Below are 576716 nucleotides of genomic sequence, written 5' to 3'. Positions count from 1 at the left end.
TGGATCCTCAGATGCAACTGTTGTAGAAGGTTTGTTTATGATGGAAAGAAAGAAATGAAATGCATATTACAAATAACTTCTAAAACTAAAAAATTTCTAGTTCAAGCTGCAACAAGCAAGAGAAGAGGCTCTTAACTTAGGAGGTCTTGGTTGTCCTTCCTCAATTTTATCCCCAAGAAAAGAAACTAAAGTGAAATGGTTGATGATGTGTAGATAGAAAGGGAAGAGGCTCCTAATTTAGGAGATCCAGGTTGTCCTTCCTTACAATTATATTCCATCATTGTTACCATTGCATTAAAACTAGATATTCAGATATAACTAAAACAAGGAAAAGAGGATGAATTTTAGTTATTGTTCGTGACCAAATATAAGGAGAATTTAACTTAAACCCTTCTTTATCCCTTCATGTGCATATTATAATTAAACCAAGAATCATCCAGTAAGCATAAGAAATATTCACACATCTAACTTAACGCATGGCCATAAAATGAATTCACATTAAAGATATTTACAACAAATGAATATAATAAACATGAAGAATTAAACTAGCATATGCACAAATATAAAAATCATACAACAAAGTGTACTTGTCTTGGTATGGGGACCCTCCATTCCTTAACGAGCACACTTGAACAACTATCACATCTTAAGAATCAAACAACACTCATAACTCATGATTTTGAGAAAATGATATTATTCATGTTGAATGAACAATCATAAATCTGATGCTAATGATTATCTGACAACTGTTAGCTTCCTTTGAAGGATGCTCCTCCTATTTATACATGAATTAGGGATATCTACTAAATAAATGTAGATCCATTAAATATCTACTAGATCCATACTTGTCACAACTTATCCCTAAATGCTAGATACAAATCCTATGACACATCAATATATTCAAGATCCTTCTCCTTGGAATATGGTCCACCTCTTGAGTTGAAATTCGAATTTGATCTTGGGAGGCCAAGTAATACCCTCCTAGAACCTCCAAATAAGCCTACACATGTCACAAAACTCATAACACATATATAGATATATGAAACCATGTTAATTTCCTATATTTTAATCATAAATTCACTTTAAATACATAAAATAAGTAACTTTGGAAAACAAGGATCCTAACCCATATAATTATGAATATGGTCACTTGATGTAGGGTTTTAGGCTAGATAGTTATGAAATGAGGGCTAAATAGTTATGAAATGATGGAAATATGGATGATAATTTTGATACTCAACACATGGCTTTATTTACATAATTACTATCCATCTCCTCTCTTCCTCTTGGACCTCTCTTGGTCCCTTAGCCTCTCTTGGATATTTCCTATTCTCTCATTTCTACATTCTAATAATTTTGTATTTCTCTACATACAATAGAATGGTTATGTTGAGATACACTAAAGGTAGATCTAATCTTCCATACAAGGAAAATATCTAATCTAACCTAAGATTTATAATCTCCTCGAAAACTCAATTAAATAAGATGATTACATTTGATGAGGAACTAAATCCTAATTTCTTAAATAAATCTCTATTTAGACTAGAAAACTAAATCCCTATATTTAATTACATTAAATAGACTTGAATTAAAATAAGGAAACCCACTCCCTATAGTAAATTCCAAGATCCCTTTGCTGGAAACTTGGTTATACTTAGAGGGGCAGTGAATCAATATGACGTAGATTGGATCATCATTAACCATTTTTCACTTCTCATTAAACAAATAACTTATTCATTAATTAACCAATATAACATATGAGCAACAAATCAAAAACCCAATACACGAAAAGAAAAATTCAAACCACATAAGAAGCACAATCATATGAACACCAAGGATAGTAGGTGGAAACCCTTCGGGGGAAAAAAACACCCGATTCTTTGTCTTCTTATTCTTTATATTCTTCTTTTTATTATTCTCTTACAATGTACTAGCACCAACCAATATTCTAGCATTGCCTTGCGAAATATGTGAGCACCCACTCACACCAGACCACAACCTAATGGAAGCACCCACTTCCATAATTATTTGCAAACACCCATTTGTTGGAGGGACCAAATCCCAAATAGTTTCTTAGGCACTCATCTGAAGGAATCCACCACTCCCTAATCATAAATCCACCACTTTCCCTTAAGGCATTGACCTTTGATTCTTTGTGGACCTCATGGATCCACTTTTGATTAGTATCAATACAAAAACCCAAACCAAATACCTTTATCTAATACAATCCTTTGTTCAACATACATTCTCTCTCAAATCATAGCAGCAGCATACATACAACAACAATAGAAGAATTACACATTGTCACTAACAAACCCTAGTTCATCAACAACTTTGTCCAATATATATGAGACTAATTATTTCTTATTTGTTGAGTTAAAAGAATCTACAATTTACATCTATTTCTGGCCATTATGGCACAATGTGAAAACCCAACTTCATTTAATCTTTTCAAACTCTTGTTGACTAGATGGAATTTCATGGACTTGTTTTCTCAGAAAATAAGTGTGAAAAAATCTCAGATAAGGTAGTATAACTCATTTGTAACCAGGTTTTGAAACATTGTTGGTATGGTCAAGCTCTAAATTGTTAAATTGACACCATATTCAGATCATAAAGCAAATAAAATATGAGAGATACATAAATAATATGTATGCATAGATTAAGTTGCCACATAAATGGAAATATGTCTTTTCTTATCTAGATGTTTAATATCTATATTCATCACCCAAGTTTCTCCTCACTGGGCAAACATATGAGTTTGTCAAGAAATGCTTAGGAGTTTGTCCCTATACAAAAGTCCCTTTTATGATCTGCTTCCATGAACTTGTAACTTTTCTACCATAGAACTTTATAGCTCCAAACTCTAGTATCTGTTAGTGTCAATCAGTTCAGCCTGTCACCAGTGATAAAATATGCTCTTACAAGGTGTTGTTAGGGTGTCAAGTCAAATTTTTGTCATTTCAGTGAGTCTTCAAATAACAATTTGGTCACCGGTTGTTATGTCTAGGTCACTGCTGCTCCCTTCACTTACTCATGGTTCTCATCACTCATCATGGTCATTGTCTTCTTTGAGGTATCATATCTCCACTTAAATGTCTTGGGTCATGAAATGGTTAAATACTCATTTTAGGTCATGGTCTAGGGTTTCACTCCATGTGTCATCATGATACCATATGTCAAAACAAAAACATGTCCATCATGTGATTCAGTGGGTAAAGGGAGTTAGCATATTAGGGAAAGAAAAATAAAGTTAAAGGTAATGTTTTATTTCAAATAAGACAATGTTGCAATACACTAGCTCGTCTCATCATTTCTCATAGGGACATTCTTACTTCAAAATATGTTTCTGACCAAATGGAGAAGTATTTTACACAATTGAAAGAGGTTTTTATCCATTATAGGCCAAGGAACAAAAAACTCCTTCATTTTATGCACAAGTGTTATGATTTGAGAGAAATGACCAAACTACACTTGCTATAGGAGAGTTGTTACACTTCTAGATAGCTTGACCTCAAGATAGTTTTTCATGGATTTGGAGCAGGTGTTGGTAGTACTTAAGGACTCTATTGTGTATAATACATCACAATCTTTCCAACCATACCGCTTTCAGCCCAAAAATCCTCTAGGACGGCAGTAAAAAATGCTCTGCAAGTTGGCGTTGCGCTTTTGTCAGAGACATCCTGCATTTTTGGAGTGACCTCGGAAAAATCAAATTTTCTCCCTGTTAGAGTATCCAAATTACATGCTTGAGGTGTCCATCTTGTAGCAGACTTCAACAGATTTCCAATGAGCTATCAAGTTTGCAATTTGGAGCATTTGAAGGCCTCAAAAAGCAGGTTGTAAATGGTGTTGTGCTTCTGGACACTACACTGCGCTTCTGAAGGTGGCACTGCGCTTTTGGACATTGCGTTGCGCTTCCATGAACTGTGCCGCACTTGTGCCAGAGCAGCCCGAAACCCATCCAAACTCATCCAAATTTCAATTTTGAGCTTGCATTCCTACTTCTTGATATTCTAATCTTGTTCACAAGTAAGTATCATCCTTTTACTGACCTTTTTCTTTTGGCAAGATGAATGCAAATGCAAGTTCTCTTCATCTAGGGTTTAGGTGAAATTTTCATGATGCAAGCACTAGTGTAACTAATGGATTTGGTTAGTTTTGATATTAAAACATGTAAATTTTCCACCTCATACCTCTGTACATGTTTAAATCACCCTTTGATTCACTAAATAATTTATCAACCCTCAGTTTACCTCACCTTTACACAAACCCTAGCTCATACCTATCATTTTGGAAAATTTCCTAGTAGGACTATTTTTAAATTCTCCTACTCATTTATCTCTCTCATTTCACTCCATTAAAACTTCCTAATTTTTCTATAACCCCTATGCATCTCCCAAAATTACCCTATCATCATCTCCCTTCCCTATCTCCCTCATTTCCTCATTTCCTTCCTTAAACAAGAAAACAATCAGCATAAGGCTAGACAACTCATCATGGAGAAAGAGAAATCTAAGCTATTGAAGTAAGGAGGCAAAGGAAAAGTAATGTTGGATCCTAGTGAACATGAGGATACTGAATAACAAGTCATAAAAAATAGGCCAAGGACCAAGGGACTCAAAAAGCATTGAAGGAGAAGAAAGGACATAATCTAGGTAGATGAAGACCTATACATGGAGGATAGAATTGCCTTGGAGATAAATGAGTATAGAGAGTATTGGCTAAATAAGGTAAATGAAAATTTAGAAAAACTTCTTGACAAAGCCAATAGGGATAATCAGCTATTGAGACACATGGCCCATCATTATCAGACCAGAAACATGATATCCAATATCAAGCTCAAGCAGTTGAAAATTAAGCTAAAGGAAACCCTAAAGGACAAAATGAGAGGGATAACTTGGAGATGATTTCTGAAGCATCCATGAGGGCTTTACATACCTCATTTTGCACTTCATGACCAATTTTGAAGGTTTTCTAATCATTTTTTTTTTTTTGACTATTTTGGTGCCAAATTCAGAAACTAAGCTAGTCACAGAAGACAAATGGTTTGCAGTTTTGGAAATATCATGGCCTCCTCTCAAAACCCATTTCATCAGATTTATCATGAAGGTCTCAAATTTTGAGAAAAAGGAGAAAAATTGGTCAAAAATCATCATTCTGCCACTCTTTTTGACAAGCGTTGTGCTTCTGGAGACACCTTGGGAGAATGAGTTTTTGAAGGTCTTCCCATGGGTCATTTTAAAAAATTCAAGGTGTTATGGAAAGTAGACAGGAAAGGCTAGTTGACCATTCTTGCATATATAAATTTTGACTTCAGGAAGGCACCTAAAAATGGCGTCCAAGTTGGCTCTGTGCTTCTTCAAATTTCTCAGTTATTATTTAAAATTTCACTGTGTAATTTCCTAGGTTTTTAGTTTGGCTTGGTCAAAGTCAAAATCATGATTTAACTTTAGTAGTTCGAGGTTTAGATGATGTAATCATGAATAAATAGACATGATAGGTTGTTTTTATGGTTAATTAGGCCTCATAAAGGAAGCAAAACTCAAAACAAAGTCTAAGAGAAGAGTTTGTATTTGACCTTCTCACTCTCACCTGTTGGTTGAGAGAATCTTGGAAATAGTTCCACCACTTAGGAATTCGACTCCTGAAGGTGGGGAAGCTGTTTGTTTGAGTCTATATATATCATTTCTCATTTAGAGAGAGGGGTTGGACTTTTGTGGAGAAGTCTTGTATGTTTATGTTCTCTTCAGCTAATATAGGAGCAGTTGTAGCTATATTTCAGGAACTCTAGTTCAGTGAGTCTATGGTGTTTGTTTTCTCTTTCTATCAGTTTCTAATGGATAAATCATCTCTCTTTACATTATTTATCTTCTTCCTATGAGTTTCCTTGCACTTATATAGACAATAATCTTGAATTTAAGCTCTGTTTATTTGGAATTCATACTTGTGTTTCCTTTCTTCTAAATCTAATGAATTCATGCTTTCACATGCTCATTAGTTTCTTTTAAGCTCATAAACATATACTACATTGACCAACACTACAATTGCACCATAGCACACTGATATCTAGCTCCTATTTATACTTGTCTCTGTATACTTGAAGCCTAGACCTAATTACCTGCTCTAAACCCTAGTCTGGCAAACCTAAAAAACCTAAATTCACAAGAACTCAAAACAAAATTATATATCTAGCCTAAAACATTTTTCTTTATAGATATTCATTGACAAATCCTTTGAGAGATCCCTCTCTAGTTTAGTAGGGCTAGCTACTGAGCTGAAAGTGGTTCGAGGTTACCCTTTTTTATCTCCTCCTTAGCGTAGGAAATTGTAGAGGATAACATTTTGGCGCCGTTGATGGGGAATCCCTGGGAAAGAACGACAAATATCAGAGCTGATTGTTGGTGGTGAATAGTAATCAGACACAAGAAAGGTTGTGTATCTTTCACTTGGCGGATCCAGTGTCGAAGAATCCAAAGGTTCATAATTTTCATGGTAACTTAACTATTTTCAAAATGGATTCAACTACTCAAAGGTATGCTCCTATGAATCAAGATCATATTCCTGGTTTTTCGAACTGTATTCCTTGTATAGATTGGAAAACATGGCTGCCAAAGTTTAAAGGTCAGGATGGAGAATATGCTAGTTTCCATTTGGCCAAATTTCATTTTTATATTCACAGATTAAAGGCTAAGTTTCCTGAAGATTGTCTGATGAATATTTTCATGGATACCTTGGAGGAAATGGCAAGAGATTCTACCATATGCTAGTTTATATTCTCTAAAGGTTTTTCATTCAGTTTTCTTTCAACATTATCAAAGCTGCAATTTTTCCTTATTAATGATGGATAGATGTTGTGGACTTATGAAAATTTCATTAAATTCCTTAAAAATTTGTATGGGGATGAAGAATGTATGGAAGAAGATATATTAGAAGCCCTTAATGTTTTTTCCTCCTAACAAGAATTAGCAGTTTCCTTCTTAAATGAAACAGTCTGGGATCAAAATAGAGAAAGGCCTATTCCTAATATTGAAAATTAAAATCACCAAGCTAATGTTGATTTCTATAAAACTCAGTGTTCTCCTCTATCTGAAGATGAAATAGACCAACTCTTGAAAAAAAATGTTATAGCCCAAGTTACTGCAAGTTTGCAGCGCTCACTCAATCAAGAATGTGTAAGGGAAATTTCTTCCATTATTGAAAATGAAAATCTGGGTTTAAATGATGACAATCATGAGACTGATGAAACTATACAGGAAGTTGTCGTGAGTAAGCCAATTTGTGATGTATATTTCCTACAAGGATATCAACTAACAAATATTTTTTTCTTTCATGAAGAGGATAGCGCTGAAATGTTTAATAATCTTGAAGAATGTGTTATGTTCAAGGATGATTTAGACTATGAATTGGAAGAGTATTAGTCAGAGATAGATAGTATGCCAGAGATAGAATCATAGTTTCTCATGCTTCAGGAATTTACAACCAACACTCAGGTAGCAGAAAGTCATACTTCCCTATGCCTTCCTATGGATCAACAACCAAGTATTCTTTCAGATCAAAATGAAATGAGTACTTGTATTTTTGTTGGATTACAAGACAATGTAACAATTCAGATTTTTAAGGATCTTTGCACTGATTTGTTGCAGCCATCTGGGAATATGATTTTTCTTGTATTTATGGATCATGATCACATGTTCAATGGATGCTTGGAGTGGGTTGGCTTTTGTTTTTTCTGCCTGCTCAAGGAAAATATGAGCAAAATTCAAATAAGTAGAAATTTGCTGGATTGGTTACACTGGAGGGATCATTACACATGATTGTATATATATCTTCAGCAGGTGAGTGGTTATCATCAGGATTTGAAGCCCGAGGTGAAGGACCTAAGATCCCAATGGTCTACTGCCATAAGTAGGTTCAGTCAGTATGATTTTTTTTATAGTCAAGTCAGTCAATTTTCTATTTGAGTTTAGTCTTTGCATTTTGACTCCATGCCCAATGAACAAGGCTACTAGGTCTACGATGTTCTTGACACCTCCAAGGACCTATCATCCCCAGCTAGAGCCAATGTTAATTTCAGTCAGTTCAGCCTGTCACCAGTGATCAAATATGCTCTTACAAGGTGTTGTTAGGGTGTCAAGTCAAATTTTTGTCATTTCAATGAGTCTTCTAATAAAAATTTGGTCACCAGTTGTTGTGTCTAGGTCACTATTGCTCCCTTCACTTACTCATGCTTCTCATCACTCATCATGTTCATTGTCTTCTTTGAGGTATCATATCTTCACTTAAATGTCTTGGGTCATGAAATGGTTAAATTCCTCATTTTAGGTCATGGTCTAGGATTTCACTCCATGTGTCATCATGATACCATATGTCAAAAAAAAAACATGTCCATCATGTGATTTAGTGGGTAAATGGAGTTAGCAGCTTAGGGAAAGAAAAATAAAGGTAAAGGTAAAGTTTTATTTCAAATAAGGCAATGTTGCAGTACACTACCTCATCTCATCATTTCTCATAGGGACATTCTTGCTTCAAAATATGTTTATGACCAAATGGAGAAGTATTTTACAAAATTGAAAGAGGTTTTTGTCCATGATAGGCCAAGGAACAAAAACCTCCTTCATTTTATGCACAGGTGTTATGATTTAAGATAAATTACCAAACTATACTCGCTACGGGAGAGTTGTTACACTTCTGGATAGCTTGACTTCAAGGCAGTTTTTCATGGATTTGGAGCAATTGTTGGCAGTACTTAAGGACTCTATTGTGTATCATACATCATAAGCTTTCCAACCATACCACTTTGCGCCGAAAACTCCTCCAGGAAGGTAGTAAAAAATGCTCTACAAGTTGGCATTGTGCTTTTGTCAGAGACACCCTACGTTTTTGGAGGGACCTTTGGAAAATCAAATTTTCTCCTCGTTGGAGTGTCCAAATTACATGCTTGAGGTGTCCATCTTGTATAAGACTTCAAGATATTTCCAACGAGCTATCAAGTTTGAAATTTGGAGCAGTTTAAGAGCTCCAAAAGCAGGTTGGAAGATGGTGTTGTGCTTATGGAGATTGCGCTGCACTTCTGAAGGTGGTGCTGCGCTTCCATGAACTGTGATGCTCTTGTGCTAGAGTAGCCTGAAACTCATCCAAACTCACCCAAAACTCAATTTTAATCTTGCATTTCTACTTCTTTCTATTCTAATCTTGTTCACAAGTAAGTATCATCCTTTTTCTCACCTTTTTCCTTTGGAAAGATGAATGCAAATGCAAGTTCTTTTCATCTAGGGTTTAGGTGAAATTTTCATGATGCAAGCACTAGTGTCATTGATGGATTTGGTTAGTTTTGATATTAAAACATGTAAATTTTCCACCTCATACCTCTGTACATGTTTAAATCACCCTTTGATTCACTAAATAACTTATCAACCCTTAGTTTACCTCACCTTTACACAAACCCTAGCTCATACCTATCATTTTGGAAAATTTCCTAGTAGGATTGTTTTTAAATTCTCTACTCATTTATCTCTCTCATTTCACTCCATTAAAACTTCCTAATTTTTCTATAACCCCTATCCATCTCCCAAAATTCCCCTATCATCATCTCCATTCCCTAACTCCCTCCTTTATCATTTCCTTCCTTGAACAAGAAAACAATCAACATAAGGCTAGACAACTCATCATGGAGAAAGAGAAATCTAAGTTATTGCAATAAGGAGGCAAAGGAAAAGTAGTGTTGGATCCTAGTGAACATAAGGATATTGAACAATTAGTCATAAAAAAAGATTCCAAGGACCAAGGGACTCAGAAAGGCATTGAAGGAGGAGAAATGACATAATCTAGTAGATGAAGACCTAGACATGGAGGACAGAATTGCCTTGGAGATAAATGATGATAGAGAGTATCCGCTAAATAAGGTCAATGAAATTTTAGAAAAACTTCTTGATAAAGCCAACAGGGATAATCAGCTATTCAAACACATGGCCCATCATTACCAGACCAGAAACATGATATCCAATATCAAGCTCAAGCAGTTGAAAAATAAGCTAAAGGAAACCCTAAAGGACAAAAATGAGAGGGATAAATTAGAGATGCTTGATGAAGCATCCACGAGGGCTTGAAATGCCTCATTTTTGACCTCATGACCAATTTTGAAGGTTTTCTGAGCATTTTTTTGTTTTTTTACTATTTTGGTGCCAAATTTAGAAATTGAGCTAGTCACAGAAGCGTAGCGCCTTGGCGTTACGCTTTTTCCTCAGGCTTCCAAATGACAAATGGTTTTCATTTTTGGAAAGATCGTGGCCTCCTCTCAAAACCAATTTCATCATATTTCTCATAAAGGGTTCAAATTTTGAGAAAAAGGGGTCAACAATCATCATTCTGCCACTCTTTTTGACAGGCGCTGTGCTTCTGGAGACACCTTGGGAGAATGCGTTTTTGAAGGCCTTACCGTGGGTAATTTTACAAAATTAAACGTGTTCTGGAAACTAGACAAGCAAGGCTAGTTGACCATTCTCTCAGATATAAATTTGGACTTCAGGAAGGCACCTAAAAATGGCCTCAAAGTTGGCATTGCACTTCTGCAAATTTCTAAGTTATTATTTAAAATTTCATTGTGTAATTTCCTAGGTTTTTAGTTTGACTTGGTAAAAGTCAAACTCATAATGTAAATTCAGTGGTTCAAGGTTTAGATGATGTAATCATGAATAAATAGACATGATAGTTTTTTTTTATGGTTAATTAGGCCTCATAAAGGAAGCAAAACTCAAAACAAAGTTTAAGAGAAGAGTTTGTATTTGACCTTCTCACTCTCACCTGTTGGTTGAGAGAATCTTGGAAACAATTCCACCACCTAGGAATTTGACTCCTGAAGGTGGGGAAGCTGTTTGATTGAGTCTATATGTATCATTTATCATTAAGAGAGAGGGGTTTGACTTTTGTGGAGAAGGCTTGTATGTTTATGTTCTCTTTAGCTATTATAGGAGCAGTTGCAACTATATTTTAGGAACTCTAGTTCAGTGAGTCTATGGTGTTTGTTTACTCTTTCTATCAGTTTTTAATGGATAAATAATCTCTCTTTACATGTTTGTCTTCTTTCTATGAATGTCCTTTCAGTTATATAGACAGGAATCTTGAATTTAAGCTTTTTTTATATGGAATTCATACTTGTGTTTCCTTTCTTCTAAAGCTAATGAATTCATGCTTTCACATCATCATTAGTTTCTTTTAATCTCACAAATCTATACTACCTTGAAAAACACTCCAATTTCACCATAACACACTAATATCTAGCTCCTATTTATACTTTTCTCTGCATACTTGAAGCCTAGACCTAATTACCAGCTCTAAACCCTAGTCCAACAAACCTAAAAAACCTAAATTCACAAGAACTCAAAACAAAATTATATATCTAACCTAAAACATTTTTGTTTACAGTTATTCATTGACAAATCCTTTGAGAGATCCCTCTCTAGTTTAGTAGGGCTAGCTACTGAGCTAAAAGTGGTTCGAGGTTACCTTTTTCGATCTCCTCCTCAGCGGCCTAGGAAATTGTAGAGGATAACAATATCTTTAGGAATAATAACAACAAGATAATCTTCATCAAGCAGTTGTGCCACATTATTTAACCAAATCTGCAACTATTTCTCTAAATAACGGTCTTTCTAGAACTCTTAGGTTCAATTTAGGGTTGAAAAACGGAGTATGTCAGTCATTAATCTTGGAATCTCACTAAAAAGGTGGTACTTGCACATTCAAACCATGGATGAATCCATTTTTTGGTGCATTTTTTAGGAACACCTTCAAACTATTCAAACTTTGTTTAACATTTTAATTTTATGCCAAATGCCCATTCTAACCATTCAAACTATTATGTGTTTGTCTAACTATTTTTTGGTGCGAATAAATGCCATTGAGTGGATGCCCATTCCTTCATAACATGAGATGGTATAATCAAGTGAGATAGGGGATGCAAACTATCTGTACAAGGTCTCCACTTGCTCATCTATCATGATCTACTTATTATGCAAAGCCATGAAATTGAGTTAGGCCATGGAGGATTCCTTTGTGATCTAGGGCATGTGAACATGGACATATGTTGCTAAAATATCAAGCTCATTGGATACCAATATTGTGCATAGGAAAAAAATTTGATGAGACTTTGACCGATAGTTCACAGAAATTTAGGACAAGCTGGGTGTGAATGGAATAACACACAACCATATCGAGTCGTCGGTCTTCAAAACCCATTTTCTTGATCTACACCCATATTCTTGGAAGTATGATAAATAATGAACACCTGATCCAGAACCGAAACGTGTGAGAAGGAATCCTCCAACTAACACAAGAACAAAAGAAAACTACTCTCTTTAACATCAATGCCAATCATGTTAACAATCTCCCCCTTTAGTATTGATGGAAACATTGAATTTGGTCCTCCCCTTTTTTCCTAAGATTTATTTCTCCTTTGGGTAGACCACCATATTACCTCCCCTTTTTTCCTAAGATTTATTTCTCCTTTAGGTATACCACCATATTACCTCCCCTTTTGACGTTAATGGAAAGGGGTCAACTTCTAAGGAAACTATAGCTTTCCTCCATCTTCAATACTCGCTTTGGCATCCTTCAATTTAGCTATGGCTTCTATTGTTGATTCCCTAGAAAATGGTTTATATTCTTAGGTATATACACTTTGGATACATTAGTTTGTATGCTATGGTTTGTAAGCATATCTGTCAGCTGTAATATCACTAACATCAATTATTTATTCTCTGGCATTGACTCTTCAAGTATCGACTCTAGCCTTCTGTTGTTAATTCCCCGGAAAATATTATGTAACTACTCTAGTCCATTTTCAATCCTATATAACATTCCGTTGTAACACATAACATGTCATCATTGACATATAATGTTATTGTATATACTTTATGAATCATAATGCTCTAGTAGCTAACTAGGTAATGTCTGCAGTCTAGCTTAGGTCAATAGGCATATTCCACTAGTAACATAGCCTAGATTATGCAATGACATTGTCGAACTTTCAAATTAATGCTCTAATCTTGCCAATCCTTACACTAACTCATAATTCTCTCCACATTCCATGTAACATATAGTTTTTAGTCTTGTGCATGCCTGTCTCAGTTTCATATGATCAATTTCATAACATATTTCTTTCCTGTTGAAGGCTCCCATGATCAGTATTTTATTACTTCTTGTGAGGACAATATCTCTCTTTGTTGTTCATTAAGTACGCGATCACAAGAAAATATTCAAATGACATTATCTGTATCATCTTCTTGTTGTCTAATTTCTCAAGTTTTCGCTATTTCTAATATGGTTCAAATATGTGATAATTTTGAGAATGTTTATTACCTCTCTTTTATGTTGTTCCTTTGCAGTAGCTCTAATACTTTTAACTCATCTCCCCTTGCACACTTTTCTGCCAAAACTTTTTCTCTTTTTTTCTTTATTTATTCAAGTTTGGTGATAAGTTTTCAAAAATTACAAGTTGTGTCCCTTGATAAGCAAAGGATATCAAAAAAAAAATCCATGGCTATCCTTCACAATTCTTCCTGCTATAGCGCACATTCCAACATGAGTTCATGCTCCTAGTTTTAGATTAAGTTTTTTATCATTTCACAACTCCTTTCAGAACCATTGTTTAGCAATATAACTATTTACAAACCTAGTCTGCTCTGCATCGTGTATCGAAATATCCACAAGGCTGCAAAGATGATATATCAAATCCTTCCTATATTTGAATTATCAAAGCAACATCAGGAGAAAGATTCATATTGTAAACTATTTTCATTGGAGGATGAAACTCTTTCTTCATATATTTGTACCAAAATCAGCCCTAACTCTCCATAATTTGCTTTGTCTTCATTAAGTGTACCCACACTTGTCAGTACGCCCTCATTGGTAAAATCATCATAGGTTAGTTTGTTGTCTTCTGCATTAATTCTCTTTTGTTTTCCATGATCCTTAAAATCTTTACCACCTTGTTCTTAATTGTGTTCTAAATAATGAATAAGCCCTCTCCTCTCTTCTATATCACTTCTATTTGTTGTGTCAATATCCTATAGGGTTCCTCTTTCCTGCATTTTGTTTTATTCTCCAAATTACAAACCTGCCTTGTCCTCTCTTTTGTGCCATTAACCTTATGGCTCATACCTTTGGTTTCTTTGCAACTCTACTCTAAATCAATTCTTGATGTTTTATCTTTATCATGTTCCTTCTCTAGAAAATTTTCACTGGAATATACCACGTTGTATTAAATCTCCACTCTTCAAATAACTTTCAAAAAGAGGACAATTTCCCATACCCTAGTATTCCTTGATCGAGAGTGTATTGATATATGTGGAAGAATAAATATTTGAAGGAACTTAAATGATATCCATCTATGTTTTTTCATAAGACATCATCAAGAAGTTTTTTTACGATTGTGAACTCCCTATGTTCTAGGCAACTCGTTTTGGTTATAAATGACCATTGTATTGATTTCATTTGAAATATATGCAAGTAAGTCTTCTATCTTATAGAAACCATTATCAAAATTATTATTGAATTATTGGTTAAAAATTATCCCCAATTTGGTTATGGAGATACTTCCATGATCTTTATTGACAGTTCTCAACCATTCCTTCAATACTTCAAAATTAGGGAATTGAACAACACCATTTTCCCTTTTAAATTTTTATCATGCAATAAATTCTTGACACTTATTAATTTTTTTTATTTTATGAAGGACATCCTCATGCCTTTAGGTTCAGGATTGCATTTGTCAAAGGTTATACTCAAATTTTCCACCTTCTCTATTGAAGTTGGATGGTTGTTATTATTTTTTGAGGGATATTAAGTCCAAATGGAAACTTCCATGAGCATTCCTCTAGCCATTTATTATCTTCAACCAAAACATTGATTAGATGATGGGGAGTTTTTTGTCCAAGGTTACGAAGCAAAATAGGTCCCTCTTTCTGGAGAATATTGATCATATCTTCTCTTAACTTTTGTCAGTGTATGTCATTATGTCTTTATGATCATGGTCAACCTTTTCATCAAAGTATCATCATAGAGACTCCAACATATCTAGTATATCTTCAAAATATTATTGAGGTTTCTCTCCCCTTGGGGGGCTTCACACCACATGATTGTTGCTTTAATAAGTGGTTGATTAGAATCTTCTTTGTTCATGATTTTTTGCAACATAATAGGTGCTACTACCAACTAGCATATCAAATGATACATGGCTAAACCAAATGCTATCAAACTAAAATAATAGAGATGATAAGTAAACCTTAATTCCTTTAATATGTCCCCCTGGGCTCATGCATTTATTCTTATCTCGCAGACCTTCCTTTTCCTTTTAGGTACTTGGACACACCATGTTTTTTTTATAAAAAATCATCTTAATGGATCCTCAAGCTACTCAATAAGTTATTGTATGTTCCCCCTGAGATCATGTTGACTTCAATTTTTCATTGAAATCACTCTCTTCTCTTTCTTCCTTTTCCAAACTTTGGTGGGTTACCTTTTGAGCTTCTCCTTCTAACTTCTTGTATAATATACTTTGAATGATCTCCTCCATTTATTTGGTTTTCTTTAAAGAACTAAACAATTTGCAATCCTTGGCCATATGGCCAAGATTATCACATTTATAACATCTTATGTGACCTAAAAAGCAGGGAAAATACTTGTTTCTTCTTGTTCTATTATCATGTTGATCAACAAAAATGACCCTTCAACATTTAAACTAGGTCCAGTTACCCTTTCTCTATCTCTATTAGCTTAAAGTAAATATTTTAGTTGCCAACAAAGAAAGAGCAATCAAATTAGCCTTCCTGCTGAGCTCGGGAAAGGAAGCAAATCCTTAAGTTGATCTATGGCTCAACCAAACCAGAAATATGCTTGGCCTCTTTAAGAAGAGGACTTCTAGAAATGCAAAGTTAAACTAAATTCAGATTAAACATCTATCTGCAAGACTAATCTAAAACAGAAAAACCTATCTCGAATTGGAATGGGATAGCCCTTTCCCAATCCGAGAGAAAGCTAATTAAAACAGGGGAAGAACTGATATAATTCATCATGTGATTTTGTATTAATTAAAGGAAGTAGTTCACATTAACTAATACAAGTGAAAGCAAAATAAGCCTGCAAATGAATAATAAATAGTTATCAGTCACCACAGGAATACTTCAATGAATTAAGATTGATTTCAATCTCATTCTACCCTGCAAAGATAGCTTTAACAAAGCTTCAACAACAAAATGTCAATGACACAACAATAGTGCATAATATCAAAGAAACATAATATTGTTTAGAATAAAGATCAAAACCAATAATGAAACTTTAACAATGAGACAATAATCCTGCATTCCGGTAATAGTACACAAGAATAAGAATTAATTAAAACCATGTCAAAATTTTATTACCACAGTTCTGAGAGTAGCTCTGACCCTTAATGAAACTGCTTGCAATAGTGCAAAGTCCCTTTATAACAGAGCCATAACTTCTCTACAATCTCTACAATAAAACTCTTTGCACTCTACAATAGTGTGAAAGCACAAATCAAATTATTACAGAGCCCCTTGTGTGTGATCGCAACCTCCCCAATCTTATTGAAGAGACAAGTATTTATACAAAGTTTCAAAGTTAACAGATCCCTTCGGTTTCTCAACAAACGAGAAATAAAAAGTAAATGAATCTGGAGGTTTTGTATTTTGTTGAATCACAAGCTGAACTTAGAAGATCTTGGAAGCTTCATTTGGATCGAATTCAAATAGTCTTCGAATGAGTGGAAGGGTAGTTTCCAATAGAATCCTTGAATGGCTTTTACAATAGTCTCTGCCTTTCTTTAGCGTTGTAGTGGATCATCTATTTGATTGCGATAGGAAGTCAAATATCTTCCATAACTAGCCCGAGGTCTATCCCTGTAATTCAAACAACAAAATTCATCAGTATTTTATTGTAAATAAACCTATTCATAACCAATCGCAAAGAAAAACCACAACAAATAACCCGAGAACCTTATAATAGTGACTTTCCAGAACTTTATAGCAACGACCAAACCAAAGTGTGACAAGTGGCAGACACGGATAGATATCAGAGGTTTTGAGTTATCAGAGTTTTAACATGGCACACTCTACAAAACTTACGATATATGGAAAGTTCTGATGAGGAGCGGACGTGATATTTTATTAAATCATTGTGATAAATCCCATTGGATCCGCAACCATATCGAAGATCAGAAGATTAGGTCTTATCAGAGATTTTAGATGTGTGTCATTCCAAAAGTTCTGATATATGAATAGACGCGATATCACAATTAAACCAAATCTTAAATCATATCAGGTCCGACATATCAGAGATTGGTACATATCAGAAGTCAGAGGGGGAGGCACAATGGGATATCGGTGATCGAAGAGATATGAATATCAGAGATTGAATATCGCAGGGATATGATTATCAGAGATCGGAGGGATTGGCATATCGGTGATGGAGAGACTATCGAAGGTCAGAGCAAGAGGTTATATTTCTTATCGAAGGTCCAAGGGAGTGTTGTATAGGAGCTTTTAAAAGTTTTCTCAGTTGAAAATCTTCTATCGCTGACATTCGCGAGCGGAAGTAATGATGTGGCAGGTGGATCCTCCTGTCGATTATATTATAATATGGTTGAACTTTGGTTTATAATATGTTTTTTTCAATATTGCATATTAAAAGGATCATTTCCATATGTTATAACATGAGATTGATCTTAGGGGCTATTTATTAATTAATCCTAATTAATTAAAATTTAAAACAAAGTTTTATTAATCAAAGAAACTTGAATAAAACAAAATGATGATAAAATATATAAAAGGGCCCCCATAGTTATTAGGATAATAATAAAGTCAAAATGGGGGTGTTGTGTTTTTTACCACAACATATCCACATATGAATTTTCCTTTACATCCAATGCACTCCTGCTCTTCATTGCATAGGATTTTCAATCAACAACCTTATGGACAAAAATATTTCCTAAATAACAATAGCCATAAAAAGATCTTGTGTACGTAGATGATCTTTATGAGAGGAGTGATATTCCTTGATTTCTTCCTTGAGAGAACTTCCTTTTCAGCTTCATATTCTACTAATAAACCCTAATTTAACTTCTTCTACAATCAACTTCAACATTATTGCAAAAATAAAATTCAACATTATTCATCATGGGAGAAAAGGAGTTTATATTCCTCCTTTGAAACCTTACAGATTTGCTAATTCATCTCTAGAAGTAAATGGCCTTCTTGTAGAAGAAATTTTCTTTGCCTCACTCTTTGATTATTGTTTTTATTATTTTTTCTTTATTTCTTCTTTCTAATCATGTTGTTTCCATCTTTTGCTACAGACCTTGCTTCATTATCTCCTATACTTTCCTTCGGATATGGATCTGCTCTTTTCTAGCTCATTTCTTGTTGAAACAACCTCAACTTCTAATCTTTCACATTGTTCCTTTATTTCCTTTAGTTGACTACTAATTACCTCTTCAATTCTCCTTGCCTCTTCTAATTGGTTTTTTAAATTAATAATTTCTTCTTTAAAATCATGCTCTCTTTCTTCAACTATCTAAAAAAGCTTCTTCTTATCTGACTATTTTCCATTGAGAGCATTTCTATTTCAACCAATCTTGAGTCAATATTAGATTTTTATTTAATTGACTTCTCCTTGGGATAATATATTCGACTGGACAATTTCTTTTTGAGAGGCCTTTTTCTTCTTCTTATTTTTCTTCTCGTTTTCTCCGTCATCATTATTGGTATCTCCTTCATGAAAAACCTACAATTTGTCCCATATATATATATATATATATATATATATATATATATATATATATATATATATATATATATATATATATATATATATATATATATATATATATATATATATATATATATATATATATATATATATATATATATATATATATATATATATATATATATATATATATATATTTATTGTAGATTGTTATCTATTACTGTCTCAGGATCTAAATTGAGAAGTTTGTTGTAAATTGCACATTTATTCTAGGCATTCCACTATTGAAATTGTTTTGAATGAGGATATTGACCACAACCATTAGTGACTACCTTCCAAACATCAAATACATGAGAAATTAGTTCATATTTTACCTTCTCTCTCCATTTCTGAAATTTTGTGGCACTGAGCATGAGCACACTTTGATGATCCATAATTCAACCAGGTCTACATTCCAACATTCAAGATGCACCTATAGGAATCTGATCTGATACCAATTATTGGAAACTTGGTTATATTGAGAGGGGGGTCGAATTAGTATAACATTGATTGGATTATCACTAACCAATTTTTACTTCTCATTAAAAAAATAACTTATCTATTAATTAACCAATAAAAAATATGAGCAATAGATCAAAAACACAATACATGAAAAGGAAAACTCAAATCACATAAGCAACAAAATCATATGAACACCAAGGATTTTAGGTGGAAACCCTTCCAAGAGAAAAACCATTGAACACTTTTTCTTCTTATTCTTATTATTAATCTTCTTTTATAATGTACTAGCACCAATTGCTATGCAAGCATTGACTTGCATTATATGCAATAACCCAATAGCTCTAGGCCACGACCTGATGGAAGCACCCACTTCCACAACTATTTACAAAAGCCCATCTTCTAGAGGCACCAACCCCCAAATAGCTTCTCAGTCACTCACTTGAATGAAGCCACTACTCCCTAATTAGCAAGACACCACTTGCCTTGAAGGCACTGACCTTTAATTCTCTGTGGACCTCTTAGATCCACATCTACTTAGTTTTAATACAAAAACCAAAGCCAAATACCTTTGTTCAATACAAGCCTTTACTCAAAACGCATATCATTGTCAAATCATAGCAACAACATACATACATAAACAATAGAAACAATATATGCTCTCCCTGAAAAACCCTAGTTCATCGACAAATTTGTCCAATACATCTCAGACCAACAATATATTATACTAACAGACATCAGAAACATACTCTGATTCAACAAGACTCAAACAACCATACCCTAAGAGTAGTATAAACACAAACTCACTTAGCATTATTCAATCAAACAAGATTACAACTCAGAACTAGACACTAGTAGATCTATCCATTGTCCATACAGCAACAACCTCACTTTTTCATACTAACTTAACATCAAATTTCTCTCAGTATTCCTCTCTCTTGTTGGGAAAATATCGAATCAGATCTCTCAACCATTCACTCAACTCATTCTTATACATTCCAAACATACATATCTATATATAAATTGTTTCCATATTTGTATTCCAATGTAAGGATTTGAAGTGATTTGTTTAGAATTCTTATTATATTCCAAATGTTTGTTCATATTCCAAGTGCCTTGCAAGGAATTGAATAGCCTTCAGCTTTTGAAATTAAGAATCATACACTTGGAAATTCATCACCTCTTATTATATGTAGGAATTATGTCAAGGAACTATGAAAATCATCACCTCTTATTTGATGTAGGTATTATGCCAAATGCTCCATGTTGAATTTAAATAATCCTCCTCCAAACTCCTTGAAACTATCATCTTCCGTAACTTAACTAGTCTATGGTATTGGAAATATTTTGTGGGATTGGAACTTTTTCCATTCAACACTCTTGGATAGAGAAAAATTTTAGAGCACCCCCTTGCTTCTTGTTATAATTAGCACTTTGAATTTTCACAAGACTAATTATTCGCCACTTTCTAAGGTAAAAGAATCTACAACTGTGTTTTTTTCATGCTTCTCATAGTTCCATTTACATATATTTCTGGTCTTTATGGCATATTGTGAAAACCCAAATTCATTTAATCTTTTCAAACTCTTTTTCAGCACATAACATTTCATGGACTTGTTTTATCAGAAAGAAAGTGTGACAAAATCTTAGACAATAGAACTTCCTCACAGAGAGTCTTCTTTCTTCCACTATCTCAACATCAATGAGAGAGAAGGTAGTATAACTCATTTACAACTAGGGTTTGAAACATTGTTGGCATGATGGTACTATTCAATTGACACCATATTCAGATCATAGAGAAACTAAAAGATGAGGGAGACATCAACAATATGTATGCATAGATTAAGCTACGACACAAAGGGCATGAAGGTATATATATTTAATCAACTTGAGGGACATGTAAGTATTTTCTCTAGATATTTAATATCTATATTCATCACCCAAGTTTCTCTTTGTTGGGAAAGCATATGAGGCTACCAACAAATGCTCAAGAGTATGTCCCTATACAAAAATATCCTTCATTATATGCTTCCATGAACTTGTAACTCTGCTCCCATAAAGCATTTACAGCTCCAAACTCCAATATCTTTGGCAATAAGAACACCAAGATCATCTTCATCAACTAGTTGTGCCATGTGATTTAACTAGGTATTCAACTATTTATCTAAACAATAGCCTTGCTAGCACTCTCAAGTTCAATTCAAAGTTGACAAAACAAAGTGTGTTGGTCATTGATTTTGGAATCTCATTAAAAAATTATTTCTTACACATTCAAACCACAGATGAATCGATTTGTTGGTGCACTATTTAGGAGCTCCTTCAAACTATATGAACTTTGTTTAACAATTTAATTTTATTACAAGTGTCAATGAACGAATAAAGGTCACTGAGTGGATGTTTGTTCCTTCATAACATGAAATCATATAATCTAGTGAGACAGGGGATGTGAACTCGCTGCACAAGATCTCCACTTAATATTCTGTCATGATCTACTTATATGAAAAGCCATGAAATTGAGTTAGGCCATGGTGGAGTCACGTGTGACCAAAGGCATGTGACCAAGGGATTAATCGTACTAAAATAAAAAGCTCATTAGAGACTAAGCTTGCACATAGGAAAATAGTTTGACTGGACTTGGACCAATAGTTCATGCAACTTCATGAAAACATGGGTTTGAATGGAATAACACGCAACACATTGAGCCTCCATTCTTCAAAACCCAAAGGATTGATCTATGCCCATACTCTTGGAAGTATGATAAGAACTGAACACCAGATATGGAACTGAACAATGTGAGTAGGAATTAAATTATGTGAGCAAGAATCCTTTAGTTGACACAGGAAAATTTCTCTCATTGACATCCATGCCAAATTTTCCAACACCCTCTTTGGTCTTGCCACCAATTATTGACTTGGGGTTTATTTGCATGTTGATTTTTCAAGTGCAATATCGACTAGCACTTATTTATGAACACTGATAATTACTTCAAATGATTATATGTCTTATTTTAGCATTTACAACTTCTTCATCAAGCAATTATATTTTTATAAATTCATCCATACAAGAATAAGAAAACTAGAGATCACAATGCACAGAATCAACACTATGTTTACCCTGGGAAGACCAACCTGGGGTAAAAACCCAACAATTATTTCCTTATAGGATCAAACCAAGAAGAGATATAAAAATCAATACTATGGAAAAACTAACCAACAAGGATTTCCACCAAGTCTCCAAGTTAACCCCCCTCAATTTGACTGCAACCACAAGAGTATAGAGATACAACAGATAATTTGACTCCCTTTTGCAAAGAGATGAATCACAGGAGATGAAACCCTATTGCACAAAGATAAATCACATATGTCTATCACTTTTCCACATAAGTGTATGATAGGAATCTCATCCCTGTACACAAAGATAAACCTCAGGGATCTCGTCCTTGTACACAAAGATGAACCTCAGGGATCTCGTCCCTATACATAGATAAACATTAGGGATCTTCGGTGTTGTACACAAATATGAACCTTAGGGAATATCAGCCTTGTACACAAAGATAAATGCCAGAGAGAATTTCAATCCACCTCATACAGATACCACATAAATTCAACCTCCTTTCCTTCTTATATTCCTTCAGTAATTGTAGATGCATACCTCTGAATTGTTGATCAAATCGAATTGAATTGGAGAGGAGGAAAAGTGTAAAAAATATATAGTGATCCATAGATCGAAAGGGTGCCTTGAATAGCTGGGCCAACTTGAATAGAATAGGACTAACTTGGACAACTTGTTGTGTAAAAATAAAAATAAAAAATTTATTTTGATAAATACATAATTTAATTTTTCTTTTGAGCGTTAAGTATATGATTTACAATGATAAAATATATTGTGAAGATCGACCATAGCTAAAAAATTCAATGCTCCCTCTTAGCTAGGGGTATTCATAATAACTATCAATATGATCTCAAGTTGAAAAATTCTCTAAGGATATGTCAATATTAAGATAAGCATCATAATTAATATCATAATTACCAACATCAATGATACATAGTGATGGTTCACCATCAAAAAACTATAGACATAGTCTAGGTGAAACACCAAAGACCACATCAATGATAAAAAATCTCACTCTAGAAAGAGATTTCAGAATGATGTTTGGAGGCTTCTACTCATATGAGCAACCTCTAGGACTATTCTCTAACCAAGGTCAAACTAAAACATGGACAATATCCTCTAATGTACCATTCTTCAAATAAAGGTTAAATTGACATAGGGAGAATATATTCTACTCGACCATTATCCAACCAAGGTCAAAGTGACAGGAAGAATGTCAATCCATCAAACCATTCTTCAAACAAGGTCATAAATACAAAGGAATAATTCTAGTCCATGTTGTTATATAATCTACCAAACCATTCTTGAACCAAGGCATAAAAACACGAAGAAATTCTCCAACCAAAATCATAATAACATAGGGAGAATATTAGACCATTCTCTAGCAGAGGTTATGAAGACACATGGAGAATGTATATTCATAATGGTATCTCATCATATCTCCTTCAATGAGAGAGAAAATATCCACAATCCCAAGCTTGCCTAAAAGTACACAAACTTCTTTTTGACGATGCTAGACCCATCAACATTCAGGGGGTCTCCCTGATATGAAGTCCCAATTAGACCTCACATTGTTTGGAGTTGGATCCCCATCCGGAATACAACCTAGTTATCGAAGCAATGGGTGACTCTGGTGAACAAGTGTGTGACTCTGCAGAGGGTCAAGTTCAATATATGAAAGGTTCTAACAAAATGAGGGGAAAATGAGTGAGCCCCTTGTTATGTGGAATTTTGCATCTATGGATAAACATAACTTCCCTAAGTGGGTATCTACACTTAGAACAACAAAATTAAATAGTTTAACCTTTTCCTATCGAAGATAAATAAGACAAGGGACCTACTTGTTATCTTTCACTTCCCTTTGTCTCCTTTGAATAGTTCCCGTCACTCCTTCTTGAACTGAAACTGCTCAATCAATGCTTGCAATCTTAAACAGAGGAAAAAAACCAATCAAAGCAAGAGACCTATCTACTACAAGCAAATGGAATCAAAAGCATTTACACATATAATCATCATACATAAAGACAAGAATATGGCAAAAGGTGTAAACAACTTTATTAAGTAGAAGGAAGAGTTACAACCAAAGATGTCCAATCCCATGTCACTCATCTAGCTTGAGTTCCATCCTTCATCACACCAAAAGCACATTACTCCGATATCATAACAATACTTTCTTATGATCTCAAACCTCAAACCAATGCTATCTCCTTACAATTCTTCAAAGTCCAGCCCCTGATCACTATGATGAGTGCTCAATTTATAGGGAAATGGAGGTCGATTTGTCATAAATTGGGCATTGAATGGCTTTCCAATTTGGGAGTTAGTTTCCATGGAGGGAGGGATGAGAGTATAGGAGGTTATTTGATTCATTCCCTATCCAATTTTGAGCTCATAGGAGATGATAAGAGGTGGAAATCTTATAGAATGATCTAGGATGAGGAATATTCCCAGAACCCTATGAAGATTTTGCTCAATCTCACCCAACGCAAGTCAAAGTGGGCCTAGGTGCTCTCCAGAGCAGGCATGAATGGGTTAAGTGCTCTGCAGTGCATTTACCCCTGACCAAGGCTATGTTGGCCCTCGAGTCATTTCAGGATGTCTTCGGGCCACGAAACTCTCAGGAATGATGGCATTCAATGTGATGACTTCTCTAGGGCATGTAGCAACTAAATTAGGATTTGATGAGCCCTAATAGTACCGATATAAATGTTGGGATTGATGTGCCCAAATAGATCTATAACACCCCTTAGAATCCTATGATAGTACATAACTTGAAAGGAACGTATGAGCATAAAGACATCCCAAGTTAGCCTACAAAATATTTCACAAATTAACCATGATGGAAATAAACAACAACACACATTCAATAAGATTCATATCAATTCAAACGAAATAGTTTGTAAGCATTAGCATAAATTAATAACATATATTGCAAAAATAACCAGAATAGTCCTACTATATTCACAACATATGCATCAAAACGTGTCAAATCTGAGCTCTATTTATTAAAGTGAAAGTTCCAAGCATACATATACCGTTGATTAACCACTAGTCCCAATAGTGGAACATGAACTCTACACCTTCTCCTCCAAATAAAGATACTCCCTCTATGCTACAGAGAGGCCAAGGCTCTCAACAAAACTCCCAAGCTCCTGATCCTAAGCTAAAAGCCTAGCCAAAAGATTGGCTCCCAAAATCCCTTTACATGAGTTATGAGGACATATTTATAACAAAAGGGGGTGACTATTCATCTCCCTTTTGTGACTCTAGGACTTCTCTAGGGACTCTTCAACTTCTTTATAAAATGACTCTTCACATTCCACAATTGACACTTGGAATTACCATATAGGACAAAATATACTCATGCCCATATAGGACAAAAGTGGGTAGATCCAACTAGACATCCTATTAAGAAAAGTAAGTTAAGATTGTGTTTGGGGAAAATCCATCTTAGAAAATTCAACTTGTAGGTTCTCAGTCACATGATGGTGCCAAGCTTTGTACTGCATGATTACTTCCCCAAACTATGCGATGGGATCAGGTTGAAAGCAAACTCTAGCCTCTGTGGCATCAGGGTACACTGATTTGGAACCGGTCTTAGTTTCCTTATTTAGTAAGAGAATCATATTATTGATCTGGACAACACAACCAATGTAATTATTCATATTCTTCATGTTTACTTCAAGATCTTCCTTAGTAGTGATCTATCTAAACCGGTCCAAGTATTCTTCAACCTCCTACCTGATGTGATTCCTGCATTTGGATTTAGCGAGTGAGCCAACCGATGGGATCTTGAGTGATTTCACCATGAAATCTATGTTGTTGTACAATCGTGCATGTGAGGCCTAAATATTGGCGATGAATGAGGTGAGTTGTTTGTTTCTCTGAATGATCATCCGCACTTCTGCTTTCTCCAACTCTGCCCATTGCCTTGTTTTCTTCGCCAATTTGGATGGTGCCTCTTTGTATTGCATTGACCACTCATGCACGACAATGATGGCTATATGGAAAAACTTGAGATCTTTGGAATTATCCTTACATTTTTTTTGCATGTCTTGCAAGAAAACAACTACTTTATGCACGGTGACAAGCTCTTCATACAAGCTCTTCATGGTTTCTCCCAATGTCGATACTTCACTAAGTATGGATTCCTTAAGTTCTTCCAAATACACTTGTGCGGGAGCTACATTTTGGACCTCTGCTTGAATTTGTTCAACTTCCTGCCTCACAACATGTAATTTATTTCCAACTGTTTATTCTCATCCATAATATACTCTGTGTTTAACTTTGTAGCACCCACGAAGACCTAGTTGGCTGCGGAAATGGAATTTGGATTCCTTCTAGTGTCTGTCACAATCACCCTTTCTCTGATGAATGCAAGAGGTGTGAGATCATTCGGAAAATGTTTCTTCCTTGCTTGTATAATCTTCTTTCGAAGCTCATCATTAGTCAGATTGTATGTGTCCATGACTAGACCCTCGTCAAGAGGAACAATTTCCTCTTCCTCTCTTGAAGCTTGTTATGCTGTCAGACGTGGGGGAGACTTAATGGTGACCTTGTAAGTGCTTAACATCAGATCAACATCTTGGTTCAATGGCTTTGGGTCCACCTCCATGTCTTAAATCACAATCAAATCCTCAATTTCATGAGAGAGCTCCTTATCCTGCAATTGTTCGCTCTCCTCTCTTGGTAGTCAGTTCTGCTCTTGTTCCTCAACTTGTTTCCATGCTACTTCTTCTTCTTCCATTCCTCATCTTTATTCTTCTTATTCTTCTTCTTGTCTTTTCCTTTCTTCTTCGAATCTCCTCTACTCTTATTCTTCCCTCTGCTAAATCTCTTCCTCCTGCTTCCTTTTCTTCATCCTCTTATCTGCTGCTATGGTCACTTTCAAGGATGATTGGATCTACTTTCATCTTAAGGCTATGCTTTTCCACTGGAATGTGTGAAACTTTCCTCTTGCCCTTTTCACGCACTGGACTGCGCCTTTCTGCTAGTACTACCTCTGGAGTGACTTCCTTCTATGGAGTAACCTGTGATGTTCTAGCGAATCTGACTGGTTCATGGGACTTTGAGGCATTATAACAATTCTTCATTGATTCCTCCTTAGGCCTGCGAAATGTCCCATTTGGAAACTAAAAATGAATCCTTGCACAATGGTCTGTGCAAACATTCCCAGGATCATGCAGATTGAATTCCAAACTACCGAATGCGAATTTTTATATCACCTTGCCTTTGGTGTCTGCAACTTTTAGATTATTGATTTCGTACAATCTGATCTGCATAGGAAGAGCGGGCCATGGTGCTTTCTTATTCCTGTCAAAAACTATTGATAACCATGTGGAAATATGGTACGTAAATTCTTGCATGAACAACTCATCGGTGGAATACCTTGGCAAAATATGTGCAGACTTCTATTTGTTGAACACTCTAAGGAAAGTGTCATCCGGTGAGGAAAAACAAATTGTTATTTCTGACACTGCTTCCATTGCCCCACGTGACATGCAAGGTGGCTATTCCTTAAAGATTAACTTGTATAACATAATGAGGAAGCAATTAGTCATCTTTCCCATTACTCCTTTGTGTCTGCACTCCGAAAGCACCTTGCAGTAGATGTGCACAACAGACTCTCTTGGTTTCCAAGTCCAATTCATGCTAGGAAATTAATTGTGACCGCATATTGCATCTAGCAGGTAGGAAGACATGTAAAACCTGGCTTTCTTTCCCTTAGGATAATTCTAGACATTAGCTACATGGATCTTCAGCTGTTGAGCCAACGAGTCTGACCAATTGAATGGTTTTCCTTCATTCACAATCTGGTTAAGTAAGAATTCCCACCCTTCGGGAAAGGTCTCAGTACTCTGCTGACATAGATCCTACATAATTGGATTATCAAGTATTGATAAGCCTTCCTAAGAGACTTTGTCTTGTAGGTGTTGGTGGGTGTCTGACGAAACTTTTTTGGCTCTTTCACCCATCCTTTGACAACCTCCTTTGTGCTCAAGTAGTTGGTGGATGCATAGAAGTAAGAATCCATGAGCAATTCCAACTCTGGAAAATAGTACATGAGATGGTAATCTGGTGCTAGAAAATAGGCAAGCCTTTGTCCGCTGGCACTATTAAGAGTCATAGTCTTGGAATTTATGTGAGAAATTATCTAGTTGACAACATCTGCACATGGGAAAGTCGGGTACCTGCATGTAACCTTGTGTAACCATGACCCTTGGACATTGATATAGACTTGTCGATCTTCAAGGAATTCTTTGAAGTTTCTTACTAAGAATGCCTCATTTACTTTGTTCCATGTGATATCTCACTCTTTCTCTATGAACAATTGAGTATCTGTGAAATATGGCAAGTTCATTGGAGTACTGTCAATTGCCTCCTTGGTGCTTATTTTTGTGGTGTCCTTTGAATCAGATCTATTTAATTCCATGATGATAGTAATTGATGAAGAGAAGTGCTCAACAACTGCAATACTTGTAGGAGGAAAATGCACTCATGGAAAACATGAATTAGCTTCAGCAAAATGACTCACAAAGAAAGATCTAGGAAGCAACCACAAGAATGAAAGGAAAATATGCACAAATCTTGATCTGAGGAAGAGGTCGTCTTCCTAAACTATGCATTACACAATGTTAGTAGCCAGGGGAGCGACTTAAGGCATTAGATAGCGCAATGCACAGTCTCAAACTGGGTAGACTGAAGGAGAGACTACACATTGCAAATTCTCAGTGGAAAAGAGTGTGTCTTGAGCCCTGCGACTACGAAATGTGCAATTGGGCTAGCTAGGTACTGCACATTTTGTAGTCTCAGAGGCTAAGCATGTAGCTTGAACCTTGGACTTGCATAATTCCCAACTTAGCAAGACAACTGCTGGCCAAGTGAAGGGAAGACCTGCGCAGAAAGGCGATGGGAAAGTGGTAGATCTGAGTGATAGTGTAAGTTGGACTGTGGATCTGACTAAGGAAATATATATAAGTGAATATTAAGTGTAGAATATCAACATGCAAAAGGAAAAACAAACATGCATAGGGAGTCGTTGAAATGGCGACCACTAATGGGAAAAAAGAAGAAAGTTGATGCGACACATGTGAAAGGACAACTATGGACTGAACCAAAAATTGTACAAGCTAATATAAGTAAAAATGCTAGCAACCATGAAAAGAAACAGAAAAAGCGAAACGACAAAAAGCGATAGAAAAAGTGACAAAAGCAAAAATCTCTTAGAAAAGCGCAACAAACTCCATCGAAGGTTCCTTGATCTCCTTGGGAAGGCTAGATCTCCAAGATAAAATGTACAAAGGATATCTATGGGTGTCCATTATATAGTTCTAGGTTTATTAGGGTTTATGACGTACATGACTAAAATCAAGGAAAAAGAGGCACTTGACGAAAGTCCAAAAATAATAACTTGTGTCATCCTTCGGGAAACTAATTATCCGCTCCTTATTTTCTAGGGATTGGCTTTTTCATTTTCTTTTTTTCTTTTTCAAGAAACCGTCCATTCACATTGCCAAGAATATTTTTGCATTTCCCAACCATAGGGGGACGCCTTGACTCAGTGAATTACGCAGTTTCTAAGCTCAAGGGAAACTTTACGCAATTTTTGAGCTTAAGGTTGGGTTGTCTCCGAGAATTGCACAATTTTTGAGCTCAAGGTTGGCTTGCATGTTTGGATTGTGTAATTTATATCCACAAGGTTGACATGCCTTCCAAGATTGCACAGTTTCTTGAGGGAATACCAGCAATGCTGCAAAGTCAATGCAAGAGATAAACTTTTTCTGAAAGGTATCAAATCATCACAAACACAACATGAAAAGATAATTCTTGATCATAACAATGAATATGAGAAAATAGTAAATGATAAGCTCATGTGGAAATAAGGAAGGCTACAAACTCAAAGCATGGGAAAAATTTTGGAGGGTGGTTGTAGCGGCTACATCACTTCCCTCTAGAAAGAGGAATAATAAGAATATCAATTATCTACTTATCAGTGGATATGTATTGGAGCTTCGCAGCTCCCTTCAACACCATATCTCGAATGAAGTGGTATTTGATCCCCAATGTGCTTCAACCTATCATCATGGTCATCACTAACACTTTATCAAGATAATCATGCAAGTAAAATTTGAAGTCATACTTGTCAACTTGCCAATCCAGCTACAACATACTTGGTCTGTGACAAATGACTGCTTCATGTTCATCCAAAAAATTATAACAGAGTCCAAACTAAAGCAACATATTGATGAATTATTTATGTCTTCAACACTCTCTACTAAATCTACATTTGTACTTCTCAAATCATCCATGACCAACTATAGCATGTTGGTACTCCAACGCATGTTGAACAACATATCGAAGCTCAACCAAAAACTGATTTTCTCCCTTCCCTAGATCACAGATGCTTTTTGGTCACCCAGATTGGGTTCTTTCTCTTAGACTAATACATATCCTATTGTGGTAACACACGTTTATCCCTCTTCCATTGTTACTTTTTAGTATATATTCTATCAAATATAGTCCATCATCACAAACTCAGAGTCCAACTCCCTCTGAAGTTAAAAATAAGGTTCCTTGGGAAGTCTTGACTACTCCCTCTAAAAGAAATGAGCTCTTCTAATTTTATTAGAAAAAAATCATATAGAATCAATCTTGATTCACCAATCCAAGTGTATCAAGTCTGAGGATCTTGTACAAATCCTTCTTTCTACTTGTAAGTATAAGGCTTCTTCAAGTACCTCACAAGCTTAAGGTAGCTCATATGTACACTTCTTCTTTCATCAAGGAAGACGATGAGTCTACATGTAATTGATGTAATTTTCAATATTAAATCATAAATAAATTTAGCAAAAGTGTACCTAACTTTATGATATCTCCTTCTTATTGAGATAATCCTTTTCTTTGTACTTCTAGCTGACATAGATCAAGACATAAATTTGCCTTAGACTCTATATTTCGTCTAGTACAATATCCCTCTATTGGAAATGTAACCAGTTTGGTCTTCATAATTGTTGTTATACTCATTTCAATATTTATCTTATGTAACAAACAAAATAAGAAAATAAAAAATTATTATTATAAAGCATGGGTTTCATGTTGCTTATTGATGGTCTTCTAGGTAGGTTAAGTCATAGGATATATTGGCATGAGTTCAGAGTCAACATCATATTTATAAGACCCTTATGGGTTAGATATATCTTATAAAATAATTTATTTTGAGTCTAGAAAATCCTGGAAATCTCCAAAGTATAATTTGTCCTAAAGAAGGAAACTTGACCCCTTGGAAAGGCTATATAAAGGAGCAGTTCGACCTCATTTGTTACTCACTCATCAACAAGTTTGATCTCTCTTGAAAGTATTCAATCTACATCTAGAAGAGATATTGAAGATTGAGAGAAGATATAGAAGGCTAAAGAAGTCAAATAAAACTTTTTTTTGGCTCTCTCTCTCATGTGCGAAATTCTAGGGTTTTTGCAGCTACAAAGGAGGTTGAAATTGTAGGTCCAAGCTACATAAGAGTAGAGTGCGGTGTATTGTTGCTGGAAGGGAGAATACTCTATATTGACCTCGTTTACCTTGGGAGGAGATATCTTGATCAAATAAGGACTCAATAAGAACATGGATTAGGGTTTCTACAACAACTGCAAGGCGGAAATTGAAGGACAAAGTTGCAAGGAAGAAGTTGTGGTCAAAGTTGTAGTTAAAAGTTGGTTCTATTGGAAGGGATGATTTAGTACTTGGAGAAGGATTTGGTCTAGGTTTTGGGTCTTTATTGTCTCATTTGAAGAAAATTCTATAAGAAGAGAAGATTTTTCTAGGTTTTCTCCTTAGAGGGGTTTTGCCCTGGCTTGGAGCCTAACTTATGTATCCACTTTCTTAACTATTTTGTTCTTGATATTTGTTTTTTGAAGAAGATATAATAAAGAAACACAAGAAGAATAATAAAGTTCATAAACAAGTATTAAGGTTAAGGAAAATTAGAATTAATAATTTCCACATTGCATTTTCCAACATGGTATCAGAGCTAAGGTGGACAAGAAGGAAGTTAGAAGGATCATCTTGTGGACACAAATAGGGTTTGCTAAGGGGAATAATTTACAGAGGTAACTAGGAAAGAATAATAAGACCTATTATAATAGGACTACATTAATCTCCCATCAAAGGAGGACTTGAAGAGGAATATTTCAAGAAGGTTGTTGTTTTCTCCTGAGCAAAGCATCTAGTTGAAGGCTCATTGGAAGACCTCCGTGAAGGAAGAATCAAAGTAATTATCACTTTTGAAATCCATCATTGAATTATCTTTGAAGATCTTGAAAGACTCAATATAGTTGGAGACATCGTCATAAAAGTTAAGACTCTTTGTCATCAAGTACCATATTGTTACACTATGTCTAAATCTACGGGTCATATGGGTTATTTTTTCAAGGAAAGAAATAAGCTTGTTGGAGCATAAATTTCCTAGCATGGAAGAAAAGGATTGACCTGACACTTACAATACATGAGGTAATGGAATATTTTACTGGTGAAATTACTAAACCTAGCAAATAAAAGACTTAGGAACTAACAAAGTACAATAAAGGAGAAGTAAGGGCACAAAGGATCATCGTTGAATCCAATAAGGATCATCTTGTTCCATTTGTTCCAAATTTGAAAAATTCTAAGGCTATGTATGACAAGCTAGTGAATTTTTACTCTGTAAGTACATTAGGACATTAGGATAAAATATGTCTTTGAAGAATAAACTGTATAAAATGAATAAATCAAAGGATGAATACATGGCATCCTTTCTAATGAATATTTCTCCATTAAGAGATCACTTTTTTTTCCAAGGAAAAAAACGGTAACCTTTTATTAAAAAATTAATGAAAAGTTACACTAGCAGATGCAATGAAGCATTCAGTATGTTGCCACATGGGCTCACAGCGTTAGTAAACTAACGTGCACAAAGAATAAGAAGGAGAAGAGAAAAGAGAAAGAAAAAGGGGAAAAAAGCCTGACTTCCGGCAGTGAGTAAAACTCACGCTTCAGGTTTTTCGCCCCTTTTTCTTTTCAACCTTGCGCCACTCTCCCACAGTGGGCTCGGTTGAAGCAATGACTAACTGGGTTGTTTCATTCTGTTGCCCTGTTTCTTTGTCTGAGTCTGAAGTATCTGAGTGATGCTGCCGTTTGATGCCTCCCATGCTTTGATCCACGCTTGTCATCTCTGTCTGATTTTGCTGGGTCTCTGCCTGAATTGAGTGTGGCTGTAGCTCCTTGTTGACTGCTGTATTTTCCTTCTGGTTCTCTATTTCAACCTCCTCTATGGTGGTATCATCCTCCTCTGCTTCTGTTTCTTCGTCTTCTGATACTGTGGGGGCTTTCTTTTCTGCGGTTCTCTTCTTTATGACATTATCTATGTTCTGCCATCCTTTGTGCTTCCTTTGTTGTGGCTTGCTCTTGTTAAGGCTTTTGCATGCATTGAACAGATGACCTGTTTGTTGACATCCCCTGCATCTGAATGTTGTATTCTCATAGTCCAAAGGTTGCTTCCATTGAGTATTGTTGAAATTCAGGATGATGCTTTCCGGTAACCCTTGACTGAGATCTACCTCAACACAAATTCTAGCAAAGGTAAAGATTCCTTTTAAATGTCTCTCTGTATCAATCTTTAACATCCTTCCAAGGGTATTCCCTATAGCTGATAAGGATGTAAAGTGCCAAAAATGCATCGGAAGATTATGTAACCTTACCCATACCGGCATCCTTGACACCACCATGGTATTTGGATCAAACTCCGGGAACCAAGGGGTAACAAATAGTCCCGCACTGCCCCAGAACCATGGTCCTTCGGTGAGAGCTTTTTCCCTCTCTTCTTCCACGCGAAAGACTACTATGAAAAAACCTTTCAAGCATAGGTGGATTCGGCAGTTTTTTGTCCATGCCGTGTGAATCCATTGATACAAAGCATCCGATCTAGTCCAGAAGCCGTTAAATCTACAAATAACAGCATTTTTTTGTAGATCTGAGAATATGCCCTTTACCTCTGGGATATCCAACGGAATGGAGGGGCTCTCTGGTACTTCATCCACGATATACTGCCCTGGAGGTATATTAACAGTTGCATGTTCTTTCCCCTTTGGAGATTCTTTCCCTTTTGTTGCGTCTCTGTAGGATCCTGTAGGTTTTGATGTAGATCCCTTAGATCCACCTCGCAGTCGAATTAAGAGATCACTTGCTAGCGCTTGGAGAAACAATTTCTGATTCGGAAATGACCATTTGCGGATTGAATGCATTAACACTAGAATGGAGCAGCTTTGCAACAAGTATCTACTCCAAGAAAGTTCAACTCCTTTTGATGAGTTGTGGGCATAGTGCATGTTGGAAGAAACAAGGATCAAGGCAAAGGATGACATTGGATTAGAGGAACAATCTCAAGCATTTATTGCTAGATTCAAGAAGTTGAACAAGGGAATGTTTGGGAAGTCCAAGAAGAAAGATATGTCCAAGGTTTAATGATTTAAGTGAAATGAATATGGAAACTTTAAGAGGGACTATCCAAGCATAAAAAAAAACAAAAGAAAGGAAATAAGTGAGGTTCACATAGCTGAATAAATGGGAGAACCTAAAAAGTAGTCGAAGAAAGAAGTCACTGAAATATATTTACTATTGAAGAAGACACCTAGTTTGTCAGGTTCTTTATGAAGATTGGTCTTCCCTTCAGAATAGTATGTATTGTTGCTTACTCTAGAAGAATTTTAATTTTGTATAGCATCATAGAGAGAAGCATGTGATAGTAACATATTTAGATTTTACTTGGTTAAGTTGCTTTGTAGAAGTCATATAATCTTTAAAAATAGAATAGATAGACCATTTTTCATGTTTTTCATCTAGACATTATATAACATTATGTTGTAGGTAGTCATCTTGCAAAGGTGGATTATCATGCTCCTATAAGAACCATAATTTGGAAGGTTATTGGAAAAAAAACTATGACAACGTAGTATATATTCCATATAGTATGGAAACAATACTGAAGGATGAAGAGTGCAATGGCTCAGGTTTCAGGCTCATTTTAGGACATATGTTTATATGATTGAATGAAAGCATAGAATTGCATATTGGAAGTAAACTTGTGGTAAATACAAGTTATAAGGATTGTGGTGTTGACTTCCAAAATTGAAAAGAATTCTAAAGTATCTTTTATATTTGAGAGGGATTAAAAGAGTCTCCTTGAATAGGAGCAAGGATTTATTCCCCAATAAAAAGGGAATAGGGATATCCTCTTTAGCTAAGATGGAGTGTTGTTGTACTTCACATGTGCATTTTCTTCTTCATGTGTCATGCACTTGACCAGGACTAAAAACCGTAATTCTAAGTAAAGGTGATGAATAAATAATTTTGGAGGATTGGATAAGCATCCGTGGTTTCCTTCAAGATAAAACATCCAAGAAAGGAAAGGCAGTGACACTCTTTGAGGATGGGATAGGTATCCTAGATAAGATTGGTTGAAAATGACCGATATTCTTTGAGGATTGAGGAATGGAAATCAAAGAAAAGAATAGTCCTAAAAGGACATACCTTGTGAAAATTAGGATGGGGTATGTTTCTTGTAGAGGTAGTGTGGTATCACACGTAAATCCTCCCAACATAATGCTCTTGAATGAAGTTGAGCTTGTATTGTAAGGCCTCAAGGAAAATGTTGATCATAATGATGATGGTTACAATTTTTCTTATCAATTTGACTCTTCTTATGAGGACTCTTTAGTTTGAGAATGATGTTGTACTGGTTGTACAATTATGAATACCTCCCTAGTTAAGAGGGAGTGTTGGAAATATAACTAGTTTTCATCCTCATAATTATTGTTGTACTCATTTCAATATGTATCTTATGTAACAAATAAATAATAAAAGAAAAACTTATTATTATAAAGCATGGTTTTCATGTTCCTTATTGATGGTCTTCTAGGTAAAATCATGTTCTTCACACTTCTAGGGTTTGTTAGGTCATAAGATATATTTTCATGAGTAAAGATAGTCAACATCATGTTTATAAGACCCTTCTGGGAAAAATATATCTTATAAAAGAATTCATTTTAAGTCTATAATGTCTTGGAAACCTCCAAAGTACAATTTGGTGTTGGAAGCTTCAAGCTATCCTAAAGAAGGGAATTCGATCCCTTGGAATGGATATATAAAGGAGCAATTCAACCTCATTTTTTAGTCACTCGTCAACAAGTTTGATCTACTTGAAAAGGTTCTATATACAACTAGAAGAGATCAGGAAGGTTGAGATAAGGTCTATAAGGCCAAATAAGTCAAAGAAAACTTGTTTCTGGGATCTCTCTCTCTCTCACGTGCGAAATTCTAGGGTTTCTGCAACTACAAATTAGGTTGAAATTGTAGGTCTGAGATGCATACGTGAAAAGTGCAGTAGCTTTTTTATGGAAGGGAGTATACTCTATATTTACCTCGTTGACCTTAGAAGGAGTTGTCTTTCTCAAAAAATAACTCGAGAAGAAGTTGGACTAGGGTTTCTAGAACAACTATAAGGTTGAAATTGTAGGATGAAGTTGCAAGACAAAATTGTAGGGAAGAAGTTGTGGTCGAAGTTGTAGTTAAAATTTGGTTATGCTTGAAGGGCTGACTTGGTATTTTCAGAAGTACTTGTTCTAGGGTTTGGGTCTTTATTGTCTCATTTGAAGTAGATTCTATAGGAAGAGAAGAGTTTTTTGGGTTTTCCCCTTACAGGGGTTTTTCCCTGGCTTGGAGCCTAACCCCTGTGTCCACTATATTTAATGTTTTTTTCTTGATATTTGTTTTATGAAGAAGATATAATAAAGAAACAAAAGAAGAATAATAAATTTCACAAACAAGTATTAAGGTTAAGGAAAATTAGAATTAATAGCTGCCACATTTTATTTTCCAACATCCTCAACACAAGTCTTCTTGTCACTAGCTTTGCTTCATTCTTCCATTTCTTCCTTCTCCTTCTATAGCATATTTAACACACACCTGCAATCCTCACTAGGAGGTCATGGAAAAAAAAATATAACCACACAAAGAATACAAAGGAAAAAGACTAATTACTAGTAAAAACAACAATATCAATAATCAAGGAAAAAAGATATAAAATACTTATCTTTAAGAAAAGAAAAATGTTAGTTGGTTCTTGATCTAATCCTTCTTCCAACTAGGTCCTTATGGTTTCATTCCTTATTTTCATGATCTAGGGTTACTTCTTTCAACAAAAATATTAAACTAGGTCTAACTATAGGGTTTTATCCACAAAACCTAGAGATTTCTTACCAAGAATTGTAGACTTTTAGGGTTTAATAAATAGTTCTAATAATAGCTCGATATGAAATCTCATTTTATGTGAGATACCCCTTCATCTCCCTATTTCTCCTAGCTTACTTTCAGTAATTGTAGTAGAAGAATTCTTTATCATTAGATGTTAAATATTTTGTAGTATCATTCTCAGATTTCTTCTAATGAGGATGATCATCATCATCATTACCATTCCTTTTCTTATCATTCGATGCATTAGGATAATTATTTCTATAATATCCAAATTTGTGGCATCCAAAACATTGGAATTTTTCCAAGTCTTTATTTCCTTGTGAATTGGGTCTTTTACCAACACTTTTATTTTGAGATTCAAACTTCTGCTTTCCATTATTCCTTCTAGATTTTGTGGCAAAAGCTTGAGATTCTTCTTCATCTGGACTTTGGATCTTTCCTTTAGCTATAATTCTAGATTCCTCTTGAGTGTAAGAGGTCCACAATTCTTCAAATCTTGGAGTATCCTTTCTAACACATATCCTAGCAACAAATGCATCCCATAAATCTGGTAATCCACTAATTGTTGTAGTGATCAACTCAAATTCATAAATGTTTTCACCAATGCTTTAGAGCTGATAACTTCTGTGATCTATCTTCATGAAGTAGGAGGCCACAAGTTCATACTTTGACATATTAATATCGTGGAGTTTATTTCTAAAAGACATATTTTGGCCAATGTTGTTGATTGAGTACAAATTAATAGGAGCATCGTAGAATTCCTTTGATGTATCCAATTCTGAAACAAGTGGGATTAAATGGTCCTTGAGAGATTCAAATAGAATTATTTGAGCCTTGACCTCACCCTTACCAAATTTTTCTTTCCATGCAACATCATTATCATCTGGTTGAGGTACTTTACCTTGGACATATTGCAAAACTTCATGTTCTTCTAGGACAATATCAATCCTCTTCATCCATTCTTTGAAGTTCTATGCTTCTTCAAGTTTGTTTCCTTCCTTGCAAGAGGGAACCATTTGCTTAGAAATATTAGACATGGAGATAAGAGATTTCTTCCTTGAGAGAGAGAGAGGTTCAACAAGGTGTGATCTTCAACTTTATTTCTTCACCAAATCTCTAATACCATGTTGATTTCTCAAGTGAAATATATACTAACACTTATTTCTCAACATTGATAATAACTTTTGATGATTATATGTCTTCTTTTAGCATTTACAACTTATTCATCAAGAAATTATACTTTCAGAAATTCAACCATATAAGTAGAGATCACAATGCACACAATCTTTACCCTAGGAAAACCCACTTGGGGTAAAAACCATCAATTCTTTCTTTATAGAATCAATTCAACAAGAGATATAAAAGTCAATACTATGGAAAAACTAACAAGGAAGGATGTCCACCAAGTGTCCAATTCAACCCTCCTCCATTTGATTGCAACCACAAGAGTATAGAGATAACACAGAGAATTCAACTCCCTTTTCCATAGAGATGAATTACAGGAGATGTGGGCCTATTGCACAGAGATAAATCACAAATGTTCAACCCTTTTCCACAAATATAAACCTTAGGGATCTCATCCCTGTACACAAAGATGAACCTCAGGGATCTCGACACTATATAGAGATAAACCTCAAGGATCTTCGTTCCTATACACAAAGAAAAACATTAGGGGATCTATATCCTGTACACAGAGATAAATGTCATAGAGAATTCAAATCCACCTCAAACAAATACCACAAAAATTCATCCTCCTTTCCTTCTTATATTCCTTCATTAATTGCAGAGGTATACTTGTAAAATTTTTATCAAATCTAATTGAGTTGGAGAGGAGGACTGGTGTCACAAATAAAAGTGATCCATAGACTGAAAGGGTGCCTTGAATAGATGGGTTAACTTTAAGAGAAGAGGGACAACTTGGACAACTTATGGTGTAAAAATAAAATCCAAAATTTAAACTCTTCTTTTGATAAATACAATATTTTATTTTTCTTTTGAGCATGAAGGACATGCTTTACAATGATAAAAATATATTGTGAATACTGACCATAGCTACAAACTTCAACACTGCATCACTTCCTATGCAAGTTCGTGCTTTTCTTCTTCAATGATATCTTGATCTATAGTAAAGCATAGGCATCACACATAATGCATGTTGATAACTCCTTGCAACTCTTGAAAGAAAACCAATTTTCCCTTAAGTATTCCAAATGTGCTTCGGGGCTCCTAAGGTTGAATATTTGGGTCACAATCATGAGGGAGCATGAGTTGATCCCAAGAAAGTGGTTGATATTTAAGATTGGACCCATCCTAAAATGCTTAAGAGATTGAGGGGTTTCTTGGTACTTACAAGCTACTACAAGAAATTTGTGGAAAATTATTGCAAAATTGTAATATTGCTAGCGCCACTTCTTAAAATGATTGTCTTTCTCTAGAATGAGCAAGAAACACATGCATTCATTTCTTTAAATGATGACATGTTCACTACTCCACTATTAGCAGTTCCTAAAGTTTATTGATTTTTTTCTTAGAATGTGATGCCTCATGTAAAGGTCTAACAAAAATATTCATGCAAAAAGGACAACACTTGGCATTCACTAGTAAGCAATTGTGTGATCACATTTGGAGAATTCACATATGAGAATGAAATGGTGGATGTCCTTCATGCAGCATAAACTTAGTGACTATATCTCACAAGGAGGAATTTTCAAATAAAAAATGACCGTCATAGTCTTACATACTTCACCAAACAATGGTTTTCTTCACCAAAGAATCATAAACGAGTCATCAAGGTGTTGGTGCATGATTATGATATCACATATAAGAAGTGTAAACATAATCTTGTGGCTAACACTTTATCTAGAAAATTTGAGGAAAATAGTGCACTCTTTACATTATCAATGCTAAGTCTAGGATAAATCGAGGAATCTTGTAGGAAATGGCTAGTAAATAGTACTTTAAGGAAACTCATCCAACAAATTCAGATAGATCCCAACGCACCTAAAAGTTATACTTGGAAAAAAGATGTGTTGTGGTATAAAGGGTGCATTGCTCTAGCGAAAGGTTCTACCATAAATCAACAAATCTTAGGAGAGCTACATTCATCACCAGTATAAGGTCACTCTAGTTTTCTTAAAAACTATGAAATAATTATGCGTTCATTCTTTTGGGGAGGCATGAAAATAGATATCAAGGAAGCTTATGATACTTACAAAAGAAATAAAGGAGATTTTAGTTTGAAATTTTTTTGTTATGGCATATCCCTCCATTTGGCCTTAGGGAACTCGTTTCAAGTTTTTTTAGTGTCATTTAATCATATTTTTCTCAAATAATACATTCCCTAAAGCAATTCATTGGTATTTTTTAGTTATGGTAATTTATATTTTTTAGTTTTGGAAATTTATGGAATAATTGCATTGTAAAACGAAGTTGCAGCGTCAGTTACTCTTGTAATTAATCATTTTTTATCATACATGTAGGCCACCTAGGTGAAATCCAAGACAGAGCTTTGTTTCCTAATAGCCTGATATGGATGAAATGGGCCTATCCTCTTGACCAAAATGAATCCCAAGATGCTCGGTTAATGCATGCAGTCTAGCAACAAAAACACAAGGCAACTTTGTTATTTTTTCTTAGATTCAATTTTTTTCAATTCTCTTCATAATATGAGCCTTGAACAAGGTCCATTTGGTCTATCTACAGTCCTAGGATAGCTCACAAAGATCAACAAGCAAGATTTTTTATTTTTTAGTTTTATTTTTCTTATAAAAGAAAGTAAACAATGCTTGTTAAGTAAGATTGTATTTAGAAGGCATTAAAGAAATACTTTGTAAGCTCAAACTTCAACTTTGAAGCTTGCTTCAAGTTTATTTCATATAATATATGTTGTTCCTTTAATCTCAAACTGTTGGTAGTCACTAGGTGTGCTTGCTAAGGTGTGGCGAGCCCGAACAACCAAAGCTTGTACACACTATTTGTTTTGCTATTCGACTTGTACATGATGCTATATCTTGTTCATAAGTACTCTTATGTTTATACCCGTTTAAATGTTACTTTTCAATATCTTGTGCATGTTATTCATCTTATGCTAATGTGTTTGTAATTTAGATGTGAACTTGCTACCATATTTCACGACAAATCATTGAAGTGTTGTTCACAAGCTATAATTATCATTAGTTGTTTCCTATGAGGACACACTAGTTGACAAGTTGAGCAAAGGATCGAAAGTGCCAACCGCAACCTTTCTTCGTGGAGAAGGCCGTGAAATTTTCACAACTTTTCACTTAGAACTGTATCAATAAGCACCATAGTTCCTTGCTTTATTAGAATAATTATTCATTTCTTTATTTCCTAGAAATAATCAATTACTTATATATAAATCAATTTAGAAGTTGAGTAAAAGACTACTTGACTGACCATCCATTTTCTCTCTCACAAGTAGAGAAGGCCATCGTGCATTCTTACCATTTTAAGCAATGTTAGGTTAAAGTTTACTATATCAAATAAAGGACTACCGAAGTGTCCAATTGCTCCCACCAATAAGAAAGGCCCTAGTGCATTATTGTTACACATTATTTTTTCACATTCATGGCAACTAATGTCATACCCATATCCCTCACCATATGAACCATAATTTCCATTAATCCCTTAAAAGGATGGAAGAAAAACCCTTCCACATAAGATAAGTAAATTGTGAAAATACCTTAGAAAACCCTAATTCAAAAGGATGTCGCAAGTCAAACATTGATAAACTGCAACACGTGTTTGTTTTCACAGGTTGCATGCCTATCGAGCTATGATATTATTGCACTTTTCTCATTCAAAAGGTGAAACGTTATTTTAACAAAGTTAAAATTAAAAAATACGAGAAGCTTCTAGAATAGAAGAACCGTGGATGGCATCTCCTTCGAGTGGCTCCATCCCTTATCCTCCTCCTATCCTTTCCCAAGCTTATAATTACAACCATATCCCACTAAGATGGCTAGTTAGAAAATCTCAAAAAGGATTTTGGCTTTGGTGAAAATCTATTGAAATATCAAACATTTTCTCTCAAAACTTTTGAAGGCAAGGCATTGAAATGAAGAACAATTGAAAAGGGACCTACAACATCAAGGAAGCTCTAGGTTGTAGCATTTTCTTCATCATAATATAGTTGCAGGTTTCCTTCCCATAAATTAATTATATTTCAATTTGGAAATATATACACTTCCTTGATCATATATATAGGTTTTATCAAATCATTTTTTGAATTATGTGTGCTTTGATGGTTTGTTCGTTCGTGTTATTTCCATGTCTTTGCTTGAGAGAACTGAGGATTAGACTGGAATCTACAAAAAACAACCAAATGAGGACAACCTTCATAAAAAGGTATGAGGTCATCCCACTCTCATTTCCATTATCATTTGATTGCAATTAAACCTAAGTAAAATTTCTTGTTCCTATTTGTTTTGTTCTAGATCTGGTTACTAGATATAGGGAGATCGCTCTTGTCTAAAAGAGGGATTTGTCTATTAACAAAATTGGCAACCATACTTGGGAACAATCTTCATATATATTCTTTAAATTCATTTTGGTTGATTGAGTCCTTGTTTTCTTAAGTATTTCTACTTTCTAATTTGTTTGTGAGTTAGATCTAATGCCTAAGATATTGAAAGATTTTCTTTTTTTTTTTTTGCACTTGTCGCACACTTGTTTATGAGAAAGTGTGACATTGTCGCACTGTGCTAGATTACAAGTTGAGACACAACCTATCTGTCACATTGTGTTTTACTTATATCCCCTGACACTACCTAGAGTTTAGCCCGAATTGATCTTAGATTTGTTTTTGATATGGTTTTTGAGTTGGTTTACTATTTCTTTACAACTTAAACTTTTTATATTAGGTCACTTTTGTGTCCCTTTTTTTTATTTTTGTTTGAGTGTGTGTTGGAAGTTTTCTTCAAATTCATATTGATTCTTTGAATGCAATTTTCATTTGCATCTTTGGCTTCATGATCTTATACATCATCATAAAATTCTTTTGTCTTGTCTGAACATAAGGAAGGAAAATTGCATTTGAATTTTTTCAGTGCATTTGGAAAGCAAAAAGAAAAGGAAAAAACTTGCACTCTAGTTCATGGGTGGATTGTTTTTAGCTTGCATTTTTTAGGAATCATCCATCCTACAATTTCTTTGATTTTCATTCAAAACGTAGCTCATTTTTCGTGCATTGAATGTTACACTTGTTTCTTTGCTTAAAACCTCTTACTCTTTACTATAGCTAGAATCCATCGGAATAAAATCTTGCATTTCATTCATTGAACTTGATATTTTGTGTCAAAACATCATTTTCATCCACTCCATATGCTTATTGAGTAAAAACAACCATAAAATTAACACTTAATAAAATTGAGTTGACATTTTTACATTTCTCTAGTAGCACACCTACATTAACTTAAGTGTTGGGCCTTGGAATAGGTGGTGAGTTTAAACTCTCCAAGGCTACAAAATAAGCATTAGAATATTGAGTTCAGGAGTGAAAATCCATTTATTGTTTCACATTGTTTGTTAAGCTCCTCTCACACAGGAGTTAAGCACGAGGTCACATTGGGCCCAATCAAGTAATCTACCTTGCTTCATTGGTCTTGGTGGCGTTGATTTTCATGTATTACAAACAATGTTGAAAAACACTTGGGGATCACTTGAGAGTAAAACCTTTCTTTGAGGGATATCTCGAGGGGATTTCAGGTTTATTACCCTGCCCTTGTGTGGACATCTGACTATCAACCTTCCCCACAAGTCGGGTTATTATAGGTGGTAACCTTAGTGGATTTTATCTTCGGGCTAATACAAAAGGTGATGGTGAGGGGGACTTCCTTCCTGAACCTAGAACAAAGATTTTTAAAACTCACTCGGGCCTTCCTGGAGGGTGCTCTATTATATGTGAGGGTATTTTCACCAAACGTAGACCATTAAGCAGGTTTCCAATCTAACTAATCCACCTACTCTCTCGATCCTAATTATATTGGATTTTATGTTTGTTTCCATAGATTTGCTAGCATGGGTTGTTTGTTTTTCCATTTATCATACCTTAGGTTGAGTTTGATGGCAATAGTTCTGAAGTTTTCCAATCAAGGAACTCCTTTTAATGGGGATCCTGGCCTTTGTCCTTGTATTGGAAATATTGGTCCTCCTTATATGGCTATGTTGTCCCTTCCTGGATTCATGATAGGTTTACTAGTATGGTTGTTTTCAAATTTGTTTGTCCCAAACACCCATGCTACTCCTCAAGCGAGTTCTCCACCCCGCCAAACACCAACCTCATGTTGACCCTTTGCCTTCTTTGCCCCCTGTTTCTTCTCCCCTTTCAACTTCCTTTCCTAGTGAAATTCTTGATGCTAGTTGCACCAAGAGGTGCTTTACAGCCCAGTACATGAGTGATATGTTGTCAAGTAACGTTAAATAATAACATTACTTTAAAAATCAATGTCTTCCATAAATAAAATACTTCAGTTTTCACCTTTATTTTACATTAGACTTTATATAGTGAGATAAAATAACTGAAATAAAAAATTAAAAAATTACTTTTTAATGTGAGAAATATATGTAATTCCTTTAGACCTAATTCTTATAATATGCTAGAAATGTGTATAGTAACATAATGTAAACATTTTAACTCAATGAAAATAAAATAAAAATAACCCTATAAAAATCAAATAATAAAAAAGATCTATGGTATTGACCCATGGTTTTAAGAATATATGGTATTCATGTGGAATATAACCTATTTTAGGGGGAATTAAACTAACCTAGATCCATCATATTTTGATGTTACATTTAGATACATAATTAGTTGTAGAAAATGATGGCGTTGAATCCATGTAGCCTATAAAGGTAGAACTTTTTTATCAATATGTTTTCCCTGGCCATTTGTCTCGATATGTTCATAAGTGGGGAAAATATTAGGAAAAATGTAATTATTACGTTTTATATAATATTTTTTCCTACCTCCATCCACTTTTTACTATGTTATATTGGGTAAAATATAATATTATAATATTACATTTTACCCAATATTTCCCCTCAACTGGTCCAAATATTATTGTAATTTTTCTTTATATTTGAAGTTTGAAAGTAAACAAACTCGGGGTGAGGGGAAGTATTGAGTAAAATGTAATATTTAGGTAAAATATAATAATATTACATTTTAATTAGTAGTTCCCCCACCTCGACCACTTTTTATTGGGTGGGGATGGTAACAAATATTGTAATATTATATTTTATCCAAGATTTCCCCTCACCCAATTACCTTTTAATTAAAAAAATTATTTATATTTGAGGTTCATAAGTAAACGTAATTTCTATGTAAACTTTTGATCCAAGTATGGTAGAGATGTTGTAATATTTAATATTTTGACTTGGTAAAAATAAAATAAAAAACATAAAATTAATAATTATATTTATATTTATAATAATAATTAATAATTAAACCAGCCTAGACTCATGTTAACTCTAGATCTACCAAGCGCCAGAGGGATCAAATTTCATGCAAACCTCTTATAAACTGAAAAGATATTTGAGGGCCCTCTCGGAGCTTGGTCGATTTGAAGTTAACGTGGATCTAGGATGGTAACCAAGAAGCTAAGAAGAAGAAGAAAAGGAAGAAGAAGAAGCAAAATAAGCAAGTAGGAAAGAAGCAACCATTGATGCGAGTGTTGATAATGTTCAGGAACCTTCCAACAGACATTGCAAACCCAAATTCCCTTGCAATTTTTGTAGGGGTGACCACATTCTAAACGATTTCCCTGGTATTCCCACAATCTTATGAGTGTGGTCTAATGATTCTCATCAACTCGATGTTGGTCCATCAACCAATGATTATAAGGTCCCAGGAAAAAAGGGTGCATTTTGGTTTCCTTGTAGGTTAGATGAAGGGATTCATTGAACTCACCCTTTCCCTCATATGGATGAAGCCTCAAAATTGTTGGAAAACCTTGATGTTTCTCAACAACAACTTCCAACTAGTTACCATAAGTTTTCTCCCAACCCACCATTAGTTGATGAAGTAGTCAACTTGATTCCAGCTTAAGTCGATCCCACTCTCCTCTTGGAGAGTGCAGCCCATGCCACTCAGGTTGATGAAGTGGTTGAATCGATTCCATATTTAGTCAATCCCACTCTCCCCTTAGAGAGTGAAGCCCATACGACTTAGGTTCTTCTGGCCAATTCATATATTTCCCAACAAGGGGGAATTTTACCTGTCTCAACGGAACCCCCTTCAAGTACTCAAGTCACTTCTTTTGATTGGAGTAGTCTGGCAGAGCCTCATTTCCCTTCTTGCATGCCTTTCCAAATTATTGTGTGGGTTGTGATAAGGAAATATATCGTACTATTATAGATGAAGGTGCTTTTGTTAGAATTATATCCTTGACTGCTTGGAAAGCTAGATATTCCCCTAATATTTTTTTTATTACTTAGAATCTATTGGTTTTTAACAAAAGAGACAGTGAACCTTTAGGGATCCGTCAAACCATTACTTTGGAAGGGAAAACTATCTATATTGATTTTATGGTAGTCCAAGGCCCCTTGGATTTCAATTTTCTCCTTGGATGAAACTATGTTTATGCCATGAATGATTTTGTGTCCACACTCTTTCGAGTAATGTCTTTCCCTCATAATGGAAAAATTGTGACTATTGACCAACTTTCATTCATTGGTTCTTATCTGACTACCAAACATCCAACCTCCCTAAACGTTCCCTATATGCAATTGATATCCCCCCCTACCATGGGTTAATCACGTGGCAACTTATCCCATGGCTTCACTTGTCGATGAAAAAGACCCTCTCACTATATGCTCGAATTCTTTGACTTAGATCCTATAATTGACATGGTGAGCCCTTCAATGGGGACATTGGAGCCTAATCTTCCTACCCCCATTCATCCCCTTGACATGTACTCCTTCCAACGCATTTTTCTTCCATCCAATGAATACCTCTTGGAATCTGTTAGTGTCGGTCATGATGCCCTCCATCAGTGATCAAAAGCTCTTTGCATATGCATAGGTAGGTGTCTCATCAGTGTCAATTTTGCATCCCGTTAGGCATGCCATAAAACTGATGGAGGAGCTGGTCCTTGTCCCCTTCTTGGCTTTGCTGGATCAGGTCATGTCAGGTATTAAGCTTGTGTCATACTTGTTTTGTTTTGTCTTGAAGTCCCGAGTCTTAGGTCTAGGGTTTTGGTCAAAAATCACTGCAAGGTCATGAGTCAAAGGTCCATGAGTGCCCAGCAAGCCGGAAGGAGGTATGTAAATATGTTCCATTGATATTTTTCATCAGTTACAGCTCATTTATACCTTGGATTTAAAAACCCTGTTTTTAAACCCAAGGTCATGTAATATTTGTAAAAAATAAGGAAAATTTCAAAAGTCTTCAAAATGCCGGCAATAACCCTGGTCTCCTTGCCAGAGTCCATCAGATGGTCAACCTGCAAAAAGAATGAAGTTAAAGCGCCTCAAAAGCTAAATTCAGGACAAAGCAACTCAAAAAGCAGTGTTAAAAGTGAATGCCAAAATAGAACATTAGAGAGTGGGTTTTGTGATTTAATTTTTTCAAATTCAACCTACAAGAGCTAAATTTCCCTCTAAACATTTCATTATGCCTCTATGAGCTAACAAAGAGGAGCAAGAGGGCGAAAATAGTGAAGGATGTCGAATTGCAGTGAAATTGGAGAGTTTCTCTGGTGCGCGACCACTCGGGCAGGGTGCGCGACCACCTGGGCGGTGCGCGACCACTCGAGCCCTCCTCCGCAGTGCAAATTTTACACTCGCGGGACCACTCGAGCTGCGCGCGACCACTCCAACCCTGCGCGCGACCACTCGAGCTGTAACTTGCAGAACCGGCCCAAACTCACTCAAATTGCCTTGTGACTTGTAAATTGCTCGAGGTAGGCCTCTCAAATGTTTTGAATGTTGAAAATAAGGATGATGAGCTTGTGTTTGTGCATTTTTATCATCAAAATTATGAAGAGAAATAGGTTAAGTGATTGCTTGTTCTTGTAGGCAATTTTGCTAGGGTTATGTTTGATTTCAAGGTTTTTAATTCCTTTTTATTCCCTCCATTACTCCTATTAGATTTACACTTGTCATCATGTGTCTCAATCTCATCTCATTTGCAAAGAATGAATCTCAATTCCCCATTCCCTACACCTAAAACCCTAATCCCTCTCATATGCATCCCTAAACCCTAAAGCCTTTATACAAATCTGTCCCAAAACCCTAATTCATTCCCCACAGCAATATCATTATAAAAATATGTAAAACCACAGCAAAGATCAAATAGTGATGTGAAAATGAAAGAGCAATTGCAATAATAAAACAAAAAGACAAAAAACAGAGAAAAAGATTACTATGTGTAGCCAAGTTATTGCAAAGACAAAAGAAACTTATTGCTGTGTATAGTCCTCATAAAAACAGTGAAAAGGAGGTTGTTATTCATAACAAAAACAAAGTAAATACAGCTGTACCTATTTGTTAAAGGACAGGTTGCCTTGAAATACTGTTTGTAAAGGAAGATTGTTGTGTTTTCAGACCCAAACCTATGTATCTTTTTTCCTTCTATTCCCCTAGATGCAATACATCTCCTTTCTCTTTGAATCTGTCAAATAAATCCTTTCCCCTCCCATTATGACAAATGCAAATTAATCCCTTATTGCCCCTTAGCATCAAAAGCATATCAGTCCCTTGGAAAAACAGAGTATGCTTCAAAATGTACAGTCAAAGGACATAATTAAAAAGCAAGTTGTTGATGCTAGTTATCATTGTTGCCCTATACCTCTGTAATCATGCTATCCTTTACCCCCTGTTGAAAATTGTATTGTCCTTTCCCTTGGTGACCCTATTACATGTTTTCCCTAATAAAGATATGTCTTTGCAAATGATTTCCTAATGATGGAAGATGAGACGATATGTTTGACATTTTGTGAATTATCCTTTAAAAATCCCTGTTTTTACATATTTTCCCATTCCTTATTAAAAATCCCTCCCCTAACATTTCCCTTATGATTTTTTCCCCTTGAAAACAACATACAACTCAGTATTTTTGCAGGCAAGGGCAGCAGTTTACTTTATCTATTTTCTCCACTTTGCTCAAAAGAACCATGTCAACCACTGAAACCTATGAGCAAGGTGATGACCGGTCTTCTTCCACAGAGGTTGAGGTACAGCGGAGGCCTCGTAGGGGAGGCAAAGGTGGTCATCATAAAAGAGAGGAAGGATGCATGTTTGCAAGGCAAAGATGAAAATATTCCAAAGAAGGTTGACCGAAGCTCTCGGGAAGAAGAAGAAGGCCAATCCACTCCGTATCTTGGCCGAGGCTTCTCTCACTCACCATGATACTCATTAGCCTCCTCCTAGCAGCAAACTCAAGAAATTTTGAGAGTTTTGAGGCATTTTGGGCATTTTTGAGAATTTTACAGGTTTTGGCCGTTGGAGTGGTCTCACCCCGCGCGCGACCACTCGTGGGGACAGCTCAGAACGGGGAAAACTCTACATTTTCGGAATTTTCATGCAAAAATACACTTGCCTATGGATGGACTTCAAATTTTATGGAGATTTGGACTTCCAAAAGCTCAAAATACATGCAAAATTTGACTTTCTGCCCCTTTTTTGAGTTGCAGAAAGCTGCCTTGGGAGAAATGACTTTTGAGGGGTCAAATCAACTCCAAATTCAGAAATTCCAGTGGGGTTGGAAAGTAGACTCACAGACCTTTCCAACAAGCTATCTTGCACTTGATTTGGACACCAGGAAGGCCCTCAAACACAGCTGCCAATGTGCGCGACCACTCCAAGGGAGGGGCGCGACCACTCAGGGAAATTTCACCATTTTGACTATTTCGGCCTGCAAAACACTGTTTTTACTTTGGTTGACTTTTGAGGCATGTAAATGATGGATTGTTGGGTAATTTTCATGGCACATGGATACATTTAATCTCCTTTAACCCTTCTAGAAGTTTCCTTGATGTAAATAGTGAATATTAAATGCATGGATGGGTTACCTAAGTTTTAGAGGCAAGTTGTTTTGACTGCCTATTATCTAGTGCTTAGTTTAGAATTAGTTCAAACTGCTCCTAGGAAGCTGAGCTCGACCCCTAGAGGTGGGGAAAGAGGTTGGCTTGCCTATATTATGTATTTTCTCAATCAGTTTCATGGTTGGAGAGGTTGGACTCTTGAGGGAGAAGCTCTATTGTATATTTTACTTGTATCTCTGCAATTTGAGGAAAAGGAAGGCCAGGGTTTTGCAGACATCATTGTGGATTCTTGTGGATTATTGTGTTGATGGTGTGTTTCCTACTTGTCATTATAAGTGTGTTTATGTGTTCCATCTCTTATTCTATTGCTGCTAATTAAACAAAAGAAGTGATAAAGTTTGAATTCATGCATGCCATGCTCAGCTTTCCATTTTGTTTAATATTTATGTTTTCCACTGTCTAAAGAGGATTCAAAGTCATTGTTTGCCCTCTTTAGCTTCCTCTCTTTCTTCCTTTATCATCCATCTCAGCTTAAGGCATCAGCACAAACTCCTACCTTGCCCCAAAGACCCACCTGCAAAAACTGAGCTCAATCCCCACACCCTGAATTGCACTCCCTCCAATTGCCACCAAAAACCCCAAAAACTTTAAATCAACCCTCCTTATCAGTTTACTAGCCTAATATCAGTGTCACTGTATTGGTCATCTCTGTCCATTGAATATTTTACTGAGATTGACCGGAGAGAGCCTTCTCATACCCCGTAGGGCTAGCTACGAGGTGAAATGGTTTGATGTTGCCTTGAAGGTTTACCTTCCTCAGCCTAGGGTGAAATCTCAAGCGCTAACAGAATCTACGATCGAGGTGTGCCCCTTGACATTTATTCCTTCCAAATCTTTGTCCTCTTGGAAGTCATGATCAAGGTTCCCTGAAAATAGTTCTTTTTTTGTGTCAAGTTCGTTAAAAAGTAAAATAGGTCGCAATGAGCATAGTTCCTTTCCTATGTCAAGATCATTAAAAAATGAAGCAGGTTTCCCTCCATAAAGTTCGAGGGGGCATGTAAATCTGGTCATCATGCTAGCATTAAGTCATTAGTCTTTATAGGTCATGTTGGGGGCAATGAAACCTATCTCAAGAATAGTTTTTTCATTGTTTCAAGCTTGTGTAAAAATGAAACCTATCTCAAGTTTAGTATTTGTTCCTTCCCATGCTAAAAAATACATGAGAATTATTAAGTTACCGATTATACTTTTATCATCTTTTCGGCCTCGTAAAACTATACGAAAAAGGAACTCTATGGAGTTTTCTTAAGCTCTTTTTGGACTCCCTAAACATGCAAAGTTTGTCAGGTGAACTTGTTTCCTTTCATGCTCATTAAAATGATTATAAAGGGTGTTTATTTGGTCTAAGTTTACCCCTTTTCGTGACTGAATAGACTAATTATGAAAAGAATTATACTCTAGTCAATCATGGCTAGAAGAGTTCTCTTTTGTATTGTTTTATCCTTTTTTGGCCCTAGGAGACTAAATTTACGAAAAATAACTCCCTTGGAGTCTTCTTTATGTTCTTTTCAAACTCCCTAAATATGAAAATTCATCGATATTTACTTTTGCCAAGCTCATTAAAATGTTATGTTGAAAGAACTAAATGAGTTATCTTTTATCATCTTTTTAGACTTGTTAAACCTAAGAGAAAAAGGCCATTTTGGAGTTTCCTTTGCATCTCTTTATAAACTCTCTAAACATGAAAAGAAATCGAGTTGTGTCTTCAATGAAATCATAAAACTTAAAATATGAAAGAACCATCTATATATTGGGACTAAACCACTCCTTCCTAGGGTTCATTAAAAATACTCTGAAGGACTTGTTTGAAAGATGAACTTATACTTCAAGCATATGTTATCCTCCCCAAGCACACAAGAAAATAAAGAGGTACTCTGCGAGGAATGGCGGGGGGAATTTGGGAAGGTATAATATATAATTTATATGGTAGTAAGTCATTCTTAAGCATGACACCATTCCACTCCTTGGGTCAAACTTGGGAAATCTGCTTGTCTCTCATTGACCGTACCCCTTTCAAAAAGTATTACACTTTGGCCTCTGATCCACTTTTTGGGTCATTGTTTCCAAGACAATTTTTGTGTCATCAATATGTTCAACAGAAGTTCAACCTTATTACAGTTCCTAAACGTTCTATTGCATCAACCATACTTAAGTTAGCCGGTTTTTATAGTCCTTAAATCCCCTTATCATGTCAACCATCATTGAGTCAATCCTAAATTATGCAGTGCTTTCTTCTACTTCACATCTTTGTACATGTTTCTTGTCATTGATGCGGGATACAACAAGGCCTTGTTGCAAAGAATCACTTCATATCAAATTTAGCATATTATATGGGAAGTTAATTTAGAAACTATTCAATACCTTGGAGATTGCATGCCTTAATGGTAGGTTTCCTTGCCTTCGACTAGTTGATTCTATGAGTGTTTGGCTTCAGATAATTTATTCACACTCCATAGAATGTACTCGAGTTCCTTAAGATCCATTGTCATTATTGGTGGTTTCTTTCACATTTGTTAATGGTTTTCATAATTGATCGGTAATCATACGGTTTATACCATGTTTGACCTCAACACATTGATTCACATGGTTAGATTCGTACTATGGAATGATATAGATGAAGACATTGGATCATGTTTTTTATGTTCAAGTTGCAATGGAGATTTTTTATTATTTATGATTGTTGCATAGATCCACATTATATGTCTGGTGGTTATGTTCATATTGAGTCATGTGGCCATGGATCCAAAATGTATTTTGGTGGCCATGACCCTCCTTATTTGACATGGATCTTTGCATATCCATACTTATACTTTGATTCATTTGTATTATGAGTATGGGAATTCCTACCTCAAAGATGATCATATGATATTATTGTATTGTAACTCCTTGATTGTTGTTGGCCCATGTTTTTGACTAGTTGATCCCCTGTTTTGATGCCTTTGCATGATAAAGTACTTCAATATTCGCTCCTTTTTTAATTCATACTTTAGGGGGCATTATATTACACATTATTTTTTTTCACTCATGGAAATTGATGTCGTACCCCTATCCTTTTCCGTCCAAAGAATAATTACCTTTAATCCCTTAATAAGATGGAAGAAAAACCCTTATGTGGAACATAAGAAACTTGTGCAGCCACCTTAAAAAACCATAATTCAAAAGGATGTTCCGAGTTACATGCTGATAAACTACAATACCTGCTTGTTGTCGCAAGTTGCATACTTGCTAAGCCACAATATTGTTGCACTTTTCTCATTTAAAAGGTGTGGCACTACTTTAATAAAGGTAAAATTAAAAGGTACAAGAAACTTCTAGAATAAAATCCTTGGGGATGACATATCCTCTGAGCGGTGTAGACCTTACTCGCATCCCTAACTTGTCGGATCTCAACCTCCATCCCTTATCCTCCTCCTATACTTTCCCAAGCCTAGAATCACAGTCATCTTCCATTGAGATGGCTAGTTATCAAATCTCAAAATGGATTTTGGCTTTGGTGAAACTCAACTAAAACATCAAACCTTTAATCTCAAGACTTTTGAAGGCAAGGCATTGAAACAAAGAACAACTAAATAGGAACCTACAACATCAAGGTGACTTCATGTTGTAGTTTCTTCATCATAATACAATTATATGTTTCTTTCCCACAAATTATTGTCTATCTATTTGGGAATCTTTGGTATATACTTCCTTGATAGTGTATATAGGTTTTATCAAACCATTTTTTGAATTATGTGTGCTTTGATGGTTTGTTTATTTGTGTTATTTGAGTGTCTTTTCTTTTGAGCATTGAGGAAAAGACTGGAAGCTACAACAAACAATTAGTGAGGACAACCTTTGTATAAAGGTATGAGGTCATCCCACTCTCATTTCAATTGATAATTTAATTGCAATTAAACTTAAGGAAAGTTTCTTGTTCTTATTTGTTTTGTTCTAGATCTAGTTACGAGTGTTGAAAATAGCAGCGCCATAAGTCATTCTCCAATGAGAGGCCTTAAATGGCCACCCTGAGGCTAGCTAGGGAAGATTTTGAGAATCAATAAATCTTGTGAGCCACTACAAAATTCAAGGTGAAGGTAGAAGCCTTGTGAGATTTTACAAGAGTCAAGATGAAGGAACTACTAGTTGATGCCTGGAGAGCCATGTGAAAAATCCAAGGCAATGTCTTGTGAGCTCTTTGAGCAATAGTCAAGACTTAGTCTAGCAAGAGTCGGGACAAATAAAGAAGTCCTGTGAGCTAGTACTGGTATTATGGACTCCTTGGCTTGGTGTGATGTGACTACCTAGGACCTGGCCCCTCCTCAACTTACTCCAGCAAGTGTCCAAGTTTTAGTACTAAATGATCACATGGAAAATACCTTCTTCTTATTATTATCTTGAACATAAGTACTTAAATGTAATTGTAGGTGAATGGACCATGTTGGTTGAGAGAGAGATAAAATGCCTATGTAAAATCCTTGAGTCATGTAAAAGTGTTTGTCATGTAAAGTCCTAGTCCTAGTGACTAGTTGAGATGTTATAACGTAATGTTATGATGTAAAGGCTAAAAGCTTAAGCTTGCATAAGTTTATAAAGGCTTTATTATATTAAAGATGTCAATGTAAAATTAGAAGAAAGGCGGGGGTGCACTTGTGTCTAGAGAGAACAACTTAAGCTATTAACCCCTCTTCCATGGAGTCTTCTAGAAGGATCATGAAGCTTATCCAATGTCAATCCAAGATTAAATCTATGCACTCCATTCTAGCGAAGAGAAATGATAAAAGGGCCAAGAGAAATCAATTCACTACAGAAGTTATTTTTCTATAGCTTTTCATCTACTCTCCAAGGCATATCCCTCTTGAGCGCCCAAGGTTTCAAGTTATCAGCTGTTAGATATAAGAATTCAAAGTTCAGTAATCATTTCACCCATATTTGGTCTATTTTTCTGTAGTGCACCCAAGTAATCTTTAGATATACTTCATACAAGCTCAGATCTAGTCTGGGTTGCTTCAGATTTGACATCATTGGCTCAAGGCAAATTGATCTAATCCATTTGCACTTGCATGCAATAAGTTTCAAGTCCGTTAAGGCTTCATTTGTCTCTAGTCATCTTGTCTCCGAGCAAGCTGTACTGTAGCGCCCTCAAGAAGGGTTTTGTACCTGCAAATTTGTTCAAGAGAAATAAATTAAGAAGGTATTTGTTGGGTTTTCTCCCTTATTGGGTTTCCCCAGGGTAAATCTTGTGTATTTATGTGTTTGAGTATTTTAATAATTTATTTCAATTACTCACATTCATATCCGACAGTTAGATCTAGCAGATCTAAGTAAACAACAACCAGATCTAGCAAATCTGAGTGCAGATCTAACAAATCTAGGTATCTAGAAGATTGAAAACCTCAGTTTTGAGGTGTCCTTATAATTTTTTGATCATTTATAATAAGTTGATTTGAAGAATAGAATTTCATGTGTATTTGAAAAGTTAGTTTCTATTGTTTATATTTTCAGCTATATACGTGACTGCTACAAGTTCACAATTTTAATTATGTTATTGAAGTAATTCAAGATCTGGGTTATTTGATAAAGAAACATAGGACAACAATCATCTTGAGTTAAGAAAAATTTAACAACCAGATCTAGGGAGATCGTTCTTGTTCGCAAGATGGATTCTTTTGTTAACAATTACCAATCCACTAACCAACCCCTTAATCATTATTTCCATTTTAATTCATTTACAAGCATTTGAGTGTAAGAACTTGACATTCTTGAACATGATTGTGTAGAAGAATATGACCTATGTGAGAGGCGTTAGTGCATGCCCAATCCAAAGTGTTCATGATTCAAGTGTATTTGTTTTACTTCCCAAGCAATGTCTTTTGTTTAGAAATTTTGTTTCATTATTTCTTGGCTTAGCTTTAATTTTTTATTTTAATTAGCTAACTTTAGTACTTAATCTTAGAAAGTCACAACTAATCTAGACTAGCTCTCTACAAATTGTATTATGCTTCTAAGTTTACAAACACCTAGATTGATACAAACATTATGTCCTAGTTTATGTACTTAAATTATCCCGACAAGGGAAATGATCAAGATATCATAAGCATTGCAATCTTTACTAATCCCAACACATATCTAGACAAATATTTCAACAGTTTTTTATCGTGGGACTCCCAAAATTGAGAAACAAATCAATCATCATGGAGATGGTTGACCATCTTTAAAAAATTGTTCATTTTTGTGCCCTAGCCCATCCTTTCACTCCATCCTCAATTTTTGATACCTTCATGGATGAGATCTTCAAAATAAATGGTATGCCCACTTCCACTATCTTAGATCAAGACCTCACATTCACCAACAAATTTTAGCTAAATCTAAATAAACTTCAAGATACATCATTGAATACGAGAATTACATATCATCCTCAAACTTATGGTCAAGCAAAAGAGGTCAATGAGTGCTTAGAAATGTATTTGAGATTCTTTTCGTCCAAAAATCCACGTGAATGGACTCAATAACTTTCCCTTGCCAAATAGTGGTATAATGCCACTTATCACTGGAGGTACAAAATGACACTATATGGAATTATTTATAACCAAAAACCATTTTCAATGGCATCCTAGATACTTAGGACATCCAATATTCATGATGTAGATATAACACTTCAGACCAAAGAAGTCATTATCCATATCCTCAAGGACAACTTAGCTATGGCACACAATTGAATCAAACAACAAATTGATCAACATAGATATGAATGTTCTTTTATATAATGGGATAAAGTATTCCTTCACTCTCAATTTTATAAATAGACATCACTAAAATATAAGGATCCCCAAAAGCTAGCTTCTAAGTTCTATGGTCCCTATTAGATCATGCAACACATTAGTCAAGTTGCCTACAAACCAACTCTCCCAACCCACTTTAAGATTGCACTTGAGATTTTGAGTCATGTCAAAACATCATTTTCATCTGCTCCATATACCTATTGAGTAAAAAAACCCATAAAATTAATGGTTAATAAAATTGATTCGACATTTTTACATTTCATTGGTAGCACACCTACATTAACTTAAGTGTTGGTCCTTGGAATAGGTAGTGAGTTTAACCTCTCCAAGGCTACAAATAAAAATTATAATTTTGAGTTAGGGAGTGAAAATCCATTTATTACATCATGTTGTTTGTGAAGCTCCTCTCATACATGAATTAAGCACGAGGTCACATTGGGCCCAACAAAGTAATCTACCTTGCTTCATTGGTCTTGGTGGCATTGATTTGTACGTATTAAAAACGGTGTTGAAAAACACTTGGGGATCAATTGAGAGGAAAGCCTCACTTTGAGGGATATCTCAAGGGGATTTAAATATTATTACCCTACCCTTGTGTATACATCCAATTATCAATTGTCCCCCCAAGTTAGGTTGTTGTAGGTGGTAATATTAGTGGCTTTTATCTTAGGGCTCATACATAAGGTGATGGTGAGGGGGTCATCCTTCCTATACCTAGAACAAACATTAGTCAAACTCACTTAGGCCTTCCTAGAGGGTGCTCTACTATATGTGAGGATATTTGCACTAGATGTAGACCATTAAGTAGATCTCCAAAATAACTTATCCACCCACTCTATCGTTCCTAATTATATTGGATTGTATGTTTGATTCCTTAGATTTTCTAGCATGCCTTATTTTTTTTACCATTTATCATACCTTAGGTTGAGTTTGATGGAAATAGTTTTGAAGTAAGGCACTCCTTTTAATGGGGATCTTGTTCTTTTTCCTTGTATTGGAAATACTAGTCCTCCTTATACGACTATGTTTGATCTAGGTGTATATTGGTTGCCACCCGCCTATTCCACTTGGACCCCCACTGTTGTTTCTTTTCAGTTTCCCTAATTGTAGCCCAACTTACTATTTTTGGAAGTTTTTCGGGTCCTAAACTTCCAGAGCCATTCTGAGGGACCAAAAGACGTTTTTAGGGAAAACGGAGAGACCAGTAAGGTCCCAATTGGCTTGCAAGTATATTTTTAGCCTCCTCTTTGAGATCTTCGAAACGAGGTATTATGATAGCCAAACGAAGATCGTATGCCAAAGTCACGACCCCAGGAAGTTGATGTACCAATTTACCCAAACAGGGCCCACATTTTTGGCGCTTTGTCTCCTAGGGTTAGGTTTTTCAACTTTTAGGGATTTCCATTATTTCTCAATAATAAATAGGCCTTTGAGCCTCATTGTAACACAATTCAGACGCATGTAGCCGCCACATCTCTTCTCGGAGATAAGCTACCGTTGCCAGAGCTAGTTTATTTTTATTTTTGTATGTAAGCATATTTCAGTTCTTTGATATTAATAAAATGAATTTTTATTTCTGCTGCATCTCTGTGTATATGGGTATTTTTGTATTTTTTTTGTGTTCCTGCATAAGTCCGGATCAATGTTGTCCCTTCCTAGATTGACTATAGGTTTACTAGTATGGTTGTTTTCAACTTTGTTTGTACCAAACACCCATATTGCTCCTCAAGTGAGTTCTCTGCCTCACCAACACCAACCTCATGTTGAGCCTTTTCCTTCTTCTCCCATTGTGTCTTCTCCCCTTTCTTCTTCCTTTCTTGGTGAAAGTCTTGATGCTAGTAACTAGGAAGCTAAGAAGAAGAAGAAAGTGAAGAATAAGAAGCAAAATAAGCAAGAGGGAAAACAACCAACCATTGATTTGAGTGTTGATAATGTTGAGGAATCTTCCAACATACATCATAAACCCAAATTCCCTTACAAGATTTGTAAGGGTGACCACCTTCTTAAGGATTTCCCTGGTATTCCCACAATCTTAGAAGTGTGGTCTAAGGATTCTCATGAACTTGCTGTTGGTCCATCAACTAGTGATTATAAGGTTCTAGGAAAAAGGGTGAATTTTGGATTCCTTGTAAGTTATACGAAGGGAGTCATCGAACTCACCTTTTCCCTCATATGGATGAAGCCTCGAAATTGTTGGAAAAACTTATTGTTTCTCAGCAGCAACTTCGAACTAGTTACCATAATTTTTCTACCAACCCACCATTGTTTAATGAAATAGAAAAATTGATTCCATATTTAGACGATCCCACTCTCCTCTTGGAGAGTGAAGCCCAAACCTCTCAAGTTGATGAAGTGGTAAACTCTATTACATCATCAGTCGATCCCACTCTCCCCTTAGAGAGTGAATCCCATACCACTTGGGTTCTTCTAGTCAATTCCTATATTTCCCTACAAGGGAGCATTTCACCTATCTCAGCAAAACCCCCTCCAAGTACTCATGTCACTTCTCTTGATTGGAGTAGTCTAGCAGAGCCTCATTTCCCTTCTTGCATTCCTTTCCAAATTATTTTGTGGGCTTGTGATAAGGAAATACGACATACTATTATAGATGAAGGTGGTTATGTTAACATTATATCCTTGACTGCTTGGAAAGTTATAGGTTCCCGTAAACTTGTGTTTGTTACTTAGAATCTATTGGCTTTTAACAAAAGAGTCAGTGAACCTTTAGGGATCCTTCCTCTGTTTCCCATTACTTTGGAAGGAAAAACTATATATATTGATTTTATGATAGACCAAGGCCCCTTGGATCTCAATTTTCTCCTTAGAGGAGACTATGTCTATGCCATGAATGATTTTTTATCCACACTCTTTCGAGTAATGTATTTCCCTCATAATGGAAACATTGTGACTATTGGTCAGCTTTCATTCATTGGTTTTGATTTGAATACCAAACATTTAGCCTCCATGAACGTTCCCTATATGCAGGTGGTATCCCCCCTGCCATGGGTTAATTATGTAGAAACATGTCCCATGTCTTCACTTTCAGATGAAAAAGAACCCCCCACTATATTCTAGACTTCTTTTGACTTAGATCCTATACCCTGTAACTGACATGGTGAATCTTTCATTGGGGACATTGGAGCCTAATATTCCTATCCATATTGAGTCCTTGACATGTATTCCTTCCAAAGCATTGTTCTTATGTTCAATCAAGACCTCTTGGAAGCCACAATTAAGTTGTGTCCCTCTACATGTATTCCTTCCAGAGCTTTGTTCTCTTGGAAGCCATGATCAAGGTTCCCATGAGCATAGTTCTTTTTTGTGTCAAGCTCATTAAAAATTAAGAAAATCACCATGAGCATAGTTTATTTCCTGTGTTAATGTCATTAAAAAATGAAGAAGTTATCCCTCCGTAAAGTTTGTGGGGCATGTGCCTCTCGTCATAATGCAGGAATTAATCCATTAGTCTTTGCAAGTCATGTTGGGGGAAATGAAACCTATCTAAAGCATAGATTTTTCTCTGTTTAAATCCTGTGTAAAAGTTAAACCTATCTCAAGCATGATTTTTCTCTATTTCAAGCTTGTGTAAAAATGAAACATATATCAATTTTAGTCTTTGTTCCTTCCCATTCTCGTAAATACATGAGAATAAATTACCGAGTATGCTCCATAATTCTATCTCAAACAGGTGTCTCAGGGAAAATAGTCATAACTTTCGTTTCAGGAATCTAAATTGAATTTCGTAGAGAAAATAAAAATTGAAAGTACGCGAATTGTAGTTTCTTGGATACCATTTTTAGGGCCGAAGGCTGAAATAGTGACACGTGGAATTCCATACAAGTTTTTTTTACTGAACCAACCCATAAGCAGGTCATCTTGCAAGATTTGGCCTAACTTTACCTTGAATAATCCAATCTCAGTCTAACTAGTGGTTTTGAAAAGAACACACATAGAGCTACTGCAGGACACAATTTTAGACCTTGGGAGGCTGAAATCACAAATATACAATAGTTTCAATTTCAGCCTTATCAGTAAGCTCAAAATCAAGCTTTTAAAAGGTGTGTACTTTTAAATTTCCCTAACAACAATGTAAACTTTGAAACAGGAACTATCAAAACGAGAACTCTGCCCGAAAAACCTTGAAAAAACATAAAAAAAACAGTGCTAAAAACGAAAAGTGTGTATACTAGAACAATGGTATTTTTTTTTAGGGTCAATTTTGAACATGGTTTAAAAATGGTAGTGAGAACGATTTTTTTGTGCAAAAATTGTGCTAAAAACATCCTGAAAATGAAAAGTGCTAATAATGGAATGATGGATTTTTTTTAGAGTTAATTTTCAACATTTTAAAAAAATGTCAGTAAAACCGAATTTTTATGTGCAAAAATTATGCAAAAACACTCTCAAAACGAAAAGTGTTGGTGCTCGAATAACACCTTTTTTTTTTTTTTGGGGGGGGGGGGGGGGTAGATTTTCAACATTTTGAAATAATAGTGTAAAAGATTTTGTTATGACTCTGAAAAACATTAAAATTTCAAAAAAATAATGAAAACATAAAATTAAAAATAAAAACAATGAAAAAAGCCACAAAAAAATGTTTAAAAAAATACTAAAACATAAATAAAAATATATATTAAAGAAAAAATTCAATCATAAGAATGTAAAAATAAATAAATAAACAAAATAAACCTATAAAATATAAGAATTAAAAAATTAAAAAAATTTAAAGAAATAAATAATAAGAAAAACATATTTTCAAAAAAATAACTTTTTTTTTAATGTGGTAAACCATTAAAAAAAAAAATGGAAAAAAAAATATTAAATAAAAATAGAAAATTTTTAAAAAGCATTAAGAAAAACTAAAAAAATTAAATTAAATTAAAAACAAACTAGATTAAAAAAAAAAAAAAAAAAAACAATCTACAAAAATTAAGATTAAAAACATTTTCAAAAGACCCTAAAAAAAAAAATACGCTGAAATTAAAAATAAAATAAAAACCTGAAAATTTATTAAAAAAAAAAATTACATATTTTCAACAAACAAACAAAAAAAAAAAACATTTCAAATTTTATATTAAAAATTTTAAAATTTGGATTTGACAATGATTTAAAATTTGGGTTTAAAAAAAAAATAAAAACATAGAAACATTAAAATTAAAAAACGCTAAATATATTTTTGATATTTTTTAAAATAACATTTAAAATATATATATTTTACAAATATATATAAAATTAAAAAGAAAACACTTAAAATTTATATATATATACAATAAACATATTTAACAATTTTTATTTTTTTTTAATCGGCCACTACCCCCATGGGCAGATGGGCGGTGGAATCAAATAGCCACTTTCTGGCCACCCCCACGGGCGGCTGGGTGGTGGAATCGAATAGCCACTTTCTGGCTACCCCCACGAGTGGTTGGGTGATGGCTATCCAATTCTTGGAATCGGATAGCCACCACTCAGCCGCCTGTGGGGGTGGTCGGGTGGTGGTTATCTAATTCTCAGAATCGGATAGCCACTGCTCAGCCGCCCATGGGGGCGGTTGAGCAGTGGCTATCCAATTCTGAGAATCGGATATCCACCTCAAGGGCGGTCAAGGAATGGTTACCCGATTCCGAGAATCGAATAACTATCTCATGACCACTGGTGGGGGTGGTTATCTGATTCTTGGAATCGAATTGCCATCGCCTGACTGCCCGTGGGGGTGGCTATCCGATTCTCGGAATCGAATCGCCATCGCCCGGATGCTCGTGGGGGTGGCTATCCAATTCTCGAAATCGAATAGCCATCGCCCGGTTGCCCATGGGGGTGGCTTTCTGATTCTTAGAATCAGATGGCCATCGCTCGGCCGCCTGTGGGGGTGGCTGCAGTGGCTATCCGATTCTGAGAATCGGATAGCCACCCACATGGGCAGTTGAGCAGTGGTTATTCAATTCCGATTACGAGAACTGATACTGTTATGTGTTCAATATTTGTAATATGTGATTTTCGCATTAATTTTTAAGTTAATCATTATTTTTTGAAAAAAAAATGATTATTATTATTTTTTTGACGTGAAATTCATTATATATATATATATATATATATATATATATATATTATTTAACCATTTTTAATTAAAATTTTCGTATAAAAATTGTGATTTTGACATGTCAATTCTAGCAAAAAAATATCAAAACGTGTAGTTTTTTAGTTATATTTATGTTAAAAATAGTTATTTTTATGTCCATTGTTAAAAAATATTGTTTTTTAGAAACAATTATTTCATGTGAATTGAAAAATTAATTAAGGATGTATAAATATGTAGAATATCGAAAATTCAAAATATCGACCTTCTAATTTAGAAATGCAAAACAATAAAAACCTCACTACAAAAAAATTAAAATTAAAATTAAAATAAAAACAAGAAAATATGAAGAAAACGACCACTTCAAAAATTATTAAATTTACAAAATAATCATTTACATTTCATACATTAGAAATTTGAAGTGAAAAAATAGGTTTTTTAAAAAAAGGTCTAATGCAGAATTGCCACTTTTTTAAATCACCATGAAAATCACTACCATTCTAAAATGCAATGTACATAAAAAAAATTAAAGTGCCAAAAACTATGCTCTATAAAAAACATGTGTGTTCTGCATCACCTCTTTTCAAAATCAGGTCACTTTTTTGCTATCTCTACGAAACGGGTAACAGTATCAGTTCCCGTTTCAAAGTTTACATTGTTTAACTTTTATTTGAAAAAATAGTTTGAAGTTATCCAAAGGGCATAGTGAAACATAGATATCATTATTTGGTCCCAATATGCCTCACAACAACAAAAAATGGATAAACCTAGTAAGCCAACAAAAATATCTACTATGACACATGAAGAAGAGGAATAAATGCAACATGATATATCAAAATTACGTGACCAAGTGCAACAAATTCCACTCTCTCAAAAGGCAACCAAAAATGAATTGGGTGGTTTAAAATCAAACATGGAAGTTTTAAAGCATGGTTCAAAAAAGAACATGAGAGTTTTTAAAGTAGACATGGACACGACGAATGTCAAGTTGGAAGGGTTGACAAAGTTATTGAAGGAAACACTTCCTAATGGTGACAATGTACTCCAGAAAAATCATGATGAGGAAAAAAGGAATATGAATTATGATTTTAGAGACTCCAACATTGGGTCTAATACAAACCACATTCCAAAGATAGATATGAGGAAGTTTGATGGCAAGGATTCGGTAACATGAATATTACAGATGGAGAAGTTCTTTGATCTACATGATGTGCAACACACACAAATGGTACACATTGCATATTTATATTTAGGACCTTTTTATGAGAAGAAAATGTTGGAAATACTACATGCATTAAAGAAATGGCACCCTTACCTAATGGGAAGACACTTTAAGGTAAAAAGAAATTATGATAGTCTTAAATACTTCTTGGAACAAATATTATCTTCAGAAGAGAAGAAAAAATGGGTCACAAAGATGTTGGGTTATGACTTTGAAATCATTTACAAAAAAGGGAAGCAAAATGTTGTTACAGATGCACTCTCAAGAAGGGATGGGATGTGGAAGAATTGCTTTATGTCATTTCTATTATCCAACATGATTGTATAACTTAATCAAGGGATGAATGGAAGAATGATGAAAAGTATGGACACTCATTCGAAAGTTGCAACAAGATCCCAGTGCATCTAATTCATTTATTTGGAAAATTTATTCACTATGGTACACATATCGCCTATATCTATGTAAGAACTCTCAACTTAAACAAAACAAAAAAAGTTGGAATTGCACACCTCTCTTATAGGAGGGCACTCATAATTTTTAAAAACTTACCACATGGTCAAGAAGGAATTTGTTAAGATGGACTTAAATATGATATTTAGAAGTTTGTAGCAGAATTTTTGGTTTTCTAACAAAATACAATTGAGACAATTAAGATCCTATGTCTTTTACAACCATTAGCCATTTCAATTCAACATTGGGAAGAGGTCTTAATGGATTTTATCTTAGGTTTACCGAAGTCAGAAGGAAAGAGTGTAATCATGGTGGTAGTTTATAGACTTACCAAGTATGCACACTTTTTTACACTATCTCATCCTTTCAAAGCCAGTACAATCGCTACTGCATTTATGAAAATAATTCAAAAGCTGCATGGAAACCCAAAAATTATTGTAAGTGATAGAGATCCCATTATCACTCGAAATTTTTGGACAATATTATTTAATTGTCTTTGTACTCAATTAACACATAGCTCATCTTATCATCCTGAATCTGATGGGAAAATTGAGATAGTAAACAAATGTTTGAAAGGATATTTTTGATGTTTTGTATCTAATAAACAAATAAAATGGATAATGTGGTTAACCCTGGAAGAATGGTGGTATAACACTTCCTTCCATAGCGCAACAAAAATGGCTCCATTTATGGCGATTTATGTATATCATCCATTGTCCATCACATCATCTTTGGGAGGCAATTCTAAATTTCAAGCAGTGGAATATCACATCAAGCATCAACAACAAGTTCTCCAACTCTTAAAGGATAACTTGACTTTGGTGCAGAATTGGATGAAACAATGTGCAGATCAACATCGCAGTGAAAGAAGTTTTGATGTGGGTGATTGGATATTTTTACGACTACAACGATACAAAAAAAATTCCCTCAAGCAAGCTAAGAAATATAATAAATTATCACCCAAGTATTATGGCCCTTACAAGGTGTTGCAAAATATTGGTACTATGGCATACAAATTAGAGCTCCCTACATCTTCGTGAATACACTCAATTTTCCATGTTTCGTGCTTAAAGAAGGTTATAGGTGACAAGCTTCCAGTTCAAACTATATTACCAGAACTTGATGAAGAAGGAAAAATCATATTGGATCCTGAAGAAATTACAAAAACAAGGATCCAACAGCTACAAAACAAATCAATTTCAGAGTATATCATTAAGTTGAATAACTTACCTGCTAAAGACTCCACATGGGAGGATGGATATTTTATTCAAAAGCATCCAAAACTACTCAATTGTTAAGGACAATACTTTTTTGAAGAAGAGGCACATGTTAGGTCCCTATAGTACTGGTGTATCACCCATAGTGTATTGTTGTGACCTTACATTATTATTGTTATGTAGGCCCTAATTATATTTTGAGCTATTAGACTCCTATATATCAAGGAGGTCTTATCATTTGAATAATCCAAGAATTGTTCATTTATGTGATGTAAAGGAGGTTGCCCACTCAAATATGCATATTTTCAAGTCATTTATTTATATTTTATTCTATTTTTTTATTTGGTTAGATAACACTATCACAATTACCTATATGATAGTGACCTATACAGTAATGACCTTGATGTTGTAATGAACAAACTTCGTTTACACTCTGAAAGCAATGTTATAAACAAAATTCATAAATGTAATCGTCTATTCAAAATATCTGAAAGATGTAAGTATCCATGATAGGATAAATATATTTATATAAGAAATATATTGAAGATATGAGATGATTACAAATAAAGGTGAGGTACCTATTCACAAATGGTCATGTCCTTAGAGACATGCCTCTTTACTAATTAATTATCATTTAACTAATTATTATTTAGTTACATTATTTTTATATATTTTATTCATAACATTGCCTTCCTCTTAAAAAAGCTTTGTCCTCAAAGCTAATTGTTGACAAGGTGTCTCATATGTTCTTTGTCTTTGTAATATATTCACATCTTTTGGAATTCTTCGATTTGTCATCTTCGTTGATACAAGATTATAAGATCCTTAGAGTGATAAATAAAATTTTCAAACTAAGAAGAGATTTGACCATCCTAAATCAATTTTTTGTGGAATCTTGCAGTTGCTGGAAAATTGTGATGAATTTTTATCACCAGATTGAATTGTGCAAACTTTTGTATTCTTCATAACATAATTTTATTGTTTATGTTTTGAGTGATACAAATACATAGACTAATTGAGATGTTTGTTCTTGTGATTCATATGTCGATAAGGAGTTCTTCCGGTTTGACTTTCCCTTATCATGTGTGGCAGTGTCCTGATTTTCTTCAGGTACTGATGTTGTTGAGTTGACTACTGAATCATCACTTCAAATTTTCATCATTTTAACTGCAACCTCTTAGTACGTCCTCACTTCAGTTAGATTTGGATTTGTGAGATTAATGGGGTTTGTGTTTGTTCCCTTTTCTTCGACTTGCTTTGTTATGCCTAAATACTTTGATACTTCTTTCTTGAGTAATTCTTCTAACTTGATTTTTAATGATTTCTTATCATCCTTAAGTTTCTTAATTTGAGTGAGTAGACTTTAACTATGGTTTCTAAGATGTAAGAGTTCTTTGGTTTCTAATTCATCAACCTTAATTTCAATGTTTTGACTTTTAAGCTTCTCATCTTTTAGATCTCTACTTTGTTCTAATAACCTTTCAATTAAGGTTTTTTGAACACAGATGTTCTTCTTTCTTTTCTAATATATTCTTGTTAAATTCCTTCTTGAGACTTTCCTTTCTTGTTTGAAGTTGTGTTTTTTAGCTTTACATTCCCGGACTTGTGCAAGTATTTTCTAGTTATGATCTTTTAAATGAGATTTTTCTTCGTTTTTATTGGATATGACCTCCTCAAGCTCTTTTTTCTTCTTCGATATTGTGTTTTGATTATTTTGATGCATCAATCTTGTAACATATTTAAATTCTTCTGATGAGGGAATTATCAATTCTGACTTCATTGTCATGTCTCGAAATGTGATCATCTTTTCCTTATAAGAAAACATCCTATATATATATATATGTTTAACATGAACGCACCCAATTCTTTAAACCAAGGTCAACCAAGAATAATGTCGACTTCTCTGTCAAACATAGTTACAACACAAAATTGAGATATGTACTCGTAATGATCTATTGTCACTTGTAAATTATTAATTTTGATATTTTTCACCAAAAAAATATATTTTTTTCACCTGCATTGGCATTTGAAATTAATAGGTGATTCGCTAGATTAATATTTATGTAATTTTCTTTGTCGCTTGTACTGATAATGATACTAACCATTTTTCCTTGGATATTTCCTTTTAATGTAACAATTTGTGATGAGTAATTAAAATACCCTTATAGAAAAATCATCCTTCCTTCATTTTTGAATTAGATTCCATTTGTATTCGTTAACAATACTTTAATGACAACAATAAGCGACTTTTTTAAATATTTTTTTATTTTTTTTAATAACTTCGGCTTTTATACTTTATAACTTTGTATTTTAGGATATAAATATTATTTTATAATTATTATTATTATACAAAATTACCCTTTTATGATTTTATGTCAACTTTATAATTCCTTTTAGCACCAAGAAGAGCTTTAATTCCTTCATTAAAGATCACCCCAAAGTTTAACCTTTCAAGATTTGGTTTAATAATAAAATGAAAGTTGATTTTAATTAGCAAAAGTCGTAATGATTTGACTTTTTGATGATACTCTTCTTCGGGTTTGATATCGACAAAGATTTAATTACAAATTTTGTAAGGCTTGATAATCAATGGTGTATTTTTCACATTTGTTGTTTTTCCTCTTCGAGTTTGATACCCGCGTATATTAATTCGCATATTTTGGAAGGCGTATACTGGGTTCAACTAACTTTTCATAGGACGTGGAAGTAGCAAAGTCGCAAACTCTGTAAAAGGTCTTACAAACAATGACGAAGTGGAGGAGTTTGTACGGTGACAAGTACTATTCAACGATGGAGTCAGTATGACAGTAATGGCAAGTGCCTGAGTGGTTGGGATTTCATCCGCTTCGATGTCCACGGCTTCTTGGGTGTATAAGGTGATTGGGAGAGCGGTTGAGAAAGTAGTTGAGTCGTTGTATGGTGGTCTGAGCGTACCTGGTGGTGGTAGCTGGCATCAGAAGAACAAAGATCAACTATGTCGTGGCTGGTGATTGTTATTGGATGGCTGTCATTTTTGTTTTTTTTTTTTTTTTTTTTTAATATATAATTTTTCTTTTTTTATAATTTTTTTATTTGTAATTTTTTTATTAATAATTTTTTTCCTCTTTGTTTTTTTAATATTTTTTATTTTTTATTTTTTATATTTTTTACCTATAATTTTTATTTATTCTCACAAAATGGAGAAACTCCAAAAACTCTGTAATGAAATGATTTGATTGTGACGATAAGAAGGTTGACAAGGGATTGATGGCCAAAGAATGGATCAGGCTGGCCTTTTGCAGCAGTTTAGTGGCAAGAGGATCGAAAAACCCTAATACCAATGTAATGAACAAAGTTCATTTACACTTTGATACCAATGTTACGAACAAAGTTCGTAAATGCAACAGAATATTCACAAGGTCCGAAAAATGTAACTATCCATGATAGGATATATATATTTATATGAAATGTGTAGAAGATATGAGATGATTACAAATGAAGGTGAGGACCTGCTTATATACTTAGGCAAGTACCTCTTCACAAATAGTCATGTCCTTAAAGACATGCCTCTTCATTAATTAATTATTATATAATTAGTTATTATTTAGTTACATTTTTTTTACATATTTTATTCATAACAAATGTATGTCAATGATCTTATGACAAATATGTGTGGTTGTGCTCTTATGGGGATGATTCTAGTTTAGTGATGTGTGACAATGATCCCCGTTTAGTGATATGTGTGCCTACGACATTTGTACTTATGACTATGGTGAATGGTAGTGACCTTAATTGATATGGCCATGATACAACAATACCTCATAATCATATGGCAGTTACATGTATTCTATGCGAAACAGGGATATCTGCTACTTGTGACAATTGATATGGTGACAACCTTATGGGTTTCATTAGAGAGGTTTTGTGGAGGGCCTCTGATCACACTTGTCTGTTGTCTCCTCACGAGGATCAGGCATGATCTAGGGTTGGCCCTAGGAGGTCTAATTTTATTATTATTGAAAGACTTATGTCTCATTGTATTATTGGATTGTATCTCAGTTGAACATTTGATGAATATCTAATAGAAGAAGAAGAATTGATTTATGGGTTTTCCCCCTTGTGGGGTTTTTCCCTAGTCTTCGATCGAAATCTTGGTGTCTCTATTGTGTACGTTTTTCTTTCGTTGTTCCTTATTGTTCCACTACATTGTTAATGTTAATTTTCTCTCTACATAATTATTAATGATGATATGATAATATGAAGTGAATGTAATGTGTAAATTTTTTCCTTTAAAAAAAATTTGATTATCTAAAGCAGAGAACAATCTAGCCCAAAAATTAGTACTTTGCAGGTCATGTCAAGGTCAATGAAGCCTATCTCAAGCATAGTTTTTTCTCTATTTCAAGCTTGTGTAAAATAGAAACCTATCTCCAAGTTTAGTCTTTGTTCCTTTTCATGCTCGTAAATACATGAGAATAAGTTACGGAGTATACTTTTATCACTTTTTCAAGCTCGTAAAAACTATATGAAAAAGGAACTCTTGAGTTTCCTTTAAGCTCTTTTTAGACTCCCCAAACATGAAAAGTTTTTTGGGAGAACTTGTTTCCTTTCATGCTCATTAAAAGGATTATAAAGGACATCTATTTGGTGAAAGTTTACCTCTTTTCAAAACGGAAAAGACTAATTACATAAAAGGTATACTCTACTCAATCATGACTAGTAGAGTTATCCTTTGTATTATTTTATCCTTTTCGACCCTATGAGACTAAATTTATTAATAGGAACTCCCTTGGAGTCTTATTTATGTTCTTTTCAGACTTCCTAAATATGAAAAATCATCGAGCTTTACTTTCTCCTGGCTCGTTAAAATTTAGCATTGAAAGCACTAAACGATTTGTTTTTAAGTATGGGGGATTTACGCAGTGCATTATATTAGATATCATTTTTGGGATTCAACTGCGTTAAGTAAGTCATTCAAACGTATGACCATTTCCATGAGAGGTAGTCGTAAAGTGACTAATTTCTCATGATTTTTGAATAGTTCACTTAGCACTCATTGCATCGGGTGATTTGTTTTTATCCTCTTATCGAACTCGTTAAACTTAAGTGAAAAATGCCATCTTGGATTTTTTTTTTTTTAACTCTCTAAACACGAAAAACATCGAGTTGTGCCTTCATTGGACTCATAAAACTTAAAAAATAAAATCCCATCTATAAACTGGGATCGAACCACTCCTTCCCAGGGTTCATTAAAAATACTCTGAAAGACTCATCCAAAAGATGAGCTTATACTTAAAGAATATGTTATCCTCCCCAATCTTACATAAAAATAAAGAGGTACTTTATAGGAATTGTGGGAGAATTTTGAAAAGAAATATATATGTGTGTGTGTGTGGGGGGGGAAGCAAGTTGCCCTTAAACATAATGCCCTTTCACTCCTTATGTCAAGGTTGGAAAATTTGTTTGTCTCTCATTGATCATACCCCTTTGGAAAAGTCTTACACTTTGGCCTGTGATCCACTTATGGGGTCAGTGTTTCAAGGACAATTTTCATGTCATTAATATGTTTAAGAGAAGTTCAACCTGATTACAGTTCCTAAGTCTTCTATAGTGTCAACCATACTTGAGTTAGCCAGTTTTTACAGTCCCGAAAGCCTTTTATCACATCGACATCACTAAGTTAATCTTAAATTAATCTGTTCTCTATTCTACTTCACATCTTTGTACTCGTTTTATGTCATTGATGGGGGATACATCAAGGCCCTCTTGTAATGAATCAATTCTTATCAACTTCAACATATTATCTAGGGAGTTGATTTAGAACCTATTTAGCACCTTGGAGCTTGTTGAAGAATCTAGGGCAGGTGGGATTAATGTGATTCTTCTAGACTTGATAACAATTTGTGAAGTGCTTTTGCAATTTATCTTAGCTTGATCTTCTTCTTATTATTAATGCGTGTGTTTTCTTCATCAAAATGCTACCAAAACAAAGAGACAAGAACACAAGGAGTTGGAATTCTGCCAGGGCCAAAACCTCTCCCTCTTGGAGAGGAAAAACAACACATAATTCTTCTTATAGAGATTCCAATTGACGAATACCAAAATCATGACCCTTGAACTATTGTGCCTCCCCAAGACCAAGACACCAATCCTCTTCTTTGTCACAGCTAATATCATCGTTATTGTCATTTTTGATATCACTGTTTGCACCAACAAGGTCTTCATTACTGCTGCAACACAATTAATTTACTTACATTGAGGACTTCACCGCAACGATATTATTGTTACTGCACCATGGTTTCTCCTTCATTTGAATCATTGTTGCACCATAGCTTATCACAAGTATGTCGAGACAGTAAGGAGATAGATTTGAGACTTAGTGTGAGAGCACCTAGATTCCTTTCTTCATAGATATGTTGTGACTGCAAGGAGACAGATCTGAGTCTTTCCCTGTGACATTCAAGGCTTCTTGAGTAGGCCTATCCAAAAATAGAGAGGTGGACAGACTTCCATCACTTCTTCACTGTGACCTACAAAGTTCCTTATGTGACTGTTCTTTTAAACTTCAGTAAGATCTGAGTTTCTTTCTACACTTGTCTGAGATTTCAGAGCTCCTATACCTTCATCTGAAATCAAAGATATGTAAGATCCTGTCTTGCACCCATGCGAAGGTGACCCTGTCACAGACCTCCGAAAATCTCAGACAAGTCTGAGTTCTTCTCTGCACTTTTTCGAATACCCTAGCTGGGTATTTATAGTGGTTCATCCTCCATAATTAGCTAACATAATAGTGTGAAGAGGTATGTCCGTTGATGCAAGCCGACATGACTTATATTTAATTTTTAGGTCAACATGACTGTGTTTGTCCATCATTTATCTTGCAGAATTCTTTGTTGAGGATTGGTGCTTGTCTTGGAGGGCTTCTCGACACTAGGTTGACCTATTACATAAATGCTCATAAAGAGATTTTTAACATAGTCTTGACTCTTTAACTTTCCCAAAGCTATGGAATGAGAAAGAAACTCATTCATGTAATTTTATAAAAATAATTTTTATTTTTCTTAACAAGTACAAAGATCAAGATTACATTTGACAAATACCGAACCTAGTTACTATTTTCTTCAACACTCCCTCTTAACTAGGGAGGTATTTGCAATGGTACTTGTTTATTCTCAATCTGAATAATTTCTCATAAGAAGAATCGGATTGATAATCCCATTTGTATAGCATCATATCAATCAACATTGTCATAGTGCAAGGCCTTGACTAACATCTCCATCTCTCCATGAGACCATGAGCTACAACGATGGCGATACCAATGATTTATAGGAACCTTCATCATTGTCTCTCAAGGTACATACCCACCTTGGTGTTCATTGAGTATGACCTTCTAGGACTATTCTTATATTGGGTTCCCATCCCTCAAAGAATAGCGGTCCTCTTGCCTTCTCTTGTCTTGGATGCCCTACACATCCTCAAAGAGTATCGGATGCGAGATGATTACCCAATCCTCCCATTCTTTCTCCCCAAGTGAAGACAAGAATGTTGTGTCTACCATGTGTCTACATTTCCATTCATGGCCTTCACCTAGACTTACGGCTGTTAGTCTTAGTCTAGTGCATGACACATGACATGAAAAAACACAATTGTCACTCCTTTGTAATCAGAGGTGATCTTAATTCAAACTCCCTCTTGATCAAGGACTTGTCAAAGTTCCCTCTTACCGAGGGATTCTCCTTTTCATAACCAACTTCTTCTTCATGGGTCCTTCAGCGGCTTGATCAACTTCTTTGCTTGATGTCATAAAATTCAGTTGAGCTTCTTTCTTGTAGGGCATAGGCCATCCATCACTTTCCTTCTTGGTTCGTCACGTCATTCCTTTCTTTATGGAAAGTGGCCTTCTTGATACATATCTGGAACCTTCATCATATGAATACTTCCTCATCATTGTTTCTTTCAAGGATTTTCATCCACCACATGAATTCTAGTTGTACTTGTACTTACAACTCTTGTTCCAGTAGCCCTGCATGAACTCATCCAGATATTATTCAAGAAATCAAAGCATAACATTAAATCAAATAGTATCTTACGGGATGGCTCTTCATATAGACATCTTCCTGTGGGTATCAACATCCTGCATACATGTTGACACATCTCCCAAAGTTATCCATTGTCAAGGGTCTTCTTCTTTTTCAGAATTTCATCAAAGTCTTCATATATTTCTGGGAGATTTCTTAGTCAAGTCTTCTTGATCTTTTGGATGTTGATCGCCTTCATCAGGGTTGCATATCAATATCTTCCTTCCTCACACATTCCAATCCTACGGTCTTTCAATCAGAGTTTCTTAATTATAGTCAACCAAGTCACACTTCATATGAGGACATATTATGTTTATTTCATCTAGTGTGACTTATGCCTTTCTGCATCTTTTCAGAGGAGGAAAACATTTTCTCTTGATCATGCTTCTTAAGATAGAAGTGATGATCTATATTACCTGCAACCATACAACATGACATTATAAAATTGAATACACACATACATACCTCATTTTACCTTCAGGTCATCTATGCTTCTTCTAGCATCTTCCTTGATTGAAGATGTTATGAGACCAGCTCACAAAAAGATAGAAAAGATAGATCAACGCCTTAGAATTCAGCCTCTTCGAAGGGGCAACCTCCTTTACATTACACAAATGAATGCTTTTTTGATGATACAAATGACAAGACCTCCTTTCTATATATAGGAGTCTACGGAGTCATAATATAATCAGAGCTGACATAACAATAATGATTTAAGGGCATAATAATAAGAATAGTGGGTTTCTATGGGGCACAATAGTAACAATATGGGGACTACATGGGTACAACAATATAATAAGGGGGTTGTACTAATAACAATAAGGGGTTACACTAGTAGTATAGGGGCCTAACATGCCCCTCTCCTTCAAAAATTGTTGTCCTCAACGCTTGAGTAGTTCTTGATGCTTCTGTAGAATATTCTTGTCCTCCCATGTGGAATCTTCAGCGGGTAAGTTCTTCCACTTGATGAGATACTCTGAAATTGATCCATTTTGTAGCTGTCGGGTTCATGTTTCTATGATTGCTCCAGGTTCCAATATGATTTTTCCTTCCTCTTCAAGTTTTGGCAATGTTGTTTGAATTGGGATCTTCTGCAAATTTAGGTTCAATTTCACTCTTTTGGGCATAGGGATATCTGTACGGCCTGATGTTTGGAGGAACACTTCCTGGAATCAGATGAATAACATGATCATGATCATGAATAGGTGGGAGACCTTTGGGAGTCTCAATTAACTTGGAATGATTGTCCAAGACTTTTTGGAGATCTAGAGAAATAGATGATTTCGATGTGGAAACATCTAGCGAACATAATTGTGCAATTACACCTCCTCTTTGTTCTTTTTTTAGAAGCTTTGTCATACCGTTATTGCTGATTATCTTTCTCGGTTTCCCTTCCTTTCCTTCTGTAAAAAATTTCATGAAAATTAAAAACTATTGTACCCAAGGATTGTAGCCATTGGACTCCTAGTACAACATCAACACCTCCCATTGGAATGGAAAGCATTGGGCTAGTCAATGCATATTCTCCCATGGATAGCTTGATATTATGGCACTTTCCAGAGCAATTTATTGTTCCTCCATTTCCAACCATCACTTGACACTCTGGTGCTAGATATAGGAAGCAATTCAATTCTTTTGCTACCTTAAAATGAATAAAATTGTGGGTACTTCCTGAATCAATCAACACTATTACCTTTTTCTTCTTGATTTGTCCTTATATCTTGATGGTTTGAGGAGTGGTAATTCCAGCCAATGCATTACAAGATATAGTCGGATTCATATCTTCTTTATCTAGGCTTTGTTCCTGGAGTATATCCTCTTCTTTTGACCTTTCTTGCTCATTTTCTTCTTCCTCCTCACAATCTATGTAGAATAATTTCTTCTCAGCACACTTATAACCTTTAGTGTATTTGCTATCACAACTGTAACAAAGCCCTTTTGCTCTTTTTTCTTCCAATTGTTGTGGTGTCAACCTTATATGTTGTGGAAGACTTGGGGCAACAACACTTCCATCTATATAGTTGTGAGTGGTATGCTTCCTGGTTGCCATAATTTTGCTTTCCATTTTTCTTGCTAACCTGAATGCCTTCTCTAATGAATCAGGTTCCCAAAGGCGAACATCATGTTGGATATTATCCTTTAAAGTCCCTATGAACACATCAATCTTATGCTCCTCTGGAATATTTTTAGCCCTTATGTTCAATTTTTGGAACTCCTTAATGTGCTCCATTATTGAACCCTTTTGTTTGAGACTTATCAATTGGCTAAAAAAAGTGTTGCTTTTTGTATCCTCATAATGTGTTGTCAATTCTTCCGTAAAAATTGCCCAAGTGATAATTTGTTTACGAGAGCAAAGCCATTGATACCATACAAACTGATTTGGTTTCAAATATAAAGTTGCAATAAGTACCTTTTGTGTGTTTTGCACATTATTGAGATCGAAAAATTGCTCCATCTGTAATATCCATGTTGCAGGATCCTTGCCATCAAACTTACTCATATCGATTTTTGGAATATGGTGGGTCTTCGATTCAACATTAGAGTCTATGAAATCATGATTAACATTTCTTTTGTTCGCATTATGAGTTTCCTTTACTACCCTTTCACCATTAGTAAGTATTTCTTGTAGAAAATTTGTCAAATCTGACTTCAAATCTGCCATGCTTGTCTTCAAATCTATCTTCAAATCGTCCATCTTAGCTTCCACGCCATTCATCTTAGCTTCCACGCCCTTTATCTTAGATTCCACGCCATTTATCTTAGCTTATGTTAGCTTTTGTGAGAGTGACATTTGTTGCACTTGGTCTTATAATTTTGATATATCATGTAGCATTTCTTCCTCTTCTTCATGAGTCATGCTAGAGCTTTTGGGTTGCTTACTAGTTGTTTGCATTTTCTTCCCTTGGGGCATCAGTTACCGATAATAATGCTCTACTATGCCCTTTGAATTCCTTCAAAATAAATTTTCAAACCAAGCTTAAGCAAAAATTTTAAAAAATCTACACACCTTTTTTTTTCACTTTGTAGGAGCTCGATATTGCCTCTGATGTATCTCTACAATTTGGGATCATCCAGTTCTGAAATTGCAACCTGCAGTAGCCCTCTGTGTCCTCTTTCCAATGCCACTAGTTTGATCCAAATTGGATTCTCCAAGAAAGAGTTATGCCAAATCTCCCACAGTGACCTGATTATAGACTGGTTCAGTAGAGCGAACTTGTACAACATGTCACGTGTCCCTATTTTGAACTTTGGCTCTGAAAAACATATACAAGAAACTACAGTCTATCCTCTTTCGATACCTTCTCACGAAATTTCAATCTGATGCTCAGAGAGAAAGTTATGATGATTTTCCCCAAGTCACCTGTTTGGAATGTAATTCAGGAGTCTGCAAAAAGACCAACTTCCTCAGATCATATCTCTACAAATATAGTGTGAAAAGCTCTGAAATTCGGACCTGAGGTTCAGTGCGATTTCATCTCAAATGGGTTTTTTTCGCTTCTGAAACATTGTAGAAAAAAAGTTATAGCAAAAATGCCACGATGACCTATTTGGAGCAGCGAAACCCTAGAATCCAAAGCTCTGATACCAAATGTTACGAGACCAACTCACAAAAAGATAGAAAAGATAGATCAACGCCTTAGAATTCAGCCTCTTCTATGGGGAAACCTCCTTTACATTACACAAATGAATGATTTTTTGATGATACAAATGACAAGACCTCCTTTTTATATATAGGAGTCTAAGGAGTCATAATATAATCAGAGCCGACATAACAATAATAATGTAAGGGCACAATAATAACAATAGTGGGCTTCTATGGGGCACAATAGTAACAATATGGGGACTACATGGGTACAACAATATAATAAGGGGGTTGTACTAATAAAAATAAGGGGTTACAGTAGTAGTATAGGGGCCTAAAAGAAGAGATATTCATTCCCTTAATTTGCTTCATGTCATCATACCATTATCTCATGGATTCCATCAGTTGGAGTTCTTGTTGAAACACCTTCTTCCTCTCTAGATTATAGAACCCTACAATGAGAATTTTTGATGATCTTGTATATTCCCAACTGGAACATGTTTCCTTTTTTACTTGATGTATGATGAGCCTTAGATGACTCCTTTTTTTTCTTCAATGTCCATTAAGGTTCCCAAGAGCTATATATCCTACCTGCTTGTATGCCATGGATTTTGTCCTTTATGATTCTCATGGTGATGTCACGATCTATTGTTTCTAATGATTCCATGATGCCATGATGCATCTTATTATCATTGCCATATCTTATAACACAAGATTTAGGAGCTTATGATAGGACCCTTTTGTGAGGGATACTATCTTACTCATAGGAGAGATTTGATACTCCCTCTTTCCTTGGCCCTTTTATTTAGCTTCCTCCATCTTTCAGTGATATGAGCTTCTAAAATATTTCTATAGCATTGAATCTTCATTATATTTATTTTTCCTTTGCTTGAGGACCAACCCTTCTTATCCTTTCTGCACATGGTTGAATTCCTTTATCCTATAGACTGCAACTTGTCTTTCTCTATTTAGAATAGAGACCACAAATTGTCAGATGATAACCTTCTTGTTCGTTGACATATGTTACCTTGCTTATCAATGATGACTACCTTCTTATCATATTTTCTAGATCCTCATGAAGTTGTTCCTTCATTCTTGATACCTTTACTATTGAGTAGGTCTACCTTCTTTACTTTAATTTCCGAGAGTAGCATTCCATATTTCTCCCTTTATGTCTCACCTTCTTCTATTTAGGTATGAGAGGACTTTTGAGTGATATCATATGAATCCTATGAATCTCTTGATGGATTCAAACAATGCTTGACTTTCATAGATATCAATCAGGTTTCTCTTTTCTATGACGATTATGACAATCCTCCTTATTCTATACAAGGACTTTTGATTATCTAATCGATTTATAAATTCCCTTGCAATCATGAAATCATTTAACCAAATCTAATTATAAAGTTGAAAGATACTTACTTGGTGTGTGAAGAGGAGATCTTCACCTTGAGGCTTCTTTTGCTTGAGCTACCCATCATTAGTATCCTTTCAACATGATTTCCTTGGAGGCCTTCTAGCACCATGACATCAATGGTTTTGACACCACCGAGGCTGCTTCACGACCTTCCCAATTCATTTTTGAGGTACTTTTGACTTCAACATATTGTTGACATGTTATTGATACCATGTTCTCGATTCAAGCACCATGATATTAAGATCATAATCATGGACAAAATTTGAGACTGTGACAAGTATATTGGTATGGCATTGCACAATGATGCCTATGTGCATTGTGTAGAGAGGCAATATACTGAAAGCCCAAACTTGTCAAAGAATAACATAACTAAATTGTGGGTGGCACTGTATAGATAGTCTGTCTCATCACTGAAATTGTCTTGATGTAATAATTATATTGAGACAGTGAAGTAACCTTGGATAGTAAGAGGTATTCCTTGGATTACTTATGCAATACATATGTGTACCTGAGACTATCTTTTATGGCATGTAGAAAGTTTAGTGATCAAGAAGTGAGGATCACTGGTATACTTCATCAAACTGAGCATGAGTTGAGTGCATCACTGTAATTATTGAAGTTGATACTCCATGACTGTTGTAGACATGCTTGTTGTATACTTTCTCCTTTAATCCCTTCACCTTGCTTTGATGTCATTGAAGATAGATCCTTGGATGTCTCTTTTGTTTCCCTTCCTTTGACTTCAACACCTTGGTTCTGATACCATGTTGAAGAATCTAGGGCAGGTGGATTAATGTGATTCTTCTAGACTTGATAACAATTTGTGAAGTGCTTCTGCAATTTATCTTAGCTTGATCTTATTCTTATTATTAGTGCATGTGTTTGCTTCATCAAAATGCTACCAAAACAAAGAGACAAGAACACAAGGATTTGGAATTCTGCTAGGGCCAAAACCTCTCCCTCTTAGAGAGGAAAACCCGCACATAATTCTTCTTATAGAGATTCCAATTGACGAATACCAAAACCATGACCCTTGAACTATTGTGCCTCCCCAAGACCAAGACACCAGTCCTCTTCTTTCTCACTGTTGAGATCATCATTATTGTTGCACTACTGAGGCCGTCATTACTTTAACCAACGATGTCTTCATTACTACTCCAACACCATTGCTTTACTTCCATTGAGGACTTCACCACAATGAGATTATTGTTACTGCGTCATAGATTCTCCTTCATTTGAATCATTGTTGCACCATAGCTTATCACAAGTATTCTGAGACAGGAAGGAGATAGATCTAAGACTTACTGTGAGAACACCTAGATTCCTTTCCTCATAAATATGACATGACTACAAGGAGATAGATCTGAGTCTTTCCCTGTGACATCCGAGGTTTCTTCAATAGACCTATCCAAAAAAAGAGAGATGGACAGACTTCCATGACTTATTCACTATGACCTACGAATTTCCTTATGTGACTATTCTTTTAAACTTCAGGAAGATCTGAGTTTCTTACTGTACTTGTCTGAGATTTCAGAGTTCATGTACCTTCATATGAAATCAGAGATATCTGAGATCCTATCCTACACCCATGCAAAGGTTACCCTGTCATAGACCTCTGAAAATCTCAGATGAGTCTGAGTTCTTCTCTACACCTTTACGAATACCCTAGATGGGTATTTATAGTGGTTCATCCTCCATAATTAGCTGACATGATAGTGTGAAGAGGTGTGTCTATTAATGCAAGCCGACATGACATATATTTAATTTGCAGGTCAACATGACTGTGTTTGTACATCGTTTATCTTGCAAACTTCTTTGTTGAGGATTGGTGCTTGTCTTGGAGGGCTTCTTGACACTAGGTTAACCTATTACATAAATTCTCATAAAGAGATTTTTAACATACTCTTGAATCTTTGACTTTCCTAGAACTATGGAATGAGCAAGAAAATCATTCATATAATTTTATAAAAATAATATTTCTTTTTCTTGACAAGTACAAAGATCAAGATTACATTTGACAAATACCGAACCTAGTTACTCTTTTATTCAACAGAGGTTGCATGCCTTATTGGAAAGTTTCCTCGCCTTCGACAATAGATTTACATTATTAACCATTGATCGATTGATTCTATGAGTGTTTGACTTCAGATCATTTATTCACACTCCATAAAATGTACTTGAGTTCCTTAAGATCCATTGTCATCATTGGCGGTTTCTTTTGCATTTGTTAACAGTTCAACATGACTACAGTTCGTAAGCCTTCTATTGCATCAACCATACTTGAGTTAGCCATTTTTTATAGTCCTTAAAGCCTTCTATCGCGTCGACCATCACTGAGTCAATCCTAAATTGATTTGTGCTCTGTTCTATTTCACATTTTTGTACTTGTTTCGTGTCGTTGACAGGGGATACATCAAGACCCTCTTGCAATGAATAATTTCCTATCAACTTTACCATATTATATAGGAAGTTGATTTAGAAACTATTCAGTACCTTGGAGCTTGCGTGCCTTAATGGCAGGTTTCCTCACCTTCGATGATAGTTTTACATCATTGACCCTTGATTGATTGATTATGTGTTCGAATTTAGATCATTTATTCACACTTCATAGGATGTACTCGAGTGCCTTAAAATCCATTGTCATTATTGGCAGTTTCTTTCACATTTATTAACAGTTTTCATAATTAATCACTAATTAGACAATTTCTACCATGTTCGACCTCAACACATTGATTCACGTGATAAGATTCGTACTATGGCATAATAGAGATGAAGACCTTGGATCATGTTTGTTATATCCAGGTTGTAAAGAATCCTTTTGAGTATTTATGATAGTTGCTGAGATCCACAGTGTATGTCTGGTGGCTACGGTTCATATTGATTCATGTGAGCATCAATCCACAATGTATGTTGGTGGCCATGTCCCTCCTTATTTGATGTGGATCTTTACATATCCATACTTATACTTTGAGTCATTTGTATTATGAGTATGGGAATGCCTACATCAAAGATGATCATATGATATTATTGTATTGTAACTCCTTGATTATTATTGGTGGGTTTCTAACGAGATGATCCCTTGTTTTGATTCAGTCTTCATTACTTTTCTGACTTCATACTTTAGGGGGAATTTTATTACACATTATTTTGTCGCACTCATGGAAATTGATGTCGTACCCCTATTCTTTGTCATCCAAAGCATAATTACCTTTAATTCCTTAAGAAGATGGAATAAAAACCCTTCCGTGGAAGATAAGAAACACCCAGCCTAAAAAACCATAATTCAAAAGGATGTCACAAGTTACACTTTGATAAATTGTGGCACCTGCTTGTTATCGTAGGTTGTATACCAGATAATCCACAATATTGTTGGACTTTTCTCATTTAAAAGGTGTGGCATTGTTTTAATCAAGGTAAAATTAAAAAGTACAAGAAAATTTTAGAATAAAAGCCTCGTGGATGACATCTCCTCTTAGTAGTGTGGATGTGACTCGCATCCCTAACTTTTCAGATCTCAACCTCCATCCCTTATCCTCCTCTTATCATTTCCCAAGCCTATAAGCACAACCATCTCCCATTGAAATGGCTAGTTATCAAAACTTAGAAAGGCTTTTGGCTTTGGTGAAACTCAGTTGAAACATCAAACCCTTCATCTCAAGACTTTTGAAGGCAAGGCATTAAAATGAAAAACAACTAAATAGGGACCTATAACATCAACACGACTTCATGTTGTGACATTTTCTTCATCATAATACAATTATATGGCTTTTTCCCACAAATTATTGTTTATCTGTTTGACAAGATTTGGTATATACTTCCTTGATAGTATCTATAGGTTTATTATATTAATTTTTGAATTGTGTTCTTAGATGTTTTGTTTGTTTGTGTTATTTGCAAGTATTTGCTTCGGAGCATTGAGGAAAACACTTGAATCTACAACAAAAATCAGCGAGGACAACCTTTGTAAAAAGGTATGAGGTCATCCCACTCTCATTACCATTCATAATTTGATTGTAATTAAACTTAAGGAAAATTTTGTATTCCTATTTGTTTACCATATCTAGGAAGATCATTCTTGTCTGCAAGAGGGATTTTTCCATTAAAAATTACGAATCCAATAACCAACCCCTTAATCATTGTTTCAAATTTAAGTCATTTACCGGAATTTGAGTGTAGGAACTTGACATTCTAGAACATGATTGTGTAGAAGAACATGACCTATGTGAGAGGCCTTGGTGAAAGCCCAATCCCAAGTGTTCATGATTCAATTGTATTTGCTTTATTTACCAAGCAATGCATTTTATTTAGAAGTTGTGTTTCATGCTTTCTTGGCTTAGCTTTAACTTGTACTTAATCTTAGAAAGTCGCAGTGAATCTAGACCATCTCTCTACAAATTGTATTGTGCTTCTAAGTTTACAAACACTAGGATTGATAGAAACATTATGTCCTAGTTTATGTACTTAAATTATCCTGACAAAAGAAATGGTTAAGATACCATGAGAATTGAAGTCTTTACCAATCCCAATACATATCTAGACAAATATCTCAATGATTTTTTATCGTGGGACTCCCAAAATTGAGAAACAAATCAATCATCATGGCGATGGTTGACCATCTTTAAAAAATTGTTCATTTTTTTTCCCTAGCTCATCCTTTCACTCCATCCTCAATTTTTGAGACCTTCATGGATAAGATCTTCAAACTACATGGTATACCCACTTCCACTATCTTAGATCAAGACCCCACATTCACCAACAAATTTTAGCTAAAGCTAACTAAACTTCAAGATACAACGTTGAATATGAACATTATATATCATCCTTAAACTTATGGTCAAGCAAAAGAGGTCAACGAGTGCTTAGAAATGTATTTTAGATACTTTGCTTCTAAAAATCCACATGAGTCAACTCAATAGCTTTCCCTTGTCAAATAGTGGTGTAATACCACTTATCATGGGAGCTACAAAATGACACTCTATGAAGTTCTTTATAACCAAAAACCCTTGTGAATGGAATCATAGATGCCTAGGACATACAATATTCATGATTTAGATAGAACACTTCACACTAGAGAAGACATTATCTATATCCTCAAGGACAACTTGGCTATGGCACTAAATTGAATCAAACAAATTGATCAACATAGATCTGAATGTTCTTTTTTCGAAATGGATCAAGTATTTCTTCACCTGCAATTTTATAAATAGACATCACTCAAATATAAAGATCCCTAAAATATAGCTTTTTAGTTCTATGGTCCTATTATATCATGCAACACATTAGCCAACTCTCCCAACCCACTTCAAGATTCATCGATCTTCCATGTGTCTTGTTTGAAGAAGGTTGTGGAAACAAATACAAAGTGCATACCATGAAGAATGTTCCATTTGGCTCTAGCCAAAAGCGGTATTGGATACCATAGAGCATCAATTGTGCCAATAAACGATTAGGAAAGTATTTAATTAAATGCGAAAATATCCAATTGGAAGATATCACATGGGAACCAACAAAGATTTTACAAAAATTCCAATTCCTTCAATGGCGATGACAATGATGCTTTCAAAGGGGGAGGGACATCTCAGGGTCCACCCACACCCCCCTTTAGACATTTAATTAATGTGTGAGATTACTTTCATTAAATAACATTCATTAAATTGTTAATTGATAGTCACACATTCTAAAAAGGGTCATCCTTGTTAGAAAGGCCCAAAATAACTAGTTGTCTTTCATTATAACTAGGCCCACAACTAATTCAATTTCATCACCTTCAATGTCGATGACAATGATGCTTTCAAAGGGGGAGAGGCATCTTAGGGTCCACCCAAACCCCCCTTAGATATTTTATTAATGTGTGAGGCAACCTTCATTAAATAACACTTATTAAATAATTAATTGATAGTCACATCATGTAAAAAGGGTCATCTTTGGTAGGAAGGCCCAAAATAATTAGTGGTATTTCATTACAACTAGGCCCACAACTAATTAAGATTATTTGTGTATTGTATATTAAATAGAATGTTACCTAATGTTTTCCAAGAATTGTGATTGTGTTTGAAGCATTGGTCTTGGAGGTTTCCCTCTAAAATATGCAAGTAAACATCTATCTTTAGTTTTTATTATTAAAGAAATATTTATAGGGTTTATCTCTTTTGTCGTGTTATTGGGTTTTGCACTGCAATTTATGTGATTTCTCTATGATTTGGAGTTAGTCACACTATAAAAAAGACTCCATTACATAAAATAATTTGACACAAATAATCTAGAAAACACTATAACAAAAGATTGCATGACTAAATTCCAATAATGGAAAACTAAAAAATGTCAAAATGTAAAATATTTAGCCTTCTTTTGTAATCCATATCAAAGGAACAATAGGTGAATAGGATAATGTTGTAAATTTTTGTTTTGTCTTTGTCAATGAATGTGCGCAATGCACAAGCGCAAAAGTTGTAACCAATCCATATCAAGGGAAAGAGTCAATTGCCAAGAATTAGTGTGAAATCCTTTTGCGTACATGATCTTGCATAGTACAATGTGTGTGTTTGTTTCAACCTAAAAGTAGTCATAGCAAATTAGAATCATCAACACGAGCGAAGAAAACCTACAAATAGAACATTACCATATAAAACCGACCACTGTGAAAATGCAAATAAAAACCAAACTTATTAGACTCAACAATTCTTCACTTCAGAGTAATTGGTGACATGAACTCAACCTCAACAATAGGAAAAATTATAAGACTACACCTTCGAGATTTATAAATAAACCAATGACATTCAAAGATTTCAAACAAACAATGCCTCAATTATTGACCCTCATATATGCCTTGGTAATACCTTGAAAACTTATGGCATGTAACACTAATGGTCTCTAAACAAATTGGCTCAACCCAAAATTGTGATGTCCACATGTTAGTACATTGATGTGCTAGAAAGATCATCAATCTCTATGTCAAACCAACTCAACTCATTAACAACTTCCTCCTCTACAACACAATCAATCTGATCAATGTTTGGAAAAAAATTATCCATTACAATTTAGATCCATATTTTGTGGAAAATGTTTCATGAGAAGGTAAAGGTTGTAGTAACCAAAGACCAACTTACCCAATCACTCATGCTCCAACTTGTTACACCTGTTGATCAAATACACGAAAACAAAGATTGATATTTTAGCAACTCGAAATTAGAAAAGGAAAAAAATAAAATCTAAATTACAAATTTAACAATTTTCAAATTAAATCTTACATAGTGCACTCAAGTCCTAAGTCAAATCATTGAACTAATTCCATAAAAGGAAATTGCTTCCTCGTAAAACTCTCGTTATGCTTCCTCCTACAAATCATTGAACTAAATCCATAAAAGGCAATTACTTCCTCGTACAACTCTCATTATTGCTTCCTCGTACATTGGGATTGTGTATGCTCTCATTGTATTGCAAAGATGAATATTGTTGCATATGCTCACATGGGATCGATAATTCACCAAATGGGACCATATTTAGCTTCACCCCCTTTATACAAAGGCAAGGGCTAACGAGCCTGCCATAGGGCATTAAATGCCCGCTCAGCTGCAAGCTCGTTAGCCATATCTAACACGCGTGCGCGGTGACTTTCCGAACACTCCGTCCCCACCTCGTGTTATATGGCTAACGAACTTGCAGCTGAGCGGGAATTTAATGCCCTATGGCAGGCTCGTTAAGCCTTTATGGCCTCTTTAGCACTATTCATAGTACACTAGTAAATTTATCCCACTAATTTTTTTTCTCCATCCACAACCCTCAAAGCATTCACAAGAGAAGGCCCACAATCCATCTCTACAAACTAAACCTCAACAAACATTAAACCCAGCATTACGTGGTTTTTCCAATATAGCTCTTTTATGACTAACAAAGGTTTGTTTCAATGATATGTACTCGTCAAAAATCTTAAAGATGAAAGTTTGTTGCAAAGCATGTGATTACTGGGTAAACAGAGTTCCCATTTTCAAACTCCCTCATAAAGTTCAACACCCAAGTATTCATTAACAATTTTGTGCACCCAAACCAACCTACCTATTCTCCAAAATCATAGTAGGACATTTCTCACATAGAAATTGTCTAACTGGTGCATAATTTGCATCATTGTTTGACTCATTTATAAAAATTAAATCACAAACGCAATTAAGAACTCTTAAAAAAAAATCAAAACACTAGCAAATACCTTCTCCAGAAACATATGGCAATGGAACCATAGATCCAAGAATGCATAGTAATGGCTATCCACCTTGGTTTTGGTCCTTCGTTGGCAAACACAAGCTTCGTTCAACAACTCTCCACTCAAGAACGCTCCAATTTGATACAAAAAGTTTGTCAAACCTAAGGTTTTGCTTTTTGTTTTATGAGGTGTAGGTCTCCCCCTTTCCTGCCATGTTCCATTTTCTGCGTTTATCATATATATAATAAAAGTGATGCGAACATCGCGATTTTTTCGCAGAGATAATTTCATTGGCTGATTTTTCAGTGATTTTTTTATTTTCTAAAAATCGTGAACCGTCACAAAAAAATCAGGGGTGCAAAACAACTACTTCTTAAAGCTGGTTTTTTGTTGCTCATTTTTTTCAGACAAAGGGCAAGAGTGAGAGCTAAGGAGGAAGATAACCCATCTACAAGGGAAAGAGAGGAGAAAAGTGAAGGAATTTAGCATCCCAAGCAAACAAAAAATCAAGTTTGGACCAAGTTTCTTCAGCAAAGCGTGGTTTTAAGGTATGGGCATCAAATTTGACCATTTTTCTTTTTTTTTTGGATTTCTATCACCTATTTATTTTCTATGATTTTTGTTTGGGTTTGACTGTGTTTTTTTTCATTTTTGTTTCATTTAGTGGAGAGAGTTTATTTTGCTTAAAAATGCAAAAACTTGATTGTTGAATTTATTTGTTTAATTTCTTCTTGTGCCCTAGTTTTTTTCCATCATTTTTGCTTGGGTTTGAATGTGTATTTTTTGTCATTATTGTTGCATTGAGTTGAAGGTTTTTTTTGTTAAAAATTTAAAATGTTGTATATAAATTTTAATTTATTTTTTTTAACTTGCAATTCTTCTTGTGCCCTAGGTTCAAACTTCAAACTTCATCTTACATTAAAACTCAAGAGTTCAACAATGTTACAAAAATGCCAAGAAAATTGGAACCTCCGTGGGAATTTGGTGAACCTGATGTGTTGAGAAATCTAGGGCATCGGAAGTTAGGAGATTTCTCTTATTGATAATTGCTTGTGATATACTTTTCTTTTTTGGATTATGATATTCTCTTCGTTATGATATTATTATGTTCTTTTCATCAAGACAATTACCAAATAAATAATAGAAGACAAGAGACAAAGCATGTAGGCTTGTCAACCAGGGCCAAAACTTCTCACTCTTTTAGAGGAAAACCCAATCATAAATTCTTCTTCTAGATCTTGAATTGACGAATACCAAGACAATGACAAAGACCCTTGACACTAGAGTCCTCCCAAGACCAAGTCACTAGCCTCCTTGATGTTCTTCCTCTTCCCTTTCTCGGCTTGCTTCTAGAGTCTCGAACTGCTCTTCTCGACTTCCTAGAGAATCTCAGCCTGTTTTCTTCCACAATGCTCTTCTCAGCTTTCCTAAAGAATCTTGGTCTCTTAGGTTAACCTTATTCCATAAACCCTAGAACACTCTTCGCTCCTTTATTAGTCTCTTCAAGAGGGAGATACCTATAGCACTTCTGCTCAGCTTCCTCTTACGAGATCCTTTACCCAAACAAGGTCACCTCAATGGAGCAGCAAGTTCTTCGATCTTCTCTATATGCCTTCAGATTTTCTACCTTCGCACATGGGAGAGTATACAAGCTCAAATCAAACTTCCCAAAAGTATCCCTTCCTTCGTTGTCCTTCTTTTGTCCTTCGCTTATGTTTTCTATTCCTTCTTCACATTTATGATTGTAGGCTCTTCTTCATCGAATTACTTGCCTCCAAATGAGGCCGAGTGCTGCTTTATATACATGTTGCCTCATGTCCTTTAGGCCAACATGATTACTTGAGGGAGAGTCGACATGATCTTCTAGGTTTCTTCATTCGTTGTAGGCCGACTTGAAGAGGGCTAGTGAAAAGGTCTTGGAAGATGACTTTACATAGACACGTGTAACTCTTTACAATGTAACATGACTTCATTACATGACAATGACTCCTTTATTCTTTTATGACTAGATGACAAAATTCCTAAAGGCTCTCAATGGGAGCCTTGACTCAAAAATAAAATACCTTGCTCATGAAACTCATGATGCAAGCTTTACAATAATTTTAATTTTCTTCTTTTCATCTCTTTACATAAAAATTCAATTACATATCATTATGAAGACCTGACCTAGTTACACTTTTCAACACTCCCTCTTAACTAGGGAGGTATTCAAAATAGTACTTGGTCATTTTAAATGTGAAGAATTTCTCATAAGAAAAATCAAATTGGTTACCCATTTGTTTAGCATCATATCAACCAACATTGTCACATAGAAAGGCCTTGACTAACATCTCTATCTATCCACAAGATCTTAGCTCAATGTTGGCGAGACCATTGACTTATAAACACTCTCATTATTGTCTCTCTCGAAACATACCCCACTTAAATTCTCAGGGTGTGTTCCATTAGGACTATTCTTATCTTGGATTCCCAATCCTCAAAGAATATCGGTCCTCCACGACTACTCTTATCTTGGATGCCCTATCTCATTTTCAAATAGTATCGGGTGCCAAATGATTACTCAATCCTCTCATTCTGTCTTCCCAAGTAAAGACTAGAATGATGTGTATATCTCACTCTCAATTAGGGAGGACATATTTATTCTGATAAAGGAATTAACTCATTCCTACACAAGGAATGCACCTAAGCTCCCTCTTGGCTTAGGAATTTCCAAGTTTCTTCCAAGTAAGAAACTTATTTTCACGCTCCCTCTTAATTCGGGACCTACAGCAGCGTCTCAGGTGGAGATGATGGGACAACTAGCTGCTTGAAGAGCTCCTTCCTTCGATGTCATGAATTTCTTTGTCACGTAGTCTTCACCTTTTGGGACTTCTTCATAGGGCATAGACCATCCATCACTTTTATCCCTGAGTCAGTCATGTTATCATTTCTTTCATCAAAAAGTGATTCATCATTCTAAATCTGGCCTTGCTTCATGTTATGTTGCCTTCATCATGCTTTCTTCTTCGGAAGGATCTTACATCCTTCTACATGTTTCTCTTGGAAGACATCCACAATTCTTCCTTTCGACAGCCCTGCATAAGCCCATCCAGATACTAATTCATAAATAAGAAATGAACATTTAAATCATAGTTACCTTTTTGATGGTCTTTCACCATGACATCTACCTGTAGGCATCAACATCCAACGTACATGTTGACTCATCTCCTAAAGATATGTTTTGTCAAGGGTCTCCATCTTTTTCAGACTTCCATCAGAGTCTCCATATCTTTCTAGGAGATATCATAGTCAAATCTTCTTGGTCTTTCAGATGTTGACTGCCTTTACCATTGTTGCATGATCTCTTCATTCCTTTCTCTATATATTTCATTCCCAGGAGCTTCAGAGTTCCTCAGTTGTAGTCAACTACCTCATACTCCATATGAGGACATATCATGTTGATTTCATCTAATAAATGCGTGACCCATGCATTATTGAATCCCCTTGAAGGAGGAGATCATTTCTTTGATCATGCTTAGATAGTGAAGTGATCCATGTTGTCTGCAACCATATGACATGACTTTCCTGATATCGAATGTGAGCATACATACCTTATCTTTCCTTCTGGGCCATCTAGACTTCATGCAACAGCTTTCTTTCACTGAAGGAATTTCACCCCTTGACCTGCTTCACTGTTATGTTATCATATCATCATCCTATGAATTCCACAAGATTGGAATTCTTGAAAAAACACTTGCTATTCCTCTTGATCGGTGAATCTTACAATAAAGATTCCATCAGAGAATCTTGAGGATCTTGTATATCATATCATGCAGATGTTACCTTTTGACAGATGTATGATAACCCTTTTCCTAGATGGCTTCTTCCTTTTTCATAAGTATTACTTGAGCTTTTAATGAGGTTTTCCAAGAGCTATATCCTACATTGTTGACTTCCATAGGTTTTGTTCCATACGTCTATCATAATATAATTGTCATGAGCTCTTACTTCTAATGCTTCTACCATGATGCCAATCTCTAATGTGATGCATCCTATCTTATTTTCAATGCTTAACAATGTAAACTTTGAAATGGGAACTTTGACCAAAAAAATCCCGAAAAAACATCAAAAATAGTGCTAAAAACAAAAAGTGTGTATATTGGAACGATGAATTTTTTTTTTGGGTCAATTTTGAACATGTTTTAAAAATGGCAGTGAAAACGAAATTTTCGTGGAAAAAACAGCTTGAAAACAAAAAAGTGATGATACTGGAACGACGAATTTTTTTTAGGGTCAATCTTCAACATTTTTAAAAAATGTTAGTAAAACCGAATTTTTATGTGCCAAACAAAGCTGTTTATGAGGAAAAAAACACACTAATGTTTTTGATAGAATAACATTTTTCTTTCCTAAGTATAAATTCAACATGTTCAACACCATAAAATGTTAGATACAAAAGAAATTGAAATTTTTTCAACTATAAAATTAAAAAACCATGACATTATGAACAAATTACATCACTAAATGAATTCAAAGTTCATTATTTGTATATTGAATGAAACATTCTCGGAATCGCTCAGCCACACCCGGGGGGCGGGCGGGCCGCTGAGGTGGTGCAGGGTGGTGCTGCGCCGCCCACCCCGCGCCACCCGGTGGCCCGCCCGCCCCCCCGGGGGTGGCTGTGCGATTCCCGAAATCGCCCAGCCACCCCCAGGGGGAGGGAGGGTCGCCGGGGTGGCGCGGGGTGGGGCTGCGACACCCACACCGCGCCACCCCGGCCCCCGCCGGGGTGGCACAACGTGGGGCTGCGGTGCCCACCCTGCGCCACCCTGATGGCCCGCACACCCCCCGGGGTGGCTGATGGGCGAGCCACCGCGGGGGGCAGGCAGGCCGCTGGGGTGGCGTGGGGTGGGCGCCGCAGCCCCACCCTGTGCCAACCCAGCGGCCCGCACGGGGTGGGCGGGTCGCTAGGGTGGCGCACGGTGGGCACCGCAGCACCACCCCGCACCACCCCGGCGGCTTGCCCACCCCCTTGGGGTGGCTGGGTGATTCCGAGAATTGCCCAACCACCCTTAGGGGGCGGGCAGGCTGCCGAGGTAGCGCGGGGTAGGCACCGCAGCCCCACCCCGCGCCACCCCGGGGCGGGCAGGCCACCGGGGTGGCCCCACCATGCGCCACCCCGTCGACACGCCCACCCCCCGAGGATGGCTGGGCGAGCCGCGGGGGGCGGTCGCAGCCCCACCCCACGACACCCCGGCGTCCCGCCTGCCCCCGGGGGTGGTTGGGCAATTTTGAGAATCGCCCAGCCAGCCCTGGGTGGCGGGCGAGCAGGCCGACGGGGTGGCGCGAGGCGGGGCTTTGCAGCCCCACCCTGCGCCACCTCGGCGGCCCGCCCGCCCCGCAGGGGCAGCTGGGCGATTCTCGGGCGAGTGGGCCGACAGAGTGGCGCGAGGTGGGGCTCTGCAGCCCCACCCCGCGCCACCCCAGCGGCCCCCGGGGGGCGAGCGAGCTGTTGTAGTGGCACGAGGTGGGCGTTGGAGCACCACCTCGCGCAACGCCGGCGGCTCGCCAGCCCCCAAGGGTGGCTGGGGGATTCCAAGAATCGCCCAGGTACCCTCGGGGGGTGGGCGGGCCGCTGGGGTTACGTAGGGTGGGCGCTGCAGCACCAACCCGCACCACCCTGGCGGCCTACCCGCCCCCCAGGGTTGCACGCGGTGGGCGCCACAACACCACCCCGTGCCACCCCAGCGGCCTGCCTGCCTCCCAAGTGTGGCTGGGTGATTCTCGGAATTGCCCAGCCACCCCGGGGGGCGGGCGGGCCGGTTGGGTGGCGCGGGGTGGGCGTCGCAGCCCCACCTCGCGCCACCCCTGTGGCTCACTCACCCCCCGAGGGTGGCTGGGTAATTCCGAGAATCGCCCAGCCACCGCCGGGGGGCGAGCGGGCCGCTAGGGTGGCGCGAGGTGGGCCAGAGCACCACCCCGTGCCACCTCGGTGTCCTGCCCGCCCCCCAGGGGGGCAGGCAAGCCGGCCGACCGGGTGGGGCTTCGCAGCCCCACCCCGTGCCACCCCGACGGCCCACCCACCCCCCGAGGGTGGCTGGGTGATTCCGAGAATCGCCCAACCACCCTCGGGGGCGGCCGCAGCCCCACCCCCTGCCACCTCGGCGGCTCGCCCGCCCCCCAAGAGTGGCTGGGCGATTCTGCCCGCCCCCCAGGAGTGGCTGGGCGATTCCGAGAATCGCCCAGCCACCCCCGGGGGGCGGGGAGCCGCTGTGGTGGCGTGGGGTGGACGCTGCAACACCACTCAGCGCAACCCCAGTTGCCTGCCCGCCCCCCAGGGGTGGCTGGGCGATTTCGAGAATCACCCAAGCACCCTCGGGGAGCGGGCAGGCCTCCGGGGTTGCGCGGGGTAGGCGCCGCAGCACCACTGCGCACCACCCCAGCGGCCCGCCTGCCTCCCGGGGGTGGCTGGGTGATTCTCGGAATCGCCCAGCCACCTCAAGGGGCAGGCGAGCCGATGGGGTGGCACAGGGTTGCCGTCGTAGCTCCACCTCGCGCCACCCCAGTGGCTCGCTCGCTCCCAGAGGGTGGCTGGGCAATTCCGGGAATCGCCCAGCCACCAATGGCGGGCGGGCGGGCCGCTAGGGTGGGGCCAGGTGGGCGCCGGAGGACCACCCTGTGCCACCTCGACGTCCCGCTGACCCCTCAGGGGTGGCTGGGCAATTCCGAGAATCGCCTAGCCACCCCCGGGATGTGGGCGGGCCGCCAAGGTGGCGCAGGGTGGCCGCCACAGCCCCACCCTGCACCACCCCGGCGGCCTGCCCACCCCTCGGGGGTGGTTGGGTGATTCCGAGAATCACCCAGCCACCCCCGGGGCGCGGGCGAGCCATCATGGTGGCACGGGGTGGGCGCTGCAGCAACACCCCGTGCCACCTCGGCGGCCCACTCGCACCCCGTGGGTGGCTGGGCGATTTCGAGAATTACCCAAACACCCCGAGGTCAGGCGGGCCGCCAGGGTGTTGCGGGGTGGGCGCCGCCCCACCTGGCGCCACCCTGGCGACCTGCTTGCCCCCCGGGGGTGGCTGGGCGATTCTCGGAATTGTCCAGCCACCCCCGGGGTGGTGGCGCGGGGTGGGCGCAGGGTGGGCGCCACAACATCACATTGGGAGATTTGCAGACATCAAAGATCCATTAGAAGATGAAAATGAGCAAAAGGAAACAGAAAATATTGTAGAAGAAGACAATGATGAAACTATAAAGGATGAAGAGTTTGGATTACGTGACATTGTTGATTAAATTTAAGTTATGCTCGGAAATCAAGCTCATTTTTTGTAAGTATTAATTAGTTATTCTTGTAATGTTTTGACTTTGACATTTTATGAGAGGAATAAGCACTCAATTAAGGTTGTTATGCTTTCAATATTTGTATTATGTGATTTTCGCATTAATTTTTATGTTACTCATTATTTTTTGAAAAAACAGTGATTTTTTTTTGACATGAAATTCATAAAAAAAACTATTATTTAACCATTTTTAGTTAAAATTTTCCTATAAAAATTGTGATTTTGACCTGTCATCTCTAGCAAAAAAATTATCAAAACATGTAGTTTTTTAGTTATATTTATGTTAAAAATGGTTATTTTTATGTAAATTGTTAAAAAACATTATTTTTTAGAAACAATTATTTCATGTGGATTGAAAAATTAATTAACGCTATATAAATATGTAGAATATCGAAAATTCAAAATATCGACCTTTTTCTTTAAATATGCAAAACAATAAAAACCTCACTACAAAAAAATTAAAATTAAAATAAAAACAAGAAAATATGAAGAAAAAGACCACCTCAAAAATTATTAAATTTACAAAATAATTATTTACATTTCATACATTAAAGAAAAAAGAAAAAAAAAAGAGCCTTTTAAAAAAAGGACCTGGTGTAGAATTACCACTTTTTAAAATCAGCATCAAAAACACTACCATTCTAAAACGCAATGTACATAAAAAAATTTATAGTGCCAAAAACTATGCTCTAAAAAAAACATGTGTGTTCTGCATCACCCATTTTCCAAATCGGGTCACTTTTTTGCTATCCCTACAAAACGGGTAACAATATGAATTCCCGTTTCAAAGTTTACATTGTTGCTTCGTATCTATAATATACACAACAGAAGAGTACCTTCTTGTGAAGGAGATTCTCTCAGTCATAGTGGACATCTTTCACTTCCTCCTTAGGCTTCTTTGTCTTAAGCTCTTCTACTTCTTCGGTCATATGGGCTTCTTCCTTATTCCTTTGGTTATTGTCCCTTTTAAACTTAGGACAATCTCTTTGATAGTTCTCACTTGAAATACATAGCAATGTACTTTAGCCATGTTCTTCTTCTTTTGAGGACCAAATTTTCCTTCTTTTCTTGACATAGTAGCATATGCTTGATTCTACTCATTTGTTCCTAAATTTGACTTTGCCTTCACTATGGGTTCTTCGATCTTACACAATGACCATAAATCTTGAAAGAGAGTGGCTTCTTTCTTCCCATAGATACTTGAAGCGAATTTGCCCCATTCCTCCGGTAGTGCATTCAGTACTACAGTGGTCATTTTTTTGTCGGATATTATTTCACCCAAATCTTGAAGTTGATCTCTTATTTAAGAAATCCTCATAAAATATGAGGTTATTCCTTTTTCCCTTGAGATCTTCAATTTGTAGAGTTCTTGCTTTAGGGAGATTACTTTTCTAGCAGTGCTTACAGAAAACAACTCTACCAACTTGTCATATATAGCTTTTGCAGTGTCAATTTTTATATATATGGGATGAGAGAGTCTTTGATGGATTTTATGAGAATCCTTTGGCCTCTCACTTCTCCTTTCATGAATCTAGCATGTGCTTGAGTATCTTCTTTGGGAGGTTGAGTTATTGACCCTTTGATGTGGTCCATGACTTCATTCTCAATGAGATTTAGGTATGTTCTTTTCTTCCATGTAAGGAAGTTTGCAGACCCAACCAATTTGTTGCTTTCCTTTCAAAAAGGCATTTTGCTAGTATCAAAGGAAGTCATAAACTTACTTTGAGTATTTGATGCTTGCTTCCTCCTTAATCTTCATGTTTATAGACTACTCCTTGAATATGAGAGAGAGAGCTTGCTTCACGATCCTTCTTGAATGTTCTAGTCTACATTTGACCTTGAAGAGCTTCCTCTAATGATAATTTCGGAAATACTTCTAGGGTTTTGGTCTTTCTTCATGCTTCTTAAATCTGATTTCAAGACTTCTTACTCTAGTAGATTTCTTTGATCTAGGGTTTTGGTATGATGAAGGTCTTGATCTTCTTACTTGGTGTCCTTTAATTTTCTTTGATCCTTCTTTGAAACTTGATTCTCGTGTGTCTTCTTGATTAGATGCCCCTTCTTGACTTTAGCACCTAACCTCTGATACCATGTTGAGAAATCTAGGGCATCGGAAGTTACAAGATTTCTCTTCTTGATAATTGCTTGTGATATACTTTTCCTCCTTGGATTATGATCTTCTCTTCATTATGTTATTATTGTGTTCTTTTCATTAAGACAATTACCAAATAAGCAAGAGGACAAGAGACACAGTATGTAGGCTTGTCATCTAGGGCCAAAACCTCTAGGTCTTTGAGAGGAAAACCCAATCAGAAATTCTTCTTATAGATCTTCAATTAACGAATACCAAGACTATGACAAAGATCCTTGACTAGAGTCCTCCCAACACCAAGTCACTAGCCTCCTTGATGTTCTTCCTCTTCCATTTCTCAGCTTCTTTCTAGAGTCTCGAACTACTCTTCCCAGCGTCTTATAGAATCTCGGTCTCTTTTCTTCCACATTACTCTTCTCGTCTTTCCTAGAGAATCTTAGTCTCTTAGGTTAACCCTATTCGAGAAACCTAAGAACACTCTTCGCTCCTTGATTAGTCTCTTCAAGAGAGAGAGACCTACAACACTTCTATCTGGCTTCCTCTTGCGAGATCCTTTACACAAACAAGGTCACCTCAATGCAGCAACAAGTTCTTCGATCTTCCTCTATATGCCTTCGGATCTGCTACTTTCACACGTGGGAGAGTATACAAGCTCAAATCAAACTTACCAAAAGTATCGCTTCCTTCACTATCCTTCTTTTGTCCTTCGCTTCTCTTTTCTAGTTCTTCTTCGCACTTATGATTGTAGGCACTTCTTCATTGAATTACTTGTCTCCAAATGAGGTCGAGTGTTGCTTTATATACATGCTGCCCCATGTCCTTTAGGTTGACATGATTACTTAAGGGAGAGTCGACATGATCTTCTAGGTTTTTTCATTCATTGTAGGTCAACTTGAAGAGGGCTAGTGACAAGGTCTTAGAGGATGACTTTACATAGACAAGTGTGACTCTTTACAATGTGTAACATGACTTCATTACATGATAATGACTATTTTATTCTTTTATGACTAGATGACAAAATTCCTAAATGCTCTCAATAGGAGCCTTGACTCAAAGATAAAATCTCTTAATCATGAAACGCATGATGCAAGCATTACAATAATTTTATTTTTCTTATTTTCATCTCTTTACATAAAAATACAATTACATGACATTATGAAGACCGAACCTAGTTACACTTTTCAACATGATGGAGGGTTTGACAAATCAAAATTGACTTGCAAGTTATGTGGGCATCATATGTCAAAAGGGGTATACAGATTGAAATATCATCTTACACAAGTTCTTGAATATGAAGTAGGGCCTTGCTCAAATACAAATCCATAATCATAAAACCCCTCAAATCATTAGAAAAAATAGAGACAACCAAATTGTCCCAGTCAGCTCTGAAGAGTCAAATAGCAGGGAGTAGAGTGTTAGGATTAGGAGGTGGCCATGAGAGTGGTACTGGTTCTACCTCACCATCATCATCTACACCCAACCATGTAGCTACCTCATCATTTATTGTTCCTGGAACCACACCTAGTGCACAACCATCTATCTCATTAGTTATTAAAAAAAGGGAGAAGGAAGAAGCTGACAAGTTGTTGGGCAAGTTTCTTCTTTGGAGTGATATTCCTTTCAGCATTGCCAGAAATAATTCATTTTTCTAATCTGTGGTTATGTTATTGCTATTGTTGGCCCAGTGTACAAGGTCCCTTATTCATATGATGACTTTATAGGTTACATACTTCAAAATGAAAAAGTTGACTGCACTAAGAGATTGGAGGAATTTAGGGCATCATGGGCACACACAGGATGCACTGTGATGTCAGATGGTTGGACTGATCAAAATGGTAGAAACCTTATCAACTTCTTGGTTAATTGTCCCAAGGGGACAATGTTTATTAAATTTGTTGATGCATCTAAACATATCAAAGATGCATGGTTATTATGTGATTTGCTGGATGTGTTCATTCAGGAGGTTGGTCTACAACATGTTGTTCAAATCATAACGGACAATGCTACAAATTATGTTGTCGCTGGCAAGATACTTATGGAGAGGCATTCGACCCTATTTTGGACACCTTGTGTTGCACACTGCATTGATTTGATCTTGGAGGACATACGAAAAATTCCTTTTGTCAAAGATATTGTTGAATCATAAAAAAACATTACAAAATTTATATATAATCATGTATCTGTGCTTCATTGATGAGAACATTCACCAACAACAAGGAGTTGGTGAGTCCTACCATTACACGGTTTGCCACCAATTTCATATCTCTTCGATCCCTCTTGAATTCTATATGGGATGTGAAGAGAATGCTTTTTAGTGGTATGCTTTGGCATTTAGCCACAAATCAGAGGGAGAGACCATATGCAAGTTAGTTTCATACCAAGAAAGCTTATGGGTGGGAGTGCAAGAATTTTGTAGCATTACTGAACATTTAGTAAAAGTTATTCAATTAGTTGATAGAGACAAGCCCGCAATGGATTACTTGTATGAGGTCATGGATAGGGCCAAAGAATCCATTCAGAGCTACTATGATCATAAGGGGGATGAGGGTTTGAGAAACAACTCCTATGGGAAGTGATTGATGAGCAATGGAACATTACACTCCATTGTCCTATTCATGATGCACGTATCTACCTGAACCCCGCATTTTCTTACTTCCATCGTTTCTTATTTGATGTTGAGGTCATGGATGGATTCTTCACTTGTGTTCAGAGGATGGTGTCATCACTAGCAGAACATGCAGAAATCTCCAAAAAAGTGGAGATATACAGGATGGTAGGTCACACATTTAACTTTGACATGGCAATTGTGGATAAGAAGACTAAAATGCCAAGTAAGTTTTAGTTTGTTTCAAATTTTATTCTCTTCAAGTTCATACTTTGCTTCAACTTTCAATTTTTTTATTTTTTTTTATGTTTATCTTATTTGTTGTAGATGCATGGTGGAGAAGCTACGGTCGCAGAGTACCCAATCTCAGAAAGCTTGACATTCGAGTGCTCAGCGAAACATGTAGCTCCTCAGAATGTGAGCGCAACTGCAATATATTTGAAAAAATAAACACCAAGAAGCGCAACTAGAGTATATTTGAAAAAATACACACCAAGAAGCATAACAAGTTAAAATATTCCAAATCTCCAATTAATTTTTTGAATTCATTAAATAATTATTTTTTATAATTATTATTTTATTATTTATTAATTTATGACCCTTGTACAGGTTAGAGTCCTAACGACTTAATGACATGGTTTACGTCTACTACAATCTTCGATTGTGGCTGAGACAACTTGAAAGGACACCTAATGTGGAGGCCATCTCATTGAATAGGATTGACATCATTGTTGCATGGAGGGTTGAAGTCGAGAGGACTATCATGGAGTCGGCCCTTGATTGGTTAGAGTGGGAAGTACGGGAGGGGGTAGAGAAGGAGGAGGAGGTGACACCATCTACCCCTGTCACCAGTAGAGGACATGGTCTACCTCCTATAGCTCCTAGTTCTTCAGCCTCTAGAGCACAACATAGTCCATTGTCAGCTCCACTGCCATTTACATCTAAAGGGAGAGTTGTTGCATCTTCTCGCAAGAAAGGCCAAGGAAATCAATATTACTGGTTATTTGGTTCATTTTATTCTATATGACATTATGACTCATGATATGAGATACATAATTATATTTTTTGTTGATATTTTGAGGCTGAGTTGGGACTTAAGACTTAGTATTCAAAACATGATTTATGTTATGTGTGATGTAGCAATAGAAATGATATTACACATCTTATATATTAGTTTTTTTTTTCATATTTGTGTCAATGCATTTATTTTATGCTGTGGATGTTTTAGATATTTAAAAAAAAACGTATTTGCCAATTTTCTGTTTTTTCCCGATTTCCCCTATTTTTCCCGATTTCAGACTCTCGCCAATTTAATCCCGATCATGATGCTCGCAACACTGATATACATATATAAAGTGAATTCAAGCCCAGCATCCTACAGAGTTTCTTGACTCCGGGATCTCACGTCAAACTCGTCAAACTCGTCAAACTTTGCTGGTCTTCCTCAATTTTGGGTAAGTAACTAGGTTCGAGAGGAAGTCTTTGAGCGATTACTCTTTCGTTGACTTGAAAGATTCGTGAGTTCTCGGAGACTTTCAGATTTTTGGTAATAATCACATAATGATTCCGTTACTTGTATAATTGTGGTATCAAGATTTTCGACTAAGTACTAACATCAGCCAATTAATGCCATCAATTTGCACCAGCGGTCATAGATATTCCATTTTGGAATGTTAATTTATCGCATATTTAAAGAGAAAAGAAAAGCTTTGTAGAACCATAACAACGTATAGTTTAAAACAGTGCCAAGGATGAATTCAAGCTTCAAAGCTCGCTGTCTAAAAATAGTTTGTCTATTTAAGTACCTGTTTATGATATTATAGCCATTATAAAATTGCTATCTTGAGTTGGTCACATTATAATCTCTGACATAGTTTGTCACTCCGATTATATTATAAAGGTTGAGAATAACATTTACAAGTTGACAAACAAATGGAAATAATGAATGAATTGTGTGAGATGAACCTTTCAGAAGAAAAACTCTACTACTCTCCACTTTCATGCATTAGTGCAACCTTTTGAACATGTTAAGCATTCTAGTATCATGGATACTTTGCAAGGCATCCGATGATAAGGCATATATGTCATGGTATAACTCATCTAGATACCTTTTCCCCCAGCCTACTCTTCAATACTTAAGTTCTACACTTACATCCACACTCTGTTTCAGCTGTGGTTTTGGTCTTCCTTCATAATGGATGAATAACAATGAAGGAAACACCCTAATATTAAAATTTAGACTTTTGAATTGCCTAATGCTTTTATTAGTTATCAATAGACTATAAATGTAAGCCATTCTTACTGGAGACAACTTGTAACTCATCCACAGTCCCCTAAGAGTGAAAAACCAATAAGATGCTGGTAATTAATATTATAATCTGGGAGCTGATATTACATATAAAAAGAAGACAAAAGATAAAATTTTGAAAGCATTCACATTGAAGAATGAAAATAATGGATCAATTGATTATATGTGTGTTGACTTTACCCACGGGGCTTTGTATCTGGATTGCAAGATGTGTAGACTTTACATGTAAATCTGCTTGACACGATGGATGAAATATTTTAAATGAAATAGAATATCATTACAGCTAAGCCTTTCGCTATGCTGCCTTGAGGGTCTTTTTATAATCCTGAAATGTTCCATTAAAAGGTGTTGCTCTTCCTTGAGATACCACCCATAATTGATCAACACTTCCAGAAATTAGATGTTCATCATGACTAACCTGCAGATCAAGCAAAATCAATGTATCAGGAGGAAACCTTATAATAAGTATAGCATATGAAGAAAAGAGGTTAACAGAGAAACGTTTGACAACAATGAAAGCATACCATTAAAACCCCTCCTTGGAAGAGAATGAGTCCTTGAATAAGTGCCTCGACAGCATCTAGATCCTGCAACAAGAAAACTCTACGTCATTAGCACGCTTCCATTAAAACAGCATCCACAAACAATGACAATACTTGGGAAACATAACAAAAAGGGGCAATACCTTCTTGTTTGTGTTAATAGTATGTAACTTCACCAATACAGCTTTACCCAAAAGTGAATATCATGTATTATTTTATAAATATAATCTCATAAAAATAATTGTGGAAACCACCAAGTAGTTAAAAATTAAAATCAATCCCAGACAGAGAGCATCAAATGATAATCTTGAGTTGAAATTGTTGATTTGGGGTAGCATCGGATGTGCTCTAGCCACGAAATTTGGTGGAGAGGTTGGGGCACATGAAATCTCCAATACCCAGAAAGGGTTTGGACAGATTCTAAACAGATCATGAGATATTAAAATAATTAATATTTTTAATGGAGTCCCTAAGTCTAAACTTAGGGAAAATAAAATATTAATGTGTATTAATATGACTCTGTGTTAGAGTGGTCCAAAAGACATGAATCAAGCCAAATCTAATCTTAGCCATTGATTAGGGACTTAATCTCGGTTGTTCAAATGTCAACAGGAAAAGTATAAGAGGAGGCTTGAGGGTCGCTTGGAGAATACACCAGAGTGATCAGTGATTCTATTCTCTAGAGCGGGGTTTGCTAAGAGAGATAGAATCAGTGATCGGAGAGTAGCTAAGGAGCATTGAGTACAGAGAGGCAGAGATAGTGTCGAGAGAGCAGCAGAGCAGCGAGAGAGAGCGACACAGGAGCAGCCAGTGCTCACACAGAGGTAGCTAAGTGTTGCACAGAGCACCAAAGAGGCCAACATAGCTGATGCAGAGGCTCAGAGAGCTGACGCAGGGCCTCCTGGGGCTAACGCAGGCCAAGATAGGCTGACGCAAAGACAGCATTGGGCTAGGAGAGGTTGATGCAGTCCAGATTGGGCAGACGCTGGGGTTTCTGGGGCAGATTGGTGCTGAGTAGCTGCCGGAAGGATTATCCGGGGTTTCAGCCAGTAGATTTGTCAGAAACTGAGAGGTATTACTGCCAAGGAAATTCTCTGTTGGGTAAGCCAGTTTCGGCACCTAGATTGTACTCTGATATTGCTTAATAAGAAAACCCTCAGATAGCTGCACCAGTTTTCCCACATTGGGTTTTTCCGGGGACATTAGTCCAAAAACAATGGTGTCATATGGTGTGTTTGTTCTTGTTTCCTTTAGTTGTTGATCTGTAATATGTTGAGCATGCATTAGTGTTTACATTGTAAATAACTTGTTAAGAAAAAATAACAAATAGGTAGGAATAAATCAGATAGAGTGCATGGAGGGTTTCTAACTAAGTAAACTTAGAAACTTCAACATGGTATCAGAGCATGGTTGTAGATCACAAGAGGACTAAAAGACATCAGCTGAGTGGAGCAATAGCAGCAGAGAACAGTGGTCTCGAGGTGACAAAAGTTGTTTCTAGTAGCATAGAAGCCAAAGATTGTGACGCAAATCCAGCCAAGGCCCCGCAGAGGAAGCCGGAAGCTACGCAGAGCCTCAGAGAGGCCAGCATTGCTGACGCAGGGCTTCTCAAGGCTGACGCAGACCCATTCGGGGTGACGCAGGGCCAGCGTGAGGCAGAGAGGGGCTGACGCAGTTCACAGAGAGGCAGTTTTTGGGGTCTAGAAGGCTGCAGAAATATTGCAGAGTGGCGCTGGTGAGGTACTATAGTCAGAACAGTACCTGACAGAGCAAGGCCAGAGGAGTTGTTACCGAGGGTTTCTAGCCGAGGAACCTGGATCAGCGGTGCAGTTGCACAAAGACGATCAGAGTAGGGGGCATCTGGACAAGCGGCAGAAGGATTTCCAAGAGGGAAATCAGGACTCGGAGGGAGTCCAGAAGAGAACTTCTAGACGGGAAATAGAGACTCAAAGGAGTCAAACAGAGAGCTTCCAGGAGGGAAGTAGAGGAGCATCATGTCATTACACAGGGTAAGAGACCAAGATAGATTGGATGGAGCATCGAACTTCGCAGTCTGGAAGGCCAGAGTCTTATCAGTGCTTGACAGGAATCGTGTCAAGAACTTCGCCTTGAAGATGATAATTATCCCAATCGACCATAGTGATAATGACAAGTATGAGGAGGCAATGGCGAGGGCCAAGTGCATTATCCTTGATGAGGTCAAGGAACATGTGGTACCACATATAGCCAAGAAGGAAACGGCATTTGAGATGTGGGAGGCTCTCAAGAAGCTGTACCAGCATACTTCCGTGCAGAAAAGAATGTTACTTGAGAATCAGATAAGGTCGTATCAGATGAAGAAGGGTCAATCGACTGACACCTTCCTCGAAGGACTGAATGAGATCCGAGACCAGTTGACTGCTACAGGAGCGACACCGGATCAGGAGCTTATGGTGAGGACAACCCTGAATGTTGTCTCAGAAGATTGGGAAGTATTTGTTCAAAGTATCCTGGGCAGAGGGACTCTCCCACCTTGGGACGAAATGTGGGCAGCTCTTCGCCAGGAAGAGATCAGACGATAGTCGAAGACAAGTAGTAGCAACAAAGGGATCAAGGTCAAGCAGGAGGAGGAGGATGTGGCCCTAGCATCTGAGGGAAAGCAGAAGAAGCGGAAGAAGAAAGATCTCTCCAAGATCAAGTGCTTCCACTGTGGGGAGCTGGGTCATTATGCAACCGAGTGTCCAAGAAAGAAAAGTAAGGGAGATTCTTCCAAAACTAAGGCAGCCCCAACACGGGAAGAGAAGGAAGTTTTGACATACGATGACTGTGCCATGAGTGCACATGCGCCACTTGAGCGGAAGTGGGGAGATATCGAGTTGTAGTCAGGTGGACTATAGGCGATGAGGGATAGGATCCTTGAGGTAACCAGCCTCTTGGATTAGACCTTGCTACAGGAGCCCCAACGAGGAGTAGCAAGACTGGCTGGATGGGTAGAGACAGATGCGGATGGGGCGGAAGAGAGAGCTACAGTGCAAGATTCCCGAGACAGCGCGAGGCTAGCAGGCTGCAGCAATGCGAGAGGCACAGGAGTGTTGCACTAGTGTAGGACGGCACAGAGAGGTGTGCAACGGTGCGAGATGTAGGAGAGTTGTTGCAGCAGAGCAAAAGTCAGAGAGGGAGCACTTTTCAGCGGCAGAGGGAGCTTCGGCATCAGTGGGTGTCTCTAGCCCAACAGGGAGGTCAGTTACTTACTTCTTAGTAACTGACTTGCAGTGCAGCAGTGGGCGGCACGATGCAACATGATGAGAGGAGGCGCAGTGCGGATGCAGTGCTGGGAGAAAGGACCAGCAGCAGCACAAATGCAGAGGGAGTTGTCGTACAGATGCAGCAGTGGCAGTGGCAGAACCATGGGCAGCAGTACAGAAGGCAACAGTGCAGGTGATGTTGGGCAGGAAGGCCTAGCATCGGCATAAGTACCGATGCCGGATGATCAGAGTAATACTCAGTGAGGAGTATTGCTAGAGCACAGTCCTCGCTAAGAGAAAGTGTTGATTTGGGTAGCATCGGATATGCTCTAGCCACGAAATTTGGTGGAGAGGTTGGGGCACATGAGATCTCCAATACCAAAAAAGGGTTTGGGCAAATTCTAAACATATCAGGAGATATTAAAATAATTAATATTTTTAATGGAGTCCCTAAGTCTAAACTTAGGGAAATAAAATATTAATGTGTATTAATATGAATCTGTGTTAGAGTGGTCCAAAAGACATGGATCAAGTCAGATCTAATCTTAGCCATTGATTAGGGACTTACTCTCGGCCGTTCAAATGTCAACAGGAAAAGTATCAGAGGAGGCTTGAGGGTCACTTAAAGAATACACCAGAGTGATCAGTCATTCTATTCTCTAGAGCGGGGTTTGCTAAGAGAGATAGAATCAGTGATCGGAGAGCAGCTGAGGGGCATTGAGTACAGAGAAACAGAGAGACAGAGATAGTGCGGGAAGAGCAGCAGAGCAGCCAGAGAGAGTGACACAGGAGCAGCAAGTGCTCACGCAGGGCCACGTAGAGGCAGCTAAGTGTTGCGCAAAGCACCAGAGAGGCCAGCGTAGCTGACGCAGAGGCTCAAAGAGCTGACGCAAGGCCTCATGGGGCTGACGCAGGCCAAGATAGGCTGACGAAGGGCCAACGCTGGGCTAGGAGAGGCTGACGTAGTCCAGATTGGGTAGACGTTGGGGTTTCTGGGGCAGATTGGTGCTGAGTAGCTGCCAGAAGGATTATCCGAGGTTTCAGCCAGTAGATTTGTCAGAAACTGAGAGGTATTACTACCAAAGAAATTCTCAGTTGGGTAGGCTAGTTTTGGCACCCAGATTGTACTCTGATATTGCTTAATAAGAAAACCCTCAGATAGTTGCATCGGTTTTCCCACGTTGGATTTTTATGGGGACATTAGTCCAAAAACAATGGTGTCATATGGTGTGTTTGTTCTTGTTTCTTTTAGTTGTTGATCTATATCATGTTGAGCATGCACTAGTGTTTATTTTTAGTATTTACATTGTACATAACTTGTTAAGGAAAAAAATAACAAGTAGGTATGAATAAATCAGATAGAGTGCAACAAGGGTTTCTAACTAAGTAAACTTAGAAACTTCAACAGAAATGAGGAATGTTTGCAAGGGACCAGCCCTGGGCTTCACCTATTTGGTTATCATCCCAATTATTATGGAACTATGGAACTTATTTATTACAACGAATAATTCTCAAAATTTTGTGTAATTGTATCTACATTGTTTTTCTTGGCAATAACTTTGTTTATGCCTTGACACTGGAAGATTTATGCATATGAAAAACTATTTCTATCTACTATATATATATATATAAGGCATAAGGAAAAAGTGAGCCAAAAGAATATTGGAGTCTTCATGATCCATCCCAGGATTGACAGGGAGATAAAGTTAACTCAATGCCCAAGTCTACTCCAACTACACTTGGTGATCTCAAAACTCAAGTCAGGTCCACTGAGATTTGACTTGGAGACTCAACATAACAACATCGACATAAAACACTAGACTAGGCATGACAAAGGCTTGACCAGTAATGAATTCAACCATTGTGCAAGTGACCGGGTAGTTAGGTGCAAAACTTATTACAAAAGTTGTTATTTGTACCCAAAGATGGTTCTTTCTAATATAAAGTTGTTGCAACTTATGAACAACTACATTGTATAAATGCCACCCTTCATGCCAAGGCAATGGGTTCAATCACTTGACTTTACAAATTCATAGGTGTGGCTCAACGTCCATAGTTTAGCAATAGAGACAATGGTTGTAGCTTATAATTTTAAAAGTTGGGCCTTGGGATTGTACGCCTTGTAGATTTGATTGTTCCTTTGAAAAGATTGCATAGCCGAGGGAACTTGAGGATTATAATTATAAATAATAAATATATTCTATTTAATAATTTTATGCAATTTCCCCTTGTGTGTTGCACATCATCTATCACTCTAGGCTAATATAAGTGTTGAATTTGTAAGGACATCCAACCACATAACTATGAAACTAATTTGACACACCAAGGATGGATCCTAAACTTCAATGTCATATGCCAATATTGGGATCAATGTAAAATCTAATAACCTATTTTGTATCAAATCTCACTAAAGCTCTGAGCAAGTTGGTATAGTCAATCCAAAATCAACAACCCTATGTTCCACAAAACGCCTTCATGGGTGGCATATGGGTACCAGAATTGTACTGAAATGTTAAAACTTGACCCAAACTTCACCAAAATGCCATCAGTTGTACCGTATGATGTTTTGCGATTACAAAATGTTGTATAGTACAACCGGCAACATTTCAAGGTTATTTCGGTCGAAAGCTGTGGCTTTTCGAGGCTATTCCAGCCGAAAAATGCAATGTTTCGACGAGTTAAGACGTTTTTTCGAGCAGGCTCAAGCGGCCAAGGGTGTGGGTCCCTTATATGGCCCAAAAACACTTAATTAAACATTTTTTGTAAAGTTGATCTCACTCCTATCAACTATATAGAAAAGACATCTATCTAGACTCTTTGCTATTGAAGGAAAGTCTTTGATGTCTCCTGAAAGATCTTGAGAGCATCAAGAAAGTTGAAGGCATCATCAAGATTCTAGAAGGACACTCATTCGACAAGTATGTACCATATTACATTCCATGTCTCAATCTACAAATCAAATGACCTCGTTTTGCAAGGAAAGCAATAAGCTCTGGGGATCAGCAAACTTTCTAGAATGGAAGAAAAGGATTGATTTGGTGCTCAAAGAAAATGAAGTCATGGACTATGTTCTTGGCGAAATTACTGAACCAGAAAAAGAAGAGACTCAAGAATTAGAAAGATACAAGAGGGGAGAAGTGAGGACACAAAGGATTCTTATTGAATCTATAAAGGATCATCCCATTCCCTTTGTTGTTGATTTGAGTACATCTAAAGCAATCTATGATAAGTTAGTGAAATTGTACTCTATAAGTACCTCAGGTCAGAAAATATCCTTGATGAATCAACTATATAAACAAGGATGTCAAAGAATGAAGATATGGCCACATGTCTTATGAAGATCTCATAATTGAGGGACTAATTGCAGAGGCTTGGGGAAGTCATCTCCGATTCAAAAATGACTACTTGTGTACTAAAGGCTTTGCCATCTAAATGGAGCAATTTTGTGAATAGTGTCTACTCAAGAAAAGATACTACTCCCTTCAATGAACTATGGGCTCAATGTATCTTGGAAGAAACAATATTGAAGGCAAAGGATGACACTGAACCAAATGAAAAGTCTCAAGCCTTTGTTGTAAAATCCAAGAAGAAGAAAGGGAAGTTTGGAAAGTCCAAAGGAAAACAAGATATGTCCAAGATACAATGCTATGGATGCAATGAATATGGACATTTTAAGAGGGATTGTCCAAACAAGAAAAACAACAAAAGGAAGGAAACGAGTGGAGTGCACATAATTGAAGAAAAAGAAGAACCTGAGAAAAAGCCGAAAGGTGAAGATCTCAAGGATCTATATTATTGAAAGAAGCTCCATCTCTATTAGATTTTTTTGCAGTTTGTCTTTCTTTTATTAGAAAGTAGTAGTTAGAGTAGCATGCATCGTTGCATTCTCTAGAATAGTCTTCGTTTTTTGAAACATGGAATCATATAAGGAAGCATATGATAGTAGAGGATTTAGAGTCTACATGATCAAATTGCTTTGGAAGAAGTCATCTAGCTGACAAGAATGAGAAGATTTGGACCATCTTGCACATCACAATTCATCCAAGTATTTTCTAACATAATGTTAGAGGTAGTCATCTTGCAGAAAGGATCACCAGGATCCTCCAATAAGAACCATCATTTAGGAGAGGTTCTTTAATATTTGGAAGAAGCATTATGACATGACTAATATATATTCCATTTAGTATGGAAACAATAATCTTGAAGGATGAAGGGATGATGATGGTCAAGTTACGATTTGAAAGACGGAATTAAAGTCTTTCTCCTCTTATAAAGGGAAGTTTATCTTCGATACAGATAGAAGCAAGCTCATTCAAAGAAAGATCACTAGATGGTTGTATTCATATCTTTAGTAACTCTTCTCTAGAAGGTAGAATTCATGTCTACAAGAATCTTGCAGAAAGAGTTGGTCGTAAGAATGTGCTCGATAACATGAGCATGAGAGGTCTTCCATGTGGTTACTTGATGCTTGGAAGGAGTTTGGTATGCTTTGGAATGGCTAAAGATCAAGACTCTTCCATAAGATAACATGGCATAGACATGATGATATTGGAAAGAAGATTGGTAATGACAACTTCAAGGAGAATATTTTGTAGCTTATTGATTAGTTCATTCCATGGACACTTGGATTGAAAATTGAAAGCATGGAGAAGGATTTTTGTACAATATGGAGATAGACCATGCGAAAGGATGTTGATCTTAAAGGAAACAAGTAAGAAAAATCTGACATCTTCACAAAAGGCCATCATGATGAGGTAATTATGATATTGATGTGTTGGTATATGGTTCTGCTACTTGGAAGAATGTTGCAGAAATGCATAATGGCAGTTGAGGCAAGTGTATCTACAATTCTTTGTTTTGAACTCAATTCAATAAATACATGGATTGAGTGAATGGTTTTGACAATCCTTGGAGGATTATATGGCCAAGATGTCTACATCATCTTTGGACTGAAAGGTAGCACTACAAAAAGATAACCCGCTGTTTATGTCTCAATGAAAATGAAGATCACTTTCATGATTAGAGGGAACTACGACTAGCTCTACTTTGATTGGCTCAATATAACGCCTTCGTTGATGATGACTAGAGGAAAGTGATATGAAAGGTTGATGGCATGAACCCTGTCACATATTAAAGAAAAAGTTTGGCTCCATTACATCCAAAAAAGATAAAAGCTCAATATGATGAGATGCAAAGGAAAGGAGAAGCCATGCAACTACTTGAAGATCTCCATGAAAGAACCAATAACTAATGTAGTAATGAAATTTGAGACAAGCTAAAGGGCTTGTGGTTGTGTCTTCCTAGTTAAAAGGAAGTAAGGAATCTCCTCTATGATTGAGAGGGAGTAAGAAGTCTCCTTAAATGTTTGAGAAGGTTCAAGGATCTATTCCTTAATTAAGAGGGAATGAGGATCTCCTCTTTGGTTGAGAGGGAGTGATGATGGACATCATATTCTCCATGTGTCATGCACTAGACCGGGACTAACAGTCGTAAGTCTAGTGAAGGCACTAGGAACAAGAATGGAGGATTGGATAAGTATCTGGGATTGGTAATCCTTGAGGATTGGAAATCCAAAATAGGAAGTAATCCCATGGATCGACACTCTTTGAGGATTGGACAAGGTATCGAAGACAAGTGGTCAAAAAAGGATTGATATCCTTTGAGGATTAGGAATCCAAGATAAGAATAGTCCTTGAAGGGCATACCTAGTGAACATCTGAATGGGGTATATGCCTTGAGAGGTAGTGTGGTGCCTCACATAAAACCTCCCAGCATTATGCTCTATTCTAGTGGATAGATAGAGGATGGTAGTCAAGGCCTTGCTATGTTGACAATGTTGGTTATGATGTAGATGCTTGAGAATGGCTTATCAATCCAACTCTCCTTATGAGAATATTTCAATTTGAAAGAATCCTTGTAGTGACTATGTAATTATGAATACCTCCCTAGTTAAGAGGGAGTGTTGGAAAATGTAACTAGATTGGTCTTCATAATTACCTTTGTACTTATGACATTGTATATTTTTGTAAAAAGAAGAAAAAGAATTATTATTTTAAACATGGGTTTCATGCTCGAATTGATTTGTCTACTAGGTCAAGCATGTTCTTCATGCTTCTAGGGTTTGTCAAGTCAAAAATATATTTTTCATACATCTTGGAGTCAAGTCCCATTTGGAGTTTGATAAGAAAGTGGAAAAAGAATTTTGTTTTAAGTCAAAATATCATTTTTGTCCATACAAAGCCAAGTCAACCCTCCCTCTTCAAGTTGACCCTGTTTGGGGCAATTCAACCTATTTAGATGGGTATATATAAGAGCAGCCCGACTTCATTTGACCCACACATCAAGCAAGTTCGATCCCCTGAGAAAGGAGGAGTAAAATTAGCGAAAAATAAAAGGAGAGAGAAAGCTAGGTCAAAGGAGAAGGAAATCTAACCTAAAAGCTCCCGCAAGTGCGAATTTCAGAGTTGCAGGAGGGCCAAAAATTGTAGGTATGTTGCAAAAGGCCAAAATGATGTTGCAAGGGTCAAATCTGAAGTTTGACCAACTTTGAAAGGGTTTGACCATCATTGACTTGTGGAGACTTTGACTTGTTGAAAAGCTTGGAAGGAGGGTTGACTTGGGGCTTGTGAGTGGACTTGGTTTTGGTCTTTGGGCCTTGAATTTCTTATTTGATCTGATTCTATTAGAAGAGAAGAAATTATTTTTGGGTTTTCCCCTTAGAGGGGTTTTGCCCTAGATTGGAGCCTACATCTTATGTCCATTGTCTTTTATGATCTTCATGGTTTATGGCCTTGATAATTGTTTGATGAAAAGAATCTAATAAAGAATAATAAGAAGCTAATATAAGTTCACAAGAAGCTATTAAGGAAGGATAATTGTTTTAATTGTTTCTGTACTTGATTCTCCAACAAAAAGAAGTCTATGGTGACTTCCAAGTGGATCAAGTATGTGGTAAACGGCAACATAGAGAAGTACCAAACAAAATTCGTGAGGGTTCTCCTAGAAAGAGGGAAAGGACTATGAGGAGACATTTGCTCCTATTGTCAGGTATACTTCTGTTAGAACTATTATTTCTATTTTGTTTTGTTGGAGATTACATCAAATGGATGTAAAGACCGCTTTTCTCGATAGAATGATTGAAGAAGTGTACATAGAGTTACCTCAGGGCTTTGAGGTACACGAGAAGGAATCTCACATATGCAAACTGAAGAAAGCTTTGTATGGACCTCGGACATGATTGATGAATATTTGATGAGTTTGGGTTGATCTTGTTATTATATGACTTGTTTTTTACAGGAGTAGGACTCATGTCATAGTGGGAGCATCAGTGGCAGGAGGATTTACTTCCATGATGGAGGGAACATGCAAGCCCTACTTCAGTAATAGAGGGAGTTGACCTTTGAGTTCAAGATGAAGAATCTAGATTTGAAACATTACTTCTTGGAACTACAAGTATGGCAGAAGCCGAGTGAGATATTCCTTGGTCAAAGGAAGTATATTGTTACAATTCTTCAAAGATTTGGTATGATGCACAATAAGTACATGGCCATTCCCATGGTTACCAATCTAATGAAGATAAGTGGCAGAGGGAGCAGCCAAAATTTCCTCAACAAATCTATTAGAATGATCGGAAAGCAACTATAGTGATGGATCAAATGAAGGAAGTTGGTTAGCTTATGGTTGAGCTAAGACAAGCAATATAGGACGTGTTGAGGTACCAGCATGGTACAATTGGATATGGATTGAGATATGTCTCAAATGATGAAATACAACTACAAGGATTCACAGATTTTGATTGGGTAGGAAGTATTGAAGACAAAAAGAGCACATCGAGATGTGGTTTTCACTTCTGCTATGATACCTTGGATAAGAAGGAAGCGAACATCTATATATTGCAGCTTGTTTGGCAAGCTATGAAGCAGAGTGGTTGCGGAGGATACTCACAGGATTGCTTGATCAGGTGCAGGAGGCGACCGTTATGACGGGTCGAAGCACATTGAGATCATGGTACCAATACATTCGGAACATGGTATAGAAGGGAGAAGTAAGGCTCCAATAAATTTCTACAAACAAGTCAGTTGTTGACATTGTCAAAAGGCCTCTGTCATGGGATGAAGTTTGTTTACTTCAAGGACAAGCTTGGAGTGGTTGAGAATGCTTCCCTTGGTTAAAGGGAGTGTTGATGTTGTAGCATCAAGGAGCGGAGATTCTCCCTAAGTCAAGGGTATTGACCAGGTCATGGGTAGTGACTGGGAGCCATGTAATTTGAGTAGGGAGATTGACCCAGTGAGCTTCATGGCCCAAAGTGCTCCCCCAGTCAAGGGTTACATGACCATATTGCCAAGGGTTACTTGGCTAGTGGGTTAAGTGAGTGCCTCATAGCATCGGAAAGTATTTTTACCATTCAATAGCATGTGACAACATGTGGGAATGGTAAATGGGCCCAAGGTTTCACTGTTTGTCAGGGGGTACCTAACAATGTTCCAAGTGACGACTTGGTGGGTTGGTGAAACAAGGACTAGTCTTGTGTCAAGGGATATCTAGCCATCCAATGGGTAATTGGCTTGTGGGTGACCAGATCCTTTGCAAAGGAGATGTGACTAGTGGGTAACTAGACCCCTTTGCATGATGCTGATGTAGGATGCTTTCCACATGGTGTTGGAAGAGAACACGAAGTGGATGGATACATCAACATAGCTAGCTCTTTCAATCTTTTCTTGGTATGGAGAAATTGTTTCAACAAAATGTACATCTGAGGAAGTCAAGGTGAATACCCTCCTAGCTAAGAGGGAGTGTTGATTTTATTGTAGCTTCAGTTGATATTCAAGTCAGCTCAAAAAAGGGAAATTGAGTTACTCAAGTCGGCTCCTAATGAGAAAGGAATTTAAATCTTGAATTTTTCCTCCAAAAGGCAAGTCGGCCCAAATTAAGATCACCCCTCTTGGGATACTCCAAATCAATATAAAAGGAGCACTCGACCTACTCCATTCAATCATCAATTTGAAGGATCATCATCTACTAATATCTTTGTTCACTCATGCAAAAAGAAAGATTTCTGAGTTAAGAGGGTTGAAGTTCCTGTGTCTGTATATGTGCCTGTGGGAGGGCTGAAGCCCTAAAGGACATTGAGAGCCTCAATTTGTAAGCAGAAGAGACCTCAACCTAAATTTTGGATAGTCGAGATAAGCAACAGGAAGACAAGAACTTGTTTTGAGACCAGGCCTTAGGTCTAGAGAGGACCAAGAAGCTTCACGCATTAAGAAGAGAAGACTGAGTTGGCTTAGGCATGTGGAGAGACCAGCAAGGTAGAAAAAGAAATTTTTGTTTATGGGAGAAGGGTTGGACTAGCCCTAGGAGTTCCCAAGTTGTCTTATGAAACTCAGATTGTAATTTTTGTTGAATTGAAGAATCTCTCCTAAGAAAATATTGATGGGTTTTTCCCTAGTTAAGGTTTTCCCAGGGTAAAATTTTGTCTCTTGTTTTTGGTTCTCTTCAATATCCTATTGTCATTATTGTTTTACTATTGATATTTTCTATGTATAATTGTTTAATGATGAATGTAACTTATGATGTATTAATGAAGAAATCATTGGAAAGTAATTATCTAATTAGAAAATCTATAAAACTCAACAATTACAACATAATCTGGGAGTTCCAAGGCTACCCCTAACAACTAAAAGATAATGTGATACAAATGAAATAAATGAAAAGAGAGTAAGAAAGGGAGACTTGAGAAGGGAAAGCTAAAAAAGAGAAAAGACTTTTACTTGGCACTAAATATAGAAGTAGATGTAGAGGAGAGTGTTGGAAGATGCTTTTCTTCATCATCATTGTGAAGGTACTAATGCAACCCCTCCTCATGGCATATGAGGAATTCCCAAGGCTGAAAGGCTAAGTTACCAAGAAATGGAAACGAATAGATATTTGTATATGGATCCACCATACTTTTGAAAGTTGAGATCCAGATACAAATACATAAAATAAAATAATATTTTTAAATTTTAGAAAACGTATTCAAAGATTAAAACCAAAACCATTCATGAATCACAACATTAGAACTGAAAGAATTAGATAATTTATAAATCTAAACACTGAAATCATGATGCATCATGCTTTATACAAAAAGGACGATTATGAATACAAAGTTGAGTGTTTCATCAATGATCACACTATTGATATGATGATGAGTAGGTCTAACTACATGTCGAAAAATGGGTCTACATGCTCATCAATTGAATATTTCAACTCTACATCATGATCAACATATCTCCCTGTCTCAGGTAAAAGTTCTTGCATGCAGAAGAAGATTAAATTTCAGAGAGATTAAAAACAATTAGTTCTAAGGATTCTTGCATTCAGAAGCAGATTTCAAAGGCGTTGCTCTTTGTTCAACAATGGCATCAATCTCTCAGGACAATTGAGATCACAAAAAGGGATGCTTATAACATAGAATCAGCATAAACAAAAGTGCATAGTATCGACCATGTAAATCTGTATGAGAACACATGTACACTCTATTCATCATTGAACGGACATGATAAGAAACATAGGAAATTCAAAAAGGTAAGGGAAAGTCTATACTCACAAGATGGTTTGAAGGCTCATCCAACAGAAGAATATGAGGTTTATTGAAGGTAATTTTGGCAAAAGCTACCCGACTTTTCTGACCACCTAAACAAAAACCAATAGTGTGTTAAAACTCCATGCATTTCTTTGACATCTAACTGCAATCTAACTTTTACTATAATTTAAAAATCCAATCAGTGATATGAAACACGCCAATCTGTACCTGACAATGTATACATGGGTTGAAGTGCAAGGTTCCCTGTGATGCCAAACGACCCTAAATGTGCCCTTAGCTTTTGTTCTAAGACACCCTGTATGCATACACAACTCAAAGTTCAATCATCATGTTTGCACACAAATTTTAAACAAGTTGAAACTAGCAACTCATATTTGAAAAGTATAGTAACACAACAAAGAATAGAAATTCCCAATAAATTAAAAGAAAGGAGAGAAAATCTTCTAGACAGTTACTATAAAGTTGAAGAGTGTCAAGATCTAGTACAAAATACAAAATTTACTTAAACTGTGATCAGAGGAATAACAAGCATAATACCAGTTGCTTAATTGCTGGGCCATGAATGTTGGAATTCACCCCTGCCCAACCCACTCAATGAGAAACATCAATACTTTTACAAGAAAGAATTCAACTAACAATTACAGAATTTTTGTTCCAGATGAAGGCCATATATGGGTGCTCATCCATACACTAAAACCCTTGTTCACTAACAATGATGCTCACTGGTTATTTAGGTAGGTGACCAAGGGATATGTGTTGTCTTCAGTGAACAACTAATTATTGCTCTCCTCCAGCACACTTGGAATTAATCACCATGCTCCATTTGGTCGCCATTACCTCCATTTTGATATCAAAGGTAGAAAACATCTAGACAATTGGTTGCATCCAAGACTAGACTACCCTTTTAGTCAGCCAAATAAAACGAACAGTCATCCTACATGTCACCACCACCATCATGTAGATTTTTCAAGTGCAATAGATACAAGCACTACTCCTGGAACTGATAATTACTTCTAATGATATTGAAAATTATCTTAGCACTTCCAGATTATCATTAAGCAATTATACTTCAGAAATTCAACCATAAAATGCAATAGGACAGAAGAGATGACAATAGAACAGTAACGCACAAAGACACAAGTTTTGTCCTGGGAAAACCCTCTTCTAGGGAAAAACCCAGCAACCTTTTCTTAGAGAAATTATCCAATTCAACAAGAAACACAATCTGATATTTCCAGTCAAAATAAAGTCAAACTGACCAGCAACATGACCCAGGTCAAACCTCTGGTCAAACTGTCCACAATATCCTGTCAAACATCTGCTCAGAGATTTCTGTCAACTTTGGTCAACTAGACCGAATTTCGGCCTCATGCTCCACAGAAAATTCCATCTGCTGCCCAACAAAATGCTTAGAAAATTTTTGGCCTTTTTCCACACGTGCAAAGTCAAACAGAGTCAAAACAGAGACAAGATGCTTGGTCAATGCTTGGACTAGACTGGTCAAACTTTGGACTGTTTCTCTCCTTTCTCCTTCGCATAGATGAGCAGAAGGTATGATGCTTGAGTGGTCCGAATTGGTCAATTGAGGACAAATAGCATATATATAGTCGTCTCATGAGCCCAAATAGGTGTGACAAGGATGCTAGCCAACTTGACTTTGTGGAAACAAATGCTTTAAATTTCGAAAATTTAACAATGTTCCACCAAGTTTCCGGGACGAGGAGGCGAGGGAACAAGGATACGCAGGAGCGGCCTAGGGAAAAGCTCCCCACCAATTTTTAGGAAACGTGGGGGGACGTCAGGGTTTTAAAAAATTATAAATATAAAATATAAATCGATAAATCATATAATTGAAACAAATTTAAAACAAAACGCATGATCATTGATATCATTATCATATAAATTATAATCATACATCATACATGTAAGTTTGTAACTGTACAGTGTAACTACTAGTCTACTAACTTACTAACAATGCACAATGAAAATAAATTATAAAATTATAAATGTTAAAGTTTTAAACTTTAAACTTTAAACCATATTGATGTTCCACTTACAACTATGAACATTGAATATTGAATAATATAAAAGTCAAGTCTGATACATCAGCGACAGTGTTCCATTCAATGAAGGAGCAGAGAGAAGGCCATTTGGCGATGGCGGCAGTGTTCAGTTCAACGAAGGAGCAAATTGAAAATGAAATGTGAAATGAACATAATGTAAACCCTTCACAGTCGATCAACAAATATTAAAAATTAAAAATTTTTTGTTTCATAAAAAAATTGAAATTTTTTTCTAGGGAAACGACCCCTCAAGACCCCTTTTGCCTAGGAAACGGCCCCAATTGGAGGAAACGGCCCCAAAAATGGAGGAAACGACCCCTTTCAAGTTTCCTCGCGTAGCCTGTTTTTTGGGAGCGTGGGGAAACATCCCCAAGTCCCCGGAGCGTGAGGGAGCTAGGAAACCCAAACCCCAGGTGGGGGGACACGACCCCATGGAACACTGAAATTTAATTTACCCCTTTCGAAACCGACTTGAAATACAATTCATATCTATCATTTCTTTTGATTTTGGAGGGCTAAAATAAATGATGAAGACCAACCATGTTCTATACCAAAACTATGTGGAAAGCATCCTGCATCAGCGTCATGCAAAGGAATCTAGTCACCCACTAGACATATCCCCTTTGCAAAGGATCTAGTCACCCACAAGCCAATTACCCATTGGTTGGTCAGGCACCCCCTAACATAAGACTAGTCCTTGTTTCACCAATCCACCAAGTCGTCACTTGGAATTAGGCACCCCCTAACACATGGTGAAACCCTGGGCCCATTTACCATTCCCACATGTTACCACATGCTATTGAATGGAAAATTACTTGCCCAATGCTATAGGCACTCACTCAACCCACTAGCCACATAACCATTGGCAATATGATCAGGTAACTCTAGGCCTTGATGCTATATGGGCCAAGCTCCCTAGCCACATTTACATGGCCTCCAGTCAATTCCCATGACCGGTCAATATCCTAACATAGGTAGAATCTACGCCCCTTGATGCTACAACATCAACACTACCTTTAGCCAAGGGAAGCATTCTCAACCACTCTAATCTTGTCCCTAAAGTATAAAAACTCCATCCCAGGACAAAGGATTTGTGAGAATGTCAGGGATCCTGCTCGTTTGTAGAAATGCATTGTATCCTCACTACTCCCATCTATACCATATCTCAGTACTTGATCTCAATGTGCTTCAACCTATCATCATGATTGTCTCTAGCATCTGATCAAACAATCTTGCGAACAACTTTTGAAGCCACACTACTTCACAACTCGCCAACCAAGCTTCAATACACTCGATCTCAACAATCCGGAGTGCGACAGATGTTTGCTTCCTGCCCAAGCAGAATCCATCTGATCAAACAACCTTGCGAGCAACTTTTGAAGCCACACTACTTCACAACTCGCCAACCAAGCTTCAATACACTCGGCCTCAACAATCTTGAGTGCGACAGATATTTGCTTCCTGCCCAAGCAAAATCCAAACTAAATCATCATCCTAATGTGCTTTTCTTGTCTTCAACACTCTGACCAATTTGAATCTATGTATCCCTATAGTTGTACTTCATCATTTGAAACATATCTCAATTCATATCTAACTATGTCATGTCCGTCCTCACCACATGTTGTGTTGCATGCCTCAGCTCAATTATGAACTGACCAACTTCCTTTATTGGATCCATTACCATTGCTCGGGAGAAGGAGAAGACACACCATACAACAACACAAGATTGAGGAAGAGTACAAGAAGGAGATTCAGATCAACCAAGGAAGGCTTGATCAGCTAGATCAAATCCAATGTTGTATGGATTTCCTCAATTGGACCATTTTCCTAGGAAGGGAACCCAAGTAAGTTCTAATGAATTTAATGAAGAACTATGATTGGGTAGAATTTGTTGTGTTGGCTTTTCATAATTGACATTGATAAATTTTGCTTCTACTAAAATTCTGTGTTAATGAACCTATTTATGCATTTAATCAGTGGATCATTAATCTAATAGGAATAAAATATCAAAAACTAGGTTTAAAAGAATTCTAACAACGAAAACAATTTGGCAAGCTAAGACTCCATGAATATTAAAAGGGGGCTTTGTACAACTTAATAATTATTAAAGTGCACATGCTTTTAACTAAAGTCCATCGAGTGACTATAAGAGGTGCCATGTGTCAAGAGAGGGACATGCACTTAAAAATAAGGATGTTGGGACTATGGAACATACATTCTATAGGATATGGCTAGGGGGGAAGGGACTAGACACCTTAATGGAAAACAAGGGATGACCTTGTGACAAGTGGGACAGATCCCCAGTTTGAGGACTTGAAGACCCTTGAGCGCAGCAGGAACTCTTGGAGCCATAGGAATCTGAGACATCCCTACTTGGCTGAGGTAGACACCTTGGAGATATTGGCATAGCCCAAAAAACTACAAGAGCAAAGAAGGGGGTGCACCACTTGGGTGTGGGGCTAATGAGGGGTGTGGGCCTATTGGTTGGATATTTCTAGGGTTTGGTAGAATGGCCCTTTTTATTATGGAACTGGACATATACCCAGTTTTGAGTAAGCTATTGCCTCATGGAGTCGAAGCCCCAACTTGAAGGTGACCCACTGTTGAGAGAAAATGAGCAGCATGGTATTTGGCTAGGAGGAACGCTAGTGGTCTGTAGCCAGTGCGCATCTATAGATCATATAAGTGTTAATTTAAATGTTTAATTGAAATTTTGGTGTAATAAATTATATAATTATGATTGCTAGACATGCATCATAAATAATAGCATACTTATGTGTTTATACCATAGTGCATGACAACAGTGCATGGTAGAAAGCATTTAGTGATGCATACCAAACATACAGGAAATAGAATGGAAAGAAAATTTGCAAAACTCAGGTTACAAGGGTAACAGATAGAGTAAAACACCAAGCAGATGATCATGGGAGCATTACAATTGGAGAGTGAGCAAAAGGCCTATTGATTCTGGTCAATTTCCTGCATACATGTCCCCAAAAAATCATGGAAAGGAATCGAGTGAGCTCTAATGCAAGCAGTGAAGTCACCTAAGAGGAAGGCCTTGCTCACAACTATAAAATAAAGCAGTCGACATAGAGATCCAGGTAAGGATCCCCTACTAAATCATTATGAATGACAAAATGAGATGTTGGGTGAAAGTAGAAAATTGCAATGTAGATGTCTCTAGTGAGTGGAGCTAACTAGCTAATCAAATCCACGTGAACATGGTAAACTCTATGTTACCGGATCCGGCACTCCATGGTCTAGGATCCACGGATCTGATCCGGATCCGGATCCACCTAGATCCTTCCAAGAACCGGCAACGTGGCGGATCACTGTTGGCCAGAAACGCATCCCTGAATTTGGAAATGGATCTTGCAAAATCGGAAACAGTTCCTGTGATATTTCCGGATTTCAAATTTTTTGCAGTGTGGTTTTTAGTTTGTAGACTTCAGTTTTAGGTTTTTATTTGGCTTTATGTCGATCATTGTCTTTTTCACTGTTTGTCGGCACACATTGACATTTTTATAGCAACAGAGAAGGACAGCGAGACAACACCAGTTTTCGTTTTGGCAGATGGATAGCATAAATTTGTCTGCTGGCTGTGGCATTTGTTGAAAAGATAGCGCCTGGAAAGACAGCGCCCGGATAGCGAGCATGAGCACACTATTCACCGGCAGCACACTATAGCGAGCATGAGCATTTGTCTGCCGCACACTATTCACCAGGCAGCGATCGCTCTTCATAGAGTGTTGAGCAACAACGATGCGCAACAGACTCAGGACTATTCACCAGGCAGCGACTAATTGTTTTAATTTTCTGAGGACGATTCACCAGGCAACAATTCACAGTTTGATAATTTTTTAATGTTAAATTAAATTTTTTAATCGGGTCTGAACTCATTCATTTTTTAATTTTTTTCACGTTAAATAAACATTGAATAGTAAACTGTCTCCGCTTTGGGTCCAGAACAGACCTCTTGTTCCCCCATGTCCAATCCACAGAATAGTAAATACTGGTGGTCGTGGTCCCAACTCCCAATGGCGTTAGTTAATTAAAAATTTCGCATCTAATTTTAACTCAGCGTCTAATTTTATCATTTTGATTTTTTTGTCTATTCTTCAAAGTTCACATTTGACTCTGTTTTTATTCTCAATGAGGGTTTTGGGTTGTCGAATGTTTTAGTGCAATTAGTGACCAAAATTTGGGATCTTTTGAAAACAAAATAAAATCCATTAGAATTCTAAAACAATGAAGATTAGATATTAAAATTTTAAAAATATTATTATATTTTTTGTACGGGATCAAGTCACATAAATTAATGTGGCTATTTAAATTTTAAAAAATATCTAGCCACATTGCAATATAAATATGTGGCTTTTTTATAAATATCTAGTCACATAAATTAATGTGGTTATTAAAATTTAAAAAATATTATTATATTTTTTGTACTTGACGTATTAAAATTTAAAAAATATTATTATATTTTTTGTCCTTGACGTATCCTTGCCGTATCCGGATCCTGGATTTTCAAAAAACTAGTGAATCCGGATCCGAATCTGTATCCGTATCCGGATCCTATCCGAATCCTGGTAACTTAGGGTAAACTTGCCAATAGTTGTTGAAATTTGGGGCAGCTATGTGATGAATTTCCCTAAGAGAAACCCATCTTGCCCCAAAGAAAATTTAATTTGGGTAAAAAAAATTATTATTTGGGCCTCCTCTTATTATTATTTAATGGCACAAATTTATTTGGGTGAACAATCATTAAGGCCTTTGTTAAATATATTTAAATATCATTTGAATTTGAGTTTTCCCTCCAAAGTCACAAGTCAGCCCCATATATGTCGGCCTACCCAAGGGACATGACCCTTCATAGATGGACGCAACTATAAATATGTGTCTATTCTCCATCATTTGATACAAGCAACTCAGACTTATGCGGCACATCATTTGCAGCCTATTGGAGGCTACTTCTGTGGCCTACAATGGTATCTTATGCAATCTATTTAAAGCAACTTCTGCGACCTTTTCTGAGCATCAAATACAGCCTTTTTCTGTGATTTATAATGTGGCCTTGTCACCCATCTCTGCAGCCCCTTAATTGTCGTATGTTTGTGGCCTAATGGAGGCTTTTGCTGTTTCCTAACAGTTGAGGACCGAGCCTCAATTACAGTTGGTTTAAGGCTGGAACAAACCTATTATACGGGCCAAATTTGCTTGAGAGGCAAAACAGGTCTCGAAGGGTTTTTATGATTGAGTTTAAGAGTAGTCGTAGGTTGGTCTAGTGCCCTAACCAAGGCCGAGTATACTCAGAACTTCAGTAAACAGAACCAAGCTAATTGACGACATTTTTGGAGGTATGTACGTGTGTTTCTCTATGTAAGGTTTGCTAAGGTAAAGTAGTATGGTTTTGAGCAGTGCTTGGAGCAGCCCATGAATAATGTGTATGATTGAACAAGAGAGAGTTTATGGGTCAAGCGAGTTGAGAGGTCATCTTCTATCCTATATGATGAGTGTCCTTATATGGCAGTAATGTATGGCAGTTCTTGATCAGTGATATATGACAGTATGTTTATGATATTAAAGTATAGCAGTGGCACTCGTGTTATCTTTAGGATGTATGGCAGTGATGTATATCTCGTGTATATTGCATTGACTCTTGATAGTGACATATGGCATTGGCTCTCAACAATTATGTGTACGACAATGTTATATGTGACAGTGGTTTTATGGTAGTGTATTTATGACACTCCTTATATAATAGTGATATGACATCACAGTGCCTCTATGACAGTTGTGATAGTGCACTATGACAGTTGTGACAATGCCTCCATGACAGCTCTGACAATGTATATGACAGTGACACTTGTGACAGTGTTGACAGTAATTCTTGTCACAAGGAAAGGAAGGCTAGTGAATACCACCTTGAGAGGTAAGATTGTTGCAGGATTGGCACTAGGTGGCCTAATGTGATTGATGATGAAAGACGTGTCTTATTCTTATTGTACTTTGTATCTCAGCTAAACATTGATGAATATCTAATAGAAGAAGAAGAATTGATTTATGGGTTTTCCTCCCTGTAGGGTTTTTCCTTGGTCTCTGAACAAAATCCTGGAGTCTCAATTGTGTATGCTTTTCTTTTGTTGTTCCCGACTATTCTATTGCATTGTTGTTGTTATTGTTCTCTCTACATAATTGCTAATGATGATATGATGTTATGGGGTGAATGTAATATGAAAATGTTGAAAAAAATTTTAAAATGCAATTATTTTCAGCAGAGAACAATCTAGCCCTAAAAATTGACATGGTATCAAAGTTGGGCTAAATAAAAGTCATTGGGATCACCCCCGTGTTGAATGGTATTGTCATTGATGCCAACATCCATTATTGAATGCTCTTAATATTTGTCTGGATTGCAGCAGTTGGGAGCTCTAATGGAAGAAGCCCTGGAAAACCATAGAAACCCTGCATTTGTTTCAATTTTTGAGGATGGAGATCAGTTGTGTTGAGAAATCTATGGCAGCTAGATTAGGATGATTTATCTTTACTTTGATAACTACTTGTGATGTTCTTTACTTCAATTTGATGTACTTGTAGTTAGCTTCTTCTTTACTTGATTATTATAGTGTTCTTATCATCAAACAACTACTGAAGATCAATAGAACAAGAGGACACAAGATATAGGTTGCCAGCCAGGGCCAAAACCTCCCCCATGAGAGGAACACCCACAGGAATTCTTCTCTTTTTATAGAATCTTCAAATGACGAATTCCAAGACCTAAGACCCAAGACAAAGACCCCTCCAAGACCAAGTCAGCCTCTCCTTTGATGAACTTGTCCTTCACAAAGACAACCCAAGTCAAACTACTTCAACACTTCAGATTTCAGCCTCAATTCAGAATTTCGGCCACTGCTTCAAGTCTGCACTTTTTCGGCCCTCCTGCAATTTCACATGTGTGAGTGGTTTAGAGGCTGAAATTGACCTCTTTCCTTCACTTAGGGTGGTTTTTTCTCCTTGATAACTCAACTTCCAAATTGATCCTCTTTGAACCCAAACTTCGACTTTTGTGATGACTCTAATTTTGATCTTACTGCAACAAAAGAGCCATAATTTCCTTCACATGTGTGGGAGATAAAGACCCAAAAACAATCTTCAAAAAATTTGGTTTCTCTTTCTTGACCTTCACTTGCTCTTTAGACTTCATTTCTCTTGAGATCGAACTTCTTTTCTTAATTGATCAAATGCCTTGGATGATGCTTCAAATGAGTTTGAATGCACTTATATATAGCCTTCTTAGGAGCCCTAATGAGCACTGTAGGCCAACTTGTCTTCTTGGAGAGAGACTTTTGCTCTTTTGACTCATAATAAATTCTTCTTACATGATACAAAATGCCCAATAGGATCTTTTACATATGACAATGACTTTGATTTTTTTGACTCTATGACAAAGCCCTAAAAGCACACAATGGGTGCTTGACCTAAAAATAATTTGACTTTGAGCATGAAACCCATGCTAAAAATAACAATAATAAATTTGTATTTCTATTTACATCATATACATAAAATCAATAGTACATAAGACATTATGAAGACCGAACTTAGTTACATATTTCAACACTCCCTCTTAACCAGGGAGGTATTCATAATACATACATGGTACATGGACATTCTCATACTGAAGAATTCTCATAAGAAGAGTCGGATTGATAAGCCATCTCATAAGCTATCTATTCAGCATATATTAGTGCATCTCATCATATCAACCAACATTGTCATATAGCAAGGCCTTGATTAAGAGCTCTATCTCTCCACTAGATTAGAGCACAATGCTAGGGAGACAAATGTTCTATAGACACCTTCATCATTGTCTCTCAAGGAACAAACCCCATTTGGATGTTCACAAGGTATGTCCTTTTAGGACCATTCCCATTTTGGATTTACACATCCTCATGGAATTTCCTCTTCGACTACTCTTACCTATTGGATACCCTACCTCATTCTCAAAGATTATCAAAATCAGTCTCAGATGCTTACCCAATCCTCCATTATTTCTTCATAATGTGAAAACAAGAATGATGTGTCTATCTCTCCCTCTCAACTACAGAGGATCTACTCATTCCTATAAAAGGAATATACCCAAGCTCCCTCTTAACTAGGGACTTATTTCCAACAGTAGTTATCTACTCTTCAATGGAGATCATGGTACTACCAACTACTCTTAGGGCTCCTCCTTTTTGCATCATTGTGTCATGGATGAACTTCAACTTTTTCATCATGGAGCCAACTTCTTCGTAATTTCTTCAAAGGGCTTCAGCGATCATCTACATCACTTCCCTTCAAAGAAACATAGTGTTGAACTAATAGTCATGTCATCCTTCTCTTCATCAGGAATTGACCTTCTTCGTCATCATCTGGGTATCCTTCATACTGCTACCTCTTTCCAAGTCATGTTCCTTCCTAGGTTTTCCATCCAAGTCTATGTGTACTAGTTGTAGGTGAATTTCCTATTTTGGTAGTCTTGTTCCAATCCAACCAGATGTTTTCCTTCAAAATAAAAAGTAAATCAAAAATATGACTACCTCATCATGATGGCCTTTTGTAATAATATCATCTTCTGCAACATCAACATCTTGAACACTACTTCAACACTCAAATTTCGGCCTCACTTAAGAATTTCAACTACTACTTCAGGTCTGCAATTTTTTGGCCCTCCTGCAATCTACGCAATTCTGCATGTGTGAGTGGTTTAGAGGTTGAAATTGACCTTCTCTCTCCTTCGCTTAGGGTGGTTCTTTCTCCTTGATAACTTGGCTTCCAAATTGATCATATTTGAACCCAAACTTCGACCTTTTGTGATCACTGCAATTTCGGTCTTGTTGCAACAAAAGAGCCTTAATTTCCTTCACACGTGTGGGAGATAGAGACCCAAAAACAGTGTTCAAAAAATTTGGTTTCCCTTTCTTGACCTTCGCTTGCCCTTTAGACTTCTTTTCCCTTGAGATTGAACTTATTTTCTTACTTTATCGAATGCCTTGGATGATGCTTCAGATGAGGTTGAATGCACTTATATATAGGCTTCATAGGAGCCCTAATGAGGCTGACTTCAACATTGTAGGTCGACTTGGTCTTGCAGGGAGACTTTCGACTCTTTTAACTCATAATAAATTCCCCTTACATGATACAAAATGCCCAATAAGGTCTTTTACATATGAAAATGACTCTTTGATTTCTTTGACTCTATGACAACGCCCTAGAAGCACAAAATGGGTGCTTGACCTAAAAATAATTTGACCTTGAGCATGAAACCAATGCAAAAAATAAAAATAATAAATTTTTGTCCTTACATCAAATACATAAAATCAATAGTACATAAGACATTATGAAGACCGAACCTAGTTACATATTTCAACAAGTCGGGTTGCTCCCAAGATCACTATCATTCGATGCTCCTCGTTGAGCCAATTCCAGTGGTATATGGTACGCCATGAGAGCCCCACGGTTTGAGAGATATGCCCAGTCAAAAATGGTGCACCCTGTTGGAAAATGTAACTAGGTTCGCTCTTCATTAAATGTATTTGAGTCATCTTATAATGTAGTTGTCAAAAGAATAAAGAAAAGAATTTTTATTATTATTATTGTGACTTATTAAAGCATGGGTTTCATGCTTGGGTCAACATGTTTTAGGTCAAAGTCCCCATTGAGGATTTCTAGGATTTATTCTGAGTCAACAGAGTCATTGTACTTTTAAAGAGACACTTCTTGGGATTTTGAATCATGTAAAAAGGTTTAGTATCGAGTCAAATACAATTTATGTATCCTCCACATCAAGTTTGCCTAGAAGAGATCAACTCAGCCTAAGGACATCAACTTGACCTCCCTTGAAGCCTATAAATACAAGCAAGTCGAATTCATTTGAAGCACACTCTCTCACAAGAAAGTTCGATATCTCTTGAAGTCGAAAGAAGTGCGAAGTAGAAGAAGAAGGGGACGGAGGTGTAAATTGGGTGAAGTCTAACGAGAAGAAGAAAAACAAAATTTTGGTGTCTCTCTCTCTTTGTTTCGTACCCTAGTTTGGGAGATCGAATTCTTCCAAGTTTTGTTTATGCCAAACACTGCTACATAGTCGAAGTTGTTGGAAGAGATGTCATGGATCTAGGAGGCTGACTTGGTGTGGAGGGAAGGTTTCGTCTTTGTCTAGGGTGAAGAGTCTCAAAGAATAATATTGAAAGGAAGAGAATTTTGACAGGGTTTTCCCCTCGAGGGGGGTTTTTCCCTGGCATAGTGCCTATATCTGGTGTCCATTGTTTTATGTGCTTTCGCTTTGGTGATTGCTTGATGAACCAAAGAAAGGAGATATAAAGAAAACTTAATAAGAAGTCAGGAACATCACAAGTAATTATCAAGTATAAGAAAATCTTTCTACCTTTCCAATTTTCTAACATGGCATCGGAGCTTTGGTGAAGAAAGAAGAAAAAGGCAGTCTCAAGCACTAGATCAAGGAACCATTCAAAAGGGTTATTTCAGGAAAGAGTCTACTATATTCAAGGAAGATGTCTAACACAATCAAGGGAGAGAACAAACTTGAAGGAGCCTCAAACTACAAGTCCTGGAAAAAGAAGATTGACCTCATCCTTGAAAAGAACAAAGTACTTGACTTGGTCAAAGGAAAAGTAAAGAAGCCTACAGATGACTCCAGTGATGCTGACAAAGTAAAGTTCAGAGGATTGGAATTGGTGGCCATGACTCAAATGGTGAAGGAAGAAAGGACAACCTTGTCCCATTTATAGCCAACATCAATCATGCTCAGGAAATGTATGAAGTCTTGTCAAAGTTATTTACTATTAAGAAAATTGGTCAAGTGGCAATCTTGAAGAATGAACTAAGGACCACAAAGATGACTAAAGAAGATACAGTGGCCTCCTTTGTGAAGATAGCAAGAATCAAAGATGATGTGGCAATATTACATTGGCTAACAAAAGGAGGATGATTTTTATTAAGGAGAAAGTTTTCAAATGTTTTTTTCAAAATAAATCTTGGTCCAAATCTTGAAGGGAAAAGTAAATTCGAATTTGTCTATAGTCCTAAATTGGAGGGAGCTTTTAGGCTCCAATATTTTTGAATTTTAAAGATTATTTATCCTCCAAAATCTTAGTTTGGCTGGCCTAATTTAACCTCTCTCCTAATCTATAAAAGGCATCATGTCTCATCCATTATCGCGTGGATTGAACGCACATCTTTGAAAAGTTTTGTCTTCGGTCATTAATAATTGGAGAAGGTTGAAATATTTTGTGGTTTCTTTTATTTGTTTTGGGATTCATTTGCAAGGGATTCACACACGTTTTCTCTTAAATGACTACATCCTAGAACAGTCAGGATCATTTGTAGAAAAGTCAAAGTTTTGAGGGTGAGTCTTGGAAAATGTTTGGTGCATGGAATGCTAATTTGAAGTAACATTCCTTTGCAGCCTATCACCCACCACCTGTGGGTAGTATGCATAGGAAAAACAATTTCTCCTAGATGGTCCTCAGCCGAAAGCCCCTCGCAACCCCCAGATAGCTCGATGTGCCGCTTTATCCACCACCTAAGTCAACCATGTGGTCCCTCGCCCATTTGTTATACATGTATGTTTGAAAGTGGGCCTTCCAACCCCAATGGTATGACTTTTCATTGATATACTTGAGTAATTTTCCTTGTCATGGGTACATTTAGGCATGAATTAGTGGGGAGATTCAGCGGAAAGAGTGGGTTAGGTTTGTATTCTTGTCTCCAATACCCGATTTCATGTTTACCCTTGCATCCTAGTCCCATGGGATCTCTTTTATTGACCATTTGGGTTTTAGGTTGGCACTACACAAGAAATCCCGATTTTGGTTGTGTTTCCCACTTCCTAATACCACATACATCACTCCTATTCCACTCATTTTAGCCCCATTAATCTATTTTCCCATCCTAGTCCACATAGGTTTGGCCTCCCCCTCCCTTTGTCCACACCTTGAGTCGAGCTTGGAATGATGGCCCGAAGGTTGATGCAGCTAAAAGAAAAGAAAAGACATAATTTGGCCACTCTCAATAGGAAATGTACCACAAAATGCAAAAGATGGTCGGGAAATACAAATTTTTTGTCGACGTTTCGAGTCTAGAGCAAGACTCATCATCAGGACTTGATATGCTGAGAAGAGAAAGGAAAGGGGTTTTGAGATAAATACGGTGAATGATGCTGGTTTGGGATGCTGAGCCGACTGCTTGATTGATAACTGACTAGCTGATATTTTAATATTTTATAAAAACCAAGTTCAATCAATAAAAATTAGTTAATTAAACTATTCATAACATCTTAATATTACATTCCTTGAAGCTTTATTCAATTCAAAACCTAGTTATAACCAAAGCTATGAGAACTATACAATATGAACTTAATTGATAAAACAACTTAAAATCTCGTTAAATAAATTAGTTAATTAAGAAAAATATGTCACTAAGATAATAAGCAATATAAAACTAAAATTATTTAAGAAAATTATAACTAAAACAAATTAACAATCATATAACTAAAATAAAGATTCAATATAAAACTAAATTCAAATCATCAATGAAATTTGTTAATTAAAGCCATGCGTAATATCTGAGCGCAGTAAGAATAATAACATTGGTGCAGCATTAATCTAGGTTAAAAGCATTCACATTATTAAATAAAAACAAAATAATTAAATAATAAAATATTAAAATATCAGCTAGTCAGTTATCAATCAAGCAGTCGGCTCAGCATCCCAAACCAGCATCATTCACCGTATTTATCTCAAAACCCCTTTCCTTTCTCTTCTCAGCATATCAAGTCCTGATGATGAGTCTTGCTCTAGACTCGAAACGTCGACAAAAAAGATGAACACTGTGGATTATCCGAACTCAATCTCTCAAAAACCGCTCCACAGAAACTTGCAATCCAAAAAAATACAAATTTGGCACATGGGAAAAAGCCGAACATTAGCTCTACCCCTTGCCCATGGCCAATGTTGCACGAAGCGGGGACAAAGCGGGGACGCTTTTTGGAAGCGGGGACGCGAAATCGTCATTTTCCAAAAATCTAGGAAGCGAAGCGTTTGCTATATATATATATATATATATATATATATTGCATTTATACTCAAAACAAACATCCCAAATACCAAATTAGTTGTAGAAGACATGAAAACATGCATATTTTTGCATAAATCAAGATAGATATAGCATCCATTGTACATTAATGATTAATTATTTGAGCATCAACCATTTAGATGCATCAACCATCTAGAATCTAGGTTCTTCTCCTCTTGTCTAGCCTTTGCGTCTACCTCGATTGTCTAGGGATATTAGTCAACATTGCCCAATTTTGATCAAACTACCTAATTCAAGACTTAAAATATGGTAGAAAAAGCTTAACATGCTTGATCGATGATTTTGACTTGATTGAAAGGTAATTTTTTACTAAGGGCATGCCACGTGACAAAGGAGTTCAACAATTAACACCACCAACACTAGGGTACATATAGGGCTTGGTGCTCTTGATTAAATGCTAATCGCATACCTTCATACTTGATATAATCTAATGAAATGCCACAATCCCATTGATCCTCAATTCCTGAAAACTGTCAAGTCTGCTGAATTTTGAATAGGATATGAAATTCTATTTTCTCCGTATGAAGTCCAATGAGGCTGGAACCACTCTCAAACATCCCGAGTCATTTCATGGTTATGTTAAAAATTTAAGTAAAAGGATGAAAATGAAAAATAAAAGAGAATGTCACTTTTACATTAAGAATTTAACATTACCATGAGGGAGCATCTGCTATATTTATATTTTTTTTTCCTTCATTCCTCACCCTAACCCAAGGTGGACCCACCCGCAACAAGCAAACTCACCTAAAATTAAAAATAAAAAATAAAAAAAACGGAATCATACAAGAAGCGTACGCTTCGCCCTCTGAAGCACCACGCTTCGTATGGTCGAAGCGCCATACGAAGCGTGCTTCGTAAATTTCCAGGAAGCATCCAAAATAGGCGAAAGAGTGCTTCTGGGGACGCCTCCTGGACGCATCCGCACGGGATGCGCTTCGGGCCTTAGAACCGGGGGGGGACGCTTCTTGCAACATTGCCCATGGCCATCACCATGGTTCCTATGCGCCTTAGATGAGCCCCCTCTATCATTAAGGAATCCATGATTGTCCCAACCCTTGGTGGGCAATGAACTGCCCCACCTTAAAGGGGTATCCACTGCTACATATTACATATCATGCTCTCATCCCCTGGAGCCCCAAGCAATTATGAAGAAAAATCAGTAAAAGGCAAAAGGCATATGAAGAAAGGTGGAAAAACAAAGGTCAAGGTAACTCATGTACCACAAATTGCTCCCTCCTACACTCACATACCCAGGTGTGGGCTTCCCTTATTATAGCTATCCATGAACCTTGATATGTGATCTAGATGATTCCCTTGATCCCTACTCTATTTCATTATTATATCATTTTCCAACTACCAATTAAAACATGTACCATGGACATGTCCCCCCCTTTATAGGTTGAAACCACCTAATAGGGTCCTTGGTTAACCCCCTATTGAACTTGGAGACACTTGTACATCCCATAGACCACTATGGAAGGGCATGCCACCATGAAGTGCCCCATTGATCCCATGACTTGTAAGCTTTACTTGAGTATTCTAGGGAACTGTTGTATTGGAGGGCAAAGGGACGCATTGGATCTTATGCAGGATTGTAGGTGGGCCTTCATTTGGGACTTGGTCTCCCTATACGGGATCCTAACCCTCCAGAGGGCCACATTGGAACTTGTAGGGTGAGCGTTGAAAGCCATGGGCCTCCACCATAGCAGATATTACTTCATGGATCCCCAGCACCGATCATTGATTGCTCGTGTTCCACCTTGTGGATGAGGATGATGCACATAGTTCACCATGCCTAGTCGGCTCCACACTTGCATCATACACTTGGCAAAGGTTCTAGGGCCTAGAGGATGTCTCCCGCTGCGAAGGGAGGGTTTACATCACCATTATAGTCCTTACAGATGGTCTACAGGCATTTTCGATCCACATGAAGACCCATGAGTAGTGAAACAGGAATCGGCGTGTAATCGGCAAAATCGCGCGTTAAACTCGGCTCGGCGGCTAAACGATCCGACCGAAAACTTTACGAGTCAACTCGCGTTGACCGATTCTGGGTTGTCTTTTACTTTATTATTTGTGGCCGCCAGCAGCATATAATTGTTTCTTTTCGCTTTTCTATTTTAACGAGTCGATTAAGAAAATAGGTAAAAAGGGAATCTGACGTTCATGAATTTGACTGCTGAAATAGTGCTCTGCGTGATCTCAGATGTAAAGTTTTAAATAAATAAATTCCAAACCAGGACCACTTCGTATTAATAAACGATGATAACTTAAACTAATCGCAGCGATGATAACTTAAAATAATCGGAGCGATGGTACGGCGGAATGCATGAACGGAGCCATCCTCCACACCTTTTTACCAATAAACTCTGTTTTACCGACATTATCCCGAATTTATAAAATTGAATTGTCGCAATCCACGAGGCAGCTTGGCATATAGTCTCCGCTGTCATAATTCCAATATAACAATTCTTTTGCTTGAAAATCTGAACATAAATAATGGCTCTTCTACCCAACCATCCGCGACCACATCGCCTCGCCTTTCTCGAGTTCAGAGACAAATAATTCCATAGTTAGGATCCATCGGATTTGATCGACGATATTTACTAATCGCCGTCTCGCCTGAATAGATCAATGATGGCAGGATTTTTTTTTACGATATGAAATTTATTCGATTCCATTACAATAGAATAGAATATTATGAAACTTATGTTCGCATTAATTATGATTTAGGTTCGAATTAGTAAAGTTGGGGTATAAATTTTATTTGAAAGGAAAGTTTTATCCAAATTCTATAATAGTTTTTTCAAGTTTTTTCTGAGTTTCGTTTAATTTTAATATAGGTTTAAATTTTAAATTAAGAAATGGGTTTAAATTTTAAATTATATATATAATTCATTAATTTGCATATTCAAATAATTTATATATGTTAAAATATTTTAAAAAAATATATAAAATTATACATTTTCTTAAAGTTGAATGTAAAAATGTAAAGTTTATTTTTATATTTAATAATTTTATATTATTTTAAAATTAATATAAAATTATGTTATTTTATATATATATATATATATATATATATATATATATATATATATATATATATTTTAGACTTGATTGCAATATCAACAATGGAACGCCCATACTGAATTCATATTTTATGATACTTTCCATTAAAAAAAATAAAATATATACATTCATTTTTATCTTTTATTAAAACTAATATTACTATTTTTAATTACCAAGTATTTTTATTTTATTTTGGAAAGATATATGTCAAATTCCTTTAAAAACAGACTTAGTCACATATAACAATTATAAAATAAGACAACTAAAATACTTAAAACCTTATTTCAAAATAAATATTTCTCTTTATATAATAAGAATTTATTCATTAAGTATGATTAAGTATTTAATCATTAACTATGATTGAAGGCCGTGAATCAACTTGGAGAACTTTGAGAGTCAAGCAAGCGAAGGAGTGGAAGGAATCGCTTCTAGTTCTCACTCTTAAGAGTCTTAGACTCTTAGTTGCTGATTTTTTTCTGATTAGTATGCAGTTTTTAACTTTTTTGTAAACTTTTAGAAGCATATGCTTCTAAGGACTCAAGACTCAGTGCTTTGGATCATGTGTGGACTCATAACACATATGAGATACTTATTTATTCATGATATTTTGGACATCTATTGATATTATGCATTGTTTGGACATACCTTTACCCAATATTAACGAAAAATGGTTTTTTTAATTCAATATATGTGTATATTTTTATTTAATGAATTCAACGATTTTTTGCCGATTTTTTCCCGATTTTTTTAAAACTCTTCGCTCTTTTGCCTCGCCGATTTATTGCCGATTCCGAGTCTGGTAACATTGCCCATGAGGATGTCCTTGTGCCCCCACACCCACTTGGGAGAACCACAGGTTTTGCTTGGAAAAAAGGGGCCAACCCCTTCTCCACTATGTTGGGAGTCCGTTTCTCCATCATGGCACCCCTTAGACTTCATTAGGCCTCATCAAAGGCCCAACGACTCCTTTTATTGATCATTTGGCCCTCTTGAGAGGCTTATTCATGTATTATTAAGCTATTTGGGGGGCTTGTCACCAAAAGTATTGTTATTATGCACATTATTTTATTTTTGGGGCTAAATTAGGCCAATTAGCTAATTCAAATTCATTAAAGAATGTATAAATAAAAGTGAGATGAATCATTTGGATCATCATCACTTGGATTGGGTCTCTCTCTCTTGTGAGATTTTCGCTATCCTTCTTGGAGGACAAATTTGGATGTAATGGATGAATTTTGATGTTTGGATATCTCTCTCTTGTCTTGGAGCTTCATTATTGGCATAATATGATGATTGGATATACTCTTTTTGCACATGTAAGTACTATTTTCATGCTTATTCTTGTTATTTACTTTATAACATTGATGTTGTTGGGATTTTCGCTATACTAGATCTGAAATTTATTGTTTTTCTTATGCGAAATTATGAAAATTTAGTCTTTATAGCATTGCATCATCTTATGTATCATGTGTAAAGGGGTGAATGTTCCTAGAGATTGTTTCTATTGAACATATCTTGATAAGTCATCTATTATTGCACATTGAAGTATAAACTCTTCTAGCAGCTACTCTCATGCCCTTATTGCCATGCGAAGTTGTCTAGGAGGCACCTTGATTGGGTGAAGTTCTTCTAAAACACAAATTTCATCTTGACTCCATATTCCCTAAATGATTAGGCATTGATCCTTCCATAAGATGACCTTCCCCTCTCTTTCTAGGCCTAGCCTCCATAGGTGACCTAAGGGATCGATTTTCTCATGATTCACCCATCCAAAAAGTTGGAACTCTTGCCCACCACTACGTTGTTGAGTCTTCTAGAGGCCCTCCAAATTTGAAGCAATTCCAACGGTGGGATCTTGAGATATTTCAAGCCCTAGCTCCGAGATTGATTCTTGCCCTTGGTTTCCCTTGGCTAGTGACCGCATTGGGATCATTGCATCAAAATCACCAAAAATTCTCCTTTGATCCCCTTCTCCCCTCAATTAGGTCAAGCACACCCCTAATTGATCAACTCCACCCCCTTGACCTAATTTTGGGTCCACTTGGTCCTATGTGGTCCCACAACTTATTGAAGTTAATTTCACAAAGACCACTTGGAAACCAAATTTCACAAGGATTTCTAGGACTAGGTATCTCCTTTACAAGTCTTATCCGTAAACCCTAGCCCTTGAAATCCCCTTGGCCCTTCCTAGAAAGCCTTACACCTTGCTTCTCAAGCAAGCAAACCATACAATTGAGTCTCTCTTGAGAATAGGCCTTAGGAATCACTCCTTATCCTTTTATTGACTCATTCATCCAGTGATTCCCTTTATACCGGGTCTCCTCCCATCGGTGAAAGTTCATAAAGAGCATGGAGCCTTAGCTGAGGTGACAATGAGCTATCGCTCCATTGTTGCCCTTTTAGGATCCCCCCCTAGGACCCCTGCTAGTTTGAGTGGTAACACAGCCCTATTGTCTTCTGCAACCTTGACATCATTATCTTCTGTGGCCATGTCATCTGAGCGGCCTATCCTCTCTAGCACTATTGTCCTCTGCAGCCTTGTCATTGTTATCTTCTGCAGCCTTGTCAATTGAGCAGCCTATACTTTTCGGCCTTGCTATCTGAAGCATTGGCATATCCGAAGCATCCTACCTTGACTATAAACAGGACATTTTGAAGTATTGTTCCAGCTCAATGGCATAATTAATATTTGAGCAGAATTCAGGGTCTGCTGCTCTCTTCTTAAGACAGTCCTGTCAAAACTACAGAGGTAAAGCTCAATAATAGAGGTATACTTTGATAATTTTTTTATTTTGGGCTCATGTGTTGTGGTATATTTATGACATAGAGAGAATCAACGTAAACCATTCATTCGCGTGCCTTTTGTGGAGCTTTAATTGGATGCTGCACAGTTTTAATTCAAAATGGAGAAATCAGCATGCTAATTGTGTAAAAGAAAAGACACAGTATTCCCCTATTGTCTTTTTGCATTGATATCACTATTATGTCACTAATAGTTGAATTTGCATAAATGCATAATACTGTCATGAGCATTGTGTTGGGTTCAAGAGCGATAGTGCATTGGGCAGCCTGAGAATGTGTGCTTGAAAATATGACTGAGGACTGATATATATATATATATATAGCACTCAATTTGTTGCACACTGAAGAAAGGTCAACCCTAAGAAGTTTGGATCCTATTCGGTTGTACTATGTATTTAACACCATATGACCACGAAAGTTTAGAAGATATTACAGTCACACAAACATCACATCTGAGCTTCAAGATTCATCTTCAAGATACAAGTCAGATCAGAAGGTTGTTGTTGAATGCATAATATGTCGTTGAGCTTATGGAGTTTGATTGACTGAGAAACATCACAGAATTTGGTTCTGAATTTGATCATGTTACTGTCTGTCATCTACTGAAGTCAAGCTGATCCATTAAGACTGAGCATGAGTGAGTTTCCTATGGTTATGGTACAAGAGTTGTCTTTATAGGTGTATAGTTATCAATGCTTACAGCTGAAGCATAATTTTCTTGTATGTTGATAACAGTTTGATATAACACAGAAGATTGCATGCTGCTGTTGGAAACATTGGTGAACTACTATGATTGATAATGCTGATGTGCCTTTGAGTTTAGTAGCATTTGATCAAATTGTGGATGCCAAAACAAATTCATATGCCATGTATCTGCCAAATTACATATAACCTGTTGTAAACTTGACTTGGCCATGATTTGAAGTATTGCAGAGATGAATGTTGTTAGAGGTTCGCACTTCATGTTGGTTGTTGCAGAAGGGTTTCATCTTGATGTGCCAAGTAAACTTGAGTAGTCCTAGGGTTTGTACTTCAGAGATCAGATTGGTTTGAACTGTGTAATGGCAGAGAAACATTGTGATCCTTGATATAAGGTGCATCTATTGTTCTTGGTTGCACTGCTGACTGCTCTTGGTTTGATATGCAACTTATATACTGAATTGTCTTTATGCTAAGTGTTGACACCATTGATGAACAGAGGGCATTGTTGACAGCTCAATGTTATTGGATAGCAGAGAGATGATTGAAGATTTGTCGTTGAACAGAGAATGTTGATGAACCTGGGTTTCAGATGCCTTACAGTAGTGGAAACAACAGCTAGGGTTTTACAAGGGCATTTGTAACGTGAGCAGAGCCATTGTAGCAAGGCACCTGACAGAGTTAGAACAGCAGTATTGGTAAGAGTGTTGATGGCTGGTTGATGAAAGCAGAAGTTTTGCAAAGTTACAGTTTGATGCATAGAAGCAGATTTGATTGTTGAAGCAGAGTTTTGCATTTCGTATTGATATTGAACACAGGGGGATCTAGTCTGAAAATATATGAAACGTGGTTCGCCGCCTGATTAGGGTGGCAGGGTGGTGCAAGGCAGAAGAGTGGAGTTTCCTTCAGGTTGGAACCTGAAAACACTTCAAGGTGACAGAGTGGTGCTAAGGAAGCTTGGAGCTGTTGAAGTTTCTAAGTTTACTTAGTTAAAAACCCTCCATGCACTTTATCTGATTTATCCCTACTTACTTTTTATTCTACTTAACAAGTTATTTACAATGTAAATACTGAAAATAAACACTAGTGCATGCTCAACATATTACAGATCAGCAACTAAAGGAAACAGAAACAATCACACCATATGACACCATTATTTTTGGACTAATGTCCCCGGAAAAACCCAATGTGGGAAAACCAGTGTAGCTATATGAGGGTTTTCTTATTAAGCAATATCAGAGTACAATCTGGGTGCCGAAACTGGCCTACCCAACAGAGAATTTCCTTCGCAGTAATACCTCTCAGTTTCTGACAAATCTCTTGGCTGAAACCCCAGATAAACCTTCTAGGAGCTACTCAGCACAAATCTACCCCAGAAACCCCAGTGTCAGTGTTGGATAGCGTCAACCCCTCTCTGCCCAGCGCTAGCCCTGTGTCAACCCTTTGGCCCTCTGTGTCAGTAATGTTGGCCTCTCAGAGGCTCTGCGCAGCTCCCAACTGCCTTTGCGTGAGCCCTGGCTAGTTCTGCATCACTCTCCCCGACTACTGTGCTGCTCTCCCGGCACTATCTCTACCTCTCTGTCTCTTTGTACTCAATGCCCCTCAGCTGCAACTCCCGATCACTAATTCTATCTCTCTTAGCAAACCCCACTCTAGAGAATAGAATGATTGATCACTCTGGTGTGCTCTCCAAGTGACCCTCAAGCCCCCTCTTATACTTTTCTCGTTGACATATCAATGGCCAAGATTAAGTCCCTAATCAACGGTTAAAATTAGATCTGGCTTGATCCATGTCTTTTGGACCATTCTAACATAGTTTTATATTAATCCACATTAATATTTTAATTTCCCTAAGTTTAAACTTAGGGACTCCATTAAAAATATTAATTATTTTAATATCTCCTGATCTATTTAGAATCTGCCCAAACCCTTTTTGGGTATTGGAGATCTCATGTGCCCCAACCTCTCCACCAAATTTTGTGGCTAGAGCACATCCGATGCTACCCCAAATCAACACTCCTTCTTAGCGAGCATTGTGCTCTAGCAATACTCCTCACTGAGTATTACTCTGATCATCCGGCATCGGTCCCTGTGCTGATGCTAGGCCTGCTGCCCACCATCCTCTGCACTGTTGTATCCTGTACTGCTGCCCATGGTTCTGCCACTGCCACTGCTGCATCTGTACGACAACTCCCTCTGCATCCATGCTACTACTAGTCCTTTCTCCCAACACTGCATCCGCACTGCAACTCCTCTCATCATGTTGCATCGTGCTGCCCACTGCTGCACTGCAACTCAATTACTGAGAAGTAAGTAACTGATCTCCCAACTCTGACCTCTTTGTTGGGCTAGAGACATTCTTGATGCTGAAGCTCCCTCTACCGCTAACAAGTGCTCCCTCTCTGACCTCTGTGTTGCTGCAACAACTCCTTGCATCTCGCACCATTACACCCCTCTCTGTGCCATCCTGCACTGGTGCAACGCTCTCGTGCCTCTCGCACTGTTGCAGCTTGCTAGCCTCGCGATGTCTCAGGACTCCTGCACTGTCGCTCTCTCTGCTGTTCCATCCGCATCCGTCTCTACCCACATCAGCCAGTCCTGCTACTCCTCTTGGGGGCTCCCATAGCAAGGGCTAATCCAAGAGGATGGGTACCTCAAGGATCCTGCCCCTCATCGCCTGTTGTCCGCCTGACTACAGCTCGATGTCTCCCCACTTCCGCTCAAGTGGTGCGTGTGCACTCATGGCATAGTCATCGTTTGTCAAAACTTCTTTCTCTACCTATGCTGGCGCTGCCTTAGTCTTGGAAGACTCTCCCTTACTCTTCTTCCTTGGACACTGGGTCGCATAATGACCCAACTTCGCACAGTAGAAGCACTTGATCTTGGAGAGATCTTTCTTCTTCCACTTTTCATGCTTTCCCTCAGATGCTAGGGCAACATCTTTCTCCTCCTGCTTGACTTTGATCCCCTTGCTGCTGTTACCCGTCTTCGACTGTCGTCTGATCTCTTCCTGGCGAAGAGTTGCCCACATCTCGTCCCAAGGTGGGAGAGTTCCTCTGCCCAGTATACTCTGGACAAATACCTCCCAATCTTCTGAGACAGCATTCAAGGCTGTCCTCACCATCAACTCCTGATCCAGTGTCGCTTCTATAGCAGTCAACTGATCTCGGATCTCATTCAGTCCTCCGAGGAAGGTGTCAATCGGCTCTCCCTTCTTCATCTGATACGACCTCAATTGATTCTCAAGTAGCATTCTTCTCTACACAGAAGTATGTTGGTACAATTTCTTGAGAGCCTCCCACATCTCAAATGTCGTTTCCTTCTCGGCTATGTGTGGTGCTACATGATCCTTGACCCCGTCAAGGATGATGCTCTTGGTCCTCACCATTTCCTCCTCGTACTTGTCGTTATCATTGGGGTCGACTGGGATAGCTATTACCTTCAAGGCAAAGTTCTTGACACGATTTTTGTCAAGTACGGATAAGATTCTCGCCTTCTAGACTACAAAGTTCGACGCTCCGTCCAACCTATCCTAGTCTCTTACTCCGTGTAGTGCCATGATGCTCCTCTACTTCCCTCCTGGAAGTTCTCTATTCGACTCCTCTGAGTCTCTACTTCCCGTCTAGAAGTTCTCTTCTGGACTCCCTCTGAGTGTTGATTTCCCTCCTGGAAATCCTTCTGCCGCTGTTGAGATACCCCCTACTCTGATCGTCTTGTGCAACCGCACCACCGATCCAGGGTCCTCGGCTAGAAACCCTTGGTAGCAACTCCTCTTGCCCTTGCTCTGTCAGGTACTGTTTTGACTACATTACCTCACCAGCTCCACTCTGCAATATTCCCACAGCCTTCTAAACCCCAGTAACTCGAAGGTGAGAGCTCCCAAGCTCTGCGCAATCCCGACACTAGCAACCCAGCCTCCTTAGCCAACAGCATCAGCCCTCCCAGCTACTGCATGGCTCTACGTGAGGCTCCCTTTGCCTTCCTTAGCCTCTGTGCTGCCTCTTCCCGACTCACTTTTGATGACGCAGGCACTGCATTACCCTTCCCTTGTTGCTGCTCTGCTAGAAACAGCTTCTGTCACCTCAGGACAGCTGTTTTTTGTTGTTACCACTCTACTCGGCTAATGTCCTTAGTCCTCCTGTGATCTGCAATTATGCTCTAATACCATGTTGAAGTTTCTAAGTTTACTTAGTTAGAAACCCTTCATGCACTTTATCTAATTTATTCCTACCTACTTGTTATTCTACTTAACAAGTTATTTACAATGTAAATACTAAAAATAAACACTAGTGCATACTCAACATATTACAAATCAGCAACTAAAGGAAACAAATACAATCACACCATATGACACCATTATTTTTGGACTAATGTCCCCGAAAAAACCCAATGTGGGAAAACCGGTGCAGCTATCTGAGGGTTTTCTTATTAAGCAATATCAGAGTACAATCTGAGTGCCAAAACTGGCCTACCCAACAAAGAATTTCCTTGGCAGTAATACCTCTCAGTTTCTGACAAATCTCCTGGTTGAAACCCCGATAAAACTTCTGGCAGCTACTCAACACAAATCTGCCCCAGAAACCCCAGCATCATCCTCTCTCTAGACTGCGTCAGCCCCTCTCTACCCAGCGTTGGCACTGCGTCACCCCGGATGGGTCTGCATCAGCCTTTGAAGACCCTGCGTCAGCCCTCTAGCCCTCTGCGTCAATAACGCTGGCCTCTCAGAGACTTTGCGCAGCTCCCGACTGCCTCTGCATGGACCTGTGTGAGCCCTGGCTGGTTCTGCATCACTCTCCCTGGCTACTGTACTGCTCTCCCGGCACTATCTCTGCCTCTCTGTCTTTCTGTACTCAATGCCTCTTAGCTGCAACTCCCGATCATTAATTCTATCTCTCTTAGCAAACCCCGCTCTAGAGAATAGAATGACTAATCACTCTGGTGTGCTCTTCAAGTGATCCTCAAGCCCCCTCTTATACTTTTCTCATTGACATATCAACGGCCGAGATTAAGTCGCTAATCAACGGCTAAGATTAGATTTGGCTTGATCCATGTCTTTTGGACCATTCTAACACTGTTTTATATTAACCCACATTAATATTTTAATTTCCCTAAGTTTAGACTTAGGGACTCCATTAAAAATATTAATTATTTTAATATCTCCTAAACTGTTTAGAATCTGCCCAAACCTTTTCTGGGTATTGGAGATCTCATGTGCCCCAACCTCTCCACCAAATTTCGTGGCTAGAGCACATCCAATGCTACCCCAAATCAACAGGAGCCTGTGCAGGGTGTTGTAGCATCCTTCCAATAGCAGTTGGTGAATCAAGGAGTTGGAGCTTCCTTCAGGGCGGAGCTTATAAGCCTGGGCATTGGGGCATCCTTCCAATAGCAACTAGTGAACAGGGTGTTGGAGCATCCATCATGTTGTAGTCTCTAAACCAGGGGTTGGAGTCTCCCTTAGTTGTAGCTAAAAATGATGGAAATTGGAGCTTCCTATTGATGTACTTATTGAAGACAAATATTAAGAAGTGTTCGATGGTTTTTCTCCCAAAAGAGTTTTCACCTAAAAATCTTTGGTGTCTACTATCTTGATTTTGTGCATTGTTGAATGGTGTTAATGATTGTTTATGTTTATCTGATGCTAATAACAATTAACGCTCTATAAAATTAAAAAATATACTAATTGAAGAGAAACATTGATTCATCTCCCTCTTAGTATTTCCGACAATTGGAACCAAAGTCGGTTCCTTTAGTTGCAGCTTAACCGCTGGAAGGAATATCTCAGGTGAATCAAGATGGGAAAATCAAGGAAGCAAGCTGCCAAATATTCAAAGGAATCAAAGTAAATCCCTAATATAGAAATACTTTTACAACCTATTACGGTTGAAGAAGATAAACAAGTTGGTCCAATTCCTCTATTCAATGAATCAAGTTTTGTAGTTTGGAAAGGTAGAATGGAAGCCTATTTGGGAGCTATTGGATATGATGTATGGGATTTTGTTGTTTCTAGAAATACCTCTTCTAATGAATCAAGAAAATACAATTCCAAAGCCATAAGTATCATCTTAAGTGCACTGTCAGATTCTATTAAATCCAATATAAGATGATCATTTGCCAAACATCTTTGGGAGAGAATTCAAAATCTTCATGCAGGTCAAGATCATGTTGGTCAAGACAAAGATGATGATGATCATGCTTCAAGTCAAGTAGATTCTTATATGGAAGATTCTCACAATAAGGAAGAAGTTGAAAAAGAGGAAGTGGACATGGAAAAGGTATTAACCAATGCTTTGAAATAGTGGAGGAACACAAAGGAAGAAAATTGCACGCTCAAGGAAGAAGTCGATCAAAAGCAATAAGAACTTAATGTAGCCATTACACAGATTAGCATGCTTAAGGAACAAATGCAAGACATTGAAAAGAAGGATCATGTTATTAATGGAATCGAACAGGAAATTGCTCATCTCGAAACAAGATCTAAGGTTGAAGAAGACCTTTGCCACCAAATGAAAGAAGAGAACATTTGTATGAAGAACCAACTTGAAGAATCCAAGAGGATCGAAGAAGAATAGAAGTGTCAAATTCAGAAGAAAGAAGAGGATTGCATGAAAAGAGAAGGGGAAATTGTACCATTAAGAGCTTGAGTAGATAAGCTAAGAAAGAGGATGAAGAGCACACAAACTTTGGACGATATTCTCAGGTGCTAGAGATCTCCATGTATCAAAACATGGCATTGCTTATGTTGAAGAACTGTCATCCAAAGGAAAGGTAAGCTCCAAGACCCTACAAAGCAAAGACAACAAGATTCCTCAAAGGTCAAATCAAGGACAGAGGAAAGTTGAAAATGTTGTGGCTCCAAGAAGCAATGTTGAAGTAGTCAAGAGTCATCAAAGGATTGTACCCCCCTCTAGGAAGGAACATTTACAAAAGATCTTCCTGACAAGGCATCTCATATAGGTACCCTAGCATGTTTAATGGTTATTGTTTTTCATGTTCTAACTTTCGGCATATGGCTAGGGATTGTAGTTAGTATAACAAGGTTAATTATCAAGAACATTATTAGAACCCCAGAAGCAAGCTTGCAAGATCAAAGGACAGATTTCAAAATAATTATGTCAGCAGCAATTATAAGTCAGTTGATTCATCATTTAGGTCTAATATAGAATGCTTATGTGCCATCATTATGGACATATTGCCCGTGATTGCAGACACAAGCTGGAACCCTCCAGGAAAGAGATTTCAAAGATCAGGTACCAGAAAGTTTGGAGAAGAAAGTAGTAGCAAGCAGATCGGGAGAATGAAGATGTCCCAATGATTATGATCTCAGGATTTGTGAAGTCAGAATGTTGTCATGATTCCATGACGAAAGATGTCAAGGTTCAAGATGATCCAACTGCAAAGTTGTTTTCTACCTTGTTCACAATATTGCATTTCAAGACTCTTTGTCCAAGGAATGTTGAATAGGGGGAGTCTATGTAACAGTGATAGCACATTCAAAGATAAATCATTTGAATGGTTGACAGATAATAGATGATAGATAGCACAAGTAGTCATAGTAGCTTTTCAGCATCATCGACAACTTTAGGGGAGTAGCAGCTTTGGTTGACAAAGCCATGGGCAGGATTGCAGAAAAGGATGTGTAAAGTTATGAGGATCACAGTGTGACAAGGGGAGAGAAACAGTCAGAGAGAGTAAGCCAGTCCATTGAAGGATCCGTCAAAGGAAGATAATTGGTCAGAGGGAGAAGAGCAATCATAGGACGACATGTCCACAGTGATTATCATTTACTCAAAGTTGGAAAACTGGGAGAAAAGCATGTTACAGGAACCAAACAACTTGTCAAGGGGAGTAATATTTTGCCATTGATGTCAAAGGGTGAGAGAAATTATGAAAAGAAGATTGAGGCATGGAGTCAGGGAGAGTAGTGATCACAGGGGGGTATGTGTTGCCATCAATGACAAAGGGGGAGATTGTTGAATGGTGTTGACATTGATGCAAACATCTATTATTGAACAATCTTAATATTTCTCTGAATTGCATCAGTTGGAAGCTCCAATGGAAAAAAGTCTTGGAAAACCCTAGAAGCCCCACACTTGTTTTAATTTTTGAGGACGAAGATTAGTTGAGCTTCTCGTAAGATCACTATCATTGGATGTTCCTCGGCGAGCCAATTCCAGTGGTATATGGCATTGCCATGAGAGCCCTCACAGTTTGAGAGATATGCCCAATCAAAGATAGTGCACCCTCATTGTGGTCAAAACCCCCATAATGTGATGATGTGGCCATATCACGTTGGTTAACAAAAGGGTGATCATTTTTATTAATGAGGAAGTTTTCAAATGTTATTTTAAAAATACATATAGGTCCAAATCTTGGAGGGAAAAGTAAATTCGAATTTGTCTATGGTCCTAAATTGGAGGGGGATTTTTGGCTCCAATATTTTTGAATTTAAAAAATTATTTATCCTCCAAAGATCTTAAGGTCAGCTGGCCAAATTTAACCTCTCTCCTTATTGATAAAAGGCATCGTGTCTCATCAATTATGGCATGGATTGAACACACATCTTTGAAAAGTTTTGTCTACAGTTATGACTACTTGAAGAAGAGTTAGTTGGTGCAAGATAATGAAGGAGCCACTCTCATATCTAGAGAAGAAAAACAGGCATGCCTCATCATTAGGTACACTTTCATTATGTTTATTTACTTTGCTATTATTGCTCTTGCTCTTATTCTGGGGTCAACAGGTACATCTGATGAATGAGGGGACCAAGTCCTCTATATCGAGATAGAGGAAGATGTAGAGCCATCCCATGATTAGAGTGGCAATGGACAAGAGCCCAAACCTTGGAAGAAGGATTACAGTGTCCCAAGTTGATGACTATGACTAAAAGAGGCTTCCTATTCAGAGCGAGTACACTATCATGTAACAGTCAAATTAGATGTTCTATGCAAATGTTGAGAGCAATATGTCCTTCATACAAGGACCCTTCTAGTTGACAAGATGTTGCAGTGTCAGATGCTTCTGCGACACTAAACAATGATAAGGAATATGCTCTCAATAGCAGAGGGCTATGATGAGATCTGGGCTCCAGTTGCTAGATGCACTATTATCAAATGTATATGAAGTTGGCTTCCTCCATGATGTACTTAAGGAAGAAGCATACTTGGAGCTTTGAGGTACATAAGAAAGAGACTAATGATCTTTGATTGAAGAAAGTCCCATATGGACTCAAGCAAGTCCCCTAGAATTGGCATGCCTGGATTGATGAACATTTGATGCAGAATCCAACCTCTCTTCAAGGTTGAAGGTATGTCTTTGATATTTGGTTTCATATATGCTAACAATTTATTTGTGACAAGATCAAATCATCTCAATGCTAGAGGGAGTTAACCTTTGAGACCAAGGTGATCCACATCTTGTGACTAGAAAAGTAACAGAGAAATGATGAGGACTTCCTTGTCAAGAAAAATATGTTGTCAAATACTTGGCATGATGAATTTCACTAAAACAATTAAGAGACTCCTCTTCAGACATAGATTTGGTGGATCACACGATGAGCCGACAATTAGATGAATCCTTGCTTTGCAACATGTAGTGTGAGCCAGATAGCGTCTGGACATGTATATTGATGTTGCAAAGCTGGTATGGAGATACCTAGATAACGCAGTGATTCATGGACTAAGATACATTGTCAGAGACTTCAGAGTTCATGGATACACTGATGTTGACTGGGCTCTAAATGTTGTTGACAAGAAGAGCACATCTAGGTGCTGCTTTAGCTTGGGGTCTCACATAATTTCCTGGGTGAGCCATAAGCAAAGTCTGTTGCTTTGAGTACAATAGAGGCAAAGTATATTTTTACTTGCATGGCTAGCTGCGACGCATTGTGGTTGAGAAAGCTCTTTGGAGCGTTGCTTGAGTATGTGTTGGACACAACTATGATATAATGGGACAATAAGAGTGGGATCCAACTTTAGAGAATCTTGAGCCCCATGACTAAGTCAAAGCACAATGAGATTAGATATTACTATATCTGGGATATGGTGCGGAGAGGAGCAATGAGGCTCCAACACTTCTCGTTTGATGAGCAGGTTGCTGACATTCTTTAGAGAGCAACCTGGAGTAGTGGAGAAAGTATCCCTTCTGGGAAGGGATAACGACTAATCAAGAACATTGAGTTATACTCTTCCCCCTTGTCTTTTGACTTCCATTAATTTGGGGGGTGGGATGGAGAAGGGGAGCTCCTAGGGTTGAGGGAACTCATGGACAATAGGATGTGTCTGATCCTTACCAGAAATGGTAAGTGGTATCTCCCTTATCATCAAAGTAGGATGTGTTTGATCCTTACCTTTCATGGTATGTGGTACCTCACCTACTATCGAGTATACCCTAGTATGCATCCTACCCACATGCTTGGCTTGTTGGGATTGCCACCCCTCTGGCCAATGGGTGAGGAGACTTGGGACATGTTTGATCCTTACCTCTCATGGTAAGTGGTATCTCCCCCAAGTTAGTGGATGCATGTGTTCTACCACTTGATTCTTGAGGATCAAGGTGAGAAGATCAGCATACAATAGGATGTGCCTGATCCTTAACAAAAATGGTGGGTGGTATCTCCCCTATTGTCATTGTAGGTCGTGTCCGATCCTTGCCACTTGTGACAAGTGGTATCTCCCCCCACTGTCAAGTTCAAGACTTGACCAAGTGGATCATTTTGCTTCTTCTTTAGATCAAGACATCATTGTTCAATCGATGAGCAGAGAAGAGATGAGTTGAGATGGGATGTGATGAGATGGATGCCTTATTGATGCAATTGTGATGAGACATGTACACTTTTTGATGAGACTTATGATGCAATTGGAAATTCCTCCCTAGTTGAGAGGGAGTGTTGAAATTTGGGGAAACTATGGGATGAATTCCCCCAAGAGAAACCCAACTTGCACCAAAGAAAAATTAATTTGGGTAAAGAAAATTATTATTTGGCTCTCCTCTTATTAAGACCTTTGTTAAATATATTTAAATATTATTTGAATTTAAGTTTTCCCTCCAAAGTTACAAATCAGCCCCATATATGTTCATGTCGCCCAAGGGACATGACCCTTCATAGGTGGAAACAACTATAAATAGGCGTCTATTCTCCATCATTTGATACAAGTAACTCAGAATTCTAGGGCACATCATCTACGGCTTATTGGAGGCTACTTCTGCGGCCTAAAATGGCATATTCTACGTCTATTTAGGGCAACTTCTGCGGCCTATTCTGAGCATCTAATGCAACCTCTTCCTATGATTTATATGTGGCCTTGTCACCCATCTTTGTAGCCCCTAATTGTGGTATGAATATGGCCTAATGGAGGCTTCTATTGTTACCTAACAGTGTAGGTCTAAGCCCTCAATTACAGTTGGTTTAAGGCTAGAACAAACCTATTCTATGTGCTGAAATTACTTGAGAGGAAGCACAGGTCTGGAAGGGTTTGTATGATTGAATTTAAGGGTTGCCGTAGGCTGGTTTGGTGCCCTAACCAGGGCTGAGTATACTCAGGACTTCAATAAACAAAACAAAGTTAATTAATGACACTTTTGGAGGTATGTATGTGTGTTTCTCTATGTAAGGTTTGCTAAGGTAAAGTAGTATGGTTTTGAGCAGTGCTTTGAGAAGCCCGTGAATAATGTGTATAATTGAAGAGAGAGTCTGTGGGTCAAGCAGGTTGAGAGGTCATCTTCTATACTATATGATGAGTGTCCTTATATGGAAGTAATGTGATAGTAATGTATGGCACTTATTGATCAGTAGTATATGACAATATGTTTATGATAATAAAGTATATTAGTGGCACTTATGTATGGCAGTAATGTATATCTTGTGTATATGGCATTGACTCTTAACAGTGATGTGTATGACAGTGTGATATGTGACAGTGGTTTTATGGCAATGTATTTATGACAGTCCTTATATAACAGTGATATGACAGTCCTTATATAATAGTGATATGACATAACAGTGCCTCTATGGCAGTTGTGTCAGTGCCTCCATGACAGATGTGACAGTATATATGATAGTGATGTTTATGACAGTGTTGACAGTAATTCTTGTGACAAGGATAGGAGGCCTTGTGAATTGAGAGGTAAGTCTGTTGCACGGTTGGCCCTAGGTGGCCAAATGTGATTGATGATGAAAGACGTGTCTCATTCTTATTATACTTTGTATCTCAGTTCAACATTGATGAATATCTTATAGAAAGAGAAGACTTGATTTATGGGTTTTCCCCCTTGTGGGGTTTTCCCTAGTCTCCGACCAAAATCCTGGTGACTATTGTGTATGCTTTTTTTATTGTTCCTTATTGTTTCTTTGCATTGTTGTTGTTATTGTTCTCTCTACATAACTGCTAATGAAAATGATATGATGTTATGGGCTGAATGTAATATGAAAATATTGAAAAAAGTTTAAAACTGCAATTATCTTCAGTAGAGAACAATCTAGCCCTAAAAATTTACAATAATAACCATAGAAACCCTACCCCAAAGAGAATACCTAGTCAAACAAGCTATGCCGCCCTCAAACACCACCTGAGCTCCAAGTCTCCTATCAGCAAGCAAGGAACAAATGTTAACTAAGAATGTCAAGGAACAACGGGATATGGATTGTGTGGATCTCGATAATAAAGAGGATATCTAATGAATCAAAAGAAACAAATGTCATGCCCAGCGACGACCAAAATGCCCCATTGCCATTCCAACACCCACTAAGATCCATGAACCCCATCACCTCTCCCAACAAGCCCATCATTTGGAGAACTCGAGGTGGGTCAGCCTAGGACAAGAAGAATTTTGAATGAGCATCCTATGATCCCTAATAACCACCTATTTATCTACCTATCATGCTCCTACAACCTCTAAAACTTGAGATCTTGTGAGATCATCAACTAGGTAGATCCTATGGGAGGGCGGGGGAGGACGAGCTTCCATTTGGCCTAAAGCATTGGGAACCAATCTCCAAAGATCTAAAAATTGTAGGCAAAGATTAGAGTCCAAACTGAACCAAGCCCTCCTAAGACTAATATCAAGAGGATCAAGGTATCTTAGAGGAATGAGCCTCCAACACGCAAGGGGTCCGAGGAGGAAGAAAGCAAGGGGAGCCCCCTTACTATTAAATTCACCTCGTGCCCCCACCTAGTACATTTGTCCATGAGCTTAGCCTACACCACCTCCTCAACCCAAGCAAGCAAGGAAGCCTTCTTCCTTCCTCCAACAACCTACGCCCATGAATTTGATGTCTTCGTTCCAGTTCAAGGATTACCTATTCAGATCAAATCTAATCTTCTTTGTTCTTGAGGTCTAGGATTTTTGTGTGGAAGGCATAACATGGCGATGAAGAGCTTCTTATGCTTTGTTCTTGGTAGCATTGGAAGGTCTTTTACATAAGTTTCATGTCTTTGTATGTAGGAGATGGTTGATTGTCTCTCTAGGTGCTTGCTTGGTGGAGTAAGTGATTTATGACTTCTTTCCTATGTCTAACTTAGGAAAGCTACAATAATTAATGTTAATTAATTATTGTGGACTACTAAGCCAAAGTACTAGGCATAATAATTTAATTATTTAAGTGACTTAGATATGATCTCAACCATTGATATCAAGTGAAGCGAGATCTAATCTCGATCATAAATCACTTAGGAGATTAGGGTTATGGATTTGGCTTAATAAAGTCGTAAAATAAGCCTAAGGGAGAGTTGAAGACACAATTGGATGAAGCGATTTTCTCTAGAGCGAGAGGCTCAGCTAGACAAAAGAGAATGGAGGAGTGCAACAAGGAAAGTTCATGGATATTTCCAAGAGGTCGAGTTCAAGAAAATGAGAGGCCGACTAGTTGAAGCGCACATGACGTCGAGTTGTGGAGAGGCTAATTTATGCAGTGGACTGATTTTCTTGAGTGCACAGGCATCGTACAAGGATCACAAGAGAGCGTCGAATTGTTGGTGTCAAGGTGGGGGAGTTTCTCCATGGTCGAATCCTATAGGAGGCTTATTTTCTAGTGGGCCGAGTTTTCCAGTGGGAGCCAAGTTACAGGTTCGAGCAGTGCATTTTTTCTGTGTGTTTTTATCTGTGGCTCTAGGCCCAAAGTTTTACGACGATTTTAATGAAGGAAATTTGTGATGGGTGTATACTTAGTGTTGAGGTGTTAGTGATCTATCTGATTTTATTTTTCCGCTGCAAATATTTTATTTCATAAGTTAAATACCAGTGATATTATTTTCACAACAATTCATAATTTTATTTAATATTTTTTTTAGAATAAAAATTGTTGAAGTATAAATAAATCTGGACTAGTATTGGAAATTTTACATGGTATCAGAGCTACAAAAACTCTAAAGCAAAGATCTGAGATCACAGAGGTTTCACAGCAATGTGTTATTCCTTTCTATTTTGCAAGTAGGGTTTTCTGGCCAAATTCAATTCATCAAGTGGCATCAATGGGCTTGAGATATGAAGACAGATTCGATGGGACTACTAATTTTAGTCCATGAAAGGAGAGGATCACTATTGTTCTGAAAGTAAATGGTTTGTGGGATTTTGCAAACACAAAGATACAAGTTCCTTCTAACCTTGCCCAAAAAGCCGAGCACAATCTGAAGGGCGTAAAAGCAATGGGTTATTAGAAAATCGGAAAGGCAGAAAGATTTTCTTATGTTGATAATTACTTGTGATATTCTTATGTTCTTATTAACTTTCTTATGTTCTTCTTTTATCTTTGTTCCATCAAGCAATTATCAAAAGCAAAACATGAAGATCAGGGACACCAAATGTAGGCAGACAGCCAGGGCTAAAACCCCTATATAGGGGAAAACCCAGTCAGCGAACTCTTCCTTCAGTAGATTCAAAATCAAGATGAGATAGACCAAGACCCACAGACCTTCCTCCTCCACCAATTCAGCGCTTCCTCCTTGTAAATGTCCTTTTCTTAGTCTTCCAAATGGAAGCCCTTGAAAGTGCAGCTTCAATCCAGAACTTTGATCCAGCAACAAAATTTTTGACCCAACCACTCCAGAATTTCGGTCTCCCCAGCAAATGTAGAATTTCGACCTTCCAGCAAAACTCCAAAACTTCGCACATGTGAGATGAGACAGAGAGAAATCGAATTCTTGACCTTGAAAGAGACCTTCTTCTTTGCCTTTAGACTTGTCCTCCTCTTCCTTGGAATTTTGCACCTTTCCAGCTATAATTTAATACAAATCGAACTTGCTTCACATCCACTTCAAATGAGGTTGAGTTGCTCCAATATATAGGCTTCTTGTGAGGTCGATTTAACCTGTTTGAGGCCGACTTGTCCTTCCTTGAGGCTGACTTGGTGTCGGAGGCCTAGTAGACCTAAAATACGATAAAATAAATTTCTTCTTTGACAAATAAATCCCAAGAAGGGTTTTTAACTAGGGAGGTATATATATATATATATATATATATATATATATATATAAAGTACATGGAAGACCTCAGAAAAACTCATGAACTACGAAGAGTTTAGGCACATTCAGTGCCACGGACTAGATACCTAACCAGGGTTATCTATCCGAGTAGGACTAAGATGGACTAAAGCTTTCAGCCACTCTAGGTACCATCAAGCTTACTAACTAACCATCAACCCAGGGATCTAGGTGCATATCCAAGGTCAAAGCTCCAAGACCAACGCCACCCTCCCTCTTCGGGATTTAGACATCAATACACAGGCCGACCAGATGTCCTCCCAAGCATCCGCCATTAGATGCTTCAACTCTCTTCAATAAATTAAATATATCCATTTATCCAAGCATGCTTCTCAAGTGTTCATCCTTCTTTATGGAGAGATTTACCTGTTCAAACACAACCCCAATCAATAATAAACTTTCAAATATACAAGTAAACACAAACCTTCGGGGTCCTCATTCATTTGGATGTTGTTTGTATCATCAAGTTATCCATATACAATTTTGTTGGAAGCTTTCTTCTTCTTCTTTCATTTCTTCAACAACACCAAATATATTCTCAGTACTTCTCAAGTCTTTTTCACAAACATCCATCTATCATAATGTGCCCTCCTTTTCAATTGGGAGATATACACTTTCTTCAATCCAGGCTTCCTCTTAACTTAGGGATATCAACTAATTTCTTCTTTTATAACATCGGAGAGACTTCAATCTTTCATGACTACATCAAGGTCATCTTCATCATCATCCTTATAGCTTTTATTCATCATGCTTATACGGACATATTCATTATATTAAAGATTATGTCCCTACAAAACTTTAATAGAAAGTACAACCAAATACATATATAGAAGCATGAAGCTAACTATATCAAAATAATGGAAGTGTGCTTTAGATAACAAATATCCAAACCTAGATAGGTTCATAATCAGTAAGAGACATATACTTCTAAACTTCAACTTCTTGCTAGGGTTTTGTTACAAACACTAGATTACAACATAAATCAATTTAATCAATCCCATTCTATCTAGGGCTTCAATATTACTTCCAAAGATATGTGATAGTTTCTACTATAATTATTGCAAACCCTAGATTTTATTTTTGATACACAAAGCCTTAGATATCAGAAATTCAATCAAATAACAATTCTACTATGCATCTAATAATTGTAGACTTTACTAAGGTTTGAAGCAAACCCTAGACTAAATCATATTTAAAACAATATCATCATATCCTAGAATATCAATCTCTACTAGGGCTTTGTTATAAACCCTATAATTTACATGAGCAACAACAATTAGGTTAGCTTACTCGAATGTACATATCTAGGATGCATTTCTTATCAATATTTACTAGGCAAACCTAGAACACAAACATTAATACATCAAAGTTAGATATACAACAATTTATTCAGACTAGGGTTTTGGTCATACGAACGAATATACACCTAGGGTTTCATCCTATGACCTTATCTTACTTATAAACCTTAATTTACCAACCCCTAAAGATTTAGGGCTTCATTTTAAATATTAACAGCAAACCCTAAAGGACTAGGCTTTTTATTATAACAATATCAAGACTCTAAACAAGAGAATATGAATCTAGATTTCATCATTAACCCTAAGTAGACTAGGGTTTCATAACCCTTAGGTTAGGGTTTTATAGAAAACCTTTTAGGGTTCCATACAAATGATCAAAATATAATGAGGGCAGATTCAATCTAATGATTAATCACCCAAACAAGAATCTTTTACGATTCAAAACCCTAGACATAACGAGATTAGTAATGTAGAGAAAAATTTAAAAGAAGAATGATCGTACCTTTATATAAAGAGATCTTTGTAACAAAACTTATAGGCTAAGACATACCTTGGGTTGTTTCTTAACAAACCTTGTAGGACATCAATGCTTGAAGGGTTTTAATAGAACTTCTTTCACACTTCAAGTCTATCCTTTGAAGTCTTCTCCATGATCCTTGAGCAATTAGCAAGCATTCCTAGCCAAGGAAAAAATATAAAGAGAAAGGTTATGTTGTAGTGGCTACAACCACCCTCCAAAATTTTGCCTTAGCTTCGTTTTGGAGCCTCCCTACCAACCATCCTTAGCAGCATGTCTTGCACTGTCAAGTACATAGGCTTCAGTTGGGATTCAGTGGCCTGTCAGCCTGTGCATGTCAACTTGTTTGTCTCCCTCCCGCAGATCGGCCTTCCGGACTTAGACTATTTGTTGGCTGAGAGGCTCCCCTAGAAAATTGCACAATTATAGAGGGGAACCAGCGTTCCCTCCAGAAATTGCGCAAATCCGCTAGGCAGCCTGCTTGGCTCTAGAATTGTGCAAAACAGTCAGGCCATCCTTCGTCAGAAAACTGCGCAATTTGACCTGGCACTGGGCCTTAGCCCAGAAATTGCGCAATGCCTGACAAACAACCAACCCTGTTCAACCCAGAAACTGTGCAATTTTTCATCCCATGCTTGCAGGCTGTTGCATGTGCCTTCAAGGTGATCGGTTCCCTATCCTAATTTGCATGCATGCGCTGCTTTTCACAAAATAGCAAAAAGAAACATGCAAAAGGCATCCCTAGATTTTAGGGATCTATTTTTAGCAGTTAGAGCTTTCATGCAAAGGTCATTTTAGAAACCTCCCGCCAAGTGTCGCTTTTCCCTAGATTTGTGGCATGCGCATCATAACCTCGATCTTATCAAAACTTATGTATCGAATGTTGCAGAGCTCATTCCTCACATTGATCTTGCAACTCTGACATCCCACATCGCATATAAGAGTCTTTGGCACCTTCATCTTAGTTGTTTCAGGGTAAGTCTGCTTCTCATGTCTTGCACTGTGTGTCTGTTGCTTTTTGTTTTTCACTTGTGTAAGTGTTGTCTACTTGATTTCAATGAACTCTTGTTGTCGTTTTAATGTATGTTGGCTTGTAGAAGCACCGTTTCAGTTTCCGATTGCATCTCATTGCGGTCGCATGCATGACGCTGGTTTTCGCACCCGACGGTCGCCGTTGCAACAACCCGCTTCACACACATGCATGTTTTCCCGTTTTTTGAATCCTGCACTTACTGTTGGCATGCATGATCGTTCCCTCTTGTTTACACTCAGTTTCACCATGCATTCAAACTTCTCATGTTTTCAGTCGCCTGTCGGTAGGTCTAGGCTGCCTTGGCCCGGACCTTGCCTTGCCCGGCTAGCATTGTGCATTTCTGGAAGTGAAGGCTCTGCCTTCCCTCCAGAAATTGCGCAAGTCTGGCCCAGCACTAACTTCCAAGCTTGATTTGCGCAATTCTAGGAGGCAGTGCTTCGCTGGCCCCAAAAATTGCACAATGCAATTTGTTGGTTTTGCATGTCATTGCTGACTAAAATTGTGCATTGCATAGTTTCAGTTCTCAGCATGCCAGGTTGGATTGCGCATTGCGTAGTTCCAACAGTCAGTCAGCTTCCCGACAGTCCGAACTGTGCCTTGCGCAGTTCCAGCAGTCAGTCAGCTTCGCGATAGCTCGAACTGTGCCTTGCACAGTTTTGGTAGTCAGTCTCCTAACCTCCTGGTGAAAATTGCGCAATCTTCACAGACAGTCACACAGGTATGTTGCATGTCAGTCCTCCAGTTTGTTTTGGTTTTCAACTGACAGATTGCTTGCCATGAGTGTTGCTATGTCTCCAAGTATCACAGGTGTTCGTCTGCCTCTCAGCAATACAGGTACAGTGGCCCCAGAAAGCAGAGTCAAAGGACATCATTGAGAGCGCAACTAGGGATGCAGTTGATCAAGTGTCTATGAACTTGCCTATCTATGGAGACATCAAGTTGTTCATAGACAAGGATATCAAGATTAAATGGCAACGACATCACAGCGAGAAACACCATTAGCAGCAACAAAAGGTAGCAGACCTACGTGCGGCAAAGGCAAGAGGAATGTTGTTGATAGCATAGAGGCAAAGCAAAGCTGCAAGTTCAAGCAGATCCACTTGTGATGAGAGTAGCTTTGGAGATTGAGGTTATGAGGTGACAACGCGACAAGAGGATCGCACGAAGGCAGAGAGAGAAACAGAGAAGGAGTTACAGGTGTTGAAGCGACAACTCAAGGAAGAACAGGAGCTTCACAAACGAGAGGAGTTGCAGTAGGAACAGGTACAGCAGGAGGCGCAACATGCACAGACTGATGAAACTGCGCCCATACAGGTTATAGACCCATCCCAGCAACTGGGACGGAGCAGACAGGGTGAGCAGTGTTGTCAATCACATGCAAGGGTGTTCAGGAGCATGGATGTCATTGTGCGCACGCATGCGATCCCACCCATTGGCACACTCACCGAGGCAAAGACAACAACCAAGTCCGACTAGAGCTGAACATGTATGTCGACAAGTTGATGCGCATAGTCACTAGCACACACTTGGAGATCAGCACAGACACTATGCATCAGTATGTTGTTGGTTCAGCTGCACTCAAGACGATGATGCGCATGTTATCAGACGAGTTGGACAGAGGAGCCATATCAATGTACCCGAATGCAACGAAGGCAAGAGTTCGCTTTCAGCAGGATGTCACCATTGAGCGCGCGGACACCATCACGAACGACCAAGCTTGGCATTAGTTCGCCACCATTGATCATCGCGAGGATGTCGAAGAGTTGGTCTTCCCACAGTTGTCCGAGTTTTAGTGATGTCATGCATGACTTGCTCAAGCCTATTTTGTCTCACATGGGTACATGTGCAGATTATATGTAACATCTTGTTAAGTGAAAGTCCAAGTGTCGATAGTTGAATGTAACAGTCATAAAGTAGTTGAAGAGTCATGAGGGTAGGTGAATAGTCACAAAGGGGAATGTCAAGGGTCACCCCGCCCTTTGCTATTTATAGAACCTCATAACTCATTGTAAGGGCTTTTGCACAACCAAGCTTCCGATACGAGTATCTTAGAGAAAGCTTGGAGTGTATTATAACGAGCCTTGACTTCTCCACGGTGTAGAGCTAATACATCTCTTTGGAGGAGCAGTCGACAATGACTGTAACGTTTTGTTATCGGGACTAGTGGTTGGTCATGGTTGTACTGTATGATTGGAACTTTCACTTTTAATATAACAGAGCCAGCACGTTTCATGCATATGTTATTGTGTTTCAGCTATCTGGGTTACTCTAATGATATATGTAGATGTTTGCTTACACATGTATGTATGGACTTTTCTATATATGGATGTATGAATCTTACTGAGGCGTGTTGTTGGTTTAACCAACACTTTGGATCGTTGGCTCACTTGCCTTCCAGTTTGTGATGCATCTTTGCTCGTGTGTTCCCTTCCAAGTTGCGTGCTTTCATAGGTTTCCAAGGGGCACACTCACCCCACTTTCCGTGTGTTAGAACCGTTCATGCACCTTCCTTGGCTTGCTGCACATGTCACACCCTTGCTACCAACAAGGACATCCTACTTACCTCTGCGCGCAACCGTCGCCAAGGCAATACCGTACGACCCACTGTTGGGACTCCTACACCAAATGATCTGAGGTCAAGTTGGGACTTCTTACCGGGGAGATCCCCTGACATGTTGGTGGGTCCAAGACTGTCAATAGGTTATTAGCATATAATACAAACACATCTTGATAAGAGAGGGAAACCAAACATAAAAGATAAGACAAGGACTAAGATAGTGATATTTGGTAATATGGTGAGGGCTCCCTCTTAATCCAATCTTGAGGGATACCTACAACTTTATCAAAATAAAAGGTGTTCTAACAAGACTTGTTAGACCTACAAATTCTAGAGATCAAAAACATAAAGGAAAACAATTCAAAACTTAGAATAGAAGACCAAGGGAGGATATGTGTAAGGGAGGACTTAGTAGTATAATTCCTTGAGTTTTGATTCTTCTTCAGCTTTGTTCTTTTTAGATGGAGCTTCATCAACGACATTTGCTTGATCCCTATTTCTTTTCTTATTTCTTGGATTCTCAAGACAATGACTCTACTAATGTCCCATCTTGTGGCAATTGTAACATTAAACCGTGGATAGGTCCATTTTCTTCTTCGGTCCTTGGAATTTCTTGAATATTTCCTTCTTTTTGTGATGAGCAGAGTAAGCATTCGAGGTGTTTTCTTCTCCATTCTCCTTTTTGTTGTTTACCATCGATATTTTGGTTTCTTCTTGACTACATGCATTCCACGTTTGTTCAAATGTTGGCATATCCTTCCAACTGTTGAGTCCTGATGTAAAGGTACTCCAAGATTTAGGCAATCCTAGAAGAGCACTAATTACGAGTTCCTTTTCTGGGACAACTTCATCTATTGCTTGGAGTTCATCTCTAATTATAGATATCCTTATAAAGTATGATGAAACAATATCATCATTTGTCATCTTAACAGTTCTTAGTTCATTCTTGAGGCATGCTATTTGACCTATGTTCTTCATTGTGAATAACTTGGAGAGAGCCCCATACATTTCTTGAGCAGAATTTATGTTTGATATGTATGGAATTAAGTTATCCATGCACTATTAGATTCATAACCACAATTTCAAGTTCTCTAAACTTCATTTTCTCTGCATTACTTGATTCATCAGTAGGCTTCTTGATTTTTCCTTGAACAATATCTAAAACTTTGTTCTTTTCGAGAATGAGATCTATTCTCTTTTTCTAGGCCCTGTAGTTGGAGGATCCTTCTAGTTTGTTCTATGCCTTCATTGAGTTTGTCATTGTTCATGTAAATAGTAGGCTTGTGATCTCCCTTTTAATGTCCCTTTTCTTGATTTCCTTTCTCCTCAATAGATCCTTTAACCTGCCTTTTTCTTCCTTCTTCACCTTAGCTCTAATTCCATGTTAGAAAATCAGAAAGGAAGAAAGATTTTCTTATGCTAATAATTACTTGTGATATTCTTATGTTCTTATTTTATATTTGTTCCATCAAACAATTATCAAAAGCAAAACATGAAGATCAAGGACACCAGATGTAGGCAGACAGCTAGGGCTAAAACCCCTATATAGGGGAAAACACAGTCAACGAACTCTTCCTTCAATAGATTCAAAATAAAGATGAAATAGACCAAGACCCACAGACCTTCCTCCTCCACCAAGTCATCCCTTCCTCCTTGTAAATATCCTTTTCTTAGTCTTCCAAATGTCAACCCTCCAAAGTGCAACTTCAATCCAAAACTTCGAACCAGCAACATAATTTTTGACCCAGCTACTCCAAAATTTCGGCCCCCCAACAACTGCAGAATTTTAGCCTTCCAGCAAAAGTCTAGAACTTCACACATGTAAGATGAGAGAGAGAGAAATCGAGTTCTTGACCTTGAGAGAGACCTTCTTATTTTACCTTAGATTTGTTCGCCTCTTCCTTGGAATTTCGCACCTTTCCAGCTAAAATTAACTGCATATCGAACTTGCTTCACATCCAATTCAAATGAGGTCGAGTTGCTCCAATATATAGGCTTCTTGTGCACTCGAATTACCCTGTTTGAGGCCAACATGGTGGAGGATGTTGATGAAAGTGTAACTAGGTTCGGTATTTACAAATGTAATTTTGATCTTTGTACTTGTCAAGAAAAAGAAATATTATTTTTGTAAATTATAAGAATGAGTTTCTTGCTCATTCCATAGGTCTAGGAAAGTCAAAGAGTCAAAGACATGTAAAGAGCTCTTATTGAGCATATGTGTAATATATATACTAGTCTAAAAGCCCCTCCAAGACAAGAACAATCCTCCAAGACAAGCTCAAAGAAGTCTGCAAGCAAAACGATGAAAGAAGGTAGTCATGTCGGCCTCAAAAAATATATTTAATGACACGTTGGCTCAGATGACACAACAGTTCAAGATGACATGTCGGCTTATTTAGGGAGACGCAACAATTATATATACCCAACTAGGGTCACCATAGAAGTTCAGATTTTTGGACAAGTTTGCAATCTCGGATGAGTACAAGAAGGAACAAAATTTTGGTGATAAGCTCAGTAATCTCCTCGCTTACTTCACTGCAGTTTCAGTCTAGCAAAAGGGTCACTGTGATATAGCCTCGGCATAATTATAGTGGACCTCGGTACAGGAAGAACAGGGCTACAATCTCGGTGAAGGTTAAAGTGCAGGAGATGATGAGATCATGACCTCGGCATTCATGATAGAGGAAGGATCTCGGTGTAGTCATCATTATGATTATGACAATAGTCGTGATAATAACGAAGATGAAGATTTAAGAACAATTGTATGTATATGTGTATAGATATATATATATATATATATATGAAGACCTCATTGATAAGATAAGGTTCTCGATGAAGGTAAAGCATTAGTGCATCAAGGTCTCAATGAAGGTGTAGCGTTGATACAGCAGTAAAAAAGATCTCAACATAGGAGCATTCATGGTGCAGCAGCAATCTAGCTGAAGAAGCAGTCATGGTACAACAATGATGATGATGATCTCAGCAGTGACTAATTAAAGGATTGGTGTCTTGGTCTTGGTGTGGCCTAGTAGGTCAAGGGTCACAATCTTGGTATTTGTCAATTGGAATCAATATAAGAAGAATTTTGTGCAGGTGTTCCTCTCCAAGAGGGAGAAGTTTTGGCCCTGGCAAGATGCCAACATCTTGTGTTCTTGTCTTTTTGTTTAGCTATTTGATGAACTAAAGAAGACACACACTAATAATAATAAGTGAAGATTGATATAAGAAGAAAAATTGAAAACACCTCACAAATAGTTATCATGCTAAGAAGAATCTAATCAACTCTAACTACCCTAGATTCTTCAACGTGGTATCAGAGCTAAGGTGCTAAAGTCTAAGGAAGGGCAAAAAAGAGACATTCAAGGATCAGGTTTGAAATGATGTGCAATGTTGCATCTCATCTTCATATCAAGGAACCGTCTCGGATATCATAGTCTTGATGGCAATCACAGTTTCGGGTTCATACTACAAAACTCAATCTATGTCATATCACAAATGCTGAAGCAACCATGATATTACAAAACCACAGATCAATCATCCTCTGCAATCTCGGGTCTGCAATTCTCAGGTGTACTTCACAGTCTCGGTGCTTCCAATGATGAATGGCTCGATGTAACAACAAGTGATACTACACAATAATGCTACATGATCTCAGTACTCAAGGATGCTTTATGTCTTGGGTTCATAGTGATGTTCTATACTACTACATGATTTAGGGATGCCACTATTGCAAGAACAATAATGGTCTCGGATCTCCTCAAGAAGAATTCAAATCGATGGCAGTATAATCTCACTTCGTGTTGTACCTCCTTAATACAAATATCTCACACAGTTCAGTTTCTCATACTTACAATATATCTTGGTTTTGCAGCATGTAGTCCTGGTGACATCACAGTATGCTAAGTGTTGCATACTACCTCGGTAAAGTCATAGTTTGGAGATAATGTTGCTAAGCAAAACTAGGATAAATCTACTTGGGCTAAAGAAGTGTTAGCTCCTCTATTCTGGGCAAGTAGTGCTAAGTCTCGGTGCCAAAAAGAAATGATCAGTATCTACACACTATAGTTAATACTCCACAATCTATTTATGTGTAAGCAATACAGTACCATATATCAATAATCATAAAGACCTAATAAGGAGTCAAAGTGCCTTAGAAGTTAAGATGATGAAGCAGTTTCGAACATCATAATAACATGTACTTTGGAGCAGTTTTTGTCATGCTTGGTGCTGAACAATGCAATTAGTCTTGGTAAGAGGTTTTCAATAATGCTCTAGCAAGAATCTCATTCAAAGAAGCATCAAGGTAAGGATCTCCTCTTCATGTGCCAAGTAAGTATCTTTCATGGTTATGATCTATCTTTGATTTAAATGACTTCGTTTTACAAATCGATATGTTGGTCCTTGCATAAGGAAGATAGTCTCAGTCCTTATAGATAGGTGAAGTCATTGAAATAGATCTCCTTTGAATTCATAAGATTGGAGACTTAAAAGAAGTTGGAAGAAGAAAAGATGGTCCTGAAAGGACAATATCAAATAGAGGAGAAAAAAGAAAATTCATGCTACTAGTTAGGATGGAAGGAGCTAAATGGATTCCATGATAAGAGGGAGTAGAATTCTTTAAGTTAGCCTCTCTCTATAAGTCGCTTTCTGGGCTCCTAGATCCTGCATGGAATGTGACTACAATATGTTATAGGATGTGGTGTAACATTATGGAAGTATTAGAAACAAGATCTCGTGACATCATCACGAGGGCGACTAGATTCACAAGGATAAGTAAGATACCTCTGTCAACAACTTAGGGTTTCTATGAAAGAAGGCAAGTTGTAGGCAACAATTTTACACAACTCAAACATTTAAAGAAGACTCATCAGGCATCAAAAAGGAAACATTTGCTAGATAGGGATCTTTGAGATCCTCCAGATTCTCTGATAGAATCTTCAGTAGCAGATTCTCTAATGGAAGCCTCATCGTAGGGTTGACTAATCTAGAGAGGAAGCAAGTGTTTCAACAAGAACTTTAATTTATGAAATCCATGAGATGATGATATGATGACATGAAGCGGATCAAGGGATTGAAGATCTTTTCAATCAAGGAAGCTGCTAGAAGAAGCCTTGATGACCTAAAGGTAAAAATAAGGTATGTAAGCTTGTGTTTACTATTATAATGACATGTCATATGGTTGCAGGTAACATAGATCATTACTTCTATCTTGAGAAGCATGATCAAGAGAAAAAGGATCTCCTCCTCTGAAAGGATGCAAAAAGACATAAGGCACACTAGATGAAATCAACATAATATGTCCTCATATGAAGTATGAGGTGGCTGATCACAACTAAGAAACTTTGATTAAAAGGCACCTAAGGAAGGAAGAGATTGTGAGATATGCAACCCTGATGACGGCAATCAACATCCAAACTATTAAGAAGACTTGACTAGAAAATCTCCCAAAAAGATATGAAGACTCTGATGGAAAAAATGTATACCCTTGACAACGGATATCTTTGGGAGATATGTCAAGATGTTGATACCTATAGAAAGATGTCATGATGAAGAACCACCTAGTAAGGTATGATTTGATTTCACGATATATTTTGATTTCTTGAATAATATCTAGATAAGTTCATGCAAGGCTACTTACAAGTACAACTAGCATTCATGTGATAAATGGAAGAAGCATGATGAGAAAGAAGTAGTCATATGATGAAGGTTCCAGATATGAAGAAGGCCACTTTCCATGAAGAAAGGAATGACATGACGAACTAAGAAGGAAAGTGATCGATGGTTGTTTCCCTACAAGAAAGAAGTTCAATTAATTTTCATGACATCAAGGAGAAAAGTTGATCAAGCAACTGAAGGACCCACAAAGAAGAAGTTGTTGATGTATAGAAGAGTTCCTCGCTAAAAGGGAGCTCTGATAGGTCCCTAATCAAAAGGGAGCTTGGATTAGATCACCCCTGATTAAAAGGGAGTGGTAGTTGTGTTTTTCTATTTCATGCGTCATGCACTAGACTAGGACTAACAGCCGTAAGTCTAGGTGAATGCCATGAATGGAAATGTAGACACATGATAGACACAACAATCTTGTCTTCACCTGAGTAGAAACAATGGAGGATTGGGTAATCATTTGGCATCTGAAGCTCTTTGAGGATGTGTAGGGCATCCAAGATAAGAGTAAGCAAGAGGACCGATATTCTTTGAGGGTTGGGAACCCAAGATAAGAATAGTCCTAGAAGGTCACACTCAGTGAACACCCGGGTGGGTATGTACCTTGAAAAACAATGATAAAGGTGTCTATAAATCATTGGTCTCGCCAACATTGTGCTCTGATCTTATGAGAGATAGAATTGTTAGTCAAGGCCTTGCTATAAACAATGTTGGTTAGTATGATGCTATAACAGATGGGTTACCAATCCGATTCTTCTTATGAGAAATTCTTCAGATTGAGAATGACCAAGTACCATTATAAATACCTCCCTAGTTAAGAGGAAGTGTTGAAGACAGTGTAATTAGGTTCGGTATTTACAGATGTAATTTTGATCTTTGTACTTATCAAGAAAAGGAAATATTATTTTTGTAAATTATAAGAATGAGTTTCTTTCTCATTCCATAGGTCTAGGAAAGTCTGAGCCAAAGACATGTAAAGAGCTCTTATTGAGCATATGTGTAAATATATATACTAGTCTAAAAGCCCCTCCAAGACAATCACAATCCTCCAAGGCAAGCTCAAAGAAGTCTCCAAGCAAAACGCTGAAAGAAGGCAGTCATGTCGGCCTCAAAAATATATTTAATGACACGTCGGCTCAGATGACACAACAGTTCAAGATGACAGGTCAGCTAATTTAGGGAGACGCAACAACTATATATACCCAGCTAGGGTTACCATAGAAGTTCAGATTTTCAGACAAGTCTGCAATCTTGGATGAGTACAGGAAGGAACAAAATTTCGGTGATAAGCTCAGTAATCTCCTCGCTTACTTCACTGCAGTTTCGGTCTAGCAAAAGGGTCACTGTGATATAGCCTCGGCATAATTGCAGTGGACCTCGGTACAGGAAGAACAAGGCTACAATCTCGGTGAAGGTTACAGTGCAGGAGATGATGAGATCATGACCTTGGCATTCATGATAGAGGAAGGATCTCGGTGCAGTATATATATCCTAGACACAGTCATCATTATGATTATGACAATAGTCATGATAATAACGAAGATGAAGATTTAAGAACAGTTGTATATATATATATATATATATGAAGACCTCATTGATAAGATAAGGTTCTCGGTGAAGGTAAAGCATTGGTGCATCAAGGTCTCAATGAAGGTGTAGCATTGATACAGCAGTAAGAAAGATCTCAACGTAGGAGCAGTCATGGTGCAGCAGCGATCTAGCTGAAGAAGCAGTCATGGTACAACAATGATGATGATGATCTCAACAGTGACTAAGAAAAGGATTGGTGTCTTGGTCTTGGAGTGGCCTAGTAGGTCAAGGGTCACGGTCTTAGTATTCGTCAATTGGAATCTCTATAAGAAGAATTTTGTGCGGGTTTTCCTCTCCAAGAGGGAGAGGTTTTGGCCCTGGCAAGATGCCAACATCTTGTGTTCTTGTCTCTTTGTTTTGGTAGCTATTTGATGAACTAAAGAAGACACACACTAATAATAATAAGTGAAGATTGATATAAGAAGAAAAATTGAAAACACCTCACAAATAGTTATCATGCTAAGAAGAATTTAATCAACTCTAATTGCCCTAGATTCTTCAACAGAGGAGGCCTAGAAGGCCTAAAATACAATAAAATAAATTTCTTCTTTGACAAATAAATCCCAAGAAGGGTTCTTTACATTATGACATGGACAAGGAGACTTGACATAAAACCTAGAAGTCTACAATGGAGGCTTTGGTCTAAAAATAATTGACCCAAGCATGAAACTCATGCTTTAATAAGTCATAGTAAAATTTCTTTTGACAAATAAATTACATTATACAATTATGAAGACCGAACCTAGTTACATTCTTCAACATGGGTATTATCTTAGATGGTGTGAGGGATCATATAATTCCTCACATTACAGGGAAGGATGCAACACATCCGATGTGGGTAGCCTTAACCAATATTTATCAAAGTAAAAATCAAAATAGGATAATGGTGTTGCGAGACAAGTTGAACAACATTCAGATGAACATATCATAAACCATAACCTCATATCTCACCAACATCTAGCAAGCTCGTGATGAGCTATTAGTTGTGGGAGAACCAATTTGTGATTCGGAGCTAGTGGAGCTAGCTCTTAAGGTTTGCGCTAAGCAATGGCCCACCCTTGTGGAGGGGATCCCTGCTAGACAACAACTTCCTGATTAGAGGCGGTTGTGGGGTGACTTCATCCAAAGAGAAATATGGGAAAGTTCAATAATTGGTGGACAACATAGGAGCGGTAGTGGGGATGAGGAACTTGCTCTTGCTAGACAAGCGAAGAAGGGAAAAGGGAAGGCCAGGCAGAACCAGGGTGGAGGAGGATCTTCACAAGGTAAAAATGAGAAGGACATGAGAAAACTAAAATGCTTTGCATGTCATGAGTTCGGACAATGTCCAAATAGGGAGGGTAAGGGAAAGACGTCTACGGCAGCCACAACATAGATGAACGAGTTAGCCGAGAAGTTCGAGAAGAACTTTGGTTTGGTGTCATGCCCTTCTGGCAACATTACAACAGGGGTGTGGTTGATGGACAGTGGAGCATCACATCACATGACAAGATCTCGAGATGTTTTCACCAACATGGCCAAAGAGCCTAGGTACCTACAAGTGGAGCTTGTCAGACAACACCAAGTATGCAGTAGAGGGCATTTGCAACATTGAGTTTCAGATGAACTCAAGTAGCATCATGGAGGTGAACAAGGTGATGCTTGTACCATGGTTGGAAAAGAAGCTCCTTTCAATTTCAACCATGGAGGATGGAGAACTAGAATCCAGCTTAATAGTATGTGAAGTAGTTGTTAGGCCGCAGGGAGTTGATCCCAGCAAGAGGCAAGTAATTGGGAGCAGGAACAACAAGCTAAATTTGTTGAGAGGACAACCAGTAAAGGCTCTTGTACATGAGAGTGATAGCTAGAGTGAGCTTTGGCATAAGAGGATGGGACACCTACAATACAGAGTGTTCCCTATGTTATGGAGGATGGTTATAGGATGGGTCGAGCTGGAGGGAGTATGAAAAGGGTGTGCGATGGGAAGCATGCTGAGGTAGTGTTTTCTCACAGCGAAACCAAGTCCAAGGGGATACTGGACTTGGTGATATCAAATATATGTGGTTCTATATCAGTGGAATCAATCGCAGGGTTTAGCTACTTTACGACATTCACATGACTATTCCAGGAAGACCTGGATCTACTCCCTGAAGACCAAGGGTGAGGTCCTCGGTCGATTCCAAGAGTTCAAAGCTCTTGTGGAGAACTAGACTGAAGATTAAGGTTTTGAGATTTGATAATGGGGGCAAGTACACCTCCAATGAGTTTTAGGATATCTACAAGGAGGTAGGGGTCAAGAAGGAACTCACAGCACCTTATAAGTTATAACCCTCAGTAGAATAGGGTTGCCAAGAGGAAGAACAAGACCATGGTGGCAACAACAAAGGAAATGATTTATGATCAAGTCGTGCCTATGTTTTTGTGGGGGTGGGCCTGTAATATAGTTGTTTATTTGTAGAACAAAAGTCCTCACATAATATTAGAGGACAAAACTCTTGAAGAGATATTTGCATGAGTGGGAGAGGAGGTGAGTCATCTGTGCATCTTCAGTAGTCCAGTTTATGTTGACATTCATACAGAGAAGAAGACTAAGCGAGAACCCTCACAGAGAAGGGCATTCTTGTTGGCTACAATGAGGTACCAAAGACCTATAGACACTACATTCAGGGATAGAGGAAAGTCATTGTTAGTTAGGATGTTAGATTCGAGGAGGGCAAGACCTTTAGGAGGTCTCATGATACAGAGCCAACAGGGGTAGAGGATCAAAAGCAAGAGGATCGTAACGTTGAGTAGGGATTAGCAACGCTTGCAATATGAACACAGCCTGTGTAGATCTAGAGGATGAGAAAGATGGTCATTCGAGCTCTACTAGAAGGTGGTCGAGATGGGCTTATTAGACCTTGAAAGGCCTTGAGGAGCATGTGGAGTCTACTAGAAGCACTTCTAGGCAAAGTAGACCAACAGTGAGATTTTCCAATTATTTGGCCTTGTTAAGCAACATTAGTGTTAAAATTGGCAACTAGGGCCAAACTTCATGTGGATCACCTTATTTGTGGATGCTGATATTTTTCCTAGATTCCTCTCGTCGAGAGGCGTAGGATTAATCTAAAGATCATCCGATTCTGACAAGTATTTATGAAGATATGAATTTATTTTGACTATGGACAAATTGTCAAGGTCGGCCAGCAACTTATGTAGGCTCAAAAGCCCAACAATCATGTCTATTCAACCCCAATGTTTTGCATATAAATACCAGGAGCATTCTCCTCATTTGCATACTTCACTTCTCATCGCACATCTCTCTCTCTCCTGCGCAGAAAAGAGTCTCTTCTCTCTCCTGCGCAGAAAGGCTCTCTCTCTCTCACACGTTTGGAAAAGAGGACGCAGATTTCTAGCGCTGAAGCTGCAAAAAGGAACTTTCACCAGCGTTGACCAACATGGACTCCTCTTTGACTGCGAGTTTGATGTGGCTGATTCTCCTTGGAAGCACGCATTTTTTGGCACGGAATCAAGGTGATCTAACATCCGATTTGACAGATATTGACTGCCCTAGTTTAGGGCTGATCTAGGGTTTGTTGCTGATATAAATCAGATTTTTGTACTATTTCTCTCTGTTGAATTATTGAAGATAAAAGAAGATTTGATCAAAGGGTTTCCCATATTAGGGTTTGTCCCTGGCTAGCCGCCACATCTTGTGTCTCTTGTCTTGGCTTGTTTTTTGTTGATCGTTTAAATGTTCTATCTGCACTTTACTTAATATACATGTGATCGCTAATCTGTGGATAATAATAAGAAAAACAAGTAAATTGCTCTAAGCATAGAACATACCATAATTTAACATGGTATTAGAGCTGAGGTGAAGACAAAGCCCAAGCAAGAGCAAGAGCAAGAGCAATCACTGAAGAGAACATTGGCAAAGGCTATCTAAAAGGAACTATGGTGTCCTCAACACATTTCCCTGCTGAAGACAAACTCTGTGAGAAATCTGACTACCACGGATGGAAGATGTCTCTCGATCTAATATTAGAAGAACAAGAAGTGTTGGATCATGTGAGAGGCAAAGTTGTTGAGCCTCCATCAAATGCATCCGCTGCTGCTAGGAACAAATGGACCAAGGGAGAAGTCAAAGCAAAGAAGATCATCTAGGACTCTATCGACAAGCGCTTGGTGGCCTATGTTTCTGAGTTGAACACTGTGAAGGAAATCTACGATAGACTGGTGAGTTATTTAAAGTTAATAATGCAAATCAAGTCATGTTTCTTAGAAGGGCAAAGATGAAAATATGCAAGCATATTTCTTAAGGATCACCGAGATCAAGAACGATCTCCTATCTATTGGGGAAGTAATTCCTAATAGGGAAATGGCACTCACAACTCTTGGAGGACTACCATCTGAATGGTATATATTTAGGACTACTCTCCTCAACAATAATGTAATTCCTGGATTTGAGGAATTAATGGCAAGATGCATTCAAGAAGAAGCCAGGATGGAAGAACAGGAAATGCCCACACTTAAAGGTCATCCCGCTACCTTTTCTTCTCGTGCTAAAAGAAGAAACAATTCCGGGGCTAAATCCAAAGAAAAGGCTGGACCAAAGGGTGGAAGAAAAGGACGATGTTACAACTGCAATAAACCAGATCACTATGCAAGGGAGTGTCCTGATAAAAGGAACACACACCGGGATGATGATCAAAATCCCTCTCAAGGCAATCAAAGAAATGGCAAGTCAAATGACCAAGGTAAAGGGAGTGCTGGAAATCAAGGAAGAGGACAACCATTCAAGAAGGCGAGAAATTCCAGATATGAATCTAACACTATTGACAATAAGCAAGACTCGCTACCACTGTTCCCCCGGACTTGCTGGGAAATTGGCTTATTGATAGTGGTGCCTCAAGGCACTTCACTGGTTACAAAGAAGCTCTCTATAACCTGGTAGAGAAAGAAACCAACCTAGAAATTGTTCTTGGAATAAATTCAAAATATCCCGTGAAAGGCGTAGGAAATGTCACTCTTTAATTGAATCAAGGTGATACCATCCACTTACAAGATGTATTATATGTACCTGATCTCAAAAAGAACATGGTGTCCATTTCGGCAATGGAAGACAAAGGCTACAAGGTGGCTTTCAGCGATTGCAAGGTACGTGTATGGAAAAAGAACTTTAAAGATGCTTTAACTCTTGGGTTTCGAGTTGATTCATTATATCAAGTCGGAGGAAGTCCGTTGGGTGTCATGTCTTGTGACACATCTCTTCAGTCCGAATTATGGCATCGGAGGTTTTCTCACCTTCATTATAAAGCTCTACCGGATGTAAGAAAAATGGTCACCGGGATGCCCGAGTTCAGATTAGAGCAAGAAGGTGTATGTCCAGGATGTGTCGAAGGAAAGCTAAAAAGGGAACCATTCCCCTCAAGCCAAAGCAAGACCTCGGATATATTGCAATTGGTTCACTCAAACATATCTGGTATGATGCCTGTGAACTCCTTGGGAGGATATTCATATTACCTCACCTTTACAGATGATTATTCTCGCAAGACTTGGATATATTTCTTGAAAAAGAAGGATAAAGTGTTCTCCTAGTTTCGACACTTCAAAGCCTTGATCGAGAATCAAACTAAAAAGAAGATCAAGATCCTAAGGACTGATAATGGGAGTGAATATGAATCCAATGAGTTCCATGACTTTTGCAAAGAGGCTGGCATTAAGAGGGAGACTACTACACCATATACTCCTGAGCAAAATGGTGTGGCAGAAAGAAAGAACCGTACGATTGTGGAAGTTGTCCGTGTTATGCTCCATGATCAAAGACTTCTGAAGTTTCTATGGGCCGAAGCTGCAAACACTGCCGTGTATGTACAAAACCGATGCCCTCATCAAGCATTGGGTTCCAAAACTCCTGAAGAAATGTTCACTGCTAAGAAACATGATGTATCTCATTTTAGCATTTTTGGAAGCCCTGTATATTTTCATGTGCCGAAAGAGAAAAGGAATAAATTGGGTACATCTGGAAAGAAAGGAATCTTTGTGGGTTATAGTGAAAATACTAAGGGATATAGAATTTATGTAGCTGGTAAAAGGGAAGTCGAGATTAGTCATGATGCCACCTTTGACGAAGACATGGCCCTTAGCAAGGTGAACAATCTTCCTACTTTGAGGAGCTCTCAAGAAGCTGACACCAGGGAACTGAAAGAAAAATAAGATGAGACAATGCCCGATGTGGAAGAACCCTTGGATCTTATTGATCCTCCACTGCATGAGCCTTCCTCTTCAAGGAAGAGGCCTTCATGGCTTAGGGGGACACTTGATGATGCTGAAGGATACACAGCTCCCCGAGGAACCTTCCGTGAAAGTAAGAAGTCGAACAGGTATCAGGGATACCTGACCATCACGAGCACGCTCATCCAAAATGAGCCTTCATCATTCACAAATGTCGTCAAGCATCAAATATGGAAGGATGCTATGACCGAAGAATATGAGTCTATTATGAAGAACGATGTCTGGGATGTGGTTCCCAGACCCCAGGACAAGACAGTTGTCACTTCAAAATGGCTTTACAAGAAAAAGCATGCAGCTGATGGAAGTATGGAAAAGTATAAGGCTTGTTTTGTTGCTCGTGGCTTCTCCCAGAAGGAAGGTATAGACTATGACGAGATATTTGCACCTGTTGCCCGATATACCACCATCCGCTCGATCATAGCCCTTGCTGCTTTGCAAGGATGGAACCTACATCAGATGGATGTCAAGCCTACATTCTTACATGGTTCGATCAAAGAGGAGGTCTATGTGGAGCAACCCGAAGGATCTGAGATTTACGATCAAGAATTTCATGTGTGCAAGTTGAAGAAGGCCCTCTATGGGCTAAAGCAAGCACCCCAAGCATGGTATGAGAGGATCGATAGCTACATGATGAAGCTGGGATTCACTAGGAGTGAAGCCAACCCTAACCTTTACTTTAAGGTTATAGATGACAAGCCTCTCATACTGGTGCTTTATTTTGACGACCTCTTTCTAACAGGTGCAGACCCTCTCATTCACAAATGTAAGAGGGAGCTAGCTTCTGAATTCGAGATGAAATATCTAGGACTCATGCACTATTTCCTAGGACTCTAAGTCTGGCAGAAACCAGGGGAGATTTTCCTATCTCAAGGAAAGTATGTGGTGAAGATACTAAAAAGATTCGGCATGGTGGACTGCAAACCCGTAACTACCCCGATGGAGCTTAACTTTAAGAAGTTAAGCGGTAGTGCTGCCAGACCTGTTTTACGAAATGCTACCAAGTATCGACAGCTCGTCAGAGCATTAATGTTCTTGGTAAACTCTCGTCTGGATATATGCTTTGCAGTCAACACTTTTGAGTCAACATATGGTTGAGCCTCGCCACTCACATTAGATTGGTGCCAAGAATCTACTGAGATATCTTCGTGGCATAATCACTCATGGATTAAGATACACTGCCAAAAATGTGAGACTACTTGGGTATACTGATGCTAATTGGGCAAGCAATGTGGAGGACCGAAAGAGCACCTCCAAGTGTTGTTTCTCTTTGGGATCTGCCTCGATATCCTAGATGAGCAGGAAGCAGAAGTCGGTGGCTTTGAGCACCGTCGAGGAAGAATACATTGCTGCTAGCATGGCCTCCTGTGAGGCAGTCTGGTTGCGAAAGCTCTTCAATGAGTTGTTTGGATTTACATTGGATACCACCGTGACTCTATGTGACAACCAGAGCGGGATCTGTTTATCAGAGAATCCTGTATTTCATGATCGCTCCAAGCATATCGATATCAGGTACCACTATATTCGAGATATGGTGCAGTGAGGAGCAATAAGGCTCCAACATATCGGTACAAATGAACAGGTCGCCGACTTTCTAACAAAGCCCCTAGGAAAGGTCAAATTCCTGACTTTCCAAGAACGACTTGGTGTCATTCAGAGACCCTTTCATGAGGGTCAAGTATGATGTACTGAGCTCTGGGAGCTCCAGAGGGCGCGAGGTACTTCTTGGAGCGACATATGACCACAGGGTGACTCACCATCCCCTGTTGGTGCACTTTGTACAGGGTAAAAGGTTCAACCTTCCCCTGTGACACCCCGTGGTGACAATGGAACAGGATGATTAGTTCTCCTGTGGGATAGGATGATTCGTTCTCCGTGGCGACTATGGAACAGGATGATTAGTTCTCCTGTGGGCCAGGATGATTCGTTCTCCGTGGCGACTATGGAATAGGATGATTAGTTCTCCTGTGGGCCAGGATGATTCATTCTCCATGGTGATTGTGGAACAGGATGATTCATTCTCCTATAGGCCAGGATGATTAGTTCTTCGTGGCATCCACTGGACAGGATGATTCATTCTCCTATGGACAGGATGATTAGTTCTCCTGTCGAAGCATCCTACCCATGCAGTCTGGGACTCATGGGAAGTACCTCTCATCTGATCAATGAGAAGGGAAATGAGAATAGGGACTATAGTAGTTCTACCGATGGACACATCATTGTATCTACTATACTCCCTACGCTAGGATGACCTTCATTGATCTGGAATCAATGATACTAGTCTGGGACCAGTGAGAGTGGTACACACTCTGAGACTGACTTCAGGTCAGTGGAGGATGGTATGATACATCCTCGATCATTTCTTCTTCTTCATAATTCGAGCAAAGCAAAGCAGAGCAAAGTAGTGTAGAGCAAAGCAGTGCGGAGAAGAACAGAGCAAAGAAAAGCAAAGCAGAGCAAAGCAAGTAGGGTCAAGCCATACAAGACAGTGCATTTGATGGATGGACAGCAGTGACAGTCCGATAGATTGCAGATGAAGTTCTCCCTAGTTGAGAGGGAGTGTTAAATTTGGTAACTAGGGCCAAACTTCATGTGGGTCACCTTATTTGTGGACGCTGATATTTTTCCTAGATTCCTCTCGTCGAGAGGTGTAGGATTGATCTAAAGATCATTCGATTCTGACAAGTATTTATGAAGATATGAATTTATTTTGATTATGGACAAATTGTCAAGGTCGGCCAGCAACTTATGTAGGCTCAAAAGCCCAACAGTCATGTCTATTCAACCCCAACGTTTTGCATATAAATACAAGGAGCATTCTCCTCATTTGCACACTTCACTTCTCATCACACATCTCTCTCTCTCCTGCGCAGAAAAGAGTCTCTTCTCTCTCCTGCGCAGAAAGGCTCTCTCTCTCACACGTGTGGAAAAGAGGACGCAGATTTCTAGGGCTGAAGCTGCAGAAAGGAACTTTGACCAGCGTGGACTCCTCTTTGACTGCGAGTTTGGTGTGGCTGATTCTCCTTGGAAGGCCGCAATTTTTGGCATTGGAATCAAGGTGATCTGACCTCCGGTTTGACAGATATTGACTGCCCTAGTTTAGGGCTGATCTAGGGTTTGTTGCTGCTGATATAAATCAGATTTTTGTACTATTTCTCTCTGCTGAATTATTGAAGATAAAAGAAGATTTGATCAAAGGGTTTCCCCATATTGGGGTTTGTCCTTGGCTAGCCGCCACATCTTGTGTCTCTTGTCTTGGCTTGTTTTCTATTGATCGTTTAAATGTTCTATCTGCACTTTACTTAATGTACATGTGATTGCTAATCTGTGGATAATAATATGAAAAACAAATAAACTGCTCTAAGCATAGAGCATACCATAATTTAACAATTAGTGAGTCTGACCCTTCCACTTTAGAGGAGGTTGCAGATGAGTAGGTCTAGAGGGATGCCATGGTGGAGTATAGCTCCATCATGAGGAATGATGTGAGGGAAATAGTGCAGAGGATGGAGGGAAAGTTTGTGGTCGTTTTTCAATGGATCTTCAAGATCAAGCACGCAACTAATGGTAGCGTCAAGAAGTACAAAGCAAGGTTTATGGCGAGACGCTTCTCCCAAAAGGAGTGAGTGGACTATGAGCAAACATTTGCTCTTGTTGCCAAATATGCATCTATTAGAGCGGTTATCTCTATTGCTTCAGAGATGAAGAGGAGGATACATCAAATGGATGTGAGGATTGCCTTCCTTAATGGGGTGATTGAAGAAGAGGTGTATATTAAGAAGCCTCAAACCTTTGACATGCTTGTAAGAGAGTCTCATGTATGCAAGTTGAAGAAGGCCCTTTATGGGCTAAAGCAAGCTCCATGCACACAGTATGTCAGGATTGATGAATGTCTTCTTGGTTTGGGCTTCATCAAGAGTGAAGCGAACTCCAACTTGTACCATGTACTTGTTAAGGGTCCTCTATGTGGATGATCTCTTCTCGATGGGATCAAACAAGCTCATAAGGATGTGCAAGGAGGACCATGCTTCGGAGTTTGAGATGGAGGACAATCTTTTTGGGATTGGAGGTGTTCAAGCAACCAGGAGAAATTTTCCTAGCGCATGGCAAGTATGCAGTTGACGTCTTGAGGAGATTTTGGATGGAGGACTATACCTATGACCACCAACTTGAAGAAGCTACGTGTTTCTGAGGAAGAGGTGGCAGATCCCACATTGCTTAGGTAACTGATTAGGTCCCTGATGTATCTAGTTAACACTATTTCTGAGGGAGAGTTGGCGAATCCGACATTGTCTAGGCAACTAATTGGGTCCCTGATGTATCTAGTCAACACTAGGCTAGATATTTGTTTTCTTGTGAACACACTCTCCTAGTTCAAGGTGGAGCCAAGACCGATCCATTCGGTGGCAGCAAAGCATGTGTTGAGATACCTACTAGGTGCAGTGGACTTTGGATTAAGACATCTTGGAGTTGATGGAGTAGAGTTGCAAGGGTACAGATATTCTAATTGGGTTGGGAGTATTATGGACATAAAATCCATGTCTGGATGTTGTTTCAGCTTAGCATCAGCCATGATCTTGTGATATAGAAGGACACAGCAATCAATGGCACTTACCTCAGCAAAGGCAGAGTAAATGGAAGCAAGTCTAGCGAGTTATGACGCCATATGGCTTCACAAGATGCTTGCAATGTTATTTGCTCTTGAGTTGGATCCTACAGTGATTCACTGTGACAATCAAAGTTGCATTAAGCTCTCTAAAAATCATGTGTTTAATTACAGATCCAAACATATAAGATCAAATATCACTTCATCAAAGATAGGGTCCAGAGAGGTGTTGTGAGATTGTAGTACATTTCCACAAAGGAACATGTGGCAGATATTCTCACCAAGCCTCTAGTGAAAGGGAAATTCTTGTTTTACAGGGACAACCTGAGGGTGGTGAAGAATCGCTTCTGTGCTAAGAGGAAGTGTTGAGGTTCTTGGTAGCTTCGGAAGGTCTTCTACATGAGCTTGGTGTCTTAGCATGTATGAGATGCCCGATTGCCTCTTTAGGTGCTTGCTTGGTGGAGAAAGTGATTTATGACTTCTTTCCTAGGTCTAACTTAGGAAAACTACAATAATTAAAGTTAATTAATTATTTTGGACCATTAAGCCAAAGTACTAAGGATAAATAATATAATTATTTAAGTGACTTAGATATGATCTCAACCATTGATCTCAAGTGAGGTGAGATCTAATCTCGACCATTAATCACTTAGGAGATTTGGATTAGGGATTTGGCTTAATGAAGTTATAAAAAAATCAAGACATAAGTGGACAAAGTGCTTTTCTCTAGAGAGAGAACTCAGCTAGACTGGAGAGAAGGGAGGAGTGCAGCAGAAAAAAAAATAAAAAATAAAAATAAAAAATAAAAATAAAAATAAAATAAAAAATTGGGAGTATTTCCGAGAGGCCGAGTTGAGTAAATCCAAAGGCCAAGTTATAATTGCCAACTTCAAACTTAAATTGTCATATATTGTTTAAAAAATATCATAATAAATATGAAAGAGTCAATAGTTATAAAAGCTACTAGAAACTAGAAAAGAGAAGTAAATCTATTATCTATTTCTTATGCTTGGGCCTCTTGCCACCACGAGAAATGTCTAATTTTTTAGTCTTGTTGGAAAATCAGGATCTTTGTCATTAATATCACCCTCTAAGCATTAATATCCAGAGGTATCTTTGTCATTACCTCTGTATCTGTAGGGATCTTTGTCATTAATATCACCCTCTAAGCATTAACATAAGATAGAACAAGCATAGCATGTCAAGTCAAGATTTTGTTTGAGTGATGCGTACATTTTTAGGAGGGTCATGATAGAGGAGTTCGACAAACAATGTCACTAACATCAAGGTACATAGAGGGATTGGTGTTATTGATTAAATACAAGTTCCATAACCTATACATGACAAAAGTCAATGGAAACATTGCAATCCCCCAATCCTGAAATCCTGAAAAACTGATAAGTCTGCTGGATTTTGAATGAAATCTAAAATTCTACTTTGTCCATATGAAATCCAATAAGGCCGGAACCACTCTCAAACATCCTGAGTCATTTCATGGTAATGTTAAAAATTTAAGTAAAAGGATGAAAATGAATATTAAGGAGAATGTCGCTACAAAAATAGCATATCAATACTAGGGCCTAGACTTGATCATTAAGTTGCCCCACTCAAAAATTATTTGTTTCTTTCAAAAAAAATTGCATTTCAAACATTACTACAAAAAAAAAATGCAAAAAAGGCAAAACACTCCCGAAAAGGCAGGGAGCGAAAAAAAATTTAGGGAGCACGCTCCCGACCCACTCCCGAGGCGCTCCCGTCGAGAGCGCGAATTGGGAGCGGGATCGGGGGGGGCGCTCCCCCGCAACATAGGGTTTACTAGTAGTTACATGTCAGATGGGCTGCTAGGTCCTTTGGGTCACAAAAAAAAATGAGGTATAAATCTGGATTCGTATTGGAAATTTAACAGTTTTCAACTAGCATTTGTTCGAGAATCAAATTCACAAATTTCACCTTTAATACTTTGTCTATGTATTATGTACATCTTGTAATTGTTCCATAAATTTAGCAAGATTATGAATTTGGGCTGCCAGCAAAAATGAGTGTAGAGAGAATTACCAAATTTTGGGGGGCTGAACCTCTAGGCTCTTCTACAACTATTGTTTGAAAGTATCTCTACTGTAATCTCTATTGTCCATAATCTAACCTGTATGGGGATACTTCAAAAACTTGGCCTATCTCTGTCACTTCCCTGCAAATCTCTCCATACTATGTACAGGTGGTGAGGGCATTTAAACCTGCGAGTGATTTGTGGAATTAAAGGAACTTGAAGAGAGGAAGGTTGCAGGGATGTATGGGAATGTGGTAGTGAACAGAGAGGGGATGTGGGGTCAAAGGGACCTGCAGTGAGAGGAAAGGAGGCACAAAAATTAAAAAGGCTAGGGAAACTGGAGAGAGTAAGGAGAATGAGAGAGAGGGGGTCACAGGGAGGAAGTTGGGATGGGTATGTAGCAGGTCACAGCTGCAAACAGGAAGGGAAGGAGGGTAGGGACTAAGGGGGGAGTAAATGGAAGAGAAGGTAGTAGGGAAGGGGAAAATAACAGAGGAGATCAAGGGTGCAATCAGGGAGAAGGAGAAAGGTGTATGTGAGGAAGTGCTGGACTGGTAGAGCATGAAAGCTAGGCCTCAGCCATGAGGGCCATGATCAATCACAAGTGGAGCGAGAACCATAGGTAACTCACAGGAAACTCCAACTAGTCATGGGTTGGATTGAGCATAGAACCCAAATCATTTAGCATGAAAGCAACTATTTCTTATCACCATTTCACCCAGTATTTCTTTCCCATTCAAAATGTTGGAAATAAGACTCATTTCTCAATATATGTTTCATCAAAGACACAAATTGTTATTCCCCTCATTAAGGTCGATGTACTTATTTTCTAAAAATAAAAAATTACAACTCAATTACATAAAATGTCCTTTTCCCGACTGCTTCAATAACAAAACATGGACACTCCAATTCAAACTACCATGACATTGGACCAATGTTGTGAAAATCGCGATCGGGATTAAATCAGCACGGGGAACAAATAGGAAAAAATCGGAAAAAATCAAGAAAAAATTGTTTGGTACAAAAATATTCATTTTTTTTCATTTTTTTTCAATTTTTTTAATATCTAAACCATCTACAACATAAAATAAATACATTGACACATAAATATGATAAAAAAACTAATATATAAGATGTTTAATATCATTTCTAGCGCTAAAATCACACATAACATTGAATCATGTCCTTAATAGTAAGTCCTGACCCCTGAGTCCCAACTCAGCCTCAAAATATCAACAAAAAATATGATAATGTATCTCATCATGTCATAATGTCATATACAATAAAATGAAGTTTAATCCTATTGATTTCCTCTGCCCCTCTTGCAAGAAAATGCCACAGCTTTCCCTTTCCCTCTAGATGTAGATGCTGTTGCCTATGTTGGTGGAGATGGCAGTGGAGTCTGATGTGCTCTAGAAGCTGAAGAACTAGAAGTAGGAGCTATAGGAGGTAGACCACGTCCTCTACTGGTGGCAGGGGTAGCCCGAGCAGGTGGTGTCACCTGGAAACATTACAATCTCCCAATCCTGAAATCCTGAAAAACTGATAAGTCTGCTGGATTTTAGATGAAATCTAAAATTCTACTTTCTCCATATGAAATCCAATGAGGCTGGAACCACTCTCAAACATCCTGAGTCATTACATGGTAATGTTAAAAATTTAAGTAAAAGTGACATTCTCCTTAATCTTCATTTTCATGGATGAAAATGAAGATTAAGGAAAATGTCACTTTTACTTTAAGAATTTAACATTACCATGAATAGCATATCCATACTAGGGCCTAGACTTGATCATTAAGCTGCCCCACTCAAAAATTATTTGTTTCTTTCAAAAAAATTGCATGAAAAAACCCAAAAAAACGTTATAAAACTATGCTGTCACGACCCCCAGCGATTTTTTAAGTTTTTATCGCGATTTTTTCGTTTTTATCGCGATTTTTTCAGTAAAAATTGGCAAAAAAAATACTGGCGATTTTTTCGTATAAAAATCGCGATTTGATCGGCAGAAGGAAAAAATCTCAATTTTTTCATTTAATCGCGATTTTCACAACACTGCATTGGACTTTTCATATAATTTGAACATTTTGCTGCTTCTTAGTGTTAACTCTGCACCACAGAATTCCGGTAAAAATCTTAGATGAGGCATTTAGTCATGATTTGTGATCTATGAAGTGTGCAATCATTTGCTTTCAATGAACATTGTGATATCATTATTCCACGTAGTAAATAAATTATGAAAAATATCTTCCAATGTTTTCTGGAAGGGTAACCTAGATCAACATAATCCAGGGCAACAAGAATTGTAAGTAAATACAAGATGAATGCACTCTGGACAAAATATGTCCCTTAGTTTACAGCTAAGCTGTCCTGAAACAATAATAAATTTAGACGTTTCACAATTGTTAGGTACATGTACCTATCCTGGTACCAAACCCTTTATTACTGCCTGACCTGAATCTATAATAGTCAAAAAAAGAGCATCACAGGACTTACAGGGAAGCACCGCATCATATACAACAGAGGATTTGATGACAAATCAAGCCCATCAACATGGTGCTGACTAAAGACAGCCATTCGAACCTGCACACAATATCAATAAAATTAAAGTCTCCTGATATTTTCAGCAGACAATTTAATAGAAAAGACTATTGATAAAAACATTCTGCCAGACATTGCACACATATACATGGTTTTCCTCCTAACTAATTTCTTGCAGTTTAGTCAATTATTCCCTGTCTAGATTATATGTCGCTATATCATTCAATTTTGTTATTATTAAGAGTACATCAACATCCCTCTTTGAGAGTAATACACATCACTTGCACAAAAAAAACAACATTTCCATTGATCATCATCTAAATGAATGGACACCAGCAATAACAAAATTTAAGTTACAATTGTAACCCGCACAATATCTGATTCAGCATGCAGAAACATTAACAATAAGAAAATGATCTCATGATACATTTAGCTGTTATCCTATTGGTAATATATTTGAATCTTCAAGATCTCTAAAATGGCCAGCCCTAACAGTGATTTAGGGCAAGCTTCTAGCATTGACTATTATCAACCACTGATAGAAGATCAACTGCTCAAGTAAAAGAAAATGTTTTGGGAAAAACAAAGCAATCGCAAATATGCCCACCTAACAAAGCAATACTAGTATTTAGTAACACTTAGAAGCAACTCAAGATGTACATCTTTACATAGAAATTGTTTGAAACAAACATATAAAAATACCTTTGCTGATCGGAAAACTGTACCAGAGCTTGGCTGTAACTCCCCTGAAATTAACTTTAGCAAAGTTGACTTGCCAATACCATTTGGACCAACCACTGTGAACATAATCCAACGAATACTGAGTACAAGAACAGAAATTTACATGAAATGCATATCTGGTGGAATAGACAAAACTACAATTTTCCCTGAGATAGAAGGTTTCATAAATAATAAATACTGAGTCAAATTTACAAAGAGCCAATCTAATAATCGGAATAAGACAATAAATAATTGAAGCACAATATATGGTATAATATGTCATGCATGCATTATTTCACATGAACCCATTTATCAGTGGAAATAGAGAAGTTCCTTTTAACATTTTACTAAATCTAGAATAGCCGGTGACAAAGCAATAAAAATATAGAAAGGAAATATATTGACAGTCTTACCCACAAAATATACAGACAGCGTTTTACCCAGTGACCTGGACTTGCGCACAGCTTTGAAATTCATAAAATCTTAAACCTTTAATTATGACACCAAAAGGTGTATGCAACATATTTTTCAAATCGTTAAAAACTTATCATCATCTTGCAGATTCTCTCAACATTATGAAAAATCCAACTACCATTCTGTATAAAGGTTTGATTATTGAAATAAACATGTCAACAGTGTCAAAATAAATATTAGCTTATAATGGTCAATTAGATGGATATTAGACTAGGGCATAAATAAAGTCAATTCAACTTCAGGGTTGTTTTATGATTTTGTCCCATTTCAATTTATCGTGTTTCTTGGTCTATTCCACATTCATAAAGTGGACTGACACAACTTACTTGCAATCCTATATACGAGCATAGATCTATCTCAACTCCGGATCTACCAAAAGCTGAGAGTGATCAAATCTCTCAAGATGCAAACCTATTTTTGAGTGCAAAAATTGAGGAAAGGTTTGCACCTCGAGAGATTTGATTCCTCTCAACACTTGGTAGATCCAGAGTTAAGATGGACCTATCCTAGTTCTTAATAATATTATTTATATTTATATAAAATTTACATCTCTATATATAGAAATATTATTAAACCCTGATAATACGCATAATTGCATAATTACATATATGTGCACTTGGCAAAAAAAATTTGACATGTTCTATAATTTTTTTAATTTAATTTTCTTATGTGATATGCATAGCATTGATATATAGAGAGAGAGAGAGCGAGAGAGAACGAGAGAGAGAGAGATTATTGTAAGTATTAAGCTTTTGTATGCTTATTTATTAAATTTAAATATGAAATTTTGAAATATATCAGTAATGAATATGTTAATTCATAAGGTAAAATGTATCTTAGCTAATAGCTACTATTTAATTTTATATATATTTCACATCTCTATAAATATAAATACTCTTATTTCTAATTATATGTTTATGAATTGGGGCTAATGAGAATGGAAGAAGCTCTGTAAACCAGTGTGGAAAAAGTCGTGATAAAATCGGCAAAGTCAGAATTTTTTGAGCTAGCCGATTTTATGGACCGATTTTTTGGTGACTTCTTGGAAAACAAAAAAATAGGGATTTTACTGAAAAAGTCGGAATAAAATTGGGAGTTTTTCCAAAACATCGTGAGGTAGTTTCATTAATGACTTTTAAAAAAATTGGGATTTTATCGAAAAAGTCGGGATAAAATCAGGTGTTTCTCCAAAAACTTGTGAGTATCTTTAACGACTTTTTAAAAAAAAATTAAAAATGAATAATTTTGTATTTTTTTAATTTTGCCAACTTTTACAAAAACATCCCAAATTTAACGAATTTTTCAATTTCTGGACCTTTGCCAATTTAATCCTGACTTCGACTTTTTCCACATTGTTGTAAACCCTTGCAGTAGCTAGGGTTTCTACCTAGCCATCCAATCTTTGCTTTGTTTGAGTGGATTTTATGTTGATCTCTTTTGTAGATTGTTCAATGGTGAATCCCTCTGATTCGGCAAAAAAACATTGTCTTTTGCAGGTATGGTTTCCGGTCAAGCTAGCTCTTCTTCGGTTTCGTGTAGCGTTGTGCTAAAATTTGGCTCTAGCCTTCCTATGGTTCAAGAAATTCCTTCCCTCAATGTTCTTGTGGATCAGGAAGCTTTTTGTTGTGAGAAATATTTTTTCGGAGAATAGCCTGATTTGCAAGTTTAATGGGTACTGGTCGCGGTTGCCTGATCTACACAAATGGATCTCTGAGACTTGGAAGCCCCTTTTGATGGACAAGCTGAACATTTACCCTATGGCTCAGGGTTTTTTTGTAATGGTTTTTGATAATATAGAGGACAAGAAGGCCATATGTGAAGTTGGGTTGTGGTTTTGGGGTAGTGTTGGACTTTTCATGCAACCTTGGACTCCAACTTTTGATCCAATAACAGCATCAATCTCCACAGCCCTAGCTCGAGTAAGGCTTTTGAACCTTCCCTTGCATTTCTAGAATCTCACATCACTTTCCTCCATTGGGAATGCACTGGAAAAATTTTAGTGTCGTTGTTCCGATACAAACAAACAAAAAAAAATCAAGACTATTTATGTCCACATTTGTGGGGAGATGGACTTCAACAAGGGTTTTCCCGCGAAGATTAATTTGATGGCTCCAAAATATGTTGGGTCCAAAAGATCGACTATGAGAATATTTCACTTCAGTGTAGAACATGGTATGAAATGGGGCATGTAATTAAAAATTGCCCCAAATGTTCTTAGAGTAGCAAAGACCCGAAAAAATTCCAAAGGCCCAAATGGTGGGAAGGAGCACAAGGTGATCAATATACAGTAGACAAAGAGGAAGATATTTAGGACAAGAAAGAACCAGAAGACAAGAGGGAAGAAGATATGGCCAAAGAAATTGCATCTACAGCAATAGAATCTAAGCACGAAAAATCGCAGGCCATTGTGGATCCCCCTGTTGCCAGTAAGGATTCCCCAGAGGCAGCATTAATGGAAAAGAAGCAATCCCTTGTGGAATATGGATCTCCTCCAGAAACCACAAGGAATAATGTTGAAAAGGCAACTTCTTGGGAAAATCAAGCAAACAAGGAAGATCTCAAGACAATTATCATGCACTTGCCGAAGAATGATCTGCGGGAATTTGTAGAAAATGCGGGTTGGACTCAAGTTGGGAAGAAAGGAGAAAGTTTTTCACCAAGAAAAACAAGTAGTCAGACTAGATCAAAATAAAATTAGTGCAAAATGGAATGCAAATTTGTCTAGATCTTTGGGGGTTTTTGGAAAATCTATACTTGGAAAGGGACTAAAATTTTTGTGTCATGCAGAACTTGCTTAAAGGTTTGGATTGAGCCTCCGTGCTCAATCTCAAATTTACAAGCCTTGGATATGTCTGAAACATGTGAATGGTTCTGGTCCTATATCCAATTGTTTTAATATAAATGTTATTTGTTCCGTTTAAAATATATATATATATAAGGGGGGTGAGGGCATGTCATGTTACTTAGTCCATAATATATAATTAATAAACATATAAAGACCTAATAAAATTAATATATATAAATTTTATTAAGTTTTTATATGTTTATTAATTCTATGTAGTGGAATAAGTAACATGACACGTCCTCCCCCCTTCCCCCCACCCCACCTCACCCCCCCACCCCCCATGTCAGATATTTCATGTCTCAAACACGACATGTGTGACATGGCTTTGACACAAGTTTCACTCATGTCATGTTCGCAGGACACAAGTTTGCCTCATGTCATGTTCATAGGACACAATTTTGACTCGTGTCGAACATGAGCCCTACTAGTGTCCTAAAATTTGGATACCTATCTAGTGAAATAGCATCTTAAAATATATTTTTTGCCTCATTCTCATGCAACTCAATCACAAGTTTGGAGCTCTAAAAGGTTTTGGAGTGCAACTAAGGGCAATTAAGCAATCTTAAAAGGGATATCAAGTGTTCGCAAGTGGATTTGTCCAAGCCCTACTAATGGTATGTAATTAATGATAATATTAAATTCTTAAGGAAGAAGGTTGAAAATGAAAGATTTCCACTTTCATTTTCTTCCCTTTACATAAATTTTTAACACTACCATTAGTTGTTTCAGGATGTTTGAGAGTGGTTCCTATAACACCTCTTTCAGTAGGGATACTCCAGAACTTTTTGGCCATGCCAAGTCCAAAGGGTTTGCCTTATAGCCTTGTAAAGCCATGTGGGTGTGTTTTATTTTTGTGAAAGTGACTCTCAAATCCCCATTGGTGTAGACAGCCATAACTACTCTCGGTTTTTTTATTCATTGTATGTCTGGCTTTGTGGCACTGCTGACTTCCCCTAAGTGGGCGGTAACTCCTTGCCTTGATGGGTATTCTTATACCCTGGGATGGTGTTGCGAGTATCATGGATTAGACACCACTAGGTCTCATCAGTGTTGCACTAATCGCCAAAAAATCACAATAAAATTGTTTTATCACGATTTTTTCAAAAAAAAAGATAAAATCGGGCGATAAAATCAATTTTTTTATAGCCGATTTTTATGAAAAAATCACGATTTTTTCCCAAAATTGCAATTTTTGGGGAAAAAATCGCGGTAAAAAAAAATAAATAAATAAATTTTATTTTTTTTTATGAGGAGGAGGAGGTGACCCAAGCTACCCCTATCACCAGTAGAGGATGTGGTCTACCTCCTATAGCTCCTAGTTCTTTAGCTTCTAGAGCAAAGCAAAGTCTACTGCCAACTCCACCGACATCTACATCTAAAGGGGCAAAGGAAATCAATAGTATTAGACTTTAATTATTTGGTTCATTTCATTGTATATGACATTATGACTCATGATATGAGATACATTATTATATTTTTTGTTGATATTTTGAGGCTAAGTTGGGACTCAGGAGTCAAGACTTACTATTCAGGACATGATTCACTGTTATGTGTGATGTAGCACTAGAAATGATATTAAACATTTTATATATTAGTTCTTTTATCATATTTATGTGTCAATGTATTTATTTTATGTTGTAAATGGTTTAGATATTAAAAAAATTGAAAAAAATGAATATTTTTGTATGTTACGATTTTTTTCACAATTATTACCGATTTTTTCCCAATTTTTTCCCCACGTCGAAATTATCCCGATAACGATTAGTGCAACATTGGGTCTCATGGCTTAAGGAAACACTTGTGTCATTAAGCCTTGTAAGGGTGATCATCATATGAACTTTTCCCTAGAAATATCCTTTCCAATCGCAATGCACCCCTTTACCATACATGTGCCTTGTGTCTTTTACATAATTTTCTCTCCCTTTTGCCCTTGGTTCTACATCCACATAGTTTCACAGTTCCCAATGCATTTGTGTCTCCCGAGGCATCATGCTACATCATTTGAGGCAAAGAGGGTGTCCATTTCATTCTCCATGCTAAGATGAACCACCTATCTTTCGAAGCAATCAAAATGTCTCTGCAGATCTCTGTTAGTATTTTGTAGCATCGAAGGTGTTCTAGTCTCGAAACTTTGTGGAGAGGCTAAAACACAAGAGTTCTCCAAAACCTAGAAATTGTTTCTAGAAATTCCACCTAGAAGTGTCTCAACTAAATTATTAACCAATTTTTAAATCTTTCCTAAGTCTAAACTCAGGAAAACTGATTAATTAATCAATATTAATTGAGAAGGGTAGGAATTCTCTAGAAACTTACACGGATCAACTTGGAGATGATCTCAGCCATCAATTAAGTTTTAATCTTGGACGCTGCAATCCCAACTGGAGATTATAAGAAGAGGTCGATGGGTAGCTGGAGAAACATACATCATAGTGAATGAGAGCCAACAATGCGAGTTCCTTAGGCAATTCGAGCTAGCCAGCAACAAAGTTCGAGCCAGAGAAGGGACGCAGGGCTAGAGAGGAATAGAGACAGTGAGTCAAGAGGAATTTTTCCAGTTCCGGAGAGTTCGAATGAGGAGGTCGAGATTTTCTCCAGGAAGTTGCGCAAAGGAAACATAGAGCCTCAAGAGGGCAATTCGATCCACCCTAAGAGGAGCTTGTTTTCAGTTCCAGAGGCTGGGAATATTTTCTAGAGTGCCAAAGAGATAGTTTCTCACTCAACAGCAAGGAGGACAGCTAGATTGGTAGCTGATTCAAGCAAAGCGTGTGAGGGACTTCACTAGAGTGATGCAGGGCATGCGCAGAGTTAGTTGGACCAATGTTGCAGGAAGCAACCCCTAGTTCCAAGCCCAGAAGCGCGTCCCGTGCGGATGCGTCTAGAAAGCTTCCCCGGAAGCGTGCTTCTGCTTGATTTTGCCACTTCATGGTTTTTTCCGAAGCGCGATTCCAGACCTCTGAAGCACGCTTCGTACAGCGCTTCGGGCCTACGAAGCGTAGCGCTTCGGAGGGGGAAGCGTACGCTTCCCGTACGCTTCCAAAAAGGCCCCGCGCATAATGAAATTTAGTTTTTTTTTTTCTAATTTTTGTTGAGTTGGCATAAAGGGGGTGGGTCAGGGTGAGGAATGAAGGGAATAAAGCCCCCATTCATTCCTCTTTTGCTCACTTTGAGTTTATGAGAGTTGGAGAAGAGAAGAGAGGAGAGGAGAAGAGAAGAGAAGAGAAGAGAGCTTGGAGGAGCTAAGTGAAGGAGGAGGAGCTAGGAGAAGGACGAGGAGCTTGAAGCAAGAGCTTGGAGGACTTCATCTACAAGAGCTAAAGAGGTAAGTTCAAACCCCAAACTCCCTTATTTTTTTGACATTTTTTTTGTATTTTTCTCCTCCTTCTCCTACTCTTTCCCATTATTTCTACTTGCTCTTTTACTTGCAGGGTGTCCACCACCTATATCCATATTCCAAGATGGTGTTCTTTTGGCTTCTATGTATCATTCCACTCTTGGTTTCAATGATGGCAAGGGGGAGTAGGAATAGAAGGGAAGAAACACAAGAGGACAGTGGTCCCAATACGAGTGACCCAATGTATGATGAGGAGGAAGGGTTTGAAGAGGAAGGGGATGAACCTGAAGGGGAAACTGAAACACTAGATGGGAAAGTTGCATTAACACCCTTGTGGAACTATGTGACCAAACTTGATGGGGGAAAAGGTGGTGGAACTTACAAATTTGTGTGCCCTCATGGTTGTCATGGAGGAAAACCATATTGTGGTACATATACCCGTGTGAGGAGGCATCTTTGTGGGGTGCTGGACAGTGATGGAAAAAAGGGTCCTGTGGGGGTACAAATTTGCCCAAACATTTCAATTGAAGAAAGAATAAAATACATCCAAATAGAGGAGGCTGCACAACTCAAAAACAAGAAACAAAACACTGATTCTAAATCAAGTGCAACCTCTAAATTTGGTAGTTCATCTCCTCATGGTACTTCTGCAAGCTCTGGAGGTAGAAGAACAATAGGGGATTTCCTTAATGTTGCTGAGAGGGATGATGTGGATGGAAAAATAGTCTGTTTTCTTTGTGCTTGCGATGTACCAGTCAATGCGCTTCGCTCTCCCTATTGGCATGAAATGGTAAAGGCCATCAATGAAGCCCCAAAAGGATACAAGGCCCCCAACTATGAGAAAGCTAGAACAGTGTTATTAGAAAGAGAAAAAGCTAAGGTTCAAAGAGCTTTGACACATTTTACAAATGAGTGGGTAGATTCTGGGGTATCCATTGTATCACATGGGTGGACAAATATTAGAAACCAACATTTGATAAATGTTCTTGGTGTTTCTTCTAGTGGTGCAGTATTTATTACATGTCATGACTCCTCCATCAGTGATCTGCACAAAACATTGCAGATCTCCTGTTGAAATCAATCAAAGATGTTGGCCAGAATAATGTGGTTCAAGTGATCACAGATAATGCAACAAATTGTAAGGCAGCATGAAAAATTATTGAGCGTACTTATCCACACATCTTTTGGTCTGGGTGCCTGGTTCACACATTGAACCTTTTGATGCATGATATTGTGAAGCACAAAGAATGTGGGTGGATTACTGAGCTTTACAAGGGAGGGAAGCAACTCAGTAAATTCATCACCAGGCATACAAGGGTAAACTACTTCTATGGCACTTACTCCAAGTTGCAGTTGCTTAAACTTGCAAAGACAAGATTTGCTAGTTATTACCTCACCTTTAGGCGGCTAGTGAAGGTGAGACAAGCTTTAACTAATCTGGTGTGTGCTGAATCATGGGATGAAATTAACACTGACATAGATGGTGCTAATGCAGTCAAGGACACTGTTCTTGACAATTACTTTTGGTCACAGGTTAAATATGTTTTGCAATTCACCAAACCAATTTATTACATGATCAAGTTTGGAGATTCAGATCGACCAGTAATTGGGGAGGTGTATGAGCAAATGGATAGCATGTTGGGGCAGATTAAAGACATTGTTGAGCCTAGAGATACCACCTTGTACAATTATATTCGGGTAGAGGTGGAAAACCGATGGGAAATGCTAAATGTTCCATTGCATGCATTAGCATATGTTTTGACACCTAAATACTATCATCCATCATGGCTTTCAACACCAACACTTGGGGGGCGGAACCAGGAGAAAACCACACCAAGATCAAGAGGTTCACAGAAAATATATGGTTGCATTGAGTAAATTAATCCTTGATGAAGAGGAGGTTGCATTGGTATGGAGACAGTTGAGCAACTATACGCTTAACACTGGTCCATTTGGGAGCATGCATGCAATTAAAGATCAAGAGACCTTTTCTTCTCTTGAGTGGTGGAACATGCATGGAGGGGATACTCCACTTCTACATACTTTGGCATTGCGGGTGCTATCACAAGTGGTAAACACTTCTTCTGCAGAGAGGTGTTGGAGCTCTTATTCTTTCATCCACGGTGTTGAAAGGAACAGGGTGAGTTTAGACCAGGCAGAGAGCTTGGTTTATGTTCATTACAACTTGCGATTGTTGTCCCATTACTGTGAAGATGCAAAGTCTAATAAAGACCTGTTGATTTGGGATAAGAATCCAGAGGAGCCCAATTTGGAGGATGGAATGTTGCAATTAGAGCAATTAGAGGATGCTCTTATCCAGGTATGTCCATTGTGGTATGAATTTTCCAATTTTTCCTTATAAAGCATTTCTCTAATTCATGTTTTTAATATTTTTTGTTAACTAGTGTTTTTCTTTTTTTGCATGAATTTTTTGAGTGATTCCAAGATGATGATGATCGTGTTGATATGCCACCCCCACCCCCATCTAGTCCCTTGGTTCCTAGGTTCCATGGTTCAATACCAACAGCAGGGGCTTCTTCTTCATCAGTTTCAATGCCACTGCCACAACTTCCACAAGCACCATCATCTTCATTGCCACCACGTGGAGGCCCACCGCCACGTTCTCTTCATGGTGGAAGGAGGAGAGATTAGTAGATATATTCACAATCTACTACTTTTGTCATAGATTACTCATTAGACTTGTAGGCTTCTGAATTTGAATTTTGAACCTTTTTTGTTTTGGCGGTGACCAAGTGACATATTTTGTGAACATTATTATTTGAATTCTGTTAACTAGTGTTTTTTTTTTGCATGAATTTTTTGAGCGATTCCAAGATGATGATGATCGTGTTGATATGCCACCCCCACCCCCATCTGGTCCCTTGGTTCCTAGGTTCCATGGTTCAATACCAACAGCAGGGGGTTCTTCTTCATCAGTTTCAGTGCCACTGCCACAGCTTCCACAGGCACCATCTTCTTCATTGCCAGCACGTGGAGGCCCACCGCCACATTCTCTTCGTGGTGGAAGGAGGAGAGATTAGTAGATATATTCACAATCTACTACTTTTGTCATAGATTACTCATTAGACTTGTAGGCTTCTAAATTTGAATTTTGAACCTTTTTTGTTTTGGCAGTGACCAAGTGGCATATTTTGTGAACATTATTATTTGAATTTTAGACATGACAAATGTTGACAGATGCTCACTTGCTAGATAAATCATAATATGCTCTATGTTTTATGTTTTATAATATGCTTAAATGTTTTATGTTTTATAATATGCTTAAAAATTTGATGTATGTTTGTAATAGCTAGAATATAGAATCTAGATGGTTGTTGTACATACTAGTAACTACAATGGAATCATGGATGCCATCTCTATCTTGATTTATGCAAAAATATGCATGTTTTCATGTCTTCTACAATTAATTTGGTATTTGGGATGTTTGTTTTGAATATAAATGCAAAAAAATATAAAATATATATACATATATATATAGCAGACGCTTCTGCGGACGCTTCGCTTCCTAGATTTTTGGAAAATGATGCTTCCGCGTCCCCGCTCCATCTCCGCTTCATGCAACATTGATTTGGACGGCTAGCTTTTCAGAGGCCAGACAGTGTCGAGATTGCTCAAAGAGATGGTAATTTCCCATAAAGAATTTTTGCTAGTATTTCTCTTCAATAAATTCACCAATTTCGCGATATTTATTGTAATCAGAATTTCTCCCTGCTACTTAATAATAAAAACCCTCAGTTGCTACACTAGTTTTCCCAAGTTGGGTTTTTTCAGGGACATTTGTCCAAAAATAACAATATCATAGTTTGTGTGTGTGTGCCAGTATTTTCTCAATTTCCAATTTATCTTTCGCAATAATCTTATTTGTGAAGATTACAGTGTGATTTATTCGATATTTGTCGTAGCAAATAAACTGTTAATTAATTTACAGTTAGAAGAATTAATTCCAGTTGTTGCAATAGTATTTCAGTAGAGAAATTTTCACATGGTATCAGAGTGATTTTGATCAGATGAGGAAGCTCAGAAGTGGAAGAAGAAATTCGTTATTTAGAGGGAGCAACGGGATGAATTTCTAGGGGATACGCAGAGCCTAAGGCAAGAATTACCAATTGTTGGGCAGTTCGATTTTTCAGTGCAAGTTAGCAGAAAAATTCAGCTTCCCAGATTGAGTGATTCCAGTAGGCAGAGGGAGCAGCAGTCCAATATTTTCGTTGGACAGAATCCTTGTTAGGGCGCAGGAGGGTTTGCAGCAATTTTCTAGAGCAAAATCGGCGCCGGTTGGAAGAGAAAGTGCACACACAGAGGGAAATTTCTCTCAGAAGGATTCTAGCCTAGAAATTTGTTTTTCCAATAGCAGTCGAGAGTAGTTGCAAGCAGATTTTATCTCAAAAAGTGAGTGCAAATAGCAAATTCAGCAGCCGAGCAGGGAAAGAGGGAGATTTTTCATTCCAGATTCAGGGATGGCCACAACAGGACTTAGAGATCAGGATAGATTGGAGGGAGCCTCCAACTATGTCATCTGGAAGGCTAGGATATCTTTCTTGCTAGATGAATTCAACCTGAAGACCTATGCAGAAAATGTTGTGGCAATACCAAATGATGTGGATCAATGAAGGAATACATGAAAGAGATGGCAAAGGTGAAGCGGATGATCTTGGATGGAGTTCGGGACCATAGAGTCTCGCATATATCAACCAAGAATACGACCAAAGAGACGTGGGATGCTCTCACTTAGCTATATCAAAATCCTTGTAAACAACGAAAGATGTTCTTGGAAGAGAAGTTGAGAAACATCAAGATGCATAAGGGAGAAGGCATATATCCCTTCCTCACCAGAATTCAAGAAATCTGGGATCAACGTGCATCCGTTGGGGAAGCGCCTCAACCTACAGAGCTTGTTTGTTTGGCCCTAAACAATGTCTCAGAGGAGTGGCAAATCTGTCCAAAGCATCTTGGGACGAGACACATTCCCAAGGTATGATTGGATGTGGTCAGACCTACAGCAGGAGGAGATGAGGCAAGCTCTAGTAGAGAGTTCCATCAGAGATAGTAGCAGCAAGGGTTCGAAGGTTGAGAAGGAAGAGGAGAATGTGGCCCTTGCATCAAAGGGTCGCAGTCAGGGACAGGGGGAGAAGAAGAAGAAGAAGGACCTATCTAAGGTCAAGTGCTTCAGGTGTAGTGAGTTTGGCCACTACAGTACTTAGTGTCCTCTTAGGAAGAAGGAAAAGCAGGACTAGGCAACAGCATCTGCAAAGATAGACAAGTTGTCCTCCAGGTTGGACGAAGACTTCGCCATGTTTGCATCTATACCTCCAGGAGTGAGGTGGGGAAATATGGAAATATAGTCCCAGAGTTGCACAGATTTGGGCAGGGTCCATTGATGTGCCTTCCTCATGGATCCTTAACTTGCTACAGGGGCCCACAGTATTCAGTAGCAAGATGGATCAGTGTCAGTGTTGCAATCAGATTCTTGAGTGACAGTTGCAGTCAAGCGCTGAGGAGCGCAGATGTAGTGTTGGCAGCAGAGCAGGAGGCTTGGTAGCAGAGTCAACAACAACAAAGATTCCTAGTGGACAATGCACATTGCATAGGCTAGTAGCAGTCAGGACTTAGGAAATAGATGTAGCATGAGACAGTTGATTCAGTGTTTTGCATGCTTGTTAGTTGCAGTAGTTGCAGCAGCAACAACAACAGTTGAGAGGGAGTTGCAGTGCAAATGCAGAGTTGGCAGCAGTATAGTAGGGTCAGCAACAGCACAAACGCAGCATCAGAGTTGCACAATGGTTGGTGGGCAGTGGCAAGAAATCACAGTAGCCAAACATCAGCAGTGTATAGAGGGTGATATAGAGATAGGGTGTTGGAGTAGTTTAGCACTAGAACACCTTCCTCACTAAGAGGGAGTGTTAGTTTTTTGTAGCATTAGAGGTGTTCTAGTCTTGAAACTTTGTGGAGAGGCTAAAACACAAGAGTTCTCCAAGGACCAAAACCTAGAAATCATTTCTGGAAATTCCACCTAGAAGTGTCTCGATTATATTATTAACCAATTTTTAAATGTTTCCTAAGTCTAAACTTAGGAAAGTTGGTTAATTAATCAATATTAAATGAGAAAGGTGAGAATTCTCTAGAAACTCACACGGATCGACTTGGAGATGATCTCAACCATCGATTAAGTTTTAATCTTAGCCATTAGAGTTCCAACAAGAGATTATAAAAAGAGATCAATGGGTAGATGGAGAAACACATATCACAGTGAGTGAGAGCCAACAGTGCAAGTTCCTTGGGCAGTTCGAGCTAGCCAACAGCAAAGTTCGAGCCAGAAAGGGGACACAAGGGTAGAGAGGGGCAGAGACAACGAGTCCTGAGGAATTTTTCCAGTTCCAGAGATTCAAAAAGAGGATGTCGATATTTTCTCCAGGAGGTTGCGGAGAGGCAACAAAGATCCTCAGGCAGAGCGTATGAGGAACTAGACTAAGGTGATGCAGGCCCTGCACAGAGCTAGTTAGACGGTTAGCTTTTCAGAGGTCAGACAGTGTCAAGATTGCTCAGAGAGAAGGTAATTTCCCTCAAAGAATTTTTTCCACTATTTCTCTTGGCTAAATTCGTCAATTTGGCGATATTTATTGTACTTAGAATTTCTCACTGTTGCTTAATAATAAAAACCCTCAGCTGTTGCACTGGTTTTCCCAAGTTGGGTTTTTTCCAAGAACATTCGTCCAAAAATAACAGTGTCTTATTTTGTGTGGGTGTGCCAGTATTTTCTCAATTTCTAGTTTATCTTCCGCAGTAATCTTATTTGTGAATATTGCAGTGTGATTTATTTGATATTTGCAATAGCAAATAAATTGTTAATTAATTTATCGTTAGAAGAATTAATTCCAGTTGCTACAATAGAATTTCAGCGGTGAAATTTTCACAATCTCTAGTTACAGCAGTGAACCCACTTAAAAGGACAAGAGGGTTTTCCATGTGGCATTGCAAGCAACCATATTTGAAGACCAATGATGAGGTGGACAAAGGAGCAATGTCAAGACAGTATCATCTGCATTCCAAACCGCCCAACACTCATGCTAGATGGCACCATCAAAGCACTTTCAAGCACTCTTTACCACACATGGGGGATGACGCCATCTTCTTCTTGGTCATTGGATGAAGTAGAGAGCAAAGATCAAGAAAAATATTGGAACGTTGAAGTCTTATGGTGCAAGTTGAAGCCCCCAAGCGATAATTACCCAAGTTCGAGTCAAAAAAAATCATAAACCAAAAAAAAACATTCAAATGAAGGTAATTCTTGTTGAAGAATCTTAGGGCATGCATATTAGGATGATTCTTCTTTGACATGATAACAATTTGTGAAGTATTTAAACAATTTATCTTGGCTTAATGTTTACTTCATTATTAGCATGTGTATGTTAGCTTCATCAAATTGCTATCAAAACAAAAGAGACAAGAACACAAATGTTTTGGCTTTCTGCCAGGGCCAAAACCTCTCCCTCTTGGAGAGGAAAACCCATGAAAAATTCTTCTTATAGAGATTCCATTGATGAATACCAAGACCATGACCCTTGACACAATTTGCCTCTCCAAGACCAAGCCATCAATCCTCTTTGTGTCACTGCTGAGATCATTATCTTTACTGCACCACAGAGGTTATCACTGTTGCACCATGATTGCTCCATTAGGATCTTCATCACTGTTGTAGCCTCCATCGAGGTTATGATCTACAAGAACAAGATCATAACTGAAGTGGCATCATGACTGTACATTAATAACTTGTACAACGATAAGATCCTTCCATCATCATGTTGACACTGCTCCTTTTTCATTATGACGAAGCTGCTCTTTTCATTACACTAAAACTGAGATCACTGATCTACAAGATCAACATCTATAACTGTTGTGATCATAGCTCTAGTCACTGCTCTTTGTAGCACGTCAAGACTTCTTCATATTCAACTCAAATACTATGTTAACCAATGAGACTGCAAGTATGTCGAGGGTTTCTATCATCATGTAGACTTACTGAGATAGTATAGATCTATATCACTGTAATTCATTATGCTGCTACCAATGTGATCTTCATTGAGCCATAACAGGCCGAGGATGGTCCATTCACTGCGTCCTTATCCGAAGTTGTCTTGATCCTTCTATTCGAGATAGATATGTCGAGTATGAGATAGTGACATGCCCAAACTTTGTTGCTCTCTCCATGCGAGGATACCACCTTCAGATCATAGGTATGCCGAGAATGGATAGGCCTTAGTTCTGCTACTCCTTAAACCCATCTAAGGAGACAGTTGAACCCTTCGACCTCATCCACCTTACTGCGGATCTCCTTTTCTGACTGCGGCTTCTTGTCACTTAACTGCGTCTCCCTTACTTCTTGACTGCGGCTCCATTATCCATTGACTGCGGCTCCATTATCCATTGACTGTGGCTCCATTATGCCTTGACTATGGCTCCTTGACTGCAGCTCCCTTATGCGAAGATTTCAGAGGTATATGGATTCTTTCTTGATATATTTGCGTTGACCCTTTATGGGTATTTATAGTGGTCATCCCATATATGCAAGCCGACATTACCTTATGAACCGACGTGTCTATTGCTTCAAGCCGACATGACATAATTATATATATTTAAATCATTTATTTGAGCCGACATGATCATCTCCTTATTGCTTTGCTTGCAGACTTCGGAAGGCTTGTTTTTGAGGCATTGATCTTGGTCTTGGAGGGTTGTTAGACAACTTTGAAGACTTGTACATATTTACATAAACTCATGAAGAGTTTCTATACACATGACATGACTCTTTGACTTATAAATAAATCCTAAAGACATCAAGAAGAATTCTTTCACCTAGTGACACTTCTTGCTCATGAAACCCATGTAGCAAGATTACAAAAGTAATTTATTTTCTTTTATTACATCAAACACAAAGATCATGTCATTATAAAGACTGAACCTAATTACACTTTCTTCAACAATTCCTTTTCAAGTAATGGCAATCGCTAGCTTTCTAAGGGAAGTTGAGCCCTCCTTGATGAAAATTAAGCATCTCCAAGTGAACGTTTTAGGAAGAAAGGAAGAAGCAAGCCATTAAGGGCTAAATCAAGAAAAGCAATTGCAAATTAAATGGCAAATCTAAATATTTTCTCTCAAGGTAGTCATTTGAAATTTTGAAGACCAAGGAAGGAGGTCGAGCCCTCCTTGAGCAAAGATTGAGCATTCCTCAAGCAAACATACCGAGACTTATGTGTGAAGGAGAGCCCCAAAGAGTTATTTCAATTATTTTCCAATCAGTTTCAAGTCAAATTTCAAGCATTCTTCACCAAATCAGCTAGTCGTTAACCTTGAAGAGAGTTAGAGCCCTCATTTGTTGTGCAAGAAAGGTCAAGAAGTAAGTTGTTGCAAAGAAAATGTCTACTCCAAGTGAAATGTGAAAGAAGTTTGAAAGGAAAGTCACTTTGCAAGTCAAATTAATTCATGTTTCAAGCAATAGAAGACTAGTCAAGACTCAATACAAACCATCCAACTAGCCATCCCTAGCCTAGACGTTGGAGGGTCAATGTATGGTCAAAATCAAGTCGTTGGAGGCTTGGAGCATCAATGAAGATGCTAATTTTGCAAGGAAGCCAGCCATACATCACAAGTGGAACATCTAGCCTCTAGAAGCAAATCAACCCCTATTGGGTCACATCAATGTAACTTGTTCACCTCCATTGAGGTTTTACTAAATGTAATTTTTGAGAAATTAAATTTTGACTTGGCCTCCAAGCATTTTGTTGATGTCAAGTCACTTGTTTTGTGGCAGACCAACGAGGAATTTTTGAAGAGCCTCACCTATAAATAAAGGTCATCTCCTCCTTGGCAAATCATTGTGAACTTGTTGAGCTATCAATAAAATGTAAAAATTCCATGAAACAAAAGGGTTTTAATGTGAATTTTCTTCTCTTGCTTGGTTGATCTAAAAATATTCAAAGGAAATTTATGGATCATCTCAAAGTAACTACAAGGCTAAAAAATACTCATGAAGGATTGAAAGAGAAAGGTCTAGGGTTTATCTCAACACCATTCTCTTAATTCATACAAGGTACTATAGTCTTTTTTGGGATATGTTTAGAGTCCCCTTTAAGGTAAATAATCTTATCTTGTATAATTGTTGATTTATTTGGTTGGAGGTTTTCATTCCATGGGAAACCCTCCTAGTAGAATTTTGGTTCAATTTCTTGTCTTGTCCTCATTCTAGGGTTGTATCCTTGGTGTTCCACCTAGTAACAAAACCTTGAGCACTGTTATACCAATCTAAGAGTGGACATAATTCCTTGTCCTTGACTCTTGTGGAAAAGGAACCAAACCCTTATACCAACAATTTACAATCAAAAGATTTTGCCAAAATTTATTCTAATTTTTGTAAATTTGTATTTAGAATATAATATAAAAAACCCTCAAAAAATTATATATTCCAAATATCCAAAAATTCCAAATAAGAAAATTCAAAAATGTATTTCAAAAATGAATTTCTTCACTAGCTATGATTTAACTTGCATCAATTGATTATTTTCATTAGATAAAGTTTAAACCACAAATTTTCGTTTTTGAAGGCCCTAAAATCCCCAAGGCTATACGGCCCCCTTCATTTTGCCTCATATTGTTGTTCTAAAATCATTTTCTAGTGTTTAAGGCTTATTATGGGTTGTGAAAATTATTTACAGAAACTGAAGACAATTGGAGGCAAACCCTTGCAATGTGATACATGAAACTCAAGCATAATCCTCTTGTATCCTTGATAATTGATCTAAGGGATTTTCATTTAATTATTTATTGTTTTTACACCATATGTTGGATATTCAAAACAATTTGCAAGTCTGATCACTCATTTGGACTTAGCCAATTTTCAGCCCTCACAATTGAGGGCCATTTTCTGAGTGGTTCACCCGTAGATTGAATATCTTTTCAACTATTCATCCAAATTTGGTGTTCTTGTACTCATTGGAAAGGATTTTCATAGTACTAACAATTTCAACCAAGTTCCTTGAGTTTTAGGTCCACCAAGAGCTAGTTTCAAGCTCCTCAAGAGGCCTTTTGCGTGTTGTCCCCGTGGAATATTCAGAAATTACAGAATTTGTAGGTTTGAGAGGCCCTTGGTGTTTCCTAGAAGTGGTGACATTGTGTGTGTTCCTAAGGTGCTTATTGCGTAGCTGGTTTGGAGACCTCACCAAACCCTACTACTTTGAGCAGTAATAGTTCCAACCTCATTGGATTTCATATGGAGAAAGAAGAATTTTAGATCCCACTTGAAATCCAATAGATTTAACAGTTTTGAGGATTTCAGAATTTGGGAGATTGCAATGTTACCATTCGATTTTGTCATGAATAAGCATATGGAAACAACATTTAATCAAGAACACCAAGCCCTCTATATACCTTGATGTTGGTGACAATGATTGTTGAACTCCTTTATCATGACCCTAGTAAAAATGTACCCATCACTCAAATAAAATCTCCATTTGACATGCTATACTTTTTCGATCTTCTTTTAATGCTTAAAGGGTGATATTGATGATGAGGATCCCATTATAGGCAATATTTTTTATGATATGTAGTGGTAGGTATTCGTTGTAGCATGATTTTTTTTTCAACTCTATATGCCATTTAGGGCCTCTTTGTTGATGTATTTTTGGTTTAAAGATGGATTGCAATCGGCGCTATTTTGCTTATATGCATTAGTTGTATGATTGAATTTGTATCATCATCATCTAAGTGTTTTATATATTTCATTTTTAATGTTTAATTTACTAACTTGTCATATTTTTAATATAAAATATATAATGTGTATTCTATGTCCTATTCCATGGGTCGTCGTGCAACGTGTCGATACTCATAATTTTGTGTCCTTAGTGTCTCGTGTCATCCTATCATGTGACTTAGGTTCTGAAATATCATGGTTACGAATATGAAGGATGAAGTATCCTATCCAACCCCACAGGCTATAGTCTTGATAAGGGGGAAACCCCAATTTATCTAATGTTGGGGCAACATTGAGTAAATTTTGGATCAATTGGGGAAAGTAATCCCAAATTACGGGTTGTGCTTGCAACCCTTCAAATCAAAGAAACACCATGGGGAAATCTATAAATAAAGGACAGCTAGAGTAATTTTCTATCATCAATTTGGATTGGATATTTTTGTTGTCTTGAGCTAACACTCTAAGGTTTTAAGACCCTTCTCTTTGATTAGCTTTGGTGAAGGTAATCCCACCCCATCTAATCTTTGTTTTGTTTCAGTGGAGCTAATCCCACCCTACCTAGACACTCATTTTCCTTGTTCTAGCACAGGTCATATTTGTTTTAGCATATTGAGATGCTTTTGATTCAACTGAAGCAATCTGACTCAGGTCTTATTGAAGAATAGCCTGCTTCAATTTAGTAGCAATCTTGAGGCAACTCGGCTTTGTCTTATTTGTAACAGGGAATCTCTATGGTTGATTGAACAACAAACTTTGTCTCTAGCTAGTGAAGGTTTAAACTAAAGGAATCCTTTCAAACTATCTCGAAGACTGAAGTTAAGGGTCTGAACGTAACGGTTGATATTGGTGCTACCGAAGTCTTACCCAGGACTCGGAATCCTCACAATAGGGACCCTTTTGAGTCATCTTGAGGCGAATATCAAGGAACAGGAACATAACGAGTGAACCAAGCTAGCAAAGAAGTTACATGGCCCAATTTTGGAAGCCGATTTCCCTTTTGGAAGGTGTTTGGGGCAGTGGCCCACTTCTAGTTTCATACTGAGCGTATTAACTTGTCTCGGAGGCTACGACATCTTACTCTATATTACACAGACCTTGGAAACCAATACAACATCGTTGGATCAAGCAAGTTATTAATGCAGTATTATCCAAGAGAGCAAGGGAAGCGTGCAATTACATTTTCTAGGGTAATATTGTAGTGTTGCTTAGGAGTTTGAGCCAGCAATAGCCTTTAAGGTTATGATTATCCCTAAGCAGAGGGACTGAACCTACTACAGTTTCACAAACAGTTTGTGAGGATTTTCTGAGACTAGTAGATACATTTCCAGATCTGAGGTTATCTCCAAGATAAGTCGGAGCTCTATCCAGTAAACTTAAAATAGCCAATATATATTAAACTAGTACAATACACTTGAATTGGTCAGTATAACAAAACTTCAGTGTGTATGGGTCTATCAACCGTATATAGGTGACTATTGACTAGATACATTCATTCCTACCAGGCAATCAACCTTAATTGTTATGGTTTGACTTAAGTATTTTTTCTATGCAAACTTTATATTCAAGCAGACATTATATGGTTGTTGAGACTCTTTATATTTATGCATACTTATTGTTTATGAATGTGTACTTATTGTTTATGAATACTTATTATTGTTTATTGAAGAAACGAAAGCCAAAATAGCAACCCTAAGGGAAAAAAACACCCTAGGACACTACAGTGGTATCAAAGTTGGCTCACCCTGCCAACCTGTGAGCAATTGGGTTGATGTCACAGACCCAGGGTCTTCAAGTAAGGCTCAATGGAGAACAAATAGTTTTAGGAAAAGGCCAAGCAGTAGCACCAGCACATGATGTCTCATCTTTTTTCCCCACTTGGGATTAATGCAGCAAGCAATCACCATGTTCCTATTCAATTTAATGCTCTTGAAAAACTAGCATTGGGAGCTTGGAGGGTTGTTTAAAGATGGAGTAGCTATAATCAAATTTTGGGAAGGAGTATGAAAAGTCTTGGTGGAAGTTGCAACCTAGCAAGGTAAGCTTATGATGGGCGAAGGCATACTATTCAGTGCCAACCATACAAGCTCTGTAGGTTGAGGTGTCTCCACAACGGTTGCTAGCTAATCTCGGACCTCCTGAATCCTAGTGAGGTAGGAATCTATGCCTTCACCCTTCATCATCCCGATGCACTTTAGCTTCTCCAGCAAACATCTTTTAATGCTCAAAAGTGCCCTGATATAGTTGAATAAGAGCATCCCACATTTTCTTGGAAGTTCCCTTTTCTGCCACATGTGAGACTACATGATCCCGGACTCCATCTAGGATCAGTATCTTCGCCTTCGCCATTTCCTTCCTAGACTCCTTGAGCTGATAGACATACTGGGGTACTGCTACCACATTGTCCACATAGGCTTCAGGCCATGTTCATCCAATAGCAAGGTCATCCTGACCTTCCAAATGACAAAGTTGGAGGCTCCCTCCAACCCATCCTAATCTCTAAAGCCCTGTTGTGGCCATCTCTAGAACTAGTCGAAAATCTCCCTCTTTCCCTGTTATGAATATAATTAATAACAAAATAAAATAAATATAAATAATGTAAATGATAAAAATCAAATAATGATTGCATTAAATAGTCATCAAGTTAAGTGAAAAGGCAAGTCTAAGAAACATGCCTAATCGTGAAGGGACACCTACCTAGTATATATGCGGGTCTTCATTGTAACATTCAACATCACTTGTACATTTTTATATATAATAAATTATTATTACAAAATACCTCTTCTGTATTTTTACATTAAAGTCAACAAGCTATAAATTTTGTTGCTTCAGTGGTATCAGAGCCATGCGAGACTTTGAGCATTATCTGCTGCAAAATATAACCATGTGAGTCTTTGAACATTGTTCGCCGCACAATATGCCATTACATTTACGTTCTGAATTCATGAAGCAGTTTAGTAAAATTCAAGAAGCATTTCAACGTTTAGAAAAATAATGTGCAGAAGCTACAACATGTTTTAAGAAAAGTTATGCAGAAATCTATAATAAGGAAGATGATAGCGATAGTGAAGAAAGCAAACAAGAAGATGAACAATATCATAAGAATGAGGAATATGCATAGGTTTCAGGCGAATTGCATGAAACTGTAGGTACAAACCAGTCTTTTCTTCTTCATGAGGAAACTAACGGTCTAAGATTTGAAGGTGGTGTTGACGGTGCTGGACTTGCCAACATGTAAGGGGATCTCCCCGGTAAGAAGTCCCAATTAGACCTCAGACCGTTTGGTATAGAAGTCCCAGCAGTGGGTCGTACGGTAATGCCTTGATCACGATTTCGCACAGAGGCAAGTAAAATGTCTCTATTGGTAGCAAGGGTGTGACCGCTGCAGCAAGCCAAGGAAGGTGCATTAGAGGTTCTAACACACGGGGGTTGAGATGAGTGCGCCCCTTGGAAACCTGTGATAGCACGGAGTTAAGAAGGGAACACACAAGCAAAGATGCACCACAACATGGAAGGCAAGTTAGCTAGCAATCCAAAGTGATGGTTAAACCAAAAACACGTTTCAGAAAGATTCATACATACTTATATAGAATAGTCCATACATGCATGCGTAAGCAAACAAATACATGTATCATTTAGAATAAACCAGATAGCATAGAATACAATACAACATATGCATGAAACGTGATGGCTATGTTATATTAAGAAGTGTAAGTTCCAGTGATACAATACATCCATGTCCAACCACTACTTCTGACAGCGGAACATTACAGCCACAACTGTCTGCTCCTCCAAAGAGATGTACTAGCTCTGCGTAGTGGAGAAGCCAAGGCTCGTTACAATATTGTCCAAGCTTTCTCTAAGATAGTCCTATTGGAAGCTTGGCTGACCAAAAGCCTTTACAATGAGTTATGAGGTTCTATTTATAGCAAAGGGTGGGGTGACCCTTGACATTCCCTTTTGTGACAATTCATCTACCCTCATGACTTTTCATCTCCTCTATGACTGTTACATCCAACTATCAACACTTGAACTTTCACTTAACAAGACGTTACATTACAATGCACATGTGCTCATGTGAGACAAAATTGCTTGAGCAAGCCATATAAGACATCACTTACACTCAATCTGTTGTGGTGAGACCAACTCTTTAACATGCTTGTCATGGTGAAGGTGGTGAGTTGATGCCAAACTTGGTCGTCCTTGATGATGTGCATGCACTCCATGGTGACATCTTGTTGAAGCGAACTCTTGCCTCTGTTGCATCTGGGTGCATTGGTATGGCTCCTCCATCCAACTCGTCTACTAGCATGCGCATGGTCTTCTTGGGTGCGGCCGAACTGACAACACATTGATGCATAGTGTTCGTGTTGGTCATGCGCATCAACTTGTCAAAATACATATTCATCTGCAGTTGGACTTGCTTCTTGTCTTCGCCTTGATGAGTATGCCAAATGGGTGGGATCGCATACGTGCGCACAATAACATGCATGTTGTTGAATTCCCTTGCATGCGGTCAACAACACCGCTCACCTTGTCTGCTACGTGCCAGCTGCTGGGATGGATCTATAACTAGTCACAGTTTCATCCGTCCGTGCATGTTGCACCCCTTGTTGTACCTATTCCTGTTGCAACTCATTCTCTCGTCTATGTAGCTCCTGTTCTTCCTTGAGTTGTTGCTTCAACACATGCAACTCCTTCTTTGTTCCTTTCTCTACCATCACGTGATGCTCGTGTCGCGTCGTCACCTCATAGTCTCAATCTCCAAAGTTGCTTTCATCATGAGTGGATCTGCTTCGAACTTGCAGCTTTGCTCCGCCTCTATGCTATCAACAACCTTCCTCTTGCATTCGTTGCGTGTAGGTATGTTGCCTTCAGCTGCTGCTGATGGTGCTGCTTGTTGTGATGCTGCTACCATCTTATCTTGATGCCCTTGTCTATGAACAACTCGATGTCTTCGTGGGTAGGCAAGTACATAGACACTTGATCGACTGCATCCCCAAGCATGCTCTGAACGGTGTCTTCAACTCTGCTCTCCTGGAAACCATTGTACCTGTGCTGCTGAGAGGCAGATGAACACCAGAAATACCTAGAGACATGGAAACTCTCATGGCGAGAATTTTGTCAGTCGAAAACAAAAACGAACTTGAGAACTAACTTGCAACATACCTGTGTGACTGATCATGAAGGTTAAGCAATTTTCGTCAGGAGGTCGGGAGACTGACTACCAAAACTGCACAAGGCACAATGTGGGTTGTCAAGAGGCTGACTGACTGCTGGAACTGCGCAATGCAAAGTCCAGCCTGGCCTGTTGAGGACTGAAACTGCGCAATGCGCAATTTTAGTCAGCAGTGACATGTTACCAGCAAATTGCATTGCGCAGTTTCTGGGGCAAGCGAGACATTACCTCCAAGAATTGAACAATGCAACCCTAAAGGTCAGTGTCTAGCTAGACTTGCGCAATTTCTGGAGAGAGGGCAGAGCCTTTGCTTTCGGAAATGCACAATGTTAGCCGGGCAAGGCACGGTCTGGGCCAAGGTAGCCCAGTCCGGCTGACGGGCGACCGAAAACATGAGTACTCTGAATGCATGGTGAGATGAGTGCAAACGAGAGTGAATGATCATTCATGCAAACAACAAATGCAGGGTTCGGAAAACAGGAAAGCATGCATGTGTGTGAAGCGAGTCGACGCAATGGCAACCGTCCGTGCAAAACAGTGTCATGCGCAAACGACAACTGAAACGGTGCTACTACAAGCTAGTATGCATGTAGACGACACCAAGTGCTCATTAAAATCAAGCAGACATCATTCATACAAAGTGAAACACAAAAAGCGCCAGAAATGCAGCGCGAGACATGAAGAGCGGGCTTACCCCAAAACAGCTAAGTTGAATGTGCCGACGACTCCTAGATGCAACGTGGGATGTCAGAGCTGCAAGATCGATGTGAGGAATGAGCTTTGCAGCGTCCAGTTGATGAGTTTCGATAAAATCGAGGTTGCGAAGCGCATGCCACAAATCTAGGGAAAGCGACACTTGGTGGGAGGTTTCTGAAATGATCCTTGCATGTAACCTCCAACTACTCAAAATAGATCCCTGAAACAAGGGATGCCTTTGCATGCTACCTTGGGAGAAGCAGCCTATGCATGCAAATTAGTTTTGCTCGGTCCTGGAGGGAACCGGTCAACTCAACTGTACATGCAACAGTCTGCTCGGCTGGAAGGAAAAAATGTGCATTTCTGGGAGGGAGCTGGGTTGGCTGCTCAGAGGGATTGCACAATTTCTGGGCAGAACAGCTAACTGCTACCCAAGATTGCGCAATTTCTGGGCTGAGAAGTCCTGCTGGGAGGAATTGCGCAATTTTTCAAGTGAACAGTGACAAGCAGATTTGCGCAATTCTGGAGCCCAGCAGGCTACCAGACAGAATTATGCAATTTTTGGAGGGAAGGTTGATGGCCCTCTAGAATTGTGCAATTTCTTGAGGGAGTTGCTCAGCCTGCAGCTAGACCAAATCCAGTGAAACAGCCTGTGAGGGGGATGCAACAAGCTTTGATGGACAAGCTGTCATTCTGCAAGAAAATCACTGAAGCTTGGGTACTTGACAAGACAAGACATGCTACTATGAAAGGTTGGTAGGGAGGCTCCAAAACGAAGCTAAGGTAAAATTTTGGAGGGTGTTTGTAGCCGCTACAACACTTGGCAACACACTGGTAGAACCCCAGCTCTCTGAATGGACCTTGTTCGTGAAAAGCAAGTCTAACACCTCCGGAAGTATTGTTCAGCTCTCAGTTCGTCTTGGTTTCCACACTTGCTTGATTGTAAGATGTAGCATCTGCCAAGCCCGTGGTCGGTCGACACACATTCCAAGCTAAGCCAACACAGTTGTTTCGATTAGGGTTGAGGAGTATATGATGCACAAGCAGTATGGTCGTTAGAGTCTTAGTTTCATCTCCGGTGTTGCTCCGCTGCCAGCAGGCCTAGACAGTACCCCAGCAGAGTCACGCAGGAACACAAGCATCGCTCTACTGCCAGCGAGCCTGGTCAGTACCCCTTTGGAGTATTGCATCACCTCTCTGCACAGGAAGCCTTTCTCTTCTTTCACCTTATTCATTTTTTATTTTTTCATTTTTTTCACTTTTCATTTTTTAATTTTTCTTCTTCATAACTGTGAATAGCACTTATTCATTTCAAAGGCGGAAGAGGGAGCCCAAATTATTGAGAGCAGAAGAGGTTGTTCCTTCAGAGAAGTAGTTTATGTATACCTCTGACGTGCTTGTTAAGGTTTTCCCCCTCACCTTACTCTACTTGACTGAGCTGACAATGGTTAACCCAAAAACAATCGACTAGAGTAGGTGACACTAGTTAGCGCACAAGCATAATGTTTTCACCAAGGTTCATTTCGAACAACACATATTTTCCATCGACGTATCATGGACTAAAAGTAACAAGTTCTTCATACAGAGGCAGGATGACAAATAACCAAGTAGTGATAGTTGCATAAGGCCTCTTGTACTTTACCCAGCTTGTTTCAAGAGTCATGCATGGTTTCATGCGAAACTAACCTACGAACGAAAACAAGCAAACAAACAACAAAGCAAAGTAGAAGTAGAAGTAAATGTAAAAGCAAAGTGAGTAAGCAAACAAGCAAGCAAACAAACAAACAAACAAAGCAAAAAAGCAAACAAGCATGCAAGCAAGCAAACTGAAAGAAAACACTACTCCTACTCCTAAGCTAACGGTGCATGGACCTGATCACGTGAAGTGATATTTCCAATGCAGCCATCGGCACATTGGTTGACCCATGTTGGTGAAGGCTTGGTCCGCAAGCAACCCAGTTGTGTGAACCAGCAAATGTGAAAGATATAACAATGAAAACAGACACACTCCAAGCTTACAAGCGTACACAAAACAAAAATGAGTGAAAGCACATGACATGCACTCTATGGACTTGCCATGGTGTTGTGCTACACTGCGTGCAGATGTCGAGTGTATGCATTCTCTTCACTGTGACATGCAAGAAAACGTGAGAAAGTTAGACCACTTACATTGTGAATGTGTGTTGCTTGTGTAAGATTCCTCCAATCCATGAGCGATGGGATCATGTAGTTCAAGTGGAGGAAGCGAAATATGGGTGTTCGATTGACCTTGAATGCAAAGCATAGAGTGATGAGGAGCCTTGCGCATTTCAACAATTTCCTGGCCGGAAGTGAAACCAACCTCAGGACAGCGAGGGCCTGACATAACCATTAGCTCGGGCTGAAGTGCCTCGAGAGTCTACGGGGTTTCGACTTCATTGACAGATAGATCATCGTAGACCAGTGTCTTAGACAAATTAACAACAATTGAATCAACATCGTGATCAGATGAAGACGTAGAGAGATCACGACAACCAAGATCAAAAAATTCAGGGTGTTTGTTGGCACCCTCATGATTTGATGAATGTAAAATTTTCTGTTTCCCACCCCGGTTTTCAGTTTCACCTTATTTCTCCCATATAGTTAAATGCCCATTCCCATAGCCATACATTTAACAGACTGAAAAAATAAATATTGCTGAAAACACAAATTCTGGAAATTTTTCAGAGTGCTGGAAATTGCAGAAATAAAAAATCAGCAATTAAAACAGCCATAAAAACACATTTAAACTCAGTGATTTTTGGTCAACTTGACCCTGGAAAAACCCCCTACAACTCTTGGGGAAAACCAGTTTGAGAGCTCTTCTTTATTTCTGGAAAATGCCTTTTACAGAGAAAATATTTCAGCAAAAAAATCAGCAAAACAGAAATTTTTCCAGCAAGCAAAACTTATCTGTTTTCAGCCTACACGACAATCTGAAAACTGCTGGAAGAGCTGTACGGACCGTACGGATGTACGGACTGTACGGACGTACGGATGTACGGACCGTACGGACTGTACGGACGGCCGTACGGACTTGTACGGACAGCCCTCGGGAAAAGTGCAGAAAATCGCCTCCTCGATATTCGTGCTGAAAAATAATTTTTTCACTGTTTTGCTCACTAAATCTGCCTTTTTCTGCTTGTTCTTTATGCTGTTCAGATTTGCTGAAATGCTGCCTTGGTGTGTGTGCCAAACTGCTGCCTCTTTCTCCTCCTTGTCCAGAAATCTCCCTTGCTCTCTTGCTCTCCTTCTCCCAATCTGCTCATGAAAGAATTGAATGATCTTTTCCACCTTTTCCTCCCTTAACCCAACCCTAAATGACTTTTGGGTGATCCCTAAATCCAATGGCTGAAATAGATTTAGATCAATGGCTGAGATTAAATGCTCATTTAAATCTCACTTTCTATTTTTTAATTCACCCCACTTTAATAAAGACCCACTTAGTCATTTATTTCCAAAGTCACTTTTCCTTTCTAATTTTTCATTGACTTTATAAAGTCACTTTAAAATTAGACTTAGTAACTTTATCACTTAAAGTCACTTTCAAATTAGATTTAACTTTATAAAAATTATAAAGTTACTTTAGGAGAAAAATTAAATTCTTTTGGACACTTTTCCCTAGGCCAAAGATCAAAGCCTTAGGGAACCACCTGTCCTCCGGTACCAAATTTCAACACTCCCTCTTACCGAGGAAGGTGTTCCTCACCACACCCATCTTGTCTCTGAAGTAGACATGCTTGCCCCGTGGTAAGGCTTTGGTAAGAATATCTGCAACCTGCTCATCAGTGGAAATATACTCAAGCTTTACAGCTCCCTTCTGAACATGGTCTCTGATGAAATGATATCTGATCCCGATATGCTTTGACCTGTCATGAAATACTGGATTCTCCGTGAGTTTAATGCAACTCTGATTATCACAGTAAATCACTGAAGGTCTCAACGGCTGACCAAATAAGCCAAACAACATCTTGCGAAGCCAGATGGCCTCACAACTAGCTAGATTGGCTGCCATATACTCTGCTTCCGCTGAACTCAGTGCTACTGACTGCTGCTTCCGGCTGAACCATGACACTACTGCTGAACCCAACCCAAAACAACACCCTGAAGTGCTCTTCCTATCAGAAGCACAACCTGCCCAATCAGAATCAGTGTATCCTGCCAATCTCACTCCATCTCCCTGCCTGTAGTCCAGACCATAATCCACTGTCCCCTGCAAGTACCGCAAAATGTGTTTTGCAGCCACCCAGTGAACCTTCCTAGGCTCACACATAAACTGACTCATCGTGTTGACTGCAAAACAGATATCTGGTCTGGTGTTGACCAAATACATCAAGGAACCAATCAGCTGCCTGTACAATGTGGGATCCACCAACTCGGAATCCGAAGCATGAAGCTTCTTCCAGTTGGTGATCATCGGTGTCGACATGGGTCTACAATCCTCCATGTGGAATCTGCTAAGGATGTCCACAATATACTTCCCCTGCCCCAGGAAGAAATGCCCCTCCTCCTGCCACACCTCCAAACCCAAAAAGTAATGCATCAAGCCGATGTCCTTCATCTCAAACTCCGCTGCAAGATCTCTCTTGCAGTGCTCTATGAGTCTCTCTGCACCTGTAATGATCAAGTCATCCACATACAGCACCAGAATGAGAGGCTCCTCACCAATCACAATAAAGTAAAGGTTCGGATCTGCCTCACTTTTTGTGAAACCCATCCCCTGCAAGTATGCATCTATCCTGGAGTACCAAGCTCTGGGAGCTTGCTTCAGGCCATAAAGGGCCTTCTTCAATCTGCACACATGGGACTCCTTCCCATGCACCTCAAAGCCCTGTGGCTGCTCAATGTACACCTCCTCCTGTATGAAGCCATTGAGAAATGCGGTCTTCACATCCATCTGGTGGATCTTCCAACCCATCTCTGCTGCTATCGATATAATGGAGCGGATCGAAGTATATCGAGCCACGGGAGCGAAGGTCTCCTCATAATCAACTCCCTCTACCTGTGAGAACCCTCTAGCCACAAACCTTGCTTTGAATTTCTCAATGCTGCCATCTGCAGCATGCTTTACCTTGTAAAGCCATCTGGAAGTAACCACGGATTTGCCCTCAGGCCTCGGCACCACCTCCCAAACATCATTCTTCATGATAGAAGAATACTCCTCCTGCATGGCCTCTCTCCAGACCTGCTGGCTAGCTGCCTCCTCATAGCTAGAAGGCTCAGAGTCAAGGATGCTGGTAACCATCGCCATATAGCTACAAAATCTCTCAGGTGGTCTACTCTCTCTGACTGGCCTCTTCGGCTCAGCAACAGATGTGGCATCTCTCAAGGTGTCCTGAAGCCACTTGGGCTTCCTCTTCCCTGAGCATGCTTCTCCCATAGGAGAATGAAACTCCTCCTCCTCATCCCCATCAGTAGCCTGAACTCCTGACTGTCTGTCTGCTGTCCTCCTGCCTGCACCTGAACCTGTAGAAGCTGAGGTACCGTGTGAACTGTCCATCAGTGGACTCCCTAGTGAACTGCTCTGTGAACTGCTCTGCATGCTGCCCGGAGCACCACCCCTCTGGCTCGGCGAGCCACTGCTCACTGATGGACCTGACATCCTCATAGATGTACCTCCGGATCCTCCTGATCCCTGCCCACTGGATCCCTGCGACTGACTCAACTGCTGCTGAGGGTCTGGCTGATCCAGATACTCTAACTCCCGTGACCTCCTAAAGGCCCTGTCCTCCTCGAACTTCACATCCCGTCTGACAACAACTTTCCTCTGTGCAGGAATGTAAATCCGAAAGGCCTTTGAGGTCTCACTGTAGCCCACAAAGATACCCTTCTCTGCGGTGGGCTCTAGTTTGGTCCTCTCCTCCTTGGGTATATAGGAGTATGTAATGCATCCAAGGATATGAAGATGACCAAGATCAGGCTTCTTCCCAAAGAAAGCCTCCTCCGGAGTCATGTGCCCCAAGGCACGATGCGGACTCCTGTTCTGCAAGTAAACAGCTGTGTTGCAGGCCTCTGCCCACAAGAACAATGGCAATCCCTGATCATATAACATGGCTTTGGCAGCCCCTATGATGGATCTGTTCTTCCTCTCCGCAACCCCGTTCTGCTGGGGGTTGTAAGGAACAGTGAACTCCCTCCTAATGCCTGCCTCTGCACAATAGTCAACAAACTCTCCAAGGGTGTACTCTCCTCCATTGTCCGACCTCAGGGACTTGATCTTTCGACCTGTCTGAGTCTCCACAAGAGCTCTGAACTCCTGAAACCGCTTGAAGACCTCACTCTTGGTCTTCAAGAAATAAATCCAGGTCCTCCTGGAGTGATCATCAATGAATAAGACATAGTACTCATATCCACTCAAGGAAACATGAGACATCCGACCGCTCACATCGGAATGAATCAAATCAAGTATCCCCGTCGCTCTGCTGTCACTGCTGGGAAAAGGGGATTTGGCAAACTTGCCCATCGCACAACCTCTCCAAGTATCATGGTGATCAGTACTGAAATCTGGCACACCTGTAGTGATCTCCCGCAATGTCCTCAAGGCTCCATGAGACATGTGCCCCATCCTGCGGTGCCAAATCTCACATAGCTCAGAACTGCTAGCTCTGCTGTCGGTACTACAGCTCAATGCCAAAGGGGGCTGGAATGCAAACTTGTACACCTTTGCATGGCGTACACCTATCACTCTAGCTGAATCAGCTGGAGAGCCCCTGGGATACATCAACACCTGTCCTTCCCTGAACAGTACCTCATATCCTCTGTCCTCCAACGCTGAGACGGATATGAGGTTCTTCCTCATCCCTGGCACATAAAGAACCTCTGACACCTTCAAGGGAGGTTTGGACTCCCTCTGAAATGTCACTGTCCCCACCCCGACTGCTCTAACAACTCTGTCATCACCGAGTACTACCTCAATATCAGTGCCACTCTCTGAAAGCTCTGAGAAGTACTCCCGGACTCCTGTCATGTGACGTGAAGCCCCACTGTCCACATACCAGATACCTGTAGATGCTCCGCTAATCGAGGGAAAAGCATGCTCCCTCTGAACCTGTGTGGCAGGTGATCCTGCACTAGAGGACTCACATGTAGTGAACGCAAACTCCCGGTCAAAACGACCTGCAAAGTCCTCAATCTCAGCTGACGCTGCCACATCCTGGGTCTTCCCCTTCTTCTTCTTCTTCTCCGGACACACAACTGCATAGTGTCCCATCTTCTGACAATTCCAACACTTCACTTTGGAATAGTCCTTTTGTGAGTTACCCTGTTTACCTTTACCTTTGCCTTTGCCTCCACCACCGCTTGTGGAAGCCTGCTTCTTCCCTTTGCCTTTCTTGCCTCCTGCCACCAGTGCTACGTCCTCATCCTGCTCAACTGGCTTGGCTGCCCCAAGCTGTCCTTTCCTGATCTCTGTCTGTATACAATCATCCCAAAACCTCTCCCATGTGGGAAGGGTCTCACGTGCACAAACCCCGTCAGCAAAGTTCAACCATGAACGGGGGAGGCCATTCACTGCAATACGCACCAACTCAGTGGATGGAATGGCCTCTCCAATCGCTGCCAACTCATCTCTCACATTGGTGATCTTTGTGAGATATCCAGCTGCACTATCATTCCCCATCTTAATGTTCTTCAGCTTCTCCTTCAGGACCATCTTCCGGTTCTCATTGGTACTCTGGTAGAGATTGGACAATGCTGTCCACATCTCATGGGCATTGCTCTTTCCTCTCACATGAGGAATGCAATGGTCTTTGATTCCGTCTAGAATCAGCCTCTTACCCTTGTTGTTCTTTCTATTATAAGCTGCCAACTGAGTAGCATCAGTAGGCACAACAACAGGGTGCTGTGCTGTATGCACCATGATATCCCAGACTTCTGCCTCCTCAAAGATACTCTGCATTCTCTCCTTCCAAACGCTGTAATTTGTATGCCCATCCAACCTATCCTCCACCCTCAATCCCAATGACATCTTGCTGTCCTAAAACTGAAAAATAGCACTGCTGTGGTAAAGATAAACCTGCTGTTTATGAAAAATCAGCTTGCTGGAATTTTCTGAGTGAAAAAATCAGCAGCTGTATTTTTTCTCTTTTGCTGTCCCAAACTGCCCTTCAGCACTCAAGCTCCGATACCATGTAAAATTTTCTGTTTCCCACCCTGGTTTTCAGTTTCACCTTATTTCTCCCATATAGTTAAATGCCCATTCCCATAGCCATACATTTAACAGACTGAAAAAATAAATATTGCTGAAAACACAAATTTTGGAAATTTTTCAGAGTGCTGGAAATTGCAGAAATAAAAAATCAGCAATTAAAACAGCCATAAAAACACATTTAAACTCAGTGATTTTTGGTCAACTTGACCCTGGAAAAACCCCCTACAACTCTTGGGGAAAACCAGTTTGAGAGCTCTTCTTTATTTCTGGAAAATGCCTTTTACAGAGAAAATATTTCAGCAAAAAAATCAGCAAAACAGAAATTTTTCCAGCAAGCAAAACTTATCTGTTTTCAGCCTACACGACAATCTGAAAACTGCTGGAAGAGCTGTACGGACCGTACGGATGTACGGACTGTACGGACGTACGGATGTACGGACCGTACGGACTGTACGGACGGCCGTACGGACTTGTACGGACAGCCCTCGGGAAAAGTGCAGAAAATCGCCTCCTCGATATTCGTGCTGAAAAATAATTTTTTCACTGTTTTGCTCACTAAATCTGCCTTTTTCTGCTTGTTCTTTATGCTGTTCAGATTTGCTGAAATGCTGCCTTGGTGTGTGTGCCAAACTGCTGCCTCTTTCTCCTCCTTGTCCAGAAATCTCCCTTGCTCTCTTGCTCTCCTTCTCCCAATCTGCTCATGAAAGAATTGAATGATCTTTTCCACCTTTTCCTCCCTTAACCCAACCCTAAATGACTTTTGGGTGATCCCTAAATCCAATGGCTGAAATAGATTTAGATCAATGGCTGAGATTAAATGCTCATTTAAATCTCACTTTCTATTTTTTAATTCACCCCACTTTAATAAAGACCCACTTAGTCATTTATTTCCAAAGTCACTTTTCCTTTCTAATTTTTCATTGACTTTATAAAGTCACTTTAAAATTAGACTTAGTAACTTTATCACTTAAAGTCACTTTCAAATTAGATTTAACTTTATAAAAATTATAAAGTTACTTTAGGAGAAAAATTAAATTCTTTTGGACACTTTTCCCTAGGCCAAAGATCAAAGCCTTAGGGAACCATCTGTCCTCCGGTACCAAATTTCAACAATGAATTGTGCAGAGGGGTAGAGAGAAGCAAGGATGTTCACCCTTTGTGTTTTCCGAAATGACAGATGACAGATTGGACGGATTTTCAGAGGAAGATGTGTCCTCTCCGCACTGTAATGACAGACTGACATCTGACGTGTCCTGTGAATGATCAGAAGTAGAAACATCCGGAAATGGGTTTTCATAGGGGAAATCAGCAGTGGCAGAATCACAAGGGATGTCAGGATAAAGCGAATGAGGCGCGACTAGAAGGGAGTCATCCTTCACCGCGGGTTCTTCTTTAGATTCCCGCACACACTCATCATGAATGATGGCGCAAGTTGGTTGCATAACACCAACCCCATCGACAACTTGATCGTCGTTCACAGCAGGTGAGGAGTCCGAAATGAAAGAACACCAAACAGTACAATCCAGAGAATCAACATAACGCGAGAATGGAGGTTGAGGGAATGAATCCACATGACAATCAACAAGCCTGCAATCCAAATCTGCACAAATCTCGAGAGCAGGTGGGTGGGAGGCTGTGATAGATGTGTGTGCATGATCTCCCACATCACTCTGCGGTGGTGGAGTTGTTCGATGAGGTGAAGACGGACAGTCACTTGTGACAGCAACTGTGCCTGCCTATGATTACGCAGCTCCATCACCGAAGTGTGCTGAGAGGGGTTCGAATGTGCGAAGAAGATACTCACATCTCCCATAAAGAAATTCCCAATCAATTTCATCTTCAAGATATCGGAATGCAAGATTACAAAATTGTGTAAAACTGATCAACAGATTCGTAATTTCAGAATTTCTTGATTGAGTGCTTTATGGTTAAAGTGATTGAAAGCACGATCTATCTCTGCGACCAGATAAGCAAGAGAATGAATAGATTTTTCGGGCAGCGTAGCACACCATTGCATTGGGTGCCCTCGAAGTGTGTAGACGAACAATGCACAGGTCATGTATTCTTCCAAGATTCCATGTCTTTCGCATGAGCCTACAACGCCGACCGCATGCCTAACCAAGGCTACGTGGCCTCCACCATCATATGTTTTATGTGACAAGTTATCCAAGAGCTCTTCCGAGATTATGAAGTCGTTTCCACAAGACATACACTCCGGAAGTAGTTAGTCATGATAGATATGTAGAGATTCAAAATAGATGTGAGGACTCAGCTTGTCATCTGGCCCTCCTTCTAGCACCAAAATATTGACGGTGTTGGACCCGCCAACATGTAAGGGGATCTCCCCGGTAAGAAGTCCTAATTAGACTTCGGACCGTTTGGTGTATGAGTCATAGCACTGGGTCGTATAGTAATGCCTTGACCACGATTTCGCAAAGAGGCAAGTAAGATGTCTCTATTGGTAGCAAGGGTGTGATAGCTGCAGCAACCCAAGGAAGGTGCATTAGAGGTTCTAAAACACGGGGGTTGAGATGAGTGCGCCCCTTGGAAACCTGTGATAGCACAGAGTTAAGAAGGGAACACACGAGCAAAGATGCACCACAACATGGAAGGAAAGTTAGCTAGCAATACAAAGTGATGGTTAAACCAACAACACATTTCAGAAAGATTCACACATACTTATACAAAATAGTCCATACATGCATGCGTAAGCAAACAAATATGTAAGAATTTACAGGGTAAGTTCCTCACACAGAACACCAAAGGACACCGCTCACAAACAAATCACAGATTAATACACCAGTATTTTTGACGTGGTTAAAACCCTCAAAGAGGGAAACAATCCACGGCCTGAGCCAACGCGGCCACTTCAGACAATATATTAATAAAAGAATGAAAATTTACATAAGCTTCTCTCATGAACGGGTTACCCTACAAATGACACTCCATGCTCTTTAAATAGAGATCATGGACCAATCGGGTGTTAAGCCACGGATCAAGTGTCGGTAATACCGAGGAGAGAATGAATCGTCGGATCACTACATATCGTGACAGTCGGATTGTAAGTTACAAAATGTACATAGTAAAGAAACACACTTTACCTAACTCTACACTAGACCAAGTTATACTTAACTACTTCCTATGTGTCGGAATATCCTAACATCCCCCCTTAAGAACAACTTGGGATAAGATTGAAGGATTTACAAATATGACACAGTAGGAGAAGGAAGGAGGCACTAGAGCCAATCCCCCCTTAGTGACAACTTCCTGAACTCCAATCATAAATCGAAGTTTAGTAAACTTCGCCTCTGTGAGAGCCTTTGTAAAGATGTCTGCGACTTGATCATCTGTTGAACAATATTGCACTTCAAGAACATGGTCGTGAATGAGCTTTCTGATGAAGTGCATGTGCAGTTCAATGTGTTTGTTGCGCTGATGTTGGACTGGATCTTTGCATAGTTGAATGGCACTTTGATTATCACACCAAAGTGTAGTCGGATGTTGCTGTTGAAAGCCAAACTCTGACAGGATCTGACGAAGCCACAAGGCTTCCTTACTAACTTCTACGGCACCACGATACTCTGCTTCTGCTGAAGAAAGAGAAATGGCACCTTGTTTCTCGCAAGCCCATGTAATAGGTCCTAAACCAAGAGTGAACACATAACCTGCAGTAGACTTCCGATCATCAGGGTCACCAGCCCAATCAGAACCAGTGAAACCAACCAATAGAGGAGCTGCTTCGGCACTGTAATGAATCCCAAACTGAACTGTACCTCGAACATAACGAAGTATTCTTTTAGCTGCTTTCCAATGACTTTCATGTGGGTTTTGCATAAACCGAGCAACAAGGCCAACAGCAAAGGAAAGGTCAGGACGAATATGGGTTAGATACAAAAGTTTTCCTACAAGTTAACGGTATAAGGTAGCATCAACTTCAGGAGAAGTACAAGTGACTGAAAGTTTGACTCGAGACTGAAAGGGAGAAGGGGCTGGCTTACAGTCTTCCATGTGAAAATGGCGTAGAATATCACAGGCATACTTGGACTGGGAAAGGGAAATACCTTCCTTGGATTGCAAGACTTGAAGACCAAAAAAATAATGTAAGTGTCCTAAGTCTGTCATTTCAAACTTACTTTTAAGGCTAGACTTCACATGGTTTATAAGGTTGGGATCACTACCAATCAGGATAAGATCATCAACATAAAGAAGATGAACGATAAGAGACTTGCCCACTTTCTTGGTGTAGATAGTATTGTCAGGACTCAGAATGACACCTAGAAAAGCCAGTTTCTAAAAGAAAGTTATCCATTTTGGCATACCAAGCTCGAGGAGCTTGCTTGAGACCATAAAGGGATTTCTTAAGCCGACATACAAGGCTGAAGTCTGTTTGTATAAAGCCAATAGGTTGTTCCATATAGATTTCTTCATGCAAGTCCCCATGCAAGAAGGCAGATTTAACATCCATCTGATGGACTTCCCATTTGAAAGAAGCAGCAAGGGTAAGAACCGGGCGGATAGAGTTCATTTTGGAACAGGGGAGAAGGTTTCAATGTAGTCAATGCCTTCAACTTGTGAAAAAGCCTTAGCAACAAGGTGAGCGTTATGTTTATCAACTTTCCCATCTGGTCCATACTTGGTTCTGTAAACCCATTTGCATCTAACAAGTTTTCGTCCCTTTGGTATAGGAACAAGATCCCATGTATCATTTGCCAATAATGAATGATATTCTTCATTCATAGCTGCTTCCCAATCTGGATGGCCTGAAGCTTCTGCAAAGGTATCAGGATCATCATTCACTGAGGCTTGAGCCAGTAAAGAAGAGGCTCTATCAAACTGAGAACGTGTACATTGCTGATCTGTAGGATCACCGGCAAGATCACCTGCTGCATCCCGAGTAGCACGGACCCATTTTGGAAGCTGAGGAGCTGAAGGAGGATCCTGAGAAGGTGGGGGAGGATTGTCATCCTTGCTTTCATCATCTGAAGAAGAAATATTTTCAAAAGTAGAAGAGATAGGGAGAGGTGGCACATCCGCCGAACTAGACTCGTAGGCTGATATTTTTTCAGCAAATTTTACATCTCTTCTAATGATAACATTTTTGGACTTAAGTGGAATAAGTCTATATCCTTTGACATCTTCAGAATATCCAACAAAAATACATTTTTCACTCTTAGGTTCTAAAGCTTTATGCTTCTCATCTAGAATATGGGCCCATGCTTCACTTCCAAAAACACGAAAGTGACTTACATATGGTTTAATTGAGCTCCATGCTTCTTCTGGAGTGATATTCTTTAAAACCTTAGTAGGAGTGCGATTTATTATGTAATTTGCACAGTTAATTACTTCTGCCCGAAAATTAAGACCAAGTCCTTTAGATTGAAGCATACAATTAGCCATTTCCTTTAAGGTGCGATTCTTCCTTTCAACTACACCATTTTATTGTGGAGTATATGGAACAGTATGTTGCATTTGAATTCCATTCTCAATGCAAAAGTTGATGAATTTGTTGTTAACATATTCTCCGCCATTATCAGATCTTAGTTTAAAAATTTGATGTCCAGATTGTTTTTCAACAAAGGCCGTAAAGGCCAAGAATATGTTAAATACTTCACTCTTGAGTTTTAAGAAGTATACCCAAGTGTGTCTGGAGAAATCATCAATGGAAGTTAAGAAATACTTGTAGCCAGAGAATGAAACAACTGGAAGTGGACCACATAAATCACTATGCACAAGTTGTAAAGGGGTTGAGGCGTGCCAAGAGGCACGTTTTTCAAAACTATCCTGATGATGTTTTCTGAGTACACATCCAGAACAAACACCATCTCTGCAAGATACCATTGGAAGACCTGTCACCATATTTTCTTTACATAGATTTTGAAGGGAGCGATAGTTTAAGTGACCAAATCGCTCATGCCAAAGTTTGCTCACTTCATCGTTATGAACAACAAATACCGAGGGAAGATTTGATGACCCAAAGTTGTGAAACTTATACAACCTTGTAGAATCATCAACAATGCCAGTAGCTAAAATCTGTCTAGGATCTCTTAGGTCCTTAATTACAACATCGTGAGGTGAAAATTCAACGATTTTACCTTCACCTGAATGAGTTATCTGATATACAGATAGAAGGTTGCAAGATAAGGTTGGAACACATAATACATCATTAAATTGACCATTGTCTATATGAACAATTCCAGTCCTTACAACACTAAGAGATCTATCATCACCAACATATATATTTTTGGTGTTACAATCATTTAAAGAAGAAAACATGGCTTTGTTTTTGGCCATGTGATAAGAAGCTCCAGAATCAATGAGCCACTCATGAGAATGAGAAGAAGAAGATACATTTAGTGCATAGCCAGACCGAGATGCTTGACAACCACATGCAGAAAGTGCTATTCCTGAAGATGAAGTTGAAGTTGAAGAGTGTTCCAAATGGATGTTATGCTTCTTCATTGCTGCTTCCAAGGCTTCCATCTTCTTAAAGCATTTGGATTCTAAGTGGTCATCTCGATTACAAAAGTTGCAATGTCTATCAGTCTTCTTCCCTTTGTTTTTATTTGTCTTATCATTTTGTTGAAATGATTTTTCATTTTGAGGCTGAAATTGCTTAGGACCCTTGTTTGGTTTAGGACCATTCCTTTTAGGATACAACTTCTTAGGATTCTTTGAATTTGGTTGCTGTTGGGCGGCTAACGCTTTCTTAGAAGAGTTTCCAAGATTAAGAAGACCAAGGTGTAAGAGTTTTTCTTGTTCTCTTATTAAAGAATCACAAAAGGAATCAAAGGAAGGGGACTTGTAGGCTTGTCCTTGAAAAATGAAGGCTTCTCTTGTAGAATGGAAGGTGGAAACAAACACAGAGTAGGCTGGTCCCAACTTAGTAAGAATGGAATAGATAAGGTTACTATCTTCTTTCTTAACCTTAACACCTTCCAAGAGAAGTCTAAGGGTCTTGAATTTGGACAAAAAATCTTCAATGCAAGAAAAATTATTGGGGTCCAATGTAAGCAACTCATTTTCGAGTTGATGGGCTTTAAGTTCATTTTTAATTCCAAAAACTTTAGTAATCTGTTTCATTGCTTCATCAGGAGTATCAAGTTCTGCAATATGGAATCTAAGATCTGGAGAAATAGACATCCCTATCAACCCTCGTGCTTGATCTTGCCTATTTTCCCATTTAGCTGCCTTATCTTCATATTTCAGTTTGGTTTCTTGGCCTGAGGCTATTCTGTAGAGACCTTTACTTCTAAGTAAATCCACAATGTAGGACCACCATTGGAAATAGTTGGTGCTGTCAAGAATAACTTGGCATGGACTTTCCATTTTAACAGAAACTGAAGCTATAGATGCTGAAACTAAGTGTTCCAATGGAAAGATTTCGAAAAATTAGACTGGTTCAAAAAAAACGGCTTTGAAAACAGCATCCGGATGAAGAAGTTATGGCTTTTTGAAGAAAATTTGATGAAGATGCCGATGAAGTGCGGGAATGTGCAGAAATGAATGATAATGTTAAAAAAAATCCACCCCCTTTCCAAACATAATCTAATTAGCTCAACAAAAAGAATACTTGAACTCAAGACCTCTACTCTCATAAAGTAGCTTTGGACCAAGTGAGCTAAACTAAAAGTTTAGTAATATTTGGGAAAGAGGAAGGGGAGGTTTTTTTTTTTTTTTTTTAATCGCTGAAGCTTTGGGCTGCGTGCTTACTTGAAAATGCTCTTTTTCCCTACAAAACAAAAAACACAAAAGCCAACACGGACATACAAAAAAAAAACAAACCTTACGGCTCGAAGTTAGCTTTAGCCGGAAACTAAATATTTTCCACAATGTTTCTGATTTTCCGAGATCACACTAAGACGCAGCGGAAAAGAGCATACACATGAGAAAATTCCTTCCTTTCTATTTCTGATTTGCCCAGATCGCACAGAGTCACGGGGCAAAGAGCATACGCAAAAATGAAAGGTATAGATCCGATAATAAAAAAACAAAAGGCTAAATAAACCGAAACCGAAATAAACAGAGAGAAAATAACTGTAAACTACAAATAAACATTGTATACCTCCAGATCTTAAAAATGACGTAGCTAGGGCTACTGGAAACCTTTTCGCGTGAAACGAAAGGGGTTCCTCATTGGAACAGATGCTCCTAACACAATAGAGCAGTCCTCTCGGCCCGAAAATAGTCAGAAACAGTAGATCTAGGAAACGACAGTCGGATGCAGTTCTATCGGCTTCAAATTTGGATCACCAACGGACGCGGCCCTCAAATAGCTCTGATACCATGTAGGAATTTTTTCAGGGTAAGTTCCTCAGACAAAACACCAAAGGACACCGCTCACAAACAGATCACAGATCAATACACCAGTATTTTTGACGTGGTTAAAACCCTCAAAGAGGGAAACAGTCCACGGCCTGAGCCAACACGGCCACTTCAGGCAATATATTAATAAAAGAATGAAAATTTACATAAGCTTCTCTCATGAACGGGTTACCCTACAAATGACCCTCCATGCTCTTTAAATAGAGATCATGGACCAATCGGGTGTTGAGCCACGGATCAAGTGTTGGTAATACCAAGGAGAGAATGAACCGTCGGATCACTACATATCGTGACCATCGGATTGTAAGTTACAAAATGTACATAGTAAAGAAACACACTTTACCTAATTCTACACTAGACCAAGTTATACTTAACTACTTCCTATGTGTCGGAATATCCTAACAAAATACACATATCATTTAGAGTAAACCAGATAGCATAGAATACAATACAAAATATGCATGAAATATGTTGGCTTTGTTATATTAAGAAGTGTAAGTTCCAGTCATACAATACATCCATGTCCAACCACTACTTCCAACAATGGAACATCATAGCCACAACCGCCTGCTTCTCCAAAGAGATGTACTAGCTCTGTGTAGTGGAAAAGCTAAGGCTCGTTACAATACTGTCCAAGCTTTCTCTAAGATAGTCCTATCGGAAGCTTGGCTGACCAAAAGCCTTTACAATGAGTTATGAGATTATATTTATAAAAAAGGGTGGGGTGACCCTTGACATTCCCCTTTGTGACAATTCATCTACCCTCATGACTCTTCATCTACTCTATGATTGTTACATCCAACTATCGACACTTGAACTTCCACTTGACAAGACGTTGCATTACAATGCACATGTGCTCATGTGAGACAAAATGGCTTGAGCAAGCCATGCAAGCCATCACTAACACTCGGTCCGTTGTGGTGAGACCAACTCTTTGACATGCTTGTGATGGTGAAGGTGGTGAGTTGATGCCAAGCTTGGTCGTCCCTGATGATGTGCATGCACTCCATGGTGACATCTTGCTGAAGCGAACTCTTGCATCTGTTGCATCTGGGTGCATTGGTATGGCTCCTCCATCCAACTCGTCTGCTAGCATGCGCATGGTCTTCTTGGGTGTGGCCGAACCGGCAACACACTAATGCATAGTGTCTGTGTTGGTCATGCACGTCAACTTTTCAAAATACATATTCATCTCTAGTTGGACTTGCTTCTTGTCTTCGCCTTGGTGAGTGTGCCAAATGGGTGGGATCGCATGCGTGCGCACAATGACATGCATGCTGCTGAATTCCCTTGCATGCGATCAACAACACTGCTCACCTTGTCTGCTCCGTGCCAGCTGCTGGGATGGATCTATAACTTGTATGGGCACAGTTTCATCCATCTGTGCATGTTGCACCCCCTGTTGTACCTATTCCTGCTGCAACTCATTCTCTCGTCTATGCAGCTCCTATTCTTCCTTGAGTTGTTGCTTCAGCACATGCAACTCCTTCTCTGTTCCTTTCTCTGCCTTCATGTGATGCTCATGTCGTGTCGTCACCTCATAGTCTCAATCTCCAAAGCTGCTTTCGTCATGAGTGGATCTGCTTTGAACTTGCAGCTTTGCTCCGCCTCTATGCTATCAACAACCTTCCTCTTGCATTCATTGCATGCAGGTATGCTGCCTTCATCTGCTGCAAATGGTGTTGCTTGCTGTGATGCTGCTGCGATCTTATCTTGATGTCCTTGTCTATGAACAACTTGATGTCTTCGTGGGTAGGCAAGTTCATAGACACTTGATCGACTGCATCCCCAAGTGTGCTCTGAACAATGTCTTCAACTCTGCTCTCCTGGAAACCATTGTACCTATGCTGCTGAGAGGCAGATGAACACCTGCGATACCTGGAGATGGCAACACTCATGGCAAACAGTTTGTCAGTCGAAAACCAAAACGAACTTGAGAACTAACTTGCAACATACCTGTGTGACTGATCATGAAGGTTGCGCAATTTCCATTGGGAGGTCGAGAGACTGACTACCAAAACTGCGCAAGGCACAGTCTGGGCTGTCTGGAGGCTGACTAACTGCTGGAACTACAACTCAAGTCTACAAGTATACAAGCCTCAAGGTAGTAGGTAGCTCATGACTCATGAGTCATCAATCCTCATATTCATCATCAAAATCAAAATCATTGTCCTCATCATCATGGTCACCACTGCTCTCCTCTGCTGCATCCTCCTCCTTTGTATCCAAAGTCATCTCTGCATCTGATGGTGTGGAGGATGGACCCTCAATAGTATCACCATCATCAAATCTGATAGGCTCTAGCACTTACTTTTTGCTTGAACCTCCTTGAAAATGCTCCCACACCCTTTGCTCCTTGCTCCCAAATACCCACAACAAACTAAACAAGTGAATGTGCAAATAGAATGGGGAAATACGCCTTTATAACGTCGTGCGGGTTCTTGATTTTCAAATTCGAAGTGTCTTGATCAGGACACTTTCTAAATTCGAAGTGTCCTGATCGGGACACATTCCAGATTTGGAGTGTTCTGATCGAGACACGTTCCAAATTCGAAGTGTCCCAATCAGACACAATGTGTCCCGATTTTCGGACACGAATCCACCCGAATCTTGTCTTATTCGCCGAATTTGGGACAGGTAAGGCCTGGGGGACGAATCCGGTTTCATAGGTTGAAACTTGTCAACAAGGATTGTTGGAGGCTAAAGTAACGAAACTATACAAGAGAGATTTGGTTGTAGAGGTTCAACATTTCACAAACTTTGGTAGATTATGTTTGTTGAGGGCATCCTGATGCCTAATTGCCGCAACAACGACTCCATTAGAGAATTCGTGCAACAAGATGACACGATGGACTGGCAACAGAATAATGTGGAACCTGAATTTATGTATGGTCGCATCTTTTAAATGTATACTTCCTATTACTTGGTCGATGGAAAACTTATGTACAGATATGTTGTAATTCCAGAGGACTTCTGGGCTAGTAACAAGGATCCTGACACTAGACTTTTGACAGACGAGGAATTATATGATACCCTACAGATCAAACACAATTGTCAATGGAAGCATGTGGGTTATCATTCAGAGAATGAACCCCACATATTATTGTTTCAGTATGGCCCTCCCCCGCATGTCGACCCCCCACCAACCGGCTATTCGCTGCCACACATCGAACACCACCTATCGACCACTCTGACGCAACCTAGTCACACTTCGTCCACGTTGTTTTTTGTGCCCACTTTATGTCGTCATCTTCCCATCTTTTTGTTGTTCCACCTGCACCGACAATCGACAAACATTCACCCTATACAAACGTTAAGCAAGATTTTCCATTCCCCATCGTTAAGCATTGTGTCATAACAAAATAAAATAAATATAAATAATGTAAATGATAAATATCAAATAATGATTATATTAAATAGTCATCAAGTTACGTGAAAAGGCATGTCTAAAAGACATGCCTAATCGTGAAGGGACACCTGCCTAGTATATATGTGGGTCCTCATTGTAACATTCAACATCACTTGTACAATTTTATATATAATATATTATTATTACAAAGTACCTCTTGTGTATTTTTACATTAATGTCAACAAGCTATAAGTTTTGTTGCTTCATTCCCTTTGCTCGGTTGTTGAATCTGCTACTCGCACTCCCTTCTGGAGTGAGTAAATTTGCTCACAACAACTGCCAATCTTCAACAGGAAAATCAAATCTCTAAGACTCGAGATCCCTCGAGAAATATTTTCCCTCTGTGTGTGCTCCTTCTCTTCCACCCGACGTTGATTCTGCTGCTGCAAAACCCTTCTGCGTCCAAGCAAGGAATCTACTCAGCGAAAATCTAATCTCACTCACTAAAAATACTTTCCGGCATTACTACTGCCTACTGGAACTACTCTAGGCTTTGCGAATTCTTCCTGCCACTTGCACTAGAAAAATCGAACCCTCTTCCCAGTAGTTCAAACTATTAAGCCAGCTTCTAGACAAATCTGGAAATCGTGTTGCTAGACTCCCTCTGAAGCTGGACGATTTATGCCTTTCGGTTCTAAGCTTCTCGCCTGATCAATCACACTTTGATATTGCAGCAACTGGAATTAATTCTTCAAATTGTTAATTAATTAACAATTTATTTGCTACAGCAAATATCGAATAAATCACACTACAACCTTCACAAATAAAATTGTGGAAAATAATAGCATTGGACACTGAGAAATATTCTAGCACACACACATGAAAATTGACACAATTATTTTTGGACAAATGTCCCCAGAAAAAACTCAACTTGGGAAAACTGGTGCAATAGTTGAGGGTTTTATATTATTAAGCAGCAGTGAAATTCTAAGTACAATCTATGGATGCCCAACTGGTAATCCAATCAGCAAAATAAATTGGCTGAAATATCTGTGAGGCAAATACCTCAACACCACGCCTGATCCTGCTCCGGCAATTGACAAAACTAGTCAGTCATACAACCTCTGTGTGAGCCCCGGCGCAATACTTGTGCAGACCCCAACTCGCTAAGCCCGAAACTACATGAAAAATGACATCCTAGCTGACTCTCCCTCTAAGACAAATTCACTTGGCATCCTAGAGAATTTCCAGACCAACAGCAACTGAATTTCTCTTCCCTTCAGCAAAATCAATCTCCCTCTTTTGCGCAACTCCACTAGGAAATACGACCTTCTACTGCTGACTCTCCGAACCTGGAAGAACTTTCCTCCAGACTCATTGTCCCTACCCCTCTCTGTCTCTGCTCCTTCTCTGGCTCGAACTCTTCTGGCAACTATTGTTGCTGTCTAGAAAGTCGAGCTGCCCAAGGAAATCGATCTCTTGTGTGCATCCTCCATCTACCCATTGACTTCTTCTTATAATCTTTTGTTGGGACTCCAACGAGCAAGATTAAATCTTAATCGATGACTAAGATCTGTGTGACTTTCTAGATGATCTGTGTGACTTTCTAGATGATTCACGCCTTATCTCAATTAATTATGATTAACTAACCCCTTTCCCTAAGTTTAGACTTAGGAAATATTTAAAAATAGGCTAATAATCTAATTGAAACACTTCTAGGTGGAATTTCCAAAAACGATTTTTGGGTTATAGAGAACCCTGTCTTTTAGCCTCTCCACAAAGTTTCGAGACTAGAACACCTCCGATGCTACAAAACTAACATACTCTTGGCAAGTCCCAAACCAATACCTTTGGGTCTTCGAACTACTTCCCATACATCATTATGTATGATGGACTCATATTCTTCAGCCATTGCATCTTTCCATAGTTGATCTTCCACTGCTTCTTCAAAAGTGCATGGTTCAGCCTGAATAATGTTGCTCATGGCTACATCATATCCCTGGAACCGACATGGTTTCTTGCTTTCTCTGAAGGTTCCTCTAGGGGCAGCATGTGTATAAACATCTTATAGAGTGTCACTAAGCCATAATGGTCTCTTCCTAGCAAGAGGATCACATGGAGGAGAATCCAAGGGGTCCATGGGCTCCATGGGTTCATCAGCAAGATCAAACTCAAGCTTAGGGTCTTCTTGAATTTCAAAGGCATCATCTTGACTATCAACATTAGCAAGAGGAAGAGGAGTGTCTTCTGCCTTTCCAAGAGTTGCATCTCCATCAAATGCTACATCCCTGCTAAACTCTATAGTTCATTGACCAAGTACGTTTATTTTGTAAGCTTTAAAATTTTAACAATAACCAACAAATGTACCCTTCTTACCTGAAGCTTTCAGCTTGTTACTCTTTCCCTTTGGCATGTGAAAGTAGACTTCTTCAGGAGTCTTATTGTTTAAGGCTCAATGTGGAGCTCTATTTTGGACATAGACAGCAGTGTTAGCAACTTCTCCCCATAGAAACTTTGATAGATTTTGATCATGCAACATAGCTTTGACTGCTTCCATGATAGTTCCAATCTTTCTTTCAACCATGCCATTTTGTTATGGGTAATATGGTATGGTGGTCTCTTTCCTTATTCCAGCTTCTTTGCAGAAGTCAATGAAATCATTTGAAGTGAACTCTCCTCCATTGTCAAATCTGAATATTTTGATTTGCTTTCCAGTTTGTTTTTCTACCAGAGCTTTGAAGTCTTTGAACATGTTAAATGCTTAACTTTTGTTTTTCAAAAAACAAAACCATGTCTTGCGAGAAAAATCATCCACAAGGATTAAATATTACAAGTAGCCACAAGGAGAACTTACAAGCATGGGTCCACATAAATCAGTTTGTATGAGATGAAGTACATGATTGGTTTTGCTTTTGCTTGAAGGGAATGGGACCTTTACATGCTTTCCACTTGCACACTCTTAGCAAGCCCCATCATGATCCACTCTAATCTTAGGCATTTTGGAAACCATCTTTCTCGCATGAGGCAATGTTTTATAATGTAGACTAGCAAACCTTCGGTGCCAAAGTTCACATTGATGATTGTTGTCATGAATCAGCGCATGGACTGGTCTTCCATTGACTTTATAAAGAGTCAAGACCTTCAAATCTCAATCCCAAAGTGAAGGCATCTCTCATGCTACATCTCATTGACCAAGTGAGAACTTCTCCATTTAAAACAACTTTCATTCATTTGTCTTCTAAGTCAGATATAGATACAAGCTTCATTTTCAAACCAGGTACATACAACACTTCTCGAAGAGATATAGTTTTACCTTGATCCAGATGAAGAGAAACAGAACCAAATCCCTTTATAGGATATGTAGAGTTATCTCCAAGAATGATTTCCAGATCTGTCACCCTCTCAACAAGATTTGAGAGAACTTCTTTATAACTAGTAAAGTGTCTTGAAGCATCACTATCAACCAACCAACTGTCACAAGAATCCACTACAGAGGAACTAGAAAGATCATAAATAAGAAAGTACTATGATTGTGTTTCACTTGCATTATTAGCATACCTTGGGTTCCTTGAACTCTTAGAAGAATGGTAGCTTTCTTTACCAACAGCGGGAGCTTCTCTTCTTTGTTAAAATTGGCAACTAAGGCCAAATTCCACCTTGGGACAACTCATTTGATGGAGATGATGATTGTATTAAATTCCTCTTTTCAAGAGGAACAAAATTGATATAACGATCATCCAATTTGGACAAGCAAAAGTGTGTTTTTGAATTTCTGCCCACACGTGCCAATTGTTCAGGTCAGCCACATCATCATGTAGGCTCATGAAGCCCAATGGACGTGACTCTTCACCCTCAACGACTTGTATTTATACAAGTGCCCTCTCACCTCATTTGGCATCATCATCACACATTTCTTTTGTCTCCTTCTCTCATTGGTTCGTACAACTATTGGGCAGATCTTCTCTCTCACACACACACGGCTGAAGGATGACTTTTCTAGGCAAATTGCAGGGCTAAATTTCATGATTGTTGTAGGAGTTTGACCAGTGTTGACCGAGCACTTTGACTCATCCTTTGACTGCGCTTTTTGATGGAAAAAAATTGTTTTTTGCAAGTCATATAGTTTGGCATAGGAACTGAGAATTTCTTGGCACTTTGACTGCAAGATTGACTGCATGGTTGACCGCAAACCTAACCACAGAGTTGACCAAGTTTGACCACATTTTTCAGGACTATTTTGGGTTGACTTTGACCACCTTATCAGACCGAGTTTGACTGGGTATGACTAAGCTCCAAAGAGGAAGATTTGTTGTTGCGTTGACCATCTTTGAATTTTTTGTTAGCGCTGAAATCAATGTTGCACGAAGCGGAAGCGCGGAAGCGGAAGCGGAAGCGCGGAAGCGTCATTTTCCAAAAATCTAGGAAGCGAAGCGTCCGCGGAAGCGTCTGCTATATATATATATTTTTTATATTTTTTTGCATTTATACTCAAAACAAACATCCCAAATACCAAATTAATTGTAGAAGACATGAAAACATGCATATTTTTGCATAAATCAAGATAGATATGGCATCCATGATTCCATTGTAGTTACTAGTATGTACAACAATCATCTATATTCTAGCTATTACAAACATACATCAAATTTTTAAGCATATTATAAAACATAAAACATTTAAGCATATTATAAAACATAAAACATAGAGCATATTATGATTTATCTAGCAAGTGAGCAACTGTCAACATTTGTCATGTCCAAAATTCAAATAATAATGTTTACAAAATATGTCACTTGGTCACCGCCAAGCCAAAAAGGTTCAAAATTCAAATTCACAAGTCTACAAGTCTAATGAGTAATCTATGACAAAAAGTAGTAGATTGTGAATATATCTACTAATCTCTCCTCCTTCCACCACGAATAGAACGTGATGGCGGGCCTCCACGTGGTGGCAATGAAGAAGATGGTGCCTCTGGAAGTCGTGGCACTGAAACTGATGAAGAAGAACCCCCTGCTGTTGGTGTTGAACCATGGAACCTAGGAACCAAGGGACCAGATGAGGGAGCATCTGCTATATTTATATTTTTTTTTGCTTTCATTTGTCACCCTAACCCAAGGTGGACCCACCCCCAACAAGCAAACTCACCTAAAATTTAAAAAAAAATTGAAAAAAAAACGATTTTCTAAATGCTTTTCCGGAAGCTTTTCTGGAAGCGTCTCGGAAGCGTCTGGGAAGCGCCTGGGAAGCGCCTGGGAAGCGTCTGGGAAGCGCCGTACGAAGCGCGCTTCGGCGCTTCGGAAGCGCCAGCGCTTCCAAATTTCCAGGAAGCGTCTAAAAATTTCGGAAGCGCGCTTCCGTACGGGGCGCGCTTCGGGCCTAGGATCCGGGGGGGGGCGCTTCCTGCAACATTGGCTGAAATTGACTGTAGTTGACTGCAGATTTGACAAGGTTGTTTTGACTTGGATTTGGCAAGTCAACTTTACCCTTTTTTACTCTCTCTCTCTCTACTGAACATTTTGATATAATAATAAGAAGAATTGATCAAAGGGTTTTCCCCACATTGGGGTTTTTCCCTGGCATCCTCCAAATCTAGTGTCATCTTGTCTTGGATTGTCTTCTACATTTTATTTTATGTTCTATTTACAGTTACTGTCAATGTGATTTATGGTTAATGTGATTGCTATTGGAAAACTCAATTGAAATTGTCATTGGGTTGCTAAAGGAACATTGAATTAATTGTGCTAAGCATAGAACATACCATTATTCAACAAAATTTAACATGGTATCAAAGCCCACGTGAAGACAAAGCCCAAGCAAGAGAGAGAAAAGCAATCACCAATAAATGTTTATTGGACAAATTTCAATGCCTTCTTCATCTATACTTAAAGGTTCAAAAGGACATGCCTCTCATCTTGGTCCTTTATGTAGATGATCTCTTTCTGACAAGTGCAGACCCTCTCATTTATCAATGCAAGAAGGAGTAGGCTTACTACTTCTTAGGGCTGGAGGTCTGGCAAAAGCCAGGTGATATTTTCCATTCTCAAGGAAAATACATTGTGAAGCTGCTCGAGAGATGTGGGATGGTGGATTGCAAGTTTGTTTCTACTCCGATGGAACTCAACTTCAAGAAGCTATGTGGAAGTGTTGTTGGGCCCGAATTGGCAAACCCTTCCGAGTATCGACAACTTGTGGGGGCCCTGATGTTCTTGGTAAGCTCTCGTCCAGACAAATGCTTCGCTATAGATATGTTGAGTCAATTTATGGTCGAGCCTCATCACATACATTGGATCGCTGCAAAGAATCTCTTGAGATATCTTCGTGGCATAATCAACTATGGATTGAGATACACTGCCGAGAATTTAAGGCTACATGGATATACTGATGCTGACTGGGTTGTCAATGTGGTGGATCATAAAAGCATGTATGGATGTTGCTTCTCATTAGGGTCTGCGTTAATTTCTTGGATGAGCAAGAAGCAAAAATTGGTTGCTCTAAGCATCGTCGAGGCCGAATACATCACTGCTAATATGACCTGTTGTGAAGTTGTTTGGTTGAGGAAGCTCTTTAGTGAGCTATTTGAGCATGTGTTGGATACCACTGTGATCTACTGCGACAACCATAGTGGGATTCGCCTTTCAGAGAATCTAGTGTTCCACGATTGCTCCAAGCACATTGATATAAGGTACCACTTTATCTGAAATATGGTACAATGAGGAGCAATAAGGCTCCAACACATCAAGACTTATGAGCAGGTCATAGACATCCTCACATAGCCCTTAGGGAAGGTCAAATTCTTAACCTTCCAAGGGAGACTTGGATTCATGGAAAGACCCTCCCATGAGGGTCCAGCTAGTTAGACATTGAGCTTTGGGAGCTCCTAGGGGCTTGGGGTACTTCTTGGAGCTATGAGTGACCATAGGGTGAGTGGTTCACCTTCCCCTATTGGTGCGTTGTGTACAAGGTGAGTGGTTCACCTTCCCCTACGATTGATGACACATGTATGTAGGGTGAGTGGTTCACCTTCCCATATGATTAACATATGCATATGAGTGCTTCACCTTCTCCTATGGCATAAGAGCAGGATGAGTGGTTCACCTTCTCCTGTTGATGCCCAACATACATCCTACCCATGTAGTCTGGGACTCATGGAAAGTACCTCTCATCTGGCCAATAAGTTGGGAAAAGTGGATAGGGACCATAGCACTTCCGATGGACACATCATGTATTGTCGTACTCCCTATGTCTAGGATGCATGGTGTTCAACAACTTGATCTAGGATCAAGTCTGATTGAGGTTCTACCTTTGGACTAACTTTTGTCAATGGAGAGTGGTAAGGTCTTGTAACTCACTCTCGATCGATTCTTCTTCATTATTCATATCAGTGTTCAATAGAGTAGAGATGAGATAAGATTCAGAGATGGTACATGACGACAGGGTGGCATGATGATCGATGATGATGGATGGATTGGCAGGTGGAATTCTCCCTAGTTGAGAGGGAGTGTTAAAATTGGCAACTAGGGCCAAATTCCACCTTGGGACAGCTCATTTGATGGAGATGATGATTGCATTAAATTCCTCTTTTCGAGAGGACCAAAATTGATATAAAGATCATCCAATTTGGACAAGCATAAGTGTGTTTTTGAATTTATGCCCACACCTGTGCCAATTGTTCAAGTCGACCACATCATCATGTAGTCTCATGAAGCCCAAATGACGTGTCTCTTCACCCTCAATGACTTGTATAAACACAAGTGCCCTCTCACCTCATTTGGCATCATCATCACACACATTTCTTCTCTCTCCTCTCATTGGTTCATACAACTATTGGGCAAATCTTCTCTCTCTCACACGTGTGGTAGAAGAACGAATTTTCTTGGCAAATTGCAGGACCAAATTTCAAGATTGTTGCAGGAGTTTAACTAGCATCAACCCAGCACTTTGACTCATCCTTTGACTGTAATTTTTGTGGGAAAATTTTGTTTTTTGCAGGCCGTACAGTTTGGCAGAGTAATCGAGAATTTTGGGGCACATTGACCGCAGGGTTGACCGCAGACCTGTCCGCAGAGTCGACCAAGTTTGACCACAGTTTTCAGAACTGTTTTGGGCTGACTTTGACCACCTTATTAGGCTGAGTTTGATTGTGTATGACCGAGCTCCAACGAGGAAGATTTGTTGTTGTGTTGACCATCTTTGACTTTATGGTTAGGGCTAAAATTGACTACAGTTGACTGCAGATTTGACAAGGTTTTTTTGACTTGGACTTGGCAAGTCAACTTTGCCCTTTTGTACTCTCTGTTGAACATTTTGATATAATAATAAGAAGAATTGATCAAAAGGGTTTTCCCCACATTAGGGTTTTTCACTGGCATCAGCGAAATCTAGTGTCCTCTTGTCTTCTGCATTTTATTTTATGTTCTATCTACAGTTACTGTTAATGTGATTTATGGTTAATGTGATTCCTATTGGAAAACTAAATTGAAATTGTGATTGGGCTGCTAAACGAACATTGAAGTAATTGTGCTAAGCATACAACATACCATTATTAAATAAATTTAACATTCTTCTTCTATAATCAGATTTGAAATTGTTGCTACGATTGTTGTGGTTGGATCTTGGTGCACTTCTATTTTCTGGACAATCACGAGCATAGTAGTCATGCTTATGGCAATTATAACATTGAACTTTTGGTAAGTCCTTGTTCCATTTATAGGAACTGTTGGATCTAGGAGCAGCCTTTCTTGCAAAGTGATGACCTCTTTTTCCTTTCTGCTTCTTGCCTTGGACAGCAAAGGCAGTAGGTTCTCCCTCTTCATGCTTGGGAATTCTTCCTCTGGAAATCATTCTGACCTCTTCTTGACTACACTTTCTCAAGAGCTCATCAAACATGGAAAACTTATCATTGTTGTTGATGGAAGTAATAAAAGTTTCTCAAGTTGGAGAAAGACCTTCAAGCGTAATCAGCGCCAACTCTTTAGCAAATACAATTTCACTAACAGTTGACAGATGATCCTTGATTTTTGATATCCTCATGAAGTATGCTTGAATGGTCTCTCCTCTATTCATCTTAATGTCCTTGAGTTGATTCTTCAAAGCAAGGATTTGACTCAAGTTGTTTACTTGATACATTCCAATCAGCTTGTCATACATTACTTTCGATTTCTTTAACTTGGAGACATAGGTGATGAGATGGTCTCCAAGAGAATCAAGGATGATCTGCTTAGCCTTGATTCTCCCTTCTTGAATCTAGTCTTGATAGCAGCATTCCAATTTTCTCGCCGTTTTGTACCTCGCCTTCCACATATTCCAGTACATCATGTTCTTCAAGAGTAATATCCAATATCTCCTTCCATGGTCCAAAATTCGAAGCATCATTCAGCTCCTCTTCATTCTTGAAGTAAGAAAAAGACATCTTGATCAAGTCAAACAAATTTCAGCGGCAAGTAAGATCTCTTTGAATTAAAATTTCTGCAAAGGAGTGATAGCTCTTATCTTATTGGGTTTGTCTTCACTAAAGCTCTGATGCCATGTTGAAATTCTGATGTTCTATTTTGAAACAATTACTTATTCAAAAAAAAAACTTATTTCTGTTGCATTATTAGTTAAGCAATTGTGGATAGAACATAAACCAAATGCATAATAGAAGACAGCCAAGAACAAAATGAGACAAAGAATTTAGGTTCCATGACCAGGGCAAAACCCACAAGGGGAAAACCCAACCAAATTTTTCTTCTATTAGATATCAATTGTTCAACAAAGATACAGAGTACAATGAGAGATAAAGAGAATGAGTAAGTTCACCCAAATTTGAAAAAGCTTAAGCATAACGATCACTAGTAGCAGCAGCAGATGCAAACACTGAATCAACCTTCCCTTCCACTGAATCAACACTAAAATATTGAAGAATTGAATCAACCTTAACTCACCAAGTTCTGTTCTTACTCTCCAAGTCTCTCTCTCTCACAATCTTCTTTACGTCTCTCCAACACTCTCTTTCTCGAGCTCGAATTCTTCTTTCACAATGCACAAGTAGTAGTAGTCGGGAGAGAAGACATGAGACACATATATAGGAGGAGCAACGAATTCTTGTCATAAAGGACAAGCAATATGCATCCCTTGAGGAAGAGTAACATATGTCATTTAGAGAAGTGTAACTCATGCCATTAAGGAGGGAAATGCATGCCTTAGTAACGTAAGCCATTAAGGAGAGGTACGCATGCCTTAGTAACTTATGCCATTAAGAAGAGGTACACATGTCTTAGTTAAAGAAAGTGTAACATATGCATTAAAGATAGCATAAGAGGAATGAATGTAAGAGGAATATGACATGTCTTTAATGAGTGTGTAAGAGAGAGTGTAACATATCATTGAGAGAGAGAGAGAGAGAATTACATAGAGCCATGTGAGTCATCAAGGAGAAAAGTGCGAAGTGATTGAGGTGATGATGGTAAGTGTTATGAATATAATTTGTATAAAAATAATAAAATCAATGTAAGCAATAATGATCATAATAAGGTTAACTAAATAGTCATTAGTAATGAAAAGGCATGTCTTAAAGACATGACCATTCATGAAGAGGCACCTGCCTAGGTATATAAGCAGACCTCATTTGTAACATTCACATCATCTCATATCAATTCTTTTATATAATATTCAATACACATTTTACTTGTCCTACAATGGATGTCTGTCTTCGAAGTATTCTGAAGATTATTGTTGTGTATACGAACTTTGTTCGTTACATTGGTATCAGAGTTGTTCGATCCTCTAGCTGCTCAACCGCTACACAAAGCCAGTCTAATCTGACGTTTCGCCATCAACCTTGTTGTTGTTGCGCAATTGAAATGTTTCGCTATACAAGTGTTTGGAGATTCTCCATCTTGTTGTCAGGCCTTTGGCCATTTAAAATATATATAGGCTTCATGCTTCGGTCCTGTATAGGTAACATACATACAGTCTTCTAACAAAGTCATGTCTCAGTCCTGTAATGATATCCATGTCTTCGGTCTTGTAGAAGTAGCAACACGGTCATGTATATATTAAAAAAAAAAGAGAAAAAAGAAAAGGAGGCTCTTAAAAAATATTATAATATATATATATATATATAAATCATATTTCAAAATATATATATATATATATATATATATATATATATATATATATTATTATAAAAACAATTAGGAAAAAAAAAGTAAAGTAAAATAAAAAATAAAAAAAGTTGTATATAAATATGCAGTGTACATATGCTACTGCATTACAGCAACGGCCAGACGTTATTGCCATTTTTAAATTCCTTCCAAGCCGCAACAGGATCCATCAGCAGTGAAAATGGCCACCTGACACAATCCACGCTGATCCCACTCAGCCACCTTCCGTAGCTCGAATACACTACCACCTACCCTATTCTTAGAAAAACCAAAAAACCTATCATATGCATTCTACAGCACTCCATAATACTTGTAGCAATAGCATCCACCATCGTTTGAACTGCCAAAAAGGGTCAAAGATAAAAAAGGAAGTTATATTACAAAAATTATATATAGAAGATTGTCAACGCCACCAAGAGACCGCCGCAAATTGACCTATGACTACCGTCGCTACCTCTGCGGGCCATTACCTCCATACATGTTGCGCAGCCACAGCGCCTGTCAAAACTAGGAGCCATCTTTCGCCACCGGGGGAACCAGGCAGACCAAGCCACCGCAAAACCTCTAGTTTTGTTAGAGTTCCATTCGACCGTTCCATCGTCCTTCTTTCCATCGCCTCAATCATTGTTGCACTAAAGAACCTTTACCGCACAGCCTCATCCTATCTGCCACTGCCATCCCATCTTTCCTTTGCCCCTATCTCCTTCGCTTTCCTAACCACTATTTGTTCATCCTTCTCGCCACGTCCTCCTTCCCTGACATCTCCTGCTCGACCGTCGTCCTGTTTCCCACTGAACATTGCGTCTAACAGGTCATGTATCGTTCATATGTGGGTTGTCAAGTCATAAATCATACAGTGGTACAATATAGGTTAGAGATTATATAAAAAAATTAATTATATTATATAGATAAAACTATAAGTAATTTAATTAATAATTAAAAAAATAGTTTTAAAAAATATTATTTAGTTTATAAAAAAAATTATACAAATTAAGAAAAAAGAGGGTTATTTATATAAATAAATAAATAATAAGAAAAGAGACCCTAAGTTCATTTCGATAAACGCAATTGGAGTCTAATTCAGAAGTAAAGGAAGGAAATTTTTCCTATAATGGTCTTTCAATTGCAGATTATAGATTAATGATATTGAAAAGGAATACCCAAGGGAAAGAGATTAATATCGTTATCAGCACAAGTGACAAGAAAAATTACATTAATGTTAATTTGGCAAATCAACTATTAATTCCAGAGTCAAGCATAGGAGAAAGAAGGAATATTTTTGGCAACAAAGAGTATGAAATTAATAATTTACAAGTGAAAAATGATCATTATGAGTACATATCTCAATTTCAAGTTGTAACTATGTTTACCAGAGAGGTTGACATAATTCTAGGTCAACCTTGGTTAAAAGAATTGGGTACATTCTTTTTAAACATGGAGAAAAAAATGTTGATGTTTTCTTATAAGGAAAAGATGATCACATTCCAAGACATGACCATGAAGTCAAAATCGATAACAAGCTCATCACAAGACTTTAAGGATATTTCGGAATTGATGTTTCAAGACAATCAAAAAACTATACCAAAGAAGCAGAAAGAAACCAATAATTGTTTTTTGAAAGGTCGTGGTTGTCCGGACGAACAAGATTGTATAGACGACTGATAGCAGTAATACGACAGGAAAAAAATCGTTGAGTACAACAAAATTCGACGGCTGGTGGTTGTGGCGTTTAATTGCTGGTAAAGGCGTGTAGAAGCAGGGTATTTTGCAGCCGACAGCGGCTTGCTGTCAACTTCAGTGTGGCATAGGCGATGGAGGATAAGGAGTGGAAATGTGCAGGCGTGACTAGATCGACCGTTGTTTCGATGGTAGGCAAGCTTCTACAAAGTGACGTTGGTGGAGAGTTCACTGGAATCCGGCGGGTAAAGAGCAGGATCTGCGACAGGGCAACGACGAGTGGGGAATGAGACTATGAAATCACAATGATTGTAGCGGTCACGGTGGTGGAGAGTCGAGCCATCAGGGCCATGGCGGTGGTGGCGGTTGGTCAGGCTACAGTTCGGGAAATCGTAGGTAAGTTATGTTTCTTCCTTTTTGGTTTTAAAAAATACAACTTTTATATATTTTTTGTAATATACTTTTCTTTCAAAAAAAAAATATTTATATAGTTTTTTTTTTAATTTAAATTTTTTTTTAATTATAAAATATATATATATATATATATATATATATATATATATATATATATATATATATATATATATATATATTTTCTTTTTTAAAAATATATATACATATATATATATAGATATATATTTTTTTTAATATATAACTTTTTTTTGAATAATTTTTTTTCTTATAATTCTTTTTTCTTTCTTATATATATGCTCCATTTTCTTTTTACTATACTCTCTTTTTTTTCTTCCTTATTTCTTTTTATGTATATGGCCAAAGGCCTGATGACAAATGGAGAAACTCCAAATTGTGTAACAAAACACTTCAATTATGACAGCAACCAAGTTGACGACAAGTTGATGGCCAAAGGTCGAATCAGACGTGGCTTTGATACCAATGTAATGAACAAAGTTCGTATACGCAATGGAGTAAGCTTCAAAATACTTCGAAGACAAGACATCCATTATTGGACAAGTGTATATTAAAAATTGTATAAGAATTGATGTGAGATATGATATGATTACAAATGAGAATGAGGGCCTGCTTATATACCCTAGGCAGGTCACCTTCACTAACGGACATGTCCTTAGCAGTGTTTTAGAAACCGGTCAGTTTGAACCGGTAACTGGTCAAACCAATCGGTTCATTAGTTGATAGGGTCAAACCAGCAAAAAAATCGGGTTTAACCCACCTCTTGGCTAAAAAAATCACATAAACCGGTGCTAACCGGCCGGTTTAGGATGGTTCACTGCCAAGGCCGTGAAGGACCCACACAGTGCAGTTTCGGAAGGTTCCAAGGTGTTTTGGAGGGAAAATAAGGGTTGTTTCCCTCCAAAAACACCCTCTCCAAGCCTTTAAAAGGAGCTCACTACCCTCATTTGCCTCACACATCTCATTTGGAGTTTATGTGATTTTGATTGGGAGCTTGGAGAGTGTTGAGTTTTTGCTGGAGTAGTGGACCAGCAGAGAGTTTGAACTAAGTAGTAGTCATCATGCCTCCAAAAGCCAAGGATACTACATGGGCTCATTGTGATATGATTGATGGCAAAATGATCTGCAAATATTGCCAAAAATCTATTGGAGGGGGTATTAACAAGTTCAAGCAACACTTGGCTAGGATAGGAGGCCATGTAAAGCCATGTGGACCACCAAATGAAGTAATAGGGCATATTAGGGCAGAATACCTACAGAAGTTTGAGACTCAAGTCAATGAACCAATAGAGAAGTTTGTGACTCGAGCAGTTGCAAAGTTTGGGAGTCGAGACTCAACCAACTGAGTTTGATCATGATGACTCATGAGAAGTTTCAAGTGATAATGCTGATCACTATTATCATATATGTAGACTCTAGAGGCCATTTAGAGCCTCATTGATTATATATTTTGTTGCTGATATGTATTACACTTGGTGCCATTTTGATATATTAACCTCTACATGGTATATATATGAGCAAACTTTGCATATTTTGTGTCTATTGGTTTGGAATCATGGTTTTAAATCTTAAAAATAGTTTTTTCATTAAAAAATAATTATTTGATGTATTGTTTTAAAGACCGGTTCATTTAGACCTGACCAGTCCTGGATTGATCAGTTCCGATTTGAAACCGATTTATTAGGTGGACCGGTCCGGTCACCAATTCCGGTTTTTAAAACTATGGTCCCTCATTACATGTCTCTTCAATACTAACTATTAGTTAGTTAATCATTAATTATGATTATTATTATTTACATTATTTTTTTATTTATTTTATTTTTATCTAAATTATATTCGTAACAGTTCTTTGCCCAACAGGGGTTGGGACAACCATGGGTTCCTTAATGTGAAAAGGGTTCATCTAGGGCCTATAGGAACCAAGGTGATGGCCATGAATGAGGGGTAGAACTTATGTTTGGCTTTTGCCCACGTGCTAAATTTGTATGTCTTGGCCATCGTTTTTGCATTTTATGGTACATTTCCTATTGAGAGTGGCCAAATTATGCTTTTTATTTTTCTTTTAGTTGCATCAACCTTTGGGCATTGTTCCAGGCCCGACCCAAGGCGCGCACAAGGAAAGGAGGAGGCTAACCCTTTGCGGACCCAGTAGACAAGCATGGACAGGAATGGGAAAAGTGATGAAATGGGGTTAAAGAGAATGGAGGGGACTGATATATATGGTGCTAGGAAGTGAGACCACGCAACCAAAATCAGAATTTCCCATGTAGTGCCAACCCTAAAGCTAATAGCCAGTAAAGGAGATCCCACGGGACTAGGACATAAGGTTAACCACCAAATCGGGCAGAGGAGACAAAAGTACAGACCTAGCCCACTCTTTCCGCCAAATCCGCCCACCAATTCATACCCAATAGTGTCCATGATAAGTAAGCAAAATTACTCAACTATACTAATGAAAAGCCATACCTTCGGGGTCAAGAGGCCCACCTTCAAACATAGGATCATGACAGATAAGTGAAGGACCACATGGTTGGCTCAGGTGGCGGAGATAGTGTCACATCGAGCTATCTAGTGGCTGCAAGGGGCTATTGGTTGCCGGTTGAGGACCATTTAGGAGAAAATTTTCTCCAATGCATACTACCCACAAGTAGTGTGTAACATCTGGCTCCAACTAGGACATGAGATCTCGAAAGGGTGCATCAATATACTCGAACGAGAGATCATGAGAACACTCGCAATCTCTTAGGACCGCAGACATGCTATCTACACATATCAAAGACCAAGCACACGGGACAGCATGTTTTTGTGGTGTCTTATGATCACCCATGCTTAGTATTAGGCCATAAAATCAATCAGAAAATAAAATTATTCTACATGTAATTTTTAATCTAAATACAGCTAATCTATCATGATAATATCATATGATGTTAGTTCTAATGAGAAAAACAATATGCGATGCATCCTACCTTAACATGCATATTATCTCCAATAAATACCAAGTGTAATCATAAATCTAGTGCAAACAACATATCACCAGATCAATATAAAAATACTTCACCCAATGATGACTTATGCAACAAATCCAAAACCATGGATAGGAACAATCATATGGATGGTCACCAGTTCCCACACATGGAGGATCACAGGAGAAGAGGGGACTAAGAGATGTAATCTACTCCACGAGATCCTCTCTTCTAACCAAAAGATCGAGATGTCAACAGTTAGGCTCATGAACATTTGATGGATGGGCACCTTAGGCATATCACTTCCATCATGGTCTTTATCATTTATGTCATGCTTTATGGCGATCATAGGGTCATGATTAGTAAGAAAGGGAGGCTGGTGAGATGGAGAAACACAAGTAGGTTGCCCACGATGATCACACCTAGGAGGGATGGAGGATTCCTCATTATTAGTGAGCCAAACTCCATGGCTTCTATCAATAATGTAAGAAGGGTAGAGGAAAGGGTCCACATGAGACTCAACTATGACCCCGGGATTGTGAGGAAAGACAAGGGTCCTATCGATATCATCGTCATCCGTGTCATAGAAAGGGTCCTTGTCGAAACGCTTCCCACGGACCTCCCATTTTCCTTCTTCGATATCTAAGAAGTAATCATTGAAATCAATGTTTGAAGGGACTATGGGATCACCGTCTCCAAGGTTTTCAAAGGGTAGATCATCAGAGATATTATCCTTGGGAAAGATAGGGTTGACCCTAACTTCACTCTCTACAAACTTCCCCTCCCTATCACACATGTTTTCAGAATTATCACCCCATCTTTTGTCATGTGGGCCCAGGAAGGCACCCTTTCCTACTCATCATGATGATACTCAATGAAGGCTTCCTCTTGAATGTTTAATGCAGGGCATACTTGAAAATGTCTAAGAAAGCCATCAAAGAATTCCTCAATAGATGAGATGCTCCTATGTCCGTGATTTTGCAACCATGAGTTATCACCACAGATAAATCTCATGAACAACAACATAAGAACATCCTAGTGGACCACTTTCTCCTTTGAAGCATGCGCATTAAATTTTTCAACATGAGCAATTGTGGAGAGTGGATCATACAGGCACCCCACGTACCATTCTTCCTGTGACATGATTAGGGTGCCCAGGGATGTTAGTGATGTCCAAAGCGGGAAAATCATCAAAGAAAGACATCCTATCAAGATATACATGTAAATTATGTAGAAGTCACCAAGGTGAAATTAAAGATGCCTAGAGAGATGCTTGCTTCACCCTACAAGCATTAACCATAAAGTTCAATGAAGAACTAGGGTTTCGTTCTTCCAATGGAATCGCCAAGAATGATATATCAATGATGTCATAAAGGGAACAAGACACATGTCTCATGTCCCCAGCAACGGCACCAAAATGTTACCACTCAAACTAGCAGGGGTCCAAGGAGAGGATCCTATGGAGCAACTACTAGGTCAAAGGGCAACAATGGAGTGATAGCCCACTGTCACCTCAACTAAGGCTCCCTGCTCTTTACAAACTTTCAACAATGGGAGGAGACCCGACCTTGGGAATTACTCTCTATCCATTTATAGATCCATCCTTCCTAGTGATTCCCATATACCGAGTCTCCTCCCATCGATGAAATTTCGTAAAGAGCAGGGAGCCTTAGCTAAGGTGACAATGGGCTATCACTCCATCGTTGCCCCTTTGCCTAATTGTCGCTCCATAGGATCCCCTCCTAGGACCCCTGCTAGTTTGAGTAGTAACAGTAACTATGCACCAAACCAAGACATGAGAGAACCAAAAGTACATCCCAACAGAGAAATAGGGGTATGAGCCATCACAATACCAAATGTTACCCCCCAATGAATTACAAACTCTCCATTCTAGCTTTGCATGCTCCTTGAAGAGATAAAGAAGAAATAAAACAATCTATATATTGACACTTCTAGCCTAGTAAGACTCTCTCATGTTCCTACTTGTCTCAGGAATAAGAATGATAGTGATGACACGACATCCACCTCTTCACCCCAATGTATTCAATTTGCTGATCATTTTCGTGTATACATTCCGATAGAAGTATCAAACAACATGGAATGCTGAAATTGTCAAAAATATGTACATGAGGTTAGTAATTGAATTCAACAAGAAAATTATTATTTTTTATATGGTTCATGTAGGCTCCATGTTGGATAGGTTGGGCCCACCACATGAAGGGGTTTAACCCATGTGTTAATTCCACTTGATCACACTCATATATATTGAGAGCTCATCCTCCACATTTGGCAGCATCAACACAACTCGGATCACCTACAACAAGAAGAGTTTTGCTCACACGTTTGAAGGAGAATAAGACTCTTTGATCTGCGAAGTTAGACTGTCTTTGACAACCGTTGACCTTGGCATATTCTGGCTTCTTTGACTTAGAATATTTGATTGATTGGTGGACGAATATTCTAGGCATATTTGACCTGACATTGATTGAGTCTTTGATGGCAAAAGGTTTAACGTTGACCGCACTTGTTGACTAGCTTTGACTGCAAGTCAAACTAGGTAGTTTGATCGAACATTTTTGTGGAGCAACAGGGCCGAAATTCAGCCCCTTGACCTCTGTTGACCAAGAGTAGCAGTAGGCTAGAGTAGAGAGATGAATGCTATCCCCACCATGGAAGACCCACCAAGTATTAGGATCAAGATGCCCTCGATCATCCATAGCTACTGGATCTTAAAAGCTACCAGTAGACCGTACAAACCCTCCAAATTCTTGGCGGACCTCCATTGCAACTCCCATCTCTATAAATTTTCCTCAAAGTTGTATTATATCCTTGTATCACTTCAGAATCCTTGTTTGGTGTTGTTCTACCAGGTAAAGACAAAATTTTTGAATGATAGTATTTACTATTTAGGGTGTAATGTATATGCCAAAAAGTGTAATGGTGTGGTCATTTTGTTCCACCTTTCTGTAACGATGTCCTTCACTAAATAATAGGATGTTTCAACTTTCATAAGGGTCATTTTCACTTGCCCTGATAATTTCCCTTATCCTCTCCAACATACTATCAATGTTTTCATAAACTTCCCCCAAGCAAGGTGTATCTGTATCAAATGCCCTGATCAAGGTCAAAATTGGTTCAGTGAACCGTAGAAGGTATTGGACCTTGTCCAATCATGCATCATCAAGAATGATGGACTTGATTTTTTTGCCCTCTATCAGAAGTGGAAGTCTTCCATAATTCCCAAAGAGGGTCAATGACCATTGCTTGTAATGCTTGTCTCACCTCCACAAGTCTCTTTATGACAAGAGTGTGGGAGGCAAAACGAGTTTCAGCAACCTACAAGTTTCAAAAAGTCAAATCTCAAATGAGAAACCATATATAAATTTGTAATTAAAAATAAGAATTTCCAATACAAATAATATTGATTAAAAAAAACTTAAAAGTACCTTCAGTAGCTCCAACTTTGCAAAACCCCGATAAATGGCTTGGGACATTGAATGATTTGTTATGAACATTTGGATTTCTTTTGATGCTACATATATTTCATTAATCCATTCAATCTCACCAATCTTGGCAAGCATAAGGTTCAATGAATGTACTGCACATGGAATCCAAAATATGTGATCATATCGACCCTCCACAATCAAACCTGCAGTTTTACAAACTTTTGCGTTGTCTGTAATGACTTGGACAACATTATGTGGCCCCACAATTTCTATTGCATCAATAAGAATTGTGGATATGAAAGATGCATCTTTCTCTATTCCACTACAATCAACAACCTTCAAAAACATTGCCCCTTAGGGGCATACTACAACAACATTAATTAATAGACAGTTTCTTTGGTCTCTCCATCCATCAGAAATGATGGACACACCTGTTTCTGCCCATGTATCCTGGATTGCCTGTAGTTGTCTATCCACGGATTGTCTCTCTGATGCTAACAAAGTAGTGCGGACCTTTTCATATCCAGGGCTTTTGTACCCTTTTGGTGCTTCATTAACAGCCTTAATCATTTGTTGCCAATAAGGGGAACGCACCAAATTGAATGCTAGCCCATTTGCATAGATGCAACGAGCTACATGTTCATCGGCTATGTCTCTACCTTGATTATTGAACGCTGCTTCAAGAGGGCCTAGAGTGGCAGCAGGCCTAGATGGCAATGGAGGCCTAGTTGTAGAGCTTTGCACAGGGTGTTTTCCCTTAGCAAGCTTCCTATCAGCAGTTTCTTGCAAAGATGCATAGAATTTCATTTTTCCAGAACTCAAACCTTTGCCAGGTTTTCCATTTGCATCTTTTGGCCCGGAACATACTTGCACCCCCGTGTTAATTTGACCAGTGAGATGGGCCTTCACTCTAGTATATGAACCATTTTTGATATCTTGGCATTCATTGCATTTCCATTTAAATGAAACACCTCCAGGATTTTTTCCAATAATCTCCACATATTGCCATAGAGGAGATTTTGGGTCTGTTTTGATGATTTCCCCTTCACTCTGCTCATGTTGTGATGGTTCCATAATGATAATGGTCTATAGACTATAGGTTACCTAACTGCATATAAAATTCAAATTATAATATATTATCAATATACAATTAAAAATTAAAATACATAATGATAAAAATAAAAAAATGAAATACATTAAAATTTAACAAATAATTTTGAAATTTTCTAACACTTCATAATAAAATAAATATAAATCTAAATACACAATTAAAATACATCATAATAAAATATTAAAATCTGAATGGTTGAATATTAAAATATAAATACTACCAATATAAATTAAAAAATGACAATTATATTTATAATAACCATTAGATAATATAATTATATTTATAATAATAATTATTAAATTATATAAATAATAATATATACGCTCACTAGAGATTTGAGATTTCCATATGCTCAATAGAGATACAGTGTATATATAAATATTAAATACTAAATACCAGTGTTGAAAATATCGGTACCGGCAAAATATCCGCGTTGGCCGTTGGTCTTGTTAACCGTTGGAGGCTCTGCTCAGAGTATTTAACATGCTACGCTGGATCTGTTTCTTCAATTTGTCCTGACGATGAACCACACTGGTTGGTTCGAAACGCGTCGACAAATGGTTTCTCATGTGATTTTCGCCGAAAAATCTCTCGTAAACTTGATATGGATCACAGAAGCCTCAACTCTACAAGAAAATATCTTATCAGCAATATCAGCGAAAATATCTGCAAATATCAACAAGCATAAAAAATGCATAATATATTCATTTTTTTCAGATTTTTGAACATATAAAGCAATAACAACATGAAATAAACACATTGGCACATAAATATGAAGAAAGCACTGATATATATGATGTCAAATAGAAATGATATATCAAATGTGATACCAAATCCTGCTGATCCCTAATAATTGTCCAATCAAGGACTCAAATGTGGAGAACCAATACAAAATAACATCACATATATAAAAGTATCTCATCATCATGAGTTATATGTAGCATAACAAACAAAACTAGTAGCTATCTATCTGAAATCACTGCCCTCTCCCCCTTTTACGGGAAAAATAATGGGTTGTTTGCCAGGCCTACCCCTAGTAGTAGAAGGCCCTGCACCTAATGTCAAATAATGAGTGCTAGGTATGGGGTTGTGATCTCCTATGTCTGTAGCAGATGGTGTTGATGTTGATGCTCCCACAGTGTCCTCCTCCTCCTCCTCCTGCTCCTCCTCCGAGTGCTGCTGCTCCTCCGAGGAGTCCTCCTCTTGCTACGCCTGTTCTAATGGATCATCTGGCTCTAACCATGAAGGTGACTCCTCCAAGATGGGCTCTTCAAACTCCACCCTCCACTGAGACAATACATCAATATTGTCTAAGGAAATGGCATTTGGATCCATTGGTGATTCTATTTGCCTCACTCGAAGTCAGATGTTGTAATGCACATACACTAAATCATTGAGGCCTGCGGACTCCAACCTATAAGAGTGTCAAAAAAACTAATGAGTCTTGACTCTTGACACTTGACACTTGAAGGTCATAAATTACAATAAGTGTAATTGCTCAACGGAAGGCTGGAGCTCAAAGTTATACCTATTGCACTTTTTTGCGTGTATTTTCTCAAATACACTCCCATTGCGCTCACACCCTGAAGAGCTACATGTTTGACTCAGGATTCGTATGGCCAATTTCTGCAAATTTGGTGCCCTTGCACCATAGCTTCGCCACCAAATATCTAGAACAAAATAATGAAATAAAAAATTCAAAAACTTAAAGCATAATTAAACTTTCAAATAAAAGTTACATAATTGAATTTAAAAAAAAATAGAATTATGAGTAAGGAAATTCTAAATTGAAAATTCGAATTTCTAATGAGTGATGACTTGTCACTTACGTGGCATGAAGAGGGTCCTTTCCCTAATAGCATCATCAAAGCCAAAGAGGCCAACACAATCCCGATAATATTGTATCTCACGATTGATTTTGCTACGAAGCTCAAGATCAGGTACCATCATATGGATACAGGCATGGAGCCCTTCCATCACCTCGCCATCAAAATCAAAGCCGCATTTGTATGAAAATGCGGGGTTGAGGAAGAGTGTTGCTGCATGAATGGGTCGATGAAGCATCCCTATCCACCGACTATCAATCACATCCCATAACATCATCTGCTTATCAAGGCCAACAGAACCCTTGTCTGCATAATAAGAACGAATGGCCTCCTTGGCCCTATCCATGCCCTCATACAAATAAGCCATTGCAGGCTTCTCCCCATCTACCAATCTGAGAACCTTTACTATAGGTTCACTAACTGAGCATGCTTCTTCTACTCCACGCCAAAACGTCTCAGAGTACACCATTTTTGCAATGGCTTTCCCGTCCTGTCTCTTGTTGTATCTACAATTACGCCAGTCATCAGACACAAACATTTGCTTCAACTCGAATTGACATCGAAGCAAAGACTGAAGAGTAATAAAGTTTGTGGCAAAATGTGTGATCGCAGGACGCCGCAACTCCTTGTTTCTAGTGAACCTCCTCATGAGGCTAAGAACAAAAGCATGGTTATAAATAAACTTGGGGACGCTCCTAGCCATATCAACCGCCTCCTTGATGAGGGAGAGTTTCCCCATATCCTCAAGCAACAAATCGAGACAATGTGCTGCACACGGAGTCCAGAACAATGTGCGATACCTCTCCATAGGCATCTTGCCAGCAGAGACATAATTAGCTGCATTGTCTGTTATGACTTGCACCACATTCTACACATCAATCTCCTTAATGAACCCATCTAACAACTCACATATCGTTGTTGCATCTTTGATATGTTTTGATGCATCCAACGATTTAATAAACATGGTACCTTTAGGACAATGTACCAAAAAATTTAGAAGGGTCCTACCCTTCCTATCTGTCCAACCATCAAACATCACTGTGCATCCAGTAACTTCCCATGTCTTTTTCAACTCCGCCAATCTAGAGTCGATGTCCTTCTTTTCTGCTTGAAGAATTGGCCCCCGCAACTCCTCATATGTAGCACTTTTGTACCTTGGGCGCACAACAGCGATAGCATCACACATTGGCTGCCAAAATGGATTGGTTTTGGTGATGCTGAGAGGTAAGTCGCTCCAAAAAATACACCTCCCCATGACTCTATCTGCTTCTTGCTTCTCCTTTTTTTTAACAAGCGATTTTATGCCAAGTTGTGATCCATGTCCTGTTCCTGGAACAAAAAATGATGACCTCGCACTAGCAGTAGCGGGTGATGATGTGCCAGCTGTGGAGCCCCTCCCACTACCCTCAACATCAAAATCAGGAGAAGATCTCCCGAAAGATCTACCTGCACGTTCAACCTTGTTTCTTTCTATCTCTTCCTTCTTTTTGTCTTTTTCATCAATTGCCTCAAGAGCTTTTTGTACAAGCTCCGGACTAGAAACTTTACAAATCCCAACATCATGTCCATTGAATCTAGCCAAATGGTATTTCAGTCATGTAACCCCTCCTGTCATCCTAGTCCCACACAATTTGCATGTAAGATATGCCTGATTTGTCCCACCATCAGGGTTCCCATACTCCCAAAAAGGGTCCAAGGCTTTTGGCATATTTGAATTTTGTAGTGGGCTAACTCAAACCTAGGGCACCAAAAAAAAATGGAATTAATAACTTAATAAGTAATAACCACATCATTTTACAAAACAGTTTTTTTGCTACATTATTTGCAATTTTGCAATGTGAATTCAATGAAAAACCATAAATGACAATAAGAGGGTGTATTTGAAAGTTTAAAAAAAAAATGGAGTTTGCTCTCCAAATATGGAGAAAAGTTAAAACCCTTGCATTTGCTCATGGGCATGAAAATCTTTTCAAATGGAAAAAAAAACAAGCAAAATGATTGTAGGCAAATAGGCAAGCAAGAACAATCCTAAAACTAACAAAAAATTCATTAACATAGGGGTTTATTTGAACATACCTGTTAATGGAAGAAATGAAATTGTCTCACTGTTCTTCAAGCTTAGATCAACAAAATCTTCGTTATTGGTAGTGATAATAGCTATTCAACGCTCAAACCCTCCTTGTCAGCAAGCACATAGCTCTCCCCTTCCTTCTCCAGCAATCAAAAATGAAAGTGATTGAAAAAAAAACAAAATCGGACTTTTATAGCCGCACGGAATTTTTTCACTGTCTCTGGGCGATCTTTTGCATCGTCGTGCAATATTTTGTTGATATATCGCCGATATCTCGGAAATATCGCGATATTTTCGGAAGCCAAAAATATCGCGATATGTACGAAAATCGTCGATATTTCAACGATATTATATACACTACTAAATAGCATAATATATAATATATATAGCGTATTTCGGATAACGTATATAATATATTGTTCATAACAAATCCGTAGCGTATATAGCTTATATATTATATTTGGATAGCGTATATAGCATATATAATGTTTTGTTATGAACATATTATATATAGCGTATATAATATATATAGCCATTTATCCATAGAGATTTCCATAATATTTATTGACACAGATATCGTGAATTTTTTTACCTGGCTAGCCGTCTAAGTTGGTGATGCCAACAAGCTTGTGCCCACTGCCAAATGGAACAGGAACAGGGATAGTCTATAGTGCCGAATGGTCATTGCGCTGTCTGACGTGACTGCCTACATTGTTTGGAAATTGTTTTCGCTGTCTGCGTCGTTGTCTACCCACTGCTGAATGGTCGCAGAACAATATATAATCCCTGCGGCTGGGTCACGGTGTTTGGAATGGTCAAGATTCAAAGAACAATGCAATATAAAAACATTCGACTGTTTTAACTTTTGCGGCTGCTCTGTTCGAGACTTATAAAGAATGGTGTTGCCGACAACAAAGAGGGCCAACTTTACACTGTTTAACCTAAAAGTTAAAACCGCAAGTCAAACCTAAAGTGTTTTTCTGTTTCATTTTGGCGGTTCTGGCATACAATCTCGAGATCCGTTTCAGGAGAAGATTTCCATTTCCATAAAATGAAGAACAGCCACCTTGTCGTATTTCACACGTTTCCAAGCGGATCCGGATCAGATCCATGGATCATGGCCCTCTACCTGCCAGATCCGGTAACATAGGGTTTGGCTAGTGGGTTGAGCTTGTGCCTCATAGCATCAGGCAGGCACTTACCATTCATAACATGTGACGACATGTAGGAATGGTAAATGGACCCTGGGTTCACCATGAGTCCAGTGGGGTTCCTGGCATGCCTCCAAGTGACGACTTGTTGAGTTGGTGACCCGAGGACTAGTGGGAGACTAGCTCCTCTATTCGATGTTGATGCTTTCAACCTTTTGTTGGAATGGAGAAATTTTATTCATCATATGTATATCTGTGTAAGTCAAGTAGAAATAGCTCCCTGGCTAAGAGGGACTGTTGAAAATATGTAGCTGTAGTCAGTATTTGATGAAGTCAAAAAGAAAATTATTCTTTTTTATATGGTTCATGTAAGCTCCATGTTGGATAGGTCGGCCCCACCACATGAAGAAGTTTGACCCATGGGTTAATTCCACTTTGATCAAACTCATATATATTGAGAGCTCGTCCTCCACATTTGGCATCATCAACATAACCCAGATCACCTGCAACAAGAAGATTTCTGCTCACACATGCGAAGAGGAGAAGACTCTTTCACCAGCGAAGTTAGACTGTCTTTGACCAGCGTTGACCTTGGCATATTCTGGCTGCTTTGACTTGAAATCTTTGACTGAATGGTGGACAAATATTATGGGCATCTTTGACCTGATGTTGACCAAATATTTTAAGGCAAAATACTGGATGTTGACCACACCTATTAGCTGTCTTTGACCACAGGTCAAACTGAGCAGTTTGACCGAACTTTTCTGTGGAGCAGCAGGCCGAATTTCAGCTTCTTCAACCAGATTTGACTTGTGAGCAGAGCGTTGACTTTCTCTCTCTTTTAACTGGTTTGATTTGGAATTTGGTTTGGACAATGAAATGATATTTTGTTTGGGAATTCAGATGTACAATTGACTGAATTGGACAATTTCTCCTAAGAAAAAGTTGTTGGGTTTTCCCCTGGTTTTGAGATTTTCGCAGGGTAAACTTTATTCCTCTTGCCCATCTTTATTTTATTTGATCTCTACTGCCCTACTAAATTTATGGTTGAAATTTTCTGGAGTGTAATTGCTTTATGATCTGAAATGTGTTAAAGAAGTAACTGTATCATTGCTTTATGATCTGAAATGTGTTAAAGAAGTAACTGTATCATTGGAAGTAGTTATCTGTCAGAAAATTTGTGCTTGTCTTAATTGCACTATAAAAATCAACAGAGACTACGTCACTATCAACTTTCAAGTAAGTAAACATTGTTGTATAATAATTGTAATCACTCCAACTTAAAATTCAGGAAACAAAAAAAATTGCCTAATTTTAAAACCAACATTTTCAATAGGCATGATTTTCAGAAGCAATCACAGCACACTTTTCGTTTACATCTCAACTCAACCACATCCAAATCATAACTAAGCTGGCACTTTCTATGTCCTATTATATACAATCATGACTTCTTGGATCTCCAGATGTATGTGGATGCCCGATGCTCACCTTTATATGTACCTTTTACCTTTTAATCTAAGAAATGAGAATTTTTTTATAGGCAATAAAATATATGGCCATGACCAGTTTTTATTTTCCCCTTACTTTTACCTTATTAACCTCTTTTAACTCACACAGCAGTTCAACCATAGATTAGAGCTGCTTACTCGATAGACGACTGTCAAGATCTATACCAAAATTCAGGTTCTTGAACAATAGAGGTCCCCCTGGGTATCCAAATGATGCATCACTACATCCAAACAAATAAATTCAAAGCAAACTAGTCAAACATTACTGTAACAAGTTAGGAAAACCAAATAAATATAGGTAAATACACACCCAGAAAAACTTTAAAATGTTGCTGTAAAAAAATGGTACAAAAATGTATTAGCTATACAAAAATTAGAGAAACATCTTCATATCTGGGATGATGCTACAAAACGTCATTTGTAACATGAAGAATTTTAAGTGGCTGATGAACCACATGATTTGTGTCGGGCAAACAGGATTTCCTGCATCTCCTACTTTGCTAACTATTGTTGGAAAAATATTCAAAACGACCCAGAAAGTTTAATGAAAAGGAACCTGACTATCATGAGTATCGAGTGAGTGATATGAAAGATGAGCTGGCAAATCCCCTTTGCCGTAGCAGCTGTTTAAGTCTGTCTCTGGGTGTGGTACAACTCTCCAAACTGGCAGTAATGGTGATTGGATAGTTTAAAAGTATTGGAATGGGAGGTGGCAAATGCCCGAAGAATGACAGACACAATATGTCCGCACTATAGCATTAGATTTGTGCAGATCTTGAAAAAAAATGGTAAGGTGCCCTAGTATACAGTCTCTGAAGGATGGGAGTAATGGTGGGGTGAAGCAGGAAAGGGAGGAACATGTCTGAACTATGGAGAACCACACAGTTCAGTAGCAGAAGGGGGAAACTGGACAAAAAATGCAGTAACAAGTTAATTTATGGTAGCAACTAACCATGCGAGGGCCAGTCAGGGGATTAAAGGAACAAGTATTCGGATAAGCATGTATAGATGACACCAAAAAATGAGTATTTAAATCAGAGGGAATGTAAATGCAATTAAAAGAATGCTTTCTTGTTGCTAGCTCTGAATTTTATAATGTTGGATATTAGACACCAAATGCCAACAAAGGATCATGCATAACTCTAAGATTTAGAATATTTTTTTCCTATAGGTATATGTAGGCATCAGGGTAGCATGTTCTAGAGAAATTGAAAATAAGGTACGACCAAAAATTCAGAAAACGTGTTATTGGAAGGACTGTAACAGGAAAACAAAATATACCAATAAAAAAATTCTCCCAAACAAAATATAGAATCATAATAAGCTCACAATGTTTCAAAAGTTCATACCTGAATCACCTACGCCTCTGACATCAGATACTCCATAGACATGATTATTTAATTCATAAACAAGGGCAGGAACAATGAGTCATTCTGGGTTTTTTGGCGTATCATTATTGTTGAACATTCACGGCACGGAAGAAAAATGTGAATTGACCTTAGGGTAATGGTTTAGAAATACATTTTGGCACATTTTTATATTTTAGCTTTAAACTAGGTTAAAATAAGAACAAAACAATACCTGTTGACTACAAGACCAACATAGGTAACTTTATTCAATCAAGGAAAAAGTTGGCAACCTCAGTCCAGTTGTTTTTCACTTGACCTAATTTGGCTACTCCAGTGATTATTATAAGATAGTTTAGCATAAATAATTGGTCCAGACAGTGATATGGTGCACACTGCATATTTCAACAGAGTAACTGTTTCGTAATTCTTATATGTGTTAGAATATAATGATTACATGAGTAATAAAGTCAACTTAGTGACTCAGGCTATAAGATAGGGTTTCCTGTTATTATTAGCATTTTAGGTTTTGGACATATATCACCTCTCAAACTCTATATAAGAGAGGTGAATCTTGTTGTAACTTGCACAAGTATTTTTCTAATATAATATTGTGCTCGTGTTTGATTACATATCTTTGTTTCAACCCTCTCTAGGGTTTTGGCATTTCGGGATTGAGCTCATTTCATGACTTGGTATCAAGGCCCCCAGTAGAGAGAATAGGGTCTGCGACAACAGAAAATCGTGTAAGGGAGAGCCTGAAGCGAACAAAGTTCGTTCTCAGGTTAAATACTCCAGAAAACTTGGAATATAATCCATTGAGATACCAGAATATATATTAGAAAGTATGAATAAGATGATGATACAATGAGAGTGAGGGGCCTGCTTATATATTAGGCAAATGCCTCCTCATGGAGAGTCATGTCCCATTTAAACATGCCTCTTCAATATTAATTACTAATTAACTAATCGTTATTACAATTACCCTCATTATTTATATTTATATTTATATTATTTATATATATTTATTTGTAACATTGCCTTCCTCCTCAAAAAAGCTTTGTCCTCAAAGCTTGTTGATGCAAAAGGCTTGATCTCTTTTTTGGTTTTGAATGTCTTTTCGTCTCGGCACTGTCATCTTCGTTGATACAAGTTGATATGATCTTCTAAGTGACAAACAAAATTGTCGCATTGAGAAGGGATCAAACCATCCTAGATTAATCTTCTGCGGAATATTCTGATCACTGGAATTTCGTAACGAATTGTCATCATAGGACTGGATTGAGGTTACATCAATATTCTTTGGAACATCAGTTTGTTGTTTCTGTTCTGACTAGTCCTGATACATAACTTCGTTGAGTTGTCTACTTCATGATTTGGATGTCGATATGGAACTTTTTTGGTTTGACTTTCCCTTATTAGGTGTGTGGAAATTTTTTGATTTCCTTCTGGTACTATGCTTGTTGAGTTGGTTACAGAACCTTCACTTGGGATGTTTATCATCTAAACTGCAACATCTAAGTGTGTCGCTTCTTCAACTGACTTGGCTTCTCGAGTTGTCATATTCACTAGATCAATGTTCGTTTTTTCTTCAACTTGAATTTCTACATTTGAAAATTCTGACACTTCTTTTTCAACAAGTTGTTGCGCCTTGTTTTCCAACAACTTCTTATCCTTCTTAAGCTTCTTAATTTGCATTAGTAATTTTTCACTATGGTCTTTAAGTTGAGAAACTTCCATATTCTTGTCAGCGGTGATTTTGTCAACTTCCTTTTGCATATTTTGTATTGCCTTTTTACTTTCTTGAAAAATTACTTTTGAGATTTCTTGTATGTCTTCTGGCATCACTGAATCTGGCTTCAAAGTAACATCTTGTAGCGTTATTTTTTTCTTTTGTGGGAAAATGTCAAAAACTTCTTTTGTTATGCTCTTAACCTGCAAAAGATACCCAAATACAGAATATGCGAAAAAAGATACCCAGAACATAGAATAGTGAGAGACAACAGCAAATATTTTATTATTCAGAAAGCAATGTTCACTGCCCTCTTCGAGGGGGCAACCTCCAATAGAGCAGAGCTCAATACAAAAATAAGACACGATGCTCCTCGCAGGGAGTCTCTATCCTTTATATATGACTCATACATGCAATACCATGGATCAATACCATGGGTTTTATTAATACCATCTATCTAATATCACGGCCCATTTTCAACTAACTGTGGGAGAGAGAGACACTTAAGGGAATTTCTTCCTCAGAGAATTCCTAGCCAGGGAATTTGAATTCTCAATTGTTGAGCAGCAGTAAGGGGCAGCAGATCTACTGATTCGAGCAGGGAGTGTGTAGGCTAGCCCAGTGGCAATGCAGAGGAGAGAGGACATCATTCGACTTTTTCGATTGGCAGAGATGGCAGCCACTGGATTGCGAGATCGAGATCGGTTGGATGGTATATCCAACATGTGATCTGGAAGCCAAGGATGTCATGCCTTTTGGATGAACATTTTCTCAAGATCTACGACGACAATGTGGTAGTTGAGCCCATGGATCTAGATCCGCTAAAAAAGTACAAGGAAGAGATGGTGAAGGCCAAGTGGATTATCCTCGACAGAGTGAAGGATCATGTAATTTGTCACATCTTAGGCAAAGGGACTGCCAAGGAGATGTGGGATGCCTTGTCCACGCTATATCAAGGATCTTCCAAACAAGGGAAGATGTACTTAGAGCAGAAGATGAGATCCACGCAGATGAATAAGGGGTTACGCATTAATCCATTCCTTGCAAAGCTTCAGGGGACCCGTGATGAGTCGGCAGTTGTGGGGTCAACACCTCAACCTACCGAGATGGTGAGGCTGGACCTGAATTCAATTTCAGAAGAGTGGCAAGTATTTGTCCAAGGATCCTGGGCAGGGAGAAATTGCTAGACCGGGAAGGAATGTGGGCTTCTCTTCAACAAGAAGAGATGAGGAGGGACTTAGTCAAGTGCGAGCTTGACAGTAGTAGCAACAGCAATGGGACGAAGCCAAAGGAGGAGGTTGAAAATGCAGCCCTTGCATCTACGGGGCAGCAAGAGCAGTGGAAGAAGAAAAAAGATGTTTCGAAGATCAAGTGCTTCCGATGTGGCAAACTTGGTCATTACACTACACAATGTCCTCTAAAGAAGAAGGACAAGGACGAGAAGCATGATCTGAAGGCTGCATCCGCAAAAATTGAGGAGGAGGAGTTTGCCATGATCGCCCAGAGGTGGGGTGATATAGAGTTGTAGTTCGAAAGAACTGCAAATGGGCAAGGTCCTTAAGGAGTCCACCTCTTGGATCAATACCTTGCTACGGGAGCCCAGATCATAAGTAACACGATGGAACGGATCAATTAATGCAGAGGAGTGTCGGAGTGGCAGTTGTAGTAGCTAGGAGGGCCAGAGACTGAGCAGCGCAGTGCTAGAGTTGGCAGCAGTGCAATTAACACAGAGCAAAGTCAGCAGCAGCGCAAAGGCTTTAGAGGGTCAGTGTAGAGACTAGCAGCAATCAGAACTCCAGCAACAAGATGCATCATGTTGAACACCAATTCAGTAATTTTGGATGCTTTTCCGTTGTTGATGCAGTAGCAGCAGCAGTTGGAGAAGGTTGCAGTGCAGATGCAATGTTGGCAATGGCAGTGCCAACAGCAGCACAGATGCAGAATTTGAGAGGGAGTTGCAGTACAGATGCAGAGTTGGCAATGGCAGGGCCAGTAGTAGTACAGATGCAACATTTGTGCAGTAGTTGATGGACAGTGGCGTCAGACATCAGCAGCACAGAGGGAGATGTCACAGAATCAAAGTGATGCTTCAACAGGTTGCATTACTAGAGCACATTCCTTGCTAAGAGGGAGTGTTGATTTCTAGTAGCATCGGATGTGCTCTTAGCCTCAAAATTTGCAAGGAGGCTTGGACACATGTATTCCATAATACCCAGAAATCATTTTGGGAAATTCCACCCGAAGACAATTTTATTAAAATAATTAATTATTTTTAATGGGTGCCTAAGTCTAAACTTAGGAAATTAAAATAATTAAAGGGTATTAATCTAGATGTGGATGAAACTTCTAGAAGAAGACGAGGATCAAGCCAAAATGATCTGAGCCATTGATTAGAATCTAATCTGGGTCGTTGGTTCTCAACAGAAGGATTATAAGAGGAGGTCTCATGGGCATTTGGAAAACACATTGAGTGGGAGATCAGAAGATCAAATTTCTAAAGCACAGTAGTTGCCGGGAAGAGAATTTGAAGTGATTTCTTACAGTGAGGGCAGGGATAGTTCCAGTTGGAGATTTCTCCTGATCCGGGAATACTCAGCAGAGAAGGCAGAGAGAGATCCAACAGAGGCAGCGCAAAGCTAAAGAGGCTGACGCAGGGACACGCAGAGGCAGCGCAAAAACCCAGAGGGAATCCATAAATTGCTGGAGAATTGATTTCCAGAGCCAGAGGTCAAGGTGTGAGACCGGAAGGGCAAAAGACGAAGTCTCAGAAGCAAATTGATCAGCCAGGAGGAGTGACGCAGACCCAGTAGCTGTGACGCAGGGCCTACAAATTGATTTTGTAGAGACTGCACAGAGGCAAAAAGGGGCTGGCCATTCAGTGGTTGGATCAGCCAGGATTGCCAATGATAGTGTGAGGTAATCTCACTCATCTCTCTGTCAGTAATATTCTCCGTATTGGATTGTATTTAGAATTAGCAGGGCATCCAGAGATTGTATTCAGAATTACTACTGCATAATAATAAAACCCTCAACTTTTGCACCAGTTTTCAAGCATTGGGTCTTTCCTGGGACATTTGTCCAAAAATAACTGTGCAGTTGTGTGATGTTTATTTCTCTCCTGTGTTGTATTTAGTCTTTGCACTTTTATTTTGGTGTAGGCTGTAGTGTATGTATTTCAGTATTTGTTGTAGAAAACTGCAAGTAATTTGTTCACTTAATTTAACAAGTAGGTGAAATATAATCAGTTTGTTTTAGTAGGAATCGGGTAACCGATTTTTCACATTCTAGTGGGTCCCCTGCCAAATTTATTGCATCTATAAATTTAGCTAGACCACTTTCTCTCTAACTTCAACACTCTCTCTTAGAGAGGAAGTGGTTCTCCACAATACCCAGCTTATCTTTGTGAAACACAAGATTTCCCTTTGGCAAAGCCTTAGTCAATATATCTGTTGTCTGCTCTGTTGTAGGGACATATTGAAGTTGGATCTTCCCCTTCTGCACACAATCTTTGAGATGATGGTACCTAATATCAATGTGCTTGGACCTGTCATGAAACATTCGATTGTCAAAGAGCTTGATTTAGATCTGATTATCACGATGAATGACCATTGGCTCCAACTTCTGACTAAAAAGCCTTGCAAGTAGCTTTCTCAGCGAGATGGCTTCACAAGTTGCCATACTGACAAACATGTATTCCGCCTCTGCTGAGCTCAGTGCTACTAATCTTTATTTCTTGTTGAACCAGGAAACAGTTGTTGACCGCACACTAAATGTGCAACCTAAACTGTTCTTTATGTCTCTTGAACTCCCTGCCCAATCTGCATCTGCAAAGCCTAATAGTGTCACTTTATCTACTCTCATGTACAACTCTCATGTACAACAGCCCCAAGTTAATTGTGCCCCTGAGATACCTCAAACATGCTTAGCAACTACCGAATGCACTCTCGTGGGCTCTACCATAAACTGACGGAGTTGGTTTACTGCATAATAAATGTTTGGTCGTGTGTTCACCAAATACACCAATGACCCTAACAATTGCATGTAGAGTGTAGCATCTACACGTTCTGCTCTGCTAGCATCTATCTTCCTCTAATTTGTCACTAGAGGAGTGGCCATGGGCCTGCAATATTACATCCTAAACCTCTTCAGAATACTCGCCCTGTCCCAAGAAAATATGCCCATCACCCTGCCAAACCTCCAGTCCAAGGAAATAGTGCATCAGCCCTATATCCTTCATGTCGAACTCTGATGCAAGATCAATCTTGCATTCCCTAATGAGCTTCTCATCCCTTGTTAAGATGAGATCATCAACGTACAGTACAAGAATGAGAGGCTTCCCCCCAACCACAATAAAGTACAAGTTAGGGTCAGCGTCACTCATGGTGAAGCCCAATCCAAGAAGATAATTATATACGCGCGAATACCATGCCCTTGGGGCTTGCTTGAGCCCAAAAAGAGCTCAATTGAGCCTACAAACGTGCGACTCCCTGCTATGTGTCTCAAACCCCTCTAGTTGTTCAATGTAAATTTCCTCCTCAACAACTCCATTGAGAAAGGTTGTCTTAACGTCCATCTTGTGGATTTTCCACCCCATCTGTGTTGCCAATAAAATAATAGTCCTAATGGACAAGTAGCGGTCAAATGGAGCGAATGTTTCGTCATAGTCTATGCCCTCAACCTAAGAGAAGCCTTTGGCCACAAACTTGGCCTTGTACCTCTCTACGCTCCCATATGCCCCATGTTTAATCCTGTAGACTATAACGAACAAAGATCATATATGCAGTAGAATATTCAAAATACTTCGAATATGAAGATGTCCATTGAGGATACAAATATATACGTATAAAATGTATGAATAAGAATGTGACGATTTGATTACAAATAAGGTTCCTGTATACATAACCAGGTAGATACCTGTTGTATCCGCTGCAACAACCCCTCCAAAATTTTCCAACTCTTCTAAATTTCGAAGCCCCTCCACCTTTTCCATAGCTACCGCCAATCCTTAGAGTCTATTCGGAAGCTGCAAAACCCCAGAGAGGTCTAGAAAAGACTCGTGCCTCTTTCATAAGCCAAACCAAGTCGCACAGGTCCCAAAGGTCACACAAGTCACATAGGTCGCAGGTCGCAGGTCGCATAGGACGCAACGTCACGTAGTCGCACCTCCAACTGCTCCACTATCATGCAACCCCACGACCTTCCGAGTCACAAAGTCGCAAAGTCGCAAAGTTGCCTTCATTACCGTCAGTCCCTTGTGCGACTATGCGACTCCGCGACTTGCAAAGGTCACATAGGTCGCATAGGTCGCACATGTCACAAAGTTCACATAGTTCGCACAGAGAGCATAGGTCACAAAGATTTCACAGGTCACATAAGTCGCAAGGTCGCATAGGCTGCAAGTTGCATAGGTCGCAGATTGCATAGGTCGCAAGTCGCATTAGCCGCAGGTCGCATAGGTCGCAAGGTCGCATAGTCGCACCTCCAACTACTCAACTATCATGCGACCCCGCGACCTTCCGAGTCGCAAGTCGCAAAGCGCAATGTTGCCTTCATTACCGTCAATCCCTTGTGCGACTATGCGACTCTGCGACTCTCAAAGGTCACATAGGTCGCACAAGTCACAAAGTCGCAAAGTCGCAAAGTTGCCTTCATTACCGTTAGTCCCTCGTGCGACTATGCGACTCTGCGACTCGCAAAGGTCACATAGGTCGCATAGGTCGCACAAGTCGCAAGGTCGCACAGGTCACAAAGGTCACATAGGTCGCATAGATAGCATAGGTTGCAAAGGTTTCACAGGTCGCAAGGTTGCATAGGTCGCAGGCCGCATAGGCCACAGGTCGCACAAGTCACAGGTCGCATGGGTGACAAAGGTCGCACACTAACCTATATCAGGCCCTGTGACCCATGCGACCCCACATGCGTGACCTAAGACTATAAATTTAGGCCTCAACCGGCCATTTACTTAGTACCTTTGCAAATGTTTAAAAACAACAAAATGCAACAATGCCCAACATGTACGACGAGGATGAAAAGGAGTGTGAAAGGTGATATAACAATGATAATCTAACCACTCAAGGAAAGAAATGATTGATGCCAAGACATGGAACGTATCAACGCATAGATTTGTAACCATGAAATTGCAAGAGATGTCAAGCCTACGAATTTTGGCTCATATTAATTGTGATAATTATATCTTATATTTCATCGAAGTATATTTTTTGTTGATGATTAATTTAAGATTTTCTACATGTGTAGGATTGAAGTGGCGAAGGCAAGTCCCTATCATTTATGCAGACACTTGAGCCTATTTGTTGCTAAAATGACCCAAAGGATCGTTGTTGTGGAAATGCATGATCTTGGTCAACAACAGATATTGAAGTCAAGCTAGCTCCAAGGCAGAAGGAAGGTAGAAAGATATTGCCATCTTTTGTAGTAGCATAGAACATGTTTGTGAATATGAAAGGTCATGTGGAATACCAAAAGTCACCAGGTAGATGAAAAGTCATGAGGAAGTTCAAGTGTCAAGGGTAGGCCAAGAGTCACTCTCACCCTATAAATATACCCTCATGCCTCATTTGTAAAAGGGGGACTTTTTGTAAGGACTCTTTTGGAGATATATACATGGCTTAAGAGAATTTATGTCCTTCTAATTGATACAAGGAGTGATTGTATGTTTCCAATATTGGATTCTTTAGATCTTTTATGTTCTAATGCCATGAGTATTTTCTTCACTTGATGGATCGAATGTTCCTGAAAGCTCTTTGATGTGCGGTTTCCTCATATGCTATCTCATACTCCAAACTTTGTGTTGCTTCGTATGAATGGTATTTGATTCACTAACTCTATGCTCATGCCAGTGAACTATTTCTTTGGTATTGGTATAATCTGTTTGATTGCACCTTTGTTTATGCTCATAAATGTTTGATCATTGTGAACTAATTTACAATTACTAAGCATTTTATCTGGGCAAACATGAGCCTTATTTGAAGCCTGCTAACAGTAACTTTACATAAGATTTATGTTGTTTATAGTCTGGCTATTCATGGTTTATGTGGCATAAAATATTTGTCAATTATTTCCTTGTATTTATTGAGGTACATGCTTTCAATTGAGTTTATATTTCGCCTCCTTCCGAAGCAAGCTCAACAAAACTGAACGGCAGTCGGGCCTACATACCAGAAGGGACCCCTCTAGTTGGGAACTTACATCGAGGAGGTCCCCCTTGCTGTTGGCAGAGAATTCCAGCCCGTCAACAGATTTGGCGCTAGAAGGAGGGCTAGTTGACAAGCTAAGCCCTTGGAGCCTGCAGTTTAGTCTCATATCTGTTAATGGCTCCAACCAAAATCTTGCTCCCAGGGTGTTTATCTGGTTTGTCTATTTTCCGATTTTCCATCCCCCAAGAGCAACTCCATCACTTGTCTCAGTTAAAGTTTGATGGTGAGGATGGAACAACCTTAAACGAGCACATTTCTGATTTCCTCGAGTTTTGTGAATCTTTTGAGATCGACGATGAAGAGTTTGCTTGTGCATTTCTCTCCCTCACCCTTGAAGGTCGTGCCAAGCAATGGTGCCACACGTTGCCAGCAGCATCCATTCATTCATTCGAGCAACTCGTCGGTAAGCTCCAACAAGCATTTGATAGGTACGACTTTCAAGATGTGTTAAAGAGGATAAATGAGCTTAGGATGAAACCTGAGGAATCTTTAGAGGGTTTTGCTTTCAGATTTGTGCATCTTTGTTTTGAATTTCCTGAAAGTGATATTGACTGGGTGTATTTGAATATAAATTTTCAGCAATTGGTTCTCGTTTCTTTACAACATTTTCAATTAGAAACAAGTCCTGTTCCGCATGAGTATCATCATAATTTGCAGATTACAAAGTGTCCAAATTCTTCCCGTAATTTTGTTTGGCCTATCTCTTTGAATATGGAACAACCTCAAACCCCCGTGGAAGAGATTACTGTTTGTGGGATTTCTCATCCTCCTCTTGACTTGTTACATAATAATATTGTGATTGTAAATGGTTCAAATGATGAACAGTGGTTTCTGGGAAACGGATCTAATGGTCTCATCTCTGAATCCCTCATACATTCTTTTGGTTTGGAATCTAAAAATAACATAACATTTGTTCCGATTGAGTCCATTCAACACACGTCGCACTATATTTTGGGATCTCATTCAACTGTGCATGATGCCATTGGTCTTGTATCAAGTAATGTTCACTGTCCTATCAAATCCACGGAGCATATCAGGCCTTTAAATTCGTCTTTCTCTTTGGCAAACGTAAATGGGCCGAATGCGGGTCCGGGTCCGATCAGTGCCCCTTCATTTGACCCTGCGCATCCATTCTACACTAATTTAGTCCATGGGTCTACTGCACCGGTGATTCGTTCGGATCATTCACATCTTTATCTTTCTCACATTGATTGCAATCATGTACATGGGGGTGATGTTTCACAGTCAAGGGATGCAGAGTCTGAATCCCTTATGCCTGATCTTTGTCACTCGCAGTCTTTAACAGGTGAAGGAGAGGGCCATGCATCTTGCCTAGCTCAAGTTGTTTCTCTCATTAATCCCTTTTCGCTCCTAATCCAAGAAAAGCCTTATGTGTCAGATACCCAACTTGATCAAACTGGTGATTTCGAAAATTCTCATTTTACCGGGAATATATTCACTCATGCCTCTGGTGATTATCCTACTTATATGTCTGTTGATCCTACGAAGCCACCAAAATTTGCTGACCCACCTTTCGAACGTATAGGGACTCATCAGGAAGTTGAGGCACTTTAGCTTCCGCTAATGGTTTTGTTAGGTTCTCACGTTCCTGATGAGACCCCTGAACCAAGTCGAATTTGGGTTTCCGAAATTAGGGTTTTTGCACATCACGCTCCTCTCAACATCACCTCGCCGGATGCAAGCTCATCTTGCAAACCCTCTGATTCGAGCAATGTCTCTCTGAGAAAATCTTTCCATCACCCTTCGACTGATGCACATCAACCTCTATATCCTACTTTGTTTGCTAAAGGGGGTGTTGTAGCCATTGTCACGAATATTTTTCATTGTCTCCCAACCAATACATTCTGTCAACATACACAATCAAATGATGTCTTATAATCCCCTATAGGGGAATGGGCAAATCTCCTGACCTCCCCTCTACCTGAGACTCTTTCGGTTGATTCAGTTCCATTTTGGGAATCTAAAGACTCTGATCTATCGAGTTGTCGATCTATTCATATTCAGACGATGAATCCTATCTTCACTGATAGTTATCTAGTCACAACCAACAATAACCATATACACCCATCTACAAACCTTGCGAAGCTACCAATATTGGATGGCGTGTTGTTTGAAGGTTCAGAGGTTGGCCAGGATGATGAGGCACTTCAGCTTCCACTGATGGTTATGTCAGGTCCTCACGTCCTTGACGAAGTCCATGAACAATTTCAAACTAGGGTTTCTGAAATTAGGGTTTATGTGTTTGAATCCTCAGGGATCTCAGTTACACCCGACAGAGGCCCCTCTTTTCAGGGTTATCAAGTTGATCATCCTCTTCATCATGATAGGGTTGCTGATCGAATTAATCTGGCAGATTCCTTTATTAGCCGCAACATCTTGCCTTACTTGCATTGGATTTAGGGTTAAGCATAAACGGATGTATGTTATGGCTGGATGACTATAAATTTCACGCTTGTGGTTCGGTTTACCAAGATTGGGTTGTAGTTTGCCTTGAAAGGTCTTCTCTGACACATTTCCTTGTAGGTGGATGAGATATTCTTGTTGTTGTGCATGCTTTACAGGTAAACATGTTATGTTTTGCACAACTCTTTCCACAAATTCTAATTGTTGTCATCTTTGTTTTTGCAGGTTGGGAACTACTGCAGTGGCTACATTGGAAGTTTGATTTCACATAACCCGACCTATGCTTTGGTTAAATTAGGATTTAGGGTTTTAGACTAGCTAGGTTTTAGTTTTGCTTATTAGTTGGCTGATTGGAATTTTCTTTATGATTTAAATTTGTCATGCTTCATTTTCTTTACTGAAGGTAGTTAGTTCCCTGCATGTTTATTTTTCACTCATGTCCTTTCATTTGCTTATTATTACATGGAATCTGTGAAACCTATGCATATGCATTGCATTGGTCTTTTAATTGCAATTAGCTTATCTCTTCTGTACATAGAATTACCGTGCATCATAAGCCCTGTCCGCTGCATTACATCATACATCTTTTTCTTGCTTAACAAATACTTGCCTTGGACCTAACCTGGAAATTCCCTCTATTTCACATACCACCTGATTGAGCCTCCATGAGCCTGAAGCTTTCGAACCTTTGGTACTGTGAATATATTTCTCACACCTTTTTTTGCACTTGCTCAAACCTTAAACTACGTTACTTCGACCTCTTCACACATGTTGAAACCCTAGGAGAGCTTCCCTAGTCATCAGAAACCCTAGAATTAAAACTTGAGCCCTAATGATTGTGTGAAGTTGTGATGGTCACGCCAATGGGTAGCTTCTCTTAGAACCAACCATCAAAGTTGCCTCCTGGATATCTTTCCTACGAGTCTAATTTACTTACAAGGAAGATAAGAACAGATTGCTCGTGGGGAACCCTAATCAGTTTGAATGACCTATACCCTTAACCTGAACCTTGTGCTCACCATGGTCGTGACTGTTTCAATGACTTGTTTTGTTTGTTCACTTGTTAACTGGAGATGAGATGAGAAAGCTTGACATGAAGGCAAACCTAAATCAGGATATCTTTTAGTTTCTGTCAAACAAGAAACAACCTCTCTTGCTCGTAAAATAAGTCGGGATCCCTCATCCGCCCTAGCGCAATGAATGCCCAGTAATAAGTGTAAATTTACACATAAAAGAAAATGAAGTTAAATAAAGGGTAAAGGATCGAGAAAGGCTTCCTGCACAGAGAGGTAATGGAACGACTCCGTCGAGGTACTGTCTAGGCTCGCTGGCAACGGAGCAACGTTTGTGATTTCTTAGAGTGACTCCACCGAGGTACTGTCCAAGCTTGCTGGCAGTGGAGCAACACTAGAAACTTATTTTAAAATTCTGAATATAATAAGCCCTCTGCCTCATTCTTTGCATCATCATCGACTATTGGCACGTGTGAACTCCTAATTGGATGTTTACTGACTAACAGGACCTGGATGAGACACAAAGAGAAGGCATATCTATAAAGGTCAAGGTAACAGGTACCCATAGTAACTGTTCAATATTCCCTTGCATCGTTATCTAGACTCGAGCTATTGTAGGGATGTGGGCCGAGATGCTGAATTCTACCAGTGAATCGCCAATTGTTGTAGCCGCTGCAACAACCCCTCCAAAATTTTCCAACTCTTCTAAATTTTGGAGCCCCTCCACCTTTTCCGTAGCTACTGCCCATCCTTAGAGTCTATTCGGAAGCCGGGAAACCCTAGAAAGGTCTAGAAAAGACTTGCGCCTCTTTCATAAGCCAAACCAAGTCGCACAAGTCGCAAAGTCGCATAGGTCCCAAAGGTCATACAAGTCGCACAAGTCGCAAGGTCGCAGGTCGCATAGGTTGCAAGGTCGCGTAGTCGCACCTCCAACTGCTCAACTATGATGCGACCCCACGACCCTCCGAGTCGCAAAGTCGCAAAGTTTCCTTCATTATAGTCAGTCCCTCGTGCGACTATGCGACTCCGCGACTCGCAAGGTCGCACAAGTCGCAAGGTCGCACAGGTCGCAAGGTTCACATAGGTCGCACAGATAGCATAGGTCACAAAGGTTTCACAGGTCGCACAAGACGCAAGGTCGCATAGGTCGCAGGTCGCATAGGTTGCATAGGTTGCAGGTCGCAAGGTCGCGTAGTCGCACCTCCAACTACTCAACTATCATGCAACCCCGCGACCTTCCAAGTCGCAAAGTCGCAAAGTTGCCTTCATTACCATCAGTCCCTCGTGCGACTATGCGACTCCGCGACTCGCATAGGTCGCATAGGTTGCACAAGTCGCAAAGTTGCCTTCATTACCCTCAGTCCCTCGTGCGACTATGCGACTCCACGACTCACAAAGGTCACAAAGGTCGCATAGGTCGCACAAGTCGCACAGATAGCATAGGTCGCAAAGGTTGCACAGGTCGCAAAGGTTTCATAGGTCGCACAGGTCGCATAGGTCGCAGGTCGCTTGGGTCACAAAAGTCTCACACTAACCTATATCAAGCCCTACGACCCATGCAACCCCACATGCACGACCTAAGACTATAAATATAGGCCTCAACCGGCCATTTACTTAGTACCTTTGCAAATGCTTAAAAACAACACAATGCAACAATGCCCAACATGTACGACGAGGATGAAAAGGAGTGTGAAAGGTGATATAACAATGATAATCTAACCACTCAAGGAAAGAAGCGATTGATGCCAAGCCATGGAACGTATCAACGCATAGATTTGTAACCACGAAATTGCAAGTGACGTCAAGGCTACGAATTCTGGCTCATATTAATTGTGATAATTATATCTTATATTTCATCAAAGTACATTTTTTCTTGATGATTAATTTATGATTTTCTACATGTGTAGGATTGAAGTGGCGAAGGCATGTCCCTGTCATTTATGCAAACACTTGAGCCTATTTGTTGCTAAAATGACCCAAAGGATGGTTGTTGCGGAAATGCATGATCTTGGTCAACAGCAGATATTGAAGTCAAGCTAGCTCCAAGGCAGAAGGAAGGTAGAAAGATATTGCCATCTTCTGCAGTAGCATAGAACATGTTTGTGAATATGAAAGGTCATGTGGAATACCAAAAGTCACCAAGTAGATGAAAATTCATGAGGAAGTTCAAGTGTCAAGGGTAGACCAAGAGTCACTCTCACCCTATAAATATACCCTCATGCCTCATTTGTAAAAGGGGGGCTTTTTGTAAGGACTCTTTTGGAGATATATACATTGCTTAAGAGAATTTATGTCCTTCTAATTGATACAAGGAGTGATTGTACATTTCCACTATTGGATTCTTCAAATCTTTTATGTTCTAATGCCATGAGTATTTTCTTCACTTGATGGATCGAATGTTCCTGAAAGCTCTTTGATGTGCGGTTTCCTCATATGCTATCTCATACTCCAAACTTTGTGTTGCTTCGTATGAATGGTATTTGATTCACTAACTCTATGCTCATGCCGATGAACTATTTCTTTGGTATTGGTATAATCTATTTGACTGCACCTTTGTTTATGCTCATAAATGTTTGATCATTGTGAACTAATTTACAATTACTAAGCATTTTATCTGGGAAAACATGAGTCTTATTTGAAGCCTGCTAACAGTAACTTTACATAAGATTTATGTTGTTTATAGTCTAGCTATTCATGGTTTATGTGGCATAAAATATTTGTCAATTATTTCCTTGTATTTATTGAGGTACATGCTTTCAATTGAGTTTATATTTCGCCTCCTTCCGAAGCAAGCTCAACAAAACTGAATGGCAATCGGGCCTACATACCAGAATGGACCCCTATCACAAACGATGCAAGCTTCCTATCACAAACGACGCAGGCTCTAGTTGGGAACTTACATCGGGGAGGTCCCCCTTGCTGTTGGCAGAGAATTCCAGCCCATCAACAGTACCCTTTCACAAACGGTCATGTCCATAGAGACATGCCTTTTCAATACTAATTATTGGTTAATTAATCATTATTCATGATTATTATAAATTATATTATTTGTATTATTTTTCATAACGTAGTCTCCCTCTTCAAAAAGCTTTGTCCTCAAAGCTTTATTGCTGACAAGGCGTATCATATGTTTCTTTTTCTTGGTAATCTATTTGTATCTTTCAGAGTTCTTTGAGTTGTCATCTTCATTGATACATGATGATAGGATCCTCTGAGAGATAAACAAAATTGTCGCACTGAGAAGGGATCTGACCATCCTAAATCAATATTTTGTTCAATCTTTCAGTTACAAGAAACTTGTGATGAATTGTTATCACCAGACGGGATTGTGCAAACTTCAGCATTCTTCGGAACACAAGTTTGTTGTTTATGTTCTGAGTGATATAGATACATGGACTGATTGACATGTTTGCTCTTGTGATTTGGATGTCGATAAGGAGTTTTGGCAATTTGATTTTCCCTTATGTGTATGGCAATTCCTTGATTTACTTTAGGTACTGTTGTTGTTGAGTTGGTTACAAAACCTTCACTTGGAATGTTCATCGTCTAAAATTCAACATCTGAGTGTGTTTTTTCTTCAACCGGCTTATCTTCTTCATGAGTTGTGATATTCATTGGATCAGTATTCGTTACTTTTTCTTCAACTTGAATTTCTACATTTGAAGATTTCGACGCTTGCTTCTCAATAAGTTGGTCTACCTTGTTTTCCAACGACTTCTTGTCCTTCTTGAACTTCCTAATTTGCATTAGTAACTTTTCATTGTGGTCTTTATGTCGAGACACTTCTTCATTTTTGTCAGCGATGGTTTTGTCAACTTATTTTTGCATATTTTGTAGTACTTTTTTACCTTCTTGAAAAATTACTTTTGAAATATCTTGTATGTCTTCTGGTGTTATTGAATTTGGCTTCAATGTAACATCTTGTAGTGATATTTTTTTCTTTTTGTATGAAAGTGTCAAAAGCTTCTTTTTTGTATTTAGGACGAAGGACCCTAGAGTTTCCATCCAGGATGAACCGAAAATAATGTCACCTTGATCGCTCCATAGGGATTGAACTAAGAATTGTGATGTAAATGTATAATCCCCAATTTTTAATTGTAAACATAATTTTAAAAATCGATCGGCTTGAACTGGAAACCGGTCCAACCAGTGAGTTCATTGGGTGATCGGGTCAAACCGGACAAAAAACCCAGTTTATGGGTCTATTTCGCTAAAAGACCACAAAAACCAGTCGGTTTAGGACGTAATCGGTCGGTTTAGTGGCAAACCGATTGGTTCATTGCCAAGGCCGTGGCGAACCCACGCAGCATCATTTAGGAAGCTTCATGGGTGTTTTGGAGGGAAAGTAAGGGTTGTTTCCCTCCAAAAATACCCTCTCAAAGCCTTTAAAAGGAGCTCACCCCCCTCATTTGCCTCACACATCTCATTTGGAGCTTTTGTGAGTTTGATTGGGAGCTTGGAGAGTGCTGAATTTTTGTTGGAGTAGTCATCTTGGAGGCTTGGAGTTGGAGTTGGAGCCATTTTGGAGATAGTTTGGAGCTATTAGTAGAGTTGGCATCTTCAAGAGGAGGCTAAGGAAGCTAGTTTGCATTTCTAGGTAAGGATTTTCACTTGAAAAATTCATCATTTCATTGTTGTCCATGTTTTAAGTTGTTTTATGTGTTCTATGCTATCAACAATTTAGTTCTGTGCTATCAAATTTTGTAGGCTACATATGCATTTTATTCCTAAATTTATCTTAGGTTTTCCATTTTTCTTAGCTGCAATTTTTTTAATGGGAGATTTCTTTGCAAATTTTAATTATTTGAGGCCAACATGGCTCCAAAAGCCAAGGACACTGCATGGGCTCATTGTGATGTGATTGATGAAAAATGATATGCAAATTTTGCAATAAATCTATTGGAGGTGGGGGTATTCTCAGATTGAAACAATACTTGGTTGGGATAAGAGGCCAAGTAAAGCCATGTGAAGCACCAAATGAAGTGTTAGGTCCTATTAGCGCAGAATACCTTGCCAAGTTTGAAAAGTTTGAGGAGAATAAGGCTAGGGGTAAGGCCATCCAAGAAGAAATTTCAAGGAAGAGGGAATTATTACAAGCCACGAAAGAGAGTGGGTATGATGATTATGAGATTCAAGACTCCTCTTTATCCCATCCACCAATGACCCCTTTCACTATGTTCCTCCTACTCTTGGCCAACAATCTAAAGGAACAAAGAGAACAAACATCCAGAGTTATTTCTCATCCTCTGGCACCACTGGCTTTGCTTATCCCACTTCCTTCCAGCCAAGTCATCAACCCACTTTGGAAGAACACTAGAAAAACAATGCAAAGAAACTTCTTATCAAATTGTAAATTGGTTATGTCATATTTTTGTTTACAAAACAATCTAATCCTTCAATTATATTTGATTCAAGAATCACTAATTGGTTTGCGATTTTGGATTTTATATCGGCAAGCGAAATAGCAATAGTAACATATTTACCTGCATTAGACACTTTAATTCTAAATAGCACCGAAGCATAGTTAAATGAAGTTTTAGAAATTCTTCTTTCATTTTTGAATTAGACTCCATTTTTTTCTTCAGAAATAGACTTTTTTGTGTTCTTCAATGAGCTTAGGGTTTAATGATAACCCCTTTAAGCTTTATAAAAATATTTTCTTTTCTTTTCTCTCTCTTTATTATATAGATTAGAGTACTAAAAGTATTCTTTTTTTATAATTTTATAACTTGGACCTTCTTAGAATATGAATATGAATATATATATATATATATATAACTCGCTTTACATATTTATTTAGCTCTTCTATATTTATTGGTAATTCTTTTCTTTTGAGAACTGTTGTGGCCATCTCTATGAAATCTCAAAAACTAGAGAAATAAACTGGGGGATCTCCTTCTCCTTTCGGCTGTTTAACTCGGCCTTCTCCTACTACTCACACTTCTAAATGGCAATGCGCATATCTACTACTGGATAACTCACACTTGCCTCTAGAGTCTTCCCGGAACTCGCACTGCCTGCTACTCCTATTCTAGGCAACTCGCTCTACCTCCAAATGTCCTCTGGCACTGGCACATGCACTATTGACCCTAAAGCACACACTAATTGGACTGGCAAATCTGCTAGAAATTACGGCCTCCTTTCTGCTCCTAGAAAACTGGAGACCCTTCGAGAATTTTCTAGAAATTCCCTTTGTGAGCTTTTCTCTTCCTACTCGGCATTGATCTGCAACTGCAAAACCCTTATTGAAAAACTTCTATGCTAGATCTGCTCTGCGAATCAACTGATCTACTCACAGGAAACCCTCTCTGGAACTCCTACTGCATGTTGCTACTGTTCCCGAGGAAAATCGAATTTTTCCACAACCTTGGATCTCAAAATCGAATTTCTACTTCCAGCTATTCGCACTGTCTAGCTAGCCTACACAAATCTAAAATTTTGTGCTTTAGATCTCCCTCTAAAACTGCATGATTTCACTTCCTTTTGCCTAGAGCCTCGAATCCGATCTTTTCTGCTTTGATACCATGTGAAAATTTCTTGAATGCAACAACTGGAAATTATTCTCCTAACTCAATGCAGTTTATTTATTTTCTGTTAATTATTAATGGTAAATAACGAATAATTCACTGATGCATTCTTCACAATAAAAAATTCTACGGAAATATAAAATACGGAACTAAGAAATAGATGCATACAATAAAATAGACAACGTTATTTTTCGACAAATGTCCCTAGAAAAACCCCGAAGGGAAAACCGTCGCAGCAAATGAACATTTTATTATTATGTAGCAAAAATAGAGAATTATGACTTTTAGCCTTTCTAGCCTAGCTCCGAAAACTTATCTCATTTGGAAATATACTGGGAAATCCTTTTCCCTCACAGCATCTCGATCTAGCCCTCTCTGGCAAACTCGCACTTTCAGGGAAATTTGCTCAGCCTGGCTAGAAATGCACATTGCTTCAAAAAAATCGTGCTACCCTGGAAACATCTCCAGGCAAGTCGTCCTACCTTCCTCTGCGTCTAGAATCAATTCGCTCTGCCTCCCAGGAATAGATCTAGATACTAGCAACTGAATCAATGCCCCTTCCGGCAACTCGCACTGCAGAATACGGCCTCCTCTGCTAGATAATTCGACCTCCTGTCCTGACTCTATACCACTGAAAAGCCTCTTGAGAATTTCTCTGAAAATTCTCACTGTTGCAAAACCCGCTATTGTCGCTTCCCTAGCTTCAACTACACCCTTGTTGGATGCTGCAAATTGGGTAGTCAAACTACTCACAATACATCTGATAATTGATGCCTCTCTCTAAACCCTCGACTTGCTCTAATAATCTTCTATTCGACAACCAACAGCCAAGATCTAATCTTGATCAATGGCTTAAATCACCTTGACTCCATCAATAAACGTCTTTTGAGAAAAGTCAAAATACCTTAATAAAGTAACTTCAATTAACCAACTTCCTTAAGTTAGAAGACTTAGGAAATAATTAAATTATTGGCTAATTAATTTAATTAAGGCATTTTTAAGTCTTATCTCACGAAACCTTTTCTGGTTTTTAGAGATCTCTTGTTCCTTAGCCTCTTAGCATCATTCGAGACTAGAACACCTGTCCACTGCTACTCCAAAAACTAACACTAATACCAAACTATTGTGAGCAAGAGATAGATAAAGGTGAGAAGAACAAAAAATAGGACTTATAGGAATAGGAAGAGCATCGAAACCTTGCTCACAAAAATAGTATTCTATTCTATACTCTAAATTGACAGTACATTTGAGAAAAAATTCTTAAATTGAAAGGGTAACTTTCCATCAAAGTGTTACATGGCCTTTCCCAGAATACAACAATTTTTACCCACAATTGATGATAAATGGGATTGTTATTTACACCAACATTGCAAATATTTTTTCCAGGAATATATCATATAGGTTCCAAATATAAACTTATCAAAAATATGAAGGAAAATATAAAAAAATATCAGTAATCATAAACTTGGACTTGAAAAAACTCAAAATAAGATTGACAGAAAATAGAGATATTTCAATTTGCAATACTAATCTGTATTATTCCTCTGCTAATTATAGGTGTGATGTGCAAATGTTCACATGGTTGCATGGTGCATAATACAATGTAAAATACATTAATATTTTACGATTAGGGTAGATATTTACAAATATGTATAAAGTACTTAACATTTACCCCTTCCCTAGAGAAAAACAACATTGGTTTGAAAAAAAAAAACGAAATCCTTCATGCTTAAGTTGAATTGTTACAAGAGGAGTTATCCCACGTTTGTACAAGGTGTCCTCCCTATATATACAACAATTTTTACCCACAATGGATGATAAATGGGATTGTTATTTACACCAACATTGCAAATATTTTTTCCAGGAATATATCATATAGGTTCCAAATATAAACTTATCAAAAATATGAAGGAAAATATAAAAAAATATCAGTAATCATAAACTTGGACTTGAAAAAACTCAAAATAAGATTGAGAGAAAATAGAGATATTTCAATTTGCAATACTAATCTGTATTATTCCTCTGCTAATTATAGGTGTGATGTGCAAATGTTCACATGGTTGCATGGTGCATAATACAATGTAAAATACATTAATATTTTATGATTAGGGTAGATATTTACAAATATGTATAAAGTACTTAACATTTACCCCTTCCCTAGAGAAAAACAACATTGGTTTGAAAAAAAAAAAATGAAATCCTTCATGCTTAAGTTGAATTGTTACAAGAGGAGTTATCCCACGTTTGTACAAGGTGTCCTCCCTATATTTTTTTCAGAGAGAAAATCCATATATGGCCGAAGCCCTCATGATTACAATATGGCCGAAGCCAGTCAGAATACGGCCGAAGCCAGAATACAATAAGGCCGAAGCCAGGCAGAATACGGCCGAAGCCGGCAGATACGGCAAAGCCATCACATATCGCCGAAGGGGGGACCTCCGTAGGGTTCGAACTCGGCTGGGGGGAGCGAAAGCCATCCGCCCCAGCCGTCATATCATGCACGCTGGGTGTCCTCCCTATATATATATATAGTAATCGCTGAGTTCACATCTGGAAATCTTGATTTAATTCATTATTACCAAAAAAGAGGACTTGAGCACATAAATCAACAATAACGTAGATACACATTGGGTGTCATCACAACCTTGGAAAATTGTTGTCAAGATGTCAGTGAATTAAGGAGTTATTGGTGAATGGATCCCTATGTTTTGTATGTTGTCGCCAAAAATGCTGAGTTGTTTTGGCCATTAGCGTTGATGTGGGCATGGATGAGTTGTGTTGATAGCCAAGGCCACATGTGCTTCAAAGTATATATTAATGATTTTGGTAGATGCATTAGCCATTAGTGTGCTCAAAAGAAAAAACCATCATAGGACCAGCTTTGTTAACGAGGAAAATCAAAGTAACATGTATGTATTGTCTATCTCCTATCACCTTGCTCAACTCTTCTTTGGATGGCAAGAGGTGGCCAGGCAGCCAAGTGCATCAAAAGAACACCAAAAAAATGGGGAAGCAATCAAAAGAAATGTCAACAAACTGGAAGAGTAAAGAAGTCAAGATAAGCAAACAACATTTTCTTTCATAGAGAAAGCCTCCAAAATTAGAAGCAACCTCCTCCATGGAGCAACATGCAAGGGTTAGCACTCAACAAGAAGTGATGTCATTTAAAGATCATAACTTGTGGAGAAAGGAAAGCAATTTGAAAATTGTCTTGAGACAAAAAGGATGGGCATCAAACTCAACCTAAATGATGCCATGGGGAATAGTCTGTTTGCAAATTATCATATATTATAATAGGAGGACTTGGACTCTCTTAGTCCTACTCAATCATATCTAAATAAAATAGGACACCAAACCTCAGCTTCGTAAAAGACTATGGGTCTAATGATTGTATCCAAGAAATGCATCTACAACAAGATGTCCTAGAAGTGAAGTTGCGGGCACCACCTTCGTGTACAGCAAGAAACCATAAACCTTGCAGAGTCTAAGCTCTGCAGAATACATCATACTAAAATAAAGCCTTTTGAAGTGGACCCTCAATTAAGTGTAGGTTACGGTAATCTCAATCTCCCTCCCTTGACAATGGAAATCACATGTGTTGAGCACTCTTCTTTACATTGAAGATCATGACCTTGGTTCTATTGAGGTTGACAATGAGTTGTTGAAAATCATAGATATTGGAGAGAACATCAATCTACTTATGAAACCTCTCAGGAGGCAAGGATAAGAGAACCACATCCTCAATGAATAGAAGCAAAGATATCAAAACATGATGAAGGAGATAATTGTCACTCTCCTATATATACTCCTTGGGAAAAAAAAACTAACTCATCAATGTAGATACCAAAGAGGTCAACCTCATTTGATCCAAATAAAATATGAGAGGCCATACACGATGCAAAGATTGCCAAGAAGTGGCTTGTAGAGTTTCATGATAGCAGCCAACTAGGTCTCAAATATCCATGTTGACCACTAGAGTGGCACCTAAAGATGTTTTTTGGAAACTCCATGCCCAAGGATGTATCAAAGGCTAGGTGAGGGCAGCGGCAAAGCCATGTTAGGCCTGTGGTCAAGGGAGGAGACCCCACAAGGGGTTGCGGTAGGCTAAAGGAGGAGGAGGATCACTGCAAACAGAGAAAAGGCTAGTGGAAGGGACAGGGAGGTTGCAGAGGGCTGGAAAGAGATGTTATAGGGAAAGGAGGGAACTTATGGCTTATGGCAGGGGTAAATAGGGCAGCGGAAGGCAGGGACAAAGAAGGAGGGTGGTTTTGGAGGCTGTGTTGAGGGGATGAAGGCCTTTGAGGCCACGACAAGTATAGAGGAAAGGCAGCGTGGAGGAAGGGTTGTGACAAGCTTGGAGAAGGAAAATAGAGCTACCGCAGGGAAGAAAAGAAGCAGCGGCAAGGAGGAGGAGCTTCCTTAGGTTGACGGCAGGGTTTGGAGGGCCAATGAAAGCCAAAAATTGAAACTTCTGCAAAAAGTTTTCAAATTTACACCAGATCTCCAAAATTTGCCCAAAATGCCACTAGAAACTTCTTAAAAGTTGACGACTTATCCTTGGGCTTGAGTGTTGAGCTTGGAGACAAAATAGATGTTGGATATTATGGTGATTGATGTTCCTGATGCATGGGGGATGTTGTTGTCTAGAAAGTGGGGAGTTGATATGGGGGGTAGTTTGCAAATGGATCTAGGTTATGCTACCATCCCTAACAGTGAGGGCATCATGGTTAGATTGGAAAGGGAGTTGGAGAGAAAGTATCATGTGGAGAATCCCAAGAAGCCTTGTAATGAAATTGTATGTGAATCTCATGACTTGGAAAATTTTGCTATCCTAGCTAACTCTATTTCTCATTTGGAGAAGGAAGTAGAAAGTAAGAAGGATTGGATTTGGCATATGAATTTTGATGGTGCCCACTCAATGTTGGGTAAGGGTGTCGGAATTGTCCTTACTTCCCCCCTTGGTCATATATTCAAGTTTGCCTATAGATTGGAATTTGACGCAGCTAACAATGTAGCAAAATATGAAGCTTTATTATTGGGTCTGGAGTTGGCAAAGGACTTGAAAATTAATGTGCTTAGCATCAAGGGGAGCCCTAATTTAGTATCAAGAGGGACCCTAATAACATGGAGTATTTCGATGCATTATATCTTCAAACAATTCCTAGGGAAGGAAATAAACAAGTTGATGAGTTGGTTGTTGCTACATCTAATTTACAGCTTGGGGAGAACTTGATGGATGATAAGATTAAAAAGGAAGTTTTTTTAGACCATCAGTTCCTGGCAATATTGAGCATTGGCAAATCTTTAATGATGAAAGCCAAGTGATTCAATTTTTGAATAATATGGAGGAATTTTTTGATTTTAAAGTTGGCTACAAAGAAGAGGGTTGCAACTATGAGGAGTGTAACACAGTATCAAATCTCACTCCTAGGGATCATGTAGCCATGGAACAGATGTTTGATAAGCATGATGTTGTAAAGTGAAAAGATGATAAGAAAATTGGCCCAGGGGAATTCATTGAAGTAAACATTGGCACCCTTCATGATCCAAAGATTATTAAAACAGCGAAGGGTACCATTGAGGAATAAAGGAAGAAACTGATAAATTTAATTCAAGAATATAGGGATGTTTTGGCTTTCTCATATGATGAGTTAAAAGGATATAGGGAAAATGTTATGGAACACACTATCCCTTTAAAGGATGAGAATGCCAAACCCTTTAGGCAAAAACTTAGGCAAATAAATACTATGTTAGCCCCCTTGGTGCAAAAGGAATTGCAAAAGATACTCCAAGCTGGAATCATAGCTCACACTAGGTACTCCACATGGTGTTCAAACATGGTTATTGTGAGGAAGAAGAATGGTTCAATCAAGTTATGTGTAGATTTTTGAAATTTCAATTTAGCCTGTAAAAGGGACAATTACCCTTTGCCTCACATGGAGACATTATTACAAAGGGTAACAGGATCAGGAATGATGTCTTTGTTGGATGGATTTTCGGGATATAACCAAGTCATGTTGAAGAAAGAGAATAGACATAAGACAACATTCACCACATCATGGGGTACTTTTGAATATTTGAGGATGTATTTTGGACTAACAAAAGTTGGATCAACTTTTCAAAGGGCTATGGACTATGCTTTTAAGGGTCTAATTGGGAAATTCATTGAGATTTATCAAGATGATTTAATTGTTTTTTCTAAGGATGAAGTTTCTCATGTGGGCCATCTAAGGCAAATTTTTGTTAGGTGTAGAGAATATGGGATATCCTTAAATCTTGCTAAATCTGTTTTTGGAGTGACTAAAGGGAAGTTGCTTGGTCACATCATTTCCAAGGATGGGATCAAGATTGACCCTGAGAGAGTTGAGGCAATTCAAAAGATTCCTTTGCCTCACAATGTTAAGTCCCTTCAATCCTTTTTAGGAAAGATCAACTTTCTTAGAAGGTTCATTCCAAATTATGTTGAAATTGCTAAACCCATTCAAACCCTTTTAAGGAAAGATGCTAAGTTGGAGGAAGAAGAGGTTTTCAGGAAATCAAGGATTCCATTCTTAGAGAACCTGTTCTTGTGAGCCCTGATTATTGAAAGGAGTTCTTGATTTTCTCTTTTGCATCTAAAGATACTATTGTTAGAGTGTTGCTTCAAAAGAACAAAGAAGGGTATGAGCAACCTATTGCTTTTATGAGTAGATCCCTTCAAGGGTCTGAGCTGAAATATAGCACCATGGAGAAGTAGGCTTATGCCTTAGTCAAGTCCTTAAAGCAATTGAGAGTTTATGTGGGATGTTCTAGAGTGATTGCATTTGATCCCCACTTTGTTGTGAAAGACATTTTAACTCAAACTGATTGCCTAGGAACCACGGCTAGGTGGGTCTCTAAGATTCAAGAATATGATTTGGACATTAGACCTACCAAGTTGGTAAATGGCCAAGGGTTGGCCCAAATCTTGACTAAGGGGAATGAGATGGCATTAGGATTGATTTGTCAAATGATTTGGAATCAACTTCATCAGAACTACAAAGGCTAATCCAACCTGAATGGTATAAAGACATTATTTATCATTTGCCAAATTTGTCATGTCCTAACCATTTAGTTGGCCATAAAAGAAGAGCATTAAGGCTAAGAGCAACTAAGTATTGCATTATGAAGGATGGTCTAGGTTGGAGAAATCCAGAAGGGGTGATATTTAGATGTGTTGATGAAGTTGAAGCCAAAAAGTTTCTCACTGAGTTTCACTCAGGACTTTGTGGAGGGCATTATGTTGCTAAGAGTACTACCCATAAGATCTTGAGAGTTGGTAATATTTGGCCTTCCATTTCTGCTGATGTACACAAGTATGTTAGAGGTTGCCAAGCTTGTCAACTATTCATTGGGAAGCAAAAGTTAGCTTCTTTGCCTCTTCAGCCTATGGTCATGGAAGCTCCCCTTCAACATTGGGGGCTTGACTTTATAAAGAAATTTAATGAAAATTCAAGTAATGGATACTCATGGGTTTTAACTGCTACTGATTATTTTAGTAAGTGGGTAGAAGCCATCCCTACAGAACACGCCACCGACAAAGTAGTGATGAACTTTCTTGACGATGAAATTATCACTCGTTTTGGTGTCCCTACCAAGATTACAACTGTCAATGCCAAATCTTTTAGCTCTGTTGAATTCTCATAATTTTTGCTTTAAGTATGGTATTGCCTTATCCCACTCATCAAACTACTATCCTTAGGGTAATGACCTAGTTGAGCCTAGCAATAAAAATTTGATCACCATAACAAAAGGGCATGGGATAACAAAATTATATATGCTTTGTGGGCTGATAGGATTACAAAGAAAAGTTCAACAGGAAAGAGTCCCTTTGCGTTAGTTTATGGCTTTGATGTCACCCTTCTCGTGCACTTGAGGTTCCCAACTTACCGACTTCTACAAAGTTTTACATCTGAAAAAGATGTGCAAAATTGAATTAACCAAATTGTAGAATTGGATGAAACTAGGAGAAAAGTCTTTGAGCATTGTTGTAAAAAACAATCAAAGGTTAAATGAAATTTTGACAAATCATCTAGGGATAGAAATTTTTCTAACGGTGATATAGTTTTGTTATGGGATCACGGGAATGAAAAGGCGGGCAACCATGGTAAATTTGACAGTTTGTGGCTTGGACCATATATTATCAAAGAATCATTTGGATAGAATTCCTACCATTTGTGCACCTTGGACGAAGAATCACTTGAGCTACTTGTCAATGGCCAATTTCTCAAGTTGTTCTACAAAGAGAATCTTTGATGCCATGGGGCATCTTTGTATTGTATTTCTAACCTTAATCTTTGTCATTTTGTTGTTAGAACTTAGAAGTAGTTTGATTTTATGCTCTCAGAGTAAATTTCCATTTTATGCACTTTTTGTATAGTTATTTGATTTCATATGATGATATTTTGAACGGATGTTGTTGATATATGTCTTTTGTCTATGGATGCAGATTCTAGGTCCTTGCATGCTATCACTTTCTATCTAGCACGCATCCCCATGTGGAGCCAAATGTTGACCATTGGAATGGCACCTGAAGATTTTTTTTTAAAACTCCATGCCCAAGGATGTATCAGGGGGCTTCATTGTACCAACAGAGTTCACTATGTCATCAAAGTTTTTCAACTCTATTTCTCCTTCTCATCCTTTTATGTTGTACTCAAATTCCACAAGCCCTGCAGGGACGATGTAAAAGTGATACTAGTGTGATGAGTCAAGTCATGTAACAAACCTCCGTAACTTAGGACCTTTTCATCAAGTGAGTTTACTCTGGGAGGTTTTTTTCACTTGGTTAATTATCATATCCTTACGAAAGTTTAATAATTAATTGAGTCTTTTCCTCCAAGCATAACCCTAAAGCCGGAGTGCGGCTTGATGGTGAGGCCTTAGGTGAGTTCTAATGTCTAGAGTCATTGTATATTACCATACTAGATCACACAAAAAAATCGTGGAATTTGATTAGGTCTAGGGGTCAATTTTTTAATTTTTTTTAAATTCTCGCAGGGCGGAAATCTAAATAAATTTTGTATATGAAATGTAATAAGTGATGTCTTGAGAAGGTGTATGGGGTATGTGTGATCAAAGTTACACCTCTCACTTTCAGATTTCTACTATGAAACTTTGAGGGGTAAAAAATAAATTCTAGACCCCCAAAACCCATTTTTCCTATGTTTAGTGGGAAATCTGGCAATAAATTAGCCCAGAAATAAATTAAATGGAGAAAAATAAATACTCCATTTGACAAAATGACATGGAAATGACTTGGAAATTATCTCAAGTCAAAGGAACAAATCAAAGGACAAGTGGAGGATGATTTGGCACCTTACATCATCAATGCATTAGCCACGTGAGGAAATCGAATTTCTAGCAATTAATGGAGCTAGTGACTTGGCAAAATCAAATTTGTGAGAGTTAATGCACATTTCGGGGAATATTTGATGGAGATTGGATGGATATTTTCATGGAGGCTTGTCTCCACTTTAGCCCCACCTCTCCTACACATGGCACATCCTCAGGGTACAACGCATTCCTCAAGGAGGTCAAGCAATTGCTAGAGGTGGATCAACGCATTTCATGACGATGAGGTGTCATCACATGGTTTGACCATGGAGATTGACATGAGTTAACTCTTTGATTGGTTCACATTTGGCTTGGCTTTATGCACACTTGGATAATTCGATTTGCTTTAAGAGATTGCTTGGGCCACATAAGGAATTCGATTTTGTTGAAGGCTCACATGTGTCCTGGCTCCATCCCCACTTGGACTTCGACTTCCTTCCTTGGGGTCTTCTCCACTTCCATTTGTCACTTGGTTGGTACATTGGGATTGACTCCCACTTCTCTATATAATAGAGCTTTGAGCTCTCACTATGTATGATTGAAACGAGCTATTGTGCTTGGGAAAGTTCTGCTCTTGTGTACACTTACGTTCTATTGCAATAAAAGACTTTGGGGTTCACATATGAGGTGTTGTTCTTCTTGAGCATGGTAATATCTTGATCATTGTGCTTCATCTTTCTACTTGTGTTATTGTGTTCATTATTTTCCATTATGCTTTTATAGATTTGTTAATGTAGAGCTACCTTACATTGGCATTTGGTTTTGAAAACTTGCTCTAGATAGGGAATGTTTTAGTTGATTTTCCAATAAATCTCTAAGATTTCTTTATCATTGTATTTTTCTAAACCCATGTGGATCTAATGTGTATTTGAAGTTGTGTAGAAACATGTTTTGGATCAAGCCTCAAGCGTGAGGGAAAATTCTTGGAGGAATCATCCCACTTTTGAGCAAGCTCATCAAAGAACCCACATTTGTTGTCTCCCAAGGCCTCATCTTACGATTTTGTGCTTGCAGGGATCCTTGGCCTTAGCTTGTATTTCAATTCAAAATTCATTTAAAATCATTTATCTCAAATTCTTGTGCTAATATTGATTTTATTTTGCTATTGGAGAGCATGTTGAAGATTAGGCAAGGAAAGGAGTCTTGCTCCAATTCCTTGGTCTAATTTTGTAGAATATTTGTAGATATTATTTGCTAGCATTTCTCTTTATTTTCCACTAAGTTTGAGTGTTGGTTTTGCAGAAAAAAATCAGATTTTATTTGAGGATTGTGCTTACCATTTGTTTGCAGGACCTTAGCATTGTTTGGAAGACTGATTTTTGACAAGGCCGTGGACAAAAGAGGACTAGCCTCTCTTCTCTTGTGCAAGCATTCACCTATCTTGAAGGCTGATTTTTCAAATGCAAAAGACCTTTAGCATTTTCAGATTTGAGATCCTTCTTGTTGTACTCTTTTAGTTACTAATTTTGATCTTTCAAGAAGGAGATCTAGTGCTTAAAAGCATCACATGTTGTAAAGATCCTCCTTGAAGGTTTCTCATCTTTGTAACAAGTTAATAAAAGATCTATTTTTCTTGCAGGAGCTTGGGTTTTACCCATGGCATCCCTTCTCTCCATTTAGGGAGAGAAATATGTGGGTGGATTGACTTTTGCATTTTTCTTGGTTTCCATTTTGTTTTGCAGGATTAATTGAAAACTTACACGACCTCATCATCACATTTTGTTTTGCATGCTTAATTGGAAACTTATACAACCTCATCATCTCATTTTGTTTATTTAGATAAGTTTGCTACAATTTCATTTGAGCTTTGCATCCTCTGTTTCATGTTGCTTCGAGCTACAAGTTAACACTTTACTTTAAGCAAATCATTCTTTGCATGCAAGCACCTTGAATTTCTAGCAAGCTTTAACTTAGTTTATTAATTTCTTGTTATTTAGCTTGGCAAATTGTTTCATGATCACTTGAGTACATTGCTTCATTTCTATGTTACATAGTTATCTTGAGTATTGAAGTATTATAAGTCACTGTCTACTTGAAAAAAAAAAAAATTCAAGCAATTTACTTGCATCATTTTATCAATTGTGCATGCAACACTTGTAAGCTAATTTACAATTATTTCTCCAATTGAAGTTATATTTGCAACGTATGTTGAGCACTCTCTCCTTATCTTGAAGCATTGCAAGTTAATATTTCTTTGGGAGAACTTACACGCATTCCATTTAGGCATATTAGCATAGCTTGCATCTCTAATTCAATTTACCTCCAAGCATAAGCTTGGTTGATAGACATCATAAGGTAAAGATTTTCTTGGAGAATTCTTCCAACTGCTGCAAATCAAGGTAAAGGTGTGTGACCTTGCAGTTATGAAGGTGGTTTGTCCCTTTGTAGGAATGAAGGCACACATGGCTCTTAAGGTTGAGGGGAAGGGGATCGTTAACCACTACTAGTGAGTCCTCAGCCCCTCTTCCTTATAGTCACCCCAATTTTTACCTTTTGGCAAGAGTTTGAAAAGGAGATCTCTCACTTAGAATAGGCATTTAGTCTAAAACTTACCAAGATAATTGCATCTAACCTTAGTTAAGTGCATATCATCTTAAAACACTTTACTTTCAAAGTATTTTACTTGCATTTATATCATGTACTTGTTATGATGAAAATCCATTGAAGTTATCATTTTGTTGAAGTATTTCATTGATCAAGTGCAATATCTTTTTGGGCAAGTAAAGCTTTGTTTCATTTCATTTTGCAAGTCATTTGCTATTTAACATGCTTTTGAATCATGAATGATAGAATCTTTGCTTAAAGCATTTCTTTAAGAGCAATTATATATCTTGCAAATTGATATCATCTTTTTCTAACATTCATTTGTTTTGCAGGATTACTTGGTGTTTCATTTCAAAGCATTTTATTTTTTGAGTAAGTGTTTATTATTTTGAAGCAATACTGAAGGCACTAGTTTTACATGCTCATCTTTGAATTATGTGTTTAGAATATCTTTCATTTCATATCTTGTATTGCTCATCATACTTGTTGAAACTTGCTCATAATCCTAAAGTAATCCAATTTGCCTTAACATCTCCTAGAAACTTCATATCTTTTTTTTATCTAACTTTTCATTAGGGACCACCCCCCTTAGCTTACCTAGAAGAGAGATTAAAAGGAGAGAGTTGGGAATAGGTGACAACCCCATCTCTTAGTATTGCCACCAACCACACCTTGTGGGGTTAAGGACTTTTTCTCACTAACTTAGGTGTGTCTGCAAGGCGGCAAAAACAATCCCAATGCCACACAATCTCTTGCATAAAGCCTCTCTCAAAACGAAGTCAAACGTCTTCCAATATCCTACAGAGCAACAAAAATCTTTCTAAGAGGAATGATGTGCCTCCTCAATGATAGCGCTTAGAGAGTGAAGATGTGGTCAATGGTCCAGTACACCATATTTGAACCCTGCATGTCTTCTACGTCTAGGTTCCACCTCTCAGTTTGATCCAAAAGCCACAATAACTCCTGTATTATTACATCATAGTCACCACAAGTGATCAACTAGGTTGGTTTAAGCAGAGGACATTGTCTCAGATACCAATACGGTTTGATTCTCACAAAAGTGGTTATCTCACCCCCACAAGGGTTGCCAAAAATAGTAGAATCATCACAGACAGTCGGATCAGGTGGCCTCGCGCCAACCTACAAATTTAATCCACAAACAATGTCCCACCTTCAGGTTGTAGCCTCAGGTTTCCAACATTCAGAATCTCAAATGAATCCTGTGAATGCATCTTCTATTCTTATTACATCATAATCATTGTACCCTAACATTACACCTTAATACATGATTGTCGTTTTTCCACGATTCTTGTGTCTAGGATAGAATCTTAAATCATTGACACTACCAAACCAAGAATCACAATGAAGCTACTTTGCACAGTGGAATATAAACAACAGTAAATCTACTAGTGCACAAAATATACACATCTTTTTACAATTTTACACAAGTACAACAACCCAACTTCGTTATGTTAATCAACTTGAATCATACAACAGTCTAGGGCTCCCGTACCAAGGATAATGGCCCTCATACATCCACTAATACAAGAATACAAACTAGGGCTTGAAGTCCGCCCATTGACAACCAATCTTCCCTCAACAAGATACTTTGACCATCTAGTTGTTGCATGCTCTCTCAGCGCCTCTTAATCGTACCCTGTGCCTACCCATTCCTTCGGCTCCCGATCTGCAACACCTGCCTCTATCAATGCTCTAAGTCCATCTGACCACTGAACCTCGGTTGTCAATCTGCTCTCTAGTTGTGCCTTAATCCATCAAAGGCACAATTCATCGAGACTCATGTCGAGTTATCCACAACTCCACTTGTGAACAACTATCAACTACCCACTATAGTCTTCCTGCTCCGCTCCAATGAAGACTAACATGGAGAAAAGGAGGGCTACCCAACTCCTGTGTAGATTTCCTTCTCCACATGCAAGTCAAGGGCTACAACAACTCTTTCTAGTTGCTTAGACCTTGAGCTCAATCATTCTACGACTCCTAGCAGCCCTTAGTCCATCAAGGCACTGCACTTAGGGCTCCACACTTGGACCCTCTCACGCTGCCCTCCAACAGACCAGGAGGTATCCAATACATGTTGTAGCATCTACTCCTAGTTAGGGCATCCAACCATCCAAGAAACCCCTCCTCTTGGCTGCCAACAAACTCCTCAAATCTGCCTCTCCAAGGACACCATCCACCTGCAAGTCACATCAACTCAAGAGGACGAACATACCTCCACCCTGCAACCTCCTGCTGCTCCTCTTGACACATGCAATGTTGATGATCATCTGCTCCTCTAGATGTCCTCAAAACTGCGGTCCAAATTCCTTTTGGAACAGCCTCATCCCTAGCAACAAAACACATCAACCAACCATACCTTTCTTTGTCCTGGACTTCTGTGCACTGTTGTCACGTCAATGGACTGCTTAGGGCTTCTAACAGTCCCCTCCTTGCCTTCCAAAAGACCTCCTACAGCTGCGGCCTCCTTGTCTCAACCTTTGTCCACAATCTGCTCCACTTCTGGGCTAATACCAGCCCCAAGTAACCCTTCTCGGCCCTCCTGTTCAAAGAAACAAGGCCTGCAGCCTAGCTGTGTCACCCAACAGCTCCACGACACCCTGCTTCAATGACTAGATGACCTGTGGCTTACCTGTACAGTCAATTGGGAGTTGCAGCCTGCTTGGAGGATGCGATACCACACACAAATTAACCCAAAACACAGCCCAGAACTCTCATAAGGCATGTGGCTGCCTCTCTGCACCAGCTCGGACCTCCTAGCCCATCACGAAGATGTCAAGCTGACCTTTCTCCAACTCGCACTTGTCCTCCTAGGCTGTGGCTAGCTTCAGACCACACAAACTATGTTTTTGTTGCACTTGGATATGTCACAAATGGAGGTAACTCCTCCTCAATATATACACTTCTATGGGTAAAACGTCAAGCCCTTTTTGGGGGCACCTTTAGGCTAGCCGACCTACAACTTTGACATTTAAGCCCATGCAATAATGCCCTTATAACTTCAAAAAATTCATAACTTTACTTCTACAACTCGGAATTGAGTGATTCCACTTGCATCTTTCTTGTCTCGATGTCCTCTATCATCTCAAGTTCTCAACCCATCACATGTAGAACTCTGCACTGGTTTTGCCCCAAATCCTTTGGGTACAAAACCCCCAACTTGTGTTCTAAGCCCACAATCTCACTTTTGGAGATCCTTCCTCCAAACCATCAATCCTCAAGGCTTGGAGTACCTCCCAAGCTACAAAATTCAACAATGATGACCTCAATAACTTAAAACTAATGACAGCAGCTAAGTATTATAAAATAAACACTACATTGTATAACACCCATTTTTATTGTTTGTTTCATTTTGAGCAACTCCCTATAGGTTTCTAAACTTCTCAAACTTTTCTTTGATGAGTGTCTTGGTAAAAATGCCTGGTATTTGATCTTGTGATCTGCAAAAATCGGCTCTCCTTCTATATTCTACACTTCTTCGTGATTTAATGATAATGAACTTCTATGTGTTTTGTTTTGAATAAAACATGCATTCCATGTTTTTATTGCACTCTGGTTACCACACTGCAAAATTGTTGGCTACATCTGTTGTAATTTCAAGCAACACAATATGCTGCACAGACAAACTGCCTCACAGGGTGCTCTGACTGCTGCTTTATATTCTTGAATCTACTTCTGTTAATGAAAGTGCAATAAAAATTTGTTTTCTGCTAACCCAAGAAACTATACCACTTCCAAAATAACAATAATAACCTGATATTGATATTCTTATCAACTCTCCCACACAATCTACATCTGGAGAAAATATTCAACCTGGAATTTTCATTCTCTTCAAAAAAAATTCCAAATTGCAAGGTACCTATGATATATGTAAGACTTGGACAATATACAAGGTTGATCAGACACATTCCTGGATTATAAGTAAATCAACCCAGAATCTCAAATTTATCCTGTCACAATTTTAGTCTGGTCTCCTCTATTCAATTGTGTGTCAGGAATTCTCCCTGCATTCATTATTAGGCATACAGTAGAGTGTAGACCAGTGCTCTACAAATACCGCATATCCTGTATGCTCTCAAAGAAGTAAAAGGAGAGATAGGTGTAGAAGGAAAATGGAGATTTATGGCCAATGGATCTTAAATTACTAGAAGACTTCATGTAACTATGACCAATCAAAAAATTACAACCACACATACATCCCAAGACCAAAATGTAAAGGCAAATGTGGAGTAACAAGGAAAAATTAGCATGAAATTATTAGAAGGTATCCCAAACAGTTAAATATCAAACCTGAAACTGATAATCGGAGCACTTGGTCTATCCTCCGGAGTGGGAAACTCAAATTTATAGCTGCACAGAACGTTGCAGAACTTATGAATAAGTTTACATTAGATGGCAGATGAAATTGGAAATATTTTCACCAGGATAAACAGGAATATAGGCCAAAACAGCAACAGGCAACAAAAAAGATGTGCAAAAGGAAAAAATGCTAGTAACACTGAATAGAAGCATACTCTGGATCGTTGACAACAGCATCCATATGACCAATGCGATCCAAAGCCTAAACCATCAACAAAGATGACCTCAAAGTTCATAAATTTATCACTTTGGTGGATACAGACCAAACAAATGCTACCAGCAATCATCATGAATGGCTTAATTCTAGGATAAAATAATGTATATCTACACAATTACAATAGTGTAGGTCAATGATGTAACAATGTCCAGTGTCCACTGACCAGCCTGAGAGCATAATTAACAATACCTTGATTCTTGACTGAACAAGTGAAGCTCTTTTTGCATTGTAACGGAACTTATCAATGAAAGCCTGGAAACAATAAACACAAGCAACTTATTTTATTCCTTGGGTAAATATCTCAGTATAAAATTAAAGATCACAACATGATAGACAAACGATCAATTATCAAACATTGCATGGGTGATAATAGTTGCAAGATTTTCATCGGAGTCAACTTATTTAACATATGGAAAAAATAAAAATCAACCTGCATGTGAGCCTTTGTGCGTTCATTTGACTCAAAAGCTTTTTGTTGATTGCGCAGTTGTTCATCTCAAGTTCTCTCAAAAGTATCATAGTCACCCTTGTAACTTATTAGCTTTTGCCCATGTAAATGTAAAATATCTGTAAGCACTTGCACCACACAGGACGCTAAAGCAATCAGTTATACCAGAAAGAAATCAATGGAACATTTAAGTGGTAAAAAAAAAAGAGATGTAAACTTCTTGTGTGTACAAGGATCCATTTACTCAATAGATCACAAAAGAAACACATATGCCTTTAAATTTTTTAATACTTCAGAAGCTGAATGGATTGAAATACCGTATTCAAGAATTCTCTAGCATGTGACACAACAATAAATGTTTTTGGCCATTTCACAAGATATGATTCCAGCCATAAAACTGCATGAAGATCAAGGTGATTCTGCACACACACAATATCATCACTATGAAATATAAGATTGAATTATAAAAAGCTAATATGGGTTGTTCAAACAGGGTTCCAAATTTCATGAAGTTCCAAATGACAAGAAGTAATAGGTCATTACAGTGGGTTCATCAAGTAAAAGCAAGTCGGGTTCTATAAAAAGAGCACGTGCAAGAGCAATCCTCATACGCCACCCTCCAGAAAAGGCCTTTGTTGGTTTTTGTTGCATATCTGGAGTGAAACTAAGTCCCTGCAAAAGTCACCATCAGTAGACAATAGATGTGACCAACACTTTGAAAAATCAAAATGGAATCCCCTATAACAAGAACAATCAACAAATTAAACTAATATGAGAAAATTACATCTCAGATATATTAAATCAGAAAATACGAAACACAAATAATCATTACCACAAGCTTTTATACACCACACTTACGGGAAAAGACAGATATTAACCAATCACCACATAACTTGGTTAGCGTGCCAAGAGTATAATATACTTATGTGCATTAGTCCACAGTTTCTCCATGTACAAGTATCTATCAATAGCATTCCAGTAGCTTTTGCTCTCGTATCTAGCAATGGCTTTCTGGTATCTCTTGCTCTTCATTTTCCTTGGTCCCTATCAGAATTTTACAAAACCATGTTCTAATTTTGATAGCTCATTTTAAATGGGAATTGAGGTTTCTCTCCAACTTGTAATTAAGAACTCAGATGAAATGCACAGTAAACTTTCTAAAGAAATAGCAAATCTAAAAAATAGCAAACTTTATTGGCCTGCTAATTCCTTTATGTAATAAAATGGGGCACTTTCACTATGTTCAGGGAACTTATCTTCAACATCATGTAAGAAATATTTAACTTCAAGATAAATCTCCACCCACCTGTTGCTTCCTATAGAAACTATTCATCAATTACTTTCTTCAACGTTATTCAACCTTTTGTTCTGAATATAAAATATATAAAAATAATGTAAACATAAATAATAATAAACAATCATAATAATGATTAATTGATTAGTATAGAAGAGGCATGTCTCTAAGAACATGACCATTCATGAAGGGGCACCTATCCAAGCATATAAGGAGGTCCTCATTTGTAACAATCTCATCATCATATTCTGTATTCATACATTTTATATATATATCCTCAATGGACATCTTCATATTCCAAGTGTTCTAGAGTATTTGACTTGTGAGTATGAACTTTGCTTGTAACATTTGGTATCAGAGCCTTGTTTTCCGATCCCAAACTTTGGCCATCAATTTTTCGTCAAGTTTGCAGTTGTTGCAATTGAGGCTTTTAGCCACAAAAAGTGTTGGAAGTTCTCCATTCTGCCGTCAAACTTTTGGCCATTAAAAGAAATATATATATATATAGAAGGCTTAAAAAAAATAATATATATAGATATACAAAAAAGCTTGTAGGAAAAAATTAAGAAAAAGTTAACATATAAAAAACAAAAAAAATTATACAAGGCAGAAAATAACCCGTGAAATATCAAGTCTAAGTTAAAAGAAATTGTGAATTATGGATGAAAGTGAAATGGAGACCAGCGATGGAAGATTTCCTAAAACTTATAGTAGAAGTGTTAGTGTGCTATTTAAAATCAAAAGATCACTTGCAGGAAAGGATATTATAATCTCTATCGATCCTACTTAAGGTAATAATTATGTTAGTATTGAATGTGCTAACAAATTAGTGATTCTTTAATCGAATATAATTGAAACAATGGATTCAATGGATAAAAAACAATATGACATAAGCAATCTACAACTAAGTATTGAAGATTATACCTTTATTTCGCAGTTCATCGTTAAAACCTTATTTTGTGACGATGGAGATATAATTCTAAGTTCGCCCTTGATGAAATCATTTGGATCCTTCATCCGAAATATGAAAAAGAAGTTTTTGACATTTTCATACAAAAAGAAAAAAATAACGCTACAAGATGTTACATTAAAGACAAATTCAGTAACACTAGAAACATAAAAGATATCTCAAAACTAAAAGTAATTCTTCAAGAAAACCAGAAGGCAATGCAAAATATACAAAAAGAAGTTGAAAAGATTATTGCAAAACAAGGTACAACAATTTATCGAGAAGGAAGCGTCGAAATCTTGAAATGTGAAAATTCAAGTTGAAGAAAAGGGAACAAATGCAGATCCCATTAACTTCACAGTTCAGACAAGTCCAAACCCAATTGAAGCCAAAACATACTCAGATGTTGCAGTTCAAACGATGAAAATTCCAAGCGAAGATGTTGTAACTAACTCAACAACACCCGTACCTCAAATAAATCGAGAAATCGCCACAAATAGGACAAGTGGGAAGCCAGATCATAAGAACTCGCTATTGACACCCAAACCATAAAGGCAGACATCTCAACTAGTCTGCAAATCCATATCACTCAAAGTCTCAGACCAGAGACAAGTGTCTTATGCTCCAAGGAATATCGATGTCACCAAAATTCAGTCTTGTGATAAAAATTCATCCAAAATATCTAGTAACCACAAAATTCCGGATAAGATTAATTTAGCACAGTTAGATCCCTTCTCAGTTCAACAATTTTATTATCACTCAAAGGATTTTATCATCTTGTATCAACGAAGATGACAAATCGAAGAATTCCAAAAGATGTGAATAGATTACAAGACAGAAAAAGAGATGGCATGCCTTGTCAACAATAAGCTATGAAGACAAAGCATTTCTGAAGAGGAAGGCAATGTTATGAATATAATATCTGCGTATACATAATGTAAATATAAATAATAATAAACAATCATAATAATGATTAATTAGTGATTAGTATAGAAGAGGCATGTCTCTAAAGTCATGACCATTTATGAAGGGGACCCTGCCTAGGTATATAAGTGGGCCCTCATTCATATTCCAAGCATTCTGCAGTATTTAACTTGTGAGTAAGAACTTTGTTCGTAACACCTTTCTTGCCCATTATATTGAAGCATGGGATCAACAATCTATTAAATTAAATGATATCTTAGTTCTGTCCTGTATAATTATACGTGACTTAAATAGTGTATTCAATAATATCCATAAGGGTTCACCCAAGTATTTGTATATAAACATGTGCACATAAATAAAATTATTTGTATAAAAATCATATATATAGTGAAAATTAAAAAAAATCATGTACGTTACTTTGTATGTTGACATGCTACTTACATGTATGTTTTGGGAGGCCTATAAGTTCTGCCATTTCAAGTTGGACCAACTATCAGGGGATTTTGGATGGGCAATCTCAGTATTCGTTGAACAGACAATGTCTAATTTACAAAGGGAGAAGGAAGTCTCCCTAGTTCTAGGACACTAAGAATTTTGTTATCCTTACCACATCATTCTTAAACTCTTAATTTCATTGACGTGAATGCATTTATCTTAAGGGTTGCTGTATACACTAAGCAACAGTTCTAAGAGTTCACTATTTTTATTAAGTCTAATTTATAAATATGACAAAAAATCATTGCTTTGCGTTGAATAAAACATGTTAAAATATTCTCAAGGATGGAATGCACCTTTAAAGTGTCATTTTACCCTGGAATTGTGAACACAGCTTGTTTCCAAGCTATGTAAGATATTTAGTCCATTTTTGTACAGATTCAAAACACATTAGCCTCTTATGTATGACCATATATAGCAGTTAATATAGACATGAGATCATTTCTTCATCGTCTTCTTACTATTTGACTGATAGTATATGAGGCCCAACTTATTAAAATTTCCTCTGTGTAGGATTCGACAGCCAACATCATTATAAGAAATACAAATATAGCTCATACTTATTACCAATAGTGTGTTTATGCTTTGATCATGGTATGGCTCTCAAAATAGTACACAATCTAAGCTTGCATCCATGCTTGCTCTAAGCAAAAAAGCCACACACGGTCATATTCACAAAGATGGGCTTATATGTGGCTTCCTTGAAAGCAATTGGGAAATATCGCATTTTTCTTATATACAATTTTGTAAGTCATAAAAATGTTGTGACAAATTAATTTTGTAGCAATGCAATGAACTATTAGCATAATTGCCAAGAGACATGGGTACAGATCCAGGCACGACATTTTTGAAATCTGGAAATGAGGGGAGATGGGTACAGATATGGGCAACAGGTAATAGTATGATATTTTTGAAATCTATGTACGAGGAGACATAGGGCATATGCCTATACAGATATTTCAAAGGATATGTCAAATTTTAAAAGCATAATCACATAAAATAATGAATGTAAAAACAATTCAAATTTCAACCAATATCATGATTCATAACCATAAATATCATGTAATGGCACATTATTCAAATAATGAAGTTAGATAGGTATGTCAGTGTCCAAAAATATTATAGAGTCCAAGGCTCTAGAGTCTAAACTATAGTGTGTATTATATATAATGGCACATTATTCAAATAATGAAGTTAGATGGGCATTCAGTGTCCAAAAAGATTATAGAGTCCAAGGCTCTAGAGTCTAAAGTTTAAACTACAGTGTGTGTGTGTGTGTGTATATATATATATGAGACACAAAACTTTAAAGTTTAGAATTATGCATGCCTATACAGATATTTCAAAGTATATGTCAAGTTTCAAAAGCATAATCACATAAAATAAAGAACACGGAACATGCTCTCCAAGAACTCGTCCCTTCAACTTTAGTTGGGGATCATTTGTAATGGGAGGTATATCAGTGAGACCATCTAGTTCTATCTCTTAATCTGCACAAATGACATCATCATTGAAAGTGTCCCATTTCTCAGAAGGACCATCCTTGTACCCCAAATCTTTACAAGAAAGCAGTCGAAGGGTGCTATGAATCTATACTAGGTTCTAACCCAGGTTGGTTCCTCTTTGAAAAGTAGATAAAACAGTAAGTGCTCCAATTCCTCTCACATGAAGAGGAACTAGCTACCTGTGAGAGTAAACACATGGCAAATGTAACTCATATGAATCATGCCCACAGAGAGACCACCAATCCATTGGGTCCTTTGTTCTAGGCCTATCCTGTAAAGTTTCAATCTTCCAAATAGACCTCATCTGGATGAAAACCATGCAAATTGGTCCCTTAGAGTAGTTGCCTCCTCACCTGTAGGACACACTTTCTTCATTGCAGTGAAGAACCCCTTCATTACCTCTCTATCAACAGAGGGAGGCCTCTTCCTAACCCTTTCAGTGTCATACCATTTAGGCTTTAAGGCACAAGAAGCCATATGGAGAGGCATGTTTAATTTGTTCTGTTCATCATATATTTTTTATCTTTATTTTTCCATGAAAGCAAGGATCCCTCTTGTCTGTTATGCCCTTAATTCTCTCACGATTTGAATCAATGTTTACATAAACATCACCCAAGCATGGACTTTCTATCCACATAGCAGATCATACCACAAATAGGCTCAATGAATCAACATTATATTTGACATAAACCTAAAAAACCATTAAGGATCAAATCATGTTACTTCCCTTGTAGCATCAGAGTTAGATAGCCTCCATGAAGCCCAGTTGTCACTAACCACAATGGAACATCGTACACCTTTAACTTCAAAAAGATGATTAAGAAGAATGAAAAATGAAGCAAACTGTGTATGTGAAAGTTTGAGCGAGTCCTTTTTTATCAAAATTTGCAATAAATTGTTTGATGGCGATGATTGTATATGAACATCCATATCCTTTTCTCATCTTCAATTAGCATTGCCATCTAATCAAATTTTCCAATGTCCTTAAGTTTATTATTCAATGCATACACAGCACACACAATCCAAAATACATCCGTGTACAGTTATTGAATAATTAAACCTGCAATTTTGCAAACTGGAAGTGCATCTGTAATAACCTGACAACATTAGATGCTCCCACCTCCTCAATGGCATCACATAGCTGCTCCTTCAAAAATGCACTGTTCTTCTCACCCTAAACAACCAATTGCCCTTAAGAAAAAAGGGCTTGTAATAGAAAACATAATGAATTTTAGCACAGGAGAACTATGTCTATCAGTCCAACCATCCATCACAATACTACACCCATCAATAGCTCATGCTACTTTGATTGGTGACATTAGCTTCTCCAAACAAGATTTTTCTTTGTCAAACATTACTGCTTGGATTTTCCCCAGCAAGGCCATTATTAATGGAATGGGCCATCTCCTCAAAATATGATGATCAAGCAGCATTGAAGGAGATTGCAAATGCAAAGAAAAATTGCAATAGCAAGATCAATACCTTTTCTACTTTTAACATTAAACACACTTACAAATTACAAGGGATCTTTAATTTCATGGCTTTTTATGAGACATAACTTCCATTACAGGTTGTGCTAAGGACTTAAAATCAGCAGTTGTCTCATCATCATCATCCACATCTTCTAAATTAATCTCAGGTCCACTTGGTCATGAAGCATGAGAACTATCTATGGTTGTCAGAAGAGACACTTTCCACTCCACTATTTCTTGTTCCCTCACAGCGTCCAATCTCCTCTTCCTTAGCCTCACAAGAATCCAGTCCTTTCCATGGAGTCGTGTAAGATAAACCTGATATATCAGCACCAATAAGATGGCCTTCGATTTCGGTCCTCCTCAAAGAAATCAGTCACAAATATCAGTCCCTATGGAGTCAATCCCAGCAGTGCCTCTTAATGATATGATCCAGTCTTCTGAGGGGATTTATCTTCGGCTCCAGCGTGTGACCAGTTTGCACCAGTAGTAAATCTCAACCCCTATCAGCCTCAGACACAACCACCAGCAAGGATATAATCCCAATCTTCACCTCTGTGGAAGATAACCAGCAATAGCTCCTCAAACTCAGCCCAAACCAGAATATATATCTCTGAACACATCCAGCAAGAAAGGGAGGCTCACAGTTTTGATATGTTAAGGGAATCTGTTCTTTTCATGCCCAGAATTTCTCTACCACAGGTATACATGCCCAGAAATAAATCTGATAAGGATTTTGGCCTCTTCACCAAGGCAGTTCGACCTCCTCACTAGTAAACTCGCCCAGAAGGGAAGAGTAGTAATACGCCCCTCTTTTTACGAAGGAAAATCGACCCTCCAGACAAGTTACACGCTCAGGAGATTACTATGGACCCCTATCAGATGTAACTCATCCCCAATGTTAGTTTATGTAGCATTGGATGTGCTCTAGCCACGAAATTTGGTGGAGAGGCTAGAATACATGAGATCTCCAAAACCCAGAAATCGTTTATGAAAATTCTGCCTAGAAATGACTTAATTAGATTATTAAGCAATTTTTAAATATTTCCTAAGTCTAAACTTAGGGAATATGGTTCATTAATCAGTCTTAATTAAGTCAAGGTGAGAATCATCTAGAAGCTTACACGGATCAATCTAGAGATGATCCTAGCCATTTTAATCTTCGCTGTTGGTGCTCCAAAAGAGGATTATAAGAGGAGATCAACGTGGTGATGGAGAGATCATCTGAGAGCACCATAAGTTTGATTCCTTGGTAGATCAATTTCCAGAGTAGCAGTAGTCAGTTGCCGAAGAGAGCCAAAGATTGAAGCAGTGAGTGAAGGGCAGAGATAGTGAGGCTAGAGGAAGTATTATAGATCCAATGAGTGCATTTGCAGAGAAGCAGAAGAGCCACAGAGAAGCTAACGCATGCGCAGCGCAGCAGCTTCTAGAGGCATGTTCGATTTGCTGAGAGAGATTGACGTCTTCAATTCCAGAGGTCGGGAAGGAGTCCCAAAGTGCCAGAGAAGCATCTTTCCAGCCAGTAGAGGGCAAAACGACTTCATCTGAGACCAATCAGAGGCTTGGCGTCAAGCAGGTTGCGCAGAGCAACACAAAGGTTGACACAGAGGCTTCAGGAATCCGAGATCTCTGAAGGCAAGTTGTGTCGACAATTGCCTATAGGTTGAGAAAATTCCTCATTAGATTTTTGCTAGTAATTTGCTCTGTAGGATTGCCAGATTTCGGCATCCAATTGTACTCAAAATTTCTCACTACTGCATCATAATAAAACCCTCAGCAACAGCATCGGTTTTCCCAAGTTGGGTTTTTCCGAGGACATTTGTCCAAAAATAATTGCGTTAATTTTATGTGTGTTTGCTAGTGTTTCTAAGTTTCCAATGCATTATTTTTCTACAGAATTTTATTTGTGAAGGTTGCAGTGTATTTATTTCGATATTTGTCGTAGCAGATAAATTGTTAATTAATTAACAATTAGGAGAAATAATATCAGTTGCTGCAATAGGGTTCCAGTTTGGAATTTTCACATGGTATCAGAGCGCAGTTGATCAGCCGGAGAGCTCAGAGGCGAAAAGAAGGAATTTCACTGCTCAGTGTGGGTAGCAGGCCGAAATTCCCAAGGGCAGCGCAGTCTTTTGCCAGGAGACCGAGTTGCTTGAGGAAGACTGATTTTTTCTGAGAGAGAGGCAGAAAAATTCGATCCTTGCAGATCGAGTGATTCCAGAGGCAGAGGGAGCAGCTCAGTCATTTCGTTGAGCAGATCTCTAGTTGTACGCAGAGGTTTTTGCAGCAGTTCGCTAGAGCAGAACCAGCGCTGGGGTGGAAGAGAGAAGAGCACATACAGAGGGAATATTTTCCTCAGGGAACTCCTAGTCTCAAGAAGTTTGTTTTTCCTTGCAAATCAGCAGTAGTTGTGAGCAAATCTTCTCACTCAAAAAGGGAGTGTGAATAGTCAAGCAGAAGGAAAGAATAAGTTTTCAACATTTCGTTGAGATGGCCACTGTTGGGCTTCGTGATCTGGACAGGTTGGATGGAACTTCCATCTACGTCATCTGGAAGGCAAGGATGTCCTTTCTTCTACATGAATATGGCTTGAAAGCCCATATTGATGTTGTAGTGGCAATTCCTCGGGATGCAAATCAACAGAAAGAATACAAGAAGAAGATGGCACGGGCGAAGCGAATGATCTTGGATGGAGTCCAGGATCATGTTGTCTCACATATAGCTAGCAAAGACATTGCCAAACAGATGTAAGATGCTCTCTCCAAGTTGTACCAAGGAAATTCCAAGAAGCAGAACATGTACCTAGAAGAGAAGTTGAGACTCATCTGGATGCAGAAAGGGGAAGGCATAGACCCCTTCCTTACCAGACTTCAGGAGGTCCAAGACCAGCTGTCAGTTGTTGGGGCAACGCCTCAACCCCGAAGCTAGTGTGATTGGAACTCAATAGAGTCTCAGAGGATTGGCAGGTCTTTGTCCAAAGCATATTGGGGCAAAGATAGGCAACCAGACTGGGATAGAAAGTGGGTAGATTTGCAGCAAGAAGAGTTGAGATGAGCTCTACTAAAGAGCTCCATCAGTGGCAGCAGCAGCAGATAGAAGACGGTGAAGGAGGAGGATAATGTGGCCCTCCCATCGAACGGTCCTAGTCAGGGTCAAAGGGAGCAGAGAAAGAAGAAGAAGGACATGTCAAAGGTCAAGTGCTTCAGGTGTGGTGAGCTCGGTCACTACAATACGCAGTGTCCTCTCAAGAAGAAGGACAAGGAAGAGAAGCAAGACAAACAAGTAGCTTGAGTAGAGATCGACAGGCTTTCCTCCAAGCTGGAGAAAGACTTCGCTATGTTTGTCGATATACCTCCATGAGTGAGGTGGGGTGACTTGGTGTTGTAGCCCCAAAGCGCTACAAATAGGCAGGATCTTTGAGGAGTCCACCTCATGGATCATTACCCTGCTTTGGGGGCCCACATTATTCAGTAGTAGGATGGATCAATGGCAGTTGATGCAGTCAGTACTAGAGTGATAGTTGCAGACTAGTAACAACCAGATGTTGAGGAGCGCAGTGCAGTGTTGACAGTAGAACAAATGGCTCAATGCAGAGTTGGTAGCAACGCAAACTCTTCACTGACAATGCAAATGCTAGTAGCATTCAGAGACTCGGGAGACAGATGCATCATACTGAACATAGATGATTCAATATTTTGGATGCCTTTCAGCTGTAGATGTTGTAGTTGCAACATCAACAAATGAGAGTGAGTTGCAGTGCAAACGCAATGTTGGCAACAGTATGGCAGTGTCAGCAACAACACAGATGCAGCATATATCAGAGTTGTGAAGTGGTTGGTGGGCAGTATGACCAGACATCAACAGCGTGATAAGGGATGATGTAGAGACAGTGTGTTCTGGAAGGGAGTGAGCACTAGAACACATTTCTCACTAAGAGGGAGTGTTAGTTTTTGTAGCATCGGATGTGTTCTAGCCACGAAATTTGGTGGAGAGGCTAGAATGCATGAGATCTCCAAAACCCAGAAATCATTTCTGGAAATTCAGCCTAGAAATGACTTAATTACATTATTAACCAGTTTGTAAATATTGCCTAAGTCTAAACTTAGGGAATATGATTAATTAATCAGTATTAATTAAGTCAAAGTGAGAATCATCTAGAAGCTCACACGAATCGATCCAGAGATGATCCTAACCATTGATTGTGTTTTAATATTGGTCGTTGGTGCTCCAACAGAGGATTATAAGAGGAGATCGATGTGGTGATGGAGAATACACTTGAGCAGTTCAATTTCTTGGGATCATCTAAGAGCACCAGAAGTTTAATAGTAGCAGCAGTCAATTGTCGGCGACAGCCAAAGATTGAAGCAGTGAGTGACGGGCAGAGACAGTGAGGCTAGAGGAAGTATTCCAGATCCAGTGAGTGCATTTGTAAAGAGGCAGAAGTGCCACAGAGAAGCTGACACAAGGGCAACATAGCAGCTTCTAGAGGCAAGTTCGATTTGCTGAGAGGGATTGACGACTTCAATTCCAGAGATCGGGAAGGTGTCCCAGAGTGTCGAAGAAGCATCTTTCTAGCCAGCAGAGGGGAGAACGACTTCATCAGAGACCAGTGAGAGGCTTGACGTCAAGTAGGTTGCGCAGAAGTTGACGCAGAGGCTTTAGGAGGTCGAGTTCTCTGAACGCAAGTTGTGTTGGGGATTGACTGTGCGGTGAGGAAATTCCTCACTAGATTTTTGCCAGTATTTTTCTCTATACGATTGCCATATTTCGGCATCCAATTGTACTCAGAATTTCTCACTGTTGCATAATAATAAAACCCTTAGTTGTTGCACCAGTTTTCCCAAGTTGGGTTTTTCTGGGGACTTTTGTCCAAAAATAATTGTGTTAATTTTGTGTGTGTGTGCTAACATTTCTCACTTTCCAGCGCATTATTTTTCTGCAGAATTTTATTTGTGAAGGTTGCAATGTATTTATTTCGATATTTATCATAGCAAATAAATTGCTAATTAATTAACAATTACGAGAAATAATATCAGTTGCCGCAATATGGTTCCAATTTGGAATTTTCACACCCAATGATAGAAATACGACCCCAACAAAAGGAAAACTCGTCTAGTAGCAAAGATGAGGAGATTCGATCTCCTTTCTCTTCAAGAAATTCTCGTCCCAACTATAGAACTTCGTCGAGCAAGGAAAGGAAAGGATTTGGGCCCTGTTTAAGCTCCAAAACTCCTCCAATGGCACAAAAAAATTGATCTCCCCTAGTTGTATGAGATTTAGCTATCAAATAAACCCTAGCAGCTAAGTCACATGGTTCAAGTTCGAGTTCGCGTTCGACAATGATTAGTTCAAGTTCAAGTTTGAATATTTTGATGAGGTTCGGATGAGGTTCACCATTAGGTTCATCTATATACATTTTCTATATATGTACCTAAATTAAGTTTAAAATGAAATATAGGATAAAATAATAAGATATCAACATCAATAAACATAAAAAAACACTATCACGAACATGGAAATTGCAAGGATAGATTACAAGCTTGAGTTGTGACATGAGGTTATAAGTTTTGATCTATGGACTTGGTCAACGACTATGAGGTTCATCGAACCTTAAAAAAAATTTAAGGTTCACCAATATTCGAACCTCAAGGTTGAAGTTTGACAAACCTTGTGACATAGCATAGTAGTGACTTGATACTTGAAATCTTCATGGGTATCTCCCAGTCTATCACAATGGGATGGGAAATATCTAATGAAACAATAAAATCAACTAATAACACTAGAATACCTCTTTATCTCCCAAAAGTCTTCTTTTCCATGAAGTGCAGTTTGGAAATTTGTGTGATTTCACTCCTTGAACTGGCTAGAGTGTCTAGTTTCAACACTGAAACTAGCTATGGCGGCTAGGTTTTCCAAACCCTAAGCTTCTCCTTAAGGAAACTCTCCAAGAGCTCTTTTCTCCAAAAGCTCAGATGCACGAATGAATGAATGAGGAGAGACCCCTTCATTTCCCTTGAATAGAATTTCATTTCTGACCTTTCTAAAGTGACTTTCTAAAAATAGAAATTCATGTATATCTTTGCAACCATGACTTTCCAAAAATAGTAAATCACCTTCCATCAATTCGTAATGATATATACATGATGGAAAATCACTTGTCCTTAATCAATCTCAATTGTTTAATTTTTAACTTAATCATCAATATCATTATTATTATTACTATTATTCTCTTTATGATATTATTATATTATTATTAAAAAGAAATTCAAGTTTCTCAATCATGTCATATATAACTCCCCTCAACCAATGCATATGTTGCTTTCTCTCTCTTAATGGATTCATTTATCTCTCTCCTTAATGCTCTTACGCACCTCTTACACTCTCTTACACACTTTAATGACTCGTCATAAAAAGATTCCTCTTACACCTCTTTAATGCATAAGTTACACTTCTCTCCTAAATGCATACGTTACACTCCTCTCCTTTATGGCATAAATTACACTCCTATTTTGGCATACGTAACTCCTTCTCAAGGCAGAGGAGTTACTCCCTCATGAATTCGACGCCCTTGCTCTTCCTATATATTTGTGTCTCTCATCCTCACTTGATACACTTAAGTGTGCTTGTAAAAGCAAAATTCGAACTTGAGAAAGAGAGAGTTGGAGATTCTAGAGGGAGATTGAGAGAGAGAAAAAGAGAGTCTTGAAGAGAAAGAGTAGATCTTGGAGAGCCAAAGTGATTCAATGTTTGCATTAGCTACTGCTATCAAAGATCTTCTTTAGATTTGGGTAAACTTCTTCCTTCTCTCATTGTACTTTGTATCTCTATTGAACAATTGATTGCTAATAGAAGAAGTTGTTGGAAATACTTAGAGGGGGGGCCGGGGGGTGGGTGAATCAGTGTTCCTTTCCAATTGTTCTTTTTATCAGTTAAATCATTTATATTTAAAAACACACAATGAACAACAGGAATAAATGCTTTTATTAATATAATCTTTACAATAGATCAAGTACAATGTATATAGGGCTTCAACCAGTTGCAAGCACCAACATGGACTTTTTATGAGGCTCTAACCTCCAGGGCACCAACCCTGTCTTGTCAAGGCACCAACCTTGGATTTAGGAACACCAACTCCAAGGACACCTATCCTTCTGCTATATATTGTCTAGATATGTTTGGTAGTTATTCTCTGCTCCCAACCCTACTGGACCTACGACTTACTTTTGTCCTCCTGCTCACACATCTCTCTCTCGATCTTCGGCTTCTTTTGTACCTTCATCATCTGCCAGACCTTTGGTTTCTCGACCTTTCGACTTCTTCTTTCATTTGCTTGACCTTTCGGCTTCCTCTGTTCCTTCAAGTTCACGAACTGTTACCTCTTCTCTGTGATAGATGCCCAAGATACATTACCCATATGGAGATCCCACGTGCCATGTCATCACCTTAATCGCAATCGGCGGTTTACCATCGTTACATTTCTTCAAGACTTGTGATATGCGATATTCCAATAAGTTATGTCATAGTGGTGCAGTTGGGTCCACCATAATATCGCAATCGCAATTTTTACTGTGACATCCATTTATGAATTGCGATATGAAAGTTCTGACACAGCGGATGCAATATTCAATAGGGCGTGTTATAATGGAGCAATCGGGTCCGTAATAATATCGTGTTCAGAGGTTTTAACGTGACAAGACTTTAAACACTTGTGGTATGGCAGATGCGATATTTCTTTAAGATGTATTATAATGGTGCAGCGGGTCCACAATGTTATCTCAATCGACAGTTTGCGGGACTTCAACTGCCACATAGATTAAAAACCGGCATTAACCCCCGCAGTTGACCGTGATCTAAGGGTTGACTATGAGATCGACGACTAGGATTGGGTGCAGGACTTCAAGCACGATCAAGGAAGTCTGTACTTTCCTACCCCTGCTCGTCCAATATGTTAACTCCTTTGATACTTTGCAATACTCCTCTGTTATCGTTGTTCAATTGTTGTTCAATTGCTCCTGTTCAATTGTTGGTCAATAGAAGTCAATTGACCTCCTGCGTCAATTGTTGTTCAATGTTCAATCAACCTCCTACATCATTTGTTGTTCAATTGATGTTCAATCGATCTCCTGCGTCATTTGCTGTTCAATTGTTGTTCAATCGACCTCCTGCGTCATTTGTTGTTCAATCGACCTCCTGCGTCATTTACTGTTCAATTGTTGTTCAATCGACCTCCTACGTCATTTGTTGTTCAATTGTTGTTCAATCGACCTCCCGCATCATTATATCATCATATATCAAACTTTCATCACTATGAGCATTATGATCAATGGGCATCAATGGACAATCATTGTATCAAAGAATTTGCCATCACAAACACTGTTATATTGACATCAATGACAACCTAGAATAACAATCTCCCCCTTTGTCATTGATGGCAATATTTTTCTTCTCTCCCCCTTTGACATCAATGGCAAAGGAGTGCACAAGGACTCCCCCTGTCGAACTGCTCCCTCTGTCATGCAACATCTTTATGAATCAACTTAATGTGATGCTAAAGAAATAACCCCCATCTTTTGACGAAGATGTTCAAATGCTTCTCAAGGAAGAGGTTTTGTGAAAATATCAGCTATCTGCTCCTTAGTATTGATATATTCCAAGATGATGTTTGTTCAGCTACTTGTTCACGAAGGAAATGATACTTGATTGGTATATGTTTGGTCTTTGAATGCATCACTGAATTTTTGTTGAGGTCGATAGCACTTGTGTTATCACAATAGATGGTGATTGGTTGATTTGTACCTATGTTGACATCTTTCAGAGCTTCCTTCATCCATAATATTTGAGTACAACAATATGCAACAGCTATATACTCGGCTTCAGCTGTAGATAGTGATATGGATGTTTTTTTTTGCTGAGCCAAGATACTAGACAATCTCCCAGGAAGAATGCACTTCCACTAGTACTTTTCCGATCGTCAACACTTCCGGCCCAATCAGCATCGGTGTATGCAGTCACAGTAAGAGTTGAGATCTTAGGGTACCAAAGACCGAAATCAGGAGTTCCTTTCAAGTATCTGAGAATTCTTTTTATAGCCAACAAATGGGATTGTTTAGGAGCTGATTGAAATCTTCCCACCATTCCTACTACTTGCATAATGTCGAGTCTCGCATCAATTAAGTATAGAAGGGCTCCAATTATTGACCTGTAATGAGTTGCATCTACTGGAGGAGAATCATCATCTTTGCTTAATTTGCAATCTGTGGTCATAGGTGTGCTCATGGGTGCACAGTCTTCCATTCCATATCTTTTAAGCATGTCTTTAAGATATTTGGCTTGAGATATGAACATGCTTGTTGTGGTTTGAGATACTTGTAGTCCAAGAAAGTAAGATAACTCTCCTATCATCGACATCTCGAACTCTTTTGACATATTTTGAGCAAACTCATGGCTCATCTCATCATTATTACTAGCAAAAATCAGATCATCAACATAGACAAGTGTGACTAGTAACTTATCCTCATCCGTCTTTATGTAGAGATTACTTCCTGCCACACCTTTCTTGAAGCCTTGTTGTTGTAGATAGTGATCCAATCTTGCGTACCAAGCTCTAGGAGCTTGTTTCAACCCATATAATGCCTTTTTCAACTTACAAACAAAGTATTTTCCTTCTGCTAGATTAAACCCTTCTGGTTGCTCCATGTAGACTTCTTCCTTGAGTTCCCCATTCAGAAATGCTGATTTTACATCCATTTGATAGATTTTAAATCCTTTTGAGCAAGAAAATTCCAAGAACATCCTTATAGCTTCCACACGAGCTATTGGTGCAAAAGTTTCTTAAAAGTCAATTCCTTCAATTTGTGAATAACCTTTACAAACAAGCTTTGCCTTATTTCTGATGATTTGTCCATCTTCATTCATTTTGTTTTTGAACACCCACTTGGTTCCAGTTACATTTTTATCCTTTGGACAAGGTACCAGCTCCCATGTCTCATTCTTCTCGATTTGAGACATTTCTTCTTCCATGGCTTTTACCCAATGAGGATCCTTGCTTGAGTAAATGTTTTTGGTTCTATCATGGATAGAAGAGCAACATCATTTTTCTTTCGTGTACTTCTCATCCTTCTTCGGGTTTGCATCCCTTCATCTATATTGCCAATAATCTTCTCTTCTGCGTGATGTTTTTGGAGAAAATTCATCTTTGAAGGGGTTTGAGATGGTTCTTTTTCCTTGTGTTTTTCTTGATCTTTTTCCTCTTTTTCAGGTTCTTCTTCAATGAGAGGGTTAACTTCATGATCTTCAATTTCTTTTTCTGGAAGGTCTTCATCAATCTTCACATCAATGCTTTCCACTATTTTCCATAGTCGATTATTGTAGCACTTGTAGGCTTTGCTCCTTGTAGAATATCCAAGGAATATGCCTTCGTCAACCCGAGAATCAAATTTTCCTGGTGAGCCATCATTGATTTTTATGAAGCACTTGCTTCCAAAAATCTTGAAGTATTTTACTGAAGCATGTCTTCCTTTCCATAATTCATAAGGAGTCTTCTCATTATTTGGTCTTAGTTGAGTTCGATTCAAGGTATAAACAGTTGTCCCAACTTCTTCTCTACAGAATTTTGGTTGTAAGTTAGTTGCTATTAACATTGTTCTTGCCATTTCTTGAACTGTTGGGTTTCTTCTTTCAACTACCCCATTTTTCTTGGGTGTTCTAGCAGCATAAAGTTCTCTTTCGATTCCATGTACTTTACAGAATTCATCAAATTCTTTTGATGTGAATTCTCCCCCTGTATCCGTTCTAGGACATTTAATCTTAGAATCATTTTCATTTTCTACAGAAGCTTTAAGATTCTTAAAACATTCAAATGCTTCAGATTTATATATCATGAAATATACCCACATCATTCTAGTATAGTCATCAACAAATAAAGCAAAGTACCTTTCTCTTTGGAGTGACGGAGTTTTAGTTGGTCCACATAAATTGGCATGGATGATCTCCAAAGGTTTTGATGTAGAGAACTCCTTGGTCTTGTCGCTAGTTCTAGTTTGTTTTCCATGTTGACATGGACCACATACTCCTTGATTTGGCTTGAATAACTTTGGGATGTCTCATACTGCATTAATCTTGATGATATTGATCAAGTTATCGAAGCTTGTATGTCCAAGTCGCTTGTGCCACAGCCAACTTTCCTCTGTTTGACTTAAGTAACATTTATCTTCTTGAATTTTGTTCAAAATGTAGACATTATCTGATGTTCTAACTCCTTTCGCCACAAGTTCCCCTAAAGAAGAGTTTCTTATTTCACAATCTTTAGTGCTAAAAACAACATTATGTCCTTGGTCACAGATTTGGCTAACACTCAGGAGATTGTGTTTGAGCCCGCTTACTAGCAAAGCATTTTGAGCCTTTCCTTTTCCATTGATAAGGGTAACAGTTCCTTTTCTAGCAATTTTGGCAAATCCACTTCCAAAGGATACATTTCCTTCCTTTTTGTTCAATGAGACAAACTTCCTTTTGTCCCCTATCATATGTCTGGAGCACCCACTATCCACAAACCAATGATTTTCATCACTGTGAGCACATAGAGCTAGGCCACATTTATCCATGTTGGGATTCCCATTTTTTGTTTTTCTTCTTTTGAGGGGGCAATTTTGTTCATTATGTCCATTATCATTACATAATGAGCAAATTGGATAAAATTTGGCTAAGGGATCAAAAGAGTTGTAGGTCTTAATTTGTCCTTGCCCTATGAGGCCATATGGTTTGTTTGTTTAATCCTTCAATCTTGGTGTTTCATTCTTACGGGCCATGCAATGTTTAGCTTGATGACCAAAATTTTTACAATAAAAACAATTCCCAAAAAAGATAGTTTTGTACCTGTTGTAATAGCCATGATTTGAATCAGCATTCTTCCTTGGAGTTACTCTCTCTTCATTCTTTGGATTTGAGATGGGCCTTTGATGAAATAATCTTTCTTCTTTTGGGTCGTTGGAAAGTATGTTGGCATAGCTTTTCGCATTATTCTTAGTGCTTGATGATTCTCCTTTAAAACCTATCCCAGATTTCTCATGTTGAGGTTTTTGATTATTTACGATAGAGTCAAGTATTTGAGAGCTTTCCCAACCCCTTTTGACTTGCTCCAATTCCTTCCTCAGAGATACTATTTCGGCTTCACATTGTTGACAAATTTCTTCTTTTTCTTTTAGCTTATTTTCCAAGAGGTCTTCCCTTCTTTTTGTTTCCTCGTTTTCTACCTTGAGAGAGATGATTTTATTTCATAATTTCTCATTTTCTTCAATGGCACTTATTAACAATTCATCTACATTTCCTTCTAGACCTAAAACATCATCATTTGTGAATGCCATGAATAATACTTCTTGGCATCCAACATGGTCATTTTCTTCGACTAATTCTTCATTACCTCCTTTGCGGTGAGGGAACTGATTAGTTGATTTCTTTTTTATGACCACAAATTCACCTTCATCAGACTCATCTTGCTTAGAGAAGAAATTCTTCTTATTGAACCCTTTCTTTTTGTATATCATCCTTTTAGAATTTTCCTCACCATCACTATCATGCTTATGAGGACATTTTGCAGCATAATGACCTATTCTTCCACATTTGAAACAAATAAGAGGATACTTACATTTTAGCTTAGATCCTTTCTTTAGTTTTCGTACAAATTGCGCCAATTCGGATTCAACATCGGAGTCATCACTACTGGTATTCTATTCTTCCCCTTTTTTTATTTTGAGGCCTTGAATGTTGCATCTTTGGAACTTGGGATTCCTTTTCTCATCTCATAGGCAATGAGGATTCCATGAAGTTCATCCATCTTGAGAGTATCTAGGTCCTTCATTTCTTTTATAGCACTTACTTTGGAGTCAAATCTATCTGGGAGAGATCTTAAGACCTTTTGAACAATAGTGCTTTCTTCAATGTTTTCTTCCAATCCTTTAAGAGAGTTGACCACTTCAGCTACTCGGAGAAAGTATGATGCAATATCTTCTTCATCATCCATTTTCAGACTTTCAAATTGCCTTCTATGAGTTTGAAGCTTTGCCTTCTTAACTTTGGAGTCCCCATCGTATAAGCTAACTAGCTTATCCCATACTTCTTTGGCCGAGTCACAATTCATGACTTTTGTAAATTCAGAATCAGTGATTCCACTAGTGATGGAATTTAAGGCTTTTGCATTTGCAATGTAAGCTTTCCTTTCATCTTGATTTGTTGGAAGAGTGGAAGGAGTTGTGTATTCACTTAAAACCGAATGCCAAACTTCAAGTCCAAGGGACATTAAGTAGTAGGACATTCTTTTTTTCCAAAAACCAAAATTTGTGCCATCGAACAAAGGAGGTCTTCCTGACACTTCTTGACTTCTCATTGTGTTAAAATTGGCAACTAGGGCCAAACTCCATGTGGCTCATCTTATTAATGGAAGCTAATATTTTTCTTGGATCCCTCTCATCGAGAGGTGTAGGATTGATCTAAAGATCATCCGATTCGATAAGTATTCATGGAGATATGAATTTATTTGTGTTATGGGACAATTTGTGAAGGTCAACCAGCAACCAAATAAACCCCACTTGTGCTCAACGTTTTAGTATAAATAGAGGTGGCCTTCAAGTCATATCAACACACTTGGGATCTCTTCCTCTCTACTTGTCTTTGGGTTTTAGTAGGAGGAGAGATCCTAAGGGATAACACTACCCTAATCTAGAGGGCAGACGTCGGAATTGCTGGGAACTGCCAGAACAACCAGAATTGTCAGGAACTGCGGGAACTACCGAACTGCCGAGAACTGCCGGAACAACCGAAATTGCAGGAACAGCCGGAAGAATCAGAATTGCCGGGAACTGCCGGAATTGCCAGGAACTGCGGGAACTGTCGGGAATTGCCGGAACTACCAGAACTGTCGGGAATTGCCGAAACTGCCGGAATTGCCAGAACTGTCGGGAACAATCAGAACTGCCGGAACTGTTGGGAACAGCGGGAACTACCGGGAACAGCCAGAACAGCCGGGAACTACCAGAACTGTCAGGAATTGTCGGAGCATCTATCTTCGAAGGAGAGCAACATGCAAGGGACAACTAACTAACATTGGGACAGTTGTATGGTACTTAGCAGCAAATACACCAAGCATGCAATGTTACAGCTAGCATGAAAGGGACAGCTAGCATGCAACATCAAGCATGCAAAGGACAACAAGCATGCTAGGGACAACAAGCAAGCAAGATGTAGCCAACACATAGGTCAGTATGGCAACATGGTGCAGCAATGGCACATAATGCAGTACAGTGATGGGTACAGTCATGATTAATGAAGCATGATGAGATGCAGCAAAGTGATGATGGGTGCAGCATGGTGAGGTGCATCATGATGACGAAATGCAGCACAACGATAGGTAGAGTCACCTTGGAGAATCAGTTGAAGCAGCATGTATTCAACTGATCTCATGTATCATCTTCTTAGAGATGATCTATGCTCTTGTCTAGATAAGACAAAGTGTTGACTTCTGTTGTAAATGTACTATCTCTCTCTCTCTATTGAACTATTGAAGAATATATAAGAAGAATTGATCAAGGGTTTCTCCACATTGGGGTTTGTCCCTGGCTAGCGCCACATCTTGTGTCCTCTTGTCTTGGCTTGTCTTCTGCAATTTATGTTTATGTTCTATCTGCAGTTTACTTTAATGCTAATGTGATTGCTAATCTAGAAAATATTGAGCTAACTGTGAAAATTGAAATAAATAGTCTAAACATATAACATACCTAACATGGTATCGGAGCTGAGGTGAAGACAATGCCCAAGCAAGAGTGAAAGAGCAATCACCAAAGACAGTTGGGAAAGGACCAAAGGATCAGTGGATTCCTCATCCCTCTTCAAATTCACCAAGGGTGAAGTCGAAGCAGAGAATATTATCAGAAAGGCACAACAGAAGTTTCTGATGGCCTCACTTCAATGGGAAGTTCGGATCTAAGGGTGGAAGGAAAGGCAGATGCCTTGGTTGTAATAAGTTCGGGCATTATGCGAAAGAGTGTCTGAATGGCAGAGACACATCTCTTGATGAAGATAACAATCATTCCAGGGACATCTTCAATGATCAAAGGAATGACAGGTAATGCAAGTCATCAAGGAAATGGCCGACTCTTCAAAGAAAGCAAGGAACCCCAGTTATGAAGAATCAAATGTTGTTTTTGATAAGATAAAGAAGCGTTATCTTGTATTGGCCCTCTCCTTCAGATTCTTTGGGAATCTGGCTTATTGATTGTAGCGCTTCAAGGCACTTCATCAAATAGAAGGGTGCACTCTCTAATTTGGTAGAGATGGAAACAATTGTGGGATTATACTTGGAACCGATGCCACCTATCCCAGAAAGGGTGTAGGGAATGTTACCCCTCAATTGAATGAGGGTAACTCGATTCATTTACAGAATCTCTTTTATGTACCTGATCACAAGAAGAACCTGGTATCCATTTCAGCAATGAAGTCAAAGGTTACAAGGTAGCACTCATCGACGGAAAGGTACGTGTTTGAAAATAGAATTTTCAAAGATGTTTTTGAGTTCAGGGTTGTATCAAGTTGCAGGAAGTCAACTGGGGACCATGTCCATTGACACATAACACCGTAGGTCTGTGAGTCAGATGGTGACAGGGATGCCTGAATTCAAAAAGAGCATGAAAGTACATGTCTGAGATGTACTGAAGGAAAATCTTACAAGGGGACCATTCCCCTCATGTAGCAAGTCCACAGGTTTGGAACAACCCAAGGGGTTTGAGATTGTTGATCAGGAATCTCACGTACGCAGGTGGAAGAAAGCCCTCTATGGCTTGAAGCAAAACTCCTCAGGCATAGTATGAGAAGATTGATAGCTGTTAGATGAAGCTAAGATTCACTAAGAGTGAAGCCGATCCAAACCATTGTTTGAAGGTTGTGGATGATAGACCTCTCATACCAGCACCTTATGAGGACGACCTATTTCTGACAGGTGCAGATCCTCTCATTTGCAGAAGTAAGAGGGAGTTGGATTCCGGATGTGGAATGATAAACTGCAAGCCTGTGACTACCTCGAGGATCTTAACTTTCAGAAGTTATATGGTAGTGATGTCGGACCAGATTTGGGAAATGCCTCTGAGTTTCATAAACTCATTTGCGTTGATGTTCTTGGTGAACTTCCGTCCAAACATATGTTTTGCAGTTAGCATGGTGAGCTCATATTTGGTTGAGCCTCACTGGATTGGTGCCAAGAATCTTTGAGATATCTTCGGGGCACAATCTCTCATGGATTAAGATACACTGCCGAAAATATGAAATTGCATGATTATTCGAATGCTGACCGGGCAAGCAGTGTGGAGGATCACTAGAGCACTTCTCAGTGCTGGTTCTCTTTGGATTCTGCTTCGATATCATGGATGAGCAGGAAGCAGAAGTCGGTAGCTATAAGCACCGCCGAGACAGAATACATAGCTACGAGTATGATCTCGTGTGAAGCTGCATGGTTGCAGAAGCTCTCAAGTGAGTTGTTTGTACACATGATGAATACCACTGTGATTCTCTGTGACAACGAGAGGGGGGATTTGATTATTGAGGAATCCTGTATTCGATGATTGCTCCAACAGATAGACATCAGATACTACCTTATCTAGGATATGGTAAGTCAATGAGCGAGGAGGCTCCATCGCATTAAGACTGATGTACAGGTCGCAGACATTTTGTCAAAGCCTCGGGGAAATGTCAAATCTGTGACTTTCCCGAATGACTTGGAGTCATTGAGAGACCTTCTTATAAGGGTCCTGAATGTTGCATGCATTGAGCTCTAGGAGCTCTGGGGGGTTTGGGGTACTTACTAGAGCAACATACGACCATAGGGCGACTCACCCTCCCCTGGTGATGCGTTATGTACAAGATGACAGGTTCAACCTTCCCCTGTGATACGCCATGGCAACTGTGGAACAAGATAATTAGTTCTCCTGTGTGTCAGGATGATTAGTTCTCCTGTGGCAACTATGGAACAGTATGATTAGTTCTCCTGTGGGCCGGGATGATTAGTTCTCCCATGGAAACTATGGAACAGGATGATTAATTCTCCTGTGTGCCAGGATGATTAGTTCTCCCGTGGCAACTATGGAACAGGATGATTAGTTCTCCTGTGGGTCAGGATGATTAGTTCTCTCGTGGCAACTATGGAACAGGATGATTAGTTCTCCTGTGGGCTGGGATGATTAGTTCTCCCGTGGCAACTGTGAAATAGGATGATTAGTTCTCCTGTGGGCCGGGATGATTAGTTCTCCCGTGGCGACTGTGGGGCAGGATGATTCATTCTCCTATGGACAGGATGATTAGTTCTCCTGTCGAGGCATCCTACCCATGCAGTCTGGGACTCATGGGAAGTACCTCTCATCTGATCAATGAGTAGGGAAATGGGGTTAGGGACCATAGTAGTAATATCAATGGACGCATCGTTGTATCTACCATACTTCCTATGCTAGGATGACCTCCATTGATCTGGGATCAGTATGAGTGGTTTGAGACACTCTCTTGTGATATTGATTTGGGATCAATAAAACTGACTTCGGGCTAGTAAGAGTGATGTGACACACTCTCTTCAGATGAAACTGACTTCAGGTTAGTAGAGAATGGTATGAGACATTCTCGATCAATTCTTCTTCTTCATGGTTCAGCAAAGCAGAGAAAAGTAGAGCTCAGAAGAGCAGAGCAGAGCAATGCAGGGCACTAATGGCAGAGATAGTACAATCGGCCATATGGATCAGCGGATGGAGTTCTCCCTAGTTGAGAGGGAGTATTAAAATTTGCAACTAGGGCCAAACTCCATGTGGCTCATCTTATTAATGGAAGCTAATATTTTTCTTGGATCCCTCTCATCGAGAGGTGTAGGATTGATCTAAAGATCATCCGATTCCGATAAGTATTCATGGAGATATGAATTTATTTGTGTTATGGGACAATTCGTGAAGGTTGGCCAGCAACCAAATAAACCCCACTTGTACTCAACGTTTCAGTATAAATAGAGGTGGCCTTCAAGTCATTTCAACACACTTGGGATCTCTTCCTCTCTACTTGTCTTTGGGTTTTAGTAGGAGGAGAGAACCTAAGGGATAGCACTGCCCTAATCTAGAGGGGAGAAGCCGGATTTGTCAAGAACTACCGGAACTGCCGGAATTGCCGAGAACTGTCGGGAACTGCTGGCACCGCCGGGAACTGCCGGAACAACCGGAATTGTCGGGAACTGCCAGAACTACTGGAACAATCGGAATTGTCGTGAACTGCTGGAATTGTCGGGAACTGTGGGAACTGTCGGGAATTGCCGGAACTGTCGGGAATTGTCGGAACTGCCGAGAACTGTCGGAACTGCCGAAACTGCTAGGAACTGCGGGAACTGTCGGGAACAACCGAAATAGCCAGAACAGCCGGGAACTGCCAGCACTACCGAGAACAGCCAGAACTACCGGGAATTGTCGGAGCATCTATCTCCGAAGGAGAGCAACATGCAAGGAACAACTAACTAACATTGGGACAGTTGTATGGTACTTAGCAACAAATACACCAAGCATGCAATGTTACAGCGAGCATGCAAACGACAACAAGCATGCTAGGGACAACAAGCAAGCTAGGGATAACAAGCAAGCAAGATGCAGCCAGCACATAGGTCAGTATGGCAACATGGTGCAGCAATGGCACATAATGCAGTAAAGTGATGGATACAATCATGATTAATGAAGCACGATAAGATGCAGCATAGTGATGATGGGTGCAACATGGTGCAGCACGGTGAGGTGCAGCGTGATGACGAAATGCAACACAACGATAGGTGAAGGAGTCACCTTGGAGAATTAGTTGAAGCAGCATGTCTTCAACTAATCTCATGTATCATCTTCTTAGAGATGATCTATGCTCTTATCTAGATAAGTCAAAGTGTTGACTTTTGTTGTAAACATACTATCTCTTTCTCTCTCTACTGAACTATTGAAGAACATATAAGAAGAATTGATCAAGGGTTTCCCCACATTGGGGTTTGTCCCTGGCTAGCCCCACATCTTGTGTCCTATTGTCTTGGCTTGTCTTCTGCGATTTATATTTATGTTCTATCTGCAGTTCACTTTAATGCTGATGTGATTGCTAATCTGGAAAAGATATTGAGCTAACTGTGAAAATTGAAATAAATTGCTCTAAGCATAGAAAATACCTAAAATTAACACATTGTGACTAAGAATCCTTCTTCTAGCTGTTAGGTTGATATGAAGAAGTTGGCTCTAATACCAATTGTTGGAAATACTGAGAGGGGGGGTGAATCAGTATTCCTTTTCAATTGTTATTTTTATCAGTTAAATCATTTATATTTAAAAACACACAATGAACAACAGGAATAAATGCTTTTATTAATATAATCTTTACAATAGATCAAGTACAATGTATATAGGGCTTCAACCAGTTGCCAAGCACCAACTTGGACTTTTTGTGAGGCTCCAACCTCTAGGGCACCAACCCTGTCTTGTCAAGGCACCAACCTTGGATTTAGGAGCACCAACTCCAAGGACACCTATCCTTCTGTTGTATATTGTCTAGATATGTTTGGTAGTTATTCTCTACTCCCAACCCTACTGGACCTATGACTTACTTCTGTCCTCCTGCTCACACACATCTCTCTCGATCTTCAGCTTCTTTTGTACCTTCATCATCTGCCAGACCTTTGGTTTCTCAACCTTTCGACTTCTTCTTTCGTTCGCTTGACCTTCTGGCTTCCTCTGTTCCTTCAAGTTCACGAACTGCTACCTCTTCTCTGTGATAGATGCCCGATATAAGTTACCCATATGGAGATCCCACGTGCCACATCATCACCTTAATCGCAATCGGCGGTTTACCATCGTTACATTTCTTCAAGATTTGCGATGTGCGACGGGTGTGATATTCCAATAAGTTATGTCATAGTGGTGCAGTCGGGTCCACCATAATATCGCAATCGCAGTTTTTACTGTGACATCCATTTATGAATTGCGATATGAAAGTTTTGACACAACGGATGCAATATTCAATAGGGCGTGTTATAATGGAGCAATCAAGTCTGTAATAATATCGTGTTCGGAGGTTTTAACATGACAAGACTTTAAACACTCTCAGTATGGTGGATGCGATATTTCTTTAGGATGTATTATAATGGTGTAGTGGGTCCACAATGTTATCTCAATCGACGGTTTGTGGGACTTCCACTGCCACATGGATTAAAAACCGACCTTAACCCCCGTAGTTGACCGTGATCTAAACGTTGACTATGAGATCGACGGCTAGGATTGGGTGCGGGACTTCAGCCACGATCAAGGAAGTTCGTACTTTCCTACCCCCGCTCTTCCGATATGTTAACTACTCTGATACTCTGCAATACTCCTCTGTTATCGTTGTTCAATTGTTGTTCAATTGCTCCTATTCAATTGTTGGTCAATAGAAGTCAATTGACCTCATGCATCAAGTGTTGTTCAATTGACCTCCTGCGTCATTTGCTATTCAATTGTTGTTCAATCGACCTCCTGCGTCATTTGTTGTTAAATTGTTGTTCAATCGACCTCTTGCGTCATTTGCTATTCAATTGTTGTTCAATCGACCTCCGCGTCATTATATCATCATATATCAAACTTTCATCACTATGAGCATTATGATCAATCGGCATCAATGGACAATCATTGTATCAAAGAATTTGCCATCACAAACACTGCTATATTGACATCAATGACAACCTAGAATAACAGAAGCATCTGGTTGGGTTTGCCCCTTGTGGGTTTTTCCCTAGTCATTGACCTAAGTTCTTTGTGTTTCATTGAGTTCTTGGTTGTCTTCCATTGTGCATATGGTTTATATGGTTTGTGTTCTATCTACAATTACTTAACTTATTTTGCAGCATAAAGAAGTTATAGATTTAAGTGATTGTAACAACATAGAACATCAAAATTTCAGCATTAGTAACATTGTTTAAGGAAATCGTTGGAATGCAATGGAACCAAGAGCAAACCATGCGGAATTGATCCCAATGATGAAATATGGTAAGCGATCTTAGTCTAACCCATAAAACCCTTCGACCACCAATGGAGTAACCTCACTCCTATGACCGGGTTGACACAAGCTCTGGAGATTCCTCCTAACCACATCACAAGGTAATCCGAAATTTGGGGACATTACAATCTCCCCTCCCCAAAATTGCTTGTCCTCAAGCAATGCCATCACATGTTGTCGCTCCACAAGTTGATCCAAAGTAATACCAGGGTCCCAAACCATCCTCATCATGAAGCATTCCTTGCTTTATGCATTCCCCAACAAGGCATATACCAGATGCCCTCTGCATACTGTCGATAAGTATTGCATCTTGAAAATTCAAAGTATCAGCCATCTCCTCAATAAGTTGCTCTATGGGAAAACCAACCTCATATACCTCAAGAGTGAAATCATGAAAGTACAATCCAACACCTATTGAAAAGGGTCCTCACCCACATAAGCTAACCATTGTTAAATAAAAAATAGTTAATTAAGTAGTTACTAGGCAAAGGGCATGGCACCCAAGGCAGTGTAAAGCTAGGGGCCTCCCACAAATTGTAATCATCTTCTATCTTTTCTAATAATAATAAATATGAATTTGCCGAATATTTAAGTTGTTTGTGCCATCTGGTATCAAAGGCATCGAATCCTCCCTGTGCTGGTTTCACTTACTGTGGGAAGCTTCGTGTTTCACTCACCATCTGTCCTTCTTAATCGATCCGTTGCTCCCTGTCGATCTGTTGCTCCCTATCCTCAACCCTGTCCGTTGCGTAACCCCGTCCCTATCTGTCGCTTGCCTTTCGTTCTCCCAAGAATCATTGACCATCACTCTGTCCCACCACCATCCCATGTCACACTCGTCCCTGTTGCATATAGTTTAATCCTTTCGGATAAAATTCGTGTTCACAATGTCTTCCATGTATCCTACCTTAAAAGGGCACTGGGCGACCATCAATCAGCACAAACAATGCTTTCATCCTTAGATGATGAAGGAAGGGTCATTTTAAAACCAGAAGGTATCATATCCACCAGAGAAAAGAAGCTTTGATCTCGTCTAAGCAAGGAATACTTGATCAAGTGGAAGGACTTACCAGAAGAAGAAGCTTCTTGGGAGACTGAAGCATTTCTTCAACAACATCCATCATTGTGTGTGCTTTGAGTACAAAGCATTTTCTGGGAGGGAGGCAATGTTATATAAAAATTAGTTAATGAAGTAGTTATTAAGCAAAGTCACCAAGAGGCACCCAAGGCAGTATAAAGCCAAGGGCCTCCCACAAATTGTAAGCATCTTCTATCTTTTCTAAGAATAATAAATATGAATTTGCCGAAATTTAAGTTGTTTGTGCCAACCACTATCACCTTTGATACCCTCAACGAATCACTAAGATGGGAAACACCCTCCGCCAAACTAAAGCCCAATGGAAGGTCTGAGTGATCTTCCCATGTAAAGACCAGCTCACGCATAATGGTAGTTGAGTTGTCGAGACCTTTAATGCCAGGGCCCCATGCTAATCTCAAAAGGGGACTACCATGTTTCCGTTATGCCACTTTGATTATAACTTACTGTTGCGGCGAAGTATTGCCAACTGTTGGCACCCATCCATGCCTCATCACTAATCCCTGTATGCAACCAATATATAGACAGCATGTATCATGAATCGATCTGGCACATGCTAAACTGCCTTGCTCCTGTTGGAAATAAAACTGGGGGGGGTGAATCAGTATTATCAGTTCAATAATTTTTCATTTCCCAAACAGATTTATATACGCTACTTCTGTGAAGTGAACTAGCGTGTACACGCTACTGTGATTAGAGAAACTAGCATATACCCAGAGAACTTATGATTTAGTCAATTTATCATGTGTTGATCTTTAATCAGTGCATCAGTAACTTATTAAACAGTGCAGTAAAAATAGAATAAACCATCACACATAAGCAACACATATGAACACCAAGATTTAAAGTGGAAACCCAGTGTGGGGAAAAACCACCTACTATTGTCTTCTCTGTATTCTTTTAATAATAAGAAAATTTGTTTACAATCTTGTACTGGTGCAGTCTCATACCAGTACGCAGGCACTCACCTGCAAAAGGCTACAACCTTCTCTCATTTTCCAGATTCTACTAGAAGGGAGCCGCAACCCTCTAGCTCTTGTACTAGCCAATTTTTTTCCTAGTCTGTAGGCGCCGACCTACAGAAGGCTATAACCTTCTCTCTTCTTCCAGGGACCACGTTTCATAAATTTTCAGATTGGATGCTCCTAGCACACAACAATACACATGAAGGCCTCATTTCATCAAATTTTCATATTGGACCCATCAGAACTTTCAAACTGCATCAACCAATAATCAGTTAATCTGAACAGTCAGATCATTGTCACCAGAACATTGTGCTGAACCCAGAAACCTGCATTATCATTCAGAACCGGTTGCAACCTCAAAAATCATGCATCAGAATGTATACGCTACTTTACTGAACCCAACCTGCGTGTAGACGCTACTTCCTTTAATCAAACCTGCAAATACCTTCAAAACTATTGAAACATAAAAATTTTGAATCATGTATATACCAACCAGCAATATACTGAACATCTATTGTCAATTTACAGAGCTTTACACAGGCAGTAGCAGAGATCACCCTTCACTTATACAATCAATCAATCAGATACCAAACTCCTTATGCATTCATTTTTACATTCAAATCTAAGAAGACTTCATTGACAGACAACAGTAAAACAACAGAACTGATCAGATAGATCAGTCAGATCTGGAGAAATGGATTTTCTTTTGTATACACTACTTGGAAGAGTAGAACCTGCGTGTACACGCACTTTTACCGAGACAAACCAACATATAGATCTGCAAATATTAACTCATGACTTCGTTGCTATTCCGGACTTCAGACAAACCTAGATCATGACATTTAAAGAATAAAACAGGTGTACATAATCATATCTAGCCCAAACAATATCAGATCATTCAATGATAAGTCATTTCAGGTCTCATGATCCTGATCCAACAATGAACTCAAGGTGCACAAAATATTTCAGATTAAATCACAAACATAGCCCTTGCAACATAAAATGTACTTCAAATAGAAGTATTCGTTAGAAACCCTTTCACTTGCACACCCTGGCCTTATGATCTTCTCCTCCTTATATAGTTTTAGGCCCTTCTCAATACCTCGAACCAAAACCACTTAGGACCCGTGGTATTCTTGGACGGGATCAAATAGTCGTTACTCCGCTCAATATTGTGGGCTAATACCATGGTATTGACCCCTGGTATTGTCTCCTCTTGGATTTCCTTGATTTTCCAACATATACACACTTTTCTTCTTGTGAAAGTGCGTGTATACGTATACGCTCTTTTTGTTCTGTGAACTAGCGTGTGTACGTTGTTTTGACTAAGTGGACTTGTGCGTACATCTTAAATTGTTTTTCATCATCCTTTACCTTCAACTTCTTCATTCTGATTAATAGACTTTAGTTCCATCTTCCTGTTCTTCTATACCAATGCCCTATTACGTATGTATGGACCTGTTACACTGTGGGTTGCCTTTCATCAAAACTGAAATGACCTGTGAGTGAGTTGCCATCAAGGACAACCTTTGTATCATAATGCCAATAGCTCCTGCCTAATCAAGCAACGGACTCTGCTGTCCTATCTCGTGGTGATGTACCTAATTACTATGTGGAGCCCACACGCCCTCCTGTAAAAGAGGCCTACCATCCATTGCGCCCTATGCTCGTACAATGCCTCGAAATTTCCTATCGAAGGTGTGTCATGCAACTCTCTCCTGATTATCTCCCCTACTGTGTACTTAGAGACGGAACATATGTTGCCTCTACAGTGGATCACGCCATCCCTAATCTTGTTTTTGTCAACTCGTACTTTGACCATATGCCTCAACTAAGAAGTCATTCTCTTATCCATGATGCACTATGTCTCACCCAATTGTCTCAGGTGACCCCCATGTGTCCTATATGTGATGAGAGCATCAAAGAACAACAACATAAGCCTCTGCAACAATATGCAGGACTGGAAAGTGATAGATGCATGGGTCAATCCCAAGGGCGTGATCAAGAACCCATATGGATACCCAAGGGTAGTGTTAGTGTCAGTCTTTCCAGCCTTCCTACAGTGATCAAATATGCTCTTACAAAGTGGTCTCAGAGTGTCAAGGTCAAATTTTGTCATTTCAGTGAGTCTTCAAGCAAAATTTGGTCACTAGGCATTAGGTCTAGGGTTTGCCCAAATGTCAGTCCATGTCATCATTCAACTGAGCCTATCATCATTCAGAGGGTTGTCATTATCATGTCAGTGTCGAATGAGTCATTTTACACCTTATTCATGCTTCAGTTGTGCCTAGGTAAGGTCATTTCCCTCTCCTAGGGTTTTGAAAGCTAATATCTCTTGGACGGTCAAATCATCGGCGAAACTTGTATCCTGATGTTCATACACCTTCCCCTATCCTTAAAGTACCTTATCAAACATTTCCCATCCCTTAGATCCGCCAAATTCCTCATTTTTGCACAAACCCTAGTTTCTAGCTACAACCTGGCAATTTTCTAGGTTTGGCCTGTGTTTTGCTCTTTTGGACCCCTTCCCCTCACTCAATCTCTGAGATTCCACTTTCCCCTGCTTCCTAACATCCCTCCCCACTCCCAAAAATTTCCCCAAGAATTTAGAAGCCCCCTATCCCCTTCATTTCGCTTCATTTCGACAAAATTCCTTGTTTCACACATCGGGACAAGTTTCACTCAAATGATGTTTCAGAGCAATCAAAGATGAATTTTGGGAAACTGAGAGAGGTTTTTGTCCACAACATGCCAAGGAAGAAAAACCTCCTTCACTTTTTGCACAGGTGTCATGGTTTGAGAGAAATTTCAAGAATACCGTTGCCTCAGGAGAATCAAAGACACCTCTGAAGTGACCTTGGGAAAATCAAGTTTTCTCCTAGCTTGGTTGGCCAAATGATTTTCTTGATGGGTAAAATGATAACTAGACACAAAGAGCTTTCCAATGAGCTATCATGAGCTCAATTTGGGGTTGAGGAAGGCATTCAAAAGTTGACTGCAACAGCACTCTTCCTTGAGGCAGCCTCATTTGGCACTTTTTGACCAGTCTTGGGAGATTTGATTTTTGACAGGTCAAATGAACTCCAAATTGAAAAATTCCAGTTGGGTTGGAAAGTAGACTCACAGACCTTTCCAACAAGCCCACTTTTGCTCAATTTGGCCACCTGCAAGTGCCTCAAACAGAGCTCCAAAGGTGCACGACCCGTCAGGCAGGGGGGCGCGACCCGTCAGGCAGTTTTGTCCAGAAATGCATTGTTCAGCCCAGAAAACGCAGATTTGACTCTTTTTTACTTTTTGAGTTTAATGATGGTCCTCTTTGATGTAATTGTGACACTTGTTAGACACTTTTACCCTTTTGTAACTCTTCTAGAAGATTCATTTATGAAAAGGGTAAAAATTTAATGTATGAATTGGTTTCCAAGTTTATAGAGGCAAGTTGTTTTAACTGCCTAGTTTGTAGTGCTTAGTTTAGAAGTGGTTGAAACAGCTCCTAGGATAGTGAGCTCGACCCATGGAGGCAGGGAAAGAGGTTAGATCATCTATATTATGTACTTTCTTGCTCATTTTCATGGTTGGACTCTTGAGGGAGAAGCTATCATTGTATTATTTCACTGTATCTCTGCAATTTTTGGCTAAGCAAAACCAGGGTTTTGCAGTCATCTTTGGGATTCTTGTGGACTCATGTGTTGATGGTGTGTTTCTCAATGTTCTTGTAAGCTTTGTTATGTGATTCATTTCCTTTCTTTACTTCTGCACATTAAACAAATGAAGTGTTAAAGTAAGAATTCATGCTTGCCATGCTCTGTTTTTAAATTTGTTTAGTTTCTATGTTTTCTGCTGTTTAAGGAGAATTCAAAGTATTATTTGCTCTCCTTAGCTCCTCACCGGTCTTTTCCATCCACTCACCTCAATCAAAAGCATCAATACGGTCTCCTATCTCGCCCCAAAGAACCCCCTGCAGAAACTGTGTCAAATCCCCGCACCCAAAATTGCAATTCCTCAATTTGCCACCAAAAACCCAAAAAACCCCAAATCAACCTTTTTAATCAGTTTACTAGCCTAATATCAGTGTTACCTTGTTGGTCATCTCATTCAATTGAAGATCTACCGAGATTGACCGGAGAGAGCCTTCTCCTGCCCCGTAGGGCTAGCTACGAGGCTAAATGGTTTGATGTAGCCTTGAGGTTTACCTTTCTCAGCCTGAGGTGAAATTTCAAGCGCTAACAGGTAGTCCTATGAGTCTCTTGCTCTCTGACTCTGATCAGGTGATGCCCCAAACGAAGATGAAACTTCGAGGAATGCAATGCTCCTTGACGCCCATCAATCCACTCATCGATCTTGGGTAAGCTAGGCCCACTAGAATGCTCGATATCCTAATAAATCAATCTCCCCAAAATCAATGCTCCAAGATCTCGTTATGCAGCACCATACACTACTGCATAAAACCATGCATCATCGTACTCCTTTGCATACCTTTGCACACCATGGCATATCCCTATACCCCACTGGGTATCATCATCTGCTGCTGACGCACCCTGTACCGTCTAGTATCCCGCATACGTCAATGTATCTACCACCTTGCTAGTGGACCCACTATGATGTGATTTATATCTCCTTCTCTGTCCTCGTAGACCTAAGTGGCATGACTCCTCACATGCTAATGGGGATGTCACTGTTATGTCGATCCTCGGTGGCTCTTGTGCCCAATACATCAGTGGAAGAACATCATCCCCATATATTGCTCTGTGTGGTGGCATAAAAATGCCATCCCATCTGAATAACTCCTATCGGGCATGTTGACCAGCCTGCAACTCCATGCATGAATGATATGTCAAGACATCTCCCAAAATCTACGCACTTCTTCATCAAACAAACTCGCCACTAGCGCTAACCAAAACTCTGATGGAAATGAGAAGGAACATGAGTGTTTGGTCATTGGGTCAATCACCCTGTCAACGCCATAGTCATCCTTCACACCTGGTGAATGATTGAAAACCCCACCTAGATCCCAATGCCAACCACGGTCTCTAGTATCCACTCCACTCGTGTCAACTGAACTTGGACCCCAGAAGGATGTATCCTCATCTGAAATATATATGTCTCCACATCTTGTGGGTGTATAATTAGAAACCTCTAGAACATACTTCTCTGCAAGTGCCAGTTCATCCAGGTGCACCCCATGCTCCACTATCACAGGAGGCTCCCCTATCAAATCATGAGTACCTCTAACATCCTCTTGTGTGATGGTTGCCATAAAAGATTGTACACAATTCAACTTATACAAAGTTGCTCGACTTGCAGCTCTGATTCTTGAAGGGTTATCTAAGTGCTCTACAAGGACCCCTAGGAAATCTCAAGCTCATAAGTAAGCCTGTTAACTGCCTCCTCTTTCCTTAGTAGCACATCACGATATATCTCAACAATCATGAGTAAGTGATCTCTGTCTGAAAGGAGGCATAGGTAGTTAGATTTCATCTCTACCAATATCTTTCTAAGGATCTGAAAATCTGCAAGTGAAGAATCTCCTCTCAAACTGCCATGCATGACTGTGCTTCTCCAACAAGAATTTGTCACCAATACCAGTGTATCATCATATTGCCTTGTGGCTGCCTTAATCCTGTCTACGTTCATCTTCAATTGGTTTTCCAAGTTATAGGCATAAGCAGGCTTGTGAGCAACATCTACCTCATCAACTGATGGGTCTGGGTTTGCACCATCAACTACCTGTGTTATCATCTTTAGACACCTCTTGGGAATCATCATCAATTGTCATAGCCTCATGATTTTCTTTGTACTCATCATCTAACTCAACAATCTCGCTAAGTGACAACAGGCATTCTGTAGCAATTTCCAACTCTCCATCCCAAACCCTTGTACCAACCTGTTGGGGTGAATCTATGCTAACTTCATCTTCAAAGGGTATGACTTTTCCCAAATCGTCCTGGGAGGTTTGGTCATGGTCTTCACCTTTAGCTATAGGAGCTGACTCTTCTATATGAGTTAATACAATTCTCCTGCCCTTATTTGAACTATTATTCTCCTTTGGGCTCCCCTCAATCCTTGCTACCTGGTCCTTAGCTACCTTTTCATCTTTAGATCTGCTATTTCTTATTTTATTTGTTGTTTTTTATGACACCCGTTCTTCCATGTGCTCTATCATCTTTGCAAAGGTTTTGTCATAATTTTCAATTTTTGGGGCAAACAGTTCTTCTTGACTTGGAGCAGTTTTCCCTTATTATAATATGCCCTTTAAGCCCAACAGTTGTCCAAGAAAATGCTCTGATACCACTGTAAGCTTCCCTCTTTAAGATATCCCAATTACACACTCTGATTTTCTGAGTTTTAGTGGTTATTTTCAATGTGCAGTTTCGTCAAACAGTTTGCGTGACAAATGTTATAGGTGTAGTTTCTTAATTTATCCCAAAAGATATGAACAGTGAACTTTACAAACATGGAAAATACTTCAAATAATTGAACATTTCTTATTTAAAAACTAAGAAATATACTTTACACAGCTGGTACACATTTGGATAATACAAAATCTGAATTTGGACAGTCAAACATTTCCCTAGGTACAAATTATATAGAGAATAACAGGAAAGGTAGACCTGATATATCAGCACCAATAAGATGGCCTTCGATTTCAGTCCTCCTCAAAGAAATCAGTCACAAATATCAGTCCCTATGGAGTCAATCTCAGCACTGCCTCTTAATGATATGATCCAGTCTTGTGAGGGGATTTATCTTCAGCTCCAGCGTGTGACCATTTTGCACCAGTAGTAAAACTTGTTGAAGAATATAAACTAGTGTCGGTCTTCATAATTGCACTTGTCAAAAGAAAAATTGTTATTAAAGAAAATGACTTATTAAAGCATGGGTTTCATGCTTGGGTCAATGTTTTCTAGGTCAAAGCCTCCATTGAAAGCTTCTAGGTTTTGTCCCGAGTCATTAGAGTCATTGTCATTTTTATTAGACCCTTTTTGGGCTTTTGTATCATGTAAAAAGAATTATTTTTGAGTCAAAAAGGTTATTTGTCACCTCCACTCTAAGTTGGCCGAGTCTCTATTGTAGAAAATTAATGATCTGCACCCTAACGCTAGTTTACAATTTTGCATGTGTTCATTTGACCCAACCCACATGTTTTGTCATGCTGATATAAATTTCAGAATGCATTATTTGTAAACATTCAAAGAGTACTTCTACTATTTAACACATTTCCTATCAGCTGTAATTAATGCTAAATTTATGCAAGCATTCAAGCATGAGAGACTTATTTTTTGTCAAGGTGACCCCGGAAAAACCCCACAGCCTTTTCGGGAAAACTGTTCTTCGAAGAATGATTTTATTGCTTGAGAAAATTAGTCTAAGTACATAAAAAAATTGACCACAGTACTTGTCTCATTCAGTTGAAGCATTTAATTCAATTTCTGGAAATTTGTGCCCACTGAAAATAATTTCCAGATTTACAAATTTCATGCCCAGAAATGCTGCCTTGATATCAGTGCCAAATCTGCCTTGTTTTCTGTGCAAACTCAGCCTTGAAATCTGTGACGTTGATGCCTCAAAATTCATGCCTGAAGATGCCTCAATTTCTGCGCTGGAGGTGACTGTTGTCCCTCGATTTTTGTGCGTGGAAAACACCTCGAAATCTGCACTGCCTATAGCAGCAAACCTGAGATTTCTGCCTCAAAATTCGAGCCCAAACAATGGAGGAACAGTCCTTGAATTCTGTGCACAGCAGCCTCGAAACTCATGCCTCTGCCCTTGATTTCTGTGTCACTGCTTCCTCGAACTGCGTGCTAACTGTCCCCTCGATTTTTGTGCTTGACTCCTTGAAAATCATGCTTCTCAATGGCTTCCTCCTAGAAATTCGTGCCTCCTTTCTCTAGTTGCAAACACTCCTTGAATATCTTCTTTTCTCCTCTCCTCTTGCTCTTTCAATAATCTCATGAGTGAATAATAAGAATGAGCTCTCCCTTTTCCTTTTATCTCTTAGAAAAGATTGAATCCCTAAACCTAAGATTCAATGGATGAGATTTGATCTCCAAATCTCAAGATGTGTGGTTGAGATTAACTTTCCCAATTGACCCCCCTCACACATTGGCCCCATTACTTAAAAGCCTCCTAGTACCTTTTTCAAGTTGTGTACCTTTTTCTATTTTCTCATAAAGTGATTTTCTCAACTCACTTTAATATTAGAAAATAAAGTGAACTTAGTACTTTACACATAAAGTCACTTTATAAAGAACAAGTGACTTTAATATTAGAAAAGTACATGGTACACCACTTTTAAGTATATCTTCCATCCATGACATTAATATAACTCATAAATGTCACCAAGATAAAAGTCATTAATGTGTCTACTAGGCTAAAAGGGATAAATGCCTAGTAACACCTTTCCTTGGTATTATTTTCAACACTCCCTCTTACCAAGGAAGGTGTTGCTCACCACTCCCATCCTATCTCTGAAAAAGACATGCTTGCCTCTTGGCAAAGACTTGGTGAGAATGTTTGCTACCTGCTCATCAGTGGATATATACTCAAGCTTCACAGCCCCTCGCTGAACCCAGTCTCTGATGAAGTGGTATTTGATCTCTATATGCTTTGACCAATCATGAAATATTGGATTCTCAGAGAGTTTAATACAACTTTGATTGTCACAGTAAATCATAGTTGGTCTCAGCATTTTTCATCCACCTAATTTACTCTCTTGGGCTCCAATATAAACTGACTCAATGTATTAACTGCAAAACAAATATCTGGTCTAGTATTGACCATATACATCAATGAACCGATCAGCTGACGATACAAAGTAGAATCCACCAACTCAGAATCAGCATCACGAAATTTCTTCCAATTGGTGATCATAGGAGTAGCCACATGCCTACAACCATCCATATGAAATATCCTTAGGATATCACCTGCATACCTGCCCTGGCCCACAAAGATGTGCCCATCCTCCTACCAAACCTCCATCCCTAAGAAGTAACGCATCAACCCCAAATTAGTCATATTAAACTCTAAAGCAAGATCTCTCTTGAAATGTTGGATGAGACTGTCCTCCCTTGTAATAAACAAGTCATCCACATACAATACCAAAATGAGTGGATCTTCACCTACCAAAATAAAGTATAGGTTCGGATCTGCATCACTCTTCTAGAAATTCAGTTGTTGCAAGTAGGCATCTATCCTCTTGTACCATGCCCTTGGTGCATGCTTTAGTCCAAATAAGGATTTCTTCAGCCTACACACATGATACTCACTCCCATGCAACTCAAAGCCCTCAGGCTGCTCAATGTACACCTCCTCCTATATAACACCATTAAGAAAGGCAGTCTTCACATCCAATTGGTGAATCCTCCATCCCATCGCATCTGCTATAGATATCACTACTCTAATGGAAGTATAATGAGCAATCGGTGCAAAGGTCTCCTCATAGTCAACTCCCTCTACTTGTGAGAACCCCCGTGCCACAAACCGAGCTTTAAACTTCTCAACGCTGCCATTTGCAGCATGCTTGATCTTGTAGAGCCACCTGGAAGTCACAACTGACTTCCCATCAGGACATGGCACTACCTCCCAAACATCATTCTTCGTGATAGAGGAATATTCCTCTACCATGGCATCCCTCCAAATCTGTTGTCTAGGAGCCCCCTCAAAACTTGTTGGCTTTGTCTCTACAACATCTCCCACGAAGCCACCCAACCACTCTGGCGGTCTGCTCTCCCTCATTGACCACTTGGGTCTCCCCACTGCCTCCTAAGCCTCCTTTATGGTCTCTCAAAGCCATCTTGGATTCCTCTTCCCTGCAGTAGTCTCCTGTGGAGGTATGGGAAAATCCTCATCCGGAGCCTCTCCTCTGTTATGAATATAATTCATAACAATTAGATAAATAAAATAAAATATAAATATTAAATAATTAAAGATTATTTAGGGTAAATAGTCATTAAATTAAGTGAAAAGGCATGTCCAAAAGACATGCCCATTCACGAAAGGTCACCTGCTGAGGTATAAAAGCAAGGTCCTCATTGTAATCTTATATCATCTTATACAATTTTATATATTAATAAATTATTATTAAATACCTCTTGTGTATTTTTTTACAATTACATCTACAAGCTATCAGCATTTGTGTTTTAGCATAAGTTTTTATGTTATAGTGGTATCAAAGCCATGGCACACGACATAATCATGCAGGCCTTTGAACGCAGTTTATCGCACAATATGCCATTCCATTCACATCTTGAATCCATGGAAAATTTTAATAAAATTCAAGAAGTATTTCAGTGTTTAGAAAACTCATGTGCAAAAATTAAATCATGTCGAAGTAAAATCAATAATAAGGAAGATGTACAATTTATTAAAATGCCTGAGAGTCGTACAGGTCGTGAGCGGAGTCGAAGCCAAAGTCCAAGAAGCCAAAAGATTGACGATGCAGACAAGTATAAGGAAATCCCCAGCAAGTTTTTCTGTCCAATTTCAATCAAATTCATTTCGGATCCTGTTTGAATCCCTGCGTCTGATCTCACATACAATCAAGACTCTGTAAAACATCTGTACAACCCAAAAGATGTGCAGCCTGATCTGAAAATGAGAGAAAAACTGGAAGAATGGATTTCCCAATACAACCTAGAGCCTCCCTACGACTTCATCTCCAACCAAGACGAACTCGTGGTAGCCACGAATTATGTAATGGAGAAACAAAGCACCAAAATCCTTGCTGAATTCGCAGCGAGTATCAAATACAGACCATCGTTGCTCACCAACGGATCACTGATCAGTAATCGAAAACCGCTAATAATTAAAGAATTTAAGGCAGCAATGGCAGCGACACCTCCATCTCCATTTTTCGACAGCGCAACGAAGGGATCTCCGTTGGCGACTCTGGCTCCTCCTCTTCCTCCTCGAGCGCAAAAATCAGAGACATCCACCTCTCCCCTTATACTACAGTCGCCAAGGCGCTGCACCAACTTTACTAATACCACCTCACCCGCAAAATCGTCATTGCTATCCTCCTCCTTGAAGCTAAAGAGGCCGCCTCCTAGTCTGATCTCCTCGCCCGATACAAAGAAACGTGCAATGAGGAGGCCCCCTCCAAGCCGCTTTGAAGGCTACGAAAAGAGACACGAAATCAAGTTTTTCTCAAACGAATTTGAAGGCAATGTGGGGTTAATGACTCTCACTCGCTCGCAGCTTGACCAAATAGCCGAAGCCTCCAAATGCTGAATAATTTCCCTTATACGAACAATTACATGGACGTGTATCTACTTTCTGAGTCGAGCCTCATTATTTACCCAAACAAATTCATCATCAAAACCTGCGGCAAGACACAGTTGTTACGTGCAGTTCCCCTCCTCATCTCATTTGCAGAGTCCATATCTTCGCTTAAACCCAAGAACCTGAGATACACCCACGATTGTTTCATGTTTCCTCAAGATCAACTCTCTCCTCACCGAAGCTTTCATGACGAAGTCTCTTTTTTAAACAAATGCGTTGCCCGTTTCTTGCCATCGTCCATCCCACAGGCCTACATAATGTAGGGAAGCTCCGATGATAATAACGATTGCTGGCATATTTATAACACAGCTGCCTTTGATCAAGGAACTTCCCACGATTATTCATATTCCAATCCTCCCTATACCATAGAAATGTGCATGACTCTATTGGATTCTGAAAAAGCCTCCGTATTCCACAAGAAAAACTACAATTCTTCGTTAGACATGACATCCAAATCTGGACTGGAATGCTCCCAGTGCTTGATTGATGCAGGACTTATTGAGACGGCGTTTGTTCTCTTGGACTTTGGAGTTTCTAGCAGACGAGAATTCTGGAATAATGGCGACAAACTATCAACTTTACTGGTACTGGGATCTTCTTTCAAACTCACCCGGGTTCTGGCCATTATAACGTGTACTGAAATTCTGGATAGAGTGTGTCATCATTCCGAGCGCGCGCGCAGACGGATACAGCGGATGGACGATAACAAAGTTAGCGTGCTTAACGAAGCTATCACCCAATCAAGGAAGCGTTATGACAACCCCACGTTTTTGGCAGCTGTGCGGGTTTTGTCTCACCGCGCTCAGCAATCATTGGAATCCACTCGTCTTCCCATTCACTACCATACACCCACACCGTTGTGCGGCCACCTCTGCCATCATTCACCACGTCTGCAGCGTTTTCATCGGCCTCGAACCATCCGCGTGCTGAGACTGTTGGCATTCCGTATTGCCAAGGTACCTTTGCGGAAGTGGTATTTAACTGCCTCTACAAGCCACGAGGCCACGACCAGACGTGGAGCAAAAGCCAGGAGGAGCCACGGTATAATGAGCAGAGGATACGGGGAGTCATGATCAAGGTCAATAGACGTAACCCGAGCAGACAGGTGACACCTGTTCAATTCCAAAAAAAAAAACAAAAAAAAAATTGATTTATACGGTCAGTTAAAAAAATCAATTTATACAGTCAGTTAATATAAGAACTAAAGTCTAATTAATGAATTAATTAAAAAAAATAGACTTGTAAAAAGAAAAAAGAAAAAATTAGACTTATTAAAAGGAAAATAAAATAAAAATTTAGAGAAGAAATAAAAGAAAAAAAAATCTAAGGAAATATTACTGATGAGCTATAAGAGAAGAGGATGGCCAGATTATATATGACGAGACGACAGACACTAAGTGAAGAAAACCCCCAGCAATATAGCTTTGAGGACAAAGCTTCCGAAGGAAGAGGCTATGTTATGAATATAATTCATAACAATTAGATAAAAAAATAAAATATAAATATTAAATAATTAAATATTATTTAAGGTATATAGTCATTAAATTAAGTGAAAAGGCATGTGTAAAAGACATGCCCATTCACGAAAGGTCACCTGCTGAGGTATAAAAGCAGGGTCCTCATTGTAATCCTATATCATCTTATACAATTTTATTTATTAATAAATTATTATTAAATACCTCTTGTGTATTTTTTTACAATTACATCTACAAGCTATCAGCATTTGTGTTTTAGCATAAGTTTTGATGCTACATCCTCCTGGCAAGGAAGGCACTGAACTAACCAAAGGAGATCCTGAACTTTGAGATATTGTGTTTGATGAACCTGTACCAGGTGATCCGATACCATCCAAAGCTACGCTCTGTAAACCTGTCACCCCTGAAGAAGGTGAACCTCCTAATCCTGGTGTACCACCTGACGCTCTTGAAACCTGTGGTGTGGCCCCCTGTTGAGGAGCCTGTTGCTCTACCTGATCAATCTCACGAGACCTCCTCAAAGCCTTCTCCTCAAATCTCACATCCCACCTCAAGACAATCTTCCTCTATGTAGGAAGGTATATACGGTAGGCTCTGTTGGTGTCACTGTAACCCATCATTATACCTCTCTCTGTTGTGGGTTCCAGCTTCATCCTCTTCTCCTTCATGACTTGTGAATATGTAAGGCACCCAAATATCCTGATGTGCCCAACTTCTGACTTCTTGCCGGTATATATCTCCTCAGGAGTCTTGCTCCCCAAGACTCTGTGTGGACTCCTGTTCTGCAAGTAAACAACAGCGTTAACTGCCTCGTCCCACAAGAAGAAAGGTAAACTATGATCATGCAGCATCATTCTAGCTGCACCCACAATGGTCCTATTCTTCCTCTCTGCCACCCCATTTTGCTAAGGGTTATAAGGCACAATGAGCCCCTTTATGCTGACACTCCCACAAAAGTCTCTCATCTCCGTTGAAGCGTACTCACCCCCATTGTTTGATCTCAACAACCTGATCTTCCTCCCTATTTAGTTCTCCACAAGAGCCTTAAACTCTTGGAATCACCGAAAGATCTCATCCTTAGTCTTCAGAAACTAAATCCAAGTCCTCCTGGAGTGGTCATCAATGAACGTCACATAGTACTCATATCCGCTCAATGAGACATGCGACATGGGACCACATACATCAGAATGAATCAAATCAAGGACACCTTTCGCCCTGTTGTCACTACTCTGGAAAGGTGTCTTGGTGTACTTTCCCAAAGCACACCCCCTGCACACATCATGATGATCAATGTTGAAGTCTGGCAACCCAGTAACCATCTCCCTCAACATCCTGAAAGCTCCATGGTGCAAGTGGGCCATCCTCCTGTGCCACAGCTCACATAAACCACTACTACTGGTCTGAGCCACCATAGCTCGAAGAGGCTGAAACATGAGTCTGTATAGTCTCCCGCTGCGAGCTCCAATCACATGAGCAGACTCAATACTAGATCCTCTAGGATACAACAGTACTTGTCCCTTCTAGAACAGTACCTCATACCCCCTATCCTCCAAGCTGGAAACTGATATCAAACTCTTCTTCAACCCTGGAACATAAAGAACATCTGTCACCTTCAGAGGAGGTAATGACTCCCTCTGAAATGATATTGTCCCCATACTTGTCGCCTTGACTTTGGAGTTGTCGCCAAGCACAACCTCCAAGTCAATGTCATCCTCCAAAAGGCTCGTGAAGTGCTCTCTAACTCTGGTCATATGGCAGGATGCTCCACTGTCTATGAACCATGCACGTGAAGATGTGACATGAGTGGCTAAACTCACCACCAAAGCACACTCTGAGTCAAACATAGCTGCAAACTCATCCACATCTGTTGTAGTTGCAACTCCTTGTTTCTTCTTACCCTTCTTGTTGGGACATTGTATAGCATAGTGACCCATCTTCCCACAAGCAAAGCATTTCACTTTTCTCATGTCCTTCTCCTTAGCCTTTTGCTTCCCCTTATCCTACTTTGCTCCACTAGAAGACCCCTTCTTGATCTTCTTTGTCCTCTTGCCCTTTGCCGCAAGAGCAACATTCTCCTCTTCACCTCCCCCACCACTCTTGTTGCCACTGCACATGCTTCTCCTGATCTCCTCCTGAAGGAAATCATCCCACATCCTCCTCCATCCAGGAAAATGCTCTCTAGCCACCAAGTTGTGGATAAAACTATCCCACTTCTTGGTGAACCCCTCTAAAGCAATGCGAACCAACTATTCCTCTGGAATAGTCTCTCCAATAGCAGCCAACTCATCTTTCACCTGTGAGACTCTGGTGAGGAAAGATGTAACATTGTCGGTCTTGGTCATCTTGGTGTTGCGTAATTTTTGTCTCAACACCATCTTCTTGTTCTCATTAGAACTCTGGTGCAAAGAGACCAAGGACTCCCACATCTGATATGCATATCTCATTCCTGAAACATGAGGGAATAAATGATCCTTGATGGCATCTAGAAGGATCCTCTTTGCCTTCACATTTTTCTTAGTAAACTCTACCAACTGAGCTAGATCAGTGGGCAATTGCACAATTGCTTGTACAATATCCCACACTTCCACCTCCTCCAGTAAAAGCATAATCCTCTCCTTCCATGGGCCAAAGTTTTCAACCCCCACCAATCTGTCCTCTACTCTCAACCCAGTAGCCATGACCCCACAACCAACCAAATGAAGCAAATCTGGAAGCTAGAACCACTCTCCCTCTAAACTGCTGAAATCTTTGGGTTTCTGGCAAAGTTTCAAAGGTATGGTTCATTGTTTGAAGACTTTGGTAGCTTGCTGCCCTCTTTATCAACTGACTGAAAATGAAGATCTGAGCCTCAACTTGGCTCAACTAAGCTCTGATACCATGTAGAAAATTAATGATTTGCACCCTAACCCCAGTTTACAATTTTGCATGTGTTCAATGGACCCAACCCACATGTTTTGTCACGCTGACAGCCTGACATAAATTTCAGAATGCATTATTTGTGAACATTCAAAGAGTACTTCTACTATTTAACACATTTCCTATCAGTTGTAATTAATGTTAAATTTATGCAAGCATGAGAGGCACTTATTATTGGTCAAGGTGACCCTGGAAAAACCCCACAGCCTTTCCGGGAAAACCGATCTTCAAAGGATGATTTTATTGCCTGAGAAAATTAGTCTAAGTACATAAAAAAATTAAACACATTACTTATCTCCTTCAGTTGAAGCATTTAATTCAATTTCTGGAAATTTGTGCCCACTGAAAATAATTTCTAGATTTACAAATTTCATGCCCAGAAATGTTGCCTTGATATCAGTGCCAAATCTACCTTGTTTTCTGTGCAAACTCAGCCTTGAAATGTGTTGTTGATGCCTCAAAATTTGTGCCTGAAAATGCCTCTATTTCTGCGCTAGAGGTGATTGTTGTCCCTCGATTTTCATGTCTGGGAAACACCTCGAAATTTGCGCTGCCTGTAGCAACAAACCCGATATTTCTGCCTCAAAATTCAGGCCCAGATAATGGACGAACAGTCGTCAAATTCTGAGCACAGCAGCCTCGAAACTCGTGCCTTTGCCCTCGATTTCTGTGTTGTTGCTTCCTAGAAATACGTGCTGACTGTCCCCTTGATTTTTGTGCTTGCCTCCTTGAAAATTGTGTTTCTCAATGGCTGCCTCCTTCTAGAAATCGGCGCCTTCTCTTTCTAGCTACAAACCCTCCTTGAAGATCCCCTTTTCTCCTCTCCACTTGCTATCTCAATAATCTCATGAATAATAAGAATGAGCTCTCCTTTTTCTTTTATCTCTTAGATAATATTGAATCACTGAACCTAGGATTCAATGGATGAGATTTGATCTACAAATCTCAAGATGTGTGGTTGAGATTAACTTTTCCAATTGACCCTCCTCACACATTGGCCCATTATTTAAAAGCCTCCTAGTACCTTTTTCAAGTTGTGTACCTTTTTCTATTTTCTCATAAATTGATTTTCTCAACTCACTTTAATATTAGAAAAAAATGAACTTAGTACTTTACACATAAAGTCACTTTATAAAGTGCAAGTGACTTTAATATTAGAAAAGTACACTTAGTACTTTACACATAAAGTCACTTTATAAAGTGCAAGTGACTTGGTACACCACTTTTAAGTATCTCTTCCATCCATGACATTAATATAACTCATAAATATCACCAAGATAAAAGTCATTAATGTGTCTACTAGGCTAAAAGGGATAAATGCCTAGTAACACCTCTCCTTGGTATTATTTTCAACACCCATGAAGTCGGCCTACATTAAGGCAATTCGACCCAGCAGAAAGGCTATATAAAGAGAGGCAATTCAACCTATAGAGCATTCATTTAACAAGTTCAATCTTCAAGGAAGAGAGGCAGAAAAGAGAGCGATGCAGCTGGAGAAGAACGAAATTTGTTGGGAAGACCTAATTCAAGTTTTTGGGCTATCTATCACTCACACATGAGAAGTTTCTAGGCAATTGTTGGGGCCAAAAATTCTGTGTCTACTGCAGGTCTGAAATTTTGTTGTTGGGGATCAAAGTTCTATTGTTGGGGGTCGAAATTCTGCACTGAAGTGGTTGTTGGGGACTCGTCACTTCAAGATTTTGACAGGGATCATCTGCTGAATAGAAGGGTTGACCTGGTAGTTGGAGGAGGTCTTTGTCTAGATCTAAGAAGTCTGGAAGTGTCTCACCTCTATTTGAATCTATTAAAGGAAGAGTTTGACTAGGTTTTCCCCTTGTAAGGCTTTTGCCCTAGCTGAGCGCCTACATTTTGTCTCTCTTGTTCCTGTGTAGATAATATTTGGTAATTTCTTGATGAAAGATAAACTAATAAAGAAGCCAACATAATGCAAAAGTAATTATCAAGAAAGAGGAATCAAACCCTAATTCCTATAAGCATTGATTTCTCAAAATGGTTTCAAAGCTAAGGTCGAAGAAGGGTGAAAGATCACTTTGTTGGTTGTAACTTGAAAGGAAAAGCAGTTTTGGAAGAAAAGGTTCCTCCCTCTATGGAAAGTTACTTGAAGATGGGATTCAATATCGTGAGAATTGTAGGAAGCTGAATTGGAAGAATCATCTACAACCTATCTAGTAAAGTCAAGAGTGAAGGATTCTTGGTTGCACTTACAGGTACTCTTGATAATGACAACACGTGGGTCATTGATTTTGGGGCATCAAGACATATGATAGGAGAAAGTGGGCAACTTCATACTCTATCAAAGAAACCATCATCTCATGCAGTGGAGCTATGAGACAACAACAGTTATGCAATCAAGGGTCTTGGATCTACATCATTGAAGTTGGAAAGTGGAGCAAAGCTACAACTCAACAATATACTCTATGTCCCAGGTTTGAAAAAGAATTTACTTTCAATTTCTTGTTTAGAAGATAAAGGAGATAGGGTTGCCTTTGTAGATGGTAAAGTTTTGGTTTGGGGAAAAGATTCAAGTATTGAAAAGGCAAAAGTTATTAGAGTTCGTGAAGAAAGGCTATATAGAGTTATAACACCATCTCCTCAAGCCCTAGTTGACATGAAGATCAATCCTATCAAACTATGGCATAGAAGATATGGGCATATTCATTACAAGATAATACCCTCACTTAGTCAAATGGTAAAGGGCATCCCCAACATCAAGGAAGATCATGAAGGAGTATGTAAGGGATGTGCTTTGGGAAAGAATACAAGGAAACCTTTTACAAGTAGTGATACAAGGTCTAAGGAAATATTAGACCTCATTCATTCTGATGTGTGTGGGCCAATGTCTAACAAATCTCTTGGAGGCCATCTTTATTATGTGACCTTCATTGATGATCATTCTAGAAAGACATGGTTCTATCTTCTCAAGACAAAGGACGAAGTATTTGAAAAGTTCAAGGAATTTAGATCCGAAGTGGAGACCTTAACCGAAAAAAAAAATAAAAACTTTGAGATCCGACAATGGAGGGGAATACACTTCAAAAGAATTAATTGCATATTGTAAAGAAGCAGGTATTAAGAGGGAGCTCATTGTTCCCTACAACCCCAAGCAGAATGGAGTTGCAGAAAGAAAGAATAGAACCATTGAAGAATGCATAAGGACTAGATTAGGAGGGAGCCTCCACCATTTTACCAAAAGATAAGTATCTTGTTCCTTGTTTCCTATTTCATGTTTGGTTTCCCTCTCATATCAATATTTGTCTGTATTATATGCTAATAACCTTTTCTCATAACAAGCCAGTTGAAGAAAAGACACACTTAGATGTTGCAGTTCAGACGATGAAAATTCCAAGTGAAGGTTCTGCAACCAGCTCAACAACATCGGCACCTCAAGTAAATCAAGAAATCGACACAAACAAGTTAAGGGGTAATCAAATCATGAGAACTCCTTATCAACATCTAAATCACAAGAGTAAACATGTCAATCAGTCTATGTATCACTATCATTTAGAACAGAAACAACAGAATTATGTTCCAAAGAATAATGATGTCAACACAATCCAATCTAATGATAACAATTTTTCTCAGCTACCAAGTAATTGCAAAGTTCCACAAAAGATTGATTTGAGATGGTCAGATCCGTTCTCAGTTCGACAATCTTATTTATCACTCAAAGGATCTTATCATCTTGTATCAACGAAGATGATAAACAAAGAATTCCATAAAGAGGTGAATAGATTCAAAGACAAAGAACAAATAATACACCTTGTTAGCAATAAGCTTTGAGGACAAAGCTTTTTGAAGAGGAAAGCAATGTTATGAATAAAATATATATAAATACTATAAATATATAAATAAATAATAAATGTAATAATAATTAATTAAACAATAACTATTTATTGAAGAGACATGTCTCTAAGGACATGACCAGTCATGAAAGGGCATCTGCCTAGGTATATAAGTGGGCCCCTTCATTTGTAACAATCATCTCACTTGTATTCAAATATTTTTATATATAATTACTTGTCCTACGACGGATGTCATTGTCTTCGAAGTGTTCTGAAGATTATTGCAGAGTACGAGCTTTGTTCATTACACCATAGGTCTCTCAGCAACTACCTAAGGGAGAGATCACAAAAATAGTGTCCTCAACCAAACTGGTCTCACAGTCATTATGACCTAAGGGATCATTCTATATCTCATAACCAAGCTCCCGGACCAGACTCACTGGCCTCACGGTCCATTGTGTTGAGAAACAAGGATGTAGGCATATTAGGGTTGATTTCCCTTTTATCATAATTACTTGTGAGAGTTTGTTGGCCTTTTACTATTATGTTATGTTCTTCATCAAGAAATTATAAAAATGTACATGAAGATCACAAAGAAACAAAAGAACACAAGAAATTAGCCTCTCCAAGCCAAGGCCAAAACCCTACAAGGGAAAAACCCAGAAAATTCCTCTTCTTGTAGAATCAGATCAAAGTGAGATCCAAGATCCAAAACCAAGACCAAGACAGCCACAGAGACCCAAGTCAGCCTTCCAACCTCTATATAGCTTGCATCATCATGGTAAAACGTGTCTCTAAAGCTTGCATCAATATATACCTCTAAAACTCGCATTAATCACAGGAAATATATCTTAGAAAACTTTGATCAATCATTGAAGAAATACCACAGGAAACTTGCATTAATCACAGAAGATATGCCAAAGGAATTTCCCATCAATCTCAGAAATGCAACCTTGGGAAATTCGCACCATTCTCATAAATACGACCTCGGGAAACTCGCAAATCTTCACTAGAATGTAGCCTCTAAACTTTGCATATCTTCACCTCATAACCCGTCAAACAAAAGCACCGAAATTGCTTGCTTTTTTGGTGGGATTGTATGCCAATATATGGTTGTTTTCATACGAGAAAAGACATGTCCATTGAGTGAGCTAACTTGTCATCTTGGAGGGTCAACTTGGTCTTGTGGTGACCAAAATTGACTCAAAATAAAAATAAAAATTATTTTCTTACAAACATTCCAAATGGGACTTTGACTAAAATACATTCTTTTCACTCAATAAACCCTAGAAGCAGGAAGAACATGCTTTGACTAGAATAATAATAATTATTATTATTTTTCTTCTTTTGCTTTTACAAAATACGTTTTGATACAAGTACAATGAAAATTATGAAAACCGAACCTAGTTACATTTCGAACACATTGACCTAAGGAAGTGACAATCTTCACGACCAATCCATAGGTCTCACAGTTGTAGCCTAAGGAAGATTGTCAATCATATGATGTTGTACAATCAGTTAAGGGCAACACCATATATTCACTCCTTAAGGAAGGAGAACACTCCACAAGCCATATGCCTGTTCATACAATAATCCTTCACATCCCTCAATGTGGAGTCTCTAGCCTCTTTATGGGCCTCATACATATAATACCATGGGTCATTACCATGTTTCCCTCAATACCATCTATCTAATACCATGGGCCCATTATATTATTACTAACTACTTGTGGTCCCTTACATGATATGGGTTAACCACCTTATTTATTACTATGGCCCATCCCATTATTACATTATTCCCTTGGATACCTCCCTTTGTACCCCATGTTATCCCCCCTAGGTATATAACATTCCACCCCCCTTAACATGGTTCGTCCCCGAAACATGAGAAGAACACAAATAATAAGATCTACTCAAAAGAGTAGTCCATTGGTACCATGCACGTGCATCTAGCCATCCAAGAGAAAGATGAACCCTCGATCTTGCTGGTGCCTCGCTCGCTTGAGATGGAAGTTGTCCGTGGTAGCTCTTCTGTTGAGTCCCTATAATACTAGTGATTACCCCATTACTATTGTAGTTATACCCCTTATTTATATTGTTGTGCCCTTATTACCCCCATGTTGTTATTTTTGTGCCCCATAGAATCCCTCTATTGTTATTTTTGTGGCTTTATATTATTATTGTTAGGTCGGCTGGATTATATTGTGACTCCTTAGACTCCTATATATAGAAAGGAGGTTTTGTCATTTGTATCATCCAAGAATTGTTCATTTATGTAATGTAAAGGAGGTTGCCCCCTCGAAGAGGCTGAATTCTAAGTCGTTGATCTATCTTTTCTATCTTTTCTTGAGTTGGTTTCATAACATTTGGTATCAGAGCTTTGGATTCTAGGGTTTCGCTACTCCAAACAGGTCATCGTGGCATTTTCGCTATAACTTTTTTTTCTGTGACGTTTCAGAAGTCGCAAAAAAAACCCATTTGAGAAGAAATCACGCTGAACCTTGGGTCCGAATTTCAGAGTTTTTCGCGCGATATTTGCGGAGATATGATCTGAGGAAGTTGGTCTTTTTGCAGACTCCTGAATTACATTCAAAACAGGTGACCTGGGGAAAATCGTCATAACTTTCTCTCTGGGGATTGGATTGAAATTTCGTAAGAAGGTACAGAAAGAGGACGGACTGTAGTTTCTTGTATGCGTGTTTCAGATCCAAAGGTTGAAACAGTGACTCGTGGCACGTCGTACAAGTTCGCTCTACTGAACTAGTCTAAAAGCAAGTCACTGTGGGAGATTTCACATAACTCTTCCTTGGAGAATCCAATTTGGGTCAGACTTGTGGCATTGGAAAGAGGACGCAGAAGGCTACTATAGGTCGCAATTTCAGAACTGGATGATCCGAAATTACAGAGATACATCAGATTCAATATCAGGCTTCTATAAAGTGAAAAAAGGTGTGTAGTTTTTTTTTAATTTTTGTGTAAGCTTGGTTTAACGGAATTCAAAGGGCATAGTAAAGCATTATTATCGGTAACTGATGCCCCGAGGAAAGAAAATGCAAACACCTAGTAAGGAACCTGAAAGCTCTAGCATGACTCATGAAGAAGAGGAAGAAATGCTACATGATATATCAAAATTACAAGAACAAGTGCAACAAATGTCACGCTCACAAAAGCTAACAGAAGCTAAGATAAATGGCGTGGAATCTAAGATAAATGGCGTGGAATCTAAGATAAAGGGCATGGAAGCTAAGATGGATGATTCGAAGCCAGATTTGAAGATAGACATAGCAGATTTGAAGACAGATTTGACAAATTTTCTACAAGAAATACTTACTAATGGTGAAAAGGTTGTAAAGGAAACTCATGATGTGAACAAAAGAAATGTTAATCATGATTCCATAGACTCTAATGTTGGATCGAAGACCCACCATATTCCAAAAATCGATATGAGGAAGTTTGATGGCAAGGATCCCGCCACATGGATATTACAGATGGAGCAATTCTTCGATCTCAATAATGTGCAAAACACACAAAAGGTACGTATGGAAACTGTATATTTGGAACCAAATCAGTTTGTATGGTATCAATGGCTTTGCTCTCGTAAACAATTTATCACTTGGGCAATTTTTACGGAAGAATTGATAGCACATTATGAAGATACAAAAAGCAACACTTTTTTTAGCCAATTGATAAGTCTCAAACAAAAGGGTTCAGTAATGGAGCACATTGAGGAGTTCCAAAAATTGAACATAAGGGTAAAAGATATTCCAGAGGAGCATAGGATTGATGTGTTCATAGGGTCTTTAAAGGATAATATCCAACATGATGTTCGCCTTTGGGAACCTGATTCATTAGAGAAGGCATTCAGGTTAGCAAGAAAAATGGAAAGCAAAATTATGGCAACCAGGAAGCATACCACTCACAACTATAAAGACGGAAGTGTTGTTGCCCCTAGTCTTCCACAACCTATAAGGTTGACACCACAACAATTGGAAGAAAAAAGAGCAAAAGGGCTTTGTTACAGTTGTGATAGCAAATACACTAAAGGTCATAAGTGTGCTGAGAAGAAATTATTCTACATAGATTGTGAAGAGGAAGAAGAAAAGGAGCAAGAAAGGTCAAAAGAAGAAGATATACTCCAGGAACAAAGCCTAGATGAAGAACAAATAAATCCGACCATATCTTGTAATGCATTGGCGGGAATTACCACTCCTCAAACCATCAAGATAGAAGGACAAATCAAGAAGAAAAAGGTAATAGTGTTGATTGATTCAGGAAGCACCCACAATTTTATTCATTGTAGGGTAGCAAAAGAATTGAATTGCTTCCTATATCCAGCACCAGAGTGTCAAGTGATGATTGCAAATGGAGGAACAATAAATTGCTCTGGAAAGTGCCATAATATCAAGCTATCCATGGGAGAATATGTATTGACTAGCCCAATGCTTTCCATTCCAATGGGAGGTGCTGATGTTGTACTAGGAGTCCAATGGCTACAATCCTTGGGTACAATAGCTTTTAATTTTCAAGAACTTTTCATCAAATTTTCTACGGAAGGAAAGGAAGTTGAATTAAGGGGTATTGCAGGGAAACCAGGAAAGATAATCAGCTCTAATGGTATGACAAAGCTTCTAAAAAAGGAGCAAAGAGGTGTAATTGCACAATTATGTTCGCTAGATGTTTCCACATCGGAATCATCTATTTCTCCAGATCTCCAAAAAGTCCTGGACAATCATTCCAAGGTATTTGAGACTCCCAAAGGTCTCCCACCTATGCGTGATCATGATCATGCTATTCATCTGATTCCAGGAAGTGTTCCTCCAAACATCAGGCCGTACAGATATCCCTATGTCCAAAAAAGTGAAATTGAACGTATGGTTGCAGAAATGCTAGAGGCTGGTATAATTCAACCAAGTCAAAGTTCTTTCTCTGCTCCAGTAGTATTGGTGCACAAGAAGGATGGATCATGGCGCATGTGTCCGGATTATAGGGAGCTCAACAAGCTCACTATTAAAGATAAGTTCCCCATTCCTGTCATTGATGAATTACTGGATGAATTGCATGGATCAATTTACTTCACCAAGTTGGATCTTCGTTCGGGATATCATCAAATCAGAATGAAGATTGAAGACATTCTGAAAACGGCATTTAGAACTCATGAGGGTCATTATGAATTTTTGGTCATGCCTTTTGGCCTTACCAATGCACCTTCAACATTTCAAGGTTTGATGAATTCAATTTTCAAACCATTCCTTAGAAAATTTGTGTTAGTATTTTTTGATGATATACTAATCTACAGCAAGTCTTGGAAGGATCATGTTGAACATGTTGACAGGGTGCTACAACTATTGGAGGAGAAACAATTATATGCAAAAAGATCCAAATGTTTCTTTGGAGTCCAGGAGGTGGAATATTTGGGTCATATTGTATCTCATGGAGTTAAGGTAGACCCTAGCAAAATTAAAGCCATTAAGGAATGGAAAATCCCCACATCCATAAAGCATCTGCGAGGATTTCTTGGGTTGACAGGGTATTATCGCAAGTTTGTTAAGAATTATGGGAGAATAGCAGCACCTCTAACAACATTATTGAAGAAAGATGCATTTTCATGGACTCCGGAAGCAACAAAGGCCTTTGAACATCTTAAAGAGGCAATGTGCCAAGCACCGGTCTTAGCTACACCGGACTTCACAAAAACCTTTATTGTGGAATGTGATGCTTCAGGAAATGGAATTGGTGTTGTTCTAATGCAAGATGAAAGACCCATTGCTTTTGAAAGTCGTCCAATCAAGGGAAAGTTTTTAAGCAAAGCTATTTATGAGAAGGAAATGTTGGCAATACTCCATGCACTTAAGAAATGGCGACCCTACCTAATGGGAAGACACTTCAAGGTAAAAACGGATCATGATAGCCTTAAATACTTTTTAGAACAAAGATTATCCTCTGAAGAGCAACAAAAGTGGGTCACAAAGATGTTGGGTTATGACTTTGAAATCATCTACAAAAAAGGGAAGCAAAATGTGGTGGCAGATGCACTCTCAAGAAAGGATGAGGATGTGGAAGCATTGTTGTGCGCCATTTCTATTATCCAACCAGATTGGATAAACGAAGCAAGGGAGGAATGGAAGAATGATGAAGAAGTGTGGGCACTTATTCGAAAGCTACAACAAGATTCCAGTACGTCTGATACATTTAGCTGGCAAAATGATTCATTATGGTACAAAGATCGCTTATACCTCTGTAAGAATTCCCAGCTAAAACAAAAGATTCTTATGGAATTGCACACTTCTCCCTTAGGAGGGCACTCAGGATTTTTAAAAACTTACCACAGGGTTAAGAAGGAATTTTTTTGGGATGGCCTTAAATCAGATATTCAAAAGTTTGTGGCAGAATGTTTGGTTTGCCAACAAAATAAAGTTGAAACAATTAAGACACCGGGTCTATTACAACCTTTATCCATTCCAAGCCAACGTTGGGAGGAGGTTTCAATGGATTTTATCACAGGTTTACCCAAGTCTGAGGGAAAGAGTGTCATCATGGTGGTAGTTGACAGACTTACCAAGTATGCACACTTTTGTGCATTATCACATCCATTTAAAGCCAGTACAGTTTCTACTGCATTTATGGAAACAATTCAAAAGCTACATGGAAACCCAAAGATTATTGTAAGTGACAGAGATCCCATTTTCACTGGAAATTTTTGGACAGAATTATTTTCTTGTCTTGGTACTCAGTTAGCTCATAGCTCATCTTATCATCCTCAATCTGATGGGCAAACTGAGATAGTAAACAAATGTTTGGAAGGATATCTTCGTTGCTTTGTATCTGATAAACAGACACAATGGGTCAAATGGTTGCCTCTGGCTGAATGGTGGTATAACACTTCCTTCCATACAGCAACAAAAATGACCCCATTTATGGCACTTTATGGGTATCAACCACCATCCATCACATCATATTTAAGAGAAAATTCTAAGGTTCAGGCAGTGGAACATCACATCGAACATCAACAACAAGTCCTCCAACTCTTAAAGGATAACCTCGTGTTGGCACAAAATAGAATGAAACAACAGGCAGATCAACATCGCAGTGAAAGAAGTTTTGATGTAGGCTACAACCATATAAGCAAATGTCCCTAAAGCAAGCTAAGAAGGATAATAAATTATCACCAAAGTATTATGGTCCGTACAAGGTGTTGCAAAAGATTGGTACTATGGCATACAAATTGGAGCTTCCTGCAGCTTCTCGATTGCACCCAGTTTTCCATGTTTCATGTTTAAAGAAGGTTATAGGCGACAAGCTCCCAGTTCAAACAATATTGCCAGAACTTGATGAGGAAGGAAAAATTATATTGGAACCGGAAGCAGTCACAGAAACAAGAACTCGACAGCTACGAAATCGATCAATTTCAGAGTATCTTATCAAGTGGAAGAACTTATCCGCTGAAGATTCCACATGGGAGGATGAGAATTTTATGCAGAAGTATCCAGAACTACTCAAGCGTTGAGGACAACACTTTTTTGAAGGAGAGGGGCATGTTGGGTCCCTATAATACTAGTGATTACCCCATTACTATTGTAGTTATACCCCTTAATTATATTGTTGTGCCCCTATTACCCCAATGTTGTTATTTCTGTGCCCCATAGAATACCTCTATTGTTATTTTTGTGGCTTTATATTATTATTGTTAGGTCAGCTGGATTATATTGTGACTCCTTAGACTCCTATATATAGAAAGGAGGTTTTGTCATTTGTATCATCCAAGAATTGTTCATTTATGTAATGTAAAGGAGGTTGCCCCCTCGAAGAGGCTGAATTCTAAGGCGTTGATCTATCTTTTCTATCTTTTCTTGAGTTGGTTTCATAACACTCTCTCTCTCTCTCTCTCAATCCATAGGTCTCACAGTTGCAACCTAAGGAAGATTGTCAATCATATGAGATTGTACAATTAGTGTCTCTCTCTCTCTCTCTCTCTCTCTCTCTCTCTCTTAGAGGAATTCTTAGCCACTCCAGGCTACACAGAAGCAAGCAAACTTCATCTGCGAACATTTGTCACCATAACAAAAGTATCATCTGCCATCAAGGTAGGCACTTGTCACCAATATAGGAACATCATCTGCCACCAAGGGAGGCATCTGTCACCAAGACAAGAACATCATATTCCACCAAGGTAGGCATCTATCACCAAGACAGTGACATCATTTGCTACCAAGGAAAGCATCTGTCGCCAAGATAGGAACATCATCTGCGACGAAGGTAAGCAGCTGTCACCAAGACAGGAACAACATGATCTCAATGTGCTTTGACCTGTCATGAAAAATTGGATTCTCTAAACGCTTCACAAAGCTTTGATTGTCACAATATACAATGGTCGATTCCAACACATGTCCAAACAAACTAGCAACCATCTTTCAAGGCCACCATCATATCATAGTAGAGCCCAAACCAAAAACAGAGACCAAAGGTGCTCTTTGGTGCATCCAGCCCAAACAGCATCAATAAGACCATACAGTTGTCATTCACCATTACAAGCATATCACAAACCATAATCAATGGTGCCATGGAGATAACATAATGCACTTGTCAAGGCTCAACCAAAAATTGGCTCAATGAGTGCATAGCATAGCAGACATCAGGTCGAGCCAATCAATCAAAGTCACAATTTCGCAGCTTCTTCAAATCATGGAAGTGTCAATGGACTCACAGTCCATCATGCCATACTCTTCTTACTTTCAATCTTTTAAGATTCTTCAATCAGCTCCCTCTTACACTAGTCAATGACATAGCAGCAAAATCAAGGGCTCAGCGTCAACAACTTTTAAGTACAAATCAACATCACTCTTGGTAAAACCAAGACTCAACAGATAGTCATCGGATGTGCTCTATGCACGGCGAGCCAGCTTAAGCCCATACAAGGATTTCTTCAATTTACAAACATGAATCACTCTTTAATGGACCTCAAAGACTTGAAGTTGGGAATAGGAGCAAATGTATCTTCATAATCTTCCCCCTCTTACTAAGGTAATCTTTTGCTTGGTACTTTTGGCCATCTTCATCATCATGGATCAAAACCAACTTTAATCTTGGCTAATTTGATTGCTCCCTCTGAATCCAAGGCTCATCTAATATACAAGTCTTATTGTCACAAGCTTTGTTCTTCCAACCTTTTTATCTATTGCCACAGCCTTGGTAGGCTTCATCATGTACCTGCAATCTTCACTAGGAGGCCAAGGAAGAACAAATACAACCAAGCAAAAATATACAAGGACAAGAAGAATAACAACACTAGTAATAATTTAAAATAAGAGAGCTTTAAAATACTTATCCTTTTGAGAACATGTTTGCTCCCTCTTGATCTTCAGCCTTCTTGAAAATCAACCTAGTCCACGTCATCATTATGAAGCCATATCTTCCTTGCAAGAGCTAGGGTTTCTTCTTTCATATAGAAGCAATCAATCCATAAGCCCTAGGCTTTCTTCTTCAACCTTTTATGTCTAGATAATTGTTGAACTAGCATTTTGACTCCAAACCCTCTAATAATACCATTTGTTTCCAACTTCATCTTTCAATATCAGCATTACGATTGATCAACCCTAGGGTTTTGTCCATAAACCCTAGGGCTTCCTTGTTCAAACTCTTGCTAGGGTTTTCAACCTAAAACATCTCTAGGTTTTCAATAATGATTATTAATCAGGAACCCCTTCCTTCAGCATCAATAAGTTCCAAGACCCAAGTCCAAGCCTTGTACCAAAAAAATATTTATGCAACCACTTAACATTGTCAAGAGAGAGACTTTGGTCTTCATGGCTTGAAAAGAGGCTTACACCAGTGATATCTTTCAGATTTTGGCAGAGTTCAATAAGGTGACTTTGCATCCTTTTGTTCAAGATTTCAAAGCATGATTCCTTCTAGTTCCTCAATCAAGTAGGCTATACTTGAACCTTAAGAAGACACACAACCTTCTTCAACTATACTTTATTCTTAAGAGATAATCATCCAAAAAGGGATTGATCATCCACATTATGATTATTTTTCCAAAATGATGTCCAAGGCCATGTCTTATAGAACCTTCATTATGTTCTGGAATGGCATTCTATCATCAAATGGGTACATTTCTTCCAAGACATAGTACTTCAAGCTTATTGAAATCAGTCCATACCACTCATATTTGGATGAGAGCACAACAGTTACAGTCTTTGAGACACATTAGAGCCAAAGAAAATTATGATGCAAAACTCAGGCACATATTCAATCCTACCTGACAGAGGATAGGAGCTCAAGTATTCTAGACAATAGATATACATGTCATGCATCCAAGGAGTCATGTTAATTCAACTTCTGTGTAACTTATCAACAGTATTTTCCATGAGGGCTAGCAATTAAAAAATGATAGGAGAACTTCATCATACCTAAACTTCTAAAATTATTGACGAGCCTTGCAAGTTTTAAGAGACACTCATTCCTTTCATGCTAGACCTGTACTTGATCTCCAAAAAAAACAAGCCAATAATACATACCTTGATTTTATGTTCTAGTCCTTCTCCAAACTTCAGAATTCGCAAGAATGACTTGCTCGAATTAGGAACCTTGCAAAGATTTTATGCTTGTCATGCATCCTGGGATAAGGAGAAATGTTGTAGCAAGACATCATAGATTTTGTCCATAACAAGTGTTATTTCAGTCCTCCACAAGAACTCAGTCTTGATTAGGGAAAATCTAGGCCTTCCAAAAGGCTTGGTCTTCTCCTTAGAATAGATTCTGAGAAAGGCACACACAAAGGGAAAATTGTCTCAGGGGATTTCGAGTTTTAGAAATCTGATTTTCCTATTGCGGATTAGCAGGAGTTGTGGGTAGATTTCCTCACTCCAAAAGGGAGTGCGAGTAGCAGATTCAGCAGTCGAGCAAAGGGAAAGAGGGAGATTTTCGACCAAATTTTGAGATGGCCACAGTTGGGCTTAGAGATCAAGATAGGTTGGAGGGCACCTCCAACTTTGTCATCTGGAAGGCAAGGATGACTTTCCTATTGGATGAACATAGCCTGAAAGCCTATGTGGAAAATGTGGTAGCAGTACCCCAGGATGTTGATCAACTCAAGGAGTACAGAAAGGAGATGGCGAAGGCGAAGAGAATGATCCTGGATGGAGTCTGGGACCATGTAGTCTCACATGTGGCAGAAAAAGGAATGGCCAAGGAAATGTGGGATGCTCTCGTCTAGCTATATCAAAACACTTCCGAGTAGTGAAAGATATTCCTACAAGAGAAGTTGAGAAGCATAAGGATGATGAAGGGTGAAAGCATAGACTCCTTCCTCACCAGGATTTAGGAGGTTCATGATCAGCTCGCAGCTGTTGGGGAGGTACCTCAACCAACAGAGCTTGTAGGTTTGGCCAAAGTATTTTCGGCAAAGACACATTGCCTAGATGGGACAGGATGTGGTCCGACTTACAACAGGAGGAGTTGAGGCGTGCTCTATTGAAGAGTAACATCATCGAAAGCAGCAGCAAGGGCGTGAAGGGTGAGAAGGAAGAGGAGAATGTATCCCTAGCACCAAAAGGTTCCAGTCAGGGACAACGGGAAAAGAAAAAGAAAAATCACCTATCTAAGGTCAAGTGCTTCAGGTGTGGCGAGCTTGGCCACTATAATACGCAGTGTCCTCTTAGGAAGAAGAACAAGCAAGAGAAGCAAGACCAAGCGGCAGCGTCCACAGAGATAAATAAGTTGTCCTCCAGGTTGGAGGAAGATTTCGCTATGTTTGCAGCTATGCCTCAAGGAGAGAGGTGGGGCGATAAGGAGTTGCAGTCTCAGAGTTGCAAAGACAGGCAAGGTCCATTGACGTGTCTTCCTCATGGACCATTACCTAGCTACAGGGGCCCGCATGTTTCAGTAGTAGGATGGATCAGTGTCAGTTGATGCAGTCAGTTCCAGAGTGACAGTTGCAAACCAGTAGCAGTTGGGTGTTGAGAAGTGTAGTGTAGTGTTGACAACAGGGTAGGAGGCTCAGTAGAAGTGTCAACAACAATGCAATTTCTTCAGTAGATAGTGCAAGTGCTAGTTAGCAGTCAGGACGCAAGAGACAGATGCAGTAGACACAGTTGATTCAATATTTAGGATGCTTCTCAATTGCAGTTGTTGCAGTTGCAACAACAGCAGATGAGAGGGAGTTGCAGTGCAGATGCAGAGTTGGCAGCAGTATAACAATGTCAGTAGCAGCATGGATGCAGCATCAGAGTTGCGCAGTGGTTGGTGGGCAGTGGCAGGCAGTTATAGTGGCCGGAAATCAGCAGCGTGACAGAGGGTGATACAAAGACAGGGTGTTGTGACAATGGTGCAGCACTAGAACACCTTCCTCACTAAGAGACGGTGTTAGTTATTGTAGCATCGGAGGTGTTATAGTCTCGAAACTTTGTGGAGAGGCTAAAACACAGAATTTCACCATAACCCACAAATCATTTCTGGAAATTCCACCTAGAAGTGTCTCAATTAGATTATTAGTCTATTTTTAAATATTTCCTAAGTCTAAGCTTAAGGAAAGTGGCTAATTAATCAGTATTAATAGAGAAAGGTGTGAATTATCTAGAAATTCACGTGGATCGACTGGGAAATAATCTTAACCCTTGATTAAGTTTCAATCTTGGCCGTTGGAGGTCCAACAGAGGATTATACGAAGAAGTCAATGGGTAGATGGAGAACACACACATGGAGATCGATTTCCACGGAGAGTTCGATTTTCTAGAGAACAGTAGCAGTTGTCGAAAGAGTTCGAGCCAAAGAAAGAAGAGTTGAAGTTTCTAAGTCTACCAGTTAGAAACCCTCCATGCACTTTACTGATTTATTGTACCTACTTGTTCTGTTACTTAACAAGTTATTTACAATGTAAATACTGAAAATAAACACTAGTGCATGCTCAACATATTACAGATCATCAACTAAAGGAAACAGAAACAATCACACCAAATGATAACGTTATTTTTGGACCAATGTCCCCGGAAAAAACTAATGCGGGAAAACTAGTGCAGCTATCTGAGTGTTTTCTTATTAAGCAATTTCAGAGTACAATCTGGGTGCCAAATTTAGATTTCCCAACAGAGAATTTCCTTGGCAGTAGTACCTCTCAGTCTGACACAAATGTCTCGGCTGAAACCCCGGATAAACCTTCCAGCAGCTCCTCAGCTCCAATTTGCCCCAGAAACCCTAGCATCTACCTTTCTGGAATGCATCAGCCTCTCTTTGCCCAGCGCTGGCCCTGGTCACCCTGAATGGGCTTGCGTCAGCCTTAGGAGGCCCTGTGTCAGCCTTCTGGCCCTCTACGTCAGCAACGCTGGCCTCTCTAAAGCACTGCGCAGATCCCAGCTGCCTCTGCGTGGCCCTGCGTAAACCCTGGCTGATGATACATCACTCTCTCTAGCTCCTACGCTGCTCTTCCGACACTATCTCTGCCTCTTTGTCTCTCTGTACTCAATGCCCCTCAGCTGCAACTCTAATCACTCATTCTATCTCTCTTAGCAAACCCCACTCTAGAGAATAGAATAAATGATCACTCTGGTGTGTTCTCCAAGCGACCCTCAAGCCTCCTCTTATACTTTTCTCGTTGACATATCAACGGCCGAGATTAAGTCCCTAATCAACGGCTAAGATTAGATCTGGCTTGATCCATGTCTTTTGGACCATTCTAACACAGTTTTATATTAATCAACATTAATATTTTAATTTCCCTAAGTTTAGACTTAGGGACTCCATTAAAAATATTAATTATTTTAATATCTCCTTATCTATTTAGAATCTGCCCAAACCCTTTCTGGGTATTGGAGATCTCATGTGCCCCAACCTCTCCACCAAATTTTGTGGCTAGAGCACATCCGATGCTACCACAAATCAACACTCCTTCTTAGCGAGGACGGTGCTCTAGCAATACTCCTCACTGAGTATTACTCTGATCATCCGACATCAGTGTTTGTGCTGATGCTAGGCCTGTTGCCCACCATCCTCTACACTGTTGTATCCTGTACTACTACCCATGGTTCTGACACTGCCACTGCTACATCTATACGACAGCTCCCTCTGCATCTGTGCTGCTGCTAGTCCTTTCTCCCAACACTGCATCCGCACTGCAACTCCTCTCATCATGCTACATCGTGCTGCTCACTACTGCACTGCAACTCAGTTACTGAGAAGTAACTGATCTCCCAACTCTGACCTCTCTATTGGGCTAGAGACACCTACTGATGTTGAAGCTCCCTCTGTCGCTGACAAGTGCTCCCTCTTTGACCTCTGTGCTGCTGCAACAACTCCCTACATCTCGCACCATTGCACACCTCTCTGTGCCATCCTGCACTGGTGCAACACTCCCGTGCCTCTCGCACTGCTGCAGCCTGCTAGCCTCACGCTCTCTCAGGACTCCTGCACTGTAGCTCTCTCTATCACTTCATCCGCATCCAGTCTTGCTACTTCTCTTCGGGGTTCCCGTAGCAAGGTCTAATCCAAGAGGTTGGGTACCTCGAGGATTCTGCCCCTCATCGCCTGTAGTCCGCCTGACTACAGCTCGATGTCTCCCAACTTTCGCTCAAGTGGTGTGTGTGCACTCATGGCATAGTCATCGTCTGTCAACACTTCCTTCTCTGCCCTTGCTGGCGCTGCCTTACTCTCGGAAGACTCTCCCTTACTCTTCTTCCTTAGACACTGGGTCGCATAATGACCCAGCTCCCCACAGTGGAAGCACTTGATCTTGGAGAGATCCTTCTTCTTCCGCTTTTCTTGCTTTCCCTCAGATGCTAGGGAAACATCTTCTTCCTCTTTGACTCTGATCCCCTTACTGTTGTTTCCCGCCTTTGACTGCCATCAGATCTCTTCTTGGCGAATAGCTGCCTACATCTCATCCCAAGGTGGAAGTGTCCCTCTGCCCAGTATACTCTAGACAAATACCTCCCAATCTTCTGAAACATCATTCAGGGTTGTCCTCACCATCAATTCCTGATCTGGCGTGGCTTCTATAGCATTCAACTGATCTCGGATCTCATTCAGTCCTCCGAGGAAGGTGTAAACCGGTTCTCCCTTCTTCATCTGATATGACCTCAACTGATTTTCTAGTAACATTCTTCTCTGCACGTAAGTATGCTGGTACAATTTCTTTAGGGCCTCCCACATCTCATTTGCCATTTCCTTCCCGGCAATGTGTGGTACTACATGATCCTTGACCCCGTCAAGAATGATGCTCTTGGCCCTCACCATTGCCCCCGTGTCCTTGTCATTCTCAGCTGGGTCGACTAGGATAGCTATCGTCTTCAAGGCGAAGTGCTTGACACGATTTCTGTCAAGTACGGATAAGATTTTGGCCTTCCAGACTGCGAAGTTTGACACTCCGTCTAGCCTGTCCTTGTCTCTTACTCCATGTAATGCCATGATGCTCTTCTACTTCCCTCCTGGAAGTTCTTGATCTAACTCCCTCTGAGTCTCGATTTCCCTCCTGGGTATCATTTTGTCGATGTCGAGATGCCCCCTACTCTAATCGTCTGTGCAACCACACCACTGATCCGGATTTCTCAGCTAGAAACCCTCAGTAGCAACTCCCTCCTCTTGGCCTTGCCTTGTCAGGTACTGTTCTGACTACTGTACATCACCAGCTCCACTCTGCAACGTTCCCACAACCTTCTAAGCCCCAGCACCCTGAAGGTGAGAGCTCGTAGGCTCAGCACAATCGCAGCACCAACAACCTGGCCTCCTCAACCCACTGCGTCAGCGCTCCTAGCTTCTATGTGGCTCTGCGTGAGGCTCCCTTTGCCTCCCCTAGCCTCTGCGCTACCTCTTTCTAGCTCACCCTTGATGAAGCAGGCATTGCGTCACCCTTCCCTTGTTGTTGCTCTACTAGAAACAACTTTTGTCACTTAGGACAGCTGTTTTCTGCTGCTATTGCTCCGCTTGGCTGATGTCCTCAGTTCTCCTGTGATCTGCAACCACGCTCTGATACCATGTTGAAGTTTCTAAGTCTACTAGTTAGAAACCCTCCATGCACTTTACTGATTTATTCCTACCTACTTGTTCCATTACTTAACAAGTTATTTACAATGTAAATACTGAAAATAAACACTAGTGCATACTCAACATATTACAGATCATCAATTGAAGGAAACAGAAACAATCACACCAAATGACAACGTTATTTTTAGACCAATGTCCTTGAAAAAAACCAATGCAGGAAAACCGATGCAGTTATCTGAGGGTTTTCTTATTAAGCAATTTTAGAATACAATCTGGGTGCCAAATCCGGCTTACCCAACAGAAAATTTCCTTGGCAGTAGTACCTCTCAATCTGAGACAAATGTCCCGGCTAAAACCCCGGATAAACCTTCCAACAGCTCCTCAGCTCCAATATGCCCCAGAAACCCTGGCATCTGCCTTTCTGGACTGCGTCAGCCTCTCTCTGCCCAGTGCTGGCCCTGCGTCACCCTGAATGGGCCTGTGTCAACCTTCTGGCCCTCTACGTCAACAACGCTGGCCTCTCTGAAGCACTGTGCAGCTCCCGGCCACCTCTACGTGACCCCTGGCTGATGCTACGTCACTCTCTCTAGTCCTACGCTGCTCTTTCGGCACTATCTCTGCCTCTCTGTCTCTCTATAACCAATGCCCCTCAGCTGCAACTCCGATCACTCATTCTATCTCTCTTAGCAAACCCCGCTCTAAAGAATAAAATGACTGATCACTCTGGTGTGTTCTCCAAGTGACCCTCAAGCCTCCTCTTGTACTTTTCTCATTGACATATCAACGGTCGAGATTAAGTTCCTAATCAACGGCTAAGATTAGATCTGGCTTGATCCATGTCTTTTGGACCATCCTAACACAATGTTATATTAATCCACATTAATATTTTAATTTCCACTCCATTAAAAATACTAATTATTTTAATATCTCTCTAACTGTTTAGAATCTTCCCAAACCCTTCCTAGGTATTGGAGATCTCATGTGCCCCAACCTCTCCACCAAATTTTGTGGCTAGAGCACATCTGATGCTACCACAAATCAACAAGAAGTAGAGACAGCGAGGGGCAAGGACATTGAAGTCGAAGGAATATTTTTCCAAACCCAGTGAGTACTTTGCAGAGGCCGAGATTTCCTCTAGGAGGCTACGTCGAGGCAGCGCAAAAGCCTAAAAAGGGAAGTTTGATTTTGCTGGAGGGGAAGACGTTTTCGGTTCCAGAGGTCAAGAAGAGTTTCCGGAGGGCCGTAGACGCGTTTTCCCGGCTAGCAGCAGGCAAGACGGCTAGATTAGCAGTCGATTCAGGCAACACGTGTGGCAGGCAACGCTAGAGTGACACAGAGCCTATGCAGGCCAAGTTGAACAACTAGCTTTTCAGTGGTCATACAGTGTCGGGATTGCTCGGAGTGAGGATAATTTCCCTCAGATAATTTTTCCCAGTATTTTCTCTGTAGGATTGTCAGTTTTTGGCATCCAGATTGTACTCAAAAGTATTTCACTGTTGCATAATAATATAAATCGTCCGCTGCTGCACCAATTTTCCCAAGTTGGGTTTTTCTGGGCACATTTGTTAAAAAATAATTTTGTCAAATTTATGTGTGTGCGCTAGTATTTCTCAGTTTCCAGCGCTAGCCTATTATTTTACACACTGTTTTTGTGAAGATTGCAGTGTGTTTATAACGTTGTTGCCGTAGCAATAAACTACTAATTTAATTAACAGTTCGATGAAATAATTCCAATTGCTGCAATAGGATTTCAGTAATGAAATTTTCACACACAGGGCTCTAAAGTAGTTTTTTCTTTAAAAAAAAATATTCTAGGTTTTCTTTCCTTGCATTTTTCTGAGAAAGTCTCAGATTTTTGGTCCAATGTTTAGGGTCTGCCCAAGCATGACACAGGCCCAGGCAAACCTAGGAACTATGAATCAATGTGGAAAAAGTCGAAGTCGGGATTAATTCGGCAAGGGTCCAAAAGTTGAAAAACTCGTCAAAGTCGGGAGTTTTTTGAAAAAGTTGGCAAAAAGTCGGCAAAATTAATAAAACACAAAATTATTCATTTTTATTTTATTTTTTTTAACATCTAGAGTATCCACAACATCAAATAAATGCATTTCCACATAAACATGTAAAGAAAGCTAATGTATAATATGTATATGAAGTCTAATGCTACATCACATATCAAAATAGTGAATCAACTCCTGAATTTTGGGTCCTGTTTGAGTCTCAACTCTCAAGAGTCAAAATATCAACAAAAAATATAATAAATGTATATCATGAGTCATCTAAAAGTCATCAAGTAATCAGTCACTGAGATCCTCTTCCCCTTTTAATTTTTGTTTCCGCTAATTGTATTAAGAAATAAGTCATGCATTTATTCAGTAGATTGTAATCTACTTGGGTAATAAGGTGTCAGGTGGTAGGTCCAATGAAAATTAACAGTGAGTATCACAGTAGATGTGAAAATTAACGCTTGGTGACTCCAAGCTGCTTATTTTCTGAGAAAACAGTAGATGTCAGATTACTAACCTAGCCTTGGCATCTATTATTCAAAAACTCTTGGAGGTAAAATCCACTTTTGATACATAACCTTTGCCCACATTTACAGGGAGTTCACCACTAAAGAAGATTCCCTTTCAAAACGTGCTCTCATTGCAGGAAGGATCTTTGTTGTCACAAGATTTCACAGGTACTTTGTTCCTGTCTGAAAAATGGGTTCTTTTTTTAGGCACTGGTTTTGTTTTTTTTGGACAGGTTGTTGCTATTTGATCTTCATGACCTCCTCTTTGTTGTTTCTTCTGGAAGCATTCAACAACTGTAACAATGTTTTTGATGGTGTGGGGTTCTTTCTACGAAACACTGTTGTATGCCTGTCCTTTTGGTACTTTTGTAATCTTTTGAAGGGGCAGTGGCTGTTAGAGTCTGGATCACTGAAAGCCTGGAGGCTTAGCCAATGTATACTTTGCTTTCTAACTAGAAATATGAAGTATAAAGATTTGTTTTTCCTTGGAAAACAAAAACAAATCTTAACCTCAAAACTAATAGATTACAAATGAGACTGCTATGCTCGCAGGAAGTATGACAAACAATACAATGCAATAACTTGAAAATGCATGGATGGAAGCTTCAATTTACAGTTTTTTCACCTTTGCGGCCTCTTTATCCGCAGCCTGGGAAGGGAGGCAGACTTTTTGGGTCGACTCCCGATTAAATCGGGAGTATAAGGAAAAAATCGAGATTTTTTCCTTTGTGAAAAAGTCGCCAAAAAGTCGGGGGATTAAATCGTTTAGTTCAAAAAATCGCGTTTTTAGGATTAAATCGGGATTTTTTCCAGACTTTTTCCACACTGCTATGAATACAATTGCCCTACATGTTAGCATGCCAATATGTTCTGACTGTTAACGCAAGTTGAGAAATCTAGTCAGCTGCTAAAACATTGATCAATCTAATTGAGTTTGGACTTATAATACCAAATGGATCTAAGCATCTAAGGGAATTGTAAATGTAAACACTGACCCATTAATAGGAATGGCGGTAAGCTCCAACTCCAACAAAACCTATAGAAGTAACGTGCAATTGCTTTAAGGCTCAAAAAAATTAGCTTGTGGCTGAGCTATTAATCTCTAATCACATTTTAAGCCAACCACATCGGGACTAGCCTCAGACAAGAACTGCCAAACAAATAGACAAATGAAGATTAAAAGTACGAAAAGATCTTCTACTGGAGTAGAAGATAATGAGCTCCAATGTTAACATAAATGTTAATACTTTATGTATTGAAGTGACCATGTAACATCTTATTAGTATTATTGGCATTTAGAATTCTCTCCAATTTCCAATTATGTCTGCTTATTATTATGTGTTGTAATGTCCTCTCAAATTGATGGGCAAATGGGGGATGAAATAACCTATCTGACCGTCTAGGCTACAGTCTTGATAAAGGGTTAAAAACCCAATTTTTCCCATGTTGGGGAAACATTGCGCAAAAGTTGTGTCGGCTGGGGTAAAAAAACCCAAAATTGCGGTTTGCACCCACAACCCCCACATTTTGGAGCCAATGGAAAAATTCAAAAATCTATAAATAGAGAAGAGTTGAGATCAAATCAATCATCATCAATTGTGGATCAAATCTTCTAATTTCTTGAGCTGTGGCTCTGAGGGTTTCAAGACCCCTTTTCTCTACTAATTTCAGTGGTGAAGGATTCCACCCTAGCTAGTAAAATCTTCTTTCTATCTTATGTTCTGTTCTGGAAAACAGGGAATCTATCCGTCTTAAGTATCAAAGTTTGGTGACAAGTCAGGGCAAGAATTCAATTCATGAGACTGTTCAAAGGCTGTTTTTTAGTGCATTCATCCTCTGTGACAGCTAAATCTCTGTAGCAGAATTGCAGGGAACTCTGGCAATTACAGTGAGGCCTATCTGAGGTGCATTTGGTTCTCCTAAAAGCAGTGTTGTTAAAATCGCGATAAAATCGCGATTTTATCGTAAAAGCGCGATTTTTTCATTTAGGCGATTCAAATCGCGATTTTTATACATAAAAATCGCCACTTTTTTTTATAACGATTTTTATCGAAAAAATCGCGATTTTTTGAAAAAATCGGAAAAAAGCGGGAAAAAATCGTTAAAATCGGGAAAAAATCGTTAAAATCGGGAAAAAATCGGAAAAAAGCGGGAAAAAATCGTTTGGCACAAAAATATTCATTTTTTTTTCAATTTTTTTAAAAAAATGAATATTTTTGTGCCAAACGATTTTTTCCCGCTTTTTTCCGATTTTTTCCCGATTTTAACGATTTTTTCCGCTTTTTTCCCGGCGCCGATTAAATCCCAATCGCGATGTGTGCAACACTGCCTAAAAGCACTATCCGTCATCTATCACTGAGGCAGCTCGGACCCCCTGAACCCACCTCTGTATCTTGGACCCACTGAGGCACACTGACGGGGGTGGTGTGTGTGTTAAATATTATTACTTATTCCTGTAGTGTTAGACATAGTAAAAAGACTAATATGAGCACTCAGAGAATGTGAGATCAACAAAAAGAAGAATTCTCCAGTCAGCAAGAATCCATGAGACGGCAACCTAGAAGAAATGATCTAACATATGCACAGATCCAAGCAAGTTGACAACTTGGGCAGCCTAGCGGGCCTTAACAACACAAGCATTTATGATTCTCCAAATTCCAATTATGTCTGCTTATTATTATGTGTCTACAATGATATAAGAAATCCTGCATGGTAGCAGGACCAAACATCAGCGTTTGGAAGATCAAAGGGCATTGTTGATTTATAAAAACCCATACAAGGGCATTTAAGAAATGCTTCGAATTGAAGATATATGTCAGCAAATCAAAGGCATCCAACAGAGGCAAGGCAGTGGGAGATACATAATTTAATTGCTATTGATTTTTAAGTTATTAAATTGGGGGGGTGGGGGGGGAGGAAGAGGGATATTAGATATTATTACTTATTCCTGTAGCGTTAGAATTAGTCAAAAGAATTAATACAAGAACTGAGAGAATGTGAGATCAACAGAAAGAAGAACTCTCCAGTCAGCAAGAATCCATGAGACGGCAATCTAGAAGGAACAATCTAACAGATGCACAGATCCCAAGCAAGTTGACAACTTGGGCAGCCTGGCAGGCCTTACCAACAGAGGCAGAACCATAGCATGTGAAGGCTGTGTGGGAGATCATCATCACCATTTGGAACTTCACATAACATTCAGATCATCCAAGATGAAACAATGATGAGAAACACTCAAATCAATAGCTTAAATTCCACCGGAAAAAACTTTATTCTAGGTATCGAGTTTAGCATTCTGGAAAAAAAATTCAAGCTGACCCAGTTGTGCACAATGCACCAAAGTCAGATCCAAACTCCAATCTCTGGAGAAATTTTACAATGATAAAACAGCATTCATTAATCTACAACAATCTTTCATGACTTACTGCAAGAATAGACGCTGCGCGAGACTCCGCAGAGTAAGCATCAATATATTCAAGCCTTTTATATATCTGTTGAAGCCTCTCAGATGTATCCTTATCCTCAGTGGCTCCATTGACCTTCAAATCACCCGTTCCAGTAGCAACATCCTTGTCAACATCTCTCTGGAATTGCAAAACAATGCACTTCAGAATCATCCAATCACAGATGTATAGGACAAACATATATAATTTTCACGGGATTGATAAGAAAACTAGAGTATTGGCCAAAGCATAGAAAACATCCATTAAAATCTATAAAAAGACCATTTAAAAGATGAACCACAAAATACCTGCTGTGGCACCAATCTAGCTTCTTCCTCCAAGAGTTGAGTTCTCTCCACGTCAGAGTTTAGAACACACTGGAGTGCAGTAATATCATCACCAACTACCTCTTGCTCTACGTGTAAAATTTGGCAGAACTTGGGGATACCATCAATTGCATGCAGGGCCATATGTCGTAGTAGTGTTGTTTTCCCTGTACCATTCCTTCCAATCAGACCTGAAAAGGCAAGGATTATTAGAGACAACGTTATGTTAGATTCAAAAGAAAAAAGGCTGGAAATTTTTGAACAAGAAAGCCTAGAGCAGTAACCAGCTAAGCCAAATGGAAGAGGAGAAAATTGAAAATAATTAATGATTAGGCCTTCTTAGGCAACATTTCCATTTACCATGTATCATAAATAAACTGATATCTAGAAGATATTCATGCCCTTAGCAGAATAGTGCAAACAAACTGAAATTATTTAAACAAAACAAAACAAAACATAAATTCAAATTTCTTGACTTGGATTTCTGATTCCCTTCTGTACAGTGACGAAAGAGACTAGTCACTAAACACAATTCCAATCATAACGACAAACAAACAGGAGACATATAAGGACCCCTGTTCAACTGATTTCTGTTCCTAAACACATTATCACATCAATTGGCAATTTGATGGTTAATATCATACTTCGATTGAAATTGGGAGTGTTGGGCAGTTAACCAGGTTGACGAAAGCAGGGTATTGTCTTAGCCCCCACCAGGATTCAAATCTCATGATAGTGGCCAGCTCACCACCGTAAGTTTCTCACTTGGATCTCCAATGGCTATCTCAGCCCTCTGAAAAAATTTGGCCCACCTCTTCACCAGCAACTTGGCACTGCGCCTTACCCTCTCATAGCCTCAGCTGTTACAGCAAATTCAGCCCTGGCAAATCAGCCTCTCCAATAAATCGACCTCCTTCTCACTTCAGCAATTCAACCTCTTGGAAATCTCTAGAATCAACCTGCACTAGTCCTCCTCTGCTGTTACAGTGTGCCATACTTCGCCAACTCTCTTTGCATGGGCCTTCAGAACACTGCTGCTGCCTGCAACAGTTACTACAGGTCCCTCTCAGAGCTGTCACCTGTGCAAATCTCAAATCCAACTGCCTTTCTCAGAAACCATGCTCCAATACAATGTTAGATTTTTGGGCACTAGACTCATCGCATACACACACACCAGATCTAGTAACAGTCTCAAATTAACTTTAACTCAGCTATTTAACTAAAACACACTGATGTGCCTTTAACCAAAAACAAATAATACACTGTGGAACTTATAAAACCAGCAATTAGATCATGCATAGTAAACGTATTACACACAAGTTCTGCCCAATCAACAGTTCTTCGCTAAATTCTTCTCAGAACCTACTCAAACTCCCTTACTGGGATAATGGCCCTCAAGGAAATCACATATACAACAATTACCCTGGATCTGATCTAGTGGATCAAGCTCTAGATCCATCCTTGATCTGGCTGATCTAGTTCTCCTTTGTTGCTTAGTGCTCTTTCCTCAGACTAGGCACAACTAAGTAATTCACTCACAGCAAACCTGCAATATTACTCATGCAGATCTCCTTTGTTGCTCCATGCTCTTTCTTCATACCCTACCCAGCCCTCTCAACCTTGCTCGGCCCTCTCAAGCCTTCCAACACTCTTGACCTTGCTTGGCCCTTGGCCCTGCCAGCCCTCTCAGCTCTGCTCGGCCCTATTGACCCTCTTGACTCTCTTGTCAACCACCTTCCACGGACCCTCTTGGCCCTCAAAGGTTTGAGGCCTACTCAGCGTTCTCCACAAGATGCTCTCTTGTCGAACACCTTCCACAGGCACTCTCAGCCCTCAAGGGGTTTGAGGTTAAGTTGCATGAAACGGGAAGCGATACGAAACGCGACCTCCCCAAATTTTGGAAACGGGGAAACGTGAATATATATATATATATTGAAAATATTTAAATATATATATATATATGTGCAATCATAAAGCATAAATGATACATTATAATCTATTACACTTAAACATTAAGATTTAATTTACATCACATTTACTCATGAATGATCACATAATGAAAATAAAAATATCGGAATATCCAAAAGCAACCTTTATTATATATCCAAATCTCAAAAACAGCCTTTATTTATATTAATATATGAGGCTGCAAGTACAATAAAGACTATAAGGCTGCAAGAGAGAGATCCAAATCAGGGTTTTCTGCATCCACATCCCATTCTTTAGAAGGACCACTGTTGTATTGGGAGTTTCCTCCTACATAGTCGAACGACCTTAGTGCTCTTGATTAAATACACGTTTCATACCCTAGTGCCCTACATGATCTTGATTATTGGGAGTTTCCCCTGCATAGAGGACTTGGTTCTCTTGATTAAATACAAGTTCCATACCCTAGTACATGATAAAATCCAATGGAAACATTGCAATCCCTCCAATCCTGAAATCCTGAAAAACAAATAAGTCTGCTGGATTTTGAGTGAGATCTAAAATTCTACTTTCTCCATATGAAATCCAATGAGGGCGAAACCACTCTCAAACATCCTGAGTCATTTCATGGTAATGTTAAAAATTTAAGTAAAAGGATGAAAACGAAAAATAAAGGAGAATATCACTTTTACTTTAAGAATTTAACATTACCATGAACTACATATCCCTCAAACTTCCTGATGAACTGCATATCAACACTACGGCAAAAATTCACTTTTATAACTTTAGACACGCATCTAGAAGCAACAAGAAGTCACTAACATACCCTAAAAGTAAATTAAAAAACAAATTTAAAAAAAAAACACACAAGTTAATGAGGAAACGTGGGTCGTACGGCCCTGAAACGCGTTTCCTGCCGTACTGGCCACGTTTCCATTTCGGGAAACGTGGCAGTACAGCCGGAAACGCGTTTCACGGCCGTACCAAACGTGTTTCCGCGTTTCGTACCCGTTTCCATACGGAAACGGACCTCTATACCACGTTTCCTGCCTACTCGGCCTTCTCCTCACCAAGATGCTCTCTTGCCAATCACCTTCCACAAGCCCTCTCGACCCTCAAAGGTTTGAGGGCAAGATGCTCTCTTGCCGACCACCTTCCACATGCCCTCTCAGCCCTCAAAGGTCTAAGGCCTACTCGGCCTTCTCCTCCACAAGATGCTCTCCTGACTATCACCTTCAATAGGCCTTCTCGACCCTCAAAGGTTTGAGGCCTACTTGGCCTTCTCCACAAGATGCTCTCTCATCGACCACCTTCCACAAGCCCTCCAAGGTCTAAGGGTCGCTCTGCATTCTCCTAGTAGAGCTTGAAGGAACGTCTCGCTCCTCCTCCAGATCTACAGTCCATGTCCCTGTTGTTGGTGTTGCTAGTCCATACTCAACCCAGTGTTTTGAAAACCGTTTTTAAAAACCGGTTACCGGTCTAACCGACCGGTTAGCAAGGCCGCCGGTCTAAACCGGCCAAAAAACCCGGTTGGAAAGGCCATTTCGCCATTTTTTTGCCCTAACTGGTGAAAACCGGCCGGTTTAGGACGGAACCGACCGGTTTGTATCAAACCGGCCGGTTCTGTCCTAAACCGGCCGGTTTTAGGCACGCCCACTGTAAAGTTATAAAAACATATTTTTGACTGTGTTTTAGGGGTTTTGGGGGGAAACTAAGGGTGTTTCAACTCTAACAATGTTGGAAATTAATGGTAATGTTAAATTCTTAAAGTAAAAGTGACATTTCCTTTAATTTTCATTTTCATCCTTTTACTTAAATTTTTAACATTACCATGAAATGACTCAGGATGTTTGAGAGTGGTTTCGACCTCATTGGATTTCATATGGAGAAACTAGAATTTTAGATTTCACTCAAAATTCAGCAGACTTAATGGTTTTCAGGATTTCATGGTTTGGGGGTAAACAATGAATGCAATCGGAGCTCCAAATGATGAGCAAAACTCCTGATCTAGATCCCATTGTGTTGGACGATATTGATCCAACATCAGAATGGGTGGAGGAGACTGAAGAACCTGTGTTTGAGGCTGATTTTGATATCGACATGGCTTTAGCAGGGGATGAAGCAAATTATGTGGTGGCATCAGAACCAAGATCAGTAGCGGCATCAAGGAAAGACAAAGAACCAATGGAAGGCTCTAGTCATGCAGGTCGACAAACTTGTGCTTCCATTAGGTTCACTTCTATTGTCATTGGTGGCATTGATACTGAGGTTGCAGATCAGGCTGAGGCATCCTCAGACTCTGAACCAGATGATGTCTATGTAGCTCCTGATGACGATCCTGTGTCTAGTAGTGGTGATGAACTTGATGATTGATCATGTGTACACTGTAGACTTGTAGTAGGCCAATGGCCTCATAGCTTGCAGCATTGTTTTTGGACTTTATAGGCCATTTAGAGCCTCATTTCTTATGTATTTTGCTATTTTGTCGATAACATGTATTGCACTCGGTGCCATTTTGATATATTCACCTTTACATCGTATATAAATGAGCAAACTTTGCATATTTTGTCTCTATTGGCTTGGAATCATGGTTTTACATCTTAAAAATAGTTTGTTTCATTAAAAATTAATTATTTAATGTATTTTCTTAAAACCGGTTCGTTTAGACCAAACCAGTCCCGGTTAGACCGGTTCCGATCGGTAAACCGATTCATTAGGTGGACCGGTCCGGTCACCGGTTCCGGTTTTAAAAACATTGACTCAACCTTAGGAGCCTCTTGCTTCTGATCCTCTACTCGTGTTGGCTCACTTGGCCCTCTCAGCCCTTCACGAGCTCACTCGGCTCTCTTGCCAAGCATAACACAACAAGAATGAATCACTCACCCTTGCTCTTATACTTCTCCAAGGAGTGTAATACCATGGGTCATAATATCATGGGTCATCAAGTGCAAAGCCCCATCACTTAGCCCACTTGCCCCACACATGAGAATACTCTCGATGCTACCCAAACATCAACATGCAAGAGCATGGAAACACACATGGGGGATAGGGGAATGTTGAGGTCCCTTGCATAGAGGGGCTCATCTCTAAAATTTAAAAAAAAATCCCAACCTAACAATCATCCCATGTAAATTCATCATTATGCAATGTATTGTTTGCTTGCATTGCTTTTTTACTTTTTATGCTTTTTTAAACTTTTGGAGTTTCTAGAAAAAAATCACGGGAGTATTTCAAGACATCCCACTTTTCGAGGGTGGGGGAGAGGGTGCACCCAAAAGCCCCCCACTCTGTGAAATGTGTGATGCACATTGGAAAAAAATATTCAATATGTGTTTCGCCGAGTTTTGCAAAAAGGGGGCCATGGTGAAACATTTTGTCAAGTGCCTCCCATCCCAAGGGTGTGGGAAGCACTGGGGTGCCACCCTAACCTTGCAAGACATGTCCCTGTGGAACACTATGATTAAATCAACATGAACATGTGTGCCAATGATAGGGTCCACTTTACTAAAAAAAAATTACTAGATGTCCTCCCCAACCAAAACCCCCCATGATATCAACAAAACATAAAGCCCAACCTAGGGCACAAAACCAACAAGGGATTATCACATCAAAATATATCATCCAACCTTATAAATGTTAGATCAAGAAGGAAATATATATGGTACCCCTCTTCTAACACAAACCTAGAAAAAGAGACGAAAAAAATGGCGGATCCGTGCGTTCTCCCCTCTGCTATTCCGCTTTCCGGAGCTGCGATTCACCCCTCAAAGAAGCTGCCCTGGCACTTCGTTCAGCCGACCAAGAGAACTAATGGCGGAAAGCATAGCAAGGTGGACGCGGGACATGCGAATGGTGGTGAAATCGCAGGCTGCCTTGGACGCAGCAGCCGAAAGGAGACGCCGGGCATCGAGCCACCCCTGAACGCTCTGCAACGCAACCGTGGCTTTGCCCGGAGGGAGGCCATGAGTAACAGGAACTCGAAGCTCCCTGAGCCTATCAATGTCCTTGTGGGTGAGCGTCTGAGCCTCCACAACCGCATCCAAACCCTATGTAGGGCCGGAAAGCTCGAGGATGCCACGCTCGGCGTCAAGCACAGTCTTTGCTTCAGATCTGACAAAAACCAGCCAGATCCGGTTACCCAGAAGGCAGAACAACCCACGCTCTGGCCAGATCCAGAGATCTGTACACATCCTGGCCAAGATTTTGCAGGTCTGCTCCCCCGGATGGGAAATGGCCATGGCAGATCTGCGCTAGGAAGCTCAAAGCCCTCACTTGACTCCTTTCAGATCCAAATCTCTCAGCCTACAGGCAGAACCATCATGCAATGGGTTAGCCCTTCAGATCTGGTGCAGGAACTCAAACTGATTCTAGAGCGCAGAATGGGGATCCCTTCAAGCTTTCAGCGTCTCCTCTTTCAAGGTAAACAACTTGAAGACCCTTTTCCCCTCTCTGCTTATAGCATTTCCAGGAACAGCTCTGTGGTGGTAACCCTCCGTTTGAGAGGAGGTGCAGTGGGACAGTCTTCCTCTTCTCGGCCTTTCTCATACAAAGATGTTGTTCACTCTGAGATCCCCAAACCCCCGGAAGTCCTTAAATCTAAGGCCTTCTTGGTTGACAAGATTGAAGAAGTACCCTCTATTGAACTCATTCATGAAGATCTGGCTTCCCAGCTTCAAGAATTTGCAGAAAGAGCCATCATTTGCAGATTCAACGGATTATGGCCGCGATCTCAGGATCTCTATGCATGGGTCCATGCAAACTGGACACATCATTGTAAGATCTTTTTTTGTTCGAAAGGTTATTTCATTGTTTTATTTGACAACAGTAAGCACTATGAAAAGGCCTTAGCAGAAGGCCCTTGGTTCATGGGAACTGCAGGACTATTCCTGACTCCTTGGTTCCCAGATTTTGATCCAGCTACTGCAGTCATTACTAAGACACCTGTATGGATCCGGCTTCCCAACTTACCTGCCCACCTATGGAGTACTCGTGTCTTCAGAGCCATAGGAGACACCTTGGGCAGCTTCATTCATGGTGATTTATGGCGGGAAGCCAAAGGTCTCTACTCATATGCAAGAGTATGTGTGGAATTAGATCTGAGCAAAGGACTTCCAGAACAAATCAATCTCAAGATTAACGACTTCGTCTGGACCCAGACACTGGATTACGAGAATACTGCTTTTCGGTGCCGCCATTGCCACCAATCTGGGCATTTGCAGAATACATGCCCATCTCGCCCAGCAAAAAAGAACAAGGCCAACGACTCCAAGCCCAAGGCTAAACGATGGGCTCCTTGTTCTCCTCCTCCTGTCGTGAATTATGATTCCTCCAGCTCTGAAGATGAAGATAGTGATGAAGAATTGAATCAGCCGCCTCATTTCGTGGCCCCTCCCACAGATGGTCTGGCGCCTTCCACTGACTCAGCCATTGCTCAGAAACGTGTCCACTTGTCCTCCTCCTCTGATTCAGAAAAGGAGGGCTCTCCGGTGGAGGACCCCAATCTTCAAGTTGTTATTGCTCATCCACCCCAAAATGGTTGGGTTGAAGTCAAAAAAAGGAAAGGGAAAAAGCTTCGTGTTGATTCCTCTACCCTTTCAGGGTAGGAATCACTGCTTCTTTAGGTTACCAGCTCTACCCTTTCAGGGTAGGAATCACTGCTTCTTTAGGTTACCAGTGACTTGTTGTAGCTCCTTGCTTGCTTAATTCCTTCTCCGGAACCGAGGTTGATAGTATTATCATTTCCGGTTGCCGGTTTTCTGCCTCTCTGGAAGGTATCCTCTTGTACAATATTTTTGCTTAATAGAATTAGTCTTAATCGAGAAAAAAAAAAACACAAACCTAGAAAAAATTACATCACGAACATCATCAAACAAGCTTCCACCAAGGTGGTGTGTAGCAAATTTATAATATTGAGTTATATCACCTAGGAAAATCCCACTAAGGCAACATGCATCACCAAGAAGGGATTATCACATCAAATACATCATCCAACCATATAAAACGCTAGATCGAGAAGGAAACATAATTGGTACCCCTTTTTTAACTCAAATATAGAAAAACTCACATCAACAAGGGTACTAACATTATCATACAGGTTTCCACCAAGGTGGTGTATAGCAAATTTATAATATTGAGTTATGTCATCTAGGAAAATCCCACCAAGGAAAAATGCATCACCCCATCACATCAACATCATAAGAGAACGGAGCATAAGAAAGTGTTTGCCCCATCCAATCATTGAGTATACCCCCATCACACATCCAACATATGGACCTTGTACAACACCCCCTTTTGGTGATAACCAACATCATAAGATCGACACACATAGTTGCTAGGACGCTCCATGAAGAAGATAACATATGAATTAACCAACATGTGTATGTCAAGAGAGTGACCTAATGAAAGATGCACCTAAACCGTGATATGACCACCAACCATGACCATCCACCAAAAAGAGAAACAACGCTCCTCTAAGTTTCATGGTACGGGGAAACAGAAATATGTATCTAAAAAGAATCTTGCTAGAAATGTGAACCCCCAAAAATCAAGAAACAGGGAAACATAATATATATATTTCATAAAAGTATACTAAAACTTTGGAAGAAAGCATTTAAGTTTTAACATTATAATTTAGAATACAGATACAAATTCATGAATAATGAGTAAGTGCCAAGGCCCAAGGCCCAAAAAAATCATGCTACAACAAACACCTACATATCATCAAAATCATTGCCAATATTGGGATCATCATCATCAATATCACCCTATAAGCTTTAAAGTAAGAAAGAAAAAGCTTAACATGTCAAATCTAGATTCTATTTGAGTGATGGGTACACTTTTACTAGGGTTGTGATAGAGGAATTTGTTGAAAAAGGTACCAAGGAGGTGTTTCCTAGTGTTTTTTGCCTTTGGCCTAGGAAAACACATGAGACCCACTTTTTAGTGTGACTTTATGAGTTATTAAAGTCGTGTGGATTTTTAGTCACTTTATGAGGTACAAACAGTACATGGTACCTTATGATATTAAAGTGACTTTATGAGAAAAAGTACATGGTACAAAAACAAGTTACAAAGTGACTAGGGAGGCTCATTAATGAAGGGGGAGACATAAGAGGGGGTCAATGGGAGATTAGATCTCCACCCTTGATCAAGGAGAGCTGAGATCTAATCTCAGCCCTTGATGCTAGGGATAGGGCTTCTCATCATTAAGGAGACTAAAAAGGAGGAAAAAGGCAAGGAGAGTCCTCATTCTTCATGTGCAAGTGTTGGAGAAGAGCGAGGAGGAGAAGAGGAGTAAAGGTTGTGATAGCAGAGATTGTTTGCTCAAGGAAAAAACTACAGCAAGAAGAATACCATTCTCAGACCCAAGTTACGAGGTTGAGACACAGGCACGCAATTCGAGGAAGTGCAGCTGCTACAGCAGTCAGGTTCAACATGCAAATCGAGGAGAAATAGTGCAGTTTTCGAGGAGGGTTAGTCTGCATTAATTGCAGACCTGTGGCATGCATTTCCAGGAATTAAATGTTGGACTGACAGCATGATTTTCATGGCATTATAACTCTGTAAGATAGACCTGAAAAATGACAAGAGATTCCTCATCTGAGCATTGAAATAGAGGGGTTTGTATGCTGAGAAGTGACACAAAATTCGAGATCTAGAAGTCTTATATTGGCACATTTTTCTAAGCAGAGAAAAGCAGACAGTGGCACAAATTCCTATGCAGTGATTGTTGAACTAGTGGCACAAGTTTCCAGATCTGTGGTACAAATTTCTAGGAACCTGGCACAAGTTTCAAGGGAAGAAATAATTACTTTGATGTGTAATTAATGTTGTAATAAATTCTCTAAGATAAGCAAAATAAAATCCTCCTTCAAACTGGTTTTCCCCTTTGGGATTTTTCCAGGGCCTGTGGTTGACCAAAAACTAGTGTCATAAATTTCTGTGCATGCTTGTGAAATTATTTATTAGCTGAAAGCGAAAGAGAAAAGTAGTGGTAGCCTAGCAGTGTTTCTCTTGAATTTTATATTCATGTTTAAATGTGCAATGAACATGGGGTTTAGGCATTAAACATGATGAGCAAAACAAACTGTAACTGGGTGGGGCTATAGTGGGCTAGAATTTTCTACATAATATCAGAGCCAGGCTGTGAACCTCGACTGATGAACAGTGACCAACAAACATAAACCAGCCTTATATACCAAAGGTTTGTGGTTGAGAGGGAGGTTGGTTGCTCCTTTTTCAGTGTTCATAAGTTGTGTTGGTTGAGAGGGTCAGATGGCCACTAGTTTGAGGGTGGAGGATAGGTTGAGTGGGGCTGAAAACTTTGGTCCCTAGAAGGAGAGGATAGTCTTGTTGCTTGAGGAGTTTGAGTTGTGGGATATTGTAGAGAGTGCAATAGTTCCACCTACTGATCTTGTTCAGTTGTCAGAATTCAACAAGCGTAATGTCAAGGCTAAGAGGATCCTTCTAGATGCAGTGAAAGACCACCTTATACCTCATGTATCAAGGAAGAAGTTTGCCTATGAGATGTGGGAGTCCCTGATTACACTTTACCAAAGCACCAATGAGAATAGGAAGATGGTGTTGTGTGAGAAACTAAGAAACACCAAGATGACCAAGACTAACACAATGACCTCATACTTTACCAAGATCACACGGGTCAAGAATGAGTTGTCTACAGTGGGAGAGATTATCCCAGATGACCAGTTGGTCAAGATGGCACTGAGTGGTTTTCCCAAGAAGTGGGATGGTTTCATAGATGGCATTGTTACTAGAGAACATCTTCTAGATTGGAGGAGGATGTGGGATGATTTCATCCAGGAGGAGACCAAGACGAGTGCCAAGGGTAGCAGCCAGCATATGTGGGGTAGATGAGGAGGAATATGTTGCCCTCACAACTAAAGCCAAGAAGAAGGTTGTAATATTCCTAATGGAACTATTAAGTAATAACAGCCACAAATTTCTTAAACGCAACCAAAGATCAAAACATTGCAAAATAACAGCACATTAACAATTTATCCCCATGGTAGTAGTACAATAGGTAAGAACAAGTGCACCTAGGCTTGCCAAAGGCAAGCTAGACAAATCTCAGGTGAGAAAACAAGGTGCCCGGATGATGGGAAGTGACTTCTCCTCTATGCTTTGCGCTACCCTTGAAATTTGCACAGCTGGATGGAAAGAAATGGCTGTTATGGCCGCCTCCGGTACTCAAAAAATTTTGGGAAATTAACCCTAGGCTCTCCACAAATAACCCACAAAAACCCATGAAGGAATTGGCCAAATTTTGACCTCGGAATTTCGGCCCAATTTCCCCTAGCTCTTCTAACTGTTGGCTAAGTTGGGATCCCTGTTTGACCCCTCAAATCTGCCCAGAAAGGGGTTGTCCTAGTTTTGAGTCTTGATGCTCCAAAATTGACCCCAAGATGCTTGGCCCTCCTCTGCTGCTTGAAAATGTCATCTGTGATAGCTGGAGTGTTTTATGCTCCTCAAAAGCTAGGAAATCTCGACAAATTCCACTCTAATCAAAACCCTAACAAACCCAGTTCCTCAATCCCTCGCACCGGGCTTCCCACAAAAGGCTCCTCCACTCCCTGCGCAGTCCTGGGGGGGAATAATGCAGGCCCAGCGACACCAATTCGTTCCGTTAAGAAAGGCACCACTTCTCCTGGGAATTTCCTCCTTCCGGCAAGTATTTATGTGATGGATTAGCAGCCCAGCAATGACAGGTATCTTCCCTCTAGCACAATACCTCCCCAAGCGTTGCATAGCTCCCTTTTCTGCATCCCATTGATGCCAAAAAAATTGTGTTGCTGCATGGTATCCTCCCAGTTACCAAAGATGAGTAGAATTTACCTCCCTAGGGTGGCACTCATGGTCCACCGAAGAAGAGGGAGATATTTCCCTTGGAAACCTCTGTTGCTAAACAACACTTGTGACTCAGGTGAACAACGTGAGCAACAATGTGTAAAATGTCAAATGATCAAAAGTACCAAATGGAGACCTCCAAGCTCTATTTATAATTGTTGGCCCTCTCTCCTTTGGTGGCCCCCACCTTCCACTAATTCTCACCCCTTCCTTTCTCTCTCTCTCTTCTCACTAGTGTGAAATGCTCCATTGGTCGAATTTCCTTCTCTTTTGGTCCCCAAATTCCACTAGAGCTATAATTTTCTATTCCATACGTTAAAAATACCTCCAATACCCAAATTACAAAATTGTGCTATGCTTAGCACCAATGGAAATGAAATAGTCTAAGAATGAAAGTGTATCACTTTCATTCTTAGACTATTTGTCCTTGTTGTCATACCTGTAGACTTGAACCTCCTTTCTTCGCACGTGTGATTATTTCTAGCCATAGAAATAGTGCTCTTCACTTCGGTTCTCTTTCTCCTTCCTTCGCTGCACTAGGAGATCTCTTCTTTGCCCTTCGTTACCCTTTCTCTTGCCTCATTTCTTCGCAGATTTCAGATATCCTTGGTTGATGTTGTAATCGAGCGGACAACCTCTATATATAGAGGGTTGTCCCTCCTTTTAGGACGACTAGAAGGCCGACTTGAAGACTGTTTGCATGCCGACTTGTTATGTTTACTTCGGATGGCTTCTTTGGTGGTGTCACATGCTTGGAGGAGACTTCGATGGTGCCTTTACTTTGGAGGAGACTTGACTTTGCTTGGAGGAGTATTCTTTGACTTCTATACAAAAATATACATGGTGTAACATGCCCTTAAGGTCTTCAACATTTTCTTTTCACTATTTGACTCACCTATAGCACTTTAACATGTGCTAGACCTATTTCAATGAGCAAGAAACTCATTGACATATATTATAAAAATAATATTTCTTTTTCTTGAATAAATACAAATATCAAAAGTACATTTATGTTGACCGAACCTAGTTACATTTCCTTCAACAACTCTTGCCCTCTGTTTGAAAAACATGAGCAGAAAAAAACCAAATTTCGCCTTAAGAAGTTGCTATTTTGCGCCCTCACTAAAAAATCGTGATTTTTTGAAAATAAAAAATCGCGGAAAAAATCGGCCCTGCAAAAAAATTGTGATGTTCGCATCACTGGTGCTAAGCATAGCACAATTTTGTCAGTGATACACTTTCATTCTTACTGTCGTGGTATGACAGCAAGGACAAATAGTCTACGAATACACTCAAGAATGGGAGACCTTAGTAACACGAGTACCTGGGTTATCAGAATCTCGTCTAATTCAGTCATACATCTCGGGACTCAAAACCCATTTACAAGCAGAACTTGAGATGCATGATATTACATCTATAGAAGTAGCAAGACGAAAAGCAAAAACAGCCGAAAAGAAATCTGAACCAATATTTTGGTCAAAAGCGGAAAAAACTTATGCAAGACGAAGGATACCCCAGTATGTGGACTCAAATAATACAAGATATGTTCCACCACATCGTCGTGAAGATGAAAAATCTAATGTGGAAACGCAAAGGATAAAAGAGGGTAAATGTAAACGTTGTGGTGAGAAGTGGGACCCCAAACATAGATGTGCTAAAGGAAAAGAACCAAAGAACCTATATAATTGTGAAGCAACCAATGATTCAAACAGTGAAGATTATGACATAGAAGACACAGAAGACACCCCAGAATTCTCACCAGAATTAGATGACGGAAGTATTTCGCAAGTGTCATTATCAGCAATGACAGGTATATTACAACCTCAGACTTTAAAGTTAAAAGGACACATAAAGAAGAACAACGTAGTGGTTCTCATCGACTCAGGTAGCACACACAATTTTTTAGATGCAACCGTGGCAAAGAGACTCAATATCTTTTCATTTCCCTTGCCAAACATGAAAGTGATGGTAGCTAACGGTAAGAAGATTGAAAAGGTGGGAAAATGCCATAAGGTCAATTTGCAGATTCAAGACTTTAATCTAGAGTCTTCGTTCTTCATGGTACCGTTAGGAGGAGTAGATGTAGTCTTAGGTATCCAATGGCTACGAACTTTAGGTACTTATGCCGCTAACCATCAAGTACAATTTATAAAATTCAAATGGGGAGGTCAGAAGTACAAACTACACGGATTCCAAGCACCAGAAAATCAAGTTGTATCATCATCTCAGATGATGAAGCTGAGTCGAAAAGGAGCACCTGCTTATGTAGTACAATGTCACCAATTAGAAATATTATCTACAAATATGACCAGAGAAGAGGCACCAGAGATACAAGATTTGATTCGGAAGCATGAAAAAGTAATTCAAGACCTACCTATGAAGATGCCGCCTAATAAGGGAATTGAGCATACAATAGATGTCAAGGCAAGATCAGACCCCGTCAACATCAAGCCGTACCAATATCCACATCATCAAAAAACGGAAATTACAAGATTAATCCAAGACCTTTTAAAATGTGGGACCTTGGTCATCTTGGAATATCTAATCAAGAGGAAGGACTTACCCGAAGAAGATGCTTTCTGGGAGAATGAATCATTCTTCAACAACATCCGTTGTTACTTATGCTTTGAGGACAAAGCATTCTTTCGAGAGGAAGGCAATGTTATGTAAAAAATTAGTTAGATTAGGTTTATTATTTAATTTTCAGTTAAATTAGGCGAAAGGGCACGATCATAAGATCATGCCCTTTCCCAAAGGGTGTCCATGGCAGTATATAAGCCAGGAACCCCATTTGTAATCACCATCATCTATCTATTTATCTTTTTAATACAATATTTATACACATAATTCTGCGTATCAGAAGTTTTCTGCTTCAGTTTGAAACTAGGCCTACAAGGCCTCCCAAGACAAGCGAAGAAGCATATCTCTCTAGCGAAGGAAAAGGACCCTAATTCTCTAGGGTACCCCTCCCTTCTTGATATAATGTTGACCAGCGTGGACCTTCTAGGACTGCGGTTTTGGTGTGGCAATCTCTCCTAGGCAGGCCGTAGATTTTGGCACACAAACCGAGGCAAACTAACCTCAGGTTTGACCAACGTTGACTACCCTAGTTGCTAGTAGCAAGTTGACTTCTGTTGACTTTATTTAACTGAGTTTTTCAAACTGTTTTTGAGCTGCCTCTTCTTGTTGGAGGTCGAGTTGACTAGAATATTGACCAAGCTGATTGGAGGTCAATTCTATCTTGTTTGACCAGCTTTGACTTTGTTGGCTAGGGTTTGCTGCTGCTATCATAAAATTACAGATTTGTATATTTGTACTATTTCTCTCTCTGCTGAACTATTGAAGATTATAGAAGAATTGATCAAAGGGTTTCCCCACATTGGGGTTTGTCCCTGGCTAGCCGCCACATCTAGTGTCTCTTGTCTTGGCTTGTTTTCTGTCGATCTATTTATGTTCTATCAGCATTTTACTTTATGTTAATGTGATTGCTAAATAGTGAATGACATTGGGCTAATAAGAAGAAATTGAAGTAAATTGCACTAAGCATAGAACATACCATAACTTAACATGGTATCAGAGCTGAGGTGAAGACAAAGCCCAAGCAAGAGCAAGAGCAATCACTGAAGACTGTTGGAAAAAGTCTTAAGACTTCATGGGTTCCTCATCACACTTCCCCACCGAAGACAAGCTCCGTGAGAAGTCTGACTATCACGGATGGAAGATGTCTCTTGATTTGACATTAGAAGAGCAGGAAGTGTTGGACTATGTGAGAGGCATAATTATTGAGCCTCCATCAAATGCACCGGTTGCTGCAAGGAACAAGTGGACCAGGGGTGAAGTCAAAGCAAAGAAGATCATCCGGGACTCTATCGACAAGCGCCTGGTGGCCTACGTTTCTGAGCTGAACACCTCCAAGGAAATCTACGATAGACTGGTAAGCTTGTTTAAAGTTAGTGATGCAAATCAAGTTTTGTTCCTTAAAAATAAACTAAAGGAAATTAAGAAGGGTAAAGACGAGGATATGCAGTCCTACTTCTTAAGGATCACTGAGATCAAGAATGATCTCCTATCAATTGGGGAAGTCATTCCTGACAGGGAACTGACTATCACAACTCTTGGAGGGCTCCCATCCGAATGGTATGTATTTAGAACCACTCTTCTCAACAATAATGTAATTCCAAGATTTGAGGAATTGATGGCGAGATGCATTCAAGAAGAGACAAGGATGGAAGAGCAGGAAATGCCTACATTTAAAGGCAACCCCACTGCTTTCTCCTCTCATGCTAAAAGGAGAAATAATTCCGGGTCTAAATCTAAAGGAAAGGCCAGATCAAAAGGTGGAAGGAAAGGAAAATGTTTCGTTTGCAACAAAATTGGCCACTATGCGAGGGAGTGTCCTAATAGAAAGGACACATCTCATGACGTTGATTAAAATCACTCCCGAGGCAACTCCAACCACAATCAAAGGAATGGCAGGTTCAATGGCAAAGGAAAGAGGAATGCCAGAAATCAAGGAAGTGGTCAACCCTCCAAGAAGGCAAGAAACTCCAGGTATGAATCTAATGTTGTTAACAATAAGCAAGATGAATATTATCTAATATCAGCTCTCTCAACTACTTCTCCTCCGGACTCGTTGGGAAATTGGCTTATTGATAGCGGTGCCTCAAGGCACTTCAGTGGTTACAAGGAAGCTCTCTCTAATCTGATAGAGAAGGAGACCAACCTGGAAATTATTCTTGGAGACAACTCCACCTATCCCGTGAAGGGTGTGGGGAATGTTACTCTTCAATTGAATCAAGGTAACACAATTCATTTGCAAGAAGTCCTATATGTACCTGATCTCAAGAAGAACCTGGTATCCATTTCGGCAATGGAAGACAAAGGTTACAAGGTGGCCTTCATCGATGGCAAGGTACATGTATGGAAAAAGAGTTTTAAAGATGCTTTCTCTCTTGGGTTTCGAGTTGACTCTCTATATCAAGTCGGATGAAGTCTGCTGGGAAACATGTCTTGTGACACATCTCTTTAGTCCGAACTATGGCATTGGAGGTTTGCCCACTTTCATTATAAGGCTCTACCCAATGTGAGACAAATGGTGACCGGGGTGCCCTAGTTCAAAATAGAGCAAGAGGGTGTATGTCCGGGATGTGCTGAAGGAAAGCTCAAAAAGGGACCATTCCCCTCAAGCCATAGCAAGACCTCTGATATATTGCAACTGGTTCACTCCGACATATCTAGTATGATACCTATGAACTCTTTGGGAGGATATTTATATTACCTCACTTTTACAGATGATTATTCTCGCATGACTTGGATATACTTCTCGAAAAAGAAGGATGAAGTGTTCACCTAGTTTCGTCAATTCAAAACCTTGATCGAGAATCAAACCGAAAAGAAGATCAAAATCTTAAGGACTAATAATGGGACCGAGTATGAATCCAATGAGTTCCATGACTTTTGCAAAGAGGCTGGCATTAAGAGGGAGACCACAACACCATATACCCCTGAGCAGAATGGTGCGCCCGAGAGGAAGAATCGTATGATTGTGGAAGCTGTCCATGCTATGCTCCATGATCAAAGGCTTCCGAAGTTTCTATGTGCTGAAGCTGTAAATACCGCCGTATATGTTCAAAACCGATGCCCTCATCAAGCGTTGGGTTCCAAGACACCCGAAGAGATGTTCACTAGTAAGAAACCTAATGTATCTCATTTTAGAATTTTTGGAAGTCCTATATATTTTCATGTGTCGAAAGAGAAAAGGAATAAATTGGGTGCATCTGGAAAGAAGGGAATCTTCGTGGGCTATGGCAAAAATTCTAAGGGCTATAGAATCTATGTGGCTGGTCAAAGGGAAGTCAAGATTAGCCATGATGTCACCTTTGACGAAGATATGGCTCTTAGGAAAGTTGACAATCTTCCTATGCCAAGGAAAACTAAAGAAGCTAACACCAGGAAACTGGACAAAAAGCAAGATGAGGCGATGCCCGAAGTGAAAGAACCTATGGACCCTATTGATCCCCCTCTGCAAGAGCATTCCTCTTCTAAGAAGAGGCCCTCAAGGCTTAGGGGGACACTTGATGATGCCGAAGGACACATTGCACCCAGAGGGACTTTCCATCAAAGTAAGAAGTCGACCAAGTATCAAGGATACTTGACCATTATGAGCACGATCATTCAAAATGAGTCGTCATCGTTCGTAGAAGCCGTAAAGCATCAAGTATGGAAGGATGTTATGACTGAGGAATACGAGTCCATCCTGAAGAACGATGTTTGGGATGTGGTCAACAGACCCCAGGACAAAATAATTATCACTTCGAAATGGCTTTACAAAATAAAGCATGGAGTTGATGGAAGTGTTGAAAAGTATAAGGCTCGTTTTGTCGCTCGTGGCTTCTCTCAAAAGGAAGGTATAGATTATGATGAGATATTTGCACCTGTTGCCCGATACACCACCATCCACTCGGTCATAGCCCTTGCTGCTTCGCAAGGATGGAACCTACATCAAATGGATGTCAAGACTGCGTTCTCGCATGGTTCGATCAAAGAGGAATTCTACGTGGAACAACCTGAGGGATTTGAGATTCATTATCGGGAATCTCACATGTGTAGGTTGAAGAAAGCCCTCTATGGGCTAAAGCAAGCACCTCGAGCGTGGTATGAGAGGATCGATAGCTACTTGATGAAGCTAGGATTCACTAGGTGTGAAGTTGATCCAAACCTTTACTTTAAGGTTGAAGATGATAAGCCTCTCATACTAGTGTTGTACGTTGACGACCTCTTTCTCACAGGTGCAGACCCCCTCATTCTCAAATGTAAGAGGAAGTTGGCTTCTGAATTTGAGATGGACCTAGGATTGATGCACTATTTCCTAGGGCTGGAAGTCTGGCAGGAACCAGGGGAGATTTTCATATCTTAAGGAAAATATGTGGTGAAGACATTGGAGAGATTCAGTATGGTGGACTGCAAGCCCGTGACTACCATGATGGAGCTTGACTTCAAGAAGTTAAGCGGTAGTGTTGCCGGACTTGTTTTGGGAAATGCTACCGAGTATCGTCAACTCATAAGAGTATTGATGTTCTTGGTGAACTCCCGTCCAGATATATGTTTTGCAGTCAACACGTTGAGCCAACATATGGTTGAGCCTCACCACTCACATTGGATTGGTGCCAAGAATCTGTTGAGATATCTTCGTGGCACAATCACTCATGGGTTGAGATACACTGCCGGAGATGTGAGACTACATGGATATACCAATGCTGATTGGACAGGCAGTGTTGTGGACCGAAAGAGCACTTCCAGGTGATGTTTCTCTTTGGGATCTGCCTCGATATCCTAGATGAGCAGGAAGCAGAAGTCGGTGGCTTTGAGCACCACTGAGGCAAAGTACATTGCTACGAGTATGGCCTCTTGTGAGGTTGTCTGGTTGCGGAAGCTCTTCAGTGAGCTGTTTGGATATACATTGGATACTACCGTGATCCTGTGTGACAACCAGAGTGGGATTCGCTTATCATAGAATCCTGTATTTCATGATCGCTCCAAACACATCGATATCAGGTACCACTTTATCCGGGATATGGTACAGCGAGGAGCAATAAGGCTCCATCATATCGCTACAGATGAGCAAGTCGCCGACATTTTGACGAAACCCCTGGGAAAGGTCAAATTCTTGACTTTCTGAGAACGACTTGGAGTCGTTGAGAGACCCTCTTATGAGGGTCCTATATGATGCATACATCAAGCTCTGGGAGCTCCCGGGGGGGCTTGGGGTACTTCTTGGAGTGACAAGCGACCATAGGGCGACTCACCCTCCCCTAGTGGTGCGCTGTGTACAGGGTGAATGGTTCAGCCTTCCCCTGTGATACTCCGTGGCGACTTATGGACAGGATGAGTGATTCTCCTATCGAGGCATCCTACCCATGCAGTCTGGGACTCATGGGAAGTACCTCCCATTTGGCCAATGAGTATGGAAATGGAGTTAGGGACCATAGTAGTACTATCGATGGACGTATCGTTCTATCTACCATACTCCCTATGCTAGGATGACCTCCATTGATCTGGCATCAATTGGAACTGACTTCGAATAAGTAAGAGTGATATAGCTCACTCTCTTTTGGCACTGATCTGGGATCAGTAAGAGTGGTATGACACACTCTCTGGGACTGACTTCGAGTCAGTAAAGGATGGTATGATACATCCTCAATCATTTCTTCTTCTTCATAGTTCAGCAGAGCAGAGCCGAGCCATGCAAGGCAGTGCATTTGATGGCAGAGAGTACCGACAGTCTGATGGATTAGAAGATGGAGTTCTCCCTAGTTGAGAGGGAGTGTTAAAATTGGCAACTAGGGCCAAACTCCATGTGGGTCATCTTACTTATGGCAACTGATATTTTTCTTGGATTCCTCTCATCGAGAGGTGTAGGATTGATCTAACGATCATCCGATTTCGACATGTATTTATAACTAAGTTGCACGAAACGGGGAAACGCGGAAGCGAAACGAAACGGGGAAGCGAAACGAAACGCGACCTCCCCAAATTTTGGAAACGGGGAAACGCGAATATATATAATAATATATATATATATATATTAAAAATATTTAAAAATTATTATTATATATATGTGCAATCATAAAGCATGAATGATACATTTACTTACATAAACATTTAAACATTAAGATTAAATTTACATCACATTTACTACCTGGAAACCCTAAAAAAAATTAAAAACAAATTAAAAAAAAAAAAAAATTAAAAAACAAGTGTTTTTTTTGGGGAAACGTGGCACGTACGGCCTGGAAACGCGTTTCCGGCCGTACGGCCAAGTTTCCGTTTCGGGAAACGTGGCTGTACGGCCGGAAACGCGTTTCCAGGCCGTACGGTACGCGGAAACGCGTTTCCGTTTCGTTTCCGTACGGAAACGGACCCTGTACCTGCGTTTCCTGCAACTTAGATTTATAATGAATTTATTTGTATTTACTTGACAATTTGTCAAGGTCGGCCAGCAACTAAATGTGTGGCACACATCCTCAACGACTCATATAAATACAAGTTACCTTGAGGCATTATTCACTCATCTCATCTCTCACATTCTTCTCTCTCCCCTTAGTTGATTGGGTACACACAAGGAGCAGCTCTCACGTGGGAAGAAGAAGGACGCAGAAAGGAGGACACAGAACTGTTTGACTGCATTGACCGAGTTTGACTAGGGCTGCAGAAGGTCTCTTTGACCAGCGTGGACCTTCTAGGACTGCGGTTTTGGTGTGGATGTCTCTCCTAGGCAGGCCACAGATTTTGGCACACAAACCAAGGCAATCTGACCTCAAGTTTGATCAGCGTTGACTGCCCTAATTGCTGGTAGCAGTTTGACTTCTGTTGACGTCACACGTGCGATGAAAGGAGGGTCAATTCTGCGGGTATGACAGCAGGGACAAACAATGCATGAACTAGTGTTGTTTGGTTTTGAAACTAGGCCTACAAGGCCTCCCAAGACAAACGAAGAAGCATATCTCTCTAGCAAAGGAAAAGGACCCTAATTCTCTAGGGTACCTCTCACACGTGCGAGAATTAGGGCTGCAGTGCTGTCACGCTAAGCCTACCACTATATATCAAGAAGGGACTCAGATGATCAAGAGAAGGGAGGAGTATCCTTAGGTGAAGGATATCACTAAGTACAAAGATAAGCATCTCTTCTAGGTCTACTAACAGTGGAAGGAAGAACAAAAGTGTCAGAAGAAAGATGAAGTGTCGGGGAACGAAGTGCCGGAAGGAGGTGGACAAAGTGTCGGGGAAACATAGTGCAGAGAAAAGGAAGGACTAGACTTGTCTAGGGTTTGGCATTGATCAAGAAAGAAGTTTCAATAAGAGAAGACTTACAGAAGGGTTTTCCTCTCAAGAGACTAGAGGTTTTGGCCCTGGCAGAGAGCCAATATCTTGTGTTTTTGTTCTTAGGTTTTGATAGCAGTTTGATGAAATACACACACATGCATTAATAAGAAAAGAAGAAGATTAAGCTAACAAAGACAAATTGTAAAAATACTTCACAAATTGTTATCTAGTCCCGAAGAATCACTCTACACCTAATTGCCCTAGATTCTTCAACAAGAGTGAGAGCTAAGGAGGACGAGAACCCATCTACAAGGGAAAAAGAGAAGAAAAGTCAAGGAATTTAGCATCCCAAGCAAAAAAAAATCAAGTTTCGAGAAAGTTTCTTCAACAAAGCGTGGTTTTCAGGTATGCAAAAACTTGATTGTTAGATTTATTTATTTAATTTATTTTTGTGCCCTAGTTTTTTTACATCATTTTTTGTTGGGTTTGAATGTGTATTTTTTGCCATTACTGTTGCATTGAGTTGAGGGGTTTTTTTTGTCAAAAAATCAAAATGTTGGATGTCAATTTTAATTTAATTTTTAGCTTGCAATTCTTCTTATGTCCTAGGTTCAAACTTCAAACCTCATCTTACACTAAAACTCGAGTTCAACAAAGTTACAAACATGCCAAGGAAATTGGACCCTCTGTGGAAATTTGGTAAACCTGATGGAGGGTTTGACATATCAAATTTGACTTGCAAGTTATGTGGGCATCATATGACAGGGGGGGTATACATATTGAAGTATCACCTTGCACAAGTTCCTGGACATGAGATAGGGCCTTGCTCAAATACAAATCCAAAAATCATCCGAAGAGCCCTCAAATCATTGGAAGAAATAGAGACAACCAAATTGTCCAAGTTAGCGCTAAAGAGTCAAATAGCAGGGAGTAGAGTGTCAGAATTGGGAGGTGACCGTGAGAGTGGTACTGGTTCTACTTCACCATCAACATCTACACCCAACCCTGTAGCTACCTCATCATTTTTTGTTCCTAGAACCACACCTGGTGCACAACCATCTATCTCGTCAGTTATTAAAAAAGGGAGAAGGAAGAAGCTAACAAGTTGTTGGGCAAGTTTCTTATTTGGAGTGATATTCCTTTCAGCATTGCCAAAAACAATCCATTTTTCCAACCCGCAGTTGATGTTATTGCTATTGTTGGCCCAGGGTACAAAGTCCCTTCATATGATGACTTTAGAGGGCGCATTCTTCAAAATGAAAAGGTTGACTACACTAAGAGATTGGAGGAGTTTAGGGCATCATGGGCACACACAAGATGCACTGTGTTGTCGAATGGTTGGACCGATCAAAAGGGTAGAAGCCTTATTAACTTCTTGGTTAATTGTCCAAGAGGACAATGTTTATGAAATTTGTTGATGCATCTGCACATATCAAAGATGCATGGTTATTATGTGATTTGTTGGATGTGTTCATTGAGGAGGTGGGGGTCCACAACAAGTTGTCCAAGTCATAACGGACAATGCTACAAATTATGTTGTTGCTGGCAAGATGCTTAAGGAGAGGCATTCTAGCTTATTTTGGACATCTTGTGCTGCACACAGCGTTGATTTAATGTTGGAGGACATAGGAAAATTTCCTTTTGTCAAAGATATTGTTGAGTCATCAAAAAGCATTACAAAATTTATATATAATCATGCATCTGTGCTTCATTTGATGAGAACATTCATGCATCTCTTCCATCCCTCTTGAATTCTATGTGGGATGTGAAGAGAATGTTTTTTTTCAAAGGAATGGAGTGCTTTGGCATTTAGCCGCAAACCAGAGGGAGAAACCATATGCAGGTTAGTTTCACACCAAGAAAGCTTCTGGGTGGGTGCAGGAAGTGTGTAGCATTACTAAACCTTTGGTAAAAGTTCTTCGATTAGTTGATGGAGACAAGCCCGCAATGGGCTACTTGTATGAGGCCATGGATAGGGCCAAAGAATCCATTCGGAGCTACTATGATGATAAGAGGGATGAGGGGTTTGAGAAACAACAACTCCTATGGGAAGTGATTAATGAGCAATACACTCCATCTTCCCATTCATGTAGCAGGAATCTACTTGAACCTCGCATTTTCTTACTCCTGTGGTTTCTTATTTGATGTTGAGGTCATGGATGGATTCTTCACTTGTGTTTAAAGGATGGTGCCATCTCCAGCAGAACGTGCAGAAATCTCCAAAGAAATGGAGATATATAGGATGGCAAGTGGCACATTTAGCTTTGACATGGTTGTTGTGGATAGGAAGACTAAAATGCCAGGTAAGCTTTAGTTTGTTTCGAATTTCATTGTCTCTTCAAGTTCATACTTTGTTTCAACTTTCAAATTTCATTTTTTTCTTATGTTTATCTTATTTGGTGTAACTGCATGGTGGAGAAGCTATGGTGGCAGAGTACCCAATCTCTGAAAGCTTGCCATTCAAGTGTTCAGCCAAACATGTAGCTCCTCGGGATGTGAGCGCAACTGGAGTGTATTTGAAAAAATAAACACCAAGAAGTGCAACAGGTTAAAATATTCCAAATTTCCAATTAATATTTTGAATTCATTAAATAATAATTTTTTATAATTATTATTTTATTATTTATAATTTATTAATTTATGACCCTTGTACAGGTTGGAGTTGACATGGTCTATGTCTACTACAATCTTCAATTGTGGGTGAGGCAACTTGAGAGGACACCTGATGTGGAGGCCATCTCATTGGATGGAATTGACACCACTGCTGCATCGAGGGTTGAGGCCGAGAGGCCTATCATGGAGTCGGCCCCTAATTGGCTAGAGCAAGAGGAAGGGGAGGGGGTAGAGGAGGAGGAGCAACAGGAGGAGGAAGTGACACCACCTACCCCTGTCACTAGTAGAGGACATGGTCTACCTCCTATAGCTCCTAGTTCTTCAACTTCTAGAACACAAGAGAGTCCACTGCCTACTCCACCACCATCTATATCTAGAGGGAAAGTTGTTGCATTTTCTCACAAGAGAGGCAGAGGAAATCAATAGTATTAGTTATTTGGTTCATTTTATTGTATATGACATTATGACTCATGATATGAGATACATCATTATATTTTTTGTTGATATTTTGAGGCTCAATTGGGACTCAATACTTAGTATTCAGGACATGATTCACTGTTATGTGTGATGTAGCACTAGAAATGATATTACACATCTTATATATTAGTTCTTTTTTCATATTTATGTGTCAATGCATTTATTTTATGTTGTGGATGCTTTAGATATTAAAAAAATTGAAAACAAATGAATATTTTTGTATTTGCCGATTTTTACCCATTTTTTCTCGATTTTTACAATTTTTTCCGATTTCGAACCCTCACCGATTTAATCCCAATCGTGATGTTCGCAACATTGCTTAGCACCTCCCCAATAAACTCCATTAATCCCCTCAAATAAAAAATCAAAATTGGGATATTACAAAGGCTAAGAAGGGGTCTTCTGATGGGCCCAAGCAGAAAGGTAAACAAAAGGAGAAGGAGAAGGACATGAGCAAAGTGAGATGTTTTGTTTGTAAGAATATGGGTCAATATGTCTTTCAGTGTCCCAAAAAGAAGGAGAAGAAGAATAGCATTGCAGCTTCAGCCAAGGTGGATGAGTTTTCCACCAAGTTTGATATAGAGCTTGCTTTAGTGGTCAATCTTGCCACTAGTGTTACATCCTCTAGTGTTTGGTTTATTGACAGCTTCTTGCCATATGACTGGAGGCAAAGAGCACTTTACAAGTCTTATAGAGAGGGATATAGACTTGGAGGTGGTGCTTGGAGATAACTTCAAGGTCAGAGTAGCAAGTATGGGGATTGTATCCTTTCAAAGGGAGTCATTACCTCCCTTGAAAGTGACGAAGATCTTATATGTTCTAAGGTTGAAGAAGAACCTGATTTCAATGTCTAGTATTAAGGACAAGGGGTACGTAGTGGTGTTCAGAGATGGACGGATGCTCGTGTATCCCAAGGGATCCAGTATCACTTATGCTAGAGGGATTGGAATCCGTCATGGGCGACTCTACAGGTTCATGTTTCAGCCTACTAGTGCCTTAGTGGCTACGACCAACAGTAGTGAATTATGCAAGTTATGGCACAAGAGGATGACCCACTTGCACCATGGAGCATTCAAGATGCTGAGGGAGATTGTTACTGGTGTACCTGATTTCATTACTGAGCATCACGATGTGTGCAAGGGGTGTGCTTTGGGAAAGTACACTAAGACTCCTTTCACAAGCAGTGATAGCAAGGTAGCAGGTATATTGGATTTAATACACTCTGATGTGTGTGGTCCTATATCTTCAGTATCACTTATGTTACTTTCATTGATGACTACTCCAAGAAGACTTGGATTTTCTTTATGAAGACCAAGGATCAAGTCTTCAAGAGGTTCCAAGAGTTTAAGGCTCTTGTGGAGAACCAAACAAGGAAGAAGATCAAGGTCTTAAGGTCAAACAATGGAGGTGAGTATACCACCGATGAGATGAAGGAGATTTATACGAGAGTGGGCATCAGGAGAGAGTATACAGTGCCATATAACTCTCAGCATAATGGGGTGGTAGAGAGGTGTTGAAAAGTGTAACTATGATTTTATGTAATCGGTCTTCATAATGACAAGGGTAAATATGATTTTATGTAATTGGTGTAAAGAAGTAAATAAAAATTATTTATTTAAACTTGAATCACGAGTTCGATGATCAAAGAATTTTATTTTAGTTAAGGTTCCCATTGTGAGCCTTTCGGTTTTGTCACCAAGTCATAAAAGTCTATAGAGTCAATGTCATGTATGAAGGACCCTTCTTGGGCAAGTTACACATTTGTATGAATTATTAAAAGAGTTAAAAAAGGCCCTCCAAGACCAAGCAAAAGCACCTCCAACAAGACAGCTTCAAGATGGAGTAAATGATCTACACTAAAGGACATGTCGGCTCACCTTCAACTCAAGTCGGCTTATTTGATGGGCAAACCACTATAAATAGGGCAGCTCAGCCTCATTTCAGAGTCAGATTATCGGTCAAGGTCTAAAGCTAGAAAGAAGTGTGAAGTTCATCAAGAAGAAATCGTATAACTAGCGATGAGAAGAGAAGGAAGAGAGAAGTCTTTTGGCATTGTTTTGGCACTGTTTTTGGGCCAAGTACACTCCACACTTGCGAGATTGCAGACCTATTTGTTGCAGGAAAAAGGGCAAAATATTACAGTCATATTTTGGGTGAAGAATAAGGAAGATCTCAAGCCGAATTATCAAGAAGAGATCTCCCTCTAGAGCGAAGATAATCAAGGGTCAAAGTTGGTCATCCACACGTGCTTAAGGGTTTCTAATAGCGGCCAAAAAGGTTGCATATCTAAAGCAGAGAAAAAGGAAGTCGAATTCTGAAGGATAACCGAGAAGGAGGAAGAAGCGGAGGTTTGACTATTGTTGACTCAAGCAAGAAGGATCTCATCAAGGAAGCTTTGTGTCTTGGTCTTGGAGTGGCAAATAGGTCCAGGGTCTTGGCCTTGGTATTCGTCAATTAGAGTCTCTATAAGAAGAAGAATTCGTCTGGGATTTCCTGTCAAGTGGGAGAGATTTTGGCCCTGGTTGATAGCATATATCTTGTGTCTCTTGTCTCTTTGTTATTTATGCATTAATAGTTGTTTGATGGAAAGAACACTATAATAATCTAACTCAAAAAGAAGATCCTAATCTATTGAAGTAAAAAGCATTCACAAGCAGTTATTATTACTAGAGAAATGACATAATCTTGATGCCCCAGATTTCTCAACATGGTATCAGAGCAAAGGTGACAAAGTCAAGGAAGGGCATCTTATCAAGGGACACTCAATGATCAAATCTCGAGAAAGGCATCAAAACAAATCTAGAAGAAAGTTTGCACCATCAAGAAGTCTTGGAATCCTCAAGTCATCTCAAGAGACCACAAAGACCCTACTCAAGTTGAAGGATTTATACATCAAGTTCCCTTCCAGATAAGCAAGACCAAGGGTGTTGTCATCAAGATTCTAAGGTGATCTCCCTCTCATTGAAGCAAGGTCCTTATCATTGAAGACATCATCAAGAATTCATCATCAACAAGGACAACACCATCAAAGGATCTAAAGTGATCTCCCTCCTTGTGGGGTCAAGGATCATTATTGAAGAGATCTATCTTCATCAAGGAGAAGTTCTCTATCATTTATATTATCATCAAATTCAAGGAGGCAACGAGTGGAAGAAGCATCTTCACAAGTATATTCATGTCTGAATCTGTCAAAATGTCTTTTTGCAAGGAAAGCAACAAATTGGTTGGGGTTTCAAAATATCTTGCAAGGAAAAAGAGGACAGATCTGAATCTCATTGATAATGAGGTTATGGAATAACCTCATACTTTATGAGGATATCGAAGATAAGAGATCAACTTCAAGATCTGGGGGAAGTAATGTCTGCCAAGGAGATGACCATTGTAGTACTAAACGCAGTACCAGAGAAGTGGGGTAACTTTACTTCAAGCATTTATGGGAAGAAAGAAGCTACTCCATTCCAAGATCTATGGTCACCATGCAAGATTGAAGAAACCAGGATGAAGGCTAAAACTGATGTGGGAACTAGTGAGCAAAATCAAGCATATGCTGCTACGACAAAGAGGAGGAAAGTCCGGAAAACTTGGTTCTCAGAAAAAGAGAAGGAACATGGCTAAGATTCAATGCCATGGATGTTAAGAATATGGGCATTACAAAAGCAATTGTCCTAAGTTAAAGAAGGACAATAATAAAAGAGGTAGAGAAGAAGCCCATATCACCGAAGAAGTGGAGGAAGTTGAAAAGAAGAAGTCCAAGAAAGAGGTAGTAAGAGATCTCTACTATGACTGAGATAGTCTTCATCACCTAAGTTATTTTCAAGTTCTTATTCTTAAGTCTTCTGTACTAAGATATGGCTATCACAATTCACTAATAAAAATGATGGGATGCATCATGGCATCATAGAAGCATTGAAAGCAAGAACTCATGACATCATCATAGAGAAGGATGAAAGATGGTCAAAATTGAAGTCCATGGTAGTGACCCATGGAATGATATAGCTCTTGGAAACCTCTTTAGTAACATAGGTGGTACTTATAGGAAAAGAACGAAAAGGTCATCTAGTACAAGGCTCATCATACATTTGTCAAAAAGAAACATCTGCTGGATGAGGATACTTAAGATTCTCTATTGGAAATCTTCATCCAAAGGTTCACCAATCAAGCAAGGGTTTCATCAAGAATTCCAACTTGTGGAATTCATGGGATGATGACAAAAAAGGTGAAGAAAATCATGGGATTGAAGTTCCTTCAATCAAGGAAGCTGCTATAGGAAGTCTGGATGACCTAAAAGAAAAATGAGGTATGTATACTTGTATTCGATAATGTAGAATCATGTCATACGGTTGCAGGTAACATGGATAAATGCTCTATCGTGAGAGCATGATCAAAAGAAAGGAACTCCTTTGAAAGGATGCAGGAAGACATGAGTCACACATTGTCTAGATAAAATCAACATAATATGTCCTCATATGAAATACGAGGTGGTTGACAGTGATTGAAGGAACTCTGATTAAAAGTTCCTAGGAAGAAAATGTGTGAAGAAAGAAGGAAAGAGATCGAATATGCAACCATGAAGAAGGCAATCAACATCTGAGGACTAAGAGATTTGACTAGGATATCTCCATGAAAGATATGAAGACTAGGATTTGACTAGGATTTGACTAGGATATCTTCATATCTTTCACTAGGATTTGACTAGGATATCTCCATGAAAGATATCATTACTAGAGAAATCTCCTAATCTATTGAAGTAAAAAGCATTCACAAGCAGTTATCATTACTAGAGAAATCACCTAATCTTGATGCCCCAGATTTCTCAACAAGAGGAAGAACAGGACCATAATGGGGGCTGTGAGCCATGTTGCATGATCAGAGACTACCTTTCCTTTTATGGGTTGAGGCTTGTAACACTGCAGAGTATCTGCAAAACGGGAGTCCACGTAGACTGTTGGGGTGTAAGACTCCTGAGGAGGCCATTTCTGGGAAGAAGTTTGAGATTGGACACACAAGAATTTTTGGGTGCCTTAATTATTCAAGTGTCCCCGAGGAGAAGAGGACAAAGTTGCAACCCACCACACTGAATGCAGTGAATCTATGAAAACATCATTAACATGTTTAATGGTCCCTAATGTATTTGATGTCGAAATGGAAAGGGCTAGAGTAGCCTAAATGGAAATTAAATTGAATGCACCTAAGTCTGTGTGATTCCTGTTGAGGCAAGTATATCACCATTGAAGAGGAAGTGGTGCTCAATAACCACTTGTCATGAGAAAGGCAGTGGCACTCAATAACCACTTGTTGTGAGAGTCAAAGGTTTGTAGTCAATCAAAATCACTTGATGTAGTATATGTTTGTGGTAAGCTGAAACTGCCAAAGGTTTGTACAGTTAAGAAGGGTAATCCAAGAAAACCCAAGGCATGATTACGAGTAAGCCAGAAAAACCCAGGTTGATGAATGTTGATGATGTAGGAGTTGAATGTACAAGTATGAAGGTATGTTGTTGAACCATGTATGAGAAAAGGTTTCCTATAGAACCGGCAGATGCAGCTGCTGGAGACCCATGTATTCTGGTGGATGGTTACTTTTTTATAAGGACTTCAACAAACATATTATTTATGCTTTGCAAGTACAAGATAAAAGTTGAAAATAAATGAGATTGAAAGCAAAAGGCCAAAGAAGAAAAGTGCAGAAGATTAAAGATAAAGATATGACCAGTTCAAAAGATAGTTGAAGATATTGAAATCACAAGTACTCATTAAGGGGGAATATGAGGAAATGACTTCCATTAGTGAATTATAATTAACTTTTAAATTATATGATGAAAATGTAATGAAGTAGACCAACCATAAAAGTCTACGAAAGAATGAGAGATTGGGAGAAATGAGTGATGTTAGGGATGAAGATTGCCTGAGACATTTAAGGAGAGATTCATGGAGATATCATGGAGGAAGCTAAGGAAAGGGTTTCAGCCGAAAATCTAATTCTCACATCTTTTGTTATGTTCACCTATGATTCATATAGTGACCATCTGTACAATACAAACACACAAGGGAATGGTTTATAATATAATTTCCCCCTAGTGAGGTTTCTTGCATATAATTCTCTGTGTCCCTTGTTTCATGATTGGCTATCATAGTCAACAAGAATAAACCTCACGACAGTATCTTTATATGCACTAACTGGTCACAAGGTGAAGGGGTGTATGACCGTTGACTTGCCATGGATGTAATTATTATTTATATTACGATGATTTCTTTTAATTATTATTAGTATGTTTTGTTCATTACAATCTCCTATTGGATTTTCTTTTAGTGTTGATCATTTATTTTACAACATTTCTAAATAACCCAATTTAGGGTTGTTCAACACATTGTACAGAAGCATTGGCTCTTCCTTCCATATATAATATGGTATTCTTCCGAACAAAATAAATAGACTTAAATTACTCAATTTAAAAGCTACATCATTTCCAGAAACATTTCCTGCAAGTTTATTCATTGCTACAAGAGACATTTTTCATATAAATCTAAACTGAAGTCGAACATCAACTGACCATAGTGCCTGCCATATGACAAAGTAATTGAACCATCCTTAATGAGCTCTCGACCTCCAACAGAAATGTTGAAATTCGTCATGTGAATGTCCTTCACAGTCGATCCTTCATCCCCATTTCCATGATGAACATGTGCTACAGGCATCCCTGCTAATGATGCTTTCATTTCTTCCAAGTGCGACTCATATGCTAACTGTTTCAAAGCACATTCGATACATAAAACAAGTAAATATGTGCATATGGGACAAATCAACCATCATAACCCAGATGTTGAAAATGAAAAAGCAGCATCACCACAAAAACATACAATATCCACAGACTCACATACCTCTCTTTGGCGTTCATCCTTCCTCCTCCTTCGTTCCAGCTTAGCACGATCACGCTCTGACATAGGAGGACCATCCTCTATTTCAGCCTTCTTAGGAGGAGGTTCCTCTTGACACAATCCATCATTCATCCGAACAGGGGTCATAAGACTTCGAACAATTTCCTTCTTTCCTGTTTGTTCATGGCTCCCAATTTTTTCTGACAGTTTGCCACAAACCTGGAAGCCACCAACTAGCTAAATGTCATCATTGTAACGGAATTTGAAAAATTAAAGGTAAAAACAAAAACAAACGGAAAGGGCTAAATAAACATGTTAAAAAAAAACAAAAAATTTAGAATATCAAACCATTAAATTTTAGCATGCTGATTTACTATTATAATGCTCAATAACAGTGTAGGTCTTATAGCCATAGAAAAAAACCAGTGTTGCGAACATCTCGATAACATCCTGATTTTATCTCAAAATCGCGATTTTTTGGCCTAGCCGATGTTTGCCGATTTTTATGAATATTTTGATGGTATCTTGATTTTGACGATGTTTACCAATTTTTACTGATATTTTCCCGATTTTTACGATTTTTTGGTTTTCCAGACCCTTGCCGATTTTATCCCGATGCCGATGTTTGCAACATTGGAAAAAACCAAAGGCTTACATGGTGTAAAGCCCACAAAAAAACCATGTTTAACAGCTATGTGACAAGGAAAAGAAAGAAATGCTTGAATGCCTCCTTATAATGTGTTGTCATGAGAAAACCACATCAGCCAACCAACAAAGAGCCTAACAGTATATGTAAATATTCACATGTAATGGCTAATATCAGTATATATGTACACTCTACAGACTCCAGAGTAACAAAATAAGTTTAACATATGAAGGTTTTAACTTGTAAAAGCATGTTCTAACCAATGTTGCATTAATCGTTATCGGGATAATATCGGCGTGAGGAAAAAATCGGAAAAAAATCGTAATTATCGGGAAATAATCAGGAAAAAATTGTTTGGTACAAAAATATTCTTTTTTTTTTCATTTTTTTCAATTTTTTTAATATCTAAACCATCTACAACATAAAATAAATACGTTGACACATAAATATGATAAAAGAACTAATATATAAGATGTTTAATATCATTTCTAGTGCTAAAATCACACATAACATTGAATCATGTCCTGAATAGTAAGTCCTGACTCTTGAGTCCCAACTCAACCTCAAAATATCAACAAAAAATATAATAATGTATCTCATCATGTCATAATGTCATATACAATAAAATGAAGAAAATAACTAAAGTCTAATCCTATTGATTTCCTCTGCCCCTCTTGCGAGAAAATGCCATAGCTTTCCCTTTCCCTCTAGATGTAGATGTTGGCGCTGGTGGAGTTGGCAGTGGAGTCTGCGATGCTCTAGAAGCTGAAGAACTAGAAGTAGGAGCTATAGGAGGTAAACCACATCCTCTACTGGTGGCAGGGGTAGCCTGAGCAGGGGGTGTCACCTGGAAACATTACAATCTCCCAATCCTGAAATCCTGAAAAACTGATAAGTAATTTTGAATGAAATCTAAAATTCTACTTTCTCCATATGAAATCCAATGAGGCCGGAACCACTCTCAAACATCCTGAGTCATTTCATGGTAATGTTAAAAATTTAAGTAAAAGGATAAATCTTCATTTTCATCCTTTTGCTTTAAGAATTTAACATTACCACGAATAGCATATCAACACTAGGGCCTAGACTTGATCATTAAGTTGCCCCACTCAAAAATTATTTGTTTCTTTCAAAAAAAATTGCATTTCGAACATTTAGCATCCCTTATAAAACCTCGTTGCCCCGACTGTGCAAATGATTTCATAAAAACCCAAAAAAACATTATAAAACCTCGCTGCCAGAGACCCCCACGATAATTTCGATTGTTATCGCGATAATTTCATAAAAATCGTGCAAAAAAAATTACCCGCGATAAATTCGTATAAAAATCGCGATAAAATCGTTTTATCGAAAAAATCGCGATAAAACGATAAAATCGCGATTTTATCGCGATTTTCACAACACTAAGTTCTAACTAAGATACAACGTCAAAAGCACAAAAAGAGTCATAATTAGTGTTTATGAACAATCAATTAAATAATGTTTATAATTGAAGTTATAATGCTCAATGAAGAATTCATAGAATAATTCAAAAATAAAAATAAAAACATTGCAAAGTTTGTGTCCTTCTTCATGTTGAGAAATGTAATTAGTATCAGTCTTCATAATTGTTGTCTAGCTCATGACATGATGTAATTATTATGTATTTGTCAAAAGAAAAAGGAAAATAAAAATTATTTACAAGCACAGGTTTCATGCTTTATTTATTTTATTTCTAGGTCAAAGCACCCATTGAGTGCTTCTAGTGTTTGCGTCTTGACTTATAGTCCTTGTCATCATATAATAGACCCTTCTTGGGCTTTGTATATCAAGAAAGAAATTTGTAATAGAGTCAAAAATGCATTTTGTGCCTCCTCCACCAAGTCAGCCTCAAGAGAAGACAAGTCGGCCTCATTAAGGGAATTCGACCACACATGAGAACTATATATAGGAGTGCAATTCAACCTATTTGAGCATCCATCCAAGCAAGATTCGATCTGCAGTTGAAAGAGGAAGAAAAGGATGCGAACAAACTTAGAAAGGAAGAAGAAACAAAAGTGAAGGACAGAACATTTGTCAAGCTAAAGGAGCCAAACGTGCGAGATTTTGGGTTGCAAAAGAAGCCAAAATTGCAAGTCTGCAGTAAGGCCGTAATTCTGATGCAGTGGTGCCAAAATTCATGGTTGATGCAGTGTTGAAGAAGGTTGACTCTTGTTGACTAAAAGTTGTTCTTTGTCATCTTGGAAGGACTCTCTTGGAAGGCTGACTTGGTGGATTGGAGAAGGTCTTTGTCTTAGTCAAAGGGTCTTGGTTGTCTCATTTGATTTGGTTATAAATAAGAGGAGAATTTTTGGGTTTTACCCTAGAAGAGGGGTTTTGCCTTAGTTGAGAGCCTACACCCTGTCTCCTTGTTGTTTTGATCTTCATGCATTTATGTTTTTGGTAGTTGCTTGATGATAAGAAGATAAAAGAAGACATAAAAGAAGCTAATAAGATTGCAAAGAAATCACAAGTAATTATCAAGATAATGAAATCTTTCTGTCTTTCTGATTTTCTAACATGGTTTCAGAGCTAAGGTGAAGAGGAAGGAAAAAGGCAGCTTGAAGATCAACAACTCTCATCATTCTAAAGAAGGATTCAAGAGAAGTTTCAAGGTAGCTCATAAGGAGAAGTGAAGTCTTATCCATTGAACCCTTTGAAGAACCATTGAAGGACTCCATTTGACAGGAAGAAGGAAGTATTGAAGACAACTTTTAGAAGTCTTGAAAGATAATATAGAAGTTTTGGATTCCCATAAGCTAATTTGAAGAAGAAAGCCTATTGAAGGCTACAAAGAGATCTAGAATTCATCAAGTGTGACATGTTAAAAAATGTGTAGCTAGGTTCGGTCTTCATAAGTATGAAATGTAGTCTTGTAAATAATAAAATGAAAAGAAATTATTATTGGAGCATGGGTTTCATGCTCAAGTTCTTTTATTTTATAGGTCAAGCACCCATTGAGTGCTTCTAGGGTTTGTCCTAGGTTAAAGAGTCATCGTCATATATTGAAGACCCTATGGGCACATTGTATCTTGTAAAGAAAAATTGATTTTGTCTTTAAAGTGTCGAAATACCTCCAAGATCAAGTCGACCCAAGGAGTTTTCAAGTGGGCCTACATGGAGAGCCACGTCTACCCTTGGAAGAGCCTATATATAGAAAGGAACGCGTCCTCCATTAGATACACTCACTCATATCATTCTATGCGAAGAAGAGGAAGAAGAAAGGTTGAAGAATAAGGTACGAAGAGGAAGTCGAAGAAGTCGAAGTGCTTGGGCTAGTTCTCTCTCTCTTGTGAAAGTCGAAGTTAGGGTTTTTGCGCTGGGACTATCTTTGGTTCGATCTTGAAGGAAAGAGAGAAGGAAAGGCAAGCGAAGGTCACTTAGGGCATCTCATTAGCCCTAAGTCTCAAGGAAAGGCAAGCAAAGGGAAGAGAAGGTTATTTGAGGGAGATCAAAGTCTCTAAGAGGAGCAGCAGCAGTTGTTGGGAGATAGAATTTTAGATCTACAGTGGGAGGTCGAAGTCATTGCAGCAAGAGGCCGAGTTGATCTTGATCTTGGAGGGTATTTGTCTAAGTCACTAGGTCATGGTATTCGTCAATTGAAGAATCTATAAGAAGAGAAGAGATTTAAGGGTTTTCCCCTCAAGAGGAGGGGTTTTGGCCCTGGCTTGCAACCTATATACTGTGTCATTGTTCTTATTGTTTTGGTAGTTGTTTGATGTATCTCACACTATAATAATAAGGAACAAAGCTAATAAGGAAAAAGGTAACACAAACAGTTATCAAGTTAAAGAGAATTAACATATTTACTGCCCTATTGAATTCTCAACATGGTATCAGAGCTAAGGTTATCTAAGGGCATCATGAAGATCTCCTCTACAGTGAAGAAGTTCATCAAGAAGATTGCAAGCCATCTCAAGAAAGGTATTAAGGAAGCATGGAATTTCTTATTTTCTACAAAGAAGGTATCAATCAAAGAAAAGGATGAAGGTCTCTTCTCGACTCTCTCTGGCACATTTCAAGATGAAGACATTTGGGTAATTGACAGTGGTGCATCAAGGCACATGATTGGCCATTCCAATCGATTGAAGACCTTATCAAAAGGAAAATCCACTTATTCAGTGGAACTTGGAGACAACAAGAGCTATCCCATGAAAGGTATTGGATCAACCTCCATAAAGCTAGAAGACAGAAGCAACATTCACCTCAACAACATTCTATTTGTTCCAGGTTTGCACAAGAATTTACTTTCTATTTCAAGTCTAGAAGATAAGGGTGATAGAATAGCCTTCATTGATGGAAAGGTCGTTGTTTGGGGAAAAGACTCAAGTATAGATCAAGCCAAAGTTATTGGCATTCGAGAAGGAAGACTCTACAGACTGATATCTCCTATGGCCCAAGCCCTAGTTCACATTGAAATTAGCCCATGTGAACTTTGGCATCAAATATTTGGTCATCTACATTTCAAAATCCTTCCAACTCTAAGTTCCATAGTAGATGGAATTCCTAATCTAAACGAGGATCATGAAGGTGTCTATAAGGTATGTGCATTTGGGAAGAATACCAAGAGACCAGTTGGAAGTGGTGCTTCACGGTCAAAAGAAATCTTGGATCTCATTCACTCTGATGTATGTGGTCCTATGACTCCTAAATCGCTAGGAGGTCATCTATATTATGTCACATTTATAGATGATCATTCAAGAAAGACCTGGGTTTACTTAATGAAAACCCAGGACAAAGTATTTACAAAATTTGAAGAATTCAAAGCTGAAGTGGAGAACCTTATAGAAAGAAAAATCAAGGTACTAAGATTTGATAATCGAGGAGAATATACATCCAAAGAGATTATAGCATTCTATAAGGAGTCTAGGATTAAGAGGGAAATGATAGTCCCATATAATCCCGAACAAAATGGAGTTGCAGAAAGAAAGAATAGATCCATTGAAGAAAGTGTAAAAGCAATGTTACACGATTAGGATCTACCTAAGTTTCTGTGGGGAGAAGCCACGAAGACAATTGTCTACATTCTGAATCGAATTCCCCACAGATCTCTAGAGTCTAGACAACAAAACTCCAAAAGAAGTGTTCACTGGAAAGAAGCCATCTGTAGATCATCTTCAGATCTTTGGGTGTCTTGTATATATCCATATACCAAAGGACAAAAGAAAGAAGTTGGATCCTTCCGGCATGAAGGGAACATTTGTTGGGTATAGCAACTCATCAAAAGCTTATAGGATCTACATGAAAGATGGACATCACATAGAAGTCAGTCGTGATGTCATATTTGATGAAAGCATAGCATTCAAGAAATCAAAGGAACTTTCCATAGACTTTGATGATGAAGAACTTCCGATATTTGAGGAGGAAGTTGACCAAGGGAAAGAAGAATCACACCATGAAGAAGAAGGTCCCTGTGAACCTATTCAACCTGTGGTCATCCCTGAAACAAGGAAAAGACCTAATTGGTTGAAATCTACACTACTTGATTAGAAGGTCATGGAGCAGCGATAAGCTCATTTAGAGAAAGCAAGAAACCCAAGAGATATTCTGGATAGGTTGCATACATGTCAAAACTGATAGAAGTAGAATTGTCCTCCTTTGAAGAGGTTGTAAATAATCGAGAATGGAAGGATGCCATGAACGAAGAATATCAATCCATAATGAAGAATAGAGTCTGGGAGACCGTACCTAGGCCCAAAGACAAATATGTGGTTACTTCCAAGTGGATCTATAAGATCAAACATGCAGCTAATAGAAGTATAGATAAGTATAAAGCAAGATTTGTGGCTAGAGGTTTCTCTCGACTTGAAGGCATCGACTATGAAGAGACATTTGCTCCGACAGCAAGATATACAATGGTTCGATCATTAGTCTCTCTGACAGCATCGATGGGGTGGAACATCCACCAAATGGATGTCAAAACTGTGTTTCTCAATGGCACAATAGATGAAGAAGTCTACATAGAGTAACCCTAGGGATTCGAAGTTAAAGATAGAAAGGCATATGTTTGTAGACTGAAAATTGCATTATATGTCCTCAAGCAAGCACCAAGGGCATGGTATGCTAGAATGGATGCATACCTTCAAAGAATAACCTTCACAAAAAGCTCTGTTGATTCAAACCTTTACATTAAGGTTGTAGATGGTGAAACTGTAACCATTCTTTTGTATGTAGATGATCTTCTCTTGACAGGTGTAGAAGATTGAAATGAAGAATGTAAGAAGCAACTCGCAACAGAATTTGTCATGAAGGATCTTGGGCTGATGCATTACTATTTGGGATTATAAGCCTGGCAAGGACCTAATGACGTTTATTTGGGTCAAGGAAAGTACGTGATCAAGATACTAAAGAGGTTTGACATGACGGACTGCAAACTTATGACTACTCCAATGATCACAAACTTGAAGAGACGAAGGAGTTCCGAATCTAGCCCTATGGATCCTTCCAAGTATAGGCAACTCATTGGCTCATTGATGTACTTGGTGAATACTCGACCAGACATATGCTTTGCAGTAAATGTTCTCAGTCAATTCCAAGTGGAGCCGAAGCATGATCATTGGGTAGCAACAAAACATATTCTGAGATATTTACAAGGAACCATCCACTATTGTCTAAAATATGATAGAAGGAATGATGTCCAATTAATTGGATATACAAATTCCGATTGGGGAGGCAGTGAGCAAGATGGAAGGAGCACTATGGGAGGATGTTTTAGTTTGGGATCCTCCATGGTCTCATGGATGAGTAGAAAGAAAGACTTAGTTGCTTTGAGTGTTGAAGTTGAATATGTTGTAGCGTGTGAAATAAGAAGAGAAGCAATATAGTTGAGGAAGCTGCTATCCGATCTGTTTGAAGGATTGATGAACCCTACAGTGACAATTTGTGATAACACCAGTTGTATATGTTTGTCTGAAGATCCAGTGTTTCATGGAAAGACAAAGCATATAAACAACAAGTATCACTATATCCGAGAGCTAGTACAAAATGGTGTGTTGCAGCTACAGTACATCTCCACTGATGAGCAGGTAGCTGACATATTGACAAAATCACTTCCAAACAAGAAGCTTGTATATTTAAGGGACAAGCTTGGTTTGGTCGATGTATCCTCCCTAATTGAGAGGGAGAGATAGACACTACATTCTTGTCTTCACTTGGGAAGAAAGAATGGACGATTGGGCAACCATTTGGCATTCTATAGTACAACGAAAAGTCAAAGAACCTACAGATGATGTTGGAAAGGAGAAGTACAAGGAAAATGACATTATAACTATGAACCTAATTGAGGATGGAGTAAAAGACAACTTGATTCCCTACATATCTACTCTAGATATTTCAAAGAAAATGTATGATGCTCTCTCCAAGTTATTTACAATCAAGAATATTGGACAAGAGGCAAATCTAAAGAATGAACTTTGAACTGTCAAAATGACCAAAGATGATACAGTTGATGTTACTTTGTAAGAATTGTCGGTATAAGAGATGAACTACAAGGAATTGATGAAATAGTCCCTAAGAAGGAACTTGTGATTGTTGCCCTTGTAGGACTACCAAAGTCTTGGAATGCCTTTGCAGCTGGAATTAGTAGTTGGAAAAATTCTCCCTCCTTTGTGTTAGAAAATGTAACTATGTTCGGTCTTCAATAATGTACTTGAGTCATTATATAATGTACTTGTCAAAAAAACAAAGAAAAGAATTTTTATTATTGTAACAATGACTTATTAAAACATGGGTTTCATTCTTGAGTCATTATTATATTAGTCAAAGTCCCCATTGTGGACTCCTAGGATTAATATTAAGTTTATAGAGTCATTGTATATTCGAAGAGACCCTTCTTGGTCTTTCGAATCATGTAAAAAGGTTTTGTATCAAGTCAAATATGAATTATGTGTCCTCCACATCATGTCGGCCTAAGGACCCCCATTTGACCCACTAGAAGCCTATATATTGAAGGAGGGCAAAGTCATTTGAAGCACTCACTCTCAAGGAAGTTCGATATCTCAAGAAGAGCTAGAGAAGTGCGAAGTCTGTTGCCGAGAGAACGAAAGAAGAGCGAGTTTGGGGGATCTCTAGAGAAGAAGAAAATCGAGTTTTTGGTGCCTCTCTCTCTGTTTTGTAGTCTGGGTTGGGAGATCGAAGTCTCCTAAGATTTCGTTGTTGCCAGAAGTTGTTGCCTAGTCGAAGTCGCTGGAAGGGGTCGAAGATCTTGGAGGTTGACATGGTGTGGAGGGAAAGTTTGGTCTTGGTCTAGGGTAAAGAGTCTCAAATAATACTATTGAAAGGAAGAATTATCTTGACTGGGTTTTCCCCTCGAGGGGGGTTTTACCCTGACATGTGCCTATATCTTGTGTCTCTTGTTTTGTGATCTTCATATATGTATAATTGCTTGATGAAAGATAAGATAATAAATAAGTAAAAGAAACCAACACACTCACAAGTAATTATCAAGATAGGAGAATCAAACCCTAATATAATATCTCTAATTTTCCAACATGGTATCAGAGCTAAGGTCAAGAGAAGTCAAAGATCATTTTGTTGGCATGGATTCTCCCTCTATGGTGAACTACATAAGATTGGGTTTCAACTCTACTGGAAGATGGATCAAGAAGAGCATCTACTACTTATTCAACAAAGTCAAGAGTTAAGGATTCTTGGTTGCCCTTACAGGTTCTCTTACTGATGACAATGCATGGATCATTGATCGCAGAGCATCGAGACACGACAAGTGAAAGCAACGAACTACACAAACTATCAAAGGAGTCATCCTCTCATGCAGTGCAATTGGGTGACAACAAAAGCTATGTTGTTAGAGGTCTGGGATAAACATCATTGAAGCTGGATAATGGATCGAAGCTGCATCTCAACAACATTCTCTATGTTCCAGGTTTGAAAAAGAATTTACTTTCCATTTATTGTTTAGAAGATAAAGGGGAAAGGATTGCTTTTGTTAATGGAAAAGTATTGGTTTGCAGAAAGAACTCTAGTATTAACAAAGCTAGGGTTATTGGAGTTCGTGAAGGAAGTCTTTACCGGGTTATCACTCCATCTCCTCAAGCTCTGGTTCATATGGAAATAAGTCCCATTGAACCATGGCATCGAATGTATGGCCATATTCACTATAGAGTCATCCCTACTCTTAGTCAATTGGTTCATGGTATTCTTGATATGAAGTTAAACCATGAAGGTGTGTGCAAGGGATGTTCTTTGGGGAAGCATACTAGAAATCCATTTCATCATAGTGAATCTAGATCTAAAGAAATATTAGATCTCATCCATTCCGATGAATGCAGGCCCATGTATGACAAAACACTTGGAGGTCATCTCTACTATGTAACATTCATTGATGGCCATTCGAGGAAGACATGGCTCTACCTACTCAAAACTAAAGATGAAGTAATTGATAAGTTCAAGAAGTTCAAGGCTGAGGTGGAAACCCTAACCGAAAAGAAGATAAAGACGCTAAGGTCTGACAATTGTGGGGAATACACCTCTAAAGACTTAATTGCACACTGTAAGGATGCAGGTATTAAGAGGGAGCTCATTGTTCGCTACTATCCCGAACAAAATGGATTGGCCGAAACAAAGAATAGGTCAATTGAAGAAGGCATTCAAACTATGCTTCTTGATCAAGATCTACCGAAGTTCTTATGGGGGAAGCAGCGATGACTGTCGTGTATGTTCAAAATAGAAGTCCTCATAAGAGTCTTGATAATACTACACTCGAAGAAGTATTCACAAGAAAGAATCCAAGTGTGGATCATTTCTACTTCTTTGGATGTCCAGCATATGTCCATGTTCCGAAAGACAAGTGAAAGAAGTTGGACTCGACAAGCATCAAGGGAATATTCGTGGGTTATAGTCTTTCCTTAAAGGCATATAGAACTTACATAAAGGAGGGAAGATACATTGAAGTAAGCAGAGATGTCATATTTGATGAGAATCAAGCTTACAAGAAATCAAAGGATATTCCTATTGATTCTAATGACGAAGAAGTTCTTATATTTGAAGAAGATGAAGTTCATCATGAGAACTCTACTGCAAATGATGAAGAAGAAGAAACCAAAAAAGGTATTCTGGTTATGTTGCATATATAACAAAGTTGATTGCAGCCGAACCATCTACATTCCAGGGAGTTGAGCATGAAGAGGTTTGGAAGAAAGCTATGCAGGAAGAATATCAATCCATCATGAAGAATGAGGTTTGGGAAATCATTCCTAGACCTAGTGACAAATCGGTTGTCACATCGAAATGGATCTATAAGATCAAACATGTTGTTGATGTTAGTATAAACAAGTACAAAGCAAGGTTTGTTGCAAGAGGTTTCTCTCAAAAGGAAGGCATTGACTATGAAGAAAAATTTGCACCTACTGCAAGGTACACTACCATTAGATCATTGGTTTCATTGGTTGCTACAATGAGGTGAAATATCCATCAAATGGATGTTAAGACAGCATTTCTAAATGGGGTCATTGATGAGGAAGTGTACATCGAACAACTTGAAGGATTTGAAGTGAACAGCAGGGACTCTCATGTTTGCAGACTCAAGAAGGACCTATATGGCTTGAAGCAAGCACCAAGGGCATGGTATGCAAGAATGGATGCATATCTTCTCAGAATTGGGTTCATGAAGAGTATTGTTGATCTGAATCTATATATCAAAGTCATGAATAATGAGCCTATCATTATTCTACTATATGTGGATAATCTATTCATCACTGGTGTAGAACAAAGGATTCAAGAATGCAAGAAGATGTTGGCAACTGAATTTGAGATGAAGGATCTAGGACTGATGCATTACTACCTAGGTCTAGAAGTATGGCAGAGACTTGGGGAGATATATTTGGGGCAAGGAAAGTACATCATCAAGTTATTGCAGAAATTTGGGATGATGGACTCCAAGCCGATGGTTACTCCTATGATCACCAACCTCAAGAAGTTGAGAAGCTCCAACTCTAGTCTTGTGGATCCTACCTCATATCATCAGTTGGTGGGTTCCCTGATGTATCTGGTAAATACTAGGCCAGATATATGTTTTGCAGTAAACATTCTTAGTCAGTTTCAGTTGGAGCCTCGTCATGATCACTGGATAGTTGCCAAACATATATTGAGGTATCTTCGTGGCACTATACATCACTGCCTAAAGTATGATAGTAAGGAAGTCAAGGCCTAAAGTATGATAGTAAGGAAGTCAAGCTAATTGGCTTCACAGACTCTGATTGGGGTGGCAGTGAGACCGATGGAAGGAGCACTACCGGAGGATGCTTTAGTCTGGGAGCTTCTATGATCTCATGGATGAGTAGGAAGCAAGATCTCGTTGCATTGAGTAGTGTCGAGGCAGAATATGTGGTTGCATGTGAAGTAGGAAAAGGGGTTGTTTGGTTAAGGAAGCTTCTGACAAATTTGTTCGAGAAGTCTCTGGGTCCTACTGTGATTAATTGTGATAATCAAAGTTGTATCAAGATGTCTGGAGATCCTGTGTTTCATTCAAGGACGATACATATCAATAATAAGTTCCACTTTATTAAGAATTTGGTGCAGGATGGGGTCGTGAAGTTAGAGTATGTTCCAACAAATGAACAGGTAGCAGACATACTGGCAAAGGTTCTTCCTAATAAGAAGTTTGAATATCTAAGGAACCTGTTGGGTTTGGTAGATATTGGTGATTGTATTGATGATAAAGAAATGGAAGAGATTTGTTGAGGCTTTGCAAGTGAAGCATTGCCTGGGGAGACATCAGACCAGCACTCTATGTTGATGTCTGGAATCCCGGAATTGAAAAGGTTGTTTTGTTTATTGAGCTCTGTTTTGGATACGCACCTGTATGTTTGGGTTGGTGCTTAGCAAGTAAGCCTGATGGTACCTAGGGGGGCTGAAAGCTTGAGTCCACCTTAGTCCCACTTGGATAAATTTCCCTAGTCAGGAATCTAGTCCATGGCATTGTGGTGCCTAAACTTCTTCATGTTTCATATAGTTTGAGATCTTCCATTGTATATGTACATTATGAATACCTCCCTAATTAAGAGGGAGTGTTAGAAAATGTAACTATGTTCGGTCTTCAATAATGTACTTGAGTCATTATGTAATGTACTTGTCAAAAGAATAAAGAAAAGAATTTTTGTTATTGTAACACTTATTAAAGCATGGGTTTCATGCTTGGGTATTCATTATATTAGTCAAAGTCCCCATAGTGGACTCCTAGGATTAATATTGAGTTTATATTAAAATTGTATTGTATATTCGAAGAGACCCTTCTTGGCCTCTCAAATCTTGTAAAAAGGTTTTGTATCAAGTAAAATATGAATTATGTGTCCTCCACACCATGTCGGCCTAAGGAAGATCAAGTCGGCCCAAGGACCCCCATTCGACCCACTAGAAGGCTATATATTGAAGGAGGTCGAAGTCATTTGAAGCACTCACTCTCAAGGAAGTTCGATATCTCAAGAAGAGTTGGAGAAGTGCGAAGTATGTTGTCGGGAGGACGAAAGAAGTGCAAGTTTGGGGGAATCTCTAGAGAAGAAGAAAATTGAGTTTTTGGTGCCTCTCTCTCTCTGTTTCGTGGTCTAGGTTGGGAGATCGAAGTCTCCTAAGATTTCGCTGTTGTCGAAAGCTGCTGCCTAGTCGAAGTTGCTAGAAGGGGTCGAAGATCTTGGAGGCTGACATGGTGTGGAGGGAAAGTCTGGTCTTGGTCTAGGGTAAAGAGTCTCAAAGAATACTATTGAAAGGAAGAATTATCTTGATAGGATTTTCCCCTCAAGGGGGGTTTTGCCCTAGCATGTGCCTATATCTTGTGTCTCTTGTTTTATAATCTTCATATATGTATAATTGCTTGATGAAAGATAAGATAATAAAGAAGTAAAAGAAGCCAACACACTCACAAGTAATTATCAAGAAAGGAGAATCAAACCCTAATATAATATCCTTGATTTTCCAACACTTTGAAGAAATGTGATCTGTCTATATTCAAGAAGAAGCTCGTCTTTCCCTGAAAGGAGGTAATCAAGGAGATGAAGAAAATACCTCAAATGCCTACTCTGCTCATTTCAAGAAGAAAGGAGGAAATAAGAAATTTAAAGGGTCAAATAAAAATCATGGGAAGATTGACCTTTCTAAAATAGAATGTTATCATTGTCACAAGATGGGACATTATAAGAAAAAATGCCTCGATAATCCTAAGAACAAGAAGAGAGAAAGAGATCAAGCCATTGTTTCCACTGATGAAAATCCTCCAAAGAAGTCCAAATCTAAGGATTCTGAAGTCAAAGACTTATTCTATTAAGTCTTTAGGGATATTATCCCTTGTATATCCTTTGCTTATAGTATAGGTTATTGTTTCTAGGTCTTGTAAAGTTTCTCTTATGTGTGACTCTAGGATCAATCTTTTCTTTTTTATTTCTAGGGTTTGTAAATCTAATATTTTTTTGTTAGAAAGTTCTTGAGTTGTTTTGATAAGGAATCCTTCACAAGGCTAGATTGATGCAAGTTCAAGAGGGACCTTCCATCTTTTCATAAAAGATAAGTATCCAGTTCTTTATTTCCTTTTTATTGATGATTTTCTCTATATGTCTAGCTTCACTTTTTGCTTGTTTATAACCCTTTCCCTTGTGTTTTCCTTGGAAAGAAAATTTTGCAAGAATGGCAATAAAAGAAAGGATTGTGGCTAGATCCAGAGGAAGCTTTCAAAGAGAGACTTGTATCAAACTTTGTTGCAGAGGGAGCCCTTCAAGAGGAAGGCTTACAATGTTTGTAAAGGAAGTAACTAAAGGTATGTATAAGATTACAAGATTTGTAGTAGGTCTTCATCATATAAGAAGGCATGATCTTTTTGTTTTATATTAATGACTCTCTCATGTCTAGGGTTTTGCTATAGAGTTATGAAGATTCTTATATTGTTAGCGTGTTTGATTTCTAAAATTCAACCCTTGTAGTATTATATTTTGATATTTGTTCACTTTGATAAAACCCTAGCCTTTTGATTAGGGTTTGATGATATTATATAGGGTTTATGATAAAAAACATAGTAAAAGTTGAAATAAGATTCTAGGGCTTGAAAGAGAAACCCTAAGTGCTTTCATTATGGTAAAAACCCTAACATGGTTTATTTATTGAATATCTAGGGTTTATGACAAAACCCTAGCAAAGGTTGTATGAGTCTAGGGCATAAAAGTATAACCCTCGGTGTAAATGCTTTCGTACAATTAAAACCCTAACAAGGTTTAGGTTTTGAATATCTAAGGTTTATTTTCTTATTTGAAGTTTTTGATAACCTTAGTTGTGATAACATGTTATCGACAAAGTTAATTTCATGCTCTTGTACATATATATGTGTATCTGGTTGTACTTGTTATTGAGATTTGCAGGCACAAAGTTTGCAAGAAGTTGTAAAGAGGTATGTGTACCTCATAATTGATGATGACTTTGATGAGCGTGATGGAAAGAGAGATTATGAGAACCCTGATGACATTGAAGTTTACATTGATGTTTGATAGTTGACTGTGTTGCCATGAGAAGATAAAGAATGATGAAGGTTGAAGTTCTCTGATGATATGGTTATGCAAAAGAAATAGCATATGTAGCTAGAGGAATATAGTTGTTGATGATGGACTTATCCCCCTAAGTTAAGAGGGAGCTTGGACGAAGGAAAGTGTATATCCTCCATAGTTGAAAAGGAGGACATGATGTATTGTAAAGACTAAGAAGAAAGAATAAGATCGGAGAATAGCTAAGGCACTGTTGATAGTTGATATTGATGTGTTGTGAATAAGATACGGTTGTTTCGAGAAGTGTTGAAGTTGAGTTTGGTGTTGTTGAAGAAGTTGGATAAGGAAGCTTCGGTCAAGATTTGGATATTTATGATGAACTAAGCATCACCATAATGGTTGAGGACCCAAGGGGTCTAGTGTATCGATAATAAAAAGCAATATATTGGAAGTGATTGGGGTCGTGAGGCTACAGTATGTTAAAATGGATGAACATGTAATTGATGTGTTGATCTCTCCCTAAGAGTTTGTATAATTTAGAAGCATGCTTGGATTGGTGGATATCTCTGATTTGGTTGAGAGGAAGAGCTGAGAACCATAAGCTGCGTGTACGATGGTACCTGGGAGTGCATCTTGGCCTAGTTGGTGTTGAGATCTCAGTCACAGTTTGGCCTTGATGATGTCTAGATCTCGGTGTGGGAGGGTATCTTTGTCTTATGGAGCTCCCTTTTAGTGTTTGACCTTGATGATACCTAGATCCCTATGAGGGTTGGTGTCTTGGCATGGAGGCCTCAATGGTACCTATATCCAGTTGGATTGATACCAAGCTAAGTTGCACGAAACGCCGAAACGTTTCGGAGTTTCCGAAACGGGTATGTTTAGAAACATCACCTCCCAAAAATGGAAACGTCAATCGAAACATCAAATATTTATATATATATATATAAACAAATAAGTGAATAACACATTATCTTGCAAGAAAAAAGGGAATAAGACCCATAGATGACAATTTAGAAGGAAAAACAATCATATATTAACTCTCATAGATGATTACATGATGGTCGAGTTTCGGCCAAGTTTCATGTACAGGTACGGCCCGAAACGCCGAGTTCCTAGAAGTTTCATGCAACATAGATACCAAGGTTGTAGCCTGATGATACCTATAGTGGCAAGTTGCCTTGATGACACCTTAGTCCCTGTTGGGAGGATACCTTGGCAGTTTTGGTATCCCTAGCATTGCGTATGTTGTTGTACTCTTCTTGGAACATTTCAAATTGGGGTCAACCCTGTACTGGTTGAATAATTATGAATACCTCCCTAGTTAAGAGGGAGTGTTGAGAAATGTAACTAGTATCGGTCTTCATAATTGTTGTCTAGCTCATGACATGATGTAATTATTATGTATTTGTCAAAAGAAAAAGGAAAAGAAAATTTATTTACAGGCATGGGTTTCATGCTTTATTTATTTTGTTTCTAGGTCAGAGCACCCATTGGGTGCTTCTAGGGTTTGTGTCATGAGTCGTAGCTCTTGTCATCATATAATAGACCCTTCTTGGGCCTTGTATATCAAGAAAGAAAATTGTAATTGAGTCAAAAATGTATTTTGTGCCTCCTCCACCAAGTCAGCCTCATTAAGGGAATTCAACCACACAAGAGGACTATATATAGGAGTGCAATTTGACCTATTTGAGCATCCATCCAAGCAAGTTTCGATCTGCAGTTGAAAGAGGAAGAAACAGGTGCGAAAAAGCTTTGAAAGGAAGAAGAAACAAAAGTGAAGAAGGAAGGAACATTTGTCAAGCTAAAGGAGCCCAAATTCTCTCTTGTTCTCCCACACGTGGGAGATTTTGGGTTGTAGAAGAAGCCGAAATTGCAATTCTGTAGTAAGGCCGAAATTTTGATGCAGTAGGGCCGAAATTCATATTTGATGCAGTGTTGAAGAAGGTTGACTCTTGTTGACTAGAAGTTGTTATTTGTCATCTTGGAAGGACTATCTTGGAAGGCTGACTTGGTCGATTGGAGGTCTTTGTCTTGGTCAAAGGGTCTTGGTTGTCTCATTTGATTTGGTTCTAAAAGAAAAGGAGAATTTTTGGATTTTCCCCTAGAAGAGGGGTTTTTCCCTAGCTGAGAGCCTACATCCCATCTCCTTGTTGTTTTGATCTTCATGCATTTATGTCTTTGGTAGTTGCTTGATGATAAGAAGATAAAAGACATAAAATAAGCTAATAAGATTGCAAAGGAATCACAAGTAATTATCAAGATAAGAACATCTTTCTGTCTTTCTGATTTTCAAACACTTCACTTCCCAATACTTTGGAAATTGTATCTGCAACATTCAGAGAGGCAAGAAAGTCTTAGTAAATGGTATTAGCCCCTAGCATAGGTAATTTACTATTATAGTGCTCTATGGAGGCCTTATAGCCATAGTGAAGAAACCAAAGGCTTGCATAGTGTACAGTCCACAAAAAAAACATCTATAACAGCTCTAGGACAAAGAACGGAAAGAAATGCCTCCTTATAATGTGTTGTCATGAGAAGATAGCATCAACCAACCAACAAAAAGCCTAACAGCATCCGTAAATGTTCACATGTAATGGCTAATATGAGTGTATGTGTACATACTATACCGTAAAGAGTAACACAATAAGCTAACATATGCAGGTTTTAATTTATGTGTAAGAATGTTGTAACCTAAGATGCAATGTCAAATGTGCAAAGAGTTATAATTAGAGTTCATGAGAGCTCAATTAGAAATAGACAATAATTGAAGTTCTGCAAGCTATTATACTTGATGTCATGACGATGTAGAATTCACAGAATGATCCAAAAAAATTGAAAAGCATTGCTCTGAAAATTGTATCTACAGCATGCTTAGAGGCAAGAAAGGATTCCCATCGTAGTGAATGTCAGTAGGCCCCAGCATAAGCAAAGGTTATATGATCCATTGTAAACCATAATCAAAGCAAAATGGCCAGCAGATCTTGGTATTACATTAGTGATACAATCTCTTTAACAAACCACCACTCACCATGCGCTAAATACTCCCATCATAACTTCACATGAAATTATTAAGCTGGTTGAAGACATTATTGTTGAAGACATATCACCAACCATCACATACAAGATATCTGTCAAGGTATGTTTAGTAGCATTGTTTGCATAAAATTTTGATGAAATTTATTTGCACTCTATAGTAGGTTTTTCTCATATATTGACATGAGATCTATACCAAGGTATGGAATGTAAACTTACCCAAGCTCTATCACGGCTCTGCTATAGACTAATCTAAAATATATATCAAAACAGTCACATATAATATCCAAAAACTGTTTAGGCTAGATCTCATGAACTTAGATCCAAGCATTGTGTTCAGGCCATATCTTGTAGATTATCTGAAGTATATACCATGTCTACCTACCAGACTTATATAAGCCTTGTAAGAAGGCTATATTACATATTCTTGTTTGGACCTCCTATTAACAATAAATTTCATGAACTTATTTGAGCTCAAGGCCGATGCTTTCTAGGTGTTAAGCCTCGCTAGGTGAAATTTGGATACTCAGTAGCAAAAGGAAAAAGAAAAATATAAATAAGAAAATGTGGCATGTCAATTGGGTCTGGCTCAGGGAGCTGGGAGGAATGAGTGTTATCCTCCCCACCAGAGTTCAATTCCCACAGGTGGCATGTTGAGCTCTTAACAAGTATATTATTTGTAATGGCTTCAAGCTCTATTGCTAAGTTACCAGGCTATGGATACAGATCTGGATTCACTAGTTTTTTGAAAACCCGAGATCCAGATATGGCAAGGATACGTCAAGTACAAAAAGATTAAAATATAATAATATTTTTTAATTTTAAAAAACACTTTAGAGTTCAAAAATCAAATACTCCCTGAAACCATCAAACACTTTTAGAACTCAAAATATTAGATATATTATAAATATGAAGACTAAAACACTGAAATGATGCATCTGTTGAAGGAAATGTAACTAGGTTCGGTCTTCATAAATGTACTTTTGATATTTTTATTTATTCAAGAAAAGAAATATTATTTTTATAATATATGTCAATGAATTTCTTGCTCATTGAAATAGGTCTAGCACTATTTAAAGTACTATAGGTGAGTCAAATAGTCAAAAGAAAAGGTTGAAGACCTTAAGGGCATGTTACACCTTATATAAATATATATTAAAAAGTCAAAGGGAAAACCTCCAAGCAAAGTCAAGTCTACTATGCAATGGCACCATCAAGAAGATCCTTCAAGCATGCTACACCACCATGGAAACTATCTGAAGTCTGCTCAAATCAGCCTCCAAGCAACCCTCAAAGTCGACCTGCAAACAGGTGACTAGTGTAAAAATTTCTGTTTCCCACCCCGGTTTTCAGTTTCACCTTATTTCTCCCATATAGTTAAATGCCCATTCCATAGCCATACATTTAACAGACTGAAAAAATAAATATTGCTGAAAACACAAATTCTGGAAATTTTTCAGAGTGCTGGAAATTGCAGAAATAAAAAATCAGCAATTAAAACAGCCATTAAAACACATTTAAACTCAGTGATTTTTGGTCAACTTGACCCTGGAAAAACCCCCTACAACTCTTGGGGAAAACCAGTTTGAGAGCTCTTCTTTATTTCTGGAAAATGCCTTTTACAGAGAAAATTTTCAGCAAATAATTTCAGCAAAAACAGAAATTTCCAGCAAGCAAAACTTATCTGTTTTCAGCCCAAACGACAATCTGAAAAATGCTGGAAGAGCTGTACGGACCGTACGGATGTACGGACCGTACGGACGGCCGTACGGACTTGTACGGACAGCCCTCGGAAAAAGTGCAGAAAATCGCCTCCTCGATATTCGTGCTGAAAAATAATTTTTTCCACTATTTTGCTCACAAAAACTGCCTTTTTCTGCTTGTTCTTTATGCTGTTCGGATTTGCTGAAGTGCTGCCTTGGTGTGTGTGCCAAACTGCTGCCTCTTTCTCCTCCTTGTCCAGAAATCTCCCTTGCTCTCTTGCTCTCCTTCTCCCAATCTGCTCATGAAAGAATGAATGATCTTTTCCCCTTTTCCTCCCTTAACCCAACCCTAAATGACTTTTGGGTGATCCCTAAATCCAATGGCTGAAATAGATTTAGATCAATGGCTGAGATTAAATGCTCATTTAAATCTCACTTTCTATTTTTTAATTCACCCCACTTTAATAAAGACCCCACTTAGTCATTTATTTCCAAAGTCACTTTTCCTTTCTAATTTTTCATTGACTTTATAAAGTCACTTTAAAATTAGACTTAGTAACTTTATCACTTAAAGTCACTTTCAAATTAGATTTAACTTTATAAAAATTATAAAGTTACTTTAGGAGAAAAATTAAATTCTTTTGGACACTTTTCCCTAGGCCAAAGATCAAAGCCTTAGGGAACCACCTGTCCTCCGGTACTAAATTTCAACACTCCCTCTTACCGAGGAAGGTGTTCCTCACCACACCCATCTTGTCTCTGAAGTAGACATGCTTGCCCCGTGGTAAGGCTTTGGTAAGAATATCTGCAACCTGCTCATCAGTGGAAATATACTCAAGCTTCACAGCTCCCTTCTGAACATAGTCTCTGATGAAATGATATCTGATCCCGATATGCTTTGACCTGTCATGAAATACTGGATTCTCCGTGAGTTTAATGCAACTCTGATTATCACAGTAAATCACTGAAGGTCTCAACGGCTGACCAAATAAGCCAAACAACATCTTGCGAAGCCAGATGGCCTCACAACTAGCTAGACTGGCTGCCATATACTCTGCTTCCGCTGAACTCAGTGCTACTAACTGCTGCTTTCGGCTGAACCATGACACTACTGCTGAACCCAACCCAAAACAACACCCTGAAGTGCTCTTCCTATCAGAAGCACAACCTGCCCAATCAGAATCAGTGTATCCTGCCAATCTCACCCCATCTCCCTGCCTGTAGTCCAGACCATAATCCACTGTCCCCTGCAAGTACCGCAAAATGTGTTTTGCAGCTACCCAGTGAACCTTCCTAGGCTCACACATAAACTGACTCATCGTGTTGACTGCAAAACAGATATCTGGTCTGGTGTTGACCAAATACATCAAGGAACCAATCAGCTGCCTGTACAATGTGGGATCCACCAACTCGGAATCCGAAGCATGAAGCTTCTTCCAGTTGGTGATCATCGGTGTCGACATGGGTCTACAATCCTCCATGTGGAATCTGCTAAGGATGTCCACAATATACTTCCCCTGCCCCAGGAAGAAATGCCCCTCCTCCTGCCACACCTCCAAACCCAAAAAGTAATGCATCAAGCCGATGTCCTTCATCTCAAACTCCGTCGCAAGATCTCTCTTGCAGTGCTCTATGAGTCTCTCTGCACCTGTAATGATCAAGTCATCCACATACAGCACCAGAATGAGAGGCTCCTCACCAATCACAATAAAGTAAAGGTTCGGATCTGCCTCACTCTTTGTGAAACCCATCCCCTGCAAGTATGCATCTATCCTGGAGTACAAAGCTCTGGGAGCTTGCTTCAGGCCATAAAGGGCCTTATTCAATCTGCACACATGGGACTCCTTCCCATGCACCTCAAAGCCCTGTGGCTGCTCAATGTACACCTCCGCCTGTATGAAGCCATTGAGAAATGCGGTCTTCACATCCATCTGGTGGATCTTCCAACCCATCTCTGCTGCTATCGATATAATGGAGCGGATCGAAGTATATCAAGCCACGGGAGCGAAGGTCTCCTCATAATCAACTCCCTCTACCTGTGAGAACCCTCTAGCCACAAACCTTGCTTTGAATTTCTCAATGCTGCCATCTGCAGCATGCTTTACCTTGTAAAGCCATCTGGAAGTAACCACGGATTTGCCCTCAGGCCTCGGCACCACCTCCCAAACATCATTCTTCATGATAGAAGAATACTCCTCCTGCATGGCCTCTCTCCAGACCTGCTGGCTAGCTGCCTCCTCATAGCTAGAAGGCTCAGAGTCAAGGATGTTGGTAACCATCGCCATATAGCTACAAAATCTCTCAGGTGGTCTACTCTCTCTGACCGGCCTCTTCGGCTCAGCAACAGATGTGGCATCTCTCAAGGTGTCCTGAAGCCACTTGGGCTTCCTCTTCCCTGAGCATGCTTCTCCCATAGGAGAATGAAACTTCTCCTCCTCATCCCCATCAGTAGCCTGAACTCCTGACTGTCTGTCTGCTGTCCTCCTGCCTGTACCTGAACCTGTAGAAGCTGAGGTACCGTGTGAACTGTCCATCAGTGGACTCCCTAGTGAACTGCTCTGTGAACTGCTCTGCATGCTACCCGGAGCACCACCCCTCTGGCTCGGCGAGCCACTGCTCACTGATGGACCTGACATCCTCATAGATGTACCTCCGGATCCTCCTGATCCCTGCCCACTGGATCCCTGCGACTGACTCAACTGCTGCTGAGGGTCTGGCTGATCCAGATACTCTAACTCCCGTGACCTCCTAAAGGCCCTGTCCTCCTCGAACTTCACATCCCGTCTGACAACAACTTTCCTCTGTGCAGGAATGTAAATCCGAAAGGCCTTTGAGGTCTCACTGTAGCCCACAAAGATACCCTTCTCTGCGGTGGGCTCTAGTTTGGTCCTCTCCTCCTTGGGTATATAGGAGTATGTAATGCATCCAAGGATATGAAGATGACCAAGATCAGGCTTCTTCCCAGAGAAAGCCTCCTCCGGAGTCATGTGCCCCAAGGCACGATGCGGACTCCTGTTCTGCAAGTAAACAGCTGTGTTGCAGGCCTCTGCCCACAAGAACAATGGCAACCCCTGATCATGTAACATGGCTTTGGCAGCCCCTATGATGGATCTGTTCTTCCTCTCCGCAACCCCGTTCTGCTGGGGGTTGTAAGGAACAGTGAACTCCCTCCTAATGCCTGCCTCCGCACAATAGTCAACAAACTCTCCAAGGGTGTACTCTCCTCCATTGTCCGACCTCAGGGACTTGATCTTTCGACCTGTCTGAGTCTCCACAAGAGCTCTGAACTCCTGAAACCGCTTGAAGACCTCACTCTTGGTCTTCAAGAAATAAATCCAGGTCCTCCTGGAGTGATCATCAATGAATAAGACATAGTACTCATATCCACTCAAGGAAACATGAGACATCCGACCGCTCACATCGGAATGAATCAAATCAAGTATCCCCGTCGCTCTGCTGTCACTGCTGGGAAAAGGGGATTTGGCAAACTTGCCCATCGCACAACCTCTGCAAGTATCGAAGTGATCAGTATTGAAATCTGGCACACCTGTGGTGATCTCCCGCAATGTCCTCAAGGCTCCATGATACATGTGTCCCATCCTGCGGTGCCAAATCTCACACAGCTCAGAACTGCTAGCTCTGCTGTCGGTACTACAGCTCAATGCCAAAGGGGGCTGGAATGCAAACTTGTACACCTTTGCATGGCGTACACCTATCACTCTAGCTGAATCAGCTGGAGAGCCCCTGGGATACATCAACACCTGTCCTTCCCTGAACAGTACCTCATATCCTCTGTCCTCCAAAGCTGAGACGGATATGAGGTTCTTCCTCATCCCTGGCACATAAAGAACCTCTGACACCTTCAAGGGAGGTTTGGACTCCCTCTGAAATGTCACTGTCCCCACCCCGACTGCTCTAACAACTCTGTCATCACCGAGTACTACCTCAATATCAGTGCCACTCTCTGAAAGCTCTGAGAAGTACTCCCGGACTCCTGTCATGTGACGTGAAGCCCCACTATCCACATACCAGATACCTGTAGATGCTCCGCTAATCGAGGGAAAAGCATGCTCCCTCTGAACCTGTGTGGCAGGTGATCCTGCACTAGAGGACTCACATGTAGTGAACGCAAACTCCCGGTCAAAACGACCTGCAAAGTCCTCAATCTCAGCTGACGCTGCCACATCCTGGGTCTTCCCCTTCTTCTTCTTCTTCTCCGGACACACAACTGCATAATGTCCCATCTTCTGACAATTCCAACACTTCACTTTGGAATAGTCCTTTTGTGAGTTACCCTGTTTACCTTTACCTTTGCCTTTGCCTCCACCACCGCTTGTGGAAGCCTGCTTCTTCCCTTTGCCTTTCTTGCCTCCTGCCATCAGTGCTACGTCCTCATCCTGCTCAACTGGCTTGGCTGCCCCAAGCTGTCCTTTCCTGATCTCTGTCTGAATACAATCATCCCAAAACCTCTCCCATGTGGGAAGGGTCTCACGTGCACAAACCCCATCAGCAAAGTTCAACCATGAACGGGGGAGGCCATTCACTGCAATACGCACCAACTCAGTGGATGGAATGGCCTCTCCAATCGCTGCCAACTCATCTCTCACATTGGTAATCTTTGTGAGATATCCAGCTGCACTATCATTCCCCATCTTAATGTTTTTCAACTTCTCCTTCAGGACCATCTTCCGGTTCTCATTGGTACTCTGGTAGAGATTGGACAATGCTGTCCACATCTCATGGGCATTGTTCTTTCCTCTCACATGAGGAATGCAATGGTCTTTGATTCCGTCTAGAATCAGCCTCTTACCCTTGTTGTTCTTTTTATTATAAGCTGCCAACTGAGTAGCATCAGTAGGCACAACAACAGGGTTTTGTGCGGTATGCACCATGATATCCCAGACTTCTGCCTCCTCAAAGATACTCTGCATTCTCTCCTTCCAAACGCTGTAATTTGTATGCCCATCCAACCTATCCTCCACCCTCAATCCCAATGACATCTTGCTGTCCTAAAACTGAAAAATAGCACTGCTGTGGTAAAGATAAACCTGCTGTTTATGAAAAATCAGCTTGCTGGAATTTTCTGAGTGAAAAAATCAGCAGCTGTATTTTTTCTCTTTTGCTGTCTCAAACTGCCCTTCAGCACTCAACCTCTGATACCATGTAAAAATTTCTGTTTCCCACCCCGGTTTTCAGTTTCACCTTATTTCTCCCATATAGTTAAATGCCCATTCCCATAGCCATACATTTAACAGACTGAAAAAATAAATATTGCTGAAAACACAAATTCTGGAAATTTTTCAGAGTGCTGGAAATTGCAGAAATAAAAAATCAGCAATTAAAACAGCCATTAAAACACATTTAAACTCAGTGATTTTTGGTCAACTTGACCCTGGAAAAACCCCCTACAACTCTTGGGGAAAACCAGTTTGAGAGCTCTTCTTTATTTCTGGAAAATGCCTTTTACAGAGAAAATTTTCAGCAAATAATTTCAGCAAAAACAGAAATTTCCAGCAAGCAAAACTTATCTGTTTTCAGCCCAAACGACAATCTGAAAAATGCTGGAAGAGCTGTACGGACCGTACGGATGTACGGACCGTACGGACTGTACGGGCGGCCGTACGGACTTGTACGGACAGCCCTCGGAAAAAGTGCAGAAAATCGCCTCCTCGATATTCGTGCTGAAAAATAATTTTTTCCACTATTTTGCTCACAAAAACTGTCTTTTTCTGCTTGTTCTTTATGCTGTTCGGATTTGCTGAAGTGCTGCCTTGGTGTGTGTGCCAAACTGCTGCCTCTTTCTCCTCCTTGTCCAGAAATCTCCCTTGCTCTCTTGCTCTCCTTCTCCCAATCTGCTCATGAAAGAATGAATGATCTTTTCCCCCTTTTCCTCCCTTAACCCAACCCTAAATGACTTTTGGGTGATCCCTAAATCCAATGGCTGAAATAGATTTAGATCAATGGCTGAGATTAAATGCTTATTTAAATCTCACTTTCTATTTTTTAATTCACCCCACTTTAATAAAGACCCACTTAGTCATTTATTTCCAAAGTCACTTTTCCTTTCTAATTTTTCATTAACTTTATAAAGTCACTTTAAAATTAGACTTAGTAACTTTATCACTTAAAGTCACTTTCAAATTAGATTTAACTTTATAAAAATTATAAAGTTACTTTAGGAGAAAAATTAAATTCTTTTGGACACTTTTCCCTAGGCCAAAGATCAAAGCCTTAAGGAACCACCTGTCCTCCGGTACTAAATTTCAACAACTAGTCGGCCTAAATGGAGGGACAGTCCTCTATTTATAGAGGTTGTCCACTCCAATACAATGCATTCATCGAAAAGAAAAGAAGAAAAAGAGGAACAAAGGAAGCCGATGAAAAGGGTCTACTAGGACAGAGAAGTAAAGAGGAAGAACAGCAAAGTTTGAGGGACTGTTTCTAGGGCAAAACACAGTCACACATGCGAGAAAAGGAGGGCTTTCTGTGGACATATCAGCAGCAATAAACCAGTACCATACTTCTCATTGTTTGCGTTTGAAACTTAGGCCTATAAGGCCTCTCATTGGAGCGAAGAAGAGGCTCTAACATACGAAGGAGAAAGGAACCAAATGCACCACAAAACCTCCCACACGTGCGAGGTTTAGGGCTGCAGTGCTGCCACATCAAGTTTGCAATCTTACATGGAGAAGAAGCTTGATTGGTGAAGAGAAAAAGAGCATTATCCTATGTGAGTAGGTACACTTAGGATCAAGGAAAAACATCTCTTCTAGAGCTAGCATAAGAGAGCCTATCACCAAGGAGTAAAAGAATGAAGTGCCGGAAGAAGGAGGACGAAGTACCGGGAAACAAAGTGCCAGAAGAAGTGTCGGGGTATATGGTGCAGAAAGGAGTGAAGACTTGACTTGTGCTTGGAGGATCTTCTTGTCAAGGGTCTAGGTTTGGCATTGATCAATAGAAGCTTCAATAAGAGAAATTCACTAAAGGGTTTTCCTCTCAAGAGAAGAGAGGTTTTGGCCCTGGCAGAGAGCCAATATCTTGTGTTCTTGTTTTTATGTTTTGGTAGCAATTTGATGAAGTACACACATATGCATTAATACGAAGAAGAAGAAGAATAAGCTAATACGGAAAAGTAAAAATACTCCACAAATTGTTATCAAGTAACGAAAAATCACATTACACTACTTTGCCCTAGATTCTTCAACAACATCCTCCCTCAATGAGACAAAGTAACAAAAAGGATAATATCATAAATGATAATAGTAAATACATTTACATATCCTCAAATGGATCTGCATTATCTTCTGCATATTGTAACTCTACATCATGAATAGATGATGGGGGTCCTAGAATATATGAAGTTGCATCAGCAGGCTGGACTGGTGGTGGAACAATATCCTCAAGTAGGTTGAGGTGAGTCATGGCATTCAGTGTCAGGTTCAAGTCAGAGATCTCAGGCTCCACATCCCACATCTTGCTCGGACCTTTTTTTTACTCTGGTTCAACAGGTGATAGAAGATGGAGGTTGGAATGAACATACACAAGATCCTAAACCTTTGTCGCTCCCAACTTGTTTCGCTTCACTGAATGGATGAAGCCATATGTACTCCAATTCCTCTCAGCTGATGAGGAATTAGCAACCTGTGATAATAACCTGGTAGCTAGAGTGGAGATGAATGTTATCCCCACCATGGAAGCCCCACCAAATAATAAGATCAAGATTTCCTCGATCATCCATAGCTACTGGATCTAAAAAGCTACCAGTAGATTGTACAAATCCTCCAAATTCTTGGCATATTTCCATTGCAACTCCCATATCTCTATAAATTTTCCTCAAAGTTGTCTTGTATCCTTGTACCACTTCAGAATCCTTGTTTGGAGTTGTTCTACCAGTTAAAGACAAAATTTTAAAATGATAATATTTAGGGTGCAATGCATAGGCCAAAAGGTGTAATGTTGTGGTCATTTTGTTCCACCTTTCTGTAACTATGTCCTTCACTAAATAATAGAATGTTTCATAAGAGTCATTTTCACTTGCCCTAATAATTTCCCTTATCCTCTCCAACATACTATCAATGTTTTCATAAACTTCCCCCAAGCAAGGTGTCTCTGTGTCAAATGCCCTGATCAAGGTCAAGATTGGTTCAGTAAACCGCAAAAAGTATTGGACCCTGTCCCAACATGCATCATCAAGAATGATGGACTTGATTTTGTGCCCTCTATCAGAAGTGGAAATCCTCCATGATTCCCAAAGAGGGTCAATGACCATTGCTTGTAATGCTTGTATCACCTCCACAAGCCTCTTTACAACAAGAGTGTGGGAGGCAAAACGAGTTTCAGCAACCTACAAGTTTCAAAAAGTCAAATCTCAAATGGTAAATCATATATAAATTTGTAATTAAAATTAAGAATTTCCAATACAAATAATATTGATTAAAAAAAGAATACCTTCAGTAGCTCCAACTTTGCAAAACCCTAATAAATGGCCTGGAACGTTGAATGATTGGTTATGAACATTTGGATTCCTTTTGCTACTACATATATTTCATTAATCCATTCAATCTCACCAATCTTGGCAAGCACATGGTTCAATGAATGTACTGCACATGGAGTCCAAAAGATGTGATCATATCGACCCTCCACAATCAAACTTGCAGTTTTACAAACTTTTGCGTTGTCTGTAATGACTTGGACAACATTATGTGGCCCCACAATTTCTATTGCATCAATAAGAATTGTGGATATGAAGGATGCATCTTTCTCTATTCCACTGCAATCAACAGCCTTCAAAAACATTGCAACAACATTAATTAATGAACGGTTTCTTTGGTCTCTCCATCCATCAGAAATGATGGACAGACTTGTTTCTGCCCATGTATCCCAGATTGCCTGTAGTTGATACTGCAACAACATTAATTAATTAATGGTTTCTTTGGTCTCTCCATCCATCAGAAATGATAGACAGACTTGTTTCTGCCCATGTATCCCAGATTGTCTGTAGTTGTCTATGCCAACAAAGTAGTGCGGACCTTTTCATATCTAGGGCTTTTGTACCCTTTTGGCATTTCATTAACAACCTTATTCAGTTCTTGCCAATAAGGGGAATGCACCAAATTGAATGCTAGCCCATTTGCATAGATGCAACGAGCTACATGTTCATCGACTATGTCTCCACCTTGATTATTGAAAGTTGCTTCAAGAGGGCCTAGAGTGGGCCTTTTATTAGTTGTGGCAGTAGGCCTAAATGGCAATGGAAGCCTAGTTGTAGAGCTTTGCACAAGTGGTTTTCCCTTAGCAAGCTTCCTATCAGCAGCTTCTTGCAAAGATGCCTAGAATTTCAATTTTTCAAGACTCAAACCTTGGTCAGGTTTGCCATTGCATCTTTTGGCCCGGTGCATACTTGCACCCCTGTGTTAGTTTGACCAGTAAGATGGGCCTTCACTCTAGTATATGAGCCATTTTTTATATCTTGGCATTCATTGCACTTCCATTTAAATGAACCACCTCCGGGATTTTTTTCCAATAATCTCCACATACTACTATAAAGCAGATTTTGGGTCTGTTTTGATGATTTCCCCTTCACTCTGCTCATGCTAGGATGGTTCCATAATGATAATGGTCTATAGGTTACCTTACTGCATATACAGTTCAAATTATAATATATTATCAATACCCAATTAAAATACACTTCATCTAATACATGATATAAGGTCACAATATAATATACTTTCAACAAGACTTCAAAATTTAATACACCATGTTCTTAATGGCTAAACTGAAAATAGGAGTAAACACATCAAAAATACCAAAAAAAACAATGAAAAAATAAAAACAAACTATTATTCTAATAATGCAACACAATAATTATGTTGAAGCGCCCACACAGTAGAAATTGTGTTCAAATCTGCTCAAAGATTGTGTGCATAGGCACCAGCTCTCAATTTATAAACTACTATCCCTAAAATGACTAATGAGTAGTAATGGTTTGGTGAAAAACTTGGCAAGGCTGGAGTCACGAGTGTAAGAAACTAGGAGTTGTCAAATACTTGGGATAAAAAAGTTAAAAACCCTGAAAATTTCCAAGCAAAATGGTGTTTTTTAACTACACCATGTTCGTGGTTTGACACCTACGTTTCCATCATGCCTGTTGAAGTTTCTAAGTTTACTTGGTTAGAAACCCTCCATGCACTTTATCTTATTTATTCCTACCTACTTGTTATTTTACTTAACAAGTTAATTACAATGTAAATACTGAAAATAAACACTAGTGCATGCTCAACATATTACAGATCAGCAACTAAAAGAAACAAAAACAATCACGCCATATGACACCATTATTTTTCGACTAATGTCCCCGGAAAAATCCAATGTGGGAAAATCGGTGCAACTATCTGAGGGTTTTCTTATTAAGCAATATCAAAGTACAATCTGGGTGTCGAAACTGGCCTACCCAACAAAGAATTTCCTTGGCAGTAATACCTCTCAGTTTCTGACAAATCTTTTGGTTGAAACCCCGGATAATCCTTCCGGCAACTACTCAGCACAAATCTGCCGCAGAAACCCCAGCGTCAGCCTCTCTCTAGAATGTATCAGCCCCTCTCTGCCTCACGCTGGCTCTGCGTCACCCCGGATGGGTCTGCATCAACCCTAGGAGGCCCTACGCCAACCCTCTAGCCCTTTGCGTCACTCTCCTTGGCTGCTACGCTGCTCTCACGGCACAATCTCTGCCTCTCTGTCTCTCTGTACTCAAATGCCCCTCAGCTGCATCTCTTGATCTCTAATTCTATCTCTCTTAGCAAACCACACTCTAGAGAATAGAATGACTGATCACTCTAGTGTATTCTCCAAGTGACCCTCAAGCCTCCTCTTATACTTTTCTTGTTGACATATCAACGACCGAGATTAAGTCCCTAATCAACGGCTAAGATTAGATCTGGCTTGATCCATGTTCTTTGGACCATTCTAACACATATTCATATTCATATTAAAATATTAATTATTTTAATATCTCCTTATCTATTTAGAATCTGCCCAAACCCTTTCTGGGTATTGGAGATCTCATGTGCCCCAACCTCTCCACCAAATTTCGTGGCTAGAGCATGTAAAATTTTCTGTTTTCCCACCCCGGTTTTCAGTTTCACCTTATTTCTCCCATGTAGTTAAATGCCCATTCCCATAGCCATACATTTAACAGACTGAAAAAAATAAATATTGCTGAAAACACAAATTCTGGAAATTTTTCAGAGTGCTGGAAATTGCAGAAATAAAAATCAGCAATTAAAAACAGCCATTAAAACACATTTAAACTCGGTGATTTTTGGTCAACTTGACCCTGGAAAAACCCCCTACAACTCTTGGGGAAAACCAATATGAGAGCTCTTCTTTATTTCTGGAAATGCCTTTTTACAGTGAGAAATTTTCAGCAAAAATCAGCAAACAAATTTACAACTTATCTCGATTTCTGAGCCTCACAGCCCACCAGAAATTTCCAAACAGCAACACAATGCTGTACGGCCACTGTACGGACGGTACGTGCGGCTGTACGGACGGTACGGACGGCTGTACGGGCTGTACGGACGGTGCGGACAGGCTGTACGGACCTCGATTTTTGTGCAGAAAATCAGGTGCCTCGATTTCTGTGCAAAAACAAATCTGCCTTTTGCTGTTTGCTCAAGAAAAATCTGCCTTTTACTGCTTGCACATTCAGCTGTAAGGATTTGCTTAAAGGCTGCCTTGGTATGTGTGCCAAGCTGCTGCCTCCTTCTCCTCCTTGTCCAGAAATCTCCCTTGCTCTCTTGCTCTCTCTCTCTCAATCTGCTCATGAAAGAATGAATGATCATTTTCTCCTTTTCCTCCCTTAACCCAACCCTAAATGACTTTTGGGTGATCCCTAAATCCAATGGCTGAAATAGATTTAGATCAATGGCTGAGATTAAATGCTCATTTAAATCTCACTTTCTATTTTTTTTAATTCACCCCACTTTAATAAAGACCCACTTAGTCATTTATTTCCAAAGTCACTTTTCCTTTCTAATTTTTCATTGACTTTATAAAAGTCACTTTAAAATTAGACTTAGTAACTTTATCACATAAAGTCACTTTCAAATTAGATTTAACTTTATAAAAAATTATAAAGTTACTTTAGGAGAAAAATTAAATTCTTTTGGACACTTTTCCTTAGGCCAAAGATCAAAGCCTTAGGGAACCACTTGTCCTCCGATACCAAATTTCAACACTCCCTCTTACCGAGGAAGGTGTTCCTCACCACACCCATCTTGTCTCTGAAGTAGACATGCTTGCCCCGTGGTAAGGTTTTGGTAAGAATATCTGCAACCTGCTCATCAGTGGAAATATACTCAAGCTTCACGGCTCCCTTCTGAACATAGTCTCTGATGAAATGATATCTGATCCCGATATGCTTTGACCTGTCATGAAATACTGGATTCTCCGTAAGTTTAATGCAACTCTGATTATCACAGTAAATCACTGAAGGTCTCAACGGCTGACCAAATAAGCCAAACAACATCTTGCGAAGCCAGATGACCTCACAACTAGCTAGACTGGCTGCCATATACTCTGCTTCCGCTGAACTCAGTGCTATTGACTGCTGCTTCCGGCTGAACCATGACACTACTGTTGAACCCAACCCAAAACAACACCCTGAAGTGCTCTTCCTATCAGAAGCACAACCTGCCCAATCAGAATCAGTGTACCCTGCCAATCTCACTCCATCTCCCTGCCTGTAGTCCAGACCATAATCCACTGTCCCCTGCAAGTACCGCAAAATGTGTTTTACAGCCACCCAGTGAACCTTCCTAGGCTCACACATAAACTGACTCATCGTGTTGACTGCAAAACAGATATCTGGTCTAGTGTTGACCAAATACATCAAGGAACCAATCAGCTGCCTGTACAATGTGGGATCCACCAACTCGGAATCCGAAGCATGAAGCTTCTTCCAGTTGGTGATCATCGGTGTCGACATGGGTCTACAATCCTCCATGTGGAATCTGCTAAGGATGTCCACAATATACTTCCCCTGCCCCAGGAAGAAATGCCCCTCCTCCTGCCACACCTCCAAACCCAAAAAGTAATGCATCAAGCCGATGTCCTTCATCTCAAACTCCGCCGCAAGATCTCTCTTGCAGTGCTCTATGAGTCTCTCTGCACCTGTAATGATCAAGTCATCCACATACAGCACCAGAATGAGAGGCTCCTCACCAATCACAATAAAGTAAAGGTTCGGATCTGCCTCCCTCTTTGTGAAACCCATCCCCTGCAAGTATGCATCTATCCTGGAGTACCAAGCTCTGGGAGCTTGCTTCAGGCCATAAAGGGCCTTCTTCAATCTGCACACATGGGACTCCTTCCCATGCACCTCAAAGCCCTGTGGCTGCTCAATGTACACCTCCTCCTGTATGAAGCCATTGAGAAATGCGGTCTTCACATCCATCTGGTGGATCTTCCAACCCATCTCTGCTGCTATCGATATAATGGAGCGGATCGAAGTATATCGAGCCACGGGAGCGAAGGTCTCCTCATAATCAACTCCCTCTACCTGGGAGAACCCTCTAGCCACAAACCTCGCTTTGAATTTCTCAATGCTGCCATCTGCAACATGCTTTACCTTGTAAAGCCATCTGGAAGTAACCACGGATTTGCCCTCAGGCCTCGGCACCACCTCCCAAACATCATTCTTCATGATAGAAGAATACTCCTCCTGCATGGCCTCTCTCCAGACCTGCTGGCTAGCTGCCTCCTCATAGCTAGAAGGCTCAGAGTCAAGGATGCTGGTAACCATCGCCATATAACTACAAAACCTCTCAGGTGGTCTACTCTCTCTGACCGGCCTCTTCGGCTCAGCAACAGATGTGGCATCTCTCAAGGTGTCCTGAAGCCACTTGGGCTTCCTCTTCCCTGAGCATGCTTCTCCCATAGGAGAATGAAACTCCTCCTCCTCATCACCATCAGTAGCCTGAACTCCTGACTGTCTGTCTGTTGTCCTCCTGCCTGCACTTGAACCTGTAGAAGCTGATGTACCGTGTGAACTGTCCATCAGTGGACTCCCTAGTGAACTGCTCTGTGAACTGCTCTACATGCTGCCCGGAGCACCACCCCTCTGGCTCGGCGAGCCACTGCTCACTGATGGACCTGACATCCTCATAGATGTACCTCCGGATCCTCCTGATCCCTGCCCACTAGATCCCTGCGACTGACTCAACTGCTGCTGAGGGTCTGGCTGATCCAGATACTCTAACTCCCGTGACCTCCTAAAGGCCCTGTCCTCCTCGAACTTCACATCCCGTCTGACAACAACTCTCCTCTGTGCAAGAATGTAAATCCGAAAGGCCTTTGAGGTCTCACTGTAGCCCACAAAGATACCCTTCTCTGCGGTGGGCTCTAGTTTGGTCCTCTTCTCCTTGGGTATATAGGAGTATGTAATGCATCCAAAGATATGAAGATGACCAAGATCAGGCTTCTTCCCAGAGAAAGCCTCCTCCGGAGTCATGTGCCCCAAGGCACAATGCGGACTCCTGTTCTGCAAGTAAACAGCTGTGTTGCAGGCCTCTGCCCACAAGAACAATGGCAACCCCTGATCATGCAACATGGCTTTGGCAGCCCCTATGATGGATCTGTTCTTCCTCTCCGCAACCCCGTTCTGCTGGGAGTTGTAAGGAACAGTGAACTCCCTCCTAATACCTGCCTCCGCACAATAGTCAACAAACTCTCCAAGGGTGTACTCTCCTCCATTGTCCGACCTCAGGGACTTGATTTTTCGACCTGTCTGAGTCTCCACAAGAGCTCTGAACTCCTGAAACTGCTTGAAGACCTCACTCTTGGTCTTCAAGAAATAAATCCAGGTCCTCCTGGAGTGATCATCAATGAATAACACATAATACTCATATCCACTCAAGGAAACATGAGACATTCGACCGCTCACATCGGAATGAATCAAATCAAGTATCCCCGTCGCTCTGCTGTCACTGCTGGGAAAAGGGGATTTGGCAAACTTGCCCATCGCACAACCTCTGCAAGTATCAAAGTGATCAGTATTGAAATCTGGCACACCTGTAGTGATCTCCCGCAATGTCCTCAAGGCTCCATGATACATGTGTCCCATCTTGCGGTGCCAAATCTCACACAGCTCAGAACTGCTAGCTCTGTTGTCGGTACTACTGCTCAATGCCAAAAGGGGCTGGAATGCAAACTTGTACACCTTTGCATGGCGTACACCTATCACTCTAGCTGAATCAGCTGGAGTGCCCCTGGGATACATCAACACCTGTCCTCCCCTGAACAGTACCTCATATCCTCTGTCCTCCAAAGCTGAGACGGATATGAGGTTCTTCCTCATCCCTGGCACATAAAGAACATCTGACACTTTCAAGGGAGGTCTGGACTCCCTCTGAAATGTCAGTGTACCCACCCCGACTGCTCTAACAACTCTGTCATCACCGAGTACTACCTCAATATCAGTGCCACTCTCTGAAAGCTCTGAGAAGTACTCCCGGACTCCTGTCATGTGACGTGAAGCCCCACTGTCCACATACCAGATACCTGTAGATGCTCCGCTAATCGAGGGAAAAGCATGCTCCCTCTGAACCTGTGTGGCAGGTGATCCTGCACTAGAGGACTCACATGTAGTGAACGCAAACTCCCAGTCAAAACGACCTGCAAAGTCCTCAATCTCAGCTGAAGCTGCCACATCCTAGTTCTTCCCCTTCTTCTTCTTCTTCTCCGGACACACAACTGCATAGTGTCCCATCTTCTGACAATTCCAACACTTCACTTTGGAATAGTCCTTCTGTGAGTTACCCTGTTTACCTTTACCTTTGCCTTTGCCTCCACCACCGCTTGTGGAAGCCTGCTTCTTCCCGTTGCCTTTCTTGCCTCCTGCCACCAGTGCTACGTCCTCATCCTGTTCAACTGGCTTGGCTGCCCCAAGCTGTCCTTTCCTGATCTCTGTCTGAATACAATCATCCCAAAACCTCTCCCATGTGGGAAGGGTCTCACGTGCACAAACCCCATCAGCAAAGTTCAACCATGAACGGGGGAGGCCATTCACTGCAATACGCACCAACTCAGTGGATGGAATGGCCTCTCCAATCGCTGCCAACTCATCTCTCACATTGGTAATCTTTGTGAGATATCCAGCTGCACTATCATTCCCCATCTTAATGTTCTTCAGCTTCTCCTTCAGGACCATCTTCCGGTTCTCATTGGTACTCTGGTAGAGATTGGACAATGCTGTCCACATCTCATGGGCATTGCTCTTTCCTCTCACATGAGGAATGCAATGGTCTTTGATTCCGTCTAGAATCAGCCTCTTACCCTTGTTGTTCTTTCTATTATAAGCTGCCAACTGAGTAGCATCAGTAGGCACAACAACAGGGTGCTGTGCTGTATGCACCATGATATCCCAGACTTCTGCCTCCTCAAAGATACTCTGCATTCTCTCCTTCCAAACGCTGTAATTTGTATGCCCATCCAACCTATCCTCCACCCTCAATCCCAATGACATCTTGCTGTCCTAAAACTGAAAAATAGCACTGTTGTGGTAAAGATAAAACTGTTGTTTATGAAAAAATCAGCTTGCTGGAATTTTCTGAGTGAAAAAATCAGCAGCTGTATTTTTTCCTTTTGCTGTCCCAAACTGCCCTTCAGCACTCAAGCTCTGATACCATGTAAAATTTTCTGTTTTCCCACCCCGGTTTTCAGTTTCACCTTATTTCTCCCATGTAGTTAAATGCCCATTCCCATAGCCATACATTTAACAGACTGAAAAAAATAAATATTGCTGAAAACACAAATTCTGGAAATTTTTCAGAGTGCTGGAAATTGCAGAAATAAAAATCAGCAATTAAAAACAGCTATTAAAACACATTTAAACTCAGTGATTTTTTGTCAACTTGACCCTGGAAAAACCCCCTACAACTCTTGGGGAAAACCAGTTTGAGAGCTCTTCTTTATTTCTGGAAATGCCTTTTTACAGTGAGAAATTTTCAGCAAAAATCAGCAAACAAATTTACAACTTATCTCGATTTCTGAGCCTCACAGCCCACCAGAAATTTCCAAACAGCAACACAATGCTGTACGGCCACTGTACGGACGGTACGGGCGGCTGTACGGACGGTACGGACGGCTGTACGGACGGTACGGACAGGCTGTACGGACCTCGATTTTTGTGCAGAAAATCAGCTGCCTCGATTTCTGTGCAAAAACAAATCTGCCTTTTGCTGTTTGCTCAAGAAAAATCTGCCTTTTACTGCTTGCACATTCAGCTGTAAGGATTTGCTTAAATGTTGCCTTGGTATGTGTGCCAAGCTGCTGCCTCCTTCTCCTCCTTGTCCAGAAATCTCCCTTGCTCTCTTGCTCTCTCTCTCTCAATCTGCTCATGAAAGAATGAATGATCTTTTTCTCCTTTTCCTCCCTTAACCCAACCCTAAATGACTTTTGGGTGATCCCTAAATCCAATGGCTGAAATAGATTTAGATCAATGGCTGAGATTAAATGCTCATTTAAATCTCACTTTCTATTTTTTTTAATTCACCCCACTTTAATAAAGACCCACTTAGTCATTTATTTCCCAAGTCACTTTTCCTTTCTAATTTTTCATTGACTTTATAAAAGTCACTTTAAAATTAGACTTAGTAACTTTATCACATAAAGTCACTTTCAAATTAGATTTAACTTTATTAAAAATTATAAAGTTACTTTAGGAGAAAAATTAAATTCTTTTGGACACTTTTCCCTAGGCCAAAGATCAAAGCCTTAGGGAACCACCTGTCCTCCGGTACCAAATTTCAACAGAGCACATCCGATGCTACCCCAAATCAACACTCCCTCTTAGCGAGGATTGTGCTCTAGCAATACTCCTCACTGAGTATTACTCTGATCATCCAGCATCGGTACCTGTGTTGATGCTAGGCCTTCCTGCCCAACATCCTCTGCACTGCTGCATCCCGGTACCTGTACGACAGCTCCCTCTACATCCGTGTTGCTGCTGGTCCATTCTCCCAGCACTGCATCCCCACTGCACCTCCTCTCATCATGTTGATTCGTGCTGCCCACTGCTGCACAACAACTCAGTTACTGAGAAGTAAGTAACTGATCTCCCAATTTGACCTCACTGTGGGGCTAGAGACACCCACTGATGCTGAAGCTCCCTTTGCCACTGACAACTGCTCCCTCTCTGACCTCTGCGTTGCTGCAACTCCTTGCATCTCACACCGTTGCACACCTCAGTGTGCCATCCTGCACTGGTGCAACACTCCTATGCCTCTCACACTGCTGCACCCTGCTAGTCTCGCGTTGTCTAGGGACTCTTGCAATGAAGCTCTCTTTATCGCTTCATCCGCATCTGTCTCTACCCACATCAACCAGTCCTGCTACTCCTCGTCGAGGCTCCCATAGCAAGGTCTAATCCAAGAGGTTGGGTGCCTCAAGGATCTTGCCCCTCATTGCCTGTAGTCTGCTTGACTATAACTCGATGTCTCTCCACTTCTTCTCAAGTGGCGCATGTGCACTCATGGCACAGTCATCGTCTATCAAAACTTCCTTCTCTGGTCGTGCTGGCGTTGCCTTAGTCTCAAAAGACTCTCCCTTACTCTTCTTCCTTGGACACTGGGTCGCATAATGACCCAGGTCCCCACAGTGGAAGCACTTGATCTTGGAGAGATCCTTCTTCTTCCACTTTTCTTGCTTTCCCTCAGATGCTAGGGCCACATCTTCCTCCTGCTTGACTTTGATCCCCTCGCTGCTGCTACCCGTCTTCGACTGACGTCTGATCTCTTCTTGGCGAAGAGTTGCCCACATCTCGTCTCAAGGTGGGAGAGTCCCTCTGCCCAGGATACTCTGGACAAATACCTCCCAGTCTTCTGAGACAGCATTCAAGGTTGTCCTCACCATCAGCTCCTGATCCGGTGTCGCCTCTATAGCAGTCAACTGATCTCGAATCTCATTCAGTCCTCCGAGGAAGGTGTCAATCGGTTCTCCCTTCTTCATCTGATACGACCTCAACTGATTCTCAAGTAGCATTCTTCTTTGCACAAAAGTATGCTGGTATAGCTTCTTGAGAGCCTCCCACATCTCAAATGTCGTTTCCTTCTCGGCTATGTGTGGTACTACATGATCCTTGACCCCGTCAAGGATAATGCTCTTGGCCCTCGCCATCGCCTCCTCGTACTTGTCATTATCATTGGGGTTGATTGGGATAGCTATTACCTTCAAGGCGAAGTTCTTGACACGATTCCTGTCAAGTACGGATAAGATTTTGGCCTTCCAGACTGCGAAGTTCGATGCTCCGTCCAGTCTATCCTGGTCTCTTACTCCGTGTAGTGCCATGATGCTCCTCTACTTCCCTCCTGGAAGTTCTCTATTCTCCTCTGAGTCTTTACTTCTCATCTGGAAGTTCTCTTCTGAACTCCCTCTGAGTCCTGATTTCCCTCCTGGAAATCCTTTTGTCGCTGTTGAGATGCCCCCTACTCTGATCATCTTGTGCAACCGTACCACTGACCCGGGTTCCTCGGCTAGAAACCCTCAGTAGCAACTCCTCTGGCCTTACTCTATCAAGTATTGTTCTGGCTACAATACCTCACCAGCTCCACTCTGCAATATTCCCGCAGCCTTCTAAACCCCAGCAACCTGAAGGTGAGAGCTCCTAGGCTCTGCGCAATCCCGGCACCAACAACCCGGCCTCCTCAGCCAACTGCGTCAGCCCTCCCAGCTACTGTGTGGCTCTGCATGAGGCTTCTTTTGCCTTCCTTAGCCTCTGCGCTGCCTCTTCCCGGCTCACCCTTGATGACACAAGCATTGTGTCACCCTTCCTTGTTGTTGCTCTGCTAGAAACAGCGTCTGTCACCTCGGGACAACTGTTTTGTGTTGCTATTGTTCCACTCGGCTGATGTCTTGTAGTCCTCCTATGATCTGCAATCACGCTCTGATACCGTGTTGCAGTTTCTAAGTTTACTTAGTTAAAAACCCTCCATGCACTTTATCTGATTTATTCCTACCTACGTGTTATTTTACTTAACAATTTATTTACAATGTAAATACTGAAAATAAACACTAGTGCATGCTCAACATATTATAGATCAGCGACTAAAAGAAACAGAAACAATCACGCCATATGACACCATTATTTTTGGACTAATGTCCCCGGAAAAACCCAATGTGGGAAAATCGGTGCAGCTATCTGAGGGTTTTCTTATTAAGCAATATCAGAGTACAATCTGGGTGCCGAAACTGGCCTACCCAATAGAGAATTTCCTTGGCAGTAATACCTCTCATTTTCTGACAAATCTTCTGGTTGAAAACCCAGATAATCCTTTCGGCAGCTACTTAGCACAAATCTGCCGCAGAAACCCCAGTGTCAGCCTCTCTCTGGACTGTGTCAGCCCCTCTCTGCCTCACGTTGGCTCTGCGTCACCCGGATGGGTCTGCGTCAGCCCTGGGAGGCCCTGCGTCAACCCTCTGGCCCTCTGCGTCAGCAACGCTGGCCTCTCTGAGGCTCTGCGCAGCTCTCGACTGCCTTTGCATGGCCCTGCGTGATCCCTGGCTGGCTCTGCGTCACTCTCCTTGGCTACTGCACTGCTCTCCTGGCACTATCTCTGCCTCTCTGTCTCTCTATACTCAAATGCCCCTCAGCTGCATCTCTCGATCTCTAATTCTATCTCTCTTAGCAAACCCACTCTAGAGAATAGAATGACTGATCACTCTAGTGTATTCTCCAAGTGACCCTCAAGCCTCCTCTTTTTCTTGATGACATATCAACGGTCGAGATTAAGTTTCCAATCAACAGCTAAGATTAGATCTGGCTTAATCCATGTCTTTTGGACCATTCTAACACAGATTCATATTAATACACATAATATTTTATTTTCCCTAAGTTTAGACTTAGGGACTCCATTAAAAATATTAATTATTTTAATATCTCCTGATCTGTTTAGAATCTGCCCAAACCCTTTCTAGGTATTGGAGATCTCATGTGCCCCAACCTCTCCACCAAATTTTGTCGCTAGAGCACATCCGATGCTACCCCAAATCAACAATGTCGATGGCATGTCATTTGTTATATTTGTTTAAAGTAGTTCGTTATATGAAAAACATATAAATATTGAGACTTTATGCACCCTGCATTTGGATTTAATCAGGGAGATACGAAATGGAAGCATTTTGAAGTTGTAGGTATGTCGACTGAGTCAGGTATTAGAAGCTTCAACTGCTACTCTGTATGAAGTAATTGGCAAGGGTTTGAAGGCACTCAAAGGTTTAGGGTTTTCTGATCAAAATGGTGTTTTTTAATGTTTTTTTCTTTGTTTACTAGTTTAGCGTCGATGGTACCTTGGTCTTGTCCATCGTCCGAACGATGAAGTCTAAAGAACAATTGTCGTTCGAGGCAAATGCCAAAGGAGAAAGATGAACGTTGAATAGTCACTGCCAAATGATGAACGTCGATTCGCTGAACGATGAGGGTAAATGCCAAGCGATGAGGGTAAACGAGGGTGCTTGTAGCAAACAGGAGTTGCCAAGCGAGTCACGACAAACGCACAACAAAAAACGCCAAACACCAAACGTCGAGTTCATTGTTCCAGTGTTCCGCCTATGTAGGGTGCAGACAATGAGACAAAGAGGGACCACCGGCTTTTAAATTTTAACGAGCTGCTTTTGACTTTCACTCAAGAGTCAAAAACCTAATTTTCGTCGTCCGAGCTTTTCACTTTAGCAGCGATTTCCGAGTTTTGCTTTTGGCAGTTCCGGCAAGGAGTGTCATTTACATAGGGATCTGTTTCTGTGACGAGGAGTCGTTTCCGATGAAACTCAGATCCGCCAACTGGCGTATTTTTGCCATATTCCGGTGGATCCGGATCCAAATCCGGGTTCAATCCACGGATCTAGCGATCTAGCCTCTCCCTTTGCCGGATCCGGTAACGTAGCTCTATTGTTGACCAGCCTTGTGCCCTGAAGATTCTAGGTTTACCTTGGGAACCATTCTCGAAATGAGAGAAAGTATTTGGGGGCTTTTTCCCCCGGCAATGTAACCTGCGAAAAAAAGCGTGTGGGCAAGATTACGTGAACTCTACGTATGACTTGATGATGTAATTTAATCAAGGGTGGCAAGTGTAGGAGGGATTCTTTATGATCCCAAAAGAAATAAGTAGGTTCATTACACACGGGGATTAGGAAAGGTATCCAACAATCTGGTTGGGGCTTGTTTCCTGTGGCATGGTTTATCCATCACAAAGGAAGAAAGCATTCATTCCCTAGCAATTTTTGGAGATTCAATGTCAGTCATTAATCAATGATAACCCAATCAAATCTGATGGGGAATAAACTCAGAAATTTGATCTCAACAATCAAACATGAACTTTCTTTGTTTGTGTGGTTAATTTGTAACCCAAGAAATATACTGCATTCAAATGGTTGGGATATCATGCCATTCCAAACTGAACATCCTCGTCAGAAAATCCCTAGACTCTTGGTCACTCTGATTTTTCTAAAAGGAAACTCCAGACTTCTATCATTTGGCTCCCCGAAATTGGGCCAGGGCTTCATCTTGAGCAATCTGGGATCTCTATGAATGGGTTACTTTTATGTGGTTTCAGTTTTCCTAGTCCAGCCTTCGATACTTTGGAACACAAATCTGTGGATCTTTTCCCCTCCTACTAGTTGGGCATTTGTCTTTGGATTAGAGATACTTCTGGGTATCTTCATTCTACAACGACGGATAACGAGGTAATTAGAGAATTTCAGTGAATTCTTCATTGACATGAAGAGATCTCATAGGCTTATTGTAGTGCATTGCTAGAGATATCTTCAAAGATTCCTGAATTGGAGAAAGCTTACTCTTCTCATACTGCTATCATCATGAGCATACATTTGCTATAGAAGCAGAGAATCAATTCCTTAGAGATGGAGATCTGTAGAATTCAAAATTTGACTCTTTCTCATTAGGTGGAAAATCTCTTGATGGCTTCTAATAGTCAAAGAACATAAAATTCGGTCCATGAAGTCCGAAAGGAAGAAGAATCAGTCCAACAACTCTGGGAACCTACAGAAATTGAAAGACCTAACCTGCTCTTCTGATGAGGAGCCAGAAGCAGAAGAAAGTGCCTTTAACTATCATTTGTAATATGTATTATCAAGTTTGTTGTTTTTTGGTTGTCTATGTAAGGTTGGCCGCCTGTAAGCCCACTTGGAAATATTGTTTCATTAGGACTCTCAAGAAATTGGTCATAACATCTAATCAATGTATAGTCTAGTTGCAAACTGAAGAATCAAAAGAATGTATACCATTGCTAGCCTTCGCACAGAAATTTTGAGTTAACATAAAGTTATATTTAGTTTTAAAAATAATAATAATGATGTAATTTAATCAGGGTTTATACTTAAATTATATTAGCACAAGAATTAGTTTGAAGGATTGCCATTAATGCATAAATGACGCCTACAACTATGCATGTATGGTTACTCAACCTGCCATAAATGTAAGACCTTTTTTACATTATATGTCATAACATCATAGCATCCTCGCAAAGAATATGCATGTCATCCAATAGCACCAGTGTCATCCTCGGTATGGGATGCATAACAACTTTAGAGGAAAGAACAACAACCTCGAACATATTCATAAAACTAGTTTGTATTAAGAGGAGGAAAAAATTTTGCTACTAAATCAACAGGAAATGAAATTATAAAGATATCAACTTTACAAAAATCAGAGGCTAAACTTGAACCCAATAAAACTACTAGCAATGCTCTCACTAAAGAAAAATAAAACCATACAACATTGAAGCAATAAATAATGTGCTTTGTTGCCGCAAAATCTAGCAGGCCTTGGAAAGGAAAACCCTACAAGGCATCAACTAGACCAAGAAGCAACAATAAGGTAGTGGCCCACTATCACCTCAGCCAAAACCCCTTGCTTGGATTTTCACCGATGGTCAAGGCAAAGAAAATGTTTCTCACAATGTATACCAATTATGCCAAGGCTCATGAAACTTTCAAGCAAGCCCATAAGTTGAAGCAAAGAAAATTAGATATTCCCTCTTTGCCAAACAACTAGGGCAAGAAAATTTATGGATGAAATTGAAGTGGATGCCCTCCAAAAAGATACGTTTTATGGCAAATACCATCCCCTTGATGTTTAGGCTTGCCAATCACCGAAACTTCACTTGCCTAGGGATTCACAAGCCCCAGTTTCCTAGCTTGCCCTTGAAAGGGCCAAATTAAGAGAGAAGAAATATGGATAAAAATAAAGTATGATCACCAACCAACTAGAACAGTCCCTTGTCCCTTGAGAATATGAAGTCTAGGATGATATAGATTTAGCCAAAAATATTCATGAGGCTGAAATTTGATACGCTAGCAGCGAAATTTCAAGCATTTACCTATGCAATGGAAAAATGGATTTTCATGGGAGAGCTTCAAGGAGTTCATGGGAGAGCTTCAAGGAGTTCACCACTAGGGAAATTCATTACATGTTATGTATGAGTAATGCATTCAATATTCATCTAGATAGCAATTCAAGTAATCTTCAACAAATTAGGGCACAATTCTAGCATAACCTAGAATCAATAATTCCATGCATTAGACGTTAAGAAATAGATATTCAACAATAGAGTGCATTTAAAAGATAACATGCAAGATTTCCATCCATTAGATCAAAGAATAGCTCCAAAGAATATCCAAGATCAGCTCCAAACATCAAAATGCATCCAAAGACCTCCAAACATCCACAGGAGAACAAGTTTGAATTTCTCTAGTGAGATCAAAATTTCAAAGGTGTGATGATGATTTGATTCAAGTGAGAGTCTCCTTTACTTTTACGAAGAGATCGAAATGCTATGTAGCCTATGATCCCCTAAATAATCATAAAATAATCTACAAACATTAGCTAGGTCACAAGCCGACCTAGTAGCTCATGATGAAACAAAACAATCTCCACATAAGAAGGTCGAAATGCTGACATCACGCTAGAAGGAGCCCTCCTAGGGCTTGCGTTAAGGACCAATAGTGCCATGATGAGTGAAGAGGCCCTCTAAAATCATGTTCAAGGGGTTGGCCCCTAAATCTCTAACAAAATCCTCTATGGGCCCAAGTTTTGAGCTTGGGGCACAAACACAGATCTCGTGGATCTCCAAGTGGCAAATATGCCTGGCTCTACTCCAACATTGAGTGAACTGAAGATGGTGCTAGCCCTCCCACGTCTCAAGGCATGAGGTAAACCTCATTTGGGCCTTAGATCAACTCCCTGACCCTATAGTACTGCTAAGTCGATTAGGGGCATGCTAGTCCAAGTGCACCATCCCACAAATAATGAAGCAAATGCAGGAACATTGTGGTGCTAAAGGTGCCCATGGCTACAAATGATGCTCTACAACCATCTGAAGTCCCATGGTTCTCAATGCATCACCGGTGGGTGTCAATATGTCCCTTTGGAGGACATGGACCCTAGTTAAGTTGCCCAGACCTATAAATGGAACCACATGACAATTATACACAATATCCAATGCTACAGCGTTCACCATTATGTACATTTAATCATTATTGTATCTAAGTGAACCAAGCTTGAAAGGAATTGGAAAATTAACACTTCATACAAGGCTTCTCTTCCAAAATTGGGGCCTTACTCACGTAATGGTGTTACCTCCCGACGTAGGAGTGGTTAATAGACTATCCTATTAGGTGTTTTCATCCCCCAAGGGCAAGTGACATGTCCTTGATCCACCCTTCAATCGATAGGTGCCATGTGAATAATAATGGAACAGAGGGGAAACAACTTCGTGGCCAAGTGTCATGGTCAAAGGGACCAGCAATGATGGAGCACCTCATCCTAGGTGTATAGATGTGACGAGGGAGCAATCGTGGATGCATGAGTTATCTCGACCTTTGTTATTCCACCCCTCTAAATGCCTTTTACTTTTTCTTTAATCTTGATTCCTCTTTGTATTATTGTTTGTACCTCAAGGAATAGGGCTTGCTTTGTATGACATATAGTAGTTATTACCCCCTTTAGGATGGGGCAGTTTAATGCCTGTCAGGGGTTGGGACATACAAGGGTTCCTTGTCTTCTATGAGATAGGGCAACATTGGCCCAGGAGCTAGGTGATGGGCATATGAGTGAGGTAGAGCTCATGTTTGGCTTTTGCCCACATGCTAATTTGTAAGTCCCGATCATCTTTTGCCTTTTGATTTTTCTTTTGTTTGTTCTGCTTGTGACAATTATATGCTCTTTTTGTTTCTTTTAGCCACATCAACCTCCTAGGGTACATTTCCAGGCCCTACCCAGGTATGAGGATGTGTGGGTGCCAAATCCCAAAGAACCAATGGTCAGTTGAACCCGAAGAAGGGAGGTGGAATAGGGGCTTGTAATGTAAGATGAAAAGTGGTAAGTATGGAATAAGGAGAGATGGGTCTATGTTGTCTAAATCATGGCATCCCAAGTAGTGCCCCTCATTAGTTTTTGGTAGCAGCGAACAAGTGTTCTAGTCTCTATGGTGTCTATGAGGCTAAGTAACACAGGAGAATGCTTATCTCCAAGACCTAGAAAAAGTTTCCAAGGAAAATGCCTTTACTAGATTAATTATCCAATTATTAATTATTTTCCTAGGTTCTACTTAGGAAAATTGGTTGATTAAATCAGATTAATTGAGGTAAATCGATTTGCTCTAGAGACTTCTGGAAAAGTCACTTGAAGGGATCAAGATGATCTTAGCCATTGATAGTGGTTAGATCATGTTCGTAGATTCGTCAACGAGAAATTATAAAAGCAAATCGATGGGTCAATTGGAGACACATTGCAAGGAGTTAGAATTAACCAATTGTAGTGGTTAGCAAGGGCGCAATTTGACCAAGGGAGACACTGGCAAAAGAGTTTCAACAAAGAAGATTGGCGAGAAGATTTCTAGAGGAATTTTTTCAGTGATTTCCAGTTTACAGTGAGAGGAAGAATATCAATTTCATTAGTAAAAGACGCAGCAGAATTCAATGTTGGAAATGTAACTATTTTCAATCTTCATAACTATTGTTGTACTCATTTCAATATGTATTTTATGTAACAAACAAAAGAAGAAAAGAAAAAGTTATTATTTTAAAGAATGGATTCCATGCTCTTTATTGATGGTCTTCTAGCTAAAAGCATGTTAATCATGCTTCTAGAGTTTGTTAGGTCATAGGATTTATTGTCATGAGTCAAGAGAGTCAACATCATGTTTATAAGACACTTTTGGGCAAAATATATCTTGTAAAAGAATTTATTGAGTCTAGAAAGACTTGGAAACCTCCAAAGTACAAGTCGGCCTTGGCAGCTTCAAGGCGGCCTAAAGGAGGGAATTCAACCCCTTGGAAAGGCTATATAAAGGAGTAGATTCGACTTCATTTGGCACTCACTCACTCACAAGTTCGATCTCAAGAAAAGAAGTCTGATCTAAGGCTAGAGGAGGCAAGAAAGAAGGAGAGAAGGTCTAGAAGACAAAAGGAATCCAAGAAGTCAAGGAAAAACTTGTTTTTGGGCTCTATCTCTTTCACACGTGTGAAGTTTTAGGGTTTTTGCAGCTACAAAGGAGGTCATAACTACAAGTCTGAATCGCAGTAGGACGAGGTGCAATATCAATTTGTTATGAGAAGGAATAGTTTGTCTTGACTTCGTTGAACTTGGAAGGATTTGTCTTGCTCAAGGAAGGATCTCTTGGAGAAGTTGGATTTGGGTTTTGCAGAACAAAGTTGCAGTGTTGAAACTGTGGTCGAAGTTGCAAATAGAAGTTGGTTGACGCAAGATTGAGCTGTGGTGATCTGATTCTCTTGGACGGGATGACTTGGTACTTGGAGGAGGACTTGGTCTAGGGTTTGGGTCTTTGTTGTCTCATTTGAAGCAGATTCTATAAGAGAAGAATTTTCTAGGTTTTCCCCTTGGAGGGGTTTTTCCTTGGGTTGGAGCCTAATATCTGTGTCCATTGTTTTTACTATTTTGCTCTTGAGATTTGCTTGATGATAAGGATCTAATAAATGAGCTCAAGAAGAATAACTAAATTTCACAAACAGATATTAAGGTGAAGGAAAATCAAAATTAATTGCTGCCACATTGCATTTTCCACAATTGTATCAGAGCTAAGGTGAACAAATAGGTAGCTGGAAGGATCATCTTGTGGACACAAGAAGGATTTGCTAAGGGGAAAAGAAAGGCCCGTTGATCAAGAAGAAGTGTCTCATCAAAAGAAAGCTTGAAGAGGACGATTACAAGAAAGTTGTTCTTCTCTCTTGAGAAAAGGATCTAGTCGAAGGCACAATGGAAGACACCCCTGAAGGAAGCATCAAAAGATTTTAGCATCATCACTTTTGGAAGCCATCATTGAAGTTTCTTTGAAGATCTTGAAAGCCTCAAGATAGTTGGAGACATCATCGTAAAAGGAAGACTTTTATTAAGTATCATATTGTTACTCTATGTCTGAATCTACAGGTCATATGGGTTCTTTCTATAAGGAAAGCAATCGCTGTTGGAGCATCAAATTTCCTAGCATGGAAGAAAAGGATTGACCTGACACTTACAGAACATGAAGTAATAGAATATGTTACTGGTGAAATTATTGAACCTAGCAAAGACAAGACTCAGGAACTAGCAAAGTACAAGAAAGGAGAAGTAAACGCACAAAGGATCAACATTGAATCTATTAAGGATACTCTTGTTCCATTTGTTGCAAATTTGAAAACTTCTAAGGCTATGTATGACAAGCTAGTAAATTTGTACTTTGTAAGTACATCAAGACAAAAGATGTCTTTGAAGAATAAACTATATAAAATGAAGAAATCAAACGACGAGGACATGGCATCCTTTCTAATGAAGATCTCTCAATTAAGAGACCACTTACAAGGGCTTGGGGAAACAATTTTTTATTCTGAAATGACCATTTGTGTACTAAATGCATTGCCACCAGAATAGAGCAGTTTTGCAACAAGCATCTACTCCAAGAAAGATTCAATTCCTTTTGATGAATTGTGGGCTCAATGCATCTTGGAAGAAACAAGGATCAAGGCAAAGGATGACATTGGATCAGAGGAACAATATCAAGCCTTTATTGCTAGAGTCAAGAAGTTGAAGAAAGGAAAATTTGGGAAGTCCAAGAAGAAAGATATGTCCAAGGTTCAATGCTTTAAGTGCAATGAATATGGACACGTTAAGAGGGATTGTCCAAGCCAACAAAACAACAAAAGAAAGGAAAGAAACGAGGCTCACATAACCTGAGAAGAAGCCGAAGAAAGATGTCAAAGATCTCTACTATTAAAGAAGGCATCCTCTCTGACAGGTTCCTTGTAAAGTTGGTCTTTCCTTTAAGATAGTATGCATTGTTTTTTACTCTAGAAAAAGTTTTGATTTTTGTATGACATCATAGAGAGAAGCATGTGATAGTAGCATATTTAGAGTCTACTTGGCTCAGTAGCTTTATAGGAATCATCTTTAAAAGGATGGACAATTTTTCAGTTATTCATCTAGGAATTATCTAACATTATGTTTGTAATGATCCTAAATAGGAAATACAAGTGATAACAACAAATCTTCTATGTAGCGAAATATAGAAACGAAATGTTCAGTAGACACCCATATAAAAACTGTAAATGGAGAACTTCTGAGCCATTTTATTAATTTTCTGCAAGCCAAATACAATAGATGATGGAATGGTGCACATGAGCTTGTCTCAATGGATAAGCAGGACCAAACCCATGTAGGAAAAGAGCTGAGTTGAAGGTTGCCCAGCTGCTACACCACTCTGCACTGCGCTGCCCAAAAAACTGTTGCTCTACTGAAGTTCGAATGGATGGAATGGGTGCTAAAACCGCCCAGAAAATTATATCCTTTTAACCACAAACTCCTTGGCCAAAACCTAGAAGGGATTTTAGCTGGTTTTGATTTTGGATTTTCAACCCCCTTGGAGCCTCACCCCAGCTATGGCTACCAAATTCGACCTGCTGGAAACTGGCTGCAAATCCACCTGCAAACTCCTCCAAAATGTTGGGTTTACCCTTGCTATCCAACTCCTAACTCCCCGAATGAACTCTTGGCCCGACCCAGCTGCTCTCCAAGCACCACAAAATTCTGTTGTGTGGCCTCCGTGCTGTCTCTCAGCCAAGAAATACGAATTGCTGGAATGCTAGCTCAACTGGCTGAAAGCTCCAGCGAAAATGTTTGTCCAACGCTACTACCCCAACTCCCTCACCTCTTGGCAAGTTGTGTGATCCCTGTTGGTCTCAAACTCCCTTTGCGTGATTCATGGCAACCCAAAAATATGCACTCCCTTCCTCTGCGTTGTTGTTGATGTGTGTCACTACCACGAAACTCCTGAAAACTCTTGTAGAACGACCTCCCTAGGGCGACCACGGATGGTCCCCCGAAGTAGAGGTTGAATCTCCCACGTGAGAGACTCCTAGTTAAATAGCCGGTAGACTCGCTAAACAACAGAGTGAACAAATGTGTGTTTGTTTGCAAATGTCAAAGATGAAAGAAAAATTAGAGTTGATCTCTCTTTATAACTCCTTAGGCCCCCTTAGCCTTATGTAGGCCCCTCCATCCACCCATTCAATTTTCCCTCCAAGCATATCGATTAGCTAATTCAAACTCCTATGTATGTGACCCCCACATTCCACTAGCAGCTAAATAAAGTCGATTTGGCCCCTAAGTCCCTAAGTCGAAAGTGTGGGGCCCTCTTCCTTAGTCAAAAATGTGCAAAATTGTATAGCAGCACCCTGTTACTAATGTGTTTGAGAAGGGACATGACAGTCCTCCCCTCCCAAATTTTGTTTGCCCTCAAGCAACCTCAAAGCTGGGTACTCCAAAATATGCTCACCCTCCTAGGTGGCATCGTCATCTAGCAAGTTCTTCCAATGCACCAAACATCACTTGTCCTCAAGCAATGCCTGAACAAACACCCTCTCTGACTGTGGACCCCCACTATCACTGCAATTTTCGCCAAGGTCCCAAATGTGCCATTGGATCATCCATGATCGTTGTACTATCCTATAGTGAGGGAGTCCCTCGATACCAGGATCCCAAGCCAACCTGATTAACGTGAAGCCCCCCTTGCCCCACTCACTATCCTGCCAAATATGGGAATTAGAACCCTTGTGTCTATCACCAATAAGTAGAGCATCCTGACGATATAAAACTCTGCCCAAATCCTCATGAAGATGCTCTGCCAAATAGTCCACTCCATGCACTCTGATTGTGGGCCCTTGAAGGTACAACTCAATCCCTATGCGAATGAAGCCTCTCCTGCGTGAGCTCCTCCTGAAATCCTCTTGCTGGTCATCCTGCCATGTTGATGAAGTCTCCCACACCCTTAGCGAATCACTGAAACCCGATGGAGAATCTTGATGACCCTCCCCTATAGAAACCAACTCACCCATATGGGTATCTGAACTGCTAAGCACTATGACGCTAGGGTCCCATGCCCAATACAGCAAGAAACTGTCTTGTTGACCCCGCGCCACCCTGATCATCACTAACTGTCTAACATGCTCGTACCAGAGCCTCCTCTCACATAGGTCTCGGCTACAATCTATGCAATGATCGAGGTTAGGCCCAACCTGCCAAAGCAACCCAATAGTGTTAGCATATATCCCTCCATGACTGGCCCCAATCTTGAGCAACAATCTACTTCGACCTATGGTGAGGGCTTTAGTGATTCCCCATGTGTCTGCCTGTGAACGTATCAATTCCCATGTTATCCTGCCCATGCTCACAGAGGAGTGGAGTATCCCACCAATCCACTGGATCCCTGGATCCCATAACCATACTAGAGGTCCACAACCCCCAATCCTCTCTATCTGTCGCTGTGATATGCTGGTAGTTGTTGGGACTCCTCCATGCCCCGTCTTTGACTCCTGTAGGTATCCAATAGGTATGCACCGAGCATCAAGAACCCGTGTTGCGAATAACCAACTGCTCCGCGCCTGCCAAATCACACAGCAAGATCTACTATCCCAACTCCTGATGATGTGCCCTTGTCCTACTGGAAGCCTAGGCATCATCCTACCAACAAGGGCTACCATCCTTCGCACCTCATTCTCACGTAATGTCTCAAGTTGTCGAGTTGGAAAAACACCATACAACTCCCTCTCGGTCACCTCCCCAAGTGTGAGCCTAGGGGTGGAACATATGCTACTTCGACAATCAACCATGTTATCCCTAAAATTGTATCTGTCAACTCATGCACCTGCCAAGTGTCTCAACCGGAGAGTCTCCTCCCAGCCCATGACACATGGTGTCTCATCCAACTGCCTAGGGTGAGCCTCCCATGCCCTGCTGCTTGAATGGAGAGTGTCAAGGGGCAACAACCAAACAGTATGCGACTGTAAGCAACACCGGAGGAGGATGGGTGGGTATGTCTCGAAGGGTATGATCAAGAGTTTGCCAGAATGCTCAAGAGTAATCCTATGGATGTCCTTGTCTCTGCCTTGGATCTACTAACAACCCCCTCAAGGCCCTATCTCCGCTAACCATGGTATCACCAGATGCTCAACCATGTCCTCATCGATCCTAGGTGAGATGCATCCAATGGTACACCTGTTGCCCCTGTCCATAAGTCTCCTTGGAGGTAACGCTCCAAGCGCCCACTGCACTGCATCATCTGCCACTGCATACCACCCAATATCACCGCACTCATCGACATGCCATTGTATACCGCAACCTATCTCTGTACACCATGGAATACCCCCAGCTACAGCCATACCATCCTGTATCGTCCTATGTCCTGCCTGTGTCACTGCACCTATCACTCCCCGCACGTCCTCAATGCGATGCGAGTCACTCCTCCTACCCCATAGTGTCAACCGGCATGTTGTGGTATACCACCATGTATCTCCATGCTCCTCTGCAGGCCACAGCTCCTCGCTGCATAGCCCTGCACACCACTGGGTGTTATGGCCTAGAATTGGGTCTGTATGCATCAGGCCACATCCCTCTATATAAAACTAAATGCTACGATCTGACTTTGTGTAGTCTTGTGTACCACTGCCTACTACCATACCACCTTGTAACATATGGTATCCCGCATGTGCCAAAGTCTCTGCCACTCTGATAGTGACCCCACCATGACACGTGTCATGTCCCCTCATCCATCCTGGTAGACCTAAGCACCCTAACTCCACTCCTGCTAGGGGGGATATCGTTGTTGTGCCGATCCTCTGTGACCCCTGAGTCCTAAACCTCAATGGGAGAACATCGTCTCCATACAATATCTGGTCTGGTGGCATACCCATGCCACCTCCTCCAACCAGCTCCTGCCAGAGAATGCTAATCATCCTGCACCCCCATGCGCAACCAACATGCCAAAACAACCAATGGAGTTTGCTCACAAACCACCTGGCCACTAGCATCAACTGGAACTCCCCTAAGGAATGCATGCGCTCAGGCACGGGGTTGACTACCTCATCAATGCCATACCCATCCCGCATGTTTGATATTGGATAGAAAGCCCTACCTGAATCCCAAAGCCAACCTGAGCCTCCAGCACCCTCAATGTCTGAGAGCTCCCACTGAGCTTTACTCTAGACTACGACCATCCCCATGATTCTAGCCCACTCCACTGGGTACCAACTCAAAATCTCTCGCCATCCAACCCCAAGAGAGGGATTGAATGCACAAACTCTAGCACATAGAACAAGCCCTCCATCCTGTGAGTGTTGCACCCTACACAACTTATGTCGCCTCAACTCACCATCCTGGTCAACACATAAAATTTGTCGGTGAGTCTTTGCATCTCTCTCTTCGTGGTGCAAAGGTAGTCTAGCAATGTTGCAAGCCCCATCTATATAAGCCCAGAGAGAGCTATTATCTGGAAGTAATGCAACTCTGTTGACGGTATGTGCATCTAACAGCTCTAAGTCAGTGGTGGTCCCCAAAGAAGACTACTCCATCTCCTCCACCATGGGCTCAACATGAGTCACAAATTGCCCCTCCATGACTAGCTCACGCCCCTCTATGTGCTCTACATGTTGTTGTAGGTGGTTGTCATCCTGCAACTCTATCGTAGATCTGGGTGCCTTGTACCTATTAGCTCCTCATTAAGGTTGGTGATGTCTCTCAACACCTCATCATCCTGTCATGCGCTGCTATCACCTGAAAACTCAGTCACGACCTCGGATATCTCAACAACAGATGTCATCTCAACGATGGACATGTCTGTGTCTCCTGGCACCTCTTCAATGGATGGTCCTACGGGTGTATGCTCTACTTTCTCCCCAAGGTGTCAACTAGTGCTATCAAAGAAGCCTCCAACAATGGTGACTCTTGTGCCACACTGGGTATACCAATGTGATCCTCACACTCCCGCGTGTCCTCTGCCTCATGTTCAATCTCCTCCTTAGGCCCCTGATATCTAAGACCAGGTCTCCACCAGCAAAATCATCTCCTTGACTCATCCTCTAACTGTCTCTGGCCTGCCTGCTCCTTTTCAGGAGATTTGGTGCCCTGATTCTGTCGGCTTTCCCCACATAGTGTAGATGGTTGTACTCCCACGGCTTGTGCACCTCTAGTGTCTATGTTGTAAGGACAAGGATGGATCTGGTCTGACACCTTCCTCAACTGAGCCAACCTCTCATTGCTCCAGCGGATTCCACCCCAGAATTCCTGCATACTAAATCTCCCTTGAGCCATGGGTAGTGTACAGTGTAACTCGTCACTGTGCATACATGCCCAAATTTCCCATGATCTTACTAGTTACCCACAACTGGGCCAAGATCATGCTCTGATACCATTGTAATGATCCTAAATAGGAAATACAAGTGATAACAACAAATATTCTATGTAGCAAAATACAAAAACGAAATGTTCAACAGACACCCATATAAAAACTGTAAATGGAGAACTTCTGAGCCATTTTATTAATTTTTTGCAAGCCAAATACAATAGATGATGGAATGGTGCACCTGGGCTTGTCTCAATGGACAAGCAGGACCAAACCCAGGTAGGAAAAGGGTTGAGTTGAAGGCTGCCCAGCTGTTGCACCACTCTGCACTGCGCTGCCCAGAAAACTATTGCTCTACTGAAGTTCGAATGGCTGGAATGGGTACTAAAACCGCCCAGAAAATTATATCCTTTTAACCCCAAACTCCTTGGCCAAAACCCAAAAAAACCCAGAAGGGATTTTAGCTAGTTTTGAATTTGGTTTTTCGACCCCCTTGGAGCCTCACCCCAGCTATGGCTGCCAAATTCGACCTGCTGGAAACTGGCTGCAAATCCACCTGCAAACTCCTCCAAAATGTTGGGTTTACCCTTGCTATCCAACTCCTAACTCCCCGAATGAACTCTTGGCCCGACCCAGCTGCTCTCCAAGCATTACAAAATTCTGTTATGTGGCCTCCGCGTTGTCTCTCAACCTAGAAATGCGAATCGCTGGAATGTTGGCTCAGCTGGTTGAAATCTCCAGCGAAAAATGCCTGTCCAATGATGCTACCCCAGCTCCCTCACCTCTTGGCAGGTTGTGTGATCCCTGCTGGTCTCAAACTCCCTTTGCGTGATTCATGGCTGCCCAGAAATACGCACTCCCTTCCTCTGCGTTGTTGCTGATGTGTGTCACTGCCCCGGAACTCCTTAAACCTCTTGTAGAACAGCCTCCCTAGGGCGAGCATGGATGGTCCCCCAAAGTAGAGGTTGAATCTCCCGCGTGAGAGACTCATGGCTAAACAGCCAGTAGAATCACTAAACAACAGAGTGAACAAATGTGTGTTTGTTTGCAAATGTCAAAGATGAAAACAAAATGAGAGTTGATCTCTCATTATAACTCCTTGGGCCCCCCTTAGCCTCATGTGGGCCCCTCCATCCACCCATTCGATTTTCCCTCCAAACATATCGATTGGCTAATTTGAACTCCTATGTGGGTGACCCCCACATTCCACTAGCAGCTAAATAAAGTCGATTTGGCCCCTAAGTCCCTAAGTCGAAAGTGTGGGCCCTCTTCCTTAGTCAAAAATGTGCAAAATTATGTAGCAACACCCTGTCGCTAATGTGTTTGACAAGGGACATGACAATGTTAGAAGTAGTCATCTTGCTAAGATGGATGATCATGATCCTATAAAAACCATCATTTTGGAAGGTTCTTGGAAGAAGCATTACGACAAGGTTAGTACACATTCCATATAGTATGGAAACAATTTAAAGGGATGAAGGAATGCAATGGGTCAAATAGCGGGCTCATGAGACATATAGCTAGTTGATGGAATAAGAAGCATAGGGATGCATATTGAAAGTAACTCTTGGATAAGATTCATATGTACAAAATCTTGTAACATGATTTGTATGATTATATGTTGTTCAAAAGGAAGAATTTGACTTACTCGAGGATACACAAAGAATTAAGACTTTCTCTAGATTATGTAGAATAATGATTAACATCCTGTATAGTCTCCGGAAGGAAAATTGTAACTTGGTAATCAAGTTCGATCCTTGGGCACTCTAATGCATGAAAGTAGATTTGTATGGAGATGGATCATGAAGATGTTGATGGACAAGAAGGTCATCATGATGAGGCAAGTCTAATATTTTTGTTATTGGTTATCTGAATAACATATTGTTTTGCTGACTAGAAGGATATTACAGGAATATATGAAGAATGTTGAGGCAAGTTCAACATAGGATACCTGCAATTAGAAAGTCAAGATATATTCATCTCGAGATTGAAAGGTAGTAGTAACCATGAAGAAGCTATGATCAGCTTGAAGTTCAGAAAGGCTCAATATAATGCCTTCATCTATAATGACAAGATGAAAGTGATAAGCAAGAGAGATGACCTGGATCCTATCAAAAGATTAAAAAGTGAAGATGGCTCCATGATACCTCGGAAGGAAGCAAGCTCGATACAAGAGATGCGAAGAAAAGAAAGAGTCATGTAGCTACAAAGAACTAGTAGTTAATACTCTTAAAAAGGCAAGCTATAGGGCTTGTGGTGTTGACTTCCAAAATTGAAAGGAAGTCTGGAATCTCCTCTAGTTTTGAGAGGGAGTAAAGAAGTCTCCTTGAATAGGAGCAACGGTCTTTTCTCTGATTAAAAGGAGAATAGGGATATCCTCTCTGGTTGAGAGGGAGTGATGATAAACATCACATGTGCATTCACTTCTTCATGTACCTTGCAAGTCTAAGTGAAGGCTATGAAGAAAGAGGATGGACAATCCAAGAAAGGAAAGGTACGAACACTCTTTAAGGATGAGACAGGTATCCAAGATAAGAGTGGAGGACCGATATTCTTTGAGGATTTAGGAATGGAAATCCAAGATAAGAATAGTCCTAAAAGGACATACCTTGTGAACATCTGAATGGGTTATATGCCTTGTAGAGGTAGTGCGTATCACACATAAAGCCTCCCAGCATAATGCTCTTGAATGAAATAAGCTTGTCTAGTTAGGCCTCAGAGACCGTTGGTCATAATATTGATGTTTACAGTTGGCTTATCAATCCAACTCTTCTTATGAGAACTCTTCAGTTTGAGAATGATGTTGAACTGCTTGTTCAATTATGAATACCTCCCTAATTAAGAGGGGGTGTTGGAAATGTAACTAGTTTCGGTCTTCATAATTGTTGTTGTACTCATTTCAATATGTATCTCATGTAACAAACAAAAGAAGAAAAGAAAAAGTTATTATTTTAAAGCATGGATTTCATGCTCTTTATTGATGGTCTTCTAGGTAAAAGCATGTTCTTCATGCTTCTAGGGTTTGTTAGGTCATAGGATTTATTGTCATGAGTCAAGAGAGTCAATATCATGTTTATAAGACCCTTCCAGCCAAAATATATCTTGTTAGATCTAAGACTTTTGTGATCCATAATGTAGAGAGCAGTCTTTCGGATTAATCACATAGTAAGGATTGGGTCAAAAGATTGCTCTCTATAAAATATATCTTGTAAAAGAATTTATTTTGAGTCTAGAAAGTCCCAGAAACCTCCAAAGTACAATTCGGCCTTGGCAACTTCAAGTCGGCCTAAAGGAGGGAATTCGACCCCTTGGAAAGGCTATATAAAGGAGCAGATTCGACCTCATTTGGCACTCACTCACTCACAAGTTCGATCTCAAGAGAAGAAGTTCAATCTAAGGCTAGAAGAGGCAAGAAAGAAGGAGCGAAGGTTTAGAAAACAAAAGGAATCCAAGAAGTCAAGGAAAAACTTGGTTTTGGGCTCTGTCTCTCTCACACATGCAAAGTTCTAGAGTTTCTGCAGCTACAAAGGAAGTCGAAACTGCAGATCTGAATTGCAGTTGGACGAGGTGCAATATCAAGTTGTTGTGAGAAGGAATATTTTGTCTCAACTTCGTTGACCGTGAAATGATCTGTCTTGCTCAAGGAAGGATCTCTTCGAGAAGCTGAATAAGGGTTTTTGCAACAGTTGCAGGTCAAAGTTGCAGGATAAAGTTGCAGAACAAAGTTGCAGGGTCGAAATTGCAGATAGAAGTTGGTTGATGCAGGATTGCACTATGGTGATCAGATTCTCTTGGAAGGGCTGACTTGGTACTTAGGAGGAGGACTTGGTCTAGGGTTTAGACCTTTGTTGTCTAATTTGAAGCAAATTCTATAAGAAGAGAAGAGTTTTTTGTGTTTTCCCCTTGGAGGGGTTTTGCCCTAGCTTAGAGCCTAATATCTATGTCCATTGTTTTTACTATTTTGCTCTTGATATTTGTTTGATGATAAGGATCTAATAAAAGAACTCAAGAAGAATAACTAAAGTTCACAAACAACTATTAAGGTTAAGGAAAATCAAAATTAATAGTTGCCACATTGCATTTTCCAACATTCAGCAGTGTGAGTAGCCAATGCAAGTGACAAATGAGCTCATTTCAGTTGCGAGTGCTGGCTCGTTTCAATTGCGAGTGCTGGATTTATCACCCGAAGGTAGTGCGAGTTAGTCAGATGAGGAGTTGGAGGCAATTTTGCTTGCAAAAGAATTTTCCTAGAGGCAGTGCGAGTTGCAGAGCCATGGCAAGTTGTCAGGAAGAGTGTGAGTTGCATAAGGAGGCCAAATACACCTGTAGAGGGAGAGTTTTGTGTTTCCAGATCATTTACGTGAAGAGAGAATTATTTGTCAGAGCTTTGCTAGTGAGAGGCAAGTAGATTGTAATTCTCAATTTTGGCTAAAGAATTAATAATAAAAACCTCATCTGCAGAACTGGTTTTCCCACACTAGGGTTTTCCAATGACATTTGTCCAAAAATACTGGTGTCATCTATTTTGTGTGTGTGTGCATTATTTCTCAGTTCCTATAATTATTTGTGAAGACTGTAGTAGTGATTTAATCATTATTTGTCGTAATTAATTTATGAAGACAAATAATCTCCACTAGATAGAAGATTAAATTCCAGTTGTTGCAATTAAGCAAATTTCACATGGTATCAGAACAAATCAGCACAAAGGGTTTGCAGGAGTAAATCAGCGTTGGGCAAAGGAAGAGATATACCAAGGGTTCATAACCCAGTTTATTTTCACCAGATTTATTTTTTGGTTTCACTATATTTCCAAATTTCCAAAGATGGCCACAGTAAGTTTGAGAGATCAGGACAAATTGGATGGAGCCTCCAACTTGGGCGTGAGGGAGGCCAGAATGACATTCCTATTGGATGAGTACGGACTGAAGGAGTATCCGGAGAATACTATTTTCGTGCCGACAACTCCACAACAACTAGAAACCTATAAAAAGGAGAATGCCAAAGCTAATAGGATTATCCATGATGGAGTCAAGAACCATATTGTTCCACATATCGCAAAGGACATAGCGAAGCAGATGTGGGATGCGATTATAAATTTGTACCAAAATCCTACAGAGAACAGGAAATTGATTCTCTAAGAGAAGTTGAGGACCATGAAGATGTAGAAGGGTGAAGATGTAGTATCCTATCTCACCATGGTTTGACTTGCCAGAGATGAATTCATTGCAGTGGGAGATAAGCCAAGCGATGATGAGCTGGTGCGAATAACTCTAAATGGATTTTCCAAGGAGTGGAATGTGTTCGTCCAAGTGATCAATGGGCGAGATACAGTGCTAGGCTAAGATCGCCTATGGAATGACTTCACTCAAGAGGAGCTTAGGCTCAACTTAGTCAATGGTAGTAGCAGTAGTAGTGCCAAAAATTCGAAGGTTAAGGAGCAAGAGAATGTATCCCTAGCGGGAAAAAGGAAGGAAAAGAAGGGTTTCGATAAGGGATTAGGCCAGAAAGGAGATAAGAAGAAGAAGGACTTGAGCAAAATCAAGTGCTTCTGTTGTGATCAGCTAGGACACAATGTCAATCAATGTCCTAATCAGAAGAAGGAAAAGGAGGGGATGCAGAAATTAGCTTCAACGGAAATTGAGGAATCGTCTTCCAAGTTGGAGGACGAATTCACTCTCATAACTTGCCTCTCTAGCTCTACATCCCCAGGTGTTTGGTATACTAACAATGGAACGTCAGCACATACGATGGGGTTAGAGAATATTTCTCCAATTATAAGGAGGAGGAGATGGACTTCCATATACAGATGAGAAACAAGACTAAGTGTACTCCTGTTGGGAGAGGTACCATCAACATTTAGAGGGAGTCAAGCAAGAGCAACAGTGTTACAGATGTGTTGCATGTGTCAGGTTTAGGCATGAACCTGATTTCATTTTTTGCACTATAGGATAAGGGATATGATGTCTACTTCGTGGGGCAGAAGGTGTACATCAAGCACCAGAGTTGGAAGAAGGTCAAACAGATTGGGGTTCGAAGCAACAAGTTGTACAAGTTACAATTCAATTCTCCAAAGGCACTGATTAGCAGTAGCAAAGATTTCGGAGAGTTATGGCATAGGGGGATGGGACATCTACATCATGGAGCACTCAGGTTGCTCAGGGAGACCATGACAGGAATTCTATAATTAAGCATGGAACATGACGATGTGTGCAAAGGGTGCGTACTTGGGAAATTCGCAAAGGCAACATTCCCAAGGAGTGACAGTAGAGTCAGTGGTGTGCTTCAATTAATACACTCAGATATTTGTGGCCTATTGTCTACTAGATCTCTCAAGGGTTATGAGTATTTTGTAACATTCGTCAATGACTACTCCAAAAAACCCTGGATCTATTTCTTGAAGACGAAGGGCGAGGTCTTCGGTCGCTTCCAAGAGTTTAAGGCTCTTGTGGAGAATACAACAAGCAAAAAGATCAAGGTGCTTTGAACAGACAATGGAGGCGAGTACACAAATAAGACCTTCACGGGGTCTGTGCAAAGGAGGGTTTCAAGAGAGAGTGGACAACTCCATACAACCCACAGCACAAAGCATTGGGGAAAATGACACCAAAAGAGGCTTTTACAAGGAAGAAGCCTGAGGTTGGGCACTTCAGGGTCTTTGGTAGTATCACTTATTGTCATGTGTCAAATGACAAACACACCAAATTGGATACTGCAAAGAAGGGCTATTTTGTTGGGTACAGCAAAAGGTCCAACACATACAAGATCTACATTGTTGGAGGCAGAAGGATCATCGTGAGACAGGACATGAAGTTCAAGAAGGGGAAAGCCTTTAGGAGATCTCGCGAGGTGTCAGCAGATGATTAGAGTGGACCAGCAAAAGCTCCAAGGGTTGAGCAACAACCACAAGAACAACAAAGAAAAAGTACAAGCACTAGCTCAAGTACAGGAGGTTCAACAAGTTCACAACAGATGGAGTAGCAAGGTTAGGATGAGGAGCATGAAGCTCCAACCACCACCAGTGGAAGAAGAAGTAGAGAGATGCTTCAAACTTTGAAGGACACACAAGAATTCGCGAGAGCTCCTACGATGAGCACCAAAAAGCACAGACAACCAAACGGTTACAAGGCACTAGTGACAGAGGTCATTGACAGAGAGCCTTCCAGCTATCAGGAGGTTGTATGGCATCAAGTGTGCCAAGATATCATGGTGGAAAAGTAAAACTCCATTAAGATCAATGATGTATGGGAGTTCAGGCATAGACCAGTGGACAAGTCAAGAGTTGGCTCTCGATGGATCTACAAGATCAAGCATGTTGCAGATGGCAGCGTGGAGAAATAGAAGGGTCGGATTGTGGCTAAGGGTTATGCGCAAACGAAAGGCATGTACTACGAGGAGACAGTTGCTCCAATGGCCAGATACACTTCTATCAGGGCAATAATCTCATTATCAGCACAATATGGGATGGAAGATTCACCAAATGGATGTCAAGACAGCCTTCTTGAACGGGGTGATAGAAGAGGTGTACATCAAACAGCCAGGGGGATTTGAGACGCATGGGAGAGATACGCATGTTTGTGGATTGAAGAGGGCACTATACAGAATCACGCAAATCCCTACGGCACGGTATGGTTAGATTGACAAATATTTGTAGCAGATGTGCTTCATGAAGAGCGAGGTAGATTCCAAACTCTATTATTTAATGGTAGGAGGTGAGCCACTCATCCTAGTATTATATGTGGATGATCTCTTTTTGACAAGGTCATCAGGGCTCAAAGAGGACTACAATAGGTACGTGGAATTGAGTTCGAGATAAAGCATTCGGGACTGATGTAATATTTCCTAGGACTGGAGGTATGGCAAACATATGGGGGGATCATCCTTGGACAAGGGAGATATACAATGGAGATTCTAAAAAGGTTTAGGATGCAAGAATGTAGACCCATGTCTACGCCTATGATTACCAACTAAAGGAAGACAGATGCATCAAAGGACGTAGATGTGGACCCAAGCTTATATAGGCAACTAATCAGATCTCTCATGTATTGGTCAACAAGGCCAGACATTTGTTTTGCGGTCAATACTCTCAGTCAGTTCATGGTGGAACCGAAGAGAGTACATTGGACAGCAGCGAGACATGTATTGAGGTATCTATGACATACAGTCGAGTATGGTCTGAGATATGCTCAAGGTGATGGTGTCAGTTTGATGGGATATACAGATGCAGACTGGCAGGCTATTTAGTGGATCGGAAAAGCACCTCAAGGTGTTGCTTCAGTATTGGATCAAGAATTATCTCTTGGTGCAACAGGAAGTAGAAATTCGTGGCATTGAGTTCTGCAGAGGCAAAATACATGGCAGTGAGCATGGCCACATGCAACGCTATTGGCTTCGGAAGTTGCTAGTGGGATTGTTTAGTTAGTGGTTGGATTCAACCAGTATCTACCGTGATAATCAGAGTTGCATCAAGCTCTCTGATTGTGTACAAAATGGATCAGTTCGACATCAAATACCACTTAATCATAGATTGTGTACAAAACGGATCAGTTCGACTACAGTATGTTCCCACAGATTAGCAAATTGTAGATATTCTCACGAAGGCCTTAGGTAAGGCAAAGTTTATCTACTTCAGGGATAAGATGGGAGTAGTGGAGAACACCTTCCTCGCTAAGAGGGAGTGTTAGTTTTTGGTAGCAATGGACAAGTGTTCTGTTGAAATTTCTAAGTCTATCCATTAGAAATTTAATCTGTATTCTTCTGGTTTATTTCTTCTACTTGTTAAATTCGAATAAGTTATTTAAAACATATAAATAACAAAATAAACACAATACGGTCTCAACATCTACAAATCATCAGCTAAAAGGAAACAAACACACAAGTGACACCATTATTTTTGGACAAATGTCCCCGGAAAACCAAATGCGGGAAAATCGGTGCAGCTATTTTGAGGGTTTATTATTATGCAGTGTTTCCTTGAGTACAACTAGGTGCCAAACTGGCTCACCCGACAAAGAAAAACAACCGGCGGTAATAACTCTCTATTTGGAAACAAGTATTCAAAAAACCTATCCCACGAAACCCTCTCCAGCACCACTAAAGCACTCCATCAGCCTACTGCTGCTTTGCATCAGCGTCCTACTGCTCTACGGCAACCTCAAAACCCTCTAAGTCAACCCTCTGAGGCACTGCGCAGCCCCTGGGACCTTCTACGTCACTCTTGCTAGCTCAGCGTGGATGACGCAGGGCCTCTGGCCTTTGCGTTGTCTCTGTTGGGCTCAGCGTGGCCTGCTCTGGCTGCTGCTTCTCGCTCTCTGCCTCTACGCTAGTCTCTCGACACTATCTTTGCCTCTCTGTCCAGTACTCACTGCCCCTCGTTGTTGATCACTGATTCGACTTTGCTTAGCAACCCCGCTCTAGCAAATCGAATGACTAATCACTCTAGTGTATTCTCTAACTAACCGTCAAGCCTTCTCTAATACTTTCCCTGTTGGTCCTTCAACGGCTAAGATTAGATTTGGATTGATCCATAGCTTTTGGAACCTTCTAACCCAGTTTTATATTAATACCCATTAATATTTTATTTTTCCTAAGTTTAGACTTAGGATCTCCATTAAAAATATTAATTATTTTAATATCTCCCAAACCGGTTAGAATCTGCCCAAACCATTTCTGGGTCTTGGAGATCTCATGTGCTTTAGCCTCTCCGCCAATTTTCATGGCTAGAGCACATCTGATGCTACCCCAAATCAACATGTTCTAGTCTCTATGGTGTCTATGAGGCTAAGGAACACATTAGGATAATTATCTCCAGGACCCAAAAAAAGTTTCTAAGGAAAATGCCTTAATTAGATTAATTAGCCAATTATTAATTATTTTCGTAAGTCTAACTTAGGAAAATTGGTTAATTAAATCAGATTAATTGAGGTAAATCGATTTTTCTCTAGATACTTATAGAAAAGTCACTTTAAGGGTTCAAGATGATCTTAGCCATCAATTGTGATTAGATTGTGGTCATTGATTCGTCAACGAGAGATTATATGAGTGCAACAATAAGTCAGTTGGAGACACATCATAAGGAATTCGAATTACCTAGTTGCAGTGATTAGCAAGGGCATAGTTCAACCAACACCGGCAGAAGGGTTTCGACAAAGAAGATTGGGGAGAAAATTTCCGAAGGAATTTTCTCAGTAATTTCCAGTTTCCAGTGAGAGGAAGGAAATCAATTTCATTAGTAGAACAGGAGGTTGAATTCAACAATGCAAATAGAGCTAGTGCGAGTTGACGGGAGGAGTGTGAGTTGCACAAGGAGACTGAATACACCTGCAGAGGGAGACTTTTGTGTTTCTAAATCATTTTTTTGAAGAAAAAGAATTATTTGTCAAAGCTTTGCCAATGAGAGGCAAGCAGATTGTAATTCACAATTTTCGTTGGAGAATTAATAATAAAACCCTCATTTGCGGCACTAGTTTTCCCCACACTAGGGTACTTCCAGGGACATTTGTCCAAAAATATTGGCGCCATCTATTTTTTTGTGCATTATTTCTCAATTCCTGTAATTATTTGTGAAGATTGCAATAGTGATTTAATCGCTATTTGCAATAATTAATTTCTAAAGACAAATAACCTCCAGTAGATAGAAGATTAAATTTTAGTTGTTGCAATTAAGGAAATTTCACACCCCTTCTATACCCATTGGGCCATTAGGGGAGGTCCCACTAGACCAGGATTGAAAATTAACCCCCCATTTAAGGTGAGGGAACAAGATCATAGCCAAGACCCTTATTTCTTCCAAGTTATCCCATAATGCATGTCAAATGCCCAAATACAAACAAGCATAAGCACCCAATTGCAAAATGAATAAAGTACCTTATGATTAGAAGCTCACCTTCCAACATGTGCTCTTGGCAGATGGGCGAGGAAACATATGACTGATTCAGGTGGCGGAGATATGAATCACACGTCTCATCGGCTACTAGGTGGCTCTCAGGGGTTGTTGGTTATCGGCTGGAAGAGATGATTAGGAGAAAATTTTCTCCTAGGGGTCACCCACTTTTAGTGGGTAACATCTAGTTCCAACTAGGACATGAGAAGTGCAACTCTAGTCTATATGCAATCTATTGTAACATGAGAACATGAGATGATGATGTTAGCAATGTAAAGTGAATATGCTATGCACTTATACTACTATGCAAATGCTAGCACACTATGCATGAGCTAGGTATAATCATATATCCAATGTAACCAACATGTTATTAGATCAATATCCTTCCCTATATCCCTATGATCAACCATGAGATAGAACCAAGAACAAACACAACAACAATCATATGCAAGATCACAAGGATGGGAGGTAGGAAAATAAGATGACCTATGTAAAGGGATCATGAGCAAAAAGGGAAAACATGAATCAAGCCCACACCATTGGCTCATTCCTTTCACCCTGAATATGGAGAACTCAATGATCAAGCTTAACAATTTCGTCTTAAAAGCTTCCTTAGATATGGAACCTTGCTTGATGTCCCTAGGCTCATATTGAGGGGGGCGGGGTGGACGATCATAATAACTAGATTGTCCATTGCAATGGTCATATTGAAAAGGGAACACCGTCACATGCTTATCATTCTCAAAAACTTTCCAATGGGTAATGATAGCAAGAGGGTCTAAGGGTGACTCAACTAAATCATCTTGATCATCATGGAAAGAGCAAGGCATGATATCATCATCATACTTTCAGAAGAACCATAGTCCTCTACCTTCAAGTAGGAAAGTTAATTCTTCTTTCAAACTAGGGCGATGAGCTTCATTACATGCCTCCTCCTCACAACTGTCATAGACAATGGTACATTGAGGGCTAAGTTCATCAGACATGAAGAAAAACCCTCTCTCAAAGACATCAAGGGGTTGAGAATCCTTCTCGGTACTTGCCACATTAGGGCTATCATATGATTACCCTTGATGGTCATCAAATTGTTCTTCAACAATTGTGGAAGGATGTAGATCATTCTAAAACATAAAGAAGAAACCAATCTACTCATCAAATAAAACTCATGACTTAGTGCATGTGGAGATGCCTTATGTTGATCAACGTGGTCCTCATCTCTCGAGAGTTCTATATTATTCTATTCTTCTTGATCAGCATAGTCAATTCCCCAACCTGCGGCCCAAAACTCTTCAATATATCCATCATCCACTTGACTATCTAGGAGACCACAATCCTTTATATTTGCGACTTCCTCAAGATCACCCCAAGCCTCCTCTGGCATGTCCGGCTCTAGGATCTCTATGGGGATGGAGTGAAACTGTTAACTGTCCTAACGTAGCTTCCAATTTTTCTCCTATACAGCATCACATAAAATGTTAACTGTATAGTATCTATAAATGAGTTCAAGGTAGAGGATGTCGCTAAGATCTCTTTCATATTCACGTTGCACTTCATCGAATTCCTTCTTTCTCTCAACACATTGGTTCAATCGGAGAGTCATATCATGGCAATTCTCAATCAACTGCTTGCAATACTCCTTGTATTCTTTCACATCTTCTTGAAGTATTTGGAAATTTTATTCATTCCAGACCTCATTACTCTCTTGGTCATCATGAGGAAAATCGAGTATCATTTCTTCGAGTCTAGGCCTTCTATTATGTAATCAATTAGAGCAACATGATGACTATCTTCCTTTGCATTTTCAGAAAGACGAAGATAGAATTGATTTAGGACCAAGATTTTGTGTGCATCTTCATCAATCATGAATTGCGACCTCCAACACCAAAGAAATTTACCAATCAAAACTTGAAATGAAGTGGTACTGGTAAAGTCACATAGACCATTCATTTGACACGTTCCAAAAGAATCAATGAATAATTTTACTAAAGTATCCTGGTGAATGATATTTTCTCTTGAAACATATGTGATGAACTCGCTATGTGATCTAGTACTTGTTACTGCACAAACTAATAGGGGACCTAGAAGGGGTTCCTAAGAGGGTAACTGCTAGGTCAAGGGCAACAATGGAGACTTAGCCCACTGTCACCACAGTTAAGACTCCCTGCTCTTTACGGACTTTCACCGATGGGAGGATACCCAGTAGTTAGGAAGTCACTTATGAAGTGTAGATCAATAAGAGGTGTGGAGTGACCCAAATGATTCCCTTTCCAGAAGAGTTTGAAGGATAGTGCTTGCTTGCCCTTTAAGCAAGGGACTTGATCTTCTAGGGAGAGGGGATGAGGATTGGAGGGTTGAGGTGGAAGGATAAGACCTATAAAGGATGTTCTCAATCCCTAAAATCCTCTTGAGAACTTGGATTCTCGAGTAGTCCTTGATAAATGGGCTTTGGTGAATAATGGGACCACACGAGGCCAAATGGAACCAGCCCAGGTTAGGGGATGGATTTTTGCAACCAATGATGTTCTTAACCTGATCAAGGTGAGGGGAAGGGATCAAACAAGAATTTTCTCCCAAAGATGTCAAATTGATCCTACTAGGTTCAAGCCTTGGGAACACTTAGGCAAAACTTAATCCTAGAGCTAGGGCTTGAGGTATCCGAAGATTCCACTGTCAAAATTGCTTCAAATTTGGAGGAGAGCAAGGGGACCCACTGTCGCAGTTTTATCTATGAGAGTGAAGTTTTCTTGTGGCCAGTTTCCTGGGAAATTGATGCCCTAAGTGACCTAATGAGGCTAGGCCTAGGGAAAAAGGGAAAAGGAGTAAAAAGAGGGTTAAAATGATCACCCTTTTTGAGGGACCACCTCCTAATTCACTTGGGGATATGGAGTCAAGGATAATAATGGAAGGATTTAGTTTCTTGTTCAAGGAGACTCCAAAAGTCAACTTCATCGAATGTTAGAGGAAAGAGAAGAAAAGTGACTTTCAAGCATTTATACTTCATACAAATGTTGCAAGCTTATCTAGATAACATGATCTCTAGGACATTTCATTCATCTAACAATGGCATTTACAAAGAATAAGCTAAATAGACACATCATTCCACATTTCGTACATGCAGCAATTAGCCCTAATTATAGCAAAATTCAAATATACACAGCAACAAGAAAATAGAGTTAAATTTTGTTAAAATTGGAAACTAGGGCCAAACTCCATGTGGGTCATCTTATTTATGGCAGCTAATATTTTTCTTGGGTCCCTCTCATCGAGAGGTGTAGGATTGACCTAAAGATCATCCAATTCCGATAAGTATTCATGGAGTTATGAATTTATTTGTGTTATAAGACAATTCATCAAGGTCGGCCAACAACTAAATAACACCCACATGTGCTCAACGTTTTAGTACCCACATGTGCTCAACGTTTTAGTATAAAATGAGGTGGCTTGCTAGTCATTTGTACACACTCTTTTGTGATCTCTTCCTCTCCACTTGCCTTTGGGTTTTGGTGGCAGGATAGATCCTAAGAGATATGCTGCCTTAAGAAGAGTTGCCCTAGATGCTGTCATGGGGAAGAAGGATCTACACAACTCCTAGAAGATGATGCCCTAGCTCTATGTGCCCTAGATCTAGGACGTTGTCATGGTGAAGTTGCCTAAGACAAAGTCATGTTGCAGCTGCCCAAGGCAAATTTGGAGCAGTGATAGAGGTGTGTTGGGTCAAGGATATTGACCAGATTTGGATCAGATTCGGAGCAGCCTGTGGGAGCCACGTGTTGGGTTAACATGGAGTGTTGAATACCCCAAAGGAGCACAGCATGATGTGATGGATGCAGCAGTATGGTATATTGCAGCAGTTGGACAGTAGCAAGCAATGCAAGGGACAACAAGCTAATACATGGGACAGCTGCAAGCATGGTGAAGCATGGACAGCAACAAGAAGCTTGGGACAGCTACAAGCATTGGACAGCAGCAAACACATGCGTGACACACTGACAGCATGGTGCAGCCGTGGCACTAGGTACAGCAGTGCTAAACACTGGGACAACAACAACATGAGGTCCAGCATTGTAATGATGGGTGCAGCATGGTGTAGCACAGTCAGGTGCAACATGATGACAAGATGTAGCATAAAGATAAGTGAAGGAGTCACCTTAGAGAATTAGTTGAAGCAGCATGTCTTCAACTGATTTCACGTATCATCTTCCTAGGGATGATCTATGCTCTTATCGAGATAAGTCAAAATGTTGACTTCTGTTGTAAATGTACTCTCTGTCTCTCTCTCTCTCTCTCTCTCTCTCTCTCTACTGAACTATTAAAGAATGCATAAGAAGAATTGATCAAGAGTTTCCCTACATTGGGGTTTGTCCCTGGCTAGCGCCACATCTTGTCTCCTCTTGTCTTGGCTTGTCTTCTGCGATTTATATTTATGTTCTATCTGCAGTTTACTTTTATGCTAATGTGATTGCTAATCTGGAAAAGATATTGAGCTAACTGTGAAAATTGAAATAAATTGCTCTAGCATAGAACATACCTAAAATTAACATGGTATCAGAGCTGAGGTGAAGACAAAGCCCAAGCAAGAGTGAAAGAGCAATCACCGAAGACAGTTGGGAAAGGACAAAAGGATCAATGGATTCCTCATCCCTCTTCTAATTCACCAAGGGTGAAGTTGAAGCAGAGAATATTATCAGAATGGCGCAGCGGAAGTTTTTGATGGCCTACCTAAAGATCACTTCAATGGGAAGTCCAGATCTAAGGAAAGGCAGATGCCATTATGCGAAGGAGTGTCTGAATGGCAGGGACACATCACTTGATGATGATAACAATCACTCCAGGGACATCTTCAATGATCAGAAGAATGACAGTGCAGGTCATCAAGGAAATGGTTGACTCTTCAAGAAAGCAAGGAACCCCAGGTATGAAGAATCAAATGTTGTTTCTGATAAGATAAAGAAGTGTTATCTTGTATTGGCCCTCTCCTTCAGATTCTTTGGGAATCTGGCTTATTGATTGTAGTGCTTCAAGGCACTCCATCGGATAGAAGGGTGCTCTCTCTCTAATTTGGTTCAAGGTTGGAAATTTGTATCAAGTTGCAGGAATTCCATTGGGGACCATGTCAGTTGACACATAGCACCGGAGGTCTGTGAGTCAGATGATGACAAGGATGCCTGAATTCAGAAGGAGCATGAAGGTAGATGTCTGAGATGTACCGAAGGAAAATCTTACAAGGGAACCATTCCCCTCATGTAGCAGGTCCACAGGTTTGGAACAACCCGAGAAGGTTTGAGATTCATGATTGGGAATCTCATGTGTGCAGGTGGAAGAAAGCCCTCTATGGCTTGAAGCAAATCACCCCGGGTTTGATATGAGAGGATTGATAGCTGTCAAATGAAGCTGAAGAATGAAGCCGATCCAAACCATTGTTTGAAGGTTGTGGATGATGGACCTCTCATACTGGCACCTTCTGAGAACGACCTATTTCTGACAGATGCAGACCCTCTCACTTGCAGAAGTAAGAGGGAGTTGGATTCCGGATGTGGAATGGTAAACTGCAAGCCCGTGACTACCTCGAGGATCTTAACTTTCAGAAGTTATATGGTGGTGATGCCAGACTAGATTTGGGAAATGCCTCTGAGTTTCATAAACTCATTTGCATTGATGTTCTTGGTGAACTTCCGTCCGGATATATGTTTTGCAGTTAGCTTGGTGAGCTCATATTTGGTTGAGCCTCACCGGATTGCTGCCAAGAATCTTCTAAGATATCTTCGGGGCACAATCTCTCATGGATTGAGATACACTGTCGGAAAAACTGAACTTGCATGATTATGCTGACTGGGCAGGCAATGTGGAGGATCACTAGAGCACTTCTCAGTGCTGGTTCTTTTTGGGTTCTGCTTCAATATCATGGATGAACAGGAAGCACAAGTCGGTTGATATAAGCACCGCCGAGACCGAATACATAACCACAAGTATGATCTCGTATGAAGCTGCCTAATTGTGGAAGCTCTTCAATGAGTTGTTTGTACACATTATGAATACCACCATATCCTCTGTGACAACCAGGGGGGATTCGATTGTTGAGGAATCTTGTATTTGATGATTGCTCCAGCAAATAGACATCAGATATTACCTAATCTGGGATATGGTAAGTCGATGAGCGAGGAGGCTCCATCACATTGTGACTGATGTACAGGTCACAGACATTTTGTCAAAGCCCCAGGGAAAGGTCAAATCTGTGACTTTCCCGGACAACTTGGAGTCGTTAAGGGACCATTGTATAAGGGTCTTGCATGTTGCATGCATTGAACTCTAAGAGCTCTAGGGGGCTTGGGGTACTTACTGGAGCAACACACAACCATAGGGTGACTCACCCTCCCCTAATGGTGTGTTGTATACAGGGTGAATAGCACAACCTTCCCCTGTGATACCCCGAGGCAACTTTGGGACGGGATGATTCGTTCTCCTGTGAGCCAAGATGATTCGTTCTCCTATGGGATAGGATGATTAGTTCTCCTGTCGAGGCATCCTACCCATGCAATCTAGGACTCATGGGAAGTACCTCTCATCTGATCAATGAGCAGGGAAATGGGGTTAGGGACCATAGTAGTACTATCGATGGACGCATCGTTGTATCTACCGTACTCCCTATGCTAGGATGACCTCCAACTGATTTGGGATCAATATGAGTGGTTTGAGACACTCTCTTGTGATATTGATCTGGGATCAATAAATTGACTTCAGGTCAGTAAAAGTGATATGACACACTCTCTTCGTATGGAACTGACTTCGGATCAGTAGAGAATGGTATGAGACATTCTCGATCAATTCTTCTTCTTCATGGTTCAGCAGAACAGAGCAAAGCAGAGCAGAGCATAGCAGTGCAGGGCACTGATGGCAGAGATAGTACAGTGAGACATATGGATCAACAGATGGAGTTCTCCCTAGTTGAGAGGGAGTTTTAAAATTGGAAACTAGGGCCAAACTCCATATGGGTCATCTTATTTATGGCAATTGATATTTTTCTTGGATCCCTCTCATCGAAAGGTGTAGGATTGATCTAAAGATCATCCAATTCCGATAAGTATTCATGGAGTTATGAATTTATTTGTGTTATAAGACAATTCGTCAAGGTCGGCCAGCAACTAAATAACACCCACATGTGCTCAACGTTTTAGTATAAAAAGAGGTGGCTTGCTAGTCATTTGTACACACTCTTCGTGTGATCTCTTCCTCTCCACTTATCTTTGGGTTTTGGTGGGAGGATAGATCCTAAGAGATATGTTGCCCTAAGAAGAGTTGCCCTAGACGCTGCCATGGGGAAGAAAGATCTACGCAGCTCCTAAAAGATGATGCCCTAGCTCTATGTGCCCTAGATCTAGGACGTTGTCATGGTGAAGTTGCCTAAGACAAAGTCATGTTGAAGCTGCCCAAGGCAGATTTGGAGCAGTGTTAGAGGTGCGATGGGTCAAGGATATTGACCAGACTTGGATCAGATTCGGAGCAGCCTGTGGGAGCCACGTGTTGGGTTAACATGGAGTGTTGAATACCCCAAAGGAGTGCAGCATGATGTGATGGATGCAGCGGCATGGTGCAGTAAGGTGCATGGAACAACATGTTTAGATGTAGCAGTTGGACAGCAGCAAGCAATGCAAGGGACAACAAGCTAATACATGGGACAGCTGCAAGCATGGTGAAGCATGGACAGTAGCAAGAAGCTTGGGACAGCTGCAAGCATTTGATAGCAGCAGCATGGTAAAGCATGGACAGCAACAAGCACATGGGTGACAGCATGGTGCAGCCGTGGCTCTAGGTACAGTAGTGCTAAACACTGGGACAACAGCAGCATGAAGTCCAGCATTGCGATGATGGGCGCAGCATGGTGCAGCATGATGATGAGATGTAGCACAATGATAGGTGAAGGAGTCACCTTAGAGAATCAGTTGAAGTAGCATGTCTTCAACTGATCTCACGTATCATCTTCCTAGAGATGTTCTATGTTCTTATCTAGATAAGTCAAAGAGTTGACTTTTGTTGTAAATGTACTATCTCTCTCTCTCTCTGCTGAACTATTGAAGAACATATAAGACGAATTGATCAAGGGTTTCCCCACATTGGGGTTTGTCCCTGGCTAGTGCCACATATTGTCTCCTCTTGTCTTGGCTTGTCTTTTGCGATTTATATTTATGTTCTATCTGCAGTTTACTTTTATGCTGATGTGATTGCTAATCTAGAAAAGATATTGAGCTAACTATGAAAATTGAAATAAATTGCTCTAGCATAGAACATACCTAAAATTAACAAATTTGCACTTGCAATGTTAGAGAGTATATCCAACTAGCATCACATTTGCAAATAAGAAGCTCCAATTTAGAAATAGCCCAAATCCATACATCAAAATTCATCCATCATCCAAAATAATCCTCCAAGGAAAAAGTGTGAAATTCTCTAAAGATAAAGAGATCCCAAGTCAAGTGATGATACAAATGAATCCAACTAACTCCTATTTATACACCAATTAGGAGTTCAATTTAGCTAATAAGCCTACATTAGCCCCTAAAAATAAAATAATGTGCAAATAACCTAACTTTGGTGGCAAGCCGACCAGACTAGCTCACAAATGAAAAGATAAGCCTCTCAAGAGGAAAAATAATAATATATGCATGTCATAGGGCCCTCTAAGAGGCCTGATGAGGTCCATGGGTGCCACAATGAAGAATAGGACCCTCAAAAGCAGTAGAAAAGTGGTTGGCCCCTTGTAATACCCTGTGGTGCTTCAAATGACTATGGGGCACACAAGTGTCCTCATGGGTCTCCAAACAAGTCGAAGATGCATGTAGGCTGCCCTCAAGGGCTAGGATGATAATGTAGGAGATGCCACATCATTATAGAAGTCCTGGATCATCTGCCAAGTGTGTGGTGTAGATCTAGGGCCAGCTGGGCATGATGGATCAGGTGCATCCTCCTCGTCCAATAAGTGAACCACGAGCAATCTCTGAATGGCTGTGGGGATCCATGAAGTGCAATCTGCTGCTATGGAGGCCCATGGCTCTCAACGCTCACCCTATATGTGCCAATGTAGCCCTCTGGAGGATTAGGACCCCGTATAGGGAGACCAAACCCCAAATGGAAACCATTTGCAATCCTGCATAAGATCTAATGCGTCCCCTAGGCTTCCAATACAACAAGTCATTAGAGAAATCGAGTAAATGAGCTTACCTAATCATGGACCATAGGTGGGGACTTCATAATGGCCTACCCTTCCATAATGGGCTTTGGGTGTGCCAATGTCTCCTAAACTCCCAATGGGGTTAACCAAGTACCATATTAGGTGGTTTCTGCTTCTAAAGGGGATAATATAGTCAAGGTACATCCATCAAGAGGTGGTGGCATGTGGCAGATAGGTGAATGAGGTAGGGAATGTGAGGGGGTAGCCCTAGGTCACATGTTGGGCATAAGGGTAGCTAATAAGAGAGAAGCCCACACTTGGGTTTATAAGGTGTAGGAGGGAGAAATCGTGGTAGATGAGGTACCCCGGCCTTGATTTTTCTACTCTTCGTTATATGTCTTTTGCCTTTCTATGATTTTCTTTGATTAACTACTCGGGGCTCAAGGGGTTAGAGCATGATGTATAAGATATAGCAATGAATTGCCCCTTTCAAGATGGGGCGGTTCATTGCCCACCAGGGGTTGGGACAATCATGGGTTCCTATATGATGAGGAAGGTTCATAGAACCTGTTGGAACCAGGGTGATGGCCATGGTGATGGGGTTTCATGTAATGGCTTTTGCCCGCGTGCTAAATGTTTTTGTCGCAGTCATCTTTTGCATTTTGTGGTACCTTTCTTGTTGAATGTGGCCATATATGATTTTGACTTTCTTTTTAGCTGCATCAACCTCCGGGCTTCATTCCAAGCCATGACCCAAGGTGTGGGCAGAGGAAGGGGTGAGCTAACCCTATGTGGACCCAAGTGGGAGAAGTGATGGATGGGGTAATAATGAATGGAAATGGGGTAATATAAGTGGATAAGGGAGCGGGACCACGCAACCAAAATCAGGGTTTCTTGTGAAATACCATCCCTGAAACCAAGTGGTCAGTAAAAGAGATCCCACAGGACTAGAATCCAAGGTGAAGTCCTAAAAGGGGTCTAGGGGACAAAAGCACAGACCTAGCCCATTCTTTCCACCGAATCCCCCCATTAATCCATACCCAGAAGTGTCCATGATAAGCAAACTACAAGACTCAATTTCAAAATGACAAGGCATACCTTTAGCTTTGGGAGGTCCACCTTCAAACATACGATCATGGCAGATGGGCAAGGGACCACATGACCGGCTCAGGTGGCGGAGAAATGGCACAGTGAGCTAGCTAATGGCTACAAGGGGTTGTTGGCTGCCAGCTAAGGACCATCTTGGAGAAAAATTTCCTCCTAGGGATATTACCCACAAAATGGTGGGTAACATCTAGCTCCAAATAAGACGTGATCTCTCGAAGAAGTGGGTGAAGCTCCTCGAACGGGAGGTCACAAAAACTCCAGCAATCTCTTGGTTACCGAAGACCTTTCACCTGCACATACAACGGATGGACAAAACATGGGCAGCATGCTTTCGCGGCGTCTCATGATCGCACATGTTAACATGTTAGGCCATAAAATCAACGGAAATATAAATATATGCAGATTTTAATCTAAGTACAACTAATCTACCATGAGAAATATCATATGATGTTATTTCTAATGCAAAAATTAGCATGTAATGCATCCTACCCCCATGCATATAATACAATGTCAAGTCTCCAGGAAGGAGGTGATACAACTTAATTTGACCGGCTCAGGCCAAAGTTCATCGTTAAGTTTAGCAACGTAGTTATAGTCATCTCCAACCTTTCCATGAATCCTGACGGGTACGAGATCCTTATCTACCAAGACTAAGTCCCCAACCTTGTATTCCTTCTTGGGCTTCCATTTCCTGCTTGTTTGAGAGATTGGTTGCCTGAGGATTCGAATTTCCTGGGTAGAGAGAATCTGGGAAGGTCTCTCGCTTTCGCATGTCTCATAATATGGACCAAGCTTGATCACATGCGGCGAATAAGCAGGTTCCCTATAAAGAATAAGAGGGGTGCCATCAGATTGGGGAATGGTTGCATATGATAAATCCATTTGAACATGCCCCCCAAAGGTAGCTCCCCATTTCCAGGATAACAACATCCCCCACACATCAGGTATATCAATGACAATAACATCCATGAGGAGGGATATATCGGGATTCCTAGCTAAAGAGACTTTAAGATCTTTGATGATGCCTTCCACTTCCACAGGTTTGGAATTAAAATCACACACCCTTTCATATGGTCGAGTGATGTTGAGACCCAACTGCTTCATAATGGTCAAAGGCATGATATTGGCGGAAGCTCCGGAATCGAACATACAATTGTGTAGGAAAAGGTCATTAATAGCCAAAGTGAACAAGAAGGGTTTATGTCCTGGGTTTCGATCAGGAATGTGAATGTTTTGCAATTCTTCAAGTATTTCCTCATCTTGAATCCCAAGGGATGTCTTAAGGTGTTGTTGTTGCTTGGGAAGCTTAACAATTTCCTTTAGAGGAACAGGTAAAGTCATCTTTCCTATGGCAGTGTTTCGGGGAACGGGTATAGTCATCTTTCCTACGACAGCCCTATGTCTATGTCAAGTTTAACTTCCTTCCCCTTTTCCTTCTTCCTGTATTCTTTCCTAGGAGGATCCTTCTTTTGATTTACTTTTGTTGGAGGATTCTTCTTGGGAGGAATTTTGGGGACGGATTCTTTAGGAGGGACTTGCTTAGGTAAGGGGTGTTCCTTAGATGATTCTTTAGGAGGTGACAGGTCTTTGTCCTTTTCTTTTCGGGAATATTGGACCCCTTTGAACCTTCCCTGTCTATCAGCATTAAGAATAAGTTCTTCCTTTTCTTCTTTGAGGGTGACCTCACTAATGGGAGGATGTATGTATGATCCTCCTAGCAAAATGTTTAAGACGTCAGCTTCCACGAGATTGGCTTTGCTCATTTGTTTGTTCATCCTCACTCTCATCCTCTTCACTCTCCTCATCATCTGATGAAGAGTTTGGCTCAACAGCATTAGTTGGGGCCAATGTGTTCGGGATTTGAGAAGAGATAGGCCTATCTTCTTCATTTTGCTTCTTGGGAAAAGGCTTTCCTTTAGGGATATAACTCGATTTTTGGGCCCTTTCCAAGGTGGTGATTTTATTCATAACAAGCCTGTCACGTGCATTGGCACTACATTCTAAGGCAGAAAAAAAAATCTTAAAACCTGTGAAAGGAAAGGAACATTGAACTACAGTCTCAAGCATGCCCACAGTTATAGCTATAAGTTAATTAGCCATATAGATTCAACTTGGGAACGGTGAATAACTGAAAGGAAAGGTACCACATGTTATCGGTTCAACATAGTAATAAGGATGATTTCATTAGGTAGAAAACTGCAACCCACGATTGCATTTTCCTCCATTAAATCATAGTACAAAGCAACAACTAGTGCATCCTATAAATCAATGTGGTTCAGAAGCACTCATGTGATTTAAATGCACAGCAAACTCAGGCCACCCTTCTCTTTGCTGAGAATCAAAGTGTTATCCAACCTACAAAGAATATTGTGTGTCATGTTCGGACCAAGCCCGTGAAGGTTCATCACCACTACATCAAATGGCGAGTGTAGAGAAGACAGATGCAATTCAGCTATTATAAGTCTCAAGATCACCTAAGAGATGATTCCAATTGTGTGTCACGTTCGAACCAGGCCCATGAAGGTTCATCACCGTTACATCACATAGCAAGTGCAGAGAAAGCACATACAATTCAGTTATTCTAGGTCTCAAGATCAGCCAGGAGATAATTTCAGTAAGGCAGCAAAGGAAAATTTAAAAGGTCAAGGAAGTACGTGGTGTGAAAGAAAACAAAATGGCCTTGCAAGGATGTTAGAAATTACAGCCCATTTTGTATGCCAGCTTCCATGTCAACAATGCTACATTAACATCCAAAACATCTCTATGTTGAATATGTAATTTAAAAATTAGTTTAGTAGGTCTAGTGCATGCAATGTTGATGATTAAGATATGCACATAGTTTGCATGAAAGATAAACTGTCATTAGTTAGAATAGCATATTGAAAATGATAGGCTCTATGAACACCTTTTGTGAATGATGACACCCTTCATCTGAATAAATATTTTTTTGATAGTTTATTTTGGGCCATTTTCATAAAAATTTAAGAATTCAGTTTGGAAAACCTTCGTGGTGTGTAACCTTTTCATTTTCTTCATGAACTCTTGTCTTTTCTTCTTCTTTCTTTGAAAATACTTTCTTTAATCACGATGTGTACATAAGCATTTTATATAAAAGCAATTGTTAGTTGTTGCATGGGCAACCAACATTGCTACTATCCTCAAAGGTATTAATAGTCTCAAAATATAATATTAAACTGCCCTAAATACCAATCTAACAGAAAGCACCATAGCACCACATGGGGTCAGCAAAAGAATCCACCATGACAATTATAGTTGACACAAAAATTAACAATATAATCATAAAGAACAGAACACTAAGCAACCGTTAGATAAAACCAGTGGCTGGAGGAGCATCCTTGTTATTATTGTGAGGTCCATCCTGCCGTTCAATCAGGGACTCGGGCTCCAGCACAGAAAACTCGCATCCATCAATCTCCTCCTGTGGTTACTTTTCAGCTTCAGAAATTGTCAGGGCAATCATAGGTAACTAGTCATTCAATGGCTGGTTCCGAGGGCTTCGTGGCCAGCTGTGATAATGAACTGGCCTTCATTCTGCTGGAAATATGCAGATAGGAAACATTTATCCACTCCTTGGAAACACCATGATTGAGATGTATGAATTGCCCAGAACTGGTAGAACCCTGAGATGATTGATATGGACTGCCTAGAACCATAATGGGCAAACATTCCATACAGTCTCTGTCACGGTTCTACCCCTCCCTGTCATGGTTTCGGGCAGCTTGTACATCCCCATCAAGGTGTATCAAAGCGTTTCTGAAAGGTGCATAACATTCACCTTGGCCTAGGGAGTGCGAGTGTAATCAATTGTGGATTGAAATTTAACAAAATCAGTGCCATAGGTAGTTGTAGTTATTGAAATAAAGAAATAATAATAATAATGACATGGCACCTTGCCTAAGGAACTCTGATCTTTCGGTTAAGGAAACATGTATGCAGGTAAAAAGGTTTCGAGTTCTCGACAAAACCCAATTTAAGATTTCCAAGCACAGGGCTAGAATATGGAAAATAGAACTAATTGATGCTCATTAAAAACTGCAATAATTAAGAGTGAATCTGATAACTTAGTGTGAGACTTAGAAAATGAGGACTTACCAGGCGAGCCTCTGATTCATCGTCGACACATCCGGAATCGACAAGGAGGTCACCCACAGCTTGATAGGCGCCCTCTCCCTTGACGCCGAAGTCGAAGGATTCATCCTTGAGGACGTTTATTATGTACTCGATAATAGTGGTGTCCACATCCAGCGCTCTGCGCCCCAGCACTTCGTACACGATTGCACCAGCATTCTCTTCGGCCTTGCTCGCCGCCGACATTGTTGGGGCTGTTCTGTTATTTCGCTTTCGATCAGATGCGCGATTATGGGATGAATTGCCCTCTACAAAGGCGTCCCTCTCCTCAGACTCGCCGATAAATATATTAAACTCTAACTTTTCTCAAATCTTTGGTACCACTTTCACGTGGTTTTCTAATCCTCATATACATTCAACTATATTGAAATGAAATGGTTTTAATGACGCCTAATGTACCTCGCGGTCTACCGACTATGGCTTAATCTATATTCAGATTTTTTCCTGGGCTGATTTCACTGTTATGGATTCTGTTTTGTGAAGTCTACTTCTTAAAAAGCTCACTAAGATTGTTCATCTTTAGGTTGCTAACAAACTCATGACAAATAAATAAAATGAAATGAAAATAAAATGATATTTCAAGGTTCATGAAACTAAAAATAGTCCATGGGACCATTAGTTCCTTGTTTTTCTCCTTTTGCAATTCAATCATTTTCTTCGCTGGCCCAACCTTCCAACAATCCCCTCGCTAAAAAGACAATGCCAAAAAATGGATGCTAACATATTCCCATAACTTTCTCTTATGTCTTTGAATGCATCACATCCCAAAATGAAATGTTTTTCCGATTCCAGCGCCCCAGAGGTGCAAAATGTACACCCTCGTTCCTCCCAAGCTTCTTTAGGCCTTTTCCACCGCCCTGTTTCACGCCGAAGTTGATGCGAGTTGGTCCTTAATTGAGCAATAAGAAACTTTGCCCTCCATGGAATGTTAGCTCCAATGAACTCTTTTTGTTGTAGATCACGCGTATGGTTGAATTCCTCAATGTAGTACTTCTTCTTTCCACCCAACTCTTTTCCCGATACCCTTTTACAAGACTTCTCCATAACAAAAGTCTTTAGCTCCTTGCTATTTGTGGGACAGGCATTGAGGTAGATATTTCATTTTTGCATCCATGTGTAGTTTTGTTTCATCCATGTTTTCTTTCTTTCACTCATGTTTTTTATTGAAGATAACATTAGGCCATCTTCCTACTCCCTTTTGCTTAATTCTTTTTAGATATCTTATGAGTCGCACCATAGCAATTGCTTCGATGTGAGTTGTTCCTATTTCACTCAACATTATCTCATAAGGTACCAAACTTTTTATTTTGAACTTGCTCATGATCAAACGTTTTTGGATTTTCTCAATTTGTTTCCATTTTGAGACAGGGGTGCTGCTAGCCCACAATTCACACCCAAATAGCATCATTGGACAAACTAGGAGTCCAAAAAGCACTTTAACCGTTTTCAATCCAATAACTTTGTCTCTTTACATCTGCTTTGAAGAGCATATAACGATTTCCACCCTCCTAAAATTATCTTCTTTCTGTAGTCCTCCTATTTAAGTTTGTTGTTGAAATCAATCCCAAGGTACTCGTACTCATTTACTTCTTCAAGAATGTTGCCTTCAAAGAAGAAAGTATGTTGGCTCTACTTCCTTTTATTAGAGAAAATAATTATTTTGGTCTTGTTAGTATTGACTTGCACCCCCACTGCTCTACAAAAATGCTCGAGGGCATATAGGTGCATTTGCAATCCATGGGTCGGTTTAGAAATCAATACAATTTCATGAGCATATAAAAGAACTTTATCACAAACTCCCCCAACCAAACACCATGTCCACCTTGCAGATTTAGCCACTCTTCCACTTTATCAATATACAAACCAAAAAGAGTAGGGGATAGAAGGCAACCTTGCTTGACTCTAATGTCACTTCTAAAGCTTTCTGAAATACCTACTGAGGTTCTAATTTTGACTTTCACCTCTTCATAAAGTCTATGGACAGTAGCTCTATAATGCAAAGGAATTTCAAGTTCTTCCATTCTACGCCACAACTTATCTCTAGGGACTATATCAAATGTCTTTTTGAAGTCAACAAAGCAGCAAAATACGTCTTCTTTGTGCTCCCAAACCTTTTCAACAATGTGTCTCAACGTGATCCCATGATCCACTATAGAATGTTTCAGCCTAAAACTCGTTTGTCCTCTTGCCCTCTTTTCTTTTACTTCTACCCACTTACTAATTCTATTTTCTACCATGCTGCCGAAAAGCTTTGCAAACAAAGGATTGATCATAATGATTCTATAGTTGGAAGGATTATTAATGTCTCCACTTTTAAAAAGGGGTATTGTTAGGCTAGTTGTCCAATCTCTTGGGAATCCTTGCTGAGTGATGTTGTTGAATATTTCAATGATGTGCGGTGCAAGAGCATTCATTCCCCATTCTAGATACTCTGCTTGAAGTTCAACCAAGTCCTTTTCCTTTCCTATTTTCAGCTTCTTAATTCCAATCTCCACCTCCTGTAACGTGATGAGCTTTGAAGTTGTGTTGATCCTAGGGGTAGGCTCCGCCTCAGATTCTATCTCATAGAATTGCATTGCATATTTAAACCATTGATCGGTTGTAATATTATTTTCAATTTGCTTCTTCCTTGGTTGAAGTTCCTGCCAGAAAAACTTTGGATTATTCTTGCTTAGATATATTAACTCTTCTTGCCTTGTTTGCATGAACTCATCTTTTTTCTTTTTTAGTATCTGCTTATATAACTTTACATTCATCTTCTCCTTTCTTGCCTTTTTCAAGGTTCTCCTTTCCATTTTGCATTCCTCATCAAACCAAGCATTTACAGGAAAACAATTTGATTCTTATTTCCTATTTTTTGCTCTTTTACACTTCTCAAGTGCACTTTGAAGTATATTTGCTAATTCATGACTCTTGAAGCTTTTGAAACCAGTTTTCTCCTTCTGAATTAATCTCTCTAACATTGTCTTGAAGATAGTACAATTTTCTTGTGTTAGAAGAATTTTGCCCCTCGATAGTGATTGCCGAGAGCATTGGTTTTTCCTCCTACGTTGCCTTTCTTCTAAACATGATAACCTTGTGTAAATTGGGTTTGGTCTAATTTTAAGTCCCAAATATGCTCTCCATTCTTAACTTCATCTATCTTTTCTATCAAGCTTTGTGAACACATCACTTGCCCCATTGTATGTGTTGCAAGTGAAGTTCCCAGACCTTTTCTATCTATCTCGACCATTGCAAATAATTAGGTTGAAAGCCCCACACAGTGTAAGCAACTCCTCTCCAAAATGATTGCTAACTTTGTCACCTTTTGAACACCTCACCCATTGGGTATTCTCCTCTTCAGTGAGCCAAATAGGACTGTGATCCTCCTTGCAACAAAAAATACTAGCTTGATTATTTGTTGTTCTAGTATTGAAATCTCCCACTAAATGAACTTCTCCCTGCTAAGAGTACATGGAAATATCTTGTTTTAAAGATGCATATGGATCCTTTCTATCTAGCCCTTTATTTTTGTAATTTTTTGAGACTTGAGGGGCAAAATAGCGTGTTGCAATTCTTATGTGATTCTCATTCTCTGATATTTTGAACCATAAATATTGTTTATTTGCATCTTCTTTAATTAACTTAAGTGACGACCTTCTTTTTATTTCACTAAAACTAGTATTCCCCGATACCCTTTGCCATTTTTTGCTACCTTGTTCCAAACTGCAGACTTCAAATAACCATCAAACGCATGAGTTTCGCAACCATCATGTTCATGAGTTTCCATGAGATAAATTGTGTCTCTACTTTCCGCAATAGGCCCTAACTCGGATCCCCTCCTCCAAGGGTAACCTCTACAATTCCAACAAACTAAACTTAGGTAGACGTGGGTATGATTTGACTGCTACGCAGTTTCGCACATAGGACTCAAATTTGAGTCTTCACCCCTTTTCATCCATGCTAATCTTGTCGTTTTCCTCTGTATTATCGAATTCTCTGTTTTTTCTTTACTGCCAGCTTGCTGCCCTGTTTTTCCCTGAGGCCCAAACACTGTAATAACTATTTTACCGTTGTACAACCATGCCCTTTTCCCTTCATTTCGTACTACTCTAATTTTCTCCACTTCTTCCCTTCTCTCCGCTTGTTGTTTGTTGGTTAAATCTTCATCGAGGAAGAAGTGTGAGTATTTCAAGAGTTTCTTTTTGCCTAAAATATGGTGTTTGTCTTGTACACTTACCATGGTGACTTTTATGGGTCAATGCCTCTCTTCGCATATCTTCCCCACCCTCCTTGCTTGGAAAATTTGCCCTTTCCAATGTAGTTTCTCTTTCATAAAGTCTCTTGTCAAATTGAGAGTACTTTCATTCTTCCCATAATCTCTTATTCCCCTCATAATAAAGTTTGTTTCCATGTCTTTTCTTTCTCTGTGTTCGCTTCCCTATGCTCTACGAGCACTTGCATCTTCTTCTTCCTCGCTCCTTATGTAACCATTAGTGTCTTAAGCTCTAGCTTTGATTTCTTTTGGACCGTCTTTCCTAGTGTTCTTTTTTGCCTTCTCTTTCGAAATGTTTGTTTGTTGATATACTTGTGCATCTACCTGAGTTGCTTTAGAAATTATCACATCCTTGTTTGTTTTTATTGATTCTTTCATGCTTTGCCACATTGTCTTCATGCTTTTCAATTCTTGTTTCAAGTCTTTAGAGCCTCTTGTAACATTGCTACCTGCTCTTTTAAAATTCTATTACCTTCCATAAAACATCAATTTGCAATTGTGATCTCTGAAATTCTGTTGTCCCTTTCCTGTTCTTTGGCTTCTAAAATCTCCAGCCTTGTCCTGGCCTTCATCAGTTCTTGGACATATAGATCTGATGACCAAGTAAGAGGTGTAGATGTGGGACTGTAAACAGTTGATTCTTCTTTATTTTTGTTGCTCTTATTTATTTTCTTTCTCTGGAATGGTTTTCTTCTTCTTTGTTCCCATTTAAGGCAACCAAGCCTACACGTTAAAATGCCCCAATATTGCTTTGCATTTACCCAAATCCACTTTCTTATTTTTTCTATTGAAGCAATTTTGACTTGACCCAAATGATATGTTTCCACAAAACCTGAGATTTCCTTGCCATTTTTAACATTTACCATTGGTTTGCGTTCCATTATAATAGAATTCAATGGCTATCCGCGGGGTAACTATAACTCAAACTGAGCGTGCTTATAATCTTTATGTGAAATCTTGAGTCTATTCAAATTCAGCTTTCTTCAGAAGGTTTGCGACTGTTTCAGGAAATTTTCAGCCCTTGGATTGTGGTTTTGCTACTGCGGTCTGTGACTGCTATTTTTTCTGTATCTATCGATGGGCTATAGCAAAAATATTGTGCTTCTCTTGGGGTCCTTTGTCGGCTCGCACAGAAGGAGTACTGGAGATAATTTGATAACAAACCAATGATAATTGAAAGCACATAGACACCTCAGGTCCACACCCCTGCAATATGGTCCTCGTGCTCTTCGAACTTCACTACACTGCTACAGACTCACTTTTCGAACTTCGCTTTTCGAACAATGCTACGCAATGGTTCTAAGTGTTCCCTTTGTTCGAAATGCGGCATAAATGTCAGTGTAACTGTAGATTTGTAGATCTAGATCGAAGCAGCTCCAGCCATCAAAAATTAATTGTCTCGGGTTGTATAATATTCCACTCTGGTCACCTCAACTGTCCCTCTGATAACTTCATACGCTTCACACTCTTTGATAAAATGTCATTCTGTTTCTACCACCCCTTTGTGGCAAAAATGCAAGTTCATTCTTCCCAATCTTCTTTAGGGACCACACATCTACCAGTTTCATATCTTAAGTTATGTGAGCTAGTCCTTAGCCAAGCAATTAAAATTCCGTTGTTCCCTTGATTGATGAAATCGAATATTCTTTATCATCATGTTTCCATGTTGGGTTAAATTCTTTGACATAATATGCTTTCTTTTTGCCTACCTGCTTTGTCCACATGGCAGTCCTAAATTTTTCTAACACCCATCTTTTTATCTCCTCCTTAGCGTGAGGGAAATCATGAAGATTTATGTCCCATTTTACTAACCACTTTCTGTTTTGTTTCATCCATGTCTTTTTCCAACGGTTTAGCTCTTCTTCAACAACCAATTTGGGTGCAAACAATGCACATTTAGAACAAAACTTAGGAGATATTGGATTCTCAAACATTATTCCACGTGTGCTATAAAATAAGGGTGGATGTTATTAATAAATGTTTATTGTAGTTGGTTTTAATTTAATAACAACGTGTGTATACCAGCTTAAGCTTAATTTCTTATGTGGGAAGCTTGAAAATACATAATGAATAATCAAATTTAATATCACTAAATCATAGATAACAAATATTTAAGAGACCTCCATATTGGAATTAACAAATATGTGAGAGACCTCGATATTGGAATTATATATGTTGGTGTGTGTTAATACTAAATATATTGTTTGATTTTATTGATGAAATTAGAATCATGAAAACACATAAACAAAAAAATAAAATAAAGAAACTATTAAATACATGATCTAAAATAAATAATCTAGTTATTATAGTTAATTCTAGTTGAAAAAAGACAAATCCAAGGAGCAAGAGAATAAAATACATTGTTAGGGTGGTTCAAGTAAACTTGACTCAGTCAAGTTACTAGTTATTTTCGAGCTTCAAGTTTATGAGAATCCAAGGTTTTTCTCATGGTACTAATGTGGAATACACCCTATTTAAAGGCAAAAAGACTCCAAGTAAATTGGTCCTCGTGAATATTGAGATCCCAACCAATGGTGTATTTAGACATCACCACTTCTCTCGGTGTTTCATGATCTTAACAACAACACAAATTATGTTTGCATAAACCAAATACTTAGACAAAAATATGTAAACTTATAATTAGATGGACTAATGCTGAATTAAAACTTGAGGAAAGCAATAAGCAAAAGTAGAGATATGATAGCCCTGACGGTTAGCTCAATTAGGAGTCCCCGCCATTAAAACAAATTTGTTATTGAGAGGTCATGAGTTCAATTCTCTCAACACCCTCGGGGTCAAGCTTCATGGTTGAGCCGACAATAAGTGATTCCTTCGGGTGGATCTACCTAGTACAAATTTTTCGTGGACGTAGTAGTCGTTGATCTCTGAGGTCCATAAACCACACAGAAAAAATAAAATAAAAAATAAAAAGAAGATATAAGATTACTTAAAGCCTCCAATATCATTGTAGTGAAAGGGGCCATATTTGATTGCTCTACTTTTTTTCTAGCATTATTGTGATGTTTTCTCTCATCGATAAAGGTATTGTTATTTGTGGTAATTTGGTTCTTCTATGATTGTCTTTTGTTGTTATAATGTGTCAATTCCACTCCAAAGTTTGTTATTTTGTGTCATTTGTATTGTGAATATTCCATTTGCAAATAAAGAACATCACAAGTGATATCAAAGCACTTTCTTGAGCAGAGAATTTTTTTTTAGGCTAGAGACATATCCCAACACCTATGAACAACATAGTTATATGTCATCCAATGGGTGATTCTCCACTTGGGGAAGAATACATGCATGAAATACAAGTGGCTTCATCTAGTTGGACACCCTTGTAATCCCTATTAGTGCCCCTTCAAGTAGTGCCACATAAAATAACACACATGTATACAGAATTTCACTTCCATGTACCCTCGTCTATATCAAAAGTCCCCTAGGCTACCAAAAACCAACATTAGATAAGTCAATAAGTCAATAAGCCAACTTATTACTAAATTACACCAAGAACGACAGTTAGGAAGGTTACTCTTTAGTACCTAGGTAATTGAGCAATATGACTAAGGTGCAGTCAAGCCTCCCTAGTTAGTGCCCTGAGGGATTGGGCTAAGTACTATTGTTGGACCTTGTATGTATATTAGATAGTTGTGGCACCTAGAACTCCTTTGCAACACTTAGGAATATCATTCTCTAGTACCTAGGTAATCAAGTAGTATAATTAAGAGTACAGTTGAACCTCCTTAGTTGGTGCCCTAAGAATACTATTATTGGACCCTACGCATATAATAGAGAGGTATGGAACTTGGCACTACCTTACCCTTAGGACCCTAGAAACCATGTCCTATATTGCTAGTCCATAAAATTTCTACATAAATTGTGGTGTTGAGAATTTGGGAATTCTATCACCACAATAATATTTGGGTGAGAATACAACAACTTCACAAGGAGTAGCAAAAATAAAAAAAATATGAGTCTTGTCCATAACCTTTTTCAGACCTCTTTAAATAAACTCGTTGCATCTAGTTGATCATCACAATTTTACTCTCTAGTAAGTGTTTTTGGCAAACATACCCACACCCTTTATAGACTTCTATCTAGTAAGACCTAAGATGAGAAATTGATTGCATTAGTAACACTTTATAGTAACATCTTTTATGGAAACACGTTTTCATAGCTACCACTCAAGGAATGGAGCTCTCCACCAAAGTATCTTATATGAAAACTCTGTGTGATTAGTTGCAATGTAATATAGACCACAATCAAGTCCTATACTCAGCAAAATCTTGATGACATATGTGACAAGTTAGTCAACTTGGAGTCACTACCTAACTAGATGTCCAAACTCATGGCAATGTGTTAAGCCCTATATAAGGCCCATGTTAACACAAAAAACCTTTATTAAGCCCTAGATATCGAGTGATTACATTTATATTATTATATTGTTATGTAGACTAGAACCCCTCATGGTCCCATTTTATTATAATTACATCATTTTTCATATTCCCTCTCTCTCTCTCTCTCTCACACACACACACACACACTAACTAAGGATACCTAGTCTTAGGATCACAAAATATTATCTTGTTCATTGTATTTATTGTATACGGAGGTTTCCCCCTCAAAGTGGATTGTAATTATTGGTTTCTTATAATTTTTAAGGTGCAAGGATCATAACATTTGGCATCAAAGCTCTTGATCCTAGGGTTTCTGAATGCTCCTAAATTTTGTTTCAAACAGGCCAATTCAACATTTTTGTTATAACATTTTTTCTATGAGGCTTCAAATCATAAAACTTTGACCACATTGAGGAGAAATCATGGTGAACATATGGTCCAAGTTTCAGATCTCGGTTCGCTATATTTACGAAGATATGCTCCAAGGAAGTTAGGGTTTCAATCTCGAACATGTCAATTTTGAATTTTTGCTATAACATTTCTTCTTAAGGTTTCATAATGTTAAACATGGACCATATTAAAGAGAAATGTCGGAGAATATCTCATTCCGTTTTAATAATTTGGTTCACTATACTTTGGGAGTTATACGCCATGTAAGTTAGGGTTTGTGAACAATCATCAAATAAATTTTAAACATGTCAGCTTGGTATTTTGGCTATATCTTCTTGTCTGGAAATTTTCAAACTATGAAATCTTTAGGAATTTCAGGAGACTTGTAAAAGTACCTCAGGTACATGTGCGAAAATTATATTTCAACAATTGAACATGCAAAATTCTATACAAGTTTAGTCGTGGGAAGAGGCCAAAAAAATAGCAAGTTGGAGTAAGTTACTATAACTTTTAGTTGGCACATTGAATTCAGTTCACACCCATGGAATTGAAAAAACTACATATCGTTGTATCACAACACAAATTCTTAGATCTATAAGGCTTAAAATCTGGAAAATATATCAATAAATCTTCAACCATTATGATATTCTCCAAATTAAGGTATGTAACTTACTATTGATCTAATTGTTCGTTAGAAGATCCCCTCTTTTTTTCTTGTAATTAAGATGAGGATTATTATTATTTTCCAACATGCCTCCAAGGAAAGCTACTATACCAATTAAATCTATTGAAAGGTTCATCGTTGACGCATGAAGCAAACAAAGACTTGGAATTTAGGTTATCTTGATTAGATAATAAAGTTAATGAAATAGATCATAGTATGTTGAAAAAAGTGGATTTCTTAGGTTCTTAAGAAAAGATTAAAATATAAATGGAAAAGAAGATGAATGAAAATAAGGAAAGAATAAAAAGGAAGATGAATGAAGACAAGGAAGGAATAGAAAGGAAGATGAATGAAAGTAAGGAAAAAATACAAAATCCATCACTGCCATGGAAAATCTTCTCTTGGACAGACTTCCTAAAAGCAGTGTGGAGATCCAAGGAAATCGTGAACATAAGGAGAAGCATGTTGTTGAGAATCAATCTCATATGGTATGTTATCACAATTGGAAAGCACAAATTTTGAAGCATAAAACCATAATCATGAATTTTCAATCCAAGATCCACATCATCAAGGCTTCAAGTCAGCACCAAGGAACAACTACATTCCAAAGATTGATATGAGGAAATTTGATAGTATTTATCATGTAACATGGATATAGGATCAATAGTTTGATCCACACTAAGTGACATTGTTACCCACCATTTTGTGGGTGATGTCCCTAGGAGAAATTTTTTCTCCAAGATGGTCCTTAGTCGGCAGCCAACAGCCCCTTGCAACCACCATCTAGTTCGTTGTGCCGTTTCTCTGCCACATGAGCCAGCCATGTGGTCCCTCACTAATCTATCATGATCATATGTTTGAAGGTGGGCCTCATAAAACCTAAAGGTATGCCTTGTCATTTGGTAATTGAGTATTATAGTTTTCTTATCATGGACACTTTTGGGCATGGATTGATGGGGGGATTTGGCTGAAAGAATGGGCTAGGTCTATGCTCCTGTCCCCTGGACCTCTTTTGGATGTTAACCTTGTACCCTAGTCCCATGGGATATCGTTTACTGACCCTTGGGATTTAGGGATGGTATTACATAGGAAACCCCAATTTTGGTTGTGTCATCTCGCTCCCTCATCCATATATATTACTCCCCTTCCACTCATTGTAATCTGATTCATCATTTCTCCCTCTTGGGTCCACATTCCTCCATTGGGTCCACATAGGGTTAGCTTTCCCCTTCCCCTTGCCCACACCACGGGTCGGAACTGGATTGATACCTCAAAGGTTGATGCAGCTAAAAAGAAAAGTAAAAGCATAATTGGCCACATTTAACAGGAAATGTACCACAAAATGCAAAAGATGGTCAGGACAAACACGTTTAGCACGTGGGAAAAGCCAATACATGAGTTATACCCTATCATCATGGCCATCACCCTGGTTCCTACAAGCCCTATGAGCCTCCTTTATCATTTAGGAACCCATGATTGTCCCAACCCCTGGTGGGTAATGAACCACCCTACCTTAAAATGGGTATCCACTGTTATATCTCACACATCATGATCTTACCCCTTGAGCCCCAAGCAGTTAATTAAAGAAAAATCATAAAAGGAAAAAGGCATATAAAGAAGGGTGGAAAAATCAAGGTTGGGGCACCTCATGTACCACGATTGCTCCCTCCTATACATTATATACCCAAGTGTGGGCTTCCCTTTTTCTAGCTACCCTTGTACCCTAGCATGTGGCCCAGGGTTGCCCCTTTTCATTCCCTACTCCATTCATCTCTTTATCACATGCCACCACCTTTTGAAGGATGTACCTTGGACATACTATCCCCTTTAGAAGTAGAAACCACCTAATAGGATACTTGGTTAACCCCATTTGGAGCTTGGAGACATTAGCACATGCCAAAGCCCATTATGGAAGCTCATGCCATTATGAAGTACCCACCTATTGTCCATGGTTTGTGAGACCTTCTACTTGATTTCCTTGATGACTTGTTGTACTGGAAGACAAGGGGACACAATTGATCTTATGCAGGATTGCAGGTGGTCTCCATCTTGGGTTTGGTCTCCCTATATACGATCCTAACCATCAATAGGGATATATTGGCACATGTAGGGTGTGCGTTGATAGCCATGGGCAAAACACTCCATGGATCCCTAGAGATGTTCAAAGATTGCTCAAGATTCACTTATTGGATGAGGAAGATGCACCATGTTTACCTTTGCCCAGCCAACCCCACAGTTGTACCATGCACTTGGAAGATGACCCAAGACTTGTATGCCGATGTGGCATCACTTACACTATCATTTTATCCCTTACATATGGTCTACAAGCATCTTCGACTTACTTGGAGACCCATGAGGTAATTTGTGTGTCCTCACACCCATTTGGAGCACCACAGGTTTATTATGTGGAGAACGAGGGGCCAACCCATTTTCCATTACTTTTGGAAGTCAAATTCATCATCATGGAACTTATGGACTTCATCAAGATTCTTAGAGAGCCCAATGATATGTATTATTGATTATTCGAACTCTTGAGAGGCTTGTTATTTTGTTTATGAGCTAGTTTGGTGGGCTTGTCACCAAAAATTAGTTATTTGCACATTATTGTTATTTTAGGGGCTAATGTAGGCTCAAATAGCTAAATAGAACTCCTTATAGGTGTATAAATACAAATGATGAGAGTTCATTTCTCATCATCACTTAGTTTGGACTTGTATCTCTCTTGAGATTTTCGTTATTCCTTCTTGGTGAATGAAATTTTGGAGCATGGATGAATTTTGATGTATGGATTGTCTTTTCTTATCTTGGAGCTTCATGACTGGCAAGTCTATTGGTGGTTGGATATATTCTCTTACATGTAACTACAAATTTAATGCTATTATTCTTTTACTTTGTCACATGCATTGTAATGAAATTTTCGCTATACTGGGGCTAGTTGTTGCATGCATTTACTGCAAAATTGTGGAATTATGTTTCTTTATAACATATCTCTATGTATGGGCCATGTATGTTGAACGAATTCTCCCAGGAATAATTATATGGTTGAATTTATCTTGACAAGACACATCACCTTGCACAACGAAGTATAAAATATTTTAAGGTCACTCACCTTTGCGCTAATGACAAGCGAAGTTAATCTTAGAGCCCCCTTGACCTAGAAATGACGGATTAGGCATTGGTATACCATAAGGTGATCACTTAAAGAAACATTTTTCTTCACCACTCCTTCTTTACTCTAGGTCGAGCCACATTAGGGCTCCTAGGGCATCATTTTCCCGACAAACCACCCATAGAAAAACTTTGATCTCTTGGCCTCAACTATGTTGGTGTCTCTCTTAGGCTCCAAATTTGAGGAAAATCTAACAGTGGTGTTGTGAGATATCCCAAGCCCTAGCCTCAAGATTTGTTTTTTTCCCTAAGTTTCCCTGAGTTAGCTCCTCATAGGGATCATTTTGCACCTTCAATTGAAAATCAATTCTTTGATCCCTTTCTCCTCCTTGTTTAGGTCAAGTCTATCATTAGTTGTTAAACTCCTTCCTCTTGGCCTAACCTCGGTCCACTTGGTCCCATGTGGTCTCATACCTTTGAAAAGTCAACTCTTCAAGAACCACTTGGGAAACCAAGTTCAACAAGGATTTTATGGTTTTGGAAGCTACTTTACAATTCACACTACTCAATCCCAGCCATTAAATCCTCATCCCATTCTTTAGCCTCCTCTAGGAAAGGGTCCTCGAGATCACTTCACATCCATTATAGTTTATCTATCCTTCATAAGTGATTCTCTATATATCGGGTCTCCTCACATCGGTGAAAGTCCGTAAAGAGTAGGAAGCTTTAGCTGTGGTGGCAGTGGGCTTTAGCCTCATTGTTGCTCTTAACCTAGCAAGTGCCCCTCTAAGACCCCCATCCTAGTGAATCATTGAGGAATTGATTCATTAATGACATCTATAAGCATTCCTTTAGAGACTCCATTCATTGTCCAAACCCCTAGTTTGCTTGAAGGCAACAACATTCCTCCTTTAACTAAGGTTGCTGCAAAAAGGGGAGAACGAACTCCATCACATATTAGAACCACCCTTTTCCCTGAATTTGAGAAAGTCAATGATCCTTCCCCAAAAATGGCATCTAGTTCTAACACTTACCCAAAACAAGACCAACCCAAGATTGCAAAAAGTGAAAGACACTTGGTTAGTGTCTTTTCCCCTTTGAAATCCAGTGATGATCCCAAACCATTACTTGAAAAATATAGCTGATGGTCACCCAAGTTCAAAGGGAATGCTACTTGGACTTCCCATGACTTTGTTGAGGAATTCTATTTGCAGATGTCCCCTAGGATGATCTTCAATGAAGATAGGCTCGTGATGGTTTTTGCTCTATCGCTCGAAGGAAAAGTAATAGAATGGTACCTTAGCTTCCCCCAACATGCATAGAAGACTCTGATGACTTTGAAGACCCATTCATGAAGAGATGGTCATGCAATGCCCAAGCAACCTTTAACATTGAAGATTTCTATCAAATAACCAAGGGAAGGGAAGACATATGGGAATTCATTCAAAAATTTGATAGGGTATTCAAGGATATACCTGATCATTTGAAACCCTCCGAAGCTAATATACTTGATAAATTCATAAAAGTTGTGGGTGGCCACTTAACCTATGCATTAAGGGAAAATAAATTGTCCACATTGGCTGAAGCCAAAGAGATACTAATGGAAGTTGAGGAAAACTTATGAATCTCGAAGGTAGATGTCATTGACCACCCTAGAGCTAAATTTGAGGTCAAAAGGGAAAAATCCAATGATCAACATGAAGAAACCCTCTTGGCCATCCTCTAGAAAATGGAGAAGTTTACTGAAGAAGCCAACTCATGGGATATGGTTATCATGAATAAAATCACTACCCTAGAAAGGGGCCAAAAATATAGTTATATTCCAAAAGGAAAACCCTTTCCCAAAAAGAAAAATGAAGAAGATAGGCCAAGTTCATCTCAATTCCCAAACGCTTTAGCTCCCACTAATGTTGTTGAGCCAGACTCATCCTTTGAAGATGAAGGAAGTGAGGAGGGAGAAAGTGAGGATGAATAAATTGATGAGCATGCTAATTTGTGGAATTTGACATCTTCAACATTTTGCTGGGAGCCTCATACACACATCCTCCCATTAGTGAGGTCACCCTTAAGGATGAATCCATTCTTAAATCTGATAGCAAGGGAAGATTCAAAGGGGTCAAATATTCAGGAAAGGAAAAGAAAAAAGATCCCACAACCTCTAAGGGACCATCTAAAGAAGACTCATTGCCCAAGCAAGATCCTCCCAAGGAGTCTCCCTCTGAAATTCCTCCAAGAAGGATCCCCGAACTAAAGCCAATTCAAAAAAGGATCCTCCAAGAAAGGAAAACATCAAGAAGAAAGAGAAATGAAGAGAGGCTAAACTTGACATTTATATAGGGGTTGCCATAGGGAAAATAACCATACCTGTTCCATTAAAAGAAATTGCAAAACTTCCCAACCAACAACAACAAATCAAGAAGTCCCTAGGTATACAAGAAGAAGAATTACCCGAAGACTTTCAAAACATTCATATTCCTGACTGAAACCCTGGGTATGAACCATTTATGCTCACTTTGGCTATCAATGACCTATTCTTACACAAATGTATGTTAGACTCAGGGGCTTCTACAAACATCACGCCTCTAAAAGTTATGAAGCACTTAGGTATTAACATCACTCGCCCATACAAAAAGGTATGTGGTTTTAATTCCAAGTCTGTAGAGGTGGAAGGTCTCATAAAATACCTAAAGGTGTCTTTAGCTAGGAACCCTGGTATATCACTTCTTATGGATGTTGTGGTCATAGATGTCCTTGATGTGTGGGGTATTTTCTTATCTAGGAAGTGGGAAGCCAAGGTTGGAATCCATCTCCAAATGGACTTGTCATATGCAACTATCCTACAAACTGATGGTACTGCTTTTGTCCTCTATAGAGAGCCTACCTACCTTTGTATGTGATAAAGCCTAGACCAATCCAGTACTATGAAACACATGAAATCGAGAAGCCTTCTCCTATTCTTCCATCTCAAGAAGTTTGTATTCTCATATGAACAACTCCAAAACCAAGCAGAAATTGGAAACCTTAAAAGGAATATAAGGTCAAGGACTTGGTCTTTTTTGATAGAGACCCAATGGCTGCCAAGATTAATGGAAAAGTTGGGGAGGAAAATTATTACATTACTAAACTCAATAATGAACTTTGGCCCGAGCCGGTCAAATTAAGTTGTATCACCCCTTTCCTTAAGACTTGATATCCTCATATTATTCTTGACTCCAATCTCCCCAAAGGATTAGGCACTGTTCTACTGTAAGGTGATCACTTAAAGAAACATTTTTCTTCACCTCTCCCTCTTTATTCTAGGTCTAGCCACATTAGGGCTCCTAAGGCATCATTTTCCGAACAAACCACTCATAGAAAAAATTCAACCTCTTGGCCTCAATTGCACTATTGTCTCTCCTATTCCTCCTCCAAATTTGAGGAAATTATGATGGTGAGGTTGTGAGATATCCCAAGCCCTAGCCTCGAGATTGATTGTTTCCCTAAGTTTCCCTAGGATAGCTCCTCATAGGGATCATTTTGCACCTTCAATTGGAAGTCAATTCTTTGATCCCTTTCTCCTCCTTGCTTAGGTCAAGTCTATCACTGGTTTCTAAACTCCTTCCTCTTGACCTAACCTGGGTCCACTTGGTCCCGCATGGTCCCATACCTTTGAAAGTCAACTCTTCAAGAACCACTTGGGAAACCAAGTTCAACAAGGATTTTAGGGTTTTGGAAGCTCCTTTACAATTCACACTCCTCAAACCTATCTCTTAAATCCTCATCCCCTTCTCCTAGAAAGCCCTATACCTTGCTTAAAACACAAGCTAGTCCCATTCTTGAGCCTCCTCTACGAAAGGGTCCCTGAGATCACTTCATACCCATTCTAGTTGATCTATCCTTCATAAGCGATTCTTTATATATCGGGTCTCCTCCCATCGGTGAAATTTTGTAAAGAGTAGGAATCTTTAGCTGTGGTGGCAATGGGATTTAGCTTCATTGTTTCTCTTAAACTAGCAAGTGCCCCTCTAGGACCCCCCTACTAGTTTGAGCGGTAACATGCATCATTACAAAAGATAAATATTGCATCCATGGTTTTAGAACAAGATCAACATGCACGGTATTAATGGCTTTGTGAAAGAAAAAAATGATTATGTTTATATCTTAGTCCATTTTTACATAGGAATTGATAACACATTATGGGGAAATTAAGAGCAACACATTCTTTAGTTAATTGGTGAATCTTCAACAAAAAAGGTCATGTTACAAAGCACATTCAACAATTCCAAAAGTTGTGTATTAGAGTAAAGAATATTTCAGATTATAACTCGTTAGACATATTTATGGGTACCTTAAAGGAAAGCATCCAACATGAGGTGTGTCTCTTTGAACCTAAATCTATAGAGCATGTTTTAAGTATGGCAAGGAAAGTTAATAGCCAAAATATGGCCACTAGAAAATTGGTTACTAATAACTACAAAGAAAAATTGATTTCCCTTTCCTAAATTGACAAAGTTGACTCCTCAATAAATGGATGAAAGAAGAACAAGGGGACTATGTTTCAACTTTGACAACAAGTACAATAAAAGACATAAATGCAATGAGAATAAATTATATTACATAGCCTATAAAGACAAAGAAGATAAAGGAGTGGAAACTTCACAAGATCTAGAGGTAGAAGAAACTACTATGATAACCTTTTATCATGCATTGGTTGGAATCAATACTTCATAAAGCCTCAATATAGAAGGATATATCAAAATGAAAAGGGTAACATTATTGATTGATCCAGGTATTACCCATAAATTAATCAATTACAAATTGGAAAGACATCATAATTGGTTTGTATATCCATCACCAAAATTTCAAGTGACGATTGGAAATGGCAGTACCATAAATTTTTCAAGGAAGTACAATAAGATTAAGTTGAATATGGGGGAGTATTTATTGGTTAGTCCCATGATTGCAATCCAAATGGATGGTGTTGATGTTGTATTAGAGGTCTAGTGGTTACAATAATTGTGAACAATGGCCCTTAATTTCCAAGATCTTTTCATAAGATTTTTCTCAGAAGAAAAGGAAATTGAGCTTAGAGGTATCCAAGAGAAACCTAGTAAAGTGATAAGCTCTAATAGCATGACAAAATTTCTAAAAATGGGACACAAAGGTGTATTTGCATAATTGTGTTAATTATATGTTCAAACATCTCTAGTCATTGCTCGAGCGAATCTTCAAAAAGTTATCAACAATAATGCTAAGTTGTTTAGAGAAATGCCTAAGGGTCTTTCACTTGTCCTAGAACATGATCATGTTATTCATCTACAACTTGGAAGTGTACCATCTAACATTAGGCCTTACAGACATTGAAATGCACAAAAGAGTGATATTGAGTGTATGGTTCAAGAAACGACAGAGATAAACATCATTCAACCTAGCTAGAGTATTTTCTCTTCACCGGTGGTGATGGTTATAAAAAAAGATGGTCTATGACATATGCATCCAAACTACAAACGACTCAACAAAATGACAATCAAAGATAAGTTTCCTATTCCTGTCGTTGATGAATTGTTAGATGAATCACATGGAGCAATTTTATTTACTATGTTGGATCTTTGTTTTGGATATCATCAAATCAGAACGAGGCAAGAAAACATTCCCAAAAAAACCTTTAGAACAAATGAAGGTCATTATGATTTTTTTGTTGTGCCATTTGGACTTACAAATGCACCTTCAACATTTCAAAGCTTGATGAAATATATTTTCAAACCCACCCTTACAGAATTTGTTGCTAGTATTTTTTATGACCTACTAATTTACAAAAAATCTTGGGAAGAGCACGTACAACATGTTGACAAGGTCTTGCCACTATTGGAAGAGAAACAACTAAATGAAAATCCTTCCAAGGGCTCAAGAAGTGGAATATTTGGTTCATAATATATCACCTGATGGTGTTAAGGTGGATCTTAAAAAAATTAAAGCTATGAGGGAATGGCCAATCCCAAATACCATGAAGACACTCAGAGGATTCTTAGGATTGACAAGATAATACCACAATTTTGTCAAGGATTATGGTCAAATAGCAACACCTATAAAAAAATTATCGAAGAAGGAAGCATTTTCTTGTACTAAATAAGTAACCAAAGCATTTGAAAAACTTAAAGAGGCTATGTGTACAACTCTCTTATTAACAACACCTGAGTTCACACAAAAATATTTATTGTGGAGTGTGATGCCTCGGGCCATGGAATTGGTGCAATTTTGATGCAAGAAGAAAGACCCTTGCCTTTGAAAGTAATGAACTTAAAGGAAATAACTTACTCAGACCCATCTATGAAAAAGAAATTTTGGCCATACTACTTGCAATTAAGAAATGACATCCATACGTAATAGGAAGACACTTCAACGTAAAACCGAATCATGATAGTCTAAAGTACTTCTTGGAGAAAAGACTATCTTTAGAAGATAAACAAAAATGGGTCACAAAGATGTTAGGTTATGACTTTGAAATTATCTATAAAAACGAAAAATAATATATTGTGGCAGATGCACTCTCAAGGAAAGAGAAAGACACAAATGGTTTGTTATGTGCTATTCTGATTCCACAATTTGGTTGGGTGGTGTTGAAGCCCCGAAAATCGAGTCTACAACAAGGGGGATACCCACCCGGTCTGGACCTTGGTTAGCAGCTCCTTTTCCGTTTGGTATAGTGGGTCCGATTGGGGATATGGGACCAATTTCCCAATTTATGTGTGTGTGTGTGAAGAATTGATATTTCCTTTTTAAAAGTTCCTAAGTGAAATGCTCTAATTCTAACTCTAATCTAATAACATGCAAATTGTATTCTAATAAGTAGAAATATCTAAGTCTACACTAACCCGGGGTGTAATTCTTCTGTTATGCGATCTAAAATGATTTCAAATAACAATTGGTAATAAAGATCATTCAATTGTTATGAGAAAAGAATTCAATAAAGATGAACCACTTCGTATAAAAAGTTAGATGAAACAATTGTGAGAGGCATATCACATAATAAACTACTCATACATTAAGCATAAATAAATAGCTATCACCGTACAAAAGTGCCAAATGATAACTCAGACATTCACGCATCAATATATAAATAGCTGAACATGAATATCACTTTTAACACAAAGGCATAAATAGTTAAGAGATAGAAGTACCATTTATAACTAGTTCTACTCATGAGCTTCAAGCAATAATGATTTATCTCTTCTTAATCCAACATCCACTAAGAGTACAGAAGTGCAACATCAGTAGTAGATATTAAATGCAGATATCAATAAATCTTGTTCCATTCATTCATCAAAACCTCCTCAGAGGGTACAAAAGTGCATGTTCTGGGGATAAGTTTTTGACAAATTTTAGGACCCTTCTCTAAATGCATGAAAAGGGTTTAAATACTACTAACTAAATCTAAAAATAACTTATTACAAAAATGTAGGATGCGGTTTAAATGACCGTCCTCATTTCAGGCAAAAATAAAGCAAAATTAATACTAAAATTGAATCTAAAACTAACAACTAACTATTTATGTATATGATCCTTGAAATCGCACGTGTTCAGCATTTGTTTGAGAAGAGTCGGTTGGCTGACTTCCGATTTTAGCTGTGCTGTGAAAACATAATCGGCAAGAGTTGGCGCCATCTTCTCGGCAGAATTGATGATACACTTGAGAGTCATGCACTGGCTATGTGGTTTTACTAAATACGCCCAGTAAGAATCCCAATTCAACTTGGTTAATCTTTTGATTGATTCTGCCTTTTCTTGAGCCTTCTGTCTCTAGCCTGTTTGCAGTTGTTGTGCATATATACATACCATATTGAAGATGTTTCGGACAATTACTATTGGTTTTAGGATTCATGTTTTACTTTTTATTTAACCTCTAACGTTCTTTTTACAAATTTCTGGGCTTACAGGTGACTGAGCAATTAGAAGCTTTCCTTTTCAAGAAGTTTTTCCCAACGATGTGTGATTAGCGCTAGGCGTAAACTGCCTCTGTTTCTTGATCCGGGCTTCCTTGGTGTGTTTTTCGCCTTTTGTGCGTTTGCTTTTAATGGATATAAAGCTCAAATTTTGTAAAAATAATGATTCCGTAAGATCTTGACCCTGAGTTTTAAATTGTCTGTTTGTGATGTCAGCGTTGTCCAGTACCCATTTAACCATGTCCGTGTATGGAAGAATTTTGGGCCTCGCCGCTATCCGGTGTAAGAATGAGCAAGCTAGCTCTGTAATGGATGCCTCAGAAGAACCATGTGAGCCTGTAGTAGCCATAACTTTCATCACTCTGGGATTCTCTTCCTCAAGTAGACTATACATGCTTTCCCAAGTAGCAATACCAACATCTCTATTACAGGCAGTGTCTGTATACAAGGGCGTCATTTATTTGTCTTCAAAACTTGGAGCTTTGCCTTTCTTTCCCATAGTATCCTGAATATTGCTTTGTATATTTCTCTGTTCTCTGTTCCTGCAGTTTACAAGTGAAGTGAGAATAATGATAAGGAAAGGTGATGGGAAAGTTTTAAATGCTGAAGACATATAAAATACACCACCTTACGTGAAATGACTTTTCGATAAGCACAAAACCATATTCCATTAATGATTGGCAACTAACTCATTAATTAGCATTAAAGCGCATAACCAGGTCTCGGTTTATGGAAAATACTTTTTTGAACAACGAGCCTGAAAGATCTGCGATGAAGCGAATTTGCGATTTTCTTCACAATATCGCAGATCGCAAGATTGCTAGCTCGCTATATCACAATATCGCAAATTCACAATATTGCAAAATCGCAACATCACTATATCGCTATATCGCAAATCGTTGGAGCACAATATATGTCAATCATTCATTAATCTGTTTTCTGCGAAATGCGATTTGCGATATGCGCCATCGCATATCGGCAGTTTAAAGTTTTTCAGCGTAAGTGATTTTTTAGACATGCGATGCGATAAATGTTTTCTTAATGTGTAGTTTCGCATCGCGATCTCGCAATCTTAGACTTCTGCTTGTAAGGAGGTATCCATTATCTTTTTGCGATGCGATATTTCCTAAGGAATAATTCTACTTTATCATAAAACTTAGGCTTTTTTATTTTTTAAAGGGTATTCTCCTAAGTTTATGATGGTAAGTTTTATTGAAAAAGGAAGTTCAAGTACTAATTGATTTTTAAATTTTTTGACTAAGGGCCCCCACTTATTTAGTATTAGGGATAACACTAAATAAGAAGGGGGTTGTTGCTGGCCACAACAATTGGCGATTCACTTGGAAGAACCAGTTATCTATGCTTTTCTTTTGAATTTTCTAAACTTCCAAAACAGAAAATTTTCCAGAAAATTAAACTTTATTATAGAAAGACAAAGTACATTATGCTTTTACCTATCAATGATATTTTGTTTCTTCTATTTTCAACTTTGATTATTTACTCCCTCAAGCTAGTCCTTGTATCTACATCAGTCATTACTTGGTTTATAAAGATAAAAACAAAGCCTTCTCTGTAGGTCAGTTTTGAATATGCTCATTTGTCGTAGGTAGAGCCTGTGCTGCCAGCAAGCGTTTATAGCCTCGACAGGGTTACCTGTTACCCAGCAATGATCCTGTATCCTACTTAGAGAAATTTACAACTTTCAAAGAGAAATCCATATCCACACTTATTGCTTTCATTTTCTTTTTTACCCTTAAAGAACAATGTCTTGGTTTGATAGCCAATTTATGACATAGTCATTCACTTGATTTATGGCTTTGCTGAACAAGCTGGCTCGTGATGAGACCCCTTTTCTTTTGATTGCAACAATCTTAAGTCATTGCCCTGTTGTGGTGTGCAGTATTGGCAAAGTCAGCAAGCTATAATATCTATGATCATGATAAGTCGGCTCATGATGAGACCTCTTACTCTTTAAGTTAAAGTGTATCTTTGGATCATTCTCTGAACATTGTAGTTTCCTAGGTGGGGAGGAAGTCATTGTTTCCTTAAGATGGCTCTGGACAACAATAGTAGAGTTTTTGGAAAGAGCTTTTCTATGGAGAATCTTCATTTTATCATTGATGCCTTTCATTGGACCGATACAAAACAATTTCTCGCTAAAGGTTGCTTTTCATCAAAATTTACAAGGTCGAAACTAGTATCATTTCTAGGCGTAGAGCCTTTAACTGTATCTTTCAATAATAATGATCAATTTTCTAAAAGAATTCTATTTATACAAGTGAAAAAACAAAATTTAAAAGAGAATTTGTGTCTTTTTCGTGAATTCCTAATGTAACCATTTACAACTGGTTTTATTATGAAACTAAAACAACTACTCTACAAAATAGAAGAATGATCTCCTATGGAAAATATTTTTTGAGGATCTGTCCGTTAACAGGTAAAGAATCTCTTTTTCCTGTTAAATCCTGTAACATAAAAGTAGACAGACCTATGACTTCTATGATTTGGAAAGGGCCAAGCCACATTCTTTGAAATTTTGTATGTTTCCCTTTTTCCTCATGAGCCTTGTCCCATTTTAAAACTAGATCTCCCATCTGAAAGTCTTTTCTGGATATCATGTTTGAATCAAAAGAGGCTTTTACTAATGCTTGATGATGAGCATGAGTTATTTTAGCCTGTTCTCGTTGTTCTTCTAACTTAATTATTTCCAGCTGCCTTAGTTGTAAGGAGGAAGTTGGTGCTTCATCAATATATTGAACTAAGGCCAAAGAGGGGATTGCTAAATGAGTTGGAAGAACCACTTCTTTCCCATAAACTAAATTAAAGGGAGAAGTGCCAATGGAGGCTTTCTGCGTTATCCAATCTGCCCATAAAGCATATATTAAAGATTTGTGCCAAATTTTGTGATTTTGATCAACGGTTCGCTTAATGATTCTGATTAAATTCTTATTTGTAGATTCAGCTAACCCATTCCCTTGTGGGTAATAATTGGTAGAGTATTTAAGCTTGAAACCCCTTTTGAGTGCAAATTCAGTCATCACATTACTAGAAAAATATGATGCATTATCGAACATTAAAGCAGAAGGCAACCCAAACCTGGTGATTATGAATTGATCTATGAATTCGATGATGTGTTCGGCATTAGCTATCTTGAGTGGAACTGCTTCTACCCATTTAGTAAAGTAATTTGTTGCTGTAAGGATATATCTATGCTGTTTAGAAGAGTGAGGAACGATCTCACCTATTATGTCCAATCCCCACTGATCGAAAGGCTGCTCAATGTTAACTGGTTGTAGTGGCAAGGATGGTTTCTTTTGTCTCCCAGCAGTGGTTTGACAGACTTGACATTTCCTCACGTAGTTATGTGAGTCTTTGAATAATGTGGGCCAGTAATAGCCTGCGCGTAATATTTTATGAGCAGTAGCGTCTCCAGCATAGTGTCCGCCTGCTGGCCCATCGTGGAGTTCCTGCAAGACTTTTTCAGCTTCAGATTTCTCAAGACATCTAAGGAGAACAGAATCATAATTTATTCTAAAAAGAACATCGTTCACGAGCTGATATTGTTTGGCTTTCAACCTTAGAGCTCTTTTCTTGGTATGATCGAGGTTTGAAGGAGCGTATCCATTCTTTAGATAATAAATGATATCAACGTATAATGACTCAACATTGTTTAGGCTTACCTCGTACATTTGTATCTCTACAGATGGAATTTTGGACATAAGCGATGCTCCGGCCAGCATTTTGCAAAAGCCTTGACCTTTTACAATACTTGCTGGTTTGATTTCTACGTCATATTCCTGTAAGGCAGTAACCCAATTGGCTCTTTTCTCACCCACATCCTTTTGTACTAGAAGATTTCTTACCGCTGGAAACGGTACTATGATTTTTGTATGTGTTTTGAGTAAAAAAGGCCTGAAATATTTAATTGCTTTGAAAAAAGCATAAGCTTGTTTCTCCACATCTGAATAATTTAACTCAGCCCCTTGTAAATTGGAACTGAAAAAAGCAATTGGGGCTTCTGCCTTTTCTTGATTTGCTTGAGTGAGTATCGCAGCATATGATCTATCAGAGGCAAATGTATATAAAATAAAAGGATCAGAAAAATTTGGAGTTGCTAAAGATGGAGCATTAATAATTGTTTGTTTGATCAGATTCAATGCTTCATGTTCATCTTGGCCCCATTTAAAGTTTGAGTTCTTTTTAATCATTGCTTGTAAAGGAGACACGATTCTTGAAAAATTTGGAACAAATCTCTTTACAAAGTTAATCTGGCCAAGAAAAGATTGCATGGCTTTCTTGTTGTGAGGTAGGGGTATTGCGGAAATCTCCTTGATTCTGTCAGGATCAATGTGAATTCCAGATTTTGACACTATGAATCCGAGAAGTTTTCCTTCACTTAATGCGAAAAAAGGATTTTTTTGGGTTAAGTGAAATTCCATACCTTTGACAATGTTGGAAGATTTGTTTTAAATATATAAGATGATTGTTTCGTTTCTTGGAATATACACTTATATCATCCAAATAGATTACCACTTATTTATTAACTAACCCCTTGAATGCGATGTCCATGGCTCTCTGAAATGTGGCACCAACGTTAATCAGACCAAATGGCATCTTTTGATATGCGTATGTGCCCCATTTAGTTCTGAATGTGGTTTTTAACTGATCATTGGGATGTACCAACACTTGGTTGTATCCTGAGAATCCATCCAAGAATGACATTAATTCTAACCCCGTGACTGCCTGCAGTATTTGTTCCATGGGAGGAAAAGGAAAATTATCCTTTTGGTAGGCTTTGTTAAGATTTCGAAAGTCAATGTAGATTCTAATGTCTCCATTTTTCTTTCTAACAGGGACCATATTGGAAACCCATTTGGAATGTCGAACGAGAAAAATTATTTTGGCTTTGAATAACTTATTGAGTTCAGATTTTATCTGGTTTTCTAGATTGGGATGGATCTTTCTCAACTTTTGTTGGACAGGTTTTTCATCGTCTGTCATTGGAATAGTATGTTGGATGATGGAGGTGTCATACGTTTTGAGTTCATCGTAATTCCAAGCAAAGAAACTTTTGTATTGTCTCAAGAGACAAATATACACTAATTTTTCTTCAGGAGCTAGAACAAGGCCTAGATTGATATTCTGTGGTTTGGTATCAGTTCCTAGATTTACTAATTCATAGTTCAAAGTTGAACTTTGCAGTTTTGAATTGGTAGATCTTTTAAACCGATCTTTCAAATCATAAAGGTCTTCTAAGTTGACTACTGACTTAGGTATGGCATTGTTAGTGCTATCTTGTTGCAATTGTCGGTCATGTTGGTCTTCGTCGATTATCTGATTGGTGTAGGATCCTTCAGATGTGAGGAAACTCACGATATCAGGATCGTCGTTGAAAATCCTCCAATTGGTAATGTTATAAGGAATATATGGTCTAAAAATTAATTCAATTGAAAATCAATGAGGGCTAAAATCTTCTGAAGGAATGAGCTTGGAAGCTACGTTAGCTAAGAGGTCTGCACTAGAATTCTGGAGTCTGGGAATTGATGAAATATTAAATGCTATAAATTGTTCAGTCAGATCTTGAACTAAAGATTGGTAATGTTTTAAATAACCTGATAAACAATGTACAGTATTACGTACCTGTCTGATTACAATTTCAGAATCTCCGAAAACTTGAAGGTATTTGACGTCTAATCCAATTGCTTTGTATAACCCTTGGACTAAAGCCTCGTATTCTGCGGTATTGTTGGTGCAATCAATTTCGAGTCTGCAAGTTAGCATAGTTTTATCTCCCTCTGGACTTATTAACACACATACTGCTCTTGCTCCTTCGTTAGACTTAGAACCGTCAAAAAATAATTTCCAAAATAAAGATTTATTTATAGGACTATCTATAAAATTAATACATTTCGAACTATCTGTTTGAGAGAAATTTTCTACTTGAGATAAAATAGAATGTTCTAAGTAAGGTGAAGTATGAGCATTAAAATTTCCTAGGAAAGAATCTACTGAGTAGTTGCCAATGATGTTATTGTTGTATGTTACTGGTTCATTTTCTCCCTCTAGTTCTGTTACTATGTATTTCTGATGTCTTTCCTGCTCAACTTTTATTTGATTTGGTTTACCATTGTAAGGGAGCCACATGTGCGACCAGTCAGTTGTAAAGTATCCATGAAGTTTTTCTGACCAATCTCTGCTAAGAATTAAGCCATAAAATTCTGGAATATCAGCAACTAAAATGTCGATAACTTGACATACCTTTGGGTTGGATGACAGCCTTATTGTAACCTGATTTATTTCTCTAATCACTTCAACTTGTGATCGATCTAATTGAACTATGCGCACAACGGATTTTTGTGGTTGAACGTTTAATTTTGCACATATTGACTTTGGTAAAATATTCGATGAAGCTCCATAATCCACTAAGCAATTATGCAAATTTTTATTGAAAATTTCATAAGTAAGAAGAAATGGGGGAGTATGAGATCTCGATCTTCCTCCAATTAAGGCGATATCGTTTGGATCAACTTTATTAATCACATTAGTTGGAGGTCTTCCCATGTCATGGGAAGCTTGAGAGATTGCAGTGGCGGGCAAAGGTGCAACTGGTATAGCATGTAATTCTTTCAAAAGTATCTTTTGTTGGTGTTTTAACTTGTTCAATTCGTAAAAAGTGATATTGCCCCTAGTCTTTTTCATGTCTTCTATGATATTATACTCCATTTCATCTGAAATGATCAGCGTTTTAGATGGAGTTGATGGGTCTGTTTGGACTGGGCTGGTTTGAGTCGCTTTAGGTGTCGTTTTCTTGGCTGCGACTTTATCCTTAGTCATCGAGCTTGTGCTCTTTGGCTTAGGTGTAGGTTGAGGAGGATCAAGTTGATTTCTACTGCGAGTACTAACTGGGGATGCCTCTTGATCCTCTTCATCTGGGAGGATGAAATCCCACATACCTTGTAACTCTACAACTTCTTCTTCATCAATATGTTCTTCAATAGCGATTTCCTCTTCTTCTTCTTCTTCGGATTCAACACTTGTAATAGTGTTAGGGGGTTTGGAATCAGTCGAAGGGTTTCTTTTAAAAGGTCTGTACGGTTTTTTAGAAGAAGTTTCTGCCACTTGTTTCTTAATGTCGACCATCTCTTTAGACATGGTTTTCAAAACTTTTTGCAATCCTTCTAAATTGAATGGATCTTTTGATTGTTTTTTCTTGGGATCTTCCTTGAAAGAAACCTTCTTGGATTTTCGTTCTTCTATCGCGTTTTTATTTTCTAGGGCTATAATATGTTTCTCTACTGCTATTGCTTCTTTCATATTTTTGGCTAAAGTTGTTTTGTTAGCCCTGCCAACACAGATTGCTATGTTTGATGGTAAAGCGGTGATGTACCATTCTCTTCGCACTTCTTCGCTAGGCTTGGAAGCAGTAGGAATTTTGTTTAAGAGTTTATTGAAACATGAATTGAAATCTTTGATAGGTTCTTTTGACTCAGCCCTAAGGTTAGACAGGTCGTTGATCAATGTCACTGTAGACCTATCATCACCAAACTTAATAAGGAAATGTTCTTGGAAGATATTCCAACTAGTGATAGATCCAGATGGTAATGAAAAATACCATGATCCGGCTGCTCCTTGCAGAGTATAAGGAAAAAGTCAAACAACAGCATCTTCATTGGTAACTTCATTGAGATTTATGGATAGCATAAAGTTATTTATATGTTCTTCCGCTAGCATGCCTACCTCAGGATTAAACTTAGGCAGCCATTTTTCAGGATGGGTCGGTAGCTGACTCAAGGGTGCAGGCATTAAGACTGCCCCTGGGTTATTCCATGGAGATTGGGCCATCGCTGATCTATTAACAGAGGAAAGTGCATAAGATGATCCCTGCGATTGAGAAGATGAGGATATTACGACTTCTAGATGATTAAGAAGGAGATGTGGAAGTTCTAGTGGACTGATGGAAAATGATTTGAAGTGGAGGAGTGGATGGTTGACTTCGTGGTGGAGAGGTTGAGATGGATGATGATGATGAAAGAGTCTCGCTATCGGACCCTTTAGGAGATTTCTTTGCTCTCTTCCTTGTGGGTACAGGTAACTCGGTTGGCTGAACACCAAATTTTTCACTCTTTAATCTGGTAAGAGGATGAGCAGGGTTATATTGCGAAGTCATGCTGCCTTGAGATTTATCAGATCTTTGAGGAGATATAGAAAATCGTTGAAGTTTGTGAATCAAATATTCAACTTCAAGAGGTTCAATAGTAGATTGTTCTGAAATGTCAGGGTTTGTAGCAGCGACTGTTACTCTTGCGACTTATGGCTCTGGATTTAAAGATTCTAAATGCGATGGAGAAGTCGGGGGAGATGGTGAGGGCGATTTACTCTCAGAATGGTATTTAGATTTAGACTTGCTTGCCATTCACAGTTCAAACCCTCCTTCTAGCGCCAAATATGTTGAAGCCCCAAAAATCAGGTCTACAAAAAGGGGGATACCCACCTGGTCCGGACCTTGGTTAGCAGCTCCTTTTCCGTTTGGTATAGTGGGTCCGATTAGGGATATGGGACCGGTTTCCCGATTTATGTGTGTGTGTGTGAAGAATTGATATTTCCTTTTTAAAATTTCCTAAGTGAAATGCTCTAATTCTAACTCTAATCTAATAACATGCAATTGTATTCTAATAAGCATAAATATCTAAGTCTACACTAACCTGGGGTGTAATTCTTCTGTTATGCGATCTAAAATGATTTCAAATAACAATTGGTAATAAAGATCATTCAACTGTTATGAGAAAAGAATTCAATAAAGATGAACCACTTAGTACAAAGAGTTAGACGAAACAATTGTGAGAGGCATATCGCATAATAAGCTACTCATACATGAAGCATAAATAAATAGCTATCACCGTACAAAAGTGCCAAATGATAACTCAAACATTCACGCATCAATATATAAATAGCTGAACATGAATATCACTTTTAACACAAAGGCAGAAATAGTTAAGAGATAGAAGTACCATTTATAACTAGTTCTACTCATGAGCTTCAAGTGATAATGATTTATCTCTTTTTAATCCAACATCCACTAAGAGTACAGAAGTGCAACATCAGTAGTAGATATTAAATGCAGATATCAATAAATCCTGTTCCATTCATTCATCAAAACCTCCTCAGAGGGTACAAAAGCATGTTGTGGGGATAAGTTTTTGACAAATTTTAGGACCCTTCTCTAAATGCATGAGAAGGGTTTAAATACTACTAACTAAATCTAAAAATAACTTATTACAAAAATGTAGGATGCGGTTTAATGACCGTCCTCATTTCAGGCAAAAATAAAGCAAAATTAATACTAAAATTGAATCTAAAACTAACAACTAACTATTTCTGTATTTGATCCTTGAAATCGCACGCGTTCAACATTTGTTTGAGAAGAGTCGGTTAGCTGACTTCCGATTTTAGCTGTGCTGTAAAAACAGAATCAGCAAGAGCTGGCGCCATCTTCTCGGCAAAATTGATGATACACTTGAGAGTCATGCACTGGTTGTGTGGTTTTACTAAATACGCCCAGTAAGAATCCCAATTCAACTTGGTTAATCTTTTGATTGATTCTGCCTTTTCTTGAGCCTTCTGTCTCCAGCTTGTTTGCAGTTTCTGTGCATATATACATACCATATTGAAGATGTTTCGGACAATTACTACTGGTTTTAGGATTCAAGTTTTACTTTTTATTTAACCTCTAGCATTCTTTTTACAAATTTCTGGGCTTACAGGTGACTGAGCAATTAGAAGCTTTCCTTTTCAAGAAGTTTCTTGATCCGGGCTTCCTTGGTGTGTTTTTCGCCTTTTGCGCGTTTTCTTTTAGTGGATATAAAGCTCAAGTTTTGTAAAAATAATGATTTCGTAAGCTCTTGACCCTGAGTTTTAAATTGTCTGTTTGTGATGTCAGCGCTGTCCAGTACCCATTTAACCATGTCCGTGTATGGAAGAATTTTGGGCCTCGCTGCTATCTGGTGTAAGAATGAGCAAGCTAGCTCTGTAATGGATGCCTCAGAAGAACCATGTGAGCCTGCAGTATCCGTAACTTCCATCACTCTGGGATTCTCTTCCTCAAGTAGACTATACATGCTTTCCCAGGTAGCAATACCAGCGTCTCTGTTACAGGCAGTGTCTGTATACAAGGGCATCATTTCTTTGTCTTCGGAACTTGGAGCTTTGCCTTTCTTTCCCATAATATCCTGAATATTGCTTTGTATATTTCTTTATTCTCTGTTCCTGCAATTTACAAGTGAAGTGAGAATAATGATAAGGAAAGGTGATGGGAAAGTTTTAAATGCTGAAGACATATAAAATACACCACCTTACCTGAAATGACTTTTCGATAAGCACAAAATCATATTCCATTAATGACTGGCAACTAACTCATTAATTAGCATTAAAGCGCATATCCAGATCTCGGTTTATGGAAAATACTTTTTTGAACAACGAGCCCGAAAGATTTGCGATGAAGCCATTTTGCGATTTGCTTCGCAATATCGCAGATTGCAACATCGCAGAACCGCAACATCGCAAGATTGCTAGCTCACTATATTGTAATATCGCAAAATCACAACATCGCTATATCGCTATGTCGCAAATCGTTGGAGCACAATATATGTCAATCATTCGTTATTCTGTTTTCTGCGAAATGCAATTTTCGATATGCGCTATCGCATATCGGCAGTTTAAAGTTTTTCAGCGTAAGTGATTTTTTAGACATGTGATGTGATGAATGTTTTCTTAATGTGTAGTTTCGCATCGCGATCTCGCAATCTTAGACTTCTGCTTGTAAGTAGGTATCCATTATCTTTTTGCGATGCGATATTTCTTAAGGAATAATTCTACTTTATCATAAAACTAAGGCTTTTTGATTTTTTAAAGGGTATTCTCCTAAGTTTATGATGGTAAGTTTTATTGAAAAAGGAAGTCCAAGTACTAATTGAGTTTTAAATTTTTTGACTAAGGGCCCCCACTTATTTAGTATTAGGGATAGAACTAAATAAGAAGGGGGGTTGTTGCTGGCCACAACAGGTGGAAGAAGCAAGGATAAAATGGGAACAAGATGAGAATATATGCAAGATCATTCAACAATTATAGGAGGACCCTAATCTAGTAGAAACATTTACATGAAAAATGAATTTTTATGATATCAAGATCGCTTATAATTATGAAAGAATCCTCAATTCAAACAAAAGGTTCTATTGGAACTACACACTTCTCCTATAGGAGGACATTGAGGGTTCTTAAAGATAATCCATGGGATCAAGAAAGATTTATTATGGGAAGGGCTTAAAGCATATGTGCAAAATTTTGTGGTGAAATGTGTGTTATGTCAACAAAATAAAGGAGAGAGTATAAAGACTCTAGGGCTCTTTCATCCATTAGCGATACCAAGCCAACATTGGGAAGAAGTTTCAATGGATTTTATTACAGGTTTACCTAAATCCCAAGGAAAGAGTGTAATTATAATAATGGTAGATTGAGTGACAAAGTATGCCCACTTTTTCTCTCTTTCTCATCCTATTAAAGAAAATATTGTGGTAGAAGCATTCATGGGACCAATCCAAAAGCTACATGGAATACAAAATATTATTGTAAGTGATAGAGATCCAATTTTCACTATAATTTTTTTGGATTTTTTTTTTCTTGTTTGGGTACTCAATTGGCTCACAACTCATCTACTAATCCTTGATTTTATAGACAAACTGAGATTGTGAGTAATTGTTTAGAAGGATATCTATGTTGCTTTGCATTTGATAAACCGACAAAATGGGCCAGATGGTTGCCTTTGGTTGAATGGTGATACAACACATCCTTCCATACCTCATAAAAACATGTCACCATTTATGGCACTTAATGGATATCATCCTCCATCCATCACATCATCATTGAAAGGGGCTATATAGGCTCAAGCATTAGAGGACCACATCCAACACCAACAAGAGGTTTTCAAAGTGTTAAAGGACAACCTTGTTATTGCACAAAAAAGGATGAAACAATAAGTAAATCAACATCGTAGTGAAAGGGAATTTTAAGTGGGGGATTGTGTATTTATGTGACTACAATGATATAAACAGATGTCTCTCAAGCAGCAAAAGAAAGACAATAAATGATCTCTGAGATATTATGGCCCCTATAATGTGTTGCAAAGGACTAGAAGTATGGTCTACAAATTGGAGTTGCCTCCATCTTCACGCGTACATCCAGTCTTCCATGTTTCTTACTTAAAGAAGGCCATTGGTGATAAGACCCCATTCCAAACTCTTTTACCAAATATTAGTGAAGAAGGGAAAATGGTACTAGAACCAATAACAATGTTGGAAACAATGACTAAGCATATGAGAAATCAAGCAATTACTGAGTACCTCATCAAATGGAAGAACCTACCAGTGGAAGAAGCTACATGGGAAGATGAGTGTTTCATGTAGAAACACCCATAGATAGTCAAGTGTTGAGGACAACACTTCTTTGAATGGGAGGGGCATGCTAAGCCATATATAATCCCCATGTTAATCCAAAAACCCCTTATTAAGCCCTACATATTAAGTGATTTCATTTCTATTGCTATATTTTTATGCAGGCTAGAACCCATTATGGTCCCATTTTATTATAGTCGTATCTTGTCTCCTCTATATATACTAAAGAGACCTAGTCTTAGGATCATAAAATATGGCCTTGTTCATTGTATTTATTGTATAAGGAGGTTTCGCCTCTGAAGTGGATTGTAATTATTGGTTTCATGTCATTTTTAAGGTGCAAGGATCATAACACAATGTAGAATCATATCCTCACTTCACAATCCTTGAGTTATCAATTTCTAGACTAGCATCTTCAAAAGGAAAGGATTTAATTGTCTAATCCTCAATGGGCATCAATCTGCTTTGCTTATTTATAATTATACGACTCACATATGGAACTAAATTCGTAAAGTCGCTCTCAACAAATTCGATGGGTCTTACCACACAATATGGGTCACTTGGATGGAATATTACTTTATATTACATGACATCACATATGAATTATTGAAACTTCTTGTTTGCGTCTTGTACTTGGATCCTGAATGTTGGGAATGGTGGCAATGGAATAAGAAATCCCATAGAAGTTATATTTATTGAACATAATTAGTCTGAAAACTCTATGCATGCTTTGAAATAGATACTCATTATTTATGACAATTGACCAAGCTTAAACAATTTGGCATAATTAAATATTTCATCTCTACTTTTGAGTAGCTAGCTATTTGCACCATCGACATGTCTAATGCTTTTTTCAATGAATTCTTTATTATTGGTTTAAAAGAAGATATATGTGCACAAGTCTTAATAGTTCATCCTACAACTTGGTCGAGAGCTTCTCGATAGCTCAAGAAGCCCAATAGATGGGGAATGCTCAAACCCTATTGATCATTCACCAATCCCTCTCCATACTCTCCGCCTCTTAAGATACACAAGTTAGCCAAAGCCAAAATTGGCAATGCCAACTTAAACGTCTCTGCCAATTTGTGATGAGAAATATTTCAATATTTCACTATGCATAGATGTAAGGATCAAAAACTCTTTATGTCAATTTCAAAGGACATTCCGGATGATGAAGTTGAAGTTGTATGCTTGGAGGCCCTTCATCCATCCTTTGAAGGCATTTCCTCATTTTATCCTCATGATGTTGAACCATGATCTCCTTACATGTCTTGATTGATATTTCTACTGCCCAAACCCTCATATTGGTTGCTTACATCAAACATCACAAAGTAATTGTCTTAATTAATGGTGGCAATATCCATAATTTCACTAATTGGCTTGTAATCCAAGAAATGCACCACTACATATATGTTGTGAACAACTTCCAAATCATGATTGCTAACAGAGGTTCTATAAAATGCGACGGTCATTGTGAAAATGTGAGGCTTCAAATGGGTGATTATTCCCAAAAAGCTCACACATTTGCTATTGAAATGGGTGGTTTTGACATTGTCTTGGGTGTTGAAGGGTTGTGGATATTAGATCCCATCACCATGGATTTTCATGATTTATATGTGAGTTTTTAGTAGGAGGGACATAATGACTCTTTCAAAGGAATTATAGCCAACTCTCCAAAGATCATCAACTCTCATTGTATGGAAAAATTCTTGAAACATGACATTTAGGTATTGTGGCTCAATTCCATGCCATTCAATCCTTCAAGGCACTTTCTCAATTCATTCAATGTGACATACAATTAATCTTGGCCAAACACCAATCCATATTTGAATCTCCCCAAGGACTACAACCCTCTCAAGGTGAGCACAACCATTCTATTCTACTCATACTTAGTAGTCTTCCACCCAATATATATGCATATCACCATCCATTTGCACCAAAAAATAAAATGGAAATGATCATGAAGGAGTTGCTATCCATTCGTGCTTTCACCTCAATACTAGCCCTTATTCATCATTGGTCATCCCTTTCGGAAGAAGGCACTTGGAAGACATGTCCTCACTTTTGAGCTTTGAAAAACTTGATAATCAAGGATAACTTCCCCACTCTAATCATTGATAACCCTTTGAATGAACTCAAGGGTGCTCAATTCTTCACCAAACTTGACCTCTCTGCTTAGGGTACCACCAAATTGACATGAAAGAGGACGATATTTAAGGAATTAATTTTTGCACTTATGAAGGGCATTGTGAGTTCTTGGTGATGTGTTTTCTCTTTGCAATGCAACTTCCACCACGTTACCTCTCACTTTGCATGAGGCCAATACTATTGAATTTTTTCACTACCCTTGTGGTTTTCATCATAATGGACTCAAGCATGGTTAGGGATTATTTTCTCCAAAGTCGCAGCTCTTATGGATGATATTCATATGTGGATGGTTTAATTTCAATATGGAGCATGACATCACCTTGAGTTCTCCCCTTCCTAGGACCACATTTTGAGGCACACACACATTCATCATCACTTTATGCGTATTTTGATGAGATCATCCTTCTCCTTAATGACTTGGTTGGTTTCTTGGTGACTTATCACATAGTTCACGAAATAATTCACTTACTTTTCTCGCTTATTTACATTTCCTCATGCTTTATTGGTCCACAAGCATCATCTTAGAGATTATTTTGCACATATGTTGAGGCATGTTGTTGGATTAAAAGGGGGTTGTCCCTTGTTTTTATGGAGATGATTAAATGTTAGTGGAATTCCACATGTCAAGGTCTTGTACCATGGCTCCATTTGCTTGATTTGGGGATGATGCCTACTTTGAAATTGTTGAGAAATATAGACCAAACAATAGCTTTTTACACATGTTAGGTATGAACACACAAGAAGTAGTTTGAAACAACTTCTAGCGACCACTTAGTAAAAGTGGGGAATAATACTATATTGTATTTTACTTAAATAAATAAAATTGAAAGTCAAATTTCCCATGTTCTCCTAGTCTTAGAAATCTAAATGAAATATTCCCAAACAATTGTGAGTTAGATTTGTTCTAAGCTTAGACGTACACCTCATTGTCGAGATAAGGATATTAGTTGTTAGGGTATGGGAAATTAGATGCTAGGATTAAGGAGATTACTTATCTCTCTCAAATCATAAATAGGACAAGATGGGAGAAGTTGAAACATGCATGAGAAAAATTGAGAGAGGAGGAGACCAAAAGAAGGAGCGTGCACATGAGAAGAGAAAATGTAGATCTGTTGCAACAAATAGTAAGAGAGAATCTATACAGACAATATTTTACAACAATAGTCGTTGCCTTCTTTCTTCAACAAATCCATGCTTCTATTTCATACATGTTACACTTTGTTGATCTATAGTGTTTTGTTTATCGTATAGTTGCTCATTTACAACAAAGTTTTGAGGTATCTTGTAAGTTTTGATCAAGAAATGATAAGTTGATTTGAAGGGGAAAGTCATTGTGCAAGTGTGTTATTCATTTATCGCTTTCACTGTCCATTTTTCTAGCCATATGCGCGATTGGCGCATGTTAAAAAAACATTCATTTATGTGATTAAGTAAGTTCATATTTGGTTCATTTAATTAAGAGAAACATAGGACAACAATCCCTCAAGGCCTTCTGAAATTTCACATGGTATCAGAGCAATGTCTTTGATCAACATCCTTGAGGGTTTATAGTAGTAAAGTAAATATAGGAATCAATAATTAAACAAATTTATTATTATTGCTTGAAGGACCAATCACTCTTGTAGGGCATATTTTTTTGTTTTAATTTCATATATGAGAAGTTTGTGCATTTGATCTCAAAGATGCAACAACTAACCTTTGATTTGGTGATAGATTAGATGGTGCCTCCAACTTTTTGCCTTTGAAATTTCGGGTAACATTGCTATTGAAATAAAATGATTTATGGGATATTGTCAATGATGTTGTGCCTACACCTGCAATCTAGAGCAATTGACATCCTATAAGAAAAAGGAAGTGAAGGCTAAGTGGATAACCTTGGATCCCATGAAGGATAACCCAATTCCTCACATGTATGAGAAGAAAACAAAGAAATAGATGTTCGATGCCATGGTTACCCTCTACTAAAGTGAGAACATTAATATAAAGATGATATTGCGGAAAAAAAACTAAAATCTATAGAGATGACGATACCAAACACCATTACCAATTACCTAATAGAGACCATGTAGATTCATGATTAGCTTGTTCCAGTTGGGGAGAAGGTTGAAGATTTAGAGTTGGTGAACATGGCACTGAATGAATTCTCAACTTCACAGGAATCACTTATCAAAGGTATTTATGCTAAGGAAAACCTTTCTACTTCTAGAGGCTTTGGGATGATTATATCTAGGAGGAGACTTGGATGGAGTCAATGGCCAGCAAGAAGGATGGTGACCATGACAATGTTGTAACCACCTCCTCCCACATTTACTAAATTTCACGGCCTACCAGGGTAAGCATGAGACGAGAGTTACTATGACATGAATTTACCTCCCAACTCTAGTTAAGAAAGTGGGGCCTCCAACTGACAACAACATCCCTTAGGGCTATAGGACACTTAGGGGCCAAAGAACCACCCCAGGTGACCAAACCCTGAGTTGGGGTTCCTTTTCACTGACCTAGGCTCCCAATCACATGCATGACAAGGATTGGGTGCAGTTGAAGGCATCCAACAACATGCACAACATTGTTTCCATGCGATTATGACCTAACTTGCCCAGTTCCAAGGGTGCGATCCCAATATCTAAGCCACAATTCTAGGTCAGACACCAGACCACTGCCTAGAACTGCCTGAGACTTTCCAGAATCATTATAGACATGACAATAAAGCTAAACATTCAAACTTGAGTAAAAAAACTTGACCTAGACTGCCTAGAACACACTAGACATTTCGTCAAACACATGGAAAACATGATAGCTATAGGTCATGAATGCATACATGATCATAATAGTATGAGATTCATCCAAGAATCACCATGAAGGCTCTATTCCCTCTCCACATAAGTACGACAATTCTTATTAATCCACACATTCATCAACCAATCAATAACTAAATCATTCAGGACAAGAGCCATATATAATACACATCATATAACCAGCATATAACTAGAAAATAACTAGCATAGAGATCATGACAACCCAACCATAATATCACCAACATAATTGCTACAAATATACATGAATCGGAATAGAAGAATAACTCTCACTAATATATGAACATACCAACCAAGTCAGGGACTTCCACGTACCACCCAACCATAGGTTGGGTTGAACCAAATATCTCTTTCACGTAATCACCCCCGTGCCATATTCTAAGCATGAATGTGGGATCTCATGGAATAAACGAAGACCAAACCAAATCAGGGCTTCCATAGGCCAAACCACCTCAACCCCCAACCACAATGATTCCACCTCTATAGTAAGACATCACTAACACCAACTTGATCAATTTCTAGCTAAGTTGTCTAGGGCTCCAGGAACTAGTAACTCAACTCACAACCTTTCAGGGATCAAAAGCATTTGTTCAACCTAACTCCAGGGACTAGTAACTCAACCAAGTTGTTCCAGGGCTTCTAGATAATTTGTTCCAAGCCATAACCATAAGGCACATGGACACCAATCATAAAAACAACAAGTGTAAAAACCCACAACACCATGGCTATCTGGGGAATGGAAAGGCAAGGCTAAAACCACTTTCAATATAGGAAAATCTCCATGCCAATGAGAACACATAACTAGAAAATCACATGCATGTATCATGCATCCATAAATCAACAAGGAAATCACACATGCAACCTGTTGCCTGCAAAGCAATCCAGTTGTAGTTGTTGATCCAATTGTTCCCTTGCACTTCCTGCTTTCCTTTACCTTCCTTCTCCAAATCCAATGAATTCTAAAGTGCTCCAAGCATGCTCCAAAAATACTCTAAGTGTGCAAGAGTATGAGAGAATGAATGAGAGATCCAAAGACTAAACTAACAAAATCTGTGAAATGATCCTCATAAACCTTTTTATCATTGAGGCCTGTATTTTCTTAATTTTCCTTCAATTTCCCTCTCATGCAAATTTATGTCTCTTAACCTTCCTTTTCTCGTATTTCCTTTATGTAACACCCTCATCCCACATTTACCCAAGTAACCGGCCAACCGGGGTAAATATGCGACAAGAGGCCACTATAATGGGATTCAACCTCCTAGGTCACCTTAAGGAATTGGAACAAATGGAACACATCACATAAACCTTCCACATTAGCAACAAAACTCCCAGGACCCATCCTAACCACTCAGGTAACAAGCCCTTAAGACCAACTGAGGTTTTAGACCATTAAACACCTGAACACTCCCTTGATATGGAAAAGCATGCGTCCAGTAAGCTCCAGACGCTCCCACAACATGGGTATGCATGCATCTGGGGACTTTTCTACCCAGTGTTGTGATTGTGTCTCTGGTATTTGAGCCACTTTTTCAGGCCCAGAGCCCAGGTCACTGCCCAGAACTCAATGACACTTTTAGAACCAAAAGATAACAACAGAATAATGATACAAATGCAATTATTTGAACAAGGACTTGACTGGACCCCCACTAGCCATGACAAGCATTTCGTTAAACATGTCACAATTAGGTAATTTATAGGTTTAAACAACAAATCTAAGCATAGGATTCTCATACTCATCTAAGAATCGCTAAGAAGCATTGATGCCTCAACAACTTAGTTGCAATTTCATCTATTAGGCCATAGATACATTGTTCATTCATTTACAGGTAAAAACATGGTGAGAACCATACAAAGCCACTTTCATAATACATGTTCATAACCAGCATAATAACCATAGAAATACCAAGGTAAAAACAACCATATAATCCACATATAAACAGGTACAATACTCATGAAATAACAAGGAGAAATAATATTAATGATACAAAGGCCAACTAGGTTCGGGACTTCCTTGAACCACCCGACCGTAGACATGGATGAGCTAATCTCACTTCAGCCAGTCACCCCCATGCCATATTCCAAGCATGAATATGGGATCTCATAAAAATACATCAATCAAAACCATACAGGGCTTCGAGAGGCCAAACCACCTCAAAACATCAAACAATGATTCCACCTCACAGTCGGACATCACAAAACCATCATCAGATTGGTCTCTACGCAACCCTTCCAAATATCTAGAGCGTTTGTTCCAACCAAGGCTTTTAGGACTAGTAACTCAACCCACAGTGGTCATCGAGCTTCCAGAGTGTTTGTCCAACCAGGGCTTCTAGGACTAGTAACTCAACCCACTAAGGGCTTCTAGAGCGTTTGTCCAACCAAAGCTTCCAGGACTAGTAACTCAACCCAAGATGTTATAGGGCTTCCAAAGCGTTTGTCCAACCAAGGCTTCCAAAAAATAGTAACTCAACCCAAGCTAAAGGAAACATGAGAACCAACTAGAAACACAAATAAATGAACCCACAACACCATGGCTTTCTAGGAAATGGCAAGGATAGACAAATCCATTGTTAATCCAGGCTATCCTCCATGCCAATGACAGATCATAACCAAGAAACCACGTACATGTGCCATGCATGCCAAGACTAGCAAGGAAATCATACATGCAACTCGGTACCTACAAGCAAAACCAACTGTAGTTGCTAATCCTGATGTCCTCTTGTGATTTCATGCTTTTCCTTTGCCTTCTTGCTCCAAATTCCAAGTATGCCACACTCTTCCAAGAGTGCTCCAAGAAAAATCTGAGTGTCCAAGAGTATGAGAGAGAGAGAGAATAAAAGAGAGCTCCACCAAAACTTGTCAAGAAAAAAACTTCCCAACTGATCCTCATAAGCCTTTTTATCAATGAGGCCTCTATTTTCTTCAATTTCCTCCTCACATGCAACTTGTGACCTTTCACCTTCATTTTCTCCTAATTTCGTTTATTTTCATAAATAAAATGTCAATAAATGCCTCTTGCCTTTCCAAAGCCTTTGCCTTTTCCAATTTCCTTTAGCCATAATAACCGAAATGAACACCCACTAGGATTTTTTGCCCACCATTCAACTTGGAAAATGTGTCTCATGACCGTGGTCTTATATTTTTATATTTACATGAATTTTTTTAACTAGTGCTGTTACAAAACCCTCCCTCTTGGGGGAACATTGTCCTCAGTGTTCAATGACACCTATAACCAGCAAGACCATTGAAAACAAAACATACTGCCCATGGAGCTTTATAACATAGATCATTACAATATTTACAATGACCATCTGCTAAAACATCGCAAACATACAATTTACCGGAGCTTTATAACACAACTCATTATGGTATTTACAATAATAACCACATATACCCATACACATTTTCTTCAACCAACACATAACCAAACTGTCTATGGAGCTTTATAAATCCAACTTGATACAATATTTACAATTATATACACATATGCACATTGGCTCAACCAACAAATAGAAGGATACGATGCCTACATCTGCAATAAGGGAATCCATAGGCTCACACCTCCACCCTCAAAGTAATACCAGGATTCACCTCCTTCCCAGGAAGTCTGGAATTCACTGCAAGGTCAAATCTGCATCTAATGTCCAGTTCTATAATCATGCGCCACTTGTCCTCTCAGTGAAAAATTACCGGCTCATTGTTCCAGGGCACACTCCCAATGTGCATTTGATTCCATCTGTAAATGTTAATGACCAAAACAAATATATCCCGACCTTCCCTTCTCTATTACACAGTCCCTCGGGCAATCCGGTCACCACCTTCCATGCAGTCACACACCTTCCAAGTTCCGCTAGCACCCCCATCCCATGCAGTCCATCCCTCGACAAGGTTTCCTCGCATCGAAAGGTCCAAAAACCAAGGCATATCCCTACCTTAAAACAATCATACTGGTCATAACATGCTCATGGCAATCAATGGACACTACTGGGTACCAGTGTCCCACGTGGCCTTGCTCCTGAATGCTTTACCAACATACTGCTGCCTATTCCAATTCCTTTCACTAACGCTGCTAATTTTTGTAGTCAGTTTCAACCACCTAAGAGGCATTTCCGTGCTTCATGTACCAAGCACATAAATTCCATTAGATTTAAAATAAATTGAAATAAATTCACATCATACCTCATTGGTAGCTCGTCAATAAGGTACACTTGCAATTTTGTTCGTTGTCTCAACAAGTCAAACTAGAATCTTTGACCAAATCATCATGTATAAACATATCACATCCAGTTAGCTCAAAACACAACCATCATAGATCAAAATCATAAATCACATGTAACCATCATAAACCATAATCATAGATCACATGTAATCATTATAGACCAGAATCATAAATCACATGCATAATAAAACTGAAATAAAATACTGATACTTATCCTTTAGCCTTGAACTCTCGAAAACGATCAAAGACCTCATCCTTGGTCTTTAAGAGATAGATCCAGGTTTTTCTAGAGTGATCATCGATAAAATTGACGAAGTATTTTTCACCACTAAGAGCCCTTGTGGACATAGGACCACAGTTATCTGAGTGTATTAATCCTAATACATCCCTTTCTCTATTGTTACTTCTGGGAAAAGTTGCTCTAATGTACTTTCCTAATACACATCCTCTGCATAAGTCATCACATTCATTGCTTAGGACTGGTACCCTTGTAACAGTCTTTCTGAGCATCCTCAATGCTCCATGGTGTAAGTGCCCCATTCGCCCGTGCCATAATTCATTTCGCTCCTTCTCACCATTATAGTTGTTGCCTATCAGTGCCATTGGAAATTCGAGTTGCAACCTATACAACTTGTTGGTTCGAACCCCAATTTTCTTTTTCCTCTTCCAGCCTAGATGCTTAACATATACTTTCTTTCCGATGAAGTATACATCATATCCCTTGTCCTATAACTGGGACACTGAAATTAGATTCATCCCTAATCTTGGCACATGCAGAACATTGGTGGCTCAGAATTCGATCCCTGCTTCCGTCTGAAAAGCTATGGTGCCTCTCCCTACAAGAGTACACTTCTTTTTGTTTCCCATAGTTATTTGGAAGTCCATTTGTTCTTCTTGATAGCTCGAGAAATGTTCTCGTACTCCAGTCATATGAGCTGAAGCCCCGCTATCAATGTACCAAACATCCATTGATGTTGAATTAGCTAAGAATGTGAATTCTTCATCTAATCTGGTAGAAAAATCTTGGATATTTTGAGTATCCATATTGTGCCAATTTCTGACACTATCCTATCCGGACAATTGTTGTAGGAAAAACTGCATCTCACCTGAATTAATTCTTCCTTGTTGAGTCTTCTGTTGCGTTGTTCCTTCTACCACTGATGAATTTCGACTGGAAAATACTTACCTCTCTGTCGGCTCACTCAGAGAGAGTTTTCCCACAAAATCCAATATCTTTGGTTTGAACTGCTCAATCCTCTAGGAGATTCAAATTTCTGCCCTTGCAGGGATTTTGAATTCCCTTCTTTTCTCAGCATTGGATCTTCTGGCTTTTCTTTTATGCTTTCTTGTAGCTCTGATACCATGTGAAAAATTATAAAATGGAAATGCTACTGTAGTGATTAATATGACTTCTTCTACTGATTACTTCAGAGATAAGTTATCTATTGTATTCTTACGACAAATATCGAAACATATTCTACTGTAGCCTTCACAAATAAAACATTGCAGAAATTAAATGTAAGTAAAATGTCGGCACATATACAAACACAATGACACAGTTATTTTTGGACAAATGTCCTCGGAAAAACCCAATGCGAGAAAACCGGTGCAGCAGATGAGGGTTTTATTATTCTTCAGCAAAAATCTACAGGTACAAAATTTCACCAACAATATAGAATTGAGAAATATTTACAGACGTTTCTGAACAAGTTTCTGACCCGAGAGAGAGATTCCATGACCCTCTGCATTTCCCTGGCTTGCCCAACGTCAATTTCTATGACCTCTGGACTAGCCTGTGTAATGCCTACATCACTCAAGCGAGAGCTACGTCTCCCAGCGTCAATCTGCCCAACGTTGTTCTTTCTATTGCTCTGTGTCTTTGTCCCTGTCTCCCTGACTGATGTTGAACCCTCTCTGTCTCTCCTCCACGTGCAACTCTTCCTCTGAATCGATTTTCTCTTATTGAACTTCGACCAGTGAGAAAATTGATTTCTCTTGGGCAACTGAGTATCTGCCTGGTGTATTTTCCAAATGACCCTGGATATTAGTTAGTGAATTATTGAGTTGGAGGAAATGGAAAAAAAACAAAGTGGAATTGGGAGAGGAGAGAAAAGATGAGGAGGAAGATCAAAGATAATACAACATTAAAAGGAAGGAAGCCCAGTTGAAGATGATAAATAGTGTTCTTGGAGTCCCTAATAATGATGAGGCGAGAAATGTTGAGGGGTAAGATCAACTTAAGTCCTAGATATAATATATAAGCTTCAACTTGATTGCTATTGGTTGTTCCTAGTTTCTAAGAAAAAGATAATTTGATGTTTCGTCTTCGGTCGATGAGCAACTTTCTCGCACTTTTTAAAAAAGATATTAAGATGTGCTTTGATTTACTTATGCGTACATAAGTTACAAGGCAAATTCAAATATAATTTTATCTATGCAAGATAAAATAATTTTTTTATAAGAATATGAAAGTTTATAAAATTAATTTAATTGACTATATGAAAAAATATTATTATTATTTTAATTTTACAATTTTTTTTTTTTTTAAGAGGAATTACAAAAGAAAGTACTATAAACTATAAAAACAATAAAATTATTACTTCACATTCGTAAAAATGTTATATGTTATCTAAAAACAAAAAAAAAAACCAAAAACATCATAAAAGTATGCAATGAAAATGCCCATAGGGCTTTGGTTCGATGGTGAAGGGTGTGCTATTAAGGCACTCCATGTGATAGGTCATTAGTTCTAACCCCCTTGTGGTCACATCAGCCCTTACCCGTCACCATCTACTCTACCCTGGGCATGCAATGTAAATTTAATATGGTTTTATATTATTATTTTTTTGTATCTACTCTACCCTGGGCATGTAATGTAAATTTAATATGGTTTTATATTATTATTTTTTTGTTTTGTTTTTGTAAGCTTGGTAGGACTACATCTTCATCATGTCCAACTTCTCAACCCGATCGAGGGATAGCACAAGATTTGAACCCCAAGTGAACATAAATTTATATATATTATATGTGAATTTTTCAGAGGGATCAAATCTCTCAAGGTTCTTGATAGATCGAGTTAATATGGATCTTATAAAAAAATTGGAGCCAAAAAACTTAACACCATAAATTAACTCTAGAGTTCAATTTTCTTTAACTATTGTAATAACAATATTTATAAGGATTAGTTTGTTTTGCTTTTTTATTTTCAATCTCATTTTAAATAAGTTTATTTTATTTTTATGTCATTTGACCAAGTCAAAATATTTACATAACAGTGCATTACAACTTCTCTTCCATATTGGGCTAGAGAGAAGTATCTCAGCCACCACTAGAGAGAGATGTGCAAATTGATACGTCAAATTTAAAAAATTATATCAATAACCCACAAATATTTCAATATTAACCATATTGACCAAGTCAAAATATTTACATAACAATGCATTACAACTTCTTTTCCATACTGGGCTAGAGAGAAGTATCTCAACCACCACTAGAGAGATGTGCAAAATGATACGTCAAATTTAAAGAATTATATCAATAACCCACAAATATTTCAATATAAACCATAAATAAAAGGAGAGAGTAAGTAATTGGAAATAACATTCTTTTTACTTTATCTAATTACTTTTTACTTTTAAATATGAGAGGAATATGTAATTTCTGGGACATTTAGTGTTAAATTGAAACATGTCATTTAAAAAAATTATTAATAAGAAAAAGATATTTAAATGTCAATATTAAATAGAATAATTCAATATCAACTTTTATATATATATATATAGACACATACACTCAGAGGAAAAAAATATTTAGTTTTCTCCTTTTTTGGAGATATTTTTTTGATAATTTTTGTTTAAAATTTTACATCTTAGACTTGGGTGTGTGTGAGGGAGAAAGGCTGTAAGCTATTATATAAATGAATCTCAATAGGAAGGATAACAACATTTCTCGATAACTAAGGTTTATAGAGAAAAGTAAAAATTTCTCAATGGAAAAGTCTTTATACAACCTAGTGTTAGAGAGATATATAATTCCTTCAATATTGACATATGGTATTTAAAAAATATTAATAATAATAAAACTTTTATTATACCATTTATAGGTGTTTTCTACTTCAAGGATATGTAGATGAGAGTTCATATGATTTCAGTGTTAGTTAAGTAAAATATTTCAATGTCATTTCTCTCTCTATATATTAAATAAATGAAAGTAAAAAATCTATATGGTAAAAACATTTGAATGGTGTATTACTTTATGAGGGAGATGTGTAATTCCTTCCATGGTCAATATATAAAATTTATATTTGAGTGGTCTTAGTCTATAATGGTTAAAAGATTTTAATAGTGTGTTATTCAATATATATATATATATATATATAATTTTTTTTTATTCTAGATCTAAAATTGACCAATAACTTATTAAAAAACACCATAAATCTTTCTAATTCTAAATTTATTATACTAAAAAAAATTAGAAAATATTTATTTTTTAAATCTAAAATTAAAATTAAACTAGTAACAATGTGTCACTACACATATATTTTATACACGTTTTGATATCCATTATTATTTAAATGAGTATAACTTATATTTTATGTGTCATTGTCATTAAGAAAATTATTAGATTTTATTATTATTATGATGTATCATTGTAATTAGATTTTCTTATTGGCTTATACATTATATTTTATATGGAGTAATATAATAATTTTTTTTACTATTAATTATTTGAATATATATATATATATCTATTTTTAAGATCACAGCCAACCCAGACACCAAATTGGTGTATGAGACCCCCTTGTTTGTGAGACAAGAGACATAAAATTTTAGTTATTCAATTAGATTTGAGAAAAAGTAGAGTTTTATAAAAATAAAATAATTATAACTATATAATTATATATAAGTAATTAATTTAAATGATAAATTTTATTAATGTTTTAAATCATAATTGAGAATTTGGTTAATAAAAATTAAGGAAATTAAAATTAAATCAATTTTAAATAGAAGTCAGCATATTTAATTTAATATATTGATCCTATTGTCCATTATATTTTAGTTTAGTTAGTGTGATATAATATAAAATTTTGCAAATAATTATAATTTTAAGAAATGGAATATTTAATATAAAATTTTAGTTATTTATTTTAATTAAAAAATATATAATTTAAAAAAAATGAATTTATTATTTCACATATACATTTTATATAAAGTTTAAATTATTTAAATCTTAAATTTTATTAATATTAAACGAGAAACTAACTTTTAAAATTTATAGGTGAAAGTTAAAATATTTAATTAATTAGTATTAAAGTATTGTTGTTTGAAATCAAAATATTAAAATAAATTATTGAATTATTAATATTAATATTAAATTATATATTTCATGTGTATGTTTAAAAAAAATAAAAATTTATATAGAAATTTTTTATTTATAGATTTTTTTAATCTTTTAAGTTAGGAAAGTTAAGCTGAAATTGAAACATTTCTCTTAATGTTTTTGGAATTTTAAGAAAATCTAAGTAATTTTTTTTTAAGGTTTAATAAACCAAGTATGTTTTAAGTGAACATTGATTATCCTCATCACCATCATGAGAGAAAATAATAGGTTATATATGCACAAATGTGATATACATATTTGATTGTTGTTTCACATACTTAATAGGTTTATATATGATGTCTATCTACACTTTACATACTATGCAATTTGAAAATATTCTTAACATGTTACACACATGGACAAGTCTTGCTTAGAGGATGTCACATACGATAACACATTGAATTCATGGGCTTTGATTTCTATATAAATACTATACATACAATCATCTAAACATGTAGCAAATTTTCCTTGAGTTGTTACAATCCAATGAAATAAAAAGCCAAAGTTCGAATTGATCTCTAATTTTCATCAATTCTGTGGTGATTTGAGTCAATTCAGAATCAATGGAAAAACCCTAAGTCCATCATTCCTCCAAACACATAATTTTAATTGTTGTGGAAGTATGATATTGCTCAAAATTTATGTTGAATTCATGTCAAATTTATTTCCAAAACAAGTGCAATAAGCAATGTTCCTACTTAGTATCTGCCCCTTATGCAAAACATAATCTCTCATATAATAAATTGGCAATAGACATAGGGCTAGAGATTCTGTGTCTAGTCAAGATTTTAGTGAATATAAATTTGATTTTGAAATGGGTAATGATACTGGTAACAAAGTCTATTTACAAATTAGTAGTATCCATGGTAAAACGGGGTAAATATCCATGGTTAATAATCTTGTTACATTGAAAATATTAAGTTTTAATTTAAAAAATGTTATAAAGTTAAATTTAAACAAAATATTTATAAAATATTTTGATTTTGAAATGAGTTATGGATTTTGGGCATATGGTATTGATAAGCTATGGTATTGAAAGCCTAAATTATTTTGACACTTGGCTAATAGAAAAAGATTTATATTTTCTATTTTCTAATATAATTTTTATATCTGACAATTCAAGTTAAAACCACATAAAAATAGTCATCAACCAATTAAAAAAAAGACAACTTTTACATTGTAAAAAATTAAAAATTAATTTTAAAATATTCAATTTAATATTTATTTTTTTTCATATTTTTAATAAAATTTATAGAATTTGTTTAAAAAATTCAAAACTTTTTGACCAAAATAAGAAAACAATATATATATATATATATATATATATAGAGAGAGAGAGAGAGAGAGAGAGAGAGAGAGAGAGAGAGAGAGAGAGAGAGTTGATAATATTAAGTGGGGTTTGTAGGTGAATGGGATAGCAAGTCAATGTAATAAGAAATTGAAAGTATGGATCTATGAAATGCTAAAAAAAAATAAGGTGTGAGGAGTCTATCTGAAGCCTATTGTGCCCTTACAACCTTCCTCAAAAAGTTTATAGCCATGGTACTATAAATTCTAATATATTGCCTTAATAAAAACATTGACTTGCATAAAGCAAACTTAGATAATGAAGTAGACAAAATTTATGGGAGAAATATTATTGATTATTAACTTGATTCTTATCATTAGCTTCTTTTATTTCCATGTGCTTTGAAACCTAGCATGTTGTCTTCCTCTATATATACTTTTGTTGGAGACACTACTAAAATCATGGGACTTTGGGTAGAGTCAAGGATGGCCATAAAAACATATTATGCTAAGATATAAAACGTTCTGATTGTGGATTCTAGATATCCATCCTTATTTCAATATCAATAATCTTAGACTTCAACTCTTCAAGCTAGGCATGGGCACTTCTTGTTAAATAAGTGAAGGTTGCATGTAATCCCTCTATTTGGAAAGCTTAACTTTGCATTAATAGGTAAAATTTAGCCATATTAGAAGCATAGCCACTGTTACAATGGTTTCTCTATGATGATTGGTGACTATAACCAATTTGGAGGGTGCATCAAAACAATATATTTCAACTAAAAAAAAAACCTTAATTTCTCTATCAACCTCTACTTGTTCACTATTCTCCACATAATGACCTATATGATGGTTATCATCATGTGATAGGTGAGGACATAAATTTTGGGTGTATAGGTAAATGGAAGCATTATTTTACCAAGAATCTTCAAACAAAATAGTAAACAAGTTCTCATTAATAATATTATCATTGAGAATGGGATTAACCACACATGTTGGTAAGTTAGAGATAAATTTAGCTAGGGCCGAGGATTTCTTCCTCTCGGGAGTAACAAATTTGGAATCAAATTCTTGGAGGATAATGATCCAACGTGACACTTTTCCATTAATGTCTCATTATCTCATGAAATATAGCGTTGGATTAGAATTCACCATGTCCTAAGCATTTCTTGTTGAGATCTAATGACTTAGAATATGAACTAAAAATAATATGGCTAAAGATAAATTATCATCCTAGTTATAAAAAACTAAAAAAATATATAAAAAAAAATGCTAATGTAATAAAAGATGTGTATGATACTCCCCGTCGTGAACTAACACACCCACTATTGCAAAAGAGAGCATATCTACGTAGAGGATAATTATTTTAGAATTTAAGAGGGGACATTAAAGGAGTGGATGTAAGATCACACTTGAGTTCATCGAAGGATGGTTGAGTTTGGTCATCCCATACAAATAGTATTTCCATATGCAACAAACATAAAACCCCATGTGCACACATAGTATGGTTAGGAATAAAATTTCTCAAGAAATTAGCCTTGCCTTGTTGACTTTGTATTTGGCACAAAGTATTGGGTATAGGTATCTCAAGGATAGCTTAAACCCTGCATGGATCAACAATGATACCCTACCTAGAGATGATGAATTCATATAGGTAGCTAACCTAAATGAAAAATACACTTTTGAGTAGGTTTGCATGAAGATTATACTTGTGACACCAAATGAACACTATGAGAAAATCTTCCATGTGTTATGATTGCTTCTTTGAACAAATCATAAGGTGGTTAAGGTAAAAAGGAATTATATCATCCATATGATACAAAAAAATATGATATAGCATATTGGAAAGTGACACCAACTATTGGACATGTTGACTTCTTGGCGTTGGCATTGATGTCAACCTAGGACGTTTATTTAAGGAGTCAGTTGTGGAGTCAATTTTTGTTGGCATTCAACCGAAGATGTCTATCTGAGGAGTCAATTGTGTAGTCGATGTTTCTACATGAAACACTCATCTTCCCATGTAGCTTCTTCCATTGGTAGGTTCTTCCATTTGATGAGGTACTTAGTAATTGCTTGATTTCTTAGATGCTTAGTCATTGTTTCCAACATTGTTATTGGTTCTAGTACCATTTTCCCTTCTTAACTAATATTTGATAAAAGAGTTTGGAATGGGATCTTATCACCAATGGCCTTCTTTAAGCAAGAAACATGGAAGATTGGATGTACGCGTGAAGATGGAGGCAACTCCAATTTGTAGACCATACTTCTAATCCTTTGCAACACATTATAGGGGCCATAATATCTCAAAGATCATTTATTGTCTTTCTTTTACTGCTTGAGAGACATCTGTTTATATCATTGTAGTCACATAAATACACAATCCCCCACTTAAAATGCCATTTCACTACGATGTTGATTTACTTATTGTTTCATCCTTTTTGTGCAATAACAAGGTTGTCCTTTAATACTTTGAGAACCTCTTGTTGGTGTTGGATGTGGTCCTGTACTGCTTGAGCCTTTATAGCCACTATCAAGGGTGATGTGATGGATGGAGGATGATATCCATTAAGTGCCATAAATGGTGACATGTTTTTATGAGGTATGGAAGGATGTGTTGTATCACCATTCGACCAAGTGCAACCATTTGGCCCCTTTTGTTGGTTTATAAAATGCAAAGCAACATAGATATCCTTCTAAACATTTATTCACAATCTTAGTTTGTCTATAAAATCAAGGATTATAAGATGAGTTGTGAGCCAATTGAGTACCCAAACAAGAAAAAAAAATCCAAAAAAATTATAGTGAAAATTGGATCTCTATCACTTATAATAATAATTTGTATTCCATGTAGCTTTTGGATTGGTTCCATGAATGCTTCTACCACAATATTTTCTTTAATAGGATGAGAAAGAGAGAAAAAGTGGGCATACTTTGTCATTCAATCTACCATTATTATAATGACACTCTTTCCTTCAGATTTAGGTAAACCTGTAATAAAATCCATTGGAACTTCTTCCCAATGTTGGCTTGGTATCACTAATGGATGAAGGAGCCCTAGGGTCTTGATACTCTCTCCTTTATTTTGTTGACATAACACACATTTCACCACAAAATTTTTCACATATGCTTTAAGACCTTCCCAAAATAAAACTTTCTTGATCCCATGGATTGTCTTTAAGAACCCTCAATGTCCTCCTATAGGAGAAGTGTGTAGTTCCAATATGACCTTTTGTTTGAATTGAGGATTCTTTCATAAGTATAAGCGATCTTGATATCATAAAAATTCATTTTTCATGTAAATGATTCTACTACATTAGGGTCCTCCTATAATTGTTGAATGATCTTGCATATATTCTCATCTTGTTGCCATTTTATCCTTGCTTCTTCCACCCAATCAAATTGTGGAATTAGAATAGCACATAGTAAACCATTTGTGTCTTTCTCTTTCCTTGAGAGTGCATTTGCCACAATATATTATTTTGCATTTTTATAGATAATTTCAAAGTCATAGCCTAACATCTTTGTGACACATTTTTTTTGCTCTTTTGAAGATAGTATTTTCTCCAAGAAGTAGTTCAGACTATCATGATTTGGTTTTACGTTGAAGTGTCTTCCTATTATGTATGGATGTCATTTATTAACTACAAGTAATATGGCCAAAATTTCTTTTTCATAGATGGGTTTGAGTAAGTTATTTCCTTAAGTTCATTACTTTCAAAGGCAAGGGTCTTTCTTCTTACATCAAAATTGCACCAATTCCATGGCCCAAGGCATCACACTCCACAATAAATATTTTTGTGAACTCAGGTCTTGTCAATATGAGAGTTGTACACATAGCCTATTTAAGTTTTTCAAATGCTTTGGTTACTTATTCAGTACAAGAAAATGCTTCCTTCAATAATTTTTTTAGAGGTGTTGCTATTTGACCATAATTATTGAAAAAATTGTGGTATTATCATGTCAATCCTAAGAATCCTCTGAGTGTCTTCAAGGTATTTGGGATTGGCCATTCCCTCATAGCTTTAATTTTTTTAAGATCCACCTTAACACCATCACATGATATATTATGAACCAAATATTCCACTTCTTGAGCCCTTGGAAGGATTTTCATATAGTTGTTTCTCTTCCAATGGTGGCAAGACCTTGTCAACATGTTGTACATGCTCTTCCCAAGATTTTTTGTAAATTAGTATGTCATTAAAAAATACTAGCAACAAATTCTGTAAGGTTGGGTTTGAAAATATAATTCATCAAGCTTTGAAATGTTGAAGGTGCATTTGTAAGTCCAAATGGCACAACAAAAAAAATCATAATGACCTTCATTTGTTCTAAAGGTTGTTTTGGGAATGTTTTCTTGCCTCGTTCTGATTTGATGATATCCAAAACAAAGATCCAACATAGTAAATAAAATTGCTCCATGTGATTCATCTAACAATTCATCAACGACAGGAATAGAAAACTTATCTTTGATTGTCATTTTGTTGAGTCGTTTGTAGTTTGGATGCATACATCACAGAGCATCCTTTTTTATAACCATCACCACTAGTGAAGAGAAAATACTCTAGCTAGGTTGAATGATGTTTACCATTGTCGTTTCTTGAACCATACACTCAATATCACTCTTTTGTGCCTGTCAATGTCTGTAAGGCCTAATGTTAGATGGTACACTTCCAAGTTGTAAATGAATAACATGATCATGTTCTTGGACAAGTGGAAGACCCTTAGGAATTTCTCCAAACACCTTAGCATTATTGTTGATAACTTTTTGAAGATCCACTTGAGCAATGACTAGAGATGTTTGAACATCTAATTAACACAATTGTGCAAATACACCTTTGTGCCCCATTTTTAGAAATTTTGTCATGCTATTAAAGCTTATCACTTTACTAGGTTTCCCTTGGATACCTCTAAGCTCAATTTCCTTTTCTTCTGAGAAAAATCTTGGAAATTAAGGGCCATTATTCACAATTATTGTAACCACTAGACCTCTAATACAACATCAACACCATCCATTTGGATTGCAATCATGGGACTAACCAATAAATACTCCCCCATATTCAACTTAATCTTATTGTACTTCCTTCAAAAATTTACTGTACCGCCATTTCTATTCGTCACTTGAAATTCTGGTGATGGATATACAAACCAATTATGATGTCTTTCCAATTTGTAATTGATGAATTTATGGGTAATACCTGGATCAATAATAATGTTACCCTTTTCATTTTGATATATCCTTCTATCTTGAGGGTTTGTGGAGTACTGATGCCAACCAATGCATGATAAAAGGTTATCAGAGTAGTTTCTTCTAGCTCTAGATCTTGTGAAGTCTCCACTCCTTTATCTTCTTTGTCTTTATAGGCTATGTAGTATAATTTATTCTCATTGTATTTATACCTTTTACTGTACTTGCTGTCAAAGTTGAAACATAGTCCCCTTGCTCTTCTTTCATCCATTTATTGAGGAGTCAACCTTGTCGATTTAGGAAAGGGAGATCGTTTTTTCTTTGTAGTTATTAGTAACCAATTTTCTAGTGGCCATATTTTGACTATTAACTTTCCTTTCCATTCTTAAAACATGCTCTAGAGATTTAGGTTCAAAGAGACACACCTCATGTTGGATGCTTTCCTTTAAGGTACCCATAAATATGTCTAACGAGTTATAATCTGAAATATTCTTTACTCTAATACACAACTTTTGGAATTGTTGAATGTGCTTTGTAACATGACCTTTTTTGTTGAAGATACATCAATTGACCGAAGAATGTGTTGCTCTTAATTTCCCCATAATGTGTTATCAATTCCTCTGTAAAAATGGACTAAGATATAAACATAATCCTTTTTTCTTTCACAAAGCCATTAATACCGTGCATGTTGATCTTGTTCTAAAACCATCGATGCAATATTTATCTTTTGTAATGATGCATGTTACTGCTCAAACTAATAGGGGGGTCCTATAGGGGCACTTGCTAGGTTAAGAGCAACAATGAAGCTAAATGCCATTTCCACCACAGCTAAATATTCCTACTCTTTACAAACTTTCACCGATGGGAGGAGACCCGATATATAGAGAATTGCTTATGAAGGATAGATCAGCTGGAATGGGTGTGAAGTGATCTCAGGGACCCTTTCATAGAGGAGGCTCGAGAATGGGACTATCTTGCGTTTTAAGCAAGGTACATGGCTTTCTAGGAGAAGGGGATGAGGATTTAAGAGATAGGTTTGAGGAGTGTGAATTGTAAAGGAGCTTCCAAAACCCTAAAATCCTTGTTGAACTTGGTTTCCCAAGTGGTTCTTGAAGAGTCGACTTTCAAAGGTATGGGACCACGCGGGACCAAGTGGACCCAGGTTAGGTCAAGAGGAAGGAGTTTAGAAACCAGTGATAGACTTGACCTAAGCAAGGAGAAGAAAGGGATCAAAGAATTGACTTTCAGTTGAAGGTGCAAAATGATCTCTTTGAGGAGATATCCTAGGGAAACTTAGGGAAAAAACCAATCTCGAGGCTAGGGCTTGGGATATCTCACAACCCCACCATCATAATTTCCTCAAATTTGGAGGAGTAATAGGAGAGACACTAGCATAGTTGAGGCCAAGAGGTTGAAGTTTTTCTATGAGTAGTTTGTTGGGAAAATGATGCCTTAGGAGCCCTAATGTGGCTAGACCTAGAATAAAGAGGGAGAGGTGAAGAAAAATGTTTCTTTAAGTGATCACCTTATGGTAGACTAGTGCCTAATCCTTTGGGGAGAATGGAGTCAAGAATAATATGAGGATATCAAGTCTCAAGGAAAGGGGTGATACAACTTAATTTGACTAGCTCGGGCCAAAGTTCATTATTGAGTTTAACAATGTAATAATATTCCTCCCCAACTTTTCCATTAATCTTGATAGCCATTGGGTCTCTATCAACCAAGACCAAGTCCTCAACTTTATATTCCTTTTTAGGTTTCAACTTTCTCCTTGGTTTTGGAGTTGGTCATTTGAGAATACAAACTTCTTGAGATGGAAGAATAAGAGAAGGCTTCTTGATTTCATGTGTTTCATAGTATTGGATTGGTCCAAGCTTGATCACATGACAAAGGTAGGTAGGCTCTCTATAGAGGACAAAAGGGGCACCATCAGTTTGCGGGATAGTTGCATATGACAAGTCCATTTGGAGATGGATTCCAACCTTGGCTCCCCACTTCCTAGATAAGAGAATACCCCACACATCAGGGACATCTATGACCACAACATCAATGAGAAGTGATATACCAGGGTTCCTAGCCAAAGAGACCTTTAGGTATTTTATGAGACCTTCCACCTCTACAAGATTGGAATTAAAACCACATACATTTTTGTATGGGCGAGTGATGTTAAGACCTAATTGCTTCATAACTTTTAGAGGCATGATGTTTGCGGAAGCCCCTGAGTCTAACATACATTTGTGTAAGAATAGGTCATTGATAGCCAAAGTGAGCATAAATGGTTCATACCCAGGGTTTCGGTCAGGAATATGAATGTTTTGTAAGTCTTCAGGTAATTCTTCTTCCTGAATACCTAGGGACTTCTTGATTTGTTGTTGTTTCTTGGGAAGTTTTGCAATTTCTTTCAAAGGAACGAGTATGGTTATTTTCCCTACGACAAACCCTATATAAATGTCAAGTTTAACCTCTCTTCCTTTCTGTTTCTTCTTGATGCTTTCCTTTCTTGGAGGATCCTTTTTTGAATTGGCTTTGGTTGGGGGATCCTTCTTGGGAGGAATTTCAGAGGGAGACTCCTTGGGAGGATCTTGCTTTGGCAATGAGTCCTCTTTAGATGGTTCCTTAGAGGTTGTGGGGTATTTGTTATTTTCCTTTCCTGAATATTAGACCCCTTTGAATCTTCCCTTGCTATAAAATTTAAGAATGGATTCCTCCTTAAGGGTGACCTCACTAATGGGAGGATGTGTGTACGAGGCTCCCAGCAAAATGTTGAAGATGTCAGATTCCACAAGATTAGCATGCTTGTCACTTTCTTCATCCTCACTTTCTCCCTCCTCACTTTCCTCATCTTCAAAATCTGAGTCTAGCTCAGCAACATTAGTTGGAGCTAAAGTGTTTGGGAATTGAGATGAGCTTGGCCTATCTTCTTCATTTTTCTTTTTGGGAAAGGGTTTTCCTTTTGGAATATAACTATGTTTTTGGGCCCTTTCCAGGGAAATGATTTTATTCATGATAACCATATCCCATGAGTTGGCTTCTTAAGTAAAATTCTCCATTTTCTTGAGGATGGCCAAGAGGGTTTCTTCATGTTGATCTTTTGATTTTTCCCTCCTGACCTCGAATTTAGCTCTAGGGTGGTCAATGACATCTACCTTCGAGATTCATAAGTTTTCCTCAACTTCCATTACTATCTCTTTGGCTTCAGCCAATGTGGACAATTTATTTTCCCTTAATGCATAGGTTAAGTGGCCACCCACAACTTTTATGAATTTATCAAGTATATTAGCTTCGGAGGGTTTCAAATGATTGGGGATATCCTTGAATACCCTATCAAAATTTTGAATGAATTCTCATATGTCTTCCCTTCCCTTGGTTATTTGATAGAAATCTTCAATGTTAAAGGTTCCTTGGGCATTGCATGACCATCTCTTCATGAATAGGTCTTCAAAGTCATCAGAGTCTTCTATGCATGTTGGGGGAAGGCTAAGGTACCATTCTCTTGCTTGTCCTTCGAGCGATAGAGCAAAAAGCATCATGAGCCTATCTTCATCAAAGATCATCCTAGGGGACATCTGCCAATAGAATTCCTCAACAATGTCACGGGAAGTCCAAGTGGCATTCCCTTTGAACTTGGGTGACCATCAGTTATATTTTTCAAGTAATGGTTTGGGATCATCACTCGACTTCAAAGGGGAAAAGACACTAACCAAGTGTCTTTCACTTTTGGAAATCTTGGATTGGTCTTGTTTTGGGTAAGTGTTAGAACTAGATGCCATTTTTGGGGAAGGATCATTGACTTTCTCAAATTCAGGGAGAAGGGCGGTTCTAATAGGTGATGGAGTTCATTCTCCCCTTTTTGCAACAAGCCTAGTTAAAGGAGGAATGTTGTAGCCTTCAAGCAAACTAGGGGTTTGGACAACGAATGGAGTCTCCAGAGGAATGCTTATAGATGTCGTTAATGAATCAATTACTCAATGATTCAATAGGAGGGGGGTCCTAGAGGGGCACTTTCTAGGTTAAGAGCAACAATGAAGCTAAAGCCCACTGCCACCACAGCTAAAGCTTCCTACAATTTATGGACTTTCACCAATGTGAGGAGACCCGATATATAGAGAATCACTTATGAAGGATAGATCAACTAGAATGGATGTGAAGTGATCTCGAGGACCCTCTCCTAGAGGAGGCTGAAGAATGGGACTAGATTGCCTTTTAAGTAAGGTACACGGCTTACTAGGAGAAGGGGATGAGGATTTTGTTGGCATTATGACACAGATGTTGTCCTTGATGGCAACTCACTTAGATGACAGATCACAAAATGAAGGAAAAAGAGGCATACACAGGTTCCCCTTGACCAAACCGCATATACACACGGGTTCGCAGACCAAAAGGCGCGTATGCGTATACATGCACTTTCACGCAAGGAAAAGTGCGTACATGTTGGAAAAATTGGTTTTGGTCCGTGGCATTTGATCCTTGGTATTTTGACCCATGGTATTGGTCCAAGGTATCTTGTCCGAAGTGTTGACCCAAGGTATTTGGTCCAAGGTATTGATTCTAAGTGGTTTTGGACCATGGTATTGAGCAAGGCCTAAGACTATAAAAGGAGGAGGAGATCATTAGGCAAAGGACTCAAGTATTGAATATATAATGAAAAGCAAGATCTATAATACTGGTCATTGGGTTATGGTGCATAGCTGGATCTGAATCAAGGAAGAACCTGAGTGCTTGAAGAAGGATAAGTTCTATTGATGGGTCACGATCTTAAGGCTTGAAGAGAAGTATCTTTATATCTGAATAACTGGCACATGTCATAATCTATAAATCTAATGATTTGGGTATAACTGATGTCTGAATAGTTGTAAAGGTTAAATCATCTTTTACAGATCTGTACGCAGGTTCAGTATAACAAAGGCGCGTATACATGTTGGTTCGGCATTCAAAAACAACATATATGCAGGTTTGCCTTCATATAACAATGTATGAATGCAAGTTCGACACATTGAAGTAGCGTACGTCTCATAAAATATGTTTTAGCTACTTCTGTTTGTTGTTGCAGTGTTCTGGGTTCTGGTACTGTTAATGTATTCTTGTTACAACATTTATAGAAGTGATTGTTTGATTTAGTTTTGGTTGGTGCAAAGGAGATTGATTGATGTAGATATATTTTGATGTTTGATTGATGTTATTGATGGATCAAGTCTGAAAATTTATGAAATGTGGTCCCTGGAAGAAAAAATAAGGTTGTAGCCTTCTATAGTTCAGCACCTACGTACTAGTAAACACATCAGGTAGTACAAGAGCTAGGGGGTTGTAGCTACCTTCCAGGAGAAGCTGGAGAAGGAGAGAAGGTTGTAGCCTTTTGCAGGTAGAAGCCTGCGTACTGGTATAAGACTGCACCAATACAGAATTTGTAAAAAGAAGTTTCTTATTAAAGAAAGATTGAGACGATTGTAGTAGGTGGTTTTCACCCACATTGGGTTTCCACCTTATATCTTGTGTTCATGTGTGTGATTACCTATTCTGTTTACTGCACCTGGTTACTGTTTATATGGTTTTGATGCACAGATTAAGGATCAACTAACTAAATTATAAGTTTTCAAGATATACGCTGGTTGCTCTAAACACAGTTGCATATACACGCAAGTTGCATTAACAGAAGTAGCATATATAAATTTGTTTATGGAAATGAAATATTGTTAACTTGCTAATATTGATTCACCCCCCCTCTCAGTATTATTTCCAACAATTGGTATCAGAGCAGGTCCTTCAGAAGAAGATTGATCACTTGAAGGAAGATCTATCATCATGAGTACCTACGAAAGAGAGGGATCCATTAGACCACCAATCTTTGATGGGAGCAACTTCGTCTATTGGAAGGTAAGAACCACAACCTATCTTAAATCTCTTGGAATAGATGTTTGGGAAATCATGGAAGGAGGATACACATTTCCATTAGCAATTCCTACAGATACGGCAGGTAAAAAGCAGTATGAAACAAATGCCAAGGCTGTCAATACATTATTGGGGAGTTTGTCACAATCGGAATTTGTCAAGGTTATGCAGCTCAAAACCGCCAAAGAAATATGGGACAAGATCATTCTAAGCTATGAAGGAGACGATTAAGTAAAACGTGCAAAACTACAATCTCTCAGAATTCAATATGAAACTCTCAAAATGCACAATGATTAAAGTATAGCTAATTACTTCTTACGTATAGATGAGATTGTTAATCGCATGAAAAACTTGGGTGAAGAGATAAAAAAAGTTGCTGTAGTTGAAAAGGTTTTAAGATCCTTGTCTTCTAAATTTGAATCAAAATTTTTGCCATAGAGGAAAAGCAAAATCTTCAGAGTATTACTATGACACGGCTGCATGGAATTATAACTACTTTCGAAATGAGAAAAGGGGGTCCATCACATATAAGAGAAGTCGCATTCAAAGCTTCAGGAAGAGAAGAACTTAATGAATCAGGACATATTTCAGAAGGAGAGGAAGAAGAAAACTTTGTCAAGAACCTTCAATGGGGTTCTGGAAGATTCAGAGGTAAGCTACCTTTCAAATGCTTTGCTTGTGGAAGAGTCGGTCATTATGCGGCCAAATGTCCTCATAAAGATAAGCTTGATAAAGGTAAGAAACCAACAAAATGGAATAGAAAACAAAATGTAAGTAAGAAGAGCTATTATACGCATGAAGATAATGATGGTTTATCAAATAGTGATGAAGATGAACATGGTAATGACTATAGACTTTTGATGGCTTTTGAAGATGATGATTTCTTGGATGATTTAGATGAAGATGGTCTTTATGAAGAAATTTCTAAACTTAAAATTTGTTTAGAAGAAAAGAATATGATTATAGATACTCTGACATTCCAACTTGCTGAAAGGGAAAAACACAATGAAAAATTAGAATGTGAAATTGTGGGTCTAAGAAAAGATATTGAGAAAACAAAAGCTCTCAATCTCAGATTTGCTAAAGGATCAGAAACTTTAGATGAAATTATCAAAGTGTAGCGTTCTCCTATGATAAAGACAGGTCTTGGATATACTGAAGAAGCATCTCAAGCATAGAAGCCATCAACCTCCAAAAGCTATCTTGATGCAGCAAGGAGAAGTGAACAATTTGACAATCGTCAGCAAAGGCATAAAGCAGATCACCAGGTAAATCAGGTTCAATCTACTTCAAGGATGAATAGAAGCTACAACCAACCTTAGGTAAATCATACTCAATTTGCTTCAAGAATGAATGTCAATGAAAACTACAATCACCAGGTCAGTAGGTTCGACGATTGCAGGAATTTCTTTAATGGCCAACGTTTTTCATGTCATAACTTTGGACACAAAGCTGCTCAATGTGTTGCTTACAAGACCATCATGACTAGAGAAGCACGAAATCAAAGGAATGTGACTGGGATCATGAAAAGGACCTACAATAACTTTTATGCTCTTGAAAATGAAATAGAATGCTCTATCTGTAACAACTTCGATCATGAAGATTCTAAATGCAGGAGTAAATTTCAGCAAACATCTCAGAAGGAGCAAGCTTCATTGGGTCCCAAAACATGGAGAAAGAAAGAATCGCAAACAGAAAGATGTGGTATAGCCTTGTATGTAGAAGGACAAGAAAATCAGTGGTACATCGACAGTGGATGCTCGAAACACATGACAGGTGATAAAGAAAAACTTTAGTCATATAATGCCTTAGAAAAGGAAAAGAAGGTCTCATTTGGTAATGACACTCCTGCAGTCATAAAAGGTAAAGGCTCTATTCTCTTAAAAGAAAAGGTTAAAGCTGGGAATGTTATGTATGTTGATGGTCTAAAGCATAATCTATTGAGTGTTAGTCAAATGTGTGATCAAGGAAATGAGGTAGTATTTTGATCAAATGGATGTGTTGTTCGTGAGCTTGATACAGGAGAAACAATGATCAAAGGTATAAGAACTCCAAAAAACCTATACATACTCAAGGGGGGACAACAACAGTGCTACCTAAGCAAAAATGATGAACACTGGCTATGGCACAGAAGATTGGGGCATCTAAGTTTCTCTCAAGTAAGAAAAACATGCAGATACCGAACTGTTCATGATCTTCTTAATATCAGCATTCCAAAGAATACAATATGCAAATCATGTAAATTTGGTAAGCAAACTAGAGCACATTTCCCTGAGAAGGAAGGATCAACTAGTAAGCCTCTTGAACTTGTTCACACTGATTTATGTGGTCCATTTAGGAAAAAGTCACCTTGTGGAGAAGAATACTTTATATTATTCATTGACGACTTTTCCCGAATGTGTTGGATAGGACTTCTAAAGCATAAAGATGAAGCATTCAAAAAGTTCAAAGCCTTGAAAGCTTTGGTTGAAAATGAATCAGATCGCAAAATCAAATGCCTCAGGTCTGATCGAGGAGGGGAATTAACCTCGGTTGAATTCTTCGACTTCTCGAACATGGAATAAGAAGGGAATTCTCTACCGCAAGGACTCCTCAGCAAAATGGAGTGGTATAAAGGATGAACATAATTGTTCAACAAATGGCTCGTGCTATGCTAGATGAGTCTGGAACTCCTGCAACCTTCTGGGGTGAAGCTGCTTTTGCTGCTGTCACTATTCTCAACAAAACAAACATCCGGGTAAACAAAACTCAAACTCCACATGAACTTTGGTATCGTAAGACTCCTACTGTAAAATACTTCAAAGTTTTTGGAAGCAAATGTTACATCAAAAGGACTGATGAAAAACTTGGCAAGTTTGTACCTAGAGTAGATGAAGGCATTCTCCTTGCTTACTCTTCCCGAAGTAAAGGATATAAGTGTTATAATAAAAGACTTGGGAAAATTGTTGAAAGTATTGATGTTGTGGTTGATGAAGTAGGCAATAATCCAGAGCAAGTAAAAACCGAAGATTATGAAGAAGATTAGGACTATCCTTCCACATCAAATCAGACTAATTCCAAAGAAGAAACCAATGAGGCACCAGAAGAACAGATAAGGGTAGAAGAAAAGACTCCATCCAGGTATGTTCAAAAGAATCATCCAGAGACTCAAATTTTGGGGCAGAAAGAGGCAGGTGTGCAGGCAAGAAGAACTATTATAGAAGCTTCAAGCTATCTAGCATTGCTTTCCTCCGTGGAACCGCAAAATGTCCATGAACCATGCAAAGATGAATGTTGGGTCAAGGCCATGAATGAAGAACTTGAGCAGATTGAAAAGAATAATACTTGGGAATTGGTTCCCAGACCTAATGATAAGAATGTCATAGGAACCAAATGGATTTTCAAAAACAAGTTGAATGAAAATGGAGAAGTTATTAGAAACAAGGCCAGACTTGTTTGTAAAGGGTATGCTCAACAAGAAGGTATAGATTTTGAAGAAACTTTTGCACCTGTTGCTATACTTGAAGCCATAAGAATGTTCCTTGCTCTTTCTATCTCTTAGAAGTTCAAAGTATATCAAATGGATGTGAAATCTGCCTTTCTTAATGGAGACCTAGAAGAAGAAGTATATATTGAGCAACCAAACGGATTCATCCTTGGAAATGATCCAAAACTTGTATGTAGACTCAGAAAGGCTCTCTATGGTCTAAAACAAGCTCCAAGGGCCTGGTATTATCGTCTTGACAAATACCTTCATCAACAAGGTTTTTCAAAAGGATCAGCTGATAGCAATCTATATATAAAAATTGATAATGATAAATTGCTAATACTTGTTGTGTATGTTGATGATATCATTTTCGGTAGCAATGAAGAAGCCATGAGTTAAAACTTTCCTTTGGTAATGCAGAAAGAATTTGAAATGTCCTTGCTTGGTGAGCTCACATACTTTCTTTGTCTACAAGTTAAACAAAATAAAGATGGTAATTTTTCTATCACAAACCAAGTACCTCAAGAAGATCTTGAAGAAATATGGCATGGAAGATTCTAAACCAGTATGTACCCCTATGGTAACAGGATGCAGCCTCAGCTCAAATGATGAATCAGCAACAGTACATCAACCAACCTACATATCCATGATTGGTAGTCTGCTTTCTCTAACAAGTACTCGACCAGACATCATGCATGCAGTGGGAATAGTTGGAAGATTCCAAGAAAATCCAAATGAATCACACTTTCAGGCAATCAAATGGATTTTTAAATATCTTCAAGGAACACAAAACTTTGGTTTATGGTATCCTAGAGATACAAATCTTACACTTCATGCATATACAGATGCAGATTGGGTAGGAAGCGTGGATGACAGAAAAAGCATTAGTGGTGGTGCATTCTATATGGGTTCCAGATTAGTGTCCTGGTTCGGCAAGAAACAAAGTTCAATTGCATTATCTACAGCTGAAGTAGAATATGTGGCTGCTACATCTTGCTGCACACAACTCCTTTGGATGATGCAAACATTGCAATACATTCAGATCACATGTACTCCACCCATATCCATTCTACGTGATAATACAAGTGCAACCAGTATTTCAAAGAATCCAGTCATGCATTCCAAGGCTAAGCACATACCTATCAAATATCATTTTCTCCGGGAACAAGTGCTTGAACAAAAGGTCAAATTGGAGTATGTTCCCTCCAAGGAACAGGTTGCTAATAAATTCACCAAACCACTGCCTAGGGAGACATTTGAATACCTCAGACAGAAGCTGGGAGTAGTTAATGCATCATCTTGTTGATGACACTTATCTATTTCAGAGAAAAGTGGTTGTATGCGAGTTTCATGAAGCGTATCCGCGTACATACGCCGGTTGCTGTGGATACAACAACGTATTTGATTGGTTTGAAGAATATCAGTGGGCCAGACTCAAGATGAAAAGAGTCTGATATGGGTCTAACAGTAATCATCTGGCACAGGTTCAGGGGGAGCATATAGTTCTAATAATGCATTGTTGGCATTATCTTAGAAGATCTTGGTACTATTTCACAGTTGTTTTGATTCAGGTGGAATAGGTGCAGAAGGAGATAATGGTTGCTGGTCTGAATGGTGATTGATAGATGCTGCTATAGTTGTTGATGACTATCATAGTCTTGTTTTAGATTTGTTGTCTCTATGTCATATGCCTGGGATGAATGATGTAATGTTCTTGTTTTATCATGTAAAATCTTTTGGTATATCCATACTTGGTTGGGTGGATGAGTCAATCTTGGTATATCCTCACTTGGTTGGGTGGATGAGTCAATCTTGGTATATCCCCACTTGGTTGGGAGATGGATGTATGTATAAGTCTTTGGTGATAGGAAGGTCATTTATGATGTATAGAGTCATGTTCTTCTTGTAGAACATCTTTTTGTAGACCTTGCTTACAGTCAGGAGGAGCATGAACAACACACTTCAGCATATCAGAGAATTTAGCATGTACTCAGGGGGAGCATAACCCTTTGCCCTTGACGACAAAGGGGGAGAATGAATTGGGGTTGCCATCAAATCTAAAGGGGGAGATTGTTGGAATTATGACATAGATGTTGTCCTTGATGGCAACTCACTCAGATGACAGATCACAGAATGAAGTAAAAAGAGGCATACGCAGGTTCCCCTTGACCAAACCGGGTATACACGCGGGTTCACAGACCAAAAGGTGTGTATGCGTATACATGCACTTTCACGTAAGGAAAAGCGCTTACATGTTGGAAAACTTGGTTTTGGTCCATGGTATTTTATCCTTGGTATTTTGACCCATGGTATTGGTCCAAGGTATCTTGTCCGAAGTGTTGACCCCAGGTATTTGGTCCAAGGTATTGATTATAAGTGGTTTTGGACCATGGTATTGAGTAAGGCCTAAGACTATAAAAGGAGGAGGAGATCATTAGGCAAAGGACTCAAGTATTGAATATCTAATGAAGAGCAAGATCTAGAATACTGGTCATTGGGTTATGGTGCATAGTTGGATCTGAATCAAGGAAGAACGTGAGCGCTTGAAGAAGGATAAGTTCTATTGATGGGTCAAGATCTTAAGGCTTAAAGAGAAGTATCTTTATATCTGAATAATTGGTGCATGTCGTAATCTGTAAATCTGATGATCTGGGTATAACTGATGTCTGAATAGTTTTAAAGGTTAAATCATCTTTACATATTTGTATGCAGGTTCAGTATAGCAAAGGCGCGTATACACGCTGGTTCGGCATTCCAAAACAACGTATACGCAGGTTTGCCTTCATATAACAGCGTATGAACGCAGGTTTGACACATTGAAGTAGCGAATGTCTCATAAAATATGTTTTAGCTACTTTTGTTTGCTGTTGCAATGTTCTGGGTTCTGGTACTGTTAATCTATTTTGGTTACAACATTTAGAGAAGTGATTGTTTGATTCAGTTTTGGTTGGTGCAAAGGAGATTGATTGATGCAGATATATTTTGATGTTTGATTGATGTTATTGATGGATCAAGTCTGAAAATTTATGAAACTTGGTCTCTGGAAGAAAAGAGAAGATTGTAGCCTTCTGTAGGTCAGCACCTACGTACTAGTAAACACATCAGCTAGTACAAGAGTTAGGGGGTTGTAGCTCCCTTCTAGGAGAAGCTGGAGAATGAGAGAAGGTTGAAGTCTTCTGCAGGTAGAAGCTTGCGTACTGGTATAAGACTGCACCACTACAAAATTTGTAAAAAGAAGTTTCTTATTAAAGAAATATTGAGAGGATTAAAGTAGGTGGTTTTCACCCACATTGGGTTTCCACCTTATATCTTGTGTTCATGTGTGTGATTACCTGTTCTGTTTACTGCACCTGGTTACTATTTATATGGTCCTGATGCACAAATTAAGGATCAACTAACTAAATTATAAGTTTGCAAGATATACGTTTGTTGCTCTAAACATAGTTGCGTATACATGCAAGTTGCATTAACAGAAGTAGCGTATATAAACTTGTTTATGGAAATGAAATATTGTTAACTTGCTAATACTGATTCACCCCCCCATCTCAGTATTATTTCCAACAGATTTAAGGGCTAGGATTGAGTAGTGTGAATTGTAAAGGAGCTTCCAAAACCATAAAATCCTTGTTGAACTTGGTTTCCCAAGTGGTTCTTGAAGAGTTAACTTTTCAAAGGTATGGGACCACATGGGACCAAGTGGACCCAGGTCAGGCCAAGAGGAAGGAGTTTAACAACCAATGATAGACTTGACCTAAACAAGGAGGAGAAAGGGATCAAAGAATTTATTTTCAGTTGAAGGTGCAAAATGATCCCTATGAGGAGCTAGCTAAGAGACTTAAGGAAAAAACCAATCTCAAGGCTAGGGGTTGGGATATCTCACAACAACACTGTTAGATTTTCCTCAAATTTGGAGGAGGCCTAGGAGAGACACTGACGTAGTTGAGGCCAAGAGATCAAAGTTTTTCTATGGGTGGTTTGTCGGGAAAATGATGCCCTAGGAGCCCTAATGTGGCTAGACCTAGAATAAAGAAGGAGAGGTGAAGAAAAATGTTTCTTCAAGTGGTCACCTTATGGTAGTGTCACACGGAATAAGTCGATCTTGCGGACAAGATATACCTTCCTAGAATCTAAAGAAGACCTAATGACAAGCAAACGAACCAGACACTATCTTTCTCTAAATATGCTTTAATAAACAATAGCAAACAAGTGTTTTTAGGGCCTACCTTAGGTCCAACGCTAGCTTGTGGATGCCCTCGCTCCTTCAATCCAAATGAGCTCCTTTTCGCGAATCTGCAAACACAAACAAGGCAAACAAATTAAATAGCACCTGAAAAGCCAATTGCATAAAACATATTTAACATGAAAGTCAAGGAGTCCATGAAACAAATAACATAAGATACTTGTTGAGAAAAATGAGTTTGATTGTATTAATTCAAAAGAAGAAGAACTTTACAACCTTTGCCTTGACGCTGTACAAGCTCCTCCCAGGGTCCAGCAAGAAGTCTCCTCTACTTTGACAAGTTTCACTCACTCCCCAATGAAGCCAAAAAGATGTGTGATCTCTCCTCTTAAGCTCAATTAGGAAGTCTTGATTTCACTAGCATTTACCCTAAAAAATGTTCAGCTTCTAACCTCCCCAGCAACCAGCCCAATGCCTGTATTTATAGTGCAATGGAGGGAGGTTACTAGGTCCTCCTTCAAAGGGATAAAGCCCTCCTTCAAAGGGATAGCTCCTCTCATCAAGGGATTAGCTCCTTCTCTTTTGGGATGCATGAACCACCTCAGAGTGAACAATCTGTTAGCGCTTGAAATTTCACCTCAGGCTGAGAAAGGTAAACCTCAAGGCTACATCAAACCATTTAGCCTCGTAGCTAGCCCTACGGGGCAGGAGAAGGCTCTCTCCGGTCAATCTCGGCAGATCTTCAATGGGATGAGATGACCAACAAGGTAACACTGATATTAGGCTAGTAAACTGATTAAAAAGGTTGATTTGGGGTTTTTTGGGTTTTTGGTGGCAAATTGAGGAATTGCAATTTTGGGTGCGGGGATTTGACACAGTTTCTGCAGGGGGTTCTTTGGGGCGAGATAGGAGACCGTATTGATGCTTTTGATTGAGGTGAGTGGATGGAAAAGACCGGTGAGGAGCTAAGGAGAGCAAATAATACTTTGAATTCTCCTTAAACAACAGAAAACATAGAAATTAAACAAATTTAAAAGCAGAGCATGGCAAGCATGAATTCTTACTTTAACACTTCATTTGTTTAATGTGCAGAAGTAAAGAAAGGAAATGAATCACATAACAAAGCTTACAAGAACATTGAGAAACACACCATCAACACATGAGTCCACAAGAATCCCAAAGATGACTGCAAAACCCTGGTCTTCCTTAGCCAAAAATTGCAGAGATACAGTGAAATAATGCAATGATAGCTTCTCCCTCAAGAGTCCAACCATGAAAATGAGCAAGAAAGTACATAATATAGATGATCTAACCTCTTTCCCTGCCTCCATGGGTCGATCTCACTATCCTAGGAGCTGTTTCAACCACTTCTAAACTAAGCACTACAAACTAGGCAGTCAAAACAACTTGCCTCTATAAACTTGGAAACCAATTCATACATTAAATTTTTACCCTTTTCATAAATGAATCTTCTAGAAGAGTTACAAAAGGGTAAAAGTGTCTAACAAGTGTCACAATTACATCAAAGAGGACCATCATTAACCTCAAAAAGTAAAAAAGAGTCAAATCTGCGTTTTCTGGGCTGAACAATGCATTTCTGGACAAAACTGCCTGACGGGTCGCGCCCCTTTGGAGCCTTGTTTGAGGCACTTGCAGGTGGCCAAATTGAGCAAAAGTGGGCTTGTTGGAAAGGTCTGTGAGTCTACTTTCCAACCCAACTGGAATTTTTGAATTTGGAGGTCATTTGCCCTATCAAAACTTAATTCTCCCAAGACTGGTTTCTGCAACTCAAAAAAGGGGCAGAAAGTCAAATTTTGCATGTATTTTGACCTTCCGGAGGCCCAAAACTCCATAAAAACTCAAGTCCATCCATAAGAATATGTAACTTTGCATGAAAAATCTAAAAATGCTGAGTTTTTGCAAAAAGGAGTTGCCATGACAAAGGGTCTCACCGGGGGTGAGACCCGTTAAAGAGCCAAAACCTGTAAATTACCAAAAAATGCCAAAATTACCCAAAATTCTCAAATTTTTTTGGGATTTGAGCTGTGGCTAGGCTATTGAGTGCCATGATCCTTGAGTGAAGCCTCAGCCAAGATACGGAGGGGATTTGGCTTCTTTCTCCGTTTTAGAGCCTTGGTCAACCGCCTTTGAAACATTTTCATTTTGACCTTGCACACATGCATCCTCGCCCAATAATGATTTTTCATATTCCTCAGCAACTTTTTCTCTTGGTTGGCCTTAGCCAACAGCCTCTTTAAGTGTGCATTCACCTGGATGAGCATAGACTCTCGGTCAGCAGGCAATGGATCACTGGGTCTTCTTCGGTTCAAGATTCGGTCACTACGAATCCTCCATAGCTCATCAAGTACTTTCTCCTCCTCCAACTGTTTGTTGCGCTGTTCCAGGTAAGTGATGGTCCATTGAGCTCCCTCTAACCTCCGCTACAAGGCATCATTTTCAACTCTGAGATGCTGAATGATCTCCTTTGCCTCTCGGCTAGGAGAACTGGCCTCAAGATCAATGAACTCGGTGTCTGGGACTCCTGATGGACCCTCATGGATCATGGGCTGTTTGCCCCTCTGTGCTGCCTGTGCTGATGAAGAAAGCGAGGCCCCTTCCACCTGATGTGGAGATAACACTCGCTGAGCTGATGATGAAGGCGAGACCCCTTCCACCTGCTGTGGAGATAGTACTCGCCTGGCTGCTGCAAATAAGGCCCTTGGGCCTTTCTGATAGGTGACCAGAGGTGTGGAGCTGACATGTCGAGTGACCGGAATATCAGGCTGCTGAGATGGTCCTCCCTCCTCCTGAATGACCTCAGGATGTGGCTGAGGTGGTGCTGTGAAAAACTCACGAGAGATGAACTCCTCCCATGAGATGCCCTGCTGAGTCAACTGATGCAAAACTATGAGCTGAATCAAACCATAATGACATAGGCTCCTGTACTGCTGGGCTGGGGTCTTCCTCTGCAACATGGGCACCATCTTCTGAATGTTCTGAAAGAAGAAAACCGGGATGTTCATCATCCTCACTCGGGTGAAGTGCATCAAGAGGCGAATGTGATATGAGTACACCTGTGAAAATCTGCCCTCACAGGTAAAATAGTGCATAATAAGCCTCATGATGGGAGCATACTCGCTCCGGAGAAATCTAAATGGAAAAACACCCGCCAAATGTCTCATGAATGGTGGCCGGACATAAGGCTCAAAGTGAACAATATCTAGCATCTTGCGCTTAGGCCACACCTCACCAACATTAGGTATCCCTGTAGCATGTGAGATCACCTCGGGTGTCAATGTAAAGTCCACCCCTGCAAGGTTGACATGTCCATCATGCAAATGTAAAACAAAGAGGCGGGCCAACTCTCTGTGATGTTGAATTCGAGAGATCCTCTCACAAAACTGATAACAAGACATGTATTGAAAACAAGTGACTGCCATAGGACAAGCCTGTAATTCTGCCAAAGAGGTGGGCTCCTCTCGCTTATGATGCCCACTCTTACCACCCTTACGAGGCCTCCTCTGTACCTCAGCCTCTGTAGATGATGAATGGTCATCACTTTGCTCATAAGTTTCGGTTTTTGACATAGTTTAGGAGCAAAGTGGACAAACTGTACTGCTGTCTCTGCCTGTAAAAATGCTGAATTCTATGTTGTTTCAAGGGGAAAAAGACATGAGGGAAATGATAGGGGAGGGATCTTTTAACAAGGGTTTGGGAATATATAAATATAACAGGGAATTTTTAAGGAAAATGTTGCAAACCATTATGCATACAGGAGTACATATTTATAATCAGGGATATTGGAAAATCATTTGCAAAAATCAATGCATATGGGAAAAACATGTATGATAGTGAACATGGGAATATGCATACATGTATTAATAGGGGAGATAGGGAAAAATATGCACAAAACATGCTGACATATTCACCAACATTTTCTTTTATTTACACATGCATATGGTGGAGGGAAATTAGGGTTTGAATTTTTGATGCTTTGGGAAAGGGGTAGGGTTTGCATTTTAGTGATTAGGGAGAGGGGAGGGTTTGCATTTCATTTACAAAATGGTATGGGAAAAAGATATACATATAAGTGTGAGTGAAAGGGGGAGGAGGGAAACAAACACAAAGGGAAAAACACCTTGAAACAACACAAACCCTAGCATATTTTCAACATCAACATTGCAGTCATATGAAGGAGTTTCTCTTGAAAAATTTTGATCATTAAACATGTTCATGACATCCACCATTCATAACCAGCAACCATTCCATGTTTAGAACACCTACCTCAAACGATTTGATAGCTTGGAGGGCATTTGAGCGAATTTGTTTGGAGTTTGCAGCAATACAGTTCAACGGGTCGCGCCCCTCTGACGGGTCGCGCCCCTTGTTTTTCTGCACTGGAAACAACCCTTTGATGGGTCGCGCGCACCTGACGGGTCGCGCACCTAGCCTGACGGGTCGTGCACCAGTTTAATGCCCGAAATCGCTCTGATTTTGCTCCTTTCTCTCAATCACTCTCTCAAACCTCTCTTGCAAGCGTTAGGATGCACAATGAGAGTGATAGGAGGGAATTTGGGTTTTCAATTTGAAAAAAATTTCATTCACAAACCCACTTTCTAATGTTTTCTCTTTGACACTTTATAACACTGACTTTTTGGTTTCTTTTATCCTGAATTTGACTCATTGAGTGCTTTGACTTGATTCTTTTTGCAGGTGGATCATCTGAGGGATCTTGGGAAGGGGACCAGGGTTGCATTTTGTCCGCTGAAGACTTTTGAAATTTCATCACTTATTTACAAAAATTTGAAAAATGACCTTGGCTTTAAAAACAGAGTTTTTAAACCCAAGGTGAAGATTAGCTGTACCAGATAAGAAATCTTGAAGAAACACTTTTACAATCATCCCTCTGGCTTGCTGAACACTCATTGACCTTTCAGACACATGACCTTGTAAACATTTTTGACCAAAACCCTAGACCTAGGAAATTGACCTTAAGACAAGACGAGACAAGCTTGAAAAAGCTTAATGACTGAAATGACCTGAACCAGCAATGCCAAGAGGGGTACAACACACCAACTCCTCCATCAGTGTTATGGCATGCCTAACGGGATGCAAAAATTAACACTGATGAGACACCTACATATGCAAATGCAAAGAGTTTTGATCGCTGATGGAGGGCTCAAGACCGACTCTAACACAATCCACGTCAAAATTCCTTCTAGAAACCTCTAGAATTAACCCAAAGTGAGTTTTCTAAGATAAAAGTTGCGCCTTTCGACTTTCACAGGGGTCCGCACCTACACCGTTAGGGACAGAGCGGGCAGGTCCGCAGCTTTTGTACACAGAAGGTGCGGGACCGTAGGTGACCATGAGAGAAAGTGCGAAACCAGAGTTACATTGATTTTTAATGTCTTTCTCTCATTTCCAAAGCTTAATTTGAAGAGCTGAGGTCTGAGACTTGCTTAGGAGGACAGTACAAGTGATGATAGACTCATACTGACTGCAAATATTCATGGTGATGATATTTTTGTGTAACAGATTACCCCCTAAAGTGCGAAGTCTGTAGTAGATGAGGATTTCTTATCATTTAGGAAGAGTGAAGTACTTTATCATTTCGAGGATCATCTTGTGGAGAACCGGTTGGAACCTGTAAAAGCATTCAATGCAAAATATATATATGAGATCATATCATCGCTGAGGTAGGCATTCCCATACTCAGATCAAAACTGACCAGAAAAACTAACTACTGCTCTGATACAGGAATGATCTTGTAAAACATCACAAGTAAAGACTCATGTGGACACAGTATGGACGCAGCCATCTGTTTATGAATAGTCCATTATACAATGAATAAAAAATTCCTCGCAGCCTGGATTGTGGAAACTAGATCCAGGGTCTTCATTTCTACTTCCCGAAACAGTACGATTCTATCCATGCGAATGAATGTGTTGATGTCGAACATGGTAGAAACCACTTGATTACCAGTCAATGATGTAAACTGTTAACAAGTGTGAGAGAAACCACCAGTGATGTCAATGGCTCTCAAAGTACCCAGTACAATCCATGAGATGCGAATAAATGTGTTGATGTCGAGCATGTCACAGAATCCTTTGATCGAAAGCCAATGATATAAACTCTCGTCAAAGGCGAGAAACCTGCCATTGATGCATGCAGATCTCAAGGTACTGACGATTCCTAGATCATCTTCTAGATAATAAGCTGATGTCGATAGAAAGCGATCCGTCGTAGGCAAGCCCACAACACGAAATCATAGATCAAGTTGAAGAAATTTAGTTGCAAGGACTGACTCAGGGATGGTCAAGATGGATGACAGATATTTTGCAAATGAATGGCTTATTGGTAGTGACCTCTTGAACACATAACGACACGACAGATGGCTTAGTGACAATTGACCCAAAGTTAATACCCAGAATCCGGCTGAAGACTTTCAATGTGGTTTGATCAACTGTTAGGCAAAGGATTTCCCAACCCAGGTGAATAAAAGTGTTGTGTTCAAGAGTGGTTACAAAGTATGACAAACAGGCTCATTTTCCTCTCTTTTCCCCCACCATTTCTGGCAAGTACCTCTTTATTTTTGACAAGCTTGATGAGGATAACATTTGCTTGATTATAAGCTCATCCTTCGGATGAGTCCAACTTAGTTTAAATTTGAACCCTAAGAAGGAGTGGTTCGTTCCTGTTTGTAATTGAACAGGTCCTTTACTGTGAAATTTTAACGAGTCCAGTATAGGAGAAACTCGACGTTTTTCAATTTTAGAGAGTCTGAAAAAACTTAAGAAGACTCCAGGGTTGACCTTTTTCGTAAATTTGTGTCTCCCAAGCCCGAAAAAGTATAAAATAATACTTGAGAGAACCGCTTGATCTTTTACGACCAAGGAGTACTTTTCATCATTAGTGCCTTTGACCCGAAAAAGTAAAAAAGCGATCAATGACACGTCGTTTTATAACCAATATCGAATTTGAAACGACAAAAATCCGACAATCTTTTCATGTTTTTACGGTCGGAAAAGAGCTGTAAGTGGACCGTCTTTTAATTCCGTTTTAACGAGTCTAAAAGAAACACTCGGCAATCTTTTCATGTTTTAGGAGTCAGAAAAGAGCTTAAAGATGACTCTACATGTTTTTCTGTCGAAAATGATAGATTTCGCCTGAATAATCCTTTATTATGCACAAAAACACAAACATTACTCATACCTGTTTAAAATGGATAAAAACGTCGCAAAATACCTTTTCAAAGTGAAACATAAACAAATTTGCGATTTATTTACTCAAAAAACTTATAAAAATGGGCCTTTGTCAATTCATTTTTACCGTTTGAGTTTGGGTGAGAAAATAGTGCTTTTGCTTAGAAAACTTCCCGTGAAGATTGCGGAAAATCCAACTGTCAGAATCGAGCGTCGTCTTCTCCAGGTAATCCACATCATCTTACTCTTCATTTTTAACCGTTTAATTTTTTGTTTTAGGCCTTTATTTCATTTTTGGGAGGGTTTTTAGGTGCAAAACCCGCACGCGGGGGCCCGCAGGTTTACCATTGCGGGCCTGCGGACCCCAACTTTTTCTCCATTGGGAAAAAGCTCGGGGTCCGCACCTTCCGTGTAGACAAAGTGCGGTCCCACGCACTGTGTCTAACCCGGAGGGTGCGTACCATGCCACAAGGGTTTTGAACCCAAAAATTCTCAAAAATGGACCAACCAAAATATTTTCTAGCAATTTAATTAATCTTTATACTTGATGTAGAGAGTACATCATGCTAGATTAGCGTGAACGAGAGCATGAGGATGTGGATGCTACCGCATGGAATCATCAGCCTTCACTTGATGCTTTGAGGGCGTGCGGATTGTACAAATTCTGGGCCATTCCTGGCATGAGGGCTTAGGTGGATTTCTTACAGTGGCTGGTTGACAGATGGAGCATACAGGACCAGTGCTTCTTCATTGGCAGCCACCAGCTCGAAATCGAGCCAGCCGACATATATTTCTTGACTGAATTGCCTAAGAGAGGCGAAGACTTGACTCTGCACGGGACTAGGCCAAGTGGCCAGTCTGTCGATAGCCTCCGCTAGAGTACTGCAACAGTCAGGCTAGAGACAAAGGGATAGACATAAAGACCATATCCCGTCCTGAACTCATGGTGATTGCGTTTACTGTCACCAGACTTTGCGGAGCTGCCGCATTACATATTGCCACCGGATCCCAGATGTGTATGGCAGTTGATTTCTTTCGAGGCACCATCTTCAACTGGTGCGATGCCGTGTTGGCCAATGTGAAAGGCCAATTGACAGGGCCAAGAACGGACTACTAAAGACCTTTGGTTATGGGGCTTTGGTCATGAGTTTTGGCCTGGAGAGGGTTCCTATGCTGATCCCACAACACCTTACTGTTGGAGATGGGCTTCCTCGAGAGCCCAAACTGATGCGATGGGTCGCAGTCATGGCCCATCACCCAGACGAGAGGACAGAGGTTGCTCGATTCAAACCTGAGTATTTCCAATGGCTGGAAAACCAGGTCTTTTCCATTAAGGACTTCCCTTACGCTGGGATAGATTTTCGTGGTGACCCAGACATGGTTCTTCCACCAGGAGAGCAGTGGGACGAGTCAGGTAAAATCCTTTTCATCATTTTTCCTATTTTAAAATTTTTTGTTATTTTTCGATCGTCTCAAAACTGATAGTAAAAATTTCAAATGCAGATGTGGGTCCACAGCGACCAGCCGCTCTCCAGCCTTTCGAGAGGAGGCAACCAGTTGCACCCGCGCCAGCGCCACAGGACGAATCAGCAGAGGTTTTGGCCGAGTTGGAGGGTCATCTCGAGCGCTTGACAGGAAATATTCCTGAGACCACTATAGACGACATTCCTCGTCGACTTCAGCGCTATGTGATTGGAGTCCCGAGACCTTTTAGGAGGTTCCTTTGCAAGGTGGCCCGTGCAGTGGTTTCTTATAGAGATCATCACCAGTGATAGGATGATCGCCTATTGTGGGCACATGTGACATTTTTGTTTTTTGTACTTATCATTTTGCCGATCATAAGGTGTTTTTCAACCTATGATTGAAGACGATGTATTGTTGACACACTCCTATATATATATATATATATATATATATATATCACTATTACCAGCTTATCTTGTTAATCATGTTATGGAATGATTTTAAATTTACATGTATGATTATTGCAAATGTCTATTTAACATTCGAGAAGCAATTGCATCTGCTAATGTATTTAAAGATATCGGAATATGCTGATATTCAATGTAATCAAATTCACGTTCCAAGAGACGCACTCTCAAAAATAATCTTAATAACACTGGATTTCTAATGGCATACACTCTATTAAGCTGTAATACAACGAGTTCAGAATCTAACCTCACTATCAAACTCCGAATCCCAAATGAAATAGATTCAAACAATAACTCAATCACTGCACTATACTCGGCAATGTTGTTCGTTGTTTGACCGAGGCTTACCCCATGCATAGATACTAACTCGTCAGAGGGCGAATAGATAACCCAAGCTGTAGAAGAGATGTTCCGTGTATTACGACAAGCACCATCAGCGAAACCAATGTATGTTTGGAGAGGCATCGACATCTGCAATATCAAGAGTAAAACCAAGATAAGTAGGAATAATGACGAAAAAACACTCTTTAAGCTAAGCACACTGTTTAAACTAAAACACACCAGCTAGAAAGAAAAACTATCCTAACTAAAAAATCTCCATACCCATTCTTTTAAGCATAATACCTCTTCAAGTAAAGGCCATTTCTGGGTTTACCCAAAGAGTCCCCATCAAAGTCTACCAATTCATAAGCCCCTTTGGCTAGCTTTCGCTTGACAACATAGGGACCATGCCACATAGGAATGAATTTTCCAGCGCCTAATTTATCATTAGCTTGATCATACACTAAGACTAGATCTCCTTTCGAAAAATTTCGAGGGGTCACGTTTCGATCATACTGAGCTTTCATTCGTTTTGCGTGAGTCTCGATCGCCAATGCAGCATCACGTCGATTATCATCTAATTGAGCTAAGTATAACAAAAGCTTTTCCTCTTCGGAAGTGGCTGGAAGTAACTCGATGGCCATTTGCAGTGACGAGATTTCGCATTCAATGGGTAACACAGCTTCCAAACCATAGACTAGTTGGAAAGGAGTGAACCCTGTTGATGTTTTTACTGAAGTTCGGTACGCCCAAAGCACTGAAAATAACATGTTGTGCCAATTCGTTCGATGAATCCCAATGATTCGTCGGATCATGATAACTAAAACTTTGTTGATGGACTCAACCAGACCATTCGCTTGTGGATAATAAGGGGTTGAACTATCGTGACGTAAACCAAGTTGGCCTGTAAGTTCGGTCATCATAACGTTTCAAAAATGACGCCCATGATCAGTGATTATCGCTTGCGGGACACCAAACCTAGCAATTATATGATTGAACACGAAAATTGCAGCTGTCTTGCCATCTGCCTCGAATGTAGGCATCGCCTCGGCCCACTTAGTAAAATAATCTACCGCAAGGATGATATACGCATGCCCCCTGGCCGAGTGAGGGTTACATGTAATAAAATCGATACCCCATTTGGCAAAAGGACCAACGGCAATTATAGGGTGGAGAGGAGTAGGTGGAGCACGCATCTTACGATAAAAAATCTGGCAGTTGTGGCATTTTCGGACCGCCGTAATACAATCTTTAAATAAAGACGGCCAGAAGTAGCCAGCGCGCAATATCTTTTGGGGTGTGGCAAACCCAGACATATGAATGCCACACGCTCCAGAGTGACAGTCATTTAGAACCCTTTCAGCTTCCTCATGAGTTAAGCAACGTCGAAAAACAGAATCCGCCCCACGGCGATAAAAAGTATCTCCAATAATTCTGAATTGTTGGGACTGGAATCGAATTTTCTGACGTTTTGACCTTGAAATTTCTGGCTGAAAGGATTGGGTCTGGAGATAAATGATGATATCCCCATACCATGGATCTAAAGTTATGATTAGAAACAAGGATTCGTTCGCAATGGGCTCCTCCGCCACAGTTTCCGTGTCAGCACGTGGGAAGTCACACATTAACTCCGCAAAAACTAAAGATTTCTTAGACTTAGATTTCTCAAATTCCAAGTCAAACTCTTGCAGGATAACGATCCATTTAGAGTACTTGCCCCCTAGCAATTGCTTGGTCAAAATGTAGATCATAGGGTTGCAATCCGAAATTACCGTAGTTTTACGTAGTAAAATGTAGTGACGAAAACGTTGGACAGCTTGAACGGCTGCCAATGCCAATTTCTCCACATGTGAGTATTTTAGCTCAGTTGGATTTAAGGTTCGACTGAGGTAATATATCACATGTTCCATTCCTGATTCATCTTCCTGAACTAAGACCATTCCAATGGTGGAATGAGAGGCGGCGAGATACAAGAAGTAATCCTGGTTGTAATTGGGAGGATGCAACAACGGTGCATGGGTCAACGCGTGTTTGAGTGCATCAAAAGATTTCTGAGCTATCTCATCCCAATAGAATTGAGTGTTTTGCTTCAACAACCGGGTAAAACCCTTTGTAACCTCGGCGTAGTTAGGAATGAATCGTCGTAAAAAGTTTGCTTTCCCCTGCAAACTTTGGAGTTGGAGAAGACTCGAAGGAGGAGGCAATTTGATGATAGCTTCGACCTTCGAGGGATCAACGCGAATGCCGGCTTTCGAAACTACAAACCCCAGCAATCGACCCGTTTCTATAGAAAAGACACATTTGTGTGGGTTCAACCACATACGATAATGCCTACACCTCATAAAGATTGCTTGTAAATGGACGAGGTGATCAGCTCGATGTAATGAATGAGTAGGCAAATCATCGAGATACGGTTGCACAATGTGCTTGATGTCATGAAACGCATAAGACATCGCCCTTTGAAAAGTTGCTCCAGCATTCTTAAGCCCAAAAGGTAATTTGCAATAAGAAAATGTCCCCCATGGACAAATGAAAGCTGTTTTTGGTTGATCGGCAGGTAGAATGTTGATTTGATTGTATCCGGAAAAATCGTCCATAAAGGAGAATATTTCGCTGCCGGCACAATCATCAATGATTTGATCGATATAGGGAGTTGGGTAATTGTCCTTTGGACAGGCTCGATTAATGTCCCTATAGTCGATGCATATTCTTATTGTTCCCTGCTTTTTGTTAACCGGAACAATATTCGATACCCAATCCGTTAACGGGATCGGATAAATGAAACCTGCTTTCAACAGTTTTTCAACTTTTGCTTTAATTGCAGCAGCTTTTCGTGGGTGAATCTGACGCAAACGTTGCCGAACGGGTTTAGCGTCCGGGTAAGTCTTGATCTCATGAACAACAATCGCGGGATCAATTCCTGGCATTTCTTCATAGGACCAGGCAAACACGTCGCAGAATTGTTGAAATAGGGCCTTATATAATTGAATTTCGTCATCTGTACACGAGGCACCTATATGAATGTTCTCAACAATTCCGGGCTTAACCAAAATGTCAATAGGAATAGTTCGAGAGATGTTTCCCAAATTTAACTCTGAATCGGGATGTTTCATTGGATTCTGAGGTTCCTTGACATATTCAGTTGTAAAAATTGATGAGAAATCATTTTCAAAACGATCATCCTCAGGTAAAAACGAAGATCTGTGATGGAGATCTTCCCATGGTAAATCATCTACACATAGGATTTCACGAATTTGCTCATCAGAGCGAACAAGTTCAGAAAACATAGTTAAATCCGAGGTTGATGTGAAAAGTGATTCCTCACGGACCACATTCATTAAGTCATTTTTGGTTGAACACGGGTCGGAAAAAGACTACATGGATTCATAGGCAATTTCATATGGACTCAAAGGCATGGAATTACCAAATGAGTCTATCTCAGATTCAGAAGGAATGATCCAAGGATCATCATAAACAATGGTGTCTGATGTAATCATATGAATGGTTGCAAATGAAGATGATGCGTTGATTGGAGGAAAAGGAAAAGTTCCCAGTAAACCGGCATCTTTAACTAATCCTACTCCAACATCCTTATATGGGATAGTCGTTTTACCAACATGCTGAATACTCTCCGAAGAGGCTGGGTCGGATGAAAAGTAAGCCAGCTGGTCTATTGTTACGATCTTTCCATTATGTGGAAACTTTATTACTCGAAAGACCGATGAAACGACCGCTGTCATAGCGTAAGACCAATTTCGATCCAAGAGAAGTTTGTAGTCTAGAGGGGCATCAACCACCTCCACATCTAGACTAACGGTTTTTCCTTCAACCCCTATAGGCAAATCCTGTAGAATGCCAAAAGGATGAAACCCACAGCCATCAAAGGCCTTTAGAATCGTTGGGGATTGATTTAGTGAAGGAGAACCAAGCGATCTCCAACACTGTATCGACATAATACACGTTGAGGCTCCCTCATCAATTACAGTCTGATGAATAGGCCTGTTTTTGACTATCACTGGAATCTGGAAAGCCATTTAATGAGGCAAACGCGGTGTACTATTTTCTAGATCGAAAATTATTAGGTTCGGGTCCTGAACATCAACAGCTCCTATAGCCGACAAAAGTAATTTACGTTGTGCTGGGCATGATTGCAGCACTTCCAAAGCCGACATTGCTGAGGGTGAAACAGCTAAATCCTCAACAATGTTATAATTCTGAGCCGCTCTCGCATGTGGATTGAAAGCTGACTTTCGAAGTATACCCTTGGCGGGCGGTTTGATTACCAAGTCTGGATTAGGTTTCTCGATCTGTAGTGGATCGGAACTGGGAGCTGAGGTTGATGGATTAGAATGAGAAGATTCTGCTTCTTTACCATCAACAAGACTCTTACTACCATAATCTTGCGATCGAGTCGCAATCCTAACATGGGACATCATCAGTATGGTTTCTTCATTGGCACTCGAGGATGAACCTATCATCTTACTGTCTTGAGCCGGAAAAGGATCCTTCAAAACAGCATGAGTTTGGGAACCCTTGACGATCTTTGCAACCTCTGCACGATGAGGGCAGTCTCTCGTAAAATGTTCATCGTCACAAATGAGACAAGGATAATGAGGTTTGTGCTTTTCGTCATTGGATTCCGCCTTTTCAGGTTTCTCCTTTGAACTTTTGTCCGTTTTATTCTTCTTCTTTCCTTTCTTCTTCCCATCGGATTTTGATTTGGCTGTAGATGACTCTACAACATGAATATCGGCGGAAATCTCTGCAGAAGAATCTCCTGTTGGGGAGTCAGGCAAGGTTATGATAGGGGAAGAATTCTTGGAAGACTTCTTCTTACTTTTAGTGTTAATCGTGCCAATCATACCATCAGCGGCATGAGATCCCGAAGGAGCCGCAGCGATTTGATTTTGCTTGGGAAGATCGGGGATTTTTTCATGTAACGTACCTGACTAAGTATAGACCAAGTCAAGGTACTGTGCTTGAGCAATGACTTGCTCCTCAGTAACAACTCCGGCTTTAGCAACATCTTCAGTGATCTTTGGCAACAAAGATTTTACAAACCACTCAGCCAAGATTTGATCCGGAATAAATACCTTCACTAAACGACGTCGACGTATCCACTCGTGAATATGATCTGAAATGTACGTGGATGTCGATTGTTTTAGCGAAGTTAAAAATTCCGTGCCATTGTCATATCGGACTAGCAACTGAAAATGAGTTAAAAACGAGGTAGCTAACTGACTAAAATTATAAAAAGTGCCTTTCGGTAACTCAATGTACCACTTGGCCACGAGACCAATTAGAGTGCGCTGGAAAAGTCTAAGACGGATTGAATCATCTGTGATGGAGTTAGACGCACACCAGAGGTGGTAAGTCATCACATGGTTCGACGGGTCTTCTCCTGATTTACCTTCGAACTTGGGAATGTCATTGGGCAACTTATTCGGCATTGGCGGCCAAAACGGAAGATAATTAATGGGATCGTTCGTTAGGCGCGACAAGTCAGGTAAGTCCAAAGTTGCGATAAACGGTAATTGCCGATTAGGATCCCTAAAACTCAGGGTCATGAGACCAACCCCAGGAGGAGGATATCCAGGATAACTAGGAATAGGAATCGCGTTCGGGATATTGTATCCTCCCGGAAAACCAGGATTAACCGGACCGTACTGGGGTTGTTGAGGTTGTTGATAAGTGTACCCAGGATACGGTTGATACTGATAAACTGGCTGCTGGACAGCAGGACCGAATTGGTACTATCCCTGGTATGGTTGATAGGTGAATTGTGGTTGACTTGTGACAACCGTACTTAAACCAGGTTGTCCTACAGGCATCTGAACCGAAGTTTGAATCGTAGATCCAGACGGTGGTAAAGATGTCTGAGGAGTAGATACAGGAACAGTAGAAACCGGAGCTGTCGATACTCCAGAAGTAGGTGGGGTAGATTGAACAGATGTAGTGGCAGTTGTAGCAGTCATTTGAGGCGGAGTACGAGGTGTACTAGGCCCAGGCTGAGAAACTACCGAAGGTACAAAAGTTTGAATGTTAGACTGGACTAGTTGCTGGGGTGTACCAGAAACTAGGGGTTGTCCAGTTTGAGATGACAACTGTACACTTGGCTGCAACACTTGTTGGGTTTGCGATGGATCCCACACTATATTCATTCTGGGGTACTGACCCATAACAGGTTGAGAATATTGAGGACCATAACCGGGTTGAGGGTAGGATTGATAATTGAAAGGTACATTTCCCGTTCCTTGAACAAACGTTTGACCTTGGGGTGGTTGGAAACCTTGGTTCGAGTATTGACCTTGGGGTTGATACCCTTGAGGCACATACTAATACTGGGGTTGACCTTGAGGTATAAATTGATACTGGGGTTGACCTTGGGGTACATATTGAGTCTAGGGTTGACCTTGAGGAACGTACTGTCCCGTAGGTATGTACTGTCCTTGAGGTTGCCCCCCAGATGCAAATTGTGTACCTTGAGGTTGCCCCCCAGGCGTTAATTGAGGCTGCCCCCCAGGCGGTAACTGGCCACCTTGAGGTTGAGGATTGGGAATAGAACCTGACATCATAAGAATGTCTTCTACGCTCAACAGCTTTGTACCATTGCTTCCAGTTAATAACCCTTGCTCAATGGGTTGAGGAGATGCTCCCAAAAAAGTACCAGAAAGAGACTGATACCCAGAGGGAACAGATGGACCGCTGTACAAAAAAGATTCGGGCGATTGAGTAAACATGGATGACTGTCCTGCCATATTGACGGGAGTATAAAAACCTCTAGGTGTTGAGTGATAAGGAGCACGAGGTGGTGAAAAACTTAACCCTAAGTTTTCTAAATAATTAGTCAAAGAAAGATACCAAGAACTACTCCTAGGTGGACTGTAAAAAATTGATTCACGCTCCCTTAGTTCGATAACAGGTTGATTTTCAGGGATAGGGATGCCTACTTCTTCTTCTTCCGGAGCAAGTTCTTCAATAGAAATAAGTCCAGAAGGAAGATCTTGAGTGATTACTCTTTCTACCCTAGGTGAACCAGGACCACTAAAAGTTGGAGAAACAAACCCCGATGTCGGAGTAGCAGCAAATTCACTTTCAGGCTCGGATATTTCGGGTTCTTCACCTATATCACTAGTAGATGAAAAGCTACCAGCGATTTCGGAGACAGACACTGACTGTGGATTATATTCTGCTACTGGCGTTTGAAAATCAGGATGTACTATCAAAGAAGATTCTCCTTCTTCCGGTGACCCAACTCTACTGTCTCTAGGAGTTACGAGGACTTTTAAGCCTTCAAGTTGGCTCGGTACTTCCTCAGGAGGTTGGCCCCGAAGTCTACGGGACTTCCTTAGTAACTCAGCCACGTTTATAATCTCAGGAGACTGGCCCCGAAGTCTACGGGACTGTCTTGGTAATTCAGCCACAGTTAAAGACTTTTAACTACTTCACACGCAAACAAAGTAAAATCTCAATGAAAAGCACCTAAGGTCTCTAAAGAACCAAACAAATTTGAATCACACGCCTAAAGAATCTAGGAGATCAAACACACAGAAACAGTAACTTTCCGGACTGAAAACACTAGTTGGTGATGAAATCCAACATCGCAGAGTTCAATACAGAAATGGCGATTGGAACAGTTACCCCGGCAACCTGCTTAATGAATAGACTGGCACAAGTTCCTCCACTTAATCGTCTCGAGTGAAGTGAACCCCCCAGAAAATCCAAGTGAGTCTAGCCGACGTTTGCTCCAGGTACAATGGGATCTTCCCACCACTGTCACCTCAGGAAGAGTCCTAAAGAATATGGCCACTAAGGTTACCAACTGAGACAAATACACCTGGGGGAACAGTCTACGATCCGATAAGCACGCAAGGGCAGAGTAGCAAGCTCAATCCCCTTGAAGGCTCCTTGACATAATCCAAGGTTTACCAACAAGTGACCCCAGGCTCCTCGACAATGGTTAATCCAAGGTTTACCGTTTTTAATACGTGAATATCTGGCGTCGTTCCCAATGAGGAAGGATTGATTCCCACACTGGTTCGGACACGATCTCGTGCTTCTCCTTTAAGAGGAGCTTTCCCAGAGCATAAATGCAACAATTGGATTTCTTCCCTACCACAAGATACAACTACTTGTTTGTTTTTACTGTCTTGGAGAGTTAATTACTCTCCTACTCCAAGACACTAGCCTAAGCTAAGTTGGTGTATCAGAGCTCTAGAAATAAAAATGTTACTAGGTGAATTTTACTTTAAGCGTTAATTTTAGTGGTTTTTGTTTAAGTTCAAAGGTGCGGAGATGAAACCCGTGGTATGAAGACTCGACTCAAAATCACTAAAAATGCACCTAAGATGATCTAAACAATCTTTTTCTCTTCGATGAACTTCTAAACTAAGAAAGAGTTTGAGAATGCAAATACTTTGTAAACACAAATCTTTCTCAATTAAACAAATTAAAAGAAGAGCTTTTCCTTTCCAAAGCACTCAAAACGAGACAACTAATTATTTCACAAAAATCTCCCTTTTTCGTTTCAAAGCATTCAAACACTACAAAAAACAAACTTTTTTCAAAAGAGATATTTTTTTTTTTTTTTTTTTTTTATATTTTGTAAATAAAACACTCAAAACTATGCAAATGACTAACTTTGTGAGCTACAAATTATAAAAATCTATTTGAAGTCAAAGCCTACTAAAAGTCTTTTTTAAGGATGTTTTACTCAACGAGATGCAAGCTAAGGACTAATTTATGCAGAATCACAAATCAGTCAAGAACAACCAATTTCGTTTTCTTTTTGAAAACGAAAATCCAAACTCCCAAACACAAGCTTTTCGAAGTTTTGTAAAGAGAAAACTCAAAGCAGATTCCTCAAACAAGGGGAGATTTCATTAATGGTCAGACTCATAAGAAAGCTGGTAGAAACTAAGGTGATCTGGAGTCCCTACAGCCTCTAAGCTCAGAGCCACTACACAACCAAAACGAAAAACAAACCCAACAAGCAAAACTCCTAGGAATTTCACCTAAAACCCTAACACTAACGAAATCAATCCAAGGAAAGCTTCTGACAAGTTATATGCAGGTCTGGGCAGTGGATAACAATTTCTAAAGACAAACTAAGCTGACTGACAGAGGAAATTTTAGGGTTTTCAAAATTTTGACAAGGTCCGTAGGCCCACAGTTGGCACAGGTGCGGTCCCGCTCTGTGCTAAAAGCCAAGCTGCGGGTAAGTACGCACTGTGTCAAACGGCTAGGGTGCGGTCCTCTCCCAAAGCTATGAAAAACGAAAAATAACCCTCGATCTACAAACTCTACCCAATTTTACACACAACAAGCCAAAAACAGAAACAAAAATAGAGTTTCTCAGGTCAAAGTAAAAACAAGGAAAACAATCAAGTCCCCAGCGGAGTCGCCATTTTGTCACACGTAATAAGTCGATCTTGCGGACAAGATAGACCTTCCTAGAATCTAAAGAAGACCTAATGACAAGCAAACCAACCAGAAACTATGTTTCCCTAAATATGCTTTAATAAACAATAGCAAACAAGTGTTTTTAGGGCCTACCTTAGGTCCAACGCTAGCTTGTGGATGCCCTCACTCCTTCAATCCAAATGAGCTCCTTTTCGCGAGTCTGCAAACACAAACAAGGCAAACAAATTAAATAGCACCTGAAAAGCCAATTGCATAAAACATATTTAACATGAAAGTCAAGAAGTCCATGAAACAAATAACATAAGATACTTGTTGAGAAAAATGAGTTTGATTGTATTAATTCAAAAGAAGAAGAAATTTACAACCTTTGCCTTGACGCTGTACAAGCTCCTCCCAGGGTCCAGCAAGAAGTCTCCTCTACTTTGACAAGTTTCACTCACTCCTCAATGAAGCCAAAAAGATGTGTGATCTCTCCTCTTAAGCTCAACTAGGAAGTCTTGATTTCACCAGCATTTACCCTAAAAAATGTTCAGCTTCTAACCTCCCCAGCAACCAGCCCAATGCCTGTATTTATAGTGCAATGGAGGGAGGTTACTAGGTCCTCCTTCAAAGGGATAAAGCCCTCCTTCAAAGGGATAGCTCCTCTCATCAAGGGATTATCTCCTTCTCTTTTGGGATGCATGAACCACCTCAGAGCGAACAATCCACGTCAAAATTCCTTCTAGAAACCTCTAGAATTAACCCAAAGTGAGTTTTCTAAGATAAAACTTGCGCCTTTTGACTTTCACAGGGGTCCGCACCTACACCGCTAGGGACAGAGCGGGCAGGTCCGCAGCTTTTGTACACAGAAGGTGCGGGACCGCAGGTGACCATGAGAGAAAGTGCGGAACCAGAGTTACATTGAATTTTAATGTCTTTCTCTCATTTCCAAAGCTTGATTTGAAGAGCTGAGGTCTGAGACTTGCTTAGGAGGTCAGTACAAGTGATGATAGACTCATACTGACTGCAAATAATCATGGTGACGATATTTTTGTGTAACAGGTAGACTGATGCCTAATCCTATGGGGATATTGGAGTCAAGAAGAATATAAAGGTAGACTTCGTTTCTAGGTCAAGGGGGCTCTAAGATTAACTTCGTTTAACATTAGGGCAAAGGTGAGTGACCTTAAAATATTTTATACTTCGTTGTGCAAGGTGATGTGACCTGTCAAGATAAATTCAACCATATAATTATCCCTGGGAGAATTCGTTCAACATACATGGCCCATACATAGAGTTATGTTATATAGAAACATAATTCCACAATTTTGCAGTAAATGCATGCAACAACTAGCCCTAGTATAGCGAAAATCTCATTATCAGAGATCTATAAAACCACTGTAATCTATTTGATGAGGGGGATATTATTGTTTGAAAAACTCCGTTGTTGCAAATACAAGACTATGTTTTTGTTTCATTCCTTTGTTGTGCATGGTATCAATGTGTATTTAGTCTTGTAGAGGAGTTGTGCTATTGCCTACATCTCGCGGGAGGGCCCCCTTGAGTTGTAAGGTTTTCATTAACTGTAGATAGCATTTCAATTCTCTGTTTTGTTGTATCATTTCATTAGTTTGTTTAAATGCTTAGTTTTGATTTTCAAATGAATGCTTAGGATTGTTTTATTAAGATTGCTTAATCATTTTGCTGTAGAGTGAAGCGAGATTGATATAGATTTGTAGTATAGTTGTGTGAGTAGGATTTTAATTGAGTTAATATTTATTTTAGTAGTTTGAATTTAGTTTCATAGTCAAGTGTGATTTATTTCAAACAAGAGTGAACCAAGTGTGATTTTCTTTTGAGCAAGAGTGATATATATTTGTGCACAGTGTGATCTTTATTTTGAGCAAGTGTGATAATTTTATGGTGATTTTAGTTTGCAATTAATTCTTTTAAGCAAGTGTGATCATTTTGATTTTTAGAATAACATATTTATTTTCATAGTTAACATGTGCATCCCTACATCTCAATTTAATTTAGGAATTGCTTGAATAATAAGAACTTCTAGCACATATAATGCACATACACTTCATCAGTATACTAGCTCTGGTTGACAATTTATGTAAGTAATTTAACAATCAATTAAATTACTAGACTTTTTGGCACCATTGTCGGTGAAGTGTATATAGAAGTCCTTTTCTTTTCATTAAAAAATAAATAAAAAAAGAAAAAATCACTCGCCTACCACCCCCACTATTTGACGTGGTGCAGTAAGAGCCACACATCCACATTATGAATTCTTATTTTTGAAGGTAGAAGAAGAGGTTAAAAAAATAGGTTGAAGAAATGGATGGAGATGATGACAATGAGGAAGATCCTCTTGGATTTACCATTCAAGAAACTGACGTCAATGGTCATATGAAGAAAATCCCTCCATCCGTACTTCCTAACTTCAAAGGTATGCGATCAGAAGACCCAGAAACCTTTCTTTTTTAATTTTAAATCATTTGTAGATATTATGACTACTCATTACACATTCAAAAATTGAATTTGTTTCCGACAACATTGAAGGATAGATCTCCTACATGGTTCATGACTTTAGGAACAAATTCTATAAGGACATGGGATGATATGAAAAGAGTACTTTTGGAAAAATATAAAGATTATTGTATACACCATGACCTTAGAAATGAAGTCTTTAAGATGAACCAAAAAGAGGATGAAAGCCTAGAAGACTTAGTGGAGAGATTTACTTATAATATCAAAATATCTAAATTGCATAATTTAGGATTAGACACATTAAAAATTGTCCTACTAAATGCTATAAGGGATGAATGGATTGAACTTCTTAACCTGGTGGGAAAAAGAGATCTCTCTCAATTGTCATTTCAAGAGATTTGTGAACTGTGCAAGAACATATCAAGAGGAAAAACAAAGTATGTAAGATCCCCTCAAGATCCAGTTATGGACAAAGTAAGTAAATTAACATCAGTATTGGTAAGTCAAGCTAAAGTTAATAATTTGCTAGACATTCTTGGTAATTTAAATGAACAAATTGATATGCTAAGAATGCAAAACAAGCAAAAAGTTGAGAATGTTGCTTCATTTATATTTTTCCCTAAATGCAGAAAGAAACATGTTTTACATGAATGTCCACTTGATAACATTAAAATTTGTGAAATCTGTGCAGGAGCACATACTACTAAAGATTTTCCATCATTACCAAGGTTAAAGGCAATTTACCAGGGAGCAAATCAAACATTGGAATAATCTTGTTATACAGCTCCAAGAAGACCATGGCAACCTCATCAACTTAGTATGATGCAAGATCTTATTTCACAATTTCAGGGTTATGCACAACAATCTCAAAGTAATTGGAAAACACCCTTGCCTTGGAAACCTTGGATATCTCAATCCCAACCTCAAAACCAACCTTGGAAACCTTGGCCATCTCAATCCCAAACTCAAAATCAATCTTGGAAACAAGGTTGGCAAGGGCCTTATAGAGGAAATCCACCATATCCTAAATCTTTCCCTCACTATCCTCAATACCAATCTCAATGTTATCCATGCCATTCAACTCCACCACAACATCAGTTTCACCCTCAGTTGAACTCAATTCAACCTTTCCCATTACCACCCACACAAACACCCCAAAGATTTATTCCCACTCCACTACTTTCACAACCATTTCAGATCCCCAGCAATAAAATACCTCAATCCATTTACAATTTTGAGGTATTGCAAAATGATTCTCTGGCTGCCATTGAAGAACAACAACCAGAAGAAGAAGATTCAGATAAGGTCCAAGAATCATGGATGCCCGTTAAAGAAGAGCAGTTGTTGGAACCTGAGATTGAAATTTCTTGCATTCATATCGCTAGATTCTATGAATGGGAATTACATATCTAAAGACTTGCATGGCATGATAGTAGGAAGCCAAGGAAGAAAAGATTACATTGAATCTTGGTTCAAGATAGTCATTGGGTCCCAGTACTCCATTCTTAAGTATCTTCTGACATCATCTCAATCAAGGCAGTTGGCCTCTCATATACTGGTACATATCAAAGAGTATATTTCAAACCTGCATATGAGTTTATCTATCATCTTGTTACAAACGTGGTTGCATTGGAAGTTTTCATATACTTGAACGAGATTTCTTTTTCAAGTAGAGTAGGACATTTAAAATATATATGTGTGTGTGTGTGTGTGTGTGTGTGTAAACCAACTCTTTGGCGCAATTGGACACGAGCTTTGCTTGAAAACCAGGTAAGTGGCGAGCAAAGTTCACAATAAGTTCTACAATTTTATGATGGTTTCAAATTTTTATTATGGTTCTTCAAATCATTTTTTATTCTATGCTCGAGTTGGCTTATGTGGGATTCCTTAAGGCCCACCTTCCAATAGATCTTGTCCCATCAACCTCAACACCCTATCTGGGATCAAGATCAAAGATTATTTGGAGTATCTTGGAACTTGCATACATCAATGGAAAGCCTCCTCGTTGACAACAATGGGAATACAACAATGTCTCTTGATTGTCAGATCTTGCAGGTGACTCGACTTCAACACATTCATTCACCCCTGTCAAGATGCACTCAGGTACCTAGACACTCATTTACATTACTGGTGAGTTGTCTTGCATTGGTTAACAATTTTCATCAGTGACCGATAATCCATTGATTTATTTCCATGCTCAACTTTGACACATTCATTGCATGGTAAGAATTGTACCATGATTTTTGGCTTTGATGAAGACTAATGGTTTTATGGAATCAACAACAACTTGTAGTAGTACATTTTATTGGTTTCTTGTAGCAACATGTTCATCTTGTTTTTCAACAACAACATGATGGCACCAATATGACAACTCTTTTTTATTCATTTCCTTTTCAAAGCAAATCAATAAAATTGAGCCTATTTCAGTCATATGCATTATGTTTCATGGTTTCTACTTCAGCATGCAGTACACAATCCAAATCAGCAATTCAAACTCGGAGAAAACAACTTTCTGCAAAAATTGACATTTTCTGCAACAACTATGGAAAATTGCAGTTTCTGTAGCTATTGCTATAACAACCTGTTTTTGTTGTAGTAGCTTGTTCCAAAGGTAGTTTTGGCACAAATATTACAAGATATTGGAGAAGAAATAAAAAAATAAAAATAAAAAATTGAGCTTGTCGGTTTTCTAAGAATATGGAAATTGAGTAAGATGGGGTAGAATTCCAAAAAAGTGCAATTTTCCAGACTTTTCAGCGGGTTTTCAAGGTAGATTTTCATTTTCACCATTGTGGACAGATTAGGCCAAATTTCGGTATTTTTGCATAGCAATGTCTTTTCTTCATCAAAATGGGATTTTGAAGGCATGATGCAGTAAAAAAGGTAAAAATACACCATTTCCCTTTTGAAGTACTCAATTTGGCTTTAAAATGAGTTCGTGGCATATCTTTTTGTGCAACATTGGATGGCATGAAAAGTCATTTTCAGAATTTTCAAAAGCCCAAGATTTAAAAATCTATTTACCAGTAGAATGGTTATATTCCAACATCTACAACTCCTACTTCAGCATTTCAAGTTCTTCAAAAGGTAAACTTGAGGTAAAAACTTGCATAAGTTTTTTTAGTTTATTAAAAATTTAGGAAAATGTGATAAATAACCACTTCAATTACCATTCTTACAAACTATCTTCTCCATCATTGACCTAGCCCTCAACCATGATTGACTTAACCCTCAACCATCTTTTCCATCATTGACCTAGATCTCATGCCAAATATATGCTTTGGACAATCTTTGAGAAGTAGCTTGGCAAAATGTTTTTCCATGATTGGTGCTTTTGAAAAAATAAAAGAATAAACTTGATCCTTGAGTACTAGACCTCATGAAGATGATTTTAGTCTTGAAACATACAAGCTTATTGTGATTGAAATTAAGATGTCAGAAATACTACTTGGGAAGCTTGGTCTCTAATATTTTTGCAACTGTGAAATTAAAATCCTTCCATTTTAGCCCTTTTTGTTGTCTTGGTCTTTTCTTGGGAAAATTTATTTCGTGACACCTCCATTCAGGTTGAAAAAAGGAACATATACTTCATAGGTCATATTGCTCATCATTAATAAGGACATCTTCATAACTACTTTTCCAATGGAATTATTGAGGAAACTTTAAGGTGGAAATTACTATGTTTGTGTTCAAGACATATTTCAATATTGTTGCCTATGTTACAGAGAATATGGCTATGACATAATAGTAAAAACAGAGTATAAGCATGCAATTGTCAAAGTACAACAGCCCCTTGCTTCGTTTGCATAAAAAGAAAAGATTTGGAAGGGTAAGATGACTATCATTTGTGTAGAACTTGTGCAGCCATAACAAAAAGGTAAAAGTGGTAATTAAACATGAAGAGCATGTGAATGAAGAACACATTGAAAAAGCCCTCGGAGAAGAACGTAGTCAAGAAATAACTCTAGAAGACCAAGTCTTGATAGGCCCATTGTTTTGAAGACTTAAGATATAGCATGATGGATTTCTCAGTCATATTGTAAGTCATTTCACGAGATATTGCATCATTTGATAGAGTTATAAAATATTTTCATGTTTTTCATGAGGAGGTTAGCATGATGATTCTTACATTGACCTTTGAAGACAAAATATTGGAATGGTTTAAGGATCTTGGAAAACTTCATTAGTGGGATGCTCACTAAAAATTTGTTCCTTGATTCCAAGATGATATTTCATGACACATTCTCTTGTTAATTGTTCAAAGAAGGATTGAAGCAGGTCTACTTCAGTAGTTGATTCTAATCTCATTCTTTCAAATCAGACAACAATCAAGAGATTATTCCTCTTAGAATAAACAATTGTTCAAAGAAAGTCAAGTCATTTCGAAAGATACATTCTGGAGCAAATATGTTCATCATTTTTGTTGGTTCCCTTCATTTGCATGAGGACATGCAAAGATCTCAGTGTGGGGGAGATGTTGGGTCATTGATTTATCATCATTTTCACTTGTCTTTGTCATTCATTAATCCATTAATTCCAACCATCCATTGCACCATTTCACTCACTTGCCACCATTTTAACATAATCCTTCATGATATGTCACAACATGTTTAAGTGGTTAATTAACATCGTTTTCCTTTATTTATAGTAGATTGAGAAGAATTTTGCATGGTTTTAACTAATGACAGTTTAGCTAGTTCAAGTTTATGCAGTTTTGTCAATTTTCCTTAGCTACCTCCATGGTTGAGGTAGTAGCACCACTCTAGAAGGAAATATGCACATGGACATTGTTTCTAAAGGTTCCAATATGGATTTCTATTGGTCAAATACCACCCAATTCGCACATGTGGACCTCCAACATCAAATCAAGGAAAAAACACAGTAGTTTTGACTAGTCAACTTCAAACACGTTTTCTGAGCAAATGAAAGTGAATTTCAGAAAACGAAAAGATGGGTTTTATTCGGCACGGGCCCAATTAAGTTCTCCTCAGCAATTTTCTCAAATTCATTACCATTTGAAAGATTTTCAAAGATCTTTGGAGTCTTATTTTGCAAACTACGTGGATATACATTTTTTTAAATTGTCATTTAATGCACAGTCAATAAATAAGCCAGAACGAGCTGTTCTTTAACAAATTCATGGAAAGAAGATCATTATGAACATATTTGGGCTCATATTTTTTCATGAAATCCTTCAAAAACAAATTTGATTTTATTCTCAAATTGATTTGTTGAGATCTCATGGCATAATTCATGCAATGAAATTCTGAATTTCTAGTTGCTTCAGAGATCTATAAAACCACTGTAATCTATTTGATGACGGGGAGATTATTGTTTGAAAAACTTCGTTGTTGCATATACAAGACTCTTTTTTTGTTTCATTCCTTTGTTGTGTGTGGTATCAATGCGTATTTAGTCTTGTAGAGGAGTTGTGCTATTGCCTACATCTCGTAGGAGGGCCCCCTCGAGTTGTAAGGTTTTCATTAACTGTAGATAATATTTCAATTCTTGTTTTGTTGTAGCATTTCATTAGTTTGTTTAAATGCTTAGTTTTTATTTTCGAATGAATTCTTAGGATTGTTTTATTAAGATTGCTTAATCATTTTGTTGTAGAGTGAAGCGAGATTGATATAGATTTGTAGTATAGTTGTGTGAGTAGGATTTTAATTTAGAGTTAATATTTTTTTATTGCAATTTGAATTTAGTTTCATTGTCAAGTGTGATTTATTTCAAACAAGAGTGAAGCAAGTGTGATTTTCTTTTGAGCAAGAGTGATATTTATTTGTGCAAAGTGTGATCTTTATTTTGAGCAAGTGTGATAATTTTATGGTGATTTTAGTTTGCAATTAATTCTTTTAAGCAAGTGTGATCATTTTGATTTTTAGAATAACATATTTATTTTCATAGTTAACATGTGCATCCTGACATCTCAATTTAATTTAGGAATTGCTTGAATAATAAGAACTTCTAGCACATACAGTGCACATACACTTCATCAGTATACTAGCCCTGGTTGACAACTCATGTAAGTAATTTAACAATCAATTAAATTACCAAACACAAAAATTCTAAAATGCTTGACAGTTGGAGGCTTACCAAACCATAGTTCACAAGGAGTTTTATCATTGTTTACTTGAACATGAGCTTTGTTAAGTATATTCACGACTATATATGTTTCTTTCCCCTAGAAGGTATGTGGAGTTCCTGATTCATCAAGCATGGCTCGTGCCATTTGTTGGATTGTTCTATTCATTCTTTCTGTCACTCCATTTTGTTGAGGAGTCTTAGATATAGAAAATTGACTTTTGATGCCACGTTGTTCACAGAAATTGAAAAACTCATCTGATATAAATTCTCCTCCTCTATCAGATCTAAGACATTTGATTTTCAAATTTAAGTCATTTTTGAACAAAGCCTTTAATACCTTAAATTTATCAAATGCTTCATATTTAAGTTTAAGTAAGCCAACACATTCTTGTAAAATCAATAATGAATAATATGAAATATTGTTCACCCATAAGAGACTTCTTTCTTATAGGACCACACAAATCAATATGAATAAGTTCAAGCAGCTTACTTGAAATGCCTTCTTTAGCATTAAATTGAACTCTGGTTTGCTTACCAAATTGGCATGATTTGCAGATGTTATTCTCGGGTGGAGAGATGTTGGGTAAGTCACATAATACTCCCATTCTGCTTGATTTGTATAATTGAGATAAGCTAAGGTGTCCCAATATTTTGTGCCAAAGCCAACTTTCTTCAGATTTTCTTAAGTAACACTGTTCTTGGCCGCCTTCCAAGACATAGCCATTGTGTGGAGTTCTTGTTCCCTTTATTATGATCTTACATGTGTCCAGATTTCTTACCACATGGTTCTTTGATATGAAAACAACTTCATGCCCTTGGTCACACATTTGACTAACACTCAACAAGTTATGTCTTAATCCATCAACAAATAAAATATTTCCAGCCTTGAACTTTTTCTTTAATAGCATAGTTCCTTTCCCTTTGATAGCAACAGGTGAATTATTTCCAAAAGTTACATTCTTTTCTTTCTTTATTTCATTAAAAGACATAAACTTATCTTTGTCACCTGTCATATGCTTTGAACATCCGTTGTCAATGTACCATAGATTTTCTTGATCTCCTGGATATAAAGCTAGACCACAATTTTTAGAGTCTATGGTTTTATTTTTGCATACCTTAGGTATTGTTGTTTTCTGTTTGTGCCAATAAGATGGTCATATTCTGCTTTTGCATTCAGTTTCTTTATGACCAAAGTTATTACAAACAGAATGTTCAATTTCATCTTTAAGAGGTGTGAATACATTCTAAGAAGATTTCTGTTTGGTCAATTTAGTGTATTCTAAATTGCTATTTAAAATGTCAATACGGGATTCGTAAACTGACGAAGTGAAGTGTACTATATGTACTAGATAACCATTTCCTTAGTCTTTTGTCGTTTTTGAGTTTTCTAGTTTGTTTTTGGATTTATCTTTTCCTAATGTGTGATGGCGAAAATGAAAGTTAAGTGTGGATGGTGATGGTAATTTCTACAGTGATTTCCCCAAACTTAAAAGTGATCAAAGAGAAAGCTTTAAAACAACTGTAATGAAATCAATTCTTAAGAGGAAGTAAATGTATCAAACAATGAACTAATGACAATGGCCCAGTATCCTTGCTGCTGAATGAAAAGAAAGTAAAAACTGAACTTAAAGCAACTCAAATTAAAAGCAAAGCAGCTAATTCACACTACTTCAACTCTTCAGATCCTTTACCCTTCAGCTCAATCTACCTTGTGGGAAGCAATCATGAACAAGTCAAGTAATATGATATCTAATGGCAAGAAATTAAATTGCATAAAGGAAACTAATCACACTACTTCAACTCTTCTGATCCTTTACCCTTCAGCTCAATCTACCTTATGGGAAGCAATCATGAATAAGTCTAAGCAATATGATAATTAAGTGGCAAGAAATTAAATTGCATAAAGGAAACTAATCACACTACTTCAACTCTTCAGATCCTTTACCCTTCAGCTCAATCTACCTTGTGGGAAGCAATCATGAACAAGTTTAAGCAATATGATAACTAAATCACACTACAATAAGTAATATTATGATTCCTTACTAATAGAGTCACTTGACTATAGAAAGAAACCATAAACAAATGAGTAGTATGATGTCTAAATAACAGAAAAAGAAATAAGCAAATCACAACTTGAAAAAGGACAGTGCTGGAATTAAACTTCAGAAAATGGAAATTAGCAGGAAGGACAAGATGATCTCATATGTCAATAGTTATCAAAAAGATGAAAATTTGCCCGGGCTGCCTAAGAAAACTTGCAGAAAAAACGTTGATCAGCTGACAGCTATAAGAAAACAAAAGTGAAAATATAAACAACAGTGAATTAAAAACATCAAAACAACATGTTATATACAAGCTAGTAATTATAAAGACAGAAACATAATAAAATCAAATGACAACTATACAGGGCTTTAGTGCGCAGGGGCCCTCTGCCACCTCAGCCAGTCAACGAACAGTCACAAGAACGAGCTCAAGAAAGTAGTCTTCTCATGTATTAAAGCAGCAGCAACATATATAAAACAGATTACAGTGGGGTGATAATAGAAAACAGTTCAAAAATTACATTCCAAAATGCTCCTCTACAGCGTTCATCAACGCGTTATTTATAATGAAAAAGTGCTGAACTGACTAACTGAATCCTATGCTATTAACTACGTTGCCAAAGACACGTAGATCTCCTTAGCCGAGATCTAGCGTAACTGTCATCATGCCTATTAAATCTTCAGAGTGGTAGCTATTGGATTCAGGTTACGGGGATGATCTTCAGGTGTGCCGATGTCTCTGTGGGCTGAGGACTGGGCCACGTAAACTCTCACGTGCTCCAAACAGAGACGTGCCACCGCTAAATACCTTGGTTGGCTTTGCCTTTGACCCTTGTTGACCGTGACCGTCTATGGATGATTTGGCAGATTTGAAGGGACACGTTCCATGTACCCGTCACCTGTAGCTTGCCCATGTGGCTCGTTTCTTCATAGGACACCTGTAGCATAGCTTTTAACAAAATAGTTGCGGAATCCTGTGCTGGCTGCGGAAACCTGTGCTGGCTGCGGAAACTGACAAGTGTCAGTTTCCGCAGCTGCCTAAACAAAAATCTAAACCAAACAACAGTCATAAGCATAGTTAGAAAACCATGTTAGAAGCTCTTTTTAGACTATAATGCAATGATTTAACAGCTTGATGGATGAAGTAAGTGGGAAAAAGAAGGCTGAGAGGGTGTATAGGAAGATGCAGGTTTGAGGCTCAACAATTTCTTTGCCCCAACCTCATTCTTTTGTAAGAATACATATGGTGTTGTGTGCATGTGGTACATGTGATGCTATGTACATATGGTGTTGTGTGCATGATTGTACAAGTGGTGTTGTGAGCATGTGGTACCATGTACATGTTGTACATGTGGTGCTATGTGCGAGTGGTGTTGTGTACATGTTATGCATATGGTGTTGTGTACATGTCATGTCATGTACATGTGCATGTGGTGATGTGTACATCTGGCATTGTGTACATGTTGTACAAGTGGTACGATGTACATGTGGCATTGTGTACGCGTTGTGCAGGTAGTGTTGTGTACATGTGATGTTGTGCTCATGTTGTGTACATATGGTACTAGTGTACATGTGGTATTGTGCGCATGTCGTACATGTTGTGTTGCGGGTATGTGGTACTATGTATGTGCATTGTGTAGTCGTGGTATCGTGACATATGTATTCATTGTGTTGTACTTTGTGTATGTATTTGTGTTGTGTTGTACACCGGATGTAGGAGTATGTATTGTGTTGTGTTGTACATTGGGTGTAGGTGTATGTATTGTGTTGTGGTGTACATTGGATGTAGGAGTATGTATTGTGTTGTGTTGTACACTAGGTGTAGGTGTATGTGTGGTATGTCAAGTGTAGGTGTATGCATTGTATGGTGTCGTACATTGTGTGTGGATGTATGTGTTGTGATGCACACTGTGTGTATGTGCACATGGTTGAGGAGAAGGCGTTGCGTGTTTGTCAGGTGTGGAAACCGATGCGGTGTGCCTATGGAATAAGGACAAAGGTAGAAGCAAAGGATCCATATTGAAAATATGACAGGTAAAAAGATAAAGGTATTGCATTCAGATAATGGTGGAGAATATACAAACAAGGATTTCACATATTTCTGCACAAAGGAGGGTATCAAAAGAGAGTGGACAACTCCATATAATCCAGAGCAGAATGGAGTGGCAGAACGGAAGAACCGAACTATTGTTGGGGCAGCCAAGGCCATGTTGTATGATCAGGATCTACCTAAGTATCTATGGGAAAAAATCTTGCAACACAGTAGTGTATATTCAGAATAGAACTCCTCATAAAGCATTGGGGAAGAGAATGCCCAAAGGAGTATTCACAGGGAAGAGAATGCCCGAAGAAGTGTGGGTTATTGCCACATTCCAGACGAAAAGCGCAACAAACTGGATCAAACTACAGAGAAGGGGTATCTCGTAGGATACATTGAGACCTCAAAGGCATATAAAATCTACATTCCAGGGAACATGAAGATTGTAGTAAGACAAGATGCAAAGTTCATGGAAGATAGAGCGTTTAGAAAATCTCGTGAAATGCCTACAGAAGATCAGTAAGAAGATGTTTTGTTAGTCCAAGAGCAGCAGGGGTGACAAGAAGGACAGGCATGAGAGCACACACCTGGGACAAGTAAAGTGACTAGTACCAATATTTCCTCAAAGGGAGGAAATGTGGATGCTTCTCAACAGACGAAACAATAAGGTCAAGAGGAAGAATTGGTTGAACCTCCCACCACCAGTGGTAAAATGAGAAGAAAAGTGTGGCAGACTCTGAGGCCCATGCAGAGGAGTTCATTGGAGCTCCTAGAGCCGAGAAGAGGCAGCGCAGACAACAAGATAGATACCAAGCATTGGTAGCTCAAGTTGGAGAACCCTCTAGCTTTTAGGAAGTTGTTCAACACCGAGTACGGATGGATGCCATGGTGAAGGAGTACAACTCCATCATGACAAATGATGCCTAGGAAGTAGTACCTAGACCAAAAAATAAATCAATTGTAGGTTCACGATGGATCTACAAGATCAAGTATGCTGCAGACGACAACATAGAGAAGTACAAGGCAAGGTTTGTGGAAAAGGGGTATGCTCAGAAAGAATGGATAGACTATGAAGAGACCTTCGCCCCAGTTGCTCGTTACACCTCTATCAGATCTGTTATATCCCTAGCAGCTCAAATGGGATGAGAGATTCACCAAATGGACGTCAATACAACATTCTTGAACGGGGTGATAGAAGAAGAGGTGTATATAGAACAACCCGAAGGCTTTGAAACTCATGAGAATAAATCTCATGTTTGCAGGTTAAAGAAAGCCCTGTACCGGCCTATGCAGGCACCTAGAGCGTGGTATGGTTGAATTGATAGTTACTTGCAACAGTTGGGATTTGTCAAGAGTGATGCTGATCCCAAACTCTACTATTTACTAGTAGAGAATGAGCCACTTATTTTGGTACTATATGTAGATGACCTATTTCTAACTTGATCATCTAGGCTCATTTAGGACTGTAAGAAGAATCTTGAAGTCAAATTTGACATGAAGGACTTGGGATTGATGCATTATTTTCTGGGGTTGGAAGTTTGGTAGAAGAATGGGGATATCTTCCTTGGTGAAGGAATATATGCTACATATATTCTAAAGAGGTTCAGAATGTAGGATTTCTGACCCATAGCTACTCCCATGATCACCAACTGGAATAAAATAGATGCATCAGAGGATGAAGAAGTAGATCCCACCTTGTACAGACAACTCATTGGGTCACTTATGTATCTGGTCAACACTCTTAGTCAGTTCATACTGGAACCAAAAAGGGTGCATTGGGTAGCAACTAAACACATACTTAGGTATGTACGAGGCATAATCGAATATGGGTTGAAGTACTCTAGAGGAGAGGATATCAGCTTGAATGGGTTCATCGATGCAAATTGGGCATGTAATTTAGTAGACCAAAAAAGTATCTTTGGGTACTGCTTCAGTGTTGGATCAGGGATGATATCCTGGTGCAGCAGGAAGCAAAAATTGGTAGCACTGAGTTCAGTAGAAGCAGAATATATGGCAGTCAACACAACTACATGTGAAGCCATATGGCTCATAAAATTTCTTGTGAGCCTATTCAGGAAAAGGATGGAGGTGGCCAAGGTTTGTTGCGATAATCAGAGTTGCATCAAACTCTCTGAGAATCCAGTATTTCATGATTAGTTGAAACATATAGATATCCATTGTCACTTTATCAGAGGTTGTGTTCAACACGGGGCAGTAAAACTACAATATGTTCCCATAGGAGAGCAGGTGGACGATATACTCACAAAGGCTCTCAAAAGAGCTAAGTTTACTCAGTCCAGAGAGAAGTTGTTTATGATTGAAAATCTGTTTCAGTAGTAGGAGCAGAATGCAGTGTTGGGTGGCAGGACCAGTAGCAGCACGAATGCAGAGGGAGCTATAGTACAGATGTAGCACTGACAGTGGAAGTTTCAAAGGCAATAGTACATTAGCAGTAGTAACACAGTAGCTTATGGATAGCTCAGGCATCACCAACGCAAAGATGGTGCTTTAGAGTCATAGTAGTATGCAAAGAGGTAGTGTATTGCTAAAGCAAATTCCTTACTAAGAGGGAGTGTTGATTTGGGGTAGCATCGGATGTGCTCTAAGCCTCAAATTTTGCAGGGAGGCTTGGGCACATGTATTCCAAATAACCCAGCAAGTGTTATGGGAAATTCCACCCAGAAGTGATTTTATTAAAATAATTAATATTTTTAATGGGGTTCCTAAGTCTAAACTTAGGGAACTTATAATATTAATGGGCAATAATCTAATCTAGGGTGAAACTTCTAGAAAAATCCATGAATTAAGTCAAAACAATCTGAGCCTTTGATTATGTTTTAATCTAGGCCATTGATTTCTCAATAGGAAGATATAAGAAGGGACTTAAGGGTCATTTGGAAAATACACCAGGCATATAATGAGTTGCCCAAGAGAAATTGGTTTTCTCAGTGGTCGAATTTCAGCAAGAGACAATTGATTTAGAGGAAGAGTTGTAGGTGGAGGGGAGAGAGAGAGGGTTCAACATCAGTCAGGGAGACAAGGATGAAGACACAGAGCAAAATAAAGAACAACGTTGGGCAGATTGACTCTGGGAGAAGCAACACTGGCCCGAGTGATGTAGGCATTGCGCAGGCCAGTCCATAGGCTAGAGAAATTGACATTGGGCAAGCTAGGCAGACGTAGAGGGTCAAGGAATCTCTCTCTTGGGTTAGACACTTGTTCAGGAACGTCTGTAAATATTTCTCAGTTCTATACTATTGGGTGAAATTTTGTACATGTAGAATTTTGCTGAAGAATAATAAAACCCTGATCTATTGCACCTGTTTTCCCGCATTGGGTTTTTCCGAGGACAATTCTCCAAAATTAACTATGTCATTGTGTTTGTATATTTGCCGAAATTTTACTTACATTTAATTTCTGCAATATTTTATTTGTGGAGGC

At 39.0% G+C, this 576716-nt stretch overlaps 2 protein-coding genes across 2 annotated transcripts; both read right to left on the bottom strand.

Annotated features, from left to right (window-relative positions):
• Window positions 1-102065: 102065 nt before the first annotated feature.
• Window positions 102066-291234, bottom strand: LOC149150402 (ABC transporter F family member 3-like). Its single transcript, XM_089438047.1, has 11 exons — window positions 291095-291234; window positions 290854-290916; window positions 290603-290649; window positions 290379-290438; window positions 254052-254134; window positions 182449-182543; window positions 181702-181788; window positions 116589-116676; window positions 116385-116470; window positions 102558-102620; window positions 102066-102451 (listed from the first exon to the last, which is right to left on the bottom strand). Exons 1-11 carry the CDS (start codon window positions 291098-291100, stop codon window positions 102329-102331), a joined length of 801 nt encoding a protein of 266 aa, XP_089294173.1. The 5' UTR covers window positions 291101-291234; the 3' UTR covers window positions 102066-102328.
• On the bottom strand, window positions 291186-474350 carry LOC149150401 (ABC transporter F family member 3-like). The gene is made up of 8 exons (XM_089442782.1): window positions 473976-474350; window positions 394167-394382; window positions 393839-394031; window positions 362569-362777; window positions 362243-362401; window positions 291656-291784; window positions 291404-291531; window positions 291186-291258 (listed from the first exon to the last, which is right to left on the bottom strand). Exons 1-8 carry the CDS (start codon window positions 474195-474197, stop codon window positions 291186-291188), a joined length of 1329 nt encoding a protein of 442 aa, XP_089298908.1. The 5' UTR covers window positions 474198-474350.
• Between the last annotated feature and the right edge of the window lie 102366 nt (window positions 474351-576716).

Source organism: Pinus tabuliformis, chromosome 9 (assembly GCF_031772625.1).
Source record: "Pinus tabuliformis cultivar Carrire ecotype Pingquan chromosome 9, CPIR1, whole genome shotgun sequence".
In the NCBI taxonomy this organism is placed as follows: domain Eukaryota; kingdom Viridiplantae; phylum Streptophyta; class Pinopsida; order Pinales; family Pinaceae; genus Pinus; species Pinus tabuliformis.
Note: the sequence above shows the minus strand (reverse complement) of the source record. Positions and strands in the feature narration are given on the sequence as shown.

What these genes read in the sequence shown, in the direction of transcription:
- LOC149150402 (XM_089438047.1), bottom strand. An exon ending in GCTCCGATTATCAGTTTCAG is followed by an intron (nt 254,135 to 290,378) that starts GTTTGATATTTA and finishes GTTTGGATGTAG; the next exon opens with TGATGCATCATTTGGATACC. An exon ending in TCTTGACAGTCGTCTATCGA is followed by an intron (nt 182,544 to 254,051) that starts GTAAGCAGCTCT and finishes TTATGTTCACAG; the next exon opens with TGGTTGGTCCAAATGGTATT.
- LOC149150401 (XM_089442782.1), bottom strand. Translation starts at nt 474,197, where the DNA reads ATGTCGGCGGCGAGCAAGGCCGAAGAGAATGCTGGTGCAATCGTGTAC. An exon ending in ATGAATCAGAGGCTCGCCTG is followed by an intron (nt 394,383 to 473,975) that starts GTAAGTCCTCAT and finishes GGTGGCTTCCAG; the next exon opens with GTTTGTGGCAAACTGTCAGA. An exon ending in GCGCAGCGTCTATTCTTGCA is followed by an intron (nt 291,785 to 362,242) that starts GTAAGTCATGAA and finishes TGACTTTTGCAG; the next exon opens with GGACTTAGTTTCACTCCAGA.